Consider the following 576,716-nt stretch of genomic DNA (forward strand, 5'->3'; position numbering starts at 1 on the left):
CACGGGACCAGCGGATCATGTCAGACACCATGAGGCCACACATCAGCTTGACATAGCGGTGGGAGATGCAGCAGGCACGCAGGACACTCCTGTTGCTGGCGTCTCAGGCTCCAAGCATACCTACAATGAGCGCGTCGACTATCACATCATAGCCCCACGGCCCCTCAGGATGTCAGCTAATGGGGCGTACTTCTGCTTGCAAGCCCGAGCGTTGAAGACTTGGTGCTAGTTCTCAAAGGGGATGGTCAGATCTATGATCACAACCTTCTTGGCCTCTTCGTTGGTGATCCAGATGTCAGGGCACATCTGGCTCTCGCAGCCCGGGATGGTGCGGTTTACCAAGATCTTCCCCAATGCAGCCAAAATGGCCCTCATTAGGTGGTCCTGGACAGCATTGTGGCGGAGCTGCTAGGTTCTGGGGTGGCGGAGCTGCACAGCACATGGGGGAGAGTCTCTACCATGTAGCCGCACCGTCGGTACCTCTTGTCCTGGTGGCTGAAACGGATGGCCCCATTCAGAAGCGGGTGTGGTGGGGGAAGTGCAAGTCCACTAAGCTTGTGAAGCTCCCGCTGGGCATGAAGTGGTTGCTGGAGTCCCACTCTGAGGTGACATCAAAGACCTTGCCCTGGTCGGGTTTGGCCCTCAGGTCGCTGGTATACTTGTTTCAGATGGTGTCCTTCAGGAACCGCTCCAGGAAGGTCCTTGTGCTGGGCGTCACGTTAATGCGGTTGGTGTGCAGGGCTGGTTGCAGGGAGACTCCCAGCTCCTGGCACTCTTTGGTCCTGGTCCAGGTCCAGGTGCAGCTGATGCGTTTCCCAAGGTGGTGCATGGCATTGCAGGCTTGGCTTCACAGCAAGGCAAAGTCCCCACTGTCTCTGCCGAACTCGCCCCGAAGCGAGCCGCTGAGGAAAGTGGCCAAGTCATGTCTAGTCGGCTGTCTCGCGATCCTCTTGTGGGTGGTCTCCTCAAAGGCACTGGTGGCAATGATACTTACCGTGGGGTCTGGGCAGGTCAGGAGGCGGAAGGTGTGGGTAACCACCACGATGTTGCAGAGGTCTCCCTTGCAGGGGATTTTGGCACCTCCCTGCCAGTAGGGGATGTGCAGGATCTCATTGCTGGCCCTTAGCGGCAGGTGCTGCTACTTCAGCAGCTGCCCGATCTCAGCATCCACCTTGTTGAGGGGGGTCTTGGGGACCGCCGAGCCTCTGAGGACGAACGTGACGCAGGGGATGAGGAAAGTGTTCACTCTGCCTGTCTTCTGCCAGGGGGCCAGCAGGGATGGGTCCAGCTTTCAGGTGTCCTGTTGATGGTCTCTTCCAGCATCCACTTGGCCTGTTGGCCAGTAGGCATCCCCAGGTGGCAGTAGGCCTCACCGTTGGGTAGGTGCCTCTTTGCCTGGCCCTGGATCACGAGAGTGGAGTCCAGGATGTGACTCTGCCTGCTGTTGATGTGCAGGGAGGTGCATTTGGCGACATTGAAGCGCAGGCCCATCCATCTGGTTGCCTCAGATGTCACGTCCGGCATTTGCTGCAGCTGGGTGGCATCGGGGGCGAGGAGAACAAGGTCATCAGTGTAGGCCAGGACACTCAACTTCTGGCTGTACAGGTCAAGCCTGCCGGGGTCGCCTGCCACAACTCAAAAGAGCAGTTCCATGTACTACACTTGATCTGAGCCTTCAAGAGGCCAAGAAGCAATAAATTAAAAGAATAATCTCCACCCTTCCCAAAAACTTAATTGTTTTAGAAACAGGCAACTTTTGTTGTTAACTCTTCATTTTCCAAATCTAGTGGTTTTGGTTTTGTTTTTTATAGAGCTTTTTATAAAGTTTTTATCAGTAAACACCAGCAGTGTTTACTTTATCCTGTCTAGGGAGGTTGTATAACATTCTGACCCACTTGGGTCAGACAAGAAATTCAGACACCCAAGAAATGCAACAAGAGAAAAGTACTTGCGAACATGACTTGACTTGTATTTTATACTAGCTTATCTTAAAAATGAGAGAGCTTGGAGAATTCTTATTTTTATTAAGGCATACAGTAGAATTAAGAAACTGTTGCTGATAACAGCTAGACATTATCCCACGGAACAAAAATTAGAACTTTTGAAAAGTTACTTTTTAGTATAGCTTTGTATGGAAGATTCCACAACATGGAATTAGATCTTATTTAATGTTGCCTTTTCCTGACAAATTTTAGGTGGTATCAACCGCTGCTCAAACTAGGTTGTGGTGTTACTAATAGGAAGTTTAACCATAGCAACTGTTTTCTTGGGAACAGGTGAATTTTTTTTTAACTTTAATTATTCTATTTAGTTAGCATGGCTGTGAAAAAACAAATGGGTAAGAAGAGTGAAGAGACCTCGGTGTTGGCATCCCTAAGATTTTTGATGTTTCTAGTGCCAAAATTACATGCTTATAGTGGAGAGGCAGTTGGGAAAGACCTCTTAAATGTTTGTAGACTTATTGAGAGCAATAGGTTGCTCTACTTGATAGTTGTATGCATTGACTTGCATGCCCAGGTTTAATCCTACTCGGTCCCTGTCCCCCAGATGTGCTGCTGGGACTTAGGCTGTGCTTCCTGGCTCCTAAAGCCAGGCAGTGCAGGGTTTTCCCTGCTGTGGTAGAGACTCCCAGAGGGATTCTGGCACCCCTTCAGTTTTAGGCAATGACTATGGTGGCCCTCACACCTACCCCTGGTTACGGTACTAACAAGCATTGCTATAGACACGCTTTTGTAAAAATAAATTTATTTTATGTTAGAAATCACATGCTGTATTTATTCTATTCTAAGATGAGGTTCCCCCCCATTTAATTTGGGGGGAGCCCCTCATCTTACAATAAAGTATGGATGGGGCAAGTGGCTGCTGTGGCTCAGGCTGTAGCACCTACCTGAGGTTGGGGCCAAAAGCTGCTGCCTGCCCTTGCTGTCTCTGCACTCTGATATCTCCCCCTGCAGCCTCTTCTCTCCAGCTCCTACCCCATCCCTGCCACAGCCCCTGCTCCCCACTCCTGACCCTCTTCTCCTCTCCTACCCACCCTACTCAACAAGGTTTGCTCTGTGCTGGCAGGCTTCATACATGCTGCAGCCTGGGACACTGAGCATGGCCCTTGCCCTGCAGCAGTAGTGCATAGCCTACATGGCTGTTATGGGGGCTGGGCACAGTACCCCAGGCTAGAACAGGGGTTACAGAAGCTGGGGAGGAAGCAGGGAGCAGATGCTTGAGGGAAGAGAGGAGGAGGGCAGCAGGAAGCCAAAACTGAGGAGGGGGGAGGGACAGGCAGGCAGGAGACAGGTGGCAAGGAGGCAAGTGCAAGCAGGGAGCAAGCTGCTTGACTTCCCCAGTGCCTACCCCCTGCAGGAGTGGGTGGGATGAATTAAAGGCAACTCTCCAATAATGAAATTCTATACATGGAAAATTATAACAAATATAAATTTTCATTGTATAAAATCTAATTATTGGGGAGTCATCTTAAATTTAGGGTCATCTTGGATTCAAGTTAAAATAGTATGTATTTTACAGAAGTGTTTATAGCAATGCATGTTTCTGTCTGAACAAAAGTTAATTCTGTCATAGCAGTGTTTAGGTTAAGTGACAAAAAAACCCCAAATCCATAGTTATAGATATTTCTCTCTATTGTAGAATTAATATGTAAACATAGTATATGAAGGTGGTATAGTGTTATCAGTTGATAATGCTTTCAGTCATTGCCCTACATCTTAGGACTGTTAATGGGGACAACTGTCCACTGTGACGTGACCTCCAAGCACCAAGATTTAACCTAGATTTGTAAATTTGCTACTTCAAACCTCTTAAGTTTTATTCAAGAATACTGGAGTACAGAGTCCCAATTAGAATTGTACATCTGTAATGAATAGAGATACCAAAGTAAGCTTTGAAGAAGCTGGTTTGAATACTAGAAGGAGTATGTAGGTTAGCATAGCATTTTGCTCTGGTACTATACCTTTCTTCCAAATTGAGTTAATAAGTACAGCCAGAACAGTTGCAATAAAGTGGCTATACTGCTTCCAATTCATAAACTGGCTTGGGTGTCTCTTTCTGAGACTGCATTGTCATTTTATCTTTTTCCCTTTATCCTCATGAAATCCCAGCAAAGTTAAGGAGGCAGTATTTCCATTTAGAGATGAAAACTGAAGTATAGAGAGACTAATGACTAATATCTTTAAAAGAATGTAGGTCCATAAGTTGCATTATAAAACAGAAATTAAGCATTTTGAGAATCTTGATATACCCAGGGTCTCGTGCACAACCTGAGAAAGAACAAGGAATTAAATCCCCCCTCTCAAGTCTTAAATTAGCATCCTACCTACTGAACAATCATCCGTGTATATACAAAGATGTAACAGCTGGTTAGATACAAAATCACCACAAATGTCATAGAATTCCTTTTTATTCTAATAGTGTGAAGCAGGTATATCAAATTCACCTGGGACCCTGATGCTTTATCTGGATTGTGGGACTCCTCATGAACCAAATGCAGCCTGGGGCATGGGGGGTAGCAGCCACAGCTACTACAAAGGCAGCAAAAGAGTCTTGTGGCAGTAGGAGGGATCCAGCAGTGGCGAAGATCTGGTGTGCAGTGAGGGTCTGGGAGCAACCAGTGCAGTGAGCAAAGCCATGAACATTTCGGCCAAATGGCCCTGTATTCTGCAGCATGTATTTTGCTTGTAATTTCAGAGGTGGGAATATCTTAAGTACTGGGTAGATACAGATGTAAACTGAGACAACTCCTAGAGCAAAATAAATTTGCAGTGGGAAAACATGTAGAGGAAGCACAACACAAGACATGGACCTGGCAATGAGGTTTTGCCCTCATAAGCTGAATAAAAATGGCTGTTAACAGACATTCACTTAGAGGCGTTATGGGATCTGATCCATGAGTCCAACAGTCGCACCTCCTGCCATGCCACACATGCATGGCATGATTTTGGGGCCAGAAATTAGATCCTTAACTGTACCTTACTTGCCAGTATAGGGGGGATCATGGCCATGTAGTTTATACTCATTCGGGCACATGTGGTCATGATCCCAAACTTTCTTTGCACTGGCAAGTCAAAAGAAAATACCCACAATCAGTTGATTGTCAGGAACTGAACTGGGGTCTGAAACCGGCCGTAATGCAATCCTCAGCCCAAACCAGCAATCAGTTGATTCTCAAAACCTTGCTGGTGTGGCATAGGAGGAGGAGGAGTAGGCATCTCCATGTAATTCTATTGTCTCATGAGACAGTGAGGCATCAGCTCACTGAACATCTGTACATATGGCTGCAGACCCCAATTCTTGAGTGATAGTCCCTTCCTCACTTTTATTATCACATGTAAAGCTTGTATCAAGCAATCCTGAATGTGGTGCAGGGTTCTTTCTGAGGTTTCTTTTCCTCTGCACATTGGGTTTATTTTTCTTTAAAAGCCTTCATTCCATGCTAAATAGACTGTTTTCAAATGCTTTGATTCTCAGCAGTCATTTGGCCATTTCCCAGTCATTTGGCCTGATATTCATTGCCTCCATATCTCTCTTGCAGATGTCTTTAAACTAGAGATAAGGATCCCCACATGTCTTTTTTCCTACCAGGAGTTCTCCATGCAAGAGATCCTTTGGTATACAGGTATGCAGCACACATGGTTTTAAACACGTGCCTGGATGAGTAAAAACCATCTGTGCTTCTCAGCTGGGCAGCACGCATAATTTTAAAGGCACACAGCTGAACTCCGGAACAGGTTTTTAAGTCTGGGATATAGTGAGCTCAATATCAGGGAGATGCTCCTGATGTTGAGCTCTCTCTGCCCTTCATCTGCTGCTAGCAGTCAGGCAGGGGTCCAAGGTTCAAAAACTAATTCTGCCCCAAGCCTGGTGGGTAGGGGACCTTGGGGCTGCCCAGTTCTGGGTCCTGACATTCAGCTGAAGACCTGATTCAGTGATGATTTAACTAATACTTTAAATACTCTTACTTGATTTCATTGGACATCATACATAGAGTTTGCATTGTATCATAAAGTAGATTGTGAGAAAGCAACAGATGGCAAGCACAGACAAAGTACATGTTATAAACCTGCTGCTTTTAAGTCACTGGCAAAATTAGGTAGCCTTGGCAGAGTTCAATTTTTTTTTTTTTATAATTTTGAGGAATAATATCAATGTTTATTTTTAAGCCATTTATTTCAATTTTTGCTGATTTTAAATGTTCAGGATTGCGTGAAATTAGGGGTGTGGGGGCAGACAATTTATTAATGACAGTATAGTATTATAGAGCAGTTAACTGCAATAAATGTAACTACTGTAGAACTGCCAACAGCTGAGCAGCAGAGCTGCCCTCAATCTCAGCTCCACTCACACCTCCCTCATCCACTTTGTCACTTTCTCTTCCTTTGTTCCCAGTCCCCTGGGGTTTCTGGGAGTTGCAGTCAGCATTGTTCTGTAGGACTGCTTCCCCTGTTGTCAATGCTCCATCAGCTATAATTTTTTATGTCCGCTTCCTATACATTTTGATCATTAATGGGAATATTTTTCATCTGTCTGTGAATGTAAGGTGAAATTGACATTTATCAACATTTACCAATAAAAACATCCTGCCTAGCTTAAGGATAGGCATTCCCTAAAGCAATTACAACATACTAGGAAGCTAGCATATCCCAACTTGAAGGTTGTATAACACCTGTTTATGACATCCCATTTAGTGGTTCTGATGCATGGAAGGTAAGCTTTTCAGTCCTTTTCACTATATATAGTATCCAAAACAATGGGGTTTTAAACCTTTTTAAAGACTCCAAATTTTATTGTGTTATAAATGTTATGTACAACTGCTGTATAGATGAAAGGGACATGCCTCCCTGGTTTCTTGCTGTCCTCTTGTCCCTTCAGTAGGTCTCCTGCATATTAGCATGTCTTTTGGCCCAACTATTGCGATTCCCCCACAGATTATTGTGAATCTTTTAATTCTAACAGCTGTCTATGAGATCATGCTCCTGAGAGGCAGATGCCTTTTATCATTAATTTACATATGAGCAGCAATGGTCTGTCCAAGATTACAAAGCAAGAGAATACCAGAGTTAAACATACAACATGCATTCTGGCTGCCTATTCTGGTGCTACCCCTGTTGAATCTGTTATTTTACCAAACTTTTGCATACAAACTTGTCAGAGATCAAAGTCTTTGATTTCAGATGCCGATTGCAAAAGGTCAGATGGCAAAAGGTCAGAAGCTAACACAACACACACTATTATTCTTTAGTTTGTAACAGGGCTGCATGCACACACCCCTGTCTGTGCCTCATTTTAAATCACTTGAGCTCCCATACGAGAGAGAAGTTAACCTTGGATTGTATACAACTCAGACGCTATGATGTAAAAAAAGATACCGTACCTATGGTAATGAGATTAGCTAACTTTAGTGAAGTGGTAAAATTAAATAATGTACTATGCTCGCCCTCCTGTGACCAAACAGGACCAGTACCACCCAAGCAAAAAATAACCCCCCTTTTTTCTGAAACCTGAGCAAATAAAGAGGGCACAAGTGCCAACTTGTTAATTATTCATGCCTGGTGTGTAGTAATTGGTCACCTGGCCAAGTATAACTTTGAAAGAACTTCCGCCCAAAGCGGAGAACTCTCCACACACACACCCAGGAGACGCAGTTTGTAAAGTGGCCTCTTACAAACATCTCCCCGCCTTCGATCCTTCTCTTGACGTGACCCCATCCTTGCTGGCTCAACTATCTCCCTCATTATCTTTCTTACCAAGAGCTCTCGGTAATCTGCAGACTGCAACGGCTTATGTGAATCGCTCAGAATCAAGTCTATTACCCACCCTGTAAATGCTGGGTAACATGATATCTGCATGCTGTAACTGAATAAATCAACTCCTCTGCCTACGCTGCACTACATCAGTAGCGTAAGTAAAATAAACTTTCTGTGTAACCAATACACTTTAAATCATCTGACTCCTGCTCGCCGTTAACACCCACCTGTTCGGTCATAAATCCCCCCCTTGCGCCAAGCCGGTCGTGCCAACCCAGGCTCGCAGGTCAAGAGTGCACCGGTCATTGGGGCACGACAAAACTTACCATCACACATACAAAGGAAAGCAAGGGAGATGATTACTATTTATCTGCCACTTGTGCAGCATCCTCTGTCTGTTGTGTTGCTTCCCCAGCTACCTTCTTTCCAAACCCAAACATGGTTGCTTCAGTGTCTTTTCTCTAGGTAAAAAGATGGACAAGCAAATCTCTAAATGTGGTTCTGTTATGTTGCTCTCAAATGTACTGGGGGTTTTTATAGACAAAGCAAAACTCCTCCTACTGACTACAGGCAAATCTGAACAGCCGGGATGCAGAAGAGACATGAGAATTTATTGGATAGCTAATATGTAAGGCATTGAAGGGTGAAAGAATGTTAGGAACTGTTGTTTTTCCTCTCCTGGGTATGGGTGTGGATTTAATCCAGCAGAGTATTCCATAGCTCTAGAATAAAAACTTTGATTTCATGTGGACAAACTAACAAACAAAATATGTCCCACAGTTGTTCATATGAAATATATCCCAAATGAGTGCTGCTGGCAAGCTGAGTATCAAGCAGAACCAGTATATCTCAAACTGTACAGAATGACAAAATCTCTAACTATTTAGCTGAAAAAATGCTTAAGAAAACACTGGCCCAGCATCAGGCATTTCACAGGTTGACTCTGGAAAAGTGTTCTGATTTTTTCCCTCTGAATTGAGCACATTATAATTAGGTCATAAAATTTGTTGTAAGAAACGATTTTTAAAAACCCTACTTATTTACTGTTCATGCAAAAAAAAAAAAAAAAAAGGTGCCAAATAATTCAGTCTGGTCACATTAAATTAAAACTTAGTTGCTATTTTTCACCCTGTGGGCTGTTTTGAGCTGTACCAAGCTCAAAGAATGATGGTTGAGAGGCACAAAGTTTGTTGAATGGGGGGCAGAATAGGGGGATATAATTTAGAAGAAGGCCATAGAGACTGCTGTACCTGCCAAGAACTGGCCTGGTTACTGTTTACGTGTCACTGATTCCTTCTTGTGGGGAACAATAAAGAGTGGGTAGTACAGAATTATCTCTGCCAGTTTATATCACCTAAGCAGATTCTACATAAGGAATATCCTCCTCTTCTTCTCTAGGCCATCCATCCAGCTGATTTGCTTATACACTACAAAATAGCTATATGAGAAGCCAAAACTGGATTTCTAGGCAGAATGTAATTTATCTTTTATACCTTTACTTGTTTGATCTATAAATATCAATATGCAGCAATTTTCTATTCAATACATATTTTCACAGTGTAAAGTTACAATTTGTGTTTTCTAATGCTTCCATAAAAAAGTTTGTACTCGATAAACCCCTAAATCCAATGTGTTAAAGTTGTTTCAGAAAAGGCTTAGTCTTGCATCCTGCCATTATGAAGCCTATGGTGAGGGATGGGTATGGAGCAAAGCCAGCCAAGCACAACCCTACAAGGGCAGAACAGGATGACTTGCAGAGAGGCTGCCAGATGCATTTTTTCCCTGCTGCCCAGGAAAATAAGAGGGCATGTCCTGCCTACCATAGAGTGCCAGTAATTATAGATAAGCCCTACTGAAGTCAAATGAAAGAGTGATACAGACTTTAACAACTTTAGAATGTATCGTAAGACAGCTAAGTTTGCATGGAAATTATTAAATTCTATAAGATTATTACTATTCACTCCTATGGCATTGTTCACAATGTGTATGGAAAGGAAATAACCTTTCTTTAAATTCTATACAACTTCCATAGAGGTGCCAAAGTATCTGAACTAGCTGGCTGGGAGCTAGTCGCATCCTCCTAAGCACCAGACAGGGTGGCTGTTAGTCCACTGCTATAAACTATTCCATGTGAGGGAGCACCACAGAGATTCAGTCTGCACCTGCCCCCTCTCCCCTGCTGCTCACAACTTCCCAAGACTTGGGTGATCCTTGCCAGGGCAAAGTGGGGAGTAGCAGCTGCTTCATTTTTCCTAGTCCCAGGAAGACAACCCCCTTTCACACACCCCCAACCTGCTCCTCAAACCAGGGACATTAGCCTAGGGAGGAGGTAAGGGGGCCACTCTGCTTGGCTCCCAGTGCCCCTATAGCAGCAGTCACCAACCAGTGGAACTCGATCCACCAGTAAATCTCAGAGCCTCTTGGAGTGATCTGAGGCTGGGGTGGGGAGCCGAGTGCCTGAGTACATGCATATGCGCACCCCAGCCCAGCAAATCAGTCTATGGAAGGGGTGGGGGCTATATCAAGGCCCCTGTGGTAAGGGACAGTGCTGCAGAGGCAGGAACAGGGGTAAGTTGAGTGGCGCCCCAGTCAGGTGGGACTTAGTTGCGGGGGAGGTGCACCCTCAAATAATTTTTCTCCCTGTGCCTCGATCTGCCCTCCTTCCCTCCCCACATATTTACCTGCTGGGTGGGGGGGAGGGGTGTGGCAGCGCACAGTAGATCTTGGGATGCTTTTAAATGTCAAAGGTAATCTACTTAAAAAGGCTGGAGACAATTGTCATGTAGGATATCCTTGCTGCCTCCAGGGCTGGAACTGGGCATGGGGATAGCCTCCCTGCACTCAATTCCTTGCTGCCCCCAGGGCTGGAACTGGGCATGGGGATAGCCTCCCTGCACTCAATTCCTGGTCCCTGTGCTTTGCAGTCCCACCCCTGCCATCCAGCTGACTAGTGAGGATGGCAAGGAGAAGCCAGAGGTAGCGCTTGTGTCTTTCCTGAAGACCAGTCCAAGAGGGAAGGGGAACAGCAATGTAAAGCCCCTTCCCCTAATTGAGCAGTCCCCTGTTTGGGAAAGGGTTAGAGAGCAGCTGTTTCTGCTCTCCTCCCCTCTTAGACCAGATCCACACTCCCCAAATGTCACTCTGATCCCCTTCCTGTGCTTGATTTGCTGCTCTTCCTTCTGCTCCCTGTATTATCTACAACTACTGCTTGCCCCACTCCTAGTTGTCTGTGGACCACACAGAAGGCTGCCCATTTCCCATGTGGCACTTGTACTGCATGTTGGCCACCCCTGGTCTAAACTAAATCCAACTAAGAACATTTTTTACAAGTTCAACATCTTAATTGTCTTTATGTAAAATTCTTAAAGACTGGAAGAGGTCAGTTTCAAAAGTAAAATCATGCACATACTCTAGTCTGTCTCTGAGACTCAGGGTTATATTTTGTCCCCCAGCTGCACCAGTGAAAATGTATAGTAACCCATTGCCTACTGCTATGACTCTGAGCAATGTTTGCCCTTGGAAATTTAGTCCTCAGTAACATAATGGGAAAAATGTGTCTTAATTGCACAGCTCAGGCAGACAGGCAGGCTCGGGGGAGGGAAAAAAAAAAAAGAATCAGGTTTGACACTTTTTTTTTTTCCTTCTGTGGAGCCTGCCTGCACGGGCTGCCTGTATGGGATGTCTGCACAGCCCCTGAGCTGCAGAGGACCCGGTGCTTCCCTCCATGGCTGTAAGATAGAAGACTAAAACACCTCAGACATGTTTTATTTTGCTGCATTTCAAAGTCATTTAATTTGCAATACACCACTGACATGTCTAAACAGCCGTGCCATTAAAGCGCATTACACTGCTAACGTGTAAACAGCTGTACCATTAAAGCAGTGCAAAAGGGCATTGAACCACTTTAAAGGCCAATTTTGTGATGAGTACAAATGGCCATAGGGGGAAACTAAGGTAGTGTGAGTGGTGCTGAATCTGCCACATGCAACCAAAAAATAGTAATAGTAATTAAGCAAAAGTTCAAACAATTAACAGAGCTTTAACTCTAAGTATGAAGAGTAAGTCAAGCTGCTGAATAAGAAAGGGTCATTTTTTGAGAGTAGTCTCGTATTTCAAATCACAGTCTGCATCAAGGGTGGCAAGGAGGCATGCTCTCCCAATGGGAACTGTGACCGACTGTTTATTTTAGGAAGACACAATGCTTTATGGAAGGCCAGTGGAGCTTGTTCCCTGTGCTAGTGCTTTAGAGGGTGTAGTGCACATTTTCTCTTGCTTAGGCTTTCTGGCCTTTGAAGATGGATGGTGTCACAGTGCCATCTCTTTTCTGTTCCATCATTTTGAGTGTTGGCAACAAAACTAGCTTAGTGAGAGCACAAGGAGAAAGGTTTCTTTATTCCCTGACTATATACAGTTCAGCATAGTTGAGCTGTCAACTGTGTAGGCATGGGGTTTAATGGCAATTAGTCAGTTTGGCTATAGGTTTGCTCAGGCATACTGACTCCTTTCAAATATATTAATTTCCTTTCCAATGTATCGTCTTCTATTACAAAATAGGATGCAACATCATGCAACAACATAATTAATACACTATTGATATTTATGGCAATTTAGACCCGCTAGTAGGCCTGCAAAATAGGTTTTGGCTTTAAATATTACATTTATTTGGCTTTTGATATTTTGATTAAGTAACATCTGCTGAAATAAGATGTAGCCTATGAAAGTTCATGCCTCTCTGGGCAAGTTAGTCTATAAGTACCACCCTCCCCCCACCTTTTGATTAATTAAGTTCATACTTAAAAACTCATAGCTATAAACACAGGGTCTAAATATTTTCTCTTTAATGAAAGTGAAGTTCCTCATATATTCACATGATTCTAGAAAGTGAGACTTTAAGAAAAATACTAAATATAATGAGATTTAGGAGAAAATTGAAGGAAGGAGCAACAGATTTTTTGAGATGTTTCTCCTTATTTGAGTCACATAAACATTAGTGTCCTCAGATGTTACTTCAGGTGTAAACTACAGCTTACCCAGGTGAGCAGTATCATAAACACTGGGCTTTGTGACCAAAACTACAAATGATGGAAAAACTCGAGTGTCAGTTGCCAGTCCCATAGATGCTTAAGTTATATTGATGGATTTTTGTTCCATGCTGTGACTGAAAGCAGAAATTAGAAGAAAAAAATATTACTGTGACTGGAGTGAGCAATGCAATTTAAAAATAACTGTAAAATATAAGTTTACATAAAAAGCGGCACCCTGTGTAGCTCTTAATAATTTCTTACCAATATAATCCATTTGGGAGGACTAATTAGACAATATTATGGGCTTAAATACTTAAATAAGTTGACAAAACTCACTTCCAATATTCTTTAACTTGACGTTACGGGTCTGATTTTACTTTAGAGTTTCTGATGCAGGCTGTAGGGGAAGGCTTCTGTAAGGCAAATTCTGATACTACCAAGCCATAACAGAACCTAATTTGTAGGCTTATTATGTAGTTGAATCCACAGTCCTGAGTTAAATAGTCTTCCCATATGATACATGGGGAGAACTGGATGACTGAGAATAGTCATCTAGATAGGAATCAGCTAAAAATATTCAAAACTGTACAGTAAACAGGAAAGCCATATCTTTAATCAGAACAGAGCAGGACTTTTTAAGATTATTAACTTTACCACAATGGAATACATCTGTTTTAACCTTTGCAAACGTAACTCCAGAAATCACGTGCATGTTGGTAATTCTATGTGAATAAGTACTGGAACATAGAACCGTTCCTGGCTCCAGGAGGGAAGGCGTGAGGACTGTGAAAGAGTCTGAATTCTATGGAGCTTTTAACATCAGGGAAGTAACCACAGAAAGTGCTAAATAATTAAGCATTAGTGAGTGTTGCCCAGTAACTGAGAGTACAGCAGTGTAGTGGTTTCTCTATGTACTTGCCCTTGGGTAAATATTTGGGCTTTGAAGCTTGAAGTGACAGGTGACATTGTAACGGCTTGCTCTGTGCAAGGTATTTCACTCTCTCTTTATTCATAGACCATGTATCATACACAGGTTCCCTATGCAGGCCTCTTTAGTGGATGTAGTCCTCATATAGACTGAAAATAACAGCTTCCCACAGGTTTCAGTGGTGAGTGGCTCTCCTGAGATTCTGTTAATAACTACTAATAGACATAAACCCTGTATGACAGACTCATTTAATCATGCATCCTATTCATTGTGTTCCTGGGGGAGACTGCAAAGCATCTAGTTTGACAAGCCAACAGCTAGATGTTGTTTCATCACACACAACTGCTTTGGTCACTCAGGCTGCTTGTACATGCCATGGGGGTTTACTTTGGTTTAATTCTAAGTTGAAGCGGTGGGTTTTTGAAAGTAATTTAAAGCACAAGACACTGCTGACAGTATAAACATCAGTGCCATTAAAGTGCAATATGCCGCTGACAATCTAAGCAGCAACTCCATTAATGTGGTGCAAAAGGGCATTTAAGCTGCTTTAAAGGCCAATTTTGTAGTGTGTACAAAGGTCCTCAGCTTTTCCTGTAGTTACAGTTAGAGTTTGATTGAGAGCTGCCTAATTGAATCTGGATAGTGTGTTGAAAGAAACACACCACGGAAAGGTAAGAGTGCTTGTGTAGTCCCTCTGATTAGGAGAGTGTCATTACCTTCTTATTTTAAAAGGATACTAGTTAGGGATCCTGTTTGATTCCAGACCATATCTGTTTGTCCAGCAACCAGCAATGTGTAACAAATAAGATTATTCTTTTTTTCTCTTGGCAATCAACACTGTCCTAGACACCAGTACCTATGTAACTTCCACATTGGATTACTGCCAAGAACTGTACTTGGGGTTGTCCTTGAACACTACTCAAAAACTTCAGTTCATGCATAATGCAGATGTCCACTTAGTAAACAAAATTTCATGCTGACAGCATATTACACTTGTGCTCCACAGACTGTACTAGTTTTCATTATCTTTCTAGGTTCAGTTCAGGGTAATAGTTCTGGTTTGTAAGATTCTTTAAGCTTTTGGTTTGTGCAGCTGGGAATGTTACTTTCTTTTGCACCGTCCTGATCAATTTTTGAGAATGAATGAGATTCTGAAGCTGACAGTTCCTAGCTGTCAGGAACTTGGCTGCAGTCAAGACCATTTGTACCTTGGGTGGGTGAAGTTAGCTTGGAGGGGAGCCCAAAGCTCTCAAATTGACTTCCATCATGGTCTGAAAAACCAAGCATAGTTAGCCTTAAGCATGTTTAGTCAGGCTTTTCTGGAGGAAGTTCCTTAGAAATTAGAAGAGGTTGAAGGCAGGAGGGTTTTAAGTCTTTCTGACATCGTGACACTGGAACTGATTGTTCATACATATTTTCAAAGTTGTTATTGTAAGTTCATCTCAAGATAAGGAGTCTAACCCTGCTCTCATTGGGCAGATCTACATGTGTAATTAATGCACCTGAAAAAATGCCAGCACTGTTCATACCCGGGTTTATTGCTCCTAGGCACAGCATGTTGAGCTGAGGAGGCGCAGCCCTGGCTGGCAGGTGGCCCCAGAGGTCAGTCTGCCAACCTGGAGCTGCTTTGACCTGGTTCAATGTGCTATGGAGGGACTGGCTGGGACATGAGGTTGCTATAGTGTGAGACTAGCTGACAGGTAGCCCCTGCACTATAGCATCCTCAGGCCCCAGCCAGCCCCAGTCACTGTCCACACATGCATTGCAGTGGGGTAAATAACTGCGCCGTAGGATAGTATTTGTGTCAGGCAGTACTCCTATGGCAGAGTGAATTACTGTATTTCATGATGTATAGTTTGTCACAGTGTATAAGTCGACCCCATTATTCTGATCCGAAAAGTTAGGAATTTCATAGATCTGGTGTATAAGTTGACCTAATTTTTTGGATCAGAAATATGGGGTCAATTTATACCAGCCCCTGCATGCCCTCACTGTGGGTCAGGCACCTGGGAGGGGGGACATGTGCCACAGCACCACTTCCAGGGGACAGGGACAGGCTTGGCTGACACTCACACATCCCCTGCAAGCAACACTGCTGAGTGCTGAGCCCAGCCCCATATCCTGTGAGTAGCACTGAGCTCAGGTGCTCAGCTGGAGCAGGCTCAGGTGCTCAGCTGGAGCAGCCCAGTAAGCACCACTCACAGGGGATGAGGGCACATCAGCTGAGCGCCAAGCCCATCACCACTCACAGGGGACACAGATGGGTTTGGTGCTCGGCTGGCATGCCCCCATCCCCTGCTAGCAGTGCTGCCTGGACCACGCCAGCCAAGCACTGAGCCCAACCCCATCCTCAGTGAGTGGCACTACCATGTCCCATCCCCTGTGAGTGGCACCAGGCTCAGCTGGCATGGTTGGGTTCAGTGCACAGCAACACCAGTTGCAGCAGACAGGGCTAGGCTGCAGCAGACAGGCCCCATCCCCTGCGAGTGGTGCCAGGCTCAGTGATTGGCTGACGCAACCTGGGCAGCACCACTCACTCCTTGGGGGCATGTCCCTTGTGTCTTAATTTATCTAACAGTAGAATGGATGCAGCAGTTAGCTACTTCACACAGGGATTATTGGCCTCAGTGGACTTTGGGCCATGGCCAGAGATATCTGTGAAATAGTTGGAGATCGTTTGATGTGTAAAGCACTGGGGGCTAACCTTCTTGGCAGGTGTACCACTCCAATCCCCTTCCCCAGCCCGATTGGCTGCTCTGTTTTCTGCCTTCTGTCCACTTCCCAGTCTACCAAGAGCCAAACACAGAGGCTGCCCATGCCATTTGTGGCTTGAATGCTACACGTTGGTCATACTTAGTGCTTTGCATAATTAATTTCCGTGCTTACAGAAAATTTTGGAAAAAAAATCATGTGTTTTTTCTTATCCTTTATTCCATTATATGAAAAATATTAGAATAAATGAACAGTTGACTTTAAATGTAATAAATTTATTTTTCTGGGGAGTGAAGATGAATTTCATAGTGGGACTGTTTTGCTGTGCTATGTATTGACACAAATATTAGTAGTTTGATCAGTTATAAGAATTACTATTTTTATTCAATTTACAAAGTAACAAGTTTTACACTGCCATAAGAAGGAGACAAATCCTTAAGTCATATTAGGACTTTCATGATCCCTATTGAATAAGAGATTATGAATATAATACACAGGATTATTTTTAAATGTTAGGGTGAGGCATTCTGCATGATGTTTTTTAATTAAGTTTAAACAGTTTAAATTATCCATAATCTCAAATAATTTTCATTTTTCAACACAAACTTTGAACAGTAGGGCAAACATGGGTTTTACAATAGCTGATCTCTTTTGCTTATATTACATCATTTCTTAAATGAACTTTTTTTTCCAAAGGCAGACATTGCTTCAGTTGCTTGATCAGTTGCTTTCTCCACACCATCTTGAGCTGTCTTGCAAATGTGATCCATAGCTGAAAAAGGGAAGAAGCTCACATAAATGCTGTGTCTATATATCCAAGTACACATAGTTACTACGGAAAGGGAAGGTGAAAGACTGTATCCCCATGTTTGTTATACCTAACTATATATTATTCAGTATATCCTTGTGCTCATGTTTACTACTTCATACCATGCACCAGCAGCTTATATTAATGAAAAAAGTCTTCCCTTTGGTGCTTATTGGTGTTTAAAAGTGATGCTGGTGAGTGATGAGTAGAGGCTGGCTCAAATTGCAGGCCCAGCTCATGGCATGGCATCTCCTTTAATCCTGTAGTTGTATATGTGCCCCCCCTATCACTTATTGACAGAGGGGCCCAGTAAGCCATACCACTCGCCACTTGCTCCTGATGGCCGGAAGGTGAAGACTGTGGTTTTAAATATGCTCTGCTTGCTGCTGACTGGATGGGAGGCAAAAACTGTGGCATATTTTAAACCACAGTTTTTGCCTCTCAGCCCTCAGAAGCAAATGGCAAGCAGCAGAGTGAATGAGGCCCCTCTGCCAATCAGCAGTGGTGGGGTTGGGGGATTCATGGAGGGAACTCCAAGATTAAAGAAGCTGCCGCAAGGAACTGTGAGCTGGGCCTGCAATTTAAACTGGGGCCTGGTGACGAGAGAGAGGCTAGGAACTGCTGGGCGGAGGTGCCTGCTGGGTGCTTATGGGTTCTGGGATTGGGTGTTGTTAGCTATGGTGTAGGTTGGTGGGATAAATAGTGTGGCAGTGTCTGGTGGCTGATTGTGATGACTGATGGGTGTATGTTAGGCGCTGATGGAGAGGGTAATGGTGCTGATAAGTGCAGTAAGCTTCTTCCTCTTACCCAGCAAGTGTATGTGTAGTGAATTACCACTTTCAGCATGCAATCAGCTTATGCTGTGAGAAGTGCAGGAACAAAAACAACTGGCTTCCTGCCATTAAGTGAAGTACAGTGTAAGCAGTGTGTGTGGGGGGGGTGTTTTGGCAGGCAGAGATTTAGCAGCAGCAGCAGCAAGAGGGTTGTCTTTTTCTTTCCTCCTTTTACTAACTGTTTTTGCTGTTGTCCCAGTAGTGGTCATATTTTGACAGTTTTACCACATTCTCTCTATGGTGTCCCAACCCCCAGTGGGAATTTGCCTGCCCAAGAGATCTATTAGCTTGAGATTTTCAGTTGACCTTTTAGACCCTGACAATCCTAATTCTTCCTTTATTCATACAATCTATTTAACGTTCGGTGCATTTTACTTCTTTCTTTGTCAAGGTTGGCAGTTCTTGTCACCAGAAGGAAACTACTTATACTCTTCACACTAGTTCTACTGCCATTTAATAATTAACAACATTGCCGACTTAGCAGGCACCTTGAGCTCCATGTGATGAAGCCAGGGTTAGCATTATTATGGACTCCTGCCCTCAGAGCTGGAGAAATCAAGATGCTTTGCCTGCTTGCTTACCCTCTAAGAAAGAAGGGGCAACATTTGGATTGTATCACTGTGATTGGTGATGAACCCTGGGCACAATATGAAATGTGTAAGCCATGAAAAAAAGGTCACTTGATCTGACTTGGTCTACCAGCAAACATACATACAGTAAAAGTTGCATTATCTGGCACCTTACAAGCCAGCATGCTGTATTAACGGGCATGCCAGCTTGTAAGGTAAAACTGAAACCGGAAGTACCCACCATGGCATTTCCAGTTTCACCAAGCCCCCATGGTCTGGGGCAAAACAACCTGTGTGGGGCCCGCCTCCCTGTCCCTTGGGGCCCATGGGAGGGGTGGTGATGTGGCGGGAGGGGCAGCAATGCCCTGGATGCAGCGGGAGAGGCAGCAGCCCAAACAGGCAAAGACACCTGTTCAGGCCTCTCAGTTAACTGGCATATTTTGTTATCCAGCACCCCCCATTCCCCATGGGTGCTGGATAGAAAAGCTTTTACTGCATACAGTCACTAAGGAGCAAATAATGAAATTCTTGCCTCTCACTAAGTTAATGGGAGTCTTGCCTAAGAAAGTACCAAATAAAAATGAAGGAAGAACGTTAGAACCTAACCTTAAGTTCATTGTACTATTTTTCATTAAATGCTTATGTCCTTTCCTTGTTTTCCTTTTATTCTGAGTATTGCCCATATTGAAAAGACATGCTTATACCTTTTTGACTTGCGTTGGTAGCTTGATTCACCGCATCTTGTGCAGCTTGGCCCAGTGCATTTGCTGTGGTTAGAGAAGACATTGTATTTTACTTAGTTGTTCAAGCTTTATGCTTTCCTACATTCCTTTCCCTTCACCTCCATTAACTGCTATGCATAGACAATGCATAGGGTGGGTACAGGGGGGCATGTGCCCCCCCCGAGATTGGCCCTCGCCAGCTGGGGATTGGGGGGCGATGGTCAGTGCCCCCCCTGAGATTGTGGGGGAGCTGAGAGAACTGCCGGCGACACTTCCAGATTTTGCTGCTGGCACTTATGCCAGCGGTGGTGATTGGCCACTGGGGGATCCAGTCAGCAATTGGCCACTGGTGCCCCCCCAGTATCAGGAGGCACCACTGTATACTGTATACAGTGGAGTTATATCTTACGCTGAAGTCAGCACGTAAGGCAAAAATCGCATATAGTTGAAATCGCCCTTCCTGCTGCACTTCTCGCCCCTCTCATCCTCCTCTGTGTCGTCCTGCCAGGGCAGCCAGCTGAGCATGAGCGAACTGTCGCCCCCCAGCTATGCAGGTTCATGCAGGCACTATCACGTGGCGCCGCACTACGTGCCATGCCCCAGCCAGCACCCAGCAGTCAGCCCCAGCAGCCGAGTGCGTATAGCTGAATTCGTGTAAGTTAAATACTATGTGACTCAACTGTACACCACAAAGTATACTGACCCACTGTCACTATACTTTGCTATGAAATTAATTTTATAAAACACAGAGCATGTTACTAATAAGAAGACAAAATGATAAAATGATATGATTAGCAGCATGTTGGAATTTTGCAGTGTAGCTGCACATTGCTAACTGCAGTATTATTTTTATTTATGTGTTTTAATTTATTCTTTTGAAGGTGTTTTTAATATCTGACTTGTTACCATCTGGGGCAAAATGGCTTTGAAAGGCTTCTGGGCCTCCTTTCAGGATGGAATGAAAGATAAACCAGGAGATGAAAAGGAGCATTTTCCCCAAAGATTCTAGAGGAAAAGGAGTTAAAATACAATTCAACAAAAATATATGGGAAAGTTGTATAGGAATGTCCCTGTAACTAGCAGATTAAAATAAGAGTTATAAGCAGTTTACAAGACACAGTTTTCTTTCAGTGCTTTTGGCTAAATAAAGTTGCCATATTAGTGACAAGAATTCTGTGGAAATACATAATATTTGTGGAGGTACCTTTTAAAAAAGTGGTAAGTACTTTTGGTAATAGGAATGATTGTAGTACAGTGGAAAGAGCCTCTAAGGGTAAAATCTAAAATTGTGATTAAATTATATTTACTTCCTAATCTCTTCTGAATCGAACATCTGTATATACAGCAATAGAAATTTCTATCTCTTGAGGGAAATGCCTTGTACCAGTATATGACCCACACTGCTTTCAAGTTAATTTCATTGGAAAACTCTGATTAATGTATCATGAAACACAGATTTATTCACATGGAAGAATCTTGCAGGAAGACTCATGTTTTTAACTGGTTGAACATTTTACTGATTGGAATTTTCAAGACTATCAAAATGGCATGAAGGCACCATAACTTAACTGGGCACCTAAATAAAGCCTCTAATAAATAGGAGGAGCCTAAAAGAAAGACTTTCTTAGAATATCCATATATAAAAGTCAAAGTCAGGGTAGATTTGCCTGAGATTTAAAACTAGAACCGAAGCATCTAAATCTAATTTTAAGTCATCAGCAAATTAGATTTAACTCATACAGAGCTGTGTATACATGTAGTAATCACTTCTCGGCCTCTTGAAGGCTTGGATCGAAAACATTTACTGCGCATGAATAAGCTTTGGAGCTTATTGCTGTGGTGTTAATTGCTCCTGGGCATGCTGTTTGAACTTGTGGTTGGGAGCAATTAACTCTGGAGCAGTGACTTCTAGAGTTTATTCATGCACAGCATGTGGAGCTGGGTTGGAGTAGCCCTGGCTGGCAGGGGGCCCCGGGGATCAGCCTGCCAGTCTGGGACTACTGCCTCTGGCTTGGCATTCTGTGGAGGGATGGCTGGGGCACAAGAGAGCTTCAGGGCAGGGCTAGCCAGCAGTCAGCCCCTTCATTGAAGCACCCTTATGCCTCAGCCAGCCCCTCCAGTGTCTACACGTGCAGAGTTTTTTTACTCCGCAGCAGGATAGTATTTGTAAGTACAAGTACTATTCTGCTTCAGAGTAAATTAGTTTACTCCAGCCTAATAGGGGTGCACGTGTAGACACTGAGATATTTACTGTACAGTTAATTAGTCAACTATGCAGTAAATGTCTCCAGGGTTCACATAGACATGCCTTAGGAGGAGTGAGGAAGAAAAAATGAAAGCAATAGTACTAAAGAAGGACATACTCTAAAGGACAACATCAGATTATATAACCAGTTTTCAGATTGTAGAAAAAGAGCATAGACACTATTATTACTTAGAAGTAATATTAAGAGCAGTGGTTTTAATATAATGTTAATGAATTGTGTTAACAAGCTCAGTTGTTAAATTACTTGGGAAAATGTTAATTTGTACACATCTTTAAATGTATTTGGAACAATATCCAAGGAGGGATATTCCAAATCAATATCTCTGGAAACTAGATCTCAAAATATGTAAACGTAAAATATGGAGACATCAAACTGATCTGGTTTGCATGTATGTTACAAATTTGATCCCAATGCAGAAGAGATTTAGATATGCTTAATTTTAGGCACAAGTTGAATTCCACTGAAGTCAGTGGGATTACTCATGTATTTAAATTACATGTACAAGTGCATGTAGCATTGGAGCCCTGAATGATATCCAAGATATCTTTCCTACCAGCAGAAAATCTTCTACTGGCTGAAAAATCTATCTAGCCTCATGATAAACTACAGAAACTTCTGCAGAGGATAAATAAATTTTAAAAAGTCTATATTTTAAGGAGGTATAAAAACATACAAAGATTGTACAAAAAATGTTCATCTCAGATTGAAAAAAACCCCTCTCATACACAATAGCAATATAGCCACCACTGCAATTAGGCATTGCAATATGAGAAATACACTTTATGTACATAGTTTCTATTTAAATTCAGAAGAATCTGTCATTCTTAGTACAGAAAAATACACATACTATTTTATTGATTATAAATAGTCCATTTTAACCAAGAAACACTAACATTCAGGGAAGCATTGCTGTTATTCCAGGTTTCAAATACACTTATCACAGGTAAATTATAGTTTCGTAGAGAGTGGAAATTGATGTCATCTTTCACTGCTACTGTGCTGCTATAAAAAAAATTATAGCAGCACAAAGGCCAAGCCAGCAGACATTCATGACTCCTGTTGCAGCACAAATGCTCAAAATTTGTGGCTGTGACAAAGCTGGTACAGGAAACTGTCGCTATTCACAGTTTCAAATATTTGTGAATGCTGAACCCACATCTTAAATACACTTGAAGAGCTTCTTGGGAGCTTTGCACTTGCTGCCACCAGGCTCCTGCTGCCACCACCAGGCTCCCACTATCACCAGCACAGCCATGCCTATCCACCCCCCACAGCCACTGGGGGCACTGTGTTCATGAATGCAGTGCCTTATTTGCGGATTTTGCCATTCGGTGAGGATATGAGAACGTGTCCCCCCACGAATGGTGAGAATCTCCTGTATTAATTTAGGCTGCTATCTAGCAATGGGTGTTTGTTTGCTTTGTGGTGGGAGAGTGTGGGTAACCCAGAGATACCTGTACTCTCTGGCTGCTCCAGGCAAATGCTCTGTGGGCTTGAGTGGGCCAATCCTGTGCACCCCCAGGAATTCTCATGCACCCCTTAGGGCCCTGGAGCACCTGCCTGACTTTACCCACTTACAGAGTGGCACCTTGGGGAATCTTGGAGAGCATCTCCAGAAGTGGGAAAAGTCAGGGCTTTCTGCTTACAGAGGCAACCTGGAGATTCTGGGGCTATGTATCTCCCTAAGCAGGGAAACTCAGGGTTTCCATGATTACAGAGATGCACCCCAAGATTCCCTGGGGTGCCTCTCTGTAAGCAGGGAAAGCCAGGCAAGTGTTTTGAGGGCTTATGGAACCCAGTCCTGCATAGGAAGTCCTGGGGTGTGCAGGATTTAGTCCTGCCCTTCAAGCCCTGGAAGAGAACATTGCCCATTGTCTTGTAGCTTCAACAGGCAGGACAGTGGGCAGTGTGTTTTTTCACCTAATTAAGGGATTCAGTTTTTCTAGGATGCATCTGGACAGCACTGATCCACTTCATTTGGTGATGTCTGTTTCTAGCCTAAGAGAGATCCATTTAGAGATTGTTACGGAGTGTGAAAAAGGTTATGTTGCACATATATAAGCAATGTTTTTAAAACAAACACTAAATTATTTGGAATTGGTAAATATGAAAGGTCATTCCTTGGATAAGGCCCCTAGTGATTGAAAAATGCAGTTTTAGAATGAGATGTTGTTAGTGTGCGTGGAGCTTAGACTACCTCCCAATACTGCAATGAGAAGGTTAAGAAGGTCATTCATGCTGAGCTCGCTGCAGGAACAGAGTTTTAGTCCTAAATATGATCTTCTCCAGATCATGATCTCCATAATAGAGAATTATAGGCAAGTTCGTTTAAATAGTGCCCATAGATTGGATCCTGTTCCCATTGAAGTCAAAGGCAAAACTCCCACTGACCTCAATGAGACAGGCTTAATCTCATATAGTGAAAGGTCTTCCATGCTTTTCTTATAAGCACTAAAAAAATTTTGTTCTTTTTTTAAAAAAATCAAATTTAGTCTTGAGTGATATAAACCAATGGTTGTCTAATACCAACTATAAAGTAAATGGATTCTTGCTGTTATATAAAATAAAATTGATGAACCCAACCTAAAGATTAAGAAAAATAGATTTGAGGATCTTGTTTGTCTCTGATTTACACCAGGGAATATCTGAAGTAACACTACTGACCTTAGTGGAGTAACATTTGAAACTATAGACTACAAGCAGAAATTAGCATTCTTTAAAACAATTCATTAAATAAAATAAAAGCATATATTTAAAGTTTCTTACTAGCATCTTGTGCTGCTCCCTCTGCCTGTTGTTTGATTCCCTGGAAACCTTTACTTGACATGATTGCTTTAGCTATATTCTGGCAATCCTCTTCAGTTTAAAAGTAAGCAAAGCGATTCGTTTTACACTTTGAGAGGACTAATCAAAGCTGTGCTGTTTTTATTCGTGTGCCAGGCTCCTCCAAATGCCCACTGGGTAAATTGTTTCAATAGGTGGAGTTGCTGGAGGGCTTAGAATTTGAGCCTAATGAATGAATCAACGCTGAAAATGTGCAGGGAACATGCATATTATTTACTTTTCCCAAGGAGAGGGTGTATCCACCTAGATATTTTATATCAGCAGAATTTATTCATTTATAATCCCTTTTTATTTATAAATCTTTGTAAATAAAACTAAGAACTGTCCTAGTGGAACAAAAAACTGTGATGTAAAGATGTGGAAAACCACTGAAGCAAGTGTTAGTTATTGGGAGGCTAGGTTCATTTCAGTGGTGCCATTTTTCTTGTCTCTATTTCATTTCTTTCTTTTTGTGCTGTACTGAAATTGCATCTTTGGAAGTCACCAAAAGAACTATTTCACCTATGATACTTGAGTTTGTAGCACTCTATAACTCAGGGGTGGGCAAAATGCAGCCCATGGGCTGGATATGACCCACCAGACGGTTCTATCCAGTCCATGGGGCCTCTAAAAATTTAGAAAATTAATATTTACCTGCCCCTGGCTGCCTGTCATGTGGCCCTTGATGGCTTGCCAAAACTCAGTAAGCGGCCCTCCACACGAAATAATTGCCCATCCCTGCTATAACTAGTATCTTGCCCATTTCCCCCCTTTTTGGCCAGTGTAAATGTCAGATGTTCCTTGGAGATGTGTGTTCCCATCAAGAGATTATCTAATTGAGAACCAACAAAAAACCTGCTTCTCTGTCATAACTACTTTGAAACATACAGTGCTATATTTAATAGTTGAGTTTCTTTCATGGCAGGACATTTTCTGTGCTACAAATGATGTGCTATCCTGGGCATTCCAACAAACTAACTTAATTCATACTGGCAAAGTTTTCTTGCTGTTGCAGCTTCTGCCAGTTTCCTGAGCAAAATAAACTTTATGATCAAAGCCACTTTTTGTTCATGTAACTTTATCCAAGGAAGGCTTTGCTTGTAAAGAAGCACAACAACATTACATTCTTCATTGACGTTATTATGCCAGTGAAATCGTAGTGCATATCTCCCATATCTCCAGATTTGCCTGCTACTTTGGGGTGTGCTCATTTATTAGGGCTAGGGTCTTGGTAATTCTATTAATGTGCTGCTTGTGTTATTTGTGTTTCTATATGGAAATACCTTACTTATTAGCTGCTGTTCCTCACTTAACATTTTTAAAGATGCGGTTAATGGAGTTCCCATTTTCCCATATTTTCAGTGGCATATGACAGTTTATTAGCAAGAACTTCTATATTTGCAGAATAGAGTCTGACTCCAGATACCTATGCACAGCAATGTTTTGGTGAAGTTATGGGACGTCAGGGTTCATGTCTGGAGACCTGTGAGGGGACAGAGAAAAGAAAAACAAACTCCCACACTCCCCCCGTATATACTGGGAGAAGCTGGGATCACATTGCAGGGTAAAAGTGGAGCATTGATCTACGAGAGGGTGGCCATAACAAGTTAAGCACTTCTCTGGCCTTTTCCTGCCTCAACATTGGGGTAGGCACTGACAAACCTATCCGATGTGTATTTTCCAGTGGCTCAAAGCTGTTCCTTCCTGCTAGCCAAGAAGGGTGGTCAGCAGGATAGAGAAGACTGTTTACCGTATTTCTTGATGGTCCGGTGGTTTACCCTTCCATTCTTTGGGCTGTGAAGAATGAAACCATTTTCTCCAAGGTTTTCTACCTTTTCCATTCAGGATTTCAACCTGATAAACATTGGGACTGGCTCGATTTACAATAAAGCAAGGACCATCCCAGGTGTGAGTCAGAGAGTGTTCTTTTGCTGCACAAGCTAAATCTTGTTTCAAAGTAGCCAGGGAAGTTTGTTGGTTTGCTCCCCATTCCCAAATCCTGTTTTTCTTTAATAATTTCTACAGAAGCTTAGCTTTGTCAGAGAACATTTCAAGGAACTCTCTGGAGAAGTTAAAAGTTCCCAAAAGAGCTCCCAAAGAGTGTGCGTCTGTGGGAGCAGGCAGCTTTCCTACAGTCTCTACCCTTTGCTGATCTGGAGTCCTGACATCCTCTCCAAGACATACACCCAGGTATTTCGCTTGTTACTGCACTAACTAAGCCTTTTCTCTATTCACCTTAAATCCAGTTTCCTGTACTATAATCAGCACCTCCTTCATGATTTCTTTGTTCATTTCTGAAGTGGGAGTGTGTATCAAAACGTCATCCATGTATGAAGTTACGTGTGAGTGTTGTTTAGGGCTCAAACGGTTCCACATTTTAGTGACATGGGCATGACAAATATTAGGGGAAGAATGGAAACCTTGGGGAGTTCGGCTGAAGGCATATTGTTGTCCCCTATAAGTAAAAGCAAACTTATACCAGCATGAAGGATGGAGGGGTATAGCCATTGAAAGCATTAGCCAAATCGATTACAGAGAGCCATTTGGAGCCAGCTGCTACTGCTGCTAAGATTTCATTGTATTTAGCTACTACAGGAGCAGCGGCAGGGTGGCTGTATTTAAGGCACGGGAATCTATTGTCATTCTATAAGTGACCCCGTCCGCTTTAAGGACTGGCCATACTGGAGAATTGCAAATACTTTGCATAGGCACAAGTTCTAAGAGACAGTCTATAGTATCTTTAATGTCTTCCTCTGCTGCAGCTGGGTATTTATACTGCCTTTGAGGAGGGGGATCTTTTCCTTCAATCAAAACTTCAGCATTTATTTTTCCACACTCCACCTTATGTTTAGTCCACAAACTGGGAAATTCCTGTACCCATGAATCACTAACGGAAGTTAGGATGGCAGTAGGTGCCTTTATGGCAGCACAACGATGCACAGCAGAGACTTCTGCAGGTCTTCCTTTTAACTTTCATAACACCCCATTAGCTAGATCTACAGTTTGCTGAAATGCCTACAGGAAAGGAACTCCTAGGATTCCCTTCTCATTTCCCTCATGAGCACAGCACTCTACTTTTCCTTTCAATCTGTCAACTTGCAAGGGAACACCTTGCCAGACAGGAGCTTCCTGAATTTCTCCCCCATATCCACTGAGCTGAACATGTTTCATGGTGGGTCTCCCTCCAGAGATCCACTGGGGACTTAGAATATTTACAGAAGATCCAGTATCCACTAGCAATTGGGCTAACATCCCTGGGTTCCCCACTGTAGCCCTCACAGTGGGTCTCCCCCATACGTCACACTGAAGTCTTGTGACCAGCTAGGGAGACCCAAGGAGAACCAGGCACCCCTACTGATCTGGAGACTCCACTCAGGAGGGAGGCAGGGGTCTGGCACTGACAGGGAGCGGGTGCATGGGATGCACTCTGTACTGGGGCAGTGGGCTGAGGGGGTGCTCCCTGCATTAACTCTGCTCTCTGTATGGCTTGAGACAAAGCATTAATCAAGACACTAATGGGCTGGTGATCATATTTTTCCATATCCTCCCCTAAATTCACTAGCTCTTTCCAAATCATTCTCCTAAGGGACTCCTTGGGTTGTTGTTGCCCAGGGTTGTGAGGCAAAGGGGGATTAGAATTGGGAGGGTGACTGGCAGAGTGAGGACCATTATTTGCAAAGGTGATAGCCTGCACAGGCTCTGATGTAATATTTTTGCCTGCTTGTCTCTTTAAGACACCAGTCTCTCACAGCAAATCTCCTGCCTGTTTAATTTTTGCCATTAGTTCATTCCAGGTTATGTGTTCTAAATCCACAATCTTTATGGTCATTTTTGTCTGGGAATTTAACCCTGCATAGGTGCTCTGTATTAATTCAGGTCCCTGATACTGGAGAGTGATAACTCTATTCTCTTCTGTCTGGGGTAATGAATCAGAGAGAGCTGCTAGCATTTTCTTTCGGATCAGGTAAGATTCTGAGGCTTCTCCTGGCTTCTGCTCTTCCAGTACATACAATTTCTTAAGGGAAGAAGCAGGCAGTAATATTTTAAGAGCGCTTATCCATTCCCGGGGTCCAGGATCAGTTTGCTCCCAAGAACCTATGCCCATGTCTAGAGCATCTGCATCACAAGGAGAGGCACATAACTGAGCTAACTGAGTTAAGTCTATGCCATCAACAGAGGGATACATTTGCCAAATACAAGCTAGCCATGCAATGACAGTGTCTCTGTTCAGTGGCCCCAGTCTCTCGGCAATAGCCTTGGCTTGACTGGCAGATCATCTCACTATGTCAGTGACTATCTCTGTTGTGGGAAGATCATCTCCTGTAACTAGGTGTTTAACCTCCTTTGTGGTAACAGGGGCAACATTATGCACGTGGGGCCAATCAGGGTTGAATGGGCTTTTGGGGACTGCATTAGGGAGTATCTCTACTTTCCCAGGGGACTCAAAGTCACAATCCTCTCTCAACCTTACAGCTGCTACCACTCCCTTATGAGCACTAAGTTGGGCATGCAATTTACTGATCTCTGCCTCACACTTCTGATGGCTTGCTGCTGTCTTTGCTGCCTTGTTTTCCTCTGCCAGGAAACAAGTTGCAGCTCTGGCTTCTTCTAACAGCACTTTTGTGTGTGTTAATTCTTTCTTATACAGCTCTAAAGTCTTGCTTGCCTTGTCTCTACTTAGAGATATACAGGAAGACAAAGTTACCAGTTGAAGCTTTTCTGCTACAAAATCACACCCGCTTATCTCGCGGTATTTCAAATGCTGTTGTAACTGTTCTTTTTCAAGTTCCAATTCCTGCTTCTTCAACATTTCAATCATTTCCAAACATGCATAAAACAATGCCCAGGCAGCAGCTGCATCTTTTGCACTACTATATGGCTTAAGAGTGGTGCAATACTGTTCACAACTCAAAGCTGCCTCAATCAGAGGATTCTCACCCTTGAAGCAACCTTTTTCCCAGGGACATTTTCCCTTCTTCATTACCCATCCCTCTAACCTGCAGGGTTTCTCCTGCCTCAAATAAGCAGCTAAAGGGGTTTTTCCAGACATCTCCATTTCCCTGATCACACTAATGATCGCTATCAAAAAGCCTCTTTTACACAGTCACTTAGATTTTACACTGACACAATATTACGCCACAATCTTAGTTCTAAAGCACAACTCTTAACTCTATAGTACTATCTTAAAGTTATTCCAGCACAGTTCTTAACTTAAAAGTTACAAGAGGTTCTATGAGAGAGGGACCTTGCTGAAGGAGCTTAGTCTGAAAACAAAGAAAGGAGAGAAAAAAAAAGGAAAAGAAAAAAGGAAAGTAAAGCTTTCAGATTGGTGCCTCAGTTTACCACTCTGCAGCAACTCAACAATTAGCACAAGATTAGGGTCATGTACTGCCAGCCTTCTCCACCAGTTTTGTTACCAGATTTGCCCACTACTTTGGGCTGTGCTCATTTATTAGGGCTAGGGTCTCGGTAATGCTATTGATGTGCTGCTTGTGTTACTTGTGTTTTTGTATGGAGCTGTATCTCTCCCCCTGCAAACCCTCACCCCCAGTGGAGATATCTTACAGGACTCAGTTCAGTGGGGCTGGGTTCCTCCAGTCCTCAAATCAGTCATACACACAAGCACGCACAGATTAACGTGACACGCCTGACCTGGCTGGGTTGATCAGCATGGACAGGCTGACACCCTCCTATGCCAAGAATCAGTTCATGAGAGCAATAATAACTACAGTCAGACACAAGCACACAGTTAAACAGAATACCTCTGAATCTGGCTGCGTGTCCAGATGACACCCTCATGGGCCAGCATTCAGTTCATTAGGGCACAGCTGAGCCAAACTGGGTCAATCAGCCTGTACAAGCTGATCCTCTTATGTGTTTCAGACTCAGCACATCCCAATCTTTTAGCCTCTTGATGAGCAGACCCCACACTATTTTTGGGCTACACAGGGATCTTTAGCTTAGGTAAAAGGAGCGATGCTGCAGAGCAAGTGGGAAAAGAGAAGTAAAGAAGGAAAAATATACCCAGTTACCACCAGTTTGACTATAAAAGTTATTTATTGCTAAGTAGATGAAATATACAACAGCACTAGCAGAAATAGACATGTAAAGGAAAAACAAACACAAACAATCACAGTATACCCTGGTTTCCCTAAGTATTTGGGGAAACTTAGCTCAGGCTTAACTAATACAGTTCAAGTTCAGAATTCTGTGCTTAGAGAGAGAGAGAAGAGAAGAGAGAGAGCTGGAATCTCACCAGTCCAAGGCACTCGGGTTGCAGAGCTGACAGGTCAAAGTTCTCAGCACGATCCTTGAAGGGAGATGATCTGCTTCCTTCAGCCTCTCCAGAAGAAAGCGGGCGGTGTCAGCAAACACGCTGCTGCTTCTTTTACAGACTTTTATACCCCCAGTTCAGCTTCTTTGAAGCATTCTCAATAGTGTAAATCAAATTGTCTTTTCTATTGACAAGCGTTATCTGATTGGAACATCTCAGGAAACTGATTGATACTCAGGAAACACATACTTGGGAGCCAGCTTTCATAGATTTCATAGATTTCATAGACATTAGGGCTGGAAGGGACCTCGGGAGATCATCGAGTCCAGCCCCTTGCCCAAAGGGCAGGAAGTCAGCTGGGGTCATAGGATCCCAGCAAGATAAGCATCCAATTTACTCTTGAAGGTGTTCAATGTAGGTGCTTGAACCACCTCCACTGGCAGACTGTTCCAGACCTTGGGGGCTTGGACAGTAAAGAAATTCTTCCTTATGTCCAGCCTGAAATGGTCTTGCAGGAGTTTGTGACCGTTTGACCTCGTCATCCCTTGGGGTGCTCTGGTGAACAAACATTCCCCCAGATCCTGGTGGTCACCCCTGATAAACTTATAGGTGGCCATCAGATCACCCTTGAGCCTGCGCTTTTCCAGGCTAAAGAGTCCCATGGCTCTCAGCCTGTCATCGTAAGATCTGTTTTCCTGACCTCTGATCATGCACATGGCTCTCCTCTGGACTCACTCAAGCTTCTCCACATCCTTTTTGAATTGTGGAGCCCAAAACTGGACGCAGTACCCCAGCTGTGGCCTCACCAAGGCCGAGTACAAGGGGAGAATGATGTCCCGGGATTTGCTCGAGAAGCATCTATGGATGCACGCCAGCATTTTGGTCGCTTTACTAGCCGCAGCATCGCATTGGAGGCTCATGTTCATCTTGTGGTCAATGATGACCCCCAAGTCTCTTTCTTCTGTAGTGCTAACCAACGTAGCACTGCCAAGCCTATAAGGGTGCTGTAGGTTTTTCCTCCCAAGGTGGAGAACCTTGCATTTATCGGTGTTAAACACCATGAGGTTCTCATCTGCCCATTTGCTGAGCTTGTCCAGGTCAGCCTGGATCACCCGCCTATCTTCTGGCGTGGATGCTTTGCCCCAAAGTTTGGTGTCATCGGCGAACTTGGCCAGTCCACTCCTGACTCCAATGTCCACATCGTTAATGAAGATGTTGAACGGTATGGGTCCCAGGACAGAGCCTTGAGGGACCCCACTGGTCACAGGGCACCATGATGAGTGACTGCCATCAATCACAACCCTCTTGGTCCGACCACGAAGCCAATTTCCCAGCCAGCGGATCGTGGTGGAGCCAAGGCCACAACTGGGCAGTTTGGCCAAGAGGTGATCGTGGGATACCAGATCAAAAGTTTTTTTGAAGTCAAGATATATGACATCAATCTCTTCTCCCTTGTCCAGGTGATAGGTCACCTGGTCATAGAAGGAAATGAGATTGGTCAAACAAGACCTACCCGCAACAAACCCGTGCTGGCTGTCCCTTAGAATGTTAGCCTGGGCCAGTCCCTCAAGGATGGCCTCCTTAATAAACTTTTCTAGAATCTTCCCCAGGATAGAAGTCAGGCTAATGGGCCTGTAGTTAGCCGGATCCACTCTCCTCCCTTTCTTGAAGATAGGCACCACATTGGCCTTCTTCCAGTTTTGGGGCACTACACCAGAGCGCCAGGAGTTTTCAAAGATCCGTGCCAGGGGCTGGGCTATGATGCTCGCCAGCTCCTTGAGTACCCTGGGGTGCAGATTGTCAGGGCCAGCTGACTTGAAGCTTGACATTCCTATGGAGAGCAGATATACTTGATGGGACATTGCCTGGTGTCTTCAGAAACAATAGATAGCTTGCAGCATCAGGGTTTTGGATTTTTACTTGCTGTGAACAAGCCTCAGCTTAGCATGACTTTTCCAAATCTTACTATAGCCTTTTAACAGACTTAAGGCAATCATTGGAGTGTTCATAACCTGTTGTGGAGAGGACTTCCACCAGTCGTCTCGGGAAAAGTATGACAACACTTGTGGGCAGGGCTCCAATGGGCTGGACGCTGTGATAAACCCTGTACCATTGTTCAAATGTTGTCCATACCCCAACTCAGTGTTTTGCCTCAGCATTCCCTAACCCGGCAACCGAGTTGTAGCCAATTAAGTTTAAATAGGCCTCCTATAATGGGACTGGGGAATGTAAGGCCTGAGATGCCTATTAAACTTACTTTTGCTTAGAGAGGTGTGTTGGGGGGGTGGGGAGGAGGAAAAGTCCTTTGTAAATCCAGATTAGAACTGGTCTGATAAATGCTGAGTTGGGTGTGTGTGTTGATTGGCATTTGGAGCACAGATTCCCCATCGTGCAGTACTCCCCTGCTTCACTGATCCCAAAATTCACTGCAGTCTGTGCTTCAGGCTTTCTGTTCTCCATCTTTCATGTAAATGAATGGTCATCTGGTTCCATCTCCGATGCAAATGAGACCTAGGGCACTTGTTGCACTTTTGTCACCCTTATCTGGAGGGTTTTAGGTGCGTCTCTCACTGCATCTTGATCAGTTTCTGTTTAGGTAGAGGAGGGGGCAGGAATTCTTTGTGAGTCAGACAGTCTGTGTCCTGTGTCAGGGTTACCCAAGCACAGGGAGCTGAGAGGTAACACCCACTGGGCTCCAATTTTCTGTTAGCATTTAAAATTGATCTGTTTTCCACTCACAATCCTTTGCATAGTGAACTTTTACTCAGATAGACTGCTGTCTTGGAAAGAAGAGAGACTAGGTCTGTGGAAGGCCCCAGTTGTTTCCATTTATATTAATAAGGTAAAGAAAGTAAACTGACATTTGTATTTTTGGCAGCTTATAAATTAATGGACTATTTAGAAAGTGGATTTAATCTGGGTTTGGATTTTGAATTATTACAATATTTAGAGATATTTGTAGAAAGAGTTTAGGTAAACTTCCAGGAGATGGCATTGATTGAATAAATAGTCTTCCAGGGAATAGCGTTGAAAGTTTTCTGAATTAGACTCCCTAAAGGACAGAAAATACTAAATATATTCTCTAATTCAACATCAGCAATGTTTATGCAAATGAGCCCCTCCAAGATATTGTTTTTAAATACATTTCTGCATCTAGACAAAATGCATTTCTGTCCAGTACACACAGTTTTTTAGCTGATGTTAGGATAATATCGTCATTGTTAGTGGTCCCTTGAAGTCAAGGATGACATCCGTCTGGCTTGATGGGTCCTGTTACCTGTCAGCTCTGTGTTCCTGAGGGAGCCTGGGCACCCAGCTTGCTGGACTTACAAAGGACTTTTTCTATTTTCCCCTTCTTCCCTCCTCCCCTCCCCCCCCATCATCTAACCAAAACTAAGCAGAAGAAATGTTTAATAGGCATCTCAGACCGTACATTCCCCAGTCCCAGTGTGGGGGGCCTATTTAAACTTGATTGACTAAAACTCAGTTGCTGGGTTAAGGAATGCTAAGGAAAGAGACCGAGTCAGAGTGGGTATGGGCAACATTTGAACAATGGTTAAGGCAGAGGCGGGCAATTATTTTGGGTGGAGGGCTGCTTGATGAGTTTTGGTGAGCTGTCGAGGGCCGCATGGGTAGCCCCGCCCCTTCAGTTGCCCCACCCCCTGGTTGCCATCTTGGGACTGGAAGTCCTGCCCCCTGACTCCTGATCATTGTCACCAGAAGTCCATCCCCTTACCCCTGGAAGTACTCCTTTTGGAGAGGTGGCCTTGGAACCGAAAGTTACACCCTGTCATATGGTCTGTGTCATAAGACTCACCCACTTAACACCAAACTGCCTCGCTTGCCATATCTGTCCCAGAATCGCTAATTGAAGATCTAAGGTTTGATTTGTTGATTTTCATTATAGAAAATGTCTGCTCACATACGTAGGTTGATCCAAACAGCACAAGTGTCTTTTGGGCATGAGCCTTGATCTTTGAAAATTTCTGTTCATTGAGAAAGGCGTAAAAGCTAGGAAGTGGAACTGGTTTGAATTGCTCTGCAAGCAGTGCATCCCACTGCAGGTCAATAAGCTCAAGTTGCAGGTCACATGGAGTGCTGTTAACAGTAAACGTGTAAGGTGAGGAGACCAAAGACAAGTCTTTTTCTATTATTTGAAAATCTTCAAATTGGACGGAAAATTCAGCATGCAGCTGCACTGGTAATGATGTGTATTTTTTTAGGTTTTGATCAGAAATAGTAATCTGCTGCAATGTAGGAAAATGGCTGAAATCTTTGTTTTCTGTCTGATGAGAGAAAAGGAGTACTTTCATCATAAATGACTTGACACTGGAATACAGTTGATGAGCAAAAAGCCCTTTCCCTTGCAGTCGTGAATTCAGATCATTCATGTAGCCCATGATATCAACGGCAAATGCAAAATCAGAGAGCCAATTTGCATCATTCAGCTGTGGGAAATCCAAATCTTTTCCTTTCATGTTCATGTTTCATAGTTTCTAGGGTCGGAAGGGACCTGAGCAGATCATCTAGTCCGACCCCCTGCCATGGCAGGAAAAATACTGGGGACAAATGACCCCAACGAGATGTTCATCTAACCTCCTCTTAAACATCCCCAGGGTAGGAGCCAGCACCACTTCTCTTGGAAGCTGGTTCCAGACCCTAGCCGCCCTGACTGTGAAGTAGCGCCTCCTGATATCTAGCCTAAACCTACCCTCTGCCAGCTTGTGACTGTTATTCCTGGTCACTCCTGGCGGTGCTTGGGGAAACAGTGACTCCCCCAATGCCTGCTGATCCCCCCTGACTAGTTTATAAAAGGCCACAAGATCCCCCCTCAGCCTTCTCTTTTGGAGGCTGAACAGATTCAGGTCCCGTAGCCTCTCCTCATAGGGCCTGCCCTGTTGTCCCCTGATCATACGAGTGGCCCTCCTCTGGACCCTCTCCATGCTGTCAACATCCCTCTTGAAGTGTGGCACCCAGAACTGGACACAGTACTCCAGCTGCGGCCTGACCAGTGCCGCATAGAGGGGGAGGATCACCTCCTTGGACCTGCTCGAGATGCATCTGTGGGTGCATGCCAAGGTGCGGTTGGCCTTCCTTACTGCCTCTCCACACTGCCGGCCCATGTTCATCTTGGAGTCAATGATGACCCCCAGATCCCTTTCTGCCTCCGTGCTGACAAGAGGGGAGATCCCCAACCTGTAGGTATGGTGCCGGTTGTACCTCCTGAGGTGCATCACCTTGCACTTCTCTGTGTTGAAACCCATCCTATTCTCGTCCACCCACCCTTGTAACCTGTCTAGGTCTGATTGTAGCCAGTTCCATCCTTCCAGTGTGCCCACATCCTCCCACATCTTAGTGTCGTCAGCAAATTTGAACAGGGTGCTTTTTGCCACCTCATCCAAATCACTGATGAAGATGTTGAACAGTGCGGGCCCGAGGACTGAGCCCTGCGGAACCCCACTGCCCACGTCCTTCCAGGTTGAGAAGGACCCAGCCACTACCACCCTCTGGGTGCGGCCCTCCAGCCAGTTGGCGACCCATTTGACTGTGTGGGTGTCTACACCACAGCCCCCCAGTTTCTTAATGAGAACAGGGTGAGAGACAGTGTCAAAAGCCTTCTGGAAGTCCAGGAAGATTATATCCACTGCTACCCTTGCATCTAATGATCTGGTGATCTGATCGTAAAAGGGCACCAGGTTGGTCTGACAGGACCTGCCACTGATGAACCCATGTTGGTTGCCCCTAAGCATGTAGTCCCCTGCTGGCCCCTCCTGGATGTGTGCCAGCATAATTTTCTCAAACAGCTTGCCTAGGATTGAGGTGAGACTAACCGGCCTATAGTTTCCCGGGTCCTCCTTCCTGCCTTTTTTGAAGATGGGGACCACGTTGGCCCTCTTCCAATCCTCCGGTACCTCACCAGAGCACCACGAGTGCTCATAAAGTTGTGCCAGGGGACTTGCCATGACCTCGGCCAGTTCCTTTAGAACTCTAGGGTGGAGATCATCCGGACCGGCTGACTTGAATACGTCCAACCCCTCCAGAAGCTCCCTAACTAAATCCTCGCTAACCCGTGGCCCAGGTGTGCCTCCCCCAGGGCCCGAGGGGGGCCCAGCTGGGAGGTGGCTGTTCTGGTCCCTACTTAGGAAAATGGAGCCAAAGAAATCGTTAAACATGTTAGCTTTGCCGTCTGCTGTGACGACCAAGTTTCCCATGGCGTCCTGCAAGGGACCCATATTACCCAGGACCTTCTTTTTACCCCCTACGTATTTAAAAAAAGACTTCTTATAGCCCCAGTTTCCTTTCATGTTAACTTACCAAGGGGGACCAGCAGGGAATGCGAGGGACCCTGTTTCCCTGAGCACTACCAGGAGTAACTAGGAAGAACGGCTACAAGTTGACTGAGAGTAGATTGAGGCTAGACGTCAGGAACCGCTACTTCACAGTCAAGGCGGCTAGGAGCTAGAACCAACTTCCAAGGGAAGTGGTGCTCACTTCCACCCTGGGGGTCTTCAAAAGGAGGCTAGATAATCACCTGGCCAGGGTTGTTTGACCCAGCATTCTTTCCTGCCCATGGCAGGGGGTCAGACTCGATGACCTGCTCAGGTCCCTTCTGACCCTACCAACTATGAAACCATGAAACTATGAAAAATGAACCAATCTCAGCTCTCAGTTCCCACACTCTTTTCAAAACATTACCCAAACTGAGTCATCTTACATTGGTATGATACAGAACATCTGTGTGCTCAGATTCAGACTCCTCAAGCAGAGTTACAAATTGCCTGTGGTTTACTCCTCTTGCTTGAATGTATTTGACCGCTTTTGTAACCGTGTCCACAACAGTGCTTAGTTTTAGAACGTTTTTACAGAGGGCCTCTTGATGAGTGAGCCTTTTTCACAGTGTAAAAAAATAATTTTCTGTTCTGGATTTGTTTCTTTGACTTAATCTTGAATTCTTTTGAGCAATCCAACATGTTTGTCTGTTAAGTTTGGGCTTCCATCAGCAGTCACACTCACCAATTTTTTCTAGTCCATTCCCAATTTTGACACACATTGATTTACTGCATCCAGTAAATCTTTTCCGGTTGCTGTGTCTTTCATTGACTTCATTGATGCCAATTCTTCTGAAAGCTCAAAATTTTCAGTGATTCCTCAAATGAAGATCAACAACTGGGCTGTGTCTTTGACATCACAACTGTCATCGAGTGCCAATGCAAAGTATGAGAAATCATTTACCTTACTTTTCACTTGCTGGTGCAGGTTCTCAAAGATATCTTCAATACATCTCACAACAGTGAGCCTTGACAAACTAACATTCTCACCTTGCTTTTTCTTGTCTGGGCATAAATTTGCAGCAAACTTGAGTGCACATTTCTTTACAAACTCACCATCAGAGAATGGTTTGCTCCTCTTGGAGATTATATGTGCAACCTCATAACGCATTCTCATAATTCTGTCCTGTGCTGCCAATACTTTTGTGAAAAAACTTTGCTCTTTCTGCATTGCAGCTCCTAACTCCCCTCCTTCCTTTGCTTTTTCTTGGGCTGACAATTTTTCATATTTGGACACATGCTCGGTCTCAAAATGCTGATTCAAACTGTATTCTTTGAATTCTTTGAATACAGCCACACTTTCTTTGCAAGTTAAGCACAGAGCTTTTCCACCTACTTCAGTAAAAAAAATATTTAGTGGTCCATTCCTGGTTGAAAATTTGGCATTCATTATCTACCTTCCTCCTCTTTGATGTGCTCATATCCAAATTATTCTTCTGTGGAGTGTTAAGATTAGGGATGTTATAACAGCTGCCCAGGTGACTGGGGGAACTTGGTAGGTGTGCCAGTAACTGCAGTAGGAGCACTGGGCCTATGTACCTACCCCGCCTGTCCGGTTCTGGCTTCAGCAGGCAGTTGCTAGCTGCAAGCCTGGACTTGCATGTGGGGCAAGGAGCCAGCCAGGGCCAGCCTGGCAGCACCTGGTTTCCAGATACAAGGTCAGGGCCTCATGGCCAGACCCATCCCCTCCCAGCAAGGGTTCCTAGCTGCAAAGTGGGGGCTAGCACCCTACAGTGCAGCAGAAACCAGCCCAGCCTGCCCTTCCCCTCACCTGTGGGGCAGGACCCAACTCAGCCCCTCCTTACCTGCAGGACAGCAGAATGTAGCCCAGCTTCCCTTCCCCGACCAGTACTGGTCACCAGACCCCTCCCACAAGCAAGGACCCATCCTACCCCATCAGGCCCCAGGCATCAAATGCTGGCCAACTCCCCCACCCATCACTGGTGCTAGCATGACTTGGACCTGAACCATCCCATCCCAGGCACAGCAGAAGCCAGCCCAAGCCCAGGTCCCCTCACAAGCATACCACCCTCCAGTGCTGTAGGACCCCTCCTGTCCTGAGCCACAGGGGGCTTAGCCACAGCTTTCCCTCCCTGGTGGGGCTCAGCCAGCCCAGCCCCTATTAAGTGGTGGCTTCCCCAGGTGCTGCTGCACTTTTCCCCTACCTGTGCCAGATGGTCCCAAAAAGCAGGAGGCTCTGCCACCACTTCTGCTGGCCAGTGCTGACCCAGCCGGGCTCAACCCATCCACAGCAGAATGTGGGAAGCTGACTTCAGCTGCATGCTGCCTTTCCTGGCTGGTGCAGACCCGGCTGGGTCTGTCCCATCCAGAGCAGCATGTGGCTGAAGCCTTTTTTTTTTTTTTCTGTTTTTTTGGACCGGTCCTGGAAGCACTGCAATACCAGGTCAATGCATGGAGTGGATGGAGCACACTCCAGTGTCCCACATGCTGCTGGGGATAGGAGGAGTCCAGCCAGGTCTGCACCAGCCAGCAGAAGTGATGGCAGAGCTGTGTGCTGCTTGGGATGGGGTGAGCCCAGCCAGAGCAGCAGGAGCTCAGCTGCACTTTCCCCCTGCCTGTGCTGGTCAGTCCCGAGTGGCACATAGCTCCGCCGCCACTTCTGCTGACCGATGAAGATACAGCCAGGCTCGTCCCGTCCCCAGCAGCATGAGGGAAGCTGACTTCAGCCTCATGCTGCTCCGGATGGGAGGGGCCCAGTCGGGTCTGCACTGGCCAGCAGAAGCGGCAGTGGAGCTGTGCGCCACTCGGGACTGGCCAGTGCAGGTAGGGAGAAAGTGCAGCTGAGCCCCTCCCGCTCCAGCTGGGCTCATTGTGTCCTGAGAGGCACACAGCTCTGTCGCCCCTCTCCTCCCAGGTGCTGACTGGGCCAGAGCTGTGGCCTAGCTGCTATTTCCTTTCCCCAGTTCCAGCCCAGCCCAACCCTGCACGGCCCAAGCGGCACTGCACAGCATGGGGAAAGCCTGCCCAGCAGCCACTTTCCTGGGCTAACCTGCAGGGTAGGACCCTTTCTAGCCCCATGCAGCAAAGCAGAACCTGGCGCCACAGGTTCTGGCCGAGCCCTGCCCCCTGTCCCTCTCAATCTGCAAATGTGGCTTGAGCCAGGAGTGGGGCAAGGCCAGCTGGGTCAGGCTGAGGTCAGGGTTGGTTGCTTCACAACCAGAACCCAAGTAAATAGCCTGAGGTGCTGCAGCTGGCGGCTTGTGCCACCAGCTGCCGTCTGAGACTTTTAGAGAGGCAGCTGCCATTATATGGGTTTTGAAGGAGCTCCGCAAGCCAGAGGGAAGTCTTGGGGGGGCCAAATCCAACCCACAGGCCATTGTTTGCCCACCCTGGGTTAAGGGTTCATCACAGCATCCAGCCCGTTGGAGCCTTGACCACAAATGCTGTCATACTTTTCCTGGGATGTCTGGTGGAAGTCCTCTCCACAAAGTTTATGAACACTCCAAGTAATCCCCTTAAGTCTGTTAAAAGACTACAGTAAAATCTGAAAGTCATGCTAAGATGAGGCTTATTCACAAAAGGTAAAATACAAAACACTGATGCTGACTTCACAGTGCAAGCATAGCTAGGCCATCTCAGAAGTTCCCTTCCAGTATATTCATATAATTTCAAGCTGGTTTCTAGGTGTCTGGTTACTCCTTAAAACTTAATGTTTTTCCTGGTTGTTAATCAGTTTTTTGAGATGTTCCAAACCAGGTAGCTCCTTGTCACTGAAAACGGTAATTTATTTAAATTTAAACTGTATATATTACAGGATTTTCCCTGTCAACTATGGCTTGGGACCTTCTTGATTTACACAATTAAAAGAATAATTTGAAAAGGCTAGACTAAGGGTATAAGAAAGCTGTAAAGCAGCAAACAGTGTGCTTCAACACAGAGAAATCTCCCTGACACCATCCGCTGTTGTTCTCAAGAAGCTGGGAGAAACAGATCGTCTCCCTTCAAGGATCGTGCTGAGAACTTTGCTTGCCAACAAATCACCCAAGTGCCTTGGAACGGTGAGATCCCAGCTCTCTCTCTCTCTCTCTTTTTCTTTTTCTCTCTAGGCATAGGTTTCTGAACCCGAATTTTATTAGTTAAGCTTGAGCTAGGTTTCCCCAAATACTCAATGATACCAGGGTAATATTGTTCATAGATTTCATAGACATTAGGGCTGGAAGGGACCTCGGGAGATCATCGAGTCCAGCCCCCTGCCCAAAGGGCAGGAAGTCAGCTGGGGTCATAGGATCCCAGCAAGATAAGCGTCCAATTTACTCTTGAAGGTGTTCAATGTAGGTGCTTGAACCACCTCCACTGGCAGACTGTTCCAGACCTTGGGGGCTCGGACAGTAAAGAAATTCTTCCTTACGTCCAGCCTGAAACGGTCTTGCAGGAGTTTGTGACCGTTCGACCTCGTCATCCCTTGGGGTGCTCTGGTGAACAAACATTCCCCAAGATCCTGGTGGTCACCCCTGATAAACTTATAGGTGGCCATCAGATCACCCCTGAGCCTACGCTTTTCCAGGCTAAAGAGTCCCATGGCTCTCAGCCTATCATCGTAAGATCTGTTTTCCTGACCTCTGATCATGCACATGGCTCTCCTCTGGACTCTCTCAAGCTTCTCCACATCCTTTTTGAATTGTGGAGCCCAAAACTGGACGCAGTACTCCAGCTGCAGCCTCACCAAGGCCGAGTACAAGGGGAGAATGACGTCCCGGGATTTGCTCGAGAAGCATCTATGGATGCAAGCCAGTGTTTTGGTCGCTTTACTAGCTGCAGCATCGCATTGGAGGCTCATGTTCATCTTGTGGTCAATGATGACCCCCAAGTCTCTTTCTTCTGTAGTGCTATCCAACGTAGCACTGCCGAGCCTATAAGGATGCTACAGGTTTTTCCTCCCAAGGTGGAGAACTTTGCATTTTTCGGTGTTAAACACCATGAGTTTCTCATCTGCCCATTTGCTGAGCTTGTCCAGGTCAGCCTGGATCACCCGCCTATCTTCTGGCGTGGATGCTTTGCCCCAAAGTTTGGTGTCATCGGCGAACTTGGCCAGTCCACTCCTGACTCCAATGTCCACATCATTAATGAAGATGTTGAACAGGATGGGTTCCAGGACAGAGCCTTGAGGGACCCCACTGGTCACAGGGCACCACGATGAGTGACTGCCATCAATTACAACCCTCTGGATCCGACCACGGAGCCAGTTTCCCAGCCAGTGGATCGTGGTGGAGCCAAGGCCACAACTGGGCAGTTTGGCCAAGAGGTGATCGTGGGATACCAGATCAAAGGCTTTTTTGAAGTCAAGATATATGACATCAATCTCTTCGCCCTTATCCAGGTGATAGTTCACCTGGTCATAGAAGGAAATGAGATTGGTTAAACAAGACCTACCCGCAACAAACCCGTGCTGGCTATCCCTTAGAATGTTAGCCTGGGCCAGTCCATCAAGGATGGCCTCCTTAATAAACTTTTCTAAGATCTTCCCCAGCAGCAACTGGAAGTCAGGCTAATGGGCCTGTAGTTAGCCGGATCCACTCTCCTCCCTTTCTTGAAGATCGGCACCACATTGGCCTTCTTCCAGTCTTGGGGCACTACACCAGAGTGCCAGGAGTTTTCAAAGATCCGTGCCAGGGGCTGGGCTATGACGCTCGCCAGCTCCTTGAGTACCCTGGGGTGCAGATTGTCAGGGCCGGATGACTTGAAGGTATCCAGCTTCTCAAGGTGTTCCTTCATGAGGTCAGCATTTATGGAGGGTAGGGGATCCCCATCACCCGGATCTCCCTGTCCCATAGCAGGCATGGGCGTCCCATGGGACTGATGAAAGACTGATGCAAAGTACCTATTTAATAGGTTGGCTTTTTCCTGGGTGTCAGTTGTCACTTGCCCCATCTGGTTTAGCAGGGGTCTAACATTGCCCTTGCTTTTCCTCCGGCTCCCCACATATCTGAAAAAGGACTTTTTGTTGTCCTTGATGCTTGAAGCTAGTTGGAGTTCAGTTGCAGCCTTGGCTTTCCTGGTTTGCTCCCTGCAGGACCGGACCAGCGCAGAATAATCCTCCTTGGAGGTGAATCCCATCCTCCATCCTTTGTAGGCTTTTCTTTTTAGCCACAGGAGGTCCGCTAGGTCCCTGGAGAGCCAGGGGGGCTGCTGTGCCTTCTTGCTGCCTTTCCTCCGTGTTGGAATAGATTTAGCTTGTGCATTGAGGATCATTTCCTTGAGAAGCAACCACTCTTCTTGAACTCCCATCTCCCTGGGGTCATGGTCCCTGAGGGCCTGACCAACAAGCCTATTGAGCTTGTCAAAGTCGGCTTTTCTGAAGTCAAGGACTTCTGCGTTGCTGACTGACTTGCCAGCTTTATGGCGGATGGTGAAGGTGATCAGCTCATGGTCGCTGTCACCCAGCTTCCCATCAATCACTAGGTCATCGATTAGGTCGTCCCCCGTAGCCAGTACCAGGTCGAGCAGCGCTTTGCCTCTCGTTGGCCCATAGACTTCTTGAGTCAGGTAGAGGTCATCCACGCACAAGAGAAAGCTTTGCGACTGTTCGGATTTTGCTGAGTGATCTTCCCAGGAGATATCCGGGTAATTGAAGTCACCCATGACAACCAAGGTCCTGGAGCAAGTGGCCTCAGTCAGTTCCCGGGTGAACTCCTGGTCAAGCTCGGGACTTTGAGTGGGAGGTCTGTAGTAGACTCCCACCGTTGTGTCCCCTGTGCCGTTTTTCCCACGAATTTTTACCCAGAGGGTCTCTAGCTGTCCATGCCGGTCACCAACATCAGCTTGCAGGGACATGTAGCTTTCCTTCACATTGAGAGCTACACCCCCGCCCTTTTTGTCAACACGATCCCTCCTGTACAGGGTATAGCCCTCTATACCTGTGGTCCAGTCATGGGTGGAGTCCCACCAGGTCTCCGTTATCCCAATGACGTCATAATTCTTTGCACTGAGCAGGAGGACAAGCTCCTCCTGCTTGTTACCCAGGCTCCTGGCATTAGTGTACAGGCAGGCAAGTGTGCCCTTAGGGGCTCTTGCCTTGCCCACAGATTGTGCCAGGGCTGGGGCAGGGGTGGGCTCCCTTAAGTGCCTTGGTCTGCTGGCTTTGCAAGGGTCGTTCAGTGGGCCAGCAGTGGCAGTAGTACCCCCATCCCCCAGTGGGCTTAGTTTAAAGCCCGGTGGAGCAGGTCAGCCAGCCTGGCTGAGAAGAGCCTCCTCCCCAGGGGAGAGAGGTGGAGGCCATCTCTTCCCAGCAGCTCGCTGCCTCTCTCGCCAAAGAGCGGGCTGTGCTCATGGAAGCCAAAGCCTTCCCGATGACACCAGCTCCGCAGTCTTTGGTTCACTGCCTGGATCCTCCTCTCCCTCCTCAGCCCATAGCCCGAGACTGGGAGGATTGATGAAAACACCACCTGAGCTCCCAGACCCCTAAGCCCCGCTCCCAACTCCCTGTAGTGCCTCATGACCTGGCTGAGGGTGCTCCGGGCCGTGTCATTGGTGCCCACATGAATAAGGAGCATGGGGTAGTGGTCTGTGGGCTGGAGGAGCTGTGGGATCCTCTCCCCAATGTCTTGGATGCGGGCCCCCGGGAAGCAGCAGACTTCCCGGGCTAAGGGGTCGGGGCGGCAGATTGCCCCCTCAGTGCCCCACAGGATGGAGTCACCCACAACAAACACCTTTTGCTTTGACTTGGGGAGAGCGGGGCCAGTAGCTGTGGTTGAGCCTGGGTTGCCTGCGGGACCTGGCAACTGAGCAGGCTCTGCTGGGGCTGCAAGAGGTGCGAACCTGTTGCTAAGCTCTGGGGAGGGAGGGGCCTTGGTGTGGCGGGCCTTAGGGCCCTTGACCACCTTGGTCCATGCCCCTGATTGGGCAGAGCGGGAGGTCCCAGAGTCCTCCTTAGTCCTGGAGGGAGACGGTGCTCTACCCTGCGGCTCCTGGGGGAAAAGGACCTGGCAGTAGGAATCCTCCAGTTGGCGCGCCAGAGTCCCCAGTAGGGAGCAGACCCTGCAAGGGGAGGTGGCCATGCTCCCAGGCCCCAGAGCCTGAAAAAGGGACAGGCAGCCCCCGCAGCCAAGAGCCAGGGGCTCCGTCTGCATGGAGCCCGGAACCATGGGCTCCGTCTGGGTGGCCGTCTTTGAGGTGCCCAATGGGGGGGGCTGCAGAGCCCGAGGGGACCCTCGGGGTGCGGCGCGTGCCCATCTGTGTCATGGCTCTGGTAGGCTGGGGCTGACTATTCTGGGGGGTCGCAGGCAGGGTCTCGTGCCCTCCCACACCCTCTCCTGTGCGAACTCCGCGCTAACTCGAGCACCTGTTTACGCAGCCTGTTCGCGTGGCTCCGGTCGTGGGGCTCCCTGGGGGGCTGGGCCAAGTAGGGGCCTGGGCGGGGGCTTGACCCGGCCCGGCACCAGGCAGCGGCCTCCTCCCAGGGAGCGAGGAGTTAACCCCTTCCCACCATTAGCCCGCTTACCTCCAGCTGTGCTGGGGGTCAGCAGGGGGCTTGGCGGCTGCTGAGGGGGTGTCTGGGGGGCTTCGGGGGAGCAGGGGCACAGCAGGCTTCACCCGCGCATCTCTCACCACTCCGGAGCCTAACTGAGCCTCAATTGTAATTGTTTTTGTTTGTTTTCCCTTGCATGTCTATTACTACTAGTACCATTGTAAATTTCGTATTCTTAGCAATAAATAACTTTTATAGTCAAACTGGTCGTAACCGGGTATATTTTTCCTTCTCTACTTCCCTTCCCCATGTGCTCTGCAGCTGCGCTTCTTTTACCCAAGCCAAAGATCTCTGTGAAGCCCAGAAATCCTGTGGGGTCTGCTCATCAAGAGGCTAACACTGCTAGGACACTTAGGGCAAAAGATTGGGACGTACTGAGCTTGAGACACATAAGGGGATCAGCTTGTATAGGCTGATTGACCGAGTTTGGTTCAGGCATGCCTTAATGAACTGAATGCTGGCCCATGAGGGTCTCAGCTGGACACACAGCTAGATTCAGAAGTATTCTGTTCACCTGCATGCTTGTGTCTGATTGCATTTTATTGTTACCTTAATGAACTGATTCTTGGCATATGAGGGTGTCAGCCTGTACATGCTGATCAACCCAGCCAGTTCAGGCATGTCACATTAGTGTGTGTGTGTGTGTGTGTGTGTGTGTGTGTGTGTGTGTGACTGATGTGGTGGCTGGAGGAACCCAGCCCCACTGAAACTGAGTCTTGAAAGATAGCTCCATTGGGGTGAGGGCTTGCAGAAGGAAGAGATACAGCTCCATATAGAAACACAAGTAACAAGCAGCACATTGATAGAATTACAAAAACCCTAGAAACATAACCCTAATAAATGAGCACACCCCAGACTGATGGGCAAATCTGATAACAGTCCTCAGGTGACTGAAGAGCCTGATTCTAGATGCACACATTCTTTGGCAATGGGTGCATGTTGTTGCATGGGGGAATGGGATTTGCAGTCCCAGGTTGGTAGTCTTCTTCCTCCACCACTGCTGTTCCACCTCAGTATTGAGTCGTTGGGCTTTGCACACACCACAGTGAACGGTCAGCACCTTGCTCCTCCTAGCCATTGGTGTCGATGCCTCCATGCTCGAGGGCAATCTTGAGTGTGTCTTTGTACCATTTATTGGCTTGTCTCATACCATGATGGCTCACTCTGCACAGGAAGTGCAAGCACAAGAAGTGCAAGGAAGTTCAACGCTTCATATAAGAGACTTAGCTTGTCAGTGAACGTCACTAAGATGAAGGTTCTTCACCAGGCCAGCTGAACATCCCTCATGCTATGTATGTAGATGGGGAAGCTCTGGAGTATGTGGAGCACTTTCTGTATCTCAGCAGCCACTTCTCTTAACAGGCTACCCTCGATGAAGAAATCCAGCACCGGATCAACTGTGCCAGTGTCGCCTTCTTCAAGCTGTGACAATGTGTCTTCAAAAATAGAGACCTTTATAAGTTGACAAAGGTCTTGATTTATAAGGCTGTCATGCTGACCATCCTCCTTTACTGCAGTGAAACCTAGGCTGTCTACCAACACCGAGTTAAAACCTGCAAGAGCTTTCACCAGTGATGCTTGCATTGAATCCTGGGGATCAAACTGGAGGACTTCCAGACCAGTGCGAGTGTCCTCCATGAAGCTGCATCTACCAGCACTGAAGCCTTGCTTTTGAGAAATCAACTCCAATGGATGAGCCACTGTGTCCAGATGTCCAAGAATCATCTCCCTCACCAGATTCTCTTCTCCCAGCTCTCTGTTGGCCAATGCTCAAAGGGCTGCCAAAGGAAATGGTTATGATAATATATTAACAAGGTAGTTATACAAAAGAGTTTTGTGGTAGCAGGTGTAATTGGGAGTTATTTAAAAGGCTGAATTATAACAAGCATCATTAGAGCTAATGTAGCCTTTTTGCTAGAAATTAAGATAAATGTTCTTGAGAGGCAAAATAGGTCTAACTGGGTGAATTTACATTTGTGCTTTACTGTGGGGTTGACTAATTAGCTCCACAGTAAAGTGTCACCGTCTCCACATATGCAGTAAGTTAACCTGTATGGTGGAGTAATTTACTGTGCAGAAATGCATATGTGGATGGTGACCAAGACTGCAGCAGTTTGAGCTGGGGCATAGCAGCCACAGACTTGCAGCAGGCTCAGGGGTCAGCCACATACCTCTGCACTTTGGGCAGTCTCATGACCTAGCCAGCCCCTTTACCATCCAACGCTGCCATCTGAAGCTCAGGGATGACCCCCTGAACCTGCTGCCAGCACAGGGTTGTTCCACCCTGGCTCAAACTGCTGTAGACTCAGGCAGACGTGAAGATGCTACTCCTAGGAGCAGCCACACTGGAGTTTGTGGCACACTACTTGCATGTGTAGATGTGCCCACTGGCTTTGTCTAAACAAGCATGACTGTGCAGCATATGATGCCATAGATACATCTGTGGTACCATATACTGCACTTTCAGCAGTTCTCTGTGCTGCGTGGGAGCAGTGCAGGGATTTCTTTTGGCCCCTGGATATCCAGGGGTAAAAAAAGCCCCCGCCCCCCCCAAAAAAACCAAAAAAACTGAACAGTGAATGTAGGGGAAAAGTGCTGCTCAAAACCAGAGCCTGGCAATCCAGACCCACACTCCAGCTGCCAGCCAGGCTCCAAGTGGCAGCATTGCCACTGCTGCAGCCCCAGGAGTCCTCCAGGATGCCAGGTAAGGCTGCTTGGGCCAACCCATTGGTGGCCAGCCTCCCCTACCCCACCTGGAGTAACCTGCCAAGCGCCAGAGGGTGCATGTCACAGGCATTTCCTGGGGACAACTAGAGGTGGCACAATGTGTCCAGCTGATAGTTGTCCCTGGGGAACTAAATGTCCATGCTCATGTGGGCAGGGCCACTGTGTTTTAAGGCAGTATTGCTGACCTCAAGTGTTCAGACCATGAGTGAAGTACAAATCATGAAATTGTAACAACCATCAGTCAACTTGGGAGTCATTTTCTTTGCCCTCTGGCTTCTGCATTTTAGGGTGCACTTATGTAATATGTTCAAGCTTTTTATTTGAAACAGTAAGAGTAGAATCACTTTTTTCCCTACAAAAATGAAAGCAGAGGTTTTCATGCAGTTTTGTGATTTCACACAGCTTAAGTGTTAAGAACGCCAAATATCAGGGTAATGTTAGCAATTGCAAGATTTAATAAGACTGTTTGGAGCTGGATTTCCAGTTGAACATCTGTCCCATGCAAATGGTGGAGCAAAATGCCACTAGCCCAAGGGCAGTGTTGGAAGCAGAGGAAAGAAGCTACACTGGTGCTATATCAGTATTTCATGTGTAACACCCTGCCGCGGGGCACTAACTGCTGCCAGTGGCAATTTGTGGAACCCTGGGGCACCAGCTAGAATTGTCCTTCCAGTTCCTTTGGGCTAGCAGGATCCCAGTACAAGGATACCTCCTGTAACAGTACTCCGACAGAACAGGTAACCATTTGCAATATTTATTATTTACTATATATATATATAGATACATATGAATTTATAGTCAGATATTTACATACATACATATATTTATATTTGTACATATATACTGCTATTTTCTCTAAGGTTTAATTTGTAACTCAGCTTATGGAATGGTACTAATTAACTCAACACTTACAAATATGTATAACTTTGTAACCACATATATACACGTATAGGTAGGTGACCATACCCCTAGTAGAGTGACAGTAGGTCTATTCCCCATAAAGTAAGGTAACCTGATGTGTATCCAAAACCTAAAAGAAACAAGACAGGGACATCCCCTTCTTTGTAAAAAAAAAACCCAATGATATAGTCCTGGTAGGTCTGTCATAGACCACCAGAACAACAGTCTTTCAGTTGAGTACTGTTATCTTGAAGTCATTTTAGTTCAGGCAAGCGTAATCCATCAGGTGTGAGTGAGCTTAGAGCTCCCTCAATGGCCCTGGGGCTCTGCTCCTGATGATGGCTGGTGCCCTTGCTCAGCCTCCTGTAACACATAAACAACCTCTCCCCCAACAACACCCCTTTCTAACAACACCCACCCAGACGGGGCTGGTGGGTCTACTTTCCTGGTTGCTCACCCCCATGTCCCTCTTTGACACTCAGAATTTGGGCTTCTCTGGTGCCCCACCCACCCCCATTGTCTTCAGCTACAGTCTTGCTAGCTGAGACTGATCTCCCCTTAAAGCCCCCCATATGAGGGTCTACTCCAAGGGGAGAGGGCTATGCCCACTCACCAACTGCCAGCCCTGGGTGCTTCCCCTTTAACCTAACTCAGGGCTTGCCTCTGGGCTCTGCTCGCATCCCTCACTCATATGACAGGTGGTTTGGCTCCTGCAGCCTCCTACACTCACCGCTGCAGCCCCCCAGTGTGATTCCTACAGTATTTACCCAGCGGTTTGTCCCTCCTTCAGCTCCCCAGTGGCCAACTTCCTGCACCAGATCTCAGCAGCCATCCCAATCCTGACTGCAAAATTCTGGCACTCTGTCAGCGATCCTGTTTCCAGGGCCTGAAGGTAGAAATTCTCCAGTACTTTTGTTCTGGTGTCCTCAGGGGGACAAAAATCTCCCAGGCTCAGCCTGGTTTTGGCTTGCCATGGCACACCCCCTACTGAGGAGTATCTCTTCTGTTACACTTGCAAGCAAGGATGCTGAGGGAGAGAAAAACCAAGGCTTTACCCTGTTCCCAGCCTGCCTTCCCAAATCACCCACAATCTCTAGCATTTGCATTGTTTCCAATGCTGTACCCCTGGTTAAAGATAAACCTAGCAAAGTTTGTAGCACTACAAAACGTACAGCACTATGGTTGGGCACACATACACAACTCTCTGACTGGAGTGCATCAACTTTGCCCCAGAGATGCACTTTCCAGCAATGGGGTGATAGAGGGCTGCTCCTTAGGTCCCCCTGCCCACAAGGGAGCCTTTAAGTGACTCTGCTGATCAGTTATTGCCACTGTGGCAAAACTGATTAACACCGGAGATAACAAAAGGGACAGATCCAGCAGTCTCTGGCCTGGGGCTACTTGCTGGCCAGGAATGTTAAGTGCTCCTGGTGCTCAAGCGCCAGAAAACCCTGGAAGTTCCCAGTGCAAATGCCTACAAACTGACTGTGCAGAGAAAATACCTAGTCAGCCCCTGCCACCACTGCAGTCCTATCCCTGTTGCATGTAGCAACTGAGGCAGGGCAGACTGTAAGCCTCCTGGAGAGGTCTTTGCTGGGTCAGGAAGCCAGAAGCTCTCCCCTCCTCCTTCCCTCTTGAACTGCAGAGCACTGTGGGATAGTGGTGGAGGGAGGGAGTCCTAAGATCCATCAATGCATTCAATTTTTCCTGGCAAAACAAATAATTTGCTATTTGAGACAGAAATTCCCGTGTTGTGGATCTACTGTTTTTGTGGCAGATCAACCATTTTTATAGCACAATAATGTGAAAATGTAGTCTTTCATATAAAAAGAGACAAACGTAATGTCTGCCAAGGCCCTAAGAGAGCACGTTGACGCCCTTACTCTTTTGTGCAGTGACATATGGTTAGATTGTAGCCTAGAAATTAGATTCTAAATTGGTCTCTATTTGCTATTCCAAGTGTCTGAGGTGCATTTATGTCCTGAAATATTTTCAATAAGCCACTTCATAAAATAGAGGGGAAAAGTAGCAAGAATGCATTACTTCGTATCCACAAGAGGTCACAAATTCAATGGCCTTAAGAATGCTCACAACTCAATGGCTTCTAACTTGAGCACTTTGACCAGATTTTCAGAAGTATTTAGTTGCCAGAGGAGGCAGATAGAAATAGAAGTGATATTTTTGAATATGCTTAACTGCTATTTAAATCAAAAGGATCAGGGCTTGTAGACATTCTTGAGACTCAAGTCTTATCTGCATATTTACCTGCCTAAATGGTGTTTTAAAATTGTATCCTTTGTCCACTAGCTTTTTAAACCCCTGGCTAAAATTGTACTTGGGGATGGATCTGTCACCAGGGGGAGCTCTCAAAATCCATGAATGTAATGAAAATAAGCACAGTATCAAGCTTAATTGCAGTTCTTTATAGTTTTTAATAATTTAGTATGTATTACTGTTTGAATGAGAACTGAAATCATTTTAATCCTTTTCTTGGCCATTTACATTGTTGTGATGATGTCAGCTTTGAAAACAATTGTTTTTTGTGTGATGAAAGACAGATCTGTTTAAAAAAATAGGAGGGAAAGTTTCAGCAACTGGAAGGGGTGGAGATAGTAACCTTTGTTTTCCTTAAACCTGCATGGCATTTGTTGCAGTGACAAATCTAATTTGGAACTGCTCTAACTTGATAGATTAGATAGTTTTCACATGTTCATGTGGTCTATTTGAATAAGCCATGAGGTTAGACATGTAAAAAACTCTTTAATCATTTAAATTACTCTGTCAGTGAAAGATTGAGTGCATTTAGTGCTCTGTATTTTCCAGTTTTGTTTTTCAAGCAACAGGACATCCTATATTTCTCATGAAAGAAGACTTTATTTTTTAATATGTTTCATTAGTATAATTTTCTGACTTAACCAACCTATTTTTTTATTTTCTTAATTTCATCCCATTACCTCTAATTATACCTACTTGCATCTGTGTTAAATCTTCCATGTAACAAACCAAGTTCAGAAATACAGTCATAATCTATTAAGCAAATACAAAATAATCTTTTGCTAGTTTTATGAAAAAAGATGAATTTGGTGGTAGGTACATGGGCAGTAATCAGCTGCAGGGCGAGAAGCCAATGAAGAAGCCTCAGCTTCTGCCACTCAGACCAAACCAGTGAAGAAGCCTCAGCTTCTGCCATTGCAGTGGGCCATTGCAGTAGTCAAAGCTAACCAGGAGGTGGGCGAGAGGTCTAAATCAGAGAGCAGGCAAAGCAACCAAGGAGGCCTCTGCAATTCAGAGGAGAAACTCAGGCTTTTTGTGGGGAAAAAGGCACTACCTGCAACCCAAGACCTCTGCCACTGCAGGGATGGCTCATGATCGCAGCTTGCTTCGTGGTCAGCAGTGACTCCAAAGATACAAGGGTACAGCAGAGAAGTGTCATAAGGCACAGGGCAAGCGGGGCGAAGAGGACTTGGCCAGCAACCTAGAAGAAAGCTTTGTGGCCAGTACCACAAGAGCTAAGGAAATTTGCTGAGGTGTAAGGCACAGGGCAAGTAGGGTGAAGAGCCTACTACCCAGAACACAGAGCAACACACTTCTTGGCCAGAAACCAAGAAGAAGGTTTGCAAGAGACAGGAGTAAGGAATGTAAGGCACAGGGCAAGTACTGATGCTCATACTAAAGCAAGCAAGCAAGCCTCAGCTTCTGCCACTGGCTCCCAAGGAGAAGGGCGGGAAGCAGGCAGGGTTTTCCCCACAGAGCAAGTTTTTCCCCAGAAATGATTCCAAAGATACAAGGGTGCAATGGAGAGGTGAAGAGGTCTTGGCCTTCATAAGGTGAAGAGGTCTTGTCCAGCAACCTAAAAGAAGGCTTTGTGGCCAGTATCAACTCCAGAGGCATAAGGCATTCACCTTGCTGGGGTCGTTTGACCCCAGTACTCTTTCCAGCCATGGCAGGGGGTCGGACTTGATGACCTGCTCAGGTCCCTTCTGACCCTACTCACTATGAAACTATAAGGGCCAAGGAAGGTTGCTGAGGGCAAGTTGGGTGGAGAGCCTCCTACCCAGAACACAGAGCAACCTGTTTCTTGGCCAGCAATGAAGAAGAAAGTTTGCAAGGGACAGGAGTAAGGAACGGAGAGGTGTAAGGCACAGGGCAAGTACTGATGCTTGTGCCAAAGCATGTGAACAAGCCTCCGCTTCTGCCACCTCCCAAGGAGAAGGGCAGGAAGCAGGCAACACTACTGTGATTGCGGAGGTCTTGGCCAGCAACCAAGAAGGCCAGCAACGAAGAAGGCTTGAGTTTCTCCATTATTCAGAGGAGAAGCTCAAGCCTCATCTCCTTCCTTAGTGGAAGGTCCCTGATGCGACCTGAGGCCTCTGCCACTGCAGTGAGCACAGATTGCTTTGTGACCAGCGGCTATGACTCCAAAAATACAAGGCTGCAGTGGAGAGGTAGGTGCAGAGGTGGGCAAGTGGGGTGAAGAGCCCACAGGCCTGGTGCAGATTTACCATGACCTAAGGAAAACACTTTTCTTTAAATGAAAAAACTAAAATCTAAATCCTCATAGACTACTGTAGCAAGAATTATTTTTAAAGTCATACATGCTACAGTAGTCTATGAGGATTTTATGTAGCGATTTCCTGCAGTGCAGAAGTGCATTTTCTGAGACATGTCCAGTAACCACAAAGGAGTTGCTAGGGAGGGAATATGCCAGAGCACCACCTTGGATTCTAAGAGCCCCACTCATGGGGCAAGAGGGAGCTAGGGAGGGACTTTTCCTGAGCTAGAGCCAAGCCCTCAGCCATGGGAAAAGAGGGACCTAGAGGTCTCGACCAGCAAAGAAAAAGAAGGCTTTGTGGCCAACACCAATTGCAGTTACAAGTGTGCAACGGAGAGAGGTCAGGTTGGGATGTGTCTGCTTGGTTGCTGAGGTATAAGGCAGAGAGCAAGTGGGCTGAAGAGGAGGTCTTGGCCAGCCAGCAACCAACAACAAGGCTTTGTAGCCAGCATGGAGAACTGTTGCTTGCACCAAACTGTGAACAAGCCTCAGCTTCTGCCACTCCTCCCAAGAAGTAGATCAAGAAGCAGGTAGGGTTTTCCCCACACTGCAAGAAGATTTCCAGGTGTAAGGCAGAGGGCAAGTGGGGCAAAAAGGTCATGGCCAGCAACCAAAAAGGCCAGCAACCAAGAAGAGAAGGGCTCCACCATTTAAAGGAGAAACTAAGCTGCAGGTTCCTTAGTGGAAGTCCCCTTCCTGCTACCTAAGCCCTCTGCAGCAAACTCTGCAGCAATGAATGAAATGTGCTTGCACAACTTGTCCAGCTGGTACTGATGCAGGGCATGGCCAGTAACCAGGAGGAGGGATAGAAGACTATGTGAGCCTGGAGAACTTGTGCAAATAGATCTGACGCTTGGGCCAAAGTGCCTCAGCTTCTGCCCCTGAAGTGGTCCTGGCTCCCAAGGAGAAGCCTGGGAAGCAGGCAGGAGTTTCCCCACACAGGAAGAAGCTTTCCCCCAGCAATGACTCCAAAGTTACAAAGGTGCAACCGAGAGATGTAAGGCATATGGCAAGTGGGGCAAAGAGCCTACTACCCGGAATGCAGAGGTCTTGGCCAGCAACCAAGAAGGTCTCCTCCATTCAGAGGAGAAACTCAAGTCGCAGCCTCCTCAGAAAATGTAGAGATTTCTGACTGCTCTAAACCAACTGACTGATTATTAGATTGATGGTGTGGGTGTGTGTGTTTGTGTGTGTGTGTGTGTAAGGGCCACCAGCCCGTAGCCAGTAACCATGAAGGAGATGCTGGGGGGAGGGAGGTATGCTAAAGCACCACTGTGCTAAGAGCCCTAGCCATGGGGTAAGAGGGAGCTAGGGAGGGTGCCAAGGGTGTAATGGAGGGCAAGTCTTGGCCAGCAACCTAAGAAGAAGGTATTAGTGAAAGGTATTTAAAAACGTATTAAAAAACCTTACTAAAAACTTACTTAAAAAAAGCCTACTACCCAGAATGCAGAGGTCATGTCGGGATGTGCTTGGTTACTTGCTGAAGAGCCAAGGGTGCAACAGAGGGGAGGTCTTTGGCCAGCAAACAGGAAGAAGGTATTACCAAAAGGTATTTAAAAAACTTTAAAAGTTGGGTTTTTTTTCAGATTTTACAAGAGGAAGATATAAGAGAAGATTTTGACTTTTTGCTGAAATCAAAATATTACTTAATATGGTCCTGGCTCCCAAGGAGAAGGCCAGGAAGCAGGCAGGGGTTTCCCCATACAGGAAGACGCCTTCCCCCAGCAATGATTCCAAAGATACAATGGTGCAACCGAGAGGTGTAAGGCACAGGGCAAGTGGGGCAAAGAGCCTACTACCTGGACCACAGGGGTCTTGGCCAGCAACCAAGAAGAAGGTAGTGACAAAAGATATTAAAAAACCTTTGAAAGGTTTTTCCAGATTTTACCAGAGGAAGATATTAAGTAATATTTTGATTTCAGCAGAAAGTGATGCATCAGTATAAAGAATAATACATCCTGAAAGACCTACTAACCTCCTCCTGGTTATACAACACGTATAACCAGAATGAGGGCAAGAAGTGCTTCCTGTGCATGAAAGTGTACTATGCATGAAAGCATCAGTAGTGTTGTTATGCTACAGCCTGAAGGAAGGTGGGGAAAGATTATTTTTTTTCTGTGCAATTCAGAGGAGAAACTCAAGCCTTATCACCTTCCTTAGTGGAAGGTCCCCGATGTGACCCAAGCCCTCTGCCAATGCAGTGGCCATAGCTCATGAGAACAGCTTGCTTTGTGGCCAGTTACAAGTTCAGGAACCATGTTCAAGAGCCAGGAGGTGGCCATTTACATCACCCTCCCCCCGCCACCCCAGGGAAAGAGGCAGGGACGGTGCATAATCACCTGCCTTACACTCAGTATCGGCTTTCTCACGGAAAGGAATCAAACTGTAATTGTAATTCTATATATAACAGAAGTATATAGAACATTGGCTACATATATATTGTGGAGGCCCAGGATGTGTGTGATGAGTGCAGCGTGATAAGGCAGATCTACCTCCTTTGTAAAGAATTGAACCATTTCAATCATTGTTGAGCATTGATAAACCGTAATTAATATTACTTTATTACTATAAACTCTTATGAATATATTACTATTGGAATTAATAGCTAGCTGCCTCCTACTATTAGCATTACCTGTTGTTATAATATAAGTCTGTATCAGGCAGGATGAAAGTCAACTACGATTAGAATGCATCATAATAGTTGTTGAGAGAATGAATCCTGAAGTGATGCTCTTCATTTTCTCTTTCTTTCTTCCTTTCTCTTTCTGCCTCTTGTCACACCAACAGGAATGATCAATCAGCCTGCAGCTAGCAGTGGAAGGGGATCCAAAAACAGGAGGGAGGGAGGATAAAAATGATTTGTATTGGTGCCCTTTGTGCACCTTGCTTCACGCCCCTAAAATTCCACCAGCCCCTTTTACAATAAATTTGAACTAAATAATGTACTGCCCCCCCCCAACCAGAGTTGGCTACATATATATGATAGAGGCTAGGGATGCGTGTGCTGTGTGCAGGGTGATAAGGCAGATCTACCTGCTTTGAAATGAGTTGAACTGTCAGAATCATTAACCGTTAATAAATCATCATTATTATTACTAGTAATACAAACTCTTATTTACATATTACTACTGCAATTAATAGCTGCCTACTATTAGCATTACTTGTTGTTATATTATAAGTCTATATCAGGCAGGATGAAAGTCAACTATGATTAGAATGTAGTTGTTGAGAGAATTAATCCTGAAGGAAGTGTTCTGTTTTTCATTTTCTTTCTTTCTTCCTTTCTCTTTCTGCCTCTTGTCACACCAAGAGGGATTACAATGCTGCTAGCAGTGGAAGGTGATCTATAAACCAGAGGGAGAGAAGATTAAAGGAGCATTGGAATTTGTATTGTTGTGATGCCTCTTGTGCACCTCAAGTACCTTCCTTCAAGCCCCCTGAAATTCCACTAGCCGGTCCCATTTACAATAAAATTGAACTAAGCAATGCAGAAGTGAGGGCAGTGGCACCCAGGCCCCGCTGGAAACCGCATTAAGCCACTGGTGCACAGCTTTCTGCAAATTAACCAATCCCTGCCCATGCAGAGCCCATCCCACATGCCATGGTGGCAGCAAGGGAGGAGGGTTGGCGGGCTTGTATTCATACCCCACCTAGGGATGACCCTTACCAATGATGTAGTGAACTAGAGCATCCCCCACATCAGTGTGGTGTGGCCACTTCATCAGTGTGGTGTAGCACATTGCCTCTTCATGAAGTATCTTCACTGCACTCCATGTCATCAGCCTGCAGTCTTCACAAACCCTAGATTTGCATTGCTGTGCCCCCCCAAGGACAAGTCTTGTTCCTCGTTACATTTGCTTCATCCATGAGGGATGAATCCTTCTCTGCTCCCATTGTGCTATCATCCCTTCCTCACCCAAATCTCCCTTGCTGATACAGTGAACGCAAACCCTGACCTCTGCTTCCCCCATTTATAGTGCTTGAGCGGGGCAACCCCCCTTTCCAGCAGCTTTGTTTTGGTGTGGAAAATGAGACAGTCTGGTGCTGGGCTGGAAAAGGATGCAAAAAGAAGGTGGAACAGGACACAAAGTCCCTGGGTTTGTGTACAGGCAAAGCTGCAAACCCCAGCCTCCCGCCCCCACCCAAGGCCTTGTTCTGGGGTTCCACACACAAAGAATTGCCTGGCACAAGGAAGCTTTGTATAGAGTGAGCCAAGAAAGAACATGAAGAAGGCATGAGACCCCCTGTCTGACTTTGCAAAGTGACTGGTTGCTGGGGGGTGACCTCTGGAGCCCTCCCCCCACTCCATGTACCTGTGCAAGTGGCTGGTTGTAGTAAAGCAAACCACCTCTGTCATCTCCCAGCCCCCCTGTTTACCTCTGGAGCCCCCCATTGTCCCTGTGCAAATGGCTGGTTTGTGGTTGCTTGCAAAAAAGCAAGCCAGGCTGCTGGGGGGTGAAAGAGGAGGCAGCTTTTGTGTGTGCAGGCCAGGACAGCACTCACTACCTGTGCAAGAGAGATTGTGTTTGTGTGCAAACAAAGCTGCAAACCTCAGTCCTCTCTCTCTCCCCCCCCCAACAATGGCCTTGCTCAGGTGAAACACAAACTGCAGTGCCTGGTACAAGGAAGCACAAGGGTGAGCCAAGAAAGAGTATGAAGAAGGGTGGTTATGGAGGCAGACACAGGAAGCTAGGAAACTATGAGCTTTTATTGTTTGCAACAGAATATTACAGCAGTTACTTGGGCTTCTTTGCCTTTGCCCCACCATGACTCTGAACCGCTCCTGTCTCCCTGAAATGCAGTGGCACCCTCCTGGCCCTGCTGGCAATCATACAGCCCTGCTCTGACCCCACAGAGACAGGAGGAACAGGCTTATCTTACACAGGCAAGAGGAGCAGACTGACTTCTCCCTTTTGGGCATTGTACACATTCATTTTTTAGGTAGTTCTGCAAGGCATCCTTGAAAATGTCATGTGAACTCTGTAAGTTCAACTGGACTTGTCAACGACCTCTTTTAAATTCCTCATCGCGTCTTGCACTCCCTTGAGAATGGCATGGTCCTTACACATTGAATCATGGAATTCGTGCTGCCAGGCATCTTTGCATTGCACCCTGGATACTGAGGACTCTGCCAAAACCTTGAGTGAAGTTTCACAGGACTGTCTCTGCTTGCTGCAAAAATCTCTGCAGCGCTCTGCTGAAGTGTGAGCGGGGTGCCATTCCCAGTGACTACAGGTCACGGCGGCTGATAAACAAAGAAAAAACCAATGACTGGCTTTCCCCTAAAAGGAGGAAAATACACTCCCCCTCACCCCTACTATGCAGTGCACAAAATCCCAGCAGGCACAGAAATAGACCCCGCAACACTGGGGCACCACTTGTACTGCCCAAAACTTATGAGTACTCTCTGCTCCAGGAGGAACTGCCCATGCTAACTGCAACAAATTAAAGCAAATAATTAGCTATAGAACCCAGCTGGCCTGCACCACCACCAAAAGAACACAATGACCCACCTACAGCAACACATGAATTTCTCCCCCTTCCATCTGGCCCCCCAAACCCAACCAGCATGAACCTGGGAGTTGCCTGGCAGTGGCCAGAGGCACATTACAAGAGACTTACCATAGCCAGTTGATGATGCATCTTCCTGACCCTCCACCTCCTCTGCTTCATCATCTGTACTACTCCATGGAATGGAGGAGCTAAGTGGCAATAACTATAGGGTGACCAGAGCTGCTTCCTGCCACTGATCATCAGGGAACAGGGAACAGTCTCCAAACAGCTGAGACACGATGATGGTTTTTACCCTCAAGAGCGGCTGCTGCCACCTCCTCCTCCTCCACCTCCAGTCCAGTCCCAGTGCTGACAGTCTCCAAATCCAGGTTGTTGCCCACATCCCTGGAGAGAATGATGGACAACTTGTCATAGAAGAGGGCAATTGTGCGACCTGGCCCAGAATGAGAGTTTGAATCTCTGGGTCTATAAAATGCTGATCTCAGGGACTTGATCTTGCACCAGACCTGGGTCCAGTCATGATTGTGCCCTCGGGCCTGCATGCCTTTTGCAATCTTGACATAAACAGGCTTATTCCTTCTACCCTCCAGCCTGTCTATGATCCTTTGCTCTGACCAAATGTCAATTAAGTCCTCCAGTTCTTCCCAGCTGCAGTTGGGTCCATGTGCATTGGAGGTATCAGTCTCCTGGGCCATAAGCTCCATATTGCTGGCCTTGGCTTTCTGAGACATAGCGAAGCAGTTGGTGGTCAACAGCACAAGCACAAGCAATTTGTGAAAGGGGCTGGCAAATTTGGGGGGTGTGCCTTTATATTCAGGCTGTGCTTGCAGGAGGGTCTGGGAAAATTCTAAGGATTAGTCATTACCTCTGAGTATCAAAACACCCAAAGGTGATGAAGTTAACAACAAAAAAGACCTGGTGATGTGGTAAGTAAGGCCATTGTACTTTGGGATGGCTGCTTAATGGCAAAAATCAAAGTTGCAAAAATCATTTAACTGCCTGCTTGTGCAAAATGGTTTTATTACAGAAGCACAGCCTTATGTTTTTCCTTAAACTGGCAAAAGTTTTGAATAGCCAGGAAAGTAGTAGGCAAAACATTTTTTTTTGTTTGCAAGCTTGATTACATCACAACACCAGTGGTTGCAAAGCTTGTGCAAAAGGCACAATGCCCTGAGGCTCTGGGGTGAAATGTTGAAAAAGCAGCTACACCAAGCTCCAGACCAACCACACGCACAGTCCCTGCTTGGTGCAGATGTGTGAGAGGCAAAATGGAGAACAAGGATGAAGTACATGACATGATGGAGGACATGGAGTATGAGGAGGAGGAGGAGGAGGAGGAGGAGGCAGTACTGCAAATCCTGTTTAACTGGGGATTACAGCTGGAACTCTTCAGTAGGAATAGAGCACACTCAGTGGCAAGCTGTTGTGTTCCTGCTTTAACAACATTAAGAAGATACAATGGGTACTCAGGGGATTGCACAGAGTGAAGTGAACAAGTGGAATTTGACTGGGCTCTGTTGAGTAACCTGAGGAGGGCCAGCAGAATCAACATGGTGTGGGCCCATGAGAGCAGCTCATACTGGTGGGAGTGAATCATTCTGACCACTTGGAATGACCAGCACTGGCTGAAGATGCTCCAAATGAAAAGGGAGACATTCTATCATATTGTCTTAATGCTGGGCCAACACATCATGAAGCAGGACACAAACATGCATCAGGCCATCCCACCAGACAAGAGGGTTGCAATGACCATCGTGAAACTGGCTGGCCCATCCAGCCTCCGCTACATTGCCAACCAGTTTGGCATGGCTGCCTGCATGGTGGGGCAGGCAATTTGTGAGGTACGATGCTTAAGGAGATCGTTTCTAACAAATTTATTCACCTGGCAAATACACAGCAAGTCAGAGATGGCTTTAATGAGAAGGGGTTCCCAAACTGCATGGGGCTTTAGACAGCACTCACATCCCAGTGCTGTGCCCTGCAGGGAGTGGGAGGCTTTACACAAACAGGAAAGGATATGCCTTTGTGATCCTGCAAGCCATGGTGGACCACTGGGGCTGGTTCACAAACATTTTTACAGGGTGGGCTGGCAGTGTGCATGATGCGCATGTGTTTCCAAACTCCTCTCTGGCTGCCATCATGGAGAAAGGACACTGCGCAACTGGCATGGAGAAGAGAGTGATCTGTGGTGTAGCTGTTTCCCCTATTATATTAGCGGACGTTGCCTGCCCCTAAAGCCCTGGCTTATGAAGCCTTATGGAGGAAATGTCACTGACCCATGGAAACTAACTTTCAACGGCCGCCTCAACAGTTGCAAGATGGCTGTGGAATGTGCATTTGGCTGGCTGGAAGGTGCTTATGTGCCAGCTCGACATGGATGAAGAAAATCTAACACCTTTTATTGTGGCAGCCTGAGTGCTGCAAAATGTCTGCAAGAGCCGAGGAGAGGTTTTCAAGGACTCATGGGAAAATTAAGCAGGACAGGTGGTGGCAAGACAAGAGAGATGTGGGGCAGCAGCACAGAGACCAAGAAAATATCCTCAAGGAGAGGGTGATCAGATGGCTCTTGTGCGCAATTGTCTTGCAGGATACATTGCTGACAACAACCTCTAGGGAGTGCTTTGTTCCAAAATAAATTCTTGGGTTTTTTTTAAACTTTAAAATCTGTGTCTGTCTACAGGGGCGTGCAGTGTTGCAGATGGGGGGCGGAAGCAGGGACAGTCAGGGGACAGAAGTGGGGACGGTCAGGAAAAGGGGGAGGAAATTGGGACAGAGCTAGGGGTTTGCTGCTTTTCCAGACTGTGAGTGGTTTGCGGGAGGGGGGCATTATGCACCATCACCCACATGTGAATGAGCCCCTGGGGGGAGAGGGGTGAACAAGCCAAACAGCAACCCACATTTTATAAAACATTCCAAAAACTTTTATAAAACAATTCACAACAATTCACAATACACCTCCAACAGCCATATGTGGCACTACACAAACAGATTGACAGTGCACCTGGCAGGGAACTGGAGAGTTTCCCATTGGAAACTGTACAAAGATCAATGAATTTGGGAATGCTGGGAAATGTAGTCCAAAAAAAAGAAAAGAAAAAAAGACAGAAGACCACCAACATACAGGCAAAAGACCACCAACATATAGGCAGCAATATCAACCGGGTGGCAACAAACACCCATCAAACCACCTGCTACTCTTATGATAGGTAATTATTAAGCCATTATACTAATGGAAAATTCCATGGTGGAACGGGAAGGGAAAGGAATAAATGGGAGGGGAGGATTCACCCGAGTGGCTTGTCTTTTGGGATTGGGATGGGGTCCTTGTGATCACCTACTGATGGAGAGAGTGACCAGACCAGACTGGATGAACATAGGCAGGTGCAAGTGACAAGGATTTTAGGGTGACCATGACCGTGCCCAGGGAGACTCCCAGAGAGTCAGGACAGCCCAATGAAAATCCAGGGACTGGGGAGCCCTGATGGTTCACAGGCACCTCCTGTTGTAATACATTAGGAAAGACATTCTGGAGGGTAAACTGGTATTTGACTCCTTCTACTGACATCTGTGGGGAATGACACACAGGGGCTTAACTCACTTGAAAGCACTGTTCATGCAAACAAAAATGCACTGCACCAAAAAACAGTCACATTAAAATTTTTGGGCAGTCTACATTAACTCCCGTGTTGTCTCTTAAAAGATAAGGAACTCTTTGAATGCTTGTGGGGTTCTCTCTCAGAAAATACAGGATTTGTGAGGAGGCTCAATAAAAATGAGTATTTTATATATTTAAAATTAAAACCTATTTTACTCAACTGCAAGGAGGGTTGTAATTATCTTAGGATATACATTAAACCCTAAAATATTCACACTTTACCCTTCAGCTATGTTAGAAACCTCTCAGAGTCTCTCTCACTGAAGTCAATGCCAAATGCTCTGGAGCTGCATATATTGCTTTAGAGTTTACAGTTACCTGTTCAGTGTTAGTATATAGGCAATTACCTTCTATTGAAACCACAGGGAATTAGGTGCCTGGAATAGCCTTAAGGGTCTAGGAATATATGAAGCCATACAAAACTCTGGGTGTATGATTTTCAGAGGGGAAATGGAGACATTAAAGCCACACAACTTCCTTGCAGAAATAAATATGAGGAGCAGTGGAAGACACTAAACTCAAATAAAAGTATTTAGGCACTGCAGCACATAAATTTTAGATGCCTGGCCCATGGCATGGAAACCAATGCCTGAATGACTTGTCTTAAGTTGGGGAAAGCTGAGTATCTCTGCATGAGATCCATAAAATCAGTAGTGAGCAAGGAGCTGCTTAAAGTCAGCATGCCCCACGTGCATCCATGTAATGATAGCCAACAAGAAACATTGAGTTCAGAGGTGAGTCTTAAATCTGGCCTCTTATTCATGATTAAAAAGGAAATACCTCACTCCACTCAGGATCCCTAGCCAGAACCTCCCCTGAAGGTAGGTGTCTGCATTTTCTCTCTGTGCAGTTATCTAGCAGTTTGTCCCAGAATGAATTCAGATTCAATTCTCTTCTGCCTAAAGAGATTCAAACCCATAATCTCCCACCTCCTCAGAGAGTGCCCTGACCATCAGCCTATAGGCTTGTTGGTGGCATGCAGCACCACTTCTTTCATCATTGTTCCACTGTGCAGAAATAAATCAAGATTCATTGAGAAATACAGGAAAGAAAAGGAAAATGAGCATGACTCTTATTGGGAGGGCACCCACCTGGAAAAAGGGTGTCCTGGGTTCTGATCTGTTTTAGTATTTTATGCTATTCTTGTTTCATGTGATATGCACAAACAGGGCACGTTCAGACAAGTGCACATGTGCCTCTTGTGGCATCTCAAAGCAGTGTGAGGCACCACAAGAGGCATGCTGGAAACAAAAAAAAAGTTCCCTGCACTGCACATTTGCAGCACAGGCTCAAGATTTGATACCTGGAAATCCAGGTATAAAAAAAAACCTGTGGAAAAAAGTGGGACAAAGCATGGTCCAGGACCATGCCCTGAGGCACGCCAGAAGCCAGCCACTGAGGTGCTGCAGCTATGCCCTTGCCAAGCAGGTCCTGCCACTTGGTGTCTGGGAGGGACACAAGGGCTGCATGATGGATTGTGCATAACACAAACATGTAGAGGTAGCACTGATGGACACTGGAAAAGTGGACTGGTTTGGTGTCCTCCAGCTGGCTCAGGTGGTGGAGCAGGCAGCGCCATGAGGCCTGGCAAGGCGCTGGCCCCACAACAAACTCCAGCGGGCTGGAGAACATGGGGAGGGGGACTGCCACCATACAGGACCTTGTCAACAAAGGCAAGGGCATCAGGAGGTAGAGGAGATTTCACCTCCTGGACCCAATGGCAGGTCACATGTGTTGTGGGTAGACCCATGTGCTGGGCCAGCATAGCGGGGTCCACCCATTCCTGCCTATCCTTGTTCAAAAGGTCTCAGATATGTGTGACACCAGCCAGGATCAACCTCTGTTACAACCAGGGTGCCTCTGTGGTTGGCATCTCCGGCTGGGGTTTCCAGAGGAGGGGCTTAATGAACAGGTCGGGACCCTGGATGAATGTTGCGGGGGACCTGGAGGCAGATACCAGCCTCCAGGCCTGGAGGAAGTCCTGGTAGAAGTCTGGCAGCCCTTGCAGGTCCTGCAGAGAGAAGCCCCACAGACCGAGGAGTTGGCAGTTGTATCAGAGCCCCTGGAAATGGCAGAGGAAGGTGCACCCCAGGTGGCCCCATGCCATGTGGCTACCAACACTGTATAGCAGTCACTGCAGAGCCTGAAGGCAGAACTTCAGGACCTAGCTGCACAGGCAAACCAGGTTGGTTGGGTCAGTGGCCAGGCACCTCTCCGGCTCCCGCACTTCCAGCTTGAGCTGCTCCTGGACCACCTCCCTCTGCCGGGTGTGCCCCTGAGTGTAGTTGTGGCAAAAAAGCCAGATGTGCACCTTCCCAATGTCTTACTATCTCCAAGCCAAGGGGGAAGCCATGCAGGGATCCTTCTTCTCTTGGTGTTTCCAGAGGGGAGGAGGAAGGAACGTGGGCTTCGTCATAAAGAAAGACTCAGAGCAGACAAGGGAGGAACCACCAGAACCGGAAATTCCTGACCCAACAAAGTGACAGTGGGAACAGCTGAAAGCATTCAAGAGGCCAAAACAAGGCTCTTTAGGGAGTCAACTCTAGTGAAAAAGCTGATAGGGAAGAAGCCAAGACAAAGCAGCTTTCAGGTAACCTGAAACCTCAGCATAGCAGCCACAGCCAGGTGAGAAGGACTGAGAAGGGGTACCATAAAGATGTGAATAGAAGGACAGAGATAAGTTGACTTGATACTTTGCATCAAGGAGGATTCTTCCCCTCTTCCCTCAGATGGAGAAAACAATCTGCACCTAAGCTGGGAGGTTGTTTAAACTTGAGACAGTTCATTTTTTTTTCTAAAGCCCTGGCAGAAGCTAACCAGGACTAAGTTAGTTGTGCCTTACTTGAGCTAGAGGCATAGGAAGGACTCTGACAGACTCTGGCAGATTATATGGACTATAAGTTAACACCCGGTAGAACAGGAGAGGGAATAGGGATTGGTGGAGCCCTCGCTATACTAAGGTGGACATAAGGACCAATTGTGCAAGAATCTACACACATTTCTTCTTTTCTCCTTTATCAGTAAGTTGTAGCAGATGAGAGTGTGAGTGTGTGGAATATTCCATCAAGAAAGGTCCTGGCAGTTTTCAGCCAACCGGTTGAAGAGCAACGACTGTCTTAGTACAAAAAAAAGAAAAGGAAAACCTTACGGAGAAGATGACAACTATCTAAGACTAATTGACTACTTAAATTGAGGTGAGACTGACATCAGTTACACCTTAATGTTCATCAGGAATGGACACTCCCCCACCCTCTCATAGGTGAAGGCAGGGGGGCCAGCAGGGTGATAGGCACGTCAGATGTCCACTAGGGAGTAGTCTGTCAGAATCTCCCTGAGGATGCCCATGGCAGCCTGGTTCTGCTCCCTGCCTGCCTGATCTTGCACATCTAGAGTGATATTAAAGTACCCAGCAAGGACAAGGCACTCATGAGGGTTGAGGGTGCTGATGTAAGTGGCCACCTGGCAGAAAAAATCTGCCAACTCCGGGTCTCTCTCAGGGCCATATGTGTTCAGAAGGTTCAGGAGCAGCCCCTGTGAAGGACTGTCTATGGCGATGCCAATTAACCCATTAAAACAGAGTTTCGTTAATCCTCTATGACCCACAGGTAGTCAGGTTCGGGGCATTAAAGTAAGTTAATTTCCCTGAGTATTGATCCATTGCCAACCCCACTTAGAGTTAAAAGAGTAGCTACACACAACTACACAGGTAGGTTGAGCAATATAAGTTGTATTACACAACAAAACCCATGCAACAACTACCCGACCCAATACTCCCGTAACATCCAAACCGCAACACAATAAAATACAACTGATGGGACAATAACCCAATGCACATTCCAAACCCAATATCCCATGTCCCACAACCAAACAACTACACATTACAATGAACTTTGGTCACTACCCAATTAACTGCTATGGAACTTCATAGACAACCCAGAAACCACAGATGGCAGCTAAAACACCCTGGACCTAGTCAGCAGGAGAAACCCTCTAACAGTCCTTGAGGATTTCTAGCTTTTCCTTGCTTAGGTACTCAGCATCTCAAATGGGGAAAGGGCTGATACTTTACCCCAATGACCAGGGCACAGCAAAGAACCTTTACTTGACAAACTCCCATGCCCCGAGAGCCCAGAGTTAGAATTGCCCAGCAAGCCCAAGCCCGAACCCCTGCTGGCTGCTCTGGACAGGATTTATAGCCTTCTAATTACACCACCTGTCACTCAACCAGTGGCCCTTTTCACAATACCCAATCAAATCAAAACCTGGGCAATATTTGAAAGGACCAATCAATTCAAACCATTTCAACTCAGTACAAGCAACATTATCATAACTGCCTTATTGATTAACATATCAACATTGATAAACAGTTGCATTATCATTATACACTGTGCATGCCCAGACCTTAAAAATAAGTCATGACTTTGTCAAGGTTGAGAGTTCAAGCCCTCTAGAAACTTCTCACCTCTAGTAATATGGAGCATGCATGGACTTTCACTGTTTTACACCTGCACTTGGACCTGGAGGTGCAGCAGGCAGCCCAGCACCACGTCAAAGTCCTGGAGTACCTCCAGCTGCAGGCCTGGGGAGGACAGGGTGGTCACATGCAAGAGGTGGCTGAGAGGTGACTAAAAAAGACCCTGCTTCCCCACTTCAGCCACCAATTAGGTTCTTTGGACAGAGTCGTTCTGGTCTCCTGTAAGAATGCCACAGGGGTACCCCCCTGCTCCCCGCGGCATCCCTGGAGGCTCTTCCTGCAGCTGTGGATATTGAGAGTCATGATCTTAAATGATCTCAGGGCTGGGGGGTGTGGAGTAGATGGTTCAGTAGGGTCTTTGCTCATCTCAACACCTGGTGTGGGGCCCACCGGCTAATGCAGCACCCTTCTGTAAGTATAGAGGGTGTCTATGAAACTGCGGGCCTGCCTATAGATCCCGGCATTGCAGCTTTTGGGCCTCTTGCCTTCCCCCACCAGTGCCCTCGCAGTGGCAAGGATGCTGTCAAAATCTTCCCAGCAGTCCAAGGTGAGCTGTACCTTGTTGGTGGACCCCTGGGTATACTCATAGTCAAGAAATGCAAGTAGCTCACCCCTGGGGACTGCTGAGACTGAGAGGCCTGCAGGCTTCACAGAGCTGGTTCTTGGGTGTCCTCCTCCTCGTCTTGGGGTTCAGCAGGCTCCTTAGGTATTGTCTGAACCCCTCGGTCCACTAAGACCCCAGACTCTGGCTGGGATTGGGAGAGCTCTGCAGCTCCTTGGGATGGAAGCAGGGGTAAGGGTCAGAGTGGAGTTCCCTCACAAGATGGCACGGCAGAGCTGGAACCCTGGGAGGTCTGAATGGGGTCCCCAACTGTTGGTCTGGGTGCTCCCTCCTGACCCCTTCTCGTGTGGGGCCATTGGGTGGGCTAGTAGTGGGGTTTGACTGGGAGAAGGAGACCCATCAGGCAGTGGGGTGGCATCAGTGTTTGTCTTGGGGCCCTGGGAGAGGGGACTTCCCACCACAGAACTCACCAGGGTGAGCCCCAGGACTCCCATCTCCCATAGATCATTGGAGTGGGAGGTCTCCACTGATGGAGCTTCCATTGGGTTGGCCTCAGCCTCAGCACTCATGGTCTCAGGGGATAGGCCCTGACCAGAGGAGTAAGGGGCTTCCTGCATGGGATCCTGTTCAGGAGTGTCCAGCAGCTCTGAAGCCTCTTCTACTGGGATAACCCATTTAATCTTCCCTGGGGGTGGGGTGTCGGGCACAGTTGGAGAGGCACCCAGAAGCTGAACATCTCCTCCCAATGTGATGGTCTTGGGAGGGTGAGGGGGGGTGTGGTCCTCTATGTCAGAGGGCTCCAGCTATGCCCAGGCCTTTCTCTTGGCTTTGCACTTGGAGGGGACCTGCACCCACTCTGCCATGGGGTGGTCCTCAGGTAGACAGGCTCCAGTAGAAGAAGGTGAGGGTTGGGGCAGTTACAGTGGGGACATGGTTGGGGATGGGGGGATCCTGCTCTCCCTCTTCCCCCGGCTGCTGCCCCCCTCCCTGGGACTCCACCAAACTTGGTTGGGGGCCAGGGTCCCCTGAGATCATGGGGGGGATGTTAGTTGTGGCTGGGGTGCCAGGGAGGCCCTGAGTGGGGAGGGGTGCTCTTGCCAGTGGGACCTGCAGATGCCCTCCCCGCCTGACCCATGGGGCACTCATGATGCAAGTGCCCGGGGGTGTGGCACTGGAAGCTTTGCAGGTCCCCCAGCATATAGAAAACTGTCACCGGAGCCCCCTGAAAAGGAATCGCAAGGAAGGCACCCCTCAACCTCCAGCTGCACTCCCACTGTCAGCTGGATCAAAATTTGGCGACAGAAGGAGGGTACGTGGTGGAGGCCAGGGTCTTGGCACCTCAGTGAAAGGATAACTCTCCCTAGGGTTTGGAGCTGAGGACCACCCTGGTCCCCAGCTGTTCTAGGGGCTCAAGGGGGTACTTGCCCTCTACCATGAGCCCCCTCTCCACCGCCTTTTGTGCACCGGCCTCTGAGGCAAGGACAAAGACCCCCTTGTTATGAAAGTGGGAGGCCGCCATGATCTTAGGAGTCCTCAATAACCAAACTAGGGCCTGCACCCATGTCTCAAAGTGCAGTTTCTCCTGCTTGGGTAGTTGGTATTTCACCCTGTGCCTGTGGTTGAGTGCTGGACAGGGGGCAGTGGCATGCAGGAGAAGACACCCCCCCCCGTGGAGGTGGGGACAGCAACAGCAGCAGCATCCCAGGGCAGAAAGGGGTGTGGCCAACTTATCCCCAAAAGCTCTGAAAACAAGCCAGCAGTAAGCAGTAGCCAGAGGCAGGAAGCTTGGCCATATTCTCTCCAGAAGCTTGAGACCAAGGTTGCAGCAGCAGCAGCAACAGCAACAGCCTGGGATAGGAAGGGGCATGGCCAACTTCCACCCAGAGGCTTCTCCCTTAGACGCTCCTGAGCTGCTCGCCAGGGCAGGTTTTTATACTGCTGGGCTCTAGGTTCTAGCTCCCCCTGGCTGAAGTTCCAGGAGGGGCTGGGCAGGGTCAGTTTGCTTCCAGGTAGTACAATTTGTCCCACACCAAAGTGCATGTGCAGACACATAGTTTCACAGTTAGTAGGGTTGGAAGGGACCTGAGCAGATCATCAAGTCTGACCCCCTGCCATGGCAGGAAAGAGTACTGGGGTCAAACGACCTCAGCAAAGTGTTCATCTAGCCTCCTCTTAAAGACCCCCAGAATAGGAGTCAGCACCACTTCTCTTGGAAACTGGTTCCAGATCCTAGCCACCCTGACCTTAAAGTAGCACCTCCTGATGTCTAGTCTGAATCTACCCTCTGCCAGCTTGTGACCGTTATTTCTAGTCGCTCCTAGTAGTGCTCGGAGGAACAGGGACTCCCCCAATGCCTGCTGGTCCCCTCTGACTACATATAGTCCTTTGTTCTGAGCAGGTTACAATCTAAGACAGACCAAGATCCACAAGGAATAATAAGCTAAAAAGGGCAGGAGAAATGCTTCTGTGATGCAGATTGTTGGTTCTTCCCCATCTCTTTCTTATTTGAATAAGTAAATTTATTTAAGTCCAAAGTTAAAGGGACCTAAATAAGGTGAGAGAGCAGTGGATGCAAGATAACAGTTGGATGGTGAAACAAAAAACAGTTCTAGAAATGCGCTGAGGCAAAAATCTCCTGCATAAATTTGTGCCACTCCTATCTGAGCTGCTTCAAGCGCACATGCCTGCATGTGTGGACATGCCCACAGTGCAGCCCAGGATTCCTCTTCCATATTAATACCCTAATCACTAAGTTTTAGAGACATGCTTGATGTTTTTCCCTTTCTATGTAGCCTACTAAATCTTTAATACAGTAAAACCTGTTTGAGATGAAACCTGGAAAAACTGGAAACTTGCTTAAGTCACAAAATTTCTATAGTCCCAGCATGAGAATTATGTACATGAATTCTGTATAAACTGGAAACTAATGAGGAAGTGGAAAGGAAATTTAGGGTCCATTTGTAGAATCATCCTATAGATCATAGCGAGTAATTATAGTATGTGTGTGTTTGAGAGAGAGAGAGAGAGAGAGAGAGAGAGAGAGAGACTACCATCCTGTCAGCTCAGTGATCTACTTGGTCTTACTTCTGCTTTTGTGTTGAATAGGGTAGAGTTAATGTGGTAGCCATAATCACTGTCACAAATGGCAGCAGCAGAGGTAAGATTTCCCCTCTTCAGCAACCCCCTACATATTTAACTCCCAGTACCAAAATTCCCATTTATATTTCTTCTTCACCTGTCAAATGTATTACTGTTTAAAACAGATCTTTTTCTCAGTCCTGTGCAGTTCCGTCTTAGACAGGTTTCACGGTATATATCTTTCTGCACATAGGAACAGCTTCAGCAGGTGTATTGGAGTAATAACACTCTTGTCTTGAGGTTAGAGCATTCTTAACTCACTAAGAAATGGGAGCTGAGGGTTTCAGGCAGAGAAGGGAATCAAAATCAAAGTGGTCTCTTACTTCATGATTAAATGCTCTAATCACTAAGCTACTGTATAAAAGGAGGAGCAACTCTTCCTTTGGCAATACAGTTACTCCTTGCTTAATGTCCTAGTTATGTTCTTGAAAAATGTGACTTTAAGTGAAATGATGTTAAGCAAATTCAATTATGTCACAGTAGTTACTAGCAGTTGGTGGCCAGACAACATTATAACTGAAAATTGAGCAACTTTAAAGGAGTATATTCTCTAATAGGTCAGAGATGTAATAATGAAACAACGTTAACCAGGATGACTTTAAGTGAGGAGTACCTGTATTTTAAAAGAAATGGCAGCTGCCACTGCTTTTGAGAGGTACCTGATCTCGGTGGTATATGTTAGATATGCTCTGTGAAGACCTGCTGGATCAAGTCCCTGAAGAGACCTGGGTACAGAAAGACCTAGTTTCTGGATCCTGAAATGGTAAGACAGGTGCTTCTGTTCAGCTCTGAAGACTGAGGTGTTTCTGGCATGTGCAGAAGTAGTCTTGTAGGTATCTTGGGAAAATTTCAAGTAAAAATTTGGGTGCCTATACATGTCCTTTGAGGTGCGGTGAGAGGGGCGTTTTAATTAGAGCTGCTCCCAAGAGCCACTCTAATTAAAATGCTGTATCTTGTGTACTCAGCACCTTGCTGCCAGCGGCAGCTGTGGGTGGTCACTGACCCTTGGTTGGCACTCAACACCCCCACCCCCTATCACCAACAGCACTGACAGTATCTGCAGGGTTGTGCTCTCACCACTGCCGCCGTGCCCCCACCACCACGGTGTCCCCCCCCAGAAACAGGGGGTATGCACTGTTCATGTATCCTTGAGACTGTCAACACCTTTGTTCCTTTCTCATTTCAGGGTGGCTTTTCCCCTTAATTCCAGGCTCTTAACCCTGCCCATTTCCAGGAAGTTTTAAGAACTTTAAACTTTCTCCCCACATTTTACTGTAGCCCTGTGAAGCAGGTGACTGGATTATTCTCCTTAGAATGCCAAGTGTGCACTCCTGTATATGTTTTGGACCTTGAAATTTCAATTTGGGATTATTAGATGCTTAAAACAGCATTTGTAAAGAAATAGAGAAAACAAAGTGAAAATTAGTTCAAGCACATTTTTATTTTGTAATTAAAAAAACCAAAATTATTTCCATCATACCTAGGAATTCCAATTCTGATGCAGATTCACATGAGCTGTTGACCAGTGATTCCAAGCACAATATACTCTCTACTAACAAATCAGACAAAAGATTTATGGTGGGAAGGTAAGGAAGCTACAAAGAAGGTGATGAGAGAGAGAGACCATAGTAAACAGTTGCCCTTTACATACAATCAAGAGTTTGACATATAAATATATGTATGTGTGTGTGTGTGTGTGTGTGTATGTGTATATATATATATATATATATAAAATAAATGTTTGCGAGGCAAATGAAAGACTATAGTGTTGAATGTAAGTAGCCTATGGGCAGGGTGATTTTCCTGCAATGGTGTCTGCAACCATTTCCACGTATAATCCTGAAATTCTCACTTTCATACTAGAAGTCCTGAAGTTATTTAATTACCTTCATTTTCACCCTGTGAAGAAGCAAGACAAGAAAATGATTAATCTGTTCAACAGAATTTATGTAATTGGAAGGCCAGATTCCCAGGGGTGATCACCACATAAAAAATACATAAATATTCCAGTTGAGGGGTTGGGCCTGTGATGCAGGCAGTTAAGGAACTACCTTTTTGCCTTAAGAATCATATATTTTTCCATTCTAGCTCAAGTACCTGGTGAAAATTAGTTTCAGAGAAGCCCAAGGCTAGGGTGTGGGGGTAGTGTATCACACCATTGAGATGGATATGGGGGATAAAAACTGGAACTGGAAGGTAAGATTTGAGATGCACTGATATATTTTTCAGGAGACTTCACAACCTAGAGGTACATGTAGTTCAAAACCATTTTATTCTGCTGCTTGCATGAGAACTAAAAGGCATACTTATTTTGTTATCCTGTCTAAATTTCTGCACCAGGCAGTTGAAGTTTCCTGCCGGCTTCAGCTGAAATTGCCCTTAAGAATTTAAAAATGTGTCCTGGTGTTTTAAAGCTAGTTTATTTTATTCTGTATTTGTTTTTAGTATAGAAAAGTCTAATATGTATTCCCTCTTCTAAATTATGGCTCAGACAGATAGAGGAAAGTTATTTCATTAGACCAGGAGTGTAACATGGGGTGAATCATTGATTCAAAACACTGTCCCTGATTCGATTCAGCCAAATCCAAATCTAAAGATTCGATGCTGATTCAGAGAATCAGCAATTCAGACATAGACACAGCTTTACAAGGTCTTTCTACATACCTCAAGGTACCAGCATGGCTTGTGAATGCTGTGATGCTGGGATGGAGCATCCCACAGGAGTGTGGAGGGGGGGCCCCCATGTGCTTGGTGGTGAACCTGCAAGTGGACCAGAAGTACTTCTGGTCCACTTCTGGGTCTACTGGGAAGTGCATGGGGGTCCCCCCATGCTCCCCCGGCTCAGCCATTGGCTATGGGAGAACCCCGGGTGCCCCCTCCAGACCTGGGAGGCACCAGTCACCAACCCAGGGTGGTGCGGGGGGGGCCCAGTGTGCTATCCAGCAGACCCTGAAGTGAACTGTAAGTGCTTCTGATCCAATTCCAGGTCTGCTGCCAAGTGTGTTGGGGAGCCCCACATGCTTCTGTGGGACTCTCCATCTGCCCCAGCATCACAGCATTCATGAGCCACCTGGTACCTAGAGGTATGTAGAAAAAACATTTAAAGCTGTCTCTATGTAAGAATCTCTGAGGCTTTCTGATTCAATTTGGAGAGATTACAGTGTCCTCTGATTTTATTCAGATTCAGAGATTCAGCCACTGAATCAGGCCGAATCTCTGCCGAATCGAATCAGGGACCAAAGCTTTGCACAGCCCTAGTAATTGTAGTTATGTAGAGTAGCAGTTTTTGTTGCCCCCATTTTTTGCTGCCAAATTCAGCGTTTTGTTTTGCCCTCTAAATATGGTCTTCAGCAGCAAAAAAATGGGGTGAATGCTTCACCCATTTGCTGGTAGCAGCAAAATCCACTGCCATTCTAGAGAACTTCCCAGTCTCGACATAATTCACCGAATGTCTTACACCACCCAGCTTGCTGATTTCTGCTGCTCCTATATCTGCAAGTAAAAACTTAAGCAGAGAGAAGGGTAAGAGATGGGTGCTTGAGGATGCTACACCTCTTCAGTAGACAGTGAAAACTATGTGAGAACATGAACTGTTATATACATAAAAGTATGCTCAATTAAAAAAAATAGCAATTGATAAGTAATAGCGCATGTGTGTGCATATACACACACACATATATAGTATAAATATATATAAACAAATCTGAATCCTAGGGCATGTCTACATGAGATGCTACATCACCGTAGCGATGAGCTACAGTGATGTAGTTCATTGCTATGGCGACAGCATCGGTGAGCACTAACTGTGATACTGCCGCTACATCACTGTAGCAATGAGCTACGCTGCCATAGCTCATGGCTACAGTGACATAGGGCTGGAGACAACCTGTGTTAAAGCAAGTACTAAAATGACTACATAGTACCAACTGCACAGTCATGGGTACATGTAGACATGCTCCTAATGAAGCAAATGGCAAAAAATCCACTAAAATCAACACATCATAAGAAAGTAGATCACACTGCTGAGCAGAGAGGATCAACAATCGCTTGTGTATAGAAAAAAAATGGAAAACAGATCATCAGAACATAAAAAACAGCAGATACTCAGAAACCATGGAAGGATTCTAGAGTTAGCTGGATAACATCAGCACTTTACCTTTCCATTTGCCTCCTTGGCTTCTGCTGGGGCCTCTTCTTCTGCAGCAGCTGGTTGTTCAGGCTGCTGTGGCTGAGCCAAATCCTCCTGCAGGTTGTATAAAATACATAGATCCTTATTGGAGAATCATCCTCTTAATTTTAAACAGCCTATTCAAATAGCCTATGAAATGAAATCCAGGATTCCACATGGAAAGAAAATATCAGGTTTGATGTATAACTTATACTGCTCTGATTATTTTCTGTATATCCTACCGTTAAGTGTAAGAACTCTGTCTATTAGACAGTGGACTTGGGAAAGGATTTGAGATGGAAGTTTTCAAAGAGTGACTAATGAACTCCCTTTCTCTTACACATAAACTTTATTTTTTCTATTCTCATATTATTTAATTTAAAGTGAAAAAAACACCTGCACCAAAATGGAAGTTTATATGTAAGCAATTGAGGACGACAAAATTGATTTTATTTTTCCCTGAAAGAGATTCATATAGACTTCCCATATTTTTCTGTCTTATACTAATCTCTCCTTTCAAGAGAAAGATCATGTTAAGAACTTTCAAATTATACAAGTGGCTTCATATGAAGAAATTCATATCATAAGCAACTCTTTATTTAGTGAAGGTATAAACATTATCATTTCTTACCCTACTGTCAGAATCCATTTTAAATGTGCTATAGCGTGTATAAAAAGTTAGAAATTATGAGGTAAGGGGGAAAACATTACTCATGGCTGGATGAACATGTGTAGTTATATGATCCTTATCTTTCTGTTGGAAGCAAATTGCTACATCTGTCACTGTATACACTAGTAACTTGTGATTCATTTGCCCTTGATGAACATGTTGTATAGGGTCCCAACCTAGCCTTCCTCAGGGGCCTTGCATCAATTTTGCATGAGATGTCCAAGAAACTAAAGTTAAATCTCTTATGTGAGGGGGAATGATCCACCCACCTTTTTGACTATGTGTGCGTATTTGTAGGGGCAAACATTTGTATGTGGAGAGAACTGGCTATTAAAATAACCAAGACTTCATAGTTCAGGAGTGTACTTGGTAGCTGTGTTGGTCTGAGACAAAAACACATACCAAAAAACTAGAACTCTTGGTTCCAAAATGATATTTTGGAACCAAGAGTTCTAGTTTTTTGTAAGACTTCATAGAATATTAGGGAAGTTCCTCTTAAACCTTACAAATTCCTGATGTTCCTTTTCTAATGCATCACATTGCAAGGTGCATGAAGGGTAACTACTAGTCTATCTACAAATGCTTTCCATGTTGTTTTATGCTGATAAAGTATGGAATGGCCTGGGCTGCACAAAACAACCTTTTGGAGCTGGTACTGTATGAAAATCTTATTCAATGTGTTCTGTTTCAGTGCTTTCTATGCAAACACTTACTTTGTTTCCTATCTGAGTAACATTGTTCTCACCAGGAGGGCAGAAGAAAATTATTGCTGAGATTGTCTTTCATATCAAATTAGGGAAGAAAAGATGATATGAGAATAATTGGAGAAAACAGTACGTCTGTGTCTTCTGCTCATAATCTGCCTGGCATTATTGGCTGGAAGTATTACTGCTATTATCAGACTGATCCATGCTTGCTGAACAAGCTTGATGATCTAATGATACTGCATTGTGCAAAAATGGAGTTCTATTACTTGTCTTAGATTCTCTAAACTAAAATGGAGGAAGGAATGTTAGAAAGGTGGCATTGCTCTGACCAAATTACTCAACTTGGGTGTTGGTGATAGCAAGCTGTGTGGTGGTGGTAGCAAACAACAAATGCCCTGGGAATCTCATCCAGGATACAAGCTTATTGCTATTGTTGTTAAAGTGAAAAAAAGCTCAAAAGAGTCCTGATGATAAACCCAGTGCTAAATTGAAGGCATCTGAGAAATCTAAAAATACAGTGGGTTTTAAATTCATGATCAAGGAATCTGCATTGTTATGGATCCTCCTCAATCTAAGCAGGACTGCCATTCACAGAAAGCGCCATGAGTTAGTGACCCCCCCCAACTCAAAAGATGTTTGCTGTTTAGTTGCCAGGGGTGGGGGATGGGATCAAACTGCACTTTGGAGCCAATCCAGTGGAAAGAGGCTGCCGGTCTGCAGTCTGTTGATGCTTCTTACACTGAGTTAGCAGAATCAAGGATGATGTATGGGGTGGGAAGTATTGGCTCAGGGACCTACTAAGAGTTAATCCCATCTCAGACAGACAGACTTACAGACAGGGAAGGCTGCTTATGAGACTGTAAACAAGTAGTAAGGTTGAGATTTCTGCAGTCAGAAAACTTTCTTGTCCTTACACAAGACACAGGAAAGAGCTGTTGGGTTTTATCAACTTTATAAATAAGACATGGAATATGAGATTCTTACTTTGGGTTATTCTTTGGAATCAGTGACTGAGTGTGATGGCTTGGTTTACAAATCCCTTGTATGGTGTGCTGTTTACCTTTGTTTATATGCTTCTATCTGTGACTGTACTAAAAATTAATGAATGCGACTCATCAGTCCAGTTTTAGAAAGGGCAGGAAACACATTTCTTGACCAATTTTCTAAACTGGTGTGTCAGGAACTATCACAATTCCAGGACGAAGAAAGTGTCAGTAGAGTTAAAGTTAGGGTTACTGATTGATAGAAAAATAAAATTCCAGTTATTTCTAGGGTAAATGGACTAATCTACACATCCAAATCCAACCTGAAGAGTGGCTGTCAATCCTGGCCATACCAATGTCTTATTGCGATACTTGCCAAGAAAGTTTGGATAAAATCTTGTTTTTACTGAAGTTCACAGTTCTGTCATGTCTTCCAGTGGGGCCAGGTTTTAAACAGGGATAATGTAGTCTTACTGGCTAGGGTGTTCCAAAGATCAATTATTCAGTGTTTGTTTAGCATTTCGTATCAAAATAATAAGCAAAACTTAAGGAAAAAAGTTTTAAATTGCCTGTGAGATAGTACTTAAACAGTAACCTGTGCCCGATTATCCCGATGCATTCTGAGTTAAATTTCTGTCCATTTTGAGATAGGAAGTGGGGGGAAATGGTTGTACACAGACTTGTACAAGTCATATAGCAAATCCCTGGCACACCTATAAACAACAGGGCTGTGCGAAACAGCACCGTTTCATTTTGACTTCCATTTCACCGTTTTGATGGGATAGTGATTCATTTTGAGTTTTGTTTTGTTTCAAAGCACTGTTCCATTTCGTTTTGTTGAAACCGTTTCACTGTTTTGACATTTCACCCATAGGCTATAATGGGGAAGCATAAAACTGTCCATAACTTTGTCATTTTGGGGCAGATTTTGATGAAGACAGCAGGGATGGTAGCCCCTACTGAGGCCACAAAGCCTGCCAAATTTCAAGGAGATAGGTGCACAGGTTTCTGGGGAACTGCTCCTCAAGCTGCTGACAAGCAAAACTCGTGATGTGTGATTTTGTGTGTGTGTTAAGGTGCGCTGTCACTGGCACTGGGGCCTCTACATGACATGGTAGCGTGCCCCAATGAGGTCTCCTCCTCCCCTACAACCTCAGGCCGGTCCACCACTTTAAATAACAACAGGCAATAAGTAAGCAGCACAGTAGCATTAGCAGCATCTCAGGCAGCCAGACTCTCACAGAGCCTTTCTTGCCTTTCCTGAAGGAGCTTCTCCACCAGCTGCCAGAGAACTCTCCCTGCCAGCCCCAGCCCTGGGGCTTAGATGTGTCCAGGGCCCTGTGTCCTTCCGGTCAGCTGGCTGGGGACAGGTGCTAGGGATGTTGGTCTAAGGACATGGCACTGGCAGAGAAGGTCCTTTGGGTCAATCTAATCTGGTATCTTTTAGCAGACCAACTGAATAGTTAGACAAATATATCTTAGCAAGCTTTCAGGTTGAAAAACCCTTTGTCACACTGAGGAAGCATCTGCAGTTGGTGTGTGTGTTGTTCCTGGATGGAAGGAATAGTGAAGAAGCCAGAGGCTGGCATGCAATGCAGGCAAGAAAGCCAGTCAGTGAAAATGGAAATGGAGGCATCGCATCAGGGGGCGAGGGACAGGCTGGGTTTGGGTGGGGGGGGGAATGGGGTATGTAGCAGTGCAGGTAAAAGTGGAGAGGTACCTGGGGAGTCAGATAATCTGGCAGGTTGTAGCGTGTCCGAATTCCAATGTCTATATTGAGTCCATGAGTTTCTGTACCTAGCAGGTTGATGAAGTGCAGCCTACAGTCTCGTCTGTGAAAAGTGGTTTGTAAATTCAAACAAGCACTAAACTTTGCTAACCTCATCACCAGAAGCAAACTTCGTACAGCCCAAAACACTCCAAACGGATCCAGGCCATGCCATGCCATGACAAGACCTGCAAAACCTGCCCACAATATCTCTAGTATAGAGATAGCTTCACAATTCAATACATATCTCCATCAGGACACCTGGTGGCCTGATGGAAAATACGTGGAGACACCAAGCAACAGCTGTGCACCAGAATGAGCGCACACCAAAAATCTATCAAAGACAAGAACAGAACACCACCTGTCTCCAATCTCTCAGGCCTGATCATCAACAGGAATTTACAAACCACTTTTCACAAATGAGCCTATGAACTGCACTTCATCAACCTCCTAAGTACAGAAACTCATGGATTCAATATTGTGAAGGAGTGAGACAAACTCACAGCATGGAGGGCCAACATGGCTGCAGCTGGAGATTGGAAGGGAAGGAAAATACCCACCACACTTCTGGAGCAGCATCTTGCTCAGGATTGGAGGAGGGAGGCTGCCCAGAGGTATTTCTAGCCCCCAGAGAGGGGCAGAGGAGGCTGCAGGGAGAGAGGAGCAGCTGAGCATCTTCGCAGACAAAGGCTGCAGAACTTGCCAGAGGAATGCTGTGGGAGCGGCCCTGAGCAGGAGACAGGCAAACCTGCACACACCCGGCTGGTGATAATCTCTGGAGCAGAGCCACAGCTGAGGATCCAGAGAGAGGGAATCCACAAGGCCTGTGATAATCTCTGGAGTGGGGTTTCAATAGAGGATCCAGAGGAGGAGCCTGAGGGAAACTACAGTTACAGGTAGAGCTTTCCTGCATGTGGGGGAGACCCCAGGGAGACTGTGAATGTTCATAGGGGTGCAGGGTAGGCCGGCACATAACAAAGACTGGACTAAGGGATTTTCTTGATCATTGTGGTTGGGATTTGGAGAACCTGATCCCGGGTAAAAGGGGACATGGACTGAGCCCAACAAGGAGGCTGAGTGCAGCCGGGGTTTTCCCTGAGACGTTTTTCTTTTCTTTTGAAGGGTGTACCTAATCAAGACCAAAGGTCACTCTGGGGTAGAGGGCCAAACAATACCACAACAAGCAGCACTGCTACCTGGCTGCAGAAGGATTTTGTAAGTACCATCTAGAGAGGCTAGGCTGAGGTAAAGGGGAGGTTTGGAGCCCCACAGAAGAAACAGGGATTGAGACCAGGCAGGATCACCATAGGCAGTGCCTCCTGGGAATATATTTCATCAAAGTCATGGCAGGTAAGAAAAACATAAAACAAACTTCCTGGCAGACTGGGTGATCCAAAGCCAAGGTCTACCCTGTTGCCTCCCATAAGCAGATGACCTCAAGGCAGTGGCAGAAAGCCCTACAACACTTACAGCCATCACAAATATAGACATTGGAATTCTGACACACTACAACTTGCCAGACATCAGACTCCTGAGGTACCTGTGCACTTTTACCTGCACTGCTACATCCCCGATCCCCCCCACAACTGCAGCCTGTCCCTTACTCCCTGATGCCTCCATTTCCATTTTCACTGACTGGCTTTCTTGCCTGCGTTGCATGCCAGCCTCTGGCTTCTTTACTATTCCTAACATCCAGGAACAGCACACACACCAACTTCAAGTGCTTCCTCAGCCTGACAAAGGGTTTTTCAACCCAAAAGCTGGCATCCCAGGCAGCTAAGCTGAGCTGGACTGGAGCCTCACAACTGCACTACAACCAGCAAGCCTCAGGCCTGTCAAAGATGCGTGTGTGCATGGTGGCTGGAGGTTATGGCACCTCCTACCTGTCTTTCACCAGGGGGATCCTCAGTCCTGGCATATCCTGGTATTGCTGTGCCACCGGCAGTCCCACCAGGCCTCCCGACCCTGGCAGAGTGCAGTTTTAGTGGTCATGTCCAGGACCTGGGGTCTCGTCCTTCCCCATAGCCCCATCCCATACCTCCAAGTTCATCCTAGCATGGGAGCTCAGCAGGGATATGTTCTTCCCTTGCTGGCTGGTGATGTAGTGAGTGCCCTCTGCAGCTCTAAGAGTGGGCATTAAATGTTTTTAGAAAAAATGAAAAAGGAAATAGGTGTGGATGGAGTGAGGAGGGTGGCATTCACTCTGTCTGCACCTGGAAATTGAGGAACCCCAGCAGTGGGAGGTTCACCTTCAGGAACACCATCTGCTCCACCAAACCAGGATTTAAGGGGGTGCAGTGGGGCGTTACTACATCACCAGGAATGCTGAATACCCTCTCACTTGGAACACTGGTGGGTGGACAGGACAGGTGTTCCTGGGAAACTGTGTGGCCAGATCCGGCCACATCTAGCTGTGGCTTGCCCAGTAGGCCAAGGGGCACACAGCAGCAGCTCTACATACTCAGTGAAATAGGCTGCCACCAGGCCTGAGTGCTACCTGCCTCATGTTGGGGTCTGGTGCCTCTGGATCCCACCATGGAAGCCATGCCCTGTTGTTTGCCAGGCTTTTGTTGTTTGCTACCACCACCACCCAGCTTGCTACCACCAACCCCCACGTTGAATTGGTGGACCAATGCCACCTTTCTACCACTCCTTTCCCCATTTAGTTTAGAAAATCTAAGTCAAGTAATTGAAGAACTCCGTTTTTTGCATAATGCAGTACCATTAGATACTTGGCCCACATTGGCAGCGCCTGTGGTGGAGAAGGAGACTGGTTGGTGGATGGCGTGCTGGCATGGGACAGTGGATGCCCCTCTTCCATGTCCCCCCCACCTCTCCATTCTGTCTCCCTGACTCTTCACCAGCACCTCCATCCACTGATTCAGGCTTTGGCTGCTGCATACGCTCCCTTTCACCCTCGGGTCACACATAGCGGCCAGTACATGGACTGTACTGGACTGCAAGGGACAAAGCCATTTCCTGATGTCCTTCTTCAGCCACCTCACCAGTGCCTGCACATCTGGTGACAGTGGCTTGCCCCAGCCAGGAACATTGATCCCCTGGAAGCTCTCCATTTGGCTCTGAAGTTTCCTCACTATAGGGATCACCTGGCTAAGGAGGGCATTGCCAGCCCTAAGAGTCTCAGTGGCATCAAGGAAGGGCTTGAAGACCACCAAGATCTGGGAGATGGCATTCCACTCAGCTCTGTTAAGGGGGCTGCTGATCCCAATCTCCCCAAGCAAAGCCATCTCATGGATGGCCTTCTGTTGCTCCACCAGCCTCTTGAGCATCAGATATGTGGAGTCCCACCAAGTCTCCACATCCTGCATGATTTTGTGCTGTGGGACATTTAGCTCTGCTTGTTTGTCCTGCAGTATCTTGCCCCCCTTGATGCTCTGGTGGAAGTAGCCTGCCACCTTCCTGCATGTGGAAACGAGTTTGCTGGTGGTGCTGGCATCATCACCACAAGCCCTGTCCCCATCCAATTGTCCCCTGACAATGAGGTACAACTTGTGTGCCACATAGCGGACGCCAACAAAGTTGGCATCACAGACTACCCTAACCATATTGGCCTTACTGTTGGTGACCATGAACCCGCAGGTGAGCTCACCCTGCCCAGTGAGCCACCCCTAAAGCAAGTGGTTCATGGCCCCCATGATCTCTGTTGCCGTGTGGGACTCATCCATTACCTCGGCTTGAAGGAGAGCCCACCAATGGCTTGATTGGTTACACTGCTCTAGATGTCCGAGGTGAAGTGTAAGGCCACCTGAGAACCTGCCTTGCACAGCTCCTCCCTCAAGTACTCCTTACATGCCTCATACAGGGAGGGCACCACCGTCCTGCTGAAGGTGGTCCATGTGGGCACTTGGTATGATGGGACCACAGGTGCCATGAGCCACCTGAACCCTGTTGCTCAACAAAGGAGAAGGACTGGCCATTCACAGCAAGCATCTCCCCAATGGTCTGGGTGATTTCTCTCGCCTTTGCAATGCTCCCCGCTTTCTGTCTGCCTTTCCCCCACTGTTCCAGGATGGCCTGCCTCTGCTTTTGGGGGATGGAGACTTTGGAGCAAGGCGGGGAGTTGCAAGGGGGTGTTGCCTATGGAGATGCATCAGCATCCCTGTGGTGCTTGCTCATGTGTTTTGTTCCCTTGTCCCAGCTGGGTTTGGCTTGGCAGTGCAGGCAGCTAGCATATGTGGGATCATCTGCCAGCTCAAAATAATCCCAGACCACACTACCTACTCACTTCTGGGGTGTGGGTGCATGTGTAGATTCTGTAGTTTCCCCTTCCTCAGCAGGCAGAGGCACAGCAACAAGAGGAGCAGACTCAGCTGAGTCACTTGCCTCCACACCCTCTACCTCAGCCTCCTCTGAAGTCCTTCTGGGGAAGGAGACCTGGCTCTAGGGGAAACTTAAGGGTTGTGGACAACAAACTGAGATGATTTCCCCTCCTTCCCCTGAATTTCCCTTGCTAGGGCACTCAGCTCCAGCTCCAGCTCCAGCTCCTTCTCTGGCACTGGAAGGCTCAGCATGGGAAGTGAAATGGGGGGAGAGGAGACTGTCATGCTGGTGCTGCTGCTTGTTGTCATTGTGGTGGTGGGAGGGGGTTATGGCTGGTGCTCTTGGAGGGGATGCAGACTTAGGCACAGGCAGTGGGACTGCTCCCCTCTCCTTGCTGCCTGTACAACTAGTGGAAACCTCATGCCTGCTTGTTGTAGCAAAGAGGCTGTGTTTCAGTTTGGGGGGGTGGAATTTACAGCTTTCCCTCTACCCCCCGTTCTGTCCCTCCCTGAAGTATTGCTAGCTGCCTTTCCAGCACACTTCATGGTATGTTTCACAGTGTCTTGTCTTTGCCTTGGTGTGCTGGAAAATCTGTCTCTTCTGTAATGTTATCTTTCTGATGTATGTAATATATGTAGATAAGATAATTGTATGTATATGTATTTATGTAATGTATGTGTGTTTGTATGTGTGTATTTATGTAATAAATAAAATAAAAATATATAAATGTATGTATGTCTTCTTATATAAATTCTATATTATAATATGCAATATAATTATTCTGTGCTTCCCTGCACAATGAATAAAATGCACACTGAGAGAGAAAGCACAGATTTGAAAGGAATCACAGTAGACCAGGGGTAGGCCACATTTTTTGGCTGGAGTGCTGAAAAACACCACAATGCCTACCTCATAGTTTCATAGTTGGTAGGGTCAGAAGGTACCTAAGCAGATCATCTAGTCCAACCCTCTGCTATGGGCAGGAAAGGATGCTGGGGTCAAATGACCCCAGCTCAGTGGCTGTCTAGCCTCCTTTTGAAGACCCCCAGGGCAGGGGCAAGCACCACTTCCCTTGGAAGTTGGTTCCAGCTCCTAGCTGCCCTGACAGTGAAGTAGTGCCTCCTGATATCTAGCCTGAATCTACTCTCAGTCAACTTATGGCTGTTGCTCCAGCTCAGAAGGTGCCGGAGTGCTGGCATGGCAGAAAAACAAAATAAAGGCAAGGGGTACATGGCAGGATGCCCTGCTTGTGCCCCTTGCCCATCACTCAAAGCCCCTAACCCCCAGCCCTGCCACCCTGTTCCCCACACCCAAAGCCCCTGCCCCTCAGCCCTACTGCCCCTTACCCCCCACTCAAAGCCCCTGCCCCTCAGCCTGGGCTCTATGGCTGCCAGCAGCTACCCAGGCTCTGGGTAGCTGCTGTAGCTTGGGATGCTCCCAGCAGGGCTTGCAGCACCCTAGCTGCCTGCTGGGAGCATCCCAGGCTCCTGGCTGGCAGCAGCTCCCCAGAGCCAGGAGGCTCCAAACAGCTGTGTTGTGCTCCAGGCTCCAGCATCAGCTCTGCACCCGTGCATGCACCTGTGCACGGGCACCTCGGGACGGACAGCAAGGCAGCGTAGCCTGCCCCGAGGTGCGCATGCAGTCACCACCAGCATGGAGCTGATGCCGGAGCTGTGAAGCAGGCGCAGCTGTTTGTAGCCTGCCCGCTGTTTGCTGCAGCTGCCCAGAGCCCAGGCTGGCTACAAACAGTTGCCCCGGGCTCTGGAACCCTGCTATCACCTCCGTGCCAAGAGCGGGGTAGAGGCCGGGGCTGTGCTGCCTCAGGCCCCTCCCTCACCGCCTGCTCCGATGCGCAGGTGCACACGCCCGTGTGGAGCTGATACCGGAGCCCAGAGCCTGGCATAGCTGTTTGAAGCCTTTCAGCTCTGGGGAGCTGCTGTCAGCCAGGAGCCCGGGCTGCTCCCACCAGGCAGCTGGGATGCTGCAAGGCTTGCTGGGAGCAGCCTGGACTCAGTTGCTAGCAGGAGCTACCGGGAGCCAGGTATAGCTGTGGCATGCCAAGCAAAATGGCTTTGCGTGCCATGCTTGGTACGTGTTCCAGGGGTTGCCTGGAAGTAGACTAAACTAAAAGAACATTTTGGGGCAGGAATAAATTGAAAGGAATCAATCAATGAATATAATAATAAAATAAAAGGGTATAAAAAGAAAGTAAAAGGTGTTGCTGAATCCCACTTGCTATGCTAGCAAGTAGGAAATGAATGCTAGCCTTTGTTGTCTGACACTGCTGAGCTTCTGGCAGTAACTGACCCCAAGGCAGAAAGAAGCTCAGTTCAAACAATGCTGCTTTTTATGCTGTTTTTCAATCCCTCCCCCAAATCACTGGGATTGGAAAGGACCTCAGGGATGGATCACAGTCACTTGCCAGCTACACAATCAATGTCAGAGCAGTCTTCCCCACCCTGTTCCCCCTCCCTTTCCTTACTTTCTGTTTCCCTGCAGGCAAGCCCAGCTTCAGCTATGAAAATCAAAACTGTTTCAAAACTTTTGAAATTTTTTAATTGCCCTCATTTTGTTCTGAGGCTGTTTTGAAGCCCTTCATTTCATTTTGATTGAGCTGTTTCGAGCTTGAAATGAGTCAAGACAGCATCAAAATGAAACATCCAGTGAAATTTTGCAGACCCTTAGCAAACAACAGGGATCTCCCCACTCTTAGTCCTCAGTTTAACTTCTAATATTGTTTTTCCTTCTTTTTGTGTATTTGTGTGCATTTGTATACATACGTTATTTTTATATCCTATTTTGTTATACAATATTCTCTCTCAAAATAAAAGGAGGCTTTCCAAATGGCTGAAATGTTATATCTGTACATTGCCTTGTCTATTTTTCTATTGGTCTTGTATATATTAGGTTTTATGGCAGCCGAACTCCAACCAAGTCAAGCTACAAAGACTTGCTCCAGGATCTCCCTCACCCCTAGAGAAAGCTGAGCACTCTACAGCATTGGGGATGCTTTCCATAAACATTAATACAACTTTTGATATGTCATTCTGATGCATTTCCCCAAGGGAAGTTGTGGAGATTGTACGTTTTGTTCCCCTTCCCCTTTCCCTTTGTAGATTAGCCCAACAACATACAAGAAAAATGTTGAAATTAATCATTTCAGTGCTGTCAGTATCATTTAAATTTCATTCTGACTGGTAAAGTAATCTATTTTCTCATGCATCACCAGGAAGCATATTAACTAATTAAATCACTGTGCAAAAAGAGAGGTATTGCCTTTGTGTTTCCCTGTATCTCAGGATTAATAATGCAATGCCTGTTTACATTTTAGTGCAGGCTTTGTCTCTTCCATTTTAATCTTTGTTTTTTATACATGGCACTTATTTGGCTAGTAAGTTTAGTGTTTGTTTTGCACTTAATGTTTTATGGAACAGAGTTCATTGTGTTAGCCTCCACACCATATAGCAAAGAGGTCTGCTATGAGTAAAATAATGAAGGCACAAAAAATTTCTGCTTTCTCATGGTGACTTGAGTGGTAGGTGTGACATTGTAGAGTCAAATTCTTTTAATCTAGTCACATCAGATAAGAGGAGCTGCTTTTTAACTCCTTGGAGAAACACGGATTTTCAAGCAGTACCTGCTGAAGATTCTTAAATTCTCAGAAGGCCTGTTTAAAATTAGATTTGCACACATCTTTTTGGATGTTAATGAGTTAATGTCTGTTGGAGAACAAAGTGGCAAAAATCTCTATCCTATGTCTCATAAGTAGTTAGAATTTCCTGTTAGTTGTATGGTCCTTTTCATTATTGACCCAATAAGATGAAATGCTGAGCTTTCTGAAATCCCTCTGAAGTCAATAGGATTTGAGGGTGCACAGTATCTACAAGCACAGGAGTGGCCAACCTACAGAACTTGTGTCACAAATGGCATGGTCAGCTTCTGTGTGGCATGTCAGCCTCAGGTACTCCGTAAAGACAGAAACTAGACTGGAGGCAAGGGGACTTGAGCCTTCAGCTGCATTAAGTTGAGTGGGGGTAGGATACTATTGTGAGAGAAGGTGTAAGGTAACTGCCAATAGCCAGGTTAAGCTTTCTCTGGTTCTGCAGCAGCTATTGAATTCAGGGCTTTGAACCCTCACTTGCCATTTAAAACTGGTGGTGTCGAGCCAGGAAAGGTGTTAACCTGTCTCTTCCTAGTGACACCTCTCTTGCACCAGCAACCTGCTTCTGCTCTGCTCTACAGGGCTGGATGAGAGCCCCTAAACCTCCATTCCAGTGCCTCAGGATGCAAAATCTATCAGGTATGTATCCTGGGATGTGGTTCAGAGCAGCACTCAGAAGCAGTGGGACACTCTTATCAGAAAGGTTGGCCCCACCACTGTTCCAGCATATGGTCAGCAGTTCAGGCCCTAAATCCTGTAGCCCTCAGCATGTACATTCCCATTAGCCCCAGTGATAGTACTGGAGTATCACTAAATGGCATCCTGCACTATAGAATCATTTGTTAGCAAGATACAAAACATCTCTTCCCCTTCTTTATTTTGCAGATAATCTACAAATAACATACGGGAATTTTCAGTTGCAACAACTGAATATATCTTTCTTGTGGAAAATTAATTTCAGGGGAGGCACTCCAACACTTATTTGGCAAAACTTCCATTGCATATATTCAGTGGGAAAAGTACTCAAGTGACTGGAATGTGAGACATATTTCTTTATTTGAAAACTATCTCTAAACCAAAAGCTGGCAAAAACTAGTTATAATTGCCCCTGTTCCTACTGATAAATAGCTTAACCAAACACCAAGGGACAATATTCTTTGTAACAGTTGATGATGGCATTATCTGTTAATAATACAGTATTTTGTTATCATGTGTTATAACTAATCTTTCAGGAATATAGTATAATTTATTATTTTTGGTAAACTTTCATGAACATAACACTCAAAGAATGATTTTATAGGTTTGTAAGCAATGTTATTATAGAGAAATGTGAGAAATCCAGGCAAAAATCTTATAATCCAAAACTTAATCTTAATCCTACCCCATATCATGTTCCCAATAGGCATATGATTAATTATTTCATAATTATATATATATAGTATATTTTATATACTCTCTCTCTCTATATATATATATAGTCTCTCTCTTTCTATATAGTATATTTTAAGGTATGCAAGATATGTACTATATGTAGATACTGTAAGACATACATTATATATATATAGAGAGAGAGAGTGTATTTTAAGATATGATGATGATGATTGCTGTAGAAGTATGTACTGTAGATAAACTACTATGGGATTTGCACATTCTTCAGGAGAACAACTTAATTCTTTTATGTGAGGCTTTAGTGTCTGGTTATGAGACAGAGAAATGAAGTTCCAGAGGTGCCTCGTCAATATTTTAGGGGATGACTTGTGGCTGAAATGAATGTTAATGTCTGTCTCTCTGTGAGAGGATGCCTTTGCGAATATGTTCTTTCATGAGCCTGCCCAGATGTATGGAGATGCACACACTTGCCCACCTCCAAATATATATAAAGAGAGGCAAGAAATTGTTGTTATGAAGGAGTGGAAGGTTAAATTGGGGAAGGGTGTGTGTTTGGGTTTTGACCTCAAATGTGATGATGTGTTTTGGATTTGTTTGTAAAGTGAGGTGATGATTTGTGGTCCATAGGAGCAACTTGGTACTGTTGTTGTAGCTTGGTTATATGGTAACTGGTCAGAATTGATATTAGAAGTGAACTGTTGAATTGCAAAACAGTTCCTCTCAGTTTTAGCTTTAAGTTTTAATTTACAGGCTTTACTTTTAACAACAGTCCAATAAAACTAGTTTAACGTAATCATCACCATATCACTGATGATAATCTTAAATCTATCTAAACAAAAAGCTTATTTTTTTGGGAATTGTCTAAGTCTTTTAGACAGTGTTCAGAAGGAAAAATAGCATGGATTATTTTTTCTTTTACCAGAGGGAGAATATATTTTATTGAAATTATTGAAAGGGTACATACATGATAGTAAGTGAAATACAAGATAATACAGTATTAGGGGGAGACAGAAGAATGGTTCAGGTGACAAAGCTTACAAATCATGGCAGACAGCTGTCTTGGAAATGGAGTTTTTATGTTGGACCAGACCTTTTGGCAAAGTTTATAAAGTCTATAGAAAATTCAAAAAACAGTCAAATGTTCAAATATTCGTAGTGGATAACACATAAAATTAGAACGTGACCATAGTGGAAGTAGTCCTATTTAGTAGATTTTGATTTAAATGACACAAATTTGAAGTTTCTTTCTTACATAATTAAGATACAGGTTTACAAGGTTAAACAAAATAAATGGATGACTTTTTAGATTAACCTCAATGATGCTAAGTTTTGCTTTGGCTACAGAGCTCACATACAACAGGGTATTTAAGAAAATGAGATTGGAGAAAATGTTCGTTTACAAAAAATAGTAAAAGGAGTTGCTACAGCCCTTAATAACAGATTTAGTTTTATGATTGTGATATACTGTTACTGGAGGAGAGATTGTAAATTCTCTGGAAAGCAGGATTTCTTTCTTTAAAGCTATATAATTTGAGAGAGAAACTGATAACTTGGCCTGCTATAACCAATAAAGGGTATACAAACTTGCAGAGGACATGAAGAGAATTTGTTCACCATGGAGCTAATGTTTTCAAGCAGTGAAGCATGAACAGTGCTCCTTGGCATTAGTTCCAAGCCACTCCCTTGCAAGCAGTTTCTCTCAGGGTTTTTAGAGGTTAAACACACTGACAGATTCTGCAGGGTTGTTCAGATAGATGGGTTTAGGGTGAATGCACTCTAAATGATGTGGTAACTAAGAGAGCAGTATTTGTTAATAATAAGCAGAGCACATTCGCATATAGCGCACAATACATTACAATGCATAGCTTTTCTGTCTTTAATACACAATTTATAGGGCTAAATCCTCACATGAACACATGTAGGATAGGTTTTTTACTCATGTGATGGCTTGCTTTAAATGTGAAGTTAGACTTAATGAGAATGAAACTTAGAGGACACTATACACACATGCAGGGTATACCAGGCCAAACTACTTTTGTGATCTTTTCCATGTCATGGTGAAGAACAGTTTAAGACCTTGTCAAGATAGACTATCATGAAAACTGTCCACAAAGGAGAAGAATCCCTGTGGTATATTCAACCTAATTCTAATATAATTAGACTGTTGAGTTACTGGTTCTGCTTCTGCCTGTGTAACCTTATTGGTGAAGAAAATTTTTTGGTAATTCTACCACGTGAGCTTCCATACACCCTTTTGCACTGCTCCAGTGACTGAATTTCACCCTGACTGAATACATATAATGAAAAAAATAGTTACTCAGAATCTACTTCTAATTGCTTCAGTCAAGCCCCATAAATGCCAGTGAGATTGTACTATAGTTTGAGTAACAAAATTAGGCCCATTTATGTCAAGTCTTTGATTTCTCCCCCCACCTTCATATTAAAAATGTGCAGGCTTTATGAAAATGTGATCTTAAGGTAATCAGTATGTATGGGTGTGGTATATCAAGCAGATAAACCAGTTATAGTTTCATAGTTTCATAGTTAGTAGAGTCAGGAAGGGACCTGACCAGATCATCAAGTCCAACCCCCTGCCATGGGCAGGAAAAAGTATTGGGGTCAAACGACCCTGGCAAGGTGTCTATCTAGCCTCCTCTTAAAGACCTCCAGCGTAGGAGCAAGGACCACTTCCCTTGGAAGTTGTTTCCAGATCCTAGCTGCCCTGTAAAGTAGTGGCTCCTGATATCCAGCCTGAATCTGCTCTGTCAGCTTATGGCCATTGTTCCTTGTTACCCTGGTAATGCTCAGGGGAACAGGGACTCTCCCATTGCCTGCTGGTCTCCCTTGGCCAGTTTATAGACGGCCACCAGATCCCCTCTTGTGGAGGCTGAAGAGGTTCAGATCCCATAGCTTATCTTCATAGGACTTGCCCTGCTGTCCCAGGATCATGAGAGTGGCCCTCCTCTGGACCCTCTCAATGTTGTCCGCATCCTTCCTGAAGTGCGGTGCCCAGAACTGGATGCAATACTCCAGCTGCGGCCTGACCAAGGTAACATGGGGGGGAGGATCACCTCCTTGGACCCGCTCATGATGCATCTCTGGATGCATGACAAGGTGCGGTTATCCTTTCTGACTGCATCCCCACATTGGCGGCCCATGTTCATCTTTGAGTCAATAATGACTCCAAGATCCTTTCTGCCTCTGTGCTGGCAAGAGGGGAGTTCCCCAACCTGTAGGTATGCTGCTGGTTCTTCCTCCCCAGGTGCAGTACCTTGCACTTGTCAGTGTTAATGTTATGATGTTCAACAAGTTAAATGCACACAGGTTGGCTGCAAATAACTGAAAACTACTGAAACTTTTAGTCAAGCTCAATTTAGGAGGAATACAGCCACTTTAAACTGAGTGTGCCATGGACTGGCAACTACACTGTGTTACAACTGACAAAATTAGTTCTAGCGAGGCAAAAAACTGAAAGAATTTACATTGAAAAATGTAAATGAAAGAAATGGAAAATTAGGTACTGGGGAAATTCTTCAGCCCCAGAGGAACATTTAATGTAAGACAGAGAGCACACTTGTTTCTGATCACATGATATCTGCAATGCAGCAAACTTAGTGCTGTGTCATGCAGATGAAAAGTGAATCTTTGCTCTAGGACCAAGACATTTAATGGAGGTCAGTTTGCGCAAAAACAGTGCAATCTATCCAGGGCAAAGAGGAAATTTAAATATTTATGTTGATAGTTCTAATTCACAAAAAATGTGGCATTAAATATGATCAAATCACTAAGACTAAAAAAACCCAAAAGCACTTGTTTACTGCTGAAGAGTATGTGGTTCAACAGTGGTAACCAAACAAAAATAGAAAAATTATTTAAAAGATTTTCTCAGTGACATGAGTGATAATGAGAATGCTTAGCACCCTCATTTGCATCCAGAGTTTAACTCAGTCACATTTTTTTCTGTATGGTAGTGAACCTCCTTTGATGTTCTCTCTTGGGTGCCAGCTGTGTATCCCCAGTGAAATTATTTGGCATCATATATACTAATCCCTCCTAGGACCATGAAATCTTAGAAACGTAGGGCTGGAAGTGACCTCAGGGAGGTCCTGTAGTCGTGTTTTCTACCTAGTGTGCCATGGCACAAAAGTGTGCCATCAGAAATTAACAGGTGTCTGTGGAATTTTGCCATAGGCATGAGGATGGGGAATGCCTTAACAGGTATGCCAAGGAACATTTTTATTAGTGTATGTGTGTCTTGGGTTGGAAAAGGTTGGGAAACACTGCTGTAGTCCAACCCCCTGTTCAAGGTAAGTGTTGGTCTAACCTCTTAAAAAACCGTGGCAACTACCTTAGTGCACACCTACCAGGTGTGATGCCCCAAACATCAAAAAACATTTTAAGTTGGCATAGGTGTGTTACATTGACAGGTCCATTCAAAGGAGAACATGCTCCACAGAACCGATATACAGAGTATTACTTTCCAAATTCAAGAGCTGCTGCAATATTGTTGAATGTTCACTATGGAGTTACAAAATTCTTACCCCAAATATCATTGACTTGATTCCAATAGGGAATCATGTTTCTAAATAGTGCATCGTAGAGAATTACATGTCCTATATATTTATCTTTGGCTTATCTTGGCCCTTCCTGTTTAGCTTCCCGTTTAGCTTCAGGGGGTCCAAGATGGTTCCTGCCCACAAAGCCCAGGCTGGGAGCTTCTGGAGGGGCTGGGAATTTGGGGGTTGGGTGAGCGTTAGCAGGACCTGCTCCCAAATTCCAGCATATATCAGATATATTGGGAAATATATAAGAAGTGAAAGGGCAAGTGATGGTGTGTTAATCCAGGGGCTGAGGAACATGTCATAGTTAATGCTGGTGTCACTGTTGCTGCTCTTCCTACTCCTGGAGGTAGGTCTAGATCCACCTCCAGCAAAGGAATCTTGTTGTCTGGATCTGCCTGTAAGAAGCCCCTGTGGTCCAGATCCAGTCTGGAAAGGCCAAGGAAGTTTAATGTCCCTGAGATGAATCTAACTAGTATTGTGTTAAATGCAGTGTATGACATACTTCTCTCATACGCTCTTGTGCCAACCCCATAGAATTCAAGAGGGCTGCCATGGGGATAATGAACAAAAGAATCAGGGTATTAGCATCTATTCTGAAAATTAAATGAAGTGGTAGGGGAAGAGAACCAAAGGTCTGGGTTAACCCTATCAGCTCCCTTAAACTTCAGGAGTTCAAGGGTTTGTTGAGTATTTGAGTGTTACCAGCATTACTAGGGAATTTGAAACAAGCTAATCTCTTAGGCTAGGTGCAGACATTACATTTTTTCTGGTTTAGGTGGTCAGAAGCTGGTCAACAGAATGGAAGTTTCGACTGCTTTAAAAATAGCAGATCCTGGTCTAAGATAGACCTGGATCGATTTAGATTTACTCAGTCTAGGTTACCAGTGTCTATCGAACATCAGTGTGAGGTCTGTTCATGAATGAAGGTAGGTTGCTGTCCACTGTTGTCCCAGGGGACTTTGTAAGCCCTCCTAGTCCTCCCTCATAGGGAGCTGCAGCTCAGCTGCTCCAGCTGAGCACATAGCCAACGCCATTCCCAAGCTCTTTTCTGCCAGCTGCAGATAGGACAGGGAAGCAGGGATTGGGAGCTGTTGTAGGGAGGTGGTGCCAGCAGCTCCCCCTATGCAGCTGTAGGGCTCCAGTCCCTAGGGAGTGGTGGCAGCCATGCCTTTGCTGCTGCACTCTGTCAGGGGGTAATTCTAGCACTGAGATAAGGGGGCAGAAGCAGGTCCCTGTGTTGAGCTGAGTTAGCAGCAGCCCCTCCCCTGCCCCTGGAAAACAATTATCCTGAGCTGATCAGCCCAGCTGGCAGCAGTTGGCACTAGCAGCAGGCAGTTCTGGGCAGGGGCTCACCAGGCTGCAGCTCCTGTTCCCTCACTGGAATCACCCCCCACCAGGCACTACAGCTGCAAGGGCATGCATGCCTCCCACCTCCCCGACTGGAGCCCCACAGCTGCACAGGAGGAAGTGGCTTTAGCCAGGAACTCAGCGCTGGCTCAGAGGGGGTGTAAATCCTCTGAAACCTTTCTAGACCCACTCCAGTGTGCAGTCTCAGGGCTCGGGGCAGAAAAGGGACTCTCAGTGCCTTGCTACGCTGCTGGCACTGCCTCTCAACAACAGCTCATAAGCCTTACTTTCCCCACCTTTGTCCTGCCTGGGGTGAACCTCTGCACCCTTCACCCTGGACAAAGCCCAGAGACCCCATGCCACTGAGTGGGAAAAAGCATGCTTCCTTCTGCTGACTGCCTGCAGCTGAGAGCTGCCTCACAGATGACAGAGTGGGGGAGGCATGTGCCCAACAGCCAGTGAAGGATAGCCCCAACTCTGGGCCTGCAGGGCAGCTTGTTCTGCTCTGGCTGCTGCTCTTGTTGTGCCAGCTGGGTATGAAGCCTGTGACTGTGGGGCAGGGCGCATGTCAGGAGGGGGGACCTAGACCATGGTTAGCAGGGCGCAAGCTGTGGGGGGGCCCAGGCCTAGGGCCCCAATGAATTTTAATCTGCCTCTGGCACTCTGCATTCTTTCCATTCTACCTGTTTTACAAGACCATAGAATGCATGGCTTGTAGTTGTAAGTCCTCTTCTTTGCTCAAAGTCTTACACAGGGTATGGAATACCAAGTTCATCCCTTATATAGAAGTTTAGTTTCATGCGGTTGCTAGATTTCCTGACCTAACAGCAAATACAGCATTAAGGGCATTTATACATGTGCTCCAGGCGTGGTAGGGGGTGGGGGTCAAGAGGGGCACTTGAAATAGCGTGGTTCTTAGAGCTGCTCTAATTAAAGGGCCCAGAGTGTCATGCGTATCTGTGTCCCCATGCTAAAAAATGGTGATTGGGTGCTTTAACTAAAGCTTGTCAAACGAGCTTTAGTTAAAGTGTTCCCGCTGCCATTTTGCAGTGTGGAGATGTTGATTACATGTGATGCTGGAGTCTGCTGGAGTACGGTAATTACCATGCTCCAGCAGACTCAATTATCAAATCTGCTTTGAAACACTGTAATTACAGTGCGTCAGAGCACCCCGCTGCATGTGTATAGGTGCCCTAGGTGTCTGACAAGACTAGAACAATTTTGGCCAGTTTTACTTGGGTTTGATTCAATTTATAGCTAGGTAGTCTGAGTCTAGCTTTGGTCATTGTCAATTCTCTTGATTCGGCCCACTAAAATGGAAAAAAACCCCAAAGAGCACTTTCAAAGGGCTCCACAGGGCTGCAAATTAGGGCTGTGCAAGGCTTCAGACTGTGCTTTGGATCTGGAGAAGCTTTGGACACTTTTGCATCTGAAGCACCATGTCCAGATTGAAGCACTGGCTTCTTTAGGCTTTCTGAAGCAGTTCGGCACTTCTGAAGCATTTCGGAAAAGTTTTGGAGCCGCCTAGGAGATTCGGCCATAGGTATAATGGGGAATCAATGAAATATCTATACCTTTGTTGTTTTTTGTCTGATTTGGATGAAACTTGCCGAGGTGGTAGCCTCTATTGAGAACATGAAGAATGCCAAGTTTCAAGAAGATCAGTGCAGGATTTTGGGGGGTACTGCACCCCAAATTCTTGAAAGCAAAACTCATGTCATGTGCATGTGTTACACCACAGGGAGGGTGAAAACTGCATGAGTGGTAGCCCCTGTGGAGGCCGCAAAGTCTGGCAAGTTTCAAGAAGATACATGCTGCGGTTTGGGGGGAACTGCACCCCAAATTCCTGAAAGCAAAACTCATGCCATGTGTATGTGTTAAGCCACAGTGTGGTGAAATCTGTAAGACTGGTGGCCCCTGGTGAGGCCACAAAGCCTGCCAAGTTTCAAGAAGATCAGTGCAGGAGTTTGGGGAGAAGTGCACCCCAAATTCTTGAAAGCAAAACTCATGTCACATGTATGTGTTACACCCCAGTGGGGTGAAAACTGCAGGGATGGTCACCCCTGCTGAGGCCATGAAGCTTGCCAAGTTTCAAGGTGATAAGTGCAGGGGTTTAGGGGGAACTTCACTTCAACCTGCTGACAGGCAAAACTCGTGACATAGATGACCCTGTCTGTGTTAAGGTGCAGCGGGCTGAAAAGTGCAGGGATGGTGGCCCCTGCTTAGACCACACAGCCTGCCAAGGTTCAAGGAGATAGGTGCAGGGGTTTGGGGGGAACTGTACCTCAAGCTGCAGACAAGCAAAACTCGTGACACAGGTGACACTGTGTGTGTTAAGGTGCAGCAGGGTGAAAGCTGCAGGGATGGTAGCTCCTGCTGTGGCCATGAAGCCTGCCAGCTGTCAAGGAGATAGGTGCAGGGCTTCTGGGTTCTGGGGCTCTGCACCTCTAGCTACTGACAGGCAAAACTTGTGACATGGGTGCTTGTGCAACTGACTGTCTCTGTCTTGTGATAGTTGATTGTCTGTATTATTTCCTTTCCTTAGTCTGTGGTTTTGTAGGTGTTAACGAGTTAACGAGCAATGATTAACACCTACAAAACCACAAAACCATCCAATCAGACAAAAAACAACAAAGTTATTTCATTGATTCCCCATTATACCCTATGGCTGTATCTCCAAGGCGGCTCCGAAGCTTCGGAGCCACTTCGGCCAGATTGAAGTGGGAACCCGGTCCGGAGCTCTGGATCAGATCGCTGGTATCCGAATCAGCTGGATCCAAAGCCAGATTGAAAAGCTGCCTACTCCCACAGGCCTACTACAAATATGGTTGCTATTTACTGTCACATTGGGAAAGCATCATGCCTAATGAACAATGTTGCCTTCATCCAGGAAGTTCTATTCTTTTATGTGCTTCTCACCCATTAATTTTGAACCAGCTAAAGCTTTCACATGGTATCTGAGAACAGAGCTTCTTTGTTTAAAACTGGCTCAACCAATGCATAATTTTTGTCACATGGTTCTTATCAACAGATGCCTATTTGTTGTCAAAGTTAGCACAGAATTGGAAAGCAAGGCTAGGACAATCTTGCATCTCTTATGGGTCAAGTGTCTGGAGAGTAGAGACTAGATAGAGCTGGTCTAAGTTAGCACTGCCCTCTACTGTTGACAAATAAGTACTGTCCTATTCAAGGTGTACAGGTATTAAGTCTTTTGAGGTAGGGGAAAGTGGCTTATATGTAGATTTGAGAATCAAGTGGATTAAGAGGTGCGTATATAAGGTTCTTCAAAGCTGTCTTCACAGTTCTGCAACAGAGATCTGCCTTACAAAGTGTCTGAAAGCAAGTTGTGAATAAGTGCATTCAAAATTTGATCACACCAACTGAGTACACAGCTTAGACACCTGGTAACAATTATTTTATGAGGCCCTGTCTTGCTCTGACTTCAGTCTATGGCAGATGCACATGTTCACTTCAATGGGAGTAGAGACAAGCCCAATATTTTTATAAGAAAGCATTCCCCCACTCTGGAGTGTTCAGTGAAAATGACAGAACCCAAAAATAAGAAATCAAAAATAAAAGGTGCTTTAGTGTATTTTAATTCTATACTTGATTTTAAATTACATATCAATACAAAGGGTGATCTGAAGCAAATCTTTGGGTATAAGCAGCCCCCCCCGCAAATAGGGTGGGTCACGCCCTGGGTATAGAGCCAGTTTTAGATATAAATGCTATAGTTAAACCATAATGTTTAGTTCTGAGTACCTACTGCCATTGGGGCAGCTCAAATTGAAATGCATACTTTTTGGCTTGGAACAACATATTTTATGGCCCTGCAGGACTCAAACCTGCAGTAGTTTTGAGTAAAGTGAATATTCTGCTCTAACATATGTGCATTTCAGAAATATGTACTGACTTATTATCAAAACACCTCTGAGGTTGAAAAATATTATTTGGTCCATTTAAAACAGGATATCAAATGCCAGCAGATTAGATATTTGCCTAATACCACAGAAGGAATAGATATAGTACAACTGGGAATAAAACTCACATGATCCTGGTACCCAATTTAGTGATCTGGTTTGTAGATTGGTTCCCTAAGTAAGGCAGTGATTTTCAACCAGAGTGCCTTGTCATCCTGGGCGATATTAACCTTTTAAGGGTCATCCAATATTAGCACTGTTAGGTATACAAACACCTACACATGATTCACAAGATAAATTTAGAGATTTCAAATAGGAATCCATAGTGGAAAAACTTGCTGACCAGTTGTGGTCTTTCTGAGTTCTTTGCAACAGAAGAATTTCTCTATTATTTTTTCATAGTAAAAAAACAAATGAAAGCTAAGAGTTGGCATTTTCTGAGGAGGGCCTTGAGTCTATAAAGGTTGAGAACTATTAATGTAAAAAATGTAGATAATCTTAGATGGCAGGTGCTATTACTACATATTAATAACTTTAATTTCTATGCTTATAGACCGTATGACCTAACAAAAGACAACTAGACATGTAGAGGATAGAAGCTAATAGCATTCTTAAAACCAGATCCAATTAAACAATCTGACCAAAAATGGAGGCACTCAAATAATTAATCATTTTTGACAATCTTGACTAAAATGCCCAGAGTATAAGGCTACCTCTGAAGAATTCTAAGTTAATATATACATCTATATTAACCTGTGTTACATAGCAGAAGATAAGGAGGTATCTCTTTATGTAGCAATAGAAAGTATTCTATTAAACAGTATTGCACTTGTCTATCACAACAGGTTTTCTGATTTTAGAAGTAGGTACAAAAACTCAAAATGTAAGGGCCTCAGAAACCTTCTCTAAATGTTTGAGGAAGGTAATGCTAAAACAAACTTCTATTCTTTCACAGGTCACAAGTGAAAAAAGTACCTTTTTTACCACTCCTGTGGTTGCTACAATGGTCTCTGCTCCTTCCACAGTCTTGTTTGCCACTGTATTCACACTGGCCACCACAGCCTCACCAACAACATTGGCCTGCTCTTTGGTCTTCTCAGCAACTAGTGATCAACAAGAAGTCAACAAAAGGCTGGTGAGCTAAGTTCAAAATTGGTTTTCAATTAATTGGGTTTGACTAAGCCTATGATTACTCTGAAATATTAGCAGAATTTAGCTCAACACTCTTCCTAACCTGGACTTCTATAATCTAGTCTGCATACAGACCCTTTGATTTTAAAGTACAAGGGGGCTCAGTCTCACCTAGACTGCTTAGCTCAAGAATAGGCAGGTATTGAAACTTAGCAGTCTTCAGTGGGCCAGAACATTAATACAAAAGAGGCCCTGTATATAGTAGTCTGCAGTGTACCAGACATCTTCAGTCCAACCTTTTCTCAGTTCCTGTCATGAAAATGTCAGATTGTAGTTTTTTCAACCAGCTTTGCTTATGAAACATTTTTGTTCATTCACCAGTACTGAAAGTGCAACATCCTGCAGCATTATCCAGTGCCATATGGCAAGCATCTTTGATTATCTCATAAGCAGAACTGATCCCCATTCTCTGACAGGCTCTAGAAGTAAATGAAGCATACTGTAAGCCATGCATGTTTGTTCATTTTTACACAGGTAAGAATTATGGCCTTATCAGTAATACACGGTTGTACATATTGATTTATACAAACCTGTAGAAGTTGTGCTCTTACCTGAACTCACACTCTGTACTACTCCTTCCTTGGTTTTGGTGCCTGTAAAAGGAAACACAGAACCCTATGATGATCAATATTATCCCATGTGGTTCTTAAAGGCAGACTACTTTCTCTTCTCTTCTGGTATGGTGGTTCCGAGCTGTTGCTGTTGAAATATATTTGAAACAGCTGCAGAGCTCTGGAGTAGCTCTTTAATGGGAATAGTGGTAGGATTACTTCAGCAAATGTTAATGTGCATTTATTTGAAGATGTTTCCACCTGAAATGGATTGATTATTTAAGTGCCAAGAAAGAAATAATCTCCCTGATACTTTTTTCAATTTAAGAAATAGCTTTTTAACATTGTAGGCAGATCAATCATAATTATTGAAAAGAAATAAATATAACTTTTTTTTCATGTTTTCAAACATGACTTAGATCTTTTATACAGTATGTCTGAAGTTAGCATTATCTGTGGCACACCCTATAGTATAGGGTCTATACAGTTCTATACAGTGAACTGGAGAAACCCGGAGTTAGATTCACAAAGGAGCGAAGCTATATATACATATACCATATTTACTCAAATAAAGATGACCCTGATTGTAAGATGACCCTCCCCATAATTAGATTCTATATGTGGAAAATTTATAAATTTGATATAATTTTTTAAGGCATAGAATCTAATTGGTTGTTTGTTTTGAATTTGTCCTCCTCCCAGTGCTACACCGGGAAAATAAATCTGGCAGATCTGGCAGGTCCTTCGCCCACTACAGCTTCTTCCCCCTGCAGCACCTTTCACTCTGCTGTCAGACCCTACTTTCCCTGAGCACATGGAAGTGAGAAACAAATTTGAAAAAAATGACCTTGAATTAAATATAACTGTAGTTATTTGCATATAGTACCCATAGACTAGTTCATCCAAAATTTATGCATTTGACTTTTAAGAACTGCTGCAACCTTTAGCACAGGTACTTCATAAACACATTTTTAAGCAGCGCTTGTATACCTACTTATATATAGTATAAACTATCTTTTTTTCCTTTGTCACACCATTGACTGAAGTTAACAGCAGAGGCTGCCACCTCACTTAAAAGCGATGCCTTCCTGTGCCCTTCTACCACAACTCCCTAAGCCACTGAAGACAGACCCAGCAAACTATTTATGATATTTCTTGATAGTTGATTTTCTTTACTGTGCATATGCTGTTTCAGCAGCAGTTCAAAGATAAATGACAGTGTATTTAATGAGGTTTCCTTGTACACAAATTCAAAATGAGGGGCTTCCCGCCCCCCCCCCATGCTGACTGGGGGGAAAAGCCGTATCTTGTATTCAAGTAAATGTGATGCATATATTTCCTGTGCTAAATACTGGTGCCCTCAAGCATACGGCTTCACTTTGAACTTGGAAAGAGCACAGCCATGTCCACATGGCATGCAGGTAAGTTAATTAGTATGAAAGTAGGCTTACCAGAACTGTCATTAAGCAAATCCAAATTAGTCTGCCTAAAGCACCATGCATCAGTCTTATCTGTTCTGAGCAACTTGATACCTGTCTCTTACCTAATTCTTGTCAGGATCCACAAATTAGGTGTTTCTCTGCTTATATTTCCTGCAGGCTTTGATTCAATATGTATTTTCCAAGCAAGCCTAATTAATGATTCAGGTTTTTCACAAAAACCCTTAATGCAGATGATAACTGTTTTACCCACTTAGTGGATAGAGCACTTGGCCAGAATGTGGAAGACCTGGGTTACATTTCCTTTTCTCCGTAAGAGAATTCAAAGTCTTCCCTCCCAAGAGGGTGTCCAAACCTTGAAAATGTAGGCTCTTGTGGTGTTATGTGAAACCCACTTATCCCCTCCTGATGAATTTGCTGCAAGTCTGCATGGAATAAATAAACATTAAGAATTAAAAATAAATTGGACTAGAAAGACAGAGGGCATGACACTGTTGCTTAGTGATAGGTCACTCATCTGGGAAGGGGGAGATCTGGATCTCTGTCACTGAATCACTGACTACTTTAATATAAAATAGTGAAATACTCTTCAGCACAATGACTAGTTTAGAACATGAGCGTTTGAACCATTAGGTGAGATTCTTGCTTGGTCTGTCTGGACATATAATCCTTTACTCATTCCATGCTAAACAGAACTCCCTCAACAAGACAGGCACAGTGCTTCCTCTCCAAAAAAGCTATAACCTGGTGACTAGGGTACTCTCCTATGACAGGAGAAAGGTGGGCATGGCTGCCCTCTTGTAGAAAAGGGGATTTAATCCAGGTCTCCACATCCTGGGTGAATTCTGAAACCACTGAAGGGTTAAATAAAAGGGAACACCATCATGTTCTCTTTTTATTACACACTGAGCACATCTATCAGATCAGGTAAACCTGTCAGCCTAAGTGACATGGCTGGAAATTGTCCTGGTTTGTGAATGAGCTATGTGCCAAGCTGCTCAGCACTGTAAAGACTGTAGCATTTCTGCACATCTCAGAAACAAACCTTTTGGCACCTAGGGAGTTGTAATTTTTAAAACTGGACCGTCTGTGGTTATTATGTGCCTCCAGGCTGAGCTGAATGCTAAGTAAGGGTTTTGAAGATTGCGGTTTTGGCCTTGAAAGCCTAAAAGGGGAATTAGATGAAATTTACAGATATAATTCCTTTTGTGAATCTAACCTGAAGTCTTTCTGAGGTTTCACTCGGAGACTGCCACTCACTGTAATGGTAGTGGTAAGGCTGCAGGTATTTCTAAGTACAATTTTACATATGTATGGTATGAATTCTTAAATAGTTACTTAGCTACCCAGTTCTGTGAGGTGCTAAAGTGAATGTAAATTAGGGGCACTTGGCATCTTGCAGAACTGGCCCCTACAGAATTAAATTACAGACTGTACTGACCCCGTTCTACCTGAGTGCTGCAGCATGTTTTGTCAGATCATTTACTGGTTGGAAGCCCCTGCAGTGGCTCTATTAAAAAGTGGCATAGGCAGCCTCTTGTGTAAGGCACAGTGCAGACTGGGGAGAGTGACAGACCAGGAAGCAGAAAGCAGAGCAGCAGGTCAAGCAGGGGAAGGGGATCACAGTGTCACTCTAGGACTATGCAGGGATTAGCTTGTGGCATACCTGCCAAAAAGATTGGCCCCCACTGTATTAGCATATCCAGAAGGAATATTGCAGTAGTCTCTCATATAACAGCAATTAGCAGAAGTGCAAACAACTACAACTGCATTGTATGAATCCCAAGAGTCATTAACAAAGTCCCCACATATGCGCAGTGCACTAAATCCTAGTTTCATAGTTGGCAGGGTCAGAAGTGACCTGAGCAGATCATCAAGTCTGACCCCCTGCCACGGGCAGGAAAGAATGCTGGGGTCAAATGACCCCGGCGAGGTGATTATCTAGCCTCCTTTTGAAAACCTCCAAGGTAGGAGCAAGCACCATTTCCATTGGAAGTTGGTTCCAGATCCTAGCTTCCTGATGACTAGCCTGAACCTACTCTCAGTCAACTTGTGGCCGTTATTCCTAGTTACTCCTGGTAGTACTCTGGGGAACAGGGACTCTCCCATTCCCCAATATTTATATGTAACCCTGCTTTCACGCTTATTGTTCCTACAAGTGCCCATCCAGCTAGGCTCTCCCTTTTCAATATAAACCAGTTTTAATACCTAATATAATCTAGAAGTACTCCTTGCACCAGGCACAGCTATTGAATCCCTGTCCTGCTTTGTTGTTGCTTCAGTATCTAAAGAACAGTTTTCTAGGAGAGCAAGTTGCTTAATTAGTTTTCTTAAATTTATGTATTAGGATTGTTGTGTTTTTGTATGTTCTTTTCTTTTAATTTTTCAGTAAACACATGAATCCAGACAAGAATTTTAATTAGTTTTTCTTCTGTTATACATCTGGTTTTTTGCTAGAACTCCTATTTGACTGAAAGGAACAAGGAGTTGTACATATCTATGAATTTTTAAAATCTTATTTTATAACGGGAAATAACTCAATGGGAGGAAGGAGCTTGGCAAAAGAAAAATATGTAGGTGCATTTCATGAAAGAAGCAGAAGTGACAGCAGCAGGGATTCACTGCAGTTTATAGCAGTATGGATTTTTTAAAATAATTTTCTCAAGACCACACCCAATGACTCAGATGTCAACATTCATAATGTGCTGCCTGTAGTCTGACCTTCCAGCACAAACACTCACCTGCAAGCAACAGCTAGTGAACTGAAAAACATTCATTGTATACTTACAAATTCATACCATCCCTGTCTCTGCTGGAAAAGGGAATAAAACCTATGCTTTACAAGATGTTAATGAGCTTTGTTTTGTTAATAGTTATAGTATACTGATGGTGTAGAACTGCGTAATAGGAACAGGCACTTACAAAAACAACAAAACAGGATGGGATATATACTACTTATGTTTGAGGCATTTGCAGTCTCCTTATCCATAAAGGGTATCTCCTGACTGATGTATGAGTCACTCTTTGTTAAGATCTGGATCTTATTTTTTCTTTTTCATTGCCTATTGAATGTGATGATGATGATGATCTTTCCTGGTATTTCTCAGCACCTGACAAGCAGTACTGCATCAGATTTGCCACTGGTTTGAACTGGTATAGCCCCACTGACTTCAGTAGATTTTATGCCTGTTTACACCAGTTAACAATCTGGAGCAGTGAGTTAGCTGCTGTTTATGTCATGACTGTGAAAGAATCTGCAGCAATCATCATCTCAATAATAGGTGCAGCATGGACAGGTGGACTTGTTTCACTGTGGGGGGCATTAGTGATGGTCTTGGTGCTTCTCTTTTTGAAATCTTTCATTTGCCCCTTGGATAGCTACCACAGAATGGTTGTTCCTAATGGAAACACCTATGGCTGATGCCTCAGCCTAAACTGCACTGCAGTATTATAGAACCATAGAATCAATGAGTCGGAAGGGACCTAGACAGATCATCTAGTCCGACTCCCTGCCAATTCCCTCAGCACCTGCGGATGAAGGTCATCCAGGCCTGCCGACTTGGACACATCTAAGCCCTCCAGGTAATCCTTAACTAGGTTATCATAGGCTAGCAATTATTAATTATCATAGGCTAGCAATCACCCAAGCACTAGTGTAGATTATGACACTGAAACTTTCTGGTCTAGTGATGTAAGTGAAGATGCCAGGTGGACCATGACAACACTGTAGACTCCAGGAAGGTGTATCTTGCCGGACTACCAATTTTACCTCATGTTGCAGTGACTCATCAGTATTGATACTGGCACCTGGCTAACTGGAAATCTTAGGGATGTGGTGGCTTTTGATTAAAGATACCAAAGTTATGTTAAAAATAGAGTTCACATAAAGGAGCCTTGAACCTCTTCCATCCACCCTCTGGGGTTTCTTTATTTCTTTTGGTTTGGGGCCTCTCCCCTGATATCTGGAAAAGACCTTCATGTTCCTGAGTGGTTCCAGCTATGCAAGAGCTGCCTTCTTTCCTCATTAAGCTTTTCAAATTCCTTCATACAATGTGTCTTAAAACAGTGAAGTTGCTTTTAGGTTATATGGAGAGAATGAGTTTCATTGGGTGTCTTGATAAACATCCCAAAAGGTAAACAGCAAGGGAAGGTGCTTTGGCTTGCATTGTGACTGCATCCATTATAACAGAGGAAAGGAATGTACCTCTTCTGTTTGTCTGAACCAAATCATCATTTGGCTTTTAACAACCCCATTCTGTGAAGTCTTTGACCCCTATGAAAAGGGCTGAACATTGTCTGGCATGCAGTAGGCCCCAAGCACCATTTAGGAGAGGATCAGGCCATGAATCAGCATCATGAAAAAGATGGAGAGCAGTTTATAATCCTGATTAAACTACCCAGTGTGAGTTAAAAAATTACCCATGAGCTTCAAAGTTGGTCTCTAACGTGATTTGTATTCAGCAATTTAACTTTAAAAGAAGGCATTAAAATTGTTGAAAAGATTAGACATAAGATCATGCCAGAATATTCTACAGGTAATTTGACTGGAAAAATGAAATGACAGTCAAAGGCTGGAGTTGTTAAATCTCTTTGGAAGAGATACTTATCAAAATTTTGAATTTTCGTGTTTGGCCTTGCTTGTATTGCCTAGAAAGGAGTAATAGGGTACAAGAACAATCTGAGTATTTGGCAGTTGGGTGTGAGATTAACAAATCACTGTTTTTAGTTATTTTTAAAAGGCTTTTAAAGGATCCTGCAGTGCTGAATTTCAGATCCAAATTAAAATTTGTACCAGATATATACTGTAAAGGGTGGGAGCCACTGTACCTTGTCAGTAGATTGCTGTATAAATCTGGAAATTAAGATGTGGCCATATTGTTACAAATAAAGTTTTTATTTCTGGTGCTCTATTACAGCAATGATACTCTGTGGATAATGCAGCGCTAACAGCAGGAAGAGGTTGTGTGTAAACTTTTCTATTTAAAAATCACAGTTTAGTAACAGCCAGCAGATACAATAGCAACAACCATCATTTTCTGAGTATAACATGGGAAAGCAATCTTACAAAAACAGTGCTATATTTTATGCATTACCCCTGGATTGTGTAGTTATCAGGTTGCAAGGACAACTTTCAAATGGTTGGTGTGAGGTTAATGGAAACAGAGAGAATTAATTATGCCAGGAAAGTTTCTAAGAAACAGCCCATGCTGTTATGCAGCACCTAGCTATCGGGCAACATAGATTTAGAGGAGTTTAAGTTTTGTCCCTCTTGGAAAGGTAGCTGATGGATGGATGTGAGTCTGGAAAATGGAAAGAGCTCTCAGAGCATATAGAAGAGGATGCCAGAAACAAACTGTGTGGTGGTGGTGCTGGAAACAAATATTCCTACTAGCCTAATTTAACATGAGCCATCACATCTGCAGTCACTGCACATCTAATTGTTTGAAGGTGAAATTGAGATTGTGATCCACCCTGAAAGCAAACAGTGAATAATAATCATAACATATATCTTCCATCTGAGGATCTTAGTGCCTTTTGGACACTAAATGCATTTGAACTTGGCAACTCTCCCTTTGAAGTAAGTGTAACTCACTATCTCTGCTTTACAGATGAGGAAAGGTTGTGACACCCCAGAGTTAGGCACTGAGTGTACCAGGGGTGGGGATGGGGTCCAGCCCTCCAGCCAGCCAGTTCTAAGCTTTACCTGTGCAACATTCTTCAAGTTAAGATGTGGCATTTCATGCTCAATCATGTATTAAAAATAATTGTCTCTTACCTACATACATCACACCCTCTTTAGTCTTCTCTGCAGCTTCAGTCACTCCCTGTTTCGTCTTTTCTGCAGCAGCTACCACACCTTCTTTTGCAATGGAGAAACCTTTCTTAAAGACATCCATTCTTCCTTGATTGTTTTGATATTACCTGCAGGATTTGACTGAGGAATAGTGGTAAAAAGGCACCTCAGGACACTGCAATCTCAATGGCTGTTCAATTTTTCCCTCTCTGTCTCTTGCTGTCTTTTGCTCTTATTCTTCTGCTGGATGAAGGCAGAGTGGTGAACTACGCAGCCTGTGCTAGCTCTTATTGATGAGATGCAGTGCAGTGTAGTCGATGCCTGTGAAAGGCTAATACTGAAATATTAATGATATGGGTCTGCCTGGTAAGGTTTAGGAAGGGAAGGGAAGGAAGAGGGAGGGTGGGAGGAGAAGGTAGGTGAGGATTTTTGGAAAAAGTCCAGATTGTTAAAGCTTTTAAGATCTGCTGCAGTGCTCTCACTCAAGGATGCTCTGCAGATGCTCTTGTCTGGAAAGAGAGGTTTTAGCAGCTAAACTCTAAAGCATTTGAGTTCTGAAAGAAGAACTCCCTGAGACTATGGTGGGTAGAGCAAAGGGGAGTTCTTGAGGGTTACTGGAAGCTGGCAGACATGTACAGCAGGTAGCCTTTTAAACTCAACAAACAGGGTCTGGTTTCTTTTGCTTGCAGTTATCAGAACTCATACAGAACAGAACGTTGACAAGAACATCCCAACGTTCTCTAACAGAAAGAAAGAATAAGACCCTTTAGCAAAAAGCTTAATGCACAACTAAAGGGAGTTGTAATGTTTACTTAAGTTAGTAAATTTTAAAGTTAGCATCACAAGGCACTTAATGCAAATTAGGGATTTTTGTTTGCCTGGACATCATGTTATAATCATTTGCCTTTGAAAACTCACATTAATTTGGGGGTGAAAATCCTGTTTCCTACTGATCTTTGTGTTGCTATAACACATAGCTTAGTTGCTGCAGAATGATGCAACATTTTATACAGGCATCATTGCTTGGGTCAAGAATCTGTGTTGCAAGGTATTGCTGGGAAATCAAACCTTTGAGCTGATGGACTGTGAAAATCTTTTAGGTTACCTATCATACCCATCCAGAATTAAGGCCTCAGTTCAGCAGAACACTTAAAGCATTTTCTTAATTTTATGCAAACCAGAACTATTCAAGTACTCTACAAATGTACTAGGTTGCTTTGCTGAAACAGGTCTTAAGTACTGAGTGGTATAAATAGCTATTGTCTTCCTGAGCAATTGAAATTCTCAGGAATAGCTTTGACAGCAGTCTTCATGCTATTTCCTAATGTCATCCATAGCACTGACTATGTGGTCATATAAAAAGTTGACAAGGTCATTTTTATTATTGTCTTGTATATTACAATTATGTATGTGCATGCACATGATTGGGGGGTTTTCCCATCTTCCATTGGAGAATTGGAAAAGAACAGTGATCTGGAAAACATTACAACATCATTTTTTATCTTTTATTTCTAAGAGGTTCTTGATGATGACACATAGGAGGGAATTTGTATTTGCATTGAGAAGATTCAGACCTCTGAATGATTGTAAGCGCATCAACCATTAAATATTTAATAAAAGAAAAAATAGGAGATATAAAGGAAGTCTCAGAATATACCGATTCTGGTTTGGACAATTCTAATAAAGGAAAAATATGTATGCTGTACCAATACAGATCTGATGAGATTGTGATTGTATCTGTTTTTGTTGGTCTAGGTCAATGATTCTCAGCCAGGGTGCTGCGGCTGATGAGATCCTTTTAAGGTTGCCATGAAATTTTAGCAGTTAGGAGTGCAAACACCTACATATGATTCACAAAATAAACATAGGGATTTTTTATAGAAATCCATAATATTAAAAACATTCTGACCTGGTTTTTCTAAGTTTTTTGCAGTAGAAGAATGGGGCGGTTATTTTTCCATATTCAAAAAATGAGTGAAAGCTAAGAGGACATTTTGCAAGGGGTTCCTTGAGTCTTAATTAGAGGTGTCTTGAGTCTAGATACTTCTGGCAGGGAGCACCTGAAAAAGGAAAATCTAATTTGATTAGCTGATCGGCCATAGTAGCCCAAAGATTTTTGCACTTAAAATTAATAGAAAAACTGCCATTGACTTCTAGAAGAGCAGGCCCTGCGTTTCTTCAATGCTTGCTAGTAAGACAGAGTCCAGATAGCATCAACAGAGAGAGCTAAGTTCCAGCCAACCTGAGACAACTATAACAAAATTATCACCTCAGTTCTGATATTAAGAGATAATGAGTAATATAGGAGGCCCCAATTCAGCAAGATGGTATGGCATGCATCTGCCTTTAAGTACAAGTAAATTTTCAGCAGGGTGACTCATATGCTAAATATCTTGTTGATTCAGGGCCCAAAACAAAATGAACTGGGAGAAAGTTTAATTCGATTTCTTCCCAAAAGAGAGATTTCTCTCATTGCTTTTTATTTAAAGGTTTTAATTATAAATGGTTACAAAACATTACTGAAAGATGAGTAGATGATTACATTACTAGAGGATGAGGATTAGAAACACTGCAGATATGAGCATCATACATACATATATAGATTTATGATGTGTAAATTTTGACCTTTCCTTCCTTTTTCATGTCCTTGTGACAATGTATTTAGCAGAATTCACAGATTCGTTAGAATATGACAGGCCTCATCACGAGCGCTTCTGCTATGGCCTTGAACCTGCAATCTCTCAGCTGTCAACCATGTACCTTAGCACCTGATTTTGACATATAGGCCTTAAATAGTATGAAATAAATACCTTTTCTAGAGTATTGTTTCAGGTGTTTTCGGGGGACATGTTTATGAGAGAAGGCTGACAGTAGAGTAGTCTGTGGGGTTGGAACTCTGGTCTCAAATAGTCTGGATTTCCCACCTTTAGGGAATGCCTCAGGGCTCATGTCTTCCAGGTCTTTGAAGAGTGTTAGGGAAGGATACAGTACTCTCCAGGATGCAAGGTATCAGTAAATATATGAAATATCAAACCACCATGGTTTCAAGTCATTACTGCTTTAAGAGCTTTTGTGCACTCTCCTTCCTTGATGACCCTGAAAAGCAACGCAACAGAGGCACTTAATATTTTTGGAACATACTCCAAGGCTGAAAGCAGCTTATATTGGTATTGTATTACACTAAAACCCTTTCAGGAAGGCTCCGGATTCAAGACAATATCATAGGCTTAATAGTAGGTATAATTGAAAACTTCTTTATATTGTCATTCCACAGCAATTTTGGTACCATATTTTCTATTCTGAGGAAGCTATCCATAATCTTTTATTATTGATTTTGCTCTTAGCTACTCAACTTAAATATGACTTAAGATCCATGTTCTATAGCATTGGTTTTAAAGCTGTATGCACAGCTTTATGCCTAAGAATTTCTCTCTTTCCATTTTCATTAACTTACAGCAATAGTTTGCAATTAAAATTTAGATTAATTGGTTGTATATTGTACACTAATTGAAAATGTCTATACTGTACATCAGTGGTGTAAGAGTGATGTTGTACCCAGAAATTATATGAGCAGCAAAGATTTCCTACCTTTAGGTAATGCCACAGGGCATGTTAGACAAACTTTTGAATGCAAGACCTTCTTCCTCAGGAATGTCTTGCATTCAAAAGGTTGTCTAACTTTATCCCAACATAGTTGCTTTAATAAAAGATATCACCCTAAGAAATTCTTACCTCTATGCTGTATATCATCATTATTATTACTACCTATCAAATTTCTTGATTGAAGGTAGATACAATATGCAGTTTGTACACCTGGAGTTTACTTGTGAATATTGATTATTAAACTTGGTATGACATTTGCCTAACAGGTCAAATGTGGTACTTAACTATTGCAACAGCCAGTTCTCTTACTCAAACTAAAAATACTTTATTGCTACTACTGTAATGGGGCTAACTTACAAACTTGGGTGCATAAGTCAGAGTACCATATTAAATGTTTAGGTACGCAAATTAGCATGTAGGAAATTAAATAAATATCATAGTTTTAGTTTACACTTAATCATTTTGTCAAGATATGTTTGTTGAAAGTAGAAAGAAGTCAAAATGTCCATTTAACTAACATATTGAATCTTATTTTAAATTCAAAGTCTAACAAAAAACAGAGATGTAACTTACATGGAGTAACAGGAAAACACGAGATAAGGCAAACTCATTGCCTGTTAAACCTATACATATTGTTTATTTTTGTTCATCTTATGGAACAAAACTATAATATTTAGCTGACCTGCATAACAGAAAGAAATCACTGACTAGTATAGTAACTGTCAGAGCAATGGAAACCTCTTTCTATAGCTTTTCTCCAAATAACCCTTTCTTAATGTATATTAGGAAAAAGTGCAGGAAACCTTACAAATGAAAATGAGATACATTATAAAAACGGGTACAGTATTAAAATGGAATAGTACATAATCAACAAACATGTTAAACAATACCCCAAAATGTATCCATTCCTGCTAACAGCCTATCCAAATAAAAAGATTTTACACTGTTTCCCATAGATGTCCTAGATGTCCAGGCTCAGACTGATAGGCAAAGGGGAGGGAATTCCAGAGCTGAGGAGTGACTACTGAGAATGACCTTCTGTGAGTTTTTGCCAAATAAACTTGACACACAGATGCTACTTACAGGAAGTTGAGTTGTTTTGGGTTGTCCTTAGGAATTGCAGCCTTAGGTATGTAGGGCCCAAGCCACTTAGGGCTTTAGCAAGACCAGCATCAGACCAGCACCGCCAGTACTAGTCTTGCTAAAGCCCTAAGTGGCCCAGCCACTTAGGGCTTTAGCAAGACAAGCACCTGGACTCCTATGTTCTTCTGCAGCTCCAAATGGTCCTTGAGGATAGCCAAGTACAATGCACTGTAGCAGTGTAGCTTTGAGGTTACGGGAACATGGACAATGGTGATCATATCTGAACCTGAAAGAAAGGGGCACAGCTTTCTCATCTGTTGGAAGTGGTTAAAGACACTTCTAGCCACTGCAGAGACCTGAGGATCCAGGTGTGTCAAAGACTCCAGGAGCACTCTAAGGCTACAAACCCAAGTGATAAGAGAAAGCTGATCCACATCAATGATGCATGTTTCAATCCTTCACAGGTCAAGCAGTTTGGTCACTACCATCACTTCTCTCATCTGAATTCAGTTTCATTTGGTTCAACTGCATCTAATTCCTAACTGAGTAAGGACTGAGATTGTGGAGCCTTGGTCAGATGAAAAAGGGAGAGAGGACTCATAGCATCCAGATGTGCCCAGAGCTGTGGGGCAACCACTCATTCAATAACGTTCCCTAAAAACAGGAGGTTGGAGCTAGGGTGATACCTGACTGGAGAGTCACTGCAGACTTAACGTCTGACGCCCTGCCCTCCCAAAGAAAGGCACTGGCTACCTCTGTCAGCAATGGCCTCAAACTCTTTTGGTGGGCTTTTATAAGTCAGGATTGGCACGGGTTCAGTTCACAGCTGGTTGCCTGTATCCCCTGCAAGCACATTCTCTGTACTGGTGAGGGACAGTAATTGTTGATCCACATAAATTAGATAAAACTGAGTTTTCCCAAACTTGAACTCATGCCCTCCAGGAGGAAGAATTTGATAGCCATCTTCAAATAATAAATATATATATACAGAGAGAGGATGGTGACCAGTTGTTCTTCATATCCATGGATCTTGAAAGATCTCCACCTTTTTTGAACTTTTTAAATAAAGAAGCAAACATGTTTTTACCTGTTTGTCTGGGATGGCTTAAAAAGGATGAACCAATCTTCAGGAGGGGGTTGGACTAAACCCACTTCTGAAGGGGGTTCTATTGGACTAAATGATCTATTTGGGTCCTTTTCAATAGTATTTTCCTGTGTTTCTATGACCAACAGAGACTCAGTGGATAGGATTTTCATAAGAATTTTTTTTTCACTTTTTATCTTTAATCTGACATTTTGCTTGGAGGCTGGATACAGAAAGAGATCAGTTGCCTTTGTAAACATCCTTTGGCTAGAAGACTTATATATGCAGAATAATATAGGCTTTGTCATACTGAATCAGACCACTGCTCTGTAGAAGGAGAGATCAGTTTCCAAAGATCAAGTTTCTCAGCAATCTACCCCATCTAAAATCTGTAAAGTATATTTAGTAATAAAACTGAAACAAAAATGCAGAAGACAAGGATTTTCCATTTCTTCATTTCCTACCTTCCTGCTCTGGAAAACATGCTGTGAAAAGCATAACCCCTCCCCCTTACTTTTTAGTGAAATTCTACTCCACAGTTTTCATTGTGGTCCCACTGGTACAGGTTAACAGTATACTCAGTCCCGGGGGTCATTACATTGAGAATGCTTGAGTGTGTGCGTGTACGTGAGCATGCCTGCATGAGCATGAGACAGGGAGAATGAGACAGCATTTTCCTGGCCTGGAAAATCAATATTGCATGAATATTTATTCCCTTTCTGAACAGGGATCAGCAGAGTTGCACAGTCTGTCCTCGAAAATCACAAAATCCTTTTTACTTGTATAGTCTGTTTGCAGAGATTTGAAACCAGAATATGTGTTCCTGAGGCAACAAAAGTTCACTAAAACCATTCCAGGTTTACTACTTTTTAAAAGTGGCCCATTTTTTGATGATCAAGCCATTCATGTTTATAGCCATAGCCTATCATGTAGATTATACTGAATTTAAGGTTTCAGTGGATTAACTTGGACATAAATATATTTTTTAAAATTAATTCTTTCCTTTTTATGTACAAAGTAAGGGCCTTGTTACACCTTACACTGTGAGCCATACAAATGTTGATCAGTGTTAGTGCTAGCTTGAGTTTGGAGCAGTTCACATTCATGCCAGCAGGGCCTGGAAGACTAAAGTGTAAGAAACCTTCCCCCTATTCCAGGCTTACACCCTGCCTCCCTGGCACTCCCCTGGTTTCTCTCTACTCCTGGGACTTTTCTGGTTCCCCCTCTGTTCCCAGAGCTCCCCCCTGCCTCTCAGGTGTTCCCCCTGAGACTTCCCTGCCCTGCCCCTGCCCCTGCCCCCTGCCAGATAACTTGAGCTGCCTGCACTGGCTGTCCCAGGGACCACAGAGGGAAGGGTTACCCTGCCTGCTTGCCCTTTCCACTGCCACTGCTGGACTCCTGCTCTTCTTTGGGCTGAACCTGCCCAGAGAGTGGTGATGGCAGTGGCTAGGCCAGCAGGTTAACCTTTCCCTGCCTGCTCCCCAGGACATACAGCACAGGCAACCACAAGTAAGTGGAATCTGGGATGCTGAGGATGGCAGGGCTCAGGGCTCAATCCAGGCCAGAAGGAGAGTGGGATGGGTAGGCTGTTTACTAGGGGTGTGCAAAGCGGGCCCTATTCAATTTGGATTTGTATTCAGACCAAATTAGGTACAGGGATTGGATTAATTGATTCGGATCACTCTCTCTGATTCGATTCAGTCAAATCTGAATCTGAAGATTCAATGCTGATTTGGAGAATCAGTGATTCAGCCATAGACACAACTTCAAATGTTTTTTCTACATACCTTGAGGCACCAGGTGCAGCTTGTGAATGCTGTGATGCTGGGGCACTTGAAGCATCCCACAGGAGTTCAGGGGGCCCCTCCCTGTGCTCGATGGTGAACCCAGAAGTGGACTGGAAGTACTTCCAGTTAACTTCCAGGTTTGCTGGGGAGCATATGGGGGGGCCTCCCCACACCCACCCCAGTTCAGTGACTGGCCATGGGGGGGACCCCGGGTGTCCCTCCAGACCCAGGATGCACCAGTCACTGAGCCACAGAGGCACGGGCGGGGGATGGGGTGGAGAGGACCCTGAGTGCTCCCTGGTGGACCTGGAAATGGACCAGAAATGCCATTTCTGTTGAGTGCGCTGGGAACCCCCCCACATTTCCGTGGGACACTTCGTGCACCCCAGCATTGCAGTGTTCACAAGCTGCCTGGTACCTAGAGGTATGTAGAAAAAACATTTAAAGCTGTGTCAATGTCCAAATCTCTGAAACTTTCTGCATTTCTCCAACTTGATTTGGAAGGTTCAGATTTGATTCGGAGAGCTTAAGGGTCCTCTGATTCAATTCGGATTTGGAGATTCAGCCACCGAGTCAGGCTGAAACTTTGCCAAATCAAATCAGGGACCGAAGCTTTGCACAGTTCTAGTGTTTACACTAAAGTACAACCTAAGGTGTAGCACTCTAGGCTACCATTTAGTGTAACACTGGTCAGAGATAGTTCTGCCCTGGAGTGGCATAACGTTGAGTCATATAATGTATACTTAAAACTAGTTTCAGGCGATAATGTGTGGATAATCCAGGTATTAAGAGCTTCAGAAGCTACCCAAAATTACCATGCAACAAAGCCCTAAAGAATGAAAAACTGTGAAATGAATATATTGTTTCTAAGAACTTTTTGTCTATGGAGAAATAAATTCAAATGGCTATTGCAGAATATGCTTTGGCACAAGTCTGAAGTGTGTAATTCCATTTTCATCTGCTTCCAATTAAGAGTGGAAAGAGAGAAAGTCAGAAGGAGAAGGGACTAAATCCAGACCTAGTGTACATGGGTGCAACTTCACTGTCTGTAATGGTGGACCATTGAAAAGCTAAGGCTACAGTTAAAACCTTATCCTCCCAACCCATAAGCAGGCATCAAAGCAGGTTTGAACATAACTATCTAGAGGAGACGCTATATGTTTTGGGTTGTGTATTTTCCAGTCATTTGAATAGAATTAATTACCTAATAATTATGCACCCAGACTTTTCACCCTCTTTATTAGATTCAGAGATTCATAGTTGGTAGGGTTAGAAGGGACCTTGTAGATCTTCTAGTCCAACCCCCTGCCCTGGGCAGAAGAGAAAACTGGGCTCAAATGACCCCAGCTAGGTAATCATCAAGACTCCTCTTAAAGACCCCTAAGGTAAGAGCCAGCACCACTTCCCTTGGAAGTTGGTTCCAGATCCTAGCCGCTCTGACTGTGAAGTAGCACCTCCTGATGTCTAGTCTGAACCTACTCTCTAACAACTTATGGCCGTTATTCCTTGTTACTCCAGGAGGCGATTAGGGGAACAAGGTCTCTCCCATTCCTTGCTGGTCCCCCCTAGTAAGTTTATAGATGGCGACCAGGTCCCCTCTCAGCCTTCTCTTGTGAAGGGTAAACAGGTTAAGGTCCCGTAGCCTCTCCTCATAAGGCCTGCCCTGCTGTCCCCAGATTATGTGACTGGCCCCCCTTTGGACCCTCTCAATGCTGTCCACATCCCTCCTGAAGTGCAGCACCCAGAACTGGACACAATATACCAACTGTAGCCTGACCAGTGTAGCATAGAGGGGGAGGATCACCTCCTTGGCCCTGCTTGTGATGCATCTATGGATGCATGAGAGGGTGCAGTTAGCCCTACTGACCATGTCCTCACATTGGTGGCACATGTTCATTTTGGAATCGATAATGACTCCAAGATTTCTTTCTGCTACCGTGCTTTTGAGAAGGGAGTTCCCTAGCCTATAGGTGTGCTGCCGGTTCCTACTGCCCAAGTGCAGCACCCTGCACTTGTCAGTATTGAATCTCATCCTATTCTCATTTGCCCACCCCTGTAACCTGCCCAGGTCCAGCTGTATCCTGTCCCTCCCTTCTAGCGTGCCCACCTCACCCCAAATCTTGGTGTCGTCTGCAAATTTAAACAGGGTCCAAGTTGCTAAGAAAAAATTGAACAGTGCGGGCTCAAGGACTGAGCTCTGGGGGACCCCATTACTCACATCCCTCCAGGTCGAATATGACCCATCCACCACCACTCTTTGAGTATGGCCCCTCAGCCAATTTGCTATCCATCTGACTGTGTAGGCATCAATGCCACAGTTGCCTAGCTTTTTAATGAGAATGGGGTGGGAGACAGTGTCAAAGGCCTTCCTAAAGTTCAGAAAGACTACATCCACCGCGACACCTACGTCCAACGATTTTGTGACCTGATCATAGAAGGCAATCAGGTTGGGATGACAGGACCTGTCCTTAAGGAAACCATGCTTGTTGCCCCTGAGCGTCATCCCCACTGCCCTTCACAGATGTACTCCTGGATAATTTTCTCAAAGAGCTTCCCCAGGATAGAAGTAAGGCTAATAGGCCTATAGTTGCCCAGGTCCCCCCTCCTCCCTTTTTTGAAGATGGGGACCACATTGGCCCTCTTTCAGTCATCTGGCACCTGGCCAGAGCACCATGAGTGCTCCTAAAGCCGTGCCAGGGGCCCAGCGATAACCCCTGCCAATTCCCTCAACACCATGGGGTGGAGAGCATCTGGAACTGCTGATTTGAACATGTCTAGCCCCTCCAGAAGTTCTCTAACTTGGTCCTCCCTTACCCTAGACCTGTCAGAGTCTCTCCTGAGACCGTCCCGAATCTCGGTGGGGGAGTTCCGGTCCGTGCACAAAAAAAATCTGTGTAGCTTCTTTCCTGAAAATGGCATCCTCAACCACAGTAGGAAGTTACATACTGCAAAACAGAGCAAGAGAGGCACCCCCATAATCTAAAATAGAAGCAGAAACCATGCACTGATCACCTGTTATAAAATTCTGGTGTCCAGATTTCCATCATTATTTCCACCATTATTACTTTCTAAGTAGGTGAGGTGTTGCAGGAGCTATTGCAGTGGAAGTCTTTGTCAGATAATGATATTTCAATAGTGACCACAATGCCTATCATATTATATCAGTCAGGTTGAGACAAAGTGCTAGAAGCAAGATGTTCAACTATGTGATTTTCAACTCGGTATTTGCATAATTCTGTTCCCACTGAGATCTAGGATAAAATGACCATTGACTTCAATAGGAGCAGAGTTAGATGATCACTGCATTCTTTTGGAAATCCCACCCAAGATAGAGAAAGAAATCTTTGTAAATTGCTCATTATTCTTCATTTACCCAAGTTTACCCTCCACTCTGAGTAACACCCATCCAATGGGTGAGCCTGGCTGTAGCTTATCAAATGTAGTATAACTATGTTAATCAGTGTGTCCCAGCCTTTAACTCACAGCAGAGATATTTAAATAGATCTAGAAATGGTTGGTTTGTGATATGTTTCCTGGCTTGGGAATGTGAAACTTAGAATCTGCTACATCGCTCAATATTTTTTTTCTTTTCCTTTTCTTTCTTTAAAGCTAACATCCTTTTCCTGTGCACCAGGGAGAAGTCAGCTGTTAAAGACTTAAGTTCCTGTTCACAGATAAGTTTAGAAGGCAACCAAAATCAGAAGTTCCCTGAATAAAGAATAACCCCATCTCCACATTTTTCCTCTGTCTCAGCCTCTTTTGAGCCCTACACAGGAACCAGCTTCACATTGTTTAATGGCCTCTTGACATTTCCAGAGTAGCTGGGAGGGTTGAAAGTTTCTTCCGCTCTTTGTTACAACTGTTTTTTTTCTTTTCCAAGTTTTAACTTTAAACAAAATTATAGCAGGAATTTCAGGAGTAACTCAGTTTGAGCTGTGGGAAAAAGAACAAGAGGCAGGAGTGACTGGTTAGAGAAAACAACAATGATACTTAAGCTTTTGCTCATCTGCATTGTAGTAAGAGTAGTGGAGCTGGTCACAAATTCAAGAAATCATGGATACCAACATCGTTCTTTCCACAGCTTAAAAGCACAAGTATATAGGACATCTACATATCCTCTACAACAGGAGGGTGAGTGGGAAGCAGAAGGGCTTGAGGAAGACATCCCAGACCATCCATCAGGCACCGTTCCTTCATACCAGGGAGAGAAAGATGATTCTGAAGCTGGAAACTCACAACCCAGAAATGGGTAAGTACAGAAAACTAAGCTGTTTCTTTTTATATACTTAATGTCCTCAGTATCTTGTCTGCATGAAAAGGGATCCCATAAAAAAGGAACAGACTCAGGGATTAGACTATGTCTGAATGAGCGAAAGTTGATTTAGTAGCTACAGAAATTTTAAAAAATGGTGTTCTGCAGAAGGTACAACTATGGATGATCTGTGTTCAGTACTTGTTCCCTGTCTAGAAGGGCTGTGTCCTTATTATATGTACAGATTTCACCTTGCACTATGGGGTAATCTTGGCTGGGGCTTGAAGGTATAATTCAAGTAGATAAGTAAATAGTGATATTAGGGCACTCATCCAGTGCCTTCATCTCTTTAGGAACTGATCTTGATATATAGATGTTTATTTTCTGTCTGAAGATATTCACTCAGTAGCATGTACAGAGAAATTTCAGCTGAGGGTATGTATGTGTGAAGTATCCATTCTGACTTTGCTCTTCATTGTTTCTGGCTCACATGGATAGTTTTGTTGTATGATTTTGTTTCTGCTCCTTGCTGGGGTAACACATTTTTAAAAAGAGGATAATAAATCTCAACTAATGAATAGAGAATAGGATCATAGTAAAGTAGGGCAGGAAGAAACCTCACAAAATGGTTCTTAGTATTTGAGAATGGTTCTTAATATTTGACCTTTGTCTCTTTAGTCTTTTGTGAGCAAAACACTGAGACTGTAATTTGGCCCTAGAAATAGATAAAGATATGGAGATGGAAGGTATGTTACCAGCATAGAAGAATTAGGATATTTGGGTGATAAAATAAACAACAAAATGAACTTATTTTGAAGCAGAAAAGTTCCAAAGTTATGTATTATTTGTGATAATCTATAGGGAAGAGAAAGCCAGATTGGGAAGTGTGTTTTTGGGAAATATTTTCAAACTGTGCTTTTCAAAGTTTACCAGGGTATGTAAGTAGGTTTTTAAATGATTTAAAAAAGGAATCTAGGCAGGAGATTGAATTAATCTTTTATACCACTGGCTGGTACTGCAGAGGGGGATCTGGGCCAGCTGGAGCAGCAGCCTGGTAAGTGCTGTTCATGGTTCAGTGCTTCAGGATGTACTGTCTTTTTTTCTTTTGTGAATGCCCTTGAGGAAAATCATTTTTTGTGGGGTGGAGGGGATGAAGCACCAACTACAGCTAATATCGTGGTTTCCTTTCACACAGACAAAAATGTAGTTGGCTACTTTCAAAGCTTCCCCTGCTCTGGTGATAATGCTAACATCCCATAAATCTTCCGTCCCTTGTATTCCTTCAAGCTCCATATCATAGCCATTCAGTTTTTCTTTGGGGTCTGTTTGGTATCACTCTTGAAATATCCAGAGGGATAATGATACACATTGAATGATGTATCATTGAATAATGATATACACTGTCAATTCAGTATACCTTAAAACTTAGCTTTCTGCCTTTAAAACATGTCCAGTGCCATTCTAGTACACAGAAACAAAGCAAACGGAGTACTCATGTCTTTTATGTTACAGAACAAGGTGTGCTAAATATTGGACCACAAGCCTGGACAGTAGTCAAAGAGTTAAGCTGAAGAGGAACTGAAAGATATGCTGCTTTTATGGATAAAAGGCAATTTCTAGCTCCCAATTCAGATTCTCAAAGTCACCTGTGCTGGCATATTGCTTGCATTCACATGTTTGTACTTGATGTGCACTTACACATTGTGTATTCACATACTTAGTATCCAGTTAAGCGTGCACGCAAATTCTTGGCATGACAGTGGCATTTTCCTCAGCAAGCTAAGCTATACTTGATTTTGAACAGTTAAAGAAAAAGAAAAGAAATGAATAAGACTAAGCAGGAGGTGGTAAAAAAAGGGCAAAAGAAATAAAACTTTGTAAAAGCAGCTACAAAAAATGAGTAAAAAACATGCCTCTCTACCAAGTTAGTATCCATCAATAGCAATTTTTCTTTTGAAATAAGGGAATGTCAATGCCATGTCAGCTTTCTGCTAAGGATGCAGAAAATAGTCCTGTGGTACCTCTAAATCTATGCCCAACCCTTAAAAATTCTGAGTATATCTCAAATCCTGCTATTTTTCCTGAATATTTAAGAAGCAGGGGCATGACAAAATAAGATAATTCCCGCTTTAAAAAAATGTTATATTCTGTTTGATGCCACACTGAGTAGTATGTAAAAATTACCCAAGATAATTAAAGAAAGTTAACAGATGGCTGGTAATGGCTGTAACACCTGCAGTGAGGTGTTTCATTAGCAAGTATCAGATGCTTCAATGAGTCACTTCATCAATGAGCCGCCTTCAAAAATAACAAAACTATTTTAACAAAAAGAGTTTAAATAAAAGGGCTGTGGTTTATATTCTTCTTGACCCCGGAGTCACATTGTGTGCATGCAAATAATCAGTTTTGCAAGATTGTGTTTCTCTGCTCAGAAAACTGATTAACCTATAATATAGGATTTGTCTAGAGCCACATACACCATCTTTTCCTGAGCTGGTGGAAAATGTCAAGAGCTGCACAAAAAGTGTCAATATTTCAGAACTTTAATTTAGGATCCAATTTCATATTTTCTAAACTTTTCACACTTTTGTTAAAAATTTAAAACTATATTTCATTTCCATTCTTTCCCCACTCCATACTCATTTTCAAGAATAAAGAGAATTCTCAAAAACGTTAAAGAATAAAAGGGAGGAAAAATACAGAACAAAAGGGAAAAAAGACAAGTACTTCAGAATAGATAAATTTACCTCAAAAGGGGCTTTTTGTTTTCAAAGGAAATGATCTAATTTGAATAAACTTAAGCAGCTCTGCCCTGTGTGAACTCACTGTTTACAGAAATGCTTTTCTTGAGCACTTTACTCAAACAGTGCCTTGCTAAATGACTGTAAATTTGCCCATTTTTGGATCAGAATAAAGAGCAGGAGGGAAGTCATGGATTCTTAAAGAGTTATAGTGAACAATCCCCTCAGCACCAGCCTTAGTCAGATTAGATGTGGGCATGAGAGCAAAACAGAACATTTGATTCCAGACTATGCATATATCCAACACAGACAAAAAAACATTTTTGGTCATTTTCTCATATTAGGGATGTTTGTGCCATTTGCTTAATGTATACAACAGATGACCTAATACAGAGTTGGCTCAGAGAATTCTCTTGTTTAATTTGGCTTTCCTGCTTCTGGAGATGGACAGTTAAAGTGAAGCTTGGAGAGGAGACTAAGGACATGGCCAGATATAAGGAGACTCTGGAATGGCCCGGCTCTGGAATAAGAAAAACAGGATTTTGAAACTGCATTAGCTTAACACTCTTTGTATTTGTTACAAAGATATAGCCAGTTGACAACCTTAGATCAGTGCTAAATGAAAGGGACAAAACATCAGACACATGGTATGTCTCTGCTCATGGCCACTCAATGGCCTTAAAACTCAGCTTAAACAAATGATCATTTGAAGCAGTTCCTAGTGATGGTTAAATGTTGCATGTTGTTACAGGCTTGGGTAGGGCATGGCGCTGAGTTGTACCATCCCATGTGTAGAAGAGAAAGGAGAAATGTCCAAAAGATGCATGTGAAGGGGGGATACACCTGTACCTGGTTGCCCATTCAGACATGAGACATATATAAGTAAAAGGAGGTGTACACTATTCACAATATACAAGGCCAGAACCAAATTAGAATATAGTACTCTAGAATTTTGCCAAGGACTTTATTTGACTTTCAAAGATCAGTGTGAATAGCAAATGCTTTGCCTTTATGATTCACCACATGGTGCCAACCAAACATTATGTAACTTCAATGTATTTTAACAATGAAGAGCTACTTTTCAATAACTACGAAGCAAGAATTCTTCTGATCAAACAATGGTTTAAAATCACCCAGAATTTAAAGCTAGGGATCGCATTTGCCTTCATGTAATTCTATAGAACAGTAGGTTCTGTGCAAAGCTTCAGTCCCTGATTCGATTCAGAGGCGATTCGGCCTGATTTGGTGGCTGAATCTCTGAATCTGAATCGAATCAGGAGACCTTTTAATCTCTCCAAATCAAATCAGAACCTTCCAAATCAATTAGGAGAGATTTGGAAAGATTCGGCGATTCAGACATAGACACAGCTTTAAATGTTTTTTCTACCTACCTCAAGGTAGCAGGCAGCTCATGAATGCTGCCAGGCTGGGGCAGATGGAGCATCCCACAGGAGCACAGGGTGGTCCCCAGTGTGCTTGGGAGCAGACCTGGAAGTGGACCAGAAGCACTTCCAGTCCACTTTCAGGTCCTCCGGGGAGCACACCGGGGGCCCCCCGCACTCCCCCGACTCAGTGACTGGTGCCTCCTGGGTCTGGTGGGGTACTCAGAGTCCCCCCACAGCTGATCACTGAGCTGTGGTGGGGGGCATGGGGGGTCCCCTTGTGCCCCCCAGCGGACCCAGAAATACTTCCGGTCCACTTCTGGGTTCTCCGCCAAGCATGCGGGGGGGCTTCCTTGTGCTCCTGTGGGATGCTCCATTTGCCCCAGCACAAGCTGTGCCTGGTACCTTGAGGTATGCAGAAAAAACGTTTAAAGCTGTGTCTGTGGCCAAATCGCTGATTCTTCAAATCAGCATTGAATCTTCAGATTTGGATTTGGCTGAATCAAACTGGGGACAGTGATCTGAATCAGCAAGTTGAATCATTGTCCCTGTTTCAGGCCAAATCCAAATCTGAATTGAATAGGGCCCATTTTACACACCCCTATAGAACAGTAAGTTGCCAACTCTGATTCAGTATCGTTTAGTCTTAATGAATGACTTATTTGAATTTCATTTTTAAAACAAACCAAGCACCTGAAGTTAGAGTTAGAAGAGTAAGTTACTAAACAATTTCAGAGCTGAAATTGTTGCCATCACAGAATAGACATAGCTGCTCCTGATTTGGACTTTTCAAATCTTCAGCCAAGTCCAGTAGTGTGGTTTAGACATCTCTCTCTCTCTTTCATTAACATGCAGATAATATTTATCTACTGCAGCTTTCTACCCTGTGGAAATATAGTCATTAAAGCTAGGTACAGATGTTATACTTACCACATGTTAGGCTTGCAGAATGCACTTTATAGCTCTCAGGGCTGTCCTGGGGGGGTGGAGGGATAGTGAATTGGGGCGACCGCCCCGGGCCCCATGCTTTGGGGGGCCCCACACTTTGGGGGGCCCCACAGAGCCAGGTGGAGTGGTGCGGTGACTCCGCACTGTCAACAGTTTCTCATCCAGCCACTCGGCACCTGCCCTGACCACGCTGCCAAATCTGCCGCTGGCTTCTTCGCATCTGGGGGTGGAGCCCTGCATAGGCTGAGTTGCCCTGGGCCCCGGACCCTGCTTGTGTCATCTCTGACAGTTGTAACAGAACAGATACTCGCAACACATATAGCAATTTAAAAATGGATTCTGCTCTAAGTTAACCCTGGATGGATGTGATATCAAACTAAAGCGATTTAGGTTAGAGTGCGTTATCTAATGTCTGTACCACATTCCATCCTGAGTCAAAGCAAGTTGCATTCTCCTGGCATCCCAGGGAGCCCTCACTGGGTGGGTTGCTACTCTTAGCAGGTGCTCTTCTGCTCCTGGCAAGCGCCGACTCAGCCCTCCCCCACACCAGGCAGTCACAGAGAGGAGACAGAAAAGGCTCTGTCTCCTCCCTGCATGGCCAGGTGAATAGTGGGAGAATGGAGCCCCTGTGCCACATGGACCCACCCTCCCAGATTGCTGAGTTAGGCCTTTGTGGGGGCTGAACTGGGGCTGATCTGTGCAGCGTGAGGGTTCCCTTCCTACATCCCCCAGTAAAGCAAAAAGCCAGGCCAGCCACCCTATGCTGCAGCTCCTGGCTGCATCTGTCAAGAGGCTGGGGTGAGGGAGGGGGAACCCTTCTGCTGTGTGGATTCAGCTGAGTCCCCCCAGGACCAGACCCAGTATTCTGGGGTCCTGCTCAGCATGGAGGCTCCATCCTCTCCTCCAGCTGCTGCTGAAAGTTGCCAGCTGGCAGGGCATGGGGCTGGCAGCCTCTTGTAAAGCATGTGAAAGTGCCCCCAAGCTACTGGACTCAGCCAGTGGGGGCAGTATCTGAAATTCCCCCCACCAAAAAGTGTTTGTTCAGTTCATTCCTTCTCTAATTTATAGCACTTTAAATTAACTTTTTTGAACATCCATATTTAGGCTAAAACTACATTCCCTTAAATACAGCAAAGCAAAAACCTTTAAAAAGATCTTCATTCATTTGATAATTATATTTATATGTTTAAGGGCATATGTACACCATTCTAACTCATTGCCATTTCTTATTATAGCAAGGTTTCCTAAAGTCACCCTAGGTGTGTTATGTATCTTATGATAGCACATGCCCTGTCCTTCCTTTAACACAGTATTTAAGTCTGGTGCTGGAAAGGTCACAAATGGTCAGGTCCCAGTTTACTTTGTTTAGGTGACATAAAGACAGAGATACTATCCAAAGTGTTGGAAGCAGATAAAAAAAAAGAAGCAATCTCCCCATCACTCTTATTTAGGAGGAAGTGAGAACAATGCTTAATCTCAGTAGTTTATTTGGCTTGTCTGCGTTTACAGGAAAACATCCCTGGATTTAATCCAGCCTTGTTTCCAATAGACTTGAGGGTTTATTCCCTCAAAGTTAAAGAGGGACTGGCTGCCTACTAAAAACTCCTATCCCAACTTCTATTTGGACAACATGTCTAAAATAAAATTAGTTTGGGTATAAATATATTAGATGTGACTTTAAAGCACTTTCAGATGCTGGTAGGGCAGTGATGGTACAAACGAAGGGAACAGCCATTGTACATGAGCAATAGATCATACAATCATGGGGCGCTTGTACACGTGAAGGAGGTTTAGTCCTCAGGGTTTTATTCTATGCCTCCTAAATTGAAACTGTGGATTTTTAATTGAAACTCATCATTTCAATTTTTCTGTCACATTATGATGAGGGACCTGATCTTTATTTTTTTATTTTGTTGGAGCTGGAGCCTGCCCATAGCCAGGGAGCAAGCTACTGGTGGGCAAAGCAGTCCCTGAGCTGTGGGGGGTCCTGGTCCTTCCCTCTGTGGCAGCGGCATCCCCCAGGGCTGCCTGGGTGGGTTGCTAGTAGGCCAGATGTTGCCCCAGTTCAGAGGCAGCATCCAGCCTGATCCAACTGCTCCCTGAGCCTGCCTGGGGAGCAGCATCCAGTATGCTTCCAGTGGGCAGGCTCAGAAAACAGTTGGATCGGGCTGAGTGATGCCTCCAAATTGGGGCAGTACCCGGCCCACTGTCATCCCACCTGGGCAGCCCCAGGAGGTGCCACCACTGTGGAGAGAAGGACCAGGGCCCCCTGCAGTTCAGAGGCTGCTTGGCTCATCGGCAGCTCGCTCCCTGGCTGTGGGAGAAGCAGGCAGGCTCCACCAAAAAAAAAATAAAAAAGGAGCAGGCCCCTTGCCGCTTCTGCCCTCAGAAGGCGCCTGCTGAAAGCAGAAGCAGTGAGGGGCCCAATCTTCTTTTTCTATGGCGCCTGCCTGTGTCTCCCATGGCTGAGGAGTGACCTGATAGCTGTAATGCATCATTGCAAACTATGTCCGGATGTAGTTTAGTTTGCAATGATGCAAGCTCATCTAACCTCCCTCTCTCCCCACCCCCCAAACTGGTGCATCTGTAATAATGTCACACAAATGACAGTTCTGTCATGTTCATGTTGTGATGACTGTCATGTGTACAAGTGCCCATGGAGATTAAGGGGGATATTTTCAGGGGCACCCAGAGTGGAAGCTCCCAGCTCCTACTCAAATCAAGTTCTAACTTCCCTTTATGCCTTGGGAAATTTTCAGTTAAAACTAAACATTTCTTTAATTAAGACAAGGAATACTGAGCAAGGCATAGGCATTGTCCCTGCTCTTTAAAGAATACCACTTGTTTTAACTTCCTTGTGAAAACTTCCAGCTACATGCAAAGGCATCTAATTTGCAAGACTTGTTTGCATAAACTGCAGCTTTACCACATGTTACCTATTGGTGAGAGTGGGTTATAGATCCCCCTCTGAGCCTGGTTTACACAGGATATCAATTGTTATAGTCCCCAGCCACACTAGCTATAGTAGTTTGTTCATTTAGTTTTAGAAGTCCTTTGCCCAGTCACCAGTATATAACCCGTAGAAAACTGGCCCCATTTCTGAGTAATGTGAACAGCAATGGCTGTAAAAGCAGACAGGACAGAACCACTGTCAGTGGCATTACCAAACTGATTTGAGGCATTCCTGCACTTGGGAACAGCTCTGACTTAGCAATCAATGGCCAAAAATGAACAGAGATATGCTAGTGCTGACATGAAAGTGCGGGCAAGGACCGGCCACTCCAGGAAGAGCACACACCAACTGCAGAAACTTCCTTTGCCTGATGAAGGGCTTTTGAACCTGAAACCTTGCTTAATAATTGTTTTCCAACCATTTAAGTTGGTCTAATAAAAGATATCAGATTCACCCAAAGAACTTTGTCTGTCTAATTGTGGATTAGGGCATGCAAGGTTCTTTAAATAAGACATTGTTAGGCAGTAATATGGTCACTAGCATCATGAGTCACACAACAGTATTTAGCTTGTTCAGTGAGCAGTCTTTTTTTCTTCTAACCTTTCGGTGACACACCCTAAGGACAAGCAGATTTACTGATCTACTGACAAAGCACATGCTATTTGTATACTTACATAAAAAAAATCAGTGTTTATTACGGCAAGCTTTGTTCCCACTCAGACACAGTATGACTTTTAAAAGAGTTCACAGCCTTTTACTTTCTGCAAATCCAAGAACTGAAAAAGGTGTTATATAAGCTAGGATAAGTCAGTTTGAATTACTTTAATTCAATATTTTACCTTTATTCAACCAACCCACAAAAATCTATTTGTGGCAACTGGAGTTTCCCAAAAGAGAAAAAGCTGAAAACCACTTTATTTTATTTTGCTTTTAAGGTTTCATTCCTATCTCATTTAACATCGTGTAAATCAGGAATAGTTCCAGCATGATTGATTGAGAATTTCTTGTGTAAGTGTCATAAAAATCAACTTCTGTGTGTGCATGGGGAGTTCTTTTATGAGGTGGAGTTGTTTTTTTAACTTGATCATGAAGAGGAGCCAACTATTGCTCTGCTGGTATCTTGTACTGTTCTGGGAAAATAAAGTGTTAAAGAGTCCAGTAAGCTTTTTAACCCTTATGGAGATAGAGAATACCTGAAGTGATAGGACATGATTTTTCAAAATAAATAAATTAACAGAACAGAAACAGTAGAAAATGAGCAACCCAAATAAAACCAGTTCTCAACAAGGGGTAATAAAATTTATGAGAAATGAAGACAATTTCAGGGTCAGTTCTGCATGCTTTTTTTCAGCTTAAAGTCACATTACTTTCTTTAGGCATTTTTCTTGGGTAGGGATATCAAGGATCTCAGGCCTTTCTCTTAGTGAAGACAGGGTACATTTGCACCTTACAAATTAACCAAAGTAGCTTTCATGAGCTGAAGTTTACTTAATCAGATGGTTGTCTTGAAAACTCCTCCTCTCTGAGAAACTTTGGGTCTGGATTCCTCACACATGTAAAGAACCCTGGGTATATGTGATGCTAAGTCTTCATAGCTAAAGGAAAGTGAGATGATTCATTGAAGTTGGCTAGCTTGCTGTAGAAGCTGCTGAAGATACATCTGCATAGACTTTACTGGGATGTCAGCAAGGAGGTCAAACTTTGATAGAAGGGGTAGTACTGACCTCAGCTTAGTACATCACGGTAAGAACTGTATGTGATAATTAATACAAGTCAAAATATTTGCATTAGCCGTAGTCTTCACATACTAAGTTCCACTATCACCTTTAACTTGACCTTAGTTTACTTTAACCCACTAAGTCCTGTAAATACAACAAACTGCTTTGTCTTCACTTTGGTGTTACCTTTAGTTATCACGGGTGCATCCAGACAAGTGCTCAAGTGCCTCTTGCAGCATCTAAAACCCCTTTGAGATGCTGCAAGAGGCAGGTGTGGGGACCAAAAACCAATCCCCATGCTGCAAATTTGGAGCGCGGGGGAAAAATTAGACCCCTGGATATCCAGGGGTCAAAAAAACCAAAACACGCTGCAAAACAGCAGGGCAAGGCATGGTCCCAGACCATGTCCTGAGGCAACCAGAGGCTCAGGTCCTCCACAGAGACATTCTGGTAGCCAGCCAGAGCATCTCTATGGCTGGTCCTTGCCCCAGTGCTGAAGCACGCTGCCTGCCTGTGCAGGACAAGCAGTGGTACAGGCTGCAGTAACTGGGACCTAGGCTCTGTGCCAGGTAAGTAGGGGTGGAGGGGGCTGGAAAAGGGGGGAGGGGACCATGGAGGGACCCCTGCCTGGCCCCAGCCCAAGCTTGCTTCCCTAATCATGGCCCCTGCCCAGCCCCAGCCCCTGCATGCTCCCCCAGCCCCCTGGTCACTGCCCCACCTGCTCCCAGCTCCCTGCTGGCTGCCCCAACCAGTCCCAGCCTCCTGGCTCTCAAAAAAAAAAAAAAAAAGCCCCGCACTCAGGCTGTAGTAGCAGACATTGGGGCCACTGGGAACTCATGGCAGAGCCCCACTATGTGGCACGGGGCATTGAGGATCAAGCCTGCTGCCTGGCACCCATGTTGCCACTGCCCCAAGGTGTGGGTGCAGTTGGGCTCCACACACTGTCTGGGGCTGAGCAGCGCCAGGCTCCAGGTGGCAGCTGGAGCTGTCCCAGGTCCCAAACAGCATGTGGTGCCCTGCCAAGCTATGCTACAACTGCACCATAGGGAAATGGCAGCACAGGTGCTAAGCAGCTGGGGCCGATCCCCGCTGCCGCCCCCCATGCCATGTGGGGAGGCTCTGCCATGAGTTCCCAGTGGCCCCAATGGCCACTGCTATAGCTAGTGAGTAAGGGGCTTTTTTTTTTTGTTGAGTGCTGAGAGGCTGGGGTGGGTTGTGCAGTGTTGGGGGTGGAGGCTGGAGACAAACCCCTGGAGGAAGATGGAGATGAGCCATTGGAGACAAGCTAGAGATATTCCCCTGCTCATCTCCAGCCTCCTGCTTGTTCCCCTGTTCTACTCCAGCTCCTTGCTCGTTCTTCTGCTTGTCTCCAGCCCCTTGCTCATTCTCCAGCTTGTTTCCAGCCTCGGGAGGCTTCCAAATTGCTTTAAAATTGTAAATATATCAATAAAACATTGCCCAACTAATTTTCTCTCTCTCTATATATATATATATAGTGGTCTTTTATTTTACTTATGGAAGAACATGGATTTGGGGGTATTTTAAAGAGTGATGTTGGAATTTTTTAATCAAGGATTTTGCAGTTTTTAAATAGGGAGCACCAGAATTCCTGCTAGTGAGCCAAGTGGCAGTACCCAGGCAAAGAAGCCTGCTCAGAGCTGGCACAAAGGACCCAGCAAAGGTGGCTGACCTCCTGGCAATTTGGGGCCAGGAGGACGTACTGTCACAGTTCAAAGCAGGCCACCCGCTGAGAACATCTGCTGGGTGATAGCTGCTCAGATGGCCAGGCGGTGGCACAAATGGCAGCAGTGCTGCACAAAGCCTACTGACAGCTGGCCCAGAGGTGCAGATGCCTCTAATGGCCATGCAGTCCCCATCTGAGTCTGGCATGCTGTCGCAGGGGGCAGCAGGTCACATCCAGGCCGCATCCCTCACTGTCAGACTGCTGCAGTGGGTAGAGGGTGCAGGGAACTGTCAGGGCTGCTTCAGCAATCCAGCTGGCACCAGGGGTAGTGTCCACAGGTACCAATTGGCTGGGCCCCAGAAATTCCTGTCTTTGAATTTGTAACATTAAAATATTGTGGGCCTTAAGGCCCACCTAACTAACTAGTAACCCCATGTGTAGCTAATGAGTGAGTGGTACAACTAAATTCTTGGGACAATTAATGAAAAAAACAGGATAGGAGTGTTGTGTCGGTCAGAGGGTCAAAACATGAAAATAAGTGTGCCTGAGGGGGACACCAAGCAGAGTCCCCTGGGCCACACCCACTGGTCCTCAGAGGCATCCAAGGAGCCAGTGGACAGAGTCACTGGTGCTCTGCCCAGAGATGTGCATAGACAAGTGAGAGGAAAGTGGCCACACAGTCTCTGGACACTTTCCTGGCCAAAGCCTCCTTCCTGGTCAAATACAGGGCCCACGTGGCCAGCGCCAGAAGGAGGTTGACCAGAGATCCTGGGACTTGGTGGGGCTGTGAATGGGGTGACCAAAAACAAAATGGCGGGGGGCGAAATTCAGGCAGAACATCAGGAGGAGGTTATGGAGGTTGAGGGGCTGCAGCCTGTTGCACTCGAGGGTCATGTGTGCCAGCATGAACTCTGCCTACAGAATGGACAGGAGACATGGGTGTCTGTGAAGCTCGCAACATGCATGCCTGGGGGAGCCACCAGCTGAGGTCCCAAGTGGCTCGTGGGATGAGGGTGGACTACAGACTCAGACACTGAGGTGCCCCAGCTATGCCCTCACCAAGCAGGTCTACTACAGACCTCCTAACCAGAAACAAGAGCAGGACCAGGAATTCACCAGGAAACTGGCTGAGGCTACTCGCTCTCAGTGCATGGCTGTCATGGGAGACTTTAACTACCTGGACACGTCATGGAAAGAGAACTCAGCCAAATCTGATTGGTCACAAAGCTTTCTCACGTGCGTGGATGAGCTCTACCTGAGTATATGGGCTGACGAGACATAAAGCGTTGCTGGACCTGGTACTGGCCGAAGGGGATGACCTAGTCAGTGACCTAAGAATCGATGGAAAGCTGGGTGATAGTGATCACAAGCTGATCACCTTTACTATCCATCACAAAACTGGCAAGTCAGTCAGCAATACAGAAGTCCTTGACTTCAGGAAAGCTGACTTTGACAAGCTCAGGAGGCTCATTGTCGAGGCCCTAAGGGACCACGACTCGACAGGAAGAGGAGTCCAAGAGGAGTGGTTGCTCCTCAAGGGAGGGATAGCAAGCATGGGTTTGTCATGGGTAGGTCTTGCCTGACCAATCTCATCTCCTTCTATGACCAGGTGACATATCACCTGGACAGGGGAGAAGAGATTGACGTCATATATCTGGACTTTAAAAAAGTCTTTGATTTGGTGTCCCATAACCTCTTCATGGAAAAATTGGCCAACTGTGGCCTCAACTTTGCCATAGTCCAATGGCTGGGTAATTGGCTCCGAGGTCAGACCCAGAGAGTAGTGGTCAATGGTAGTGAATCACCATGGTGCTCCATGTTCAGTGGCATCCCCCAAGGCTCTGTCCTTGGACCGGTTCTTTTTAACATCCTTATCAACGATGTGGACATTGGTGTCAGAAGCACACTGGCTAAGTTCACCAATGACACTAAATTTTGGGGCATAGTGTCCACATCTGAGGACAGGCTAGTGATCCAGGCAGATGCAAACCTGATGACGTTCCGTATCGATAAATGCAAGGTATACCACCTTGGGGAAAAAAATCCTGCAGCATACTTATAGGCTTAGCAGTGTTATGCTTGCCAGCACAACGGTTGAAAGAGACTTCATAGATTCATAGTTGGCAGGGTCAGAAGGGACCTAAGCAGATCATCAAGTCTGACCCCCTGCCCTGGGCAGGAAAGAATGCTGGGGTCAAACGACCCCGACAAGGTGTCTATCTAGCCTCCTTTTGAAGACCCCTAGGGTAGAAGCAAGCACCACTTACCTTGGAAGTTGGTTCCAGATCCTAGCTGCCCTGACTGTGAAGTAGTGCCTCCTGATATCTAGCCTGAATCTACTCTCAGTTAACTTATGGCTGTTATTCCTTGTTACCCCGGTAATGCTCAGGGGAACAGGGACTCTCCCATTGCCTGCTGGTCCCTCTTGGAAAGTTTATAGACAGCCACCAGATCCCCTCTCAGTCTTCTCTTCCCCCTGGTCATGCGAGTGGCCCTTCTCTGGACCCTCTTGATGCTGTCCACATCCCTCCTGAAGTGCGGTGCCCAGAACTGAACACAGTACTCCAACTGTGGCCTGACCAATGTCGCATAGAGGGGGAGGATCACCTCCTTGGACCTGCTCGTGATGCATCTATGGATACATTACAGATGCAATTAGCCTTCCTGACTGCATCCCCACATTGGCAGCCCATGTTCATCTTGGAATCAATAGTGACTCCAAGATCCTTTTTGCCTCTGTGCTGACAACAAGTGAGTTCCCCAGCCTGTAGGTATGCTGGTTGTTCTTTCTCCCCAGGTGCAGTACCTTGCACTTGTCAGTACTGAAACCCATCCCATTCTCATCTGCCCACCACTGTAACCTGTCCAGTTCTAGTTGTAGCCTATCCCTCTCTTCTAGCATGCCCACAAGATGAACATGTGCCACCAATGCAATGTTGCAGCTGGCAAAGCAAGCAAAACTCTGGCTTTTATCCATAGATGCTTCTCAAGTAAATCTCAGGATGTCATCCTCCCCCTGTACTTGGCCTTGGTGAGGCTGCAGCTGGAGTACTGCATCCAGTTCTGGGCTCCACAATTCAAGAAGGATGTTGGCAAGCTTGAGAGAGTCCAGAGGAGAGCCATGTGCGTGATCAGAGGGCAAGAGAACAGGCTTTATGAAGAAAGGCTGAGAGCCATGGGACTCTTCAGCCTGGAAAAGTGCAGGCTCAGGGGGGACCTGTGGCTGCTTATAAGTATATAAGGGGTGTACATCAGGATCTGGGAGAACGTCTGTTCACCAGAGTGCTCCAAAGAAAAACAAGGATTAATGGTCAGAAACTCATTTGATCTTTCCCAGGGTGGGGTGTCAGGCACAGCCAGGGAGGCCCCGGGAAGCTAGGCTGGTGCTTCCCCCCATGTGGTGGTCTTGGGAGGGGAGGAGGGGTCCTCCATTTCAGAGGGCTCCAGCTGCACCTGGGCTTTCCTCTTGGCTTTGCACCTGGAGGGGGCCTGCACCCAGTCAGCTATGGGGTGGTCCTCAGGTAGACAGGCTCCAGCAGGAGAAGGTGAGGGCTGGAGGGGTGAGGCAGCTACAGGGATCCACCGCTCCCTCTCTTCCCTTGGCTGCTGCTCCCCTCCCTGGGACCCTGCCAAACTTGGTTTGGGAGTGGGGTCCCCTGAGCTAACAGGGGGGCTGGATGATGCGGCTGGAGTGCTAGGGGAGCCTGAGGGGGGAAGGGATTCTGTGAGCATAGACACTGTTACTGAAGCAAGGTATTGAACAGAGATGGGCATATATTTGCAAATAGGACGTTAAACTACTTGCAAATGTAGTTATATTTTAATTCAGTCATAACTTGAAAAATGGACACTTTGCTGAAATCTGATGATCTTTTTAAATCTTTTGCTTTAAAAAGATATGGCTAGTTAGTAGGGCTGTGCGAAATTTTGCCAGCTGTTTCATTTCAATGCTGTTTTGACTTGTTTCGAGCTCAACACAGCAAAATCTAAATGAAACAAGAGGCTTTGAAACAGCTTCGAAATGAAACAAGGGCAGTTGAAACATTTAAAAAGTTTTGAAACTTTTCGAGTTTCAAAACTGAAGCTGGGTTTGCCTGAAGGAAAACAGAAAATAAGGAGAGGGAAGGAGAAGAGGGGGAAGCACTTTTCTGATATTGACTGTGACAGTGTGGCTGCCTGAGATGCTGCTGGTGGTACTGTGCTGCTTACTAATTACCTGTTGTCATTTAAAGCACTGGACTGGGCTGAGGCTGTAGGGGAGCAGGAAGCCTCACTGGGGCACACTACCACGTCATGTAGAGGGCCCAGTGCCAGTGAGGGCGTGCCTTAACACACACAGTCACACCACTGCTTGTCAGCAGTGTGAGGTGCAGTTTCTCAGAAACCCCTACACCAATCTCCTTGAAACGTGGAAGGTTTTGTGCCCTCAGAAGAGGCTACCATCTCTGCAGTTTTCATCTAAATCTGCCAAAAAATGACAAAGTAATAGGCAGTTTTGTGTTTCCCCACTATAGCCTATGGGCAAAATGTTAAAACAGCGTTGAAACAGAAAAACAGTTTCAATTAAATGAAATGGAACAGTGCCTTGAAATGAAACAAAATACTGTCCTGTCGAAATGGTGAGACAGAAGTCCAAATGAAATGGTGCTGTTTTGCACAGCTCTAATAGTAAAAACAAAATGTGACATTTTTACACTGTTCAGATTCTACTAGTAATATACAAGTAAAGGTTGACATTCCATGAATGATTATTCAGGGGAAGTGAACAGAAAGGACTGTACATATAGTCTATCCCAAAGGGGAATTCTGTTTAGAACCTGTCAAACTACTTGCAAGTATTTTTTCCCTTATTTACCCAACTTCAATGTTAATAACTGACCAAAGTAAGCCACAAGCATAGTGAATCACTGCCTCCAGTTCTCTGTTATGATACCATATGAGTAGCTTAAAGGGTGATCACATGACCCCTGTAACATACCTTCAGCCAAATGAGGTCCCATCCCAGTAGTTTAGGCTGGTCCTTTTCAACTGGTGTGCCACGGCGCACCAGGGTGCCATGAAGAGCTCCCTGGTGTGCCGCAAGAATTTTGGAATGAGAAGAAAGTTCCCTACCCTCCTAGTGCTAATGAATAAGCCATGTTGATGAGGTATATTCACAGAAGACTGACACATGTGTTGGCTGTTGGGGAGAGAGAGAACAAGCTGAGCAGAGGGAAAGTCATCTACTGTGCATGTGCTGGCTGTGGGGGATGCACAGTCCATGAGCCTCCTAACAGCTGTGCCATGGAATTTTGCTGCAGCAATGAGCTACAGTGAGCACATAAGTATGGGGATGGGGAATGCCTTAACAGGTGTGATGCAGAAAATTTTTATTAATATAAGTGTGCCTTGTGCTGGTAAAGGTTAGGAAACTCTGTTCTAGGCCCCATCTAGGGAGCTCTAAGCTCCAAGGGAGCTCCAGCTCTCAGGGAGTGTGTTGGAGAAAGCTGAGGGAGGTCATGAATGGAATGAACTAGGCTTTGGCTATGCTATACTGATGTGACAGCTCAGGTAGGGCCTCTGCAAGCTAATCTAATTTGAATTAATTTGGGAACCATGTGAAACCTAGTTTTTTGGGTTTTAAGGTCATATCTACTATTCATAGATTGTTTTGAAAGAAATCTCTTTCCACAGTTGTGTGTAAATTGGTGTATACACAAAATAAAAATACATGTATCAAATCCATCCACCCCCGATAGATTAAACACATGCAGTTTGCAATTAATTCATACTGGATTTGTTGCTTCAGAGCAGTGTCTGTGAGAGGAAAACAAATCAGCAAACATGATGATTCACAGGGTGTGGATTGTTTTCTTGGGAAAGAATAAAAACACTAGAGCAAAAGAATCCCATTTTAAAAGATTTCCACATTGAATACAGACCCCTGGCTGAACCTGGCAGACTTCCCATGGAACGGATCCAAAGTATTGCACTTAAAAACAATGCCAGCTAGTGCTGGCAGCTGGACCCAAGTTGCATTGTTTGCTTGGGAAAGGTAAGGAGGCACAGAGTGGAAAGAGCCTCAATCAATTTTGGCTTGCAGGGCGCACAGGACAGGACTCAGCAGACAGAAACGCATTCTGGGCTTTCAGTTTTGACTGCAGCAGTAAAGGTCAGATTATTAAAGGTATTTGGGGGCCCATCTCCCAGTGATCAATTGAAGAATGGTACCTAAACATCTTTAAAGAGCTGTCCCAAATTTATGTCATGCATTTAGATGAATCCACATGATAGGCAGACTGAAAATGGGAGTGCAGGTGCAACATCTCATGTAACACAGGTGTAAGAGGGCCCCTACCCTGTTTCTGGAAGAGGAAAAAGATCTAGGGATGCCTAGCCCTCTTTTCCTCTCTCAGTTCACCCTTTTTCTTTTGCTGGTTTCCTTTTTCTTTTCTACTTACGCTTTTTTGTGTTGCCGAAGCCTAATAACAGACAGAAGCCTGAAACGAGATGGCCACTAAGTCCAGATGCAGGCAGTACCTGAGGGCCCAATGGTGGAAGTGGAGGGCCAGATGACCTAGAAGACACTTTATAAGTCAGGCCAGAGAGGGAGTCTGGCTGTAGGAGCTACAGCGTACAGAGTTCTGGAGAGGAAAGCCAAGGGGCCAAACCAAGGACAGATTCAGGACAGCCAGGGTGAAAGAAACCTTTATTAGGAGTGAGACAAGTACTTGTTGTTGCAAGCATTGCTGCAGGGTAAGGCTGGCCCAGAAGTGGCATTTTGTTTGAGCCAAGGCAGGTGCCTGTGTTTGTGGTTTTAATTTAATCCAATAGACTGAGTTATGGCTGTAAGGGGAATGTGTGAAGGCTACTGAAAGGGGTGCCTGGGGATACCCTGAAACAGACTCGATGTTAAGAGGACAGAAGGTAGAGACTGGGGATAAGTACAAAGCCTCTCAGGGGCAAAGGCTGCTAAAAACTGAGGGTCGGAGCCTGTGAAAGCAGGACTTGTGGCCCCAAGGCTTGTGTAAGGGTTGTGCAGGGCCTAGAACCCAAGGTCATGAGGATGTGACCAAAGCTGAGCCAGAAGCTTATGGCCCTGGACCATGGGCTCCTAGCTAGAGGGTGCAGCCAGAGTAAAAGTGATTTGAGGCCAGGGGAACTGCAGTCCAGACACAGGTCCACTACTCAAAGCTCTTTTTGCCCTTAGGGCAGCCTCCCTATCAATTTATTACATCAAGGTATGGCAGGTGAGAATACAAAGGTGGGGGAAAACTGAGGAGATAAGGGGTGTTAATGGATAGAGAGGCCTGTTAAGGTGGTTGCACTACACTGGCACCTGTAGATGCCCTACATGTTTTTCTTCAGTTAAAGAAAAACGAGAAGATTTATTAAAATACTAGACTCAATGCTATTATTCATTTTAGGATCAAAGCAAAAACAAATATAAATTTATTGTCAGGTGCACTCATTTTCTAGTTTATATATTAATTAAAAAACAAACAAACTCTGCAAAAATAGTCCAAAATATTACTTTGAGTCCTATAATCATTGTAGTTAAATATTCATAGATTATAGGGAAGTAAGGCTAGAAGGGATATCCCTTATTCAGATTTGTAAAACAAAATCTAGCCTTCCTGAGTGTCTTGACAGTGTGTCCCGTACTTCACTGTCCATCATTTCTACACCTGAGTTAATGTTCACTTACATTCATGTTACCACACTTGAGTTAAGGTTTTTAGCTAGAACTAAAAGTAGTCTGCAGCTAGAACTAAAAGCATTCTGAAATAGAAGAGAAGGATTACCAGAAATTGCTAACAACCAGCAAAATTGTAGATGAAAGGATAACTTGGTTAATGGAATTTCACAGCTATTAAAAAGGAAAGAAAGTCATTAACACCAGTGGAGTAAAGAGAGAGTAGCAGGAATTAGGTACATTATAATGAACCATGAGGTCAATTGACTCCTTTGGCACTGCCTGAACAGAAATGTTGCTGCCTGTCCCGGGGAGTTGGATGGAGCAGGAATCAAAGTGGGGGGATGTGACTGTATTTCCATGCCCTCCCTCCCCACCTCCCAGATCTACCCTTGATTCCTGATTTGCTTTTATGAAGTCTTAAGTGGGCAGAATTTCCAGAAGCAGAAACTCAGCTAGCAGCACTTCTCTCCTGACTTTAATTGATAGACACCAGCTGAAGATCTGGCCTTCAGAGACTAATGACTAGATAAAGACTTCAAAATTTGATCTATGATGTAGTCAGTGAAAAGCAGATGCTTCTAGGATGTTTAAGTCTATAAATGGTAGCCACACATGTTTCTCAAAGGTGCCTGCAAAAAAACTTATAGCTGCAGTTGTTCCATCAAAATACTTGGGCACATAGTTCAAAACACAGCAAAACTATCAGTAGAATTTAACCCAGTGCTTCCTAAACTTTTCTTCAGCATGACCTTATTTCTTCAGCATGGCTCCTCACTCCTAACCTGCAGCCCCCTCACCTCCCAGGTGCCCCTCACTCCCTACCTACAGCCTCCCGTGACCCTGCCAGTGCTCCTCACTCACAACCCACAGTCCCTTGCACACTTCCTAGCTCTTCTAATGGGGGCCCCCAGCTGCCAGGGTTATGGGACCAGTGCTAGAGCCCACAGCCTGCAGCCCCCTGCCCTCTCCCACCAGCACCCGAGTCCCAGTTGCTGCCCGCGGGAGGTGTCAGTGGCTGCTGTGACTGGAGCAGAGACCACCTTTTTCTACCACCCTCCGCCCCTCCCCTCCAGGCCAGACAGCACAGCCAGAGTGGAGTACATGGGCTGGTGGCGGGGGGAAGGATGCAGGCTGCCTGCTGGGGTCTTGGGGCTTCCTGCTTTGTTGCCCTCCCCTGAGTGCCTCCACAGCCCAGCATGGTGCCAGTGCCAGGATCCCCACATCAGCCATAAAGCCATAGTGAGGCACCTCCTGCCTGCCCAGCAGCAGTGGCAGAAGCATAGAGTTGTGCCCTGCTGCTGGGTGGGCAGGGAGTAGCTCATCATGGCAGTGTAGCCAGCATGGGGCTCCTGGCAGAGACACTGAGCCTCCCCTCCCCACTCTGCTGCAGAGGTCCCAGGGGGAGGACACCGACCCCATCCCACACACATATTTGGGGGGCACGTGCCCCCCCATGCCTCCATCCCTAGGTGTGCATGACCCTATTTTTAATCACTGCCACCGCAAATGAAACCCCTAAGATTGGGAACTGCTCATCTAACCCTTTGCTCAGCTCTGCAGAGGACACTACAGGCTTCCTCCAATTCCTGCACTTGCATATCTCCTTTTCAAGAAACAAACTCTTTTGTCTGGCATCAGTGGCAACAGAGTCTCAGAAGCAATATGATTTCTCTGAAAGGCTGTCATAACAGGAACTACGCTTGATCTTAGCCTTAAAAAAAGGCCAAGAATTGAATACTTCACAAAGCCCAACAAGCCCAAGTGCTGCATTCCAAGGGCATTCCCACAAGTGCACACATGCATGCATTTGCTGTGCTGCTAACTAGCAGCATGGTGGGGTTTTTTGGCACAGGGGATCCTGGTGTAAAAAAACTGCTGCTAAAAAAAGTGATTTTTTTTTTTTCTGTTTTTTTGCACCGGTCCTGGAAGCACTGCAATACCAGGTCAATGCATGGAGTGGATGGAGCACGCTCCGGTTCCACCACCCAATACCAAAAAGAATCTGCTCAATATAGACCTCCTATGGAGGACATATCAGAGACAATTACCCTGGGGAGCTCGCCTACGTGGTCACGCTGCTTCCCCTGCCAGGTAGATCATGGTGTCTCCCCTGCCAGGTAAGTAAAAAAGTGATGCAGTGCACACAGCAATGTGCATTGGCAGACAGAGAACCTGTCTCTGTCACACGTGTTGGCCCCAGCCTCCCCTACTCCACTCAGGGCAATTTGCTGTGCACTGGAGTATGTGTGCAGGGGCATGCCAGAGATAAATAGCGGTGGGAGAACAAATATGTGCCACTGCTATTTGTCTTGCAGGGAACATGTGACCCTGCATGTATGCTCATGAAGACATGCCCCAACAGTCTAACTCCTTTGCTCTTCCAATTGACATTCCCAGCTGTGTCCTCACTTCGTACTTTCTCACTGATTGCAATGCTGGTCTCCTGGCTGGTGACATCAGCCTCTGCTTTTGTGCTCGACTAAGATCCCCATTGTTTCTGCAGCTCAATTTCTCTAGCAAACTTTTTCCATATATGCTGATTATTGGAGCTGTAGTTCCTGTGTTCCCACTTAAAAATATACTCTGTGAAGTTCAGCTGTTCTTTATCAGGCACAGTCCTCTCCCCTAAACTAACAATGCTCCCTTTTAATTTAAGTTCTGTTAAAAGTCTCCAGGCATTTACCAATGTCCTAGATGACGTTTGCTGCATTGTTTGGAGCTTTATTTTTTGTTTTGTGTAAACAGTTGGCTTCTTATGGGAAAGCAGATTTTCTGTTACTGCACATAGCTGCATGTGAGGTGAATGTTAAAATTTTCCTGGACTTGAGATAAACTGTGGAGAACCTATCTTGAACTTGCTTACGTAATAAAGTTTTAAAGATAAGGTCTACAATATGGCTATAAATACTGTATTTACTCAAGTATAAGAATTCCCACTCCCCATCAACTTGGGGGGCACAGGTAGACCTTCATCTTATATTGGAATACAAGGAAACCTCATTAAATATATTCCCTAATTTTGAACTGCTGCTAAAAACAGTATGTGCTCAGTAATGGAAACAAACTCTGAAACTGATTAAATACATCCAGCACTGACCATGACTATAAAACACGCTGGTGGAAACCCACCACAATGATAAGTTAGGGCAGCTCTTCTGAATAATAATGGTAGTGCCTACTGAGGACAGTTCCTCTCACTGCCAACTCTTTCAAGTCATGGTGAACCATGACATTGCATACCTTTTGACTTGCTTTTCATTCCCACAGCTGAGCTGTGCCTTTCTTTCCCATTTCCAATGAGTCCTGTTTTGGTCTGGCAAACATCGTCAAATTGGGCCCCAAACAGTTCACCCAGAATCCCTCTGTTGCCCCCTCTCTCAGCCTGTTGCATATGATTAGTGTGGCCCTGCCCTACATGAGGTGAAGATGGACCAGCTTGCGCTATGTTTTATCTTCATATATATTTTTGGAAGATCCCAGGACTCATGACAAGAACACCCTCTTCCAGCCATAAATGGTGTAGTAATGGATCCTTTGTGCGGTCTATCTGGAGTATACACTGTGGGGTCATTATTGACTCTGTTGGGGGCCCAGCCCAATGAACTATATGGTAAATCCATGGAGCCCTGCTGCAGATGTGGGATGTGCTGTGGTACCAAGGGGACTGAGGGTGGAACACCACTGTGTTGAACCTCAACATGGAGAAGACTTATGACCAACTATCCCACTTGTTCCTTTTCAAGACACTGAAGAAAATAGGGGTCCTCCTGACGTTTGTTGCCTGAATAAGGATGCAATACACCAACATGAGCAGGAGGGTACTGGTGATTGAGTGATGGAGATTGGGACTGTGGAACACATACTGCCTGTCAGCGGGGGCAGTGTGAGACACTCATGAGGGCAGTGTTCCTATTGGTGCTTCGGTAACACTGGTCTTCCCTCCTCTGCCTCCCCTACCTCAAGAGCAAATCATCTGTAGAATTCCAAAGAGCCATGTCCATTTTCTTCTGGTGCTTCAAATGGGAGAAGGTTACAAGGACCATGCTGTACAAGACAAAATGGATCAGGGGCCAAGGGATGCCAGGCATCCTGCTGTTCCTCTGGACCAAGTACGTGAGCCAGATCTGCAAACTGGTAGCTGTAGCACACTCCAAACAATCTACCTCATGAAGTACTTTGCAAGACACCTACTGCAATACTGGCAGGTGTACCTGCTGCCCAACATGTGCCTGTGGACCATGGATTTCCTGTGGTTCTACAAAGTTCTGCACCACTTCCAGAACAGATATGAGTTATACAATGAGACCCCAATGACCATGACAAATCACTGTAAGACACAGCAGGACAGACTTTCACCCATGGATGTACTACCTGGTGGCAGCTGCCAGACTGTGTGAGAATTAATCTTGCAAAAGGACCTGTAAAAGGAGCACAGGGACTTGATTTGACAGGTAGCCCTCTGGGCACTCCTCGTGCAGGCACAGAGACAGAGAGAAGGGCAGAGAGGCTCACTGGTCTGCATCAGGCAAACCTGCTGATGTCAGGTGCAAACAATCAATCACCGCCTCTGGAGCTGCCCATATGCCAGAAAAATGTGGAGGAGAGTAAATGAACTCCTCCAGTTGGTGGCAGGAGTCAAGACCCTGACCAGAATTGTGGTGCTATTTGGACACCTGACCAAGCAGAAGGGGACCCTAACATCCCACTTTGACCAGTTCATGTTCTGCTTCAGAAATGCCCCGTGGAAGACCAGAAACTTGTTCATGTAAAGTCAAATGAACCTCCCAGTTGAGGACTGCATCAGAATGGGATTAGAGTGAGCTACAGCTGTACTATAGAGTCATAAGGAGACAATGGGAGAAAATGGCAGAAGACACATGGAAGAGGAAAGAATGGCACAGGATGTTCAAGAACGGGATCCCTAGAGAGGACACTGATGATGGTGATGAAAGGGAAGAGGATAGTGATGAAGAGGGAGTGAGCAAAGAGGACAAAAAGGATAACATGGACTAAGGAGAGAAACAGAGGGGCTGTGGGAGAGATGGAGGGTCAGGGGTGGAGAGGAGGGTAGAGGGCACAGAGGCGATTTTGCCTGATTGTGGTTAAAAGAGATGGTGACAGGAATGCAGGTGCATGGGTGTGCAGTTGTGGTTATTGTCATGGGGACGATAATGGCTAACTGTAGATGTATGTTACCATCTGTCAAGTGAACTGTGTCAGTCATGAGACAGAACAATAAAGGCACAGGGGTGTGTATGTGTGTGTATTGGAAAAAAAAAAGGAGTTTGTACTATATTTAAGTGGGTGTCAAAGTGCTGCTCAAAGGTGTATTAATGGAGTACCTGTGCTGGAGCTTGCAGCAGTTTAAAAAAAAAAGGTAACGTGCATCAATTCTGGATGAGCTAAGCATATAGGTACCATATGTACTTGCTACAGCCATGTTTAATTTCAAGGTCGTTGTTTTCAAATATGCTTTTCACTTTTGCGTGCTCTGGAAGATCAGGGTCTGACAGTAAGGCATGGGGCAAAGACGTTACATGACACCCCAGATTTTTTTCTCTGCAAATAAATTCAAGAGCAGTGTCCTTGCCATTTGGGACAAATTCAAGGCAAACTGCCAGTGATTAGATTTTATACCTGGAAAAGAATATCAAATTTATAAATTTTACATATATAGGATCTAGTTATTGGAAGGGTCCATCTTTTATTTGAGGAAATATGGTACGTACAAAATCCCAGCAGGTACCAAGACTGGATTAAAATATAGATACAGGCAACAAGTCATCATGTGAAAATGGTATCCTTTTACTTAATGCACCTTCTCCCTGTGAGTGTTGGTCTGCCAGCTTTACTCCAAAAAGTCACAGGAACAGTCATCTGAGAGAAGACTGTCCGTCCAATCCATGATCATCTCTGACAGTGGTTAGTATTGGATATTTCTGAAGTTACAAGCAGCATCCTAGCACTGCTATCACTAGAAGATATTGCTCTAATCTAAAGGAAGCAGATCATTGTCTCCTTGATTGACTCGTTCCTTTACCTGGGAGTGTCAAATAACTCATGTCAATGGTAGAGGTTCTTTGTGTTGTGGATACTTGTCTACTTGGATTACAAAGACTGCAAAGCTGTCTGTACCTTATTTTATAACCACCATCAGCCTGACTTCTATCCCAGGGAAGGTCTTAGAAAAGTTTATTAAAGAGGTCATCTTTAATGGACTGGCAGATGTCAACATCCTGAGGGATAGCTAGCACGGGTTTGTTACGCATAGGTCTTGCTTGACCAGTCTCATTACCTTCTATGACCAGATGACCTATCATCTGGACAAGGGAAGAGATTGATGTCATATATCTTGACTTCAAAAAAGCCTTCAATCTGGTATCCCATGATCACCACTTGGCGAAACTGGCCAATTGTGGCATTGGGTCCACCATAATCCACTGGCTGAGGAACTGGCTCCATGGTCAGACCCAGAGGGTGGTAATTGACGGAAGTCAATCATCATGGTGCCCTGTGACCAGTGGGGTCCCCCAAGGCTCTGTCCTTGGTCCCATATTGTTCAACATCTTCATTAATGATGTGGACATTGGAGTCAGAAGCAGACTGGCCAAGTTCACCGAAGACACCAAACTTTGGAGCAAAGCATCCACACCTGAAGACAGGAGGGCGATCCAGGCTGACCTGGCCAGGCTCAGCAAATGGGAGGATGAGAACCTGATGGTGTTTAATGCTGAAAAATGCAAGGTTCTCCACCCTGGGAGACAAAACCTGCAGCATCCTTATAGGCTCAGCAGTGCTAGGCTGGCTAGCACTACAGAAGAAAGAGACTTGGGGGTCATCATTGACCACAAGATGAACATGAGTCTGCAATGTGATGCTGCAGCTAGTAGAGTGACCAAAACGCTGGCTTGCATCCATAGATGCTTCTCAAGCAAATTCCAGGACATCATTTTCCCCTTGTACTCGGCCTTGGTGAGGCTGCAGCTGGAGTACTGCGTCCAGTTTTGGGTTCCACAATTCAAAAAGGATGTGGAGAAGCTTGAGAGAGTCCAGAGGAGAGCCACGCGCGTGATCAGAGGTCAGGAAAACAGACCTTACGATGACAGGCTGAGAGCCATGGGGCTCTTTAGCCTGGAAAAACGCAGGCTTAGGGGTGATGTGATGGCCACCTATACGTTTATCGGGGTAACCACCAGTACCTGGGGGAACATTTGTTCACCAGAGCACCCCAAGGGATGATGAAGTTGAATGGTTATAAACTACTGCAAAACTGTTTCAGGCTGCACATAAGGAAGAATTTCTTTAGTGTCTGAGCCCCCAAGGTCTGGAACAGCCTGCCATTGGAGGCCTGCCTACATTGAACACCTTCAAGAGCAAATTGGATGCTTATCTTGCTGGGATCCTATGACCCCAGCTGACTTCCTGCCCTTTGGGCGGTGGGCTGGACTCAATGATCTTCCGAGGTCCCTTCCAGCTCTAATGTCTATGAAATCTATGAAATCTTTGAAAGAAGATGTTGTGATTAAATAGTGGGAGTTTTAGTTTCAGTGGAATTGTTATTGGTGATGCCTCACCAAATGTAAAGATTTGTTTAGAGCTGTTACCGTTTTAGATGCAAGGTATGGGGCTATGCCCAAGTAGGGCAGCTGGACTTGGCAGAACATAAGGCCAGATGAACCTACTTGGGCAATGCTCCATACTTTGTTCTCACAGCTGCATCTTGGAGCTCATCTGTTATGGAGCTCAACTAAAGCTATGTTGGCAGAGCCTCAAGTGAAAGCATAGCATCTGCAGGCAGGAATGGTTTTTTATGTTGGCATCACCTCCCTGAATGAAAAACCATTAGCCCAACTGTCACCAGTTTGGGGGTTTTACCAGCATACTGGCATTGCTAGGGTGTGAGCTTTTCATACCCGTGCCAACATAGTAGTACCAGTAAAACTTTGTGTAGCCCAGATCTTAGTTCGAGAGGTGAAGATTAATGCCCTCAGTCGTCAATATTAATTTAGATGGTAGCCTCCCTTGTTACCTGAACTTTACAGCTTATCTAGTGAACACTTGGGGCTCACCAGTTTAAGATTAAGGCAAATCAGCTAAAGGCATGAAGGTACTGTGCAGAAGTTAAGAGGGGTTAACTCCCCTTACCTTACCTACTTGCAGAGAGGGGCCAATTGATTACAGTTTATACACAATGACTTCCAGTGTTTATGTGATTTGCCTTAACTTTCCTAAGTGTCCCTATGTAGGCATGGCTTTAGAGAACACAGTTCAAGTGAATGTATACTTGCACAGGGTGTAGTATCTTCACATTGTTCTGATGAAAATCATCATTGGGCATGTGAAGCAGTGAACTCTGCTAGAAATTTTAATGAATGAAAGAAGAGGTACTAGCCCATCTCTAGAGGTTTTATCTGTAAAACATAACTACTGACTCAACAGATTCTTTCTTTGGAAATTATTACAACTAGCATGCTAGGCAGCAAGCCCAGTTTTTGCCATTTGGGGCACACTTAACTTTCTTTCTGCTTTGTCCAAGTCTCAATGACTTAATCCCTATTCTATTCACTGCAGTTACTTGTTTCCCATGTTTAATTGCTGAACCATCTTACATAAACACACTATCAGAACTAGGATGTTGAATGCATTGGTTGTAACAACATTGCTGATTACAGGTTTATTAATCCAGAATATTAAATATTTAACATTTGATCCTGCATCCATGTATTTCTGAAGAAAAAGTGTCCATGGCTCAGTTACAATCCCCTGGAAATAGAGATTTTTAGAACACAAAGGTTGCATCCAGACGAGCTAGCACATGCCTGTTGCAGCATCTCAGAGCAGTTTGAAATGCCACAAGAGGCATGCTAGGAATGAAAAAATGTTTCCCAGGCTGCATATTTGCAACGTAGACTCTAATTTTGAGATTGGGAAATCCTGGTAGGAAAACAAAAAAACACCCTGAGAAAAAGTGGTGCTGAGAAAAAGCAACCAGAGTCTGGGTCCTCCAAAGAGATGCTCTAAAGCATCTCTATGGTTGCTGTGTGTCCCTACTACTCCAGCATGCTGCTGCCATGTGCTGGAGCAAGTAGGAGTGGGGCAAGGCTGCAGCGGTGGATCAGACCCAGGCTTTGTCCCAGGTAAGCAGGGATGTGGGGGTTGGGGGACTTTGGGTGGGTGGAGGGATTGTGGGTGGGGGGACTGCTCAGGAGGGGTGGGTCCCCCCACCAACCTGCCCCCCTGAATGGCGCACAGCCCCCACCCCCAGCAGCGGCCATCGGTGCACTCATGGTCTGCTACTGATAGAGCCCCCTGGTGGCATGGCTCAGCCTCAGCTGCCTGAGACCTAGCACTGCCTGTGCCACATAGAGTGGGCTTGGCTCAGCCCACTGGCACATAACTTTCACCAGGACCAGGCCACTCTTGCTGCCACCTGGGCTTCTGGCACCGCACACAAGAGCTGTGTGCCAGTGGGCTAGGCCAGGTCCTGCCTCCATGGACCCAGCCCAGTCTGACAGTGTGCAGGGCACATGGAGTCAGGGCCTGGCCTGGCTGGCAGCAAGAGCAGCCTGGTCTGGCCATGTGCCAGTGAGTGGGTCCATGTGGCATAGTTATCTCTGAATCTCAGATGGCTGGGGCCACACTGTGCTGCTGGAGGGCTCTGCTAGTAGTTGCCCATGAGTGTCCTGATAGCAGCTGCTGCTCCTGCTGTGATGGGGGGGGATTATATGCCATGCCAGGGGGTGGGCAGGGGACCCACCCCTCCCTAGAAGTCCCCCCACACCCACACACACAGTCCCTCCCACACAATCCACTCACACATCCCCCCCACCTTTCCTGCCCCAACCCCATATACCCCCACAAAAATCTCACACCTGGTGTGCCCAGCTACTGGACAAGACAGGGTGGGACCCACTGGCAGGAGCTGCAGCTGCAGGGGCAACTGTCACACTGCAGCCCTGCCCCATGCCCATATTGGTGCTGGGACATGCAACCCCAGACTGGGGGGTTCCTACTCCCAGTAACTACTTGAGTGTGTGATGGGTTGGGGGGAGGGGTGGGGGTGGCAGCATGGGTGTGTGAGTGAGAAATGGGGGGCAGGTGTGGGGAAGTGGTCTGGGTAGCAGAGGCCACCAGAGCCAGGCTTAGAACCTCTATGTTCCTGCTAGAGCAGGCTGTACAGGGGGAGGCTGGCCTGGAACGGAAGAGGCTTGCTCAGCCCAGTCCCTGAGCTTAGGAGGGTTTCCCAGGAATAACATGGAGATCACTGGGGCCTGGGCACAGGCTCAGGGAGCAGAACAGCAAGGGATGGCACTGCTTGGAGCCAGAAAACAGCTGGTGAGACAGCTGCAGCTACACTTATGTCTGGGTGCTAGGACGGAGCTGTTGCCAGGAGGGAGATAGTTAGGGCAAACATGGACTATGGGTCAGGATTGAGGCGCACTGGGGAGTCTGTGGATTGAGAGTGAGGGGCAGGGGAAGGGGCAGAGTACCAGCATATCATTGCCGTTCAGCACCCTACATCCTGGTGAGTGAAGGAGGCAGGGGCAGCGCAGGACTATGGGGCAGGTTGGAGGTAATTTTTTTCTGGGAGTGGGAGGGAACACATCCATTAGGCACTGGGGTGGCCTCGGCATCTACCTCAGGGTCCCAGGAAAGGGGATCCCTTCCCTCAGGACTCACTGGGGTGAGTCCCAGGGCCTCTGCATCCCCCAGATCAACAGAGGGAGGAGGCTCCGTTGTGGTCTCAGGGGATAGGCCCTGGTCAGCAGAATGAGGGGCTTCCTCCATGGGCTCCTGTTTGGGACTGTCCAGCAGCCCCAAAACCTCCTCCACAGGGATCACCCATTTGATCTTACCCAGGGGTGGGGTGTCAGACGCAGCTGGGGAGGACCCCAGAAGCTGGGCCGCTCCTTCCCCACTGTATGGTGGTCTTGGGAGGGGGGAAGGAGTCCTCCATGTCAGAGGGCTCCAGCTGCACCAGGGCCTCTCTTGCCTTTGCACCCAGAAGGGACCTGCACCCAGTCAGCCGTGGGGTAGTCCTCAGGTGGGCAGGCTCCAATAGGAGAAGGTGAGGGCTGGAGCAGCTATGATGGGGGCATGACTAGGGATAGGGGAGCCCTGCTTCCTCTCTCCCCTTGGTTGCTGCTGCTCTCCCCAGGACTCCACCAGTCTTGGTTGGGGGGAAGGGTCCTTTGAGTTCACTGGTGGATCATAGTTGTTGCTGTGGTGCCAGAGGGGCCCGAGGGGGGAGGGTTGCTGATGATGGGGGCACCCCTCTTGCCAGTGGGACCTGCAGATGCCCTCCCCACCTGGTCCATGGGGCACTCATGATGCAAGTGCCCCAGGACACAGCCAAAGAAGCACCACAGGTCCCCCAGTATATAGAAAATCCTCACCAGGACCCCATGAAAAGGAATTTCCAGGCATCCCTCAGCCTCCAGCCATGCTCCCACCACCAGCTGGATCCTAACCTGGCAACAGAAACAGTGCACATGGCGGAGACTGGGGGCCTCATCACCCCAGCGAGAGGGCCACTGGGGAGATAACTCTCCCCAGGGTTTGAAGCTGGGGGAGCAGGGCCCAATTGGGAATATAGGGAGGGGCAGAGCTAAGGACCATCCTGGTCCCCAGCTCTTTTAGAGGCTCATTGGGGATGTACTTGCCCTTTACCATGAGCCCCCTCTCCACCTTTTGTGTGGTGGCCTCTGAGGCAAGGAAAAAGACCCCCTTGCCATGAAGATGGGGGGCTGCCACTATCTTGAGGGCTCCCAGTACCTAAGCCAGGTCCTGCATCTAGGTCTTGAAGTGCAGGTTCTCCTGTTTGGGCAGTTGGCACTTCACCTCATGCCTGTGGGTGAGTCCTGGAAAGGGGGCCCTGCTGCCTAAGCTGGAAGGGCCAGTGGTGGAGGGTCCAGGGCTTAGGGTCTCCCTGCAGCTGCCTGTGCATAGCTATGGTTCCCACCCTGGGGGGGCCACATTGGTGGAGCCAGAGCTAGGGTCAGGGACAGGCTGAGTGCATGTGCTGGCTGGTCTAGTGCACCTGATCCCCTCAGGTGCTGGTGGCCTAGGTTTGGGGGCAGGGCCTTTCCCTTCCCACCCCCAGCTGTGGAGGAGGCTGAAGAGGAGCCCTCCGCACTGCCCTTACCCTTGCCCTTGCCCTTGCCCTTGGTCCCTGATAATGGGAGAGGGGACTTGGGGGCCCCTCCAGAGGGGGCTTGGCTAGGGGAGTCACACCTGCCCATGCAACAGAGGTTGTATGCTTCTCCAGCCCTGAAGGAGGTTGGTCTGACTGTGCCTCTGGGGTGGACACTATAAGGGCATTCATCCCCTTGGGGGCTTGGCTGGGATCTGCCCTCATAGTGGGGGCTGCTGGAAGCTCTGTGTGGGCATGCACCCCCACAGAAGGTTCCTGCCCTGCCATTATTTCACATGAGGACAGGGTAGACAATAAAGAAAAACAAAATTCACAGTGGAGCTGGTGAATCTAGTAGGGGCAGGCTGGGGTTGTAGGGGAGAAGCAGGATAGGGAGGAAGGAATAAAACCAAGAGGGATATGCTTTGAGAATGTGGGGGAGCAGGAACACACACAGGGGCTGGGGAAACTCGAGCTGGCTTATTCAGCTACACAACAAACACCAGGGTAGTGGGAATGGACCACAGGACTTACCATGCAAGGGCAAGACCAAACAGGGAAGGCTGCTGAGGCAGATGTAAAAGATGGATGGAGCAGTGGAGGGGCTTTGTTTGTTGCAGATCAGTCCAGGAGCCCCTCAGGCCTCCAGCCAGGCACTCAACAGCAGAGCAGTAGGCAGGAAGACAAAGCAGGAGCAGATGCAGTGAGGTAGCTGTGGGGGAGGGCAGGAGCAATCAGTCAGGGAGTAATCCAGTGCAGGTTTAGTGTCAGGTGATGCAAGGTGGTGCAGCAGGGAATCTCTCTGTCTTCTGAGAGGGGGAGCAGCAGCAGTGATGGTAGGAGCCGTCCTGTTCAGCCACTCGGTGTACTTTTGGTGAAAGTGGAGGTGACGGTGCGGAGTGGCCTGCCAAGGCAGCTGGGGCAGGCAAGTCACCTTTAGGCTCTGGCAGTGATGCTGGGGAGGGGCCCCACAGGCAGCACAGGTTCCCCCCAAAGTTTGTCCCCCAGCTGTGGTTTTGTGGTGGGCTGAGCAGCAGGTCAGAACAGGGTTGCAGAGGCCAGGGTGCAGTGCAGTGCAGTGCAGTGGGCCCCTCCCCAAGTTGGGGGCAGCAGCCTGCAGCAGAGGATTCCCCCAGGTGCTGGCCCAGGCTCTAGCTCCCCCTGGCTGCAGATCTGGGAGGAGCCAGGCAGGGTTATTTTACCCCAAGTGGCATAATTTGCTCCACAACAAAGTGCATGTATGAGCACGTGCGCTGAGGCAAAAAGCCCCGGCTCAAATTTGCACCACTTCTATTTAAGCTGCTGCAGGCGCACATGCTTGCATGTGTGGATGCACCCATAGTGTCTATAATCTGTGCTATATAAAAAAGAGCATGAGTGAGCTCTGTTTCTGCTTCCCCTGTCCTTCACCTTGAAAAGGATGCCCCATTAGCTCCCTTGCATTATTGTATAATGTAGCTTCCTTGCATTATTGTAATCAACAACAATTTTAAAAAAGCTTGAACTCCGAACTTCTTCCCTTGTCTGCCAAACTTGTTCCCTGTAATTTTTCCCTCCAGGAATTGGTGTTCTTACTTGCGGTCCCGACTGGTCACATACATAGCTACCTGCAAAAAAGAGAAATATGTTATTAAGTCCCAGCAGCCTTGTCTAAATGGAGTCCCAGACTGCCAGAAGATCATGTAAGTATCCTTGGTAAAGCCAGTAAAAGCAGACGTATGTTTTTCTTTTGGATACTGAAGGCAAAATTTTCAAAACTGCCTAGGAATGATATTTATTACATATATTTAGGCATCCAATTTAGAATGACTTCAACTGTGTTCAGATTAAGGAACATATGGTATTAAGGAATTCATTGAAGGCACTTCAGTGAGTAAGTGAAGAACACAAGTATCATTTAAAGTTGTAAGGAGTTACACTCCTAAAATAATCTACATACTTGTAACTGATCTGACTTTAACCATGAACGCTGCATGCCCCTGGAGGCTGGGGGGCACGGCGAGCCCCTACAGATGGTAGTGTCAGTGGTGGGGGTGAGTGGGGACTACCCACAGATGCTGCTGGTGGTGTCAATGGTGAGGGTTGGGGGGAGGGTGGCAAGCAGCAACTGCCCGCAGGTGCCACAAGCAGTGTTAGTACTGCTTTTGGCAGGGGGTGCACCGCCAAGCTTAGGGGGTGCACATGCACCTGTGTGCACCTCTTATGCATCACCAATGCTTTAAACACACAAAAAGAAAGGCTGAGGTCATTATTAAGAGCCTGGTCCTACACACCCTTACAAAGACTTCACTTTATGCAGTCTTTCCATTGGTTTCATTAGGATTATTTCACAGCGCATCAAACAAAATGAGTGCATAAGTATCTGAAGGGTTAGGGCCTACAGGTCTAGTGGATGCCATTCCATGAGAAGAGAGTGATTATTAAAATAATAATGGAAAAACCTTCATGTGGCAGGGCATTTGATGGGCCTGCCATTTTAAGAGGTAAGGCAGCCTGCTGAGCCACTGACAGGTGGGAGAGGGCTAATTGCAGAGCCAGCTGACCCAGAGAGCCAGCAGGTGAGGCTAGGTTTGCTCAAAGGAGCCACCTGATTGGAGGAGGGCTGGGTTTAGGCAGGGTATAAACCTACACCCTGAGAACTAGGCTGGCAGTAACATCTTGGGATCTTGTGTAGGAACATCACTCAGCAGGAAGGCTGCTGCTCTTGAATGCCAGCAAGGAGAATAACATCTGAAACATCTGGAGATTTGGGTAGGAACTGACAGCTGACAGCTGGAAGACTGACCCTGAGACTCTCAACTGGCCTGTGTGGGGCCAGGGCCTAAGAGGGGCTGAAGGGTGAAATAGACAATGGCAGAGACTGCCAAAGCCAGGAGAGCCTCGAGTTTTCAAGTGGCCTTAGGCAGCACCAAGGCCTAGGAGGGGCTGAGGGTCCTTGTGTGGTCACAGCCAGGAGGAAGGAGTCAAGGGATGTGCAGGTTAAGATAATGGTGGCTGGTGCTAGGCCATCTGATGAGGAGGGATGTAGGAAAGGGGTCTGAGAGTGAACTGGGGGCCAGAAATGAAGGACTCAGGTGGGAGACTGGGCCAGGGCCAGGGGGCCCAGTGGTTATCAGCCGAGGAGGGGGCATAGGACATCTAAGGGGGAGCCATGAAAGACTAGCAAGGTTAGGTAGGCCTGAAGACCAGTCCTGGTTAAGACCTGAAACTGCACCCTACTGGGGCTGGTTATCATGGTGGGGCAGCCTGCATGAAATGTCACGCATGGGCCACTCCAAGTAAAGGCAAGGATGGGGTTCCAGAAAGCCTCAGTTCCCACTAATTTGTGGGTTACCCCATGGAGGTAGGGTTGCCAACTCTGTTTGAATCTTTTCTGGGAAGTTTCATCACATGATGTAATGACATTAATGACTTTACCTCAGGAAGGCAAGTGCACATTACTATTACAATTTAAAAACCCACTGGACAACTGTATAAATCAGATTCAAGATGTAATGAATGTCCTATAAATTTGTCTCCCAGGTGATTCTCAGCAGTCTCTTGGAGACTTCTCTCTAATTCCTGGACACTGCAGGGCAATCCTGGAGGGTTGGCAACCCTATGTGGAGGGGGAAGACTAGAGGAGCAGATGCTGACAGAAAAGCACTTAACATGGAAGACCACATGTACCACAGGGGCCCAGTGAGGGCCCAGAGGAGACTGGGACCACAGGGACCCAGTGGCCCAGCTGGCCAGATGGGGCCTGAGGATTACAGTAAAGCCCTATGAGTGTAGTAGGACTGGAAGGGTCCAGCAGCCCAGTGAGGGGCCAGGAACAGAGTGCAGAGCTAGATGAGTCCAAGAGCCTGGAAAGCAGCTGAGAAATTGAAGAACAAAAGAGGTCTAGGACAACAGACCACACGAGGAGCTTACAGCTCAGACAGGGGCCAGGAGGGAGACTAAGGGGTCTGGCAGCCCAGGAAGAGGCTGTGAGAAGAGAGTGAGAGGTCTGAAGACCCAGTGTGGGGCTGAGTGAGACTGAGGGGTCAGAAGGCCCGAGTGGGGCTGTATCACCAACTAGTTGAACATCTGTAAGGGTGCCATCTGCAAGGCATGATGCATGGTGTAGGGGAGGTATAGAGCTATACAATTGGCACATAAGGCCAGGATCACAATCTGGATGGGTATTCTAATAAAACAAGGGCAGCTTTCTGCACTCTGTATTTTACCTAACATCAAGGCATGGCAGGAGAGAGCTGCCCAAAGAGCAGGGAATTTCAAAATTTTATTTTTGGGTACCCTACAACACTTCAGGTACAAGCAGCTGGGCAACACTGACTCAAGGGCCATTTTCTTGTTGGAAAATAAATAAATAACATATATATAAGAAAGAAAACAGGTGCGTGTGTGATTATATATCTAGATCTATAAATTATTAAATAAATAAAATAGGAGCTTCCCACAGGAGAGTGCTCCTATCACATGGAGAGTCAAAATGCTTTGCCAACTAGCATAGATACAGTTTAATCTCACTATAATCTGCTCCCAAATCTCTCTCTCTTTCTCTCTGTCAATTGTCCAGGTACAGGGCAACTCTGAAGCCAGTCTACCAAGTGAAGCAGAAGGTTTTAAATTCTTTGGACTGGAAGTGCTGCCCTGGCTATATCGGCAAGGATTGTAAACACTATGGTAAGGAGTTAAGAGTAGGTAATGGTGGTGCTCGAACACCAGCAGAACATCTCTTTGGGTTTTAAGGTACTAGGAACAAGAGATCAAAGCTGGTCTGAAACACTTTATTTCTAGTCTTTATTCCATTTCAGATGTCTGTGATGCTTTTAAAAATCTTGCTTGTGTTTTAAACTGGGAGCTCCCCTGCTGTTGGGGCATGGGGACATTGTCCCTGACCGGGCTCCAGTTGCAGAGCCTGCCCTGGCAGTAGGTAACTCCTGGGGGCAGGAGCAATCTCTTGCCCTCTACTGCCTGGTTGGCTGGGAGTAAATTTTCTCCCAGATGCCCATGTACATGTGCTGTGCTGTACTGTACAGTAACTACTCAAGTAAATTTGCTCTAATTATGAGTAAATTTGCAACCTGTAAATACAAGCAGCAGATTACTGTGCAGTAAGTGCCACCATCTACATGTACAAATGCTTACTGCACAGTAATTAGCGCTAATCTCTACTAAAGCATCTCATGTAGATGCGCCCAAAAATATATGGGAGGTGGTATCTTTAAAATCACTACTCTGTAATTTGCCTCAAAACAAGACCCACTAAACAAAACTGCCTGTAAACTGCAGTTGGTGCAAAATGGTATGATAGGGGTGCATCACTAGCAACACAACTCCAGAATCTGTATGGCCTCCCAATATTTTTCCAGTCACAATTTGAGGCATCTACTTGACAAAAACATATAGGTGGTTGTGCTTGCAGTTGCTCCTCAGCTCTGGAATTCCTTCACTCCTGAGGCCAGAGAGGACCTGGATATCTTTTGGAACTGCTGTAAAACCTCTTTGTGCAGGCATTTAGCAAACTAAGCTAGGCTGAAATATATTGTTTAGGGAGGTCTCTATTTTACCTTGATCTTCTCATTCCCTTTTAAGTTGTTTTGTTCTCATCACTCTCCTGTAAGTTATTCTGTCATCTTCTTGTAAACAATGCTGAGCCTTTGTCTGGAAGGATGGCATAGAAACCAAATTAATAAATAAAACAATCTCATGTTTACCTGAGACACAGCTGCAAAGGTGAGCTCATCCAGACAATGCTCCATTGGCCCCAGCTGGTATGAGTCTGACCCTGGCCCATGCTGGCTAAATACTAGCTCTAAGATTCTTAAACAGACTGAGCCATTGCTGAATGTAAATACCATTGGAGTTAGTTAATCCATCACTTCAAAGGGATCTGTGATGATTAAGCATAACTAGCCATTTTCATATGTGCAAATGTACTAAATAAAAATGTTTAGTTGCTCCAGTATGACTAATTGTTTATGAGTGACTGATTACCAGTAGTTAGCCATTTTTACTTTCTTGTATATTAAAAAAAAAAAAAAAAGCCCCCCCCAAAAAACTTTGCATGCCCCAGCAGGACAGCAAGAATGATTTTTGACACTTATAAAGGAGGACAAATAATACAAAAGTTCTAAGTGCAAATTGTATTCACTCTGGCCCATTCTGAGAACTGTGTGATTATAGATAAATGCTTACTGTATGGCTTTTTACTACAATAAATTGGAGTAATCTCTATATAAAAATCGCATGATGTATAGTGGAGTGCACTGTTTTGCCACTTAAAAGCGTGATGGGATCTGATTCACGATCCCAACAGTTGCACTTCCTGACATGCCACACATGCATGACAGGATGCATGATTTTCAGATTGGGAATTAGATCACAATCGCACCTTGCTAATGCAGGGGGAACCTGGGATCATGATGGCTCCCCCTACACCAGCAATTTAAAAGCAGGTGCCCACAGTTGGCTGATTGTCAGCTGAGCCTGGGGACCAAACTGGGGTCTACAACCATCCCTAGTGTGATCCCTGACCCCAGCCAAAATCAGCCAATTGTCAAAACCCTGCTGGACAACGCATACAATTTTTACTCATCCTGGCACACAGAGACCCTGAGGTAGGGCTGCCATAGCTCAAGTCCCAGGGCTCCCATGTACCAGGATGAGTAAAAACTGCCTGCGCTGCCCATCTGGGCGCTGCATATGGTTTTAAAAGTCCCGGAGCACAGGGTCCCTGGGATTGGGCTATGGCAGCCTGTTCCTGGAGTCCCCATGAGCCAGGATGGGCGAGTGAAAACTGCATATGCAGCCCAGGGGCCCATTGTGGGGAGAGCTTTAAAAACCGTATGTGCAGCTGGTTTTTGACATCACTGGGTGCATGGGGACCTCAGGACCAGGGAGAATCTCCTTGAACCCAGGGTCCCCAGGTGCTGGGGATGTCAGAAAAATATGCATGCAACCCAGCTGCATGTGGGGTTAGTAAAAGCCTGGGTTTCAACGAGCCTGAGATCAGGGAGATACTCCCTGATGGTAAGCTCACTGCACCCCACTCCAATCTGTCCCTGGGGACTGGGCAGAGTTCCAGAGTTCAGGGACTAGTTCTGCCCCTAGCTGAATTTGGTAGGCGACAGCTGTGTCTGGGACCCAGGGGTTACCTCATACTGGATCCTGAGTATTGGGTTCTGTCATGGGCCAGCCCCAACCAGCCACACAATCATAGCTTGTAAGGGACTGAAAGGGACCTTATAGGTCATTGGGTCCAGTTCCCCTGCACAAAGCAGGAAAAGACAACTGTGGTCAAATGACCTCAGCGAGGTGACTGTTCAGTCTCTTTTTGAAGACTGCCAGGGTAGGTGACTGCACCACCACTGGAGAGAGTTTATTCCACAGTCTGGACACCCTGACTGTGAAGGAGTTTTTCCTGGTAACTCCAGGCCTAATCAGTTTAAAGCCTGATACAATTGAGTCACAAGTTTATTCAACACTGCATGTGAAATAATTGTGTGGCTCATTGACGGTATTACCATGTCTTACGCTGACTTAAATGTGTGTGTGCCTGGATTACTATTAAAGGCAAGATTAACATGTTAATAACATCTTAAATGTAACTTGTCAGGAGCCTTATTTGCACATATTGCCAAAGAAAGGCTGATCCCTTATTGTCACAGAATTATCTTCTGTGTTTTGAGCCAAGAAAAACTGAAGAGTATCCAGCGTTTTGTGAACATCAGTGGCTTGCAGGTGCTATGGAGGGCATAGGGCAGTCACTTTTCAGCTGATAAATTATCAGTAACAACTTCCATTTTTGCTTAGCACATGTCCACATTTGGAAATGGCTCATTATACTAAAACAGATAACGGGTTACCCAAAGTGTTTTGTGTATAGGGATTTAGTGCACCAATCAAAGAGGTCATAGCAATAAATTATCACCGTGACAGATTAACCAGATTTCACTGTTATATTTAAAGAAATCCCCATATTCTCCATTTGCAGCAGATACAGACAAGATTATCAGAATCACAAATAAGATGGATTTGTTTGAAAATGAGGATAAATGCTTATTTTGTAACAAAAGCCTTAGTGTGGCTTGTGGGTGCATGTTAAACTTCAGCTACCTGCCCAGGGCTTCAAAAGACAATATAGGGCATTTGAGCTGCTTTACCAACTTTCCTGTAAAATAATGTGTTCCTATATTTTTGGAGGTGCATCTTTAATGTTCTGGAGCTACAGCCCCCCCTGCACTCCCCCCCCGCCAATCTTATTGTGCGCCTCAGGCTATAGAAATCTCTCTTCCACAGTGACTGCATGACAGATCCCATATAATAAAATAAGAAAAAAAAATATTATGGTTCTTTTTTCTAGATTAGATAAAGATTCATCCCTGCCCTGTAATCAAACATTCTGGTTTTGGTTTGCTCTGAGTTAAACTGGAAATTAAAGCTACTTTCTTAAATTATTATCAGTCAATTCCTTTTACATCAAGCAGGACACTTTGGAATCCCTTCTAAGGAAGTTATTCAAGCCTTCTAAGGCTTTTGACTGATGCATGATTTATTTGATATCTACTTTAGGTTCTTGAAGCATTTTGCTTCCAATGTTAACTTCATAAATGTACCAGATTGCAACTACGAAGTCTTGCACAAACTTTGTGAGCCATTAATTTGGCATCACTCAAGTTTTGGTTCTCTCTAGGCTTGAATGTTAAAGCATCATAATCTGGTACTGAGATACACGATTCACATCCCTTTTGCCTTTCCTATCATGTTTTATAACAAAGGTGTTACAAATAGGTTGGCCACACGTTGACCATTATATTTGGGCGCTATGCTGAGGCTGCAAAAAAATATAAACAGCTTGTATGAGAAAAAATAAATACCATGGTTTAAGTGAAGAAACTCACAGCATCACTCAGTTTGAGATTCAAAGGCTGTGTCCAGACGAGCACAGATGTGCAGTATGTGGCACTGGAGATGGGTCTGCAGCACCACACACCATATATGCTGGTGTTCCCCTCACTGCTACCTTGCAGCGTTGGGGGGGAGGGTGGGAATTCCTTTGTGGGGAATTATTTAGATATGTTCTTTTATCTCAAAGTGCTCTTTTCTAAGAGTCTTCAAGTTTAAAAAAAAATCCCATTTTGGGATTAATAGAAATCATCCACTAAACATGTATTATCTATTCTGTACAGCCTTATTAAATCAAAAAAGACTTCCCTAATCAGAGAGTTAACTTATCATTAATAGAGAAAATCAATGCTTTCTAAATTCCTTCATATAGGATAGCTATATTTATGTATAGGATAGCTGTATGAACACACATTGCTGGTTTTTCTTCTTTTTTTTCCTCCATGTTGCACTTGTACACTAGGATGCTATTCCTATGTGAAATGGAAAAGATTTTCAAGTTTAAACAGCCTTTAGCAGAAATAATAAACAGTCAGCTGAAGTGGAAGGGAAAAGGCAGTCCTACTTTGTGTTTTTCCCTTTGAAAGCTGGTGTGAAAATGGAATGTTGAAATTTTTTTCCATTGCCTAACAAAAGAAAACCCTGGTGATTTGTTTGCATTGGATTAGCATTTCTATGGAAAGACTAATTAATGGCCACTTGGCAGGAACAGTCAGAGAATCAGTACTTTCTAAAGCTTCCTCCCTCTTTCTTGCACTGCACTTGCATCAAATTACTATTGCCAAGATGCATCCACACCCACCCTGAGAGCTACCTCGGTGGCAATTTTACTTGTTTGTATCTTTCAGACTGTAACAGGGTGGCCTCCTCATCAGGTCTCTGCCAGCTGCCCTGCTTCTGGGGTAACCACCTGCTTCGCTTGCCTAGGTGGAAAAAGATGAGAGTTGTTACTAAGGTGGGAGGCTACCCATTGCTCAACCTTCTGACAAGGGCCTTAATGCGCACTCTGACCTCCCCTTCAAGGTCCCATGACTTGCAGATGTTGCTCTGTGTGTGTTACCTCTCCAGCCTATGGCTGGAACAAACTGGGCAGCTGTATCCTGCTGCCCCAGGGGGCTGTTCACACACCACCCCACTCTCACCAGGGTCCCACTCACGCAGCTGGCTCTCACCCAGCCTCTTCCATACTGCCCTCTTGCTCAGGGCCACACTCATACCACCCAGCCTCATCTGGCTTCCGGCTTACATCTCCACATGTCGATCAGCCCCAGCGCAGTCTGTTGGGTGTCTCCTGCTACCCTCTAGGCCTGTGCAAAGCAACTAGTATTTGCTTCAGATTTGGATTCAGCAGACAGTGATTGAGTGTGGTGATTCTAATCACTGTCCCAAATAGATTCATCTGGATCTGATTTGGAGGTACAGCTGCTGCTGAATCTCCAAATCAGCCAGGCCCATCCCCCAGCCTGGCAATGACTACCCCGCCCAACCCAGCTCCCGGCTCTTTGGAAAAAGAAAGCCTCGGCTTACCAGGTGCTGCCTGGTGGGGGAAGGGAGGGTGATCCCTGATGCCCCACACTGCTTGGGGGGCTCTGCACAAGCCCCCCCATGGATGCCCCACCTGGGCCAGCTCCAGCCCTTTAAGAGAAAAGAAAAAACCCCGAAAAACCCCCCAGACTCACCGTTCCTGCTGCTGGGGGGGGGGGAGTGATCCCCCCACCATATGGGGCACTCCGGACAAGCCCCTTGAAGCCCCAAGGCCACTGCAGGAGTGGTGAGTCCCAGGGCTTTTCTCATGTCCACCCTCATCAGGCACCTGGCTCCTGCCTGTTTTCTGCCCTTAAAGTGGCAGGCACTAAAGGTGCCCTGCCACACAGACCTATTGGAAGAAAAAGCCTCCTTCATTAAGAAGGTTATTTTCAGTTGTAGGAAAACTCTCATTTTTGTTGAACAATCATTCACTAACAGAAATTATGATGTGTTAGTTGGCAGCAAAACTGTTGATTTCAGAAATACTAAAAGTGCTTGAGTTTGCTGTTATCACTTTCAGCCTTTCTTTTGATACTGAGTCCAAAAAAGATGTTTCTATTTTTATAAAAGATAGATGTAGCCTGCAGAATCACCTCATCCAGCCCCTTGTTCTGGCCCTACCTCCCCTTCTGCATGCCAAATCCAGTGGCTGCAGCTCCCATTCCAGCTGGTCTGGGACTGTGCTGCCAGCAGCACCTGCTCTGGACTGCTTGGAAGGGGCACTGGTCCAGAGTGGGTGCGGCATGCAGTGCATGTCGCAGACCACCCAGAGTAGGCACTAGATCTGGCATGGGTCCCTCATACCTAGCAGGGAGGTCACTGTGGGTTCCCCCATGCCAGATCCATCTGTGCTGGGGCCTGGGCTGTGTGTACCATCCACCCTAGACCAGCTGGAGCAAGTGTTGCAAGTGGTTTATGTCCTGATCTAGCCAGAGTGGGCACCATGTGCAGCACATACATGGATCCAGTATGGGGGGGAGGGGCGAGGAATCTGTGGGCCCAATCTGGTCTGTAGGGTCTGCCCCGTGCCAGTTATTTGGCCCTTAAAGCCAGATGAGTTTGACACCGCTATTTTACACTGTCACCAAAGACCAGAAACCAACTATACATACTCAGACACAAGCAACCCAGGAGCCCTAAACAAACAGTTCCCAACCAACTCATCCAAACAGAAAGTCCTGCCTGTTGTTTGCTGTTGTCCAACAGTCAGTTCCACAACATCATCAATCGGCCAGCTTTAACAGCAAACACATACTGCTAATGAATAATAACTGCTTCATATCTGTGAATTTGCTTTTTTTGCTGTTTCTACCTTCTTACCACAATAGACGGCCACTTACTTTACCTCAGGTTTACCCAGTCCTGAACAGTGCTTACTCTGTGGAACCCTTGCTGTTCACTTTTTTTATGCATATGCTGTTATGAAAGTGCTGTTATAAAATAAGGGAACAAGCAAGTGCATGGCTGACACACACATGCATGTTGACCCTAATCAAAAGAGGAAGGTGAAGTCCACACTACATTAGTCCACACTACATTATTACAGTGAAATAACTCTGCTTTATATCTGAAGAAGCTACAGTCAAAGGTTAAAAAAAAAAATGTTTTGAGGAAGGATTTTTCTTAAAACCTTCATTCCCCCCCCCCACTCACCTGTCCAAATAAAGCATTTAAAAATGGGAGGTTTTGTTTCGAGCTTGTGGCTTTGACTCTTATAAGAAGACTTAGTCCTTTAAAGCAATGCACATTCTGTATATGTAAAACTCATATTCATTCTTCTTCTATTTATACTGTTAGAAGAATTCCATGAAATACAAGTAAATGACTGAAGCAGAATAGAAAGCAAATACAACTGTCTTCTCTTTAATTCCCTCTCCACAGATTAGCATTAGAACTGAGATCAGTGGCAATGTGTATGAATTCTTAGTTAACTAGAGAGCCAGCATAAGGAATTTACAAAGATTAGTTTTTAAGTTTTAAATAAGAGCATGCTATGAAATTGTTAAAATGCATGCGGTAGATCCAATTTTTAATTAAATGTTAAGGGCCAATTGATAGTTCATCTTAGCTCATTTCTTAGGGCACTTGTACACATAATGCCATTATGCGACACATTCAGTGACACCTGAAGTGGGGGGGAGCCCTGGTCCTTCCCTTCACAGCAGCAATGCCCCCCAGAGCCACCCAGGTGGGCTGCTAGTGGGCCAGGTGCTGCCTCAGCTCAGAGGCAGCACCCAACCCACTAGCAGCCTACCCAGTTGGCCCTGGGGGGGTGCCACTACTGCAAAGGGAAGGACTGGGGCCCCCTGCAGCTCAGGGCCCATGTGGTCCACCAGCAGCTCACCCCCTGGCCAGAGGAGAGCCAGGTAGATTCTGCTGGGGAGAAAAAAAAGGTGCCTGCTAAAGGCAGAAGCGGCAAGGGGCCCAATCCTTTTTTTCTGCAGAGACTGCCCACTTCTCCCATGGCTGGGGGGCAAGCTGGCAGCTGCATCTTTTCAATTTGCAACATTGCAAACTAAACTACATCCAGATGTAGTTTAGTTTGCAATGATGCAAAGTCATTTAAAATCCCCCGAAGTCTTGCATGAGTACGCTGTGATGCCATTAAGCCACACAAAGTGACATATTCATCACATGTACATGTTAATGGCATCAAGTGTACAAGCACCCTTGAGGATTAAACCCCCGTCACATGTACAAGTGCCGCCTGAGGTCAAATCAGCAGCAAGAATAGAAGACTTTATTTTTGTATTTCCTTAGCTGCACTGTAAGTGTATGTGGTACTGCAAGAATTGATCCAAACAAGTAACAAGTTCACTGCCCCCAAGAACTGATTATCCAAAAATCTATTCCTTAATCATCTGGATACATTAGGTCAGTGATTCTCAACAAGGGTACCATTGCATCCTGGGGTTTCTTGAGATCCTTTCAAGGGTGTTGCAGGGTGCTGAACAATGTTAGCAGTGCTAGGTATACAAACACAATTCCCAAGATAAACCTGTGGCAGAAAGCCAGCTTGGTTTCTCCCCAAAAATCTCTGCCCTGTGACAATGTGATTAAAATCTCTGCCCTGTGACAATGTGATTAGATGGGCCAGCACAGAGGAGTCACACCTCAGCCTGTCTCTTTAGGTAACCTGAGCTGGCTGCATTCCTGAGGGAGGGGGGAAACCTGCTCCCTCTGCCTACGTGACTGGTATCGGCTATCTGGGTAAGGGGCATCTACCTGGTGGGCTGGAGTCTGCCCGGTAACAGGTGATGTATTTCAAATTGGTTGGCGGAGAGCCAACTGGGGCTGGCCTCCACTGGACCAGGTGAATGAGGTCACAGGGGCTATATCAGTTGGGATGGGCAGGAGGCGGTCTTTTTGGGCATGAGGTGAGGCAGCAGCCATGCGGGGGACACAGAGAAGCTTTACTGTCTGAAACTGGCTCTCTCCCCCAAAACTCATGAGCAAGGAACTGGCTTCCTCCAGAGGGGAAACTTCACTGGCCTTTGGAAGATGCTTGTGAGTAAGCTACTCGAGATCTGGGTAGATATCTAGTTGGCAGTAATTTAGATGCGTGATCAAAAGGCTACCTCAGCCAGACTGTTTGCTCTTTAGGATTTCTAGGATATTGCTCAATCTTGTACCCTATTTTCACCCTACCCCTGTAACCAATAAAGTCTTCCTTTGTGACTGGTGTGGGAGGCTTATTGAGGGGTGGGTCTAAATTATACCTAAGAGACCCCTTAGGTCTGCGGACTAAGGGAGACTGTACTTTTTGCCCCCCGGACTTGGGGAAGTGCCCCAAGTGTCTGTACTGGTTCGAGTACCCGTAGGACATTAGGCCTGTGTTTCCCCAAGGACACAGGGCCGGGAGTGAGTCCATTCTTGGGGTGGTGGTGGTGACGTTACCCCCAGGCTAGTGTATGTGCTCCAGGAAGGGGTTGGGCCAGACATAAGGCGCCCCTAAGGAGGCATTTGGAGCCTGACAGGTGGTCGGGTGCAGGGAGGTGGGCGGCTCAATGCAGGAGCGCCCCCTACTGGCCCGCCACACAACCCAAAGATTTCAAATAGGAATCCATAGTATTAAAAGCCTTCTGACCTGGTGTGATCATTCTGAGTTCTTTGAAGCAACATAATTACTCTGTTTTTCTATAATTGAAAAATAAGTGAAAACTAACATGGTGCTACAAGTCTACCAAGGGATTGTCTCAAGTCTGAAAAGGCTGAAAATAGGGCTGTGCAAAGCTTCAACTTAATATTCGATTCAACAAATATTTGACATTTTCGACCTTGAAAAGTGGAAATTAAGTTGAATAGCAGCTGGTCGAATAGCTGTCGAATCGAATACCGGAAGTCAAATATTAACAGCATGAGTCGAATATTAACAGCACGGGTCGAATATTAACAGCGCGGCTTGAATATTCGACAAGGGGCGAATATTCGACTTGCCTATACTGGATTCCCTGTGGGACAAAAGAAAAAGGAAAGTAAGGGGAGGGAGGGAGAGAGGGGGAAGGAGTGCTTTCATAACTGACATGTGTGCCTGGCCAGTGACCTGTCAGCATTCTCTGAGGTCCCTTCCAATCCCAGTGCTCTGGGGGAGGGCCAGAGAAAACACATAAGAGGCAGCAGTTTTTCAGCTCCCCTGCTTTCTGCCTTGGGGGTCAGTTTCTGAGCTGCTGGTGTTCTCCAGCACCTCTGTGTCAGACCACAACAGCTGGAAGCCCTGATCTTCAACAGATTCCCTGCTTGCAACGCTAGCAACAGGGATTTCTGAGAACTTGGTGCTTTTATTTTATAACTACTTTTCATATCAGTTTACGCTTATATTGGATAGGGTTAGTAGGTTCTATTCTATATATAGGAATTTAGTTTATAGATATATATATTTATACATCATTCATTCTTTCCACCACACCACTTCTCAATATATTATCTACACGCATAAACATGTTTACATAACATCCAGAAACTAATCTGCGGTGCACAGCACACTTAGAGGTTCCAGTTTACATACGAAGGAACACATTATGAAGCGGGATGGAAAGGCAGGTGGCCACACTGGCCAACCTACATGAAGGGGAGCAAGAGGGGTTGCAAGCAGGAGAGCTGCAATTTCTCTCCTCACCAAACTCAGAGGCAGCCTCTTTCCTCCCGCTACAAGGGATGGGGCTGCTACAAACAGTAAAGAGAGAGGAGCAGCAGTGCCACCAGAGCCACTGCCTGTGCCTGAGACTCTCTCATGTCCAGACACAGCAGCCTCAACCTCTCCCACCATAACTGCAACCAGCACAGCAGCGCACTCCACCCCTGTGTCACTGCCTATGCTGAGCCTTCCCGTGCCAGAAGAAGAGCTGGCGCTGGATCTGGATTTCAGTGCCCTGGCAAGGGAAGTTCTGGGGAAGGAGGGGGAATCAGTCGAGTTTGTGCTCGACACCCGTCAGGTTTTTTCCTTTCAAGCCATGAGGTCTTTCCCAGAAGGCACTTCAGAAGGTGCCTCTGTACAGGTGAAGGCAAGTGGCTCAGCTGAGTCAGCTCTTTCTCTTGCTGTGCCTCTGACTGCTGAAGAGGGGGAGAGTTCAGCAGCATCCACAGATGCACCCGTACGCCAGAGGGAAAGGCCTAGTACTAGTATGGTCTGGGATTGTTACGAGCTGGCAGATGATCCCGCGTTTGCTATCTGCATGTACTGCTGAGCCACAATCAGCCAGGGCAAGGGAACAAAGCGCATGACCACCTCAGGGATGCTGAATCATCTCCGCAGGTACCACCCCTTTGCCACAGGAATGGTCCCTGCTCGCTCCACAGCCCGTCCCCCCACAGCAGAGGCAGGGCACCCTGGAACAATGGGGGCAAAAGGGACCAGTTGCAAATGCGAGCAAGGTCACCCAGACCTTTGGGGAGATGCTTGCTCTGGATGGCCAGCCCTTCACCTTTGTTGAGCGGCCAGGGTTCAGGTGGCTCCTGGCACTGCTGGCTCCATCCTACCAGGTGCCGTCATGCACCACCTTCAGCAGGATGGTGGTGCCCTCCCTATATGAAGTATGCAGGGAGCACTTGAGGGAGGAGCTGCACAAGGCAGGTCTGCAGGTGACCGTACACTTCACCTCGAACATCTGGAGCAGCTGGTGTGGCCAGTCAGGCCATTAGTGGGCTCTCCTTCATGCCAAGGTGATGGATGAGTCCCACACAGCAGCAGCGATAAGGGGGGCCATGAACCGCATGGTGCAGGGGTGGCTGGGTGTTGGGTAGGCTGAGCTTACCCGCGACTTCATGGTCACTGACAATGGGGCCAATATGGTCAAGGCAGTCTGTGATACCAACTTTGCTGGTATTCGCCGTGTCACACAATTTACATCTGATTGTGAGGGATGCCTTGGAGGGGGACAGGGCTGCTGGTGATGGTGTCAGCAACACCAGCAGGCTCGTTTCCAGATGCAGGAAGGTGGCAGGCTACTTCCACCGGAGCATCAAGGGGGGCAAGATGCTGCGAGACAAACAAGCAGAGTTAAATGTCCACAGCACAGAATCATCCAGGATGTGGAGACTTGGTGGGACTCCACATACCTGATGCTCGAAGGCTGGTGGAGCAACAGAAGGCCATCCATGAGCTTGACCTTGCTTGGGGAGATTGGGATCAGTGGCTCCCTGACCAAAGCTGAGGGGGTGCTATCGCCCAGATCTTGCTGGTCCTCATGCCCTTCCTCAAGGCCACTGAGACCCTCAGTGCTGCTGATGCCTTCCTCAGCCAGGTGGTCCCCATAGTGAAGGAGCTCTGCAGCCAAATGGAGAGCTTCCTGGGGGCCAATGTTCCTGGCTGGGGCAAGCCGCTTTCACCAGATGTGCAGGCACTGGTGAGGCAGCTGAAGGAGGGTTTAGGAAAAGGCTTGAACCCTTGGGGGTCCAATGCAGTGCATATGCTGGCTGCCATCTGTGACCCAAGGGTGAAGGGCACCATGGCAGTGAGACACTGGAGGGAGGTACTTATTAAGAATGTGACGGAGGCAGAACAGTGGAGGTGGGGGGAAGTGGAACAAGGGGATCCACTGCCTGAACCCAGCCTGCCATCCACAAGCCAGTCTTCCCCTCCACCACAGGCACTGCCAATGTGGGCTAAGGCCATGGCAAACATTAGGGGGTCCAGACCCACCAGACCCCAGGATCAGGCAGACAGCCCTCACACTGTGGTGTCTGCCTATCTTGCCGAGCCTGTGGAGCCCCTGGACTGCGACCCCTTGGCCTACTGGGCAAACCCGCAGCCCGATGTGGCTGGATCTGGCTACAGTTGCGCAGGAATAGCTGTCCTGTCCACCGACCAGTGTGCCAACCGAGAGGGTGTTCAGCATGGCTGCAGATGTTGTGACACCCCACCGCACCTGCTTGGATCCTGGTTTGGTGGAGAAGCTGGTGTTCCTCAAGGTGAACCTCCCACTGCTGGGTTCCCCAAGCTTCAGGTGCAGACGGAGTGAATGCTGCCCTCCTCGCTCCATCTGGATCATGGGTTGTGTATGTCAGCAGCTTAAGGTGCAGTTTCCCCCAAACCCCTGCACCTATCACCATGAAAGTTGACAGGCTTTGTGGGCTCCTCAGGGGCTAGCAAGCCTGCAGTTTTGAGCTCCCTGTGGCTTTCCACATAGAAGTCACAGGAGATTTTCTCTCAATAATTTGGGGTGCTGTTTCTCCGAACTCCCTGAACCTACCTTGTTGAAAGTTGGCACGCGTTGTGGGCTCCTCAGGAGCTACCACTCCTGCAAGTTTGAGCTCCCTGCGGCTTTGCATATAGAAGTTACAGGTGGTTTGCTCTCAGGAGCTACCATTCCTGCACGTTTCATCAAGATCAGACAAGAAATGCCAAAGTTATAGCCTGCTTCGACCTTCCCCATTATAGCCTATGGGGAAGTTGAAGCAGCTCAAATATTCAACTGAGCTTCGACCTTGAGTGAAGTGGACCCACTTCGACTCGAAGCAGATGGCAAATTGAAGCAGGACCCTGTTTAATATTTGACATGGCTGTCGAATTGAATATTACCTGCTCTGCACAGCCCTAGTTGAAAACCACAGCTCTAGGTTTTGCTTCTCAATGAATGAGCAATTGAAATACATAATTGACTGTCTTGTGACGGTATAATGAGGACTGACACTTCCCCAGATATAAAATGGGAAGAAGCCACTTTGGCATTATGTAAGGTGGTTGACTTGTCCAAATCAAGTCAGAAAAGACTGGAGAGCGAGCCTTGCCATTAATGTACAAATATCTCACATCTCAATTGCAGATCCTAATGTTGTTCCAGTACCAGCCAATCAGACAGGAGGACTGGAAAGAGATGAAGAATTCTCAACTCGAAGTATGTTTTTTAATCTACTTCCGTGATTGATTTTTATCTCTTTTAACTTCACAAAAAACTCAGATGTAAATACGAGGGGGAAGGATTTTTCTGGTGCTGTATGCTATGATATGGTATGGACAATATCTGTATCTAGTAAATCGGTTTGCTTTGGGAAATCCTTTCCTTTTTACAGAAGAAAGTTTACATGTGTACATCTCCCACCGTTAATAGGCACTACCAGGGTAACAACTCCAGAAATTCCGATGGGAGAAGAGAGACTTATCTGTATAAGCTGTTCCCCAAACCTTAAACATGGGAGAGTTATTGTTTGTGAGCTTGTATGTTTAACTCAGAATCCTGTCAGACTTTCCAAAAGATGCCATATTTTTCAAAACTGGGTACCTACTTCTTGGCCCACCTATCATGGGTAGGTGACTAAACCATATGGCCTGATTTTAGAATACAGTGTATGGAGTACCTGATTGCTCTTTAACTTCATGTATGTATATATTGTGTAAGTCCATTCCTATTCCAGAATGCAGCTTTCAGACTTTTGAATGAAGGTGCAGATAAATGAGATATGATTTTATGTAAGACAGATTTCCCCAGGCTTCCCTAAAGCTTGAAAATACTAAGACATCAAAAGACATTTATGGCATATGGAAAGCTTTCACCAAAGTACCCACATTGAAACCAGTGGTGCTACATTGGTTTTCATCAGCTTCTGAGGTCACCAAAAAGCTGTAACTCTTCTGTTAATATGTCAGTGCTGAATATAAAGACACTGGATAGCTCAGTGGTGAAGAATATATTTCATCAGTGAGCAAAGAAATCAACATTTAGCCTAATACCTGGCACCTGTGGTCTACCAGGCAAATATGTACATTAGAGAATTTTCACTACACAGAGTAACTCACAAGCTACACACATTGCATTGTTTTGTAGAAGATTTGTTTCTATATTGTAGTTTACTAAATACTGCATGACAATGATGATTTCCTTAATCCTAATATTAGTGTCGACAGTGGAGTCAGAAGAAATCAAGCAAACAAATAAGAATCATGAAGCACTCCTGGAGGACCTTCAGAATGATATTCATCAAACAATCAGCAACTTAGGGGACTTGCAGAGGATATTTGAGAACAACATTACTACCATGGCATTGGAAGCAGACCAGAATAAATCAGGTGAGAAGATTGCCCCTGGAGTACCAGTGTTGTAGATTCATCCCCCCTCTCCCCCAGAAAGGAAACATGACCTTGAACCTACTACTCTCTGAGAACTGTTCAGTTCTTAGACAGAGTCCAGTTTAGTCATGGATGTGGGTGCACCTACTTAGGAAGTTACTGAGACAAACTCTTTACTCTGACATATAAGGGGAGCATGTGGTGGGTCATGGGTGTCAGCTGCAGGGCAGTTTGATTCAGAATTTTCTCACTTGTAGTAAGTTCAAGTTAATGAGATTCTGCCAAAGGGCTTGACAGGTAAAGCAATTTGTAATATGCAATATAAGGTAAAGCTGCCTGCTTATTTTTACCTTATTAGCAGTTTTTAGGGGGGAGAGGTTGTTGTTGTACCTTCTGCCTTTCTCCCTTTTTTGGGGTTCTTGAGCACACTTGTGCACACAACACTATGCTGAATGCCAGGCTGATTAATGTTACATCATGCAACCATTCACACCCTTCAGATCAGCCTATAATCAGTTGCATGCATATAACTGCTGAACTGGACCTCCTAACTAGCGAACCCTGGGTTCTTCAACCTTGGTTCCTCAATGAAATAGATCAACCTCTGAGTTGATTACCTGTAAGTATTGTGAGAATTTCAGCTACCTTATAGATCTGGTATATACATATGGTGAACCTATTGTTCCACTATGTGGCACCTTCCTGCATGCTGTGTTGCTTTGAGAAGGAAGCAGTATAGCCATATCTGTCTGGTGCTCCAGAAGGACTAACTAGCCTGGCTACAGTACCATATGGATGCAGTTAAGCTGCTTTTGATTTAGGAGAACCCATGTGGAAGAACACAACATGCTTGAGGGTACAATTGCAGGGGGAAAATAAGTTTTTCATTTATTTTATGCTAGCCCTAATTTTCTGCTTTCAGTGCTCTGTAGAATTTTATGTTCAGCACACAAAGTTATATGGTATATATCAGAGGGGAAAGTATTATAGAACTGCAAGATAATCTTTCACTAGATGGTGGCTTTTGCTAAAATGGCTATAAAATTGATGTCCTTATGGGCCTTGACAGATGTCATGTTTATGATGTGGTTAATTTCTTAATCGTACAGTAAATTGCAAAATACCGCATGCTCAGCCAATTCAAGGCACCATAAAATGGCAAACCAAACACAAAGAAGTTCTATAGGTAATGTAGAACATTTTTGTGGCTAGTTTGTGTGGCACCTTAAATGTGTAGCATTTGTCCCAGACAGGAGGCTGGCCTATCCTCAGTCCTGACAAATCAGATGATTGTAGCACCTGATTCCAAACCCAGGCTGCAAATGTGTTGGCCCTGTCCTGCAGCCTGCATGTAGGCTGGCACATCCTTCATCCTACAGCATTTGAGATGGGACACAAAATTCAGCATAGTCAGTTACTCCATTATTTGAACATCCACCAGGGGCCTAGGTTTCAAACGTATCACTCTTCCAGTTCATCCTTCTCAGAGATGTTGTTTCAAACTGTCTGAAGACTCAGGAAGACTATTCCTACAGAGATGTTCAATTTAAAATCAGATTGTTTTTGCTGTCAAAGGGTTTAGAAGCTTAATTCTTACTTTAAAGAAAGCTTAACTTTCGGGAAATAAGATGGAGGTTTGCGTGGCAGATTGTTTAGTTAGTGACCTGATAGTATCTGGTCAGACTGCTAAAATGCTTTCCAAACACATTATTTATATATTCCATTTTAGTTTTAGGTAGGGATCTTTTTCCTAACATTTTACTTTTTACAGTTTAATGTTTTGTTACAGAAGTACATGAACGGCTTCTTCAGCAAATGCTGCTTCCTTATGTGGAGAATTTTCTAAAGGAACATTTTACGCCCATGTGGTCAAGTTTCAATAAAAGCTTACTGAATCTTTCTACCATGGTGAGAAACCTGTCCCAGGATGTGGAGGCTAACAAAAAAAGCATAGAGAGATTCCAGGAAAGTACTGTGCCCAAGAGAGAGTTCCAGGAACTGGGAACTAAGTTTGAATCAAAAGTTCAAGAAAATGTTGTGAAAGTAGAACAGTTGAAAAGGGATATAGACAATCACCTACACCTGCAGCAGGCAGCCATTCACTACAATCTAACCATGATCAAGGCAGATGCTGACATGAAGTTCAAGAGATACCATAAGATACAGCAGTCCCATTTGCTAGCTTTGAATAACAGCATGATAGACTTGAAACAAGAGCAAGAAAAACTGGAAGGGGATATTGAGGCTTTGAATAGAAACTTAACAGAACTTTCTTTATACTATGGCCCTAAAGATGACACTCTACAGCTGTCCATTAAGCAACTAAATGAGACCTTGATGGGGCATGCAAAGCAGCTGAAAGAACTTTACATGGACTCAGATGTGGCCTTTGAGGATATTACTGTTTTAGAAAAATGGATTAATCAGTTGAAAGATGACATTAAACATGCAGCAGAGGATGTTACAGTTTCCTTAATGGAGAAATCACTTATTATGAAAGAGAACAAAGAAGCACTAGAAAGGCAGATACTGGAGCTCAACTACACGCTCTCAAATCTTCAAGAAAGCCATTGGGATCTGTTAAAGTATATGAAAGAATGTAAATGCCAGAAAATATCTTCTGACATTGACTGGCTGGAAGATGTTCAAAAAAACATCTCTCATCCCCTTAATGGTACTCAGTTAGACTTAATGGACACAAAGCAATTACAGACATATTTTCTGGAACTCTTGAGAAGTGAAATTGAGCTCTCCCCTGCTTTTCTATCTATCCATGAATCTCTTAATTTTCAGCAGGAAAAAAGCAGACAACTGATGGATAGTATGGTTCAGATCGAGTCACAAGTCCAGTCCTTAAGTAAGAGACATGAGAAAATTCATGGCCACATCAAGTATCTCAATAGTTCTTTCAACTCTCTTTTGGAAGATGCAATGAGGCATGAAACTGCATTAGAAGCTTTGTTGGGAGAAGAAATTATGGACATCTTGTCTGAAGAAGACCCTGCAACTCTAATATCACCAGTAGCTCAGCTGCAAGAAGCTCTCAGCCATAACTCAGATAAGCTCAAAGAGCAAAATATGACTTTAGAATTCTTTATAAAGAAGCTTCATCTCCTGGAGATGAATCATGAGAATAACCATGATGCTCAGAACTCCTCGTCTAGGCATCCTACAGATGGAAAGCAAATCAAGAACACTTTGGAGGAAGTTGATAGCCAGCATGGCAATGTAGAACATTTGGAACCCAGCTATGAGGCTGCCAAGGATGACATTTTGGATAGTCCAGCATATAATGATACCATGAATCTAAAAAATGATATCAAACACCTAAGCAGGGAGATCAAGAAGCATGAGTCATGGATGGATGGTAGGAATTACTGCTGCAATCGTACGGTGGTAAGTCTGGTGGAACCACTTAGTATTTCCATGGAGACTCTCAGAGCAGACTTAGCAACCTCCAAGCAGAGATTTGAGGAACATCTACAGATTTTTCAAAAACTGTTTGGAACTAATGAAGAATTAGATGCCTCAAACATAAGTCTGGATATTACAATAATTCAGTCACTTCTGAACAAAAAGATGAGGCAGCAGTTGAAAGGTCAAGATAAGCAAAGAAAGAAAGACAGGCAGCAGACTGAGCGCAGAGAAAACATGCACATGAGGAATGGAAGAAATACAATACAGTCAGAACTTTTAAGGAAAGGTAAACTTTTTCTCTCACTCTGTTAGCTTGTGTTCTAACATATCCATGCTGTGTATTTATACTATACATACATACTATGGAAAGATGCACATGCTATAATCTGAACTATTAATGCAGAACTAGATTTTAGGTCAGTGGTCCTCAACCTTTTTAGACTCAAGGCACCCTTCAGAAAATGTCAGCTCTTATTTTCCATTGTTGGTTTTTTTACTACAGAAAAATAATAAAAACAATTGTCCTTTTGCAAGCAACTCAGAATAATCACAAGAGGTCAGAATGCTTTTAACACTATGGATTCCTATTTGAAATCTCTGGGTGCATCCTGATGAGTGTGCACGTGTGGTTTGTGGTGCCTCAAACCCATTCGAGGTGCTGCAAACTATATACAGTACACATGCACCCATGTGTCGCATTGCTAATTTGCAGTGCAGCAGGGTTTTCTGACACCAGGATATCTTGGTTTTCACCGAGCCTGGTTGAAAGCGCTAGGCCTCCAGGCTTGGTATCTGTCTCCCCTATTAGTTGATAGTGGAAGAAATGTACTCAGGATTGAATCCTGGGCAACATAATTAGGCTGTTATAACTTATATTGATGCTCTGCCTAGCTGCTCTGTCTCAAACCAGGGATCCAGGTTTTCCATTTACCGTGGAGACATGGAAGAACCCATGGATTTTCCCTTGGACTGAGAAAAACACACATTTTTCATTTTAACAGATAAACACATGGGGTTTCCACTATTGCAAAGATCTCTCTGCAGGCTAGCAGAATTCCCGTCTGCAAGGGGCTGGGGAGAAAGGGAGAAGGAGAGTCAGGCAAGGGGCTCCACATGCATGTGTACACCCACCATGTACATGGCTACCAGGTAGCCTGGAGAGCAGCTTCTGTAGGTAAGTCTGGTGGGGTGGGGAGAAGGATTGAGTACTCCTTAGAGTGGGAGGGATGGAAAGAGTGATTTGGGCAGGGCTGGGACCGGGGTTGGGGCTACTGCCCAGCCTGGGCGGTTGGTGGGGCTTGGGGCCTGGGGTTATGCATGGCCACAGGACACAGGCAGGGAGCGGGACAGGACCATGGGCTTCTTGTCCAGGGCATGGGGGGATGGGGCTGGCACCCTGCTGCTGCTTGCATGCCAGGAAGGGCTTATGCCCGAGATTTGTGTGTGAGGTGGGTGTGGGCTGCCGACTGTGGGCTCAGGCTCTATACCCTGCTACCCCCCAGGGCCTCCACAGCCCAGTGGGCAAGATCTGGCACAGCAAGTCCTGTGCTGCCCTGATGAAGCACCCCCCAGCCCGCCTGGCAGCAGCAGGGGTAGCAGCTCGGAGTTCTGCCCCTTGCTGCTCCTGGATGGGCCGGGGGTACTTTGCCAGGGTGGTGCAGAGCTACAGTGGCAATGACCTTCCCCACCCAGCCCTGCCCTGCTCTGCTGCACTGGGTCCCGCCCACTGGGACACAGAGGCACTGGGAAGAGGGCAACAGGGTGGAGAGCTGTCTGGGCCACCCCCTGGGGACAGCCCACTCTGGCTATGCTGCCTGTGTGGGAAGGGGAGCTAGGCTCCATACTCTGCTCAGCTGTAGTAGTTGCCTCCTCCCATGCGTGGCAACTGGGGCTTAAGCACTGCTGTGAGGGTATGGGGGGACAGGCTTCAGGCCCAGGTCCCTGGCCCCATAGCCCTGGCAACTGGGGGTCCCACTCCGGCAAGGCTGTGGGGCTATGGGTGGCAAGTGAGGAGCATTGGCGGGGGGAGGGCTATGGGTGGGAAATGAGGGACACTGGCAGGGGTGGAGGGGCTGTGGGTGGGGAGTACAGGACACCAGCAGGACTGGGATGCTGTGGCTTGGGATTGAGGGGTCTGGACCTGCATCCTCATGAGCGAAGGGGCAGGGAGAGCTCTGATTTTCCATGATAAAAAACGCAAAATAAAATACCAACATTTATAGCTACTTAAAATGTATTTAATTATACTGATTGGGGCTTTAAAGTTTTCAAATTACTTAAAAAAGGTAAATATATCAATAAAACATTGCATTCAATTGATATATATGTATGTATGTATATGTTTCATTTTAATTGTGGATTTTGGGGTTTTTTAATCAGAGAATTTGAAATTTTTATCAGAGAAGTTATGATTTTTAAACAGAGAAAACAAGGATCCCTGCTCATAACTTCAGGAATATCAGTTTAATCCCCATTTCCCCACAAAACCACAAAATGGAGAAAATGTCTTTTGTAAACAGCACATACCCAGTTTATGCAAGTAAACAAATAGACAATTCTTCTTTAAATGCCAAGTATTTAACATAAGGAAATTTCTGTTACATTTCAGCAGCATTGAGGTCTAAATAAACAGTCACTGGATATGTTGGCGGCTTCCATTTGGCTTTTCCTTATGTATTGTACATTTAGGGCATGACTATGCAAAATGCTTTATTTGAGCTTAGAAATAATTACTGCACAGATGCAGATGCTTACTGTGCGGTATTGGCTCTAATTGCGAGTAAATTTGCTACTTGTAAATACAAATAGCAGATTTACTTTCGTTTACTTACTGTGCAATACGGCACATGTAGATGGTTGACTGATGATAACACAGCTAGTTGTTTTTTTATGAGTGTAGTGCCTAGATGCCTCAACAAAGCTTGAGACCTATCATTACTGGTACTATGTAAGCTTAATACGAGGCAGGACCTGCACTACTGAGAGCGTAGACTAAACGGACATAACAGGAAAAGTGTGAAGCAGCCTTAAAGTAACTTGTCCAGCATCGCACTGCATAGTCAGAGCTCCCAATTCCCAGTCTAATGCAGAATAGTTGCTGAGTGTTAAATGTTCCTCTCCCACTTTGTTTCAGATTCATCAGTGGCTTTCTATGTGGGATTCTCAGGAGGAAGAGATGAGGGAAAAACACTGAGGTTTAATGAAACATACCTCAATTATGGAAACTGCTATTTCCCTGAATATGGCTACTTCAAAGCACCTCATAATGGTGTCTACATGTTTGCTGTTGATGTGGAATTTAGCCCAGGACCTGCACTTGGAGAGCTGCTGTTTAGCAGTGGGCACAAGAGGACCCTGTCAAGAAGTCAGAAGAAAACAACAAATGGAAACTTCATGACCACTTTTGCCATGGCAGAGCTGAAGAAAGGGGAGAGAGTGTGGTTTGAGTTGCAGCAGGGCTCTCTAGTGGAAAAGAGCTTACCTGGAGCCACTATGGGTGGCTTTCTTATATTTAAAACATGAAGAGTGGTGGCATGCTTTAATCAAAAGAGATGCTACAAAATCAGGGAGCAATCAGCTCTTGCCTGAGTGGTGATTTTTTTTTGTATGTCAGTTGTACTGTATATTCAAACCTAGCGTTATCCTAGATTCACCTCCAAGCTTATTTCTAGAAGTGTTTGGCTTTTGATTAGTTGCTTAAGAAGAACAATGGGCTATTAAGTTCCTTCTGCATGATGACCTAATGCTTTGGGTTTGGAATGTTTCAGTTCAAGCATTCAGAAATGCTTTCAGGGTGAGGACCACACCCAAGCATTGCCTTGCACACTACCACCAAGTAACGTCTCTGCAGTAACACCAGCAAATGCTCCCAGGGGAAAGTTGCATTAGGGAACTATACAGCTTTAGCTACTTTTGATGCAGTTTATCAGTTGGAAATAAGAAGCGGGAACCATCTTCAGTGTCTGTTCAGTCTCTGCATGCCACTGCTGACCCAGACTGTAGTTCTAACAACTGTCAGTTATCCCAATCCAGCACAGGATTTAAGCAGATGCAATCCAATAGGGCACAGCCCAGGCTTTGAGTTAAGTACACTGTTGAGTAGCTGCAAGACTGGGGTTTTTGTCAACCTTTGCAAAGAAGCAGATACATTTCTGTGAAACATTTTGATTTTAGGCAGATCAGATTTATAAAATCTGCCTTGACAGGCATTATATTAATCATGCAATTAATACTTTATCACACAGCAAATAGCAACATGCAGGACATTTATGACATCAAAGTACCAAACCAGCCACATACATGTTCCACATGAGTTAAATGTGAATGACACATTTCACTGTAAACCATATTTAGCAATGTGGAACATCTTTATACCTGGTTTGTATAACAATGTAATTTGAACATGTGGCAGACTGGCATGTCCAAAGGGTGGCAAGTGCAGCTGGGCTGTCTGCATAGTTTTTAAAGGTCCTGGGGTCCTGGCAGAACAGCCCTGGACAGCCTCTCCCAGATACCAGGTTCCTGCTGTCCCAGAACTTAAAAATCCTGGCAGTCGCATGATTGAGATGTAATTTTATGCAGGCTCCCAAAAATCAAGCCTCTTGCCATGTACACATGGCATGGCAGGATACGTGATCTTGGGAATCTAGCATAAAATTCATCACATTCCAATCATATGACTCAATTAACATCTACCAGCAGCCATAGAAAACTATTTTAGTGATTAACTTCAGTTGCTGTAGTTGTGGACATTAAGCTACAGAATTATTAACAAACCCTATAGGTGCCACGTAACATCATACTGAAACTCGCCATAATGAATCCTTTGCTTTGCAGGTACGTACTACAGTATTAGGTTGTCTTCAGTGATGAAGAGTTACTTGGTAACTGGAGGAAGAGAAATTAAGTGAGGGTATGGAGTAAAAAGCCTTATCTCAAAGTCAAATGAGAGCTTTGACACCGATTTCAACCAAGTTTGGATTTTATTGATTGAACCATTCAGATTCTGAGAGAAGGTATTGTGATACCCAAAAGCTTGCCTATGTCTACCCCAAGGATGCAGTTGGTTTAATAAATTATATTACCTATAAGAATTCTTGTCTCACATATCTCTCTGATGCTCTTAGAGCAAGAGTTTACTGTTATACACTTTATAATGAATTTACCACTTCTATTTTCAGTACCACATTTTGTGTGAAGTTCAGATATCACACAAACCTTTACCCTTATAACCAATGTATACATAAAAGATCTCTCTGTAGCAAAGATATCAGTGCATAATCGTACCTTACTTTTCCTGTGTGAGGTAATGAGACAATTATAGAGAATGCCACTCACTGATGTAAACATGCTAATTCATGCTAATTTGTAGTCTAAATTAAGAAATCCTCTTCTAGTAGTATGTCATTCTACTTATGTCAAAGTATAAGGAAATTAGCTAGACAAAGAAAGTAGGGTAGTATTCTGACCAGCACTGTACTTCTGTTTAGGTATATTGTGCCCTGTTTGCATTCATAGTCACTGGAAAATGGGCAGTCTTAATTCAGTACAGCAAACCCTATGGTATACTAAATCAAGATATGGTAGACTTACCTAGGCATCAAATTTTAGTTTATTCAAAGCTGGCCTTTTGCCTTCCTCCCAAGTAAGGGGGAAAGAGAAGGGTGCAAGAAAGCCTGGTCATTTTACTTCTATCCCCAGCATTATGGTGATAAGGTGTCATATTGGGTACAGTAGACCAAATGACTTGTAGCATCACTAAGAAAGATTAAAACAATTCATTACCAGTATTAACTTACATAAGAATTTTGCATAGTTAACCAAATACAAGTACAAAAATACTGAAGTAAGGAAGTATTTGGTTAGGTATTATAATTTCTAAGGAATCATGCATTTATATGACAAAATCTGATAGTAATACAAAACACATTACTAGCGTGTACTAAAATAAGGTTATTTACTTAAAAATGATACATTGGACATACTCTGTGTACAGAACAAAGCAATTCATGGTAAACTGAATAAGGCACCTTTTAAATCAGATGCTGTACAAAATACATTAGCGTGTTACATTTTAAAAGATTATTCTACACTTCTGACATAAACACAAGTGCCAGCATTCTGCTTGTTTTTACCCTTCTTTTGTATTTTATTTACATCTTCTCTAGGTTAACTACAATGTTATTCTTTTTTGTATACAATATAGTACATTTCATGTTGAGCATGGGTATATTGGAGCATAAATGTCACCACTTTATGGGGATTCTATAACTGCATTTAAAGGTAATGTAGGACAAGGCAACAGTTGCAAGCGTTTTATTGAACAATTAAAGTAAAAATGGTGTTCATTCTACCTTTGTCATAACTAGTAAACTGAGGCTGATAAACCTTGACTCTAAAAAGCTCTGTATCACTTAGCACTGTATTTCATTTTAAATTTCACCCTGACATAGGGTTTAGAGTGGGGAGCAGGGTTGGGTTATCTGATTTCTTTCAGAACCAGTCACAAGAACAGAAAACTGCTAAAAAACATCTACTTGACCAAAATCAAAGATAAATAATTCCCTTTAAACATTATTACAGTAACCAGAAAAGGCTGTAAAGTTTAATTTCATGTGATATTTTTGTTCTTGACGTGATTTGTCTCTTAAATTAACTTTAAAATTAGAGTGTGTAAAGGCAAGACAGCAAAGTTGTATCTTAAGAATTAGCCTCATAGCACATTCAAATGGTCATTTAGATGCAGATCTAAAATTTGATTCTAGGATTATTCTGGAACATTAAGAATCTTGGGAAATGAGCAAAGTCTCTACTTTTTTTTAACTTTTACCTTGAAAGCTGCTTAGAAGCTGAAGGGAGTTGCATGTTGCTTAACTTAAATTGTGTGTGCGGGGTACTGTTTTTTTTAAAAGGAAAAAAAATAAAGGTAAACCCAGTACAATCAATGTGTGCTTGCATTTACACTTTGGGTCTGCTCATTGCTTCAGGGATTTACAGGTTAACCAGAAGTGCAAATGCTATTTCCCTCCCCTGAATATAGTGGCCAGACTTATTATTAAAGCTTCAAGCTATTTTTCATCTAACATGGAACAAGCTAAACGGCTCTCCATATGAAGTTGTTCAATGGCTTTCAAGGCACAAAATAGATATTCACAGGACGTTTCACACATTACAAGACATTTGCAAAGATTTTTTATTAGATAACAAATGCTCACAAATGTAAGCCTTACCAACAAAATATTATGATCACACACTAAAATAACAGTGTGTTTATGGATTTAAGTCTTTGGAATTCTTACAACATTGAATAAGGCAACAACTTGGTTTAAAAGTCTGCACTGAGTATACTTAGCAATATTTATTATTTATAAGTTCATGAAGATTAAATTAAAAAACCCCCAAAAACCCAGGTGCCTAAAATTATTAAGTTCTTTGCATGGAACCTACTTGTGGGCTTCAGGGCTCAAACAGAACCGGAGCCAACAGATATTCAGATGTACTGTACAACTAGCAGCTCCCATGTAAGCCAATAAAAGTTGCTGCATGCTCAGCAATCTTCAGCATCAGGCCGGTTGGTTATTGGGGGTGTAAACACAGACTTTGGAACCTAACCTTAGGCATACATATATATATATATTTTAAGGTAATCTTGGCTAAGGGTCCTCTCTCTCCACAACCCAGCTCAGCCCATTTCCTTTATTTAAAAGTGAATTCGTAAATTCTTAAGTTTTAAGGTTTATTTATCCAGTAACACCAACTTTTTGTCTTACAAACTAGTAAGCACTAAATAGAAGGGAAAACCATGGAATAACTGAAAATGGTGTCACATTTTTACATGCCCTTTGTTTTATTCAGCCTACTGCCAACAGTCTTGAAGATTTGAGAAAGAAAACAAAATCAAGATTAAAATTTTAGCACAAGTCACAGCTAATACAGCTGTCCAATTCACATGGCACTTTATGAGAAAAAATACGAACGTTCTGAGAAATAGATTAAATTAAGAAAACACCTCCATTATTGTGAGAAAATAAGCTAGTGGGATGTGTATAAAGGTTTTCCTTTTTACTGTTAAAAACCCTAGAATGATACTACTAATAAAAAAACAAATCAAAACAAGCTTATTCCTTACTAATGACATCTTGGCTCATGCCAAGTATTTTCCAACTACCCGTGCAAAATTTATGCGCAAAGACATGCTTAATAATTAGTCTCATGATATATGCTTTGGCAGTGGACGGAAAAAACCTTATTTAAAAAGCCCTTTGTCATGAGAATTGTGGCACGATGTTGTCTCTCACTTGCTGTGTTTAAATAAGTTAAATCATACTTGATGCACCCATGAATTGTTCAGCCAGAATACATATTAATACTTAAAGGCATTACTGAAGAAAAGTAATGACTTTACTTTAAAAAATAAATGTCCCTTGAGATAACTAACTAGCTTTCTATAGAATATGTAGCACTGTTAAATAAAGTCTGTACATCACAATAGAAAATAAAAAATACTGCAATCTTTTGCCTGACAATTTACTTTTTGCAAACTATGGAACAAAGTGAAAAAGAAACCATGTTAGAAGTTTATTTGCAATTGTTAACAAATCACATTGGTTTTGCATTAAGCTAAGTTTTCTATTAGCTGTACTTCCAAAGGAAATTTAAACAGATCTTTAAAGCAACCTCCATATATGTATTTTACCAAAGTAAAAAATCTTAATCTGAAATTTCTTTTGATCAATTTCAACTTTATTCTCAACTTTTCCTTCAAATCTGTGTGTGTGTGTATGTATGTGCATGCTTGTTTACGTGTACCTAAGACTTTATGTTTTAAATAAAGCACAATTCACACTATATAAATAACTTCCCTTTTTAAAGTTATCTAGTACAAGGCTTACAGTACATCTTACAGGCACTTAAATTATCATCAAATAGGTCTGTTTCAATACTGTGTGCTCATTCTTCAGAAGATTCATGGCATGGGAGCTGTCAACCTGTGGTGGTGCTTTCTGACTGCAAACTAGCAGTAATGAATTTAATGGTATATAACCAGTGACTTAGTTTTACAGCAGCTGTTTTCTTTTTTGGCCTCTTGCTCCAGCTTGTCTGAACAATAGTGAAAAGAGGGAAACACAACTGATTTTGTATGAACGAAGCAGCTTTCATGTGACCAGATGTGATCAGCTATCACTTTATTGGAGAATCATAAGCAGAGCCATGTGTACTCCATAGCAAAGTGAGGCCAAATTCTGCAGCATTATTAATTTAACCTGTCTCCACCAAGCCTTTCCCAGCCGCACCTCCCACACATAATGAGAACTCATATTTAAAATACTCATTATTTTACAACTGCTCCATGTCTATCTCTGATTGTTTTTTCCCTGTGTGTTCTCTAGGCAACTCAGCTCTATGAACAGCAGTTCATCATCTTGCTAGTAATTACAGCCGGACAATCCAGCTCAGGATTCCCTTTCTTTGACCTACCCACGCTGATCAGTTTAAGCAGTTCATCCATCATCTTGCTTTCCATGCTCGAGTGCCACTCTAGCCTCCAGATGCCCTGGTTGTCCAACTTGTATGTCTGGCTACCTTTCTCTTCTTGCTGCTCATCTGATTTGGTTCTAACCCTCAGAACTTCCCTTCTGCCTGGTTCTTTGTAACAGTTAGGGAGCATGAATTGAAATACAACTCACTTGCCCTTTATGGGGAAAAGTACAGAGTATGCAGCAGCTATGGACAGGTCCCAGCAGGTTAGGGAGGCAAAACAGAATTGTCAGTGGGCTGGCTGTGGAGACTTCCACACTAAAATGCTGACAATATGTAGTATTGTGAAAAAATGCCAAATTCCACAGTCATATAGTCATGGAGTCTACTGAGCCTCAAGTGAGATGACAAGCAAAGTTACCTGTGCTGTAATTGGTGTTGTTTCAGACTATTTGCATATTCAGGTGGGCACTGCTTTATATTCAATTCACATTTTTCAGGTTCCCTTTGCAACCAAAAAAAAGAAATACATTTTAGTTATATTAAACTGAAAACTGAAGCAATTGAGTACATTTCAATGGCAAGGGATGAACTAAGTGGCAAATTCTGCAATTGTAGAATCATGGAATATTATACAGCCCTTCCTGTAAATTTAAATGGTTTCCTATGTATTCCAAATGGCAGCAGAAGAATCCTGGCACACACAAACAAGAAAAGGCATAAGGAACTGTTAAATTGAATAGTATCCCAAATAGATTCATAACCTACATGCTATTGAATTAAAACTTGGTATGAATTGACTAGATTCCATCAGGTAGAAGGCAAAAAGCTTATATTTCTCCATCTCTGTTGAATCCATTTAGCTTCTTAAGGCTTTCACAGAAAGCACTGAAATCTGAACATGCAATTCAGTACCCAGAGTTTTACTGGAAATTCACTGTGACTGAAGTCTCAATGCAGCTCAAAACAAGAACAAAATGTATACTTAAAACAGGGCTGTCCAAATACATAGCATGTGGCATACAGAGGCTCTCAACATCATCATCTTCAAAGTTTTGAAAGATGTAATTAGCAGCCTGTAAAAGTGCGGTGAGGAAATGGACTGAATCTCAGCTGACTCCTCTTCCCACTTCGATCCCACCCTTGTTTAGGTGAAGAGTTCTAGGAGTCCAACTCTGCTCCTGAGTAACCATGTTACTCTGTCAAATCTTTACATCTTGTGATTCCACCATCTTTGCAAGCGTCTTCTTGATCCTTAGGGCTGTAAGTCTAGAAGCAGGATTGTGGGCCCAGCATTCAGACATTAACTTCAGTATCGCTCTTAAACACTGAAAAAGTGCAAAGGAACAGTGTTATAAACACTTAATCCACAGTAAAGCATAGCCTTGGCTGATAGTTCATTAATGGTATGCATTTAAGGAAGGCAATGGTTAAGCTAGCAGGCCAAAAGTCTAGCAACGCAAGGACAATATCCTTTAACAACCACTCCCCTGACGAAAAAAATACAATTTGCATTTCCAACACTGAATGGACTCAAGGTTCTTTTCAATGCACTCCCTGAATTTAAGAGCAGAGAAGGATTATCAATATTCAGTGAGTCAGGCTGACATCAAGATGCCAAATAATAAAGTACCATGCTGGGGAAAACTGGTAAATTCAGTGCGTCTCATCAGGGGGAGTGCTGAGGAGAAGACATTTTGTGATGGGCAAGAAGAAAAAAGGAAAAAGAATGGCACTCAAAAGAAAGATCCTCCCTTTTGTATAGAAAATACCTGCCAACCCTGCTTGTGAGATCTATTTAAACCCCTCTACTTCTCCCAGCAGCAGTTCTCATTCCATAATGCACCCAGTTTGACATGATGACATGCCAGAAGTACTGAAACTGATTCTGATAAATTAAAGTGACATGTGCTGCACAGCTTTATTCAAAACACAAGAAAATATTCTGGTATATAAGTGTGAGATCTAGTTTAGAGAGGCCAATAGTGAGACTGGGTGAATCTACATGTGCAATGAATATGACACAATAAACACTGAAGCTGTCTAAGCCAAAGGAAACTGCTCTCGGGTGCAGCGTCTACACGTGTGCCTGGGATAGCAGCAATTTGAGCTCATGTGTCTCAGCTGGCTGGGCTGACCGGGCACAATTTACGCCCAGTCTTTCTACACATGCGCTTCAGTGCATTAAATTACTCTACCATAAGAGTAATTGTGACTATTAATTACAATGGTGTTAAAGAGTCACTGACTATTAATTAATTACAGTGGTGTTAATTTACTGTGCCCTAATACTGGCACATGTGTAGATGGTGACGCTTTACTGAAGAGCTAATTAGTCTACTCTGAAGTAAAGCATATGTCTATGGATCCTGAAATGCTGCTTTTCCTTCTCTCCCAGAGGTTATAGATGTGTAGAGAATTTACAGCTGATTTCAAACATTAGCCTTTTTATTGTGCCCAGAGAAATCTCAAATGTCAAAAGACAGGACTGTGCTGCCTATACTACTTCAGCGTGAGCAAGCTTTGAGGACAGACTGAAAAAGTTATGGGCTACTGATAAATTTCTCCCTCCCATTTTTCATCTCAGCATGCTTACTTCATCGCTATTCCACCTATTAGATACTATTGGGCGTAGTCGCTTGACACACACCACCTCTCTCATATCCTCATAGGATGGATCATTCGGCACCATGTCATAATATGGCAGCTGGTACTCTTCAACAATACCTGCAATAAGTACAAAAGATGAAGGAAACACATGAAAAAACAAACCAAATCCAGAAATCTGCTACTAACAAAATTCCTTAACCAACAGCAGAAGAACAAATTGAACACAGTAACCTCTGGTTCTTGGACTGATCAAACAGAAACCAAAAAACTCAAGGTAACATTTGCTGAAAATTTACAGTTGACAATGGGCATTAAGGACTAGAATCTGAATTTATTACCTGTACTCCCTCTGAACTAAATGTGTAGTGCAGAATTCGTCTCTATCCAGTCTGTTATATGTATAACTTTCCCTGCACCAAGAGAATTTTACATGCAAATCCAATTGTTTCTGCAATTCCCATGAATCCTCTCATTTCCATCTGCTTTATCACAGCCAACTAGCATACTTCAGAAAACAAAGGAAAGAACTGTGGTCCTGAAGAAGACTGAAATCTAAATTAGGATGTTATAAATTTCTGAAGAGAAAGACTGAGAACCTGGGAGAAGTGGAAACAAAAGGAAAATAAATATACTAAGGTGGCACCAGAGCAGAGAAAAAGGTAAAGCAGGTTCTAAAAACAATGAAGAAAAGGGTCCTATATGCATTCATTATAGGAAAGGAGAAAGAAAATTGAGAGAAACAAATAAAGGTGGTTTAAAAGGGGCAAGAGGCCCTTATTTATACTTAAAAAACCTGTTAAGAAGACGGGTAACTCATAATGTTGCAAGTAAACAATTCAGACAACTGGTGCATTGTTTGAAAATTCAAGTGGAAGTTCCTGGAATTTGCTGAAAAAGAACCTTCTCACCTTCAATGTAGAAATTTTGAGATGCCTTTTTAAATACTAAAGGAGACAGCAACTTTTGAGCTAACAGTTGAGAACAAATTTGGAATGAATTCAAAATCTAAAAGCATAGGTGGGTAGAAGATAGTGAGCCTTGTATTATGCAGAGTCGTGAATCCTAAAGCAGGTACAACAGAGACAAAGAACCATAGAAGTTTGACACTGATTATAAAACAAAGAAGAGCTGTAAGAGACCAAAGGGAAGAGAAAAAGAGAACACAAGACTGTGGACACTGACTTGTGTAAAAGTAGTACAGCTGATGGAAGGCAGGTATCAGTGTTTACATATACCTTCAGGCAGAGGTGCTCACCACAGGCCAGATCTGGCCTCAGCGCTGTTATCTGCTAGGGTTGTGCGAAGCTTTGGCTGTTGATTTGATTCGGAGATTTGGTCCAATTCGGTGGCCGAATCTCTGAACCAAATCAGGAGACCAATAAAAAGGTCCAAATCAATTCGAAGCTCTCTGAATCAATTCAGAAAAGATCTGGAGCGCTTCGGAGATTCAGACAGACCACACTCATCACTGCCTCAGGGAGCTGGACCCAGACTCCATGCCGGTAAGTAGGGGGCAGAAGGGGGGAGGGGAAAAGCTACAGGAAAGGGGGAGACCCCTACCTCCACCACGCCTTGTCTGCTTCCTCAGACCCCCTGAGCACCCCCGACCGCTCTCCGAGCCACGTCAATGGCTGCCCTGCCTGACTCTGGCTCCCGGTTCTTAAAAAAACAAACAAACAAACAAAAAGCCCTGAACTCACCAGCTGCTGCAGCAGCCTGAGGGCTTCTGGGGCTTGTGGCAGAGCCCCCCACAAAGCATGGGGCAGTGGGGTATAGTGGGGATTCCCCCCCCCCCCCAAACCTGGCAGGATTTTTTTTGTTTGTTTGTTTTTTTAAGAGAACCAGGAGCTGGGGCTGAGCAGGGCAGCCATGGCAGGGTGGGAGAGCAGGTGGAGAATGGGGACTTGTGGCAGAGCCCCACAAGCAGCATGGGGCAGTGTGGGGCAGCAGGGATCACCCTGCTGCCTGGCAGCAGGTAGTGAGTATGGAGCTTTTTTTTTTTTTTTTTTTTTTAAAAGAGCTGGGATGCAGGGGCAGCCATTGACAAGGCTGGGAGAGCAGGCAGGAGATGGGGCGTGTTTGATTCAGATTCGGCCGTATCAATTCGGGACAGTGATATGAATCACCAAATCAAATCACTGTCCTCCAAATCGAATGAATCCAAAGCGAATACTAGCGTTTTGCACAGGATTATTATCTGCCCTGCAGGGCCCATGGAGCCAGAAATCTGACCAAAGTTCTAGACTTGTGGGGAGCTCCAGGCCTTGTGCTGGTCCTGGTGTGTGGGGCTGGAAGTGGTGGGGCCAGACCCCAAGACCCAATCCCAGCATGCGGAGCCTGATTCAGCCCAGTTTATCCCCATGCTGCTCACTTGGCCTGCAGGGCCAAAAGCTTAATCACCACTGCCTTAGGGTAATGGACATGTCTTTAAATGTTAAAGCTGTTGATTCTTTAATGATAAAGTTTATAAAATTCAGGTGAAAACTGCAGGAATTTTTCATCCCAAGTAGAGGTTTAGTTCTTGAACACCAGTCATTGGGTGAATCTACTGAAACTTTGGTTACACAGATCATTCCGAAATAGAAGATTTAAAAACATACCTCCTGTGACACAACGCCGAGCCATTTCCCAAATGATTAAGCCAAAACTATAGATGTCAGCCATGATGTACGGTTGGAAGTGATTTTTATTCAGGCTTTCATCTAGGACTTCTGGGGCCATGTAACGTTTTGTTCCCACTCTAGTATTCAAAGGGACATCAACTTCATTTGTATCACTATGTATAAATAACAGAAGTTAAATGAGTTGTGGAGCAGTAAAAAAACTGATGCAATATCCCACATGATACAGAAAGAAGCTATTGTCAAATTGGTACTTATAGTGTTTCTTCCTTTTAATAGCACCGTCTTACAGTAGTATGCTTCCTTGAAACAGACTAAATAGAAAACAATTATAAATAACCAGAATAAGGGTTTGTATTATTGTTTTGCAAAGACAACCAAACCCTGTCCCCCCACCACACACGTGTACATATTAACATGTCTCCATACAAATCCAAGCAGATAGATGCAAATCATTGAAAATGGTCATGTCATGAAGTTGCATTGAAAAATCAATTCTATACACCATTACTTTGGGCAGAAGTTTGCTTGTGTGTTGGTATATGATGCCTACTTACAAGCCTTGGAGACTATGGTCTCAACTACCTACTGTGTATATATTTTTTTAAATCTATATACAGTACTGCATATAAATATTCTGATTCTACTATTCTGAGCATCTAAAATGGGATTTGTAAAATAAGCTAGTCCTGTAAAAAGTGAGTACACTACATATTTGTAATGCTGTACTATCATACTAATTAGTTTTGGTCTACTCAAGTATAAATAGAAGCTATCTTCAAGGCCAATACTTTGCAGTAACGAATACATCCAGTACATTCTTTTTCAAGGCCTTTTGATTTTTTTTTGGCACTCAAGAGTGGCAAAATAAAATTCTGTGGCTTTTTAGATTAAAAAAAAAGCTGTAAGAGCTGTTCATATTCATTCAATAATATAATCAGGACTATTTCTCTAAGTTTAACATCTAAATCATTTGACACTGGCCAGATTTTCAGTGGCTTAGATTTGCTACTGAAACACCATGATATCATTAGAATGACTGCCCAGGAAAAGCTTTATGGTCTGGATGCTGTATTTGTTTCCTTTTTATCCCCTCACTGTAGAGACAAAAGAAGTGGAAGGAATTTTAAGTGACTTGAAATCTGAGCTCTCTAAAAAACACAAACAAATTTTGACAACAACCTTCTTTCAACATCCAGCCTGCATTCAAAGCAGAAGGCTGCCCCAGATTCTCAACAACAATAACATACATAACCTGCATTTTCATCTACCTGTTAAACTTGACTGCAAGGCCTAGGTCAGCAATGCAGCAGGTCCCATTTTTCTTTATCAAGATATTTTTACTTTTCAGGTCCCTGTGTGCGATAGCTGGTTTGCCTTGTGTTCCAAAAATTTCTGTATGCAAGTGGCAGAGACCACATGCAGCAGAATAAGCCAGTTTGAGCAAAGCCCTGTTGTCAAGTGTTGTGCACTTTAGAAAGTCATACAAGGATCCATTTTCATGGTAATCTGTAATCAAGTAAAGCTGGGTCCAGGAGCCTGTGCCTTTGATGTCTGCTGCTATAAAACCTATGAAATGCATAAACAGAGTCATTATGTACTGTTACACAAAAACAAATGACAGGAAACACTGTTCATTAACTCAAAAAGCAAAACTCTCATTTAGACTAGGAAAAGACAGTCCCACCCACCCCTCACTGGGAACTAGGAGTGCTGCGTACCATAGATTTCACCATATTGGTCCATCAGAATCTCACATTTCCACCAAAAATATATATAAGATACTACTATACCCAATTACAGTATTTTATGAATATGCACTAAACAACCATCCAGAGATTATACAAAAGGAAGAAGTTGCTTCCTTAAGCAACTACAAATCTTTGACATTCAAGTCTGCTACTACCTATTCAAATCCATATATTTCTTACTTACCAAGTATGTTTTCATGACGCATTAAAACAGTTTGGTAAATCTCAGTTTCTCTGAACCAACTGGCTTCTTCTGTGGTAAAAAATACTTTGACTGCCACTTTTTCACCTCGCCATTTACCCATCCAGACCTCACCATACCGACCTTTCCCAACCTGCCGCACCATCTGAATTTGTTTGGCAATGGTGCGCTGAACCTAAGGACATTAAAATAAAAAAAAATTCACAATTAAAAGGCCCATCAGGCATAACATTTTGCCTGTCCTGATCCTTGATAATGGTCCTATTTGAAGGATCTATTTTAGATTTTTTTCAGCTATTCCTTTTTTGACCAATTATTGCTAGTTCTGGAAAGAAAATGAAGGCGGTATTAAAAAACTGATAGTTAAAATTTGATTTTCTGTATGTTAGCTTTGCATTTGGTTTCTTCTAGTTTGTATATGATTATAACTATTCATTTTATTAGCTAGGCTTAACAGAGCTATTATGAACAAGTAAGTAAACAGAATGACTATTTAACTGAATCCCCATTTACCAGTTTTACAATTCATCACTAATAGATATTCAGTGAATTTTATCAAACAATAAGCATGAAATTGGAGAGAAAAATCCTATTGTTGGACTAAAAAAAAGCTACTCATGCTATCCAAGTCTAAGACCTTCTCAAATTAATTCCTTTAAGCATACTAACCAATACTTTACTGATCTCCAAATCCAACAGATTTCCTGAAGGAGGATCTCTTTTACTCCCTGATTTTGGTTTATTATGTAAGAGTAAGACTGACTTAAATTTGTGTGTGTGCACACGCATTCACACAGCGTCTTTCATAATAATTGCATCCCAAGATAATTTGCATAATTAAACTACCAGCAGCAGATAAGCAGGAGTTCAAGAACTCTGAAATGACCATCACAAAAAGTTACAGAAAACCTGATTCAAGGATTGGAATATTGGCTTGCTCAAAGATGCAAGTTTTCAAAGATTAATTTATAAACATAGAGTAAACATACGGAAGAGTAGAAACACAGCTGTAAAACTGTATCAAACCCATTAGTAATATGCAAACTAATAAACCATACAGACCAGTGATTCTCAACCAGAAAGATCCTTTTTAGGATTCAGGGGAGACGCTTGCTTTTTTTCTGTTATTTAGTAACTGGCTGAAGCTGTGGCTGTGAAGGTCCGAGGCAGGCAGGAGTTCTCCATGAGGGGAAGCCAGCCGCTTTCCCCTCACTCCCTTGGAATGGCAGGTGAGAGAGGCCTCACTCCAGGAGGCTCTTCCAGAAGGAAACTATAACTTGGGACAAGATGGTGGCAGCTGCTAATGGACTGCGCTGCACTGCCTTGCCCTTCATTGCACCATTCCAGCTGGACCCTTGCAAAGCTGGTAAATATATTAAAGATTTGGGGTGTTCAGACTCCATGCTGACATAATAGTATCTTTCTAAAGCAGCGATTCATGGTTTTTTCAGTTTGTTTTAAAAATATGTTTCCAGTTTTTTGTTTTTGGGGGGGGGGGTTGTTTTTATACACTCTAATAAATTTATAAACATATATAGCTATATATTAAATGGAGTGCCACTAAATACACAAGTTATAGATAGGCGTCTTGAGTCTGAAAAGGTTGAGAACCACTGATATAGATTAACTTACTTACTATCACAAGTGTACCTTTATTTTAGATCCTACATAAGAATGTAGAAATGAAACTGCACCCCCCCACATGTATTATAAATCTAATATGAGGGGATTAACATGCATATTTGTTTATATAGATTTGAACTGTATAGGTTGTAGATGGGGCAGAGCAGGGAGAAAGGGGAGGGGGGCATTGCTCTCATCTACCCTAATCAAAATGGGATCAGAGGAGGAGAAAGTTGAGGTATTTTGGGTTAGGATACATGGAGGCCAGGGAGAAAGGGACTTGGTCATGGCTACAGACTGCCACATCAAGAGGAGGAGCTAGACTTGGAATTCTTGAGGCAGCTCTCAGAGGCTGTACGGTCTAGGAACATGGTTGTCATGTCATGGGGGACCTAAACTTCCCTGACATCTGCTGGGAGGAACAGTCAGCCAAATCCAATCATTCACATAGGTTCTTAACCTGCATACAGGACCTTCACTTGACACAGGAGGTATATGGTCGCACTAGGGGCAATGCCTTACTGGACTTGGTGTTGGGTAGAGGGGATGACCCGGTAGGGAAGTTGCAGATTTGTGGTCACCTTGGGGACAGTGACCATCAATTAATCAAATTCACCATAGGTGTGGGGTGGGAAAGATGGCTAATAGGGTGGAAGTGCTTGCCTTTAGGAAGTCTAACTTTAGTGTGCTCAGGAGTTTAGTCAATGATGCACTGCAGGATAGGAGTATTGGCAACATGGGAGTCCAAGAAAGGTGGTTGTTCCTAAAGGAAGTGATCCTTTGGGCGCAGAGGGAGACAATCCCATTGCAAGGGAAAGGGGGCAAAGGGCCCAAAAAACCTCCTTGGCTAAACAGAGAAATCCAGGGAAGCCTAAGGGCAAAAATAGAGCCATAGACACAGTGGAAGCAGGGGGAAGCTACAAAGGAGGGATATACCTACTTGGCCCGCACTTGCAGGGAGGCAGTTAGCAAGGCCAAAGCAACTGTGGAGCTGAGGCTGGCAACAGGAATTAAAGACGACAAAAAGTCATTTTTTAGGTATGTAGGGAGTAAAAGGAAAGAGTAGGGCAGCATAGGACCCCTACTGAACAAGCAGGAGCAGTTACTGACAGGCAGGGGGTACAAAGCTAAGCTCTTCAATGAGTTTTTTGCCTCAGTGTTCCTGAATGAAGGTCAAGACAAGTCTCTTAATGGGTTTTTGGATGGACATCAGAGGGACACCAGCCCACAAACTGTTGATGCTGACTTGGTGCAGAGGTGCTTGGATGGACTGGATGCGTTTATATCAGCAGGCCCGGATGAGCTGTATCCAAGGGAGCTGAAGGAATTGGCGGTATCACAGCAGCAAAACCACTGGCATGGATGTTTGAGCAGTTGTAGCACTTGGGTCAGGTCCGAGAGGACTGGAAAAGGGCCAACGTGGTCCCTAGTTTCAAGAAGGGGAGGAAGGAGGATCCAAGTAATTATAGGCCTGTTAGTCTCACCACAATCCTTAGAAAAGTCATTGAAAAATTATTAAGGATCATATTTATGGGTGTCCAGCAGGAAAAACAATGCAGCAGGGCAACCAGAATGGATTCGTAGCAGGTAGATCATGCCTGACTAATCTTGTTTCTTTTTATGACCAGGTCACAAAACGCTTAGATGCAGTAGAGGTGGATGTTGTTTACTTGGATTTTAGGAAGGCCTTCGATACAGTATCTCATTCCATTCTCATAAATAAATTAAGAGGCTGTGACTCAGATGGTTACACAGTCCAGTGGGTGGCAAACTGGTGTGGGGGTTGCACACAGAGTGGTTTTGGAGGGGTTAGTATCAACTTGGAAGAATGTGGGCAGTGGGGTCCCGCAGGGCTCAGTCCTTGGACCTGTACTGTTCAATGTCTTCATCAGTGACTTGGATGTGGGCGTGAAGTGTACTCTGTCCACGTTGGTAGATAATACTAAATTGTGGGGAGAAGTGAACACACCGGAGGGTAGGGAATGATTGCAGGTGGACCTGGACAGGTTGGAAAAGTGGGCAGAACACAATAGGATGTAGTTCAGCAAGGACAAATGCAGAGTGCTGCACCTAGAACATAAAAATATCCAGCACACCTACTGGCTGGGGAATAACCCTCTCAGGAACACAGAAGCAGAAAGGGATTTTGGAGTCCCAATGGCCTCCAAGATGAATACGAGTTGTCAGTGTGAGGAAATCATCAGCAAAGCTAACCACATTTTATCATGCATTAGCAGATGCATGATGAATAGATCCAAGGAGGTGGTACTTCCCCTCTATGTGGCATTGGTCAGACCGCAGTTGGAGTACTGTGTCCAGTTTCGGGCACTGTACTTTAAGAAGGATGTGGATAACCACAAGAGGGTCCAGAGCAGGGCCACTTGTATGGTTAAGGGTTTGCAGGCCACGCCCTATGAGGAGAGACTAAGGGACCTGGATTTCTTCAGCCTCTACAAGAGAAGGCTGAGAGGTGATCTCTGGGGGGCGGGGAATGACGGACACAGCAAGGAATTGGAGATGCTCTATTCACCAGGTTGCCTCTTGGGGTAACAAGGAACAACAGTCACAAACTAACAGAGAGCAGATTTAGGCTGGACATCAGGAATAACTTCTTCACAGTAAGGGTGGCCAGAATCTGGAATGGGCTTCCAAGGGAGGTGGTGCTCTCCCCTACCTTGGGGGTCTTTAAGAGAAGGCTGGATAGGCATCTGGCTGGGGTCGATCTGACCCCAGCACTCTTTCCTGCCCAGGGCAGGGGGTCAGACTCAATGATCTGTTGAGGTCCCTTCTGACCCTAGCATCTATGAATCTAAGACTTGTAAGAATGTGTTAAAGTGGATATTTAAAGTACATCAAGAATAAAAAAAGATGCAGATTGTGTCATACCAAAAGAGGTAACCCTGATCCACTGCCAGAACTCTGTGACTGGTCAATAAGATCCTTTAAAGATTCTCCAGCTGGTATAAATGCTTCATCCTGCTCCAAATCACGATTATAACAACGTCTCTTTGCTACCCATTTACAGTAATGCCTACAAAAGAAAAAAAACACAGCACTTTATAATATAATTTTACAATTTTTTAAAAGTAGTCGGCTAAGAAAAGCTACATGTGCACCTTATTTTTTTTAAATGAACAATTTTTATTACATATTCATCTTCTAGTTTTAGAAGATGGCTTGAAGAATATTTAGAATTTTGTATGAAAATATTCCAGGATTCATGTGGATACACCAATTTTTATGAAACAAACAATATTTTCAAGATTTGAAATTCAAAATTATGCTGGTAATTCCTAAATTAGTACTGTCATTTCATCCCAGCCTATGCCAACCATCATAAGGTAGGATTTGGTAACTGTAGTAGAGTCCAAATGAACTCATGTTTATCTGGATAATGATTGAAATATCACTGATGTTAGCACTTTGAGCTCAAAATGGATGTTTCGTTAGAATTTTTTTCCCTCCTTTTCTTTTCTATTAACTAATATATAAACAAGGCACACAGGCTAATACAGGAATCATTTGCACATAATTTTAATAAAGATACATTTTGCATATTACATTCTATTGTTGCAGCACACTGATTTATAACAACTTGGCTCATGAACTAAACCCAAACGGGGTACACAATAAGCACTGTTCTTGGAAGTGTTGTGGTATTTTTGCTTATGGAGTTGTATAGTGCCAACATGGTACATTGTTCAGAAAAACAGCATAGTTTTCACACTGTTCTAGCACAGAATGTTAATTTTGATGAAATTTTACTTAGCATGTTAATTTCTATAGTTTTGACTAAGAATACTATATACCAGTGTCCATAGTAATATAATGTTAAATTTAAGTGGCTATGAATTTTAACTAAACGCACCTCCAGAATGAGACAGTTTTGTACAAAATCATGTACAAACCAAATTGTTAGTGCTAAAGCAAATATGCCTCCTTACTTGTAACAAAAGCAGCTAAATAAGATGATCATAACAATTATGCAGACTGCCATAGAAATCAACACCGCCATCCAACGAATGCTGCCATCAAAAATGCCACCTGTTAAAAAAAAAGTTGCAATATTATTTCCTAAACTGCTCTTTGGAAATTGAATCTAATCTGAAATAGTATTAACTGCATAGATATTTAGATTGTGTATTTTATAAAGAAGTACACATCCAATGCAAACTTCTAGTGTAACTGTACTTGACAATTCCAGGACTCCTTCCAGAACATGTGGCATACATAAAATGCTTTTAAAACTTTAAAGCACTGTTTTTTATTTTCTGCAGCAAATCTGACAAACACTATAAGTATGTACACATGCATTTGATAATACAAACAAAGATTTTATGGCTAAAGTTGTTTACCCACCCAAAACAATTTTCATGAATGCTGTGCCACTTTCATTTTAGTGACAATACTGATAACTTGCTCCACCGGGCATTTGATTCCAACAGATGCCAAATAGCAATACCTACCCCACTTTATCGGTCATAAAGTGAAACTAATAGGTAGTAACTTTAAAACTACAAAGAGAGGTTCTTTTTTCATCCAGTGTGTAATTAAAGTGTAGAACTCATTGCCACCAGATGTTGGGGAAACTGACAGTTTAGCAAGATTCAAAAAAGGATTAGACAGCTTGGAGGAAAGGGGCATCAGTAGCTAGTGAGCATGGGTGTCAGGGACACAGTCTATGAATTGAGATTTCCTAGACCTTAAACGCTGGAGATTGAGACAGGAGCAGTGGAAAAACTAGGGTTGTGGCAAGCTTCAGTGGCTGATTCGATTTGGAGGAGATTTGGCCTGATTTGGAGACCGAATCTCTGAATCTGAATCAAATCAGGAGACCAAGTAAAAGCTCTGAATCAATTTACAAAAGCTTCAGCCGATTTGGAGATTTGGACATAGATTAAACAGGTAGCCAACAGCTGCCTCCAGCTGGTAAGTCTGTTGGGCTTGGGGAAGGGAAAGATTGGGGCTGGGACAAGCTGCTTAGCTGGGACAGGGGGGTGTATTACTTGAGGAGGGGGCGGGATACTGAAGCAGCAGCACTGGGAACAGGGGCTCTGCCCTGCCGCCGCTTGCCTAGCTAGGGTTGGAGGGCGGGGACACAGGATGCAGGCACAGCTTGCTCTGGGTGGAAGGGGGCAAGTAGCAGCAGGGCATAGCCCCTGTTGTCAGTGCTGCCGCACCTGCATCCCATGTCCCGGTTTGAGTCCCCAGATCCTGGTTTAATTTCCCAGGGAGCTGGGGTGGCCCATGTGTCAGTCGGAGCCCAGCACCACTCAGCCACAGTGGTGCCAGCTCCCAGACTGCATGTAGTGCCCATAGGACAGCTGCTGTGCAGGTGTCGGGGGTGATCCCTGCTGTCCCGCTCTATGCGGGGGTGCCAGTGCCCAGAGGCCCTGATCACTGCTCCTGCAACTGGTGAATGCAGGTGGTTTGTTTGTTTGTTCTTTAAAGTGCTTGGACTAGGCTGGGGCTGGGTGGAGGGATGGGAGCCAGGCAGGGCAGCCGTGGGGGCTTCTCCTGCAGCTCTTCCCGTCTGATCCAAATCACTGCCAAACTGATTCAGAACAGTGATCTGAATCTCCGAATCAAATCACTGTCCTCCGAATCAGCCAAATCTGAATAGAGTACTTCCCATTCGCACAGGCCTAGGCAAAACCCCTTGTCATACCCAATTCACTCTCCCTTTCAGCATCCACTCTCTGCCACTGAGAGACTCAGGATACTGGGCAAAGATGGATTTACTATCTGACCCAGTAAATAGCAGTTCTTATGTTCCTGAAACACCAGTCATACAAATCATTAATGGCAACCTGAGGTCAATTTGCACATCTGACTATCACACAATTCTTGTATTTTAAAATTAATTCTGTATTTATACTGCTGAAATCTCTGTAAAAATTTTTCCATGTGGTTAGAGTAGCTGCATTTGAAGAGACATGATAGCAAAGCACCATCTCTTGTATGTCAGCGATATTTCCAGAATCCTGGATGTCAAGCCTAATTTCTCAAAAGCTGTTTTGACAAACAGAACCAACAGGGTGATACTTCCCCTCTCTGCAGCATTGGTGAGTCCGCAGTTGGAGTACTGCATCTAGTTCTGGGTGCTGTACTTCAACACGGATGTTGATAGACTCGAGAGGGTCCAGAGGAGGGCCACTTGTATGGTTAGAGGCTTACAGGACAAGCCCTATGAGGAGAGACTGAGGGACCTGGATGTCTTCAGCTTCTGCAAGAGAAGGCTGAGAAGTGACCTTGTGGCCACCTACAAATACGTTAGGGGGCTCAGCAAAGGATCGGAGAGGCTGTATTCACCAGGGTGCCTCTTGGGGTAACAAGGAACAATGGTCACAAACCAAGAGACAGCAGATTTAGGCTGGACATCAGGAATAACTTCTTCACAGTAAGGGTGGCCAGAATTTGGAATGGACTTCTGAGGGAGGTGGTACTCTTTAAGAGAAGGCTGGATAGGCAACTGGGTGGGGTTATCCGACCCCAGCACTCTGTCCTACCTAGGCAGGGGATCGGACTCGATGATCTATTGAGGTCCCTTCCGGGGACTAATACTAGAAAGAACAGAGTTGAAGGGAAAAAGTGCTTGTTTCTTTGTTAAACTGCATATAATACTTCAGCTAGAAAGGAACAGAGTACAACAGAGGAGAGGGAGAATTAACTTACAGGAAAGAAAGAAGGACAGGCCATCACACTTCTTTCAGAGACCCTTAACATCAAAACATTATTAGCAGAGAGTAAGAAGATAAGCAGCAGATAGGGGGAGAGAACCAAGACCCTTGTAAAAACAGTCAATGGCCATGAGGTGACAGGTAAAAGCAGACAAGGAATGGATAATGCAGAAAAAAATAAAAACGATGATTGATGGGAGAAGAAAATCTGAAATGGAGAATACCAAATAGGAAAAAAATATTTGTGAAGTTCAGACAGAGACCGGGATTAACATATTCAAAATAAGATTTAGAATGGATGTTACAAACACATGAAGAAAGGTAAGAAAGGAATAGTCTATGGCATCACATTCCACTTCTACCTATTTTCTTTACATTGCCTCAGTTGTCAGGGTGTTACAGTGTGATAACACATGCAATATACCTGGCTTATAAGGTGGTAGGGTGGGCTGTAAATCTTGATTGCAGAAGTCAGTCCGACAGCACTCAATTGTTCGACGTAGCTGAGCTTTTGGTGAATCCTATTAAAAAGACAACACAGAAAGGAGAAAAAAAAAATCAGGAGTTTTGAAACGGCCAAACAAGAATGTAAATACAACTGTTACGGACTGCACAACTCAACCACACTTTATGCTGAGTTCACAACTGAAAACTCCCACGCTTAAAGAACTTGGCTACAGAATTAATTTTCTGAGAATGTGCAGGCAAGTTCATAACTGGAAGTAAAAAATAAATTTAAAAAGCTCCTTTAAGAAATGGAACCCCTCTGACAGTTTCAGTGTTCCCCAAATGATCTCAGTTTGGAATTGGCAACCCACAGCCAGCCCTCCCTTCCTCTGCTGCAGGCCATCAATCCCCTCTACAGTGCCTAAGCTGCCTGCTGATGCCTCAGCCCTCCTTGCTTTGTGCCAAGGGGTCCTTTCTCATCCTACTTTGCTTACCTTCACTGTCAAATTTGGTGTTCCCCATTGCCATGCGTGATGTGAACTAGCAGCACTTGGTGGTGAGGGTAAAAGGAAGTTGCATTAGGGGGCACGAGAGTAGTCCTCAGCACAAAGCAGGGAGGGATGGGGCATCGCAGAAGGGGATGATGCAGAAAGGATTGGTGGCCTGCAGTGGTGGCTGAGTTGGAGGCATCAGCCTGCCATTCTTAAAGGCTGTTGATTGAAAATAGATCCTTCAAAGGCTTGCCAAACAATCTTCTCAGTCTCTTTCTCAACCTCATTCAGTCTCTTTCAACCTTGGCTCCCCATCCCAAGTCCCATTTTCTTCATCTACCTAGTCTTGGTCTCTACTCCTCAGGCCATTTATCTCAGGCCCAGTCTACTTGTTCAACAAGTACCAGGCCACAACCAACCACTTTTTCGAGTGGAAAAATCACTGCTCTCCTGGTAGAAATTGCCAGTGCATTCAGTTTCTCTTGGAGGAAATATGTCTCCTCCAGGAGAACCATCTTCCCTTTGACAGCATTTCTCTTGCTAAAACACTTGCACACTGGACTACTCTATAATAGGGAAGAGTCAAGCAGCAACTTCCGCTGTGTCACCTTTCTCATTTGCTCAAGCCATGAACTATACTGGTGTAGCAGTTGTAACAAGCCGGGAGATGATTGCAGATGTTGGTTTAAGTTCCTTACTTTAATACATTCTGTTGACCCACTGGAATTCATTTGCTGTTCCTGATTTCTTTGGGGAGAACAGCTAGATATTGCTTTCAGTTGCCTGCTTAGCTGTACTGTTTATTTAATGATGGCCTTTATTTGCGATGTCCACAACAATCACAAAATCATAGAAAATTAGATTGGAAGGGACCTCAGGATATCATCTAGTCCTACCCTCCAGCATATCTGTTATTCCCTCCAACTTGGTGTCAACTGCAAACTTGTTGAGGGTGTACTCCATCCCATCTTTCAGATCACTGATGAAGATAGTGAACAAAACCAGCCCCAAGACCGGCCCCTGGGGCACTCCACTTGATACCTGCCAACTAACACAGGTGTAGACGAAATGGGGGCCCTAAATTGAAACAGTGGGTTTTTAAAAACACTGCTTCAATTTAGGGGCAATTAAACCCCCATGTCGTGGACACACCCTGCTGACTTACCTGCCTCTCCGGTGGTGCGGAGGGGAGGGCGAGCTGCTGGCAGGCAGAGCAGTTCCTGGGCTGCGGTGGGGGGGCCTGGCGCTTACCTCCATGGCAGCAGTGGCCCCCCTCCCAGGCAGCCCCCAGCTTGGGCGGTCCCAGGGGTCACCATAGGTGCAGAGGGAAGTACCAGGCCCCTTCACAACTCACGCAGGCAGGCAGGCTGGGGGATCAGGCTCTCTGGTTTTCTTGGGAGAAGCCTGCTTTCCCAGGCTGCTGCCAGGCTGCCTGAAGAGCCCCTGAGCTGCATGGAGCCTGGTGCTTTGCTCTGCAGCTGTAGGGGCAGCAAACTAAAACTCCTTGGACTACTTGGTCACAACTTCCTCTGAACTTGTGAATCTGAGAATAAAAGCAGATGCTCTCAAGTAAGATTTGTCATTTGCTTATAAATTGCCCACAAATTTGAATCACCACAGAAGAGCAGTACTGACTCTTGCTAAATGTCCTCACAAGTCTATTAACCATCTATGTATGTGCTAACAGTGACTCATCTACTTGAGGATAAGAATCTCTTTCATCAAACTCCAGAAGTGACATCAAGTTTGTCTCATGCAATAGGTTGATCATCTTAGGGCATACATAGATGTAACAGCTGTATTGGTATAAAAAGACACCAACATAATCCATATGTTACAGCTGTTCCAGAAGTAGCAATACAAGTGCAGTACAAAACTGTTCCAAACTGATTCGATCAGGATCCAGGTGAGGGCAATTTAGTCAGTTTGTATTCCTACATGTTCATGCAGACATAACTGCTATGGCATAACAGCTGATGCATGCTTAAGAGCAGCCACTAACCCTTGCTTTTTAAAGCAGCTAAAATGTATGCTTGTCCATACCCATAAGTAATTTCAGTGCCAGAGTGGTTGAGACTATATAACATAGGGCAGTTCAACAGGTCATCATGAAGCTGGTCATGATCTCTCTAATGGCAGGCTACTACTTTCCTTACAAGTCAAACAACTTACTCACCATTAATCCAATGCCTTATTAGGCCAACAAGTATAAGATGATGCAGATATATCTGGTTCAAAGCACTAGCACATGATCAATTACAGAACTGTGGAACACAGAGTGCTTCATGACAGTTCTACCCGAGTCAGTGAGAGGCACTAACTGTTAGACTGAAAGTCAGATGTACTTTTATAGTGCCCCTTAAACAGCCACACAGGCCAGTGTAAGAGAATCGTGACAAATTCAAACTCCAGAAAAAACTTGCTGGAAGCACTTCCTGTAGTATTAGAAGCTTCAGCTGATGACGAGACAGCCTGGAAATATCTTTAGGGTGCAGTGTACAAGGTGGCTTTGGATACTTAGGTTATTACAAGAAAATATGCATTGAACTTGTGCATCAAGTGGCTCTGCTCAACAGTCTTATATGATTGCAAGATATCCACAATATATCACTGCCATGCCAGAAGCTTGATCACTTTCACATGCATTACCTTCATACCAAGATTAAATGGTGGGAAAAGGTTCCGAATACTAGAATCCTTAAAAAGTTCTGGAAGTTGGTGGTTGCAATGGTATGAACAACTTGTTTGTCTGGGCAACCTAAGATCACCCAAGATAATATTTTATTACAACCTAAGATAAGAACCGCTGCTCCCATGGTGGTCAGTACGAAGAGTACAAAAATACCATAACATACAATCTGAAAGTGTGCTGTGTTGACACCAACTGTTGACTCCTAACAGTTGGAAAACAACAGCTATGCTTGCTAGGACTGTACAAGGCAATTGCAATTTCAGGTCTCAATAGACTATTTGAAACCAGGCATAGCAACCCCTTGTGAAAAGTCTGAGCAGTGCAAAGCAAGAACAGAGCAGCCTGCACCGGTTATGGACAATTTCAGTTATCCCATATGCAATGTCTGCATCCTAAAATTAGTCTGTTCTCACACATATGTATTCAATATTAGTGTTTACTGAATTCTAATGCGTCAACATCAATGCAACGCTCCATCAATACAGTGGAACATTTCTTTTTCTTTTAAATTATGTATTTAATTATCAAAGTTTAAATTATGTATTTAATTATCAAAGTCAAAATTTTCAGAAGTGATTAACAATTTTGTCCAACCTGACATCCCTGAAAATACTCATTTTCAGAAAGCATGCGCTTAAAGTTTTCTGATAATAACACACCCCTTTTAGAATATTTCGAGTTGGACACCCAGAGACAAAAGGTTCTAAAATGACTGGTAATTCTAAAATGACTGGTAATTGGGGAATTATTGACCCATGTATATAGCATTGTCCCTCTTATCAGATAAAATTTATTTCCAGCTCAGTTCTTATCTGTTCTCTCCCCTTTTGAATGCATTCATATTCATATTTGGGCTCCGAGCCTTCAGCTGATGAGTTGGTGTCCATTCGAGTATAGGATAGGGGCTCCCGATGTCTGAACAGCTTGATTTCTCAGTAGCATCTACTACAGCAGGGATGGCCAATCTCTGGCATGGGTGCCAGTAGTGGCACAGGCAACTACTGTGTGTGGTATGTGGCAGTTCAGATGGGGGATAGGCAATGCAGTGGCAGATAGGGCAGAAAGCAACGTAGCAGATCAGGCAGGGGAAGACAATCCAAGGGGCCCTTGGAGAGGGTCCAGGGCCAACTTGTGACACACCTACAAAAAGGTTGGCCCCAACACTATTACAGTAATGGGAATTTACATGAATTCTTATATGCTGGTTATTATCTGCACAGATTCAACTACCTGCATCTAGCCTTTGGGACAATTTTAAAGATAACGTCTTGTTTGTACCTTGCACTGGAAGTCTGAACCTTCATACTTCATACATCCTGAAGCAAGTGTAGGTTCTCCATGTTCATCTTCTTCAACAATTGCAAAGCAATGCCCATTAGTTCTAGAATAAATAAAACCATTTCAGTTTACCAAAGGCTGTGCAACATAATTCCAAGTGCTAACTGCATGTGCAGACTTCACTGTTTCTCCTCCTAAAATAATCAGCCACAGAATAAGACAAGTAAAACACAAAGAGCAACTTTGCCTTGTCTGAATTAAGTAAAATGACACCAATGGGAACACAATGTCAGAGGTATGTACTTTTAATATAAACTTCTTAATTTCAAATGCAAACAGAAAAGCTCCCAATCTTCAATAATAAAAATTGAGCAAACCATTATTTCAGAGTGTGTGTGTGTGTGCGTGTGATTGTTCCAGTTACATAGTCTGAAATCTTAAGCACTCTCTATCTTTGAGATATGTTTCTTTTTGTCGGACTGTGTGATATACAGAAAAATCAGCTGAGAACCTGCAGGGAAAAGATTTCAGTCCACCCTTTTTGAGAGTCCATATTAAATTAGCCCTACCACAAATTTTTAAAATGTTATGGGGCAGAATTCTCCCACACTCTGAAGAACATCTACCTGCACCATCCATTATGAAAAATAAAAATTAAAAACCATGCTGTATTAGCAATATACTGAACATATTTTTAGGGGCCAAAATCTTCCCCTTTCATTTCAAATTATATTTGGTTTGTTTTGCCAAAGATTTAACTCAAGTTTACATTTAATTTACGTTTTTAAAACTGAGCACACTAAAGATATGAAGAAGAATTAGGACTTCATAGAAGTTCTTTTCAACAAAAATACTGCATACACATATTGTACAAATGTTATTAATTCTCTCATAGATTATAGGATAAGTTCATACCCACTAGCTTTCCTTAAAATTTTACGGATCATGCTAAAATCCAAACACCAGGGGGCAATAAAAACCAACAAATTTTCTGATATTATAAAACTATTTAAAGAAATCTTAATTGTTATCTCCTCTAGTTTACTACATCCATCTGGAAAAAGTGCTACATAAAAGTTTAGGTTATAAAATTCTAAAAAAGAGCTTGTTCTAAAGATACTGAACTTAAAAGATTTAATCCTTCAAAGATACTAAATTCCCTAAATAGTTTCACACACAAAAAACTGTAATGTAAATATTACATGACTGTATAATATACACTCAATTAATTGATGGCAGACCCTGCTACTTTGCTTACTGTAACTCCTGTAAAAGTCCTCAAGGCATTTTATGAACATTAACTATTTTTAATGCCACAAGTCCTCTCTAGGGTAAATGATGACTATTTTCTTTTGACAGACAAGTGTCTGAGGCTAGGTACAAAAATTACACATAAACCAGTATAAGTGATCGGAAACTGGTTTAAACTGGTAACAGATCAAAAGGTCAGACTACACAGACTCATTTAAAAAAATGGTAGAATCCAGCCCATGATAAACCTAAAGGGATGTAGAATCAGATTTAATACCTTTACGTTAGACTGGTCTATTGAACTTACATTCCAGATCCCCTACTGACTCAACTTAGATGTCCTCTGGCATCTCAGCATCCTTTGCTGGCCACCACTAATTCCCCTTTCAGGCTGGACAGCTAGCTTCTGCCTGTGTTCATCTGTTCAGGCTGAGCACCAGGGTTGGCCCCAGCCCTGGAATATGTCACAGAGCTTCTGCTCCCCAGCCCTGCATCCATGGGGAGAAAATCAGAGGCCCCTGCCTTCCCCCAAAACAGCTGGAGAGACCATGTGGCAGGGGCTGCCCCTCTCTCCAGCTGACCAGCCCAGTGCAGCTTTCGTCCCCAGCCGCAGGCCCAGCAACTGTTAGTGACTGGGGATAAGTGGGGAAAAGCTGCCCATTGCCTTCTGGTCTTGGACAGTGCTTGACTCCTCCTACCGAAGGGTGAACATATGTTCTGTTCATTTCTGATCCAATCTAAGCAGCTTAGAGAAACCCATGTAGATTGGATTGATTCTGCCTTGGGCTTTCTGTAGGTCTGTACTTAGCCTAAGGGTACAGACAGCTATAACACTTAGAACAGTTTAAACCCAAGGACCATAGATGTAAAAGCCTGCTAAACTGGTTTAAAGCCGCCTGGAACAGTTTAGAAGTGTACTTGGAAAAATCAGGTACTATTTTAAGATGGTTTACCGAAATCAGTTCAGTGTTATTTGTGGATACCAAGTGTTTCATGATGTGAGTCTGGTCAGTCCTCTAAGCACCACCTTCCCCTTCCCAAACTGCTGCAACTGGCAGCTGTTATGCAGCTAGAACCATACAGCCACCCCACCACTCCACCTCACACCATGCTTCTTGTGCACCATTTTTTTTTTAAATCAATAAGCTACTGCTTTGTCAATAAAAGCTATCTTTCTAACAACCAGCTGTGTCCCCACTGTCTACTTAACTGGAGTCCCATGATTCTCCCCGCCTCTCCAAAAGTAAAATGTGTGAGACCAAAACCACTGCCCCTCCTCACTCCCCCACAGCAAGGCATCCTAGGCTGGGTATTCATTCTTACTCCCTGGTATGAGAACCACAGTATTTTATTAAAGTGTGAACTGCTTCCCAAACAGTGCCACGTGAGAATGGTTCAATTTTATCATGTGTCAATGCCCTGGCTCACGAGAATCATAGACAAATTCACAATCATGGAGATGCAAGAACTCTGCCACAGAGCCAGAAATACAAATTATATTCTCCTGATTCCTAGAGGTGCACCAATATAAAGAAAATTGACTGTATCGGAAATTGGCCTGATGTGGCCAATAATTCAGCCGATAAATGGCCTGTGCATGTACGCAGCAACAGTGCAGCATGTAGGTGGTGAGGAGCAAGGCCCAGCAGCTTGGAAAGCTGCATCCAGCTGGTAAGTCTGTTGTGGTGGAAGTGGGGGTGCAGATCAAGGCCCCTGCAGTGAGGGAAGGAGTGGGGCTGGGACAGGCACTGTCCAGCAGGGTGAGGCGGGTACAGGACAGAGCTGCAGGGGATGGGGGGTGGCTCCTACTACTGCGTGCATCTCGGAAGGACGCTGAGGGCATGTGCCCCACAGATCTGTGTGGGGCAGGGTGCAGCTGCAGGCTGGGGCCAAAGCAGTGCCGGGCTCTTTTCGGCAGGGGCTGGGCTGTGCGAGCTATGGCAAATTTTGAGGTGGCTGCAACCCGCCTCTCCCCCGAATATCCCCTCTCTCAAGCACAGCCCACCTCAGCCTCTGCTGGGAAGAGCTTTGTGCAGCTTGTAGTGGCAGCCTGCCCTGCCCCGTATAGATCCAGCTTCCCTCACCTCCCCCCCCAGTGTCCTTCCAGGGTGCGCGCAGCAACGGGAGCTGCCCCCCTGCACCCCGCTCCACCTGGGCAGCACCTATCCCAGCCTCACTCTCCCTCACCGCCCCACTACCGCCCTCACTGCTCTCCCTTCACCCTTTCCTTCCCCTCCCCCACCCCTTCCACCACAACACACTTACCAGGCAGAAACTGCTCTTCAAGCTGCCGGGCTGCGTATCAGAAATCAGATTGATTTTGGCTGATATGCCTTCTTAAAAACTGGCTATCAGTATCAGCCCCAAATCAGTATCAGCCCCAAAAATCTCTATCAGTCCACTCCTACTGATTACAATACTCCTCATTAAGTTTCTACATGAGAAAGCTGACACATTTATGTAAAAGGATGTGTACATGTTCTGCTTAATAACTATTTCAAAGTGAATGGTCAAACGTTACAAGACCACCCCCTGATTGTGGCAGTGCACCCCCTGTGCAAAAGTGCCATCGACACTACCGGCAGTGCCTGCAGACGGTTGCCGCTCCCCGCCGCTGACACTGTCAGCAGTGTCTGTGGGCAGTCTGTGATTGCCACTGGCCACCGCTGCTGGTGTCTGTGGGGTGGTGGCTGACCCCTGGTCAGTGCTCGCCACCCCCACCGCCACCACTGATAGCATTGTGGCTGCCTGCAAGAGCTCCCCACTTGCCACTGCCACACTCCGGCCACCGACAATGCTGCCGCCACCCGTAGGAGCTCACTGTGCCCCCTCCAGCCTCCAGCTGCACGTGGCATTCATGTACAAGTCAGTATTATTAAAATATGTCATGTTAGGTCTTTCTGGAATACAGCATAAAATTATTTTAGATTTCTAATTACCAAGGGAGAAGGGAGAGAAAGAGCTAAAATAAGAGGTCCAGTGTGTAGGTTAAGAGCTAGGGATCGCAAGGGAGAGGGAACAGAAAAAATTTCAAAACATTCTAAATTATTTTCAAGCATCACAGAAATGTTTGCAAGTTAAGTCTGCTGTTCCATACTGGACATGTAGTGACATGAATAACTTCTGGTATGTCAGCACCAGATTCCCTAAATATAATTACAAATTTATTTTAGACTGCTGTGGGAAACACTGACTGATTTGCTTGGCAGTTATGCCACTTTGTGAGCACAAGCATGGTAACTTTACACTGGATGGAAACAGATGCTGGAAAATTTTCCTTCCAGTAAATAGAAGATCACACAGGAACCCTAGTCCAGTTTTCTTCCTTTGTTGAAAGAAGGTTTGTTGGGGAATGTATTAGGGTGAAGAAGGGAGAAATGTCTCCACTATGTCCTCTCCTTTGCTGGCCTACAAGTAGCATATGGTAAGGCTGTTCCTGTATAGCCTAAGGCCTGGTGATCCCAAACACAGAACCTCTAACAAGCTTTCCCATTCAACTCTTAAATGAGGATCATTTAAACAGCAGCATTCTCTTATTTATACTTTTACTAAAATGTATTTTCTGAAGTAAAACAAGTATGCAATCAACACAAAGCTATTCTATTAAAACTTAAGTCTATCAAAGATAAATGCTATCTTGCTTCTTTACACACACTTTTGGTACCTTGTTCAAAGGCTCTCCTTGGTTTTTCCTTTTCCAATTCATTCCTTATCTCTACTACTGATGCATTTGTAACATGAAAAAGCATTGCATAATACAGAGTTATATGAAGTTTTTTGTACTTGTGACAGCAAGATGCAGGTAAATTGACATGCTATCACAAGAAAATTTTGTAGAAAAAATAGGCTGACAAAGACCTAAAAGGCTATAAACAGATGTTCATTTCTACTGGTGGAAATTTCTCAGAAATCTTTCTGGGGGAGAGAGTGTACAGACATTCCATCGCCCCCTCACTTCTGCTCTCCCTGCCTTCCTCAGACCAGGGTAATCCTAATCTGGAGACAATATGGGAAGTAACACCTGCTTCATTCCTCCCAGACCCTTGGGGGAATGGAATAGTGAGGAATGTCCCTCCCTTGTGGGGGGGGGGGGTCTGGGCAGGGAACAGTTTCTTCCACCCCATTCCTGGTCTGGGAGCTGAGCAGAGGGAGCAATACAGCAAATCCCCCAGCCCCTTCCCCAAACCAGGTAGTGTCTCATCTTCCCAATCCCAGTCCAGGAGTCAAAAGGGAGCAAAGAGACAAAGCCTGCAGCTGGGAGTGCCGTTTGGGGAAGAAGGGAGCAACAGTGGCCGCTCCTCTCTTGTCCTAGACCAGTGTGGGAGGGGACGGGAGAAGCAAGGCAAAGCCCCCATGCTCCCTCCCTAAGCCAGGCACCTCCTGATTTGGGAGAGACAGGGAGCAGGGGTGGCTGCTCCAGGAAGGCTTTGCACCCCATTTTTCCCCTCCCTTTTTGGGCTGGTCCAGGAAAAGAGGGGGAAATCAGGCAGGGAGAATTGAAGAGCTGCTCCTACGCTCTATTCCTGGTGTTACAAGTGGGTGAGTGCTTTGTCCTGTCACCCCAGAGAGAGCCTCTCTTGGCCTGGTCCCCACCTCACTGGCTTCCTGTTGGCCCCACACCATCCAAAGCTGAACTGTGAGAGTGGCGATTTACAATCCAGCAGAGCCATGAACTACGCTTAGGGATGCTCTCCCCAAGATACTTCCTAGTCCCACTGGCTTTTAAATTATGCTAGGAGTGGAAGGGAGCACTGGACAAAGCCCCAGCCCTCTTCTCACTCTGGGGTCTCTGGTGTGAGAAGCAGGCAACAGGCTTTTAGCACTGCTACCTTCACTCAACTCTTGGCTCCTGAGAGTCAAGCAGATGGAGTTGCGTGACAAAGCCCCTGCCTGCTTCTCACACCAGAGTCCCTGGAATCTGAGGAACTGGCAGGAAGTAGTTAGCAGCTGCTTCTTTTCCCACCTCCTGGTCTATGGAAGGGGAAGGAGCAGCTGCCCCCTTCCATAGATCAGAATGCTCCAAGTCTGTGGTGACTCTGGTCAAAGGAAGGTACAAGAGCCTCTATCCCCAGCTCAAATCCTCCTGGGCCCTGGATGTAGTTAAGCTAGGAGACAGTGTACACTAACGTTCACTCTCCCAGGAGAAACTTGCCCAGGACCAAACTCGCCCTGGTTGAAGTCATCTTATTTTTCTTTCAAAACTGCCATTTCTGGTCCGGAAAAAGGAGCAAGAAGGTTTGCATGCTTTTGGTTTCTACTAGTAGAAACTGAACATCTGTACATCGTTAGTGACAGCCTTCAAGAGATGCTCAACACTAATGAGCAAGAGAAACTGCCAAACTCTTATATCTTGTGTACAATACTTACATGCATGTATTATTAATGGCATCATCCGGGCAATGTCCTGAGCAGTAGCACTTCAGAAAAGGTAAGGTGTCTTCTGGAGCCAGCGTTACTCCATTTGCCTGTTTCTTCTGGTCAGGATTTGTCTTCATTCCTGTGCCATGAAGCATACTATCTAGATTTTGCCCTGTGCATCAAAAAACATAAAAGGAATGATTCACGTATGTTCCTCCTTTGCAACTGGATAAAAATTTCAGAGTGAAATCCAAAACAGTAAAAAATGTAAATGTAGATCTGATTACACACCATGTAGAAGAAACCTCTCAAATGTCTTGTTTCAGTAACCTTGTGTAGGGTAACTATTTTATTCAGAAATACTTATCAACTGAATTCTTAGATATCTGGTTTAGCCAGCAGATCTCATTTATTTTCTGATTGTGAAAAGCATTAAATGAAAAACTGAAAAAAGGGTAACCACTTTTAAAAGCTCATCTGCAATATAAGAATTAAAAGAATTTTCTCATTTCTTTCAGAAACTGTCCTTTTTATTCACGTATTACGTGGACAAATGTACAGAAGGGCTTGACAAAGATGTTACTTTATGAATGATTGCAGGTACTTAACACACAGTTTCTTACATGTTAAGTAAAACTGATCTGCAGCCAATTTAACCGGATTTTAAATCCTGAAGAGTAGCAATAGTAATTCCTGCCACGCTTAAGGTTTTCAGACCTTTGAGAAATCTTCAGTGTTAATTTTCATTTTCACTCAATGTAGATGCCATGAAATATATATCCATACAAAAACTGCTTTAACAGACTGTAAACAGTGCTAAGTAACATTGCAAATAGTCCTAGAATTCTCAGACTAAGGCCTCTGTGAAAGACCTTATGAGGGGAGGTTGAGAGATCTGGATCTCTTCAGCCTTCACAAGAGATGGCTGAGGGGAGACCTTGTAGCCACCTTTAAGTTTATCAAGGGAGGACAACAGGGAATTGCTGATGTGCTGTTTACCAGAGCGCTCCAGGAAATAACTAGGAATAATGGGTGTAAACTAGTGGAGAGAAGATTTAAGTTAGACATTAGGAAGAAATTTTTTTACAGTAACGGTGGCCAGAATCTGGAATGGGCTACCAAGAGAGGTAGTACTATCACCTAACTTGGAGGTCTTCAAGAGGAGACTAGATAGGCACCTGGCTGGGGTCATCTGACCTCGGTCCTGTTTCCTGCCAGGGGCAGGGGATCGGACATGATGATCCACTGTGGTCCCTTCCTACTCTACAATCTATGAATCTATGAACTGAGTATCACTTCAGGTTGCTGGAGTGCAAGTAGAAAGAGACACTGGTCATGGTAGAGAATTATGAACAGAGTTACTAGCTCATGTGCCTGCTAACTTTATTCCCCAGCAGCTGCCTCATTGAATGTCTTCCCTGTTTCCTTTTAAACCAAACTACCTACATAACTTCCCCAAATAAGGGAAATGTTTCTCTCATTCCCTGATCTACTTCTACTGTTTCCAATGCCACAGATCCTCAAAGTGTGAGTTATCAGAGATTTGCAGACATTACACATATTTAGTGCTAGAACTGTGGCCATTTCCAAAGGTTGGGTTGGAAGGTCAAGGTAAAAGAAGACACACGTGTGTGTGCATGTGCGCAAGTGCATATGGTACTGATGGAAGAAACCACATGCAACTCAGTGAAGGGAAGGAGCACATCTTGAAAAGCAAGGCTTTTACTAAACTGCATGTATTCTTTCTGCCTTCAGGTGCTGGGTGCCAAAAAAAATGCCTGCTACTGACTGGTTCATATGGCTCCCTGTCACATTTACCAAGCACTAACCTTAGAGAAGTAAGAATATTTTTGTAACACTGCATTTCATTCTTTAAAATTTAAAAAAGTATGCTAGATGAGCCCTTGCACTTTTTGCAGTTAAACGTGAAAATAAACACACGAAACTTAATCTTATTGCATTAATCAACATACAGACTTCCATCTTTCCCTCCAGATTAGCAGAGCATACTGTGTGTATTTTCTAGCTTTAATTATTTGAAAGAAAACACTTGCAGAAAGTTTGCTTGGTTCAAGCAATTCAGAAAAAACATATCCCTCCAAAATAACAAAACATTACAAAAAGACTTACTATCTTTTATATATTCTTTTCATATTATATACAAATATTTGCTTTTAATCAATCTTGATGTTGTTAGTAATAAATATTTAAAATATGTTCTTACTATTAAAGAACTGCGTGTTCTAGATGGCCTACTACATCTATTTGTACAGTAGGTATCCCTGATTTACTTGGCAAGAGTTCATTTAATCTCGCTCCTTTTTTACTTCTCTGTGCTATATGGTTTCTTTCCCTGCAAAGTCTGAAAAACAATTTTTGATACTCTTGCTGTTGACAGTGCCATACGCTTTAACTTTCGCATTCAAGAACAAAGGCATAATGGACAAGCAGCTGTGTTTTGAAGGCTTTGGCATGTGTTCAATTTGTGCCATTCCAACACGGGAATGTTGTGCTGTAGCAGAACTTGGGATGTAAGATGAGAGGAACATGCTCGATGTGCCTGTCTCAGTGTACAGTACTCAGACTCCACCACTAGAGGGACATGGAGCAGATATTTCAGCACACCTTGGCTCAGTTAATTCCTGCGAACAGTGCAGAGGAAAGCACTGATTGACTGCCTGGCTGACTGCTCCTAACTCATGGGGGAAGCTGATGCTTCTGGAGCTGCATGGCTCTGAGGCTCCAAGGGTTGTAGGGCTTTGGGGCAGGAGGATGGGAACTGAAACTCAGGGGGTCAGATGGTGGTGGCAAGGCACTACCTTGCTCTTTCCCTGGGTACCCCAGTAGAATCTTACCCCCATGTGCAGTGGGCCAGTTCACAGCTCATTGGGACAATTACAGGTTAATTTTTGCCTCCAGAGCAGGGAGCAATGCATTATAGAATGGTAGAGCAAAGTGGTATCTCCTTGGAGTAGGCATTTGTCTGATCTGTCAAAGATACCACTCTCCAGAAATAAACCTCAACTGATAGGGCAAAATTCTGCAACTCCTTTCTCATGCTTGCAACATCAAACAAGGCTTGAATACTTCTGCTCACATGTTGGGATCAAAGTATTTGGAACATCAGAAATTGAACTTTTTTCCTCCCTTTGTAGAACTACAAAGCAACAGGCTTAAATAACAGCAAAACAAATTTAGATTATATCCCAGGAAAAAAAACTTTCTAACTAAGAACAGCAGGACAATGGGACCTCCTTCACTGGAAGTTTTCAAGAGGCTTTGAATAGGTTAGTTATTAGTAAACATGCATCTTGCAGGGGCCTAGATTAGAGGACCTGCATACTCCCTTTCAAAACCTATGTTTCTATGATTTCCTAAATAAAACTTTTAAAGTCATTTGTTGTTAAATGTCAGAAGACTTACTTTTTGAAGTCCCCTACCTTTATGATCTGCAGAGCTACAAACACTTGGACTGCATCCTCCTTGGGAAGTCCATAGTTTCATAGTAGGAGGGATCTGATCAGATCATCTAGCCTGACCCCGTCACAGGCAGCAATGAATGCTGGGTTCACAAAACCCCAGGCAGGTGATCATCTAACCTCTTCTGAGTTTGCCCAAGGTAGGGGTGAGGACCACTTCTCGAGGAAGTTGGTTCCAGATTTTGGCCATCCAAACTGTAAAATATTGCCTCTTGATCTCTAACCTAAACCTATTCTCCATCAACTTATTACCATTGTTCCTCATCAGCCCAGGAGAATAGGGCTCTTCCTATTTGCTGATGATCTCCCCTGATGAGTTTGTAGGCAGCCATCAGGTTTCCCCTCAGCCTCCTCTTGCAGAGGCTGAACAGGCTCAGGTCCCTCAGTCTCTCCTCACAGGCCCTGTCCTGCTGCCCGCTCACCAAGTGGGTGGCCCTCCTCTGAACCCTCTCCAGGCTGGCCACACCCTTTTTAAAGTGCAGCACCCAGCACTGGACGCAGTACTCCAATTGCGGCCTGACCAATGTCACATAGAGGGGGAGTATCACCTCTCTGGACCGGCTTGAGATGCATCTTCGGATGCATGACAAGGTATGGCTGGCCTTGCTGGCTGTTGTCTGGCATTGGCGGCTCATGTTCATCTTGGAGTCAATAATGACTCCAAGATCCCTTTCCGCCTCTGTGCTTTCAAAAGGGGAACTCCCCAGCCTATGTATGCTGTGGATTAATTCTCCCAAGGTGCAGCACCCTGCATTTCCGTAAGAACTACTTCATCCATAAGAACTACTTCACAGTCAGGGCAGCCAGGATCTGGAAGCAACTTCCAAGGGAAGTGGTGCTGGCTCCTACCCCGGGGGGTCTTTAAGAAGAGGCTTGATGCCTACCTGGCTGGACTCATTTGAGTCCAGTTTTTCTCTTGCCCAGGCAGGGGATCGGACTTGAAGATCTACAAGGTCCCTTCCGACCCTACTTCTATGATTCTATGATTTGTCTACACTGAATCCCATCCTATTCTCATCTGCCCACTTTTGTAGTCTGTCTAAATCTAGTTGCAGCCTCTCTCTTCCTTCAAGTGTGTCCACCTCACCCCACATCTTAGTGTCATCAGCAAACTTGGACAGCGTGCTTTCCACCCCCTTGTCCAAGCTGCTGATGAAGATGTTAAACAGTGTGGGCCCGAGGACCAAGCCCTGGGGTACCCCACTCTTCACATCTCGCCAGTCTGAGTACAATCCGTCCACCACTACCCTCTGGGTACATCCCATCAGCCAATTTTTTACTCATCCAATTGTGTAGGCATCAATGTCACAGTCACTTAATTTATTGATGAGAATGGGGTGAAAGACGGTGACAAAGGCCTTCTTAAAGTCTAGAAAGACTATGTTCACAGCAACACCATCATTCAAGGATTTAGTTACTTGGTCATAAAAGGCAATCAGGTTGGTCAGGCAGGCCCTGCCTTTGATGAACCCATGCTGATTGCCCTTGAGCATGCTCTCCCCTACTGCCCCACAGAGAACTGCTCCTTGAGGATTCTCTCCAAGATCTTCCCAAGCACTGAGGTGAGGCTTACTGACCTATAGTTACTTGGGTCCTCCTTCCTCCCTTTCTTAAAAATTGGGTCCACATTAGGTAGTTTCCAATCCTTCGACACCTGGCCAGATGACCATGAATACTCATACAGCCAGGCCAAGGGCTCTGCGATAACCCCGACCAGCTCCCTCAACACCCTTGAGTGGAGGACATCTGGATCTGCAGATTTAAAAATGTCTAGGCCTTCCAGAAGATTCCCAACTACATCGGCCTTGTCCGAAGGCCTGACAGAGCTATCCCTGAGATTGTCCCTACCTCTGGTAGGAGGGATGTCCTGGTCCCTGCTCAAGAAAACAGAGGCAAAGAAACTGTTATAAATATCAGCTCTCTCATCTGGTGTAGTCACAAGATTACCATTTGAGTCTTGCAGGGGCCCTACATTGCCTGGTGCCCTCTTCTTGCTCCCAATGTACTCGAAAAAGTACTTTCTGTTGCCCCTAATCCTGGACGCTAGCCTGAGTACCATCTCTGTCTTGGCCTTTCTAATAGCCGTCCTACACTCACGGGCAGAGGAGGAGTACTCCTCCTTGGTGATAGCTCCTCCCTTCCACTGGTTGTATGCCCCCCTTTTAGTCCTCAGGCATTCCTGAATGCCCTTGCTTAGCCAAGGGGGTTTCTGAGCACTCTTACCCCCCTTGCTTCTCTCAGGGACTGTTGCCCTTTGGGCCTGGAGGACTGTTCCCTTAAGGTACAACCATCCCTCATGGACTCCCATCTCCTCTACCTTCTGGGCACTCAGTGCCTCCCCCACTTTTCTCCGAAGCCCACTGAAGTTGGCCCTTCTGAAGTCAAGGGCTTTAGTCTTGTTTTAAGCCCTTGACACTCTGCGCTGGATAGTGAATTCCAGCAGGTGATGATCACTATTGCCCAGGTGGTCAAGGACCTGCAGTCCCCTCACCAGGTCATCCCCAGTGGCCAGGACCAGGTCCAGAAAGTTATTACCCCTAGGGGGGCTGTGCACCTCCTGGGTAAGGTGAAGGTCCTGTAATACAGCCAGGAACCTATGCGAGCAGTCAGACCTGGCTTTCTACTCCTCCCAGCAAGTGTCTGGGTAGTTTAGGTCACCCATGACAATAACATCCCTTGACCTAACTGCCTCCATAAGCTGACTGGAAAAGTCCCGGTCCAGCTCTTCCCCCTGGTCGGGTGGTCTTTGCCATAGTTTTTTTCCCTGCAAAGTTAGCCAAAGTGTGAACTTTGCTGTAAGGGCAAAAGACAGGGTAGATTTGCATCATATAGACTAACTAAATCAAAGATTCATAAGCATCAGCTTGTTTCATTATGTGTTAGCAAGGGACTGATTTAGTTGGTCTGTAAAATGCAAATTTACCCTTCCTTCTGCTTGAGTTCACATTGATTACCTCTCTCTGCTGTAAAACCATACTAATCCACATTACTGTCTCCCTATGAAATTGGCAGAAGGCAGGGTGGGGTGGCACCTCTGAGACCATCTTGTTCATAAATTTGTAAGTGTAGGTTTTATAGGTGACTGCCTAGTTTTTCAGATGCTGTAGGAATGGACTTGCAGAGTGCAGGCATACTAAACAGAAAGGAATGAAGTAACTTAAATACAAAGGATATGGAAAAGGGGAGAGGAGACTGCTGAGAGAGGTGAAGGTAGGTTTAAGGATCAAAGAAATAAACAAAGCAGTTAACCCCCTGAGGGACATAATGGCTATAAAACAGGGGTGGGCAAAATCCAGCTTGCAGGCCTGGCCCATGTGCCATTCAGCCTGAGGCACATCCTGCTGCTCCTGGGCATGCAGCAGGGCTGGGGCAGCTGTGCAGCCGGATTCCATTTCCCAGCATCCCCAGTGCCAGCCCTGGGCCCCATAGAGACTGGGCAGGGCCCAAGCCCTGGGCTAAGCACATGGCGCCAGTGGCCAGGAAAAAACTGCTGCAGGGGGTCGGGGAGGGAGGAAGGCATGCATGCTGACCTGGCTTGCAACAACTCCTGTGTGGCCTGCGGACCCAAATAATTGCCCACCCCTGCTATAAAAGCGAATTCAGGTAATGCAGTAAAAAAAAAACAGTGGCATATGGGAATAGAAGAGAGACAACACCTAGAAACCCCCTCTGTGATAGTACCAATGCCAGAGACAATGGAGCTTCCTGTGTTGCTAGGTTTGTGGATCTTCGGTAATAAATAACAGGTGCCTAGCCTTGGTTCCTGGAGGTTGGGATCATAAATTCTCTTCTGTTTTCCAGAGGTAGTATTTTAAGAGGTTCTGTAGTTCCCTCTTGTACTGGTCAAGTTTCCTCTGGTATTGTTCATAAGATCCAAAGTCAAGTGCTGTGCTGGAAAGTTGTCTCTCTGCTTCCTGCATGCATGCTTTTTTTGTCCATGCTAACTTCCTCCCTTCTCCCCCATCACCCTGTTGTGTGATAATGATATACTGGAGCATATTCTAAAGAAAGCTATTTGCAAGCATCTGGAGGAGGAAAGGCTGATCTCAAGCAGCCAATATGAATTTACAAAGAACAAATCGCGTCAAACAAATCTGATCTCCTTTGATAGATGGATGGATAAAGGAGAGGCTGTGGATACAGTGTATCTGGACTTCAACAAGGCTTCTGACAATGTCCCACATAACCTTCTAAAAATTGGAGAAATATGGGGTGGGCAAAATTACTATACAGTGGATAGACTTAATAGCTGCAAGCAACATGTAATTACTAATGGTTCTGTGTCAGAATGGTGGGAGGTTTCAAGTGGAGTCCCACAGGGGTCTGTCCTAGGCTCAGTGCAGTTCATCATATTTATTAATGATTTGGATGTTGGCAGAGCATTTTTATCCCTCTCTGCTGGACTCTTTCCAATCTGTTCATTCTTTCAGTAAACTAGGGTGCATCCCATCTTGCCCTGCCAACTTGAAAGCATGTAGCTTCTCTAAGTAACCTCTAACTCATTCTTCTTCTAATCCTGGAGTGTTTGTACATGTGACAACATTGGCCGTTCAAGTGGCTTAATTGCCCTTTTGCATCATTTTAATGGTGTCAATATTTGCACCCGTGGAGGTGTATTTCAGTTTAATTTTGTCACAATGTACACATGCAATGGGGTATTTCACTTTAAATGACCTTATTACATAGCAAGGTAAAACCCATTCGATGTATTTGAGTTTGCTACCTAACAAATTGTGACAGTGCACGGAGCACTAGAAGCCCGGACGTGCTTGGGGAATCTTGGGCTTGGTGGGCTTCCAACACCCTGTGCACCATTCCCACCGCCTTCTCCCCCTGCCAGCACACCCATCCGCCCTCCTGCCACCTTACTGCACTAGCCCAGGGGCAACCCAGCCTGTTCCTGGTCAGTCCCAGGTGGCAGGAAGGTAGCAGGAACAGTGTACAGGGTGCTGGAGCCTACTTGCCTCTCCTGTGGCGGGGGGCAAGCTGCCAACAGGCTGAGCAGCCTCTGAGCTGCAGGGGACCCTGGACCTCCACAGTGGTGGCGCTCTGCAGGCGGCACCAACCTGCTAGCACCCTGCCCAGGCAGTACTAGGGGGGTGCTGCTGTAGGAGGGAAGGACCAGGGCCCCCTGCAGGTCAGGGACCACTTAGCCTGCATGCAACTTGCCTTTCCAAGCAGGGGAAATTCAGGTAGGCTCTGGAAAAAGAAAAAGGATTGGGCCCCTCACCACTTTTTTTTCCTCCCGCCTGCCTCCATCTCCTGCAGCTGGGGGATGAACTGCCGGCAGGCCAAGCAGTCACTGAGCTGTGGGGGCCCTGGTTCTTCCCTCCACAACAGTAACGCTCCCTGGAACACCCAGGTGGGCTGCTAATGGGCAGGTGCTGCCCAGGGGGTCCTGCCACCACAGAGGGAAGGAGCAGGGCCCCCTGCAGCTCAGGGCCTGCCGGCAGCTCGCACCCAGTGGCAGGAAAGATAAGCAGGCTCTGGGCAGAAAAAAAAAGTATCAGACCCCTCACTACTTTTTTTTCCACCCTAGTGGAGCCTGCCTGCAGTAGCGGGGCGAGAAGAGGGGGTGGGGGCATCACTGTGATGTGACTGAAGCCCCTAAATTGAAATGGTGGGTTTTTAATTGACACAACAAAAAACCCACCAATTAAAATCCCACCATTTCAATTTAGGGAGAACTAAACCTCCTTTCACATGTACAAGTACCCCAGACTGTTGTTCCAGAGTGAAGCTGTGACCCTCAGGCACAGTCCTTCCTCCTGTGCTGCATAGAGGTCAGGTCTACAGTGGGTTGACACTCAACATTTTTAAGTCTTGGAAATATTCTCTAGGCCTACTTCATCAGATGCTATAAATGGACTTTCAGTCTAAGACTATCACCTACAAAAGCTTATGCCTATCTGAATAAATTAGTCTCTAAGGTGCCACCCTGCTGTGTCTTCTGCCTGACTTCAGATTAACATGGCTAACTACCTCCCTGTACTCCTATAGATCTGGGAATATTCCAGGTTCTTTATGCTAAGGCACACTAGGATTCTTTCCCAGCCAACTGAGGGAGAACTTTTCAAAATTTTCCTCAGGATGAATTATTAAAAGGCACTGAAGAAACATCAGTAATTAAATGATTTATTCTGAATCCTGACCATTTTAGTTTGCATCCCACTAGGCAAGACAGTTGTAACTTAAGTGAGCAGTTAACAAGATAAAGATTCTCTTTGTTATAATAAAGCAGTAAGTTTTAAATGCAAAGCATGCTTTGGTAAAATTTTCCCCCTTCTGTATTTTATGAAGTGAGAATTTTTTTTAAAACTGAAAACATTTTTAAATGCTTTTATTTGAAAATTAATTCTGATTTCCATCCAAAATTTTGAAAACACAAAAAAAATATATGGGGGGGGGAGAGAGAGAGACTTCATTTTCTTTTTTATTCCCTTATTAAAAATTATATTCCTGTGTACAAAATATCTTGGGGGTTGAAGATTTGTTTTCCTGGCCTGTTATAGCCATGTGAATCTGAATGAGAAAATATAACAGTCTTTGCTAAAATCTCTTGTATACCTACACACCATGAACTAGGATTTCATTTCTGTGATGGAAAGAACTGTTCTAAGCCATACAGGAAACAGTTAATATGCATATAGGATGCCTGCTCCTAACAATCACACCAACACCTTCCTATCTGAGGTTTCAAGGCTTTAAATCAACTCTGAATAAAAGAACTAAAATCAAATCTGGAAATGTAAGTTGAAATGTACAGCAGCAGAATTTGCATGGTAGTTTTTAAACTGTCCCAAACATCTGCAATTATATTTGCTTTTAAAAAAAAGTGTTTTTTTTAAAAAAAAGCAAAGCTGGTTTAACAGGATTTACTGAAAACCACTAGAAAAAACAGTAAGGTATGGAAACAAGAGCAATTTACTGCAAGGTAAGTTGGGGTGGGAACTTGATACAGACCAGCTGGTGCACTAAGCTCTTATCTCACAAGGGATTCAGCCCAGTTCCCAGCTACAGGGAAGCTCACAGTGCAGGCTTTACTTCCCTGCCCAGGCTGGGAGCCAACCTGACCGTGCCTCCTCCTTGCTTCCTGGGCTGGCTGAGGAGGGAGTGGGGGGAAAAATGGCCCCCAGTGAGGGCTCCCCACTGCACCTGGCACAGCCCAGCGGGGAGTCCAGAGTTGGGCAGCAGGTCCATTCCCACCCCCACTCCCTCCTCAGCCAGCCTGCTGGTCAAGGAGGGGGCATGGCCAGGTGGCTGGCTCAGCTCATGGCTCCAGGTATGAAGGGAAAAGGAGAAATGCCCCACTGAGGTTTCCTCTTTCCCTTGACACTGGTGAGACCCCAGCTGGGGGTCCAGTGCCAGGCAGAGGGGAGGGTTTCCACCCAGACTGAGGAGGGGGCATGGATCTGGGGAGAGAGGAAGAAGCGGGGAGAGAGGAAGAAGCACTTTGCTGGGGGCTTCTCCCCCTTCCCCCTGTGTGTGGGAGACCCTGGCTGAGGGTCCAGTGTGTGCTGGGGGGGGATTTTCCCCCAGGCAACCTCTTCAGCTGGACTGGACTGAGGAGGCAGAGTGGAGCTAGGGGCACCAGCTCTGGGCACAGGGAGAAGGGGGAAAAACAACCACCAGGGGCTTCCCTCCTTCCCCCCGTCCCCAGTGCTGGAGACACCCCAGCTGGCGGTTTGGTGAGGGGGAGAGGAGGAGTCCCCCCCATGCCCCCTCCTCAGCTGACTGGTGGATAAAGAGGAGGTGTGGCTGGGAATATCACTCATCTCCCAGCTCTCTGCACTGCCCAGCAGGCTGGGAGGTACATTTTAGCACCCCTGGCTCCAGGTATGGGCCATTGCAGGGGTCTGGCTGCCTTTCACTTTTGAAAAGTGAACATCAGTTCACTTTTTTATTGGCTAAATCTAAGTAGTTTACAGAAACTTGCAAGGATTGAATCAATTGAGGTGGTCCAGTCATCCACTCAGGTGATCTTCAAAAAGCATCTTGATGCTCATCTCGCTGAGGTCATCTGATCCCAGCAGTCTTTGCTGCTCAAGTGCAGGGTGGGGCTGGACCCAATGATCTGTAAGTTCCCTTCCAGCTGCTAACAACTATGAAATTATGAATTCAACCTCAGGCTTTTTGGCTGTCTGTATTTAGCCATATAGTGCCATACTTGGATCATCCTTTTTCCGTAACTCAACTCCTGTACAATTTGAAAGTATTTTCAGATAATGAGAAGGTGGTTGCATGAATTTTATCCACAACTGTCACTCTGATCAATTACTTTGTTGTACTACTTTCAGAATCTGTTAGATTTTGACATTTGGGCTGGTTTCTTGTTAAAGAGCTGCAAATAAACTCCTGTCTTTTCTTGCCATTACTACTTCATCTGGCACACTTTTAGTCCCTGACCAAACATGCCTAAAACGAAAAAAGTAATGGTTAAAGCAAGACAAGTTATCCTATTTGTTTCTTTTTATTATGCTGAGGGGCAGTTCTTACAAAATTCCAAAAAGGGGGCTTTAACCACAGGATTCTGAATAGACTGCATTTTTTCTGTACTTTTTATTAAGGTGTGCTTCATCTTTTTCATAATACAAGACTGGCTAAAAAGTGCAACAAGGATGCACAATACAGGGCCAGTGATACCCTATCTTCCTTGAGGGCTAAGGAACGGGAGAGAGAGAATGCCATAGTTTTGTTTAGGAGGGTTATCACGGGAATATGGTGACTTGACCTTTCTTAGTACTCTTTAAAAAAAAGTGTTGCCTCTTTGTTAAGCCTAGCACAGATTCTTACCATCTGAAGCTGATGATAGTGCGACTATGCATGTATGGACCTCAAGAATCATTATATGCTGAATGTACTGCTACTTTAAATTTGAGCTCATCTTCATCTCAGAAAGCTGTCCAAACAATTTTCACAGCACGCCTCTTTCATTTCCCAAATCTACTGTGAGCTTCCCTGCAGATCCACAATTCTGCAACACGTTGCCAAAGCTGCTGTCCTCCACTGCTACAGTCATCCCCATTTTGCACTTTGAAAATGTAATAGCTTGTTATAATCAAATACAGTTTCTCTTTCAAGCGACAAACTTCATAGCAGCAGGGCACTGGCAGCCATTATCCCCATTTTTTCTGTGGCAAATTAGGGCTCCTACAGACTTGCAGTAAGGCTGCTTTGATGTGCTATAAATCTAGCATGTCAGAGCAGACTCAATTAACTGGGTCTGCTGGAGTGTGGAAATTGATGTGCCCCATCAGCTTCCAGCATCACGTGTATCAGTGCCCCCATGCTGAAAAATGGTGGTGAGGGGCTTAAAACTAAAACTTGTTCAATGAGCTTTAGTTCAAAGCATCTCACTGCCATTTTTCTGTGCAGGAACCAATTGCGATTGGGTACTTTTAATTAGTGCAGCTGACTAATGAAAGCGTCTCCCTCGACTACCCCCACCTCCCAGAGCACATCTATAAATGCCCTTAGGGTGTCATATTTGTATGTTTATTTGGGGTCATGTTGTATGAAGAAAACATGGTAATAAATACTGCTATGCTAAACTGCAACTTGCAAGCTTCAAGTCTGTAGAAAGTTACAGGCTCTGAAGCACTGAGAATGACAAATCACAGGAGGGGCTCTCCTACAGAGACACAGGACGACTGCACCTTGGGTAGCAACAGTGCATTAGGTGGTGGATGTTATAGTTGTGCCTCCCTCCTAACCATCCTACCCGCTACATGCATAGCCAAGACTTCTGCCCTAGTTACTACACCCCCACCCCCAAATTACTGTGCTGTTCTCCTGGGACATTTATATACATGCTCCAGTACGTGAGGGGTGGGGGTGGGGGGTGCTTTAATTAGAGCTGCTCCATGAGCCACTCTAAATAAAGCACCTGGAGCATCATGTGTATCATCGTTCCCATGCTGAAAAATGGTGGTGGGGGTGCTTTAACTAAAGATCACAGAATAAGCTTTAAAGCACCCCCAGTGCCATTTTTCAGCACGGGGTTGCCGACACACTGGAGTCTGCTGGAGCACAGTAATTACCACACTACAGCAGATTCAATTAAGCGAGTCTGCTCCAACACACTGTAATTGGAGTGTGCAATTACAGTGCGTTGGAGCACCCTCAATGTACATGTATAGGCACCCATAGTTCCCATTCCTTTATGCCAGAGAGCCTTATGGCAAAGAACAGTAAGATTCTGTTTCTGCTTCTTGAAACATTTCGAAAACTCTGGGTGCTAATTTGGAGAGACTCAGGAGAGAACTACATTCAAAAGTAAAACATTCACGTACTACTTTAACAAACTTGGCAGACAACTATTGATTTATGTTCAGAATATGAATGACAGTTTAATTACCATCTGCAAATCTGCTTCTCTGAACTGTGAAGATGACTAATCATTGGTCCACAAAATCTACACATATTCATGACAGGAGATCCAGAGAAAAAGCAACAGCTATTTGCAATGTGAATAAGATGACAGTATAATTGATAAAGACATAACACTACTAGCTTTAATTTTTTTTTCATATCTGTATCACAGAGGACGACAGCCTGATTTAATGTTAAGTTTAAACAAAGCAATTGATCATATCTTTACTTCCCATCTTACTTTAAAGTTTTGTTTTTTGTTATCAAGTGCAGCATTTTCCTCTAAATGCATTTCTTATTGCACACCTGTTAAATCTGATTTAACCACTTTAACCTAACATGCATAGATACATGTTTTTTCTGTTAAAAGCCCGTTATATTTTCTAGACAAGTAAAAAGATGAAAGCACTTCAGCCACCTAATTTTTTTCCCTGCAAGAGCATGGGATTGTACAATAAGATGTGTAAACAGAACTAGTTTCATAAATCTAAGGGAACAAAAAGGAACTTCAGTTACAATTATTAAAAAACCAAAATAAACCATGAGATTATTTTACTAAATATACACTTACCTTGAACCTGAAGAACAATGAACAGATAGGCTCCTAGTAATCTGACATAAGCCTTCAGGCGAGTCATTGTTCACTTTGAAACTTTCCTGTGTACTGTCACCTGTAGCAACTGGCCCTGCTGCTTGACAAATTTTAAAGTTGATTGGTTCAGAGAAGCCTCATATAAGCTTTAGTAGCTAAATGATTTAGTAGCTAATGATGATTTAATAATTATTCCAACTTGCCTCCTGAAATATATAATGAAAGTAAGATGTTAAGTAGTTGCTTAAAATTCTTCCACATTTGAAAGAAGGAAAAAAAGGAGAATATTTTAAATGGATCAAATGCAACTGTCCTACTGAAAATTAACTGCATACATTTATTGGGGAAAAAAATCACTGAGATTAAGCCACTTTACAGAATACTATAATTATAACGAAGCCACAATTTCAGTATGAATACTAACAACAAGATATTTTTGAGTGCACCTTAGGCTCAAAATCGTATTTAGAATTTTTACCAAGATCATAAGATATAATGCTACACCCTACTGTGCAAACATTGTCTTAGGAATATGTGTTGTTTTACCACTGGAGAGATGCAATCCATTTAAAAACTGTTAGCCTCTATACTCCTAGCAAAGTATTACTACTATATTACTAAAAATGGTTACTAGTAAGTGAGCTCTTTAGTTATGCCTCTTAAGTAACAGAAACATTACACTCAGATACCACACTTTAGAAAATGCTTGTAGAATAGCAAACACCTAAATGAAAATAATATTGCATGGGAGTCTAATTAATTACTTATTTTTACCATTATAGCCATTTAAGATATGTGAGCTGTACAAAACTATTAAAGTTATTTTTAAAAATGTAGCTGATCTCATTTTACATTCAGGCTCCAAGAAATCAGATATAGAAGACAGTGGAGCCTCTTCCTCTCTTCCCCCACTATAGCCTATTCTTGTTTTTTTGTGAGTCAGTAGGGTCAAGCATTTGCTGAAAAAGATAATATATTCCAGCAGACAGCAATGCAATAAATTATTAATAACAACTTTTGCACCACCTCAGAACATTAATTTGTTCTTGGATTCTCATTTGGGCAGAAAATAAGCCACCACTGAGAAATCATGCCAACTCATGGGAATGCAACCGACTACAAAGTTAAAATATTTACCTGCTTAAGTCACTAAATGAAAAAATAGATAAGACAGTTAAACTAAAAAATTCACAATTCCACGTCCCTAGCTGGCAGATATTCTACTTGCTTTAAGTCAAATTGTTTTGTTCTCTTGCTTGTTCTCCTGTTTATAAGTTATTTTGTTCTGTTACTGTAAGCTGCCCTGAGCCTTTCTTGAGAAGAGCGGCATAAAAATTGAATACATACATGCATAAATACAATGGCTGCATTAAGTGTAGCACTGGTAGTCACTTTTTCCATAATTAAGTTTTTACTGTGATTAATAAAGCAAGCATAATTAGGCCTCAAAGGACTAAAAAGCAACTTGAACACCTAAATAGTTAATAGAGACAAAGAAGATTTTGTACTAAGATGAACAGAGCACTGATTTTGCCTTTCTTTGGCCTCTTGTTTCAGTGGGCTTGACCCCCATGACCTCTGTCAGCCTGGCGCTATTCCTGAATGCAAAAACTTGTATTTGTTCAAGGATATGCTGCAATTACTGTTGGTGGCCGCTTCCACCATAAATAACTCAATCTGTCTGTTGATAGACCCAAGAACTTTTCATTTTAATTAGTGATTCAGAGGCATTTAACATGGAGGTAAATTACTGGCAGAGCAGGGAGGCGTCTGTCACTTTCAATTTGTATAGGTAGAGGGCATGGAGCCTTTGACCTGTGGCCTACTTTTCACACATCTGTGACTTCTTAGTAATGAAGTAAAAAGAAGTTTCATCACTGCAAGATGCAGACAGAACTGATGCAAAGAGAGACTATATCTGGATACAGAACTTTATAAAGCCATAGAACTGGGACAGTTCTAACCGCAATGTACAATGAAATAATTCTACTTGCATTATTATGGCAGAATAGGAAACTAGAATTGAAATAAAACCATGATAGAAGCATTGCTCTATACAACCTTTTCAGTAATACACTAGGCAAACAGTTTGAAAAAGTAAATGCAACATACTTTAATCTTACCTTCAGAAAAAGCTTTAAGCAGTGTCCGAACAATAAAATAACCAAACCATTCTAAAGCAATTGGTTGTAAATGAAAAAATAATAATGCCAAAGTTTGGTATGGAAGCAGCTTTATAGTTAGGAAACATCAATACAGTAGTATTGAATATGAATGTCATCACTTTTTCTTTATTAACCTTTTATAAGGAGGAAAAGTCTAGAAACTTAAATTATTAATAAAATACCTGAAATTAGAAAGGATAAGTTGAGTTTGTATTCAGTGCAAGAGTAAGGAAAGCCTTTAATGAAATGACTTGGTCAGCAGCTCCGTTAAACTGATATATGCCTGTTTTCCTTGTTTCATAAATAAAAACGCTTATTTTTAAAATGTATTTCTTGTTTAAGTTTTCAAGAAATAACAAGTACAACAGAATCTCGCCATCTTGCTCTCTGCTGTGATATTAACTACACTAAAATTGGTGATGTCACTCCATGGCCCAAAAATTTAATAGACGAATGTTCTGGTGAAGTCTCGTAATAAATACATGTTTCATCCACTAGTGTGCTATGAAGTAAACTAAAACTTAACAGTCACAAAGAAATGAATTAGGTCATTTTATGTGATGCATTCCCCCTGTTCATAAAAACCTCAAATGCTGTCAGGAGGGCTTCGTATGGAAAACGTGCATTCTTTTAGCAGGATCAGGGCCATTTTGCACAGTTTCATTTACAAGGCAATGTGCAAACATAATTTCATTTACAAGGCAATGTGCAAACATAACCTCAAAACGGATCTCCCAAATCTTTGAGGAAATTAGAGAGCTTTTAACACAGAGTTAAAAGCAGCTTCAGAATGCTGTTATACCTGGATGCTACTAATTTTATCTCCACACTGAGAATCAGTCATATATATCTAGATATCTATATCTATTTAAATATCTATATCGATATAGACGATTTATTAAATAATCTCTAGCATATATATATGCAAGGGACTATGGACAGGCATTCAAAAAGTTGAAGCCTGAATTGATGAAATCTTTACAGGTTAGAGTAACCTGCAAAGACTTATCCGATTTGAAAGTGACTAGACATTCACTTTTGATTCTGGAAATGCAGGCACATGCCTGCAGAGGCTCAGGCTAGATGCTGGCGGTGCCAGAGCAGCCCTCCCTTCCCTATGGCAGCAACCACAAGGCCAAAGGGAAGCTGCCCTGGGGGGCATGGCCACGCCCTGGCAGGCTGCTAAGTATGACTGTGGAGGGGTTTAAAACCCCACCCTGGCCTGTAGGGACCCTCACCAGGGTGTGCCTGGAGGGGGAGGGGAAAAGCAGCCCTTGCCAGGCTTGTGCCAGGGCGGGGGGGGCGGGGATTAAACTCACCTGTCTCCAGGCAGGCATGGGACTCCAGCTGGGGTCTGTCCACCTTTCCCCCAGTCTTGCTTGGGGAGCTGGGAGCCTGGCCAGAGCTGGCCAGCATGGCCCTGCTATCCATCCAGGGCTGGGGCTGTGGGGTTGAGTCAAGCTGACCTGTGTGTGCTGCTGAGGGTGGATGTAGAGGGGCCAGCCTGGGTTGGGCTGCCAGGGCCAGGCCCTTCCCAATTGGCTGGGACTGCAGGGGCTGCATTACCAGATTGCTCCCAGCTCCCAGGCCCGATATAAAAAAATTATCTTTTACTAATAAGAATTTTTGATAAATCTTAGAAACTTATTAGCTAGAAATGACTTAGAAGGGGAAGAACCTGGGTATACTAATTGATCACGAGTTATGAATGTGATGCAGCTACAAAAACAAATGTGACCATATGATGCATCAATCTAGATACTTCCTACGGAAACAGGGTAGCATTAATGTCAAAGCACAAAGCACTAGTTAGACTTCATCTGGCATTCTATGTATAGTTCTTGTTATGCATGTTCAAGAAACATGATCTGAAACTGGACAAAGTGCAAAGAAGGGCTACTAGGATGATCAGAAGGGCTATTAGGATGATTCAGAAAGCCAACCACATGAAAGGAGACTCAAAGAGCTTAGCTTATTTAGTCTAGCAAAACAAAGGCTGACAGGAAATATGATTGTGCACTATACACCGGGGTTGATAAACACCATTAAGAAGAAGTGCTATTTAAGCTAAAGGACAATGATGGCACAGGAACTGGCCACAATTAAAATTAAGTCTGATTTCTAACCATCATGAATGACAGTGAAGTTCTGGAACAGCCTTCCAAATGGGAACAAAGGTCATTAGTAGCAGATGAAGCTTCACTAATTTATGACAGGTATTATGTCAGGGCAATGGACTTGACCCAGGGTAGAGAAGGCCAAGCTTTTTGGCAGGTGTGGTACAAATTAGCCCCTCACTCTGAGTACTACTCTGATCCCTTACCCTTGCCTCTGTCCAATCTGATGCTCTGCTTTCTGCTCCCAGCCCTCTGCTCCTTGTCTGATTTGCTACTCTACTTTTGGCTCTCTGCCCTATCTGCCACTGTGCTGCATGTCCTCTTCCTGATCTGCCACGTGCCACATGCAGAGGTTGTCCTGCCACTTGCAGCACACAGGTTGCAAGTTGGCCACTCCTGGCCCAAGGGATTCCTACTAGAACTTTGTGTAATACATTTAAAAGGGACACAAGTTCAAAATCTAATCACAATGACAACCATTTGTAAATAGTTTCAAATTCTGAACCTGCAGACTTCCCTGGTCAAATTTAATCATTTTATATCCATCCGTTTTTCCTGGAGAACCTTTTCTTTTCTATGAGAGAGAATCCTATACAAAGAAGCAAAAGCTAACTATACTTAAGTGCTGACAAATTATCACACAATACAAGGTAATTCCCAACCCATCAGATTTAAGTGCACTGCATTATTTTATTGTATTATGAATAATGAAACTAACACATCATTACAATTCAGAGGCAAGACAATATACCCGGGCCAGATTCATAGGTGATATAAACCAGTTTAGCTCCACTGAGATAATGCAGTCAACATAAATTTTTAGAAAGAACATAATCAATTTATCCTTATTAATTTTTAAAACACATTCTGTCCTATACTAATGCATGTAACCTGAATGGGTTTTGCTAGTCCAATCATATGCTATTATGACAGCACAATTAAGTTCTAAAACTTAAAATGTGACAGAAATGCATATTTCAGTGCTCTGTGACAAAACATGTCAAATTTTATAGAAGTTTTAATCCAATATGCATTTGTGTACATCATATACCATCAGGTGCAGAACAGGAAATAAAAGAAAAAATGTTTGGAGAATGTTTATAAATAACAGTAGTTCACTTTGTGATGGGGTAACTCAACCCTGCTGTTACTGCAATAGTGTTTCTGTTCATATGGAAGTTAGTAGCAATTTTGCTTCCTGAAACAAAGTCATAATCAATAGAACATATCTCAGGGGTGGGCAATTATTTTGGGCGGAGGGCTGCTTTCCCAGTTTTGGCAAGCTGTTGAGGGCTGCATGGGTAGCCCTGCCCCTTGACAGGTGCCCTGCCCCCTGGTCACCATCTTGGGACCAATGTCTCAGGGCCAGTGCCGATGGGGCTGAGCGCAGGGCGCAGGCTGGCAGGGGTCTGTGGAGCGGGGCTGGGCTGCACCAGCAGGGAGAGGGGGGAGCTGGCCCAACTCCATAGAGCCCCTGCCAGCCAGAACCCTGTATTCCTGCTGCCCTGCTGGCGCTGGCCCCAGGACACCAGTGTGGGCCCCGTGCACCTGCTAACTCTCAGTGCCACCCCAGCCCCACAGTACAGGTGAGGGGCAGCACACAGCCCTGACCCCCTGCTCGCCAGCAGGGAAGAAGTTGGTGTTGAGCATAGGAAAAAGTGCTGCCCTCCCTCCCCCGTGGCCCGAGCTCCCTGCTGCAGCCACTCACAGCCCATGTGGAGCTGTCCTGAGCAGGCACAGGTGAGGGTTGGGGTGGAGAGGCAGCAGATTTTTGCAGCTGGCCCAGGTTCTGGGTAGCTGCTGACAGCTACAGAGCCCGGCTGGGGGGCAGGGGCAGCAGGGCATCCTGCCATGTACCCCCTTGCCCTCATTTTGTTTTGAGCAGGCGGGGGCAGCCCCGCCCGGGCTGCAAGCAGCTGCAGCAGGGAGCTCTGGCCACAGGGTGGGCAAGGGGCCGCTTTTCCCAGTGCTCCACACCAGCTCCTTCCCTGCCCTTTCCCTCACCCCTACCCGAGGTTCCGGCACAGGGCAACCATGTGGTTCCAGGCCAGAAGCCCCTGCTGAGGGGTCCAGCTGGGGGGCCGGGGTTGGACAGGCCCTGCTGTTGCGGGAGCCTGCTGGGCTTTCCCTGGGTCCTACTGCCCTTGGTTCCTATCGTTTTTGACAGGAACCAAAGTCAGAGAAATATTCATTTTCAAAATTTTTTAGGGGCCCCACGAGTTGGATAGAATGGCCTCACAGGCCGTATTTTGCCCGTCCCTAACAAATCTGAAGGGTCAAGTTTCTTTCAAATTTTTTGCTGAATTCTCATCAATAGGATTATTCCTTCATTTGTAAAGTGGTAAACATTTCTCCCCCCCCCACAATTAGGAGAGAGCTGGCTGTCACAGTTATTAATGATGAAGAAATTACAGTATAGCCATTTTTTTTTTTTTACCATTCTCACTTTACTCCGTAATGCCCATCTCCCTGTTACTCAGGAATTCTCATTCATTTTTACAGAATTTCTCCAAAATTTTAAAGTACTGAAATTCTGATAATTATTTTCAGTGCCATCAGATGTTTACACATATACTATGCTACAGACATCACACATTTTCTAATTTAATGACCCTCATTCACCATTTGACTTTTATTCATCTTGACTCATTATTTTCCTCTATTTAACTCTCTTCTTGGTTGCCACTGGGGCAGCATGTTTTACTAAGTGTGACAATAGATGGGGTAACTCAACCCTGCTGTTATTGCAGTAGTGTTTCTGTTCATATGGAAGTTAATAACAATTACTAACTTGACACCCTTGCTCCTTCCCAACAGAACTGACATCAATTCCTTCTATTATTATCCAGCAAGGTATATGTATCCCAGATAACTTGGGTATATACTCTCCTTCCCCAATTGAAGGGGATTATTAGCTGGCAGGTGTGCTGTAGGGTGGGAACTGCTGACCCTCTGTCCCTATAGAACCAGGCCACGACAGTCAGGGGACTTACCTATATACACATTTATAGTGTATATAGTTAAGGGTGATGATTTTGTGGTTGAGGAGCTCCTGCAGATGCTGCCGGACCTCCTCCATCTCAGCCAGTGGTATGCGATGCGATCTTTCACAAAAGGGTCTGGGATCGCTAAGGCATATCTGGTGCTCAACACCTTTTGCCTACATCCCAGTCATGCATGGAAAATACATTGGCCCCATCCTGGAGTTTTTTCTGTAACTGGACCTTCCATTCCTCAGGTGTGGAAGAATCCCCAAAGAAAAAAACAGTTAGGATCTATGTGCAGGGCACTGTCCTTTTTTTTCCTGATTCACCACATCTGCTTCCCATACAGTGGCCACTTTTTGCCCCGGGTGCACAACTACATCTCTTAGGGAAGGATTTACCACCACTACAGTGACTTGCTCCCCTTTCAATTCTTGAGCCTCGAATACTTCACTGGGGAATCTCAAAGTTCCCAATCCCCTTTTTCAAGAGAGGGTCTCCACCACAACGGGTCCTAGCTGCTGGGGCTCTCCCCCCTACCTGCATGTAGTGGGTAGGGTCCACTGGCTTCGGGCAGGGATCTTCTGGGGGGCCATCCCAGAGAAATTCAAAGCTCCCAGTATTTGGGGGGGGATTTTCCCCATACACCTTCTCTCCCAACGGGCACAGGCCTCAGAACATAGAGCGTGCATTAGTAACTGCTCCTGATAGTATGGGCCAGCCTGTTGCCTACAATATCGGGTCAGGACTTGGAATACACTGGACTTGGTCCCAATGAGGAGGGAGGCCCCCTTTATCCAACCTGAGTCCGGATACATTAGGGCAATGGAATTCACCTCCTTCTCCACCCCAGCCACAGATGTGAGGAACTTGATACAAATTTCTAAGTACCCATGGTAAGGGTATGGGTTCTGGCTAAGCCCAAACAGACCCAGCCCAGTAAGAGGATGCAACACCATGTGCTGAAGGTGTGGGTTTTTTTTGGTTTTGTTTTTTTTATAGAAGGACTCAAATATTATGGTCACTTGCGATCCACTATCCAGAATGGCCATACACATTTTGCCATTCACTACCACTGGGACCTCTGCCCTAGGGCCTGTTAGTTCTTCAGGCAGTGAGTTTGAGACCAGGGCTTGGGAGTCTGGTAGGCTCTGGGGAGAAGCTGACTCCCCTGCTCCACCCATCCCTTATTTCCTGCCCCCCATCAGGCCTTCAGCCACTCAAAAACTAGGTCTAGGTTGTCCAGCTGTGTATAGTCTTGGGCTAAGTGCCCATATTCCCCACATTTATAACAGGTCCCCAGCATCTTAGTCCCAGCTTTGGTCTTGGCCCAGGGTGGGGCAAAGGATTGGGTCCAAGGCTGCCTCCCTGGAGGAGCCCTGGAGACTGTGGCTGCCCACACTGGCTGAGAGGACTCTTCTTCAAACTCTGAGGGGCCCTCTTCTTGTGGGGTCACCGCCGTTACCCGACTAACAGGTCCCTGATGTGAGAAGACTTCTTCACGGACCCACATGGCATCCCATAGGTGAAGGATCTTCTCCTCCTCCCTCATTTCTTTCACTAACTTGCTGAATCCAGGATGGTTGGTTTTCCGATCAGCCAGATTCAAAAGCCTAATAAGGGCCAGGTTGTATCGGGCCCCTATTTGGACCTGCCAGAGCCTCACATGATCCACCTTGGTCGGGCTAATGGCCCCTTGCACAACCACTCTTTGCAACACCTGCTCCAAGCATAACAAATACGAAGATGCAGCCTCGCCTTTGTGCTGGAACGTGCTGAGCAGTTCATAGTATGCTCTCCCACCATGGGATGGCTGTCCAAAAACATCCTGTAGGGTCTGAAGGCACTGCTGTGTGGTGATACCAGGATTCTGGAGCTTAGAAGTCTGGATGACTCCAAAGGCAGGCTCCCTTAGTACGTCAAGAAGATGCTGCCGCTTCTTTTCATCTGGTATCTGCCATGTCATCAGAGTTTCCTGTATGTGGGCAGTCCAGGACTTGAACCCTTCCTCTCCTAGAGGGACTGGGAGATTTCCTGAGAAGTTCCTCAGTCTTTTATATGCAGGTTGGCCATTTGAAGAATTTAGCACTTCCCTGATGACCTGCTGCAAAGCCACAATCCATTCAGAGATAACACAGGGGGATGCTGTTGCCATTCCTTGCTCAGCGGATCCTTGCCCATTCTCTCTCCCAGATTGTTGAGGACTAGCAGGATCCGACATGATTCCCTTTCTGGCTCTCTATAGAGACACACACAGCACCTTACAATACCAAATTACCTGCTAACAGATCCTGGGCGACCCCCCAGAATGTAACCCAGGTAACTTGGGTATATACTCACCTTCTCCAATTGAAGGGGATTGTTAGTTGGCAGGTGTGCTGTGGGGTGGGAACTGCAGACTGCTCAGTTTCCCTCCGTCCCTATAGGACCAGGCCAGCCCAGTCAGTGGACTTAACTATATACACATTTATTTACACTAACTTATCACAAGGGAAAGGAATATGGATACAAACATATGTACAATGTATAAATATATATTTATACGATATCTAAACCAGTAACACAAACAATACCCTTTGGGTAAATGACAGAAAACCTTATACCAGTGCTCCAGATATAGGTAAATCACAGGTAAGTATCTGATCTGAAACAGATAAACCCCAAAGATAAACTCAATCCCAAGGGGAAACCCCAATGCCCTTGGGCCTTTCCCAAGCCCTACAAAGAAGCTGGTAACTTTAGGGGGGCCCTCTCAGTGGGACCTCCTCTTTCAGGAGCCCTTAACTAACCGGGGGGGGCAAACTCCCCTTCCCTGTGGGAATCCTCTTTTCCCTGCAACTCATGGCTCCCAGGCCTGGAGGGTGGTCCTCATCCTCTGTCCCAAGCTGTTTTCTTGCCTACAGTGGGCTTCGGGGGGGGGGGGAGGGGGAAGAGGTGTTGCTGTCCCCTGGAACAGGGCTCCGCAATGCAGGGCTTCTGGGGCCTCTGGCTTGGCCCTGTTGGCTGGCTCAGTAGCCCGATCACTGTCTGGCTCTCTGGACTCAACCTTTTGCTATGGGTCAGAGGCCTGGGCTCCTTTGTGTAGCACCAGGCTGGGTCTGCTCCTGGACTCTCTGTGTAGCACCTCCTGCACCAAGCTCCCAGCCTCGTTCTGGGGGTTGAGGACCTGAGCTGCCCAAGCACTCCAAAGGTCCTACTCCATGCACCATCCTGTGCACCATGTCTCTGGCCGCATGCCAGGGGTTGCAGACCTGAGCCACCTCACGCAGCTCCCAGGCTCTGGATGCCACGTGCAGTGCTGCACACTGAGAGCCTAGCTGCTGGAGCGGTCTGCTGTTCCCCACTGATGGAAGTCTTCAGGGGCACTTCTGGGCTACTGCTTCACATTGCTGAGCAGCCTTCCTCAGCTCTTCTAAGCCCCACTCTTCTCTCTCTCAAATGTGCTCCCCTCTTGCTGGGCAAACAGCTCCTTTTATATGCTCCAGGGCTCCGCCCCTTAAGTCTTCTGGACCTGAGTGTTGCAGTCTTCAATTAGGTCCGTGGGGGAGGGGGGGAGAGGGGGATGGACTCCTCTCCCCCTCCCCTCAGGAAAGGGGCGTGACTGAACTCCTCTTGCTGCCTCCTGATTGGGGGATGAGCTCCACCAATCAAAACAGCAAGATTTCAAGCCTGGGACTCAACCCAAGCTCCAAAAGGCAAGCTTGCTACATATATTAGAAGCCTGCCAATTACTAAACTTTTGTCTCCAAAATCCCAGTGAGTATGAACACGAAGAAAATGTACGAATAGCTCAAAATTTAACAGAAACCCAAATTACTAATGAAATCTTAGTTAGAAGAATTGAATAAGAAAAAAATATTAAGTTAATATAACAGGATACCATTCACATGCTTTGCTAAAGCTCCCATTCAGAGGCAATAAGGGAAACATGAATTATTAAAAAAAGATAATAAATGTCACATGCCATTTTATTACCTGTGTATCTCAATAATTCCTCTATTTGATACTGTCTACTGGGCAGCAAGTATAGACTGGGAGCTACAGGAAAAAGATGCTACAAAGAAGGTTAACTCCTGCATGGATTCATTTAAATTTACATATATGTGTAATTGCACTGAAGCCAGGGCTGTAAAGTTTAGAACCAAGAGAATTTGTTTTATAGCAGTGATTCTCAAACCAGGATGCCACAGCACCCTGGGGTGCCTTGGGATCCTTTTAAGGGCACCACAGGGTGCCATGCAAGTTAGCGTTGGTAGGTATGCAAACAATTCACTAGATAAACCCAGAGATTTCAAAGAGGAATTCAACATTAAAAACATCCTGTCCTCAGTGCTCTTGAGTTCTCTGCAACAAAAAGAACTGCTCTATTATTTTTATATAGTCAAAAAAATGAATGAAAGCTAGGATCTGGCATTTTCCAAGGAGTGCTTCAAGTCTTCTGAGGAGTGCCTCAAATAGAAAATGTTGAGAAACACTGCTGAGAGAAATTTTTTTAATGCTTTCCAGTTTATGAAAACACATGGGAAGAATGCTGTCAGTGCCACACAGCCCATCTATTAACATGTGCTTTAGTGTTTTAAAATATTTGATCACATCTTCAAAATATTTTGTACAAATAATAATTATAACAAATTAAGAATTATAGGGGCAGGTTTTATTCACTTAATATCTTCAATCTATTACCATTGCTATCCATAACACTCACAAAACACATCTATAGAAATAAAAAGGATAAATATTTTAGCCTGCATAGTCATTAAAAACAAGGGCCCCATTTTCCCCCTAAAACTTAAAACTAAAAAGTTATGAAATTATAGAAACTCTCTCATATAACTTGATTTAAACAATAATCTTGAAACCTGAAGTAAGTTATCTTAAGAGAACAGAAATTCAGTGTTTCAGAAGAGAAATTAAGAAAAGAATGAAAACGTTATCTCTTCAATAAATATTTCTGTTCCTCTTGCACATATTTTTTACTTTATGATGCCTTCAGGGAACACAGTTTCTCTCTTTGACTGCTAAGGATGATGAAGAAAAGGAAAATGGATTACACATTGCATTTCTGACAAAATGTGTAGTTAAACCAAGCTGGCTTTACAGCTACAAACAAGTTTTCCTACCTAAACACCTGTGGCTTGCATAAGATAATTTGTGATTAGGGGCATTTTGTTAAAACGTATGGTTTTTCTTTTCTAGAGTATCCTTTTAAAATAAGCATATGTAAAAAGCAAGAACACTCCAATGTTATGCTTGGCATGAATGAAAAAGAAAATAACACTGAAGAGCAGCAAAATAGAGCCAAACTACTGGTTTTATGCTGAAAGAAAAGGCTACCAGCTACACTCCCCCCTTACATTCCCCCTGCATCTCAGTCTGCACCTTAATTCTTGCTTTTTATGTAGTAAGGTTTTCTAATTTTTCTGGCTAGCTGCCAGTTCCATAAAACAACTCAGAGTAAAGCTTTCTCCTTTCCTTGGGCCCCTCCCCTCAAGCAGCTCTAGGCGCCCCGTCTGACATGCTTTTCAAGGCATGCTAGACTACATAGCAGACTTTCTGGCTCCACTTCCATTGTTTGCATGGCTGCTTTGCTCCTTATCCAGAGCCTGGATTAGCATAAGAATACTGTCTTCCTACTCAGCTAGCAATCTCCCCTTCCACAACACATCCACCCCTCGTAAAAAAAAAAAATTTACTTTTTACATTCTGTTTCCTCATCTCCCAAATAACCTTTTCTTATTCAAGTTTCTATTAAAAATTCTGATCAGGCTCATAAATATGTTTGCTTGAATAAGTGATTGTCAATAGATTAAGAGTAATTTTTGTTATTGCTGTTACAGATCCTCTACTCTTCCTGGTAATGATTTTATGTAGTACTTCATTACAAGGATAACCTTCAAAGCAAAGAGCACCGTGCATGCAACACAGAAACAGAAAAGATATAGGAGAAAAAGAGCATTACAATCATAGAAAATTTGGGTTGGAAAGGACCTCATCTAGTCCAACCCCCTGCTCAAAGCAGCACCACCCCAACTAGATTATCCCAGCCTTTGTTGAGCCAGGCCTTAACAACCTCCAAGGATGGAGATTCCATCTCCCTAGGTAATCTGTTCCAGTGTTTCACCACCCCACCAGTGAGAAAGTTTTTTCTAATATCCAAACTAAACTTCCCTTGCTGCAACGTGAGAACATGAGCAACCCTAGCCCATTTTCCCTCTTAAAAAAACAAAAACACCCCCTCCCCCGGTAAATTTGTTAAATAATTTGTGCAAAAATTAATCTGAAATCTAGTAAGGAACACAGGATTTTGTATTGCTTTGCCAAAAACAAACTGGCAAATACTAGTAACAGGTTAAAAGTAGGAATTTCTCTTGCTACTTATTTGATAACAGATGTTTTTCATTCAGCTTCCACCTAGGGATGCCAGAAGCCATGTCCCCCCCACCCCCCTCCCATTTTTGATAAATCCCAGCAATAATGATAGAACCTACACTATTACTACAGGGGTATAACATGGTACTTCAGGACCAGGGATAGTAGGTAACTTGCTCTTTTCCATTTAAAGTAGTTCTTGTTAGTTTAAATAGTGTAAACAAAATTTTTTGCTTCAAAATAGATGTAAATACTGGTTTTCCATTATTTTTTGGGTGTAGTGTCATTTGGTTCAAGTTAATTCATCAAACCCCAAATTTTGTAAACAAGATAAATCACACCCTGTGAGTTTTATCAAGTAAACTTATAGTGGGATACCTGAAAAACTAGTTTGCTTTGTGTTTATGTTTGTGCCAGAATCAAGCCACGCTCCCAGGGTGGCCATGACACCCTTTAGTGGCCACGCAACTCCTGCCCTGCTCTTGTTCCCTGGGTACCTTTCCTTTTCTCTCACTTGCCATGCCTTTAAGTAATTAACTGATTTGTAAAAAGGGAGACTATTGTAGGGTCCCAGAGCAAGCCCTCATCCATCCTTCAGCCAGCAGGGCCCTCCTGGACCCTACTGGTCCAGTCCTGAACCTCAAACACTAAGTGGGCCCTCCTGGCTCCACCCATGCCCCAGGGCACCTGTTGTCTTGAAGGCTATTTTTGGTCTCCTTCAGCCCCTACAGCCACATAAATCCATACCTCGCAGATGTTACTTGTTAATAGCTTCATTGGGGCACCTTGACCCAATATATTTTTAGGCATCCATGCCTTTGTTGCATCTTCGGCCTTCCCAGTTTCAGCCCCTTCTCTCTACCTATGCCTAGCCTAGGCCTACTGCACTGGTCTGCAGCTTCTGGGCTCCAGCCCATCAGGGGCTGGGCCCCTGGCCCTAGTTTTGCCCCTCTAGCACACTGGGCCCCCAGCCTTCCAGGCCCCAAGTCATCCCTGGCTTACATCCCTTGGTGTGCCCCTCAGGCAGTCCACTGTAGTCTCCTCACCCACTCTGTATAGCCACACACAGTCCACTGATTTAAAGCTTAAACAAAAATATAAGTCCACTGGCTACAACTAAAACTATCCCCGCACTGTGTCATACTATCCTGCAAACCCTTAGCTCCTTTACTTGTACCTCCTAGGGCAGCTCTGGTGTCACTCAGCCCCGCTCTGGGAGCTATAGTGATCAGGAACTCCTTTCCCTGCCACCTACAGAGCTAACCTGACCACCTGATCTCCAGCACTGGTTTTATATGCTTCCAAAGCTCCACCCCTTCCTGTCAGGTAGCTCTCCAGCCACCCACAAAAGTTTCCTTTCGGACCTGTGGACCAATTTGCCTTTCCCTGCTGCAGCTCAGCTCAGCTGCTTCTGGCTCTGTGCTTCTGAGATGCCTAGATGCCTGCCCTGGCACAACTTACTGCTCTGCAACTATTTCCTGGGTTACTCCTTAGGGTAGCCTACATATATGTGCCTATGAGTCTCCCTGTTTGTGCATAGCTAGCTCATTAGTAGTCAGCCTGCTTCCTGGCTGCCAGCCCTCCCAGCACCAACTCAGTTTGTTGCAGCCTCCTCTTAAAAGGAGCCCCCAGAAGTAAAACCAGAATCTAACATCAGGGCCAACCAACTTCACCAATAACAATGCAAAACAATTTTACCAACGCTTAATTTGGAGGGAAGACGACCTTATCAGAATTAGAGGCTCAAACTTTATCCTTCACTCCATAAAGCAGACAGACTTCAGACCAGGGGCAGGCAATTATTTTGGGCAGAGGGCCACTTACTGAGTTTCAGCAAGCCATCAAGAGCTGCAGGACAGGCAGCACAGGGCAGATTAACATTAAATTTTCTAAATTTTTTAGGGGCCCCGTGGGCCAGATAGAATGGCCTGGCAGGCTGCATCTGGCCCCCGGGCCGCATTTTGCCCACCCCTGATTCAGACTAACATGACTAATCATCTCTCCATGAACCAGCATAGCTTTATATCACAGCATCACATCCTTCTTTCAAGAGAACCAACTTAATTCTGGCCACCCTAAGCAGATCTTTGTCACCACCAGCTGATAGAAACACAGTTAGACATTTTCTGAAGTTAGTTGTAATCACTAATAGCCCAAAGTAGTACTTAAAGGAGCAAGCAAAAAAGTAGTGTTTAAAAGGAAGTAGTGTTTAAAAGGAAACTCCCCATCCTGCTGCCAGAACTTAAAAAGCAAAATGTTACAAATTATAAAAGACCTCTGAGATCCTAAAAACCTAAAGGAGAAAACTGAAATTTTTTAGACTATAGAAGTGAAATTTTAACTACCTTTAACCATTTTTTTTAGTGATAGTAATACCATTTCCTGAGATTTTAAAAAAATTAGACACACTTTCTTGCATTACATCTGTATATTATTGTTACTGTGTTATGTAGTTTCACAGTATACAGCCTCCTCTCCCTCCTTCAGCGACCAACTGGCTCAGCAAGGGCATTCAGCAATGGCTGAGGACTAAAAGGGGGGCATACAACCAGTGGAAGGGAGGAGCTATCACCAAGGAGGAGTACTCCTTCTCTGCCCATGAGTGTAGGAGGGCTAATAGAAAGGCCAAGGCAGAGATGGAACTCAGGCTAGCGTCCAGGATTAAGGACAACAAAAAGTCCTTTTTCAAGTACATTGGGAGCAACAAGAGGGTACCGGGCAATGTAGGGCCCCTGCAAGATGCAAACGGTAATTTTGTGGCTACACCAGATGAGAAAGCTGATATTTATAACAGTTTCTTTGCCTCTGTTTTCTTGAACAGGGACTGGGACATCCCATCTACCGGAGGTAGGGACAATCTCAGGGATAGCTCTGTCAGGCCTTCAATCAGTGCAGATGTAGTTAGGGATCTTCTGGAAGGGCTGGGCAGTTTTAAATCTTCAAGTCCAGATGCCCTCCACCCAAGGGTGTTGAGGAAGCTGGTAGGGGTCATCACGGAGCTGTTGGCCCGACTACATGAGCATTCGTGGTCATCTGGCCAGCTGCCGGGTGATTGGAAACTGGGTAGTGTGGTCCCAAATTTCAAGAAGGGGAGGAAGGAGGACCCAAGTAACTATAGGCCCGTAAGCCTCACCTCAGTACCTAGGAAAATCTTGGAAAGAATCCTCAAGGAGCACTTCTGTGTGGGGCAGCAGGGGAGATCATGCTCAGGGGCAATCAGCATGGGTTCATCAAAGGCGGGTCCTGCCTGACCAACCTGATTGCCTTTTATGACCAAGTAACTAAATCCTTGGATGATCGTGTCACCATGGACATAGTCTTTCTAGACTTTAAGAAGGCCTTTGACACAGTCTCTCACCCCATCCTCATCAATAAATTAAGCGACTGTGGCACTGATGCCTACACAATTGGATGGACAAAAAATTGGCTGATGGGGTGCACCCAGAGGGTAGTGGTAGACAGAATTGTTCTCAAACTGGCGAGATGTGAGCAGCGAGGTACCCAGGGCTTGGTCCTTGGGCCCGCACTATTTAACATCTTCATCAGCGACTTAGACGAGGGGGTGGAAAGCATGCTGTCCAAGTTTGCTGATGACACTAAGATGTGGGGCAAGGTGGACACACTTGAAGGGAGAGAGAGGCTGCAAACAGATTTAGACAGACTACAAAAGTGGGCAGATGAGAATAGGATGGGGTTCAGTGTAGACAGATGCAGGGTGCGCTGCACCTTGGGAGAAGGAAGCCACAGCAAACATAGGCTGGGGAGTTCCCCTCTTGAACGCACAGAGGTGGAACGGGATCTTGGAGTCATTAATGACTCCAAGATGAACATGAGCCGCCAATGCCAGACCGCAGCCAGCAAGGCCAGCCATACCTTGTCATGCATCCAAAGATGCATCTCAAGCCGGTCCAGAGAAGTGATACTCCCCCTCTATGCGACATTGGTCAGGCAGCAATTGGAGTAATGCGTCCAGTACTGGGAGCCACACTTTAAGAAGGATGTGGCCAGCCTGGAATGGGTTCAGAGGAGGGCCACCCACTTGGTGAGAGGGCAGCAGGACAGGGTCTATGAAGAGAGACTGAGGGACCCGAACCTGTTCAGTCTCAGCAAGAGGAGGTTGAGGGGGGACCTGGTGGCTACCTACAAACTCATCAGGGGAGATCAACAGCAAATAAGTAGAGCCCTTTTCTCCCCAGCACCACCTGGGGTGATGAGGAGCAATGGTAATAAGCTTATGGAGAATAGGTTTAGGTTAGAGATCAGAAGGCAATATTTTACAGTTAGAGTGGCCAAAATCCAGAACCAACTTCCCAGGGAAGTGGTCCTTGCTGCTACCTTGGGCAAATTTAAGAGTCCCTGTCTAGGGACTTGTGAACCCAGCATTCATTCCTGCCTGTGGCAAGGGGTCAGGCTAGATGCCTGTTCAGGTTCCTCCTGACCCTAGCTACTATGAAACTATATGTAGGTTGATCTATGGTTTCAAAAAAACAAAAACAAACACAGAACAAATATAGAGCCAATCTAAAATGCAAAACAGCATTTCAAATGACAGCAAAGATACTTTAGAATGAACAATGTCCACTGCCTGTTATAGAATGTGTGAATTATTCTGACACTCATTACAAAAGCATCACACGTCACTACAATAGCTCATAATGGATTAATGCATAGACAGGTATTTCATAAATCAATGGTGTATTAACCACCAGGCTTTCATAATACAAAAAAATTAATATTCATTCCACTCCAAATAGAAGTATCATGGCTACAAGTAAAGATAACCACAATTCTTAACTGCAACGTCTGTAAGAGAACTATAACCCTTAAACTCTGGGAGTAAGCCTCAAGACTTTAAAGGTATGAGTGTATACCCTGAGTTACTGTCAATGCTTTGAAAAAAGCATTTTACAACAGCTTTGCTGATTCATAATGCAGTCTGAGGCATATAGAAGTTAAACTAGTACATCTGCTGTATATTTGGCCTTCCTGTAAATCTCCTGTGATTAAACTGCAGAAACATTGTACACACAATGAAAATAATATACTTCCTTTAGTTCAAACAATGTTGTTTCAAACAATATGGCTTCAAAGCAATTTCTAAACCAAACTGTCATCTTGCAGTAACTAGACAAAGACAGGGTTCAAGGGTAATGTTTATATAAGTGTTATGTAACATTGTGAAAGTCCTTACACAAACTACCAGTAAACAATAAATCCATAAAGAATGTCTTGAGATACATAACACAGAGACAAAAATACTTTTTATTCACGCAAAATTAGTTTAGTAATTCTAAAAAGGGTACAAAGTATTTCTTCTATTATTGACTCAAGCAAGCGTAACACCTGTCCCACCTTCTGCTTGACTCAAAGAACTGTCATTGTTCTTACTTATATATACACCACGAAACAAGAAAAAGTGTCTTAAAGATTGTGAACTGAACATATAAATGTTAATATGAAAGATAATTAAAAATGACATTTGAAACTACTCTCCTTGTCTATAACTTCCCCTTGCCATTTTTGTGATTTTACATTTATACTTTTTTGTTTTTCTGTGTACAATGATGTGTGAACGATAGTAGGCAACTGTCAATCCTCAGATACTAGTAGCTAGGATAACTAACTAGCTACTAACAGAATAGATCACTCAAACTATGCAAGCAGTTATGTCCAGTGACTAAAACAAACTGAAAAAAGGCTTAGTTAGCTGCCATTTTCTGCATGCACATTAACAGGTCAAAAAAAGTTAAATGTAAATCAGATTTTTAAACTAACAATATTCCTTTAACAAATGGTATATCTGAAAATGGATACTAATTGTATGTATCTATATTTATGTGAACCCAGCCAATAATGGTCAGGTCAAAACTTCTTTGTTTCCAAGTTTAAAGGGAGGGAGGCATCTTACCCATTCTCTTTAGACATTCTGTAGTCTCTGACACCCACTTCTCTAAAAACCTATTCTCATCCAGGAATACTGTCATTTTATTGCCGTAGCCTTTCCACTCCTGTCCTTCAATGACATAACACTCTCCATCTCATTTCTACACAAATAATTCAAGGACCAAGAGCTACAGGCCAAAGCAGCCTAAGGACTGAGACCAAAACTGCTCACCTGGGAGTGTCAAAATAAAGATTTAAATGTCCCTGGTGCAAACCAGGGCATTGGCAGGCCCTGGCACCTCAGTGAGCCTTCTTAAAGAACCTTGGGGCCAATACTTCTTTTATCTGCCAAAATAGTTCAGTTGAAAAAACTGTGTTAGACTGAGGATCTAAAGGTCTAAAGGTTTGATCCTGGGTTTCAGCAGAGTCTTTCTGGGGGGTGAAGACCAAAGCCCTAAGGTAAGTGGGGAAGTGGCTGAGCTGCAAGAAGCACAAGTAGAAGTGGATAACAGGGAAGGCTTTCCCATTCTTCCAGAGAAAGTAGGACAATTGGTTAGTTACCTCAGGTGTCTGTATATGAGTATACAGAGCCCGGGAAACAAGCAGGAAAAACTGGAAGTCCTTGCGCAGTCACAGAACTATGAGGAGTGGAATAACAAAGACTTGTTGGAATAGCTCAGGTGATCAGAGCACTGTAACAGATGGGTGTAAACTTCTCAGGAAGGAGAGGAAGAGAAGTTGTGCTTTATATACAGATGTGTGACTGCATAGAGCTCCACGGGAGATAGGCCTGTTGAAAGTCTCTGGGTTAGGGTCAGACGGGACAGCAACAAGAGTGATGTTGTGGTGGGTGTGTGCTACAGACAACCAGCCCAGGTGGATAAGGCTTTCTTTGAATTAAACAGCTAGTGGAAGTTTACCAAACACAGACACCTGGGAATTCAGTCACCCTGACATCTACTGGGAACGGAATGCAGCAGTGCATAGGCAATCCAAGAAGTTTTTTTAGAGAGTATTAGGGACAATTTCCTGGTGTAGGCGTTGGAGAGGCCAAGTAGGGGCCATGCTCTTTTTGATCTGCTACTCACAAACACAGAAGAATTGGTGGGAGATGTAGAAGTAGATGGCAACTTAGGCAATAGCAACAATGAGATGGTTTTGAGTTCAGGAGCCTGAGGAAATGAAAGAAAGAGAGCAGCATAGGAAGGATCCTGGACTTTAGAAAAGTGGATTTTGACTTACGCAGGAAACTGATAGGCAGAAGCCCCTAGGAGGCCAGTCTGAAGGGAAACGGACTCAAGGAGAGATGGTTGTGTTTTAAAGAGACGTTACTGAGGCTGTGGGAATGAACCATTCCAATGCACAGAAAGACTAGAAAATATGGCAGAAGACCAGACTGGGTTACCAGGAAACTCTTCAGTGAGCTAAAACACAAAAAGGAAGCCTACAAGAAGTGGAAACTTGCACAAACAACTAGGGAGGAGTATAAGAATTTCTTGGGCATACAGGGATAAAATCAGAAAGGCCAAAGTGAAATTTAAGTTGCACCTAGCAAGGGATGTGTAGGGTAACAAGAAGAGTTTTACAAGTTTGTCAGCAGTTAAGATGATCTGGGAAAGGGTGGGTCCATACTGATAGGAGGAGGCAACTTAGTAATATATGATGCAGAAAAGGCTGAAGTACTCTATACCTTTTTTACCTCAGTCTTCACAGGCAAGGTCAGCTCCCAAACTATTGCACCTGGCAGCACAGTTTGGGAAGAAGGTGAGCAGCAACAGTAGTGAAAGAACAGATTGGGGACTATTTAGAAAAGCTGGACATGGGGCTGGGTGTAATGCACCTAAGGGCACTGAGGGAGTTAGCTGATTGGACTACAGAGCCACTGGTCATTATCTTTGAAAACTTGTGGCAATTGGGAGAGGACCAGATTACTGGAAAAGGGCAAATATAGTGCACATCTTTAAGAAAGGGAAGGAGGAGGATCTGGGGAAATACAGATTTGTCATGGAACAGGTCCTGAATGAATCAATTTCTGAACACTTGGAGAAGGTGTTTAGAAACAATCAGCTCATATTCACCAAGGGCAAGTCATGCCTGGCCAGTCTGATTGCCTTCTATGATAAGATGACCATAAAAAGGGCAGTGGATGTGATGTACCTTGATTTTAGCAAGGCTTCTGATATGGTCTCCCACAACTCTCCCTCAAGCATGCTAAGGATTGGATGAATGGACTGTAAGATGCACAGAAAACTGGCTGGATCATTGGGCTTAAAGGGTAGTAATTAATGGCTTAATGTCTACTTGGCAGCTGGTATCAAGTGGAGTGCCCTAGGGGCCAGTCCTAGGGCCATTTTGTTCACCATCTTGATCAGTGACCTGGAAAACAGGATAGAGTACACCCTCAGCAAGTTTACAGATGACATCAAGCTGGAGGGAGTAGTAGATAGGCTGGAGAATAGGGCTAGGATTCAGACAGACCTCAGAAAACTGGAGGATTAGACCAAAAGAAATGTCATGAGGTTCAATAAGGACAAGGACAAAGTCCTGCACTTAGGATGGAACAATCCCATGCACCAGTACAGACTGCGGACTGACTGGCTAAGCAGCAGCTCTGTAGAAAACATCCTGGAGGTTACAGTCGACTGTAAGCTGAATGTGAGCCAGTGTGCCCTTGTTGCCCAGAAGGTTAATAGCATACTGGGATGCATGAGTAGGAGGCGTTGCCAGCACATGGAGGGAAGTGATTATTCCCCTTTCTTCAGTACTGGTGAGGCCATGTCTGGAGTACTGTGTCCAGTTTTGGGTCCCCTTCCACTACAGAAAGGATGTGGACAAACTGGAAACAATCCAGTGGAGGGCAATGAAAATGGTCAGAGGACTGGGCACATGACTTCTGAGGAGATGCTGAGGGGCTTATCTAGTCTGCAGAAGAGAAGACTGAGATGGGATTTAATAGCAGCCTTCTACCTTGAAGGGTGGTTACACAAAGACAATGGAGCTAGACTAGGAGTGGGCAAAATGGCAGGTCCAACCAATACCCGGACTCCATTTCCTAGCAGCCCCTACCCACATTGCTACAGCTGATTTCCATGGAGACCCCAGCAGCAGGGGTGCTGTGACAGTGCAGAGCCAGGGTTTCCATGGAGACTGGTCCCAGCAGCATTGGTAGGGAACACAGCTGGGTGGGCAGCTGTTCCAGGGCCACAGCTGGGATCCTGCAGCAGTGACAACACGGTTCAGAGCTGGGACAGAGCTATGAACCACTGCCTACATGCTGCTACCCAAGGTGTGCAGGCAGATCATTGTGGCTCTGCCTCAGCTCCTGCCCACGCTATCACTGTCACAAGATCCCAGCCCTGGAGTAGATCCCTGCCCAGTTGTGCGCTCTGCAAGTGGTGCTGGGGCCAGTCTCCATGGAAATCCTGGCCCTGCGACATCATGGTGTTGCCACTGCTGGGGTCTCCATGGAAACTGGCTGTAGCAATGCAAGCAGGGGCTGCTGGGAAATGAAGTCCACAACGGGCATGATCCAGCCAATGGTGAGACTTTGTCCACCCCTGAGCTAAACTGTTCTTAGTGGTAGCAGATGACAGAAGAAGAAATGACCTCAAGATGCAGGGAAAGTTTAGGTTAGATATTAGGAAAAATTCCCTCACTAGCAAAGCACTGGAACATGTTACCTAGAGAAGCTGTGGAACCTCTGTATGGAGGTTTTTAAGACCCAGCTAGACAAAGCCTTGGTTAGGATAATCTAGTTGGGTATAGTCTGCTTTGAGAAGGATGTTGGACTATATGACCTCCTGAGGTCCCTTCCAACCCTAATTTTCTTTGATCTAGGGGTACATGAACAAGTTATGACATGGTAAAAAAGACTAAAGTAGAGGTGTGAACTACCACAGGTTGACTGTCATCCATCACAGGGTAAAAGCGTGCATATGGGCAACTACTGCCAAGAGGCTATGTGCTGTAAATCACCACAATTCTCTAACTTGTTCTAATGGGTTTGTGTGCTCTTGCCTTCAGATTTAAATACTCCACCAAAAATATCCCACCTTTCATACTCTGGAAGCTCAATTTATCCTGCCTTCTAAATCTCTAAACCAAGGACAATTTAATTATTTCTCTAGTCACTCACGGTTGTGCTTTTGTGATTGCTTCCTTCTCCTTTTCCAGTTCATGTCAAAGCTCTCAACAGATCTAAAATCTGCTGTTCTGTTTCCACTACCAAAACCATAATTGACTTAATGATTCTTCTGCAACTTCACTTGTCCATTTTCTTTCCTGCGTTCTGGGATCTGAACCGTCTTCACTAGAATTTCTATGGTAAAAAAATCTTTCAGCTATCAGACCTGTGCATCTTTACAACAGAGCAAGGTTGGGGGAAGTAAAGGAATATTGCTAATGTTGCCTTGAAACTAGTGAAGAACTAGCTATACATCAATGGAATCATTACAAATATGTATCGCAACTTTACTCAGATACATTTGTGCTGTAAGAGTGAAGCCTAATATGGATAAAATAATGGAGATTTACTGACTTGCTGGTGATACGCCATGTTGTAAGAAATTGTTTTACATAGGATACTCTTATTTTTTGGCAAGAATATTCACCTAATAACCTGTATTCTCCTCCAAGTGAAAGAGGAAAGAAAACACATATATGGTATTACCAGCTTGATGAGAGACCATCTTGGTCATGAATTTTAAGAGAGACTATAGAACTAGACATGGAACTCTATTTATGCAAGGACAGATATTTTCGGGCTTGCATCCTGGTAACTTTCTTTGCTCAAGTTAAAGCTATGAGGAACTGACTTTCACCATCTGACACAAACGAAAACAGGTCAGTTAAGAGTATCGTGTAGGAAACATGCTTCATGTGTCTTCCTTCAAAAACCTCTGGATGCAGGCTGTGGAGAAATCAATACAACTTGATGAAGAATTTCCATATATGCCTTATGCTACGTGAAACATTCAATGGAAGGTCAGGTACTAAGCTGAAAGAAGGTTCCTCAGCAAGGCAACAAAAAAGAAAAAGGTTCATGGCTGTGACGATGGTGATAATGATGACTGACATCAACAGCCAACCATTCTCAAAGTCCCAGAAACCCCAACTCTAAACCAGCACAATGGTCATGCTGAGAAACTGCTAAATGACTTAACTGATACGGTGTCTTCCAGTCCTTGTGAAAAAAAAAGTAAAAAATGTAAATCTTTTCCCTTCTCTCAGTTTCTATATAAGTACTCTCCCCATCAAGATCAACTTCGGACTATTAGTTAAGAATCAACAGAGAAACTTCTGGCATTAAACTTACCATCCCATTTTTACTTGGTAGTGTCTTTAATGCAAACATGCTGGGTGTGAGAATTGCTTATTGCTGAAAAGATCAAAGGGATTTTTGATGTCACCAGCACTGGACACTGAGCAACTGTCAACCGGACCTCAGGCACCTCCTCCATTGGAAAGGGAGCAACTAAGACCTTTTCTTCTCTAGGTTGCTTCTGTCACCAGAAATTCTAGCAGCAGACAGGAGCCAGAAAAAGGGAAACCACCAGAGCACATTCACATTTGTTTGACTCCACCCACTGTGCTAAAAAGGTGCACAGTGCACCCTGAGTTATTGCAGCTATAAAAGAGCTTTGGTAGCTGGCAGAAGACAGAAGAAGCAAGCCTACAAGCACCTTCTGACAGCTATCAGGTGATAACAGAACCCTTCTGTCAGTTGGAGAGCAGGCAAAAAGAAAAGATTTTGTTCAGAGGCCACTTGAGTTTTACTGGGAAAACTAAATAGCGTAGATTAAGCCTGAAGACAGAAGGAAAATAAAAGTAATTGAGAATGCTGGTAAGCTCTGAACTTTTTCCTCCTTTAATAGTCATTAGCTTTTAATCTTTTAGGAGAAATGAGCCAAATACTGTATTTACTGAAATCCAAGATCAGGTTTTTTTCTCCCATTTAACATGGGGTAAGAAGTCCCTCAACTCTAGCTGCTGCCTGCCCTCAACCCCGCCCTTCCCTCTTGCTCTGGCCCGGCACTAACTTGCGGCACAGAACACTGTCTGGCCCCTATCTTGGTAACTGGCTTGGTAACAGTTGATGCGGCGGCTCCAACTGGACCCTGTAGCCTGGGCTGCAGAAGGGTAGACAGGTGGAGGGAGGCAGAGGGGCTAAGCGGCAGAGGCTGGAGAGACAGCAAGCAACAGGGATGGCCAGGTAGCAGGGAGCCACTTTTATATCCTCTTATGAATTAAAGTGTCTGTATGGCCAAAGTCACTGCTAATTAGAAGATTTTGAGTTCATGCACATGTATTAAGTCAAGAAGATTCATTCAGGCAGTTTTCAAGAGTACTTACAGCTGATTGCTACATTACACAAGTCAGTATTAACCCTCCTGCCTCTCTTCTATACCTTTCTAAAGCTTTGCAGCCTTATAGCACTAAAATCTTATTAGTAATATTAATATCTTGCCTTCAGATTTGTGAGTACTTTCATTCTGTATTTAAAGGGACAGTAATTGATACATGAATATTACAGTGGCAGCAGTTCAGTTCTTAGTCTTTAACAGTTGAGAGAAGGGCATTTCCAATGTACAGATAAATTAAAACCTTCAATTAACTTCATAATCTAATAACATTCCTTTAACCCTGAAAAGTAAACTTAATGATGCCTGATTATGGTATCCTCCACTAAAACAGGCCACAGCTTGAACTGTCAAATGACTGTCAGTTAACATGACTGTCAGACACTCCTGAAGGCAAAAATCATCATCATCAAGGATCTGGGTTTTCCATTTCCCACAGCAAAATGGAAAAAACTATGGATGTTGCCTTTTATTGGAGGCAAACGTGGATTTCTGATTTTACCAGAGAAACCTGAGGATTTTGCAGTTTTGCAACAAGCTTTCTGCAGGCTGGCAGAGTTCTAGCCTGCAGGGGGTTACCACCTGCAGCTGCAGGGCCCCGGCAGGGAGTAGGAAGGGGCTGTGGGCAGTTCATCCAGGGGGTGGGGCTGGCTCCTCATGGCTGCGAGTACTCTTGGGATGGGAGGGGGGACCTGTACCCCTCAGATCTGTGCATGGGGCGGGAGTGGGATGGGCTGCCCACTGCGGGCTCAGACGGTGAAGGTGCAGCCCGCTGCTGCTGTGCACGCTCGGTGGGGCAGGGCAGACCCGTGCCCCCCAGATCTGTGTGTGGGGCGCAAGTGCAAGCTACCTGCCTTAGGCTTTGGCTCCTGCACTGCCTGCGCAGAAAACCTGCTTGCTGCTGTGAGCGCTGCACTGCCCTAGCAAGGTGTCCCCTGCATGCAAACCTGTGCTGCCACACGTGCAGGGGATGCATCACCAGGGCAGCATGGAGCTCACAGCACCAAGCAGCTTTCCTGCACGGCTCCACTGTTCTTTGCAGTGCTGGGTCTCACCTCTCAGGCTGCGGAGGCCCCAGGGGAGGGCAGCAGGGAGGAAGCCTGAGCCCACAGCAGGCAGCATGTAGTCCCCGTCCTGCACGCAGATCTAGGGGGCACAGGTCTCTCCTGCCTCCCAGAGTGCGCATCGTGGTGGGGAGCCAGCTCCCCCATGCAAGTTCACAGTAGGGTGAGGAGATGGGCTCTGATCCGCTCCAGCAGCCGCCGCCTCCTGCCAGGGACAGGAGGCTGTGGAGCTGAGTCCCCGACCCTGTAGCCCTAGTAGGGCTGGAAGAACATGAGCTGGGGGTGAGGGGGGTAGACAAGGGACATAAGCGGGGGGGGGGGGGTCCTTTCATTTTAATCATGGATTTCGGGGGGGGGGGTTTGTTTTTTTTAATCGAAAAAAAACCCTGCAAGTTCTCTATCATGGAAAACCAGGATCCCTGATCATGATACAAAATGTTCTTGAAACTTGTCATAGTGCCAATAATCTTCAGATGTTTTAATAGCATCAGCATTATTTCTCAAATACTGGGTAGAGAGTTCATCTTTATACAAACCTTGATAATATCTTAGAAGGAATCTCCTTGAATCTCCTCAGGTTACCCACACTTCATGCAATGAAAAATTTATAGAATTGTTCTGTGTATACAGAAGGAATTAAAATTTTATTTCCAAGGCAATCCACCACAGTTGATTAATTAATAAGAGTAGTATCTCATTCTATAGACAAGAACAATTAAATGACTTCAAAAAGCTACAGAGTACTGGGTAAAAAACTAAAGCAATTTGCTGGTCAAATAATATTCTTGCTTCAAAGGTACACATTTCATTCATCTTTTTAGGCTGGGGTGCTCAACCTCTGGCCTAAGGGTCTGGAAATTTGGTGGTGGGAGTGGTGCCACAGCTCACCTATTGCCAAATATCTGAACTCAGGGGGAACCAAGGCCCCGCATGTTGGATCTGGTCGCTGATCCCAGGGTGCAGGGCTGGGCATGGACAGTGCCGGGCCCATAGGCCCTAATCCTGGTGCACAAAGGCTGGAAGGGGGCAATGCCAGGCCCCTGCAAGCCAATCCTGGCACACAGGGGACAGGAGGGGTGGTGCTTGGCCCCTGGGACACAATCCTGGTGTGCAGGGGATGGGCAGGAGTACTGCTGGACCCCCAGGACTCATTTCCAGCAGCTGGGGAGGGAGGGAGCAGTGCCAGGTCTCCAGGGCTCAATCCTGGTGCACAGGGCAGGGAGAGGGCACTCATCTGGCCCATGGGGCCAAAAGGTTGAACAGCACTATTTTAAGCCACAGGCCAAGCTGTTCAACTTCTAAGTGGATGGGCTCTGAACATCTCATGGACTGTGCAAGAGGCCACACACACTCAGGCCACATCAGCACAAGCCACGAGACTTCCCTTGGGTGCATGCCATACACCAACGGCTGCACTGTGTGGCGCCCCCTTCAACCAGCTGCTGCATTGAATGCCCACACAGCTTCTGGCTCAGCAGTGCAGAGGCAAGGGGTAAAAGCCATAAGAAAAAAAAAAGGGGTGAGGGGTGCAACTTAACCCCTTAGAGACCATATACAGCCTGTACACACCAGCTGGACAGCCTTGCATTGGCTACCATGCATGGAAATTGTCCAAATCTTTCTAATCAAATTACTTGTAAGAACTGTTTTCTCAATATTTAGATAAAAATTCCTAGGTATATCTTATCCACACGTGATCTGACAGGAATACATACTGATTTATAAACTGAGGCAAGTAAGCGGTCACATCAGTGCACGCTATATTCTGCCCCTGTTAATGGCATACAGAAGCATCTAACTCTCTGCCTTCAGCAAATGCAGTAAGTTAAACCGCTGACTGTGACAAGCCTTCCTATAGTAAAAATCATATAGTTCCATATAGACACGGTACAGGACTGGAAAAAAGATCACAGCTTAATGACAAGGAAAGGAATAAAGCTAATAAAGGACATTCAGCACTGGTGAGGCCACATCTGGAGTACTGTGTTCAGTTTTGGGCCCCCCACTACAGAATGAATGTGAAGAAACTGGAGAGGGTTCAGCAGAAGGCAACAAAAACAGTGAGGGGGCTGGAGCACATGGCTGATGAGGAAAGACCAAGGAAACTCAGCTTATTTAGTCTAGAGGAGGAGACTCAGAGGGAATTTAATAGCAGCCTTCAACTACCTGAAGGGGGGTTCAAAAGAAGATGGAGCTAGACTCTTCTCAGTGGTGACAGATGACAGAACAAGGGGCAAAGGGTTTCAAGCTGCATCAAGGGAAGTTTTAGATATTAAGAAGAATTTTCTTACTAGGAGGCTAGTAAAACACTGGAACAGATTACCCAGAGAGGATGTGGAATCTCCATCCTTGGAGGTTTTTAAGATCTGGCTAGACAAAGCTTTGGCTGGGATGATCTAGTTGGGGATGGTCCTGCCCTGAGCAGGGGGGTGGACAAGAGGACTTCCGAGGGTCCCTTCCAACCCTAATTTTCCTTGCTTCTATTATTAGGTGGGGGACACGTCAGCTCAGGTCCTGGCATGCATTATTTTCATTATGCAACAGGTACTGAGGAATTTTGTCACATGATGAAAATGGGCCCGACCAGCTGTTGTGCTGAACCCATAGGGGCTCTTTCACATGCCTCATGCACAACAGTCACTGCAGTTCTGTACAAGGAGTGGGGGCAGACCCTAGCACAGAACTGAGATGACAGACCAGTCAAGGACCCCAGGCAGCAACTGGGATGCAAGAACAGCCCCTGTTCCCCACAGAGGTGAGAAGGCGAATATCATGATCGCTTCCCACTGGGGCAGCAGATTGTGTTCAATAGCCCCACTGCTGCTCTGAGACTAGTCAGGGCCTCAGCACTGCAGTGGGGCTACAATTACAGTCCCAATTCATCCACAGTGTGAAGGAATGACATCTCTGAGGCTCATTCACCATTTTTATTGCATGATAAATTGCTTGAATATACGTCATGTTACATTTTATCACACTATTGACACATTAATCATATGATAAATGTTAACATCAACCAGGGGAGTTATCATAACTGAATAACTACAGGCCAGAACTGGCTGATAATCAGAACCAATCTGTGACTGAAAAAGACTGACTGTTACAGGAAAACCATGGGAAGGAAGCTGCAGACAGATAGGATAGAAAAAAATCACCCAGACTGAAGGCTTCAGGGAAAAGTGAACCATGTTTCCATCAAAACATTTTATACGTCTTTCCTACAATGTCACTGTCCTGACAAAGAAAAGAAAACTGTGGGAATACAAAATGGAAAACAGAAGGGGCGGGGGGGGCAGAGAAAAACTACTAAAGGAAACACATGCTAATCACCACACTGCTGGTGCCTTAAAACGTTACCAATCTTTTCAAAGTCATGCTCCTTTTACAGTACAAGATCTTTAAGGCTGAGGTAAAAGACACCTACTAAAAATTGGAGAATATCAAAACGTTAACAACAGTTAACTCACGAAATGTGTTTAGTGAGCACAGAAGATTGCACAGCAAAAGAGTTATCATTTATATCCTAAATCAGTGGTACCCAGCACCCCAACCCTGCATGCCTGGATCTGGCTGGGTGCCAGCCTGACTACACACAGGACCACATTCTCCAGCTTGGGGGACTCCCTATGTGTATAGAAATTTGGCAGCAGGGGAACAGTAATTAATACTACTGCTCCCTTGCTGCCAAATGTCTGGACCCTTGTGGGTCAGCTGGGGATTGAGCACCCCTAAGTAAATGGAACATGTTAATACTGATATCCTAGCTATTAAAACAGTGTCTTCACTGTCAAACTGAACCAGACACTATTCATTGACTAAACCAGATCACACAATCCCTTGTCAATCAATCTTTACTGCAGTGTTTCCCAAACTTTTCCTCAGTACAACCCCATTCATTACCCCATTTCCTCAGCATGACCCCTACCTCCCAACCTGCAGCCCCTCACTCCCCATTCAGAGCCCCCTGGCCCTGCTGGTACCCCTCACACCCTACCTTCAGTCCTGCACCTCCACAGGTGCCCCAGTGCCAGGGCCCACAGCCCCCAGCTGCCACCTGTGGGAGGTAGCTGCTGCTGTGCCCAGAGTGCAGAGCTCATCTCCCCTCCCCCCCCCAATCTCCCTTGTGGGCAGCACTGCCAGACCAGAGCCCGTGGGGGGCAGCAGGGGAAGGATGCAAGCTGCCTTCTGCAGGCTGGAAGCTCCCCACCCTGCTGCCCTCCCTCCCCCTTGGGGGATCCCTGGCCCAATTGAAAGGACCCAGCGTACAAGGGAGGGAGCACTGCACCGCCACGGCTGCCAAACTGAGGCATCCCCTGCTCACCCAGCAGCAGCATGGGCACAACTCTGCACCACCACCGCATATCACCTTGGTGGCCATGGTGGTGCGGCACTCCCTCCCACAATGGGTTCCACCCCTGCTGGGCCTGCAGAGATGGCTCCTGCCCAGAGCTGGTCTGGCCCAGCTGTAGCCCCGCACCCCACTGTGAGTGCAGAAATCGCAGGGGATGTGTTTACTGCAACCCCATCTGGTCATGTCGCAACCCCATTTGCAGTTGCAACCCACAGTTTGGGAACCGCTGCTTTACTGTGTTGCATAGTCCAAATGGCAGGACCTCTTCCCTTAGGAAGGTTTTTTTCTTTTCCATTTTAGATGTCAAGTGGTATTACCAACTTTTCTGTTTGAAAGCTACTGCAACCAGAACCAAGTTGCCTAGCAAGTCATGGCACCTGACGTTTAGTTACCAGAAAGCACAATACCTGCAAAACTTCTGGACAACAATCACAAGTATACCAGAGCTGTGAAGATGCTAGAACAGACTGTGCTTCTTATGATACATAAGGTTTATTAGATTAAAAAAGAAAAAGACTGGAGCTACTATTGGAACCTCACAGGCATTAATACTTATAGCTGCTCCTTTAAAGCACTGTAGCAGCCAACACAATACATCCTGAGACTTTCCAGAACACTGAAATGCCTGCTGTCAAAGCTCAGCAAAATGGATTCTTACTGCAAATTACAGGTTAGGTGGGACTGGAGTAATATGTCAGCATGGTGAACAAAGAAGAGGTTGCTGAATGAGTAGGAAGATTGTGCGCTTAAAAATGGCTCTGAAGGACATGAGGACTGAGTTTTTAAATAACTATTTTTTAATTGTAGTGAAATCTGTTGTCCCTTCAGCTAAGCCACTTTCAGCCTATAGGCTAGGATTACTATTCTTTTATTATTCGTGAACTGCAAGGACAAATATTTGCCTCAGAGTGCCAGCAAAGAATACAAACTACATTGGGGTGGGCAATTATTTTGGGCAGAGGGCCACTTGCTGAGTTTCCGCAAGCCACCGACGGCTGCATGGCAGGCAGCCCATGGCAGATTAATATTAATTTCCTAAATTTTTTAGGGGCCCTGCAGGCCAGATAGAATGGCCTGGAGGGCCCCATCCGGCCCGTGGGCCGCATTTTGCCCACCCCTGCTATACATAAAAGCTTATCCAATCCTTCATTCAAAACCTATTTTTATTTTCTGACACAGATTAACTATCAATCCGTTTTAAAGATCAACATACTTCTCCCAAATCATGGCTATCTACAATGTCATTACAAAACTGCTTCCTCTGTTATTAAATCACCTAGTCATTACCTGTTAAGAATTTATATATAAATAAGTAAAACCACGTGCAAAAGAGATTAAAACATCTGTCTTTAACAGATGTATACATTAGACCCACAGGTAGTCTGCAGAGTTAAATATGAAGCATCTAATATTAACTTTTTTGCCCCCCGGTTTTTAAATATATATATTTTTTTGGTTTATTTGCCCCTTTTATTCAGGCTAACGGTATTTTATCAGATAGATCAGAGATGCATTAAAATACAGAATTAAAACAGAAGTTTAATCAGTATTCTAATACAACACTCATAATTTCAAAATATTGAAAACTGCTATTTTTTTTCCAGGGACCCATTCATTCTATTTCATACCTGCCCTTAAAATCCTTAGTAATGCCACACTGCCTATTGACATGGCATACAGAAAACTGACAGAAACTTGCTGAAAACTACAAGCACTAATCTCAACACGTATCTTCACACCAGGACTCCTGAAGTAAGCAAATAAATAAATATTTACTTTTTGCACTCCATGTTTAGTTTCAATTTACTTAATACTTAGTGAACTTTTAAAATCTCCAGCCAGTTTTATGTACCGTATTTACTCAAACCTAAGTCAACCCCCAATTTAAGATGACCTCCCCAACAATAATCAGATCCTATATATGGAAAATTTATAACTTCGCTATACTTTTCCAAGTATAGAATCTAATTATTGGAGGGTTGTCTTAAATTAATCTGTATCCCCTCCCCCACATTAGTACAGAAGGGAAAGGAGTGGCTGGGGTGGTCAGGTGGCCAGAGGGCATCAGATGGCCCCCATGCCCTTTGCCCCTCCCCAACTTTTTCCCCCTTCAGCCTTCCTGCACCCCACCACCTGCATTCTCTATCCCAACTCTCCAGAGACCCTGTTCCTTCCCGGTGCTCTCCAGTCCCTGCCTCTCTATGCCGTCCCCAACCCCTTACTGTCAGATGCTGCTGGGCTCCATTCCCTCCCTCCCTCGTACCACCCCTGCTAGCAGCGAAAAGAGTTTCTGAGTCTTACAGGGAAACCAGCCTGACTCTGAGCTGAGTTAGGCCTGACAGTAAGGGAGGGGAAGGGGGCTGTTGTGGGCCCCAGTTTGGGCCTAGGGCCAGAGGCAGAGTTGCACTAGCCACCTGTCCCCTCCTGCTTTATATGCAAATCTAAGACGAATCCCCACTGCCCCTGCCAATATGGAGGTCAAAACCTTATCTTAGATACGAGTAAATAGAGTATCTCTGCTCAGCAGCAATTAATTCTTAATGTGAGCCTGCATGGCTCATTTACAGGTTTCCAAGGACTGAATGTCTCCAAATGCTAACAACTAAAACACTGCAAGAACAGAACGGCTGTGTTATTCAGGAACAAGATCATCTTTGACAGGCAGCCCGGGGCAGATAAACATTCATTTTCTAAATTTTTTAGGGACCCCGTAGGCTGGATAGAATGGCCTGGAGGGCCGAATCCGGCCCATGGACCATATTTTGGCCAACCCTGGTTTAGTACCTCAGGGCACTTTTACACATGCTTAGGGGGGAGGGGAAAGGTGGGGAAGGGAGGGACAGCGCTTTAATTAAAGCAGCTCTGAGAGCCACTCTAAAGTGGCACATTGTCTCATGTATCAGCGTCCCTACACTTAAAAATGGTGGTGGGGGGCACTTCAACTAAAGCTCGTTTGACAAGCTCTAGTTCAAGCACCCCTACCACCATTTTAAGCATGCGGATGTTGATACACAAGATGTGGGAGGCTGCTGGAACACAGTAATTACCATGCTCCAGCAGACTTGATTAAGTCAGTCTGCTCTGCTGTGCTGTAATTACAGCATGTTAGAGCAGCTTTTGCGCTCATGTATAGGCACTCTTACATTGGAGTTACTAAATTTAGGGAGCATTAGAAAAGGTCCGTTAATGCATGTGTAGACATACCTAGGATCTCCCTGCTTCTATTCCAGTGAAGAAAACCCAGTTTCCCTGCTTAAGACCTGGCTAAGGTTTCTATTTCTCCACAAGAGTTGATGACATCATGCATTTCAAGCTGAACCAAAAAACCCAACTCCTTACATTGTTTTAAATGTAGTTGTGACTGCAATTAACTGTTATGAGAAAGAAGTGGACCCTGATTGTTGTCCCTGACAGATTTTTTTTAACATTAATACATTGATTTAAAATATATTTTTAAATTTAATATACTATAGTCACATCTGGGTCTAGTCGGTTTAGGTTACTGACATCTGTTTAAACAGCATAACTTAATTGTCAATAAAAAGGTTAATGGCAACATCATTCTGGCTTGCATTTGTAGAGCTCCTAGTACAAGGTGGGCCTAGTCTATGACTGAGGTCCGCAGACGCTAGAGTAAAAATAGCAACAAAAATAACATTTTGCTGGCTAAATGCTTCATTTAAAATCCCTTCTTTGTCTTAAGAGAATTTTTTTATGTTGAAATTGTGGCATTTAATACACAACCACAATGCCATGACTCTTCAGCCATGAGATTTTACAAAATAATTTTAAAAATGACATCTACCTGCTAGTTATTTCTCATCTTAAGCTCCTTATGTTGCATTTCTCTACACTATAACACTGCCCTAGTACAGGGGTTTCAAATTCACCTTGTGTACCGGGCCAGATCTCCCCCACAGGCTTCTGTGTGTGCCAGATCCAACTCAGGGGATTAAACTGCAGCAGCTTCTACTCCAGCCTGGGGCACGTGATGACAGTGGCAGCAACAGCTCTGACACAGGGCATGCGGCAATGGTCTGGTTCCCGTTGTATGCCCTGTGTCAGAACCAAAACAGGCACATGCCAGGTGCCACAGCAGTAGCTCCAGAGCTGGCATGGGGCAGGTGGTGGCAATGGTGGAATAAGTGGCCTAAAAGTTGAGGCCATGGCAGTGGCAACAGGTGAAGTGGCCGGAGGGCGACTAGCTTTTGCATGGTCTTCCTGCTACTGACTGCCATGCCAACCAGAGCCCCAGGGCTCTAGATTCTATGGCAGGCCACTCACCCCAAAGCTTTCAGAGGCCTGCTAGTAGTTTAGTGGGTCATATATTTGACATACCTGCCCCAATATAAACACCCTTACCCTGCACTCTGACTATATACCCTGTACTATCCACCCATCTGCTTCAGGGTCCTGACCTAATTTCTAATCTCTGCATTAATGTCCATGTTCACCTTTAAAGGTTCAGATTCCTATATTCCTCATCCTTTCATTATACTTGATGCTATCCCCCCCTTTAGAGTCATCCTTTCGTCTAGATCCTATCATGCAACCTTGTTTTTTCCTTTAAATACTATTACAAAAGGTAATTTTCAAGTTGGCTTCAACATCTGCTTTCTTTCCACCTAATTTTCCTTAAACTTAAAAGTGTTTCTATTTAAAAGGAAGCTAAAACACTGGAAGCAACTTTGTTCTCCTTGTTATCTATTTCTACATTTTGTCAAATCTAAATTGTAAACATTTTTCTTGGATAGTAGGATCAATCCTGCAAAGCCACCATTGTCATGCTCACTTAAGGATGTCTGAAATAGTAGGCAGCAAAAAATCACGTTTTTTTCACTTAAAACGATAATTTTGATTTTGTAAAAAGACTCGGTTGTAAATACTACACAATGCTGATACAGATGCCCAGACTTGAATGCCTGTCATTTAGAAAAATAAAATAGACATAAAAGGCATTTTTATAAAATTTTAAAACCTATTAAATTCTAAAATGTTGAAACTAAAATGATTAAAGTTGTAAATGCTTTTCAGTTATTGGATAGACAACACCAAAAAGATACTAAAAACTGAAAAAAATCTGGAAAATACATATTCAGAAGTACAGAAACACTCAGTGAAGTTCACCTGAAACCAAATCTTCATCACTGATGTCTTTCATAATTACTTACATGTGGTATTTTGCATTCAGTGGAAATAAACTGATGACAAAGAGAGGTTATATCGTCTAATTATGCACAAAAATAATCTATAATAATAATAATAGGCTTATTCTGTCTGTCTGGAGCACTTTGATTAGTTGTCTCTGCAGCCAATCACAATGCTTACTGAAACGAGCAGGGTGCATTAGAAAGATAGTACTTCGTACAGACAGAATAAAGCATGTTTTTATTATAGATCCAAAGGCATTTCAAACAGATATGCAGGCAAGTAAGAGCTAGAATGAAGCACCAGGGCCCCCTGCTGCAGAGTGGGCAGGCTCTGCCAAAGGAAAAAAAAAACAAAAAACGGTGAGGGGCCCAATCTCCCCTCCCCCCCAGAGCCTGCCCCCCTCTCCTGCAGACAGGAGATAAGCTGCCATCAGGCCTCAAGCTGCAGGGGGCCCCAGTGCTTCCCTTCGCAGCAGCAATGCTCCCCCACAACTACCTGGGGAGGGTGTCAACAGGTGAGTGCTGCCCAAGGGGTACCACTGCCATGGAGAGAAGCACTGGGATCTCTTGCAGCTGAGGGGCTGCACAACCCTTTGACAGCTCACTCCCAAGCCATGGGAGATGAACTGCTGGTTAAATAAAATCAAATTAAGACAAAAAAGAAGAGCAGTATAATGATAGTGCTAATATCACTAATGTCCAAAAATAGATTTCATAGACATTAGGGCTGGAAGGGACCTCAGAAGATCATTGAGTCTAACCCCCTGCCTGAAGGGCAGTAAGTCAGCTGGGGTCATGGGACCCCAGCAACATAAGCATCCAATTTGCTCTTGAAGGTGTTCAATGTAGGTGCTTGAACCACCTTCAATGGCAGGCTGTTCCAGACCCTGGGGGCTCTGACAATGAAGAAATTCTTCCTGATGTCCAGCCTGAAACGGTTTTGTAGTAGTTTATGACTGTTTGACCTTGTTATCCCTTGGGGCGCTCTGGTGAACAAACGTTCCCCCAGATCCTGGTGGTCACCCCTGATAAACTTATAGGTAGCCATCAGATCACCCGAGCCTGCGCTTTTCCAGAGTAAAGAGCCCCATGGCTCTCAGCCTGTCGTCGTAAGGTCTGTTTTCCTGACCTCTGATCATGTGCATGGCTCTTCTCTGGACTCTCTCAAGCTTCTCCACATCCTTTTTGAATTGTGGAGCCCAAAACTGGACGCAGTACTCCAGCTGTGGCCTCACCAAGGCCGAGCACAAGGGGAAAATGACGTCCCGGGATTTGCTTGAGAACCATCTATGGATGCAAGCCAGCATTCTGGTCACTTTACTAGCCGCAGCATCGCACTGCAGGCTCATGTTCATCTTGCGGTCACTGATGACCCACAAGTCTCTTTCTTCCGTAGTGCTAGCCAGCGTACCACTGCCGAGCCTATAAGGATGCTGCAGGTTTTTCTTCCCAAGGTGGAGAACCTTGCATTTTTCAGTGTTAAACACCATCAGGTTCTTGTCCACCCATTTGCTGAGCTTGTCCAGGTCAGCCTGGATCACCCTCCTGTCTTCAGGTGTGAATGCTTTGCCCCAAAGTTTGGTGTCATTGGCGAACTTGGCCAGTCTGCTCCTGACACCAATGTCCACATCATTAATGAAGATGTTGAACAATATGGTTCCAAGGACAGAGCCTTGGGGGATGCCACAGGTCACAGGACACCATGATGAGTGACTGCCATCAACTACTACCTCTGGGTCTGACCACAGAGCCAAGTTCCTAGCCACATTTGGCCAGTTTCACCAAGAGGTGATCATGGGATACCAGACTGAAGACTTTTTTGAAGTCAAGATATATGACATCAATTTCTTCTCTTGTCCAGGTGATAGGTTACCTGGTCGTAGAAGGAAATGAGATTGGTCAAGCAAGACCTATCCGCAAGAAACCCATTCTGGCTATCCCTTAGGATGTTGGCATCGGCCAGTCCATTAAGGATGGCCTCCTTAATGGACTGGCTGTACACCCCTCCCATACAATATGAGTGAGACTTTATTTTTAAGTCATTAGGCAATCCCTTCTATATACATAAAAAACCCACAAATCATGACAAATATTTTTTGTAATAATTAAAATATAGTAAGTGTTTGACTTCGAATATGATTTGGTTTTTTTTATTTCTAAGATGGCAACCCCCCCCTCTGAAAAGGAGTATTTCTGGAAGGCAAGTGGGGGGAACTTCTGGTGGCAAAGGTCAAGAGTTAAGGGGTGAGGCTTCCCATCCCGATATGGCAATCGGGCATGGGGGGGGGCAGCTGTCAAGGGGCAGGGCTACCCAAGCAACCCTCAACAACTCACCAAAACTCATTAAGCAGCCCTCCAGACTAAATAATTGACTGCCCCTGCCACAAACTGTATGCTAGCCTGACTCAAATCTCCCTGCTTTAGTTTTTTCAGTTCCAGTCAGGACAGGAAGGCAGGTGAACATTACTCTTATTTTCGTCCCTAATTTCAAATACTAACTGAATTGTGCTCCTGTCTTCCATTGTGTTTGTAGTCCTTCCCAATGTATTGTCATCTGCATATTGGCTCAAGATGCTCTCAATTCCAGTATCTAAATTATTAATATGTTTTATAAACCTGGGCTCAAGATGGACCTCCATGGGACTTGACTCCAAACTTCTGCCATTCTGACATGGTTCTGTTTATAATTATTCTTTGTGGCTATTGAGGCAGTTGTTTATCCACCTTACAGTAGTTTTGTCTAGCCCACACTTCTCCAATTTGTTTATGAAAAGGTAATCTGGGACTTTGTCAGAAGTGTTGCTGAAACCTAGATACACTGTATCCACAGCATTCCCTTCATCCACTTCATCAGCTTTGTTTGGCACAGTTTATTCATAGTAAATCCATGCTGGCTGGTTGTGATCAGCCCTTCCTCTCCTGGTGCAGACGAGCTTCCTTCTGATATTCTTGAATAACTTCTTGGGTAGCGAGGTATGGTTAACCAGTCTGTAGTTTCTCCTGGTCCTCCTTTTGGCCTTTTTTTAAAAGACGGGCACTGTGTTGTCCTTTTTCCAGTGCTCTGGTACCTCATCTGTCACCTACAACTTAGTAAATATTTTTGCCAAGGACTGCAAGATCTCCTTTGCCAGTTTCTTTAGTATCCTGGGATGAAGTTCATCAGGCCCTGCTGACTTGCATTCATTTAGACCTGGGTTTGTCAACCAGGAATATGCGTACTCCTGGGGGTACTTGGGAAGTGTTGCTGCTTGTGTGCTGCCATGCCATCACCGCTGCTGCTTTGCATTTGGCAGCTGGGGGGGACCCACCTGCCCCCCCCCACTTGGCGACCAGCCACTGGGGGAGAACCCCCCCTCCTATGTCCAGAAGGGGGTAACCACCAGGAGGACTACCCACCTTAAAAAAGATTGAAAACACCTGATTTAAACCCATCAAAAGCTGTTTCTTTCGTTACCTCACCTCTTCCTTATACAAATAATCCTTGTTAACTTTCTGATTACAACCTAATTTTTAGTAAAGACTGAGGCAAAGTAATAAATAAGCAGCTTTGCTTTCTTTTCCTCTTCTTTTAAGAGTCTCCCCTAGCCGTTTAACAGCCAACCTGCATCTTCCTTGGTCTTTCTTTTCTGGCCAAAATATTTATTATCCTTAATTTGTTATCCTTAACATGCCTACACAGGTGAAGTTCATTTTTTTCCCCCTTTGCCTTTCTGATTTTGTCCCTCCCAAGTCCGTCCCTCCCTATGGCCTTTGGGCCATATCCAGCCCACTGCAGCTCAGGAAATCAGTAGTATCCTCTAGCTACAATGGTAGAGGAGGTGTCCCTAGGGTCCTCCCCTGTTGCCTGATGTTTTCCATTTATTCTGTCTACTACAGCAGGGGAGGCATCCTCAGGGTTCTAGTTCCTGCCTTTTTCTATCTATTCCCTTTGCAGCATTTACCAGTTGCAGGGATACAGTCTGTGGTGGATCTGGGTCACTGTCTACAGTGCAGAAGATTGCCAAACCCTTGTCTAAGTATCTTTCTGACTTTGATGGGGATCAGACTCTTGTGAAACAGTTTTTTCTCAACAGAGTATACACTTTTTCTCTTCTTCCATTTCTATAAACCTATATTTAAGGTATATGGAGTCATACATTTGGGTTTTTTAAAGAAATCATTTACTAAAAAGCAAAGCATCTTTCTTTGTCACATTTGACAATAAAAAGTCCTTTTTCAGATATGTGGGGAGCTGGAGAAAAAGAAAGGGCAACGCTGGACCCCTGCTGAACCAGATGGGGCAACTGACAACTGACGCCCAGGAAAAAGCCAACCTATTAAATGGGTACTTTGCGTTGGTCTTTCATCAGTCCCATGGGACGCCCATGCCCACTATGGGACAGGGAGGTCCAGGTGAGGGAGATCCCCTGCCCTCCATTAATGCTGACCTTCTGAAGGAACACCTTGAGAAGCTGGATACCTCCAAGTCAGCCGGCCCTGACAATCTACACAATCTACACTGACAGTCTACACACTCAAGAAGCTGGTGAGCATCATAGCCCAGCCTCTGGCACGAATCTTTGAAAACTCCTGGCACTCTGGTGTAGTGCCTGAAGACTGGAAGAAGGCCAATGCCTATCTTCAAGAAAGGGAGGAAAGTGGATCCGGCTAACTAGAGGTCCATCAACCTGACTTCTACCCCGGGGAAGATCTTAGAAAGTTTATTAAAGAGGCCTTAATGGACTGGCCAACGCCAACATCCTAAGGTATAGCCAGCATGGGTTTGTTGTGGGTAGGTCTTGCTTGACCAATCTCATTTCCTTCTATGACCAGGTGACCTATCACCTGGACAAGGGAAAAGAGATTGATGTCATATATCTTGACTTCAAAAAAGCCTTCAATCTGGCATCCCATGATCACCTCTTGGCGAAACTGGCCAATTGTGGCCTTGGGAAATTGGTTCCGTGGTCGGACCCAGAGGGTAGTAACCGATGGAAGTCAATCATCATGTTGTCCTGTGACCAGTGGGGTCTCCGAAGGCTCTGTCCTTGGACCCACATTGTTCAACATCTTCATTAATGATGAAGGCAGCAGATCGTGGTGGATCAGGTTTATGAGGTGTGAGGGGGGGTGGGGGGGGGACAGGGGACCCACCCACACACTCTTCCACATGGCACGCAGCCCCTGCTGCCAGCAGCAACAGCAGGCAGGGTTGCTCAGGGAGCTTGTGTCTGGTGCAGGTGCTGGCACCCAGAGGGGCACAGCTCTGGCCATCACTCCATGCAGAGGGTTCAAGGAGCGCAGCCTGCCTGGCTGCCTCCATCATGGGAGCTCCATGCTATGCAGCATGCTTGCAGCTCCTGCACTCATGCTGGGAGAAACCCTGCGCTTGATTCTTCAGGGAAGCAGGAGGTGGGGCTCCCTTCACTCCTAGCAGAGTTAAAGGACTTGTGCAGCATGAAATGGGCAAGGCAGCCAGTGCCAGCACAGCGCTTCCCCCAGTGTGAGCTGGAGCTGCAGGCAAGCGGCCCCCGCCATAGAGGCAGCCAGGCAGTCTATACTCTTTGACCCCTGTGTGCAGTGCTGGTCAGAGCCAGGTCCTGCCAAGCACCAGTGCCTACACTGGGCACAAGTGCCCAGAGTGCCTGCAGCAGGAGCTGTGCACCATTTGGGGGGGGGTGTATGTGGGGGGGGACCCACACTCCCACCCTCCCTCACATCCACACCCTGCCCCAGCTGAGCTCCATGCTCCCACTACCACCCTTGGCCTGGGCTCCATGTTTCTTCATAGTTGCAACTCTACCTCCCCCCTGCCCCACTGCTTTCCTACCTGCTGCCCAGAAAAAGCTAGAGATTGGGGAAGCCAAGCAGGTTCCTATGGGGTGACTGCAGCAGAAGCCCTGCCCAGAAGCTGCTCCCAGGCTCATGGATGGAAGGGCTAGGTGGGGCACAATTCATCAGGAGTGCCGAGTGTTGGATGAAAGTGCCTGGTGGTCCTGATTTGGCCTACACCCTGTGTTTTGCCTACCCCCGTTTATGACATCATCCAGGCAGGTCAGGCAAGGAATTTCCTTGCCGGTAAAGTACGTTAGCTACTTGATTACCACAATTTTTGCAATCAACAAAAGTTTCAATTCTTGTCTTTGTTGCATCTGCTTTTATTGTTGGTTTTGGGCTGCAGCTATATTTTATCAGGTTTATAAAGTCTGTCCTTGCTTTCTTATGAGCTGTTCTTCTGATGCTAGGAGCAATGGATCATAGGAAAGCAGGGTTGGAATGGACGTCAGGAGGTTATCGTGCTCGAGGCAGGATCATCCCTAACTAAATCATCACAGAAGACAAGGTAGAGATGCATCTTACAGACTAAATCAAAAATGCATGTGCAGAATATTATATATATATATACACACTGCCATCCAAGTATCCATCTAACCTTCTGTTGAAAATTTTTAGGTATGGAGAGCCCATGTGCTCTAAGTAGCTTGTTTCAATCTTCATCCAAATTTCCTCTGCTGCGCTTTGATGCCACTGCTCCTAGTCCTGTCCCCTCCAGCCACAGATAAAATGCTACCTCTTTGTTTTATAATTGTCCTTCAGGTACCTCAAGGCTGTCATCAAATTCCAACCCTGCCCAGCCCTCTGTTTCCTCAGGACTAAATAATCCTAGTCCTTCCAGACTTTCCTCACACGTCTACTTGTGACCAAATGAATTATATAGTGTACTTCTCGAGATAGAATATGGGTACATGAGCCAATGCTCGTGCAACACGAGCCAATTCCAAATCCATCTAGCATTTGTTGCAGTGATGGAAAAGGCACGGCTGCTGAACTCTGCGCTCAAATGAAGTGTGCATAACTGGAAAAGGGATGACCCATATGGTGAGGGACAGAGGTGACCTCAGCCACACACCTTCTTCAAAGAGAACATGAAGGAAGGTTAAAAAAAGGGAAAGTGAAGGAAGTTTTAACATAGAGTTTAATCTTATAAGCCTGAGAATGTTGTCCAAAAATGTTATTTTGATGGGTAAAGGACAGAACAAGGGCCAAGGTTCCTCCAGAATCTCTCTTTATGGTGTAAACGCTTGGGTACTAGCTTACAGGGTTGTAGGTTGTAGCTGCATTGATCTAAGGACATAGGCAAGTACTAGCGTGGGTACTAGCTTGGGTTTTGACAGTGACTAATTAAACAAAACTGGAGTGATTTTAATCATACAGAAGAATAAAAAGGAGTCATGGGTTTGTACTTAAGGATTTTTAAAGTTTATTACAGAAAAAACTGGGATATGCCAGGGTGCTATGCTGTTTTTCCTTTTACTATCACCCAGACTTACATAAGAGATAATTAATAACCTAAAAATTCGACTGCTTTGAAGGTATCAAAGAAGAAATTATTTTGCTCTTGATTATATCTCAAATTATTATATTTTTGGATCCCCAGCCAGGGACTGACTGGAACTACACCACAAAGAATTTTGGTCTTGAGGTATTGAACCTGCTGTTTCTCAGGGTCTACTGGAGCCACAAGAGTGGCTAAGTACTTACTGCTAGGTAAGAAGACTCGTCAGTCTTTTATAAAATAGTCCCACAGCAGCACTATAACCTGTGTCAGTAAGAAAGCCATGGGATGGGAAATATTAAATCCTGAACAATGCTTCTTATTTTTTCCCTTATATCTGCTCTGGATAATCTGTCTTTAATTACCAGTTTAAGTCAACTTTTTGACAAGCACAACATTGATTTGTTATAAAACTGAATATTATGGTTAAGTGGTCAAAGAACATTGTATATGATCACTGGGACACTCATAGTGATCTTATAAGGCTCCATACGTTCTATTTCAATGTTATTAGAACATCCAGTATACTCCCTGTAAATGTAAGGTTGCATTGATAGAGCTTTTCTTGGCTGATACCAATATCTGATTATTCACCAGGTATATCAGCCGATACCAATCTGATAACCTATTTACTGGAGCTCCGCCCAGCAGCATACAGAGCAGCACCCTACAGGTAAGTCTGCAGAGGGGAAGGGGTAGGGGTGGGGGTGGCAGATTGAGGCCCCCACCGTGAGGGAGGGAGGGAGTGGGGCAGGGGCTGGAGGCACTATCCAGCCAAAGCCGTGAATAGGACGCCAGGGCAGGTAGCCTGGAGCAGGCAGCTTGCATCTGCCCCCAGTGTCCCAGTGCATAAAAATGGTAGCAGTGGTGCTTGAATTAAAGCTCATCAAATGAGCTTTAGTTCAAGAGCTGCTGTCACCATTTTTAAGCACAGGGAAGCTTTTAGGAGCAGAGCTGAGTAGGGCAAGGGCAGATGCCAGCTGCCCATTTAGGCTCAGGACTGTCCAACCTACTGCCTTTTGCCCCAGGAGCTGTGCGCTGGCCGTGCCACACCCACAGCCTGCCTGGCAGCAGAAGACACAACTCACTGCCCCCACTGCTGCTGGGCAGGCAGGGGGTGTGCTGGGGGGCTCTCAGGACAAAAGGCAGTAAGGTAGACATACCTGATCCCACAGCAGGCAATTTCTATCCACCCCACACACAAATCTAGGAGGGCACATGCTCCCCTTATGCCTCCCCTGGGGGTACATGCAGCAGAGGGAGCCAGCCCCCCTTCCTCCCCTACATGAGCCACCCACAGCTCTGTCCTAACTTCCAGCCCTGGGGTCCCATTTCACTGCCCTGGCTGGGCAGCACCCCCAACCCCTGCTCCTGCCCCACTCCCTCCCTCACAGTGGAGGCCTCAATCTACCCCCCACACCCCTTCCCTTCCCCAGACTTAACTGAAGGGTACTACTCTCCATGCTGGGCTGCATTCCTGGCCACATGCAGCTGCATGCATGTACATGGTGTCCAGGTGCTCTGGCCAGAAGGAATATTGTATTTATCAGTACATTAATTGGCTACACCAGCCAAAAAAGCTGACAATGTTAATTTTCCTTTTATCAGTACTGATCTAAGATGGCACCAATATATCATTGCACCTCAACATGAATGTGTGGCCTCCAGACAAAATAAACAAATAAAAGCTATGCATGTACCCTAATCCACACTTAAGGGATACTTGATATAAACAATGTTAATTAAACTAGGCGAACAGCACGCCATAAGTTTTTAAACACCTTAAAGGTTCTGGTTTCTCAGAGTACCTTAAGACCAGGAATCCTAGTTTTCCATGGGAAATAAGCAGAAAGCCTCCATTCAAAAAACACAAAAATCTGTGTTTTCCCCTGACCTACTGAAAATATGGTGGCATACCATTTCTGCGCTCTTATTTTTGCCTCAGTTTTTGCCTCTCAGCCAAATCAGGAACCCATCTCCCCACCTCCACTGATTGGCCAAGAGGCAAAAACCACAGCAAAAATTAGAGACCAGAAATGGCGCTACTTGCGATAGGACACTGACACATATTGGTACGTTGTGAAAAAATGCTGATTCCACTGTTTTCCATGGCAAATAGAAAACCAGGATTCCTGCTTATGACACAAATAGCAGCCTTGATTTTGATACGAATGGTTCAGGGCTGTTTTAAGAAGCTTGAAATTGATAGCTCCCGTTTTTCCCCCACCCTACAAATTATCTTTAACAAATTATGCAGTTAAAGAAAGTACATTCGGGCTTTTCAGTTTACTGAAGAATCTTATGCACTGCAGCAGTTCATGGACGTAACTGACACACAGTTATCAGTGCTTTTTACAATGTAAGAAATGGTTAAGAACCCAGAACTGATGCTTTTATGAAGTTAAGCAAATTATATACTTATCAAATATGCAGATTAGTGAAGTATACGGTATAAGTCTAGATAGCTTCTCAAGTAGGCAACAGGATCAGATTAAATGAATACAAAATAATGCATAGAGCAGCGGTTCCCAAACTGGTATGCCTACCACCAGTGGTACACAGATGACCCATGAGTGGTATGCAGAAGCTTGGGGAGGGGAGAGGCTGCACATCCCCAGAGCCCAGCAGCAGCCTGCTGCACACAGCCTGCTGCACACAGCCAGGATCACAGCACCAAGTGTGGAGTAGCACCCAGCAGTAAAGTGTGTTGGGGGGAAGGGTGGGGACAGGGGCTGTGATGAATATGGCCCTGGGGCGGGTGAAGGGATGGTATGAGCCCAGGTGGCTTGTCCAGGGGCATGTGGGGGGTTCCCTGCCATTGGGCATACCCTTGGGGAGGCATGTGGAGTATGTGCATGGGGAGGGGGTGGGCTGCCTGCTGCATACTGGGCTCTGCACCCTGCTGCTTTGGAAGCCTCACCATGTGCCTGCCACATGCTGGCTGCACAGCATGCTTTGCCTGCCTGGCAGCAGCAGGCACACAGCATCCCACACGACTCCAAAAACAGCAGGATACAAAGTGCAGTAGCAGCCCGCTACTCCCTAGGGGTTTTCTCCCCTTGGGCTTGTTTGCCCTGTCCTGTGGCAGGGCTGGCTCAAAAGCACATGGCCCCTCTCGGGGTGGCCCATGCCTTCCTAAGGGCGTGAGTGGCTCCCAGTGCTGTGTGCACCCCAGGGCAGGCATGGGGGCATGTGCCCCCCAGATTTGTGTGGGATGGGGGCAGGCCACCTGCTGGGCTGTGCGCCCTGCTACCGCTGCCTCCAGACCCATGCAGAAAGCCACTGGCCAGGCATGGGAAGCAGCGCAGCCGGGGCATGGAAGGTACATGGTGCCCTGCATGGTCCAGAGGCAGTGGCAGCAGCACGCAGAGCCCAGCGTGCAGCCCGTCTCTGCCCTGCACATAAATCTGGGGGCCACATGTCCCCCCATGTCTCCCTCAGGGGTGTGTGCAATGACGAGGAGCCATGCCTCTCCCCCTCCAGTGCCACTGGATGAGCCTCCCGTGGCTCTGTCCCATGACCTGCCTTGACCCTGGGGCCCCATTCACCCCAGCATGCCCCTGCCCCACTCCCTTCCTTACCATACAGGCCTCTATCTGCCCCTCTCCCCCCCAGCCCTTCCACCCCCTCCACAAACTTACCTGCTGGGTGCAGTGCCTGTGTTAACATCTCTGTGTCCATCTGTATTAGCATGTCTGTGTCTGCCACTCACAAGCTACAGACCCCAGTCCTGCTGTTGCCCCTTGGCTCCTGACCCACAGTAACGCACATCCTGCCAGGGCATGCAGTGACCCCCCTGCCCTTCAAACCCCACACACACCCACAGCCCTCCACACCTTCACAAATTTCCCCCCAACACTCCAACTATACAAAATAACTGAATGATTCTGAATTTTTCTGTGCATAACTTAGAGTTTTTAGCTATATGATTAAAATCACAATTAATTGCAACTCACTTTTTTAATCAAGCAACTAATTGCAATCAAAGTTTTTAATTTTAACTGTTTTATATAGCTACCATAACTGATAAAACAATGTTTTATGATTACTAACGGTTTTTCTGTTGTTTTAATACATAGTTTGTTACCTATGTGCATGAAAAATCTGCTGGTGGTACTTAAGGCTATATCGTTTTAAATTAGTGGTACACAATCTGTCGGAGTTTGGGAACTGCTGCTCTAAAATTAATTATACCTACTCAGGGAAAAAGATATCAGTATTACAGTGGTTGGTTCAATGAAAATCATAAAAACACAGACACAAATAGGATTTTGAACTGTATTAACAAGGTCAAGAAAAAGAAGCTTTAAATATTTTGGTGTCATTCCATAAAACCCTGGCCCACTCTTAGACTGAGCATCATCAATTACTGTGGTCCCTCCATCTAAAAAGTGACACAACAAAAATAGAAAAAGGGGTAATGAGCAACAGATTAAAGGCTTGTAAAAACTTCATGTTGTGTAAGCATAACAACAGGATGATTATCTAATGTATCAAGATAAGCCATACATGAATGACTAAAATATACAATTTATTCTACAGAAGTGGTCACTTTGGTATTTCAATTTATCTACCCAAAAGGCGATAAGAAAAAAAGTAACCTTAATAAGATTAGAAGCAGGAAATGTACTGTCAAAATTACTAGTTTAAGATATAGAGGCAAAGGATTTAGGATTAAAAAAAGATTACTTGTATTTATAATAAGCCTAATTTCAGTAACATAGATTAGGAAAATATTTATAAGCCTAATACAATCTTATTTAAAACAACACTATGCAAATACAGGAAAACTTACCCCACAGTAACTTCTGTTTTATAATTTCTGAATACTGAGACTCGCCATGAACAGACATATCATACCAAGCTAAATGGACTTTCAGTATCATATGGCAAGACATTTCATGTTTTCTAATCCATATCTTTTTATGTTGTGATTATACAGGCATTTTGTTATTTATTTTTCATAGTTGAAGAAGGGCCAGAGCACCTTAGGCACTGGATTTGGAATATTACATTAAAAAGCCACAGCACAATGTGAAGGAATAGGGAACTATGAAGAAGTGGTTTATGGTTCATGCTAACAAGAAAGAAAAAAGATTAAGGTTGTTTAATCATGCACTTATTACTCTTAAAATTAAATCACTGATTCTGAAGATTGGAGTAGTGGAAGGAGTTGTATGTTACCTTACCTCAGCTAGATGAAACTGTACTTCAAGTTTTCTCCAGACTCTTCTCATCTGTATTTCCACTTCATTAATTCCAAGATGATATTATAGCAAAGCATATTTCTATCAATCTATAAAATAGGAAGAAGATTAAGCTTTGCATTTGACGCACTGCTTCAGTGTCTAAATGAGAAAGTAAAACAATGGTTTATACTAGTGGCACTTAACCTTTTTCCCCACCAGGCTGGATGGGGAGTGCCCCATCTGTCAGGAGACCAGATCCTGCTGGTTGTCCTGATCTGGCACCAAGGGGGTTGTGTCATAGAGGCGGGTGGGAGACAGCCCAGCTGCAACCATATCTTGTAGGGCAGAAGTGGGCAAAATACAGCTCGCGGGCTGGATCTGGCCACTAAGGCCATTTTATCTGGCCCGCAGGGCCCCTAAAAATTTTAGAAATTAATAGTTCTCTGCCTTTGGTTTCTGTCAAAAATAACAGGAACCAAGGGCAGTAAGACCCAGGGGAAGCCCGGCGGGCTCCCACAACAACAGGGCCCACCCAGCCCTGCCCCCCCTGGGGCTTCTGACCTGGGACAATGTGGCTGCCCCGTGTTGGAACCTCAGGTAAGAGGGAAGGGCAGGGAAAGACTCCGGGCAGGGAAGTGACCCGGGGAAAAACTGAGCAGCAGGGGAGGGGGAAAGCAGCCCCTTGCCCGCCTTGTGGCCAGCACCTCATGCTGCAGCCGCTCGTAGCTCACATGGGGCTGCCTGTGCCTGCTCTGGGCTGCAGCACAGAGTACCAGCCACGGGGTGGGGGAGGGCTGCTTTTCCCCCACCATGCTCAGCTTTTCCCTGGGCTCCTTCCCTGCTCCTTCCTGCATGGACTGCGAGCACCTTGAGCATGGAATGCCAGCCATGGGGCAGGCAAGGGGCTGCTTTTCCCCTCCACACCAGCTTGTTCCCTGCTGGCGAGCAGGGGGTCAGGGCTGTGTGCTGCCCCCTGCCCCTACCACAGGGCTGGGGGGCATTGGGAGTGAGTGGGGAGGGAGCCAGTGGAAGCACGGGGCCCACACTGGTGTCCTGGGGCTAGTGCCAGTGGGGCCCACAAAAGGGTGGCAGGAGCGCACAGTCCCAGGCAGCAGGGGCTCTATGGAGCTGGGCCACCACCACCATCTCCCTGCTGGTGCAGCCCAGCCCAGCTCCACAGACCCCTGCCAGCCTGTGCCCCGCTTTGGGCCTCACTGGTGCTGGCCCTGGGACAGGGAACCAATGGACCAAAGACATTGGGACATTGGTCCCAAGATAGTGACAGGGGGCAGGGCACCTGTCAAGGGGCAGGGCTACCAATGTGGCCCTCAACAGCCTGCTAAAACTGGGCAAGCGGCCCTTTGCCCAAAATAATTGCCTACCCCGGTTGTAGGGGCAGGGGTTGTGTTGGCCTTGCAGAGAAAAAAGGGTGTGGCTTGGCCTGCGGCGGGGAGGAGAGGGGGGTAAGGTGAGGGTGACAGGGCATAGCCAGGCCCCAGCCCAGCCCTATGAGAGAAGGGGCGTGACCTGGCTTGGTCCCACAGGGGAAGGGGACATGGGCTGCCCCCTGCAACCAGCCCCACAGGGGAAAGGAGGCATGCCTTGGCCCGATGGGGAAAGGAGTGTGGCCCAGCCCCAATCCAGATGTGGGAGAGGAGGCATGGCCTGGCTGTGACCAGCAGTGAGGAGCCTGGGATTCAGGGATCTGGTGGTGGGAGGGTGGTTGTATTAATACCTACCATTCCCCTACCAACAAATTTCCTGCCCCATGGGGAGCCCTGTGGGCAAGATGCAATGGCCCTATGGGCTGCATTTGGCCCACAGGCTGGAAGTTGAGCACCCCTGGTTTACGCTACATAACATGAATTGCTTATTTCAGGCTATGTCCATGTTGGTGTTCAACTGCTATTAAGTGATTGCTGTTCTGAAAAAAACCCTCTCAAGCAACCATGCTTTCAGTATCTTATAATTTAGTTGTATTATACATAAAATATTAACAATGGCCACATCTAGATTTTTTTAATATTCCACTCAATTTAAATAATTGCAAAAATAATAAAAATGATTATTGTTCCAAAGGAAGGTTTTTTTACGCTGCACTTGGAAGAACTGGGTTGTCTTAAGAAAACCATTTTTTTTAAACAGTGTATTTTTAAATAACTTTGGGGCAATAGTCCAAATTCACAGTGCAATTCAACATTCATTTAACTGTATTTTTCTTCAGAAAAATCAGACTAAGAAATAATCAACAGATTTGCAGGTGACAAACACAAGCATGCCTACTTCCAAAAGAAAAAAACAACAGTAAAAGAGTTAAGAGAGTGCTAAAAGAAGTAAAAAGAAGTGTATTGTGCACCTTCCTGAACAGAAGAGGAAACCAAGGTATATTAGGAACAGGTTCTTACCTACCATCCTCACTACATACAATATTTTCTTAGGAGTCAACCCTGCATGTATTCAAGTAACAAAATATTCAGTTTTGTCAGCAGTACTTTTTCAATTCAACAAGGATGTAAGTATATTCTCAAGTGCTGTCAACTGTGTCAATTTTATTATGACTCACTATATTTTGGAGTTGTCCCTGAAAACTGAAACTTGTGGAAATGCAGCAATACAAAAATTCCAGCTTCCATTAAAAAAAAATTAAAATAATAGTTTCAGAAAAACATGAAATGTTATCTGACTGTTTCTGAAAAACTCAAATGTCAAAATGTAAATAAAGAGAAGTCCACATTTAATATATTTTTGGGAGCCATTTTTGGATGAGTAAAATGACAATACTGAAATAGGGATGGACTGAATCACGTGCTTAAACACACTCCTGAAAAAAAAGGAAAGTTTCAGCGTTTGCTTTTTCTACCCTATCCTGTTATAAGAAGGTCAAAATACCCATCTCATTATTTACAAAATAAATGTCCATTTATAAGCATTGTTTCTAACACACTGAGGTTTAATATTCTTGGCAATATATAGTAACATTTGTGTAAAATGGGCAACCTGAAACTGTCCTGAATAACAGACAGCACCAGTTCTTGAAGACAACTGTCTGCTGAGGAGACAGACTGCCATGGTCCAACTGAATAAAACTAGACTGATGCTGGGCAAAGTTTTATATTATAAAGCCCAAATATACTTCTTTGCATACTGAATCCCAAATCCAATTTTCGGATTCAAACACAAAATATCAGAAGAACACCACTACATAATAAAATATCTAATCTCAGTGCTTCCCATAAATTAGTAAGTAAGTGCCCACATAAATGGTAGTGTGTTAAATGGGAGTTCAGGTTCTGCGTGTATCAGTAATGTTTAAGGGTAAAAACATTCAGAGGTGGTGTAATTATCCAAAAGAGATTTATTAACAAAAGGAAATTCAGGCTTAAGGTAAAACTTTGAGACCCCTAAACATACTAAAATGCAGAAATATGTACGTAAATAAACTTTGACAACCTTAAATATTCCATGTACTTTTCATAAAATTGTGACGGGTACATAACAGCATTTGTAACCCTAGATTACAAAAGAAAAATATTTTTAAAGACATTATATTTCCTACCCATAGCCTCAAATCAGATCAGAAGCAGGCAGAACTAAGGTTAATCAGCTTCCTTTACTGTGTATTACAGGGGCGGGCAATTATTTCGGGCAGAGGGGCACTTGCAGCCCTTGATGGCTTGCCAAAACTCTGTATGGGTAGCCCTGCCCCTTGATAGGTGCCCCGCCCCCTGACTGCCATTTTAGGACTGGAAGTTCCACCTGCTAACCCAACCTCTGCCCTCCCCTTGTCCCCCAGAAGTACTCCTTTCAGCAAGGGGGTTTGCCATCTCAGAACCAGAAAATACCAAATTATATTCTAAAAATCAAATGTGTACTACAACACTAATTTCATTTCAAAAAATATTTTCATCCCAGTTTACATGCATGTGTATAGTATACATAGAGGTGATAGTATTATAGCTTAAAATGAAGTCCTAATCTTGTATATTGTGGGGGGGTTTGTAGGTTTTGTGGGGTGCTGTGTGTGGGGGGAGGGTGGCTGGGGAGGGTTGTGGCTTGAGTGGAGTGGGAGGGTTTGCCTACACTACCCCCCCCCACAGCAGGTGGAGCCCCCCAGCACTCTTCGTGGCCCAGGTGCTGCACTCCTGCTGCTCCTGGCCCCAGATACCAGCACAGCCCCATGCTCCTGCTTGCTACCCCTTCCCCATCTGTCACTACTGCCCTTCTGCTGCTTCCCTGTCCCGCTGCCCCCCATGCTCGCTGCTCCAGTACCGTGTCCCAGCTGCTCCTGCCAACCCCAGCACTGAAGCTGGGCCAGCCAGCCGGTGGGTGGGGGAAGGGGGAAGAGGGAGTGGGGAACTGGCTACAGCATGCAGGGGAAGAGGCAGTGAGCAGGTGTGTGTGGAGCGTAACAACAGCCAGGCAGAAGCGCAGGGCCAGGCTGCTAGGGTTCTACGGACCCAGACTGCACTGCATCAGGAGAGAGGTGGGGGAGCTGAGCTTAGGTGGAGGGTTTGCCCACAGCCTCTCCCCCTTCTTCTGCCAAAGGTAGAGCCCCCACCAGTGCTCATGCACGCCCAGGTGCTGCAAGCTGCTCCTGCTATCTCCAGTGCTGAAGCTGGGCTGGCTGGCTGGCAGACAGGGGATGAGCAGGGAAATGGCTGCAGCAGGCAGAGAGAAGGGGCAGCAAGGCGAAGTGTGCATGGAGTGCAACAACAGCCAGGTGGGAGTGTGGAGCTGTGCCGGTGGGGACCAAAGCAGGCTGAAAGGAGCCCGGGGCAGGGACTGCCTGACGCTCTATGGAGCTGGGCGGGCTATCCTGGCTCCCATCTGGTGTAGCACAACCCAGCTCCATAGAGCCCTGGCAGCCTGGCTGTTGCTACGCTCCACGCACCTGCTCACTGCCCTGGGCACCGTGCTGGCTCCAGGAGTGTTTGGCTACAATGCGGATTCTTCACTGCTGCTTGTGAGCTGTCCAGCACGGGAGCAGTGGCCATGTGGAACAGCCACACTAGGAAGCTCACAAGCGGCAGTGAAGGATCCACATTCCAGCCAAACGCTTCTGGCAGCCGCAATGAACACCGTCCAGCGGTCGCAAGGGCGAGCCACTTCCCTCCACCACAAGTAGCAGCTTGTGCCCAGCTGCTGCTGCCATTGCTGTGAGCCCGGAGCCGGCGCAAGGCCCAGGCTGATCAACTGTAGCGTGGGACAAACTGGTGCTCAGCATGGGAGAAAAGTGGCGCCTCCCTGTCCTGCTGCCGGTGCTGTGTGGTGCAGCCGCTCACAGCCTATGTGGGGCTGCCTGTACCTCCTCTCCTCTGGCAGAGGTTTCATTGATTTTAGGGTCAGAAAGGACCTCAATAGATCATCGAGTCCAACCTGCATAGGCAGGAAAGCGTGCTGGGTTCAGATGACCCCAGGCAGATGCCTATCTAACCTCCTTTTGAAGACTCCCAGGGTAGGGGAGAACACCACCTCCTTGGGAGTCCATTCCAGATTTTGGCCACTCTTAACTGTGAAGAAGTTCTTCCTAATGTCCAGTCTAAATCTGCTCTCTGCTAGCTTATGGCCATTATTTCTTGTAACCCCCACGGGCCCCTTGGTGAGTAGAGCCTCACCAATTCCCTTCTGTGCCCCCATGATGAATTTATAGGCAGCCACAAGATCACCTCTCAACCTTTTCTTGCAGAGGCTGAAGAGGTCCAGGTGCCCTAGACTCACCTCGTAGGGCTTGGCCTGCAAGCCCTTAACCATACAAGTGGTCCTTCTCTGGACACTCTCCAGGTTATCTACATCCTCTTAAAATGTGGCACCCAAAACTGGATGCAGTATTTCAACTCCGGTCTGACCAGTGCCTGATAGAGGTGAAGTATCCCCTCCTTGGTTCATGCATCTGTTGATGCATGATAAAATGCAGTTAGCTTTGCTGATGACTTCGTCACACTGATGACTCATGTTCATCCTGGAGTCCACTAGGACTCTGAGATCCCTTTCTGCTTCTGTACTGCTGAGCAGGTCATTTCCTAGGCAGTAGGTGTGCCGGACATTTTTCCTCCCTAGGTGCAGCACTTTGCATTTCTCCTTGTTAAATCGCATTCTATTGTTTTCTGCCCATTTGTCCAACCTGTCCAGGTCTGCTGGTAGTTGTTCCCTGCCCTCCGGTGTGTCCACTTCTCCCCACAGTTTTGTATTACCTGCAAACTTGGACAGAGTACACTTCACTCCCTTGTCCAAGTCACTGATGAAGACATTGAAGAGTATTGGTCCAAGGACCAAGCCCTGCGGGATCCCACTGCCCACGTCCTTCCAGGTTGATACCGATCCATCCACCACCACTCTCTGGGTACGACCCTCTAGCCAATTTGCCACCCACTGGACTGTGTAATCATTCAAGTCACAGCCTCTTAATTTGTTCACTAGTATGGAGTGGGATACCATATCGAAGGCCTTTCTAAAGTCTAAGTACACGATATCTACCCCTACTCTTGTGTCCAGGTGTTTTGTAACCTCGTCATAAAAAGAGACTAGATTAGTTAGGCATGCTCTACCTGCTACAAACCCATGCTGGTTTCCTCTCAGCATAATTTTTCCTGCTGGGCTCTCATATATATATATGAGCCTTAATAATCTTTTCAAAAACTTTACCAAGGATGGAGGTGAGACTGCCTGGCCTGTAGTTGCTTGGATCCTCCTTCCTCCCATTCTTGAAAATAGGGACCATATTGGCCCTTTTCCAGTCCTCCAGGACCTGGCCCGTGCACCACAAGTGCTCAAATATTCTTGACAGTGGCTGTGCGATGACATCAGTCAGTGCCTTCAGTACCCTTGGATGGAGCTCATCTGGGCCTGCCAACTTAAACGCATCCAGTCCTTCCAAGTGACTCTGCAATATCTCAGGATCAATGCTTGGTGGTCTGGCACCCTTCTGTTGTCTCTACAATTCTATTGTGAGACTTGTCATGCCCCTTGTTTAGGAACACTGAAGCAAAGAACTCATTGAGGAGTTCAGTCTTGTCAGCTCCATGGTAGCTTTGGCCTTTCTAACTGCCTCCCTACAACTGCGAGCTGAGGGGTCATACTTCTCTTTAGTAATTTCTCCCCATTTCCACTGCTTATATGCCCCCCTTTTGCCCTTAGGCTGCTCTGGATTTCTCTGGTTAGCCTCTTGGCCCCTTTCCCCCTGCATCGGGATCATCTCTCTCTGTGCCCAAAGGATCACTTCCTTCAGGCACAGCCACCCTTCCTGGGCTCCCATCTTGCCAAATCTCTTACTCTGAGGTGCATCACTGACTAAACACCTGAGCTCGCTGAAGTCAGACTTCCTAAAGTCTAGTCCTACTAGTTACCTTTCCCACTCTACGTCTTATGGTGACATGGTGGAGACATAGGACAGCTCCGGGTGGCTGCACCAGGAAGCACAGGCTACGGGGAAGGGTCACTTTTATCGCACACTGAGCGCCAGTTTGTTCCACGCCCCTGCTTTTCAGCCCAGAAGGGCAAGCATGGGGTTGGGGCTGTATGTGCTCATCTCGTCTCTACCATGGGGCTGAGGTGGGGGGACTGGAAGCAAGTGGGCATGCAGAACTGGACGGCAGCATGGGGCTGGCACTGACAAGGCCAAGAGCAGGACAGCAAGAGCGCAGGGTCCCAGCAGGGGCTCTATGGAACTGGGCCAGCTCCCTCTCTCTCCCTGCTGGTGCAGCCCAGCCCAGCTCCACAGACCCCTGCCATGCCAGGCGCTGCACTCCTGATGCCCTGCTCTGGACCCCCTTGGTGCTGGCCCCATGGACACCGAACGCCTGCTTGCTCCCACTCCCTCCCTGCCACAGCTTTCTCCACTTCCCTGCCTGCCCACTGCCCACTCCAGCATTATGTGACTTCCCACTGCATGGCCAAACCATGGGGCTTAGCAGGAGCTAGCTTGGCCCCAAGGACTGGGATAATAACCTGCAGTCCTCCCCTGCCTCCACCCCTCACTCTTACCTGAATTTCCTGCTCCGGTGCAGGGAGGCACAAACAGCTTCAAGGTCCCAGGCCAGAAGCCTCTGCTAGGCAGGTGTTTCTGGCCGCAGGGAGGACTGGGTGGGCCCTGCTGTTGCAGGAGCCTGCCGTGGCTTCTGCTGGCTCCTACTGCTACCTCCCAGTCCCCCTGCTTCAGACCCCATCCTTTGACACGAGGCAGAGGCAGATAAATATTCATTTTCTAAATTTTTTAGGGGCCCTGTGGGCCAAATAGAATGAGCTGGCAGGCTGGATCTGGCCCATGGGCTATATTTTGCCCACCACTGGTGTATTAGCATACCCTAATTTACCTCTTTTTTTTTTTCAAATTGAAGCTTAACTATGAAAGGCCATGAATCTGTAAAAGGCAAGAATTCCTGTGGGTGATATCTATTACTGGACCAGCTAGATGGCTGAGATGACACTTACAGGCTTTTGAGTATCACAGTCCTCTACCTTCCTCAGGCCTCTTTCCAATGCATTTTTGAATATGCTCCATTCAAGAGCTTGGCTAATTTATCCCAACCATGCAGTAAGTCTTATAAAAGATATCACTCACAAAAATCCCTACCTTATGCATTGGTAATCACCCTTTGGGAGCATATTAAAACACCCATGTAATGTTTTTAACTGTAACATGGGTTTTAAATCAGGGAAATAAATTTGTGATTTCCCCGCCACTCCCCATATTAAACATTTAATTCACAAACAGTAAATAAGAAACCTATAATGCTTCCCAATATTTATGATGTTTTGGGTTTCACATAAAGCTATCATTCAAGTGCTCAGGCCTGTAGGGGGGCTATCAAGAAAGCTAAGGTGCACATAGAGCTAGAACTTGCGTCCAAAATCAAAGATAAAAAAAGTCCTTTTTGAAATATATAGGGAGGATGAAGAAAGCACTGGGAAATGTGGGGCCCCTGCAAGATCCTCTGGGCAATCTGGTGGTTGCGCCAGAGGAGAAAGCAGACCTCTTTAACCAATTCTTCACCTCGTTTTCTTGGGCAGGGACTGGGACTTCCCCACCATGATGTAAGACACACTCGAGGGGAACGCCTCCAGACCTCAGGTTGGAGAGGACCGGGTTAAAGAGCTTCTGGAGGGGCTGGACATGTTCAAATCAGCGGGTCCAGATGCTCTCCACCCCAGGGTGTTGAGGGAGCTAGCAGGGGTTATTGCAGGGCCCTTGGCTCAGCTTTATGAGTGCTCGTGGTGCTCAGGCCAGGTGCTGGATGATTGGAAGATAGCCAACGTGGTCCCCATCTTTAAAAAAGGAAGGAGGGATGATCTGGGCAACAATAGGCCCATCAGTCTTACCTTAATCCTAGGGAAACTCTATGAGAAGATCATCACTGAGCACATTTGCAATGGGCTGGCCTCAGAGATGATGCTCAAGGGCAACCAGCATGGTTTCATTAGGGATAGGTCCTGTCAGACCAACCTGATTGCCTTTTATGATCAGGTCACTAAAGCCTTGCATGCAGGTGTTGCCATGGATATAGTCTTTCTGGACTTCAAGGCCTTTGACACCGTCTCGCATCCCATCCTCATTAAAAAACTGGGTGACTGTGGCATTAATGCCTACACAGTCAGATGGATTGCAGATTGGCTGAAGGGTCACACTCGGAGGGTGGTGGTGGATGGGTTATATTTGACCTGGGGAGAAGTGGGCAGCGGAGTCCCCCAAGGCTTGGTCCTTGGGCCCACGCTGTTCAATCTCTTTATCAGCGATTTGGACGACGGGGTGAAAAGCAACCTGTTTAAATTTGCTAATGATACCAAAATTTGGGGTGAGGCGAGCACGCTCGTAGAGAGGGAAAGACTGCAGAAAGACCTGGATAGGTTACAGGGGTGGGCTAGCAAAAACAGGGTGCACTTCAATACTGACAAGTGCAGGGTGCTGCACTTGGGCAGCAGTAACCAGTAGCGCATTTATAAGATGGGAAACTCCTTTCTTGAGAGCACGGAGGCAGAAAGGGATCTTGGAGTCATTACTGACTCCAAGATGAACATTAGCCGACAATGCAAGGTCACGGTTGGAAGCGCTAACCAGACCTTGCCATGCAACCACACGTGCATCTCTAGCAGGGACAAGGAGGCGATCCTCCCCCTCTACTGGTCAGGCCACAGCTGGAGTACTGTGCCCAATTCTGTGCACCCCACTTCAGGAGGGATGTGGACAACATTGAGAGGGTCCAGAGGAGGGCCACCCGCATGATCTGGGGACAACAGGGCAAACCCTACAGTGAGAGACTGTGGGACCTGAACCTGTTCAGCCTTCACAAAAGAAGGCTGAGGGGGGACCTGATGCTGGGGGACCCTTGTGGTCCACTAGCAGAGACCAGAAGGGTTTGGGAGAGATCTTGTTTCCCCTAGTGCCCCCTGACATAACAAGGAATAACAGCCATAAATTGTTGGAGAATAGGTTTAGATTAGACATCCGTAAGAACTACTTCACAGTTAGGGCGGCTAGGATCTGGAACCAACTTCCAAGAGAAATGGTGCTGGCTCCTACCCTGGGGGTCTTTAAGAGGAGGCTTGATGCCTACCTAGCTGGGATCATTTGAGTCCAGTTTTTTCTCCTGCCCAGGCAGCGGGTCGGATTTGGAGATCTACAAGGTCCCTTCCGACCCTGCTTCTATGACTTTATGATAAGTGACTGCTACTGGTCCCAGCCAAACTCATTTGCCCTCCGTGGTTTCCTTGTCCAGTCTCAGTATGTGCCTTCTACCCCTTACACTGCTTCTACCCATCTCCTTTCCTAGTCAGTTCCAGATTTCTCCTGTCCCTGTCAGATCAGTAAGGGTCTACCCAACTCAAAGCAGTAGTTGGCCAATTAGCGAGCTTATCAGGGTGCCCCTCTGCCCTAACTTCTGACTGGCCAAAGAGCCCAGTAGGGCTGAGCAACGCAAGGAAATGCTTTGGGGATGGGCAACCATAAGCTGCACCTATGCTACTGCCCCCATTTCTCCCCAGGCCCCACTCCCTGGCTGTAACACAGGAGTAGCTTCCTGCTGCTGGGGAACTAATTCAGGCTGAGCAGCTTCCAGCTGCATCCACATTGCAGACAATCTTCTAACTGCCCATCCCTGGTACAGCTTGCCCTCGGCTGCAAGCTTTATCCATGCTACTGCCAGAGCAGGGGGGGCAGGGAGAAACAGCAGCAGCAGCATGGGCACACTTCTCAGTTGCCAAACTCTGATGCAGCTGCCCTCCAGCCCCAGCAGGAAAAATCAGTGGTGGTGTCTGTGCAGCTCTCAGCTGCTTGGCCCTGGCATGGGTGCAGGTAGAGAAGCCACACTGCTGACATGCCACCAAAGCCACCTGGCCCATGCTGGACAGGAGCCAGGTTCTTCCAACCTGTGGCTTGAAAAGGTTCCTGGCTCCCATCCTACTGAATCAAAAGGGCTGATATCAGAGCCATTGACTTAATCAACTTTGGTTAGTCTATAAGGTACAAATCTACTCTGCCTTCTGCTTAACAATAGGCCCAGGAACTGGCAAAGGAGTAGGAGCATGGAAACTCCTTAACAGAAGTGAAAGAAAAAAAATGTCAAAGGCAGTAGCCTTTGTGACAACCTCTCTAAAACAGATCCAGTCTATTCCAAAAAACAGAAGGGGGGCACAGCAAAGAGTGAGAACAGTAAAAGTCCCAACATTCTGAATCAGGAAGTCATACAGAGATTTGTAACTCATATGTGCACTTTTGTTTAACATACGTGTTAAAAATTCCTTTGCAATACTTTTGTTCTGTAACAATTCTCCAAGGGCTTCAACTGTAATCCAGTACCTGCAGTGAAGAGGGTGAATGAGATAACAGACAAGAGGCATAAGAAGTCTTGGGGCAAAGGGCAGCTGGAGTGCAGCATCCTATATAACTAAGGAAAAGTGGGTGACTTAACCAGAACTGCAACACACTCAACCCCCATCTCCCACTCTTCCCAGCCTTCATCTTAGGTCATAGACACATACCTTTGTATCTGTTTCAAAAGAGCAATTTCACCAAGTGGTTTTACTCTACATCTGTGTCATTTTCAGTTCGTTCACATGCAACTATTAGAACAGTTGCTGCCCTTTTGAAACAGCTCCCAACAGACAGGTGTCCATGCTCTTAGTAACCAGTTGCAGGCTCACCGTGCCCCAATTCCCATTTTCCTCTGCCCTTCATCTGCCAGCACTTAGTCTCACTTTTTATCACCCTTCAATCCCCAAATTTCTTTTCCTAATTCATATACAGTCCCTACTCCCCAAGCAGGTCTAGCTCTTGTCCTCTTTGTATTTGAATCAGACATCTCTTTTGATGTTGCATGGGCCAGCAGCGGATTGCAGGAGAGACAGGTTCTCGGTTCAAATGACTGGTGAGGACATAACCCACAGCTACTACTGCAAGGAAAAATTGTATTCAGCCCTTAACTGGAGCATACTCAGTATAAGCAACACATTTTAGGGACATCCAGCTGCTAGCACATTAAAAGTTTCTATTAAACAGGTGAAAACAACAGCTTTGTGAAAGGTTTGTAACTTAGCCAAATTGGGTGGATTCTCCTGTCCTTGGCAAAGGTCAAAGTCTTACTTCAAGCCTGAAAGGGTACTGGAGTTTTCCAAACAAATTTCGCAAGGATTTCTCAAATGAGGTGCAGCCTATTTCATAATTTTTAGGGTCAGAAGGGACCTGAACAGATCATCAAGTCTAACCCCCCTGCCCTGGGCAGAGACGAGTGCTGGGATCATAATACCCAAGCCAGATATCTATCCAACCTCCTCATGAGGACCCCCAAGGCAGGGGAGAGCACTACCTCTCTCGGGAGCCCATTTCAGAGCCTGGCAGCCCTAACCGTAAAATACTATTTTCCCCTAGCCCTATATTTGGAAGTGTCTAAACTGTGTTGGATAAAACTAATTAGAAACATCCACTACAGCTGTGCAAAGCTTTGGTCACTGATTCAATAAGGAGGAGATTCAGCAGCCAAATCTCTGAATCTAATCAGGAGACTCATTAATCTCTCCAATTTGATTCGAAGAGATTCAATGATTCAGACACAGACACAGATTTATGTTTTTTCTATACACCTCAAGGTGCCAGGCGGCTAGTAAATGCTCAGATGGTGGGGTGGATGGAGTACCCCACAGGAGCGCAGGGGGTCCCCAGTGTGTTCAGTGGTGGACCTGGAAGTGGACCGGAAACACTTCCAGTCCACTTCTGGGTCTGCCACGGAACACATGGGGGACCTCCTTGGCTTGGCGACTGGTGTCTCCTGGGTCTGAGGGGGCATCCGGGGTACCTCCATGGCCAATTGCCAAGCATGGAGGGTGCAGGGGGATCCCCTGCACGCTCGGCGGCAGACTTGGAAGTGGACCAGAAGTGCTTTTGGCCCACTTCTGGGTCCACCACTGGGCATACTAGGAACCCCCCACACTCCTGCATTTCTGGAGCTGTCTGATCCACTTCCAGGTCCACCACGGAGCACACTCAGCGGCGGACCCCGTCTAAACAACAGATACGCAATTTCAGACCAAATTGTTAAAAACTGGAAATGCAACTAGAAAGAATGCAATCTAGACTACAGGACACCTTCATTTTGATGTAAACATTACATAAGAAAATAGGTTTGACCAGTATGGTAGCTTACTTTGAACCATGGATTCTCATATTATGTGAACAAAAATAGCTATGTAGTCCATGAGTAGGCCCTTCCAAAATACATAGGACTCTGTCTTTGAAGTACTCTTCAAACTGAGCAAAGGTATCAAAATCCAGCTGGTTTCCAGGCAGCAGGGCAAATAAAGCCATGTGGGATGCAAATTAAACATATTTATTGCATCTCTCTTCACAATGTTGACCAGTCAAATATATGTCAGTATTTAAGTTGCCTTTATGCTTCAGAGCCAATAACCCACAGCAGTTAAGAGACTGTGACAGAAGAGTATGACAGCAACTCACTTCTTCAATTAGAAGATAAGTGTCCAGGTGAGTATCAAAGGGGCCTGGTGGATCAGACTAAATGGTTTTTAATCCTTTTTTGATTTATTACAATCAATCAATCAGCTGAAAACAAAAGTACAGGGAGAGGGATAGAGATTTTACCAGTCAGACATCCAAGCAGGTTTCAGATTGGGAAAAAGGAAGCAATGGTATTTTCTGCCATTATACTCACAAGTCAAAATGTCAACCAAAGACAACTTGCATATTTTTTAGATATCTTCAATACTGTTTCCTACATCAACAGGAGATCGTATTCAGGGATAATACTTTAAACTCACTCCCCTCCCCGCAAAACAAAACAAAACATTGGATTTGGGGATTAATGTACAATCAAGATAAACATGAATATTTTATGTTGAACAGCTACTGTTTCAGGCTAATCTGAAGAATCAGAAAAGCCAAGATACTGGACCTCCACCTAACCCAGGAGGTGCACAGTATGACCAGGGGGAATGCCTTGCTGGACCTGGTCCTGGCCACAGGCAATGACCTGGTGAGTAGGCTGCAGGTTCTCAGCCATCTGGGTGATAGCAATCATCGCCTACTGGAATTGACCATCCAGCGCAGGGTGTCAAAGACCTGCAGCAAGGCAGCAGCCCTAGACTTCAGGAGGGCTGATTTCAATGAATTAAGGAGATTAGTCGGGGAAGCACGGAGGTCCCAGAGGGGAGGAGAGTTGGGAGTCCAAGATGAGTGGTTGCTCCTTAAGGAGATGATCCTCTGAGCCCAAAGCGGGACAATCCCAATGCGAGTCATAGAATCATAGAAGTAGGGTCAGAAGGGACCTTCAAGTCCAACTCCCTGCCTGGGCAGGAGAAAAACTGGGCTCAAATGACTCCAGCCAGCTAGGCATCAAGCCTCTTCTTAAAGACCCCCAGGGTAGGAGCCAGCACCACTTCCCTTGGAAGCTGGTTCCAGATCCTAGCTGCCCTAACTGTGAAGTAGTTCTTACGGATGTCTAATCTAAACCTACTCTCCAACAACTTATGGCTGTTATTCCTTGTTATGCCAGGGGCGCTAGGGGAAACAAGGTCTCTCCCAAACCCTTCTGGTCTCCCCAGTGAGTTTATAGACAGTCATCAGGTCCCCCTTCAGCCTTCTCTTGTGAAGGCTGAACAGGTTTAGGTCCCGCAGTCTCTCATTGTAGGGCCTGCCCTGTTGTCCCCAGATCATGCGGGTGGCCCTCCTCTGGACCCTCTCAATGTTGTCCACATCCCTCCTGAAGTGGGGTGCACAGAACTGGGCACAGTACTACAGCTGTGGCCTGACCAGTGTTGCATAGAGAGGGAGGATCACCTCCTTGGCCCTACTTGAGATGCACCTGTGGATGCATGACGAGGTCCAGTTAGCCCTGCCAACTGTGACCTTGCATTGTTGGCTAATGTTCAATAATGACTCCAAGATCCCTTTCTGCCTCCGTGCTCTCAAGAAAGGAGTTTCCCATCTTATAAGTGTGCTGCTGGTTACTACTGCCCAAGTGCAGCACCTTGCACTTGTCAATATTGAAGCGCATCCTGTTTTTGTTAGTCCACCCCTGTAACCTGTCCAGGTCTTGTTGCAGTCTTTCCCTCCCTACTAGCGTGCTCACATCACCCCAAATTTTGGTATCATTGGCAAATTTAAACAGGCTCCTTTTCACCCCGTCGTCCAAATCGCTGATAAAGAGATTGAACAGCATGGGCCCAAGGACTGAGCCTTGGGGGACTCCGCTGCCCACTTCTCTCCAGGTCGAATACGACCTATCCACCAACACCCTGAGTGTGACCCTTCAGCCAATCTGCACTCCATCTGACTGTGTAGACATCAATGCCACAGTCGCCTAGTTTTTTAATGATGGGGTGGGAGATGGCGTCAAAGGCCTTGCTGAAGTCCAGAAAGACTACATCCATGGCAACACCTGCATCCAATGCTTTCGTGACCTGATCATAAAAGGCAAATCAGGTTGGTCTGACAGGACCTATCCCTAATGAAACCATGCTGGTTGCCCTTGAGCATCATCTCTGAGGCCAGCCCATTGCAAATGTGCTCAGTGATGATCTTCTCATAGAGTTTCCCTAGGATTAAGGTAAGACTGATGGGCCTATCGTTGCCCAGATCATCCCTCCTTCCTTTTTTAAAGATGGGGACCACGTTGGCTATCTTCCAATCATCCAGCACCTGGCCTGAGCACCACGAGCACTCATAAAGCTGAGCCAAGGGCCCTGCAATAACCCCTGCTAGCTCCCTCAACACCCTGGGGTGGAGAGCATCTGGACCCGCTGATTTGAACATGTCCAGCCCCTCCAGAAGCTCTTTAACCCGGTCCTCTCCAACCTGAGGTCTGGAGGCGTTCCCCTCGAGTGTGTCTTACATCATGGTGGGGAAGTCCCAGTCCCTGCCCAAGAAAACGAGGTGAAGAATTGGTTAAAGAGGTCTGCTTTCTCCTCTGGCGCAACCACCAGATTGCCCAGAGGATCTTGCAGGGGCCCCACATTTCCCAGTGCTTTCTTCATCCTCCCTACATATTTGAAAAAGGACTTTTTATTATCTTTGATCTTGGACCTAGTCCTAGCTCTATGTCCACCTTAGCTTTCCTGACAGCCCCCCTACAGGCCTGAGCAGAGGAGGTATATTCCTCTTCGGAGATAGCACCCCCCTTCCACCAGTTGTATGCCACCTTTTTGGCAATCAGGCATTCCTGGACGGCTTTGGTGAGCCAGCGGGGCTTTCAGGCACTCTTGCCCCCCTTGCTTCTTGTTGGGATGGTCACTTCTTGGGCCCTGAGTATCATCTCCTTAAGGAACGACCACTCATCTTGGGCACTGAGTTCCCCTGCTCTCGAGAACCCCAGCGCCTCTCCCACTGATCTCCTCAACTCATTGAAGCTGGCCCTCTTGAAATCTAGGGCTACTGCCTTGCTGCAGGCCCTTGACACCCTGCACTGGATGGTGAATTCCAGCAAGCGATAATTGCTATCACCCAGGTGGTCAAGAACCTGGAGGTCCCTTACCAGGCTGTTGCCTGTGGTCAGGACCAGGTCCAACAGGGCATTTCCTCTGGTGGGACTGTGCACCTCCTGAATTAAGTGGAGGTCCTGTATCTCGGCCAGGAACCTCCTGGAACGGTCCGACCTGGCTGACTGTTCCTCCCAGCAGATGTCTGGGTAATTTAAATCACCCATGACAAATACTTCAGAGTCAGCGTGGCTAGGATCTGGAACCAACTTCCAAGGGAAGTGGTGCTTGCTTCTACCCTGAGGGTCTTCAAAAGGTGGTTGGATAATCACCTTGCCGGGGTCGTTTGACCCCAGCATTCTTTCCTGCCCATGGCTCAGGTCCCTTCCATCCCTACCAGCTATGAAACTCTTGCATCACCTTTGTTGGCAAACATTTTGAAGGCTGTTTTCACAAACTAAAGGACAAAAAGACTTTCTTTCCAAAGGAAGTCTTCAATTATGAAATACAAAACAACAGCTTTCAACAAGCATACAGGTCATTGCATTCCTTAAATTACTATAAATGAGCTCAATATAAAGTATGCCCCAGTATGGGCCACACAGAGATCTGTTTCACTGGCTTCCTCCTACTGGATTTGAATTAACAAGTCATGAGTCCCTTTACCAATTGAGGATAATGGTTTTGGATAGAGGTCCCAGGTTCAATGCTCATGATACCATAGCTTGGGACATGTTACAAAAATGTCTTGTGAGTAAGAGCAGCTTCAACTCTACCTCTGTCTTTTACATTCAGAAGAGTTGTGTGTTAAGGTTGGAAGATGATTTAGAAATGGATAAGTGCTCCATTAAACAAAAACAGGGATCCAAGCCTCACATTGTTAACACAACTGTAACAGTTAGGTTGTACCACTAACTACAATTAGAAATTGGACAGACCACCTATGTAGGAAGTACTCACTGTGTCAGACCTGAAATGAGCTGGGTTTTTCCTGATCTGCATACTAATAGGCAGGCTTGGCAGGATTCAATTTTTATTGATAAACATCAATTTCACCTGACACTCACAGATGGATGGAAAGTAATCCATCAAAATTTACATAAAGGAGGCAAAAAAAAATTCTGTGCGCACACACACTCACTCTGCAAAGGAGCGGGGGTTGAGGGTCAGGACTGGGAGCAATGGGTAGCCCAGTGGGGGCAGGGGCCAAACTCCTGTGAAACCTGCCCCAGCCTCTGTAGGAATTTGGTCCCTGCCCTGATCAGGGCAGGGTCCAAACTCCTATGAAACCCAGCCCAGCACCTGCATGACTGGAGCAGGGGCCTAACTCCTGAAGAAGCCAAGCCAGGTTGGGCTCTGAGTGAATTTAGCCCCTGCCCCAATTAGGACCCAGGCAGAGTGAGTGGTTGGCAGCACTGGGCTCTCTGCTGCTCCCAGCCCTGACCCCTACAGCCTCTCTTCCTGACACAGTTTTACTGGCATGACCCCCAGCTCCTGCAGCAGCTGCCGCGCCTGTGCATGCATACAGAGCTCCAGTTTTTCTAACTACTCAGTCTAATAAAAGATACCACATCTACTCAAAGAATCTTGCCTGCCTACAGAGCTCCAATGCATTATACTGCTAATACACTACTCAAAATCCTTTTGATCTTCAAATTGCACACATTTTTAATTGGTTTTTAGTAACAGATCTCTGAGGAATGATGTCAGGAAGGGTAGAATAAAATTGCAGCTTACAAATCTAACACAGAGTACTCTAACATCACAAAATTCTGTGAGCATGCTACTTTACAAATGGAAGAATGGCTATCTTGTCTAGCCACGCACATTTGTTCTTTAACTCACCTATATCTTCACAAGTAAAGAAACATAACTCTTGCTGTGAACAAACAGGGGCAGATCCAAAGTGGAAGACACTTTAAATTATTACAGGCTAAGCCTCAAAATATTCAATGCAAATTGCCTTAACTGAAGAGCTGAAGTACTTAGCAGCTGAGTGAGTTTTTCAAATATACACTTGCTTAATTGTTTTAATTCAATTCTATATGGCATAGTAACTGAAAAAAAAAATCATAGGGCTGGAAGATACCTCAGGAGGTCACTTTACCCAACCTTCTGCTTCAGGTAGGATCATATCTAACTAAACCACCCCACTTCAAATGTCCCATCTAACCCACTTTTTAGAACATCCATGGATGAAGATGCCACAGCTCTTCTGGACAGCCTGACCATTACCCTCATAGTGAGAAAGTTCCAACCTAAATTTTCGTTGCTGAAATTTAAGGCTATTCTTAGTCTATTTGCTGAGGCCGCAGACTGTATATCTCCATCCTACATGTAACCAACCACCCTTCAAGTATTTGAAGGTGGTTGTCAAAACCCCTCATATTATTCTCTTCTCTAGATTAAAAAATCCTAGTTATTTCAGCTTTTACTCCCAAGTCATGTTTCCCCAGTGTTCTAATAATTTTTGTTGCTATCTGCTGGACACTAATTTGTCCACATCTTTCTTGAAGTGAAAGGCCCAAAATCATAGAATCCTAGAGTCGGAAGGGACCTAGACAGATCATTGAGTCTGACCCCCTGCCATGGGGAACAGTACTCCTGGTGAGGCCTTACCAGTGCCAGAGTGGGAGAATCACTTCCCTTAACTTGCAAGTGACGTTCCTATTAATATAGGCCAGTAATATACAGCTAAGCCCTCCAATACCACCAAATTTGCACTGAGGAGAACACCCATGATCAACACCTCATGAATCTCAAAAGGGCTTTCACTCAACAAGGATGCTCCTGCAGAGAGATAGATTAATAGATCTTTTGAAAGAGCCACTCAGATACCACATGAAGAATTGCTGCAGTACAGAAAGAAAACCCGCTACGAATCGCACGCACACCACTAAGTTATGACATATCATCCCTCCCTGGAACCTATATGGAAAATCCTCAAACAACTGCAACCCATACTAGAAGAACACCCACTTCTTAAAGAGATCTTTCCAGAACCACCCATCCTAGCCTTTAAACAAGCACTGAACATTGCCAATCTTATCACCAGAAGCAAATTTCCCAAGGCCCAAAACACACCGAATGGATCCAGACCATGCCATGACAAGGAATGTAAAACCTGCCATCATATCTCCAGTACCCCCACAATTACTACATCCCACAACAGAACCATCAACATTCCTAGATCTTACAGCTGCACCTTCAGAAATGTAATACAGATTTTCCTCACTTTATGCAGTACATGCATTCCTGGAAAATGGCACATAACTTGAATTCACACAAAGGGAACCCACTTTACAATGTAACTAATAGGGATATGTTCCAAGACCCCCCAGACCCATTTCTACCACTTTTACAAGACAATTTTGGTACTCACCAACAGAAGACAGTACACACAAGCACAGGGTGGTGGTGAATGTTTAGTTAGTGTGAAGAGTGGGTGGTGAAGGGTCTTCGGTGTCAGACTCCACATCACTGGTGGACCAGGGAGAGGGGTAGGAGAGATAAGTTAGCAGGATGCTTAGAAGCCATAATGGGTATGGCACCTACAGAAACACATCACAGACAACAAGCAAGGAGCACAGATCCACACAAGAGACTATATTTTGGTGTGTGTCACTCTACCAATGCACTACACAAAACAGCTGACCACAGGCTTCCACCACAGTGTAAGAGTGAATTTACCTTGCATACAACAAATTTTTGGTATAGAAAGGGTCATTGCATAAGAGCGAATTCGTACATACAGAAACCGCATAAAGCAAGGGAAGCTTGTACATCTCATCCAGTGCACTAAATGCCCTGATAGAAAATATGTAGGAAAAACCAAAAATGACTCCACACCAGAATGAACGCACACCGAAAATCTATCAAAGACAAGAATACCCAATTACCTGTGGGGGCACTCTTCTCACAAGAAAACCACTCTCTCTCCAATCTCTCAGCTCTAATCCTCAAAGGGAATTTACACAACACCTGTCACAGACAAGCCTACAAACTTCACTTTATCAACCTATTGGATACAAAAAAATCATGAACTAAATATAGACATTGTATTTATGACACATTATATAACCTGCCTAACATCTTACACTCCACGTAACCCCTCTACTATTTACCAGCTATATTCTTATCACCAGGTCTACATTCCCCTTCTTCCACCCTGACCCCTGCCTGTCACCCACTGAATGCCTCAATTTGCATTGTCACTGACTGGCTTTCTTGCATGCATACTTGCCTCTGACTTCCTTTCTATTCCATCCAGGAAGAGCACAGATCAACTGCAGATACTTACTCAGCCTGACAAAGGGTGCTTGTACCCAAAAGTTTGCAAAGAAGAATTTTGCTATGTACTAGCTGTTTTAATCATCTTCAGCTGCTCACAAAATGGGTGTTTTGAATCCCATTCTGAGTTGAACCTCATGCTTAACTCATTGTTTAGGAAGCCAAAACATCTAACTGATTTGACTTCTGTAGCTCAGCAACTAAAAAGCTGAGCATTGTGTATCACGACACTATAGTTCACGACACTAGCTCCCTTTACAGTATTAGCCCTTAAAGATTACAGTGAATAACTACGTGAATGCAAGCTTGTATTCTGATGCTAAAGCTAAAAGGCACAGTACAATTGTATAAACAGGGAAATATGACATACAAGCATGAAAGTAGTATTAATACAGCATTTCTAACAAGGGATACTGATACTGGAATAATGTGTCAATTTATGTGCCCACACTTCAAGAACGATGCTACAAAACTGAAAAGAAGTAAGAGCCAAAAAAATTGAGTTGTGGAAATCCTGTCTTATAGTCAGGAATTCCACTCAGCTTATTAAATTCCTATCTTTTTTTAAGTGGTGACTTGATTACTGTCTTTAAGTAACTACGAGGGGACATTTCTGACACTATAAAGCTCTTTTACCTAGCAAACAAAGGCATCACAAGATCCAATGGCTGGAAACTGAAGGTACACAAACAAACTAGAAACAAGGTATATGTTTTTACCAGCAAAGCACAATTAATCATTGAAAAAATTTACCAAGGAACATGGTGAACTTTGTGTTGCTCCAGGTTGTTCAAGACCTATTAGCTATTTGTCTATGTCGCAGTACAACTATTAGTCGCTTTTATACAGGCTATTAGAACTATTAGAGCCTGTCTTATACAAGTCAGGTTACATACTCATTACATATTCGTGTGGCCATAAAATCTATTAGTAGGAAACATAAAACAACACGACTTAAATCTACAAGAATCTATAAGTGACTCCAGCCCCTGCAAGAAGCACACTTGAATTCATGCAAGATCCATGTGTAGATATCTACCTACACTGTTCTTCTGGAAGAATAACCACCTTGTATACTAACATCCCACACGTCAAGATTAAGTAACTACATCATTATGCCCTCTGCTTACTTCTTTCTTCCTGATGACTTCCTTTTAGCAACATCTAAAAAATATTTATAAAATAACTCTGTAAGAACAAGGTTAAAATACCAGAACTTTTTTGGGAGTATACATTTTTATTGCTGGATCTTGTGATGTGTATCTTGCGACAGACAGAGGACTAAATGATAGCCATTTTAAATAATAATTTAGCTCAGTGGTGTCCAATCTTTTGGCCCCCAGAGGACCACAAGTAGGGCAGGGCCAGTCCACATTACTGGCACTGCTGCCTCCTACTCCAGCGCACCAGGATTGGGTCCTGGAGGCCTAGCCCCCCTCCCTTCCCCCCTCCCCAACACCAAGACTCAGCCCTGAGACAACACTATCTCCTCCCAGACCCTTAAATCCCACAATTGGGCCCTGGGGCCCAGTGCCACCCCCCACCTAGCTGTGTGGGCTGTGATTGGGCATCTGATCCAGCATGCAGGGCCCCAGACTCCCCCTCAGTCCAGAAACTGGGCAGTGGGGGACCAGTGCCAGTGCTTTCCTGCTGCCAAATTTTTGGACACTTACGGAAACTCACAGGCCAGATGACATGGTGCTGTGGGCTGGATCTGCTCCAGGGCAAGGGGCTGAACACCCCTGACATGGCCTAAAAGCCATTCCATCCTTCTTCTAAGTACCCATAAGCTTCAGTTGAACAAAACCCCAAAAGTTTATCCATTTCTCCCTGGCTCAGGTGAGTTTCTTGGGGAAAAAAACCTAACAGCCTCACACTGTAACCAAGAAACACAAAAGGAATTCAAGTACAGAGGTAAACTATGCCCTGTTCCACATTCAAAAACATCTGAATTGCATTAAACTGTCAAGCCAGTAACATTGTGAATAGAGAAAACTAATACAAAAAATAAGGCATAATCTTCCATACTGTTCAAATTGTAATAGTGTTTTAATATGGTTTATAAAATAAGTAACAGATTAGCACACTTACGTTTGTATGTCACCTGTTTTTAACATTTAAAAACATTTTTTAATGCAAACTGCTTCCTCCCCTCCTCCTCAATACTACCCTGTATCAAAAAAGAATTTTCCATACTCTACAAGTTTTAACCAACTAAATAGTTGGTCTAAAAAAAGATATCACACTGACCCAAAGAACCTTCTGTACATATGTCCTTAGACTAACATGGCTACAACCAACACCCCCGAAACATGGGTGATATAAAATTTTGCCATTTAAAATGGAAATTCCACAATATGAAGATAAAAGCCAAACTCAACAGCAACATATATTTTCTAAGCTTATGTAAGAAACACAACATCATTCCCAGACGACTGAACATCTATAATCTTCCGACTACTACACACAACTTTAAATACGCTTCACAACTATGCAGGAGAACTTCAGAAAAAACTTCAAAATCATTTCCTTCACATAACCTACTCCAAAGGAGGTCAACTCAAGAAGGAAATTGATACATGCTACAACTACTTAAGAGACAACTTCAGGTATCTTCCCAAACATTATACGACATATGCAAAGACACTACAAAAGATTTTTTTTTTTTTACAACATCCATCCAACATAAAAAGAAGAAATTGAACCAATTACTACAGGAACAACTTTCTCAGTCACAAAACCACCAGAGAAACACCACCATCTAACTTCATACTCGATGAGAGTTGATTCTTTCAGTTTTAACTATCATCAATCTCTCCTTGTACACACTTACCAAAACTGAAAAATCTGTCTTCTCTAAAGGCTTTAATTTCTGTATGGAAAAATACCCTAATAAGATACTACAATGTGGAGAACTAGAAGAATTTTTCCAACGCCCCCGTCTCAAGGAATATTTGCACAACCAAAATGAATCCACTTCCATCAACACTTCATCCTTTGATGAGAAGATTACCCCTCCCTCCCAAAAAACCCAAACAAACAAAAATCAGATTGGACACCTCACAATGGATGAAATTCAAACCTTGACTGCTATACTGACTGCTTCAGGGAAAGAATGAACAATGAAGTAATCAACAAACACCACAACAACCTCTCCCTCTCTAAGAGAAGGGCCATAAAATCTCTAAGATCTCACCACCAAACAGTAATAAAAGCAGCGGGTAAAAGGAAGAGCTACAGTTATCCTTAACCACGAAGACCGCATAAAAGAAGTCAACAGATAACTCTGTCAACACCTACTGCAAAAAACTAGAGGAAGATCTAACTTCCCTTTTCACCTTAAAACTCAAAACCACCATCAAATCGTTTCCATCTGAACTACAAGAAAAACTACAGAACTTGGTCTCCCCCACTACCGTACCCTACACCCTGCAACTTCTTACGTGCTCCCTAATATCCACAAACAAGGGAACCCAGGTAGACCTATAATATCCAAACCATGGAACCCTAACTGAGGATATACCAGGTTTCATCAAATCTATCCTAAAACCTCCTGTCACCCAAAGAGCAAGCTCTGTCCAAGACATAACCGACCTCCTACAAGAAGTCAAAAATACAGACCACCTTCCCAGCAATACTCTCCTAGCCACCATGGACATTATACCAGTTCATATACCAACATCCCACACCAGGATGGAATCCAAGCCTACCTTACATATCTACAAGAACAAAACTACAACTCAGAGTACAGAACTAAAGATATTACTGAGTTTATACACTTCATCCTCACACACAACAACTTCAGTTTCAATAACCAAAACTTCCTCCAGATAATGGGCACAGCTATAGGCACCAAAATGGCCCCATGATATGCCAACATTTTTACAGGCCACCTGGGAGAATTCTTCAAGCACTGCACCATCAAACCCATGCTGTACTTAAGATAACATAGATGGCATTGTAATTTGAACCAAAAAGCTGCAATCTCCAATTGGTTTCCATCACAAATTCAAATCACCCCTCTAGCAGACTGTCTTGAATACTTCAGCACCAACATTACCTTTTTAGACATTATGATCAATATCCAACACAGTAAAATACAAATCACCATATACAAGAAATCCACAGACCAACATACATATTTACACAAAACCAGTAATGACCCTAAACATAACAAAAAAGCTGTAATAAACAGCCAAACCCTCTGATACCACAGCATCTCCACCAGGGAGAATGCAAGAGATAGTCACCTTGTAAACCTCAAAAGGGCTTTTACTCAGCAAGGACGCTCCTCCAAAGAGATAGATCACACTTTTGAAAGAGCCACCTGGATACCACGTGAAGAACTGCTGCAGTACAAAAAGAAAATCCCCACTAAACACACATTAGTTATAACATAGCATCCTTCCCTGGAACCTATACAGAAGAATCGAACATCTGCGTACCAGAATAAACACACATCGAAAATCTATCAAAGAAAATAATACCAAATTATCTGTGGGTGCCCACTTCTCATAAGACATACACTCTCCAATCTCTCAGGTCTAATTCTTAGAGGGAATTTACAAAATACCTTTTGCAGATGAACCTACGAGCCTCACCGCTTTAATCTACTTGATACAAAAAATTATGAACTAAAAGACATTGGATTTATGGTGTATTATATGCCATCTGATAACCCCAGGTAACCTCTCTACATTTTACCAGTTACATCCCATCACCAGCTCAATATTCCCCTCTTTTTCCCACCCCACCTACCTGTCTCATGCCTATTGTCTCCCTTTGCTCCTGATCCTCACTGCAACACATTTGCATTTTCACAGACCTGCATTTTGCGTATTGGCTTCTAGTCCATCCAGGAGAACACAAAACAATAGGAGATCCCCCCCTATACCTAAAGAAGGGCATTTGTGCCTGAAAGCTTGCAAAGAACAATTTTTCCAACGATTTAGTTGGTCTAACAAAATATGTCACCTGAACCTTGCCTGTTTATGTCCTTAGACCAATATGGCTACAACCAACACTCCCCCATATTCTAAAAAGCACACTTTAATAGCTGGTATAGAATATGCCTTAGTCTTAGTAGGATACCTTTGGACAGCCATGGGTTGGCATGCACTCATTTAGGAAGATATAGGTGGAACAGGGAAAAGAAATTTGGTCATGTTGACCAAATTTGGTCAGTGGATCCCAAAATGGACCGAAAGTACTTCCGATGCACTTCCAGGTTTGCCGCTGACCACACAGGGTCCCCCCACCCCACGCCCACGCTCCTGTGGGATGCTCCATCCACCCCAGCATCACAGCATTCACAAGCTGCACCTCGTATTTAAAGGTATGTAGAAAAAAACATTTAGAGCTGTGTCTATGGCCAAATTGCTGATTCTCCAAATTAGCATCAAATCTTCAGATGGGGATTTGGTCAAACTGAATTGGGGACAGTGATCCAAATCAATTAATTGAATCACTGACCCTGATTTGGCCCGAATCTGAATGGAATACGGCCCATTTCGCACACCCCTAGTATATATCTGCCTCCAGGTAGATGGCAGGGGAGGAGCCTGGGGCAGCGTAACCCTGACCCCTCCCTTGCTGGCCATGCGGAGGTGCATGTGCAGCTGGGCTTACATGGAACCTAGCCAAGAGCTCTGGAGCCCAGTGCAGCTGTTTGCAGTTGCCTAGCTACCTGCCACAGCTGGCCCCAGCTCGGGGCAGCTGTAGCAGGCAGCCGGCAGACTGCAAGCAGCTGCACCGGCTCCAGACCACCAGCACCAGCTCTGTGGTGCCACGGCTACACACACCTCTGGCTGGATGATGGGGAAAGGACCAAGGATACACTGCCCCAGACCCCTGCCCTGTCATCTGCCTGGAGGCACACATGTAAATGCCACCACCATGGAGCTGTTGCAGATGTTTGCAGTCTCCTGGCTGCAGCTGGGCTGGGTTCTGGTAAGCTGCTGCCTACCATGGTGCCCAGACTGCCTGCAGCAGGGATTGCAGCCTCCTAGCCACCTACTGCAAGCGACCCAGGCTCCGTGGCCAGCGGCAGCTGCCCAGAGCCTGGGCCAGCTGTGGTGTCCCAAGCAAAATGGCCTTGCATGCCATGCTCTGACATCCATGCTGGGGGTTGCTGAATGCTGACTCCTGTTCTAGTGTTTAAAGTGCCACCTGCAAGTGGAACACATGATTTTTTAAGCAGATTGGAAACTCATAATGGAAGGGCCACTCCTGGGGCAGGAAAAAGAGGCATACTTTAAGAAAATGTTAATACTATTAGAAGGTGTCCTCGATATATAAGCATATTTGCTATGCTATTACAGACCAGAAAATAGTCCATTTCAGTGCCCTTGGATCTCTTCAGAGGCAATTTTAGTGCATGCATCAAGTTTGCTGAAGAATAGTCTGAGACTAGGTATGGGAAGACTGGTGGTCAGATTCTGTGAAAAAAAAAAAAATCAATAAAATAAATGGTTTCCAAGTGAAAGATTTATCAGACAGCAATTAGTCAGACAAATATCTAATAAATTCCACTTAAACATAGCAAGTCTCTGGATTCCATGAACAAGACTAAATAATAATAATAAAAAAGTCACCTTGTAAGTAATTAGCAGAAGGAAAAATGGAGGTTTTTTCTGGAACCATTTATAAAGCATTAGACATTTAAGTCTCATCCTTTGTTTTTCTTCCAAAGGGCATGGATGGCAGTTAGAATTTCAACAATGACTAAACGTAATTAAAAATTATTTCAAAGGGAAGCAATTTATTTAGCTTATTCTCATGTCTGCCCTCTATTGTTTACTTGTTCAAACCTTTTACACTTGAACACTAGCGATGCAGTTGAGTAAAAGTAAGGGAGTAGGAAGGGTCGTTGATCAAGTCAACACTCCCTTTAATTAGAGGCCAGGAAAGTTCAGTAAACACCCAAGTCCTTAACTGCTAGGAAATCCTGATAATCTTGGTGTTTCTACATAAAAAAAATGCTTAAAATTAAATTCTTAAAGGCCCCTCCTAATATTTTTGAGGAATATACTGGCAACCCCCACATCGGTGCTCTTTGGACTCTGACAGAAGACAATTTTTTCTTCCTTTATGTTACCACGAAACTGACTCAAAAAACAAAAATTTAAAAAATAGTGTCTCATACTTGTTGTCCCATAACCAATATATAGACTCTATTCTGTTTAAAAAGAAAAACAATTAGTTTTTGTTTTGTTTTGTTTTGTTTTTGGGGGGGGGGGGGGTTAACTTCCAGTCCAGCACACACTACCTGAGGTACGTGTTAAAACCAATTTTTTCTCTAATGCATCTCTCTGCCAGTAATAAATCATGTCCGGGGCATATTATCCCCCAGTTACATCAACACATTTCCATTAGGTTCAAGTATTTTGCATACAGGTATGTGACTGCAAATTAGGCAAGCAGTTCTTTGGGTGTACAACAAACACTTTTAAACTGTGGCCAATTCTCTGCTATATCAGTTCTACAAAAGCCACAGAAGATTAAAAAAAAAAGCTATTAAAACTAACAAAAGTGACTGAATATGCTCAAATATCAATTCATGCAGAAAAAAACCTCAATTCTATCGTTATGAAGCTGCTTTTAAAATAATCAAGATTAAAACAAAAACCTAAGTTAACACTGCTTTTCTTTAAGTGTCTCTGTTCAATCTAAGCAGAACCATAGAAGAAGAGAAGGGTACCTAGCCATGTTAATCTGAAGTCAGGCAGAAGGCAGGGTATAAATGCATCTTATAAACTAACAACCTGCATACAGAACCACCAGATGTAACAGTCACTTACCAAGAGGCATCCAGCCATGAAGTGTAATCATAAACACAGTCACTCCTTAAAAGATGATGAAGGAAACAATTCTGTTCAAAACTTTCATGTTTCAACAACCACCTGACAAACCCCAGTAAATCCACAACCTATACAACCACTCAGCTGCAGGTACCATCCCACAGTCTTTTTTTCTGTACATTTAGTTCTATGGTGGGACACAAAAAAACCCATCAATCCTCTGGATCACAGTGTACATGTAAGAGGCTAGTAAGATGCCTCACAAAGCTGACACGCCCAATTCGATAGCAACACAGCTTGTTACAAGTTTCACAGATCCATATGCTGTCTGAGTTGGAGTCCAAATTCACAGCTTGCTGCTTTCTTTTCTTTCTCGCTTTGCTTCCATTCCCTGGGTCAAAGCTGCTTCATGTTGAGCTGTACTCAGTACCAGATGTTCCCTTCAGCTGAGATGAGATCCTGCATGCCCCTCACAACCTTGCGTTGGTGCTAAATCAGTTTATATAATTGTTGCGTATACTGTAGTACTGCCAGAGAGGACAACCCCACTTTATAGGGCTGTTGCCTTGAATCTCACTATACAAAGTATTCTTGGGGATGTGTTCTCTGCCCATTCTCCTGATGTGGCAAATCCATCGCAACCTCCTCTTTTTGATAGCGGTTTCTAAGCATGTCAGTCCTCCATGCTCCAGTACCTCTGCATTTGGTACTCTGTATTCCTGATTTTATGGAAGCCGTTCAGTCTCTTGATGGGCATAGCATGTGTAATCCATGTTTTTGAACCATAAAGCAGGGATGACAGCACAAGCTGTCTCATAGATTTGCATCTTCACCTTAGCCAATAATTTGCTGTTATTCTGTGCACATGTCTGTAATAGCCCGAAATTCTTAGCTGCTTTCTTGATTCTGTTAGTTCTGGCTTAAGGTCAAGATTGCTCCCGATCATATATCAAGTAGCAAAACAGTCAATGACACCAGGAGAAGAAATGCATCTTCCAGAGTGATGTCAGGTATTGGTTTTTCCATCCTTTGGTACATAATCAGAGTTTTCTTGCAACTAATTGCTATTCCAAAGCTCTTGCATGACTCAGAAAAACTGCCCAAGAGACTTTACAGGGAAGATTCACTGCAGGAAGCCAAGGCCACATCATTCACAAACAGGAAGTTCCTCAGAAGGACCTCTTTCACCTTGGTTTTCACTCTAAACCTTACAATGTTGAACAACCTCCATCTAGTCTAGTTCAAAGATAAATGCCATCATTGCTGTCGTTGAATGCATGAAGAAGCAGGAATGAAAAGTAGATGCTAAAAAGCACATGGGCTAAGACACCCCTGTTTAAATCTGCTGTTGATGTCAAAGGCTTTTGATTCTGTTTTCATACACGATAGCTGCCTTCATACCTTGAGGTAGTGAGCAAATGATGTTCAATAGTTTGGGGAGACAGCCAAGTTTCTTCAAAGCAGTAAAAAGGCCCTGTTTGTTGACTGTATTGCAGGCCTTTGTCAGATCGATGAAGGCCACATACAGTGGCATAAGTTGTTTTCTCTACAGTTCTCTTGGTAGTTGCTTGACCAAAAATATCATATCGATGGTGGAGTGTCCTGGAATATACTGTATTACTTTTAATGCAGGATCAGGAAGAACTTGGAAGGCAAATAGCTATACTAGGCATTTTCTTTCTGGTAAAACACTAGGACACATTTAAATTAACTGCTTTGTGTTCTGGTCATCTATCAGTTAAGCATGTGTTTTCATTACCTGGGAAACAGTCAACATATTCTTGTAAAGAGTAAAAGCTATTAAAAAATTAAAAGCCCCTTCTTTTCCCATCTATTTCTTTGTACTTTTTTCCTCATAATGCTTATTGATGACTGCAATGATATGAAAACAGTATCTGCTACATTTTTATTCAATAATAATTAAACTGGACAGAGTGAAGGGAAGTACTAGCATTGTGATTAAGACTGATTTAAAGTTATATATGATTTATTTCATTTAATTTTCTATGCAAGTAGGGCTTAATACTTCATAGTAATAAATTATTGTTTCCACTGGAATATCTAACAATAGAGTTGCTCCAAAGAACTGATCCCAAAAATGGGATGCTAGAAAAGTATTGCTACTCAGTAGGAAAGCTTTTGCTTACCAAATGATGCATAGAAATGTCCTATTCTGGACAGCATTCTAGTATTTGGAGCTTATACACCTGCAGGAGGAATGTTCGACTGAAGGCTTCTGGCACCAAACATTCATCCTGATGTCAAAAAGCAGCAATTTCAGTTCTATAGCCTATCTAGCAGGGAGCGGTTGCTGAAGCAGTACTGTTTTTTCCCCACTGCTTCTCTCTTTCTTACCCCCTCCCTCCCAAATCTTTGTTTTCCTGGGTGTCGCGGGGCACTCCCGCGCCCCGCTCCTAAGGAGATGCCCCAGGAAGGGGAGAGGTGTAACAGGGCACCAGGGTGCCTGCTACTAGCAGGAGGAATAGGGCTGCTGAAGCACCCTGGAGCAACACAGATGGGGGTTGCTAGGGCAACCAGGCAGGTCATGTGGCCAGGAGGGGGCAGGGCCAGGCCCTTATAAACAGCTAGGCCAAAGCCTAGCTGGCAGTACCCTTCTGGATGCCACAGGAGCAGGAGCTCTGTGGCTGAGCTGAGCGGCCAGAGTCGGGGGTTGCAGCCTTATCCTACTGACCGGCTGCGATGATGCTAGGGATGAGAGCACCCTGATAAGAGGTAGGGCTGGGAGCCCGAGAGGGGCTGAAAGTTGGCTTTACGAGCGGGTAGGCTCTTTGTTGGTTTTGTTACAGCCGTTCGGGCTTGGCTTGAGTTATGGTTAACCGGAGGACCGGGTGAGGCTGTAGGGGAGCGAGGAGGCCTCAGCGGGGCTCCCCAGCAGTTTGGGGGCTCCGGGTGCCCAGTAGGGGCACAGTGCCAGGGGGGCACAACTGTTTGTGCCGGAGTGGCACGGAGCACGGGGTTGGACCCCGGCCCGTAAGGACAGCACTTTGCCCAGTGGGGCAAAAGACCCCGGAAAGGGTCAAGGGGGCCAGGCACGGCTAAGGCCACCTGAGCCCAAGCGCGGGAGACGCGCAGCGCGGAGAGCGCGGTACAGGCCCCAGAGAGGGCGAGGCCCGGAGAGGGCGCAGCGCGGAGAGCGCGGTACAGGCCCCAGAGAGGGCGAGGCCCGGAGAGGGCGCAGCGCGGAGAGCGCGGTACAGGCCCCAGAGAGGGCAAGGCCCGGAGAGGGCGCAGCGCGGAGAGCGCGGTACAGGCCCCGGAGAGGGCGAGGCCCGGAGAGGGCGGGGGCGAGGCCCCAAGAGAGGGCGCGGCGCTGAGAGAGCGCGATATACAGGCCCCAGAGAGGGCGAGGCCCGGAGAGGGCGCAGCGCCGAGAGCGCGATACAAGCCCAGAGAGGGCGAGGCCCGGAGAGGGCGCAGAACAGAAACGACCCAGGAAAGGGTCAAGGGGGCCAGGCACGGCTACGGCCACCTGAGCCCCAAACACGGGAAATCCGCAAGCGCGGAGGACGCGGCAGAGACCCTGAGTGGGGCCGCAAGCGCAGAGGGCGCGGCGGAGACCCTGAGAGGGGTGAGAGGAGCGAGAGAGACCCAAGGGCGTCTGAAATAGGCCGGTGGGTGAGAGCCTGGCCTAGGGGCGCCAGGTGGGTGACGAGCCCAGGGTGCCAGAGGGAGAGCACCTGAGGGGCAGGGGACCAGACAACGTCCCCCGGGACAGCTGCGAGGCTTGGGGCGTGCTAAAGGGGAGGTTTTGGAGGCACGCATTTGCCCATAAGGCTGGGGCGAGAGTACCCCACTTTGGAGCGGAGGTGATACCATCAAGGTGCCGTTAGGTATGAGTAGGCAGCCTCCCATTCTGAACCTCAACAGCAAAGACGTGGCGGGCGAGTAGAGGGTGTCAGACCACCCTAATTGGCACGGTGAAGGGGCACTCGTGAGCTCACGGCCGCTCGCGGGGCCATCCGTGACACTGGGGTTTCATGCTGAAAAAATCGTATTTTGTAGCCTGCAACCTTTTCCTGGACTTAAAAGAAATAAAAAGCTTTCCTCCTCCTCATATTGTGTTGCAGAGTAGGCCTCCTAACCATATATAGCCGTTCAAAGGAAAGGACAAACTAACCTAGTAGCATTTAGCACAAGACGGGCATGTCCACACATGCATGCATGTGAGCTTGCAGCAGCTCAAATAGAAGCAGTGCAAATTTGAAACGGGGCTTTTTGCCTCAGCGCAGGTGCCCGGACATGCACTTTGGTGTGGGGCAAATTGTGCCACTTGGGGCAAAATAACCCTAACTCCTCTTGGAACTGCAGCCAGGGGGAGCTAGAGTCCAGGGCCAGCACCTGTGCTGTCCCCTGCAGTATAAAAAGCTGCCCTGTTCTGGCCCCATCAGTACAAAACCCGCCCTAGCAAGTAGCTCAGGGCTACTCGCTGTCAGGAGCCTCTGGGGCCCAGCCAATTGGTACCTGGGGACACTACCCCTTGTGCCAGCTAGACTGCTGAAGCAGCCCTGAGAGTTCCCTGCACCCTTACCCATTGCAGCAGTCTGACAGTGAGGGGGCTGCTGTCTGGCTGTGACCTGCTGCACACCTGCCAGACCCAGATGGGGACTGCACAGCCAGTAGAGGCATCCGTCCCTCTGGTCCAGCTGCCAGTGGGCTGTGGCTGCAGAGCTGGTCTTTGTGGGGCACTACTGCCATGTGTGCCCCCTGCCTGGCCGTCTGGGCAGCTATCACCTGGAAGATGTTCTGGGTGGGGTGGCCTGCTTTGAACCATCAAAGCACGTTCTCCTGGCCCCAACTGGCCAGGAGGTAAGCCACCTTCAGCTGGGTCCAGGCAGAGTCCTGCCACTGGCCTCCCGAACAGGAATTCTGGTGTTCCCTGTTTGAAAACTGAAAAATTCCCTGATAAAAAAATCCGAAAGTCACTCTGTTAAATAAGCCATGTTCCTCTAAATCAGTGTTCTTCCATAATTAAAACAAAAGATAACAAGAGAGGGATCAGTTGGGCTACCCCCCCACTTGCTCCCCCAGCCCCCCAGATTTCTGCCCCACCTAGCGCCACCCCCCCACCAGCTCCTGCAGCCTCCCCACGGCAGCCCCACCCCTGCCCGCTCCCCCAAACCCCTCAATGGCTGCCCCACCCAGCCCCAGCCCCTGCTTGTACCCCCAGCCCCCCAATGGCTACCCCCGACCCCGCAGCCTCTGGCACCAAAAAAAAAAAGCCTCTACTCACAGGCAGTAGCAGTAGTTGTGGCAGCTCTAGGGCCTCCTAATAGAGTCCCCCCCCAGCACGTGGGCCCCAGTAAACCTGACAGCAGCTAATACTGCCATTGACTGTGCATTTTTTTTCATTTTTTGTTTTTAATTGTGGGGATGCCAGGTCCCAGCAAAGCTGCCATGGGGCAGCTTGGGGGGCAGGTACAGACACTGCTCCCATCTCCATGCTCCCACTAGCAGCAGAAGACTCATCAATGCCAGGAAGGAGGTTGCATCCATTTGGGGAGGGGAGGGGTACTTGCAGCTCTCTCTCTGCCCCTCATCCTCTGCTGCCAGGAGACCCTAGCACCTGCTTTTCCAGCATGGTTCATAATGTTTGGCGTGCTGCAAAACATGCATGTGTCTGTAATATATGCTGTGCTTTACTGCAGTACACAGTGATAACACACTGTCAGGGAAAACACAGAAAAAGAGAGACTAACTAGCTACCAAGAGACTAGATAGAAAGCCAGAGCCTTTTAGATGCTGCTGATCCAACAGAGACAGGTCACAAAAGGCAAAGATCACTTCACACACAGCCTTATATGCTGTTTCTATGTCCTTCCTCCAGAGCACTGTGATTGGAAGGGAACTCAGGGAAAGATCACAGACACTGGCCAGCTACACATGTCAATATCAGAGCAGGCTTTCCACCTCTTCTCACCCTCCTTCTTCTCAGTTTGTTTCATGCAAGCCTTCTGAATCTCCAAACCTTTCTGAATCAGAGACTTCAACATCAATTCAGACCTTTTAATGGGTCTCCCAATTCAATTTGGATTTGGAGATTCGGCTGCTGAATCGGGCTGAATCTCCTCCAAATCTAATCAGCTACTGAAGCTTCTCACAGCCCTATTATTTAGTTCGATTTTACAGGTAATCTCCCCATGGAACATCATTGGAAAAACTGCCACTCACATTATACTCTGTGGGTTGCAATCTATCCTGAAAGTCAATGTGGTTTTCGCGCAGGACACCCCACCATTGAAATGATATTTTTGTTCAAGCAACTACAAGACAAGTGTAGAGAAAAACAAATGCCACTGTACATAGACGTAATTGATCTAAGGCCTTCAATACTGTGAAAAGACAGGGCCTTTTTACTGTTCTGAAGTAGCTGAGATGTCCCCCAAAACTGCTGAACATCATTTGCTCACTACATCAAGGTATGAAAGTAACTGTAGCATATGACAGTTTCCCCCAACTAGTGTGCTGAGGCACAGAAATGTGCCGTCAGAAATGAACAAGTGGGCTGCAGAACTTTGCCATGGCAATGAACTACAATAGGTATGAGGATGAGGAATGCCTTAACAGGTGTGTTGCAGAAAATTTTTATTAACGTAAGTATGCCTTGTGCTGCAAAGGGTTGGGAAACACTGCAGTATGAAACCAGAGAATCAATCAAAAGCCTTTGACCTCAACAGTGGGGTGAAACAGTGGTGAAAACAAAGGTGAAAGAGCTGGTTCTGAGAAACTTCCTGTTTGTTGATGGTGTGGCCTTAGTTGCCCACAATGAATCTTCCCTGCAAAACCTCTTGGGCAGTTTTTCTGAGTCTTGCATGAACTTCGGGATGGCAATTAGTCTCAAAAAGACTGTGATCACGTACCCAACAGTAGAAGAACCAATACCCAACATCACTCTGGAGGAAAAATTTCTTCTCTTGGTGTCATTGACAGTTTTTGCTACTTGCGTTCTACGATCAGCATGAATTTTGACCTTAAGACTAAACTACCAGACTCAGAAAAGCAGTTAAAGACGGATGCACTTTGGGGATTTATACACACACTTTTTTGTCCTCGATGCGCCAGACATCCGCCACTTCAGAGCAGACTTGATTAACGGAGCAGTTGTATAAGAGACAAAATGCACATCAGGGTGGAGAAAATGGCAGCAGTGAGCTTTTGAACTGAAGTACCTCCAATGTTTTTTAGCTCAAAAGTGCACCACTACCATTTTCTCAGTGCTGACGTGCATTTCACCACTGATATAGCTGTACGTGTCACAGTAATGGGTGCTTTGCAAAGCACCCGGTGCTGCTGTTCTTACACATGTAAAAAAGCCCTTAGAAACCACCATCAAGAAGAGGAGGTTGAGGTGGACTGGCCATGTCCAGAGACCACACCCCCCAGAATACTTTGTGTAGCAAAATTCAAGACAGCTCTGGAAAGCAGGGTTACTCTCTATGGCGGTACCATGTGTGCAAAAGTGATATGAAGTCGTTCAACATCAATGCAGAAAGCTGTGAGGAGTGGGCAGAATCCCATCTGATCTGAAGGGAACATCTGGCATTGGATGTAACTTAACACGAAGCAGCTTTGATCCAGAGGATGGAAGCAAAGTGAGAAAGAAAGCAGCAGGCTGTAAAACTTGGACTCCAACTCAGACAACATATGGATCTGTGAAACTTGTAACAAGCTGTGTCACTCTCTAACTGGGCTTGCCAGCCACAAAGGGACCAGGCAACTCACTCAAGCTCTTACATGTGCACCATGATACAGTGAATTGATGGTCACCTACTACATGCCAATTCTATGTACTCTCTCTCTTTAAACAAAGATAAGTTTTAAACTTTCAGAAACACCCCTAGTAATTCTTAATTTTTTTATTTTTTTTTAAGTTTGCATACATTGCTTGGTGAAACACAGGGTAAACTAATATAATGTATACAGAGAGTCATAAAGCTGCACGTACACTGCTTATTTTATGTGTATTCAACAAACTGAAAGACTGGATACATTTTCTCTCTGTTCTCAATAGCTACTTGTAACTATGTTCTTAATAACTTGACACTATTTGAAAGTTACCATCACACATTCATACTTGCATAGTATGGAAATTGCAGTTTTCAGAATGGTCTTAATTGCAGGATAATAGTTTAAGTAGATCAACTGAGAGACAGCTTGACCATACCGGTTTGATATTTAAAAAATAAGCCAAGTAATGAATTTTAAGGGTGACCATATTTATTTTTTCAGACTGGTAAATTTGCAGTTTTCTCAAGAACAAAGACCCCTTTTTCAGAGAATTATTCTGGCACATGTCCACGAGGGGCCAGTGGAGGAGGTTATGCTTAGAGGCAACCAACACTAGTTCATTAGCAGCAGGTCCTGTCAGACCAACCTGGTGCCCTTGTATGACCAGGCCACAAAATCCTTAGATGCAAGGGTAGCAGTGGATGTAGTCTTTCTGGACTTTAGGAAGGCCTTCGACATGGTCTCTCACCCCATTCTCATTAAAAAACTGGGGGACTGGTGTCGACACCTACACAGTCAAATGGGTCACTAACTGGCTGGAGGGCCGCACCCAGAGTGTGGTGGTAGATGGGTCATTTTCGATCTGGAGGGATGTGGGCAGTGGGGTTCCACAGGGCTCGGTCCTCGGGCCTGCACTGTTCAGCATCTTCATCAGTGACTTGGACGAGGGGGTAAAAAGCACCCTGTTTAAATTTGCTGACGACACCAAGATGTGGGGGGATGGGGGCACGCTAGAAGGGAGGAATAGGCTGCAATCAGACCTAGACAGGTTACAGGGGTAGGCAGATGAGAACAGGATGGGTTTCAACACAGACAAGTGCAAGGTGATGCACCTGGGGAGGAAGAACCAGCAGCATACATACAAGCTGGGAAGTCCCTTCTCGTCAGTGCAGAGGCAGAAAAGGATCTTGGAATCATCACTGATACCAAGATGAACATGGGCTGGCAGTGTGGGGATGCAGTCACGAAGGCCAACCATACCTTGTCATGCATCCACAGATGCATCTCAAGCAGGTCCAAGGAGGTGATCCTCCCCCTCTATGCAACACTGGTCAGGCCACAGATGGAGAACTGCATCCAGTTCTGGGTGCCGCACTTCAAGAGGGATGTGGACAACATGGAAAGGGTCCAGAGGAAGGCCACCCACATGATCACGGGGCAGCAGGGCAGGCCCTACGAGGAGAGGCTACGGGACCTGAACCTGTTCAGCCTCCACAAGAGAAGGCTGAGGAGGGATCTAGTGGCCTGTCACAAACTAGTCAGAGGGGACCAGCAGGCACTGGGAGTCCCTGCTCCCCTGAGCACTACCAAGAGTGACTAGAAATAACGGTCACAAGCTGGCAGAGGGTAGATTCAGACTAGACGTCAGGAGGTGCTACTTCACTGTCAGGGTGGCTAGGATCTGGAACCAACTTCCAAGCGAAGTGGTGCTGGCTCCTACCCTGGGGATCTTTAGGAGGAGGCTAGATGAACACCTTGCTGGTGTCGTTTGACCCCAGTACTTTTTCCTGCCATGGCAGGAGTTCGGACTTGATGATCTGCTCAGGTCCCTTCCGACCCTACAAACTATGAAACTATGAATAGTATACTTTAAGGTTTTTGGTTTTCTGCCAATTTATAGGTCCTAAAGTTATATAAATGTAAAATTATGTTGGATTTGGGGCTGGATGCATTTCAGTGGGACTGGATAAGCTCCATCCAAGGGTGCTGAAAGAATTAGCTAGTGTCGTAGCAGTGCCACTGGCACAGCTGTTTGAGCACTTGTGGTGCTCAGGTGAGGTCCCAGACAACTGGAAAAGGGCTAATGTGGTCCCTATTTTCAAGGAGGGGAGGAAGAAGGACCCGGGTAACTATAGACAGGTTAGTCTTACCACTATCCTCAGGAAAACCCTTGAAAAAAAATTATAAAGGATCACAGGTGTAGGTGTCCAGCAGGTAATATAATGCTGAAGGGCAGCCTGAATGGATTCAGAGCAGGTAGATCCTGCCTGACTAACCTTGTTTCTTTCTATGACCAGGTCACTAAATGCTTAAATGCAAGAGTTGAAGTAGACGTCATCTACTTGGACTTTAAGAAGGCCTTCGACACTGTATCCCATCCTATTTCAATAAACAAATTGAACGGCTGTGCCATGGACGATTATAGTCATGTAAGTGGCAAATTGGCTTAAGGGTCATACCCAGAGAGTGGTGGTTGATGGGTCAGTGTTGACCTGGAAAGATGTGGGCAGTGGGATCCCCCAAAGCTTGGTCCTTGGGTCAGTACTGTTCAGTATCTTCATCAGCGACCTGGATGAGGGCATGGAAAGCACTCTGTCCAAATTCACAGATGACACAAAACTATGGGGTGAAGTAAATGCACTGATGAGAGGAAACCAAATCCAGGCAGACCTGGACAGATTAGAGAAGTGGGCAGAGAACAACAAGATGCAGTTCAACAAGGACAAGTGCAAGGTGCTGCACCTAGGGAGAGGGAATCACCAGCACATCTACAGGCTGGGGGATGACCTTCTTGGCAGCACCACAGCAGAAAGAGATCTCAGAGTCTCTGTTGACTCCAAGACGAACATGAGTCGTCAATGTGAAGAAGTAATCGGCAGAGCTAACTGCACTTTGTCATGCATTAGTAGGTGAATCACGAACAGGGCCAGGGAGGTGATGCTCCCCCTCTATGTGGCACTGAAGTACTGTGTCCAACTCTGTGCACCGCAATTCAAGAAGGATGTGGACAACCTTGAGTGGGTCTAGAGAAAATCCACTCATATGGTTAGAGGCCTGCAGGGAAGGCCTGATGAGGAAAGGCTGAGGGTGCTGGATCTCTTCAGCCTTGTGGCAGTATATAAATTCACTGGGGGGTAGCAGGGAGAGGGAGAAGGCAGTAGGGAATAGGAGATGCTCTGTTTATGAGGGCAGCCACAAGCTAACAGAGAGTACATTTAGGCTGGACATCAGAAAGAACTTCATGGTTAGGGTTGCCAGAATCTGGAACAGGCTTCCAAGGGAACTGGTGCTTTCCCCTACCTTGAGGGTCTTCAAGAAGAGAATGGACAAGCACCTGGCTGGGATCACATTGTAACAGCTGAAAATTATGTCTGTGTGATAAATGTGCTGGCTGAAGGCTCTATGAAGATTAGATAAAGTGTTTTTGTGTCATTTGTTTAGATATTAAGCTATATGTTGTTGCTAAGAGCCTACTTAAAGTTTAAAATGTAGTAAGGCCTTGTATTAAGTAAGGCCTAGTAAATTTAGCAAAGCCTTGAAGTAGTAGGGCCCTGTGGCATGGTTAAAATTAACCTTCTCAGAAGAATGCAAGGCTTGTAGTGCTATCGGTCAGTCTAAGGACAGATGAAGTAAAAAGAATCTGAATGGCTGTAAGTTATCAGCACAGCTCAGAAATGATAAATTGGCTGGCACATTCAGAAATCATTCAGAAGGAAGATACAGCTCTGTGAAAGGGACTAATTAGCTGTTGACCTGGATCAGTGGGCCTGTGCATCTCAAGGAGCCCAAAGACTGAATACCAAGGTCCTTCCCAGTACCTCTCAGACAGCACTGATCGGGGACGCCTGACTTCGCTGAGCTTTGTGGAAAGAGAAACTTGTTATATATCAGGCATCAGAGGGGACTGCGGATAAGTTGCCGACACAAATTATTCTTGTCTGTCATTGTTTGTCTTGTTACTACGCATAGTTGTGTTTTTGTTAAGTCAATAAACCTTTCTTACCTTTCTACCCCCCGACCACATCACTTGTTCACATTGTTTCTGTAGTCGGGGGCACAAAATTGGACACTACTCCAGATGTGACCTTACCAGTGCTGTAGAGGGGAATAATCACTTCCCTCAATCTGCTGGCAACACTCCTACTAATGCAGTCCAATATGCTGTTAGCCTTCTTGGCAACAAAGGCACACGCTGTTGGTTCTTATTCAGCTTATTGTCCTATTATATTGTCCTAAGATGTAGTCTATCAATGTTTGGATCATGGGTATTGCCATGATGCCTTGTACCTGTTTTCTCGTGGAACAGGGTGTTGGTAATGGTGAGCCCACGTTCCATGCATATGCCATTGAAATTGACCTTTTCTACTCCCTCCCTATACTTCCATTCCACCACTTAAAGGTTGGAGTCATGAGGTGCTCATTAATTTTGATAAGCAATTCATTGACTTGGTTTATGAGTTCATTCTTGGTGGTAAAACTAACTCTGTGAAACCAATGTTCTCCTTCCTGTTTACTCTTCCATAAGAAGGTATAGCAGCCTCCATGTTCTTTGAGCTGCCCATCTCACCGACATCTTGTGATATCCATGTTGTGTCACCTAAGGTCTCAAGCCATGCCTGCAGTGCAGCAATCTTGGTGTTTACTGATAAAGATTTTTCTTAGTCAATAGTGATAGCTGATGATTAACCAACCATACTGGTCAACATCAACCTGATAACTGATATTTCGTAATAGTGCAAGACATTTGAAACTACTGATACAAATAAACTCTTTTTTCTGTTTTTGCATTTATAACACACACGTATGTGCCTCCTGCCTACTCTGGCCCTTGATGAGGAAAGTGGTGACTGCCTTATTCCCATGCATGTCGTCCCCTCACCCACAGTTCCTACCTGCAGCCCTGCTCCCTGAGCAGCCCATCCTGCAGTCCTGGGTGAGCAGGGCAGACCCTCATGCAGACAGCAGCACCAGGTGAATTTGGAATCCCAGAACACACCACTTCCTCAGTGCTGGTGGGCCAGGTACAGCCAAGCTCCCGTGGCCACTGGGGAGAAGCTGCTTTTGCAAAAGCACCTAGTGCCCAATGGAGCAGAATGCCCCCATGCAGCACCTTACCCTGCCCATATGCAGCCCAATGTCTCCACATGCAGCATTGCCATGGCAGTGGCAGCAGTATCCAGTAATAGTCCTTTTGCTGCTGAGCACAGCTCCCAGTGCCCCACTGCTTGCCAGGACCTGTACTCTGTCACAGGCTTGGGCTACCAGTGGGGCACAGGGACTGGACTAGGTGCACCATGGTGTTCCAGGCACGTGGCCATAATTAAAATTGGCTACAATGAACAAAAAAGCTGATAACATTATTTCTCCTTTTAATTGGTTCTGATTTGATAGCCAACTGATGTATTGATGCACCCCTAGTGCTCACTACATGGATTGTCCATGAAGGTCCTGAGGTTCCATCGTGCATACCCATGATGGCAAAGATGTCTGCATCACCTAAACTACTCTAGAAGCTGACTGCTGGACTGATCACCAATTCATCCGCATAGTTATGTCACTCAAACTGGCTCCCAAACAGTGGCTGCAGCAGAAGCAATGCCAACAGAAGATCAACATCAAAGGACTCGGGGACCCAATCAAGTGAAACCTCTTCCACCAGTGACAAAGAACTGGCAAATTCCAATGAACAACAATGGGAAAACGTTAGTAGTGCCTGGGGTGCTTTCACATCCATTGTTCACATGTGTGAAGAGACACTTAGATTCTTTATCAGGAAACATCAAGACTGGTAGGATGAGAATGCTGGGAGATTCAAGAGCTGATCAACCACAAGCACAAGGCCTTCTGTGCTTGGCAAAATGACATCAAGTCCAAGCAAAAGAAATTGAATCTCCAACAAGTCAAGGCAGAGGTCCAAAGGAACACCCACAATATGAAGAACAGATGGGTAGGAAGACACAGCAAAGGAGATTCAACATCTCATTGACATCCATGATATGCACGGTTTCTTCAGTGCCACCAAAGCCATCTACAGTCTAAGCACTTGGGGACCAAGCCCCTTGAGAATTAAGGATGGATAAGACCTGATCAAAGAAAGGAAAACCATCAACACCCATTGGAAGGAGCATTTTGAAGACTCTCTCAATTGAGACTGTTAATGAGTGTGTTCTCAACTCCATTCCACAACATCCAGTCAGAGATGATCTCAGAATCCCTTCAACCCTTGATGAGATGAGGAAAGCCATCAAGCAGAGGAAGAATGACAAGGCACCTAGACCTGACAGAATCCTCACCAAAATCTTCAAGGCAGGGAAGAAAAGGAGCTCACGACACAGCTTCATGCTCATATTCTACAGCTCATCTTAAGGATTTGGAATGATAAGGAAATCCCAGATAGTTTCATAGTTGGTAGGGTCAGAAGGGACCTGAGCAGAACATCAAGTCCGACCCCCTGCCATGGCAGGAATGAGTGCTGGGGTCAAATGACCCCAGCAAGGTGTTCATCTAGCCTCCTCTTAAAGAACCCCAGGGTAGGATCCAGCATCACTTCTCTTGGAAGCTGGTTCCAGATCCTAGCTGCCCTGACAGTGAAGTAGCACCTCCTGATGTCTAGTTTGAATCTACTCTCTGCCAGCTTGTGACCATTATTCCTGGTCACTCCTCATAGTGCTCAGGAGAACAGGGACTCCCCCAGTGCCTGCTGGTCCCCTCTGACTAGTTTGTAACAGGCCACTAGATCCCCCCTCAGCCTTTTCTTGCCCTCAAGGATGCCATGACTGTGACAATCTTCAAGAAAAGAAACAAGTCCAACAGTGGAGATTACAGAGGGATCACCTTGCTGTCCACCACAGGAAAGATCATTGTGAGAACCCTGCTGAACCATCTCCTCCTACTTGCTAAAGAGCTTCTCCCAGAATCTCAGTGTGCATTTTGCATGTCAAGACTTCATGTCATGCATGACATGATCTTCACAACTTGCTGCCTGCAGGAAAAACACCAGGAACAATACAAACCTCTCTACACTGTCTACGGCTGTCTATGACCTCACAAGAGGCTTCAACATTTGTCAACTAAAAAGCACTGTGGAGGATCCTTCTGAAGTACAGATGCTTACCAAAATTCATCACTTTCTCTGCCTGCCCCATGACTGCATATAAGCAGTAGTTCTCAGTAATGGATCTATCACAGGTCCCTTTAAGGTTAAGACGGGCATTAAGCAAGGCTGCATCATCACTCCAACATTCTTCTTAATATTTATTCCAGCTGTCTCCGAGCCAAAACCAAGGCCACCCCAACCTCAATCATTGAGCTCCAGTACACCGATAATGCTGTAGTCTGTGCTCTCTCAGAAGCAGGCCTTCCAGCAATTGTCTACATCTTTCCCGAGGCATAGAAGAAAATGGAACAGATACTTAACATTCAGAAGACTCCATCTTACTGAGCAGTCCCCAGATCCTGTACCTTGGAAGCCATCTCTCACAGAAGGCTGACATTGACAAAGAAATCCAGCATTGCCTCAAACATGCAAGTGTAGGCTTTGGACACCTGACAAAACGGGTGTTCAAAGATTGTGACGTCAGATCCAAAACCAAGCTCATGGTTTATCAAGCAGCTGTGATCTCCACCTCCACTGTATGGGGTTGAGATGAGGACAACATACAGGAGACACCATGTTGTTACAGAAGTACCATGAATCCAGTGGGAAAATAGATACACCAACATTAGTGTCCTCTCACAAGCAAACATCATAAGCATCCAAGCAAAGATCATCTGCCATCAACCTCACGGGGCCTGCCATGTCATCTGGATGTCTGAATCCAGACTCCTAGCAAGCTTTATTCTCCCAGGTCAGTCAAGGCTCAAGAGGAGGGGAAGGACACTCTTAAAGCCAACTTGAAAAAAAACTCAACATCAGCATCAACTTGTGGGAGACTGTCGTCCACGACCACCCCAAATGGAGAAGTATGCTGCAAGAACCTCAGTACTTTAAACCTTATGATGACAACAGGAGATTGAAAAGCAGAATCAGCAGAAACTGTGCGCCATGGACCAAATCAAGAATTCAGAGCCACCCACCCCAAACAGAAACACATACTCAAGTTGCAACAGAATCTATCAATCCTGGATCAGCCTTGCCAGACATCTTCAGACACACAGATGAAGACAATCATGGAAGACAATCTTCCTCAATTGTGAGGGTGCCAAAGAAGACTGTCCTATGAATACTGGATCCATTCTTTTGTTAACATAGAAATGGTAGCATATACTTTTGGGTTCTCCATGAACATGATTTGTCCATGTTTTGCTGGGGTTGACATCTTTCATGTCCCTGCCAGGAGTTTTCTGGGAAGCCTATCACTGTTGACCTGCAGGAATCTCACTTCTATTCATTCCACTGCTCCCTGCTTTGTGTAGACTGGTATCTGGTAGAGGGAGAAAACCCTATGATTATGTGGATAAACAGTGTTCTTCCCGAAGATAACATTGACTTTGCACACACAAGTCTCTATGTAGACCAAGTTAATCTGAGAAATTAGTTGTGTCCAGTTTTAATTTTTATGCTAGGGGATGGGAGAGGTTCATAATAATTGATTTATGAATACAGCTGCCCCCAATTCATCAGCTGTGGTGAGTGGCACTGACTTAGGCTATAAACTGTACTGATTATTCAGCCAGAGGGAGATCACAGTATTCATGTCCAGTAGTACTTGGCATATGAGCAGAAGGAGAAGACATGACCTAGGTATATTTTGCCCAAACTAGTAGGCTTGTAATATATCAACACTTCATGCCAATAGCGTGTTTACAGCCAGCATGGGTAACACAAGCAGTCCAGCTGCAGTAGCACAGAGTTCTATGTAGGTTTCTCAGTAAATTAGGCCTTGCAAAGCTACATGCAAGTAGACAGCTTGCTATCTTGCTTAAACATAGTTTGGATATGATTACCTTACACTGCAGACATACCTTTAAGTTCACTGAAGAAGTCATTTATCTGAAGTGCACTTAAAGAGCCCAGAACATTAGCATGTATATCTACAGATTCACAGATGTTTAGATCGGAAGGGACCTCAGTAGATCAAGTCTGACCCCTTGCCCTAGGCAGGAAAGTTAAATGACCCTATCCAGGTGCATGTCTAGTCTCCTCTTAAAGACCCCCAAGGCAGGGGAAAGCACCACCTCCCTTGGAAGCCCATTCCAGATTCTGGCAACCATTACTGTAAAAAAGTTTTTTGTGACATCTAACTTAAATCTGCTCTCTGTCAGTTTGTGGTCATTGCTCTGTTCCTAGTTACTTCAAGGGGTGCCCTGGTAAACAGAGCATCTCCTATTCCTTGCTGTCCTTCCCTCCCCTCAATGAATTTGTAAGCAAAATCACCTCTCAGCCTTCGCTTGAGGAGGCTAAAGAGATCCATGTCCCTCAATCTCTCCTCGGAGTGCTTTGCCTGCAGGCCCCTAACTGTACAAGCGACCCTCCTCTGAACCCTCTTCAGGTTGTCCACATTCCTCTTGAAGTACAGCGCCCAAAACTGGACACAGTACTCCAACTGAGGCCTAACCAATGCTGTACAGAGGGGAAGTATCACCTCCCCAGACCTGTTCGTCATGCACCTGCTAATGCACGATAAAGTGTGGTTAGCTTTGCTGATCACTTCATCACACTGACGACTCATGTTCATCTTGGTGTAAACAATGACTCCGAGATCCCTTTCCACTGCTGTGCTGCTGAGAAAGTCATCCCCCAGCCTGTAAGTGTTCGATGATTCCTTCTCCCTAGGTGCAGTACTTTGCACTTTTGTTGAACTGCAGCCTTTTCTGTTACGCCCACTTTCCCCACCTGTCCAGATCTGCCTGGATTCGTTCCCTACCTGCTAGTGTGTTAACTTTACCCCAGAATTTGGTATCATCTGCAAATTTGGACAGAGTGCTCTCCATGCCCTCATCCAAGTCAGTGATGAGGGCACTGAACAGCACAGGTCCAAGGACCAAGCCTCATGGAACTCCACTGCCCACATCTTTCCACGTCAATACTGACCCATCCACCACCAGTGTTCCCTCAGCTGTGTGGCGTGCACAGCCACGATCATGCTGCACTGCCAGGCGTGCCCACTCAGCCACGCAGCTTGGAACACCGTCCACCACCATTTTCTGGGTGTGACCCCTAAGCCAATTTGCCACACTCCTGACCATGTAATCATCTATGGCACAGCCGCTCAGTTTATTTATGAGAACAGGATGCGATACCATATCAAAGGCCTTTTTAAAATCCAATTAAATGACATCTACCTCAACTCCTTCATCTAAGCATTTTATGACCTGGTCATAAAAAGAAACAAAGTTAGTCAGGCAGGATCTACCTGCTATGAACCTGCACTGTTTGCCCTTCAGCATCATTTTTCCCTCTGGACTCCCATTAACATGATCCTTAATAATTTTTTTCAAAGGTTTTCCCAAGGACAGGTGAGACTAACTGGTCTATAGTTAACCAGATCCCTATTTCCAAGAAGGGGAGGAAGGAGGAACACATTGGCCCTGTTCCAGTCCTCTGGGACTGGACCTGAGCACCATGAGTGCTCAAACAGCCCTGCTATGACACTGGCCAATTCTTTCACCATACTTGGATGAACATTTCATAGATGTCAGGGGCTGAAAGGGACCTCGTGAGATCAAATCCAACCCCCCTGCCATAGGCAGGAAGTCAGCTGGGATCAAGTGACCCTAGCAAGAAAGGCATCCACCTGTTTTTTGAACAAGTCCAGAGTAGGTACTTGTACCACCTCTGGGGGGAGTCTGTTCCAGACCCTAGACATTCACACCATAAAGAACTTTTTTCTTATGTCAAGTCTAAAATCGGCCTTCCTGGAGTTTATGGTCATTAGACCTTGTTATCTCGTGGGGAGCTCTGGTGAACAGCTGTTCTCCCAGATCCTGGTGTACCCCTCTTATATAATTGTAGGCTGCCACCAAGTCCCTCCAAGCCTTTTCTTTTCCAGACTGAAAAGTCCCAAGTCCCTCAGCCTCTCCTCATATGGCCTGCCCTCCAGGCCTTGGATCATATGAGTTGCTCTCCTCTGGACTCTCAAGCTTTTCCACATCCCTCCAAAAGTTGGGAGCCCAATACTGGATGCAGTACTCCAGCTGTGGTCTCACCAGGGCCGAGTTAAGTAAGAGGATGACTTCCTGGTTTTGCTTGAGATGCAATGCTGGATGGATGCCAGTTTGGTTAGCACTTTGCCTGCCACCGCGTCACACTGGTGGCTCATATTCATCTTGTGGTCAATCAAGGCCCCCCCAAGTCCCTTTCAGTCATGGTGCTAGTGAGCGTAGCACTGCTGAGCCTGTAAGTATGTTGAGAGTTCTTCCTACCAAGGTGCAGCACCTTATACTTCTCTACACTGAACACCATCAGGTTTTGGTCTGCCCACCTGGAGAGTGTGTTCAAATTGGCCTGTATCCCCAGCCTGTCCTGCGGTGTGACCACCTTTTCCCATAATTTGGTATCATCCAAGAACTTGCCAGTTCGCATGTGACTCCTGAATCCAGATAGTAAATGAAGATGTTAAAAAGTACTGGCCCAGGTACTGAGCCCTGATGGGGCCCAATGCTATCTTTGCTCTTTTTTCAACTTCCCACATAGCTGAAGAAGGACTTTTTGTTGCCCTTGATTCCTGACGCTAGCCTTGGCTTTTCAGGATCACTCTCTACAGGTGCAGGCAAGTGCTGAGTAGTCCTTTTTGGTGATGCTTCCTGTTTCCCAACTAGTGCAGGCTTCTCTTTTGAGTTTAATGAGATGCAACAGTTCCTTGTTCAGCCAAAGGGGCTTCCTTGCCTGTTGACTGCATTTCTTGTGATATGGACCATTCCTCGTGTACTCCCTAGGGTGGTATGGCCTCTAATTACCTGACTGACCAATTCTCTGAGTTTGCAAAAGTCAGTCTTCCCAAAGTTAAGGACTTCTGTTTTACTGAGGAGTTTGCCTGCTCTTCAGTGAACTAAGAAGGTAACCAATTCATGGTCGCTATCCTCACATCGCTCACCAGGTCCTCCCCTTTGGCCAGGATCAGATCAAGCAATGCCTTTCCCCTAGTCAGCCCATAGACCTCCTTGGTTAGGTAGAGGTCATTGATCCAAGTGAGAAAGCTATGCAACCTGTCAGATTTGGCCATGCACTCATCCCAAGAGATGTCAGGGAGGTTGAAGTCCTCCATGATGATCATGCAAGTATGTCACCCTCCCCATATTCACATAGGGGGTCTCAAGACGCCCTTCCTGGTTAGAAAACTCAATCTGCAGGAAAGTGAACTGATTCTTGACATAGGGGACAACACCCCCAGCCCTCTTTCCCACATGGTCTCTCTTATACAAGGTATAACCCTCTAAAGCAACAGACCAATCATAGGTGGAGTCCCACCAGGTCTCTGTTATCCCTACAAGGTCATAGTTATTTTCACAAAGGAGAAGGGCGAGTTCCTCATGCTCGTTTCCAAAGCTCCTGGGGTTCATGGCAAGCAGTTAAGTCTGCCATGAGAAGCCCAATGCTTCCCCAAAGGGTGAAATGGGACCTTACTTGGGATGTCGCCAGAGTGGGTTCCCTTGGGCTGCCCAAGTTATTGGTAATATAGCTGAAATGATCTGGGCTGGAACTGTTAATAGACTGCCTGTCCCCCAGAGGTCTTAGTTTAAAGCTCTGTAAAGAAGGCCAGACATTCTGGCTAAGAAAAGCTTCTTTCCTTTCCAGGTGAGGTGGATCATCTGAGCCTGCTGACTTAAATACATCCAGTCCTTTCAAGTGCCCCTTCATCAAGTCAGTGCTAACAGTTGGTGGGCTGGTGTCCCTTTTCTGCCTATGATTCAATTGAGAGATTTTGTGTTGATCCATATATATATATATATATATATAAAATTGAGGAAAAAACTAATAATAAAAGCTGCCTCTTTTTTTTTTTTTAAACACTTTCTTGAATGGCAACACATATGACCAACCACACACTTTCTGAAATACACTATGTGGTTCAGCAGGCTAGAGACAAGTAGGCATTTAGCTAAGAAACAGGCAAGGTGAGATATAAAGTCAGTTCTCATTTTTGGCCTTAGGTCAGATATTCTTGATCACAAAGTACAGCTTCAAAATTTGAGCCTGGATCTACAACTTATGCAATGCATAGTAAGCAATTTTATTTCCATCCATCCAGGAAATGTTTTTGATTGCTCAGGCTGATGGAAAAGATTTTCCCTATCTAGCGCATGAGGATTTTATTGTAAGAGAGAAGGAAGACAAGAAAGAAATGACTTAGTTCATTGTGTCAATAGCAATGGATTGGTTTGGTTTCTTGAGAGCAGCAGCATTATCAGGGTTAAGCACAAGCTACTCATGGAAAGAACAGTTGTCTTGGGATAAGGAATTCTCTGGTGACTACCTTTTCATGCTGTAGTACTTTATGAGAGTTAGGATGCCCCCATTTCAATAGGTGATTTTTTTAGAAGGTATAAGAAAAGGAGGATTCCTCTCACAGGAGAAACTTAACCACTATAGAACATCGGGACAGATTAAATGCCAGTTCTCTTGCTGCAAGCAAATCCAACACCGTGAACTTTGACTCCAAGATGGACATGAGCCGCCAATGCAAGGAAGCAGTCAGTAAAGCTAACCGCACCTTGTCATGCACCTACAGATGCATCACAAGCAGGTCCAGGGAGGTGATCCTTTCCCTCTCTGCGGCACTGTTCAGGCCACATTCGGAGTACCAAGTCCAGTTCTGGATGCTGCACTTCAAGAGGGATGTGGCTAACCTTGAGAGGACCACAGGGGGACCACTTGCATGGTCAGGGGGCAGCAGGCCAGGCCCTACATAGACAGACTAAAAGGCCTGAATCTATTCAGCCTCCACAAGAAGACTGAGGGGGGACCTGGTGGCTGTCTATAAACTCACCAGGGGGGACCAGCAGAAAATAGATGAGGCTCTGAACCTGGGCACCACCTGGGATAACAAAAAATAATGGCCACAAATTGACTGAGAGTAGGTTCAGGCTTGGTATCAGGAGGCATTACTTTACGGTTAAGGCTGCCAGGCTCTGGAATGGGCTCCCAAGGCAGATAGTGCTCTCTCCTACCTTGGAGGTTTTCAAGAGCAGGTTGGATAGATATCTGGCTGGGGTATTATGATCCCAGTACTCATTGCTGCGCAGGGCGGGGGGTCAGACTTGATGATCTGTTCAGGTCCCTTCTGACCCTAGAAACTATGAAACTACAAAGGAAAATCCCATTGACTAGAAACCAGGGTTATTATTTTGCAAATAACAAATATATCCAAATGATTACAAAAAATGTTTTCAGTTGAATTACTTCATGTGTTTTACTGTACTTTATGTACTGCCTAGAAAGAGATTCACTGATGAGGACTCCTATATTCTACGTAACATGCTATGGGATTTGATTAGACACCACAGAGTATAGGTAGCAAGTCCTATGCAAAACTAAAGCAATAATTTAGCTTGTTTTAAACAGGCCTCATGTACAGTCAGAAGGTAGGAAAAAATGTAACTGTTGGGCTTATTTGTAACCAGATTTAGCACTTAATAAAAACAAAAACAAAAGTAGTTATTTTGAAATCTAGTCAATTAAAAGTTTCCCCTGAAAAGCATCTACCTGTAAACAGTTATACATATAAGCAGTTACACAAATAACCCTACAAGATTACTTGTGTATGAGATAAAGAAATGATTTAAACCTAAATTAGTACTTCCTATTTCCACTCAGAACACCGTTCCAAAGTCAGGTTGAGACCCGGAATGCACATAAATATTTATAATACAGGAGTCCTACTGACATGCTTTTGTAGGTAAGTTGGGGTGGGGGTGGTGGAAAGGAACAGACTTTTTATATGTGCAGGAATAGTGTACCGTAGGCTGATCCCTGATAGGGCCTCTAGGCAGTTCTGAAACACAAACTTTAAGTGAGAATGATGACAATTCTAAAATTCTGTTATTTATTATATGAGTCAGGAAAACAAGACAAGCAACACAATCAATTACACGTGTATAAATGCCCATTGCCAATAAGAAACTGTTAGCCACAAGCAAATATTCATATCATTTAAATAACTTTAACATTCCATATAGCAAATTATAAAAAAGAAACAGGAGGGGACGTAAACATACCTTGCAGCTAATTTACTTTAACAACTCTCCTCACAAATGCTCTTTACTCTAAGCAAAGTAATCCATTTTCCAAAAAATCCTATATGTAACTTTAATTTAAAGACAAATTTAAATATTGTACACACCGCTGTGAACACTCTAGACTTCAAACTCAAAGATTCCTTGTAAAGGAGTGTGTTTGAAGTTTATATAAGAGTTAAAAACAAACCAAGAACAAATAATTAATATCCATAAACAATTAAAATTTTGAGAGAAATAAGAAGTAGTACTACTTTTGTTGCATTTATGGAGATTGTATGGCAAGAATTAAGTCAAGCTAATGCTTAAAAAATACTTGAGAAAAAGAACTGTGTTCCCTTTTTCAGGCCCCTTTTAAAAGAAAATCTCTTTTGGTCTCTCGCCTGTAAGTGGGGGCAGGGCTAGAGACGACTGGCAATTGCGTATTCGAGCCTCGCCAACATGTCTCCAGCCTTCAAGTGTAGTGGTAGGCTCTGGAATGCAGAATGAGTAACTTGATCTCTTCCCTTCCCTCCTCCTTCACAGCAACATTTAGAAAGTAATTTAACCTCTTAAAATGGTATCTCAACACTACTTAGAAAGGAGCTGATCTCTCTCTATAGTCTCCTGAAATAGGAAAGAAAAAAATTTGTTTTAAAGAGCTTTTCTCATCTAATTCACATGCATCAAGTATACGCTACATTCAGATGGGTCATTCATAACTAACACTATGTCCAGTCATTCACAATTAACACATCTGTTTTCAGGTCAAAAGCAACTTCTTTTCTGAGAACCATTAGTTTTAATTTAGTATAGCTATGGGAACTTGCTTGATTAGGTTTGAACTAAAAAAATCCACTTCACTGTTACTACCCTTAATAACTAAGAGCAAAAGGTTACTTAGAAACAAAAAGATGGAATACATTACAAATGAAGAAGAGGGTTTTCATTGAAAAATTGTATTTCAGATGTCAATATACATATCATCTTAACCACATTAATGCCATTTCATTTATTCATATTAAGGGAACAATTTAGTTAGGAGTCAGATTTTTTCAGAGATAATCATATTGTTATTTTGGGCACAAGTATATAATAAGTCTGGGTTCTAAACCTTTCATTACTTACATGCACAAAAACATCCAGAGAAAACATAGCTTTAATTTTAAAAAAAATGAAATACACCTTATGAAAAAGAAATAACATGGACTTTAAAGCTTCATCTCCACGTTTTTCCACCAAAGATTGATAGTCCAAATGTTTTGCATGCTAAGATATTTAGGACTGTCAAAATTAAAAAACAAATGAAACCCCCTCCCACAACTCCCCCACAAAGATCCTGGAGATTATCTTACTATGTAAGACAGTAAAGATCTTTATGATTCTGAAAGAAAGTTCAATTAAAACAAACACTATACAAGCAGCTTACATACTGGCATTCTTCTGAATGAATGTGTATAGCCTTATTAAACTCCATTAAAATACATCAAATATTTAAATATATTTAAACATTTATTTAATCCAAGTAAATGAACATGATTAAAATGTATGCAAACCCTCAGTTAGGGCTGGAATAGCAGGTAAAGACATGCCCAATGGACTTAAGCAGCTATACATGGTAATGCCTGCCTGACACCTGTTCAATTGCTTCTGTGAGTTGGCCAGATCAAGTCTCTTATTTGAGGTCCACATATGATAATACTGTCCAGTGGCACTCTTACAGTTTTGGCCAATGTCAAGAATAACACAGAAATTAAATTATTTTCTCATTACTACTGGTTTCTTAAGCTGATGCCCCTTAGTAGGGCAGTGCACACTACTATTTCAGGTACTGGCGAAACAAAACATTAGCTCTTTGGACAAAGTGAATACTCTCCAGGCTCAAACCTATCCTTCCATAAATAAATAAATATGCACATTAAAAAATACAGCTACAATACCAGAGACGTTGGGCTTCTCCAAAGGCCCATTATGCTATAATTAAAATAATTTTCACACAACTTAGGACAGATTTTCTGCTGATGCACGTCTTTATTCAGCAGTAAACAAATATGACCATAACATTTAATGAAACATTCAAATAGGTCTTCTGATATTTCAATAACAACAAGTTTCATGATTACAGCCAATCACTGCAATACAAGTACAACATGGCCTCAGCTCCCACTAGTATGGTAAATATACTAAAAATCAGATGGCATTGAAACAGCATTATCAAAGGGCTCCATTTTTATTTTAGAAAAATTATCAATCTGTTAGGTTAAGGTAACATTATTTGGTAGCTGATTTGGGCTGATATTTTACATTGCAACAAATTAAAAGTAGTTTCAAGAGCTATACTTAACCTGACAATTTGGTGATATTTTAGTACCACAGCTTCATTAAGGGGGAAAAAAAAAACCCTCCCCCACTGCTGTATGAAAGAGCCAGGGAAACCAAATGCCAAATGACCATCTGCACAAGAGAAACAACGACAACCTAATATACAAATACTGTAAAACAAAATAAGCTTGAGGGTTTTAAAAGTTATTATTTTCTTTTAACTCCGAATGCTCTTAATAAATTGCAGATGAATGGTATTTTTAACTCAAGCATCCCTTTAAACGCACTGAAGAAGAGTGCTCATTCATTTTCTCACTGGAAAAAGGCCCCAACCTTACAAGCATGTTCATACATGAAATGCCCCACTGAATTATAACGGAACTCATCAGGCCTACCTGCACGTGTAAAATTATTTATACACATTAGTATTTGCAGGATTGACAACATGAATGGAAAGTAATATCTTCTTAAAGGTATACATTTATTTAGGAGAGCATTAGCTTTAAAGAGAAAGCTCTGATGAATCATAATTGTCTTGTATTCTATAGATCAGAAAAGTTAACACTGAATCTCAACAGCTTATAGATACTGACAAATATGTTAGCACCAAGTTCAAATGTCCCCCTCCAACTTATACCCCCTGAGCAGGTCAGAAGAATATCAAATGTGTACCCACTGAAATGATATGATGCAAAGAGGGGATGTTCTGAATATCTATCAGCATTCCTGCAGCTCATTATAAGTAAGTTTGTAGCATACTGGTCATAAAAAAAAAAAATCTGTTTTTCATTATCTGAAGGACTTTAAGAATGTTAGAAACATACTGTTCCACAGATACATTGCTGTATCACTGTTCCTATGACCTTGTCACACATTTCAGTATTGTATTTTTAAACTGCCCATCACACAACTGTACTGTTAAGACTGCATTAATTCCATATGTCCAACAGCAAAAGCTAGTCCTCTAACTCTTGACTGTTGAAGCTCTTTGATTAGTACTTCTTATTTGAAAATCATGTTTCATCCCAAATGACATTTTTTTAAAACAATCAACCCCTGAGTTTTGTGTATGCAAGATCAATAGCACATTTCACTTGCAACAAATTTCTAAATAATTACAAGTTTCTTTCATCACTTGGGTCATCTTGCTTGGATTTGGGAACAAAAGAATAAAGATACTCTCTTAATTTTTGTCCTTGAAGTCTACAAAAAAAATCACAGTACAGGTGTTACCACAATGCCTTTTGGCATAGGATACCCTCAGTACTGATAGGCACAAGACACATGAGGAGTCCATAACAATTTTAAAAGCTGGCCCCTTCTACCCTGACATGAAAGCAGGAAAACAATCCACTTTTGGTTCTCTGCCTCATTTGATTCTTTTGTCACCAATCTTCTCTGTAGAGCAGTGGTTTCCAAAGTGGGGTGCGCAAGACAATCCATTGGGGTGCAGGAAGAAAATACTAGAACTTCTATTTATATTTATATAAATATACATATACTGGGGGTGCGTGCTCAAAATTTTTTTTTACTGATAGGGGTGTGCGATCAAAAAAGTTTGGAGACCACTGCTGTAGAGCAGAAATACTTTACTCAGAGCCACCCCAAGAAAGAACGACCCTGTCAATTTCTCCATCAGCTTCTAATCTATACTTCAGTTTTCTCCAGTTCATCCCTTAGGCCAAGCAGGAACATACTAACAGGCACTGAAAATGTCCGTACTTGAAATTATACAGGATAATTGATCATCTCAAAACTCTCTGCCACCTACAGTTACATGTTTGAAATTATGCATCAGCCAGTTAAAGTTCTTACCATCAGTCCCAAAACTGCAGCATGTCTTTGAAGTCTTAGGTGAACTCTATGAAATTAGCAAGGCTATGCTTGTTATACCTCAGTCAGAAACAAAATTTAAATGAACTACAAAGCTGGATAAAGGCATAACCTTTGTGTCACCACTACATTTTTCTGGTGGCCTAGATCAAGCAAACAGATATCTATGCCTCTTCTCACACCATAACTATCCAAAATTCTTGGCTGTAACATAGGCAGTACAAATTTGTGCTACTATTTTGCAGTGGATATCTGTTTGCTTTAAGGCAGTCTGTGCTCCCCACCTATCCCAGGATGTGCAGGTTAGGGCCTTTGAAGTCCTGGGAGTGCCTGCCCAAGTTCCCCCATTTGCAAAGGCATGACCAAAATCATATTCCTTGTATACACATCTCTGCAAGTGGGGAAAAGCAAGGTTTTTCTAGATTGGAGAGACATGTTTGGGAAAACCCAGGGTCCCCCTGTTTGCAGAGAAGTGCCTCAAGTGTTGTCCCACAGGACCAGGCCCCCAGCCACAGCTGGGAGCAGAGGGGTCCTAACTCCACGGGACAACAGCCAATGCCTGTTTTGCACAACGAAGTGGATCAGCTGTGCCAGGCAGTGAGCTACTGAAGCAGTGAGCACCCCCCACACATAATGCTCTGCTTGTGGAAGCACACATTTCAGAAAGCACTTAAAAATGATCCTTTTTCTTCAAGGTCATTTTTGAAGTATTTCTTTGGCCACAAATGCATGCACCCTTACTTGTAGGAGCTCTTCAGGGGCACCTGACACTTCAAGTAGCAAGTTTGTCCATGGCCTCAATATATTAGATACAGCTGTTATTGTTTAACTTCTTCGTAGAGGCAATGGAAAGGCTACTTCACTCCTAGATCCTTAGATTTCATACAGGCAGAATAAAAATAAAAAGCATTATTTCATCAGGTCTCCTAATTTCCCTTATTTCAATAAAACACAGTATCCCCTCATAGTTCAAACCGTTGAAAACAAACAAAAAATAGTGGGACTTGGAAAATGAGAATTTCTTTTTCCTGAAGAATTCCATCAACTTTGGCAGAACTCAAGCTTTTGTTTGTTGTGTAATAAAATTTGTAGCTTCAAATATCAGATAAAAAATGAACAGAGTTTACCATACACCAACTTCTCCCTAAACTTAGAAAGCGATGGATCATAATCTCTTTCCAATCCTGCTGCTGCTCATAGTTTTATCCAATTCCAGCAGGCTGAAACCTGACTGACTAGAATCTTGCCTGTTCTTATTGTTGTTATTAATCTGACAGGTCTTGGTTAAAATGACAGTCATGCTACGTTGGTAATATCATTAAGACAAACTCTGGAGTTATTTATGAAGGAGGATGACTGTAAAACAGCCTGAGAGGTGGAAGAGTAGTGAAAACATCCTTCCACATCAGCGAGAAAAACTGGGATCAGAGTAGTTTCAGTTTCATAGTTGGTAGGGTTGGAAGGGACCTAAGCAGACATCTAAGCAGAACACCTTGCACTTGTCCATACTGAAACCCATCTAAGCAATCCAACCCCCTGTCACGGGCAGCAAAGGATGCTGGGGTCAAGTGACCCCAGCTAGGTGGCTGTCTAGCCTCCTTCTGAAGACCCCCAAGGTAGGGGCAAGTACCACTTACCTTGGAAGTTGGTTCCAGATCCAAGCCACCCTCACCATGAATTAGCGCCTCCTGATATCTAGCCTGAATCTACTTGCAGGCAATGTATGGCCATTGTTCCTTGTTATCCCCGGCAGCGCTCGGGGGAACAGGGACTCTCCCACTGCCTGCTGGTCCCCCTTGGCAAGTTTATAGGTGGTCACCAGATCCCCTCTCAGCCTTCTTTTGTGCAGGCTGAACAGGTTCAGGTCCTTTAGCTTCTCCTCATAGGGCCTGCTCTGCTGCTCCCGGATCATGCGACTGGCCCTCCTCTGGACCCTCTCGATGCTGTCCACATCCCTCCTGAAGCGCAGCGCCCAGAACTGGACGCACTGCTCCAACTGCCACCTGACCAATGTTGCATAGAGCAGGAGGATCACCTCCTTGGACCTGCTTGTGATGCATCTATGGATGTATGACAAAGTGCGGTTAGCCTTCCTGACCACATACCCCCACTGACAGCTCATGTTCATCTTGGGATCAATAGTGATTCCAAGATCTTTCTCTGCCTCTGTGCTGACAAGAAGGAAGTGCCCTAGCCTGTAGGTAAGCTGCTGGTTCTTCCTCCCCAGGTGCAACACCTTGCACTTGTCCGTATTTAAACCCATCCTTTCAATAGGATGGGTTTCTATCCCCAGGACTCTCCCCCTACCCCTCAGCAACCCTCAAATCCAGGCTAGCAGGAGAGGTGGGGACAGGTGGAGTGTTCACGCCAATATTCAGCCTAAAGTGGCTACACATGTTAGCATAACAAATGCTGGGTAACAGTGGATCACAGATAAACCTAAGCTGGGGTGGTATAACTTGAAGCCATTTAAATAGTTCTTAAGACTAGTTCAGGGTGTTAACGTGTAGGCAATCCAAGGGTCAAGATTTCCAGGAGCCACCTAAAATTAATATGTAACAATGCCCTGAGGTAAACCCCAGTCTTTACTAAGGAATAGGTCATGTTGCTAAAACTAATCAAACCATAACCTCTTTCCCACTCTAGGCAAGTCAAGAGGGCTATAGAAATAATAGAACAGGTATACCATAAATGATTAAAAGGAAAATGGAATGAAGCCAGATCTCTGAAAGGGAAAGATGGTGTACAGACAAAAGATACACTAACTACTTTTAAATTACAAATACTGTATCTAAGTTGATTACAGGACTTGCTCAATTTAATGCAGTTAAAAATTGTTTTATCCTTTTAAATCATAGTAAAGCAAACAAGTATTCTTAACCCTGTCCACCAATTAATAAATTTAAGGACTATAAATTCATTAACCCTTTGGGGTCCTTTTGTAAAAAGTACCGAACCATGAACAACTACAGAACAAGTCTGTTCCATTTCAATAAGCATTACCTCTGACTATTTGCCATATTTCATTTTGAAGACACTGACTGAGGAAACCTCTTCAGTTTAAGCATTTATTTACTTTCTGGCATCTTGTGACTTTGAAAATAAGGATCTCCTCTGACTGTATGGTAGTCTTTTTCAGCAAGCACTAATTTAAAGTCTTCCTAGTTGATGGTATGTAGCATCTTCGACAGCTGAGCACTTAAATTATTAATCTGTGTTCCCTCACAAGTCTGAAAATGTTAACCAAAATTCTTTGAAACAAAAATTATTTTTGGTCATATATCATTTTCAGAGCTAAGTACATCATAAGCTCATAAACAGTAATTGAATCACTAGTTTTTAATCAACACAAATCAACAAATATGCACTAAGATGCATAAAAAAATATATATTTGGTCATGATCTGCCCTAAATTTTGAGTCACTGGGATCAAAAATGAGAGGTCTCTTGAAAGGCACAAGTGGATATGCAGAATTTTTCAGAGTGACTTTTACAGTCTAAAAAGAAACCAGACCTTTTTTGAGTACTTCATTTTTTGAATTTCAAATACTACGAGATTTTATTTGCTGGTCTTTAAATACTTCTCATAAATTAAACACAAAGCTCTTAAAGTGGTATGATACAATAATGAAGTGAACTTGATAGTTATAAGCATATATAAAAACAATGCAATGCTAGGCCTAAAAAAAAAAAAAGTATCTAAAGTTCCATTTTATTTCTATCACTGCAGCAATTCACTTCATACAATGAATGTACACAAACAGCTTTAAGTTTAAGATAGTGTGAGTTGGGGCTTCAGCTGGCTTCTAATATCAGTGGTTAGGTAGATAAAGTTTCCTGGGGATAGATATCAAGTCCATAGGTGCATAATGCAGGATATGCCTTTACTCTGAAATATCTGATGCTGGCTACCACTAGCAAAAGAATACTGGACTAGATGGGGCACTGTTTGGTACCTATTTGAAAGAATCCTATGCTTTGAATGTTAAGCTATTCTACTCCATCTTTGGCAAGTTATTTCACATATTTTTATAACAATAAAGGCTCACCTTTAAGTTAAAAAAAAATCAGCTAAAATTAAAGTATACACAAAGGGGATTAAGTAACAAATGTATACGTTTTTTACTGAAACATACAAAAGGGGGCATATCAGTGAATTAGGAATGATTAAAGATTCAGATGCCATTTTAAGATTTTTTTCCCCCAAATAATTTATGTAAATATATTTTATTTTTATTTTATTTTATTTTTTTTTTTACAGATTTATAACTTGAAAATTCTCTTTCTAAAAGTTTCAGTGCTACTTCTATAGCAGAACCCCTGGACAAGGAATGCACAGCTGCCAAGCAGATGTATAATTTCAGCATTTAGATTCCATTATTTCTAGTTTCTTTTTACTAGATGTTTTCACATTTTTCCATCTGTTTTTTGACCTCCCTCAGTTTAGTTTTCCCCCTTTCTCTTTTAGTTCATTATGGCAAAATAATTCTCTAAGTTAAAAACATCTTTTCACTTCAAAAAAAAAAAAAAAGTTGTGAATTTGAAGAGAGGTAGGGGAGCATGTGGGGCCAGGGCAGAACAAAAACAGACAATTCTAACAGAGGCTTGGATGTAAATAAAATGTGTCCCGTCTGTACTGGGTTTTAGTTCAGGGTTCTTGGTTTAAGCCAAATTGGCAAGTCTTTAAATGCAATCCTTCCATGCAGTTAAGACCAGAACCCCCCCCCACCAAAAAAAAACAACAAAACCCAAAACAAATCATGCAGGGATGGGTCCCATGTTTCACCAGAGCTCCCTGCTCCAATTTCTAGTTAGTATTCTAATCTGTGATTGCGTCTACAGGTACTTGTATTGTGTTTTATTATAATTTGTTTTTAAAGATTTTAACTAAGGGTATTCTTGAGACTCTTCCTCTTCATTACTAACATTAGTGAAATTAATTGATGCAAGTGATTGGCTTAAATTAATTGATTCATGCCTACCTGATATTAACAAGGCTTAAAAAGACTTAACACAGAATTTGGATATGAAATTTGCAGCAATCAAATGAAATCAGTGAAGCATAATTTTGTATACAGACAAGGATCATCACTGCTCTAAGTTCTGACTTTTCCCCATTCTGAAGATGCTTTCTAAGTTAAAAGATTTGTTATCTCTCTTTTTCCAGCCAGTCCATTCTTTTCCATCAGCAGAATGGGTCACTAGGAAGCAATAAAAAGTGTTCTGTACCTTAGGAAGTCCTTGCCCCATGCACAAAGCAATAAGACTATACCTGGGTCTACACAGCACCTGCACATGGCAAATTTCCAGCTGAGTGAAAACAACAAGGAAGGGAGTTTGGAAAATATTAATGACAGCATCAGCTGCAGGTCTAGCCAAAATGAAAGCTCCAAGAGCACAGAAGTGAGCAAAGAGGCATGAGAAAATGTAAAGCAATCAGTCCTTCAAAAAAATATGAAAATCTGACAGACAACATACTCATTTCCTGCAAGGAGAAAACAGCTACACAGTTAGAGCTTGAAGTCAGTGAAAGTCTATCTACTGACTTTGTTAGTGTTGGACTAGGCATTCAAAAGCAGAATTGGGGGCCTTTAATGAGACCTTCAACAAGAATATATTGTTCATGTTAAAGACCACAAATAAGATGGGTGTAAAATGAGAGAATTAAAAACATTCTCATAACTCTCTCCGAAAAATTCTCATAACAGTGTACAGGAAAACAAGAGAATACTACCAGCACCTGTTAGGAGTATAATTTTACTGCAAGTATTATGTGGTATTATTTTTGTCTATTCCTGATAAAAGAATACTTCAATTTAATCAGTCAGAAAGCATAAGGTTTCATATTTAAAAAAAGGTGATGAATTGTGGGAAGCTATATTAACAGTAACTACCACTCCATTATACCAATGCTTTCTACTGATGCTTTGGCTAGAATTAAATATTTTAGTGCTATCAAAGGACTGCTGGCCTAAAACAATTATTTGAACATATACCAAAAAATATAAAAATAGCCAAGGGATCTTCAGGCAAGCGGATAGGAAGAGATTTTTTTTTCTATATCTAGATGTGAATGGGGATTAGGAAGCAAGGTTGTGTTGGGCCAGAGCGTCTGATCTATCGGTAAAAGGTAAGCAAGTAGAAGTGAGGAAACTGACGGTAAAAAGCTTTGGGGTGTCTTTTGGGAAGTTCAGTTATTTCTTATCTTGTGGGTTGTTGGTCTTTTACTGTAAGCACCTTGACTCTTTCTGGGTATGGTGGGATATAAAGCTGAAGAACAACAAGGCATTTTTCTGAGTTAGCAGAGGGAACAATACTACAGGATGCAGTTGTGGGCTGCTGAAGTGAACTTAACAAATCTTCACTTCATAGGATTTCTTAAATTTGTTTTCAACAGTTCCAACTGCATAAATGTTTCCCCTCAATTGTATTCATACAGACATTTGATTATTTGTCCATTTCGTGATTTTTTTTAAAATAACATATATACAACTAAGGTTAGTAAATGTATTTGAAGACCAAATCAATGTGATGACCATAAAGCAGTCCTGAACTTCAGTGCTGCCCAGAAAGTACAAAACAGAACCAACAGATCATAAAAAGTCTTGCTTCACAGAGCCAGTCAACATTAATTTGGTTGAAAGACTTAGTTGTTTAATGCTGAGACAGTAAGGGCACATCCAGACATATGCAGACATTTGGTTCTCTGGAGAAAGGTAGCAGCAACATGGCCTGCACCACATGGCTGCTTCTTGTCCCCAGGGAATGCCCATGCCATGACTGCTTTGGTGCACAGCAAGTTACCCCAGGAGTAGTAGGGGAGGCTGCAGCCAGCACAGCGCTGGCCCCAGCAGCCTTACCTGGGGTCCTCCCAGGGCTGCAGCCATGGCAATAAAATCCAATAAGGCAGTTTTGATAAGGCAACAAAACTTCCCTGACTATAAATATCCAACAGCAGGATTTTATTTTCCATCAGTGCTCCCGAGCAGGTTGGTGCCTCTTGCCACTAAACTAAATATCAAATTATTTAGATTTATAATCTTCTCAAAATGCAAACCAATACAAACAAAAAATCTCAACACTGTATACCTAGTAGGCATGTGCAAAACAGGCCACAGTCGATTTGGATTCGGCCTGAATCAGGATCAGTGATTCAATTTGTTGATTCAGATCAATGCCCTCAATTCGATTTGGCCAAATTCGAATGTGAAGATTCGATGCTGATTCGGAGAATATGCAATTCGGCCATACGCACAGCTTTAAATGTTTTTTCTACATACCTCAAGGTACCAGACGTGGCTTGTGAATGCTGTGATGGTGGGGTGGATGGAGTGTCCCACAGGAGCCCAGGGTCCCCCCCCCCGCATGTTTGGTTGCAAACCCAGAAGTGAACCGGTAGTTCCAGTCCACTCACAAGTCTGCCACCGAGCATGCAGGGGACCCCTCCAGTTCTGTGCACCCCACTTCAGAAGGGATGTGGACAACATTGAGAGGGTCCAGAGGAGGGCCACCCGCATGATCCGGGGACAACAGGGCAGACCCTACAATGAGAGACTGTGGGACCTAAACCTGTTCAGCCTTCACAAGAGAAGGCTGAGGGGGGACCTGGTGAATGTCTATAAACTCACTAGGGGGGACCAGAAGGGTTTGGGGGAGACATTGTTTCCCCTAGCGCCCCCTGGTATGACAAGGAACAATGGACACAAATTATTGTAGAGTAGGTTTAGATTAGGCATCCGCGAGAACTACTTCACAGTTAGGGCGGCTAGGAGCTGGAACCAACTTCCAAGGGAAGTGGTGCTGGCTCCTACCCTGGGGATCTTTAAGAAGAAGCTTGATGCCTACCTGGCTGGACTCATTTGAGTCCAGTTTTTTTCTCCCGCCCAGGCAGGGGGTTGGACTTGAAGATCTACAAGGTCCCTTCCGACCCTACTTCTATGATTCTATGATTTGGCCACTGAATCAGGCCAAATTGAATCAGTGACCAAATCTTCACACAGCCCTAATACCTAGTTCAACAAGCTGCAGAAAATGCCGGCCTTTTGAATTTCTGTAGCCACTTGCTCTCAAAAACAAATTTCAAGAGACGTGACTTAGAAACATTTGGCTCTATTACATAGCTGTAGAGATCAGATAGTTAGATCAAGAATGGCACTGTAATCCTAAGCTTGAATCTGTCTCATCTAGCTCCTTGTGGAACTGGGAGACAGTGGCAGGTGCTCTTGGAGATCAGCAGCAGGAGTGAACTTCTCCATAGCTACCACTTCAGTCATGCATGGGAGATTTACAGATTTTATAAAGGTCTGTAAATCTTCCATATGACTTCAGGTAGATTGCCTCATAGTCTTGTATATCACTTGAAAGAGCAGGAACAATGGCACCACCCATGAAGATGAGCAGGGATGGAGTTTGGGGATTTTTTTTCAGGAGGGTTGAGGAAGAGGGCCGGCTTTCCTTGTAAAAGCTAGGCTGAGTGTAAACAATGTATTCATACTCCTGGCAATCTGCTCTCTGCTCCTTCCTTAGGGCAGAGCTGCATTACTTCCCTTGCCGCAATACATGTGTGGCCTTGTGCCCCTTAGAGCCACAGGGGCTTTCAGGTATATCAAGGCAAGCAACAGAAGGCATTAAAATGAAATTCACTAAATACACAATGAGCCAGTATTATACCTATTTTTACCATTTCTTTCTTTTTTAAAGGGTTTCTAATACACTAAACTATGTTACAAATGACAATAAAAATGTCATAAATGTTATCGATGTTAAACATCGAAGTAACTTTTTATTTAAAACAGTCCCTTAATTAAATATATTTTTCACTATATAAACATACAAATATTTTTCACCACAGAAACAAAATAAAAACTAACTTAAAAGTTATGTGAGAAGCAAGGATTGTACATGCGTGGCCAACTTTTCTGGACCAACTGCATGATTGGATAGACTCAGGCCTACCATAATGCAAAGGGGGTTTCGTTTTTTTAATATAAACCAAAAACAATACTATACTGCATCCTCAAAGGCCTCTCTCGTATCAACGGTTAAACATCTGCCCTCAACACCTGAGGCAACAACTCCCAGCTCACCTCCTTCAGGCCATGTTACTAGGACACTTCTTTTTAAACTCTGACCATGGTCAAGAACAAAATCTAACAACAAATCTGAACATAAAAATTAAAATAATAGCTAAAAAACTATCAAAACATTAAGACGACCCAAAAATATCAGAAAGTTTCTTTAAGAAGTTGGGTCAGTTCCCTGACCACACCAAGTGTTAGACATCAAAATACAAGCACTAAGGGCTGTGCAAAGCTTCAGTTGCTGATTCGATTTGGCAGAGATTCGTGAATCAGGAGACCCATTAATCTCTCTGAATTGAATTAGAACCCTCGGAAACGATTCGGAGAGATTCAACAATTCAGACAGACGCAGATTTAAATCTTTTTTCTACATACCTCAAGGTACTAGATGGCTCATGAATGCTGCGCTGGTGGGGCAGATGGAGCATCCTACAGGAGCGTGGGGGGGTCCCCAGTTCACTCAGCAGCAGACCCGGAAGCAGACCAGAAGCACTTATGGTCCACTTCTGGGTTTGCCACTGAGCATGTGGGGGCCCCCCCGCACTCTTGTGGGATGCTCCATTCGCTCCAGCATTGCAGCATTTATGAGCTGGTACCTAGAGGTATGTAGAAAAAATATTTAAAGCTGTGCCTATGACTGAATCGCTGATTCCGCGAATCAGCACAGAATCTTCAGATTCGGCAGAATCGAATCGGGGCACTGATTTAAGTCAATGAATCAAATCACTGCCCCCGATTCGGGCAGAATCCAAATCGAATATGGCCCGTTTTGCACACCACTAACAAACAGGCACTTCTCTCAGGTATTGCTGAATTTAGCATTTTTGTGGTTCTAGTACTAGGAGAGAAAATTCTGGCTCTAAGGATCCTTTAGGATCAAAGTCAGGAAGTTCAGGATTTGGTACAATAATCGTACCTTTAACACGGCAAAATCCTTGTCAGTGTTTTTTTATTTAGAGTTACCACACAATATTTTAATAAGCATATTTTGACCAATAGCATTAAATCTAAAATAGTTTATGTAATGACAGTACAGTAGGCATACTATGATGTCATGATTTATGAAGATGTCTTTTCCACCCAATAACCACAGGAATCACATTTAGCCAAATACATGCATTGTCTGTCAACTGAATAGCAAAGAGGCTATACTAAGGCCTCCATACGAGTACACGGTTTGGCATTCGCAGCCACCAGATGAAAAACCTAAGGCTGGCTTGTACTTCCTCTCAAAAAGTAAAGAAGGGGAAGACCATACGTTAATCAATATCAGGACAGGTTTCACCAATCACTGCCATGTAACAGCACATCCTATATCAGCTTGGACAAGGTATGCTACATTCCTGACCCAGATCATTTTGAGGGCGACCTCCGAGAAGAGAGATCTCTCTGCTGAAGTATTCCCAAGCAGTGGCACATGCAGGGGTCAATGTGGTGGGTCTCTGGGCCACTGCCCCAGGGTGGCCAGCACCAAGTGAGTGACCAAGGGTGCTGCCAGAGGTAGGTGCCCTTCCCCCACCCCTTTCCCTACCACCAAATCAACTTTTGGGGAGAATGAAAGTGGGGGAACGTGGGCAAAAGGGTGGGGGATAACCCAGCTGTATAAACCCCCTGGGTGCTGGCTGGAATTAGGGCTGCCACTTGGTTGAAGGCCCTGCTCCAGTCTCTATCCACCCTCTCGTTCGTCAAATGCGCCCCGCGCCCAGCGACAGGTGCGGCCCCTTTGCCCGCCCGTCCGTCCGTCCGCCGCAGCGCCTGGGGCTCGATTCAGCAGCCATGAAGAGCGCGGCGGTGCCAGTGGCGGGTACGCGGAGGCGGAGACAGGCGCAGGAGCGCAACCCTTCCCCGCGAAAGGCAGTGCGCAGGCCTGCGGGCCTCGCTCGTCCCAGCCGCGCCCCCGCGTCAACCGAGGCCGCCCAGCTCCGTACCGCGGGGCCGTCCCGCAATCGGCTTCTCCCGGGCCGTGTGCGTGCGGCGGCAGCGACCCAGGCCCCCTCGTCCGCCTGGGCCGCGCTCGCGGCCGCCCCAAGCAGCGCGGAGGCGGCTCCCATCGGGGTGCGCCCAGCCCGCTCGCAGGCCCACGCGGCACGCGGCGCCCCACAGCACAGCACTCGCCCGCCCCCGGCCCCGCTCACCTGCGACGGGAGGCACTCATTGTCCCGGCGCTAGGCGCTCCCTGCACCGGCCGCCGGCTCCTCAGGCCTCGCGCGGCTCCAGCGGGCGGGAGAGGGGGGGGCGGGGCGCGGCCGGGACACAGCGCAGGCTCGGCGGCGCAGGCTCGCGACACCCAGGCGGTGCGGGCGAGGCCGAATCCCAATCAGTGCGGCGGGGCGGGGCGGGTGTGGAGCGCCCCCGTCCGAGAGTGGCCGAGGCTTCCCCGTGCCCCCCCCCGGGCCTCAGTCCCAGTCCAACGCGGGCGGGCTGGCAGGGAGCGCTCCCCCCCAGCCGGGGAAGCGGTGGGGACGGCTGGGAGGCGCAGGAGGCCGCAGCCGCGGCGACTCCGCCGTCCGGTGCGGCCCCAGGCGCCAGCCCTGGGTAGAATTGATGCAGGCGCTTTCATGGGGAGCCGGCCCGGCCCGGCCCGGCCATCGGGTCACATCTTGCCCTTTCCCCAGCTCTCGCTGTACATGTTGGCCCCTGATAACACAGCGCTGTGGGACCCTGCTCACGTACTCATCAAAAACAAAATAGAAGATGCGCCTTCAATCCTAAGCGTTTTGCAGCCTGGCTTTAACTGTGTTGGATTAAATGCACAATTCATAAATGTGTCTGGGGGCACTGTAGCGACAGGAATGCTTATTTAAAAAAGTGGAATTTTCTTAGATTTTCAGAGAAAAGCCAGTAAGTGGGGCTATGATGGGAAATCTCAGGACCCAAAGGAAGGACAGTGAGAGAGACAGACAAAAATCACAGCTTTCATAACAGACACTACAGAACTCAGGCATTCATATTTATAATATCAAACAAGTCACCTTCTACCTCCAGTCTGCCCATCTACTCGTAACATAACAGATAGGCAATGTGGAAGAAGAATGTGACACACAGCTGTGAAGCCAGTGCTGGACAAAACTTAAGTCTAGCCTTAAGGGATACTAGTTTGAACACTCTTGAAATACTAAACGGAGGTTATGCATGGTTCTTTGGGTAGATTTGATATCTTTTATTAAACCAACTGAGTAGCTGGGAAAAAGTATTTTCAAAATGCAAATACTGCAAAATGCAAAAGTTTTTCCAAACTTTTGGCTGCAATCACCCTTCTTTCAGCATAGGAAGTCTAGTGTTCTGAGCAGCAAGGAATTAAAGAAGCTAAATGTGTGGCAGGATGTCAGTGTGATTGTAAATAGGTGGAAATTAGGAAAACAAAAGGTAGAGCAGGGAAGGGAGTGGGGAAATGAGGGAGGAAAAAGTCAAAGGTGAGTAAGGGAGACTACAGTAGAATAGAAAAGAGACCGTGATAAAGTGAATAGCTGGAGGCAATGAAGTACTAAGCATCTCAAATGTAGTTTGCTTATTGAGCTTAATATAAGTTAATGATAGCCAAAAGCTGTTAGTATTGGTCATTTGTTTGATGCTTTATGAGAAATGTGGCTGCATTCAGCTCTCCATGTGTTACTTCGTACACCACAGAAACTGGAATCACATCTGCTACTTTCTAAGTCAGTTGCTGAGATAAGTACTGAAAGCATGTGAAGCAGTTGTTCTGGTCAGGGTTGTGGCATGTTACGCATCAGTTTCTGGGTGAAGTTTGCATCACTCATGTTATATATGTTCTCAGGATGGCATCTTTCACAAGCGCCCCATTTAATAACATAGTGTAACACACTAAAAATTAATTGTAGTAGAATAATATGAAGCCTGCATGGGACAGAGATATGTTTGGGGCTAAAAAAAAAAAGGGGTGATAACTTTTTCATTAAAAGGTATTAAAGCGATAGGTGTGGGATGGGTGTGAGAATCCTGTGCCTTCCAGCTAATGCTAAGGAAATATTCAGAACAGCAAAGGACACAGAAAACATGATTTAAATTTCATATTCACATGAATAACTACTGGAATTAATGGATTTAGAATACCATAAATCCAATGTGTGCAAAGCAGCTGCAAGTCTATCTGATCCATGATTTTATTGAAAAACAATTCATATACAATAGACAAAATGAGGAATTGGTTGTAGGCCAGCGTAAACTGGGATGCAAAAGAAGCAGCTGTAGTAAATAAGAAGTGAGAAGTATCAGCTATCACTTAAAGGTTTCTTCAGGTACTGCATCAAAGGCCCAGTCTGTAATCAGTACACAAGCTAAAGCTGAGAATTCAGTGTTTTTTCTAGTAATGAAAGATTATGCTTGAGTGGATCATATGAGTGGATTTATCTTTTTTGTTTTTTCAATTTCTATTTAAAGGCTAGGGTGTCCATATATACCAGATCTGGCTCGGGGTGATCTATCCATCTTTTTAAACCAGGCTTTTTAACAAATGAACATCTGCGTGATGCCTGGCATCATGAAGCTAGCCCAGTTACAAATACCAGTATATCGCCTAGTTAGTCATTCAAAACCATAGCAGTTACAAGAACTGGGGCAACTTTTTACAAAACGTGTTACTTACTTTCGTAACAGACAAATACTCTGAAGGACATTGAAGCAAGCTCTAAACACTCATGGCCATCCTAGAATAGGGCATGATGTGAAATGTATTGAGTAGTTTAAGACTGATGGTCATGATGAAGAAATCCAAGTTTAAAAAAGTTCAGTTATTCAACGAAATCATACGTTAGGTCAAGGGCGGGCAATTATTTCAGGCACAGGGCCACTTACTGAGTTTTGGCAAGCCATCGAGGGCCACGTGACAGGGAGATAGGGGCAAATGTATATTAATTTTCTAAATTTTTTAGAGGACCTGCAGGCCAGATAGAATGGCCTGGTGGGCCACATCCAGCCTGTGGGCCACATTTTGCCCACCCCTACATTAAGTAGTCTTCCAACTGCTTTCTCTGTGATTTCATATCTAGGAATTTCTTGTTAGTTCTCAGAATAATTTGGAACCTGCATATCTGAAATATCAAAATATCTTTAAAATCAAAGAGGCATATGTAGAGAGATCAGCTTTGTGATCAGACTTCAAATGTGTATACCCGCCTTCATTTTGGGCTCTGGAATTCATATGCCTAAAATTTGCAGTGGAATACGCAATCCAAATACTCTTTGAAATTGCTTGCAATTAAATGAGGAGTGTTTCTCTTTTACTGTTCCCCAAATAAATAATTCATGTATCATATAAAAAAGAAGGCTGACAGGCACCATTTTTCCAAAAAGAACCATGGGCACCATTTTTCCTCTTTAAAATAACAGTAAGTTGGCCTATCCATCTTTGTTTGAAAGCATACTTGCTGAATTATAAATTCAGTGTACCTGTCCAGTATTAAGAAATGTCAGTGATTAGATTATGTATTGCTATAGAAGAGGAATTAATTTAAGAGACTTTCTTCAAATCAAAGGTGTCTTTCCAAGGTTGAAGCATGACAATTAAAAAACCAAAAGCATTCATGAGCAAGAGGTCTCTGAAAGAGTCCTAAGAATAGTGGCCATCTTTCATTCTAGCAAGGCTACCATAGAATGAAACCTGAAACAGAAGTGTAGAGTGTTAGGATGCAACATACAGGGAAGATGTAAAGGAAAGACTACTTCGTGTTCTCTAGTTGGTATGTTTGAGTATTACTTCACTGGTATATTCGTTTTCAGAAGCCAGAGTCTTCCTGGTGTGTACATGGTGAAGGGGAGAAAGGACAAAATGAGTTTTTCCTGTCCTTGACTTATCTGTTAAAGATCAGGCAGACTTGCAGTTTCTGCATTCAGCGAAGTATGCAGAGACAACTCCCCACTCCTTCCTTCAGGACAGTAAATAACTTCCAAAAAGGAATGATGGAAAGACAAGGCCCTGACTCCAGCTCCATCCTCTTCCCACCTCTCTCCCATTAATTGAGCTGATTGACTGCACAGACAAACCAAACTGCAGCCCATGAAAGGCCATACCAATGGGGCAGAACCCAGGCATGTCCACATGTTCTGGAAGATGTTTTGCCTCCCTAAGGGAAATAATTTCATATGCTGTGGGACATCCATAAGCATCCATAATTTAGTCTTACATTTGCCCCTGTTTTTATGGACTTTATAGCATAAATCAATTTCTTTCCCCATCACAAAATAACTTCCCAAACAGCTTTCCTTACAAAACCTCAAGTGATTTTTTTCTTATGTCTAACTCTTCATAAGTGCAGCTTAGATTATAAATCTTATCCTGATCAAGAAGTATGTATGGATGCAGTAGATGGTGTTGGGGTTTCTTGAGAATGAGTATAGATGTTATTCTGTCAAGAATTTGAGGTCGTCATAAGAAGCGGTATACTCTGTTCTCAGTGTGTATAAAGGAAACACGCATGATTTTAGGTATGTTGTACTAAGAGGAGAATTCCTTAGGCCACGATACCAGCACTGATTTATTTGTGGCATTCTGAACTACCACTGCTTTGTAAAGGAAAAGGTCTGAGTGAGTTAATTAACTCCTTTCCCTGGAGAAATGGTCCTACTTTGGAGGGTTTGCATCTGTATAAGAAGTGAAGTAATTCTTAGCTCTATTTCAATTTGTATTTTTATAGAATTTGTATATCATTTGGCCATAGTTGTTTATTTTATGCTACAATTGTCTTTCACATATTGCCTTTTGTTAATGTAATACAATACACGGTAGGGCTGTGCGAAGCTTCAGTCCCTGATTTGATTCAGCAGTGGAGATTCAGCCCAATTCAATCACTGAATCTCCGAATCTGAGTTGAATCAGAGGACCCCTTATCTCTCCAAATCAAATTGGGACCCTCTGAATAGATTCGGAGAGATTTGGAAAAATTTGGAGATTTGGACATAGACACAGCTTTAAAAGTTTTTTCTATGTATCTCTAGGTAGCAGGCAATTTGTGAATGCTGCAGTGCCGTGGTGCACAAAACATCCCACAGGAGCAAGGGGGACTTCCCAGTGCACTTGGCAGTAGACCCAGAAGTGGACTGGAAGCACTTTCAATCCATTTCTGGGTCCGCTGGGAAACCTCGCCCCTCTCCCTGGCTCAGCAACTGGTGCCTCCTGGGTTGGGAGGGAGAGGGGGAGGTCCTGTGCACCCTGCAGTGGACCTGTTCCACTCCCAGGTTTACCACCAAGCATGTGGAGGGCCCCCCACACTCCTTTGGGACGCTCCATTTGCCACAGCATCGCAGCGTTCACAAGCTGTGCTGGTACCTTAAAGTATATAGAAAAAACATTTAAAGCTGTGTCTGTGTCTGAATAATTGATTCTCCAGATCAGCATTGAATCTTCAGATTCTGATTCGGCCAAATTGAATCAAGGACAGTGATCCGAATCAACGAATGAAATAGGGCCAGCTTTGCACACCCCTAATACGCAGTCAGACTTCTAAGGAAGAATGATTGTTTTTTCAGTAAGTTAGGTAGGGGAAAAAAAGAGAAATGTGTTCAAATTTATAAAAATTGTTATCTGTATAATCATGGCCTCACTGTTATACAAATTCTACTTAAAATACTACATGCTGCAATAATAACAAGCATATATCTACAATACAGCAGTTTTCAGTCATTTTCTTAAGAGCAACTCCACTGAATTCCAAGAGAGTTGTTTTATTTTTGCAACTTGTGAAATCAAAGCAAAATTTGACCTAGAATGAGTAATTTTTTACTAAATGCATGTTTCTACATGATCATTCACTCCACCTGTGTGTATGTGTGATATTTGTGAGTACAGTCAAGATGGAATCATTGTCTGCAACAGTAAGCTTACATCCCATCAAACCTGTTGCATACCAAGAACCTCGCTTGGTGACAGTGTCAGCAACATACTTCCTTGAACAAGTCTTGAAAATGGTTTAATTGCAACTATAAGAGTGAAAACAGTTTTTCCAACACTGTTAAAAAGGTAAGATCTTTGTGTGACAAAACCTTGGGACATCAAAGTGCTCCCAGAGGTGCACCCTACTTTGTTTAAGCCCAGAAATCACTATTTAGCACAGGCACGTTAAATAACCAAAGAAACAAAAGGATTATTTGTTACATGGAAAGAAAAAGTGATCAAATACTTTGGCTACAAAACAAACCTGACAAAAAATGACCAAAATCCTTACCCTACTTTTAGACAACCACCCAACTATCATAAATTTTATTTGAAAATCCCTCAGGGTCAACCTCCCCTCAGTTACAGCTAGCTCCCCATACCAAGGATCTATAGTTTAACTCTCATCACTACCCTAGGACATTTATTGTTTTCCCACCCTCGCACCCACAACCTTCCTGGGAGCCAGAGAATCCTCTCTGGTGTCATTGCCTGTGACTCTGTGATACTGCCCTAAGATACATGCTAGAAGTGGCTTTGGCCTCAACTGAGTAGTAATAGAACTGGGGAGAGGTTTAAGACGACAAAAGCTTACTAGGTTAAAAAGGTGTAAACCTTAAAAGAGACAGTTTTCTATCATGCTTGTTTGAATTATATAGATTATAGTTCTTTAAAAACAAAGCATAGAATTTTAATGAATTAAGCCCCTAATTTTATTTGATCATTATCATAGTACATGCAAACTTATTTACTAATGTATTACTACATTTGTATATGCACATATGCCCCTAAGTGACCGGACCATCTTTCTCTTCATACATATAGAATTGTAGTACATAATGCATGTACATCCTTTGCAAATTCCAATACCAATCAAGTTCTTTATAAATTACCCTCTCTGCCATTCATAACAAGAGCTGCAGTCATGCATTCTAACATGTACTTTTTGGCAATATTAGAGAGTACAATGGAGATATAACTCTCCTGCATTTTTTCTTAAAAAGAAGTAACAATGCTTGTATTTCAACCAAATAGGTTTTTTTGGAGCAATGCAGTAGCTATGTTGGAATGTATTATAAAATATTGCAGGCAAATAAATCCCCACATTTGACACATGTAACCACACACATTTGGAAGTGAAATTTGTTCAAGTTAAAAAAAGAAAAAACGCAAGCAAGAGCCAAATCCTGCAGTCCTTAGTTTGGAGCAAATCCAGACAGATGGTCTACAGCTTCCTAAGCATTCCTGAGAGTCTGAAGGTGCTAGCAACTCCTAGGATTTGGCCCCTAGTAACTCAGGCAAATCTCCCACTGAACTGAACAGAAGTTTCATCTGAATAAGGGATGGACGATTTGGCCATAAGAGAACAGTATGCTAATGATTTGATTTTTAATTCAAAAGCTACTACTTAAAGTTAAATTCAGGGAACAATAAAAGTCTCAAGACAGTTGACTAGTTTTCAATGTGCATACTCAAAACCTCAAACAATACTAGCTATTACATGTGTGGTCATCAGGAAACACAGCTGTGCTTCTTTCTGTTGCAATTAATTACTTCCGCTGTATATAAAATTGAAAGTATTGGGTACTCTGGTGCGGAAAAAGGATATCCTGATACACTGCTCCTATTTCCTTACTAAAGGCTATTACTGAACCTTTTACCATTAATTCATTTACAATAACTTAACCTGTGATGAAAAAGGAGAGGCTGAAATGTATGGCTAACTGTAATATCAAAAGGCTATTTTCCTTTGTATTTTAACACTCTCATAAATGTATTTCATTTGACTACTTTCCGGAATAGCAAATGTTCAGTTTTAAGTTACTGAGACCTTAATAATAATCAGGTCTTAAAACAGAAGTTTTGTTAACCATCCTTTAAATAAAATATTTTCATATAAGTGGTGATGTTCCACAATGAGGAAAAAAAAAGTGGGTTTTTTGTTTGCTTTTTTTAAAGAAAAACCTCAGGCAGGAAATATTGTATGTTAAGTATTTTTGGCCAGATTCACTGAAGCTGGCACAAGGAAATGTAATTTTACATTTCTGTCTGCACCACTGAAGTCCCCTTCACTGGAAAAGGAGGGTCCTCACTTGAAGTAACAGGCAGTAGTACAACTAAGTTACAATGACAGCCTGAGAGCCATGGGTCTTTTTAGCCTGGAAAAGCACAGGCTCAGGGGTGATCTGATGGCTACCTATAAGTTTATCGGGGTGACCACCAGGATCTGGGGGAACATTTGTTCACCAGAGTGCCCCAGGGGATGACAAGTTTGAACAGTCATAAACTACTGCAAGACCGTTTCAGGCTGGACATAAGAAATAATTTCTTTACTGTGCAAGCCCCCAAGGTCTGGAACAGCCTGCCATCGGAGGTGGTTCAAACACGTACGTTGAACACCTTCAAGAACAAATTGGATGCTTATCTTGCTGGGATCCTATGACCCAAGCTGACTTCCTGCCCTTCAGGCGGCGGGCTGGACTCGATCTTCCGAGGTCCCTTCCAGCCCTAATGTTTATGAAATCTAAGTTCTTTCAAGACTGAACATCTGTAATTCCATAAGATCACAAATGTTGGAGACTACTGTGAGGAAACACTGAGTCAGGGCAAATCTACATTGATTTGCTAGATTTTAGACAACAGAGAGCAGCTTCTATGGGAGCATCCAGATGAGTCTGCAAACTACCATGAGACGCTGCAAGAGGCACGTGCAGAAATGAGAAAATGTTCCCTGTGATATCCAGGGGTCAAAAAAAAAACCACACTGGGAAACAGCAGGGCAAGGCCATGCCTGGAGGCAATCGGGAGAAGGCGTCCTCCAGAGGGACACTCTGGTATTGGGCCAGAAGTCTCTATGGTTCCCCCTTGCCCCAGCACCCAAGCATGCCCCTTGAACATGCTCGAGAATAAAAGTGGGTCAAGACTCCAAGCTTCTTTGTGGGTGAGTTGGAGATAAGAAGGTGCGTGGAGAAGTTGCTGAATCTGGAGGCTGAAGACATGGAGATCAAGGTAAGAGGGGGGAGGGTGGAAATGGGAACTTTCTTCCTAAAAGGGAAACCCAGGTTTCCCTGTTTGCAAAGGGCTCTTTGCAGACTGCCGGTCTCAGCCTGCAAGAGCCACTTGCAAACTGGGGAGAAGTAATAGGCAGAAGCCATGGAGCCTACCCATGGGGGACTGTGTGAGGGTGAGGGGGGTTCTTGGGTGGGTGTTGGGGGCCAGTCTGGAACATGTGTGGGGCTGGGGGACTTTTGGGCAGGTGTTGGGGCAGTACACTCCCACCCCAACCCCTGCCGTGCACAGCTGCAGGAATGTCAGCAGCTGCGGGCCTACACGTGGTGCAGGGTGCCAACCCAGCCCAATGCCACATGCCCCACTTCACACGGTGGTGGCAGGACCTAGCCCGGCCCTGCCCGAGGCAATGGCATCAGGCCAGGTCAGCACCCTGTGCCATGTGCAGTGGGGATAAAAGTGGTGGTGGGAGCCAAGGTAGCAAGGTGGGTGTTGGGGGCGGGGGTGGCCCACACTTGCCCAGTTTTTGCCCGGTGCAGTCCTGCCTGAGGTGGGGCATGTGGCATCCAACAAAGTCGACTTCAGCTACATGCAGGAGGGATGTAAGCAGTGGTGGGAGCCACCGGCTGACATTGCCGGAGCCAAGGCGAGTCCTGGCAATGTTGGCCAGTGGCACCCGCTGCCACTTGTATCACTGCTGCACATAGCTGAAGGTGCCAATCCGGCCCAATACCACATGCCTCACCTTGGGCAGGACCCTGATGGCTCTTGCCTAGGGCAGGCATTGGTCCAAGTCAGCACCCTGCACCACATGCAGCAGAGATACAATCAGGGTGGGAGCTGCCGGCCGACGCATGGGGTGTCCTGCAGCTGCCTTTTGCAGGTGACTACTGGACTGTGCAGCAGGGGCAGGAGTGTGGGGCTCCCCCAGAGTCCCACAGCTGCCTGCAAAGGGCAGTTGTGGAATCCTTCATGCATTGGCCGGTGGTTCTCGGCAATGTCAGCGGCAGCACCTGCCACTGCTTGTATTGCTGCTGCATGTGGCTGGAGGTGCTGATCCGACCCAATGCCACATGCCCCACCTTGGACAGGACCCTGCCAGCTCTTGCCCAGGGTGAGCATCAAGCCAGGTCAGCACCCTGTGCCACATGAAGCAGGAATACAATCGCAGCGGGAGCTGCCGGCCGACATTGCTGGGAGCTGCTGGCCAACTCATGGAGGGTTCCGCAACTGCCTTTTGCAGGCAGCTGCGGGACTCTGGGGGGCCCTCACACCCTTGTCCCCACTGCACAGAGTCCCGCAGCTGCCTGCAAAAGGCAGCTGTGAGACCCTCCATGCGCTAGCCAGCAGCTCCCACCATGATTGTATCCCTGCTGCACATGGTGCAGGGTGCTGACCTGGCCCGATGCCCACTGCACGCAAGAGCTGGAAGGGTCTTGCCCAAGGTGGGACATGTGGCACTGGGCCAGATCGGCACCTTCAGCCACATTCAGCAGTGATACAAGCAGCAGCGGGTGCCGCCACTGACATTTCTGGGAGCTGCTGGCCAACGCATGAAGGATCCCACAGCTGCCTTTTGCAGGCAGCTGCTGGACTCTGTGTGGCGGGGGCGGGAATGTGGGGCCCCCACAGAGTCGCACAGATGTTTGAAAAAGGCAGCTACGGGACCCTGTGTTGGCTGGCAGAACACGGCAATGTCAGCCAATGCCACCTGCCACTGCTTGTACCACTGCTGTACGTGGCTGAAGGTGCCAATCTGTTCCGATGCCACATGCCCCACCTTGGGCAGGACTGTGCCAGTTCTTGCCATGAATGGGCATTGGGCCAGGTCAGCATCCTGCCCCACATGCAGTGGGGAAATGAGCAGTGGTGGGAACCACCCGCCAGCACGGGGACAGTCCTGCAGCTGCCTTTTGCAGGCAGCTGCAGGACTCTGTGCAGCAGAAGTGTGGGCCCCACCCAAGGCAACTGTGGGGCTCTGGGGCAGGAGTGTGTGCCTCCTTTCTGCCCATAACCAAGGCAGCTGCAGGGCTTTAGGGCAGGAGGGTGGGCCTCCCTCCCCTCCCAAGGCAGGTGCAGGGCTGTGGAGCAGGACTTCCTCCCCCCGTATCCAAGGCAGCTGTGGGGCTCTGTGACATGGGAATGTGGGTCTCCTCCCCAACACCCACCTTGCACCCTCAGATCCCGGCAACGTTGGCTGGTGGCTCCCAATGCCGCTTGTTTTGCCACTGCACGTGGTGCAGGGTGCCAACCCAGCCTAATGCCATCACCTTAGGCAGGACCAGGCTGGTGCTTGCTGCCACCATACTGAACAGTAGTAGCAATGGGGAGGGGCAGCCCAGGGTGTCACCTACGTTGCTGGAGAGCACACTCTGGTGACCTTGCCACCAGCCCTCATCTCCCCTCCCCCCCCCGGAGGCTGGGTCCAGCTCTGCCACTCAACCCAGCCACCTGTCGCCAAGACCAGATAAGTCCTACACATGCTGTGGGGAACTGGGAGCTTAGCCTGCTGCTCTTCAAGGCCTGCATGTGCCTCATGTCTGTCCTTGATGCCTCCCTCCCTGCCTTCCTCCTCTCCTGAACCCCCTGCCCCCATCAGCCATGCTGAGGCCTACTTCCCAGCAGGGCCAAGACAATCCCCCCACCTTGCCAGCACTCCCTGCTGGATGGAGCTGGCCCTGGCAATGAGGGCAGGGGGGAGGAGAAGGCCTCACCCCACAAGCCCATGGGGCCCCAGCTCTGCAGCACTGGGGCTGCTACCTGAGGACCTGGCCCTCTTGGAATGCTGATCTTCCCTAGTAGAGGGAGATGCTGGGCACCATAGCCTGATCTGGTTATGATGCTTGGCCCCAGGAGGATCCCTGCAGGCACATAGTGGGAGGGGATGGCCAGATCCCAGAATGACCATGGTCCTTGTCAGGGGGATGGGCCCACATGAGTCTGAGTGGGGACACATGGGCATCGTCTGCCTGCATGGCCATCTGCCCAAGAGTGAGGCTAATCCTTAGGGACCCTCACGAGGCTGTTCTTGACCCGTGCCAGGTTGCTGTATCTAAAGATGGCCATCCACTTGTTCTTTTTCCAGAAAGCCCATCTGCCAGAGGAGAGGCCACTGCCCTGCTCCCAGGAGCTGCCCACCAAGTCTCTTAGACACCAGGGGCTATCCGGATGTGCCACCTGTGGTGGGAGCAGCACACCCAGTGAGATGGCTAGCAGGAGGCGGCGGTTCGGGAGGAGTGGTTACACCACCAGCAGGCTCAGGACCTCCAAACCCAAGTCCTGTGGGAGCTCCATCAACTCCTCCACAACCATGTTGTGGCCATTGGGGAGTTGCAAGTTGGGAAGGTGGCCCTGGAGCACCTGGTCACCCTGATTGAGGGGGAGCAGCAGCTGGTCATGGAAAGCATGGAGGATATTCGGCAACTCCAAGCCTGCATTGATATAGCACATGAGCGCAAGGTCAGCGACCAACCCATGGCTGCCATTTCTGCCCCAGCTGCTCCTGCTACTGTCCCCCAGGCTCTACCAGGTCCACCACAGGCATCTGGTCAGCCTATGCCCCTGGCACCAGGGGTAGAGCCCAGCTGGGAGCAGGTTGGCTGGATGGTACCACAGTTCCCCCTCCAGCAGGCCCCACAGGCCCACTATGGGCATCAAGGGGCATGCGTCCTGCTTCTCCTTCTCCCAGGCCCAGATCAGCCTGTAGTGGCTGCCCCACAGGAGAAGCACCCACCCTCCTCCCCAGAGCAGCTGCGCCCTGGGCCACATCCTCGTGGCTCATGGACATGTGGTAGGCCCAAGTCCTGAGGCCCAGGTTGGGGCCGTAGGGCAGCTAACCCCTGAGTCTCTCCTTCCTGTGCCCCTGGTCCCTCTCCTGTTCCTCTGGGTCACATGTACAGTATTTATTTTTGCTTTCACCATTAGGGTTAATGCACTGGTGGTGTTTGGATAGTTTTGTGTTGCGGGGAAAGGGAAATAAAATTGCCTTGGCTATTCAACTTGGCCATGCTGTGTGTGCTATCAAGGTCCTGGTCATGGACAGAGATAGAAGCCCCTGAGCAGGTGGCCTGGTGCTAGTGATGAGACGTGTGGTGCCCTACTCAGATGGGTGGATCAGCAGGTGGGAGGCGATGGCATCCCACACTCCCCAGGGGAGAAGCAGGTATGCTACATTTGCCATGACCACTGGTGGTCTGCTGACATCCCCAATGGTTAGGTCTTGGATCTCTGGGGCAAAAATACATGCCTGCATCAGTCCTGGAAGTGGCAAATGGCACAGCACATGGGCATCATGGGCACTCCCAACCCACCCGGTATAAATGTGGGTGAAGTGGCCTCGATGGTCTATGATCACTTCAAGCACCACCAAGTTGCTGCCATGGTGGTTGATGTCCTGTTGCCCTCCCCAAGCGGGGCAGAGGATGGGGATGTGGGTCCCATCAAGTGTCCCAACACAGTTGGGGGACATAAGGGCCCAAACTCTGTGACCACTTCCCCTGGGTCAGCCAGCCAGATGATTCAGTTGGCTAGGGTGTTGTGGATGGCACCACATACCAGAACAGCCTGGCCAGCAGTTGACTTTCCCACCCCAAAAAAGTGGGCCACATATCTGAGGCTGGCAGGCATGGCCAGTCCCATGATGGCTATGGCCACAGGCTTCTATGGGGACGCATCACAGTGTCTTGCTGCTCAATGTTAGGGGCCACCTGGGCCACCAGGTGCATGAATATGCCCCCTTGACATCTGGAAGGTCTACGTCTGGCATGCATTATCCCAGGTGGGGAGGACTCCCACCAGTGTTTACTGGTAGCCCAGGCCCAGATGTAGTGGCACATGCAGGGAGTGATGACAGGGTCTTCACTGTATGACAGGCTAGCTGGCAGTGACTTAGCCCAGGGGTTTTGAAAGGGTAAAAGATGGTTAGAGGACTTGGGATTCCCTTTCCTCACCAATCAGGCCCAGAGACTCACCTCCATGTCCCCTGATTGGCCCCTTGGGTCACCTGGAGGGGGATAAACGGGGCAGTGCAGCTGACTCAGGAGAGACCAGTGATGGACCACAAGGACGGAGTCTCAAAGAGCTGGCAAAGAGCTGAACCAGTGAGGTGGGAGCAGTTGCCCCAGAAAACCCTGAAGGAGTGGGACCTGCAGGTAGCATTTGGACCCTCAGCAGCACGGTGTATGGCCAGCAGGAGAGGCTCCCCACTGGGCTCCAGGATCCCCTATGAGAGGCTGTGGCCAGCAGGAGAGGTTTCCCAGCTCCAGCAAGGATCTGAGCAGCAACCTGAGAGCTCCCAGCTCTGCTTCCAGCTCCCCCAGTAAGATGCCAGGTAGTTTGATGTGAGGCCAGAGCTCCTGGAAGGTCAAGAACCCTAGCAGCTTGGAGTAATACCTGCACTTGTGGCTGTGTGGTAGAGTTTCTGTCTACCACATAAGAAATCTGAATTCAGGTCCAAGCTGGGGTGACTTGAGGTGAGTGAAGTGACAGGGAGAAATTCTTATTGCAGTGGAAAGGGGGCATTGTGTTTTCCTCCTTTCTCCCCACTCCAGGTACGTATGTTGTGCCTTTTTTATATTTCACCAACCAGTATTGTTTGTTCTGCTGTTTGTATTTTATATTTTGGTTAACCCTGTCTTTTGTCAACTGGATGAATGTGTCTATAATTGTAAGCGTCTAAACTTTGTTGAATCCTGCCCCCTCGGGGCATTGTAGTATCCCCTATACCCCCTGGTTTTTGCTGGTTATGTTCCCAGTACTGTTCTTTCATTACAAGGTATATGGTTAAGTCCCCATTGGTGATCTGGCTCTGCTCTATACGGGGAGGAGAGGCCCTACACTTCCCACAGAGCTTGTGCACCTGCTTTGATCTAGTCAATTGGAGAGGGGGGGGGTACCTCTTGGAGTACCGCCCAGGTTGCAACTGTCAGCTGCTCCCTCTGTTGGATCGAACCTGGCAGTAGTGGAGTGGAGGGCTGCAGCAGGGGCTGGCAGCATGCTCCTCCCCAGCAGTGCTGACAGGTACTCACAGCCCCAACCTAGGCAGGTGACTCTGGTTCCAGACTGAGCTGTCTGGATGTAGTGATGCTGCTGTGCCACCACCCACTGGCAGCTGGCCAGAGGTTTAAGCAGCTCTGCTGCAGGGCCCATACCAGAGCCCAGGTGGCCATGTGGTCTCTGTCTGTGTCTGGTAGGTGTGCAGCCATGGGGCCACAGGTACAAGGAGGCAGATTCTGTTGCAGATGACAGCAGGTCACAGCCAGGCAACAGTCCTTGCTGCTAGACTGCTGCAGTGGGTAGAAGGTTCAGGGGCACTTTAAGTCAAGACAGCTTTGGCAGTCCAGCTGGCACAGGGGGCTGGTGTCTCCAGGTGCCAAATGGCCAGGCTTCAGCAGCTCCTGTCTATTTGTATCATTCAAGTATTATGGGCTCTAAGGCCCACCTGGCTAAATAATTGCCCCTACTGTGTGGGGCCAATAGGTAAAAGATACAACAGAATTCTTGGGACAACAAAGGCAATAAACAGGATAGGAGTGTCATGTGGGTCAAAGGGTCAAAACATGAAAATAAGTGCACCTGAGGGGGACACTGAGCAGAGCCCCCCAGGCCACACCCACCAGTCCTCAAAGGCAACCAAGGATTTGGTGGATGCTGCCCACTGGTGCTCTGCCTGGAAATGTGCATGGACAAGTGAAAGGAAAGCAGCCCCAGAGTCTCTGGGCACCTTTCTGGCCAAAGTATCCTTCCTGCTCAAGTACAGGGAGGAGGTTGACCAGGAGGTCCCAGGCCACGGATGGGATGACCTAAAACAAAAAAGTGTGGGGTGAAATTCAACCAAAACCTCAAGAGCAGGTTCTGGAGATAGAGATGGAGATGGATAGGCTGCAGCCTGGCACACTCAAGGTCATGTGCACCAGGGTCTCCCTCTGCCGGCAGAAGAGGCAGGAGACTAGGGTGTCTGTGAAGCTTGCCACATACATGCCCGTGGTGATGCCCCCATGGAGGAGCCACCAGCTGAGGTCCCCAGTGGCTCATGGGATGAAGATGGAGTATGAACACAGCCACTGGAATGCCCCAGCCACACCCTCACCGAGCAGGTCCCACTACTTGGTGTCTGGGTGGGACATGAAGGCAGCATGATGGTTCATGTGGCACATGAGCGTGTGGAGGTGGCTGCAATGGACAGTGTAAAAGCGGACTGCTCTGGTGTTGTCCAGCCAGCTTAGGTGGTGGAGTGGGGAGCTCCATGAGGCTGAGCAAGGTGCCAGCTACTTTGTTTGGGAGGGATGCAAGGGCAGCATGATAGACAGTGCAGTGTATGAGCTTGTAGAGGTGGTAGCGATCGACTGTGAAAAAGTGGACTGGTTTGGTGTCCTCCAGCTGGCTCAGGTGGTGGAGTGGGGAGTGCTGTGAGGCCAGGCAAGGCACCGGCCCCACAACAAACTCCAGTGAACTGGAGGACATGGGCAAGCAGGGACTGCCGCTGCACAGGACTTGGTCAACGAAGGCAAGGACATAAGGAGATAAGGCAGATTTCACCTCCTGGACCAGACGGCAGGTTGCACATGTCATGGGTGAACCCATGTGCTGGGCTAGTGCAGTGCAGTCCACCCACTCCCACCTATCGTAGTCTAGGAGGTCTCCAATACGAGTGACACCAGCCAGGATCAACCTCTGTCACAACTGCCTCTGCCATCGGCACCTCCAGCCGGGGTTTCCAGAGGATGGATTTGACGAGCAGGTCAGTGTCCTGGGCAACTGTTGCAGGAGACCTGGAGGCAGAGATCAGCCTTTAGGGCCAGAAGAGGTCCTGGTAGAAATCTGGTAGCCCTTGCAGGTCCTGCAGGGGGAAGCCCCACGGGCTAAGCTGCCAGTTGTATCAGAGCCCCTGCAAGTGGCAGAGGAAAGTGCACCCCAGTTGGCCCCTTGCCACATGGCAACCAACACCATAAGCAGTTGCTTCAGGTCCTGAAGGTGGAATGCCAGGACCTGGCTGCACAGGCAAACCAGGCCCTGGCTGCTGTCCCACAAGGACCTCTGCAGCATCCCAGTGCTGTCCCAGCCAGAAAAACTCCAGCGCCCTTCTCTGGAGTCCCACTAGGACATCAGGTGGAACAGGCAGGGTGTGTAAGCGGTGCCAAAGCATTGACAGGACCAGCTGGTTCAGCACCAGCACTCTCCCACACGTGCACTTGCAGCAGCTCAAATAGAAGCAGTGCAAATTTGAGACGGGGCTTTTTGCCTCAGTGCATGTGCTTGGACATCAACTTTGTTGTGGAGCAAATTGTGCCACTTGGGCAAAATAACCCTGCCTGGCTCCTCCCGGATCTGCAACCAGGGGAGCTAGAGCCTGGGGCCAGTACCTGTGATGTCCCCAGCAGTATAAAAAGCTGAGAGTTCCATGCACTTGTTCTGCACTGCAGCAGTCTGGCAGTGGGGGCTGCTGCCTGGCTGTGACCTGCTGCACACCTGCCAGACCTGGATGGGGACTGCACAGCCAGTAGAGGCATCTGCCTCTCTGGGCCAGCTGCCAGTGGGCTGTGGCTGCAGGGTTGGCCTTTGTGCAGCACTACTGCCATGTGTGCCCCTACCCGGCAATCTGGGCAGCTATTGCCTGGAAGATGTTTCCAGTGTGGTGGCCTGCTTTGAATGGTCAAAACATGTCCTCCTGGCCCCATTTGGCCAGGAAGTCAGCCACCTTCAGCTGGGTGCAAGATGCCAGCCCTGAGCATGCAAGTTCCTGCCACTGGCCTCCCTAGAGGGAATTCTGGCATTCCCTATTGGAAATCTGAAAAATCCCTAATAAAAAAATCCTGAAGTCACTCTGTAAAATACCCTGAAATCCATGTTCCTCCACAATGAAAACAAAAGACCACTTATATATATATGAGAGAGAGAGAGAGAGAGAGAGAGAGAGAGAGAGAGAGAGTGCGCGTGATCAGTTGGGCATGTTTTGTTAATATATCTACAGTGTTAAAGCCATTTGGATGCCTACCAGTGTCTTTATCATCTTAATAAAATGAATTCTAAATATATATTTTGCTGCCCCCCACCAGGGGCTACAGCCCCCCACCAGGGGTAAAAGCTACCGCATAGGGGCTACAGCACCCCACCAGGGGTAACAGCCTCCCTAACAGGGGCCAATCTCACCATAAAAGCAAGGGCTGTGGCGGGGCTCTGGGGCCTCCTAGCAGAGCCTCCCCAGGCAGCACAAGGCAGCAGGGGCAGCAGGGCACAAGGCTGGGACCACTGGGACTGCCATGTGCTGTGCTTGTGGGGCCCCAGTGACCCCTACGGCAGCTGGACTGCCAGTAAGTGCCAGGGTTTTGGTTTTTTTTTTTTTATTATGGTGATGCTGGGGTTGGGGGCCAGGGATCGGGGGCTTTGTGGGGCTGGGCCAAGCAGGGATTGGGGAGACTTAGGGGGCTGGAGGGATGGGGCTGGTCAGGAAAGGAATTGGGAGGGCTTGGGGGGCAGCCAGGGGGTTGGGCCATGTGGGGAAGGAATTGGGGGCTCAAGGGGCAGGCAGGGATGGGTAGGGCAGGGATCAGTGGGGTCTCAGGAGGCAGGCAGGGGGTTGGGCTGGGCAGGGCAGGGATTGAGGGGCTGGGGGAGCAGGCAGAGCCAGTGGAGGTCTCCCCCATAGTCCCCTCCCCCCTCTTCCAGCCCCCCAATCCCTTACTTACTGGCACTGGAGCCCTCCTGCTGGCACACTGCCTGTCCTGCACCAGCAGAAAGCATGCTTCAGCACCAGGGTGAGGGCCAACCACAGAGATGCTCTGGCAGCCAGAGCATCTCTATGGAGGACCCAGCCTCCTGTTGCCTCACTTTTTTTCACCTTTTTTTGACTATTTTCTTTTAATTTTTGTATTCTTTGTAGCTAGAACTTAGACCTTTTTAGGTTTTCTAACTTCTAGCTTACCTTTATCTTCTTCTTTATAAGGAATCATACCACTAATAATTCTGAAAAATTGCAGAAATTCTACATTATCCACCAGAAACAAGAACTGGTATCACCTATTTAGAAGGAAGTTAGGAAAAGTCCAGTGACCTTCCACTATGTACAGTGTTCTAAATAAGGCACATAGAATAACCCTACCCTTCTGGTACTATTTTAGTAGACAGTGTTGACACTTCTGAAGATTACTTTTTTAAAAATAAAAAATGCACTGTATGCTTAAACCCCGAATCAGTAATGGCTTGTTTATTTGAACAGTACTGCTCAAAATAAAGGGAACAGAATTAAACCCTAACAGAATATGTGGATGCATTCAAGTGATAGCAAAGTACTCAGTTTAAAGAGTATTTTGTTAATTTGTTTTTAAACTTTGATTCTGTATTGTGCAACTCTTCTGCAGAAAGTGATAGTATCACTTGCATCTAGAGCACACTGATCTTCATTCCTTCTGCCTTAGAAGTGACTGATTGCTTCAGCTGTTGTAAAAGCTTGAGCTCTAGTACTGACAGATAAACACAACGGAATTATTTTCAAATGTTCTGTTAAAAATTGCTATATTTGCTCTTATATTCTTTTAATTATTTAGGATTAATAGGAAATATAAGATGCAAATGTTTGGTTTTTAGATAAATCATGGCAAATGCTGCCTCTTAAGATTACATATTACTCAATACTTGTGCTGGCTTTTTCCCAAAAATATACATTTTGGTCCTTCACATACTAATCCTTTTCATTTATAGTGTGGAAGACAAGTAGTAACATTCCTGTTTTCAGATGGGGAGAGAGATACAGCAAGATTAAGGGATCTAAACCCAAAAAAGGAAGGCAGAGTCAAAATTACAAGTTGAGGATATTCTAATTTCCAGTTTCAAGTTCACATAACTAGATGATGACATTGCCTCACCTACAGGCTTGATCTGAAAACTTTGCTTGTTACTCATAAAAACTTTATGAAGTTAATGCCATCAAACATTGTCCCAAGAAGGAATTATTGTTTTAATTTAAATATTCACAATCTTAGCATAAATAATCATTTATTTTATTTCTTAGGGAATGTTTTATTTTTAGAGCCAACTTTTCAAAATTAAGTTTTTCTATTAAGCCTTCACATTTTCAGTTAAGCCAAAAATTAGTCACATCATCATAAATTACAAATATTTAACTACCTGAGAGCAAGGATTAGTTAAAGGATTATGTACTTAGCATAGGTAATTAATTCTTTACATATAAAAATGCAGGTTCACATTTTGCAGGCACAAACTGGATCCATCAAAAGGGAATCTATGTCTCAATGTAGATTTTGTCTCCTAGTACACATATGCTGCACCTACATATTTTTGTTTACATGTGCCAATACCCACCTCTAGGTGTCTGATGCACCCCTCCAGCAACCTCCCAAGGTACCACCCTACTATCTTGGCTGCCACAGCTTAATGGTAAATCAATCATACAATGGGGAGACTGCCCTAGAAACCAGAGTAAACTTTGTGTGCTTCACTCTGCTCTGCTCATCACTGGGCTCTCAGTTCCATGCCCTGAGCAGGGCACCTTTTATTCTCCATGTCAGTCAAATTGATCATTTAACTCTGGGCTCCTGGCCTCTTAACACAGTCCTCTGGGTTCCTTCTGGCTGGCCTGAGCTGCTTTGCTCTCCCTATGTCTCTCTGCACCAGTCCCCTTGGTTTACCTAGATTCACCAGGTCCTAAGCCTGCAGTCCAAAATGCAGAATGCAACAGTAACTCCCTCTTGCCTTCTAATTCTCCCTTTATCCAAGCTTAGCAGATGGTACCTGGTCCCTGAGGTACATCAGGCCAGGTACAGGTGGCCAGGTATAGGATTGAGGTGCTGACCAGGGTCAGGGGAATGAACAGATTCCAGGGACAAGCCTGGTCAGGAAACCAGGAGATCAGTCCAAGAACAGGATCTAGGTCCAGGAACAGGCTGAGTCAGGAAGCTAGTGAATAGGGAAGAGAGCAGAGTCAGAGGGCAAGCTGGGTCAGGAAGCCAGGAGCTCAAGTAGAGACCAGTTAAAGCACATATGAGAAGGAACAGCTAAGCTGCCAGTGATAAGGTAGAGCCCAGTTGTGCAGACACTTCTGGTTCCAGGTCAGCCCTTTACATAAATAGGGTTGCTTCAGGTCAGGAGTTTATATGGGGGAATTGGAAGGTCAGCTGACTCTGGCCAGCCACTCCAGTGCCAGTGTATGAGAAGAGGGCTAAGCCCTTCTGAAAGCATCAGGACAACCTTGAACAGCCTGAGCAACCCTGCTGATCAGGCCAAGGCCCCTGGTTCAAGGCCACAGCCAGACACCCTGGCCCTAACTTAATCCAATGGGCTCTAGGCCTACAATTAAAAACGTTCAGTGCCTCCCCAGCCCCAGTGTGGCCTGTCCCACCAGTCCCTGTAAAGGTATTTTATGCTAGCCTCCCTGATGAATAGGTTTGCTTGGGTCCTAAGTCTGCTACACTAAGCACAGAGTGCCTTCCCTGGCCTCAAACCATAGCCATGGCCACACCTCATAGCCTTTACAACCATGTAAATAAACTGTCCCCTAATAAAATACTCCCTCTAGCTTCCTGCACTTTCCAGCATTCTCTGGCCCAGAATTCAGGCAAAGCCAGCAGGCCAAGGCACTTAAGGGAGCCCACCCTTGCCCCAGCCCTGGTACAATCTGTGGGCAAGGCAAGAGCCCCATGGGGACACTTGGCTTCCTGTACACAAATGCCAGGAGCTTGGGGAATAAGGAGGAGGAGCTTGTCCTCCTGCTCAATGCAAATAATTATGATGTCATAGGGATAATGGAGACCTGGTGGGACTCCACCCATGACTGGACCTTGGGTATAGATGGCTATACTCTGTACAGGAGGGATCGTGTAGATAAAAGTGGTGGGGATGTAGCTCTCTATGTTAAGGAAAGCTACATGTCCCTGAAAGCTGATATTGGCAACCAGAGTGGATGACTGGAGACCCTCTAGGTTAAAATCTGTGGGGAACTCGGCACAGGGGACACAATGGTGGGAGTCTACTACAATCTACTACCAAAGTCCTGAGCTTGACCAGGAGTTTGCCTGAGAACTTGCTGAGGCCGCATGCTCCAGGACCGTGGTTGTCATGGGTGACTTCAATTACCTGGACATCTCGTAGGAGGATCACTCAGCAAAATCCAAGCAGTTGCAAAGCTTTCTCTTGTGCGTGGATGACCTCTACCTGACTCAAGAAGTCTATGGGCCAACGAGAGGCAAAGCTCTGCTCAACCTGGTACTGGCTACAGGGGATGACCTAATCAGCAACCTAGTGATCGATGGGAAGTTGGGTGACAGCGACCACGAGCTGATCACCTTCACCATCCACTGTAGAGCCGGCAAGTCAGTCAGCAACACGGAAGTCCTTGACTTCAGAAAAGCCAACATTGACAAACTCAGGAGTCTTGTCAGTGAGGCCCTTAGGGACCATGAACCCAGGGAGAGGGGAGTGCAAGAAAAGTGGTTGCTCCTTAAGGGAGCGATCCTCAATGCACAAGCTAATTCTATTCCATCTTGGAGGAAAGGCAGCAAGAGGGTGGAGCAGCCCTCCTGTCTCTCCAGGGACCTAGCAGACCTCCTAAGGCTAAAAAGAAAGGCCTATAATGGATGGAGGATGGGATTCACCTCCAAGGAGGATTATTCTGCACTGGTCCAGTCCTGCAGGGAGCAAACCAGAAAAGCCAAGGCTGCAACTAACTCCAACTAGCTTTGAGCATCAAGGACAATAAAAAGTCCTTTTTCAGTGTAGCAGAGCACTAGGGTGCTCGCTACTAGTAATAGTAATAAGGACAGCTGCCAATCAACAGGGCAGCACAGGTGAGGGTTGCCGGGGCAACTAATGTTGGTCAGCTGGCTAGAAGGGGGCAGGGCCTGGCCTTTATAAGCATCCAGACTGAGGCCAGAGCCAGTTCCCTTCTGGCAGCCTAAGGTGCAGGAGCTCTGCAGAAGAGCCCAGCAGAGTGGAGATGAGTGGTGCAGCCTGAGCACCTAAGGGGCTGCAGCATGGTGAGGGCAGAGAGAATCCTGATGGAGATGCCTTTGCAAGAGGGCCAGTTTGGGCCTGGACCCTTATGTTATAGCCTGTAGGCTTATTTTGAATTAGAGCCGGTGGGCTAGTAGTTTGCTTTGCAGTAGGGCTGTTTGTGTGAAAACCGGAGGACCGGGTGAGGCTGTAGGGGTGCAAGGAGGCCTCACGGGAGCTCCCCAATAATTCAGGGCTTCCTGGTGCCCAGTAAGGGCACAGCAAGTGGTGCCAGGGCTGCACAGTGATTGGTGCTGGAGCTGGCACTACGGGACAGCACCAGGGAGAGGCGCGACGTTGTGGGGTGTTGTGACCCCGGCCCCGTAAGGAGGCAGTATTCTGCCCAGTGGGGTATATGACCCAGAAGAAGGGTCAGAGGCCAGGCATGGCTACAGGCCACCTGAGCCCCAGGCGCGGGAAGCACATGAGCTAGGCCTGAGAAGGCGGGTCTGGGGGCCAGGTAAGGCTAAGGCCGCCTGCGCCCCAACCACGGGAAGCCCTGAGTGTGGGCAAGGAGCACGGGCAGCGCGGTATAGGCCCCAGAGATGGCAAGGAGCGCGGGAACAGGAAGCCTGGGTGAGTGTGCGGTAAGAGTCCGGGAGAGAGGCTGGCATGCAAGAATAAGCCCGGCAGGCAGGTTAAAATAAGAGGCTCCAGGGTGAGCGACTAGCACCCTACTGACACTAAGTCCTGGAGAAGGGCGAGCATGCGGTAGAAGTCCTGGAGAGGGGCAGGTGCGCGAGAGTAAGCCTGGAGAGGGGAGGATGTGCGGAAAGGGGCCAGACCGATAGGAGCTTGACAGAGTCGAGCGCACGACTAGAGGCCTGGAAAGGGCAAGAGGGTGGACAGAAGCCCAGGAGGGGCAAGTGTATTGGGCGTGTGTACGGAGAAACCCCAGAGAGAGGGAGTGTGCGTATCAAGAGACCCCAGGTAGGGGCGAGCATATGACACGAGAATGTCTGGTACAGCTGCGAGGCTTGGGGCATGCTAAAGGGGAGGTTGGAGGCACACGTAGCCCTTAAGGCTGGGGTGCACTGAGTCACCCTATAAGGAACAGGGAATAGTTCCAGCATAACACCGTGTACTAGGGGATCAAAGGCAGCCTCCTATATAGAACCAGATAGCATCAAAGACATGGCGGGCGAGATAAGAGGGTGCTGGATCGCCTACTGGGCATGGTAGGGGGGCACTAGAGGGATCACGGCTGCCCCTGTGCCCCGCCCTGTGACATTCAGATATGTGGGGAGCTGGAGAAAAAGGAAAAGCAACACTGGATCCCTGCTGAACCAGATGGGGCAACTGACAACTGACACCCAGGAAAAAGCCAACCTATTAAATGAGTACTTTGCGTCGGTCTTTCATCAGTCCCATGGGATGCCCATGCCCGCTACAGGACAGGGACATCTGGATGAGGGAGATCCCCTGCCCTCCATAAATGCTGACCTCATGAAGGAACATCTTGAGAAGCTGGATACCTTCAAGTCAGCCGGCCCTGACAATCTACGCCCCAGGGTACTCAAGGAGCCAGCGAGCATCATAGCCCAGCCCCTGGCATGGATCTTTGAAAACTCCAGGCGCTCTGGTGAAGTGCCCGAAGACTGGAAGAAGGCCAATGTGGTGAAAGGGAGGAAAGTGGATCTGGCTAACTACAGGCCCATCAGCCTGACTTCTATCCTGGGGAAGATCTTAGAAAAGTTTATTAAAGAGGCCATCCTTAATGGACTGGCTGACGCCAACATCCTAAGGAATAGGCAGCATGGGCTTGTTGTGGGTAGGTCTTGTTTGACCAATCTCATTTCCTTCTATGACCAGGTGACCTATCACCTGGACAAGGGAGAAGAGATTGATGTCATATCTTGACTTCAAAAAAGCCTTCAATCTGGCATCCCATGATCACCTCTTGGCAAAACTGGCCAATTGCGGCCTTGGGTCCACCATGATCCGCTGGCTTGGAAATTGGCTCTGTGGTCGGACCCAGAGGGTAGTAATTGATGGCAGACACTCATCATGGTGTTCTGTGACCAGTGGGGACCCCAAGGCTCTGTCATTCGACCCATATTGTTCAACATCTTCATTAATGATGTCAGGTGCGGACTGGCCAAGTTCGCTGATGACACCAAACTTTGGGGCAAAGCATCCACGCCAGAAGATAGGCAGGTGATCCAGGCTGACCTGGACAGGCTCAGCAAATGGGCGGTGTTTAACACTGAAAAATGCAATGTTCTCCACCTTGGGAGGAAAAACCTGCAGCATCCTTATAGGCTCGGCAGTGCTACGCTGGCCAGTACTACGGAAAAAAGAGACTTGGGAGTCATCATTGACCACAAGATGAACATGAGCCTTCAATGCGATGCTGCGGCTACTAAAGCGACCAAAACACTGGCTTGAATCCATAGATGGTTCTCAAGCAAATCCCAGGACGTCATTCTCCCCTTGTACTCGGCCTTGGTGAGGCCGCAACTGGAGTACTGCGTCCAGTTTTGGGCTCCACAATTCAAAAAGGATGTGGAGAAGTTTGGGAGAGTCCAGAGAAGAACTACACGCATGATCAGAGGTCAGGAAAACAGACCTTACGACAACAGGATGAGAGCCATGGGGCTCTTTAGCCTGGAAAAGCACAGGCTCAGGGGTGATCTGATGGCCACCTATAAGTTTAGCAGGGGTGACCACCAGGATCTGGGGGAACGTTTGTTCACCAGAGCGCCCCAGGGGATGACGAGGCCAAACGGTCATAAACTACTGCAAGACCATTTCAGACTGGACATAAGGAAGAATTTCTTTACTGTGCAAGCCCACAAGGTGTGGAACAGCTTGCCATTGGAGGTGGTTCAAGCACCTACGTTGAACACTTTCAAGAGCAAATTGGATGCTTATCTTGCTGGGATCCTATGACTCCAGCTGACTTTCTGCCCTTTGGGCGGGGGGCTGGACTTGATGATCTTCCGAGGTCCTGTCCAGCCCAAATGTCTATGAATTCTAATACCTGGGCTTCATCCCTTCCAATCATATGGTCTCCAGCTAGACCCAGATTTCCTCATAGCCCCATATTTCACTTCCTCCCCTCTGCTGCAGTCTATCTCCTTTGGCTACTTAACTTCTTGCAGCTATTTTTCACTCGGTCACCTATATCACATTGTAGCCCTTGTGGCAGGCCAGTAGGGGGTGCTCCTGTGCTGAGCCGCCCATCTCACTCTGCCTGACCAACTTCCAGGCTCTGAGTGCCTCCCTGAGGATGCCTTACGTCTGGCCGCCCCCCTTCCTGAAACACACACACTAGCCTGGGGGTATTGCTACTACCACCCAGGGATGGGCTTGATCCTGGCATGGTGTCCCATGGGAAACACAGGCCTAGTAGCCCTTGAGGATACTTGACTCACTTCAAGAACTTGGGATGATTTCCTAAGTTGGAAGCACAAGTAGTGGTCTCCCTTAGCCAGCCAAACCAAGGGAACACCAAGGCATAATCTAGACTCACTCCCAATAAGTCTTCCACACTAGGTACAAAGGAGAACCCCATTGGCTACAAGGAGTAGGTTGGAACAGGGCACGGAGCTAAGCCGTATCAGAAAAATCCACAAAGCAAACAGGATGGCTGGGGTAGCCTTTGATCATGCATCCAAGTTACTGCAAGCTATACATCTAGTCAGATCCTAGGTAGCCCACCCACAAGTATCATCTAGAGGCAGGTGGAGATTCCATCGGGAGGCAGACAGTTCACTGATCATGAGTTGAGAGGGAGCAAGTTTCAGGTGGTCCAGCTCTTCTCTCTGAGTTTTCATCATGGCTACTGCCCCTCCTCCTGGGCAGTCCTTAACTTGTATAGCCCTTATGGCCTCATTTACCTGGTCTAATGGAGGCCAACACCTGTTGGCTGCCAGCCAACCAATTTGAAATGCATCACTAGTTGCTGGGCAGACTGGCAGTCTCTAGCCCACTGGAGATTCCAAGCTCCTCACCCAGGTATGTGATGCCAGTCACATAGGCAGAGGGAGCAGGTTTCTCCCCTGCCTCAGGAATGTATCCAGCTCAGCGTACCTAAAGAGATAGGGTAAGGTGTGTACCCTCTGCAGGGCCCATACTAACCAAATTGTCACAGAGCAGAGTTTTTGGGGAGAAACAGAGGTGGTCTTCTGCCACACTACCTGTTTCTCCCCCAAAACTCTGCTCTGTGACAGTCCTTGCCTGTTGTTTTTTCCCCACTTGAAGTAAGAGAGGCCCTTGAACAGAGGGCTCAAAGGGGACTCCTAGACCCAGAGGTCCAGTCTCCTGCAGTTGATTCTATTTATCAAGACCAAACAAACTATTAATGTTAAATCACAAGAAGAATACCTCAGGTGGAACCTGGCAGGAACTGAGGAAAGCAAGGAGTGCTGTCCAACAAGTATTTTAGAATACTTCCAATGAAATGATATAAGGATTTCATCAGTTTTTTTAGTTATTAATTTATTTGTTGTGGTTTGCCCTTCCTCCGAGGAACAAAGCCTGCATCTTTATATTAGTTCGTCCAATACAAAAGTTGGTCCAATAAAAGATATCACCCTAAGAAATCCTTGCCTCTTGCATAATTTCTGGACCACCATGGCTACATCACTCTTACTCTACTGTACCATGGAAGATACCAAAATCTGCTGCTTACAATAGAAAATCCACAGTCTAAAGATAAAAGGGGAAGACCTGAGAGAGAATATTTTGCATTTGAAAGCTTGTTGATCTTTGTCCCAACTATGTAGTTGGTCCAATGACAGATATCACCCTAAGAAATCCTTGCCTCTTTCATGCATTAGGTATACAGGAAGGAATTTTTGCCTCAACATTCCATCTGATTTATAGCTTTGTTTTGACCAGGAGAATAAAGCAAGTTATTATGCATTCAAGGATGGTTTACAGTAATTTTTTTACAAATCCTCTTTCTTAATCAACAGAACTCCAGTTAATATTTGTTTTTTTTAAATAAACAACAGCAAACGTAATAATAGACTCCATTCTTAGTGAAGTACAATTTCTCTTCCATTAAGGATTTCTTAATGTAAAGTGTACAAGGTCAGAATAGAAATATATGAACAACAGTGATTCAGTATTAAAGGTGAATTACATGTTTGCTGATTTTTTTTTTTCCCTATGGACTTGTTCATCTAATGCATTCCTGTGTAACTGTCTCTTACTTTTTTCTCACACATCATAAACAAGTATGGCTGTAGAATATACAATCAAAATGTAAATAATTGCAGTTCCTGATAGAGAGCTTTCTTGTGCCATTTAAAGCTCAGGTTGTCACTTTATTATCTATGTAACTTTTAATCAAGTTTAATATAATCTATAGTAATTAGATCTTTTAAATACCTTTGTGAGGAGACAAAAGAGAAGAGGTTTATGGGTTACAGTAAGAAAAAAAATTCTGTTTTAGTAATATTTGCAATAAAAATTCTTTATAGTGTTACATGAAGAGCCATTTCTTCCATTGGGAGTTGAACCCAGCATAAGAGTTCAATTAGAGAATTAGACTTTTTTTTTTCTATATTCTTTAAAGTCACTTTGGAAACAAAAGAAGAACAACCTGTACAATGGGGGTGAACCTACAAACTGCACCAATGTGCCCCATTTAGAATTTTCCCTTTGCTCATTAAGTTATTTAGGGAGTATTTATTGACGCAATAAGGCCTGTACTTTTACAAGTCCTGCCCAGTTGCAACTTGCAGACACTACTACATCAATGATTCTCAATCTAGGTGCCATGGGACTGGGGTGCCTTAACATCCTTTCAAGGGTATCCCAGGGTGCCATACGATGTTAAGTGCGTAAATACGATTCATGAGATAAACCTAGCGATTTCAGATAAGACTTAATAATGTTAGAAACATTCCGATCTATTGTTCTCTTTCTGAGTTCTTTGCAATGGAAACACTGCTCTCTCATTTTTCTATGGTCAAAAATGAGTGAAAAAAAAAAAGTGGCATTTTTTGAGGAGTGCTGAGTCTAGCAAGGGGTGCCTTGCATCTAAAAGTCTGAGAACCACTTACTACATCTTTAGAGCATACTCATGTTTGTTTAAATGGTACAATTTAGTTAACACCAGGTTCAGGGTTTGTATAGTACACTGGAAAGCTGAACCAATTCATTTTCTTTTATCTTAAGGCTCTGATGTAGAGAATATATGTTTGCTTATGCCTTCTAATCAGCATTCTTTGGCTGAAAGCTATCAACAGCTGACAAGCCATATTAATAAATATGACCCAAACAGAAAGCTCTAAGTATTATGAAGGCGGAGGTGGACGCAGCAGCAGTGGAACCAGCAGCGGGGGCAGCATCAGCTGATTCCCCCTAAGGGAAGTGGGGTAGAGGGACCGGACACACCTGAGCCAGCTCCAGAGGTGAAGCCCCCTGGATCCCCTTTAGCTCAGCTGGTAGGGAGGCACACCCCCAAGCTACGCCACGTGAACAGAGCATGCAAACAGGGGGTGGGCTGTCCCCCCATGCTATGGAGCCCCTGGGGTTAACCCTCGGGGAGCAGACTCTGGAGGCACTAGATCCCCGCAGCAGGGGAACGTAGGGGGTGAGACTGACGGCAGGCACTTTCAGGAAGACCCGAGTGCCTGATTGGCTGTTGGGGCAGCGGCGAGAATTCCAAACCGTGACCTTTAAAAGTCACAGTTTGACGTAGCCTCCAGCACTCAGGAGCCAGGAGCAGAGAGGAGAGGAGAGGAGGGATTAGGCACACATGCGTCCCGGACACACCTGTGCCCCCTTACCTGACCTAAGGCGGAGGCAGACGTAGCAGCAGCGGAACCAGCAGCGGGGGCAGCATCAACTGATCCCCCTAATGTAAGTGGGGCAGAGGGACTGGACACACCTGAGCCGGCTCCAGAGGGGAAGCCCCCCGAATCCCTTTTAGCTGAGCTGGTAGGGAGCCACGCTCCTGAACCACGCTGTGAGAACAGAGTGCGCAAACAGGCACGCTCTGTAAGGGTGTGCTGGCGTTTGCGCCGGCGGACAGGCACGAAGGGCCAGGAGGGAGACTCCTGCTAGGGTAGGGCAAAGGCACTGCACTAACCTAAAAATAAATAGCAACTCATATGATGGTGTTGATGCGGAGTGCTGCTAGGGCCTGGCGGGGCACAGCCTACCCAGGGCTTGTCTGAGGCCTCCACCCAGATAGAGCCCATGGGGGAGCTGGCATCCTCCCACCCCCCAGCCTGCGGGGGAAGCCCAGCAAGGCCGGGGCGGCAGGGATTGGGGGGCCTCCACATCTGTCTTGCAGGTGGCTGCCTTAGGACCCTGGAGGCGCAGGTGAGGGAGCTCCAGGAGGAGGTTAGCAGGCTAAGGGGAATCAGGGAGCCGGAGGATGAAATAGATGGTTATTTCCTTTCCCTGCAGGGCCATGCACCCAAGGAAGAAGCACCCCGGGAGGTGACCTCCACTGCTGAGTGGCAGACTATCACCTCCAGAACCAGGGCTGCTCACAGCAAAGCAGTACCAGTTCCTCTAGTCTGGCTGGAGAACAGGTACGAGGCCCTGGCACCACTGGAGAAGGAAGGAGAGGAGGCAACCAGACAGGAGGCAAATCCACACTCTCCACACTCCAAACAGGCTGTCGGAGCTAAGCAGTCCCGGAGGAAGAAGCATCAAGTGATCGTCATAGGCAATTCCATCCTGAGAGGTACAGAGGGCCCCATCTGTTGTCAGGACCCCTCAACATGCAAGGTCTACTGTCTGCCCAGAGCAGAGTCAGGACATGATGGGGATGATCCAGGCCATGATCCAGCCCACTGATTACTATCCCATGGTCCTAATCCATGTGGGCACTAATGATGCAGCCACGAGAAGCCCTGATCATCTGATGGCGGACTACCACACTCTGGGGGGCGTGCTGGAGGAGATAGATGCACAGATGGTATTCTCTTCTGTCCTACCAGTGAGCTGACTTGGAAGACGACATGAGACCTGCATCACAGAGACCAACTGGCAGCTTTGGGAATGGTGTCTTGAGGGAGGCTTCAGCTTCCTAGACAACACCCTGCACATCACTATGAGAAACATGCTTGGGTGGGTTGGGCTTCACCTTTCCCCCAAAGGTAAGCATGCGTTCTCTTCTAGGTTGGCAGATCTCCTCCGGGGGGCTTTAAACTAGGCTCATGGGGGGAAGGGGAAGACGAGGGAGGAGGAAGCCTTGGACCACTAAACCAAGTGGCACCTACAAGTATAGCCCAGCTTAGACCAATGAGCAGAACAAATACCCAGGTAAGCAACAGGGGCCAGAGCAATGCTGAGATTAGGGGGCCAGTGCATACACCTTCAGGAGGCCTCAAATGCCTCTACACAAATGCTCGTATTATGGGAAACAAGCAGGAGGAACTTACCCTCCTGCTAGCTGACACCAACCCAGATATAGTGGGGCTCACAGAAATGTGGTGGGACCCAATGCATGACAGGGCAGTGAATATTAAGGGCTATAGACTGTACAGGAGGGACAGGACAGGAAGAAAGGTGGGGGTGTGGCACTCTACATTAAGAAGGAATACACATCCTCGTCAAGTAGCACAGGGTCAGAGGAGGGGCACACTGAAATGCTCTGGGTTAGAATACAAGGCAGTCGAGGGGAAAGGGACTTAACAGTGGGGGTCTACTACAGACCACCTGACCAAGGGGAAGAGCTAGACCAGGAATTCTTAAGTCAGCTCACTGAGGTAGTTAGGTCAAAAGACATGGTCATCATGGGTGACCTGAACTTTCCAGACATCCGCTGGAAAGAGTAGTCATCCAGGTCTGACTGCTCATGTAGGTTCCTAGCCAAGATGCAGGACCTCCATCTAACCCAGGAGGTGCACAGCAATGACTTGGTGAGGGGGCTGCGGGTGCTCGACCACCTGGGTGACAGTGATCAGCCTGGTGGAATTCACCATCCAGCACAAGGTGGCAAAGGCCTGCAGCAAGACAGAAGCCCTAGACTGCAGAAGGGCGGACTTCAATGAGCTAAGGAGAATAGTTGGGGAGGCACTGAGGTCCCGGAGAGGAGGGGAGTCAGGTGTTCAAGAAGAGTGGTTGCTCCTTAAGGAGATGATCTTCCAAGCCCAAAGGGAGGTAATCCCAACATGGATCAAAGGGGGCAGGAGGGTGCAAAAGCCCCCATGGCTCACCAAAAGCATCCAGGAATGTCTTCTAGCTAAAAGGGAGGCATACGCCCAATGGAAGGGAGGGGTCATCACCAGGGAGGACTATACTGCAGTTGCTCAGGGCTGCAGGGGGGCAGCCAGGAAGGCCAAGGCAGAGATGGAACTGGGACTAGCTACCCAGAACAAGGACAAGTCCTTTTTTAAATACATAGGGGGCAAAAAGAAGGTACCAGGTAATGTGGGGCCCCTGCAAGACATGCTAGGAAATCTGGTCATCACACCAGACAACAAAGCTAACCTATTTAACAACTTCTTTGCCTCCATTTTCCTGAGCAAGGACTGAATAATCCCCCCCACTGGGACCCCCTCAGGCCCAGGGGGCCAAGGGTCAGCGAGGATGTAGTCAGGGAACTTCTGGAGGGACTGGATGTATTTAAATCAGCTGGTCCGGATGATCTCCACCCCAGAGTGCTGAGGGAATTAGCTGAGGACATTGCGGGACATCTGGCATGGCTTTACGAGCACTTGTGGTGCTCTGGTGTGGTGCCAGAGGACTGGAAGAGGGCCAACGTGGTTCCCATCTTCAAAAAAGGGAGGAAGGGAGGACCCAGGAAACTATAGGCCAGTTAGTCTTACCTCGATCCTGGGTAAGCTTTTTGAGAGAATTATCATGGCACATGTCCATGAGGGGCCAGCGGGGGAGGTTATGCCTGGGGGCAACCAACACAGGTATATTAGAGGCAGGTCCTGTCAGACCAACCTGGTGGCCTTCTATGACCAGGCCACAAAATTCTTAGATGCAAGGGTAGCAGTGGACGTAGTCTTTCTGGACTTTCGGATGGCCTTCGACACTGTCTCTCACTTCATTCTCATTAAAAAACTGGGGGACTGTGGTGTCAACACCTACACAGTCAAATGGGTTTCTAACTGGCTGAAGGGCCACACCCAGAGAGTGGTGGTAGATGGGTCATTTTTGATCTGGAGGGACGTGGGCAGTGGGGTTCCGCAGGGCTTGGTCCTCAGGCCCGCACTGTTCAACATCTTCATCAGTGACTTGGACGAGGGGTAAAAAGCACCCTGTTCAAATTTGCTGAGGACAACAAGATGCGGGGGGATATGGGCATGCTAGAAGGAAGGAACAGGCTGCAATCGGACCTAGATGGGTTACAGGGGTGGGCGGATGAGAACAGGATGGGTTTCAACACTGACAAGTGCAAGGTACTTCACCTGGGGAGGAAGAACCAGCAGCATACCTACAGGCTTAGGAACTCCCTTCTTGTCAGTGCAGAGGCAGAAAAGGATCTTGGAGTCATTATTGATGCCACGATGAACACGGGCTGGCAGTGTGAGGATGCAGTCAGGAAGGCCAACCACACCTTGTCATGCATCCACAGATGCATCTTAAGCAGATCCAAGGAGGTGATCCTCCCCCTCTATGCAACACTGGTCAGGCCGTAGTTGGAGTATTGCATCCAGTTCTGGGTGCCGCACTTCAGGAGGGATGCGGACAACATGGAAAGGGTCCAGAGGAGGGCCACCCGCATGATCAGGGGACAGCAGGGCAGGCCCTACGGGGAGAGGCTAAGGGACCTGAACCTGTTCAGCCTTTACAAGAGAAGGCTGAGGGCAGTGGATCTAGTGGCCTATTACAAACCAGTCAGAGGGGACCAGCAGGCATTGGGGGAGTCCCTGTTCCTCCGAGCACTACCAGTAGCAACAAGAAATAATGGTCACAAGCTGGCAGAGGGTAGATTCAGGCTAGATATGAGGAGGCGCTACTTTACTGTCAGGGCGGCCAGGATTTGGAACCAACTTCTGAGTGAAGTGGTGCTGGCTCCTACCCTGGGGGTCTTTAAGGCAAGGCTAGATGAACACCTTGCTGGGGTTGTTTGACCCCAGTACTTTTTCCTGCTCAGGTCCCTTCCAACCTTATAAACTATGAAACTACTTGCACATCCCTTTTATTGCTAGAATATTTTATTCATGTTGGCACTGATTATTCATGCAAGATATGTTCACTCACACCTTATAAACCATACTACATTCTGTTTCTGAAATAACAACTAGAAACTTAAAAAAAAATCTAAAAGGAAGGGCACTTGTAGTATTATGGCAATATTTCAATACATTTATAAAAGCTAGACTTCCAGGATGATCACTGCATGCAATAAATCAATCAGTTGCAAATTTTATCTTTTATAAATACTAAACAAATTAATGCCTACTACCAGGAGATGGGTATTGCAGCTAAACATACTGCTCAGCATTAGACACTAATAAATGTTTTTAGTGCTGTGGATATTCACATTCTTAAACATAAATAAAAATAATCTTAAATAAAATATTTCATTCAATTTCCCGACCACTGAAGGACCAAAGTCAAACAATTCAGTAATTAGATTTTTGTGTGCGTGTGAATCTAGTATGCCGAACTAAAATATTTTTTAAGTTAGAAGATGAAATGTTTCAAAAGACCTCAACAAATGGTGACCCATTTGATTTATTTTTTTGTGTTGCAAATAAAAAAGAAAAAGAGAAAAAAATTCTAGAGTCTCATGCTGATTTTGAATCTTCAACTACATAGAGAGTTTTAACTGCAAACAAGATGGGTTTTGATTCTTTATCTTTATCCACTGGTCATTCAGTGGTACAGTATTTTTTCATCTTCTAGACAGAAATCCTCTGGGAATTAGAATAAAAAGATTACTTTCAAGATTTGTATGACTTACACCCAGGTAATTATTAAAACAAATGAAACATAATACACTTTATTCACCCTACAAAAAATATTTTGCTACAGCAGTTGTGGTAGTGACAGATTAAGGAAGGGCCCTATTCTGAGTTTGACATGTATATCTTATTTTTTCTTATGAATTTGTTCTACATGGCATAACAATAATGGTGATTTCATGGTATTCTGCCTAAATAAGATTCAAAATAGTACCCATTTTTGTCTGAGGTTTGTGCAAAAATGGTATTTGACCTCAAGTGCAGGTAACTATTCCCTATTTTTAGGCCACTAGGAAGCAACGCAAGTCAAAATTGGAAATGAATTGTATGCTACTAATATGGAGATGCCTACAATGTAGCCAGAGGCAACTACAGCACATGTGGGCCAATGCAAACTGGCTTTAATCTCAGTAGCTCATGTAACAAACTGAAGTGAAGGAACAGCAGCATGAATTTAAGCTTGGGCAAGCTGGCCAAGGAAACTATAGTACTCTAATCAACTGCACACTGCTACACTAGTTTGTACCATGCTTTTTCTTCTTTCTTCTTTTTTTCTCTTTTTTTCATCCTTTTTAAAGGTCTATAAAGAGTTTTTCCTCCTTTTTTATTAGGAAATTTCTTGCTATGCTTCAGAGCAAGAGAAAAAACTTAAAAATATCATTCTAAATTTCCTTACAATAGCTTAACATACAATCTCATTTCAGTTATGTTCTTGGATCTTACGAATCAATTGTTTATTTTCATAACAGTACCAGACTCAAGTCTGGCGTGGCTGTTTAGTGTTCCACTGTACCCAGGATTTCTGGCAGGCTTGTACAGCCCCTTCTGAAACCCATGACACTGCCTTTTTCACTGCTGTAGCCATATCTGCATTGCTAGCCAGATTGAAGCTAGCGCCGCAATGACTAAATGGGCTGCAATCCACTACATGTAAATGGCTACTTAAAGTAGAGAAATACTGATACAGAATAGCTCCTATTTGTGGATCGTGCACACAAACTGCTTGGCAGAGCTGCTTCAGTGCAGCTTGTTTATGCTGTAACATATATATTAATACTGATTCTGTTTCTAAGTAACAGAGAATGATATACCCTATTGTCTGTTGAACAGCACTAGAATTGTCCTCTGAAAGAAATACAAGTATATAAAAAATGACTATTTTGGTATCTAGAGAAAGTAGTAATAGGAACTCAATGTGAACGGAAATGAATTTTAACTTGCATTGCTTATAACTCACTGGAGAATACGATGACCTAGATCCTTAGCTAATGTAATTGATGGAGCCATCTGAGGCTGAGGATTTGACTCTTTATTCCGAAGCAGAAAACTTTCTTTTCTATAGAGAAAGAGAAAGTACCTAATATGTTCAAGAAATTGTTTTAAGATGAATTCATCCGTATTAAAAAAAAATCTAACCTTCGTAACACTGCTAAGATGTATGAGAACTAGGATACTCTAATATATAAGTGCAGGCTACTCAAGTCAAAGATGCAAGTGGACATGTTTAGATTGTCAGTTTTTCAAAATCTAAGTGTGGATTTAGCAAGCACAATACAGCCAAAAGTTCCTTTTACTCTCACCCATTTCCCTTTGGATGTGCCCTCTACCTTATAAAATAAGATAGCAAATATCCTAAAATGGGCATTAAAAATAGGAGGGAAAATGGTAATGTACATGAAGGCATTTTTAAATAGTTTGGCTGTTTTTGACTGAAAAAACATATCAGTTTTAGCAAGGTGGACTCTGATTTTTTATTTATTGGCAAGAAGCATAGTTCTGCCTATTGAACCTGACAATTTAAAGAGTGAAGGCATCACTAAGCAATCCACTTCTATATTCAGATTATGCAAAAATCCAAGATCCATGGGGGTCAGAGTAGGAGGGAGAGTAGGCCCATACACTTTATCCTCAGGTAGCTGGAACCTCATAAACATTAACTTAAAACTATGAGTCACAATACAATCATAATTTTCACTCAAAATAAATAAGTAAAACTTGAGGAGTAATGGAACATTCTATAGTTAAAGTCAGAATATTTTTCTTTGCTGAGTATCAGTAAACTACTCTCTCTCATACAATTGCAGATACTTAAATTTAAGAATCCAAAGCTATCATCAATACCATAAATATTAGCTGCTTTTCACAACAATACATAAGCTTTTAAAAATCATTACTAGAGTAATGTGGAAGATGTATTATAAAGTGTTAGAAAAGGTGAAATGTTAATACTATCCTAAATGTCAGATTCCATCTTCTCACAGCAGCAAACACAACCACACTTGGGATGTTTTGCATTAAAGAAACTAATCACAGTAGTAAGAGCATGTGCCTGTGATGTGGTGCTGCTTTAAGATTTTTTAAGAAATAGGTATTCATTGACTTCCTTGGAGGAAAAAAATAGGTGTTTTTTTCCTAAACATTTGGGATTGACCAGAGAATACTAGGGAACAGGCTATCCTACTCCTATCCTCCTCGCCATGCTAAATGGAAGCCGTAACTAGTAACTAGCGCCCAGTTATTTGAAATCGGGGGAATTAAGCATCAAAATAACTTTAACAGTATGATGTATTTTCAGGACAGGTAGAGGAAAAGTGAATCTACTCTGAACAGAAACACAACATGAATCCTTTCTAAACTCCCCCAATTCCTTACTCCCATATGAAAACGAAATGGAGAAAGCCAAGTGACTTTTACACTCTAATTCAACAGTGAAGTATTCTGTTGTGCTTGGAAAGGACTTCTACACTGATCAAACGTAAACCTAAACATTTTTCTTATCTCAATCCTAGTTGTGGCTAGGTTAAGGAATTTATTGTTCTGTCTCTTTCTAATAATTCTCAGAGTCTGAATTACCTATTATGTCCTTAGTATTCCAGTTCTATGTGGATTCAACGCAAACCTCTCATCTGGGGTAGCCTGTGAGATGTCTTTAGGTCTTCCAAGTCTAAAATGTTTGTTGCTCAGGTTTCAGTGAGCATATCCTGATCTAGTTATTTCTATTTTAAAGCTATCATTTAGATTCTACAAATTATCCTATGCTTAATATTTTGGCACTTAATTTTTTTGTTACAAAGAATGACTTTCAGTTATCATTAACACTAGTGTACGGTCTCAGCTGTAAAGCTGTTCTGGGTAGTTTATTAGAACAAGTATCTGATGTTTTATTATTTTTTTAAATATGAAAGGTTAAAATTTAATCACATTTTTTGTCTAACTTCTGAAGTAATATTCTTCTTTCTATAGACTGGTTAGTTTGCTTTTGGGTGTTCATTCAGTTTTTTTTTTTTTATAAAGACCATGCAAAAGTCCATGTAAAATGGACTAAAATTAAACTTCAGAAATGTTCAGTAGCTTCCTAGCTTTTTTTCCCCCCCAAAGAGAAATGTTAGCCACTGTTATCTTTTTTGTCACTGCTCATTTTTCCACTTTTCTCCCCATGCCACTGACTTCCAGCTCTTCCTTTAGACATGGATGGCATGAGCATGCTTCTTGCATAATGGCTTATCCTTCTTGGAGTAAAATGGCTGCCCTTCCAAATTTACATGGCACACCTAAAATTAAAATAAACAGAAAACAGGAATATGATTAATTATTTTATCGCTCTTCAGCCTGCACTTTAATGACTAGATCTGGGTATTCTTAACTCTGAGTAGCACCATAACACATGAATTATAATCAGTCAGTTTATTAGAATCTAGTCCTCAGAACGAGCTATAACTAGCTGATCTCAATGTCTCCTCAATTTTTGATCCCAGGCTGAGGGGGGTGCGTTCTGGAATACAGGGTATCAAGTGCAACAGCATGCTATTTAAACTAGAGGGAAAGCATTGCACAATGATAACACAGCAACGAGTACATTAGAAATACATGGATAGATAACATGCTGTTGACTTGAATTGTTCATCCTAAAGCAATTAGGGACAGCTGTGAGGACAAAGACTTAGGGCTAATGCGTGTTTTCATTTGTACACACCAGCGGTATGTCTACAGCTCTGTAACTGTGATTTTTGGCACTTACAGTTTGTGGTGCAGCTTGTGTGTGCCTATTGTGCATGTTTGGTAAGGCTGTGCTGCTGGGCAGCTGCACAGCAAAATAGGGTGGCTCAAGGATGCACATAAATGTTAGACCTACCCTAGACTACAAAAACTATAATGACTGGAGGGGAAAGAAACTAGAGCATTTTGACATATTGTGGTCCTTCTGAGTTGTTTGCAACAGAATTACTCTAGTATTTTTCTACAGTTAAAAAGTAAGTGAAAACTAAGAGCTAGCATTTTCCAAGGGGTGCCTTGAATCTATTGTGGAATACCTTGCATCTAGAAAGCCTAAGTATTTTAGTCTATAATAAAGCTTAAGTATTTATGACTAATCTAGGTATTACCCATATCTCTCTTCAGACTTTGTTTTGAAGCAGGCGGCGTGTGCCTTGCATTTAATAGTCACTAGATAAAATGGATAAGTTTCCACCCATTGAGTACAGGACCTAGGCTGGAATCCAGAGCCCTCTCCTTTCTAGGGCAGCATTCATTTCCTCAAGTTGTACAACCTCTGGCTTACTCTCCTCCTCTTGGCTCCATATCTCTCTCTCATGGATGTCCATGCGCTAGCTTCAAGAGAAGGGGTAAAGAGTGCTCTGAGCAATTCCTGACCTGTCAGGTGATGGTTAGAGCACTTTGCTGGGAAGTGGTTGGCGGAGGAAAATCAAGAACCTGAATCTCCAACTACCTCTGGGTTGGCGGGGGAAAATCAAGAACCTGAATCTCCAGTGTCCTTAACCATTAGGCTACAGGTTGGCAAGGTCTGGGGCTTCCCCTCTTCACAGGAATGTGCACAGGGCAAAACAGAATACCAAACTGCATCTAAGAAGGAAAAACTGCTGGTATGTGATTTCATGCATGTCCTTTATGCCCAAAAGCAAAACAGGGTTTAGAGTACAAACACTGCACAACCACTTTGGTTCCTCCTAACTAAAATAACAGTTAAATTAGTGGTTAAAATTGCAAGTGGACAGTAGGGATTATTCAAAGAAGGCGCCTTCTAAAAGCGACTATGTATATTTTTGTGCCAAAGAGTGATATTGTTGACCAGAGACACATTAGCTGTCAGTTTGTGCAAACAACAACTTGTCTTCTGACACAAATGGGGAAAATTGCAAAGATACTTCCAACTTCAGAAAAGTAAATATATCATCACTTAATATCATGTCTCAGGGAGAGGCAGGAGAAAGTTAATTTAACATGGATGCTAGTAATTAATTCTACATTTCCAAATATTCAGTTTGAGGAACAGGGGAGTTTAGTGAATGGTAGAAAAGCTGTCATTGTAGTCTCTGACAATGTCAGTCTACTCTTCATAGCTAAAACAGACTTTACATTCCATCACCAGTTCAAGGAAAAGTGATTTAGTGGATCAGTGCAGGTGAGGCACAGGGTGCTGTTGATTCTACCAGCACTTACCTTGGGTATATTACATATACATAGGCAGACAAGGTTCTTTGGGTGAATCTGATATCTTTTATTAGACCAACTTAAATAGTTGGAAAACAATTATTAAGGAAGCTTTCGGGTTCAAAAACCCTTTGTCAGGCTAAGGAAGTTTCAGCAGTTGGTATGTGCTCTTCCTGGATGGAGTGAAAAGTAGAGAAGCCAGACACTGGGCTGATATGCATACAAGACAGGTAGTTAGTGAAAATGTAGATTGAGGAGTCAATGGGTGAGAGACAGGCTGGGGGGGTGGGCAGGGAGAGAAGGGGGATGAATAGTGAAGAGATACCTAGGGAGTCAGATGTCAGGCAGGTTATAATGTGTCATAAATCCAATGTCTATATTTAGTCCATGATTTTCAGTATCCAGGAGGTTGATGAAGTGGAGTTCATAGGCTCGTCTCTAGGAAGTATTTTGTAAGTTTCCTTTGAGGATCAGGGTTGAGAGGTTGGAGAGAGAGTGGTTTTCTTGTGAGAAATGTGCCCCCACAGGTAATTGGGTATTCCTGTCTTTGATAGATTTCTGGTGTGTATTCATTCTGGTGTGCAATTGTTGTTTGGTCTCTCCTATGTATTTTCCATCAGGGCATTTGGTGCACTGCATGAAATATATTACATTTCTGGAGGTGCAGCTGTAAGATCCAGGAATGCTGATGGCTCTGTTGTTGGGTGTAGTAATTGTGGGGGTGGTGGAGATGTGTTGGCAGGTTTTGCATTTCTTGTCGTGGCATGGTCTGGACCCTTTTGGTGTGTTCTGGGCTTGAGGGAGTTTGCTTCTGGTGACGAGGTTAGCAAGGTTCGGTGCTTGTTTGAAGGTTAGGATGGGTGGCTTTGGGAAGATCTTTTTACGAGTAGGGTCTCTTTCTAGTATGAGTTGCAATTGTTTGAGGATTTTCCATAGGAGAGACCAAACAACAACTGCACACCAGAATGAATGCACACTGGAAATCTATCAAAGACAGGAATACCCAGTTACCTGTGGGGGCACATTTCTCACAAGAAAACCACTCTCTCTCCAATCTCTCAGTCCTGATCCTCAAAGGAAACTTGCAAAACACTTCCTAGAGACAAGCTTATGAACTCCACTTTATCAACCTCCTGGATACTAAAAATCATGGACTAAACATAGACATTGGATTTATGACTCATTATAACATGCCTGACATCTGACTCCCTAACTATCTCTCTACTATTCATCCCCCTTCTCTCCCTGCCCACCCCCCCAGCCTGTCTCTCACCCATTGACTCCTCAATCTACATTTTCACTAACTACCTGTCTTGTATGCATACCAGACCAGCCTCTGGCTCCTTTACTTTTCATTCCGTCCAGGAAGAGCACACAACAATTGCTGAAACTTCCTTAGACTGACAAATGGTTTCTGAACCCAAAAGCTGGCTTAATTGTTTTCCAACTATTTAAGCTGGTCTAATAAAAGGTATCAGATTCACCCAAAGAACCTCGTCTGCCTAGGTCCTTAGACCAACATGGCTACAATCTACACCCCTGTTACATATACATACGCACACACTTGGCCTGATTAATCTGACTAACATCTTTGCTAATTATTATTCATTCTCTCTGTTCCTTTCTGCAAATTTCCTCAAGTCCTCTGTGTGACAAAGTAAATTGCAAAACTGTGTAAACAGAATGTTTGGTCACACTTTTCAGTCTGATGCTAATCTCACTGCTTGATGCCTATTTTAAAACCCAGTTTGCCCTTTTGTGCAACCCAAGTTAGGAACAAGACTAAATAATGCTCTTTAAAACAGTTTGTACCAACTGTTTCCAAAAGTGAAATGTGTTATTTTATTGTTCTCAAGCATTTTCAATGAAGATCAAATGTCATTATTTAGGTAAAAATTGAAAGAAAGTAAAAAGATGGGAAAAAAAGGAAAACAATCCCTCATCTGTAGCTAAAATAAATTGACGTGTCTGCAACCCAGGCAACATTATATTACCACAGTCTCTGATTCTTCCAGTGTAACTTCACAAGTTCTGATAAGGTTATACAGAAGTGATGTAGTTTTTAGTATAAAAACTTACAGCACAAATGAAGCAGGTATCATGCCAAGTGTGTCCAAGAGCTTCAATGAATTTATCCCCTGCCTCAACAGGAAAATCACAGCCATGGCATTTTGTGCTGAACAAAGCAACATAATCTAAAATAAAAAAGCAAACTTTAAACAAACTCTGAAATAAACATATTACAAACTATGGTATAATCATATTACACCAAAAGAAACAGAGTTGTGCTTGGTAATGGTTCTTGGAATGTTTTTTGCTCAGACTTCCTTTCTACATCCCACTGAAACTCTCCCCTAATGAAAATTCAGAGCAGTTTTCCCCCCTCCCTTCCTTTCACATTTAATTTTGTTTAAAGAAGGAAAACCCACATCATTTCAGATCCTTGGTTATGAATATAAAAACACAAGGTTTAGCACAGTCAATGTTCTGTTTCTCAATATTTGTAAATTAGCTGTAGCATGTATGTGATGTATAAGTCATAGGTACCAAAAACAGCAAGACAACATACTGTGCACGGACTATGAAAAATTAAGGGTGCTGTAAAAAGGACATCTTACATTTACATGATTGGTGTATGTTTATATTCACCAATGGATATTTTATTATTATTTTAATGTTGGAATACCATCCTGTCTTACATTAAATAAAAATGAGTGTAGCAGCCATTAACACTGCTTAATACTAACTCACGTTAATATTCTGTTAATCTGGAGTAACTTTTATCTTGGAAAAAATATGGCAGAAACTTAAAAACCACGAGAATTTTTTTTAAAAGTCATTAAAGTCATTGAGGTTTCTAAGTACTTGGAGGAAAACAAGATGATCAGGAACAGCCAGCATGGTATCATCTGGAGCAAGCAATGCCTTACCAATGCAATTTCCTTCTAGGCCAAGGTGGTGAGCTTTGTGGATCGAGAGGGAGAGAGGGTGGAGAAAGGGGGACAGCAGAGGATATGATATACCTTGATTTTAACAAGGCTTTTGACCCTCTCTCCTGTGACCTTATTAGTAAGCTAAGGACATACAATCTAGATGAAAATACTGTAAGGTGGATACAAAACTGGTTGGATCACTGTGTTCATAAAGTAGTCACTAATGGCTCAATGACTAGTTGGGAGGATGTACCAAGTGGGAGTCCCTAAAAGTCTCTACTGGACTCCAATATTGCTTAATTAAGGCACTTAAGGGAGCCCACCCCTGCCTAATTAAGACCAAGGCACTTAAGGGAGCCCACCCCTGCCCCAGCCCTGGCACAATCTGTGGGCAAGGCAAGAGCCCCCAAGGGCACACTTGCCTGCCTGTACACTAATGCCAGGAGCCTGGGCAACAAGCAGGAGGAGCTCATCCTCCTGCTCAGTGCAAAGAATTATGACATCATTGGGATAACGGAGACCTGGTGGGACTCCACCCATGACTGGACCATGGGTATAGAGGGCTATACCCTGTACAGGAGGGATCGTGTTGACAAAAGGGGCGGGGGTGTAGCTCTCTATGTGAAAGAAAGCTACATGTCCCTGCAAGCTGATGTTGGTGACCAGCATGGACAGCTAGAGACCCTCTGGGTAAAAATTTGTGGGGAATACGGCACAGGGGACACAATGGTGGGAGTCTACTACAGACCTCCCACTCAAAGTCCTGAGCTTGACCAGGAGTTTGCCCGGGAACTGACTGAGGCCGCTTGCTCCAGGACCTTGGTTGTCATGGGTGACTTCAATTACCCGGACATCTCGTGGGAAGATCACTCAGCTAAATCTGAGCGGGTGCAAAGCTTTCTCTCATGCGTGGATGACCTCTACCTGACTCATGAAGTCTATGGGCCAACGAGAGGCAAAGCGCTGCTCGACCTGGTACTGGCTACGGGGGACGACCTAATCGGCGACCTAGTGATTGATGGGAAGCGTGGCGACAGCGACCGCGAGCTGATCACCTTCACCATCCGCCGTAAAGCTGGCAAGTCAGTCAGCAACGCAGAAGTCCTTGACTTCAGAAAAGCCAACTCTGACAAGCTCAAGAGGCTTGTCGGTCAGGCCCTCAGGGACCGTGACCCCAGGGAGATGGGAGTTCAAGAAGAGTGGTTGCTTCTCAAGGAAGCGATCCTCAATGCACAAGCTAAATCTATTCCAACACGGAGGAAAGGCAGCAAGAAGGCACAGCAGCCCTCCTGGCTCTCCAGGGACCTAGTGGACCCCCTGCGGCTAAAAAGGAAAGCCTACAAAGGATGGAGGATGGGATTCACCTCCAAGGAGGATTATTCTGCGCTGGTCCGGTCCTGCAGGGAGCAAACCAGGAAAGCCAAGGCTGCAACTGAACTCCAACTAGCTTCAAGCATCAAGGACAACAAAAAGTCCTTTTTCAGATACGTGGGGAGCTGGAGGAAAAGCAAGGGCAATGTTGGACCCCTGCTAAACCAGATGGGGCAACTGACAACTGACGCCCAGGAAAAAGCCAACCTATTAAATAGGTACTTTGCGTCAGTCTTTCATCAGTCCCATGGGATGCCCATGCCTGCTATGGGACAGGGAGATCCGGGTGATGGGAATCCCCTACCCTCCATAAATGCTGACCTCGTGAAGGAACACCTTGAGAAGCTGGATACCTTCAAGTCAGCCGGCCCTGACAATCTGCACCCCAGGGTACTCAAGGAGCTGGAGACCGTCATAGCCCAGCCCCTGGCACGGATCTTTGAAAACTCCTGGCGCTCTGGTGTAGTGCCCGAAGACTGAAAGAAGGCCAATGTGGTGCCTATCTTCAAGAAAGGGAGGAGAGTGGATCCGGCTAACTACAGGCCCATTAGCCTGACTTCTATCCTGGGGAAGATCTTAGAAAAGTTTATTAAGGAGGCCAACCTTGATGGACTGGCCCAGGCTAACATCCTAAGGGATAGCCAGCACGGGTTTGTTGCGGCTAGGTCTTGTTTGACCAATCTCATTTCCTTCTATGACCTATCACCTGGACAAGGGAGAAGAGATTGATGTCATATATCTTGACTTCAAAAAAGCTTTTGATCTGGTATCTCATGATCACCTCTTGGCCAAACTGGCCAGTTGTGGCCTTGGCTCCACCATGATCCACTTGCTGGGAAATTGGCTCCGTGGTCGGACCCAGAGGGTTGTAATTGATGGCAGTCACTCATCGTGGTGCCCTGTGACCAGTGGGGTCCCTCAAGGCTCTGTCCTGGGACCCATACTGTTGAACATCTTCATTAACGATGTGGACATTGGAGTCAGGAGTGGACTGGCCAAGTTCGCCGATGACACCAAACTTTGGGGCAAAGCATCCATGCCAGAAGATGATCCAGGCTGACCTGGACATGCTCAGCAAATGGGCAGACGAGAACCTGATGGTGTTTAACACTGAAAAATGCAAGGTTCTCCACCTTGGGAGGAAAAACCTGCAGCATCCTTATAGGCTCGGCAGTGCTACGTTGGATAGCACTACAGAAGAAAGAGACTTGGGGGTCATCATTGACCACAAGATGAACATGAGCCTGCAATGCGATGCTGCGGCTAATAAAGCAACCAAAACGCTGGCTTGCATCCATAGATGCTTCTCGAGCAAATCCCGGGACGTCATTCTCCCCTTGTACTCGGCCTTGGTGAGGCCGCAGCTGGAGTACTGTGTCCAGTTTTGGGCTCCACAATTCAAAAAGGATGTGGAGAAGCTTGAGAGAGTCCAGAGGAGAGCCATGCGCATGATCAGCAGTCAGGAAAACAGATCTTATGATGACAGGCTGAGAGCCATGGGACTCTTTAGCCTGGAAAAGCGCAGGCTCAGGGGTGATCTGATGGCCACCTATAAGTTTATCAGGGGTGACCACCAGGATCTGGGGGAACGTTTGCTCACCAGAGCGCCCCAAGGGATGACGAGGTCAAACGGTCACAAACTCCTGCAAGACTGTTTCAGGCTGGACATAAGGAAGAATTTCTTTACTGTCCGAGCCCCCAAGGTCTGGAACAGTCTGCCAGCGGAGGTGGTTCAAGCACCTACATTGAACACCTTCAAGAGTAAATTGGATGCTTATCTTGCTAGGATCCTATGACCCCAGCTGACTTCCTGCCCCTTGGGCAGGGGGCTGGACTTGATGATCTCCCGAGGTCCCTTCCAGCCCTGATGTCTATGAAATCTATGAAATTAATATTTTCATTAATGACTTGAAGATGAGACTGAATACACACTTAGGGAATTTGTGGATGACACCATTGGGTGAACTTGCAAACTCTCTGGATAGTAGGGTTGGGATTCAGAATGACTTTGATATGCTGAAGAATGATCTGAAATCAGTCTTTTATATCTTGCTGTCTGAAGTGTACAAGCCACTTCTAAGAGTACACTGGTGAAAAATCTTGGGAGTTGTCAAAAAACTAAATGGAAAGGTCCTGTATTGGAAAATGGTCTTGATCAGTCACAAATTGGGAGCATTTCCTGTGTGAAGGTCTGATTGTGACAGGAAAATAGGTGTAAGAAGATCAAGAGATGAGAACTGAGCTTACATATTAAACTGTTGAATTCCCTAGATGGTAAAATGGACCCTTGGATCTCCTAATGGAAGTTTCCCCAGAAATGTGTAGCTTTTGGGTGAGGAGGAAGCCACCAGGAGTTAAAAATAAGAAAAAAGCAAACCGAAATTTGGAGAAAAGAAAAAAAAAGATGAAATGCAAAAAGGTACTGGGTGGTGGGGGAGAGACAGCATGCTATGGCATAAAGAGAGGGAATGTGGATGTAGATAAGAATGTAGATGTGGATGTAGATTGCTACAGTCTACCAATTTCTCACAAGGAGGGGAAGAACATTGTAGAAAAATGCAGACTGAGAAACACTTGTATAAGCTTTTTAAAGTTGGTATTAAAAACAAGATACCAGAATAGGCAGACTGTCCCAGGAAAGAATGGAGGGAAGGACCCTGAACTAAAAAGGACAGTCCCAGGGAACAGAATAAACATGAAGAAGAGGGAACAAACATAAAACTTAAAACAAAAAAAAAATTTACCCATGGCACAAGCCATGGCACAGCCGGAATGGGGAGAGAAGCCCGCGTGGCTCGTTAGCTGCATCCTTATCCAGCTGCAGCCAGCCAATGACATCAGCAATCGCTGGCCGGTGGGAATAAAAATGACTGCTGGTGGAGCAATGGAGGAAGAGAGAGTGGACCCAAGGAGGGCATGGCCATGGGACCCACTCTGGGAATCCCTCAGGGAGGAAGGAGCACCAGACGAGGAGCCAGAGGAGGCTCCTGATGCTGATCCTGGCAGCAACGGCAGAGAATGGCTCGACAGTGTGGGAGATGGGCCAGAAGCAGCCCCTGCAATCAGCAAAGGCAGCAGCACCAGAGGAAGTAGAGAAGGGGACGTGAAGACCCACATTATAGCAGGTGGGAGTATTGGAACCAGTTGGGAGGAGGAGGAATTTTCCCCTTTGGGAGAGTCCCAGCAAAAGCAGCAGGAAGGGCTGCGAAGAAGCAGGGCACCTATCCTAAATACAGAAGGTAGCCAGCCATATGCAGAGGAACCACGAGGCTTCTGGATCAGGATGCTCCAGAAGGGAGAGAAGTGAGAGCACCAGGCCCTGGGAAGAAGCAGGAAAAGGGGGGAAGACGACCCAAGCAGGAGGTCATGAGTACACAGCCCTGAGTAGGGGTCATCCCCTAGCCAGATCGTAGGGAATTAAGGCACCCAGTACCCTGATGTAAGGGACCAAAAGAGGGGGCTACCCAGATTCCCAGCGATAGGGTAAAAGTGTTGTTTTGCGTTTTTCTTTTGCGCTTTTCTTTTGTGTTTCCCTGTGTGAAGGGGTTGTGAGACAGGAGTAGCCGATACGAATAGAATAATTGGTGCAGGGCCCATAGGGCATCACATTGGGATTCAGTCCCTAGAGAGGTCGTCCACTCTAGGGCGAGAATAGGTTTCACAACTGAACACAAATGACCCAGGCTGGGGTAAGCGAATTGGCCTCAAGAGCTGATACCTAGGATGGGAAGGGACTCAAGAGGCCCCACAGCTGTATGAGAAGGGGAATGTGGCCAAAAAGACTGAGCGACCCATCAAGGTGGCATAAGGTTGGGATGTAGGAGCCCTGCAAGTGACCGTTGGGCAGCCTGTGTGCCGCAGGAGGACCCTGGGTAGTCAGCCCTCCCCTGGGAAACATTCAGAGTCGTGGCAAGCAAAATAGGGGAAGACTACCCGAGGACTGAACATCTACGTGGCAATTTATGGGAGTCCATAGGGCATACACCATCCGTTGCTTGAACCAAGGCTGCACATGACAGGGTGGTCAAGATCTGGCAGTCACACAGGCCATTGGTCATATTTTCCACACAACCTAAAGAACACTAGTACAGAACAGAATTATACATTGAGAGTGCTATACCTTTCTCACAGTAGGGCTCCCCATCCTCCATATGGAACAGGCTGTTCCCGAATGGCTTCTTACAGGCAGCACAGACAAAGCAAGTTGTATGCCAAGTTTGCCTGAGGGCATGCATCACTTCCTGTAAAACACAGACAGTGGCTCACACATACTGAAACCACCTACTGGAAAACATACATTTTGAAATCAGCTAATTCTTTCCCTCAAGATATAAGACAAGCAGGTCTTGTACCTTTTGAAAAGAGGAAATACAAATCTCAGTAGCAATGTTTAATCATCTGGGAAAAATCTGCCTCCATTTGGAGCACAGGAAACCTCCTAATAAGATTTATTGTCAAAACAAAACCACCAAACATCTAACAAACAGCAGCTCAGTTCAGCCAATTAAAAGAATCAGCACAGCAGATGGTTCTCTCACTGGGACAGTTGGCATGGAGGCAGTTCTCATTCCTGTCCCCCTTCCCCTTGCTTTGACATTGCTCAGAAGCTCTTAAGTACAAAGTAGAGTGATTTGCTAATCTTTATCAGTAGAAGCAACTTCTTATATACAAATACTGCAACTCTAAAAATTCTAGAAACCAGTTTTGCAAAATTATATAGCTTTTCTTTTAACATAGAAGAAAAACACAAGACCAAAAAAAGCATACTGGTGTGGAAGCATTTCAGTTGTGCTGAAAACTAGGATTTTCAGAGAAGCCTGTCTCAGACACCAGACTCTCACTGACATTCTTCTGCAGGCTCCTTTAAAAAATCCTGGTATTAATTTTTAAACCTCTGGACAGGTGGACTCTCTTAAATTGACAAGTGAAAATGAATTTGCTGGTTTAAGCAAGAGGTGTAGTGGACATGTCTTTAACAACCCTCCCCCCCCAAAATGTTAACCTAATTCTGCACAACTGTGGGTCTTCAGTGACAGAAGGTTAGCAATAGACTGGTTGTTTTACTACAGTCCAGGTACTGACAGCTTGGATGCTTTATCCAGGAATGACTCATGCCCCTGATGGCTGGGGGGGCACGGTGGAGGCAGAAGTATGGTGGCAGTAAGGTGTTGGTGGTGGGGTGGTGAGCACTGTCCAAGGGTCGGCAACCACCTGCAGCCACCAGCGGCAGCATCGGCGGCAACCAGGAGGGATCACAGACCTCCTGCAGATGCCACCAGCGGTGATGGCGGTGGGGCCACAAGCGGCAACTGCCCTCAGGCACTGCTGACAGTGGCAAGCAGTGACCACCCACAGGTGTGCCAACAGTGTTGGCGGTGCCTTTTTGTAGGAGGTGCACTACCACACCAGGGGGTGCATTTGCACCCACATGCACCCCCTACTCATCGCCCCTGGCTTTATCTAAACCAACAAAGGTCACCTGTATCTCTTGAGCAAGCACTCATACAGACCCTTCTTGCATAACATTCTTCTCTCAGACAGAACCTGTAATATTCATCCTGATTTTTATGTAGTTTCCAGTCCCTACTAAAACTTCCTTTCTGTGCAAGGAACTTTTCTCTACCAGGTTCTCCTGAGCTCTGAAATACGACAAACTGCTAATTTTTTATTCTTACTTGTGCCCATGACAATACAGTATATTAGGGCTGTGAAAAACAGCACTGTTTTGTTTCAACTTCCATTTCACCATTTCAAAGGGACAGTGTCTTATTTTGCTGTTTTGAAGCACTGTTGTTTTGTTTCATTGAAACTGTTTTGCTGTTTTGATGCTGTTTCAACACATTTCGATGTTTTGTCCATAGGCTATAACAGGGAATCACAAAAATGCCTATAACTTTGTCATTTCTTGCCTGATTCAGATGAAAGTTGAAGGGATGGTAGCCCCCCCCCCAAGGGCATGAAGCCTGACACATTTCAAGGAGAGAGGTTCAGGGGTTTTTGTGAAACTGCACCTCAAACTGTTCAAAGCAAAACTAATATCACTTGCTGGCAGCGGCAGCCTGCTGTTATCCTGCATGCAGCTCTGACGGCCCATTCCCTCCAGGAGGAGTCTGGCACAGCCCAGCAGCCCTCCCAGGGGATGCGGCTCCCTGGATCTGCCCTCATTTAGTTTCAAATCTTTTTCAAAGTCTTTCGTTTCATTTCAATTTCACTGTTTCAAGCTCAAAACGAGTTGAAATAGCTTTAAAACAAACACTCCTCAAAATTTCGCACAGCCCTACAGTACATCCCTGAGGGCTAGTTTAGGTATTCAAAGGGCCAGAGACACAGCTAATGTAAATTAACCTAGCTTTATCAACTTCATGGATTTTAATTGGCTGGTGATGTTGCCCAAAGCAGTTACAAACTAGCCTGTTGGTGGAGTAACTTTTTAAGATGTTTTATCTCCTTTTTTATCCTGCTCCTGATTCATTCTGAGGTTCTTGTTTCTTACATATTTTTAACCTTTGTTGACTGAGGCACAAGGGAATGAAGTTAATTGAAAGCTTTCATTCCATTGCTTCAACTGACAGATTACACAGTCCGTCATTTATATTTGTCCTTTCTCTCATTACAGAAACACCAGTAATACTCCTTAACTTCTGTTACTGTTTGCAAAACAATTCTGTCTGACAAATAGGCTTGGATGAACCTCACAGGCTAAAAAGCAAGAAACAGATTGACAATCTTATTAATGCAAACAGAAGCAGCTGGTAACTTTGATAGTCTACTAATGAAAATCCATAAAAGAGAACTGACTTGTGCTGGCATTAACTGGAGAAGTATTGAAGTGTGACCTTGCCTTAAAATTACTCCTAGATCTCTAGAAACAGGACTTCACTGGGGCTAAAACCTGAATATTTGATGCTGAGTATCTGATGACCCAAGTATATGCTGCTCTTCCTAACTGGTAATAAAGCACTGTCTTCCAGGGCCTAGAGATGTCAGGGGTAGAGGCCAACTGGTTAAAGCCATCACTTTCTTCCTCATGTGCCAGTTTTGGAGAACTGGTCACATCTTGGGCATCCATGCCTGAAACAACTTTTCTTACCCACTGCTAAGATTGTAATAATCTTCTGCTACTCTAGTAACATTATCTGCTATATAAGGATAGATTGCCAATCATTCTCATACATAGGCATGAACAATATTACAAGTATGTAAAATATAAAAAAGTGGGCTTTATTTTTTCCTTTCTTGTTTTCACAGTTCCATTAATTTTAGTTACTGTCCCTTACATTAATTTCTGGAGCAAGTGAGGTGCATAGAGAGATGGATGGGCCTGCTCCATAGAACTTTGACTTATTACAACATTTGATGAAGAACCGTGTGAAGGAGATTGCACACTTTCATGTGTGCACATTTTTGACTACCATTAGCAAGAGCTGTAGAAGCAACATACTATCTTATGATGATATCAAAGAAAGGGTGTGAAAGAGTAGAAAAAAATTAGAATGCACTTAGATTTTAAAATCTTTATAAATAGATAAATGTAGTCTGTTAAATCCAAGATTTCAGCCATCTTCCTAATCCCAGAAGTTTCTTATTTTAGGAGAATTATCAGACTAGGAAACTATTATTAAAACAAGCTGGAAAAAAAATCAATACTGAATTAGATGTCTATAATCAAAATAATTCTATTTCTAATTTCAGTGGAGTGAGGATTTAGAGTAGAAGTTGTGCTGTTCTTCAGACTTACCCCCATGATCTTGGTATGGCATCTGGCACAGGTTGGTGCAAAGAACTGCTCATAACAACGCTCACAATAGACACTGTTCTGCTCCTCCACAAAGCACACATCTGCCAATGAAGTCTTGCAGTAAGCACAGTTGAACTCTTCTGGGTGCCAGGAACGACCCATGGCTACCAGGAAAGGACCCCTGTGAAATATTATTACTTTATTTGTATCACAAAAGCATCTAATGATTCTGATGCTGCACCACAACATACTAATATTTAAGATGAATGATACTATTGAGGGTGCTTTTTAAAATAAGGTCCTGCAACCTGCAACGGGTCTCTTCCTCAACAATTCTGAAGAAAAAACGTTGACAATTACCTATAATATTTCATAGTTAAAAAAAGAAGAGTTCAAAATTACTGCTGGAAAGACTTGCACTTTCTTTATCCAATGATGGTCTTTGTTGATTTTGCTGGGTGGTGACCAGGTGACCTCCCAGCAACAGGTGACCAGAAGAAGCTGTAAACTGCTTGAATAGAGACGGGCACTTAAAATAATTCTTAAAAAATATCACCAAAATTTAGAGGCATCATAAATATAAAACAACAGGGTGAGTTCAAACAGGAAGCTCTCATGCTAACTTTTGTAATATGGAGTACAAAGCTGACATTTGAGAGCATGACCAAACTTGCTAACAGTTAATATGCACATCAATAGCTTATAGCAGCTTAAAAAAAATTCTGCTTTCTTGTACATTTTAAATGACAGCTGCATTCCCTATGTCCTTATATATAAAATCAGATCATCAGAATGGTGAACTAATTAAGCTGAAGACAAATTAATTTTTTGAGGTGATTTACTCTTCATTATACAATTAGATATAGTAATTAGAATACTGTTTTATTACTGAAGTTTGCCTATATGGGAGAACAGAAGAGTGACAATCAGCAATTCTCCAGTGCCAAACTAGTTCCGTCTAATGGAGAAGACTGTCATTAAGCCTGGATTACTTGAAGTCAGGCAGCATTCAATGGGGTAACAATAGGGATCAGTCTAGCACAAGGAACTGAAGGATGGGAAGGGAGAAAAATGCAGTGAATCACTGTTAGAGTGCAGGCATTATCTTTCTCCAGATACAAAAACAGCAATTACATTTGGCTGCTACTTCAAAATGATGTCTCATTCTCCTCCCTCCCCCCAAATCCTTCCTCCCCAACTTCCTAAGCTCTACACAGTGTCCTTCTAATTCAGTTCCTGATGTACCTGGGTGATCAGAAACGTGGTGAAAGAAAAAAAGAAAGAAAAGATTATGTTAGAAAAGATACCATAGCATCCTTGAAATAAACGATTACCATGAGCAACTTCGCTGTCACAGAAAGTGTGATAGAAATACACAATAGCAAAAATCATCTCTGGAAATGCTAAATACTTAAGTTGACAGCAATCATCCCTTATGGGTTATTTAACTATATCTCAAGTTCTGCGCTTGTATAATAAAGCACATAATCAGCTGCTCTGTGATACTTTTCCTCCTATCTACCCCACCCCACCCCACCCCAGCCCACAACCAGAGGCTCATAAACTTACCGAATGATGCTGTTACAGTGTCCACAGAGAGGCGTTCGGCTGCTGGCTGGGAAACGCTCAGCCCTTTGAATAGTTCCCCGGGCTACAGCAGGAGCCTGGGAAGAGGCTGAAATTGAAGTCGGGTAGGCTGAAGTTGAGGCAGGAGATGGTGCTGGAGCACCCCGTGGCAGGATATGTTTGGTGACACTGGTGGTGGTTTTCCCAGGTGCAAATTTCTGGGAAAAGGAGTCATCTGTAACCCAGGGAGGACGGCTTGCTGGCTCCGCTTGGCCTGGCATGTAAGAATGTGCTGGTGCTGGGGTCGGCGCCAGGGCTGATGCCGGGGCAGGGGCTGTTTTAAATATTCAAAGAAAACCATGGGCTAGTTTAAAAATTTTTTTTTAGAATACAAACATGCACAAAAATAATCTTCATGCCACAAACAAACAGAAGCTGAACATGACTCTTAATTATAGCCTCTCCCATTATCACAGATCAGTGTTGGAGTGAATCCCAGGATATCAGCATGCAATCCCTGGTTCCATATCCAAATAGATTGTAGAAGCAATTATTTTTGTGTTTTCATGGAGTTTATAAAGATGACTTAAAAGAACCACGCTGTGTTAAATTTTATTTAGCAGGAGACCATATATATAAATTGCTGAGATTACCAAGAACTAGCATTTCACCTGTATTAATCTAGGTTAAAAATACAATGGCAAACTAGATTCAAAAGGCTAGATCAAGTCATTAGCTCTGAAGCAAAACTTGCAGTGATTTTAACAGAAAGCTCTGTTTAAGTACTAGTATCAGACTTTGCCCTGGATCTGCCATACACTTTGGGCATAACTTTGAAAAAGTCAATCATTTTGTGCCTCAGCTCCCATTTGTTAACAGAGACATAACTTCCTTTCTCCTACCCTTTATCTATATTTTTTATTTAGATCGGTTTTTGCTCCATGTTTGTATAGTGCCTAGCACAAAAGGATCCTGATCATGAATGAAGTCTTATACTACCAAAAATAACCAGAATCTAGAGTCTGTACTCATGGAAAAGTTCCTCCATTATCTCCTTTCCTTTAAAAACTGCAGAGCCAGTGCTCAGTAAGACTGAGGATTTAACCTAAGAAACTGCCACATACGCCAGTCATGACGTAGTACAAACAGTCTTTATTTATTTATTTTTGCAAATGAAAAAAGGAGGCAAAAATCTGTTGATCTATATAGTGAAAAAGAGAACAGGATAATCAGGAAGGGGGTTGCATCCATCCATTCATGTGCTCTTTATTCTTGTCCATCACAGGGCTGCCCTGCTAGTAATGACTAACTGTAGGACAGCCTTCCTTCTCAGTAAAATAAGTGTCTTATTTCAACAAGATTCAGGAAAATATATAAAGGAGACAGGGAGGGAAAGGCAAGGGAAGTATTCATTGAGCCACTGAGGATCAGCTATGAGCCCTTCTTTTCAGGGAACTTTCTCTACTGACAAAGCTCAAAAATAAGGATTTGGGGTGATGACACAACTCTGGAGCCACAGAGAGTTGAGACAGAGAAAGACCCTCCTGATTTTACCTAGACTGCTAGAGAACCTTAACAGACCAGGGATGCAGGGCTGAGAAATGGGGGGTAAATACAGTTAGTAGGACACTGGCAAGGGGTAAGGAGGAAAAGAGTAGTCTGGGTTGAACAAAACACCCATAAAAGTGCCAGAGGCTCCTGGTGCTCTGTTTGTGCTAGGGTCGCATATTGGTGAGATCTTTCTTTTTGTAAATTTTCCTACCAAAGAAATTGTGCAACAGGGGGTGCCCTGCAGAACTCAGTGCATAGACAGATACTTGGGTGCTACATACACAGTCCTTCTTTATGAAAAGAATATTAAGGCCTTACAAATATTTATTCTTATACATTTAACCATATTCCTCTGTGTTTATCTAGAGATTATACACTACTATATCAAAGAATTTCCCTCACATAGAACCATATTGCTTCCCTCACAGTTAGAACCTTTTGAGCTATAGTACAGAACCCAACTTCAGCTAAGAGGATAAGCAAGTCTCTGTAAATTGACCTTCAGTATGTGGGTCAGCCACTACAGAGAAAAATTACCAGTGGGCTTTAGAAATATTTGCTGACAGTAGAGGAATGCTGAGACTCAGGAATCCTGAATTCTATTCCAGAATATTTTGCTCCGGTTTCCCCTAAGCCTGATCCCTTCTGTTCTGGTCCTTTCTGCACATCCTTGTTCAGTCTCAGCTCGCCTCCCCACTTTTTACAACCCCTCACAACTCCTACAATCCATGAAGCATCCTCCTTCCCTATCTCAAGATGTATGACGTTTAAGTGTCTTCCTGACTTCAGAATGTAGGTATCTGGAGTCCCATTTCTATGCGTCATATTTTGGGCCACAATGTCCACCAGCTGGTGTTGGAAGGGAACAGTAGGTTCAAGGTATTGAGAACAATGAAGATGATTCCCAAAATAGTGGAGGGCAAGTGAAAAGGTATCATAATTAAGCCAGGAAGAAGTTTGGGACTATAAAGGTGCTTGTACACGTGATTCCATTAACATGTACACATGATGAAAATGTCACTGTGTGGCTTAATGGCATCACCCTGTACAAGAGTTCTGGGAGTTTTAAATGACTTTGCATCATTGCAAATTAACTACATCCAGATGTAGTTCAGTTTGTAATTATGCTTTGCAGCTGTCAGCTCACCCCCCCCAGGTTACAGGAGAAGCAGGCAGGTTTACCACAGAAGAAAAGGATTGGGCCCCTCACTATTTCTGCTTTCAGCAGGTGTCTGCTAAAGGCAGAAGTGGCGAAGGGCCAGACCCCCCCTTTTTTCTTCTGGCACAGCATGCCCACCTCTCCCACAGACAGGGGGTGAGGTGCCAGCGGGCTGAGTGGCCCCTGAGCTGGAGGGGGCCCTGCTCCTTCCCTCTGTTGTTGTGGCACTCCCCAGGGCCACCTGGGTGGGCAGCTAGCAGGCTGGGTGCTGCCCAGCTCAGAGGCAGCACCCAGCTTGACCCAACTTTTTCCCAACCACAAGCTGGCTGGGGCAGCACCCAGCCCACTGGCAACCCACCCAGACAGCCTCAGGGGGCACCACTGCCATGAAGGGAAGGACCAGGGCCCCCCACAGCTCAGGGATTGCTCGACCCACCAGTAGCTCACCCCCCAACCGTGGGCAGACTCCAACAAAAAGGGGATCAGGTCCCTCACCATAATGTGATGTAAAAATAGAAATGGTGGGCTTCAATTAAAAACCCACTGTTTCAACTTAGGGGGTGTAGAATGCAACTTTGGGGATTAAACCCCTGTCACGTGTACAAGCACCCTTAGGTTGCAAACAGACTTTGCTTTTGTGCCTCCATAAACATTTTGATGGCAGCACAAAACATGAGTGAACAGAAGTATATTCCCCTTAGTCTGTCATATATATACCCAAAACTGTGACTCTGATGATTTGTAATAATAGTGGTTCCTGCCTTTTTACAGAAAATGTCTGTTTGCTAGAGGTGCTAGAGTACAGGCATTCCTGTGCTTGCAGGACCTCAAAAGACAATATGGCCAGGGAGAATATTAGATGCTGTTTAATACTCCTCCCACAGTCCACAGCCTGCTACATGAGAAGTACATTACAAACAAACTGATAATTGGGTATTTGAGCTGCACGTATACGAATCTGCTGAGCTCACCCAAATGATTTCTGTAGGGGTGCACCAATAGAGATTTTTTGGGCTGTTACTGATAGCTGATTTTTAAGGAGCCATATTGGTCACCACCAATCCAACATGTAGCCAGGCAGCTGGAGACTAGTTTTGGGCTTATAAGTGTGGTGTGTGGGAAGGGGTAGAGGGAGGGCAGATTGAGGCCCCCACAGTGAGGGAGAGAGTGGGGTGGGGTGGGGTGGGACCATGAGTGGCTTGTCTGCAGGGCGGCTCCCACCCTGTATACTCCTGTTCCCTCCTGGGGTATGTGTGCCCCTGGATCTTCATTCAGGGTGAAGGCAGGCTGCTGCTGGGGGCTGGGCCAGGCAGTAGTAGTGCTGGGAGGGGGCTACAGGAGGGGCTGCAGCCACCCCAAAATTGGCCATAACCCCTCTGTAGCCCTCTCCCAGTGCCATTGCCACCCACCCTGAGTGCAGCCTGACCCAACACCCTTACTGGTAAGAGTCCAGCACAGCCCTAGCCCCAGACTGTAGTGGCACCCTGTCCCATGTGCAGACCAGGGGCACATGCCCCCCATGCCTCCTGGAGTACATGCACCGGCAGGAGCTGTCCCCTGCCTCCCCCCGCATCCTCCCGTACAAGCCACTTGCAGCTCCGTCCTGCACCCTGGCTGAGCAGAACCTGTCCGAGCCCCACTCCCTCCCTCACCGCAGGGGCCTCCATCTTCCACTTCCATGCCCCTTCCCTCCCCCCACCCCTTCCCCCACACCAGATTTACCAGCCCAACACTGGTCTCCAATCTGCCAGGCTGCACTCCTGGACCCATGCATGCTGTGGCTATGCACATGCACAGGGCATTTATTGGCCACATTATCAGCCACATGAGGCACAAAAAGCTGACTGTTGATTTTCCCTATATTGGTGCCAATCCGATATGGGACCAATGTACTGGTGCACCTCTAGATTTCTGTTATTCTACTTTTTGCTGAGCTCAATGGCTAATGTATTTTCTCTAGAAGGCATTAACATTTTCATTGCTTCATAATCCCACTTTAGCTCCAGGTTTCTTTTTTTCACCCTGGTAAACAGTGTTTAAACATCTCACAAAAGAGTTTATATCCAGTTTCTCTAAACCCTGGGGCTGTTTCTATTTCTGTATTATGGTATTAAGCCAGTGAAAATTAGAAGGCAATATTTCATCTCTAATTGATGAATTCAAGAAGCTCCCACATATGGGGCTCTGTAATTAAATTAAATGATATCTATCTACTTGGTTTTGTGGATTTTATTCTTTTCCAAGAGCTATCACTTGTTCATGAAAAATATGACACATCAGTGTATCCTGCAGACGCTATTAATATGTTACCATCCAAACTCACTGAAAATATGAAGGCACATACACTGTTTTTGTCCTCATTCTCTTAACATGCATTAGAATTGACATATTGCAGCAGCTGTCATCCAAACAGAATCAGACAACATATTCTCTCCATGGACTTCCAGTTTGCTTCTGGGTCTGCCAGGGAGCGCACTGGGGGCCCCCCACTGTGCCACCTGGCTCAGTGATTGGACCCCGGGTGCCCCACCCCAGACCCAGGAGGCACCAGTCACTGAGCCAGGGGTGTGGAGGGATCCCCCAGCATGCTCCCCAGTGGACCCAGAAGTAGACCGGAAGTGCTTCTGGTCCACTTCCAGCTCCAAGCGCGCTGGGGAGCCCCCCAAGCTTCTGTGGAACACTCCGTCTGCCCCAGCATCGCAGTGTTCATGTGCCACCTGCTGTCTAGAGGTACGTAGAAAAAACATTTAAAAGCTGTGTCTATGTCTGACTCTCCGAATCGATTTGGAACCCTCTGAGACAGATTAGGAAAGATTCAGAGAGATTAAAGGATCCTCCAACTTGATCTGGATTTGGAGATTCAGCCTCCGAATCGGGCCAAATCTCCGCTGAATTGAATCAGGGACCGAAGCTTCGCACAGCCCTAATGAATATAACTTCACTTCGGGTGCTGAATATATTTACAACAGTGTGATCACTTTTCACATCAGTGTATAAAAAGATCAGAAACACAATGTATGGCCCTTACTGGTGTAACTTACTTGGATTTGGTGTATAGTTGCCCTGGGAAATCCCAGGGGTAAAAATATACCACTGCAGGTATCATATCTCTGCAGTCTATCCCAGGATAACTATTTGTTAAAGGCTAACAGGCTATTATCTGCTCCCCAACTACTCCAGCTACTTCTGGAACTGTCCAAATGCCAGTGTGCACACATTTGTGTGCACAATCAATGTAAATTACACTAGTGTAAATGGGCACCTATACATGTGATGGACTTTTGCTCCATGTACCTTAGCATGTATCAGAGCAGATTAATCAAGTCTGCTGTGAGCCTGATGGAGCGTGCTAATTAGCATGCTCCAACAGCCTCCGTGTCACATTTATTCAGCACCCCTGTGTTTCAAAATGGTGATGGGGCACTTTATTTAAAGCTCGTTGATTGAGCTTTAGTTAAAGTGCCCCACAACCATTCCAAAGCGCAGGATGCTGAATACACATGACACTGTGGGTACTTTAATTAGAACAGCCATCAGAAAGCTGCTTTAATTAAAGCACCCTCCCTCCACTGCAGAGCACATGCATAGATGCCCAATGTGTCCAGCTACTCAGAACTTTACATATCCTGCATTGGTCCAATGCATTGGTCTAGATACCCCTTTTGCATGTTATGAATTTAAAATACCCATGGATAGAAACAAACAAAAACAATTTACCATCCCTAAAGTTTCATAGTTTCTAGGGTTGGAAGGGACCTGAGCAGATCATCTAGTCCGACCCCCTGCCATGGCAGGAAAGAATACTGGGGTCAAACGACCCCAGCAAGATGTTCATCTAACCTCCTCTTAAACACCCTCAGGGTAGAAGCCAGCACCACTTCTCTTGGAAGTTGGTTCCAGACCCTAGCCGCCCTGACCGTGAAGTAGCGCCTCCTGATATCTAACCTAAACCTACCCACTGCCAGCTTGTGACCGTTATTCCTGGTCACTCGGGGGAACAGTGACTCCCCCAATGCCTGCTGATCCCCCCTGACTAGTTTATAAAAGGCCACAAGATCCCCCCTCAGCCTTCTCTTTTGGAGGCTGAACAGGTTCAGATCCTATAGCCTCTCCTCATAGGGCCTGCCCTGTTGTCCCCTGATCATATGAGTGGCCCTCCTCTGGACCCTCTCCATGCTGTCGACATCCCTCTTGAAGCGTGGCACCCAGAACTGGATGCAATACTCCAACTGCGGCCTGACCAGTGTTGCATAGAGGGGGAGGATCACCTCTTTGGACCTGCTCGAGATGCATCTGTGGATGCATGACAAGGTGAGGTTGGCCTTCCTGACTGCCTCCCCACACTGCCGGCCCATGTTCATCTTGGACTCAATGATGACCCCAAGATCCTTTTCTGCCTCCGTGCTGACAAGAGGGGAGTTCCCTAACCTGTAGGTCTGGTGCCAGTTGTTCCTCCCGAGGTGCATCACCTTGCACTTGTCTGTGTTGAAACCCATCCTATTCTCATCCACCCACCCTTGTAACCTGTCTAGGTCTGATTGTAGCCTGTTGCATCCTTCCAGTGTGCCCACGTCCCCCCACATCTTAGCGTCATCAGCAAATTTGAATAGGGTGCTTTTTACTCCCTTGTTCAAGTCACTGATGAAGATGTTGAACAGTGTGGGCCCAAGGACCGAGCCCTGCGGAACCCCACTGCCCACGTCCTTCCAGGTTGAGAAGGACCCAGCCACTACCACCCTCTGGGTGCGGCCCTCCAGCCAGTTGGCAACCCATTTGACTGTGTGGGTGTCTACACCACAGCACCCCAGTTTCTTAATGAGAACGGGGTGAGAGACAGTGTCAAAAGCCTTCTGGAAGTCCAGGAAGACTATATCCACTGCTACCCCTGCATCTAATGATCTGGTGATCTGATCGTAAAAGGGCACCAGGTTGGTCTGACAGGACCTGCCACTGTTGGTTGCCCCTAAGCATGCAGTCTCCTGCTGGCCCCTCCTGGATGTGTGCCAGCATAATTTTCTCGAACAGCTTGCCTAGGATCGAGGTAAGACTAACTGGCCTATAGTTTCCCGGGTCCCCCTTCCTGCCTTTTTTGAAGTGTTTCTAGGTGTAACACATCACTGTTATAAGTTGCAGTAACAGTTTTCTGGTAGCAAGCCTAATGTGGGATTACCATTATAACCAGTTATAGTGTGTTAGCTTAGAGGTCTCACTTAAGTCAAGGCTCTGTTTTTCCAGGCACTTTAAAAACATATAGCTAATGGAAATGCGTGCCAGAAAGAGCTTATTTGGCACCATTCTTAAAAATTTACACAAAAAATATAGTTCCTCTTTGGAGACCTTACAATAAGAAAAGTCCTTACAACCTTTGGCTTCAGTCCTGCAAAGGTTTACATGTTACAAATTTTACACAAATGAGTAGAGCCATCAAACTTAAAGGCATTAAAAGGAATGATTTCCTGCTTTCAATTATCTGACTGCTTTGTGAAATGAAACAATGGCCTGTGGATTTCTGTAAACATACACAGGCACTGTCCTGCTCTGCAAAACTACAGAGGAGGAAGAACTAGGCATTTCCTGCCATCTAGTGGCTTGAATCAAGAACAACGATCTTGGTTTCTTTTAAGGTTTAGAATATTTAAAAATTCATATTTCTGATCAGCACCAGGAAGCACATAAAGAACCAGAGGAAATTGCTTTGCTTGGCTTCTAACAGCAAAAGATTCCATGTGCAATTACCAGGGTTTGAAGTGTAGCTTTTTATTAGCAGTGGCCCACACAAGCCTAATCTTTAGCTGGTATAAAACAGTTTAGTTCCACAGGAGTTGGTTCCAATTTAAACAACAGAAGATAAAGTCCTATGCTAAAATGCTGAAAATCAGATGACAGGCTTCAAGAAGACTTCTTAGTTATGGGTTCTGCTTTCTAGAAAGCGATTGCATATACTGTAATGTATAACATTGAAGGCTATTTTGATCTGAAGGGAATACTGATACCTTAAAATATTTTAGACTCATATTTTAAAGTATTCCAATGGGACTTCATTACTAAATAAAAGGATTGGCATAGCGTTAACCCTTTCCCAATGTCTCTGTGGCCACATCTGAGATGCTAACTGCGCAGTAGCCTAGTAACACTGTGCAGTAGCATGCTGGACAAAACCTGTGCTAATACGCTACTGTGCACTAGTATTAGGGTACTGCACAGTAAGCATCACTAAATAGCTATGTGCCAGCACTACTGTACAATAGCACAAGTTACTGCACATAGATTTAGTACTTGGCTAACCAAATACTAAACTGAATGTGCTGTAACTATGGTGCATTAATGAACATGTAGATGTGCCCTGTATGCAGTAAATGCAGTGTGTCACCCTTTGTGTGTAGCAGGCTCTCAAAGATAGTCTAAGAACCAGTACACTAATTTCAAAGTGTCAGTCTGTGGCTCAGTGGATAAAAAAAAAATGTTAGAGAACAAAGCTCAGATTACATTTGGACTACAAGGGAAACAGATTTAGTGATCTCAAATGTGGCCCATAGAGAATAACTGTCCATATTATTATTTTTTAAATGTATATCCCACTATCAGACAGTACATAATGCAGGTCAGGTATTGGCAAAGCAGTTTGAGGAAGCTTTCACAATGCCTAACTGGTAGCTGGTTTTAAATCCTTCACTTTTATAAACAGCAGGATATACGATTTCTTTCACCCCATAAGTGGAGAATTCCTAACAACACTTTGAATATGAGACTCTTGATTTTAGTGTAAATTTACTGCAAAAAATAGCAGCAACACCTTGTAATTTAACAAAAACTTGCTGGTCAAAACTTTTCCCATTCTTTTCTAATGAATATGTTAAAATATTCTCTCCTACACCTGAAACCTCTTTGGGGTTAATTAAAATGTTAAAATATCATCTTATGATTATTCTCAAGCTCCTTAGCAATAGGACTTACTGTTCCTTACTGTCAGGATTAACACTATTTGCATTTCCCTCTTCTTTCTTTCTAACATATCACATCACACTTGGTTCAGAATTTCTCCTGCTCTCTGGAGGACAATATATCCCTGAAGCATTCAGTGAACAAACTTTTCCCATATGCAGACACACAATAAGAACACTGAAAATGAGTGCATTGTGTCTGTAGACACTCAAGGCTCAATTTTCAGTGTACATTAAGGTCTGCAGTGAGGGGCAGTGATGCACAAGGACAACCATTTAAAGAATTACAAATGAAGTGCTTAGTGCAATGCATTGCACTTCCTGATCGTACATCTCATTTGGGGTCTAATCCTGCAAGCAACTGTTTCTGAATCATTTATTTCAATGGAAGGTGTCCTTTTAAGGGGGTCTAGGTTTAGGTTTAGGTTAAGTGTGCAGTCTGTCTTCAGTTCTCTCAGAGGTGTTTTCAGTTCCTTTTATTTGTGATGTTATCTGCATCATGGCAGTACCAGTACAGCATTTCTTTCTTTCAACAAATGCCTGGGCATGGGTCTCTGACATCCTACTGCATATCAGGAGTAACTATGAATAACATCAGTGAGAGTCATTCCTTTTCCTTGGGCTAGGGACCGACATTCAAAAAGCCTGAGCCTGAATTGATTAGTCTAACTTGCAAAGCTTGAACTGATTTGGAGGTGGATAGACATTCCCTTTTCATTCCAGAAATTCAGGCACATGAAGGGGGAAGGGCAGGGAGCAGAAGCCAGGCAGATGCCTGTAGAGACTGCTGGAGCTGCAGCCAGGGAGCAGAGGGGAGGGGCCAGAGCTAAGAGCCCTGCCCAGCTCAGAGAGCATGCTGGGATGCTGGGAGAGTCTGGTTTATCTTAAATCAGCAATGGGTCTGGGACAGACATTGCATAAACTGGTTTGACCCAAATCAGTTAAGTCTCATACTACAATCAACCAGGTTTCTCTCAGACCAGTTTCAGCCATTTTTGAACTAGTTTATGTGCACTGGACTTCTGTTTTGTTACAGGTTTAAACTAGTTTCTGATCACTTAAACTGGTTTATGTGTAATGTCTGTCCCTAGCCTTGGTGATAGACTACTGACTGACACATGTAATCAAAAACAAATTGGTAGAAGTTAAGGGCTTTATTGTTAGGGGTGATGAGACCAATGATGGAATAATGTATCTTCTCAGATACAAGTACCCATTTTCCAAAATTAGTTGCTTGAAATGAAGGGGTGCATTGTAAGGAAGAAAAAGTAGAAACAGCAGCTTCTGCTGCTTAAGCCTGTGCCAAAAGGAAGCAAAAGTAAAACTGCATGCTGCACTTGGGGCTTTCCCCACCTGCTGGCTGTGGATGCCCGTCCACCCCCCACTGCCAGAAGCTCACAAAGAAAGCCTTTTTTTAGCATTTCAAAACCAAGGTGCAAATTTTATTAGGGGTTTGTTGCATATGAGCAAATACTGGTATTTTTCTCAAAGGAATTGGTTGGGTTTTGTTACATCTCTAACTGCAGAATACTTGCTCCCTCAATATGAGCTTTTTTGCTGTGAGCTTTTGTTCCACTGCAAAAATCTTTTCTCTACTTGCACTGAACTCTTGGGAATTATAGATAGAATTGGCAGAATTTGTTTATTTAGTTGGCTTGCAAGATATAAAATCAACCTGGAAAGGTATTTTTTTCCCCAACAGGAGAATAGTTGTTATCAGAATTAAGCCTGAACTAGTGGATGGAATATGAATATTTCCTTATTATTTTATGTGGGATGGCACCACAAACAGAATACAGATCTAGCATCATGATGAACCCACAGTGTTAGAGAAGGCTTGATATCAGGTAAAACAATGTTATCCATCCCCAACATGGCTTGAAGGATTTGACCCTATGCAATTAAATAAATCTTCTTGCATCTTCCAGCAAAGTAAACATTTTTGGCAAAAAAGCTATTCTGCATTGGTCAGAATATTTTCAGCTATTTGTAGCTCACATTACCTGAATGGTAGACAGAAGGCTTTATGCTGGCAGTAGTGACAACTCTTGGTTTTGGAGCAGAAACTGGACTTTCGCTGTAGCTTGTGCTAGGAGCTGGACCATGGGAAGCTGGTGCTGGCATATAGGACTGGCTCGGACTTCTAAAAGCAAAATGAAGCTGTGAGCAATTTACAGGTAGTAACAGATGTGATTATGAATTCAAGAGGTTTGGCAATTTCCATAATACCCCATGTGGTGTGTCCCTTGAAGCCACAGAAAGAAGACTGTGAGATTCATTAGCCTTTGAGGCCACTGGTGCCACTTCATGCACCAAGTGCAGCTTCCAGCACTATGTTTAATTTAAACATATAACTTCAATATGGAGGAAGAAGTTTGTTAACCAGATGTTGCCATGTGTTTAGAACTCTTTAAAGGTGGACCAATGGTATGGAAAACTAACCGCTGTGCAATCCAACTGAACTCTAGTTACATGTGTCACACAAGCTGAGTGTGATCCCCCTGAAGCAAGAGCCCATCTAGTAGGGCCAAACATTTGAAAATAGGCTTCTTAGTCTATTTACCTATACTGTGCTCACTGAAATCAAGGGGAAATTGCTGTTGACTTAAATGGGATCAAAATCAGGAACAAAATATGTGGAATTTCTGCCAGGGATTTATACTGGTGTTTTTGAGAAACTTTCCTCCACTTCTGGATGAGATTAAAGTCTTTCAAAGGAATTAGAGACTGGCCTTTAGAAACAGGCAGAGAAATATGTCTAATTTCTGAAGCAGGCCCCTTTCCAGGTTTAGATGGAGATCATAATGTATTAACTGAAGCACAAACACTGCATGTAATTTACAGTTAAGATGACTCTTCTATGCTTGGGAATGTACAACTCTGTCCAGAGCTCCAAATGGCTGCAGTTCAGGGCTGCGAGGAGGAAAGTCAGTCCTGAACGTATTCTTTGTCTCCCCTTTCTTATGGCTTATGTGATGACCCTTAGTTTAATTACAATAAACAGAAGAATAATTTGCAGCCTCCATTTAGTAGACTTATCATCACCTTGCTTCATGGTGCATTCAAAGATCTTGACCTAATTATTTCACTCATAAATAATAGTAATTTTTACTGTCAGAAAAACTGCTTATTTAACCATAATTATTGTGAGGGAATGACTATGAGCAAAAAGCCTTTGTGTTATGATCTCTTTAATCAAGCACTGCTATATTGCACTATTATCTCTGTAAGTAACTCTAGTGCTTGCTGAATCAATATGAACCTGATTCTATAAATCTTTATAGAAGGGTTTGGCAGAAAGTAAAGTCTTCTAATTTTTATCTCCCACGTAAGCCAAGCAAGCAATAGATATGGAGGGTGTTCCTTTTGATTTCTTGTGTATGGTAACTACAGTAAACTCAGAGGTCTATGTCAAGACCCTAAAGAAACTGAAACATTGCAAGCAAAGAAAGCCCCAAAGAGACATATCTGAGGTACTGTTTTTGCATGACAATGTTTGCCCACACACCAGCCTAAGTACCATAGAGGCAATCTTATAGAGGAACCGTGTGACCCTATCCTCTGTACAGTCTAGAGAATGAAGGATGGAGTACAGGGTAACTTTTCTTCAGGGGAAGCAAAGTGATGGAAGCTGTGTGATAGCAGCTGTAAAACAAGGACAAGGGTTTTACAATGCCAAGGTACATGCCCTTGTCCACCAATGGAAAAAGGTCACGGATAGAGAAGAAAACTGTTGAAAAACAGCTGCTTGTTTGGCAATGATGTACAAGTTTTCTGTGTAAGTTTAATATTTTTTCAGTAATATTGGGCTGAAAAAGATAGGTATTACTTTATGACCAACCCTCTAAATACGAGTAACTTCAATGGACCTACTCAATAGAGTAAGATTCCTCAGATGCACAGGTACTAACTGGATCTGGCCCTTACTGTGAGGGCCCAGAAACTTCTGGGTTTATATATATAAATTTAGCATTCTTAAGACAATGATCCAAACGCATACATTACTCTGATCATGCAGGTGATCACTTTTCCCTCTGATATAACAATTTTATATTTTTTTATGTGCCATGATACTTCAGGATGTGGACAGGTCTCTTATTCATTGATTTTGAGCCCAGAAAAGGACCATTGCAGTTCCCATGCACAAGAAATTGCACCCAGATCTGTGCTGTATACTGGGTTAGATTACAGTCTCTTGTGGTCTTAATATTTATGAAGCCACATCAAAGTAGTCATAAAAAGATAAAGAATTAACTCTTTCTCAAAAATCACATCATATTGTCATCATTACAAGAGGTGTGTGTGATTGTCTGAAGAAGTGAGCACTGGATTCAAAGCAGCATCTATCTATATCAAAGTAGTCAACATCTATCTACTTTACAGCTGTCTTGGGGGGTACACAGTGACTAAATATATGCAAAGTACTATTACCTTGGTGAAAAGAACAATTCTTACTAGGACAGTCAGTGGCATAAGAGGATATAAAAAAAATCCTGGTTTTCAGTATCTGTTCAATCTGCCTTGAGTGGACTGATTCTAAGGAGTGTAGATAATGTTTAATGATATCCCAGCAGATAGATAAACAGGGTACCTTCATTTAATGGGGATGAGGGTAGTTAGGAATCAGGTCATAGTGGCAACCTGGGAAAAGAACAACAGAAGGCAGAAAGAAGTACAAGAAGGAAACAAGTCAGAAGGAACAAATTCAGAGGCTCATATGGAGGTCTGCATCAAATGCCTCACTCCACATAGGAAGAGGAATTAAACACATCTAGGACTTGAAAGCCTCTTTTCTCTTCTCAGTCACATCTGCTTGTTTCCCAAACTCCTTTTTCCTTCAGTCCCATTATTTCATTGAGTATTAGTGAAGCTTTAGCTCCATGCGAGTAAGAGCCCTATATATTTCTGCTGGCAGCGTGAAAATTTTCCTGCCTACAGAGCTAACCCTATTTTGTGTGTGTGCACATATATGTGCATACATAAACTAGTTCTGAATTTAGAGTACCTGAAACTCGAATTATAATAAACTATTCGGATAGGTTTATCCTTGGTGTGGACTTGGCTGTACTGTGAGACGGTTTTATAACTTTGAGAACTGCTCTGATTTAAATCAACAATCACTGCAACAGAATCAAACTTTATGATACTGTTCATATCTACATATATTTTCTGTTGATTCCCCTCCATAGTGTTAGAAGACACAGAATCATTCTTCTTTGTATCCCTGACAGAATAATTAAATAAATCAAAGCTTATCCCATTTTAGAACATTATCTTGAGGTTATTGGAAACTATTGTGCAGGTATAACAGAATTTACCTCTTATGAGGCTGTCAAAGGCTAAAATAAAGACAAAACAAATATATTCAGTGTTTCAAGCTTCGTGGGAAAGTAGTTATCCATTATTTATCCAACTTCATGGGAAGCTAGTTATCCAATAAACTAATGCAACATGCTACTTTTAAAGGGTCTCTGATCGGTATCTACTGTATAGAATAAGAGGTTAAAAATTATACCAGTTATACAGCAATCATTTGAATTATACTGGACCAGCATTGCAGACTGACTATATTTCAGTTCCAAAAAACCTGCATATGCTAGTACAAAGACTTGTTTCTAAAACTGAATTTTCACAATTTATTTGGAAGCTCCGAGTCAGGTTACTAACATTCAGACTGTTAGGAAGAAAAATCTTTGTATAATAATGAAGTATTTCCTAATCTTAATAGTACTTTACAACACTGAACTCAATTTCCTTGTGCATCCAGGAAAATAAAGTTTGCTAGAGAGAAAAATCTCAACTAGAGGAAAAAATAAGTTTGTCTCAAAATAAAAGACCAGCAGCACAACCAAGTTTAAAAAAATAACTATGGAACTGTTAAAAAGACACTAAAGTAAGGATGCAGATTAGATTTATTGCTAGAGGAAAAAAGGTCCTGTAAGACAAATAACTCATTATGCTACATCATTAGGAGTTTTAGTAAAGCTAAATCAGGCTTGGAAAGATTTGTCAGCTAAATTTCTGCTGCAGAAAGTGAAACAGTAGTTAAGCAAGTGATAAAAAATCCCAAGGACTGAAGATAGTTAAATGGAACATTAAAACAATGGGATCTGTAAGAAGCAGTGAATGCATCCCACCTTTACTGTAACAGACAACAGAATGTAAGAGGCAGCAAATAAAATACCCTTGAAATGTATTAGTCATCAGGAAAAGGAGAGAGGAAATATTTTAAGATCATTTTTGGTTAATACTTCTCTAGCAATCTACCAGCAGTATTAAGGTGACACATTACATTTTTTAATGTGTACTATAGCTGCACAAGCTAATGGTTTATACCTCTTTTTAGACTGGTAGCTGATGGAGCTAGAAGAATGCTAGTTGAAGCTAAAATAAGACAAACACTGGTATTTTTATGCAAAAAAAAAACATCATTGGAAACTGAGAATTAAATATATCAGGGGAAATGGGACTTCTTATCCTATATTGAGTTTCCTTATGAAATATGTAATTAACATGTACTGTGACAAGATATGCTAAAGCATTGATAACAAGCATTACTTTTATACAGGTTATATAACAGAGTGTTTAAGTGATATTGTGCCAAATTAATTTTAAACAGTAATGCCACTGCAATCTGAGTAAGGTGTTAAGGATTTGGTTTTCAAACTAAAGTGCTCCATAAATCACTAATTCTTTGGTTGTAGTTCTAGTCTGGCCACTAATGAGAGCCCTGCCATTCTCTATACATCAGCAACCAAAAGAAAGGTACATTTCTTGATTTGAGCACCTCAAATCAGAAGCTGAATGATATCTTAAGAAACTTGAATTAGAATGTCAGTTTTTAAGGAGGACCTGTTATTCTCAAACATGACACCCTGGGGTGCATTGAGATCCTTCCAAGGGTGGAAAACAGTGACAGCTTTGCTAGGTGTGAAAACGTGATTCACAAGATAAACACAGATGTCAAACGGGACTCGATAGTGATAACAATGTTCAGTTGTGTTGTGATCTTTCTGAATTCTTTGCAGCAGAACTGCTTTATTATTTTTCTGTAGTCAGAAAATGAGTGAAAATGAAGAGCTGGCATTTTCCACGGGATGCCTTAGGTCTAAAAAGGTTAAGAACCACTGAGGCAGAGCCTCTCTCTCAAGTTAGCTATGGTACATTCAGGGCTAGTCTATAATGAGGACAGATGGGGAGATAAATAAAACCACAGCACCAAGTTACTGCAACCAGATTTTCCCTTTCATCTACTGTATACATTCTGAACATAACTGGTAGGAGGCAAGACAGCAGTTTTCTACTGTTGAAACTCTACAGGTTCAAAATACAACAGATCCACTTACTTGCATACAAAAGGTAATACTTAAAAGCCTATATCAAATTTGACCTCGTGAAACACAATGTGAATGAACTGGATAGTCAACTGTGCTTTACCTGTTTTAAAGATAAATTGTGAAAGGGTCAGGCTAACATTATAGGCTTTAAAATAAAGGGAAGAGATGATCACTCAGTAGTGACAGACTCCAAAATCATTTTGTAGCCTTTTCTCTGAAAATTCTTCTTGAGGAAAAGTATATAGTGAAAGCCTTTTTCCACCAAAGATAATCTTAAATCAACAACCTTAAAATCAGATTGCATTAGGTAAGAGCATTGATCAAACTTTTCTGACATCCAGAAAAAAACATCACTAGACTGGATTAGGCAAAGTGGAAAAATCTTATTCCTAATCAAGCTAAATAATTTTGTGTAGGAAGCAGAGGCTGAAAGCTATTTTACAACAAAGCTGCCTCATATTTCAGCTTGAACCAAAATGTTCTATAAAACATTGTAATGGACAAGACTGTCTGATAAAAGCAGCAAAGGTATTCAGTTAACAACTTTTTTCTCCAATATTTTAGGACAAAGATTTCTAAAAACACATGTTTAAAGTTGGGCCTCTAAATCTATATTTTTGAGCGCTGGAACAAACACCAGCTTCTTTCAATGAAAGCTGCTGGGCACTTAGCACTTTGAAATGTCAGGTCATTTGTCTGCATGACAAAATATGGAGTCAGGAACCCAGTGTTAGGGACTCATTAACGGTAGAAGTCTGCTTCCCAAGTGTAAATGAAAAAGGGTTTGGAATTAAAAGGAAATGAGAAACAGATAAAGCATAATCTTCTGTTTCAAGGATTAAGCAGTTATGCTTAAATGATATAATCAAATTAAGACTAGTTTGATAAAACAGGGTAATTTTGTGTAGTTAGCATGTGATTTCTAGTTTGAAACCATCACGTTCAGGACAGAAGTGCAAATACTATTCATTTTATAACAAAACGTATACATCACAAAGTGACTTGAACAATTGCATTTACACCATAAATTATCATAGAAAATGGAAGACATCTAAATAGTTACCAGTCTGTCAGAGTAATTGTTACACAGATATTTACAACCAAAAATTTAATTACCACATTTCCAACTGAAAAGCATGTGTATGTGACTAAGTAATGCAGAATTTAACACTACTGTCATAAGAGACTTCTAGGAGGACATTGTTCTTTTAATTCTAAGAAGTTTTGAATGAGGGCTATGACTCTCTCACACCCAACACAGAATGTACACAGCCAGACACAGCATTTCTCAGTGTTCAGAGAAAGTGAAACTACACTTTACCTTGCCCTTGCGCCACCCTAACAGTGGAATGTGTAGCCTGTGTGTGTGGTGCACAGATCAGGGAGGGGACCAGATAAGGTAGGGAGCAGAAAGCAGAACAGCAGATTGGGTAAAGGAAGAGAATTGGAGTAGCACTTGGAGAGGGTGTCGGGCTAATTTGTGACATGCTTGCTAAAATGGCTGGCCCACCACTAATGCTCTAGTAAATATACTGTGGAATAACAGGAGATACTACCAATCAGGGTTAAGTGACCTACTAGCATTGCATATATGCACAAAGACCAGTTCTGGACTAATTTACACCACATTAATTCCACTACAGTGCCTGGGGTATAAATTCAAGGAAGGACATGCAAGATTTCTTCCTCTGGTATTTTGTTTTTCAAAATGTCAGGTTCAGAGGAAGCTTCCTAGCGTTTGCAAAGTGCTTTGATAATTAACCTGTCCAACCAAATCTGACTGCAAAGCATAGCTCTGGGATTTTATTTCAAGAAGACTCAGGAATTCTTTTAATTTCCAATGGATCCATCAATTGAAGGAAGAATTAATGAAGTACCTAGGCAACTTAAGTTTCCTGTAATATTTCCTGTATCAGTGCATATATTCCTGGCCCATTCCTTTTTTGGCAGATAATGTTCTGGAGTCAGAATAGCAGCATCAGGTATGGTGTCAATAGAGTTGTCACAAATGACAACCATGCTACAAAACTGAGGTGTTGTTAAAAAAAAAAAGAGTCAGTTTAACTTGTTTATTTCTCCTTCATGTTTGATGGATCTACTTAAAATATACATAAATATTACTCCTCTCCCCTGATTTATAGATTCACAGAGTGATGCCCGACAACCCAGCAACTGTGATAATGTAAGTTCTTTGGTACTTAAATGTCAGAAGTCTGGAGTATTAGTTTTGGCATCACTGAGTGAAGTAGGCAGCAGGGAGAGACTGAACATAAGACTGTAGTTTTGTCACAAATAAAGAATCTTAATAATCAGCTGGGATAAATGCTCCTAAGTATAACCTGAAATATGTATCATGAAATGTTAAAGAGCACATGGAAATACTGCAAATTAAGAATTCTGTCACGTAAACATTACTACCAAATACAGTGTCTACTCCTGTACCCACAACTTGGTGCTAAGAGGAGCCATGGTGCTAAGTGCTTTCCAGAGCAGGCTGTAAAAACACGAATATACAGAAAGAGATAACCAACAAATTTGCTCTTCAGTGCTAGTGAAATGAAGTGTCAAATCAGTGAGACTGGTGTAACTCTCAAAAGAAATCTGGTGTATTTTTACTGCAGGATTACATCAGGACTAAATTTGGCTAAAAAAACCTAAAAAGAACCCAAACAAAAAACCTAAACCAAATAGTTGGGGGTTGCCATATGCCCTAATTAGACAAATGTTCTCATCTTCAGAGTGCAAACACTTTACAAACTAACCAGTTTGAAGCTGACGTACAAGGACCAGTTTAAGCTCCAAGGCTTTTTATTTATGTTTTAAAGCTAATACTTGAATGATCAAAGCTTATTTTTACCATGATCTTAATTCCAGACAACTAATTGGATCAAACTGGGCTGCTCCACAGAGTGAATTTGATTTGGTGCTCTCCTAAGCCAGTCTGGGAACCCCCAAGAGTGAAAACAAAGTGAAAAAGGAAGAAGGAGAGATATTTGCAAATGTACCTAGACTGAGCAGAGATAGCACACGAAATAGTTGAAGCTGCTAGTGACATGTTCTTGGACCCAGTGAAAGGTTTAGGCTGTGAAAGGGAGGTGGGGGCTGCAAATACTCTGCAGAGGACACAGTAAAAGCATGAAAGCATGTACAAAAGAATTTAACAAGAACAAAAATAGCAACATCTCAGAATCAAGCCTTGTACAAGCTCAGAGACAAGAGGACCGCTGTATTACCAGCAACACATATGTTTTCTGTGGAATACATCTGCAGACTTACAGTGTAGCACAAGCAAACACATTCCTATAGAACACAAGACAAAATTCACAGGTTACCAAGAATATTAAAACTGGAGTGTATGGAGTGATATCAGAGCTGGTATTTCAAGCAAGTATCTTTTGTGTGTACGTTTGTAAGGAACAAGATGTTTGAATGAGAAGTCAAAGTAAACATCTCAATATTCAGACAATACTAAAGTGAGTGTGAAAGACTCATGATCAATATTTTTGTGACCAATCCCATAAGATATTTATACTTTTAACTATATGGAATAAGAATTTATTTTCTAGGCTTGTATTACATATTCCATTTTTATCATATTGCAGTTTAAATAAAGGTCAACGATAGGCTAAATTTATTTAACTTATGCCATTAATGCATGTGAAATGGTTTTCCACGTAATGGGAAATGATGGCATTATACTACACTTTGATTTCCTCCTACTGGCTGGTTATCTGACTCTCTACCATCAGTTTAAAAATATTAGTGAGTCCTACAAACTATGGCTAGGAAGAAACTTGCTCTTCTATCATTGTAATAAAAATACTATAGAGTCCAACAAATCATGGCTAGAAAGAAAATTGAAATATTAGCAAATACAAAAAAAGTTGTTATTTCTAAATATTGAAAAGAAATGTTTTGTTTTTGAACATTAAATTGTGTTAAAATGTGCAAGATAAAAGCAGCAAAAGCAAATAACTTTCGTAGCTTTTAGGAATGATTCATGTAAGAAAAAACTGTAAAGAGAAAAGAAAAAGAAACCCCCTCCCATTCATTCTTATTCTTACTATAATATGAATGGCAATGACATACATACATTTTCCCTACAATTTGATTTAACTCCCATTATTATACAAGATTGATCATATACATCCTGGGTCCTGTACATATTCCTTCTCAAATTTCACTTTAACTGTACAGTTAAACTTAACTACAGAATAAAAACAATTAAATGCAATAAAGATTGATTTAGTGTCTTATAGAGAAATCAACCATTAAGTGTATGGATCTTTGATGTTCTGTACATTACACATACCATATAGCTGAGCTATACACATTCTACTAAATATGTAAGGTCCTTATTTGTACAGTGTGTTATTATTCTTAGAACCTCCAAAGTATAATATAATTAGATATATTGAAACAGAGACACTTCTTTTTGGTAGCTTGCTTAATTTATTAATCTGGATATTTCTTTACATTTGATTTGAATATCTCAATCATCAATGTAAAGAATTTTCACTCACCATTTTAAATACTGTCAAAATGTAGTTTCCTTACTATATTAGAGAAAATATTTATATTTTAATGTAAGTTTTGACTTTTGAAAAATGTACATTTTATTCCTCATTTTAAGTAACATTTGATTTTGTTTGGAGATTCGCATTATATTTTGCAATTTCCTTGCGAATTACACAATCCAACAGCAAATTCAATGCTGAAACATAAGGAACCATGCACAGTAGGATAAAGCTCTCCAGTATTTAGCATTAAAGAATTTGTATACAGCCTTTTTTAGGACAAAACAGTGAGACGTATGCAAACAGACAAAGCAAAAAAGCATTACCTTTGGAAAGAGGATGAGAAGGAGTCTTGTACTACTGAAGTAGGGCTGGCTGAAGGTGGTGTCATCTGATTGGTTGTGTTTTGAGCAACAGTAGCAGGCTGATTGGCTGAAGCAGCTGGCATAGGAGCAGAGGCAGAGCTGGTAGACACTGGAGCATGCTCAACAGGGGTACTAATTAGAGTTAAATTGAATAAAACAAGCATCTTAAAAAGTGTATGCTTACTGTGTAAAGGTATAAAACCTACTGTGTTTGGGCAGAGCTGCAAGCGGAGTGTCAAGCTATATTATTGGGAGACTAACACAATTATGCAAAGTAAAACAAGGACATGAGTTAGGCTTCTTCTGTAATTGCAATTAGGAGTAAAATGCAGTTCAATGCTCAGTTCAATAATGATCTCATGCCAATGAAATCCACCCCGGATCTTATATAGTGCATAAGGCCTCAGTGCCAAGTCGTGCTTCCACTGCAATGGCAAGAGCACCTGTGGGACTTAGGAAACGGTGTGGAACCTCTTACGAGCTCTTGGCATGGGAGTAAGTTTCATCCACTTGCACACAATATTAACTAATAAGGCAACTCCGCAGTAAGTCTCATGTAGATGCACCTGCTGAAACCAAAACTTCATCTAGTCTTCCACTGATTCCAATATTCTTGCTAGATATATACTTAAATGTCCCTTATTACCATTTTTATCTGAACAACTACCAATCATTAATAGATTTTATTCACAACTCTTCCGAAAAGTGTGAAAAGTATTAGCTCTGTTTTGTGGACAGTGAACTGAAGCACATTTTATATTAAGGGGACAGACACATGAAGCATTTGTTACAGGATACATTTATTTGATTCTGTACTAAAAGTGGAGGGTCCCATGACAGCCTTATACTGGCTTACGTCATTGCACACCAATGTAAAGTTACTCCTCAGAAAGTGTATTAGTCTGTTTTACTCTGGAACAGAAGTTAGTCGAATACCAATGATTTGGGAGCGAGGGGGGGGCTGATATTTGCCTAATACAGGGGTGTTCAACCCTCAGCCCATGGGCCAGATCTGGTCCCCAGTGCCATGTCAGCTAGTTCACAGGGTTTCCCAGGGGGAAGCCTGGTGGCTATGGGTTTGTATACTAGATAGGACACACATGTTGGCATGGGACCCAATCCTGGCACATAGGAGGGGGCAGGGACCCCAGAACTTGTTCCTGGTGTGCAGGAGCAGCATGGGGCCCCTGGAACCTGATCCTGTCTGGGAGCGGGGTGAGGGGGTGCTAGGCTCCTGAAGCCTGATGCTAGGCAAGGGCAAGGGCAAGGCAGAGTCACTGCTTCTGCCTACCCAGGGATTGGCCCCTAGGCTCTCACACTGCCTCTACCTGGTGCTGACACACCAAGATTGAGCCCTGGGGACCCACACCATCCCTGCCCAGCCAGTATCAGGTGCTGGGTAGAGGCATGCAGGGCCCCAGAGTCCAATTCAGGTATGAATAGGTTGGGCAAAGCCTGATCTGGCTTGTGGATTGGCCCTGCACTATTCACCTGGCACATTGGGTCAAAACTGTGAACAGCACTGAACTAATGCAAACTGGCCCCTGCCAAGTGCTATAATATCATCTGCAAGCAGGGAGAGCTGATTGTGTAATTGCAGTTTATTAAAACTAAAGTTACAACAGAGTAAAATCCAGGGTAAATTTTTCCATGGTAATTATGTTGCATTTCTGCACATCAAATGACTTGCCCAGGGTTACACTGGAATTTCGTGGCTAAGCTGGGAAATTAACCCAACTTACTTGAATCCCAGCTCAGTGCCCTATGCATTTGACCAGGGGTATCAGTCTTGAATGAGGTGGCAGGCTGCATCTGGACCATGTGGCTTTTTGTGGACCAGGTGACCTAATGCTAGATCTGGCTCATGGGGCTTCTTGCCATGGCTATCAGAGCCACTGTTTCAGAAAGGCCAGTACATGGGGGTTAACACTGCTGCTGTTCTGCTCCAGATTTGCATGTTGAGCAGTAGAAGGTAAGGGCAGAAGCAGCATTAACCCCCTGGGTATGGCTGTGTTGATGTAGAGAGTCTAGGAGCTGCAGTGAGAAGCCATAGGATGAATTAGGAAGTGACTCATTTGGCCAGAGAGAAGCCCTGCATGCCAGATGACCCACCTCTGTCAGCTGAATCTGGCCTGGATAACCCAACCTCATGAGCTGTATGTTTGACATCCCTTCATTAGACCATTTTTTCTTTCCTAGTATTGAGTAATACTGTGTTTCTGAGGAACTCTACATGAGCCGAGTCTGACATTGGAATACTTTAAAAATAATTAAATTAAAAAAGAGAATAATGACAGAGAATAATGACTGCTGCACCAGCCCGTTATACCAAATGAGGTAGACAAACCAGGCTCATGTCAAACAATCCCATTTGAAAAAACAAAACAAAATGAGAATGAAAAGAAAGTGAAAATCAAATTTAATTTAATATTTAGAAACCAACAGTTTGTTCCGTTCCTGCATTTCATTCATCATTGTCATCATAATAAATATGTCTCTGAAAAATATCAATCTATAATTTGGGTTTTCATATTATTATGCAAGGTTTTTACTGAAACTTCCACTTATAATGAAATACATAGAGTTGAAACCCAGACCTGACCCATATTGTTCTTGATGCAACATTTAATGTGCATTTGTCTTATCCATTATCACAGTACATGACAACTATCATTACATAGCACTATAGCTGCAGATTATACAGTAGCCCTGAATTCTGGCAAAGCTGTGATTGCAATACCATGTTTAAAGATTAACATAGTTACTTCTTTTGACCTTAATAGGACGCCATAATTCTGGGTCTTGTAGGTTGTTCAGGTTATGAGGAGATAATGGTGATTAATCAGAATTTCTCTGATGCAATCCTGTTTATTTACAAAGAATGTATAAAGATTCCTCCTTTATTTACACAGATTCCTCCTTGAACACAGCAGGAATCAAACAAGACGCAAAGTTTTTACTCTCAATTCCTTGTTTACAGGTAGCACTTAGCCCAAAAGCTCTCCGTTAGTTTTTTCTCAGGACCACATTCCCAATGCTTGTTCTCACTTCCAAAGTTTTCTTCCAGCTCCCTCAAAACACAGATACAACTCTGCTACTCAGCTAGGGCTCCTAAATGTATTTGCTCTATCAGTGTCTAGGAAAACCCTCCATCTATGTGGTACATATTCTACCCATGCTTGTCAGGGGTGCGTGTGTTTTATGTGGTAGCCTCTATTATTTCAGCTCTTACTAAAGAAAGGGGCCTTCTTCTTTAGCCTGAATGGAAGGCTGACTGATTCAGTGGGTTTTAACCAACGCATAATAATAAAAGTCAAATCCATAGCTACTACTTTTATGTATTTTATCCATCATTATCTACAGAATTCCAGTGAAAATTCCTCCATTGTTTACAGTTTGGGATTCAGAACATGCTTTGCAACTTTTTCACAAAACTTTCTCATCACAATACACACATACCTGAAACAAATCTAAAGCTCCTTGTTCTGATGCCTTATTTTAACATGTTGTGAATTTATTTACCTTAGTCACTGTTTCAACATTATACATTACTATTGATAGGAAGAGGCATTGTACAATTACAACGCTATACATTACACAGTAGCTCTGGCTCAAGAAATATGAATTGCATTGGTTTCTTTGAAAACAATGCATAGCTGAGGGTCTTCTGTTTTAAGCAGTAGTTATATCAAAATAAACAAATTCTAAATTTTACATTTGTATCTTAGATTTGGCAAACGTGGGTGGACATCTTATTTCATCTGAAGTTTATACAAACAAGATGAAGTTTACTGTGGGTCTTTCCTAAACAAACACAACCTAGGAAGGCAAAATAAAGAAACAGAAATCCTTGTGTCCTTTGAGATCATGAGAAGTTTGTCATACATTTCAATAAAGGCCAGTGTTTCACCTAGTGAATGTAAGCATACAGTGGGGGTACTCAAGAGTTGCAGCGCAACATATACTCACTGATTAATCAAACAAAGGAAAGTTAAGGACCTGTGCGGACATGTATGTATGTAGGAACAGTTTGGAATGAATGAATACGTTTTTGGAGATATAAACATAAAGAGTGAATGTAAGCATATTAGAACACATGATAAATATACAAACCATTCACAGAATATTGTTTGCAAGGTGTCTTAGCAGCCTGAAATCTAAATGCTAGGAGACTGGATCCCCCTCCTACAACAGCAGATCACCATGATATATATTCAGTATTGAATAGAATAAGAAAATTGAAATATGAAGCATATATAAACAGCAGAGACAGCAAGATGATCTAGCTACCTGTAATTTGGCACTTATGGCCTACTGCTTCTCTAGCTCTAAAGGAAGAACCAAGATCATCTTTGCTATCTTTACCAAAATCACTTAAAATATACAACAGGATAAATAAAAGAAGAGTTTGGTCCTTCATTTTTATGCTGGTACTCAGCTTACCTGAACATGTATTTTACAAGTCCTGTAAATCATCAAGGAGAAAAAATGGTCCCACTGAAGTCAATGGGTGGTATGCTACTGACTTCAGTAGAGCCAGGATTTCACCCACTGCTTCTACAGAAGGGACATTTCATACACGTAAAATAATGGCTCATTTCTACAGCTTGTTTAGTAAATCATCATTCTTGTTATGTAGCGTCACGGAGCAGGGTCCTAGGGGTGGCCATGATTTCCCCTAGCGCCCCCTTACCATGCCTAGTTTGCCTCAAAGCATCCTTGAATCTTTCCTGCCACGTCTTGATCTTATATATATTAAAGGGAGACTGCCTTTTGTCCTCTTGGCCACAGTTCTACTGCTATCACTTGTCTTGTTCTTACAGTGGGGTTTCCGTGCACCCTTGCCTTATGGGCTATGCATGGTTCCAACCACCCCTGTACCATGCCCCAAGCCTTGCAGATGTACCGGACATCATTCAGTATTAGCCGCAGCCTTTGTCTCTCTCTGTGCCCTCTCTGGCACTTGTGCCTTCCGCAGCCTTGTCTCTCACAGCACCCCCTTTTGCCTGGGGCTGGGGTCAGTGCACCCCAAATTGCTGTGGCCTCTCTGGCACCGGGGTCCCCACGCTACCATGGATCCCCTATGAGGCCTCCTCCAACCCCTAATAGCCTCACCCAAACCACTGGTTGTAAACAGTAAACAGAAAACTCAAGCCCCTATGCTATAACATAAATCTCTGCCAATCAGCTACACTCTGCTATGCTCTGGGAGACATCCTTCCCCCATGGTTGCTAGCAGGGAACTGCTGGCCTAGCCTTTGCCCTGGGTTTAAATGAGAGCCAGGCCCTACCTCTTTCGGTCAGCTAACTCCCAGCGGTTGCCCTAGCAACCTGCACTTGCACCTCTTCACTCACTGCTAGGGCTCTTTCCCTAGCAGTTTCCTCTCTTTACAAAGAGCAGGGCACCTAAGTGCTCTGCAATATGTAGGAATAATAGTACTTAGTATGGGTGTGCAAAATGGGCCCTATTCGATTTGGATTCGGATTCCACCTCAGTCAGGGACAGGGATTCGATTCGCTGATTCGGATCACTATCCCCGATTTGATTCAGCCGAATCTGAAGATTTGATGCTGATTCAGAGAATCAGTGATTTGGCCATAGACACAGCTTTAAATGTTTTTTCTACATACCTTGAGGTACCAGGTGTGACTTGTGAATGCTGAAATGCTGGGGCGGATGAAGCATCCCACAGGAGTACAGGGGGGCCCCCTGCATGCTTGGCGGTGAACCCTGAAGTGGACTGGAAGTATTTCCACCTGGCTTGGTGATTGGCAGCAGTGGGATCCTGGGTGCCCCCCAGACCCAGGAGGCACTAGTCACTGAGCCAGGGGACGTGGGGGGGCCCCCGGCGTGTTCCCTGGAGGACCTAGAAGTGGACCAGAAGTGCTTCTGGTCCACTTCTGGATCTGATGCAAAGCACGCTGGGGACTCCCCTGCACTCCTGTGGGATGCTCCATCTGCTCCAGCATTGCAGCATTCATGAGCTGCCTGCTACCTTGAGGTATGTAGAAAAAACATTTAAAGCTGTCTCTGTGTAAATTGCCGAATCTTTCTGAATCTCTCCAAATTGATTGGGAGGATTTTGATTCAATTTGGAGAGATTAAAGGGTCTCCTAATTTGATTCAGATTCAGAGATTCAGCCACCTAATCAGGCCGAATCTCCTCTGAATTGAATCAAGGACTGAAGCTTCACACAGCCCTAGTATTTAGTACATATACAAAGTTACTGTCCTAAATTACCACATGCAATTCACTGAATGGTGTAATTTGAGACTAAATAAATGCTACTGTGGGAATGAGTGGTGGAGCCCAGATTATAATTTGGGAGGTTCCTGGTACATAATCTTGAGACCAGTGAAAAACAGAATTTTAGCTAATCTGAGTTCCTTATGTTTGCTAACTGGCCTGTGGAGGAAGCCACATTACACAACATGGATTTGGTACTGAACATCAGAGTTTAAAGAATAGTTTTCTGATTAAATATCTTTTAGACATTTACTGTTAGGTTCTTCAGTCCATTTTTAGCCATTGCCAAATTCCATCAGTTTTTATAGAATATTTTAAGCAGATAATCAGAGGAAATGTAAGATCTCAGTCAGTTCCATACTTTTAATTACACATGAAAAGGAATGTGTATCAGTTAAGCAGGTGATAAGGATTAACAAACAAGGTAAATACATACACCTGCACACACGCACACGCACACAAAAATAGAGTTCAGACTCCTTTGTCTCAGAAGAGTCCTAATTTTGAGAGATTCTTGGTTTAAGAATCTTGCAAAAATAGCTAAGCAGCAGATTATTAAATTTATCTCATATAGGCAGTGCACAAAGTAATCTTTCTGCGTCCTCCCATGAAATCTCAAATAGGATGAAATACTGAAATTATACAGGAGCATAAATCAAAGTGAGCAAACAAAAAACAATCTCTCCTCCTGTATGTTAATGTTAAAAATGTAGGAGGCTGAATCTAGAGTGGGACACAATTTGAGTGTTCTATATTTGCATTTGTAGAAAGAAAAACAAGTCAACATTCACCAAGCAAATAAAAGGAATTGTTGTTCCTCTGTAACTACTGCCTTTCTGGCTGTCCCCTCCGTACTGGTAGTAGCAGCCATTAGAAAACTCACTTAGAACAGAAAGTTCACATAAATTAAAAGTTAGTAGAATTCATAGTACATAGCTACCTAGATATTTGTCTTAAGGTAATGGGATTTTCCATATAAAAGAGTTAAAGAAGGTTATTACAAAACCATACCAAAGCTGCAAACCAGGTCAGTTATGCAGTTACATGTTGCAGTGTACCTTTGATTACTGGAAGAAGTAAGAGGGGCTTTCTTGCCAGTACTGCTGAAACTGGCTTCCCTCTGACTTGAACCCTCAGAGGCCACTGATTTAGCTTTGTCAATGTTAGCATCCATGATGCGTGACTTAGTAAGATGCCATATACTTGAGGTTACATACTGTGGCACATGTGTAGTACTTGTAGGCCTGAGTAACAAAGATGACAAGGGAGCATGTGCATGAGATATATTCTTAACCATATTACCAGTTTTAAGTGAATAGTGAAGAATTTCAACCTAAAGAAGAGCCAGTGCTTTTAAAAAAGGGGTTTATTTGTTCCACATCATTCTCCACATGCTAACCATGTAACAAGTGAAGGAGCATTTCAAAGCCCTCTACTGTAGGATTTAGTATTTTAGTGCCGTGGGCGAGGCCATAGGAGAAAGAATGAGAAACTGCTGAGCCCCCTCATTATAAAGCCACGTTAGTAATTTATTGGTTTGATAATGAAAGCCTTAGTTTTCTGTATTATATTTTACTGGGAAAAATTATGTTAGTTAATCACCACTCTCCTCTTATCTTAGTCTCTTTTCATACCATTGCACATTCACACAGCATTACAAGAGAAATCATGCTAGCCTTCAATGATATGCTAAAGACTACGGCTGGGAGAGGTTCTGAAATCCAGGCAGATTCATTAGAATTTCTTTATCCTTCAGCTAAAACTGCAAACCACATCACTGACATCAAAATACCAAAATAATACATGTAACAGAATTGAGATCCTGACAAGTGGAGAAAAGATTACGAATCACTTGAGTTTCAGCAGCTTTATCATGACACCAAAATCAGCCACATGTGAGAAATTGTTCAAATAATAAAAAAAAAGATTTATTATTAAGTTTCAGTGGAGCAACTCTGTAATCCAATGGATGGTTTCAACATAAGCAGTAACATTAGTGACATACCGCCATTCACTTCCTGCTTCTGATACTTAGTTTAAATATAATTATTTAATGAAATCAGGTCTTTCTCCTGCTCCAAACTTATGGCATGACCAAGGAAACTTGATTTTCCCCCCCCCCTTTTGGGATTATAATTCATACCAGTTATAATTGTATATGTTGTAAAAGAGAATGCTGCCAATTATACTGGTTTTAATTCTACGAGGCCTTTCTTCAAACATGAGAAATCTTAAAAGCAGAAGGAAAAGATAAGTGCTGATTGCATGTAAGGTAACCAAGAGTCAGAGGAAGACATTTTCATAGATCTTCCCATCTTGGCATATACCAAATTCACTGTGATGATGGGCAGAGAGCAGTGCTGCAGGGGTGGCTGTATCCCTGCACCCAGTTCCTCCCACACTTATCAGTATGGGCAGACAACAACACCATGAGAACAGCAGCCAGGACTTATTTTTTAGTCCCCAAATCAGCTAAGAATCCCATCTTCACTCCCCCATTTTGGCATTCCCTCCTGCCCTGCCGCATGATCAGTAGCACATCACCTTTCCTCCATCCCCCGACTCACCTACTCACTCCTACTGCTGTTCCTGCCTGACCTGAGGGCAGGGATATGTCCAGAGCTGCTCCAGGCAGGGCTGCAAGGAACAGCTACCCAGGGAGCCAGGCTCAGCTGGAAACAGCCATTGTGATGGTCATGGGCAAACTGTCCTCCTTGTGCTGGCTCCCAGGCTGGCAGGAAATACCTGGAGGGGACAGGGGTGGGAGTAGGAGTAACCTCCTTCAGCCACTTTTCCTGGCTGAGCCTGGCTCCTCACACAGCTACAGCTGCAGCTCTGGACCGCCTCGCTGCCCCTAGTTCAGCTGGGGACAGCAGCAAGGGCAGGCAAGGGAGGGGTAAGGAAGAAAAGGGGAATTCTCGCCTGCTTTGGGGGTTCAAAAAAGTCCCTGGTCACTGCTCTTGTGGTAGGGCCAAAAAAAAAGGGGTGTGACCATGCTACCACACTTCCTTCTGATTTGCTCCTGGGAGTGCTCACTTAAAGTTGCACTGTTTAGCTCCAGAAATAGCTGCATTTTAGAGCTTAGTGTTGGAATTATTTTTTTCCTCCATGAGATGTAGCCACATAACTAGTGCATGCTCACTCTTGCCTTCTCTCTCTCTAAAACAAAGTTGTGATCCTACAGGAGGAAAAGCACTTTCTAAATGCAGGTGATGATTATATTCAGGAAGACATAATGTTTTTTAACCTGAGATCTACCAATACAACTCAAGAATCAGACATAGAATTGTTTTTAAAATATTGAGATTGCTTTAAAATCCCAAGAAGTTTGGGTTTGGATTTTACAGAACAATTGAGAAGCTTAAACTATAACATTGGATTTTCAAAAGTGAAATTGTTATTAAACTCCTCCTGTGCATCTCTATCAAGTCACTGCAATATTCCCTTTCAAGAACACTGATAACAAGTTTCTTTTTTTTTCCTGGTTTCTATAATCTGAACATAATGTATTTTTGCAAAGTTCCTATAATCTGCCAACTTGCCACATATGTTTTGAAAATTTAAATTAAAATAAAAATCTCTAGCAAACATCCTTAGCTGGAACAATACAATAATTCATTTGTTCAAACAGTGCATATACCTGATGTGTATTTCAAGATAACTTTATAGAGTAAGTAGGAGAGAACCTTTGAACAGAAAGAAAGCAGAACACACAGCAAATATTACCTGTTTTCAGCTGCTGCAGCAACATTTTCCTTGCCTCTGTGAAAGGAGGGGATAGAATATGAATAAAGGAAAAGCCATTACCAGTAGTGGGGGAAACAGAAAGAAAATAAGCAACGGAGGCAGATTGAGAACAGTTGTTTGGTTGGCAAAAGCTTTTTAAAGTGGTGTTCCAGTTATTCCTGATAATTCCAGTAGTGAAAAATACCCCAGACCCAAAACACTTGCTTTTGACAAAGAAGTTGGGAATGTGTTGAAACCCTCCCCATGTGGCATCCTGTTGGCAGCTTTCTTTTTTCTTTCTTAATTGCAGGCAACTGTTTCATTGCAAAGGATAACTGGATGCTCAGTGACAGAGGCTTAGTTAAAAATTTGCCACTATTTTCACAGCCAATACACTGTTTCATGTACAGGTTTGACTTTAGCAATGGCTCCATTTTTTTCTAAAAGACCAACAGCATGTCAGTAGGATATATTCCTGGGTCAACTCCAACTTTTAAAGATAAACAGTCAGAACCAGCATGTGCCTGGACATCCAAGGTTCTGAGAAGATGTACAAAACCATTGTGTGCTCATTGCTTTTTAACGTCTGGCTCCTGAAAATCCAGAAAGGTAATTTGTCCAGCCTAGATAAAGAGCCTAGGCATGGTTCCTCTGCAGGGGTGGGAGTGGAGATCAGCTAGTGCTAAACAACACAACAGTCCCACAGATCACAGAGACATGGCCTTCTCTTTCCTCCCTACCCAGCCTTTATGCCATTGCTTCCCCTGAAAGATATCAAGTTTAATTTGGAAGAGAGGAAGGAAAGTGTTTTGGGCTCAACATTCCATCCCTATCACTCTTCCCCACATTGCCCTCTGCTGCAAAGAGAGGGCAGGATGCCTGGAGGGCCATTGGGAGGGTGAAACCACCAAGCACATTTCTGACCCTTATCCCCTGGTCCGAGCAGCTCCACAGTTTAATGGAACACTTAAAAAAAACTGTTTCATTTTGAAGCTTGGAGGTGGAAAGAGATGTAACATTTGAAGCACTTGAAAAACAGAGCATTTCAGCTACAGGCAGATGTACAGTTCCTTGCCAAGACATCCTGGCTGGAGTGATTCAAAACCACTGGGGCTATTGTGTGCTATCTAGCCAAGGGGAGGAACACTAAACTGCTGGGGCCCGCACCTCTGCTTCCTGCCTTCACTTCCAGCTCCTCAGCCTCAGGAGAATGGGGAAAATGTAGTTGACTGTCAGCACTCTGCACCCTTCCATCTCCTGGGGATGCTGTAACCTCTGGCTCCACTCCTGTCTGGTGCCCCAGTTCTGGGGTCTCCTGGGTCTAGTGGGGGGAAATCTGGGAGAGCAGAGGTGGAATGTACAGGAGAGCACCCACTGAGAGTCTCCTAACTGGATTAATTTACCACTCTGTAGCACTGACAAACCAAACAATATCTTTATGTTTGACCAAGTTTCGAGTTCATTGGAATATAATGTATAGAGTAGCCCGTCTGAAACGAGGGTATTAGCAAGAATAGTTGGCAAAAAGCAAAGTGTTAAAATAATAAACCAAGAACTGAAGTCATGCAAGAATGTTAAAAACATTCACAGCCTTGAAAATCCAAAGCATGGTTTATTTTCAGTGTGGAAAAATATGGTAGAAAAAAAATACATAGTCCCAGTCAAAAAAGACAAGCAATTGTGACAGGGCTGCTAGCAGCATTAAGCCTCCATGTTTAGAGTTAGAGTCCACCTTTCCAGATATATAAACTGGGTGAAATCCTGGCTGCAGTGGAGACAAATTTCACTTGACTTCAGTGTGGTCAAGATTTCACCCTAACTCTTTCACTGAGGTAGCATGTGTAGGGCACTGCTGAATGGTGATGGCAGGGGAATTGTGAAGGTTAGAGAGAAAGAGGTATGGAATGATTGTAAGAAACAAAATCCCACAGAACACAGCAAGGGAAAAGGAAGTGATTTGGAGCAAAGGGAAATAAACTCAAAGGTGCATATACACACACAGACACACACACACACTTTTTTCTTTGCTGAAGACGTTTCAGCTTGAGGGACTATTTCTTTTCTCTTGTGTCACTTCTATATGTGTGCTTTACTTCATGGTAGACTAATTTACTGTACAGTAAAACATTGCCATCTACACATGCATGGCAATTGGGTTGGTGTAGACTAATTCACAGTGCCATCAGACAGTCCTGTCAGACACAGTCAGACTAAATTACTGCGCTTAAACACTGTAGATGGTAACGCTGTAGATAGTAACATCAGGATTAGTTTACTTCGGCTCAAATTGTACCAGAGTTTATTGCCACATTAATAGCACATGTAGACACACCCTCAAACTGAAAATGACTTGAGCTAAGAATGAGATGGTTTAGAGGTCAGATTTGGCTATCAGTGCTGATAGATGGCTTTGAGGACCAGACTAAACCCTAACCCTTTACAGTTGGACATTTTTTACTACTTAAATGCTGAATTAAATTGTTTCTAAAATCACTATACTTATTTTACTTAGTAAGTCAACTCATCCCTGGTGCAGGCCCAGTACCGTCAATGCAATTGCATCAGGGACATATTTACCCCAAGGAGATTTAAATGAGATTAGATCCTTGTGATTATAGTGAATCATACAGATATGATTACAGAGGAGGAGAGTAAGCTGAGGTCTTAGGGAGAGCTTAAATACTAGTCTTTCTTCAGTCTGCAAGTGGAAACAGCTTTAGATATTATGACTTTAGTTAATGTCTATTCTAAGAAAATAAGAGCAGCTCTCATAAATTTCATTAAGAGATGCACATATGCATCACAGGACAAACTTTTGTCCATTAAGATCATAAACCCAATTGAATAGGGAAGTATATAGAGGATATTATGGAATGTTTGCTTTCCATGCAAATACAATGCATGAAATGATCATGAGGACAGAGAGAATGAACTGATTTTATACCTTTAAAAAGTCTACTGAAGTATCAGGCTTAAGGGCCCTTATTATAAGTCCACAGATGTGAATTCAAGCCTTGCTCCAACCTTGTGCCAAAGACAACTTCTAGTGAGATTAGCTGTAACATTTGGACTAGTTAATCAAATGTAATTGAAAGTGTGTCTAGCCATATCATTCCTTTGTGTGGCAGCAACTACAGAATCCGACCAGTTTCTTAACGAAACTAGGCTTAGGATAATAGTTGATAATTAAGCTTGACATTTGTAATAAAAATGGTAATAAAGTGAATTTTAAAAGGACAATTCTTTTTATGAATTTTCCAGTGGATCCCAAGGACAGCTCCTAGGAAAAGATTTGGAACAAACAGGGCTGTTCCCTAATCGGGTTGAGGGGCCCCATGGAGCTGGGGAAAGTGGGACAGTGACTCCATGCTGCCACCGGCTTCACATCCGTTCGCATGACAACCCCCCGCCACCGAATCTGCTGCTGAATCTGGTGCCTCCAGCTGCTCGGCACCCCCACAGCCACTGAATCTGCTGCCGGCTTTCTTGCATCTGGGGGTGGGGCCCCACACAGGCTGATTTGCCTGGGGCCCCGCACCTTACTTTGGTCATCTCTGGCAACAAATTAACATTGAAGTTTAGAGCTATTTTGCAAGGCTCACTCCTGCCCTGCTCTCTATTTTCTGGGCTCATTTCTCCAGCTCAGCAGTGATCTGTGCTTCTACATTAAAGGAATTTCCCTGAATGGGCTTGCTGCACTTTTTGCCATATAAGTCATAATGTATTTTAAATGGGATTTAAAAAATGAATTTGGAATTGGTCCTACTGCTTTAACTGAAATCACTGGTAAGATCCCCTTTAACATCACGGGAGCAGAGCTAAATCACTACTGAATATTGCTTAAGATCCTCCTGTAGAATGTAAACTATCTAGGCGTACTTGGCTAATCTGTTTCTAAAGTGGAAATTATTTTAACGTACACGAATTGTTACCATGACACCCTGTTTGTTTGTTTTAGTGGGCTACATTTTTGGCAGTATCTTTGTATTTTCACAGCGCCTATCTTAATTTTAGATCTGCCAATATGAAGCTGTCAGTATTTAATAATCAAGTTACAGTCCCATCAAAGTTTACTGTAAAGCAGTTGCTGGATTCTGTATCATCTGGATTTGGCCCAGTCAGGTACTTGGATCCAAAATGACTATTCTTCTTTCCTGTCCCCCTAAATAATGATTTTTTTCAAAACTTTAGACTAGGAAAAGTCTGTTGGCTTCAGTGGAAACAGATTTAGATTGGTTAATGATATTTTGTAAGAACATTCCACTGAAAAGTTATTTGAAGGAAAGAAAACTCAAAGTTTGGATTTAAACATTTCCCAGCAGTGTTTACGCTTGGAACTCTACATTCTAGGAGGGATATATCAAGTATCAATGACTGAGAAATAGAAAGGTCCCTTTTCAGTGTTCAAGTTGAATGGACTATAAAAATATAAAGAATTGAAATAGTTTTTAATCCTTTCAGCTGTAATAGTTGGAGAATTATTAGCAACCACCTGAATGATGACATTTTTTAAAGACATTATTTTAAATCTGAAAAAGTTCACTGAAACATTCCAAGATTTATTAATTCAATGAAGTGCATGATTCAGCTGATACCTCTTCAGAGATAAACTTGACCTAGATGTCTATACTACAATTTTTTTGGATATATATCTACATCTATTATCTCCTTCTCTGTGTGTGTGTATATATATATATATATACACACACACACACACACACACACACACACATATACATATTGTGATATATCAGTCTAAAGCCAATTAAATTCCAAATGCAAAATACCAAACCTCAATATCTATATCTTTCAGTATCCCTGTGCTGGGTTGGCATCCTATGTACAAGTCCCAGGGCCACAGGCCCAAGAATTCATTATGTTTGATCTTCCCAAAAGGCCAAGTTTTGTCAGCACAGGTATATTGACTCCCTAGCTGAAGTAGCTATGCCAGCAAAGACCCTGGTGTGGATGAAGCTAGGCTGATGGAAAAGAAGTTCTGTCAATTGATATCAGTTGGGGAGGTAGTATAGTTAAGCTGACAGAAAAAAAATCTGTTGGCATGCTCTGCATTGTGACTTGGGGACTTTCCCAACATAGTTATTATATGGCATTGCGAGAGTGGGAGAAGCTCCATAGTGTAGACAAGTTCTTAAATGAGTTTAATGTCTCAGTGTCACAGGCTTCGAAGTGGGGCACCTGATTCACACTAGCAGTCTTATTAGATAGGGTGGTAAAGGCCCCCTGGTAAATACTTGTGCTTTCAACCCCTCTTTTTCATGCTCTCTCATTGCTGAAGTAGCACCTAAGTGCTGCACAAGCATTACTGAATTTAAACTTGGTATGTTCCCAAGCAGCAGGGAAGTGAAATTCCTACATTACAGTCATGGGGGTAATGACTTCCTGTGGTCACACAGAAAGCTTGAGGCATTGCTAACAACAGAACCCAACTCTCCTGTATCTTCACCATACTCTCTCTCTCTTTTTTGTGAACCCAATGGGGATTAAGGATGGTCAATACTTTTGCGTGACTGGCCCCTAAACAAAGGGTCTGAGAAAAGAGTAAGAAGCATGTAACTATCCATGAGTGACTGGTGCCTCCTGAACCTGGGGGGCACCCTCAGAAGCCGCTGACCCTGTCGGGGGGGCACCAGCCCTACCAACAGCATCTGTGTAGGCTGTTGGGGGGCATGTGTACCCCTGTGCACCCCTACCAGTCACCTATGTAACTACCCCAGTTTATTGATATTCTGCTCTGCTTGCCATTCACTAATCTGTCTAACCTGCCAGAGCACAAACAGAGGTCCATGCTCTTTGGAGAGGAAGTGACTGAAAAGGACAATTTGTGGATTATCAGGAACTAAATTTATAGGGATGAAATGCTCTATTTTTTCCCACTGATGATTTATGGGAATTATTTACAAAAAGGCGCTGTCAGTAAAAGGATGAACAGAGCATGCTACATGTTTTGCTGAAAAACTTGTTCTTCCTAAATTTTAATGGTTTTCCTTATACATTTTATCCATTCTTTGCAGTCTCCTTATTTCATCAGGAACATATTTAGGTACAAGTTATATTTTCTTTTTGAAGCAACAATCTAATGAGAACTTGACATGAATTTCTAATTGGAATTATGAAGCAATTGTCTTTGCTGGCCAGTTGCCTATGGCACCATGTCCTATACTTTCCTCTAAGGCAACTGGTATTGGCATTGTAGAAGACAAAATACTGGACTATACTGAACCTTTCTTCTGATCCATTTTAGTATATTCCTATGTGTTAGTCAGTATTTTTATTAAATCACCTATCATCTTGACAAAGACATTTCAAAACATAAGGAGGAAAAAATGAAACAGTTACCAGGACTGGACAAAGAGATGAAAATTATAACAATTTACATGCTGGTTTAGTTTATGACTTTAGTTTGTGACCGGGAAAGGGGGCAGGAGAAAAGCCAGTCTCTCTTTCTCAGCCACTGCAGTTAAAAAGAGTAGAGCAGCCCACGCCAAAACTGATTACAATTTATCCCACTAAGTCAGTCTGTTCTTGAATTTATAATAGGGAAATATTCTTCATAGTCTGTGCAAACAAGAGCCAACACAGGAGGAGAAAACAGTCATCATACATTAGGTGAAGAACAAAGCAATCAATTCTGTGTTTGCTCAACAGCCAGTACAGAAATAAATAAAAAAAATGCCCTGCCATGTATACATTTTAGTGATATTCATTAATATGCTGTTGCATTGGGGCATAACCTAATAATGTGTCTAGAAACATCACAGGAAGAGCACTTCCATAATATGTTTAAGATACAGGTCTGAATGCCTTTCCAACATAGAGAAGTTTGAATTATGAATGCATTTCAGAGAAGCAAAAAAATCCCCTTTGGGTAAATCTCTTCTATCTATTCAGACAGGTACAGATATTACACTGTTACTAGTATAAGTGATCCGAAACTGGTCTATACCCATAATGGAACAGAAGTTCAGGACACATAGACTGGTTTAAAAATGGTGAAATGCGGTTTAAGATTTGCACCCCTCACCACCAAAGGTAAATGTGTGTTCTGTTAGCTACCGATGTAAGCTACGCCACTTACAGAAAACTGCATAACTTGGATCGATTCCACCTCAGACTTTTTGAATGTCTGTTCCTAGCCTCCATCTGACATAGAAGAGGAGTTTGTCCCCAGTCACTTCATCCATCCTTGGGGGACCCACTGACTGAGCAGGCACAGAAAGCTGCCAGAATAGATGCAGTTGTAGAATCACTTGCAGATAAGTATGACTTAAAAATAAAACCTAGAGGTTGCATAATGGGATATGATTTCTCTCTCAATGCCAGGGCTACACTGACTCCAGCCATTTTTTAGTGCAGGTGGGAAAACAACTGGATCCAACAGATCTTAGGGAACGACTGATGACTCTTTAGAGCTGCTTTTCATTCATTGTTTTTATACATTTGCTGGTCAGCACTGGCATAAGTTTAATGCTCTACCTCAGAGGCTAAGTCAAACAACCTGAGAGTCAAAAAGCCTGAGGCTGAATTGATTTAATCTTTGCAGGTTAGTCTATGCAGGATAGATTGAACTAATAAGCAAGTGAACACACATTCACTTCTGATTCCAGAAATGCAGCTACATGCCTGCAGTGGCCTAGGCCAGAAGCTGGGGGGGTAGGGGGGCTGCTAGAATATGCCTCTCTGCTCAGCTGCAACAGACAGCTTGAGACAAGGCTAGCCCGCCCACCCTGCAAGGTAGGGGAGGGAGGGGGCTGCAGGGGAGGTGGCAAAGCATCTTGGGATGCTGGGGGATGGTGAGTTAACATGAATCCAGAGGGGATCTGGGATAGAAATTCAATAAAGTCATTGAACCTAAATCGGTTAAGTTGGATACTCAGGGCCATCCCAAGGATGTGTGTGTGGGGAGCAAATTGGGCTGACCGCCCCAGGGTGTGCATTTTGGGGGGCCCTGTGGACAGTGCCATACAGGCCTTGCCGTGGCCACTATGTGCTGCTGGCTCCATGCTCCAGTTGCTAACTACCCACCCCTCACACTCTTCGTTCTGGCCACTCACCACCCCCACCCACCTCACTTGCCAAACCCCCTCCCCCGGGTCCATCTGCTTGCCACATCCAGGCCCTGCACACCCCTAAGGACAACTTTTCTGATACTACATCTATCCAGGTTTATCTTAAACCACTTTTGGCAATTTTGAAAACAGTTTATGTGCACTGTTATGTTATGGATTTGAACCAGTTTCTGATCACTAATACCAGTTTACATGTATGTGTCACTAGCCAGGGCATTTAATTTGCATTGTCTCCCCAGTTCCTGAGCCAAAAGTCTAAGTAGTAGGGATTAGAACAAGGATTCTCAAGCTCTTTCACAGCACATATCAGATTTTATCACAGATATTGTCTTGCAGACCTTATTAACTTCCCTCCCTTCAATTTCTGACTGAATGATAGTTCTGTGGCAATTGCACCAATTGCTTACATGGAAGAGTTATATTGAGAAAGTATTGAGTGTGGTTTTTCTCTCCTGAATTTAGAAGCTGACAATAAGGCAGAGAAGCCATTGTCATGTGATCATCCAGCACTTCATGTGTAGTGGCCAGTGCTCTGTGTACCACTGATGCTGCACAGATGTCAGTTGGAGAAACCCCTGGATTAGACACATCTAATTGAAAGCTTAGTACATACACCAGAACTTTGTACCCTGTTGTACTGAAGGCAATGCAAGAATGCAGGCAAGCCACAGAGACAGTATTGCTAGAGGAACATCTTGGTTAGTCACCTATGTCAGCTGAAAGACATGCCCTCATGTACACTCAGAAGACTTGTACATGAGTAATGAATGCAATTGAGACAAACTACAGCCCATGCAGGAAACATTAATGATACATAGGATCATGCAAAGGACAAAAGAGAGGTGAAGAACATGGATTGGATTGAGAGGTACCCTTTTCTTTTCCCCTGCAATTCCTAAACAGCAATATTAGCTTACATATGTTGCTTTCTACAAACTGTTTTGAGAAGGTTTCACAGCATTGGTTAACTTTATTAAGATTACTCACATTATATTTTAAAGGAATATGAATTGGGCATACTACAAGTGATCATTCTGGTCCTTGACTATGTCATCTTTACAGAAGCAAGGGGTGGGCCTTGGAAACAAGCAGTCCCACGTAACTCCAGGACAAAGATTGAGTGGTTCCAGTCCTCTACCCAATTTGGTTAAGTTTCCTTTTCTAAAATCACCCATATTTCCACAGAGCATGATACCCATATTTATTCATTGCCCCTAAGTCTCTGGGACTCTGATATGTGCTAAAAGGTGGGAGGGGGACTGATTCCATTCTCATGAATTCCTGATACTAGGTAAGGTACCACCTCATGGAGCTAAGGACCAACTTAGCTTTGTTTTTTGAAATAAGATGTGTTGGTGGATATTGGTAACCTACACAGCACATTTATAGATGTGAAGATTGGGCAATTGAGGAGGTCATAGGTCATATCTCCCTGGAGAGTACAACAGTGGAGGAAGATCTAGGTACTTATCCTTACTTGGAAGAATCACAAGGCTTTTACCAGAACAAATGGGGCCTGAAAGCTTTTTTTGCAACTAGAAGGGGGACTGGAGTAAAATAATTTTCAAGATGAGAGGTAGCTATGCAATATCTGAGGGGTAGGGGGTGATGGGCAACTGCATAATTCATACATTTGTAGAATATGCACTAATCAGTAGCAATATTCTATAGCAAAATTGGGCAAAAGATACTCAAGCAATTCTTATGGCCATAGTGGCAGGTGTCAGTCAATAAGACCAGTGCAAGAGACTGTTGCAAACTACATTTAAAATTTCAAAATTAAAACTTTTTTGGATGAATCTAAGTTTAAAGATTACATAGCAATGTCTGATCTCTGCAGTTTCTAAGGAAGAATGCAATCAGCAGTCCTGCTGTATACAAATACTGGATTTTTTAGCTATGCTAGTATGGTGCCTACATCCCTCCATGCTGACAAAAATACTAACCCACACTTTTCCATATACAATGATAAAGAAATCATGATCAAGAGAAAGTGATCTCTCCACTGACTTACTTCATAGCAAAAGCTTAAAATCTCGCCCATGTGGGCAAGGTATGAAAAGAGATAGTTAAGAAAAGTAAATATCAGAGCCTCTCCTTTCTTGCTATCCCTTCAGGCAGGAAGCATGAGAGGTCAAGTTCTCCAGTATGGTTTCTTACAAATACATACTTGCCACATCCCAACATGCAATGCATGCAGTCAGTATACCTTAGGAATCTAGTCACTGTCAGGGGAGATCTGAGAAGAGCGCAAGGCAAGGTTATTCATGAAACAGGTTAGTGGGGATCAAACAGGCTTAGATCACAGCAGAAAATGAGCATTTTCCTGTGTCATACCCAGACAAGCAGATTTACCTGGAAGGCCTTTGGTTTTGATTTCCTAGTAGCACCACCTTTGCTGTGTCTTCATTAAATGCTTAACACTGGGCTTTTACTGGCAAGATTGTGGGTGTGGTATCATTGTCCACATACACATTATATCTCACTATTTGTTTTTGGGGGTTTTTTTGGTTTTTTTTTTTTTACAAGACAGTCCTTTGGAGCTAAGCCACTGCATCATCACCAGTGTACTTCCACAGAACAAACAACTGTGTTTCATAATATATTGTGACTAATATAGTTGCCTACCACTCTAAGTGCCTCTCTAAAGAGTTACATCTTATAAGGTCCTGAGTACAAAACTCTACTCTGATCTAAACTTGCTCTTTTTAGACAAAACAAAAGAGTCTTGAAGATGTTACTGTAATGGAGAAAGCCTGAAGGACCAGGCTGAGGAAGCAGCAGAACCAGTGTGAAATTATCAGTTAGCATGTAAGTTGACCTAGTAGCTTTGAACCTAAACTTGATTTATGAACTTAACTCATCAGTTGGATCATTTTAAATTGAACTGAACAAGACACTAAAGCTGCAAAGAGCTGGAAGAAACAACACTGCAATGGGGATGAAATACTGATCTTCCAATAAATGGCCTTTATTATCAGCGATCTCTAGAATTTCATTTGTGAACCTTTGAAAAATTACATTTTTCTCTAAATTTTTTGAACCCCATAAATATATTTAAGAAATTAAATCCCTGGTAGATGTTGAGAGCATTAAGCTTGTGTTTTCTGAATGGTTCCAGGTAAAAGGAGGACATCTATTTTCCTAGTTGGTAGCATTATTGCCTGCTTTGAATCTGGCATTGATAATTACACAGTTCATACGTCCACTTAAGGAGATAAAGGTGAACAACTGCATCTTAAGTTACTTTTGTACTGCATTGCAAATCTGGCCAGCCTGTGTTTTCTGGCTACTGCAGACACAATATTTTAATTTAGTTCTAAAGCACTCAGATGAAAGTTGTGCATTATCTTTCATTATTAGTGACATACACTAGTACTACAAAAAAAAATATACCAGTGTTTGGATTGTTAAATATTAAGCATATAAAATAGCTATTCAGATTAAAATACTACCTTCTGTGTTGCTCATCCAGAAATTTATTATTTTGACTATAAACTAGACATGAAATATTTTTGCCTAGAAACACTTGCCAATAAAAACAAGCTACATGAAACACACTACTGATGTTTTAAAGCCTACATAAATATTAACAGAATTTCATTTATTTTGAAGAAGATTCATATTTGAAATGACACCTGAATAATCCAGAATATCTGTCCTGAGTTTAGTGCAATTCCTCTGGATTTATATAGGTATTAATGAGATCAGAATCTGGTATTTTGCATTCTAATATTTGTATTATGCATAGATGCCAAGCTTTTAAATTGGATTTTCATGATGAGTACATAAAAAGAGTTACTGAATATTTAAACAAGCTGCTGCCCATATTTTCTTAAATACTTTTCCTAAAGGTTTTTTAACTAGATTTTTAAAAACATACTTCCACTGTGTAACCTTATGTAAGGTTGCATAAGGTTCTGCAACATGGAAGACAGGAAGGAAGTTTTACTGAATGTTGTAGGCTACTACAAACAGAGGGTGGGAACTACCAAAAAATAGAAAGAAAGAAAGAAAGAAAGATACAGAATTTTATTTTAATACAATGATCTAGTATTTAGCCTACAACTAATGCTATCAGCTAAGGGCTTGATCCAAAGCTTGCAGAAGTGAACAGATGTTGGACAGGGACCTTACAAATTTAATGAATAGTTCTAATGGCAGACACCTGTGATTTAGTACTAAAGCTCCTTGCTTCAATTCATGTTGATGATGCACACTGCAAATTCTTACAGTATTACCACCACAAATTTTTAATTAGTTACATCTTTTTAAATTGATCCGATGATCATGAGAACATTAACTGTATATAATAGAAATGGTATAGTCCTCAAAAACAGCAGTGTTTTTGGATCTGTGTGATTGACTTGCCCGAGATTTTAAAACAAAAGTATCATTGTGATGTTTCCAAGATATCTGAGGAAAAAGAGCACCCCATTCTAAACACTAGCAATGGCTACAATACCATTATATTGAACACATATGAACAGTATATTGTCAGAAAATGCAGCTTATCAAAGAGTGTGTAATTGCTTTTATGCCTCCCCCTAGAAAATTCATACAGGATGTCATGTTTGGTTTGCTTCTTGTCCTTTATTTTTTGTATTCTATTCTTTTCCTTTTAAAACTACATCAGGCCTTCAAATTCAGACCCTTTTGAGGACAGGTAGGAATAACGGTCAACAGGAAAGGCCAATTGACAACACTCTCTCTTTCTGATATTTTAAGGTGTTTTTGCCTCTCAGACTAAAGTTCTTTCGTAAAACAGTCACATCATTATTTTAGTTTTAAAAAATCCTTTTATTTCAGATACAGCATGCTGCTATATACAGAAAAAGTATGGGAACAAAAGCAAAAGTAATACAGAATGGGCAACAGTTTGCCTAAACCTTACAACGTGCTTTTAAAAGCCTCAGTACATGACTGTATCTCATATATTATTCATACTCCTAAGTCACCTCTAAGAAAATGTCCCCTTTCCTTCACAGGTCCTGAGATACCACTTTACCACCTCTCTCAAAACAAATTCTAGGTTCAAATGGAAAGCATTAAGCAGTGTTTTCAGAGATGAGTTTAATAATACAGCACATTCGAGAAAAATAAATTTATCACATGTAGTATCTTACCTGAAAAAAACCAATATTTAACCAGGCAAACTAAAAAGGTTATTTATTTAGCAAACTTTTAAGCTAGGCTCAATAAATTTCCTTTGTAACCCTCTACCTTCAACTTAATTTTCTTCAGTAACAATACCCTATGGAAAAATATAATTTCTCCACTTTCTAAACAAAGTCTGACAATGACCTCTGTCCCATTTCTTTTTTTATTTATGGCAAGAAAGTAAAACAGCTATGCCTTTCCTTCATCAATGTTTTAAGGTTATATTTCACTTAGCAAATGGCAAAAGAAATACACTGTACAATGAAGAAGATTAAAAGGGCTGGCTTGCTTTTATTTTTATTTTTATTTTTTTGACAGTGGAGAGATACTAGGCTAACAACAGAAAACAATCAAAGACAGGCACTCAGAGAAAACCCTCTGTTAGGTCTTTACTTTATATATGATACTCCTAGACTCTAACTCAGTACAGCAGTTAATTCCTTAGTGTAATTATGTCTTGCACATGTGTTTGTTACATGCGGGCTTTTAACTTTTAACATTAAGGATTTGCGCCGACAGGCCGTGATGCCAGTTGCGCAATTTGGCAAAGCGTGGGCTGTTACGTTCCGTTTCAAACCTTTCCCTGTGGCATGGAGAAAGAGAGAGAGAGAGAAAGAGAGAGAAAGGAGGAAGAAAGAAAGGGGTTAGGGAATGTGGCCATCACACCCCTGCCTTAAAACTAGGGCAATGGCAATTTATTTGGATTTATGTTACTGCCCAAATCAGTGAACAGTAGTCTGGGCACGTTCAGCGTAGGCATGGAAAGCTTTTGTTTTTTGTGCTTTTGTGGTGTAATTTAAACACAAGTTTGTATTCCCGCATTTGGAGTTCATTTGACAGGGCTGCTTTTGCTAGAAACTTTGAGCCTAATCTCACTGTTTTCCTGCCATTAGCTTTGTAGCTATTTTTCCATCTGAGCAGGAAGAGAAATTCAGTTCTGTACAAGAGCAAAATCACTGCAAATATTTTCAATCCTGTAATATCTAGGTCAGTCTACCTCTTGACTCATAAGGACAATCAAACTCAAATTTGAGCAACTCTTCTTTATGCCCATTCCACTGTCATCAGAGATTGAGTAATGAGGGCCTGAAAATCCTGCAAATGTTAACCTTTAAAGAAATTTCTAGTCTAATGAGATTAAAAAACATAGTATTTTCAGGGGTACAATTCTAGGTTGTGTTAATCCCCTCCTTCCAATTTGTAAGTGCTCCCAACACACTTTACTTTCAACATGAGATGATGGTATTCAACCCCTCACAGTCCGGGTTCCTTCAGGACTGGACATTTTCTGGATATTATCCTGTAGTTAAGATCCAGGATTTTATTTTAGATTTTAAAGGAAATAGGGAGATAAGGAGAAGGGAGGAAAGATGAAGGAAGAGAGACGTATGAAATGGTCACGTTATCTGCGCACATATTTGATTTACTGCAAACAAGTTAATTTCTCCTGCAGTGCTGAAACACAACATAACTGTGTTAGTGCAAGAGAACCAAGAAGTGAAAATGGCTGGACAAACAGAAGATAGCAGACTATGATAATTCCACTCTCCAGACAGAACAAAGCGCAAACAAACAGAATGAATGGCGACAAACACAATATTTCAAATTCTTCAGTTTCTAATTGCTTAAGGCGATACAAATAACATAGCTAAGGGATGATTTTGATATCTGACTTCTTATATTCCCTTGCATATTTATCAAAAATTAAAAGATTTAGAATATCGCTAGGTGGGATGTTGCAACTGCAAGCTGGGTAGCCCCAGCTGTATTTAAGGATAACCATGAAGTTTAGGAAATCTCTCTGTGTTTTGAGGACCTACCCCTCCATCTACACACAGAGAGGGGTATTAAGTCAAGACACTTCTGTTTGACTGGAAGTAGACAAACTACTAATCAAGGTTTTCAAGAAAAAATACATAAAAATCCCAATGCAAGGGAAAGTTTCCATAGCAAGTAGTAACCTTAGATAAAAAAATTCCTTACGGGTACCTTGGCAGTTGGAGTAATTTAAGCAGGAGAGAGCGCTACCTGACACACACATTAAGTGAAGTTCCCCCCCCCCCCCGGGAAAATTCCTGCACACTATGGGCTTTTTACAGTATATGTTAGTGAGTCTGAAGATAGGAATGAAACCCCAGAAGCAAATACTACCATTTACCAGAATCCCCAGCAAGGAAAATTACTTGTTTTTTTTCCTTCTGTGAAGGTGTTTAAAAGAATTCCACAGATTTATTAGAGCTCAAGCTTGATTACTGTCCCTATTAAGCAGAGAAATACAGAGAAGAGAGGGGAAAGCACGAGGAATAAGGGAGCAATTAATGAAATAATTCTGGTGCAAACGTTTCTATTATAAGAGAATTCTGTCACTTCAACTTACAGAAAATATATGGAATTCTTTAGCCAGGGATGGGGTAGGGCAATCTGGTAGAGTCCCAAACAATGGACTCAGGGGAAGTGCGCAATGCAAGACTTGCCAGAACAGTATGAGGCTAGCTATGTTGGACCCAGAGATCCAGAATGTCTCAGTGCCCTTGATTTTCCCTAAGAACCCACCCAGGGTTTCAACCTAGGGCTAGGGGTAAAAAGTGACAGTTACTGACTATCAGTAGTAATTTATACTGCTGCAAGCTAGGACAGGGCTTGGTTAATGCCCTACCCCTGCTTCCAAGTTTTTTATAATTAGGACACTGTGGGAGGGTTTCTTTTGCTGGACTGGGAGTGAGAAGGCAGAATTAAATGGATGTAGTCTACAAATTGCACTTCCTCTTTCCACCCCTGCCAAAGCCAGATTTGGTACAACTTCTTTGTATCAGTAACCAGAGCAGAGAACAGGGCCCTAAGACAGTATCAAGCAAATTTTTAACATCCCAGTTTACATTACCTTCAGCATTTTTAATAAATGAAACATGAAAGCGCTCTTTATTTGACTAATATTCACCAGTAACTGAGAATATTCAGTGTTATTAATATTTCCTTATAAAATACAACACATAAGGAGTGCAGTGCACAAGGCTGACAACACACAATACACAAGGGATATCATCATGTACTTTAAATTACATCAGATAAAATATGCAATTTATAGTACATATGCTTATACATTATTGACATGTTGTTATTTTAAAATATTTCTGATACCATGTTTTATTTTCATCATCGAGCCTTCTCTAAAGGCATCTTCTATTTATAGAACATCTTTGTAAGGGCAAAATTCGAACCCCTACAGTCATGCATGGGAATCAGGCATCTCATCCACAAGTAGATTTGGTCCTAATGAAAGTCCTTTTTATACCTGCTGTTTGCTTGGCAAACAGGATGTGTTTCACTGTAAATTAAGAGAACTCAGTTATGTGCTTGTTGCATTTAGAATACAATGCACAGTAAAATTAGTGGGAATTGTATTTCCACATCTGAGGACAGAATCAGTTCCCGGAAGGTGGGGGGTATAATCTCTTAACTGATGTGCAGGAATTTATATGTGCACCTGTCATGAATTACAATGGAAAATGGATGGGAAACATACCAAGTGTGAGAATATTACTGGTTGGATTTGAACTGTAAATTACAAACTCATGTACATTACCTACCCCGAAGCATACAGGAGTCCAAAGTTCAAAACCAGCACAAAAGTCATTTTATTGTAGCAAAATTTAAATGGAGTGGGCTAGATACTGGGCATACCACAAACCCAGGAAGCTGCTTAGAATATCTAACACAAGCTCAGGTATCTTAATAGAATGTATGAAGGCTGAAAGCCTAGTTTAACCAAAAGTTATTGAACTAGTTTTGGGATTCTCTAAGTAAAAGCTATTATCTTTGTTATGTAATAAACAAAGACCAGATTATCATAACCATCCCTAATAACACAAATATGTTCAGCCTTATTGGTAGAACAGCTGAAAATGGACACACACATTTCTCCAGTAGCAAAAGCAGTCCTGTACCCTCATACTGTGCATTATCCAAGAAAAGTACCCAATTTTTTTTTTGTTTTCTGTTAAAACATACTATGGTGATAATGATTCCATTATACGATCAGAAACAACTCCTTTACAGTATCATTTCATCTGAATCAAGTGTCAATCACAGGGTCATCCAAATAAATTGCTCATTAAATTTCAACACTACCACAACCAAATATATTTTCATCTAGTTACAGAATTTAATGAAATCACATAAGACCTGTGAACCCATTCTACAAAGCTCACCCGTTGAAGTCTGTGTGTAAAGAGTTTGCATGACTGAGTACATGCCTCAAAAATTTTGCTCTCTATCCTATTTGCCACTTTGTTACCCTTTCAATTTAGTGCTTCTTGCAAACAACATTTTAGTGATTTTTGAGTAAAAGTATTAGAAAATTTAAGGAAAAAAAATAAAGTGGTGTATTTTCATATTAATGCCATTTAAGAGCATTAGGCCGGGTTATCAGTAAGAAGATGGCTATTGTGCCACCTGCTAGTTGCCTACCTTGATTTCCTCAGGGCTTCTTCATCTGGGTCTTGCACTGCAGAGGAGAAAAATGATTTATTTAACAAAAATCTCCTCTGTGCTACTCAGGGCTACTGTATAGTCCAATAGCAGGTTAACCAAAAATATCACTGTAAATTTCATTTAAGGAGATGCACATGACAGCCTCGCAGCAATGCATTATGTAATCAGTGGCATTCAGTATCAGTGTCAGTGGGTAGACATGAGACATTTACCACAGAGCTGCCTAATTATGTCTGCAGTAAAGTCTGTGTCTACATGTGCAGCCCTATTAGGCCACAGGAAACTAATTAACTCTGCTGCAGGTTAGTACTTGTAAATACAAGTAATATCCTGCTGCAGAGTTCTTTGTTTTGCAGCCATGTGTGTGTAAACACTGACAAGGCTGGCTGGGGCACAAGGGTGTTTCAGTGTGGGGGTTGCCTGCTGGCTAGTCCTGCATTGAAGCATGCTCATGCCACAGCCAGCCCCTCTGCAGCACACTGAGCTAGGTCAGAGCAGCTCTGGGCTGGCAGCCTGATCTCACAAGCCCCCTGACAGCTGGGGTTACTCTGACCTGGCTCAATGTGCTGCGGTTCTTGGCACACATGAAGACGCAGTGCCTGGGAGCAATAAACTCTGGCGTGACATGCACCAGAGTTTATTGCTTTGCATTAATAGCATGTGTAGATGCACTGAGTGAGTCAGGTAGTCGAAGGGAAACTGCAGTTAGACTGTGGATTGGATGCTAATATGCAACTGCAAAAGTAGTTTGTTAGGATCATGGAAGAAGAACCATAAGGAAGTAATTGGATGCTCTCTTCTCATGCAGAGAAAATGAAGAGAAAACACTGGGGAAATGGTGTCTGCTTTCCAATTATGGGACAAAAATGTAATAGACTTCCCCGAAATCTAAGCTATCTAAATCAGGAGTAGGATATGGAATGAGTACCTGATGACCAGATAAGAGAATTCCATGGATAGCAAACATGGAACCTTTTGTGCCAATGATGGGGGCAGAGTCTTATGTAGGATATTAACTAGGTAATAGTTGAAAATCATATGTACATTAAACCTGAAGTTTCAGGCTGTCCTGGTTTCAGGTCATCATGGAGGAGCATATGGTAACTGATGCTAAATTGTTTGTTCCTCTTTAAGTGAATCATCAGCTTATTTCCCTGAGAACTGGGCCATTTCACTAATTATGCTGTAGGGTTGTGTTGAATGTATTAGTCCTTATCATAACAGAATCTGAATCGGACCCATGGGTGCTCAAAGGATTTGCTTTATACAAAGGAACATGATACTTAGCATTGATGTTTCTTAGCATCCCCTTGGACTAAGATTCAGGTTCCTGTGATATTAGGCCATATTGGAGATGATCACTGTAGGAAGGGGGTCAACTATGGAAGTCAATAGGCATAAATCTGAAATCCAAGTTTGTTTTTTTGCTGCTTGACTTACTGTACTCCGTTCCTGTCATCTGGGCAAGGATGCGGAAAGACTTTGACTGTAGGTTGGCAGAACGGCGACTCCAGTCTTCGAGCTCTTCTTCAGGCTTGTTCTGAGTTTTAAGCACAGCCTGATACACTGGAGAAGCACTGTCTACATGAGGATCTTTAACAGGAAGCGTACTGCAATGTAGAGAGACATGCATTATAAAATAGCACTTGCTGGGTTTACCCTGCTTCTCCCCACCATCATCTTATGGTTTTTCTTCAAAAACAGGTAGCAGAAAAATCTCATACCTCCATTTTTCCGAATAACAAATAACCTATAGTAGATCAAAAAATATGGGAGTCAAGAATATTCTACCTTACACTGTCTAAAAAATCATTATTTTTCTTTAAACCAGCATGTGTGCCTTTTGGTCAATGGATATAGTAGTCTGTCCATGATCCCTAAGCCAATGCAATCACAAAGTTATATTGAGCACCCAATTACAAATGCACTCACCATGAAATGTTCATGCCACCACATAACAGCAATTGAGCTAAGCTCTTATTTGGTTTCTGATGCAAACTAGAAGCAGACACAGTAATTTAATAGCTTTTTTTCCCCCATAAGAGCTTTGCTTTTGCATAGTGGACAGTTAAAATTAAATATTAATAGAGCAACAGACACATAACACTGATGATGATGTGTGCAGTCATGTAATAACTTGGCTCCATGGCTCCTCTAAATACAAGATCTATTTTTGAAGTGAATGATTTTTGGAACTTTTTAATGTGCTATGCCACAGAGCCTTGCAAGCACCGTGTTCAACTTCATGAAAACTGAGAAATGGCTATTTTAAATATTAAGAGCTATATGGTTCAGTGAACTCCCTGGTGTAAAGTACAGGGAATCAGAAAAGCCACTTGCTATAAAACTTGCCTCTCAAAATGAGGCTCAAAATTCCTTTATGGAAAGATACCACCCTGCAGATAAGACCTATAGAAAATAATTAAAAAAAAAGCAACAACGCCAAAACCTCATAGTCTTACAGACCAAAAGGAATCAAGAAAAAGCCAAAATAGCATTTATATGCAGGGACCTACCAAATTCATGAGTTCATGATTTTCACAAAAACTGTGGATTTGGTCAGCCAGGGAAAAGTATGGGGACTGTGAAAAGGCATGAAATTGGCAACAAGTTGCGGGGGGAGGAGCAGGGAAGAGAATGCTGCAAAAATAGAAAAGGGCAGAAAGCCCTGGCATCCTGAAGCATGGGGGAATGAAGGGAGAGGAGATTATCATAGGGGTGCGGCGCTTCCTCAGCCCCCCCCAGACCTCTAACTGATCAAAGGCCCTGGAAGTTCCAGCCTTCCTGGAGATTGACAGATGGCCATCTGTGGCCCCTCGGCCAATCAGAGGTGTGTTTGTGAGGGGGGCAGCATGCTTCACTGTGAAAATGGTGGGTACCAAGGCTAGCACTGTGCTCAGCATATGAAATTGGGGGGCAGCCACCCTGAATTCAGCAGGTCCCTATTTATATGATATCTTGTGAAGAATGACGACACTTACCATATTGAAAAATAATGCCAATTCCTAGTGCCTAGGGCAGCAGCTATCTACTATTGACAGGCATCCCTGCTTTAGCCTGGCATAATATGCGCCATGACAATGGAGCTGCATCTGCTAATGCAATAGTGAAATGTTTTACAAGGGGTCTGGATACACTGCATGTACTAAAGCATTCCATTAATCCCTACTTCAGTTTTTGGTACCTGTGAAACATTTGTATATTACACATTAGGGCTATATGACATTTCAGTCCCCGATTCAATATGGCAGACATTTGGCCTGATTTGGTGGCTGAATCTCCAAATCTGAATTGAATCAGACAACCCTTTAATCTCTCCGACTTGAACTGGAACCCTCCAAATTGATTCAGAGAGATTCAGAAAGATTTGGAGATTTGGACATAGACACAGCTTTAAATGTTTTTACTATGTACCTCTAGGTAGCAGGGGCTTGTGAGTGCTGCAATGCTGGAGCTCATGGAGTGTCCCACAGAAGCATGGGAGGCTCCTCAGTGCGCTCAGCAACAGACCTGGAAGTGGAGCATTTCTGGTCCACTTCTGGGTCCACTGGGGAATACGCCGGGGGGCCCCCCTGCACTTCTGTGGGACACTCCATGCGCCCCAACACTGCAGTGATCACAAGCTGTGCTACCTCAAGGTATGTAGAAAAAACTTTTAAAGCTGGGTCTATGTCCAAATCGCTGATTCTCCGAAGCAGTGTCAGATCTTCAGATGTGGATTTGGCTGAATCGAATCAGGAACAGTGATCCAAATCAATGAATTGAATCACTCTCCCTGATTCAGGGCAAATTTAACTCCGAATCTAATAGGGCCTGCTCTGCCTATTGCACATCATGTCCTTTAGATTGCTTTCCAATGGGGGTATTTGTACTTAAACCACACTTTTTGCTTTCCTGAGAATCTGACAGGATACAACTTAAATTTCTCATTCTCCTGAACATCATAACACAACGGGCAAATAAAGTAGATTAAGTCAATGGAGGGTGTCTTTCTGTGCAAGTCCTGCAAAAAATGACATGGCAAAGTCTGTCAGTCAGGAAGATGCAGTGATGCTCTCTCTCCCCTTCCTCCTCTATTCCCACACCCCACTTCTTCCTTTTCTTCTGTCTAGCTTAACAGTTTTTCTACATCATCATTCTTTATAATCTTGAAAAGCTGAGGGTTATGGAAGCACAGAGGAAGACTAAAAAAGGAAATGGTCCTGTTGTAAGCTACATCCCTCCGTCACCCAAGCTCTGAAGGGAATCCTGACAGAGGACAGGGGCATCATGGCACAACAGAACCCAGCCTTACATCTCCTTAAAGTAGAAACAGCTTTAGTATAAGGGCTAATAAAGACATTTTGTAATGTTAATAGAAATTAGAGTGTTATTGGGATCATTCAGTTGTTGCAGTTCCCCAATCAAACTATTATTTATAATGAGACTTGGTTAATTCACTACTCCAAGGTATTCACAAAGTATCCAGTGCTGACCAATTATCAGGAGATATTAATTGAGGGAGGGAAGAAAGGTAAGAGTTTGTATCTAGGAATTCAAAGTGGTGACAAATTAAACCAAAAAGGCAAACTAACTCACAGGTGAATTACCTAGAGTTTACTATATTTCTAGCATGAAATCCAAAACAATAAACAAACTTCTTTGAATCTTTGAAAAGGATTTTGTGAAGGCTTCTCAACAGGTTTCACAATTTTCATGTTTTCAACTGTATTTTGTGTTCATTTCTTTATTGACTTCACAAGCAACATCTTTTGCCTTTTTTTAATGTACTGGATGACTGACTACCTATTGCTGGCTAACAGTTGATTAACTTCCTATCCCCAGCCTTTTAGTTTAATTCCATTGGAGCTTAAAATACTGCTCTGTCTGATGGTAAATTTCACAGCTGTCAAATGATGGATAGTGGGTAGTACCATCTAGTAGGTAGATAGTACATCAGCTATCAGAAATGTACTATTGTGGCAACATTGGCATTTGGGTCATGGACAGACAGCCTGGTTCATTAGGTTGAATACTCAAGCTAAGCTGCTTTGTTCTTATAACTTATTTACAAAAAACTTGATTGAACTGTAAATACAGAAACTCCCATTAGCTCAGATGTGGTTGTCCAGCTGTAGAGACTGGATCAGGGATTCCAGATTGGCAACATGTATCATGGCATATTAATATTTTTAGAGTAGACAATCAAAACAGGAAATGGTGTCTGGTATTAACCTCTCCTTGTGGAGAGAAGTACATCACTACATCAAACTATGTTACATAGCTGAGTATAATGTATTACAATAGTTCCAACTCTGTCTTTTATGTAACATGCCATTATCTGGGATATATGAGCCAGTCATTTAGAATGGCAGTGTAAAATATAAAGCACCACTGGTGATGTCATTCCATAAACTTAGATGGGAATCTTGACTCTTCCAGAAAACCTGATAATGGAGATAATGAGAGCTCAGCAATCTACTACACCTTTCCCTTATTTTCAAGTTCTTTTCTATGCATGGGCATGTGTGTGTATGTGCACACTACTGAAAAAGGCACACTTCTGAAAAACAATTCTACCCAAGTGGTTAAATGATCTTCAGGGTTTGCACATTGCATCTTTGTGTATTTTATTAGACTTTAAAAGACAGTAATATTTTTGTGCATATTATATTCAGATCACATTTGATTTGTATCAGAATAGGCTCTATAAACAGTTTAAACCTCTTTAAATAAAGAATGAGATGATTATTACTTCCACTTCATTATCAGCTATAGTAAACATATAGACTACCTACTAAAGTCTTTGCTCAAGTTTAATTTAATCCTTACTCGGGTAACTAATGCCTGAATAATAACTGAGTAAGAGGCTCTCAATTTGATTCCTGATTTTAAAAAAAAATCCAGCTGAATAACTATGAAGTAAGATAGTGCATCTTTATGACTATTGAACAGATGGTACCTGAATTTCAATTATTAACAAAAAAACAGTTATTGAAATGAACAATATTTTGTGAGCGATTGTAAAGTATCAACCATTTTCATTTGCTGTAAAAAGCTAGGGTTTCAATAGGTTGATTAATTCATTTTTTCACTTAACCAAGCAGATTAAGTCCCTTCATAGTGTTAGGTGTTGCGCTACGAGTGACCAGATGTCACTGGATTTATGTGTAATTATATGAGAAGTAAAGTTGGCCAATATTCCTTTAATGACTTTTGAAAGATGTTCTGCTGAAATGAACATGAAACACAAATGTGTGTTCTTATAAAGATCAACTCTTGGTTCTTAGTATATAATGAGTTAAAAAACTGCAACACGAGTGTAAAGAACAAGAGCAGTGTAAAGATGGGACATTACAACTTTGCTACTTTTTTAAGTTCTGGCATAAAGTTTTAATAATTCCAGTGTAAATAACTGCTGGGATGCTTTCCTTGACAATATAGTATGGTTACACTGAACAACATGACCCTTTTTATATACACTCTTTGATGCCAGTGATTTCAAATAAGACTAGAAACTGTCTTGATAAAAAAATATATGGTAGTACTCTTCCTTCATTGCTATAGAAGCCAAAACAGTATTCCAGGGCCGTAACATCATTAGAATTCTCTCTCAAATGGAAACCATACCCTTCATATTTGGAATTTGAACCCACCAACAATATAGCTTACCATTCCTCATCCTCTTATTTAATCCTATGCCAAAGAGGAGTTTAAAAGTGTGGAGTGGAATTCTTTGGGGAGAATTAAGACTAAAGGAGTTGGGCTCATTCAGAATTTGTTTCACTATTTACTATTACTGTTTCTATAGTTATTTTCACATTTTAGCAGAAAATAACTTAGCTTTAGCAGGGATAATAGCTTATTTCAGACCTGAATCAGCAAACTAATATCCTCAGCTTTCACCGTAAACTGGTGTTCAAAATAGTCAGCATATTACAGGAAGCAAAAGCAATACCTTAAAGACTAAAACCAATAGCATTAGCAAACAAATGTAGTCCAACTGATGGCCAAGCCTTTACAATTCTCTCTGATCAGACTGTCTTAAAAGTATGAAGTTTGCTTTCGTGTCTAAACATAAAAGAACTATTAAAAGCACATACTTAATCTACTAGGGGAAGTGGACAATCACTAAGTAAAAAAACCTATGAAACTCAAAAAAGAATGGTGTGCAAGCAGGCTGGAGTTCAGAGCATTGCTTATTTAGAGAGCTATCTAGATCTGACAACTCATCACAATAAAAGCACTACTCTGCTGGATGAAGCCCAGCTCTCACTCAGTTGTTGGGCTTATGAGTCACTCTTCAAAAGGCAAGCTAATGGCTATACATTAGTTCATGTAGCAAAGCTTCCACAGCAGCTTTTTATTTAAGGTCAAAGGGAGACTGTAGTCTTGGACATATCTTCCAAGGAATAATGGCTCACTAGAGATGCCTAATCCAGAAAGATAAATATAAATTATTATTTCACTTCTAAACACCCTTTGAAATATAAGATGCAAAATGGAAAAAACTTTATTTAAGAAAAGAACTGTGGCTGGTAGCACCAAAGAAATCAGTGGAGTGAGGCCATGTATTTTATACAACACACCAAGAGCTGATTCTCAGCTCTCATTTAATTGCATTTATGTCATTTATACAGTTAAAGGCACATACTTGTGTGTGTGAGATGTAGGCCTTTACTACTAATCAATTTTTCCATCCTCTAAGAAAAATATGTCAATAGTACAGATTTTCCCCTATTACAAAATTCATAACATTCTTATCTCCATCTTAATGGACGTTCTCTCATCTTATCTGGGATTTCTGGAAGGGGCAATTTTTCCTCAAACATCAAGTACTGGGCTCCTCAGCAGGAAGAACAAAATGGACTGGTGCTCTGACACGTTACAGTAGATGTTTGCTTTGAACTGCACCAGATAGATCCTATTTGTGTGCCATCTGTTAAATAAGAGATTCCACAGGCTCAACAGTTAAATGGTACAATCCTGGGTATGTGTTACAATTTGTATTGTATGACTTTACACCAGTTTGTTAAAAGGGCTAATATATAATAAAATGCCTCCATATCACTATGAAAAAAGTGAACCCCTTTACAATACACACATGCACTGCCCTTCTGTACTCTGCCAGTTAGAAATATGGATCTACTTACGCCAATGGAGATTCACTGAGAGTCATATGGTCAAAATGCAACAAAAGGTATTGTGTAGGGCCCATCATTAGCGAGAGTTGTGATGCACGCAAAAGAGTAATTAGTATCAGAAATCAGTGAAAAGGGAATGAATAAAAGAAAAAAAGAAGAGAAAAGAAATGATCAATAAAAGGTAGCATAAGTAAATACATACAACATTAGCATTTAGAATAAGCCTTCTGTTTGTTAAAAGTATAGCATGTTTGCTCCAATAATTTCAAGACAAGATTAAAGTTTCCTATTCTACAGAGAAAAATGTATTCTAAGAAAGGCATAGGGCTGCACATAGCTCTTATAAAACCAGAGGAGTTATTTCATAGTTCTGATTATACTTAGGGAAGCTTGAAAGAAAATCAAATAGTTTGTCAAGAGCAAATCCCTGATCCTGCAATCAAGGCATACAGACTTGTGACCTTGCAAAAGTTCATTTACTTCAATGGGAGAAATAAACCTAAAGATTACAGACTTAATTTGTTTGGTCCATATCATTCATCCACAAGTTCTGCTGTATAGGAAAAAGTCATGCTCCAATTCATCTGCCACTTAACACTGGTTCACACTGGTATGATCTACTGATTCAGTGGGGATCAAGGGGGTTAATCCTTCATTTATTTCAGTGTGAGAGAAGTATCAGGTTTCAGAAGAAAAGTGTGTTATTCAATAACTTATAGCATACCATTTTAAAGGCAATTTTTATCCATTAAATCCATGTGATGCTTCTTAGAGTTAGGCTGCTATTGTAAAAATATTTGCTTAAATAATTCTGAAGATACATACTGACAGGTACAATACATGCTATTAAAGAAAGTAGTTCTTGAACATTGGATCAAGATCTCATCAGTCCTCCTTAGGTGAGACCTGAAATTGCCCAGAGCACAAACAATGCCTGATTGAGGACTGCAGACTCTGGCCTAGGAAGAACAAGCTTTTGAAGTTTCTTTTAGAAGACCATGTCCCTTATATTAAAGAGCAAAGCCCTGACTCCAGTGGGAGTTCTGCATCTATATGCCTTTGAGGGTAATGACTCAAAAGATAGTTGAATGGATACTGGCAATTTACAGCTAGTTTTGAGTCTTATCTACAGACAACATTTCTTAAACCAGTAAACACCATGCAATTATACTTGTATGCCCTAAAAACAGCAAAAAAGTCTATGTAAAGAAAGGAAACTAGCACACATCCTGGACTGTGACCCAGAATGCATAATTTCTATCTGCAACAAAAGGCTTTGATGTAGAAGTCCCTGAAAAGACATGTACACACCAACCCACGCTCAGACACTGTTCATCTATGCTTCTTACAAAACCAGGTCTATGAAATTGGGTCATTCTCTAGGGCAATTTCAGAATCCCAGCTGTCAGATGACCCTCAGTTTCAGGTAGCTGAAGCTGGAATGCCAAATGATTAAAGGACAAAAATAAGCTGTTATTTTCTTGTTACCTATTTTTATTTCAGGCTGGAATAAGAATAATTTTAAGGGAAGAAAGGTCTTCTGTCTCCTGGAATATTTTAGACTTGAGACTAAGAGAAATACAAATTGGAAGAAAACATAATTATGAAGTACTGTAGGTAAAGCTGAGGATACTGAAATAGCCTAAAAGATCCTAGATGATACCACATTTCAATCCAGTTGTATAACATGTTTCCATAAAATATATGCCTTTGGTCCCTTTATGCTGGATTTGTTCAAGATAGGCTGTTTACATATTCCTTTTGCACACCATCATTAAACTTCTGAAGGCTGAAAAAGCCATAGAACCATTAAGAAAAGCAATGATAATGTACAGTGCTGCAAAAATTGAAAGTGCCTATTAACAACAATAGAGGATCCTGCTTTCCATATACAGAAACATCCATCTGATTGCCAAAGACAACAGAGACGGGTAAGACACCTATATATAACTTAGACCAGGGTGGAAAAGACAAAAGTTATTACTTCTTATTGGTATACATATTCCTGCAAAGAGATCATTTTTAACTTAAATGTCTTCTCATCTGTGAAATATCCAGGCTCCTAATAATCCTAAACAAGAGGTTTCTAGAAAATAACATTAGTGTTACTTAAAATTAAATGATGATAACATAACAGAGGGCTCCATTCTAAAAGAATGGAACAATAACTAAAAAGAAATGCATATATTGCACTTTTATATGCTCATAACATCTGTCTTCCCATGAATGTTGTGCTATGTAAACAATGCAAAAGTTATACTTAAATGATTATAAGAGACATCATAAAAAATAATAACTATCCATATATAGTTATCCTCCTCCCCATTTATATTTTTCCTATAGGTGAAGCATACAAAGTAGATATTCATTTGCATTGTGATAGAAAAATATATATTATAATTGAATAACTTCAACTTTTATGCTAAGTAATCCTGTTTTTCTGAGGTCAAAAGTGAATATCATTAAAACCTAAACCCAGAACCTGCTCTCAGTTATACCAGTATGAAAAACAGAAGACCTCATTCAAGTCCATGGAAATACTCTGGCTATATACCCTTGTAACTGAGAACAGAACCCAAATTACAGAGGTTGCCTAAAGATAGCATATCTACTTCAAAACAAAACAAAACACCGAAGTGATAAAGCAATTAATTCCTTATAACAATAATTTGATGGCTCACTTTTGTAACCCCACCCCAGAAACATCTCCCCGTCTCAGGTTTTTATGCTTCCTGGTTCTCAGGTGAGTGTGTGTTTCTCATTCCACATGTTTAACCTGCATCCATATCAGTTGGAGGAGACAGACAGTCCATTGATAATAAATGGCTCTAAGCAGTTTCTAACAGTTTTTCAGTAAATCAAATCTGGTGCTTATGCTACTGAACAAGCCAGCTCTAACTAAGGATAACTACACTTAAGTGAGACAGGTTGGGAATGACAATGTTTTTTGCTTCAGGCAACATATACAGATGGCCAAATTGTGCCACACATTATAACACTGAACTCTCTGATTAGCCCCATATATTTCAACAGACTTGTGCAGTAAAGTTATTACCTAGTATGAATGGTGGCAAAATGTGACATTAAATAAGGGAATGACCCAAATAATAGGGTATTTTGAAACATGTTTCTGACAGATTTTGTTTAATGATGGCAATTCATCTCACTCCTTAAAACATCCATTGCCATCATGGAAGAACCATATGCAGGTTTCCCTTGATTTACGCTGCACATGCATTCCTGGAGAATGGCGCATAAATTGAATTCACGTAAAGTGAACCCACTTTACAATGCAACAAATAGGGATAGGTTCCCGTGGTGGGGAGGGAGGGAGGGAGGGAGGGAGGCTGGTACTAAGGAAGGGGCAGGGGAGGGGTGCCGCTGCCAGGGCTGTACAAGGCAGAAAAGCAGAGGGAACAGAGTGGCACTTACCCCAGCCCCAGCTGCAGCAGCCCTGGGAGTGGCCAGTGCCCGCTGCCTGCAGTCGCTGAGCTGCACCGTGCTCTGCCTGTCCCCACTCGCCTCTGATCCTGGGCTGTGCCATGCACTAGTGCAGGCAGTTGGTGCCAGCTGCTCCCAGGGCTGCTGCAGCTGGGGCTGGGGTGAATGCTGCACCCTGTGCCACTCAGGGCTCTACTTGTCCTCACTCACCCCAGCCTGTGCTGGAGCAGCCCTAGGAGTAGCCAACACCAGCTGCCTGCACCATGGCATAGCACAGCCCAGGCGCTGGGGTGAGCCCAGGCATGGGTGGACAGGTGAAGCACAGTGCAGCCCAGCGGCCGCAGGCAGCTGGCACTGGCTGCTCCTGGGGCCACTGCAGCTGGGGCTGGGGTGAGTGGGGCCATGGCCCTTTCCCCTCTACCCACAGACTTACCTGGTTGGGCGGGGGGGCATCTATTCTGATCACATAAGAGTAAATTTACCTCACGTATAATGAATTATGGGTCTATATATGCTCATTACATAAGAGCGAATTCGCATATAAAGAACCTGCATAAATTGAGGGAAACCTGTAGATTTATGTACACAAGTCACAATACATATACACATAAATACAACCACACACGTATGCGTGTATGACCCTATGGGATTTATGGCATTTCTGTTAGGCATTATGGCTCCCAACTCTAGAAAAAAAATATTGAAAAGGGAATTACAAACTTTCAATTCTATACTGCCTGCCTTCTTTTAGTTTTAAAGGCATTAATTGCACTGCACAAACTTTGAAAGAAATACTAAACTCTATTTTTCTGCATACATACAATGCTTCAGAGAAAAGGATCAGGGGAAGGGAATGGTGTACATGCACAGGAGGACTATTTGATGTCATGCATACAAGGAAATAACCTTACCCAGCAAATTCACCACCTTGGGCCTGTGCCTGGCCTGCAATGGCATCCATGATGGCATCCTGGGAATACATGCTGATTGGGGTATTATACTGGGCATGAATTATAGTAGCTTTGCCACCTGGGCCTTTCACCTCAATAGGTTTGTGTGTAGATAGGGCAGAGTCCTTCAAGACATTGGGGTTGAAGCGTTCCACATACTCCGTGCTAGGGTTATATGAGAGTAAATTTTGGAAAGGGAAGAGAGAGAAGGGGAAGAAAAGACAAAGGGGTGAAAATAGGTGAAAGATATAACAACAGCAGAGGAATGTGCATGTGCTCATGACATCTCATCCCAAAAGCTTGAATACAGACCAGAAGAGAGACAGAACACATATTTTGTAATGTAATTAAAAGGGGCCTTTTAAACTTCTAGCAAGTTTTAATGTAGATGCCTATTTCTCCTATTTAGAGGGTTATAATATTTCTACATGGTTAATTAATCACGGTGATATTTACTCATAAACATTTTTAATCTTCCAACACTTCACAAATAATAAATAATTAATCCTTACAAAACCTTTGTTCAGGAACTGTGAAGGTTACCAAAAAATGTTACCACATCTTGAAGCTAGATTCTGTATTTCCTAAATAATAGTTAAGGTGGCAATTACAAGCGATGCATCATGGGATAGTTGCACTTTATAATGACCTCCATTGTGGGTAAAGTTTTTCAGTAGAGAAACTGCCGGCACAGGTCAAGTGATACATCCAAAGCCACAATCTGTCCAGTATCAGAGCCTGTTATGGAACTCAGAGGTCCAGGCTCTCTCATACATACATTTGATGTATAATGATATACCTCTTATGATTTATTTAAATTTTCTTAAGTTACTGTTTTATACTCAAATCTTCATTTAACTAACTGCTTCTACCTAGCCCATGGGAGACCTGCGCAAAACACTAGTACAATATCCTTATCTGTCCCCTCAGACCTGCCAAAAAACCAGGGGCATGCCTGAGTGCTGCAGACACTATATGCTACATTAACATTTGTTGAAATTCAGAATGTCCAGTCATAGAAAAAACAGGTTGTGTGAAGGAGTCATTGTAGTTCAACCAAAACTAGAAAAGCAAAGAACTTCTTGACAAAAAAAAAAGAAATGATGAATGTTTTGCATTTTGAAAAGAAAATAGGTATGTTTTAATTTTTCAAAAATGAAAGAAGAGTTGGGTGCTCCTGACTGCCCTAGCTAACCTTATGGTTAGAAGCATTCCAGGCTTCAAACAGAGTCCAAAACTCTGGGAGTCCGCATCTCAATTTTGCCACCCGAGGGTCCAGGACTGTTAGGTTCTCTGCTGTGAAGAGAGCAGCTTAAAAAATTCCCATCTCAAACTTTGTCCCATTTTGTCAAGATTTCCCCATATCCTCCTGCCGAGTTAGGAGCTTAGCCCCCAAGAATGTCTCCTGGAATCATGGTCTCCCAAGCTTACAGACTGCTGACTCCATGACAGAGAGCCCGATACCTACACTCCTCAACACCAAAAGAGTCCATGTGGAAAGGCTGTCTTAGAATCATGAGCTCTGAAAACAGAAGGTAAACTATTCATAAGGTAAGCAAGAAGGAAACCAGAATAAGTTTCTGATGTCTGCTGAAACTAAATTTGTTTCAGCAGAAGTTCACCAAACTCCAAACATTTCTGCAATAAATTTTGATTTCTACAAACCAAGATTTTTCAGTGAAAAATGGTTACATCAGAACACTCCTCCTGACAAGATTACTGTTAAAAGAGTGGAAACTGTTCCAGCTGATTAGGTAACAACAGGCACATCTACATGTGTGCTTTAATTCACATTATCCTATTTTAATGCACATTAAAGTGTGACTCAAAGTGCTATTTAGCTAATACACATTAAAATAGTTTAATACACATTGTCACTTAAAAACCATGGGCATTTTTACACATACAAGCACTGCAGAGCTGGGCACTTCAAAAAGTGCCCAGCGCTGTGACGCTTGCAGTTGTATAAGCGGCAAAATGCAAGTCAGCACTGAGAAAATGGCAGCGATGCACTTTGGAACTAAAACGCATAGAAGTTGCTTTAGTTGAAAAGCACACTGCCACCATTTTCTGCACGCTGATGTGCATTTTGCTGCACATAGCACAGCACAGTTCATATCAGCTCACATGTGGAGCAGACTCGCTTAATCGAATCTGCTCTGAAGGGGTGGATCTCTGGTGCATCATGGGACAAAAGTACGTGAATAAATGACCTGTGCTCTTGAGTTAATGCACATTAAGACAGTTTAGTGTGTATTTTCGTAGTACCTCGTAATGGAAGTACTAGAATTAATGCTCATTAACTAAAGCGTATTAATGCATGTATAGATGCGGCCACTAATAACAAGTCCTGCCTTCTAGGAGTCACCATCTTCAGAGATCCAAAGGGTGGTGGACACAGTTTGTTCCCATGGATTCAACATGCACCCCAACCCTCAGACAAGGGGAAATAAAAAAGCCAGGAAAAAAATCTCTTCCTACAAATCGTACAGACTCTTATCAGCTAATTGACTGGAAAGTTCCCTGTATATCAGACCTGATCTGCTCTCCCAGGCAGTGGATTCCATTTACTTTGCTTTAAAACAGTCTTTTGTTCAGTGAGATGCCTTAGGCAGGAAGGATAATAGGAGAGAGAATTGTGTAGTATGTCAAAATATTTTAAAAGAACATTAACAGCAGCATGCAGAAGGAAGAAACACATGCCATGTTGCAATCAGAGCTGTGTAATACATGCATAGACATTTTGAGGGGGGAAAGGATGCATTATGTATTCACCATAAATGAAAAAGCATAATTATATGTATGTTTTCACTACTCTAAATGTGTGTTCATTAACACACAATTAACCTAATAAAACTACTTTTGCTAACAGCTTTATATGGAGCAATTCATGAAGAGAAAGAGAGAGAAGTTGCATGTTGTGCCCAATTTTGTTTTTGTTTTTAACACACTTATACCTTGTTATAGTAATGTCTTCTTTTACCCTTGTAATGCATTAAGCCATGAGACAACAGTTTGGAATCTGTAGATTGTTGAGATTAAGAATTCTCCTTTCTCCTATCAAAGAACTTCCATATCTAAGAACCAGGAATGACTGTGTAGGGTCATCAATTTATCTTTAATTAACCAAACATGCCATATTTTGGAAAATGTCTAAAAATGCAGACCAGAGCAATTGACTTAAAAAACCCCAGTTCTTACACTTTGCAAAAAGGCTTGAGGTCTCAAGGATGACTACAATCCCATAAACACAAGTGATTTTTGGTTTTGGAATTGTGGAACTGAAACAATTTTACCAATCTTTTAGAAAAACGGGGCTCCATCCTACTGTTCTAATTAAGCCAAAACTTTCATTGAAATCAACAGACTATAAACTACTGAGTTTCCATTACAACATCTGATGAGGACAGGGTAATGCCACTATGAGATGCCTTGTTTAAGGTGGAGATCCAGAGCCAACAGAAGGAAAGGACTAAAAGCTAAGAGCTGTGGTTCTGCATTAGATACTGCTGACAGGACATTCAGCAGGTGGGCAGATTTGTGTAACTTATATTCCCAGATGACAAAAAAACTGTTTGTAAACAGAGGAAGTGATAAACCAAGTACAGCATAAAAGAGGCCACCACATGTGACTCATGGTACTTCAACACCAAAACTCCATCCCCAATGGACAAACGCACTGCTCGGTTCAGTGGAAGCAATATGCACCTGAACCCACTTACTCCAAGGACTGAGTGTGGTCATCAAAGAAAGACAAATCCATGTAAGCTATCCCTATTTTGCTCACTCAAGAAATATCATTTTCATTTAAACTACTCTTGCTACATCCACCAACTATGTTACCAATTTAAACTGGTTCAATTTAGAGTTTAAGTTTCCAACATTTATGGATCTCCAAGATGTTGAATGGTCATGGGCACTTTCTGGAACTCCGAAGTGTTGAATGGTAATGGGCAATTTCCATGGCAGAAGGATAAAGTAAAAATATAGAAAGACTCTTCTGTTTAGTTTTTTAAATTTAGGGTCAAAGATGACTAATAACTTTTAAGTCAAATCATCAGGTCTGTACTAAACTTCCTGTGAATTCAAATACTTTTTAGATCTTTTAAAAAATAATACTGAAGTCAAGGGGAATTTTGATGGAACAAGATTTCAAGATTAGTTTCCAGCCTGAGAGTAAAGAAACGCATGCAATTATATTAAGAAAAAAAGCCTGTGATTGAGGTCCACAAAATCCGGAAGACATCAAGATTACCCAAGAATTAAGAAGAATGGTACATTTAAAGCAGGAGCCTTAAAAGATCTGAAAAGAGTTTGCGATAGTTAAACAAGCTCAGATCTAAGCTGTATTTGCACTGTTAGGACATCAACACAGAACACCAAACACGAAGCAGAGTTTCAGGGATATTCTTAGGATAGGACCCCACTGGATACAGTAGCAATGTACAATACTCATCACACCAATGAGATATTTTTTAAAAGCTCTCTATCTACTAGCAGGCGAAGCAGAAAACAAGGGCTCATGCTACCCCAAAGAAAACAACTTTTCATACAGATAGTATAGCACGTCCACACTATTTGATACTAACTTGGCAGCTGTGTTGGCTATGACCTAGGGGAAGAGAAAGAGAACAAACAACACGAAGGGAAAAAATAGAGAACAACAATTTTAGAGTGTAAAGAGCAGAACATATTTGCCAGGGCTTAATACCGCTTTTTTTTTCAAACCGTCTACAAATAGGAATAGAAAGCTACTATTACCCTGAAAAATTGCAATGTGATCAAGAGAGGAAAAAATGTAGGGATTAGAGTGTATCCACAGAGATTTAATAAGGTACCAAACATTTTGGCTGACCCTTGACATGCTTTTCTTACTGTGCATCACTGGAAGTATGGTTTTTGGAGGCTATGGAAGCAAGGAAGTAGAGCTCTCTACAGGCTGTACGCTTATCTGAAAATAGTTTTGAGTGGCAGTCTCCTAGACTCTAAATATTCAAGAATACGATGCCATTCCCATTAGCCCAAACACAATAGTGCCAACTGTAAGCATGATCTGCAAGCATTTTGTTTGCTGGAGAATATGCAAGGAAAAGATCAAGAGATGTTTTTTAAAAGATGTACAGAGAAGGGGAAAACCTCCCAATGAAACATCTATGATCTCATCTAAACTTTTTACTTGGGTGTTTGTCAACTGACTTAAATACAGTACAATCATTCTTCAGTTATACCACTTAAAGTGAAAAGCAAATCAGACCTATATGCATTAATTCTGTACCATGTGTTCTTTTGAGGTCAGTTACAAGAAATATTCTCTCACATGTAGCATACAATACAGGAGAAAACTAGGTGTAGCACCTGCTTCATTGCATTAACCATAACTGATTGTAGCTTACCTAGCAGTTCCCAAATATCATGATACTTGGGAACAAAACTTGGGTCTCAGGCAGACAGAACTTGGAAGCACTGCAGAAACAACACACCTTGATTGCCTTTCATTTTCAAGTGACCCTTTCTCCTGCAAACATAGACTGTGTGAACCTAAGTGTCCAGAGGTCTCTCTCAAAGCTTTCCAAACCCATCTTTTCTCATCTGATGGTGAATAGGAGATTATGTTCCTGACCTACGAAGAGTGAACAACATTCCACACAGGAATAGTCATCAGCAGTATTTTTAATTAGGCTATGTTTGATAGAATGGGATATCACCCCCTTTCCCAGTTGCTTCTGCAGTGTTTGGAGTGTTCAGATTTCCCATGTGGCACAGCAAAGCAGCATGACCACTGGGACAAACCTAAAACTGCTCTGATGTCTGTAGTTCTTTGAACTGACTTCTTTAATGTGGGGCTATTCTGCAGCTTGCTTATCCAAATTTAATTTGAATTATCAAAAAACACTGCATGGAGCCACAGCTGTGGTATAGGGCTCTTGTACTGTTGCATTGCTCTGCCAGAACAGTTGTAAACTGCATTTGTTTCATTTTATGTTCCTGAGATTCTCAGGTTTGAGAATATTCTGACAACGTTGTACACTGTCCATTAAACCAAATATATTTGTCTGTTACAGGAACCAGTAGAGATATATTAGGAAAAAGTTGTAGCCTGTAAGCAGATCAGTGATTCTATATCCATTTTAGGTATGTGTTGGACAGCTGGGCAGTTGCTTACAGTGAAACATGGTGTAATAGTATCATTTTCTGAAGTAGGTGCTGGTGGCTGCTCTGAATTCTCTGTTAGTGAAATATGAAGAGCCTATATAGAAAAACTGCTAATTTAATCGCTGGAAAATATATTGTGCACAATCTTGTGAGACGAGTTCAACAGCCACAATCATCAGTAGGAATTTTTCAGATCTAAACAGATTATCAAAGCTCCCTAAAGCATTAGTGAAGCTTGGCCTCCCTTATATGCTGGGCTGACATGATATAAATCCTTTCCACCTCATCCCCAGATGTCATTTTAGTTTATTTCTAAATACAGATCTGCACTGCAATGCTCAACTTGCTCACTCAAAGATGTCACTTAGTAATGAGCTGGTAACTCTATGCTCTTGGCACACAAACTCATATGGATAGGCATTTACTGCTCTGACCTACAACGTGCAGGATAGTGTATGCTGAAATAAGAAAGAACTATATGTGACAGTCTGTGTCTCGGGTCCCTGGAAGACATTGTACTTAGGACGCAATTAACCCTTTTTATCACACATTCAGGGAATTAATGAAACAACAAAATAAGAAACCAGCCAAAAAATGTTCCACAAAATATGGGGAGCATTTTTGTGGTTGGTTTCCATCCAGCTGTAAATTGAAAGTATGGCAGGGTAGCTCTGCCTCGTAGTCTATATGTTTGGTTCTGGTTGACAGCCATGGGCGGCACTGCATAGGGCTGTATTCTATAAGGTTGTACCTACAGCTTTTAGTGTGATGAAGCAGGGAGCTCATCAGCTGGGCCAATGTGCCAGGTTACAGTGAGCTTGTCTTGCCCTATAGCTGCCACAGGGCTCATCCTGAGGGAGCTGTGGGGCAAGGTAAACATCATGGGGCAAATCAAGCACCCTGCTGGTTCATGGTGAGCCACAAGGCTCACCAGAACCTGACACTTGAACATGCCTTACTCTATAGCTCCTTCAAGAGCTGGGAGACACCCAGCACCATGCTGGGTGTCACTGAACTGCAGTGCTCACTTTGAAAAGGAACTGGAATGTGCCTTGATCTATTGTGCTGAGGAGTAATGGGGCTAGGCAGCCAGCCATCTGGGTTTGTTGGTGCCCAGCTGGGCTGACAGGCACAGGGGAGGGTTAAACTGGCTGGCGAGGGGAGCCCTTGTGCTATTGTGGACAGGTACCTTACTGTTCCCAAGGGGGTTGCAAGGTTTCTGTTACAATAATGATGCAATTGGCAGAGCAGTAAATGCCAACAATCGTACGTTCTGCCACACAAGTGTGGCATGGCAGGATGCACAGCTGTTGGGACTAGGGATAAGATCCCATAGTGCCTTTACTATAACATGGCGGGGGACCTTATTCTCAGTCTTTATTTATGTTACCTTCAGGTGGGCTTTTATCGATGAAGATATGCTGTAGTAATGGGCATAGGGCATCTCCTGCCATTTTCTTTATCAAATGTCTATGTGGCCCTACAATCAGGCCTTAATACCAGATGGGCATAAGAACAAGAGACTGGAAACTCTACAGGTGGGAAGGGAATCATCTCAATGAACCTTTGTTACATTTCATCAGAAAGGTCAATCTTCTCAATGCTCCCCAGGTGTCCCCTCTAACATACCACTGGATCCTGTTTAAAAATTCCAAAGGATAAATTAAAAACTTGCAACACTGACATATAAAATGTACCTTGAGATGCACCTGCCTGCCTACCTAGGTTATAATTTAGCTACCACCACCTAAGCACCTGGGAGCTCATGGATTCAGAGCTTTTCTGAATCACATTCTTACTCGGTACAGTTCCCTGTCATGCTACTTAATATTAGTGCGCAAGACAACCCAGTTCAGAGATGCCCTGTACAGCCAGTTTTGCTTTTTCAAACAGCTTCTTATAAATGCTTAAGCAAATTCAGAGAAAAAGAAACTCATGGATAATATATGGTCCAAAGACAGCTAGTTTTCCTATAGGTTTTAGGTTACCATCCCCAGGGCACTGACAGGAAAGACTACCACTCCCTGAGTGACAGTGAAAATTAAAGGGCCCTTAACACTAAAGTCTCACAATATGTCAGCTTTACAGAGACATTGTTTCAAATAACTTTGGGCTTTGTGTACTGTTATTAAAACAGCTTTTTCTTTCCCATTAATTCCTTACTGAACAACACTATAAAGCCTGCATTTTGAACACTGGTTTAAGTCCTTTTAATGGGTTATAAGTGTGAATTTTATTTCCCTATTTGTTCATTTATACTTAAAAATTGGGGACAGATTGACAATACCTTATTTAGATATTATAGCTCTTCATATAAGAGCACCCAGCAGCCATATTCAAATCCAGAGAAAAATCTCAAGAGAGGATATTAAGATACATGACTCATTTCTGCATTGGAGAGTTTTCTATTGTGACTTGGTGGTTTACTGTCAATATACATGTCTACAGCAATAAGATTCTTAAATTATTTGTGAGTGCATATATGAACATATGAGTGAACAGGATGCATGGAAAGGCAGTGGTATGAAGTGGGGCTGAAGCTGGCTCTACGTCTATTATTTGTTTGCTCTCCCATGCCACCTCCCACACACCCATTCAATCGATTAAAAATATGTATGCGGTCCTGCTGCCACAAGTACTAAAAACCACGGAGAGACTCTAATAGTCCTTCAATGCACAGTAACAGCAACACTGTAGTGTGTAATTTGTGTCATAATAAATATCAGAAATACTCAGGCATTTGATCTACCTAAAACATAACCATTGGGATGTACAAGGACATTAGGAGTAGAAAAGGGCAGAGGTGCTGAAACATGCTCCTGAAAAGCTGTATGTTCTAAACTAAGCCCAAAAATGATGTTTTCCTCTGAAATATGTAAATGCAAATGTAACCTAGTTTTGTTTTTGTCAAAATTGGCTGAGGTTTTTTAAAAGCCCCCAAATGGAGACAGAATAGAATATTCTTTGTGAAACATTTTCTGCAAAAACCTTTTGATGGAAAAAATTTCTACCAGCTGTAGTGAGCACTCTGGAAAGTACAATGCACAAACTGGGAGCCTTTTGAAAGGTCAGCAAATAGCCAAGCACTACTGGATATATAGGGAGATGGAGAACTTGACTCTGATTTCACTTCAGTTTTGTGGCAGTGTAATTCCAAAGAAGTAATGAGCAATATTCCTGATCAACACTAGCATGAGACTTAGGCATTGTTTCATGCGGTTTCGCTAGACAGGCTGGCTATCCTACCTGCTGTATGAAGGCTGCTTTATCTACTTATATCCATCTGAACACTGTCCTCACCTTTTGGGAAGGGGAGCTGGCAAAAGGGAATCTTTGCTATAATCCTTTTAGGAAGAGGAAAAAATGTAATTTTGGAGTTTTGTTTGAATTTAGCTCTTTTATGACTGTGTAGAAGGGGTCTTGAACTTAAAATGCTGGGGCCATTTGACCTTGCCTTATAGTAATTACGCCAATGGAAATGATGCATATGGGGCCCATGTATGTCTAGGAAGATATCCCACTGCCAGGACTTCCCACTACTTCTCTGTTTCCAAATTTTTAGACCTGTTGGGAGACTGGTGGGCCAGATGGCATGGCTCTGGTCTAGGGGCTGAGTAGCCCTGTTTTGAACTATGAATAGTTTAAAACTTCACACCTTTTGCTAACTGCCTTAACTTTCCCAAGTGTCTGAAAAGCCTTCAGCTTTGAAAATTCATTTGTTTTTCTTAAAGTACAATGAGTAACTTAATTGCAGATAAAGACAGCATTACAGTAACCCAGTTACTGAGAGCTGCTTCCATCATAAACAGAAGGAGAAGAGATAGAAAGTACCTGTTGTTGAACCCAAACACATTGGGAGAGTATTTTAGTCACAGTGTTCCTCCTCATGCCAGGGTAGCCAATGACAACCCATATTGCAATTAAGATACCAAGGACCAAGAGTTATCATGAAATAGAACTATATCTGTCTTTTTTGGAGGTGAGAGAATGTTAAATGATTTTTCAGGATATCATTAATGATGATTACAAGATAAATACACAATGAAGTAGCTGTGGTTATGCTTCACTCTTCAGCTAATTACTTATGGAAACACTTAACATATTACTACATTACATACCCTCTTGGAAGTCCACCTTCTGAAGCCCTTCGTTTGAGGTTTAATTTATGCATCTCAGCCATTTCCTTTAGTGTCTCTGCTGAGTAAAGGCCAATAGGGTTGTTATACTGCCTTGCAGGGCTCAGCTCGTGTTTAGAACCACAGCCATCAGTGAACACAGGGCTTTGTTTTGAACTTAGATTACTCTTTGGAGGTGAAATGTCAGGTGTCACTGATTGAGAAGACATGGAAGTTCTAACTGCAGTAGTCTTTAAGAAGGAATAACTATTTGAATAGCTGATTTCTTGCTTGCTGAGGTAGCCTGAAAGTGTTTCATCGGTTGCTAAAATAGTATTCAAAGGCCCAGTGGCTGTGTTAGTTAGAAGACTGAACGTTGTTCTGCTGTCATTGATTTCCGAAGCAGGGTCCTGTAGTAGCGAACATGCAGGTGAAGAAAAGGAAAAAAGAAAATAGCAATCATAGAACACATGCAAAAATAATATATCTATTGCTTTTGACACATTCATACAATTAGTGGCCTTCATAGCAAGCCTTTCAATGAAGGAGAATATATAGTTTGTCTCCCAATAAGACAGAGCTACACACTCAGGCATTCTTAATTTTTTTAGTTAAAATGTACACGTTATATTGACTAATAGCAGAAGCTCTTCAGACATTAAATAGCCATAATTTGAAAATAGGGCTATAGCTTCTATTCATTCTATGGATAATTAAGAAAACATTTGAATGTTTTGAAGTCAGTCCCAAATAAGGCAACGATATAAAATTACAAAACTCTATATTATTACTTTAGACATATAAGGTTTAATGTTGCGCAGATCACGCCATTCAATTTTTAATGTATTGCCTTCAAGTTATTGAAGTCCATATGCTGCAATGCTTTCACAGACTCCAGTTCATGCTAATTAGGCCATGCAACAAGGTTAGCAAGTAAGGTAGAAAAACTTAAGAGAATGTATAAATCAATAGAAATAGCTCCTCTTTTATGCTTGTGCATAATTTCCACTTGTATGTATGGAAGTTATACATTCACAAAGCGCAAAGCATGACACTATGCCCTAGGCATGTGATCGAACACTTGTGATTCAGAAAATACTCCTAGCTAAAACACTATGGCATGTTATTTTGGTAGGGATCATTGGAAGCACACCCAATAATAAATACATGTGCAAGACCTCATGCTGGTCCTTCATATTGGGCACACATGGTATCTTTCAAAAACACTCTGGAAAACAGGAAATTATGCCTTTTGTTAAATATGATTTCAATACTTTTTTTTTACTAATGCAACTTTGTACATAATAAATACACTTACTGCTAAAAATAAAAAACACAGTTTGACATTTTCACATGACAGATAATATCTTGTTAGGAGAACTGAACATAAACTGGGAAAAGATGTCTCACTACTTTATCCTATTTTTAAGTACTTTCATTCAAAACTTTCAAGCTAGTGCTTGCTAGAACCTATATTGTTGCCTGTGCCCCTTCAATGCAAATTTACCGTTATGGAACTCCACCTAAGTCAACGGGTGATAGGTGCACTTGACACTTCTGATATCTCCTGCATCTCCATCAAGCCTTCCTGATCACAGAGCAAAACTTGAAAATGGAAAATAGAAAGATGCTTTATTTTACAGATCTCATCATTTGGAGGTCTGACTGCCAATTTCTGAATGTATGAAATTGACAACGCTGGAATCGTCTTACATAGGACAGGCCAAAGTCCTGCTTTGACTATTGAGAGGATGTTAAATTTCATATTTAGTCAAAATAAGCTCCTAGACAAAGAGGCAATACATGTTTACAGAAGTTTATGGATTATTTTAGTACATATGTAACTATGTTTAGTACATATGTCACTTTGCAATTTATCCCAGAAGCCTGAGCCCAGAGTTATAACTTGCCTCTGATGTAGGGTGGTAGAGGGAGCATTTTTCCCCACCCCACCCCTAAACACATAGCAGCTGTAATTAATAGCAAAATTCTTGGAAATGCAAGACTTCCAATCAGCATTTCTGCCAGTCCTCAAAATTTGATTAGGTGCATCTAAGATGCCCTATAACCCCCAATTTTGCCATAGTAAAAGTCACTATTTCTGGACTAACTTCCACTATCTCTCCATACAGTTGAAAGATCAAAGGCTAAATCTTTCCAAGGTATAGGAGACCCAGTTCAGTAGGCACCCCTAGGAAATTCTGCCTTATACCAAATTCTGCTGGATTGCAGGGCTACAGTTAGACATCACAATGATTCTTATGAGGTTGCCAATGACGAAAGACCTGAGCAGAATTTGGCCTTCAAAGGCACATCCAGACAAGTGTGCACACGCCTCTTACAGTGTCTCAAATGCTGCAAGAGGCATGTGAGGGAACAAAAAAACATTTCCTGCACTGCAAATTTGCAGTGCGGGGGCAAAATTAGATAGCTGAATATCTAAGGGTCAAAATATACCCAGGGGGAAAAAAGTGGGGCAGGCCACAGTCCTGGACTGTGCCCTGAGGCAACCAGAGGTTCAGTCCTCCAGAAAGAAGCCTCCAGAGCATTTCTATGGCTGGCCCTTGCCTCAGTGCTGCAACACAGTGCGTGCCCATGCAGGGCAAGCAATGGTGCAGGCTCCAGGGACCTGGACCAGCTTTGTGGCAGGTAAGTAGGGTGCAGAGAGGGGCTGGAGGATGGGGGAGGTGACCATGGGGAGGGGGGTCCAAATAGTGCCAGCCCCCTGTTGGTTCCCTCAACTCCCCTTTCATTTCCCCCCGTCCCCTGCTCACTCTCCTACCTGGCCCCAGCCCCCTGCACTCACCAGCAGTAGCAGCAGCTGTTGGGGCTGCCTGGGGCCTTATGGCACAGCCCCCTTGCGCAGGGGGCGGCAGGGTTCAGCCCCAGCTGCCTGGCACCCATACTGCAGCATTGCATGGGTGCAGCTCAGCTTGGCAGGGTACCCTGCACTGTCTCGCAACTCTGGGCTGCTTGGGCTGAGCGGTGCCAAGCCCTGGGTGACAACTGCAGCACCACTGAACTGCCAGACAGTGCATGGCACCCTGCTATACTGGGCAACACCCAGTCTATGTAGCAACTGCAGCACAGGTGCCAGGTGGCCAGGGCTTAGCCCCGCTGTGCCCCTCTGCTCCCCGCTGCATGGTGGGGGAGCTGTGCTATGAGGCCCCAAGTGGCCCCAAGTGTTGCTGCTGCTGCTGGTAAGCTGCTGGCAGTTCAGGAGGCTGGAGCTGGGTGGGGGAGCAATGACGAGTGGGAGAGCAATCAGGAGGCTGGAGCTGATGTATAGAATCCCTGAATTGTCTCCAGCCTCCTGATTGCTCCCCATTTTGTCTCCATCCTTCTGATCATTCTGTTCATCTCCAGCCTCTGGAGATGAGCTGGAGACATTCTCCTGCTCATCTCCAGCCTCCAAAGACTGCAGACAAGCAGGGGAATGAGCAGGAGGCTGAAGACATTCCTCTGCTCTTCTCCAGCTTCCTGCTCACCTCCAGCCTCCCAAGGCTGGAGATGAGCAGGGGAATGAGTAGGGGGCTGGAGACAAGCAGGGGAATGAGCAGGGGCTGGAGATGACTGCAGATCTAGGGCTGGGGGGCACGGGGCTGGGACCCTGTAGGCAGGGCAGTCCGTGCGCTGTATGGGGACTGTGCCCTGTGAGGGGAAGGGGAACCACCCCTCCTAAGCAGCTCCTCCCACACAGTCCCCCCACACCCACAGTCCTCCCACACACTTTTCCACCTCCCTCCACACCCACCCACATCCCCACATCACACACCAACCATGTAATAAGGAAACCAAAAGCAAACATTAAAACGTAAAGATATTTAGGATTCATTTTAATACGATGAGAGAGGGACTGGTAGGCTTCCAAACTGCTTTAACAGTGTAAATATAGCAAGCATGATGGATTGTGTGGCACATGAACATGTAGAGGTGGCAGCAATGTACACTGTAAAAGTGGACCAGTCTGGTGTCCTTCAGCCAGCTCAGGTGGTAGAGCAGGGAGCTCTGTGAGACTAGGCAAGGTGCCAGCCCCATGAAAAACTTTGGTGGGCTGGAGGACATCAGGGTAGGGACCCCCACTGAACAGGACCTGATCAACAAAGGCAAGGGTGTCGGGAGGTAGGGCAGATTTCACCTTTTGGACCAGACAGCAGGTCGCATGTGTCTTCAGTAGACTCATGTGCTGAGCACAGCAGAATCCACCCACTCCTGCCAATCATAGTTCAGGAGGTCTCTCATATGGGGGACACCAGCCAAAATCAACCTTTGTCACAAATGGGCCATCTCTGCCATCAGGACCTCCAGCTGGGGGTTTCAGAGTAGGGGCTCAACGAGCAGGTCAGCACCCTGGGTGACTGTTGCGGGGGACCTTCAAGTGAAGACCAGCCTCCAGGCCCAGAGGAGGTCCTGGTAGAACTCTGGCAGCCCTTGCAGACCCTGTAGGGAGAAGCCCCACAGGCTGAGGAGCTGCCAGTAGTGGTGGAGGAGGGCATACCCCAGGTGGCCCCATGTTGCATGGCTACTGACACCGTATAGCAGTCACTGAAGGGCCTGAATGTCAGGACCTGGCTGCACAGGCAAACCAAGCCCTGGCTGCCCTCCCACAAGGGGAGGCTCAGGACATCCGCAGCAACCCAATGCTGTCCTGGCCAGAAAAACTCCAGTGCCCATTTTTGGAGCCCTGCCAGACATCAGGGGGCACAGGCAGGGTGTGTAAGGGGTGCTAGAGCATGGACAGGACCAGTTGGTTCAGCACCACCACTCTCCCATGCAGGGAGAGACACCTCAGGTGCCCTGTCCATGCCCAGAGCCTCTCCACCACCCTTGCCTCCAGCTGGTGCCAGTTCTCTGGAGGGGAGGGGTCTGTGAGGGACAGGTAGACTGCCAAGTAGAGCAGTGACCCCACACTCCAGCAGATCCCATGGAGCATGGGTGGGAGTGAGCCCACCTGCCACCAGTCATTCACTGTCAGGCCAAAGCTCTTGACCCAGTTGACCTGTGCAGAGGAGGCTGCTGAGTACAATGCCTGGCAGGCCTCCATCTGCACCAGGTCACCTGAGTCCTGGACCATGAGGAGTATGTCATCAGCATACACTGACAGGACCAGCCACACCACCAGCTCCTGGAGCATCAACCTCACCATCCGCTTCCATGGGAGAATGAGGAAGGGCTCCAGGGCCAAGGTGTACAGCTGGTCTGACAGCAGGCAGCCTTGATGCAGCCCTCTCCTGAATGGGATGGGCTTCATCAGGGTCCAGTTGAGCTTGACCAAATGCTCCGAGGAGGTGTACAGCACCTAGAGAGCCTGCACGAAGTGGGGCCTGAAGCCAAAGGCCCACAGCATGCCTGTGAGGTACCCGTGATCCACTCTGACAAATACCTTCTCCTGGTCCAGGGTCAGAAGACATAAAATGAATATCTTTCCAGTGTACAGGACACATTATACTTGGTGACTGAGGTCAATGGCATTACAAAAGGAGGTCAGTTTAACAGTGGAGAAGAGCCTCAGTGAAAGTAACTAATATTTCATTTTCATCAACAGTAGATAGTGTTATCGAAGCAGTAAATTGTAATCTTGGAGGCATGTTCACACATGCAAGCATGTGTGCTTGCAGCAGCTCAAATAGAAGCAGTGCAAATTTGAGCCAGGACTTTTTGCCTCAGTGCACATGCCGAGACATGCACTTTGGTGTGGGGCAAATTGTGCAACTTGGGGCAAAATAACCCTGGCTGGCTCTTCCTGGATCTGTAGCCAGGGGGAGCTAAAACCCAGAACCACCACCTGTCCTTGCCCCAGCAATATAAAAACCTGCCCTGGCCAGCAACTCAGGGCTATGTACCGTCAGAAGCTTTTGGGAGGAAGTTGGCCATGCCCTTTCCTGTCCCAGGCTACTGCTGTTGCTGCAAGCTTGGTCTTGAGAGCTTCTGCAGAGAAGATGGCCAGGCCAGAGCTTCTAGGGGTAAGTTGGCCACAACCCTTCCTGCCTTGGGCTCCTGCTGCTACTGTTGCTTCCCCTCTCCCCATGGTGGGGGGAGGTCCTTTTCTGCACACAGCTGCTCCCCCCTCAGGGCAGGGCCCACTGCACTGCAATGCACCCCAGCTTCTATACCCCTGTTCCAGCCTGTTGCTCAGCCCACTGCCAAGCTGCAGTCGGGAGCCTGCACTGCCTGTGGGCCCGCCCCCACCATCAGTGCCAGAGCCTAAAGATGTCTTGCATGCCCCAGCTGCTTTGGCAGGCCATCCCCCTGCCTTCACCTCCACTTTCATCTAAAGCACACCCTGAGTGGCTGACCTGGATGGCTGCTACCACTGCTGCTGCTGTTGCGGCTACTCCCTCTCAGGAGATTCCCTGCTGCACCAACTTGCACCACCTAACACCACACCTGCACTGGATTACTCCCTAATTGACAGATTGTTCCTGCACTCCCCCACAGCTGCCTCACTGCATCTGATCCTGGTTTGTTTTCCTCCCTAATACTCTGTTACGGAGTACCTGTCTGGAGGCCTGAGGGGCTCCTGGACTGATCTTCAACAAACAAAGCCCCTCCACCACTCCAGCCAGCTTTTATATCTGCCTCAGCAGCTGCCAAATGTGTTTTCTTGCTCTTATATGGTAAGTCCTGTGGTCCACTCCCCCTGCCCTGGTGTTTGTTATGCGGCTGAGTAAGCCAGATTGAGTCACCCTAGCCCTTCGTTTGTTCCCCCTCCTCCACATTCCCCTTCCTATGCCTGTGGTCTGTGCTGATGGACATGATCTATCCCAATCAGATGTACACGGTGCCCGGACATTCCATCTTTGACAACCTGTACCTGGTTCAGGACCTTCTGGAGCTAGGGTGCCGAGAGGGCCTGTCTTTTATGTCTTCTTGTCCAGGATATTTGCTATATCGTCTATTAAATTACATAAGGATTATGTTTAAATCAGCAGTAAACCAACATAATCTGGCTATATTAGTTATGCTTAATTTTGAACAAACACTTTTGAAGGCAGGGATTCAACTAAATCATATATTAAGCTTCAATCTGAGAGAGGCATTTGGAAATATAAAATAATGGAAAAAAGACTCTCTTGTCAGTAAAAAACACAGTAAGAAATTTTAACTGTTACTTATAGAAAACTGGGCCTGGAGATGTAGATAATGTTGACTATGATTTGCAGACTACTGATTTTTAATTCTTTGCCAGGTTTTTTCTGAAGTGTATCAATATGATGTGCTTTAGTCATCACGTTTTTGACCTCAAAATTCTACAAAAAACAGTCACTAAGCACTAATTCAGAGGAGATCTGGCCCAATTCAGTGGCCGAATCTGAATCAAAATCAGAGGACCCTCTGATCTGAATCAAATCAGAAACCTCCAAATCGATTTGGACATAGACAGCTTTAAATGTTTTTTCTACATACCTCAAGGTACCAGGTAGCTCATGAATGCTGAGATGCTGGGGCAGATGAAGAGTCCCACAGGAGTGCAGGAAGCTCCGCAGTGCACTTGGCAGCAAACTTGGAAATGGACCAGAAACACTTCTGGTCCTCTGCTGGGGAGCACACAGGGGGGCCCCTGCACCCCCCCAGCTCAGTGACTGGTGCCTCCTGGGTCTGAAGGAGGGCACCCAGGGTTCCTCCATGGCTGATCACTGAGCTGGGGTGGAGTACAGGGCCCCCCACAAGCTCCCTGGTGGACTCCATCCATCCCACCATCACAGTGTTTATGAACCGCCCCTGGTAACTTGAAGTATGTAGAAAAAACATTTAAAGCTGTGTCTATGACCAAATCACTGATTCTCTGAATGAACATTGAATCTTCAGATTCAGATTAGGCTGAATCAAATTGGGGACAGTGATTCAAATCAGCAAGTCAAATCACTGTCCCCAATTCAGGCTGAACTAAGCAGTCTATTGTAGGCATCCAAATACCACTAAACAAATAAAAAACAGGATTTTCTTCTAAAAATATTTTAAAGAATTAACAAATACCAAAATCTTTTCCCAGAGAAAGTCACCTGTTATGCATAGCAGGTTTACATCCTGCAAAAATCAAGGCAAAATGGATACAATAACTGTAAAAGGAACCAACAGGAGTTGATGCAGTTAGATTTACAGGTTAATTTGAAAAACATTTGAGGTCAATGTATATTCAATGAAAGGTTCCTTTCTTCCCTCCTGACATAAGCAAGCTGGTGTTAGCATGAGCTGCAAAGACTACAAACAATAGATCCTTTTATCAATAAAATGCATCTGGATAACGTTTGGCAACACAGCAGATAAAAATATAAAGAAGGTTATAGGAAAGGGAATACTGAGGAAGCAGGGAGACAAAATAAAGCTAGTGAGGATACCAGCCTTGAGGACTCTGAAGAAGTTTTAATTCTATTTCTTAACCATTTTCCAGCTGAAGTAAAATGGAATGTGTGTTTCTAACTGCACACTAGAATACTGGATATATTGATTCTTCTTAGTTATTCACTATTAGAATAGAAAAGCCATAACTATATTCTTCAGTTTACACTGGAAGCTATTTTTAACTTAAGGTTGCTATTCTATAGAGGTGCGTCTGGGAAAGTTAAGGAAAGGGAGTTCTAGCAGCAGTGTAATTTCAATCTTCTACTGATCAGGTCACTTTGTTTTTTCTGTTCCATGATTAATAAACTATCTGCTATTTTGGTTTATTCCTAGGAGGATATTTTAGAGTAAATTATTGTTCTATTTGTTTCAGTCTAGTGGCAAGAACAGAGCAATGCAGAAGAAATTTATTGTACTTGTGAAATCTGAAGGTCAGGTTTCTAGTAATGAGCAGCGATGTGACTCCTAGCATTATATCAAAAGAAGTAATAAGTAGCCAAACAGTGACTAACACTCCTCTGTTCCCCATCTCCCTCCCATTCCACTTCATCAATTCATCTCTAGCTGGAAATGTGAGCTAATATTTTAATCCATACAAGCCAGATGCTACCCTTCAGCCAACCAGAAGAGCAGGCTCTGACACTCCCTCAGACCCAGGAGGCACCAGTCACTGAGCTGGGGGGGTGCAGGGGCCCCCCTGTGTGCTCCCCAGGAGACCCAGAAGTGGACCAGAAGTGTTTCTGGGCATTGGGCTTCCTCCCTAGAGAAAGATACTGTCACCTTGCAGAGATTCCTTCCTCTATAGAGAAGTCAGAAAGCTGATTCTAATTTCCTAGTGTAACACCAAGACACCTGTGAGTGCATGAGTTTAAAAATGGTGAGTGCAGAAGAGAACACAGAATGTTTGGGGATGGAAGGAGGTTATAGAGCATTCGTTCAGCACATTCTTTTTTTCTCAGCAATATTTTTCTTACTCCTCTAAGAATGAGATGTTTGGCCAAATTCTCTACTTCCATGAAATAAAGTGAACCTGAATACAGCTGTTCTCAGCCTGAAGGATGCCTACTGCATCAGCATTAATCTGCCTCAATTTCTTCCAGGGTTGTAAATCCCCATGTAGTGTCAAGGTACCATAGAGAAGGATATTTTGTTAATGTAGTGTTAAGCTGTACTGCTTATATTGGGAATATGAACCTCAATTCTGAATGCATATTCTCAACTTGGACCTTCTTATGCAATACTTCAGTATAGTTATTACACGGTTTCTTTTATACTGCTATCTAAACTATTTCAACATTTTTTCATAAATATTAATTAACTGAGACTCATAACTCTCACCTGTGAAGAATCTTTGATCACTTGTTAACAGATAGGCAAACTGAGGTATAGGGGAGTTAAATAAACTTCCCCCAAATCATACAACAAGCATTCTTTAGAAGGGCCAGGAATAAAATCCAGTTCTCCTGTTCCATATGTTACTGTGCAATACCAACTTGCCTCCAATTATATGATTGTAGGTCATTTTGTACATATAAATTTTAAGGATTATCTAGTTTATGAGCACAATCAGGTCCCAGTTGTGACCTCTGAGCACTACTTTAATAAAATAGTACCATTTACAATTTATATTGCTGTCTTTGAGAGAGTACAGAATGTGATGAATGTATTACATACCTAGACATAATGCTTGTACCAGTGATTCTCAACCAGCATATATAAAGACTCTACTCTCTATTCTTCCTACTCCATTTTGAATGACTTCTACCTACAAATGCGTTCAGACTTGGATATGTCTCTCTGTTCTTTCATATACCTCACACCTAGAGCATGCAACTTGCCTAAGATCAGTACTGTTTCAAGTTGCACCCTATTGTTTGAGGAAAATGTGAAAACCTGGTCAAAACTTTTTTATATGAGAGATCAGCCATGAGACTCCTGATGGAAAAAAGTCACAGAAATTGCATCTATTTCAGACATTCCTCCCAACCTGAAAGAGGCTGAAATTGTACTTATAAATTCTTAATCTAAAATTTAATCAGCTGCTGGCAGGAACTGAATAGAAACACAAGCTTGCAAACCAGTAGCAATTGCATTTGGATTGGTAACAATATTCAACAGAAAGAATGAATAATACTAATTACCGATCTTGTGTAAGTGGGCATATTTCCCTGGACTGCCCTAACCCTACTTAAATCTTGTGTGGGGAAGATCACTATTCCAGGTGACAGTATACCAGGTGAAAGGACAACTCTGTATTGATTGTTTTGTAACATAGCCTCTTGCAGTCTAAGAGCTGATATGTAATCAAACTCTTCATACAGGCCATTGTAATAGCCAACTGACTCTAACACTACCAACCTGGACTGGAATTAGTGACCTAAAAGGAAAAAACTCTGACTTTCAATCTCATTGACAGTCCTGTAAACCAGCCATTCCAGCCAGCCAATAGCAACAGTGCTACTGTTATCTGAAAATAGTTTAAAAACCATGACAAGCAAACAAAACTATTTTAAAAATGCATTTTCTGAAACATGCCTTACCTCACATATGTGAAACTACAGTTTACATCAGTTAGCTTGCTTTTTTATATTTGAGATCTCTGAGTTTCAAAGCAATAATAATTTATTGTATTTCCTTCCCAAAATGCACTCAAAGAGGACTTAGTTCAGTTACTGAACTTGGACAGAAACCACACCTAAACTGATTCTTAGCTCCTGCAAACCTTCTATTTGTCAAGCAGATGCCCTAGCTGAACAAAGAGCTTAGATATCTCTTAGGGCTTTTGCTAACCTCTAGTTGAGGCTGGGAAGGACTTTTTCCCTTTTATGAATGCTACTGGCCTCTGATAGCAAGAAGATTTACCTACCTCTAAAGCCTTAGGACACTGGCCACTGCTGAAGCTGGAATTTTTGACTGAGGTGCACTGATGTTCCTGCCCAGACAATAAAAAATCCAGACCTTTCTGACTAGAGAGTCTTGCTCTTCTGCTCAAGGTCCTACTGGTCACCAAATCTGGGGTCAGAAAAGAATTTTACCTCCTCCACCATGTCAGATTGGCATGGACTGAAGAGGGTAGGAAGGACAGTTGCCTTTCTTTGTAGCTTGAGGCATGATCATTTACTTAGCATTTCTGAGCATATATTAAACACTGTCATTGCAATGTCAGGTCACTGGTAGTGCTCATGTTTCTGCTGCTTTTACCTATGGCATGTTATATAGGGCATTCATTCTTGGTGTTTCAGGTACCTTGCCTTGTAGTTGTGAGTGAGGATTTGAACCAGCAATTTTAGGGTTACTTTGGTTAAAAAAAAAAATGCCCATCAGTGTAGGGCACTGGACTTAATAGCTTAATTGGCCTCCTCCAGTCCTCTGTTCCTATGGGCTCCCTCACTCCTGGTTATATGTCCAACCCCATCCCTCTTGCTTCAAAACATGTAACATCATTCACATCCTACCTGCTGGAGTCTCCCACATACCCTAGAAAAGCAGCCTTAACTGATTGCCTGCTTTCAGTTCCTTTCCAGTCCCAAAAATAATCCCCCGCCACATATAACTTATTCCCAGCTGAGAGAATACTTATGTTCAAGGTAACATGATCTTGGAAAATACATTTCTATGCTTTGGTGGCCTGAGTTCTTTAATCCTTGTGTCCTGCTATAGGATTAGATAGGAAATATAAGGTAACATGATACTTCAACTATTGCTCAGCTAAAATAAAAAAAATATTGTAAGCATCTTTGTAGTATGCATCTAACCTTTCCCCTGCCCTTATCTCTTACCTGATATAAATGGCGCTGCAATATGGGATGTCCTTACTGAGGAGGTTTTAAAATCAACTTTTGGCAAGGAGAACATATAATTATGGAGTATTGAAATCTGGTGTGGAAAAACTATTACATGATCATGAATTGCCAAATGCTGAAGCTATGCAATTCTGTCACATCTGTCCAGATGTCACTGAAAGACTTGAATGACATATGGTCATGTAAAAGTTTCAGTGTATGGAGAGACAGTCTATTGAGTCATTCAAGCTGCTTTGGAGGCTAACAGTACTCTGAAGGAATTTTGAGGGGGGCAGGGGGAGGAGAAGGGGGCAGGACAGAAGACAATTCCCTCCTGTGATGGTGCAGCAAGAGGAAGTTCTCTTCCATGAAAGCTCATATTGCTATCCAGTGACTCCTTTCCAATAACCTTCAACTCAACAAAGTTACTATGTAAATTTATAAGCTCCACGTTACTACGGTGTAAGAAGAGGAAGGCTTTTTCAATCTCCCTGGATGAAGCAAGGGGCATACACATTGACTATCCCTTTATCCCAGAACCTTCTGTATGCCTCAGAAGCAATAATATGGACGAAAAATATTCTCAGCAAAGTCAATTTTTGCATGTCTCATTCCCTTGCTCTGATATCAAAAAGAGACTAGAGTTGAAGTAACACTTCTGACTCAGTCACAAAATGGCTAAGTTGCTTCATTTCATATTCAATAAATAAATAAAGCCTAACCATTTACTCCTCAAGCTCACTCTTGTAGGTGAGTTTCAAAATGTCAGCAGCTGCTACAGGGAGACATAAATCTCCTAAACCCTGAAACCGGAAAGCAGAGTATTTTGGAGTGATTCATAAGGCTGGCATGCCCATTTGGCTTCTGATTTGGGATCTGACATAGTCTGTTGATTTTCTTTCATTATTGTATATAGTTTTAAGTGTTGAAGTTGGCACTCACTAAATGAATAGGGTTGATAAGAGTAGGTATTTTTGAGCCCCCTGTGTTTATTCAGTTAATTGGAACAGCTTGAACACAGGCAGTGCAAATTTACTCTTCACTGCCCTGCCAAAATGATATATCTCAGATATGGAGGGAAAACCTCTGGGAGGAAAAGGATACATTGTCTTTCAAACCATTCATGCTCTTCTGTAATGCCACAGAGGTTGCTGACATGAATGATACTGAAGCCCCAGGCAGACGTGTGCCTCTATGGCTGGGAGTCTGGATCAGTAGATGGGGCTCCCAGCTCTGGGTACACATCATGCACCCCCTACAGCTGGGAGCCCTGTCAGCTAAAGGATTCTAGTCTTGGGGGCAAATAGTGAGCTCTCAGAATTGGGAGCTCCCTCAGCTGAGAGGGCTGCCAGCCACAGAGATGCACCCTGCAGCTGGGAGTCCCAGCCGGGCCACACTTTCAATTAATGGCATGATAGGAATCAGCCACAGTTATTATACTTTTTTATGTAATAACTTTATACCTTATTCCTTGTTTTATCAAGCCATTAATTGCATTAACATATAGCCAGGTAACAACTTAAGATATGATTAACTGGTTAGTCGCATCGTAAATGTAATAAGAGTAATTGAATATCCATGGTAGTGCTTATTTTTGTGATATAGATTTCTCTCTCATTGGATTTTTACTGCAGAAACAGAACTGTCCATTTTCCCTATCATTTATGGCTCAACTTTAAATTAATATCTTTCTATTTTTGTAGGAGATCTATAGATGAACACAATAAGCCTATCAAGCTAGTATGGCACTAGCTTTTAAAATGCCCAAATTTGTTTTTACCAAGTCAATATGTTGTCATATTTACTGAGTTTTTAAATGAGCTGAGACACAGACTATTAGGATTTTTCTAGAAAGCAGCTATATCTTTTGTGGAGCTCTGATAGATAATCACAAGCTGTAAGGGAACACGATGAAAAAGACAGGAATGCGCCAGCTGCTCCAAGTTTAGTGTTGTAGAAACTAAGCAAATAATGAATAGCTGCTCCAGATCTGCAAATACCAACTAAAAAAGGAAAGTTCATCACCGTATTACATTTATTTAGCAATTGTGACACTTCACATATTGTGCATTCCATTAATGCATATACCTGGGGTAGGGAGAAAGGGCTATTTTTTGTGTTGCTTTAGGTTTTATATAAAGCATGCTCGTGCTTTAAGAGGAAGAAAAATATGCCACATACCTTCTGATGGGGAATTACCGGCCTGGGAGAGTCAACTCTGAGTGTTGCTGTTGGAACTGGTGCTGGGCGTTTCGATCTGCAGATTAAAAAAAAGAAAAAAAAGAAAAGCAGTTAAGAAAAAAAAAAACCAGCCTCCTGATTTCTAACAATATTTTTGTATTGCACAGATAAATACTTCTTCATCAAGAGTGAAAATCCTACATAAAATCTGGCCTTGCTTTTACTATATTGCTGTTTTTACAAGGCATGTGCTGAATCTATTGGCTACTCCACTTACCATCACCAAGACTGGTTTGACAAGAACAACGAGAAAATCCTAGCACTTATCTATCAGCAGAGACCCACGTTCTGCAGGTGGCAAAATGAACCCTCCAAGCAGCAAAAATGAGAGGTTTACCACTAGCTCAAAGCTGTAGTTCAGAGTGGGCTATCAAGAACCAGTGGTGGCAAGTGAAGGCTATGGAAATCCAGAGTTTCACTGACCAAGATGACATGAGAAGCTCCTTTCAAGCAATAAAAGCCATCCATGGGCCATGTTTCAATTGCCCAATGTCTTGCAACACCAGGACAGCTCCACCCATCTCATGGACAATGTACCCATCATCAAGCAATGCTGGAAGGAGCACTTCAAGACTACTCAACTGGAAATCTGAGGTATCAGTTGCCATCATCAAGTCTATCCCTCAACATCCAGTCATAGAACCTCTTGCTGATCCCCTATCCTTCAAGGAAGTCTGGCATGCCATCACAGACCAAGAACAAAAAAGGCACCAGGCCCAGACAGTATTGCCACAGAGGTCTTCAAGGCTGGTGGAACAGCACTAGCACAAAAATGTCACCAACTTCTCATCAAAATATGGGTTAACAAGGAAGTTCCACCTGACTTAAAGGATGCCAGCACTGTGACCATCTTCAAGAAAGGGGACAAGTCAGCGTTTGGGAACTACTAAGGCATTGCCCTCCTCTCTCTTGCTGGGAAGTTTCTTACTAGCATACTTCTGAATTGCCTCTCCCCCTTGTTGAAGAAGTCCTTTCAGAATCACAGTGTGGCTTTAGATCATCATGGAGTACCACCAAAATGATTTTTGTTGCACAACAGACCTAGAAGATGTGTAGAGAGAAACACCAGGAGCTGTTTATGGTATTCATTGACCTAACCAAGGTCCTCGACTCCATCAATCATATAGCATTATGGAACGTGCTGGCTAGATTTGGTTGTCCACTGAAGTTTATCAGTGTCCTCAGGCTAGTCTATAACAGGATGACTGCCACAGTCCTTTGCAATGGATCAGAGACAGGCCCATTTACCATCTGTACTTGTGTCAAGCAGGGCTGCGTCATTGCCCCAACACTTTTTTCCATCCATCTTGCTGTGATTTTGGTTCTTAGCTGTAACCGCCTTCCTCCCGGAATTGATGTTGAATATCGAATGGACAGTCAGCTTTTCAACTTGTAACACCTTCACAGCAAAATGAAAGTTACCAAGACCGGCATCACCAATGTTCAGTAGGCTGATTACTGTGTTATCATGGTGCACACTGAGACTGATTTGCAGTCTATGCTTGACCTTTTTCTCAGGTGACTATCATAGCCTTGGACCCTCCATTAACATTGGGAAGATCAACGTGCTCCATCAGCCTGCCCCAATGCAAGCTGCCCTTCTCCCCCACAAATTACTATTGCTGGAAAACTCCTGGAAAACACTAAGAATTTCCCATAACTTGGTAGTCACCTCTCCCAGTCAGCCAGTCTTGATGCAGAAATCAAACAGGATTCACTGTACCAGCATATGTTTCAGAAAGCTGCTTCACCAGGTCTTTGCTGACTGAGATCTGCAGATGGGAACTAAGATCCTGGTCTACACTGCAGTGGTTATCTCCATGTTCCTCTATGGATGAGGTATGGTTGCCATAGCAAACCCATCTTAAGCACCTGGAATGGTTCCATCAGCATTACCTCAGGAAGGTTCTTTGCTTTATAGGTTCATAGATTGTAAGGCCGGAAGGGACCTCAGAAAATCATCAGGTTCAGCCCCCTGCACCAAGCAGGAAAGATAACTGGGGGTCAGGTGACCCCAGCAAGGTGACTGTGTAGTTCAGGCGTGGCTGGTGAACTCAGACTAGTGGGGCGGTAGGGCATTCCACAGGAGTGGGGAAGGGGAGGGAGTTTACAACCAGCCAGCAGTGGGGTGGGGTTTGCAGTTGGCCAGACACTGCAAACCCCCCAGCTCCTGGCTGGCTGCAAACCTGCACCCTCCCACCCCGCTGCCAGCCAACTGCAAACCCCTCTGCCACTCCTGTGGGACAGTCCACCAGTCTGCGTTTACCAGCCATGCCTGGTCTAGTCTCCTCTTGAAGATTTCCAGGGTAAGTGATTGCACCACCTCTGGAGGGAGCATATTCCACAGTCTGGACACCCTGACTGAAGAAGTTTTTCCTAATGTTGAGCCTGAATTGATCTTCCAGGAGTTTGTGGCCATTACTTCTGGTTTTTCCCTTGGGTGCCCTGGTGAACAGTTGGTCACTAAGCCCTTGATGTATTTCCCTAGTACAGCAATAAGCTGCTTCTCATTAGATGAGAAGACCACTGCACCAATGCCAGCATCCTCTCTCCTGCTAACATAACCAGCACTGAGGCAAAGATCATGAACCATCAACTCCTCTGGGCTGGCCACTGTGTGCAGATGGCTGAGAGTTATCTTTCAAAGTAAGTCTTCTTTTCTCAACTTAGTCATGGAAAGACGACCCACAGAGGAAGTGCTACAAGGACAACCTGAAAGCGAACCTTAAGGGTGGCATCAACCCTACAAATTGGGGGTTTGTCATAGATTTCATAGACTTCATAGACATTAGGGCTGGAAGGGACCTCGGGAGATCATCGAGTCCAGCCCCCTGCCCAAAGGGCAGGAAGTCAGCTGGGGTCATAGGATCCCAGCAAGATAAGCATCCAATTTACTCTTGAAGGTGTTCAATGTAGGTGCTTGAACCACCTCCGCTGGCAGACTGTTCCAGACCTTGGGGGCTCGGACAGTAAAGAAATTCTTCCTTATGTCCAGCCTGAAACGGTCTTGCAGGAGTTTGTGACCATTCGACCTCGTCATCCCGTGGGGCGCTCTGGTGAACAAACATTCCCCCAGATCCTGGTGGTCACCCCTGATAAACTTATAGGTGGCCATCAGATCACCCCTGAGCCTACGCTTTTCCAGGCTAAAGAGTCCCATGGCTCTCAGCCTGTCATCGTAAGGTCTGTTTTCCTGACCTCTGATCATGCGCGTGGCTCTCCTCTGGACTCTCTCAAGCTTCTCCAAATCCTTTTTGAATTGTGGAGCCCAAAACTGGACACAGTACTCCAGCTGCGGCCTCACCAAGGCCGAGTACAAGGGGAGAATGACGTCCCGGGATGGGGGTTACTGGTTGGTAACAGGTCTCTATGGTGCTGCACCATACATCAAGATACAGCCTACTTCAGAGAGAACCATCTTGCTCAGAAGACTGAGAAACTGCAGAGGAAGGAAAGCACACAACATCCTGACCAGCAGTTGCCCCCCCACCCCACAAGGCACCACTTGTCATATCTGTGGAAAAACTTTCAGAGCATGGATTGGGCTCCTCAGCTCCCTTCAAATTTACTAGTAATCCCCCACACCCTCCTATCAGACATCATTCTTGTACTGAGGGATAGTTAATTTCTGTTGCGCTGTTTTCATCAACATCCAAGGACTTCTCTTCCTTATTTAACGAAATTTTGGAAATCAGAATTAAACTTCTGATTTTTAGTAATACTTACAGGCAAATCTTTAAAAAGGGTTTGAATAAGTAGAAATACAGAATCTTGCATTTCAAGGCATAGTTGGACTGCTTAGACTGCAGGATGGAAAAACTTTCTGGGGCAGGCTATTCCATAAATGTACACATCACTTGAGGGTGACTGCACTTTTCTTTTAAAGTATCTGGCAATGGCAACTACCAGAGGCAGACCACTAGAAGATGGACCAATGGTCTGATCCAACATGATAATTTCTATATTACTATGTAACTCCATCTTGGACAGTGCATTCAGATTTGGCTCCCACCTTTCAAAAATGTACTTCAGTCCAGAGAAGAACAAGTAAACTCATTAGAGGTACTGGAAGATTTCCACACGTAGAAAGGTTACAAAGATCTATTTCACTTGAGAAAAATGAAGACATGACATAAGAGATGTCTACATTATACAAAATGATATACATACGAGCATGACACCTATAAAAATAATGGAACAATGAAATAAAATAAGTTTAATATAGGTACTCTTTTATTAATGTATTTCAACATATTATTGAAACAAAGGGCTAGGAAGATTTCTAAAGGAGTTATATCCATAATGGGAATATATTTACAATATACTTCATACAATTTTCCTGCCATGGCAGGGGGTCAGACTTGATGTTCTGCTCAGGTCCCTTCCCTACCAACTATGAAACTAATATAAATGTATTGGGAATAAAGAACTCTAAAGCCTCAGAACAGGCAGTTACAAATGTTAATCACTGTGTCTGGGTTTAAGAACAAATGTTGCTTGTAAAATGTGACCGCATATTTACTTATACAGGCAACCCCTGCTTAATGCTTTTTCGCTTGGCGCTATTTTGCTATACCGCTCATTTTAAATTCATACCTGATTCCACTTAGCACTCAGTGACTTTTGTTAGAAAGATCATGGTTGCCATGTTGGGTTATTAAAAACACTTGCGGTCACTATCTTGTATCAACAAATACTTTTGGTTTCACTTAACGCTTGTTTTTAAAAAGCACTAAGCGTGGGTTTCCTGTAGCAATGAAACAGGAGCAGTAGGGTCCTTGCAACTTCCTCAATCCATTTTAACCACAAAAAAGTAACCAATCATAATCAGGCAGATATGCGGGTGATATCTCCTATTGGATCAAGCTGGGATAGATTTAGACAAGCTTCCAAATGTAGTGTATTATTTTTCAGGTCTGAGGCAAAAGAAGGCAGAACAAGCACTAATCTGACTTGAAGAATGGACCGCGTTCTAAAGCTTCTAAGTCAATTCCCATTTTGCAATTTGTCCAATCAAAGATATCATGCCTAAAATTCATTGCTTCTCAACTATTTTCTGGACCACCACAACTACAACAACATCACTCCAATGCTACCATAACCAGGCAAACCTTCATGAAATAACTGAAGTAAGGTAGCAAGCAGCAGTTGCCAAGTACCCAGAAAGTGTCATTGACCATTTGTTACAATTTTAGAGCAGATAGATATGAACAAATTGAGAACCAGATTTTGGTTTCAGTTACGTTCTCTCAATTCTCACAGTGTAGTCAATAACAAAGTCATCCTGGGTTTACCCAGACCTATCCAAGACCAGATGCAAGCCCTATAATCCATCCTGAGTATCTATTCTTGTACACACACAGAAATCACAAATTTTTGCTTCCCACACACTAAACACTGCAAATATTCACTGTATATAGCATGCAACAAGATATATGTCCATTTGATGCTTGTCTGGAAAATCATCGTACTGCAGCATAGGGATTCATTTTCCAAACTGTTCTATCACTCCCACTGTTTATTCTATGCCCACTCTTTTCCCCAGCTGCCATCTTCTCATAAAGGAAACTGTTAAAATGCTTTATTTATTCCACAAGTTATTGCTATGCCACATTTGTCATCCACAATGCTACACAGCTAAGACTTTTAGATTACATTAATTCTGCAAAACTTTTCAAGACATCACTTTGAAATAAAAAAGGTTTCTAAACAATTCTGCCCTGAACCCCCTGGCTTTTATAACAGAGCACTAAGATTTCCTGGCTTTAGCATAGCTTTGAATTGAAAGGGAAGGCAGCAAAGGTGCAGTCAATGAAAATATATCCATCTGCAGAACAAAGCATCTATTTATGTAAAAGACATTAGCCCTCAGAGAAATATCTCAGTTAAGGGACATTTTCCACCCCCCACTTCTTCAGTGGCTGAATTCTTTTATTTCCAGTGTCCTTTCTTACATGTCACACAGATAGAATGAGTCATATGTTTGAATTTTTTTTCTCCAAGATATGGGCTAAAATATGAAATGGATGACACATCCATTTAACTCTGCTACAAGGTTCCAAAAAGGACAAAGAGAGAGCTTGGTTCACCAGTCAATCAGTTATGCATCTTTATGCATAAGTAACAGACACCTTGGGAATCAGCTGCGTTATTTACGGACTTTCTGCCTTAGGAAGCATATACAGCTATAGTTAGAGGAACTTGAAGAGATTTGACTTGATCGTATTAACTAATAGCTGTTTTCCATGCGTGCTTAACATGAATCTTGCTGCTCTTGTAAAAGGAAACACTCATTATGTAATTCATATTTTGAACAGCAATGTTTATGTGGCTTTCCCTTTGTTAACCTACTGTAAGACTGCAATTGAAGTCAGTTTTCTTACAGAAGGTTTTTATTCTTCTGGTCTCCATCTTCAGGTCTGAAGGGTGTTGGTCCCTGAGTGCTTGGACCATAGGTGGCTTTGGGGGCACTGAGGAACCTATGCATACCATGGATATCAGCAAGATGTTGAATCTCCTTAGCCTTGTCTTCCAATCATTTGTTCTTCATATTGTGGGTCCTCCTTGGAATCTCTGCCTTAGCTCATTGCAAATTCAATTTCTTTTGCTTGGAGTTGGTGTCATTTTGCCAAGGCCAAAAGTCCTTGTGCTTACAATCAATCAGCTCTTGGATCTTCTGGTCACTCTCACCAAACCAGTCTTGATGTTTCCCAGTAAAGAATCAAGGAAAAGGGAGCCATCAATGCCCACTAGAAGGAGCATTATGAAGACCTTCTCAACCAAGACTCTGTTGTTTATGAGAGTGTTCTCAACTCTATCCTGCATCACTCAGTCAGAGACGATCTCAGAATCCCTCCAACCCTTGACAAGGTGAGGAAAGCCATCAAGCAGATTGTGGCAAGGACACCACCATGGACAAATACTTACTTAGAGGAAGAGAGGTGCGGAGCTGGCAGGACACCACCAGGAACTGGAAGTGTAGCCAGAATGGGGATGCTGAAGAAAAAAACGCCGTGATGGGGACAGAAGAAAAAATTGCCTCGGGCCAAGGGAGAGCCAGGAACGGCACTGATGCCAGCAAGGACCCACTTTATGGCAGCCTGCCGATGCCAATTCCTCGGCTGGCCCCCTAGCGGAAGTATAAAAACAGTACTGGACAGAGATCAGGGAGGACCAGACGTGAGTCCTCCAGAGGGCCCAGAGCTATTTGAAGTCCCTCAGAGGACATTGGGTGGCAGCCCCAGGAGGGCCCAGAGGAGAATAAGTTAAGCCCAGGACGGCATAACTACTTACCAGGAATAGAACACTAGATCCCGGATTCAGCCAGCCGGGAGTGGGACAACGTCTAACCTAAAGAAGAGAGACAAAAGGATTCGTGGGCAGTCATGGATCCACACCAGAGGAGACAAGAACACACCAGGGAAAAGGTAATATGGCCCAGTAAAAGTGACAGCCAGTTGGTGTATGGCCTGTTGGTAGTGTGGTCCTGTGGGGCTCGGTCCTTGGACCTGTACTCTTCAATATCTTCATCAGTGACTTGGATGTGGGTCTGAAGTGTACTCTGTCCAAGCTTGCAGATGATACTAAATTGTGGGGTGAAGTGCACACTCCAGAAGGTAGGGAACGATTAGACAGGTTAGAAAAGTGGGCAGTACAAGGACAAGTGTAGAGTGCTGCACCTAGGGTGCAAAAATATCCAGCACACTTACTGGCTGGGAAGTGACTGTCTCAGCAGCACAGAAGTCGAAAGGGATCTCAGAGTCACAGTGGACTGCAAGATGAACATGAGTCATCAGTGTGATGAAATCATCAGCAAAGCTAACCGCACTTTATCACGCATCAGCAGATCCATGACAAATAGAACCAAGGAGGTGATCCTTCCCCTCTATGTGGCATTAGTCAGACTGGAGTTGGAGTACTGCATTCAGTTTTGGGTGCTGTACTTCAAGAATGATGTTGATAGACTTGAGAGGGTCCAAAGGAGGGCCACTCATATGGTTAGGGGCTTACAGGATAAGCCCTATGAAGAGAAACTGAGGGACCAGGACCTCTTCAGCCTCCTCAAGAGAAGGCTGAGAGGTGATCTTGTGGCCACTTACAGATTCATTAGGGAAGCACAACACAGGATCGGAGATGCTCTGTTCACCAGGGTGCCTCTTGGGTAACAAGGAACAATGGTCACAAACTCTGACAGGGAGCAGATTTAGGCTAGATATCATGAAAAACTTCTTTATGGTCAGAGTGGCCAAAATTTGGAATGGGCGTCCAAGGGAGGTGGAGCTCAGACCTACCGTGGGGGTCTTTAAGAGAAGGCTGGATAGGCATCTAGCTGAGGTCATCTGACCTCAGCACTCTTTCCTGCTTAGGCAGGGGGTCGGACTCGATGATCTGTGAGTTCCCTTCTGATCCTAGCATCTATGAATATAAAGCCAGATGATACACCATCCAAACTGGACTTGACTGAGGTAAAAGGGGATAAAAGATAAACCTGTGCTGTGATGACCACTAGTCACAGCCTGGAATTAACATCTGGTTGGCATGAGGTGGGATGTAGGGGAGGCGGAAAGCCGGGTGGAAAGATTGAAGAGGGGATCCAGGAAAGGTAGGACACAAGATCTTCCTCCCAATATCGACTATATAATATAATATAACAAATAAGTGGCAGGGGAGAACCCCTGGGGACCACCCAAGATATCTGACTGGACGGTGAGTTGTCAACTATTAAAGGGACGGCGGTGTCCAAAAAGCCAGTTTGGGTGAAACACGCTAGCAAGCGGCATTAGAGGTTACACAGATACAGAATGACATAGCATCTGGAGCAGATAGAATCCCTGCTGAAATCTTCAAGCAATGGGGAGTGGAGCTTACATCACAGCTTCATGCCCTCATCTTAAGGATCTGGAATGATCAGAAAATCCAAGACGACCTCAGGGACACCATGATTGTGACTATCTTCAAGAAAGGAGACAAATACAACTTTGGAAACAGTACTTTCTGACTGTGAAAACTACAGAAGGATCACCTTGCTGTCCACCACAGGAAAGATCACTGCAAGAACCCTCCTGAACCATCTTTCCTTCCATTTGTTGAAGAACTCCTCCTGGAATCTCAGTGTGGTTTAAGGGCATCAAGAAGTACAACTGACATGATCTTAACAGCTCACCAGCTGCAAAAGAAATGCCAGGAACAAAATAAGCTTCTCTATATGGCCTTATTTGATCTCATGAAAGCATTTGATTCTGTCAGCCAAAAAGTGTTGTGGAGGATCCTTCTGAAATATGGATGCCCACTGAAATTTGTCACCATTCTCTGCCTGCTCTGTGCTCAATCAAGTGACTTCAATGGAAATTGCATATACAAACAATTCCATACCTCTGAACATTTCACAGTAACTTACATACAACACTTAAATACAACAGAGGTAAATTTTGAGCTGGGCTGAGGCAGTATGTGGGTACAATTTGTGCCTGTGATAAAAATACAAGCATCATTAATTATTCCTCCTCCAGAAATTTTGCACCTATATTTTATTGTGGGAGCAAACATTAACACTTGGGTGCAATATTAACATTTGATCTGTTAATTACTTGTCTTCATGGTGCCATATTTGTCTGGATAACCAAACATGTAGCTATCCTTGGATACACAGTGAACTGCAGGCACACATTCTGTACTCATTAACTATATTAGGACAAGGGAAGCCAGCCAATAAGAAGCATACCCAGCCTATAAAACTGGACACATATTGGCATAGTGGGAGTGAACAATGATGGGAAGCCAGAAGAAGCCTGCTGTAGTCCTAGGGGACTTCAGTAAATAAGTAAAATGTTGAAAAGGGAGGGGTGGATTCAGAAATGTGGGCCAGTGTCCTCAAATCTGCTCTTGTTCCCATTAGCCTTCCCTTTCCATCCACTCCACACCATCCATGTTGCTTTGTGTTCCTCATTAGCTCTTCTCTACTTTTCTGCTACTTACGTATTCTCATACCCACTTCTTTCTCTGTCCACAATTGCACCCTTTCTTATGCCCTTTGGTCTCAGTTCTCTCTCTCCCCTTGTGGTTTCACAGATTTCATAGGCATTAGAGCTGGAAGGGACCTCAGAAGATCACCAAGTCCAGCCCTCTGCCTGAGGGGCAGGAAGTCAGCTGAGGTCATAGGATCCTAGCAAGATAAGTACCCAAATTTCTCTTGAAGGTGTTCAATGTAGGTGCTTGAACCACCTCTGATGGCAAGCTATTCCAGACCTTGGGGGCTCAGACAGTAAAGAAATTCTTCCTTATGACCAGCCTGAAACAGTCTTGCAGTAGTTTATAACCGTTCAACCTCATCTTCCCTTGGGGTGCTCTGGTGAACAAACATTCCCCAAGATACTCGTGGTCACCCCTGATAAACTTATAGGTGGCCATCAGATCACCCCTGAGACTGTGCTTTTTCAGGCTAAAGAGCCCCATAGCTCTCAGCCTGTTATTGTAAGGTCTGTTTTCCTGACCTCTGATCATGTGCGTGGCTCTTCTCTGGACTCTCTCAAGCTTCTCCACATCCTTTTTAAATTGTGGGGCCCAAAACTGGACGCAGTACTCCAGTTGCGGCCTCACCAAGGCTGAGTACAAGGGGAGAATGACGTCTTGGGATTTGCTTGAGAAGCATCTATGGTTGCAAGCCAGCATTTTGGTCACTTTACTAGCCACAGCATCACATTGCAGGCTCATGTTCATCTTGTGGTCAATGATGACCCCCAAGTCTCTTTCTTCCGTAGTGCTAGCCAGCCTAGCACTGTTGAGCCTATAAGGATGCTGCAGGTTTTGTCTCCCAAGGTAGAGAACCTTGCAGTTTTCAGCTGACTTGAAGGTATCCAGCCTCTCAAGGTGTTCCTTCATGAGATTGACATTGATGGAGGGCAGGGGATCTCCCTCACCTGGACCTTCCTGTTCCATAGTGGGCATGAGCATCCCATGGGACTGATGAAAGACTGACAGAAAGTATCATTTAATAGGTTGGATTTTTTCCTGGGAGTCAGTTGTCCCATCTGGTTTAGCAGGGGTCCAATGTTGCCCTTGCTTTTCCTCCAGCTGCCTACGTATCTGAAAAAAGGACTTTTTATTGTCCTTGATGCTCAAAGCTAGTTGGAATCCAGTTGCAGCCTTGGCTTTCCTGGTTTGCTCCCTGCAGGACTGGACCAGTGCAGAATATTCCTCCTTGGAGGTGAATCCCATCCTCCATCCTTTGTAGGCTTTTCTTTTTAGCCCCAGGAGGTCTGATAGATCCCTGGAAAGCCAGGGGGGCTGCTGTGCCCTTTTGCTGCCTTTCCTCCGAGATGGAATAGAATTAGCTTGTGCATTGAGGATTGCTCCCTTGAAGAGCAACACTCTTCCTGAACTCCTCTCCCCCTGGGGTTGTGGTCCCATAGGGCCTCACTGACAAGCCTCCTGAGCTTGTCAAAATTGGCTTTCCTGAAGTCAAGGACTTCTGTGTTGCTGACTGACTTGCCAGCTTTACGGCGGATGGTGAAGATGATCAGCTCCTGGTTACTGTCACCCAGTTTCCCATTGATCATTAGGTCACTGATTAGGTCATCCCCAGTTGCCAGTATGTTGAGCAGTGCTTTACCTCTCGTTGGCCCATAGACTTCTTGAATCAGGTAGAGGTTATCCACACATAATAGGAAGCTTTGCGACCACTTGGATTTTGCTGAGCGATTTTCCCATGAGATGTCCGGGTAATTGAAGTCACCCATTACAACCATGGTCCTGGAGCATGCAGCCTCAGCCAGTTCCTGGGCGAACTCCTGGTCAAGCTCTTGACTTTGGGTGGGAGGTCTGTAGTAGACTCTCACCACTCTACTAGTGATCTAGTGGCCTGTTACAAACTAGTCAGAGAGGACCAGCAGGCACTGGGAAAGTCCCTGTTCTCCCAGCACTACCAGGAGTGACCAGGAATAATGGTCACAAGCTGGCAGAGGGTAGATTTAGGCTAGATATCAGGAGGCGCTACTTCACAGTCAGGGCAGCTAGGATCTGGAACCAACTTCTAAGAGAAGTGGTGCTGACTCCTACTCTGGGGGTCTTTAAGAGGAGGCTAGATGTACACCTTGCTGGGGTCTTTTGACCCCAGTACTCTTTCCTGCCATGGCAGGGGGTCAGACTAGATGATCTACTCAGGTCCCTTCTGACTCTAGTAACTATGAAACTATTGTGTCCCCTGCGCTGTGTTCCCCACGGATTTTAACCAGAGAGTCTCCAGTCGTCCACCCTGGTTGCCAATATCAGCTTGCAGGGATGCGTAGCTTTCCTTAACATAGAAATCTACACCACCTCACCTTTTATCTACTAGATCTCTCCTGTACAGGGTATAGCCATCTATACCCATGGTCCAGTCATGGGTGGAGTCCCACCAGGTCTCTGTTATCCCTATGACATCAAAATTATTTGTGTAAAGCAGGAGGATGAGTTCCTCCTGCTTATTCCCTGAGCTCCTAGCATTTGTGTACAGGTAGGCAAGTGTCCCCTTTGGGGCTCTTATTTTGCCCACAGATTGTACCAGGGCTGGGACAGGGGTGTGCTCCCTTAAGTGCCTTGGCTCACTCACTTTGCAAGGGTTGCTCAGTGGGCCAGGAGTGGTGGTAGTCCCCCTGTCCCCCAGCAGGCTTAGTTTAAAGCCCTGTGGAGCAGATCAGCCAGTCTGGCTGAGAAGAGCCTCCTCCCCAGTGTAGAGAGGTAGAGGCCATCTCTTCCCAGCAGCTCGCTGCCTCTCTCGCTGAAGAGCAGGCTGTGGTCATGGAAGCCAAAGCCTTCCTGATGACATCAGCGCCAAACCTTCCTTGCCAGCAGATCAGGGGACAGCTGGTTTTAGCTGTCTTATCTTCTTTCTTCTCTTCAGAGGTGTTCTGGGCCGGCTTGGATCTAGGCCAAAAATAAGGACTTAAACAGAGGCACCTGAGTTATCTGCAATCTGTCTACCACAGCAGCTTCTAAAGCCCAGGAGGAGAAACTGCTGCTTGGATGGAGATTGGGGCAGTATGCCAAGGCTGACAAAGAGCAAAAAGAATCACACAAGAGAAAATACATTTGGCCCCTCATTTTGTGTCCTCTGCCTGGGCATACCCTATTGTAAGTGTGTTGCAACTATGACTCACCTACCCCTCCTATACAAATTGGTTCTTGGGTGAATGAGAATGAATGAGGGTGCTTGAGACATAATGGTAGCAGGCCTGAAAATAGGTCCTGCTCAATGTCCACCATCAACCCAACGACTGGATCATCAGCTCAATGACCGGACCACCAGCTTGCATTGACTCTCCCTGAAACCACATACCTACTCCCAGGACCCAATATTTGAAAGATAAAGACCCTCCAAGGAATCAGCAACATGGAAACAAAGAATAGAATAGAAACCAGAAACTCCACCATTGCATCCCACTGGACAATGAGGACACCTGGAACTGCATGACCTCATCTGAACAGGATGAGGCCTGGACATGTGCTGCCCATTGGAGTCACAGGTAGCCCACCCCTTTAAAAGGGGTGGTAGAGTGTGACCTCCTTGGGATACCCTCTCCATCTGGACCAGCACTACACCATGCCAGCTATCCACCTAGAGGCCCTGCCAGTGACCCCCTCAGGACAACACCTTGCTGAAGAAGACCCTGACTGGCCATTGAGGATCAATGCTCAGCCTGGGATAGGTAGTTATCACCCACATCTTTCCTCCAAGCAAGGGACCTGAGATCTATTTCTATCCACCTTGACTCCAATTCCTCTACTAAGCCTTTTTCCTCCTGCTACCATTGTGTGAGTGCATGTGTGAGTGTGTGAGGGAACCAGTAACTTCACGGTCTGTATACTGCGTTGCCCGTCTAATAAAACTGATATTTTTGGACCCTGAGCTGGCCTTTGTCTTGCTGAAGGCTCCCCACCTAATTGCCACTCTCTTTGCTTCCGCCTCTGACCCAACCTTGAGTCTAACTCCCATCCCTCTGTCCTCAGTCCCTCTGCTCCCCATCCCAGCTCTCTGCCAGCTACTCTAAAGTACACTGGGGGTGGGCAAAGGTTTCAGAATAGGGTGCAGGCAGCTCAAGAATGGGTGACTTAAAGGGAAACTTTAAAAGATATGAAGTTGAATATACCTTATTTCAAAAAAGGAGTATAAGGAACAAGAGATTAATGGGCTGTGTAAGACCTGAGTGAGATCACCTTTCATTGTACAAATAGGAGATAGTATGCTCTGGTTCCAAAATTTCCAATCACCCTCCAAAAAAGATGGAATCTGTTTTTCTCCTTACCTCCACTGGGGAGGAGGCTCTTCTCAGCCAGACTGGCTGACCTGCTCCACTGGGCTTTAAACTAAGCCTGGCAGAGGATGGGGGGGACTACCGCCATTCAGTGTTTCTCTAATAGCGCCTGTGCTCAGGACTGGCTGAGCATCCTGCCAATAATTTACTTTCTTCAATTTCCTGCAGCTTTTATTACAGTGTATTTATTTAGCTTGTTTCCCTCTAATTTCTTGGCATTTGGGCATTTCAATGTACTACAGAGGCCTTTGGAGCAGTTCTAATTGGCATATGTAGGAGAGAGAGCTCACAAACATGGATAATTATATTATAGCTGCCCTGAGGCTAATGCAAGGTCTTGATTTCTTTTTCTACTTCCAAAATTAAAAGCACATCACAAAGAGATCTTCATTCATTCTTTTTCCAACATCTCTTCTGTATGTTCAGACAAGGGTAACTGTTGTTTGTTCTTCTGACACAGCCAAAAATGAACTACCATTCTCCCCTAAAAGAGGAGATTAACTATTTAAGGCATTTTTTATGACTTGAGAAAGAGAAATGAAGATCAGCAGCCAATGCTGGCAGCAGGTATCATGCAGGTAGACACTCTTCAGGAAAACATACAAAGGATTTAATCTGTATTTATCCCACATTGACATGTTTCTTGCTCTTCCAGAGCTCAGAAAACCTACCTTGAAGATGTTTCTCTCTCCCTTGTGCCCTCTTTTAACTTGGGTCCCCATAGGAAGAACATTACTTTTCTTTAGCACTGATTCTCCAATATTCTCATGGGCTTCACTAAGGCTAGACAACCAGAAGTGGCAATGAAACTTATCAACATTTACTGTCTCCTTGAAATAAACAACTCTTAATCTACATAGTGGATCATGGGTTGGCTCACATGCCTGGATCCAGCCACATGCTGGAGTGATCTAGGACGTATTTTATGTAGCCTCAGGGGCTCCCTACAGGTGTGAAAATTTGTCAACAGGGTCATAGGCAATTAATACTGCTAGAACTCCCTCACTGCTAAATTTCCAGATTCATAAGGTGCTCTGCTGGCCACTCTGCAAGTGTCCACAGGGTGGTTACGGCCCACGGGCTAGAAGTTAAACACCTCTGATTTACATTAAGTTAGCACTGATGCCTATATTTTTTATTCTTGTTTACCAGGTTGTCTGTATAGCACTTTATGCACTGAATTCCAAATTGAGAAAAACAGGTATCATATCTGCTCCATGGATCAATAGTCTCTGCTCCCTTTTTTTTCTTATTTTGAAAATCAATGGCATCCAGCTCAATCTATTCTGGATAACTATGCTCAGAAAGAATTTAGACTCTCCTTTTCTTCTCAGGGGAGGTACTGCTTTCAGGACTAATGATGACTCCATTCCATTTTTCAGTGAGGCAGCAGTCCATTATGCCAGAGAGGCAGGATGGTCCAGTAGTTGTCTCCCAAATCCTAGTGCCCTAGACTCAATTATCTGCTCTGCCACAAATGTGATGTGTTACTATAGGTATGATGCTTAGCCTCTCTGTGCTTTACTTTCCCATCTGTAAAAGGGACAACAACACTCCCCTGTGAAAATAAATGTTCAAGTTGTAAAATGAGGCCATGGTGATGGCATCATATAAATATCATACCTAGACAGGTTCTATCATGGTATTACACAATTAAAAAATTCTGTAGTAAATCAAATCAAATCTCGTTTGAGTGGTAATTTATAGGTATTGTTGAATATCTGAAAGATAATCAGAGAAGTGCTTTCTCACTTAAGTTTGGACATTAATAACCACTTCTACTGTGAAGGCCTGGCAATCTAAATAGGTTGCAAAAGGCTCAAGGATTCAGTTCAGACAAAAACTCAACAGTCAAAATTTATTTTACCACAACTCTACAAAATTAGACAGGATAGCTTATAAATAAGGGCTTTTCTCTGAAGTGTGCAACAAAGTTGACTAACAGAAAACAAATATATATATTGTTTTCCAAACTTAAAGATTCAGCTTGAGTACAATTTTAATTTTAGGTTAAGGCTAGGATCAGTTCTTATTTGACATGAACCAGTTCACCCACCCTGACTGTGCTAGGACCTCACTGTCTTCCAAATGCATTGATTCCATCCCTACTGAAGCCTATAATATCTAAAATGGTGGTTCTCAACCTCTTTAGACTCAAGGCACCTCTTGGAACATGCCAGATCCAAGCTTTCGCTTGTTTTTTTGACCACAGAAAAATAATAGAGCAATTCTTCTGTTGCAAAAAACCTCAGAAAGACCACAATAGATCATGATGTTCTATACACTATGGATTCTTATTTGAAATCTTTGGGTTTATCTTGTGAAAGAGTTCACCTCATAGCACCCTTAAAAGGATCTTTAAGCACCCCAGTATGCTGTGAAAACCTTGGTTCATAATCACTGGTCTAAAATGTTACTCTTTCCAATGTTACCAGTATTTTCCCAACCTTCTGCACATTAAAAAAAAGCTGTTTGCTAGATGCTACTTTTTCTAGAGAAATGGATTGACTCAACATATACATCTTGTCCTGTCTCAAACTACTAAGGTAAAAATGTTAAACAAATGACAGAGATTAAAAGGAAAGGTTACAGCCACATCAATCAACTTTATGTTTAATGGCCTGTCACAGATGGGCTGCAAAATGCAGCACCAGGCCAACATATTTGTGTTCTATTCAATGTTCAGCAACATAGCTGAGATCTGGCTAAGAAGTACTTAAAATAAGTACCTGCTTGGGACATCAAGGAGGCAAAAAAATTCACAGGGACAAATATGCTGCAAACTGTGTGTCTCCCTCACAAGGACCATAGTTTGAGCATCTCTGTTGCATCAAAATTGAAGGAGACAGCATGCAAAATCCAGACATCGTTAAGAAAACTCTCAAATGAAAGTAGCAGGGTGTGAGTATTACTGAAGCAGCTGGAGGACACCAGACAATTTATGATGGTAGAACTTCTAGGAGGAAGGGGTATTAAATCTTATGGAAATTAAGTTATAGAGAGATTTTGGCTGAAATGATAATTCCATGTTCCAGATGGCTGAGGTTAACCAAAATGTTTGTCAGAGAAAGTTGGTTCCTTCAGATTTTTCAAAGTACTGTGAAATGCTGTTTGCAATCAGTAGCATATTACTGCCAAGAACATTAAATTGCAGCCGGCCAGCTTCCTGTGTTCTGCAATACCATTTTGGGAACTTGCTGCCAGATCGATTGCTTCAGAAACAGGGGCAACCTCATGACTGCCCAAAAGTTCACCGTCCCAAAGGGATGACAAGAGAGGGGAGGAAATCCCTTCCTGTGGCCTGGGCCATGGTAGGGATAGCCCACCACAACACCAAGAAAATAAGTTACCTCCCACAGAAGCAGCGGCCTGAACAAGCTGAGGAGAAATGAAGCCCCTGTGCAGTTTATCAGCCTCCTGTCTGTGCAGCTGGAACCAGCATGGGGGATGATGTCATAGAAAAACGCTGCCCAGCTGAGATAAAAGTCAGTGGTGGGAAAACAACCAGGGGAACACAGCAGGGAAGGAACTGCGAGAGCTTCCCCCGTGCCAGCCAGAAGCCTGCTGGCCACTGAGGGGAAGAGCTGGTGAAAGACCCAGCAGGGGGTCCATGCACCGATTTAAAGGGATCTGACACCTGGACCAGCAAGGGAGCCGGATCCTGGGAGCAGGCCGAAGGACTTTGGTGCCTCCGATGCAGAACATGTGAGCAGGGAGGATGCTGAGGCCCCTTCCTGAAATTTCTTTTATCTTACCCCTTTTTTCCTTTAACTTTGAAGGCCCAGAGGCCAGGAGAAAGGCCTCAGGACTTAGGCAGGGGCTGAATGTCCCAGAGCTGCTCAAGGACTCCCAATGTTGCTAAGCCAACCCACCAGTGGGGTTTCCCTATCATCTATATAACCCTGTGGGATGGGACATTTGAGCTGTAGGTAAGTTGCAGCCTATAAGCTGCAGGCCACAGCCCTCAAAAAAGAGGCAGCAGGCTAAGTTGATGCACCAACTGAACGCTGAGGGTAAGAGAGAGTGAGATCAGGACACTGGAGGTCATGGCACCCAAGCGGGGTCAAACTGTCCATCGTCCAGTTGTCCCAACAAGCTGGCGCATAGCTGAAGTATAGGGGAGGTGGAGCCCCAGGAGCATCTGCTGGTGATGATGCCCAGCACGTCCCCCCACAGATGGGAACCCAACAACTGAACTTAACATACAAGATGTGGCAGGCGAGTATGGGCCTTCCTTGGGGAGAACGCAAACAAACAACAAGACAGCTGGAGCTGATTCCATGGCAGACTCAGAGTTCCCACTCCAGGGCCACACAGGAGAGGCTTCACAAAGCCAGGTGGGTGCATTCAGGTAAAACATAATCACTTGCTCTGCTCTTCCTCTTAGAATAACAAATAATGGATCCGAGTCTCCTCTCATGCTGATGGAAAGTAGAGATAAACACTACTGAAAAATCAGTGCGTTTGAAATGTGCAGGAGGCAAATCAGTCCTTACCTTTTTCAGTAACCAAAACTATAAGGTTTCCCATACAGGTGGCCAGGTGGTAACCTCCATGAGTTACAAAGGCCAAAGCAAAACAGTAGCAGGGCATGTACAAATAACAAGCTGTGAGCACACAGCAAAGGCCAGGTATTATAGTTACATGACTCACTCTACATTTCACTTTTGTTAATGCCCTATAGATTCCCCATATCTATTAATTCCAAATGTGTAGTTCACCATTTGCCACATCACTATCTTAAGATAATCAGCACTAATTAATGAGGAAAGGTTCTAGGTTTTCCTGTCTACAGTAGTATCTCTGCTAAGATAGGGTGTTTGTAGACATTCTGGGAGGTGGCTCTGATATGCTGTAATTACAGTACGTGAGAGCAGACTCAATTAATTGCTAATTGTGCTAATTAACATGCTCCATTTAGCCTCTGTGTTGCATGTATCACAGTCCCCACACTTCAAAATGGTGGCGGGGGCACTTTAACTAAAGCTCATTCGAAGAACTCATTTGACAAGATGCTGCAGTGCTTTAATTAGAGCAGTTCTCAAAGCCAGTCCAATTAAAGCAGCCCCCCACCATTCCCAGAGCACATGTAAAAACACGCCTATACTGGCTTTCTTTTTGCAAAATGCAATCAATAACTATTTGTTGGAAAGATTATAACTGTCACTTTTATCAAGCGTTTTGTATCAGCCTATTGACTCTGATGAGATGTACTAGTGAAATGTAGTACGACCTTTTCCTAGTGAGGGCAATGTAATGTTGTGGAAAAACTCAAAGGGAGATTATCCTCAACTAATTTAGGAATATTTCTCAGATAAATACAAGGACACATTTTAACCTTACTTCTATGACAGCATTTTGGGAAAACATGAAGGACATTCTGAGAGCAGTTCTAATACCTAAGTGGAACTTCCATGAAATGAGCTTGATTGCCCTTTAAAGTCTTGGCAATCATCCGTGGTTTCCAGGCTCTTCTCTAAAACTAAGAAGGACACTTTGCAGGCTATGTAAACAGCAGTCCATTAAGACAGTGACTGAAACTGCTCATCTAAAAAAAATTACATCTATTTATTGAAGTGACTAGCATTGATATTTTATTTTTTGTTTCCCATAGAAAAAGCTCCTCACTAATTTTAACCTTGCTGAATGTGTTACTACTCCAGAAGATAATGCATTGTAAGGCCCTAGTTAGAGTCTGCTACCTAACAATGAAATCTCTTATCTTCTCACTGTGTCCTGGTACAGGGGGCAGCAACAGACAGCCCACAAAGTCACTGGATCTAGTCTGTGGAGTTGGGGAGGCTTTGCTTGTGCCTATGCCCATACCTGTACCAGGGCAGGCAGTGAGGAGTGTGCCAAGGATGTGCAACTTTTTGCTGTGCCTGCACCACTGCCACCTCTCCCCGTCCTCCCAGTTGCAGTCCAACACAGACCAGGTGGTTTTGGCAGCGTGTAAGAAGTCAGATACTTTGCCTGCACCCACACTGGAGCCAAGCAGTTGGGAGCTGCACCTGTGCCATGACCACTTCCCCAGCTTCCCACTTCCCAGCTGCAGCATGGGCTCTTGGTTCCAGTGTGGGTGCTAAATGAGTAATAACATGCAGCAAGGTTAAAAGTGAGGAGCTGTGCTGGTACCAGCTAGCTTCCAGCTGTGCCCATGCCACAGCTAGGAAGTATGGGGGAGGGCAGAGAGGGGCAACATGGATATAATTTGAAGATACTTGGTCCTGGCACAACTCCTCAGTGGCTGGAAGCTACATCTGCACTGCAGCTGGGATGCAGGGGGATGAAAGAAGCAATAGCAGCATGGGTGTATCTCCCAGCTGCCTGACCCTGCCACAGGTGGGCGGGAAGCCCTTCAGGTTGTTCCTGTCCATGACCTGTAAAAAAGTTGCTGGCCCCTGCATCCTTTTTCACATGCATCCTTTTTCACATCATCTCATACTTCCAAAGGCTGGGTAAATATCAGTTTCTCCTCTTTACAGACAGTAAAAGTAAGGCAGGAAGTCACTTGGCCCAAGACTCAAGACCACATCAGCGCAGAACTGTTTCATAGTCAGGATATATTTTCCACAGTGCTTTTGTTCACTCCAGTTCTTAATTATCTCAGTGATACAGGTTTCATTGATTCCATCAAGAGACCATCACAAAGGAGACTTAATACCCATCACAGTTCAGTTATTTTCTCATTTAGCCATCTCTTCCTTAATTGTATCCTATTAACCCAACTGATGCCTGTAACCAACATGTTTAAATATAAGATTATGTATATGCTAGGATGATAACCCTAAATAAGCAATTCATTTTCTTTTTGCAGATGTTGTATTATTAAATAAAAAAGTATATTCAAATTTTCAGTAGGAATTACATTTAAAAAAACCCAAAACTTTAAAATGCTCCTATACACTGGAAAGTTTATAACAACTCGTATAACATTTCTAATGAAATTCTGTCGAATTAAGATGGAATATGAGCATCTGCATTAGTAAATAACATAGGATACATATATCTGTGTTTCACACAGAAGCAAGAGATTCCTATGGTCAGTAACTCAGAGTCTGCCATATCCTTGCTACAGGCCTGAGGATCATCCTGTTTCTCCTAAGTTTTAAGTACTACCATGGAGCTGGCCAGGGAGTACAGGAAGGGACTCCCCAGGCAAAAGCAGAGAATCTCAGTCTGAGAAAAAGTGACCTGGCACTGGGACTCGGACCCATTTTCCAGGTCAGTGCACTGCCTCTAGAACAGCAGTTCTCAACCTTTATGGGCTTGCTCTAGCAAATTGAGGAATCCAGCTTCCTCAGTTTGAAAATTGTGCTAGGGAGTCAGAAAGGGAGAATCTCAGATTGCATAATGAATACCAAGTCTGTTGAATACACAGAATGTAAAGCTTCTGTTCTTACTCCAGGACTCTAAGGGCACCTATACATGTGCAGTGAGGCTGCTCCACTCAATTAATTGTGGTCTGTGCAATTAATTACCATGTGTCAGCAGACTCCAGTGTGACATGTAACAGCGTCCCCACACTGAAAAATGGTGGGGCAGGAGGCGCTTTAACTAAAACTTGCTCAATGTTTTTCAGCGCAGGGATGTTGATACACATGATGCTCCAGGCACTTTAATTAGTGTGGCTCCTGAATCCACTCTAATTAAAGCGCCACCCCTCCCTTCTCCCTAAGCATGTATGTAAACACCATAAAAGACTGCTTCTAATTGCTAAACAAATTTCTTAATGATTAGGTTCAGTTAAATAGACTTGAACTTCTCTGCTCTGTTGATCAAAGCTGTAAAAATCATCTGTTTTGCTGTACTAGAGAATGGCTAGACTATAGAGGAAAGTGGGCAGGTCTTAAATTGAAACACATATCGGATACTGACTCTCTCTGTGACCTTGGACAAATCAACAGCTCATACAGCAAAACTCTGATCAACCTTTCAGTACTCTGCTGTGACAGATGCCGATTAGGCAATATAAAGCTAGAATAGGCCTTCTGGGTTCTGCACTGGGTTCTTCCAGTCCCCTGAATTCTGAAGCAATCATTTGTCCAGGGACAGACTGGATGTGTCTACAAGAGATATTTATTGCAGAGCTGTCTAATTAGCTCCTTAGTAAACATCTCAATGTTTACTGAGATGGCCTTATTAGGCTGTAGGAAACTAATAAACTCCATAACAGGTTAGTACCTGTAGTATCCTGCTGCAGAGTTTTTCCATGCGCATCAATGTACATGTAGATGCTGACATGGCTGGCTCAGGCATGAGGGAGCTTCAGTGAGGGGGCTACCTGGCAGCTAGCCCCACACTGGAGCACCCTTGTGTCCCAATCAGCCTCTCCATAGCACACTGAGCTGAGTCAGAACAGCCCCAGGCTGACAGGCTTACCCCTCCCAGGGCTGCTGTAACCCAACTCAATATGCCACAGTCCACGTTAAAATGGCATGCCCAGGAGCATTAAACTCTGACACAATATGTACTGTAGTTTATTGCTTTGTATTTGTTGCATGTGCAGATGCACTTTGACTCCTCTTATACACCACAGTGGCAGAATATTCTCTCTGCAATACACACAATATAACATAGGTTAAAAACATAGGAGATAATGCCTTAGGCACTTGGCATCTCTGCCCCTGCCTTCACATCTGCAGAATGGGGATAACACTACTTACTTAGCAATTCTAAGGGAAAGCTCTGGAGATTAGTTGATATATCTGATAATAATGGAAGAGCTAAATGTTATTACTTGAACAAATTCAAATCATAGTCAAAATTATTTCTTCACTTTAAGGATAGCTTCAAGAAAAGAATTCAAAAAAACCTGATGTGCCTGTGTGCTCCTTGCAGATCCCAGTTAGAGATGAACCTGCCAGTTCTTGTAACAAATATTTGTGCTCTATCAAGCCTTGTAACCAGGTCTACCACAGGGATAATTCTATGTGGTGACAGATTTTGAGGCTTTTCATGTTTTTTCCACAGACTATTAAAGACAGAACAAATCAAAATGTTTTGCAGCCGTCTTAACATTACATTGCAATACACTGATTACCAGTGTGGGACTATAAACACTGGGATGACAGAGGAGACTCTGCCAGATTACAATAAAAATAAACAAGGCAAAATATTGAAGTCTTTAAATAGGGCAAAGGAATTCATCAGATAATATGCTTCTAATCGCTGTTAGGTTTGATAAACCTACAACACTCAGATGCATCTGAGAAATCCACAAACTATCTCCTAAACTAATTTAGAGAAAAGAATTTTATCTACCTGTGTACAAGACCAGATATCAGTACATAAGATGACACATGACTGGACAGCTCCCAGTACTGGCAGTAGGTACCAAGCTTTCACCTTCTTTAAGTAGATTGAACTAGGTCCAAAATGGTAATGACAGAGTCCTTATAATCTGACAGCTGTTTGTCAACCTGTGTAAAGTGAGCTGGTAGTCACATTTCTATTCCTATTCATGAAAAATCTCATAAGAATGACTGCTTTTATCAAAAGTTCCACTATTTCAGGGTGCAATTTCATGACACTGCTTACAGGATTTCAGTGCTTTCAAATTGGGATGCAGACTCTTAGTCTGATTCACTTCCAAACTCCAACCCAGTCTAAACACCAAGTACTCACCTATGCTTTTTGCACATTTAGAGAACAGCTCGCTATTCATAGCCTGAGCTAGAGGAAACAATATGCAATAACCATTGACTCAACGTTGCTTGCAATTTACTGTCATCATAGATTTTATTTATACTTTAGCTCTAAAATAAATGCTACTGGATTTTGTACCTTCTTTTGGTACAATGCAGGAAAAAAAGCCATTTAATATTTGCAATACATCACCCATAGATTAGGTTCTGATACTTTCCCTTTTCTTTTCCCTTTTGCTAAAGAAAGAGATTATTTAGCTCTTGATTTTCCAGTAGAAGACAGGATGCCACTGAATGGTAAGAGCAAATCACAAACCTGGAAAATAAGAGATGTGGCAGTATGCACGCTTCCAGAAGGATGTTATATCACCTTCACTCTTTTTTAGTAACACAGTGATCATCAGAGAGGCATCTTACAAAGTATTTCAAGAACTTCCAAGTCAGCAGAACATGGCACTCTCCTATTAGAGCACTTTCCAAAATTGACCCTGCATATTTGATGAATCCTTTCCAAATAGGGTGATTGGATTCCTTGTGTGAAGAGCTAATGAACATGGCAGACTCTCCAGGGAAGAGTGTAGTGCATGGAAGTGCAATATTTTTCATCTATCTTTAGTAGGAGTTTAAAAGGAAACTGATTTTCATTGAACGAAAATAGACCTTGAACATATGTTGTTTTCTCATTTATGAACTAAACACTACAGTGCAATGGGCTGCATCTCTGTGGAGTTGTCAGGCCCCGTCATACACCTTAGATGCCCCAAAAGTTTAAAGTTTCGTGGTAGATTTCAGGGTTACTTTTTTTGTAAAAAAAAATGTAAAAAATTAGTCACCATAATTGACAGCTTGCTTCTGAGAATTAATCCCAAGTCAAACATGAGAGAACCAAAAGTAAAGCATCAATGTCTTCCATTTATTAGCACTGCAGGCACCCTACAAGTCCCATCACAGTGAATATCACTACCTATTAGAACTAGCGCTGAACTTTCTGTGCGGGCAACCCAAGCTTCATGTCTGAGATGTATATATACCAGTTAATCTAAGCATGTCATTTTCTTAAATGATCAGACTTTAAGCCATTTGCTTCAGTAAAACCTGCAGCATTGAGTTCCATTAGTAATTACACACTATGCAAAAAGAAAAAGTTTTTTCTTCTTTCCCTACAATTACCCTATTTTCTACAGCATGAGAAAACAGATCTAAATTACTGGGCAAAATCTTTTGCTTTCTGTACTGGGAGAAGATAGGGCCAGGGCTTGGCCCAAGGTAGGGGCATGGCAGGGCTGGGTTCAAATGGTCTCGTAACTTTTGTCTTGTGCCATGACTAGCTACTTCCCCTCTCTGCATGTTCCAGATGCTTCAAATCCTGCCTCCTGGCTGCAAACTCCTGGGTTAAGGACAGACATCACACATAAACCAGCTTAAGTGATCAGAAACTGGTTTAAACCTGTAACAGAACAGATGTTCAGAGGACATAAGTCAGTTTGAAAATGTCTGAAACTGGTTTGAGATAAACCTGGTCAAATGTAGTGTAGCAAAATGCCCAGTTTTTCCTTTTTTCTTTTTTTAATGCATTCCCTCCCCTTCCCCAACCATTTCAGACTTTTTCTCTTCCTCTCTATTCCCTGTAGATAAGTGTAAGTAAGCTAAGACATAGGATAAGCTTCAGCATTTTATTTTGGTAGCAAGTTGTATTTGTTTTATCTTTTCTCCTTCTTTATATTCTATAATTATTATGTTCATATTGATTTCTACTGTTTCATGTTACTGTTTTACTGGTACTATATGATTTAGGCCTACGTATAAGTCATAAGTCATGTCAAGTTTCCATCTCGTGTCCCCTGATGTCATAACCTATGACTCATACCTACCCCTCCTATGTAACTTGGTTCCTGGATGAATGGGGATGAATGAGGGTGCTTGAGGGACAATGGCAGTAGGTCTAAAAATAGCTCCCTCTGAATGACTGAACCATCAACACCAATACCTGGACCAACGACCCTGTCCTTGGAACCACCCTCAGCATTCAAAGAAACAAAAGATGAGGTAACCCACCATTGTGCTAAGGCTGCACATGCTCAGTAAGAACACCTGGAACCCTCTGGAACAAAACTGACTGGACAGGCCCTCCCCATAGGAGATCAGAGGTACTCTGCCCCATAAAAAGGAGTAGTAAAGACTGCCTCCTTGGGACACTCTCTCCATCTGGACCAGCACCATGCCACACCACGTATCCACCCAGAGGCCCTGCCGGCGACCCCACCCTCTGGACAACACCTACTGGACAAAGACCCTTTCCAGCCTGAATAGGTAGCTATCACCCCCTACCGTCTCCACAACCAAGGACTTGGACTCTGTTTCGCTTCCCTACCTGGACTCCAGCCCTTCGAGTGAGAGAGTATGCACCCAACTGATTTGTGTGTTTATGTATGTTCAATTGTGTCACATCCTCCTGTCTAACAGCGCAATTTTGACATCCTTAAAGTAGGCCTGACCCCACAGGGCAACGACAACAGTAGTATCAGACTTAACCAATTTGGCTCAAAACAGTTTATGCAATGTCCCCTTGCTGGTTTAAGATAAATCAGATACCCCCCAACATCCCAGCATGCTCTCTGGGCTGGGCGGGGGTCTCTGCTTCACAGCGGGGCTGGAACCTCCCCGCTGCTCCCTGGGCAGAGCTCGTCTAGCACAGACTTGCAGACACATCAGGGTTTGCTGGCTTCCCCATGCCCTCCTCCCCCTCTCCTCTCACCACTTGCTGATTAAGCAGGGATTCCTTCCTCCCCTCTCCCACAGCACAGACCATAGCCATCATGTGGTATGCCAGTTAGTGCTGTATAAGTCTCCAGCAGAGACTGCAGACATAGCAGGGTCTGCTGGCTTCCACCTGCCCTACCCTTTCCCTTGCTGCTCAAGCAGGAAATCCCCACCTCCCTCCCTCCCATCTCCCACAGCACAAAGCCCAGCCCCATGGACCCTAGGCATGTGGTGTGCTAGCTAATGCTGAGAGGTGTCTGTGTGTGTCTCCAATTTCACTGGGACAGGCAGGCAGACAGAACAGGGCTTTTAGAGCTAATCAACAGGTCACCCTGGTAAGCTGTTTAAGAAGAGTTTGAAGTAATGGGAGAGAGGCTATTGTTTTGCTAATCAGGTAATAAAGACTCTTATCAGCTCTGGGCTACCTTGCTCACCTGTTAGTTTGCTGCAGACAGTCTGACAAGCAGGGGGGGAGACTGAAAAGCTCCATATCATCAACGGAAGCATGCACTGAGTGCCAGCAATGGTCTGGGGGCTAACAACTCTCCCAACCCTTGAGCAGCCAGCAGGAGAAAGCCTGGGATGGTGCAGGGAGACATCCCTAATGAGAGAGTCCTGCTGGTGCCTGGTCATGCACCCCCCACACTCAGTTCAACTCTGTGCAAGGGAAGGGAGGGCTCCTTTAGCACACCCTGTCCCCAGCTTCTAGCCTGAGCCACTGTAGGTATGTGCCTGAATTTCCTCAATCCAGAGAAAATGTCTGTCCAGTTTCTAACCAGTTCAGCCTAGCTAGGGTAGATAAACCTGCAAAAGTTTAATCAATTCAGGCTCAGGCATTTTGAATGTCTGTCCCTAGCCCTGATGCTCAGGTAGCAGTATTTGCATACATCTTTGTGAGCTCCATGGCAGGCTATGGAAGTGGGGATGCCAGAAAGTGAAGATGATGCCCAATTTTCCTTGCAGAGAACAGAGAAAAGACAATAAGGAAACTCAGTGTTACGATACCAGAGTTAGACAGGAAAATGATAGGCAGCTCTCTGGCTGAAGGGCAAAATGTACAATATTTGCATTTGCAGCAGAGAGGGGGCAAAAAGCATTAATTTTGCTGGCTTACCCTTAAAAGGGACGATGGACAAGTAAGATTTCTTTCCATAACAATTCTGCAATTTTGTTTCCAGGGATCCCACTGAGTAAGAACACTAGGACTCTCTTGGTTTACCTATGGGCAGTATTGAAATAGCTATGACAGAAATCTCATTCTGCCCTTCTTGGGAGGTGGGAGGAGGAGGTGCGAGGAGAGAATCGGGGCAGAGAGATCATAGAAACTTGGAAAAATGAGGGTTGGAAGGGACATCAGGGGGTTATTTAGTCCAACCCTCTTCTCAAAGCTAGACCATCCCCAACTATATCATCCCAGCCAAGGCTTTGTCTACCCAGGTCTTAAAAACCTCCTACCTAAGGACAGAGATTCCACAACCTCTGGGTAGCCTGTTTCAGTGAACAGTCTAGATCCATCCACTTTGTAAAAACCTTTCAGGTAGCTGAAGGCTCCCCCACAAGCCTTCTCTTCTCCAAACAAAATAATCTCAGTTCCCTCAGTCTCTCCTCATAAGTAATGTTTCCCAGCTGCCTAACCATTTTTGTTGCCTTAAGATGGACTCTAATTTGTCTACATCCTTCCTGTAGTGGGGGGCCCAAAACTGGATGGAGTACTCCAGATGTGACCCCACCAGTGCCAAATAGAGGGGAAGAATCACATCCCTTGATCTGCTGCCAATGCTGCAACTAATGTAGCTCAGCATGCTGTTAGCTTTCATGGCAACAAGGGCACACTGTTGGCTGATATTCATCTTATTGCTCACTGTAACCCCCAGGACCTTTTTTGCAGAGTTACTGCTTAGCCATTCAGTCCCCCACTTATACTGGTGTATAGCATTTTTCCATCCTAAGTGCAGGACTTTGCACTTGTCCTTGTTGAACCTCATGAAATTTTTTTCTGGTGCACTGCTCCAATTTGTCTAGGGCATTCTGAATCTTTGCCCTGAATCTTCATCGTATCTATTATTCTCTCCAGCTTTGTGTCATCTGCAAACTTGCTGAAGGTGCACTCCAGCCTATCTTCTAGACCACTGATGAAGATAATGAACAAAACTGGCCCCAGGACTGACCCTTGGGGCATTCTGCTTGATACCAGCTGCTAACTAGACATCCAGCCATTGATTACTATTCTTTGAACCTGATCATGCAGCCAGTTTTCTGTAGTATACTACCCCCTCTTAAATTGTCCTCCTCCCATCTATAGTCTATGTTCTCTGTGGCAAAGTGGGGGTCCCTGACTAGCCACAGGGCTAGTTTCCCCACCTGCTGCTGGGCACACTGCCCACCTGTCTCACCTGCCACACCTGCCATGCCTTGTTGTAATTAATTAAGTTGTTAATTAAAGCGGGAGGCTGCCCATTTTACACCCTGATATTGGGGGAACTATCTGCAGCTCCATTCCACCCCTACACTGTGGCCCAGGCCTTGCAGATGGCATCTCAGGCAGTTGGCTCAACTGCCCCTTCGCCCATTAGCTGTAGCCCCAATCATGGGAACTTCAGCTTCCGTATAAGCCCTGGTGCCATCTCAGGCCAGTCAGGACCCCGAGCTTCTTTGCTCATCATGGGTGTCCCTCACAGTGGGCCCCTGGCCCTTTTGACTCTTCTGGTCCTGGCCCCAGCATTGACCAGTCAAGGCCCTTGGTTGGGTTTACACCTCCTGCCTGCACTTAGGGATAGAGGTCCCCCATTCCCGGTTCAAGTGCTTCTGGAAGAGTGCCTGGCCCTGCGGGGTCACTCCCCCAGCAGGCTCAAGTGCTTCCTGAAGCTTACCTGGGCTACCCTGCTCTGATGGTAAGTGATGCATCCAAAGGTGAGGGCTGGGGTTAAGGCACCCCTACCTGCCTTTTACTGGGGTGATAACTGGCCTGGCATTTCCTGGGGGCTCCCATGCCACTGAGAGCTCCACCAGGCCACCCACCCTTGGCAGGGTGCAGTTTTAGGTCATGCCTAGGACCAGGAGCCTCCAGAACATCCCCTACAGCTCCTGCCCTGACCTCCAAGATGTTGCATGAAGCCTTGCAGTCAGGAGATGTTACTGCTTGGCCTACTAGCAGCTGACTGTTCTGTTTATATAGGCAGCCAAGGATCTAAAATGGCTGCTTCAATCAAGCACCTGCTGGCTGCTTGGCTCTGCCCTTAAAGTGGCAGGCACCAACAGTGTCCTGTCACACCTTCCACCCCCGCCCATGTATTCTCCACCTGCACTGCCTGGCTTCACCCATTCTCCCCACCATCTGCCCCCACTGTAGTGGGCATAGCTCCTGAGGACAGCTCCAGCAGCATCCCTGGAATGGTGAGTGTTTTGCAACTAATTTGAAACTTTGGAGTTGGTGGCTACATGACTTCCTTCAACATTGTAAACCTTCTGGACTTCACATTCCATTTCAGAAACATGACGAATAGTCCAGGACGCTGGCTGCCAGACCTGCCAGCCAGGATAATGCAGCACCATGGGTCATATTTAGGTAATATGTCCCAAAGACATTTAGAGGGGGTGCGGGGGAAGTGAGAGTCCATTTTTTCAACTGCACTCCAAACCCCACTTGGGAGGAAATACCCCCATTTTGTATATTATTTCCGCTATTATTATTTACATTTATTATTTAAATTATTCAATACTTATTATTGAAAAATTATGTATTATTTAAATACTTTTTTTTAAGTATGGAGCAGGGAGCAGTCTGTGTACAGCTGAGGCAGGCTCATGGTTTCACCTTAGGAAGGGCTGCCACCGCCACCTCCTCCTGCCCAACCCCAGTGCTGAAAGTCTGGTCATTGCCCACATCCTTGGAAAGAATGATGGGCAGCTTGTCGTAGAAGGGAGCAATTGTGTGACCTGCCCCAGAACGAAAGTTTGCATCTTTGGCTTGGTAAAAGGCCGATCTGAGGGACTTGATCTTGCACCAGACCTGGGTCCAGTCACAATTGTGCCTTGCCTCTTGCAATACTGGCTTATTCCTCCTACTTTCCAGCTCTGACTAAATGTTGATTAAGTCCTCCAATTCTTCCTGGGTCCAGTTGGGTCCACAGGCATTGGAGGCATCAGCCTCCTGGGCCATCAGCTCCATACTGCTGGCCTTGGCTTTCTGAGACATGGCAAAGCAGTTCATCAGATGTGGCTGGAGAAATTTGGGGGAGGGGGGCACTTTATACTCAGGCTGTACTTTCATGAGGGTCTTGGAAAATTCCAATGATTGTGAAGTCATTACCTGTAAGTGTCAAAGCACCCAAAGTTGATCAAGCACTCTGTTTACCAACAAAGACCTGGTGATGGGGTAGAGCATGGGCTAAATAAGGCCACTGTCCTTTCGGATGCCTGCTCAATGGCTCAGAATGTTGCAAAAATTGATGACACCTACCTTCCTCCTTGTGCAAAATAATTTTAATGCAGAAGCACAGCCTGTTTTCCCTGAAGTGGCAAAAGTTTTGAGTAGTCAACATTACCAAGAGAAGAGTAGTCAAAAACTGTTTTTGTTTGCAACCTTGATTACATTGGAAGACCAGTGGCTGCAAATCTCAGGATGAAATGGATACACAAAAGCCCCAGTGCCCCAGGGTAACTTGCTGAAAAAGCAGCTACACAAAGCTCCAGACCGCAGAATACCCTACAGTCCCTGCCCCACACTTGGTGCAAATGGGCGAGAAGCTGCTGCTGCTGATGGAGAGGGGGAAAATGGAGACCGAATGCGAAATGCGTGATAATGGAGAACAACACAGTGAAGAGTCCTCTGACATGGAGAATATGAAGAACATGGGTAAGCAGGAGGAGGAGGCAGTACTGCTTCTGCAAATGCTGCTTACCTGGGGATCTTGGCTGCACTGCTTGAGATGGATAAGAATGATCACAGACTTCAATGGCAAGGTGTGTTACTGTTTTAACAGAAAGAATAACAGCAATAAAAAGAAGATACAGATACCTAGAGGATGTGGAATACCTAGAGGGAAGTGAAGAAGTGGAGGATGACTGGGCTCGGTTGAGAAACTTGAGAAGGACCAGCATCCACACAGTGTGGGCCCATGAGAGCAGCTAGGACTGGTGGGAGCGAATTGTGCTGACCACTTGGAATAACCAGCAGTGGTTGGAGATGTTCCAAATAAAAAGGGAGACATTCTATCATATTGTCTCAATTCTGGGGCCCCACATTAAGAGGCAGAACACTAACATGAATTGGGCCATCTCACCAGACAAGAGGGTTGCAATGGCCTTCGTGAAACTGGACAGCCCATCCAGTCTCCACTACATCATGAACCAGTTTGCCATGGCTACATGCATGGCCAAGATGGCAACCCAAGAGGTATGCCACCTGCTAAAGGAGATCACTTCAAACAAAATTATCTGCCTGATGAATCCGCAGCAAGTCATAGATGGCTTCAATGCCAATGGGTTCTTGAACTGCATGGGGGTTTTAGACAGCACTGACATCCGACTGCTCTGCCCTGCAGGGATGGGGAGGGCTTTCACAAACTGGAAAGAATATGTCTCTGTGATCCTGCAAGTTGTGGTGGACCACTGGGGCTGGTTCACGAACATTTACACCAGGTGGGCCAGCAGCATGCGTGATGTGTGCATGTTCAGACACTCCCCTCTGCTTGCCCTTATGGAGAAAGTACACTATGTACCCCGCATGGACGAGTCAGTGATCTGCGGTGTTGTTGTTCCCCCAGTTATATTAGTGGACGCTGCCTACCCTCTGAAGTCCTGGCTCATGAAGTCTTATGGAGGGAATGTCACTGACCCGCAGAGGCTGGTTTTACCTACTGTCTGAGCAGTTGCAGGATGGCCGTGGAACGTGTGTTTGGCCGACTGAAAGGATAATGCCAGCTCAAGATGGAGAAAGAAAATATCATGGCCTTTGTAGTGACAGTCTGCATCCTGCACAATATCTGTGAGAGCCACGGAGAGGTCTGCAGGGAGTCATGGGAAGAAGCAGCGTGACAGGCAGTGGCCAGACAGAGACACGTCTGGGCAGCAGCACAGAGACCAAGGAGAAATCCTCAAGGAGAGGTTGTGTGTGATTGTCTGGCAGGAGATATTGCTGACAACAACACCTAGGAGTGCTTTGTTCCTTCTCTTGGTTATGTTAAAATAAATTCATTTACCCGTTAAATCGGTGTCCGTCTACAGGGGCATGCGGTGTTGAGGATGGGGGTGCAGAAGGGAGGATGGTCAGGGGAGGGGGGGAGGAAATGTGGACTGGGCTAAGGGTTTGCTACTTCCACACTGTGAGTGTTTTGGGGCAGGGGGGCATTACGCACCATCACCTACATCTGAATCAGTCCCTCCTCCCAACAGATGAGAAGATTAACTATACCTCTTGGCAGGCTAGGTGAGTGGGGGACCAAGTCAAACAGCAACCCACATTTTCAAAAAGATTACATAAACATTTCAAAAACCTTTCACAAGGGACCTCAAAAAGCCTATGTGGCACTGCACAAACAGACTGACTGACAGTGCATCCTGGGCAGGGAACAGAAGGACTCCATTGGGAGTCCCCATTGGAACCTGTATAAAGATCAATGAGCTTGGGAATCCTGGGAAATGTAGTCCAAAAAACCAGAAAAATAAGCCAGAAGAGTTCACCACCACCACCAGCATTGACAGCAATTGCCAATCAATTGGGTGGCAACAAACACGCACCCACCCAACCAACCACCCACTATTCTAAACCCTGAACATTTTATGATATCATAGCAGTTACAGTAAATAAAAGAAAAAACACATATATTTGTAACATAGTGGGATGGGAAGGGAAAGGAATGGGAGGGGAGGATTCACATGGTTTGTTGTTAGGATTGGGATGGGGTCTTTGGGATCGTGTACTGACTGCCCTCACACTGACAGAGCGAGCAGACTGACTGAGCATAGGTGGGTGCAAGCGACAAGGATTTTGGGGTGACCGTGCCCAGAGGAGACTCCCAGGGAGAGTCCAGACTGTTCAGTGACAGTCCAGGGATGGGGAGGCCAGTTGGTTTACATGTGCCTCCTGCTGTAATACATTAGGGAAGACATTCTAGGGGTTAATTTGTATTTGACTCCCCCTGCTGAAATCTGCAGGGAATGACATACAAGACTTAATTCACTCGAAAATGATGTGTTGTGCAAGCAAGATCTGCTGCCTGCATGCTACAGGCAGGCACATGCAGGCAGAAGATCATGGCTCTGCCCTGGCTTGGAACCCTGCTATCACTGTTACAAGGATCCAGGGCAGAGCTGCGATCCACTGCCTGCATGCCCCTGCCTGGAGCATGCAGGCAGCAGATTGTGGTGCTGCCCTTGCCACAAAATCTCAGGGCCACTGCTCTGCTCTGCCCTGCCGCATGCCCTGCCACAGTGGTTGGGACTGGTCTCCTTGGCAACCTCACCCTTGCACTATCATAGCACAGCAGCTGATATCTCCATAAAAACTGGCCCCAGCTATGCAGGCAGGGGCTGCTGGAAAAATGTAGTTTGGCTCCTGGCCAGATCCACTGTTTTGCCCACCCCTGCTACACTGGGTGCCTGGGTTTGTGTGCTACACACTGTAGCTGCTTGTGCCTCTTGTGGCACCAGTGGTGCAACTAAGACAGGGCAACCAGGGCATCAGTCCCAGGCACCAACTTGTGGGGGGCAGGGCCACAGAAAAATAATAGCTGCTATTGGCTGGCTGTACAGTTGTGCTAGCAGTTGGGAATTGTGGCTGCTCAGGGCAATGAGCTGCCCTATTACATTTCTGAATGGTGCACAAGCCATTGGTTGGCCTTCCCTGGCATATTCAATATGGATTTTCAGGGAGTTGAAAAAAAGGCAGATCTCTGTTATATGACCTAACAGGAAGAATTAAACCTAGCATAGCAGTTACTTGCTATAACTCACAATGAGGTATACCAATTAGCTTTAGGATAAGGGACTGGCTATACATGTCCTTTATTTTCAACCTTATGATAAATGTAGGAATCGCCATAAAATAACTAGGCAAATTAATGGAAAAACTATGAATAGGTCAGTCTTAAAAGATACCTGATCAAAAGACTGAGATTATACAAGTGATTAAAAGGCTGCTGTCTGTGAATTGTCCAAAATGAACTTGCTTATGGTATCTGATTCTAGCTTTGTAAACCTCCTGAAATTTATTTATGTACCATACTGCAACATTAAAAAAGGTCTGCATTAATTTCACACTGTATATTCATTATTCCTGTTTCTTTTAGAGTCTAACAAGGCTGAACAGACCACAAATTCTGACTGATAACCAACATCCAGAGGCAACAGTAAAATGGAAAAAGATGATGATTCTAGAAAAAAAAGTGTTATTTGTAGCATGAGCATTTGTTAAAGGTCTTATTGCTAATAGAAAAGCCACCTGAATGATAATTCAAGTAATATTCAGTACAACTATAGCTTACTTTCCTGTTCACAAACTGATGTGGATTAACATGAATACTGTCATTTATGCCAATATATTTCAGACCATAACACTTTCTGGTACTTCTAGCTTTGACTAGCTGCTATTCATACTGACAGCATGGTCAGCTCAGTTGCCTACTACTGGTTTTGAGCCATGAATAGTTTACCAGAACTTTCTAAAACAGGAGAAATAATGTACAGCAGTTAAATAAATGACTGGAGATCACCACAACTTCAGTTACAGCTTGCAAACAAATAAATATTTATCCTTAAATAGTCAAATCTTTCAAGATTTTAAAAAACTCTTAACAAATACTGGTCATTGATTGAATAGTCAAACAATGAATAATATGACTACAGAAAAAATACAAAATTCTTGTGCATAGTCATAAGACTTCCTAGCTTTTTTATGTTATAGTTTTGAGTTCTTGTCCATTTATCCTTATTCTGCTAAGACTAATGACAAAATTGTTGGTTGTGTTTGTGATGTGGTGTTACTAAATGGTCAGGTACCATCTACTCCTTTTGTTGAAACAAGACATTGTTACATTCCAAAGCTACTGAAATATCTTAAAAAAAAAAAAAAATGTAACATTTGTCATAGTTTTACAATTACATTAAAAATAAGCTAAAAATAACAGTTTGAAAATTAAGTACACTAGTTCCAAGAAGATAATAAAGGAAACACCGTTAATCCTGAACAAATTTCAGACTTTTCTAATAAATGAAAGAATCTTCAGACAGCAAAAAATAATCCAAGAAAGATTCAATCTTATTCTAAAAAGCATTAGATCTCTATGACATCTACTTCCACCCGTTACACTGCACCCGGAAGAAATCAGAAGTTGGCATGGGGTAGAAGTTCTACATCTACATATGTATGCCACATCAGGGGATCAAGGGATCACTTGTCTGGATATAAGACATGGCCTCACCTCCTGGAACTATTTTACAAAACTTGAGCATCTCTTTTGAAACATAACTATATGCGGATGAAATAAAATTTATTCTTTTCCCATCTGCTGGTTTTAGGCTGACCAAAGTCCATCTAAGTCAACGTGAGTCTACTTATTTCACTACATTTGGGATCAGGCTCTTGGTCTGAACCTTTGTTAATTTTGGCTGACACTGTGCCCGGGGACTTTAAAGGCACTCATGTACTTTATGTGGAATGATGGAAATAATTCCATATTCCTCTCTACCTCACATATTCATTTAAACAGCTGCACTGTAAGTCTATTTTTTATTTTCTTAGACATCTTTATAATTAAATTTAAACACACACTTTCCAGGCAATGTTTAAATCAATACAACTTAAAAAGAAAACTAAGAAATATTCTGAACCATAAAACTCTCTTGTAGTATGTCTCATAGTCACTTATTTATTTAATGCATTAACATGAACACTTGCTGTAAAACACGCTTGAAGTTTTCCAGGCAGTATAGAGAATTCTGTCACATATCTTCCATTAGAAACCCTTGTACTGCTATAGAAATTCCAGTGCAGGATCTCTGTCCCTTAGCATCAAGAGCAGTCTAACAGCTAAGTGACTCCGTGGTGCAATAGCACAAAACAGCTTTTGTTAGGTTCTCAGTAAAGGTTGCCGAAAGCAGTATGACCAGTCTAAAGCTAGGCACAGATGTTACACTTATTGCACAATAAGTGTGCAGAAAGCACTCTACAGTCGTGATCAAACAGATGTTCATGGCACAAAGACCACTTTAAAAATGGCAGATCTCACTCTAAGTTAAACCTGGATGGATATGGTATCAGACTAAAGCACTTTACCACATCTAAGAATGGCTTCTTCTGCTAATGTTCTTCAGCTCTAACATAAAAACTTTCCTTCCAAATTGCAATGCAATGAAGATAGCAGCTACTTTACTTTTTAGTGTTGTGTAGCTTAAAATATTAATGCACATAGTAAGCATTGTGCAACTGCTCAGAAAGCATGATTACTATGGTCTAAATAAAACACGTCCTAAGTGTAATGTACAACAAACCTCTTATAAAACACTTGTTTTACTTGTTTTACATTATCTTAGTCCTCTGGACAGGGCTGGAGCAGGCTGTGAGTTGGAGCAACAGCTGTTTGTCATTCCCAGCCCCAGCACCATATTGGAGCCAGCAAGGACTGCCGGTATTATCTCTATGAAGCAGTTCCACGATAGCATAACACATGCTTGAAAGTGTGAGTACTCATGTTTTAAATGCAGTTAACACATCCTAAGTGTAACGTGTGACAAGACACTAATTAATGCTCATAAAATATCCATGCAATGTCACATATGCATGTTCTATATACAACAGGCTATACTTCTATTCAGGCTGTGCAAACGCACTGATTTCTGTAAGCTTGCATATGGTTTAAATCAGAGCAGAACTTAGCCCATTTCACTTTTACATCCAAATCACCTGGGCCAACCTGACAGACGAAAAACTCTTGGTATTTTCTGATGTTTATTATATCCTGTGGTCAACTGCTTTCATGCAGTATTAACTTATCTCCACATACTTCTGAAGGGTGAGGCTCAGGTTGTAGCTGGCTGATTTGATCTTGTTCTGGGCTTCAAGGTGGGTCATGCCATCTGTGTTGACTCCATCAATGGCCACCACAAGGTCCCCCTGATTCATGTGCGACTGGGCTGCCTTGCTACCTGGAGTGATCTATGAGGGAGAAAAAAAAAGGAAATTGTCCATCATGATATGCTATTTTGTGTTCAAAATGTTTTTCAAGAACAAGTCCTGCCCAGAGTTACTGGGGAGGGGTGTCTTCTTCACTCACCTGAATACTTGCAAATAACAATGTTACTGGAAGCTAGGCATACTCATAACTCTGCAAAGGTCAATATGCCACTTAAGGTCTATTATCTCTTTATTTTTGATAAAGACAGAACAGGTAGTCTCAAATTTTCTTTATATAGTGAAATCCAATATGAATACTACTGAACAGGTTATTACTGTTCATATAATTATCATGTTATTTATCTAAGAAGTGGTATTCACTAAAATGTTTTATTGTCAGCCCAGATTTGACAGTAAAAAAGTTAATCAAATTACCAAAATAAATTAAATGAAATAACACCATTTGAGGACCTGGACTCTTACGAGTACAGAGTGACTGATAACTGTTTTTCAAGGCTGAAAGGCTTTTTCTGCCAGTTTCTTCATCTACAGAGGGTGGCAAATAGGTTAACTACAACATCATAACCATTAGAAATGAATCATTTCTCCTGTTCCAAAGTGCACTCATTTTAGATTCACTGTTGCCTTACATTTTGTGATTATTATTATCCACAATGCAGTCATGCCTAAAAAAACCTCAGGAAGCTACTAAATTGCTAGGTGTCATACAATTTTCACATAAGATCAGGATTTTTTTTTTCTAAAATCAATTTTATTGTCTAAAACTGAGAAAAGTAAGTAAATGTGATGGTGTGAGGATCTCCAATTTTTTGTTCCACCTTAGTTGCATTCCTTTCTTCTCTTTTATAACAAAGATCACTAAGATTGCCTAGGGCTAGGATAAGAGTAGTTCATGGATGAAGAACAGCTGGATGAGGCAGAACCTGACCAATGTGATGCTAGTGGAAAGATGAAAACACTTTGAAGAGTTTGCAGCCACTGTGCACTCTTAGGGCATGCGGCAGCTACTGGTCATGCCTGTCTGTTATTTACAGGTGTTCACAGTACTAAAAACTCACGTAGCAGCTTCCACATATAAGGATTCCTACCATCTCAGGGTGGTTTAGAGACTCTCTCTCATATTGGCAGGCAGTAGCCTGCCCTCAGATATATATATCTTTGTCATCCTGTATCTGGACTTCATATCTATGTACCTAAATAAGAAACTCTCAGCCCTAAGAAAACTCCAACTAGTAAACAACACTAATGGTAAGCAGGTTCAGAGTCAGCATTCTGTTCTTGGCTTTACACACAAAATTACATGGGTCCAGCATATTACCCAGTTGAAAACCTTGATTAATAACTACACTTCTTGGCTACCTTCACGTGTTTGGGGGTGGGTGTTTTAATTAGATAAGTTTCCAGAGAACCACTCTAACTAAAATGCCTCTTTGTCACATGTATTAAGCCCCTGCAGGTTTAAAAATAGCTGTGAGATGCTTTATCTAAATCTCATTCAACAAAATATTGGCTGTACTCCAGCAGACATTTTTAAACCACAGGGGTTTATACACATGACCGTGAAGTGACGCTGGGGTGTTTTAGTTAAATGTGGAGCTGACTCGATTGAGTCTGCTCTGATGTGTTCTAATTAGAACACAAACCAGCATATATATAGGGACCCCAAGTCTAATGGAGCTCTCTACCACAAAGGTATAGCTCATCTGGTCAGAAGTCAGATCAAAATTGTGGAACAAACCTCTAAGGAAAGGAGGGGCCCTCACAAACTTTACCATATTCCAGCCTAAGTCAGAGTTAAAGTTAAAAGTCTTTCTTTCCTTCACCATGTACATACATTTCAAAACAAACAAACAAAAAACAATCTACCAAAACAAACCACTGAACTGCACATGCAATCTTCCCCCTGGAGAGAAAATGAGAAAGAGAATGAACCACACTTGATAGATATTATGAATGCACTATTAGAAGGTGCTCAAAATCAAGAACCCAAGCAGGACAAAACAAACCATGGCCCTGGGAGTTGCCAACACTGTAATGGGACACAGCACACTAAGTGGGTGAAGGCTATACTTCAAAAACAAAGTAATTTGCCATCCAGGCACTGTACATAATATATAGCCAGAGTGGACCTTACTGGAGTAGGGATCATTCTTTAGCTCCTCAATGGAGATAAAGCCAGTAATATCAGATAGAAATGTATTAAACTTCTCTGCATTTACTTTACATTTTTTTATTAATATCACCAATTAATGGAAGAAAAATGTTCTCTCTGTTTTTTTCTGATCTTAGCAAGCTGGAAAAGTTTAAGTCTCAGGAATGGTATTATGTCCTGCACTTTTTTTGTGTCCTCAGTTGCATTGAATTTGGGATGTAAAAAACATGGGATCTAACACATTTCATACTACAAACATAATTAGTCCTAATTCATAAAAAAGTACCAAAGAACTGTGGCAGTTCAAGAGACTGCTATGCTTCTGTACAGCCCATTGATCACAAGGGAAGAACACTCTCTCCCCACTTACATGTGCCATGCTCATACAATCTAGGAATCTGTAAGGGTCAAATGAGATTATAGTTGTCATATTTATTTGCACAAATAATCTAGTTACTTAAACACATTTCTCTTCTCACTCTCAAAAATATTCCCACAAATGTAATATGAAAAAGATGGGTAGAATAAGTTAAAATAGAGATAAAGATCAAATATCCAGACAGTTCAATCAATCAGAATCAAATTAATCTGACAGGACTCTAAAAGATTGAAAATCTTGGCTTGAATGAGATTTTTAGCTCCCTTATTCAATAAAAGGAAAGTGTTTTTCAGTCAGTCCAACACCAAAATGTAAGGCTGGCTAATGAAGGCACTTAAAAAAAAATATCCAACCATCATTTTTCCAAGGCACCACTTTCTCACCCACTGAGGAAATGTGCTTTCTCTTACCAAAGAAGTGTTAATTATGCTGTGCTGCTGATACCTCAAGACTCCAGATAGTTGATGCCCAGGTGCCTTGCACACCTGGTCATGCTTATCAAGAATGAAGACGCATTGCCAAATGTAGGTGACACGTAGGGGGTGCACATGCACCCCCGAGCATGGCGGTGCACCCCCTGCGTAAAGGTGCCACTGACACTGCCGACGGCGCCTGTGGGCAGTTGCCACTCGCCACCCCCAACTGCCAATGGCATCTGCAGCTGGTCTGCGACTGCCACTGGCCACTGCCAACACTGGTTGGTGCTCACTACCCCCTGCAGCCCTCCTACCATCAACAGCACTGTGGCCACCTGTGGGAGCTCCCTGCTTGCTGCCGCCGCACCTGCCGCTGACAGCACTGCTGCCACCTGTGGGAGCTCACTGTGCCCCCCCAGCCACTGGGGGCATACAGCGCTTATGATTGAGAACATGCCCCAAGAGGTGGTCCTTCATGAAGGTGCCACTATGTGTAACTGCACAGAAATTCCCTTCATTGCTCTACAGATCTCCTTACATAGATTCATAGATGCTAGGGTCAGAAGGGACCTCAAAAGGAACGTCGAGTATGACCCCCTGCCCATGGCAGGAAAAAGTGCTGGAGTCATGTGACCCCAGCCAAGTGCTTGTCCAAGCCATTAAGAAGAACTCCCTTATTAATCAATGTAGAGTACACAACTGAGAGCTGCAGCCTGGATACTCAAATAGTGGATTAGGTGACAAGAGTGTTAGTCCCCTGAACATAACATGCAACTGGTTCCACTGAATTGAACAGCATGTTTATAGGTGCTTGCAGGATTGGGAGTTGCCAACTTTCTTTTTAGTTGTTCTTTCATCCCCTCTTTTTAAAATTTGGATTTATTTCAAGGCAGATTTTCATTATCACTTCTCCGAAGAGGTCAGATGTTACTTAACGTTTGGAAACTTACCTATAAATATGTCCCTTCAGATTGTTGATAGCTTTGTAGTTCCTTGAATTTTCTAGTCTGTGCTGTTTTTCCCCCCTTTTGCAGATCCTGGTTCAGGCACAATTTATCTTGCTTCCCATTAAGAGCATGAGCAATAAACTGAAGGTTTTATGTGTTTCACAATTTGCTGCTATACTAAAATAACTTTTTTCTTCTTACCCCATTCTTCTTAATGCATTTCACTGTAAATAACCAATGCCACATTATTTTATATCCACTTTATAGGGTTCTTTTTGATCTATTCAGCAAGAATGGAAGTCTGAACTCAAAGACTAAAAGGGCATTTGAGATGAAAGGAAGAGTTTTAATTTGGCACTCAGTGGCCTGGAGCCACTTCTAATATTCAGCAACTCAAAATAGCTTCGACTTTGAATATGTCCTGCAGTTCCAGGCAAAGATTTGGTTTTTGCACAAAGTGCCTTTGACTGGTCTGTCCCAATTGGACAAAAGCACAGGTACCGGAGAAGCCTCCTGTGGCAGGACCTGAGGCTGGGTTGACCAACCCAGAGAAAGAAATAGGAAGCCCTGAAAAGAGGGCATACTTACCACCCACAGGAAAAGTGGAGCTGCACTGATAAGAGCTGCTGGCATGATTCATCAGCTGCTTTTATTGCCAGCTGGGAATGGCACTGGCAGATGACATCACCAAAAACCACTACCCAGGAGACTTAAAAGTGGGCGACAGGAAAATGAAGTGGGGAAGCAGCCACAGAGTCAGAGGGTGAAGCTGTGGGCATGTGGTCTAATCCTACTATTTGGTTAAGCAGAGTGTTTATCATATACATGCAAGGTTGTAGGAAGTTGGTTAAAGCTGATCTTATCTTAAGGTATTCTTTATTATAGCTTTCATTTAGGCCAGAGACAAACATTAAAAAAGCCTGAGCCTGAATTGATTCAATCTGTACAGGTTAGTCTAACCTGGCTAGGTTGAACCAGTTTGTAACTGGACAGACATTCTGTCTAGACTGAGGAAGTGCAGTGGCTCAGGCGGGAAGACAGAGGGGTGCTAGAGTAGCCCTCCCTTCCCTTATACAGAGCTGAGCTGGGGGTCTGTGGCCAGGTCCCACAAGGACACTCTGATTAGGGAGGGGTTCCCCCTAAGCAGCCCAACAGGGAAAGTTTATCATAAACTCAGTGTTTATCACCCCATTAAGAAAACAACAGAAGGACATTACCAGCTACCTGTTGATCTGCCTTTGTCCCATGTGCCACAGGTCAAAGGTAGCCAGCATGTGGTCTGCTAGCTAATGCTGAGAGGTATCTGTGAGGGATGAGGGAATGCTTGCTTAGCAGAGTGGGTAGGGCTTGCGGGAAGCAGAAGCCAGCCCAGAGAGCATGATGGGATGCTGGGGGAGTTAATTTAAACCAGCAGGGGGTCTGGGACAGATAGTATATAAACAGGCTTGAGCCAAATCAGTTAAGTCTGATAGTACATTAAACCAGGTTTATCTCAACCTGGCTTCAGCCATTTTCAAACTGGTTTATGTGCACTGAACATCTGTTCTGTGTCAGGTTTAAACTATTTCTGATCGTTTAAACCACTTTGTGTGTAATGTCTGTCCCTAGCCTTAGTGGGTTCCTTTCACTGCCATCTACCAGAGGCAGATATGCTGCTATGAATAGCATATTGCTAGATGTCAGTCTGACTCAATGCACAGCAGACCAAAAACGGCTACTACTCACTCCCATACCTTGTCTACTTCTGAGTAGTGTAGTTGGTAAGCTAGGGTGCATACAAGAGGAATGGCACATTCAGAGGTGCTGTCCTAGAGATTAACACACTAAATAAGCCATCTGCCTCAGCAATCAGTACAGCTGAAATCAAAAGGTCCAAATGCATATTTTGGGAAGAGCAAGAGAGAAACTTGGTGAAATGGCCATTATTCAAATGTCCAAGGTAATATGAGCCACCCAGCCAAAGGAGATCTTCATGTAGGAGTGTACTTCCTGGAACTACATTGTGAATATTCCTCTTTACCCCCAAGAATAGTGCTGACTCTCACCCCTTCCTGTACTGACTACATTATTCCTGCTCTCTGTGGGTAGAAAAAAGCAGATACGAGCAGTCCTCGGACTTGTGACACAATTGGTTCCTGAAAACCATGTCTTAAGTTGAAATGTTGTAACTTGGAACCAATTTTCTCATAAGAAACAATGTTACAAAAGGGAGATTACTTCCTGAACCATGGCCCAATACCCTATTTTCACCAAAAATACCTCAGAATTTTGTACTTGATCAATTATAGATGAGTAATATAGCTGCATTAATGTATTTATATTGTAAATAGCAATCATAGTGATTTGGAAAGACTTCTTTGAGGTGACTTTGCTGGACTTTTTGAAAGGCTCTTAGTTGGACTTTTTGAAGGGTTCTTGGCTGGACTCTTCTCAGGAGTCTTGGCTGCAAGTTTTTCTGGAGTCTCATCTGCTTTCTTAGAGAAACTGTCCAAGGAAGTTTGGACAGATGTTCTCCAGGGAGATAAGTGACACAGCGAATTTATTCACTGGTGTGGTGTCACATCAGATCAAGCACTGTAAGTCAAAACTGACATCATAAAGTTGAAACAGGGTGTCAATTTATAAACATTGTAAGTGCAGAATCTTGTAACTCAAAATGCTGTAAGTTGAAGACAGCCTGTGCTGCAGTCACCCTTGTATTTGTCCACATTCAGAGTCCAAATGACCCATTTCACAATTAAAAGAAACAAAAAGAAAGTACTTCATTAGAGAAATCTGTATGGGAGTCTCTTTTATAACAGGTTATATCATTTGTCTCATGAAATGGGATCCAGTCTTGTATTCTTGCAAATTTAAAGATTCAGCCTACAAAAACCAGTATCACAATAGTTACACACCTGCATGCATCATCATGTTTCAATTGGCTGGGGGGAGTTGACTTGTAAGGAATAATGAAAATGTCAGTTGCAGCCATCTGAAATGAAATTTTGTGGTTTAAAAACTGCTGCTTAAATCTGTTCCCAGGTGAGCAGGTGCAACTTGCTTTGTAATAGTGATGTAGTGTGAAGCAAATGGGAATCATACCTATATAACAGAGAAGAATTTGACACAAACAAGAACAGTCCTGAAAACAGAAGACAGAAGGCCTGGCACTGGAGTTTCTCTTGATTCCCAACAGAGGAGGTAGACGAAAGAATTGAAAGCAAAAAAAAACAATGTTGTTTTATATTCTCCCTTTGCCTTGAATAATGAGAAGTGTAGCTGTTGCTAAGGCTATTGTTCATCTTTTACACAGTCCTACTGTGTTGATATTATTTCTGGCTCAGAGAAGCTGTGTCAGAAAACCCTGCCACTGCAGCTGCCAGCACAAACACTTAACAAGCAATTATTGAAAAATCAAGACCAACTGAAATCTCAGAAGACACTATCCGAAATTATTTCATTTGAGGAGAGACAGAGACCACAATGCCATGCTGAACCCCGCCCCCCTCCACAATAACAGTGATACTATATTAGTCTCCTAAGGAAACTGTAAGAGACTACAAGCTTCCTATTTCATTTCTGTGGTGTGGTTTTACAAATATCCATATCCACTATGTCTACTTCAAATACACGCATCAAGATGCATGTGGACAATAACTTTGAATGTTTTCATTTCAAATTCATCACCTCTGGTAAAAGAAGGTGACATGTGCCTAACAAAATACTAGTAAACAGCATACACCACTTTCTCTGTGTAAAAATGTTCCCTTGAACTGTGCTGTTTCACATCTATCAGCTTGAAAACCACACTACAGTAATGTAGTTGCATACCTCCTCTTCACTTGTCCCACAGTGGCTTCCACGGGAGATAAGGGTACTCAGTCCATAGAAATATTAAGCTCAAAGGTTTCCCAGAATGTTTCTCACCACTAGCAATGCATGCTGTACAGTATCCAGTCCTGAAATGACTTGGGAAGATTCTAGTTTTACTGACAGAAATCAAAATAATATTTCGAAATGGGAAATTTTAAAGTTTAGTAGTGTTCCTCCTACTGAAGGCTTTTACTGATTTAAAGATATAAGACTAATAAATAAGCTGATGGTGAAAAAGGAATCTCTCAGCTTAAAATGTTGCAAAAATTAGTCAGTCAAATACTGCTTGAATTAAAGAGCACAGAGAGGATGCACTAACTCTGATAAATTATTTGCATGCGGTCTCTCTCCCTTTCTCATTATAGCCCATCAGTAATGTTTGGATGAGCTAACGAAAGAGGCCACTTGAGCTGTGTCCCCAAACAGATGAGGCAACACAATCAGTGCCTTTTATTTTGGGGTAATAGAAGGAAGATGGATGCCAGAGAAGTAACCTGACTTAGCAGGTTTTTACCTCCTTCCATTAAGTATTTCTTCAGCTAGGATTCGTACTCTTGGCTTTTCTGCTGTTGAGCACCTAGGAGGGATGTAGGGCACAGACGTTTTAAAAATAACCAAGAAAAAGATATTCCTGGATGAAAGTCCCTTTGGATTGGTATAAACAAAGCATTCACTAAACTAACTTTAATTTTGTTTGTGAGCCCTTGTCAGGGAGCATGTGAGGGGGTGCATGCTCTGAAAGCACAACATAAAAACTGGTGGAAAAGTCCTTATCTCCCAAGGCTTTTATCTTGAAAAATGCCATTTCATCAGAACAGAATTGTTTTCTTTGGGCCTGCCCTATGTAACATACAGATTTCATGGAGTGATTTGGGAGAGAATAAAATAATCACCATAAAGTGAAATAAACACTTTAGTCTCATGCAATCTGCTCTAAAAAACAAACAAACAGGTGAGAGACATGGCTTGGCTACCTGCCTTGCTCAGACAAATCCTGAAGTTCTTTATTTTTCAATGTAAAAAACTTCACATTTTAGAAATAGTAATTAAAGATGCAGCTCATCAACAGGAGAACTACTCTCCCATTCTTGACTTTGCATAGAGTTGCAAAGCAGAAGTGCTAAATACTGCTCAGCTTACTACTGCTTGTGTTATACTGGTAGATCCTGGAATCAAAATGCAGAAACTGTATACACAGATTAAGGGAGAAAGCTCAGGCCCTGACAGCCTTATACTGCAAACAGATAACTTATCTAAAAGTAAAGGGAAGGAGAAAGCCTGGCCTATACCTATTTTACAAAGCAGAGGTTCTGAGAGGTGAAACAGCTCAAGAAAATATGGCAGAGCTAGGAACTGAAACCTGATGCAAGTTCCAGCCTACTACTTTAAATACAAGGCCATTCCTCTTAGCAAACAGACTGCTCTGATTTTCCAGCTCATTTACAATTTTACTACACTGGGTGTCTTTAAAAAGTAACACACCAAATACAGTGGAAGCTTCCAATCCACCCTAACTCTTCCCAATGAAATCTAGCCACATGCTTTTCACTGTAGCATCAAAGTACCCTTCCCTTCTACCATGGTTAAGGACAACTGAATTCACTAGAGAGTTTTCTAAGACAGAAAACTGTGTAAAGCCAGAAGAAATATCGATAGATTTAAAATGTTATACATGTTAAACCAGGACATACCCATACATAGAGAGAGAGAGACATAGCAAAAGGTATGCTGTGGGTACACACAGACCTGAGAGTTGATTCCTTTTCTTCTTCCTTCGTCTATGGCATTCTTTAACTTAGCTGTACTCCTCACCATGATTTTGGGCCTTCAAAGAAAATGTGCTCTGTATTGCATCTTCTGATCTTCCAGAATCCAATGGATTTTGCAGCTCAACAGGTCAGATATATGGGGGTGCGAGAGTTGCTTTACAGGATGCTGCTTCTCATTTTAAGCCCTGTATTTTTATCTCTTGTTCCTTCATAGTTCCACACAATTTCTTAATTCAGGGTTTGATTTAGCAAGGTCCTTCCTTCAACACTGAAGTGTAAATATAGCTATACCTATAGCTATTCAGGGCTGAGGAGGGTCTCCTATTAAGCCTATCAATTACATAACTTCAAGGACAGGATTTGGCCTTGATAAATGCTTTAGAAAGCTGTCCATGGTGGTCTCAACCCCTGCAATTTTTGCATTAAGAAATATCAGAGGTAGCTGGTTCAAATGACAAACATTTTAAAACATGGGAGGAAGGTAAGGTCTGTTCTCCTACCTGAAACGTTGTTCCTCCATCTAGTGGTAAATGACTAATTAAAGAGCAACAAATTGATCAGACAAACGTAAGATAGTTACTTCAAATCGGGGTATCTGAGGCTTACAAACTGGAATTTACTTGATCTGTTTAAAAAGAAAACTTGAAAGACAAACCGGGGGGAAAAAAAAAATCACGCACCACTGTATCCTCCAGGAAGTGCATAGTTAAATTTCTGCAAGAGCAAGGGGTTCTTCTTCTACTACGCCTTGCAAACTCAAGACTGGATTGCTAAATGAAAGTGACATTTTGGATTGCATAAAGTAAAATGTTGTTAAAGGGCCAAAGAAATTGGGGTATTGGAGTGGATTAATGTACCCTTGGAGACTCACATGCAAATCCTGCATTCAGCCAAATCTGCAGCAATCTCACGTCTGGCCAGAAAACACCAGTCCACTAAGTACATTGCACCACAGACTGCTGCACCATCAGACTCTTAAATCAATATGCTTGCATGAGTTAAAATTTTGATTTCTTTTATAAGCAAGTAAAGCAAAAGTAGAGAACATAGCAAGAGCTCTCATCATACTGAGGTGGACTAGTAGATATGTCACTCTATATTTAGCTTTGTTGTATTTTGGCTATAGTATTTGCATTATTTTGCCCACAATCCTCCATCTGCTGATGGAGGGGTGTATTTCCAGCAGTACTTTTCTGCAGTTTTAACCCACATGTGACTCTAACTGGAGGTGGTTTTGGTGTTGAGTGACACATCATTAGAGATTCATCATGTCCAAGTCCCATTTTTTCTAAGCCTTGATAGATGGTGGCTACTCCTCGGATGATTGACTGGTATTCTCCTTACCTTTAAATCTTCTTGTCTAGTTTATCCCACTTCCTACCCTTCTCTCTCTCAAGCACACAGAACAGCAGACATGTTGCTCAGCCTGATGATTTGTGTTGCTGGGAAAGTGTTCCATGATTAGCAGCAACAAGGCTTGTGTTGTGCTTGGAAAATTTGTCAAGCCCTAGGGCAGCATGGGAACACCATTTCTTACCATGAACACACACCTTTGTTAATGAGGGAAAGCAAGCATGCGTGTACCTATGGGAGGACAGGAACCAAAACCAAGAGTGCAGGATTAATTTCACTTGGCAGATGGCAGAGATGCAAGTACCAATTGGAGATGTATTAATAAACACCAGGATAGTATTCCTATTAATAGCAGTCCCTCTCCAGGACTGTAAAATTACACAGGTATCTGTTATTAGAGCAGCATATGAACTTTGCATATTACTGCTGAGTGAAATCTAAGGATATTCAAGAAACTTTTCAAAATATTGATTAATTTTAGAGGAAAATATCCATCTGATCCTCTCAGTTGGCTGAAGCATTTTCTTTTGAAGAGCCCTTTCCCTTTGCTCAATTTACACACTACTAAGGATTACATGAAATTCAATGTCTAAGAGCTTCCATTTTTTATACCTCTGAAAACACAGATTACTCAAGAAAGATCTCTCTCATGGCCCCAGATAATGTCATAACATCAGGTCACATCCAACTTAACATACCTTCAAGCCAAAAGCCCTACTGTTTGACATCACAATGTGATCATCTTGTCTTTTATCCAGAAAGAAGTAGGCAATTCAGATTTCAGGTCAATGTTTCTCTTTTGAAGCTATCCAGACTCAGAACTAGAGACAGTTTCCTGCTACATATTAGAACTGAGTCACTAAAGGGTAATACTTTTTTCAGCAACATTTTTCTTATTGAAGTGGAGAGTCTGTCACACTTCTAAGGTTAGAGAGAAATTAAGTAAACAAATTATGCAGCATTAAGGCTGTGCATATGAAATGATTCAGAGAAGTATAAAATAAGAACAGTAATGAATGAATCTTTCCTGGTATAGGAAAGACATGCTAGAAAATCATTTGACTAAGGACCGTCCCCCCCCCCAAATTCTTTTAAGAGAAACATTGCTCTTAGGGGGTTAAAAAAACTGAACTAGAGCTCAACTTTGAGCTTTGCTGCAGCCTTCCTGTACGTCTTTAAATAAATCACTTAATCTTTCTGCCTCAGTTCACATCTGCAAAATGGAGATAAGAATCCTTCCTTTCCCTCATCCTGTATCATTAATTTTTGTGTTATAAGATCTTGGAGGTACCAGCTGAATTATAGTGTGCATGTCCAGGGCCTAACACATGAGGGCCCAATTCTATTTGGTGCCTTCAGGTCTTCTGTAATATAAATGATAAAAATCTATGTACTAAAGAACTGAAATACTTTACAAAATGAAGTGCAAGGCAATGCACAATACAGCAGAGAAACAGTAGAAAACTGCAGTCTAAAAGCAGCCTTGTAAAAAATGTCATGATAAAGCAGAGATTCTTAGCCAGGTTGCTGGGGCAACTTGGGGTGCCACCAGATCTTTTGAAGGGAGTCATAAGGTATGAGGAGATAAGTGAGGTTCTAAGAGATGAGCAGATAAACTAGGCAATTAAATGCAGGCTCAGGCTTGTCCCTGGGATGATCCTCCATCCCCACTTTTGGCAAGGAAGCAAGCACCATAATATACAAATTATTTTTTTTAATTGGATGGCACATAATTCATAAGTTATGTAGGGGTGCCTTTCATGCAATGACGGGTGCTTTGTGACCAAAAAAGGTTGAGAACTACTGTCATGAATCAACAACACAAAGGAAAGGAGAACTTGAGACTAAGGAAAATGAGAAGGGTTGTTCTAAAACAAGATTGTAAATATGATGGAGAAAATCAGAATCGTCACTCTGTCATAAACAATTAATTGCAAAAATTCCTCTTTTGACACTGTGGATCTGATTGGATAATGAAGGCCAGCGGATTAATACCAAAACCACCAATTTCAGACCCACCTGCATTGTAATGTAATCAATAATCCTACTTTTCATTTCACCCTAACCTCTGTGAAGAGATCTATTGGTTTAAGTTAATTTGAAGTGAGAGAACTGGAGAAGGTTAGAGGTCAAAGCTGTGCAGACAATAAGATGTGGGTCATGTCCCTTAGGAGGCCTCTTATCCCTTTTTATCATGCATGACCCTGTAAGAATGTGCAATGTGATAGTCCAGAGGGCAAAAGTACTGTGCTGTCAAGTTGGGCTTTTGTTGGCTGCCTTTCAGAAATTATACAAAGTCATACCCGTCTTATGTAAAGGCTGATAAGAAGGTAGTATGCTGTTTGTTCTATATCGGTATATAATTAGAAGATCTTGTGCTTGGTACTAGCAGGTACTATGGTAACCAGTCATCCAAAAAGACCAGCATAGAGAACTAAAAATTAAATACGCAAAGTGGCTAAAGTGTCTGTATGCAATTACAGGGCTTTGGACAGCATGGTTTCAAGTACAGTATCAAATAGGATTTTTGTTAAAATGTTGTGGAAGGAAGGATGGATGGAAGAAAGAAAGGAAGGAAGGATGGATGGAAGGGAAAAAGTTCCCTCCTTGCAAGCACTAAGTGGACTGTGCAACTTCTCCCTATAGTCTTGGTTTGGCCTTTTCTCTCATAGTAGGATGGGCTCCTTCAACTTAAAAAATATATTGAGCTTTCAGATTACTTTTGCTAGTGGTGGGAACTGTAAAAATGAAACTTCACCACAAAAAAAAAAAAAATTATATGGTCCCAGCTCTCCATGATGCTGTACCATACATCATCATTTACAACACCGCAAACAGTACCAAGCTGTTTGGATAGTGTTTCAGCTCCCTTGCACTAACTTAAATGACTGCATAACCTGCAAGGCAATAGTGAACTAGGCCCCTTATTTCCAATTTCACTCCATTTAACAATGATTCTCTCTCAACTAATATTTTAAAAAAAGGTTTTTAGACTTATGTTTTAGTGTGTCCTGGATCAAAAAATATCTCAGTTATGGGCTTTGTTCAGTGAATTCTAAGGATCATGGAAATAAGTGAACAGCACTGGCTAAAGCCAAGGAACGTGCACAGTCACAGTACCACCATCCCCCTGCTCCTGGACCCTGAAGGACAACATTCCCCTATTCTAAATCACAAACAGCAGCCTGCAATTCTGTCATAATTTTGCCTTGGTTTTATGGTCATGGCAAACTCATGTTATTGTCTGGGTTACATGTGAGCCTAAGGTACAGTACACAGGCCTCCTCACTGTATCTGATGCACCCTTCAAAGAACTTCTGCCATGTTTAGAACTGTGCTAACTGAATACTTAAACTGGTCTAATTACTTTAGCTCTTTATGTTAAATATATCAAGTTAATTTCACATGCATTTGCCAAATTTACAAATGTTAGTTCCTGGAATTACACCGTTCCAAATCAAACACTGGTTTTGCTGAGCAGTCACACAGATAACCAGTTTGGCTAGAAGCAGCTAAGCATGCTTTTTATTTAACCAGTTACATGAGCATTACAACTGCCAAGTTCTAAATTCCACTCCCACCCCCAAATAGCTACTTGGAACTGCATTAATAATCCTCCAGTATTAGTTGATTTCCAACATGAATGGTAAACTGTAACAAGAAGCGATTGGAAGAAGATTCCAGTGGGCAGTAGTGATAGAATATATTTGAATGGATGCTAATAAGAAGTGACAAATTCCCAGCATCAAAGATTTCAGTATATGTTCAAAAGCATTTTGACAGAAAGGTACATGTGAACAGGTACATTGGCAGCCATGCAAGTCCAAGAAGTCAGGAGAACTGTCTGTAGAATAAATGGATGAGACTGCCTAAACTTCTGCACAGGATCTCCTTAAACATACCATGCAAATATGCTGGGCTTGAAATTAGGAAGCAACTGAGATCTACAGAAGAACAAAAATGTGTGCAATGAAATTCGGGAGAGATTTGTTTCTGAGTTGTGAGGCTTAAGACAGGGGTTCTTAACCTTTCCTTTTCAAGGCATCCTTTCGAAAATACCAGCTTTTTTTTTTACTCATTTCTCGACAATACAAAAATAGAGCAATTCTTCTGTTGTAAAGAACTCAGAAATACCACATCATGTCAAAATATTTTTGATGCTATGGATTCATATTTCACATCTCTAGGTTATGTTGCGAGTCATGATAAACCCAGATGTTTGCACACCAATATTAAATATGCTAATATTGCGTGGCACCTTGTGATATCCTTAAAAAGATCTTGCACTATCCTAGGGTTCCACATCATCCTGCCTGAGAATCACTGATTTGGGAAGATGCACACATACCTCAACAGGAAGAAGGACTATGGAAGACTTGGATTAATACAAAAATATTAGGATTTTTTTTATCCCTCCTCCCACCCCCACCCCCCAACAAAAACCATAAATTTCGTTTTTCATTTTGGCTCCATTATTTTTTTTCCAATTAAAAAAGCAACTTAACATAGGAAATAGCCTCTATCCTTATTTATTGTAGAGCATTGCAAAGCTCTCTGATCAGTTCAAAATATACTGCATAACATATCTGCCACAGTACCTACGTACTTTTGCATGAGTTATGTGCAAAGCATCTGTCAGGCTGTATCGTGGATAGATCAGTTAGTGGGTGCCAATATTTATAGGATACATTAGTATGTTAAGCTATAATTTCTAATTGCTATAACTTAGCAAGGTATATCTTGAGGGGCACTATGAAGCAAAATAGTATGAGGTAAAATAAGCAGTATTAATAATGTCACTTCTTAATAGAATTTTATATTAGTCTTATTTTCACGCTATATACATGTAACCTAAGCTTTGGTCGTATTGTAGCTATAGCCCCCGTACTTAAAATACACACTGGGAACTTCAAAAGGTGCTTAAGAGCATTTACTGCAATGGGATTTAAGAACCTAACTCTTTTAGGTGCTTTTAAATATTGGTCTTATATAGTTCACTTGTAACTGACAATTTTTTTTGTAACTGACAAATGACAGGTTTGCTCTTATCATTACTGCTGCTTAAGAGGCATCTGTCCAAATCTCTATTAAATCTGAGCTGGATTTCCTTTATGAATTATGGTAAGTTGTGCCTCTCTTCATTTTGGAGTAAGCTATACATTTTTCAAAACAGGGTGTTTGTTACAGACATGCTGACAAGCCCTCTGATAGTATGGTGCTGTGTACAATGTTACTAAAAGTTATTTGAACAATACGTTTTGGCAGCCACCATATGGCAGTGCATAAATTTGCCTTGATATTATAACATAGAATATATAACAAGTGCAGTGCTGATGTGGAGTTTGTTTGTGAGGCTTAATAAGGATGTGTGCCCTGAATAGCTTGGAAGAGTAGAGCAATGAGTGTACAGAGATAAAGTCATAGCTAAAGGAGTTTGAATAAATCCTGAAGCAGCACAATAATAGTTGTTTATAACTTGCATTCATCATGAATACTTCCATAGGTAGAGGCAATTTTTTTTGCACCCCCCCCCGATAAAAAGTTCATAACATAAGCTTCTGACTAACTTATCAGGTTGCATTTATTTTAAGTAATTATTTCAACCATAGATCTGTAAATAATTGAACCTTTGTTACAACACACAAAAGCAATCAAGGAATTGCCCGATTTTCTAATAAATAACTTCCTTATAAGAAGGTTTTGAATCTTTGTGCCAAATCCAGGTTTGCGGTAAGCTGGTAACCAAACCTAAAACTGGCTTTTGGGCACAAACATTGGGATGACAGGTTAGAGCACAGATAGCTGAAATGTCACCTTTAGTCTATCTAGGGTCTTCTGCTGCATCTAGCACTCAACCATTTCCTCTTACTTAGCAAAATTATTTCTTGCAGGCCAAAATATAGCTACCATCCATTGGTGCCTCATGGTCAAAATGACCCTGGAGTAAAGATAACCTGTCCTATACTTCAATACACTATCATGAAGAGTTAAGATGAGGCAATCTGCCTTCCTGGCTACAGTCAGAAAGACACACTCTTCTCACTTCCATCCATTTTTACTCTAGTACCACTGTAGTACTGATCTGTGCAAACAAGGAGGAAGGTGATTTCATCCTTTATCAAACTCCTCTAACAAACAAATTCAACTTCTCGTTTTTCTGACCTTCACAATACCCTGCCTTTTCAGTTGCCTTTGCTGTCCCTTTCCAAATGCTTTAATGATGGTATGGCTCCCTATAGATCTTTCATTTCAACAAAGTATTGGTAACCTTTCATAAGTCATTTCTAAAATTACTTTACTGCCCTGTGTGTGAATTAAACTCATCAGTAACTTGTAAAAAGAAAGAGATGCATCTACCCAGGCCACTTGATAGCCATTTTACAGGGTTAACACATGCTGTTGTGAAGATAAAAAGGAAGATTTGTGGAAAAGACTGAAAAGACCTTGGCACCTCATTTTGGAAACAGCTTCAGCAGAGCACAGCAAAGGATATCCTTCCTTATGTAATTCATAAGAAATACCCAAAGAAACCAAGTGTGCGTTAATAACTTCAGTCCAATCCTCCCTATTGCTTAAAAACTATGGGCTAGATTCTCAAATGGTTTAAGTCAGCATAGCTTCCTTTATTTCAGTATTTTCCATGGAGCCTTGCCAATTTACATTTCCCAGATATGACTCGCAGGTCATATCTTCATCTGCTGTAATGTTCCTGTTATAAAAAAAGAATGTTAACTTAATATTAATTGACATTTCCTCCAAAGTAATTGTGAACAGTGAAGTAATCTTCCAGTTCATGAGACTTCATGAACCAGTTTTATACCCCGTGTAGCTCCAAAGTTAACAAAGCTATACCAGGAATGAATTTGGCCCAATATCTTCTACCACTCTTTATTTGGGAAATGTTCATTCTCCTGACCTTCAGTGTAATGCTAAAAATAGATATTGTCTGTCATCAAGAGCCAGCGAGATCACAAATAAAGCAGAAGTCACAGCTCCATTAGTGAAATTCCAGGAGTGCCCATCAGATGCTTGCCAACAATAGCAGCATCCTTACTCAGTCAGTATTTTTGTAGCTTGATAAAAGAAAAAGAAGAGAGTATATCAAGTTCTGGACAAGGGCTATGACATTTTGGATCTGACATGTCATGAAGATTTAAGGTTCAGTCCAAAGTTCAATGAAGTCAACAGAAATCTTTCAGTTATACCCTGATCCAGCTTTGCATGACTTTGATAGGCTTGGATTAGGTCCTCAAAGGACCAGCTTTATGCACAAACTGAAGAAGCAGATCTCATTTCACTACAGCCAGCTGCTTTGCACACCTTTAAACTCAGTCTCATATGATACACAGCTCATTTGCTAAATGCTACAAATCTTCCTTCCACATTACTAATAATGCTAACATTTTAAACTAACATTTAAGTCAATGCTTAAAATCAATTTTACTCCATTAGATAGTATCATTAGGTAGGTACTTTTATGAACAGTAACCTGGAAGTGGGAGCTATTTTTCTTTTCTTTTTTGTTAAAAATAACATAGCAAATAAATGTAGTGTTTATTAAGGTAACAGTTGTTACTAACAGGATTGTTAACGGTAGTTAGGATCAGGCAGATGTTAAACATCCTTCCTACAGTTCTATTCTTGCCACATACTCCTCACTTGCAGCCCTTCCTGATATTTCAGAAATGTCTTCCCACATTTCTATTTGGGTACATTAAGCATAACTTAAGCCTCCAAAAACTCTCCCATTCATGGCAGAAACAGTGCTCTTTGTGCCAGATATTGATAATTTTATGAACATTAAGTCTATGGTAGAATTACCACTTTACCTCAAAATAATTTCTGAAATCAAGGCTCCACACACAAACATCTGGTTTGTTAGCAGCACCCCACCCTTGCACAGCTTTTCCCAACACGTGTTTGACTGTGCTCAGTCTTGCTATCACTCCCTGCCTGCATCACTATTTAACACAATTCAAATTCATAATTTTTCAAATTTGTAAAAAAGGAAGGGGATATTATAGTGAAGGCTCCTGTGTAACCTGAGCGATGGTGTGCCTGTGTGACAAGCAGGGTGATGTATACCTTGCCCCCAAAACAGAAGACTTGTTGCAAGGAGGTAGTTTAATATCTGATTAAAATAGACTTTGAAAAGGTAAGACAGAGACTTGGGAAAGGGGAAATAAAGAGGATCATCTTAAAAAAAAATAATCAGAAACTACAGCAAAGACACCTCAGAAACAAAGCTAAGTAGAAGTTAAGAATAATAAAGGCACTATTAAGCAAACCTCAGACACAGCTGTTCACAAACATGGGACATTGGCACTCGTCTTACATTACCTTATTAAATTGAGAACTGGTATACTGTGAATAAAAGCTTGTTTAACCCACCTTTTCTAGGGTCACCCTCATATGAGGCAAGCAGGCCATCCCTAAACAGGGCTGCTTGCAAATCTTGGTAGATGCCTCTGGGGCCTTGTGCCTGTCTTGGATTCCTGTGGCCATCTTGCCAAGACCTTCATCACATACATCTAAGCAGAGTTTTGGAGGAGTAGAAGCTGCCATAGACCTGATGTCCCCTCTTTAGACCACTGAGCCAAAATCCAAACACCAGAATGAGTCTAGATGTTCAGTGACACAGGAGGTTGTAGCTTCTGCCAGAGGGCAAGTTGAATAAAGCTGCTAACTGCCTGTCACTTCAGCATGAGCGCCTTTTCCACCAGAGTGAAGTCCCTTAGCCTTTCTTCAACCCAGAAGTGTCCACAAGGCAGTGGAGGATGCAGCTGAACATCATTCCCACCCTTTGGAATCTCTGGATGACTGGAAAAGGAGTGCAGAATGTAGGTCTGGCTGATGGAGTCGGCTTGCAGATGGAGTGAGGTGCTGCGAGACAGACTGGATCAAGTTTTGCGATGACTGGCATCAGAAGAGGAAAGAATCTGCTGTTCAGATTCAGAGCATTTCTAGTGCATAGGTGTGCCCTACCTCTTGGTAGGACTGTCAGTTGTGTATTGGACTCAGCAGCCAAAAAAGTCATCAGAGCATACACCATGCTCTGTAAAGAGCAACGGTGCCAACTGATTGATTGGCATAGTGTAAGCCATTTGTAATATAAAGTCATGCAAAGCACCTTAATAACTAACAAATCACACACAACAATGGGAGTGTGAAGAGATGTACTGTCAAATTAGTGGCTATTTATTATTTGTATTATACCAGTGTCTAGAAGTCCTGACACAGTTGGAGAACCCATTGTGGTAAGCTTTGCGCACACAGAATAATGTGTGTTCCTGCCCTGAAATAACTAAACAAGACAAGACAAACTGGGTGGAGAAACCAAGGAAACAAAATATCCAAGCTTCCAAGTTCTCAGACATGCCAAATCCACAAAGCCATCATTTGTTGGGATACAGTAACAAATGGGTAATTTATCACATCAGGGCATTTTATTCTTGCACCGAAGCAAAAGAAAGCAGTGATGATGAATAATACAAAAATACAGACAGCAATACAAGAGAAGGCTGCAGATTTTAATCAAGGAGACCTGTCAATCCTACAAAGATACAAAAGCTAAGCTGGAGAGGCTTTTATGGGTCACTTAAATTACTAGATAAATATACTTTAATCTAAATGTGTGCACTTTAGAGGGAGTGGAAGCTATTTCTTGGGTAATAATCAATAATATGAAACAAAAACCAAAATAAAAAGATACCAAAGACACCAAAAGTCAGTATTACCCACTATATTAATAATTTATTCCAGGGGTTTGCTATCTTTCTAAATAGACTTGCTTTTATTTGATCTCCTATTTCCTTTTGCTTCTCTACCATAAAGAATCTGGGAAACTTTGTAGGCTTTAATGTTGCAGTTTATTAAATAAATATATTAGAAAATGTTTGTCTCAACTTTTACATCTTCAGCATGGTCACCCTGATAGTCATAACATGCCCATAGGTAATGAGCACATGTGAAAGTTAACTCGCATGAAAATATGAGAGAAGGGCACAACACCTGTTTCACAGGATAACACACGTTCTCCTATTTTCCCTTGTTTGAAAGAGGCCAGATGGTCTCATGATAACTGAGGCATTTCCCTGAAAAATAAAGCTTTGGTTTTTTGGTAAAAAAAGTTTACATGGGGTTTACATGGAAAAAGCTTGTCATGATGAAGAGAACTTTATCACATTGGCTCATTTCTGAAGGAAAGAGGACCTTGTTATACCCTGGCGTATAACCAAGTAAGATTCACAGGTTCATCAACTCCAGAATCCTGTCCGCAATGGTGGTCAGCACCAAATGGATCAGAGGAAGATTAAAAACAAAGATTCTCCACCCACTGTAGGTCTTAAAGCAGGGGTAGGCAAAATATGGCCTGTGGGCTGTATCTGGCCTGCTGGCCACCACCAACATCCTGACAAGGGAGGGCTCTACTCTGTGCCATTCCACTCTGCCACGGCTAGGGCTGGACCAGGCAGTGCACAGGCTCCTCCTCACCCCCTGCATCCATTTCTGCCCCTGCCCCCCCACCTGTTGGTGCTGTGGCTGCACAGTCCTGGCACCACATCTGCTAGCATCAGAACCAGCATGGGATAGGGCACAATACAGCACATTGAGTAGCCATCCCACCTGTCCTCTGTGATGGGCCACTGCTGCCGTGGCACTACTAGTCCCTTCTGCCGGCGGGGGCAGGGGGGGCAGTCAGCCCAGGGTAGCTAGCTCCCAGCTTTCCCATATGGCACAGGGACAACAGAGGCTCATTGTGGTAGGCAGGTGGGCAAGATGGCTACTTAGCACACTGCAACATACCCCGTCCCATGCAGGCCCTGCTGCTGGTGGCCATGGTGCCAGGACTACACGGTGCCAACAGGTAGCCAGGTGGGGAGGGATGGATGTGGGGGGAGGCAGAGGAGTCTGCATGTTATGTGGCCCAGTCCCAGCTGCAGCAGAGTGGAGTGGCATGGGGTGCAGCCCTCCCTCCTCAGGCCCTTGGCAGCAGCTGGCAGACCAAAAAGGATCAATTGGCATCTCCCTCCCTCCCTCCCTCCTCCCTCCCACCAACAGCTCACCAAAATTCCTTAAGGGGCCCTCCAGCCCAAATAATTGCCCACCTCCGTGTTAAAGAATAACCTGCTCACAATTAAGATTTCCTCCTAACCTCAATGACCGATAGACTATCCTGAAGCATAAAGGCTCATAAGTATCTGTGATTTAATTTCCTCATGAAATCGGCATTAGAGATAAAACTAAGTTCTCTAAACTTGGGTCCCGAAGCATGGATGAAGACTTGTGGTCCCCAATCCTTGGACTGGAGGCAACACGTTACCCACCAGATCCTCTGCCATTGCTTTGGTCCTGGGAAAGTAAAAAGTTAAAATGGAAGCTGAAAAGGAGGGAAAATCATGATGTTGCCCACAGTACATTACATGTTCCCCACTGCTGCTCATGGGTCAGCTGAGGTTGGAGCCTACAGATATAGGTGTTTAAGGCTGCAAATGCCCATCCTAAAGCCAAACTCAATTTTTTGGAAGAAAAAAAAAATGAAGCTGGGCACGGTCTTGGATTAGGTACAGAAAACAATTTTTTTCCCTCGCATTTCCTAATGCCTCAATTTTCTCAGATTAAAGCTAATTGGACAGTCTGGATACCAAGTGACAAAAGTCATCCCTAGGTGTTCTAATTTACAATTTTAAGAGGGTCTCCTGACTTTAGATTCATTTCCCTTGAACATTTATGTCTTTTTTATAAAAATTAGGAGTACAAAAACATTCCTAAAAGCCAAAAACTCAGATCAGTGGAGATCTAAGATAAACACTTCACCCATAAGATATCATGAAATTCAGGTACAGCCCTGGTTTCTTTCACTACAGGCACCATCATATGAGTCAATATATAAAATGCAATACTGTACAAGAGACTCTCCTGTCTGCTTTCCAGGTTAAGTCTTTAGGATGTACTGACCCTAGGGCATTGGGCAGAGAGGACAAAATCTCACATTGCAGCTGCCTGCAGTGCACCTGTTCAAGGGATAAATAAAGCATCTCAGTTCTAGTTTTGGTTTCATTCACTGCCAGCCCCTTGCTATGAGTGATCTACCACCACCTCAGTCTGTCAATCAGATTGAAAATATTGCTGCCCAATGACTCCCCACACACAAAACAATTGCTACTCTGCAACCCTTTTACACACATTATGAAAGACTAACATCTCCCTATCTGGGTTTCTTCTATACTTTTGAGGATGTTAATCACACTGTAGTTCTGTGCATTGAACAATGTATATTAGTCATCTCCACCTACTAGAAGAAAGGGATCATACTTAGGAATTGAACTGTAGACTCACAGAAATCTCTTTAACTGCTTATTCTGTATTTATTTTATTGTACCTCTGTGCCTTCCACAGCAGGGAACACTTTGTGCATGCTGCATGTAGGAGACCATGTTTTTGAGATCAGATCCATGTGTGATCATTCAGGACTCAGTCAGTGAGAATGCTCTCATCTTCTTGAATGGGGGTTAAATCAAGTCCATTCCGATTCACTTCTGACTATGAAAAAAATGCCCCTTTTCATGTATTTCTAATACACTTATAGATATACCTACGCTCCCTAATCCAATAGGCATCTTTGCACCCACTTACTGAAAAGACTAGATGGTAGTTAGCCTTTACTTCAAACATTACAGGCGTACACTTTTTTGATCCAAAGGTCAGAGATCCCCAAAAGTGACTTGTTCACTCATGGTGTTACACTTGCTCATCAACTTTTGAACTTAATCTCCAGGTCTGGAGCAATAACTCTTCATGCGGCCATTATATTTTAGATGCATTTTTAAAAGATGATGTCTGCTTTGCAAAAGTGCATTCTTAAAAGCTCATGTGATAACATTTTGTTTCATATTCTCCATTTGCTTAGTCATTTACTTTAAGGACAACCCTATGCATATATTTCATACTCACACCTGTGATAAGCAGAGGATTGGTCCTGGGCACCAATGATGAGGGAGAAGCTAGAGTCCCCCATCCACTGGGAGTCTGCCATGGCACTGGCAACCCTGTGCTGTACTACAGGAACGCCCAGCAGGACAGTGCTGCATCTGGAATGCAGGCAGGCACAGAAGGGAGGGAAGTGGGGCAAGCAAAATGGTGCCTGGGAGCCTTTGCCAGAGCAGGAACAGCCCTGAATCCAAGGTATAAACATTGTGGGGCTGGTGGGGGGCAGGGAGAACCTCTGTTCACACAAACATGTTGAAAGCACCTTTGACAAAAGCCACTTTGAACAACCTAAAACTAAGCCTACGGCAAGTTACTCACCTACATTGGGAAACTTAATTAACCTTTGGCAAGAAGAGAAAACAGAAGTGCTGAGATGGATCAACTGTTTGTGTTTTCTGATGTAACCAACCTGTCGTGCCATCTGTACTCAGCATGTAAACTCTGTGGTGGCCAAGAGCACAATACTAAGGGGACAGACTGGAACCCAACTGACTCTTTTGAAAATGGAGGATTTATCAAGTAAGAGGTAAGAGAAGAAGGGACTGTATAAGCAGGACAAATATCACGAGTCTGGGTTCTGTAGGAGGTCTTTATTGTAGGGATTCTTGTTTTCCTTGCAGAGGCTTCAATCCCAGAACAGAGGCAGATGCACCATGGGGAAGCACTCAAGCACTGATGGTGTCACTGCAGATACAGTCGACAGGCTTTCCAGCACAGCTACTACTACTACTTGTGCTGCTGTATCTGGAGGATTAAGCATATAAAGGGACATTCAGGCAGCAGTGCAATGATGAGCTGTTGTTGAAGCAATGCCTGAGGGTCAACATCCTGGGCACTTCATGGTCCCAAATACCAGTAATTCTTGATAGAGAAAAGGACACTGCATTCAAACACTGACAAAACAAACCAGCTCGCAACAAAGACCATGTAAGAAAGGTGATTTGACAAGGTGTCAGGAGGGTGTTTTCATTTTACAGCTTCTAACAAAACCTCAAAGATCAGGAATATTCATTTGTTCCTTAGAACAACTAATCCCATCAGGATCTGACTAAAGATCATGTCTTGGTTTAGTTGCCACCTCTTTTTTTTTTTTTAAACAATCCTCAGAGCCACCTGCCTTGCACTGTTCTTGAGCTAGCTGTGACTAAGCAAGATGGAAATGCTGACACTCTTAGAAGACAGATCCAAGGTACCCCCCAGAATGGAGGAAGGGCAGCACAAATGTACCCTAATACCAGAGAGTTCTGGATTTGGCACTGTGCTCTAGAATCTGTAGTTACAAGATGTATTTTGGGAGTTTTGGATGCCCTGTCCTGAGCGAGCATTCCAGGGGTGTGAAGTAAATGGAGCTTAGCTCCAATTCAGAATAGCATTCTGTATTATGAGGTGCTTTAAATATAGAATACTAGTCCCTCAACAGGGCTTAAGGGGGTATACTTAAGGTCTAGGCCAGGAATAGGTTATGTAGCACTTCACAGTTGTTATTTGCCATCATGCCATATAGTAAGTTATTCTGACTCAAAGTGACTGTACGTCAAAGAGTTAAATAAGTTTACAACTTTGAGACAGTGATCTTTTAGGAGAAAACAGGTTTAGGCCTGTATCAACAGCAAAGATGGTCAACCAACAGCAGCAAAGGAGAGAGCCAAAATAGCTCAGCAACTGGCATTTGGACTCAAAACAAGAGAGATAGAATGACCCAGTGCAAATATCACTAAAGGTGGAGTTCATCCTAATCCATCAGCTGTCATTGCTACAAATCAGCATGTTTGGAAGGATTTTGAACAGAGAATGGTCAATAATCTATTTATTTATGGTATCAAACCACTGTCACCAATTTCAGTTATGTGAGGAGGAGGTGCAGAAGGTAACTTTATCCCTACCAAAGGATTTGCACACACTAATGACAGCAGGACATTTAGTCCATTAGATTTTTCCAAAGTTAGCAGCAAAAGGGCTAGATCTCATTGACTTCTGGAAAGAAAAAAAAAGTCCATCAGCTACATTATTAAGGAATCATTTAGTATTATAACATTAAGGATCCCATGTAGAGGTATTGGCTAAAGATGCCAGGAATTGTTTGTTTTCAGTGCCCAGTCCCAGAAGCTAAACTCAATTTTGGCTCTCATAGGACAGAGCTCTCACATTTACATCTGCGGGAAAGAAGAAGGAAAAGGTCCCCCCCACCCCGCTTCCTACAATGAAAGCAAAAAATGAACAATTCCTTTTTTAAAATGTTTTTAAAGGAACAAAAGAGCCTCGCAAGAGAATACATACAGACATGGATTTGTCCATTCCTCTGAAACTCAGAATTTATCACAACATTCAGATATAAACTTATAATGCTGTTCCCAAAGAATCCCTGACACTATAAGTGGGCTGAAAAATTGAGCCAACTTCAAAATGAACACATATGTGATCTACCTATTGTTCTACAAGACATTCTCACTATATTACAATGGTCACGACCCTCTTATGATAACTATAAGCCACTAGTGTGATGCAGTTGTGAAAAATGTTAATTCAATTTTAGGGTGTATTAATTTGGATATATGTAAGAGAAACAAGGAAATGCTAGTACCATTGTAGAATACTCCTTTTTGGTCACCAGTATTCAGAAAAGGTTAGCTTAAACTGGCACATGTTCAAAGAATGTCTACTATGTGGTCAAGGGGCAGATACTGTTTCTTCAATTAAAGAAACTTGGGTTGTTTAGTTTAACGAAATGGAAACTGAGAGAGGATTATCATCATTCTTTACAAGAACATTCATGGGATAGATGTTAAAGAAGGGAAAGAGCTTTTCAGGGTTAAACACTATCAGCACAAGTTCAAATGGCTGTATGCTGGCTATGGATAAATTTGAGTGGAAATTAGAAGATTTCTAAATATCTAAGGAGTGAAGTTTTGGATAGTCAGGAATGTGAAGTGGTGGGGAAAGAAGTTCTCTCTCTTTAAGATGGAACTGGACAAGTTTATGGAAGGGATGGCAAAACAGGACAAGAAGTTCTACTTGTTTAATAAATTAGTTACGTGGGTCATATTTGCAGTCCTCAGTTTGGGGTAGAAAGATAGATCTTGTAACGTATCTCAATCTCATGCTTCAAGATTTTTGTTGCTTGCCAGTTGGGACTACAGAGAAATGTTTTTCCCTTCAGAAACAGCTAAGGACTTCTGTTTTAGCTTTCTCTTCCCTCTCCCCCCCCAACTTCCACTGAGATATTGGGACACTGGCTAGGGTCTACTGATCCTCCTACTAGTACTTAAAAAACCTCAAGATTTCTAGCTAGAGATCTTGCTCATCGATTTGGGTTATACTGATTACTGTGTTTGGGGTCACTAAGGAATTCTCCCCTTAGGTCAAATTGGCATAGACTGCAGGGTTTATGATCTTCTGTAGCAAAACCCCGTGTTTTTTTTTTATTATTGTTTTTATTATTTACAAATACATTCCAACCCCTTCCCCAACCATTTCTGACTTTCCCTCTGCCCTCTCTATCCCTTATACGTGATTACAAGTAGTACTAGGTAAACTAAGATAAGTTCTTATATTCCCTTATGGGAACAAGCCCCTTTTATATTGTAAATAGTATTCTATTATGTTTATATTGATTTTTACTGTTTTATATTGCATTATATTATGTTCCTATTATTTTTGTATTGATTTTTAATGTTTTGTGTTGAATTTATATGATTTAGGCCTGTGTCTGTAAAGTAATGTCAAGTTTCCATTTTGTATATCAAGCCTCCATCTTGTGTCCTCTGTCCAGGTATAACCTACTGTATAGTATGTTGTAACTGTGACTCATGTCTAACGAGTCTCATGTAAATTGGTTCCTGGATGAATGAGAATGAATGAGGGTGCTTGAGGTACAGTGGTAGCAGGCCTCTACTGAATGATCAACTCAATGACCGGACCACTGCCTTGCATTAACTCACCCATGAACCACAGACCTCACCCAGGAACAGAGACAAAACCCAGCATTTGAAAGAGAAAGAACCTACAGGAACCCAATATTTGGAACACAAAGACCCTACAGAAATCAGCAACCCCACCATCGTGTCTCATCAGACAATGAGGACACCTGGGTCTGCAAGTAGCATGTCAGCAGGACTGTCCTTGTCTGGACATGTCCTTCTCATAAGAGACACAGGTAGCCCACCCCTATAAAAGAAGTGGTAGAATGTGATCTTTTTGGGATGCCCTCTCCATCTGGACCAGCACTACACCATGCCATCTATCTACCCAGAGACCCCGCTGGTGACCCCCCTCTGGATAACACCTTGTTAGAGGAGGTCCCAACTAGCCACAGAGGATCAACTCTCAGCCTGGGATAGGTAGCTATCGCCCACCTTCTTCCCCTAAGCAAGGAACCCAAACTCTGTCTCTACATATCTGGACCTCAAATACCTCTAATTAAGCCTTTTCTTTCCTGCTACCATTGTGTGGGTGTGTGTGATTGTTTGTGCATGTGTGGGGGAACCAATAACTTTGTGGGGCTGTGTAGTGTGTTGCCTGTTTAATAAAACTGTTATTTTAGAACCCCGAGTTGGGTTTTTGTCTTACTGACTTCCTGGCCCTCCTCCAATCTCTGCTCTCTGCCCCTCTGACCTTCGTTCCATCTTTCTCTCCCTTTTTCTCTGCCACCTCCAAAACCCTGCCTTTTTCCCTTGCTTCCACCCCCGCACCTTGACCCCAAGTAACACCAGCACCATGAAGCGGAGTAACCCTGAGCCCAAGTTACATCAAATGCCCCCTAGTGTTAACACACAGCCACAGAAGTGTGTGTTTGTGTATTTACTTGTGTGTATGAACCCATAGAGTGTTTGTGTAGTTTGTATGTGCGTGCGTGTGCGTATACTTTTGTATCACGCCCTCCTAACAGTGCAATATTGAGATACCAAGTGTTGTTCTGGTGCAGCAGAGGAAGTGTTGACTTGACACGCATAGAGAATGGTCCTTTTCCTAGGAACATCTGAGCACACATTAGCCCAGGGGTGGACAGTTATTTTGGTTGGAGGGCCACTTAATGAGTTTTGGTGAGCTGTTGAGGGCAACAAAAGCATCTCTGCCCCTTGACAGCTGCCCCTGCACCTGGTCACCATCTTTGGACCATCGTTGGACCCCTGCTAAACCAGATGGAGCAAGTGACAACTGACGCCCAGGAAAAAGCCAACCTATTAAATAGGTACTTTGCATCAGTCTTTCATCAGTCCCATGGGACGCCCATGCCTGCTATGGGACAGGGAGATCCGGGTGATGGGGATCCCCTACCTTCCATAAATGCTGACCTCGTGAAGGAACACCTTGAGAAGCTGGATACCTTCAAGTCAGCCGGCCCTGACAATCTGCACCCCAGAGTACTCAAGGAGCTGGTGAGCGTCATAGCCCAGCCCCTGGCACGGATCTTTGAAAACTCCTGGCACTCTGGTGTAGTGCCCGAAGACTGGAAGAAGGCCAATGTGGTGCCGACCTTCAAGAAAAGGAGGAGAGTGGATCCGGCTAACTACAGGCCCATTATTAGCCTGACTTCTATCCTGGGGAAGATCTTAGAAAAGTTTATTAAGGAGGCCATCTTTGATGGACTGGCCCAGGCTAACATTCTAAGGGATAGCCAGCACGGGTTGGTTGCGGGTAGGTCTTGTTTGACCAATCTCATTTCCTTCTATGACCAGGTGACCTATCACCTGGACAAGGGAGAAGAGATTGATGTCATATATATTGACTTCAAAAAAGCCTTTGATCTGGTATCCCACAATCACCTCTTGGCGAAACTGGCCAGTTGTGGCCTTGGCTCCACCACGATCCGCTGGCTGGGAAACTGGCTCTGTGGTCAGACCCAGAGGGTTGTAATCGATGGCAGTCACTCATCGTGGTGCCCTGTGACCAGTGGGGTCCCTCAAGGCTCTGTCGTGGGACCCATCCTGTTCAACATCTTCATTAATGATGTGGACATTGGAGTCAGGAGTGGACTGGCCAAGTTCGCCGATGACACCAAACTTTGGGGCAAAGCATCCACGCCAGAAGATAGGCGGGTGATCCAGGCTGACCTGGACAAGCTCAGCAAATGGGCGGACGAGAACCTGATGGTGTTTAACACCGAAAAATGCAAGGTTCTCCACCTTGGGAGGAAAAACCTGCAGCATCCTTATAGGCTCGGCAGTGCTACATTGGATAGCACTACAGAAGAAAGAGACTTGGGGGTCATCATTGACCACAAGATGAACATGAGCCTCCAATGTGATGCTGCGGCTAGTAAAGCGACCATAACACTGGCTTGCATCCATAGATGTTTCTCGAGCAAATCCCAGGATGTCATTCTCCCCTTGTACTCGGCCTTGGTGAGGCCGCAGCTGGAGTACTGCGTCCAGTTTTGGACTCCACAATTCAAAAAGGATGTGGAGAAGCTTGAAAGAGTCCAGAGGAGAGCCACGCGCATGATCAGAGATCAGGAAAACAGATCTTACGATGATAGGCTGAGAGACATGGGACTCTTTAGCCTGGAAAAGCGCAGGCTCAGGGGTGATCTGATGGCCACCTATAAGTTTATCAGGGGTGACCACCAGGATCTGGGGGAACGTTTGCTCACCAGAGCGCCCCAAGGGATGACGAGGTCGAATGGTCACAAACTCCTGCAAGACGGTTTCAGGCTGGACATAAGAAAAATTTCTTTACTGTTCGAGCCCCCAAGGTCTGGAACAGTCTGCCAGCGGAGGTGGTTCAAGCACCTACACTGAACACCTTCAAGAGTAAATTGGATGGTTATCTTGCTGGGATCCTATGACCCCAGCTGACTTCCTGCCCTTTGGGCAGGGGGCTGGACTCGATCTCCCGAGGTCCCTTCCAGCCCTAATGTCTATGAAATCTATGAAAAAAGTCCCACCCCTAACCCCTGATCTTTGCCACTGGAAGTCCCATCTCTTTTCTCCTGGAAGTATTCCTTTTGGGAGTGGAGGGTTGCCATGACAGAACCAGGAGAAAAAAAACAAAACAAATCATATACTAACAGTCAAACACCTACCATAACATATTTTGTTTATTACAAAAAACATTTTGCCACGATTTGCATTTGTGTTGTGTGTATATAGAAATGATTGCATTCCTCTAAAATAGAGTCTTACTCTTGTATATTGAATGGGGGGTGTATATGTGGGTAGAGTGTGTGTATATATGTGGGGAAGTTGTGGGGGCAGGGCATGTGGAGTAGATATGTGGGGAGCCCCGCCCCCATGGCACACAGCTCCTGCTGCCAGCAGCAGCAGGTAGGGGGCCCATGCCATTCAGGGTTCTTGTGGCCCATGCAGGTGCTGCAGCCCAGCAGTACATGGCTCTGACCAGAGCTGCACATGATGGCAAGGAGTGCAACCAGGCCAGCCTGTCTCTATTGCATGGGGCTCCCTATGATAGCTGCAGCTCCCGGCATTTGTATACCACTGGGGGTGGAAGCCCTGCGCAATGAAACTGGCTGCCTGGGGAGGAGGGTGTGGGGGTCCCTACACCCCTGCACACTCTCCCTCACAACCACAGCCTGCCCAGCTGAGCTCCATGCTCCTGCTGCCCCTCTGGGCATGGGCTCTGCATTCCCATAAACCCCAGCCCCATGCTCCCACCCAGCTGCAGCTCCCCCTCCCCTACCTGCTGCCTGGAGCTAGTGCTGCAGCAGAGAGTTGAGAAGGAGCTGCTGGATGCCAGGGATGCTGAGCAACTCCCCAGGCAGCTGCAGCAGTCAGTCCTGCTCAGAAGCTGTGCATGCTGGCTGGGCTGGGCAGGCTACAATTAGTGGGTGGGCACCCATGAGTTACATGAAATTGCCTGGCAGGCTGTATTTTACCTGCCCCTGTATTAGCTCATTTCTCTGTCACTGCAATGGCAGAGCCCTCACAGTGCATCCTTTAACTCCTGGCACGTTACAGAATACATGGGTATTCTTGATGTTCTGTATGTTGTTCCTCGTAGTTGTAGGCGATGATGTGCAATGGTGCTTTTTGAGATTCCTTTGGTTAACAATTGTAAGCAATGCAGGGGACTAGTCTCAATGGCTGAGCAGATCTCTTCCAGTGTGATGCTCCTATGTTCCTACGACAGTGACAAGAAGTGGGATTTTGTTGCTTTTGTTTTTGCCACCTCAGTTACTATGCCTGCTTGAGCACACTGTGGAGCAAGATATTTTGCATGTGTAACTTGTTTATGCTTGGTATATTTGAAATATAAGCAATGTAATTGGACAAAAAAAAACCCCAAAAAACCAGCCCCCCTCCCCCAAAACAAGCACAAACTCAGTTTCTTATGACATGCCATTTGTTAAATATTATGTAGTTTAACATGTTAAACTCTAATTGAAGAATTTAAAAGATTTATCTTAGGGTTACCTTATTAATATGCAGAGTCAGTCATAAAGCTGGCAGTTGGAATTGCCCTTTCACACAGTCTTTTCCCTATGTGCAAGCCATTCCTTTTCAGTTAGCATTATTCCCAATTCATATCAAAAGTGGCAGACCAAGCACATTGTCATACATTAAGCTTTCTTCTGCCTCAGGACCTGCAGAGGAATCAGTTTTCAGCTTGCATGGCAAAGCTTTCTCTCGTAATTTCCCCACAACTTCTTCTAACTGGAACCAAAGCCACAACTGTACCATACGTGGCTGAATGCTTACCACAGCATAAGCAACCAAAAAGGGGGCAGAAGACATCAGATTATACCAACTGTTATTTTGTTTCATTATGTAACAAATACCAGGGGCATCAGAGATATGGTAAAATTCTGTACCTTTGAGTTCTATACATAGGCAAAATAGCACACCTTAAAATGCTAGGCTGGACCACAGTGACAGCAATTGCCTCCACAAAGGCAAACATCTGAGAAATGTGTTTATCCCAGACACCTGTATTGCAAAATTGATGGGAAACACTTATAATAATGGCATATTATTTCTGAACCCGTTTCCCTGATTTGCTGCCACTGGCAAATAATATGGGGGCCTGTGACCGTGCAGGGTCATAGGGGTGGCCGTGATCTCCCCTAGCACTCCCTACCATGTCAAGTTGGTGTCAAAGCACCCTCACCACCTCTCCCGCCATGTCTTTGGTGTTAACAATGTTTAAGGGAGGCTGCCCTTAGTCCTCTCTGACATGGTGCCCTGATGTATCCCAGTCTTATTTCTATATTGGGTGACTTGGTGCATCCCAGCCTTATTGACTATGCATGGCTCCAACCACCCCTGTACCATGCCCCAAGCCTCGCAGATGTTTGGTCGATTCCACTCTCTGCACCCCATGGGCGTTCTTGGGCGTTCTCTGGCTTGTCTCGCAGCCTGCGCCCCACTGGCGCCCTCTGGCTTGTCCCCCTTTTGGGGCCTCTCGCCACTGCCCACACTGGGGCTTCGCACCACTGCCCGCACTGGGACTGGGGTCGATGCACCCCTGAATGTTGTGCTCTCTCTGGCACCGGGGTCCCCGCACTACCGTGAAGCCCCTAATAGGCCTCCTCCAACCCCTAATAGCCTTACCCGGTCCTCCGGTTTAACAACAGCAGCAAAACCAATAGCACAAGCCAGTCGGCAATAACAGAAATCTAAGCCTCCTGGGTAAACATTCTCTAAACCACACCACATCTCTCACCCATGTAACTAGTGGCTTGTACATCCAGGCCTTTTCCCTTTTCCACATTCAGGGCCAAGCTCTTTTCCTTAGTCAAATAGTACTCCTTCTGTCTGGCTCCCAGTGGAGAGAGAGGGAGTACTCACAGCCTTCTGCCTGGGTCTTATAGTGGTCAGCCCTGCCCCTTCCGGTCAGCTGTCTCACCAGGTACGGGCCCGTAGCTCCTCTGGGGTGCCCCAAGCAACCAGCACCTGAGCCCATATGGCTGCTTTTCCAGTAGCAGGCACCTTAGTGTCCTGCTACAGGGCCTCCCTCCACTTGTGAACCCTACCCCTGAATCTCACCTGGCACTACTAACATCAAGATTCCTCAGCACAGCTTGCCACCATAGTTCCTTCTTTCACATTAAATGCTGAACTTCCTTCTTCTACACTTGACTGATACAGATTTTCATAGTTATTGGACAGCTGACCTCTCAGGGATTATTAACCTTTTGTAGGGAAATACAAGAGATCAGCATTTTTATATTTGTGGGTCAGTAGCACCACAACATTCTAGAGCAATGTAATGTTTTAGTCCTGTCACCTGCTTATTCCTTTTCATCTCATCCGTCTCTCATATACTGAAGTCATACTTTTGGTACTGTGGCTTCAGTATATTTCCTATGACATCATATGATGCCACACACAGATTGATGACCCAACAGAAGGCAAGGATAGGTGGCAAGGAAGAAAAACCCCCCTGCACTTCAGGCAAACATGAACAGAACAGTTGCATTTGGCAGTGGAAATACAAAGGAAAGGTTTCAGACACCTAATTGGCATAACTGTGCCAGTATTGTCAGCGCAGAGAACTTTGTTATTTCAATCCACCCAGCAAACCATTGGGTAATGTTTACTCATGTTTATAATTTAACAATGATTATTTCCTCTGAAAGTCAAAATGTGCCTGGATGTCAGAAACTGGAAGATATATACAGAAATAAGATATGCACACAGGATGAATGCAAGACATACTTTGTATACATAAAGTTACTGTGTCTTCTAGTTACTGTTAGTTGAAGGCAACAAATTCAGAAGCTAACTGTATCTAAAGCAAAAGCCACTTAGACAACAGTTACCATTAATTCCAAATCCTCACTGAAGGCAAATCATTGGACTGGCAACTTTTGCCTCTCTCCTCCCTAGACTGTGCACATTTTTCTCTCCTATACCAAGTGTTCAAAGGGAGCGTAATCTGCCTGGTCAGCTTCCTGGTGGGCCGGGCCAAAATGGAATCCTTGAAAAGCCATGGAAACTGGCTCACAGGGGTTGGCTCTGACAGTACCTTCCAACACTTCTGGCTACTTGAACAAGGCACACGTAACACTTGAGTTTTGACATTTCACCGCACAACACAATATGAACCAGTTTGTGTCCTGCTGGCCATTGAGGAAGCACTTTCCAAGATGAACAGCTAGTCCTAAATGTGCAATTCCATGAATGTCATGAGGAAAAGGAGGTTCTATATTTGATGATGAGTGTTTTCATTATCAAGAAATGTTTCATGCTTTGCCCCTGGGAGAACCACACAATTTTGCACTTTCATCTTTTGTTGTAGTATTTGTATAATAAGTCTCTCTCTCTCTCTCTGAGACACACACACACACACACACAGAGTATATTGCCATGGGTTTAAGAGTAAAACATCATGCATTTACAATATTCTTAATTTAAGGCAGGATAATAAGTCTGTGACCTTTGCCAGAAAGATTTTTACAAGGAAGGACATCAAGAATATCTTATTTACACTAGGATAGTAGAGCCAAGAAAAAGGAGGAAAAAAAACCCAGTAGATAAATGTAAGAATTTTGAAAACTTGAACATGTAGGGGAAATGGGGAAAATATAAGCTGCCTAATATTTTAATTTATATTTTTACAGTTGGAAAAAACCTTACAATCTAAAAGGCATCATGGGGAAGAGTAAAATATTGACCTATAAGAACATCTAGAAAATATTTAGTCTGATCTACTTAGGCTAAATTGTGGACAAACCACTCTGATAGCAAGGAAGGAATGGTGCTTTACCGATGCAATCTGGGGCTTTTCTGACTTTGGTACTAGAGAAAACTTAGGGCTCCCATTATTCTGAAAGTTGCTGCCTTTGAGTGATATATCTCTACACAATTCCCCCAAAGGGGCAAAGGTGTTACAGTGACACCTCTTTGAAAGAGATGATTTGTATCAGTGTTTTTGTTTCTGGATGGAAGTGGGAGAGGAAACAAGGAGAAGGCCTTTGGTAAAAGAAGTCAATCAAAACGTTATGGAAAACCTTCCTTGTTCTTCCATTGCCACAAACAGCACATGTAAATAGTTCATGTAAGCAGCACCAGAGTGTTTTGCTTGTCGAAGTATACAAATTGGCACTTTCCCCTTCATCTTAGCCATCATTAAGTCAACAAAAAATTACAAAAAGAGAAAAAAAAATAACAGATGTGACTGAGTACCTTCTCCACTGAACTATTCTTAGTGTACCTCTGCTTCTAGCCACTTAGTGAGACAAAGTTCAAATAAGTTATTGTGCAGAATGAAAAAAAAGTTTTGCTGGCATGACTTTGGAATGGTTTTGTGGTATATAAATAACCTGTTTAACTTGCAGGTCATCACAAATGAACAGTAACAAACCCTACATACCACAACAGGTAGCACCCCTATTATGAGCCATGGATCTATAATAGGTAGACAAATCTTTTTAGGAATATTTAGAATTGTTTTTAAAAACTGCACTGGGATCATTTTATATCCCTGTGCTAGTAAAGCTGTTTATTGAAAGTTCAAGCATAAAAGGTCTAGAGATAAAAATAAAATTTGAAAACAGCTATGAAAGAGAACCTAAAAATCACTTGTCAAGTCAGAAATATGTCATGACATTAAAGTCCAATATCTTGGGCTTACTTTCAGAGCTTGAAGCAAATGATATGCATTTTATGGAAGAAAATAAAGGTCTATTTACCCAGGGCAGAAAAGTCCCATTTCCAACCATGATAGGTAGCAAATTAAGAGACTTTAAGTCTGCTAGCTGTCTAGAACTAATCATTTATCCTGGCCCATAGATTTGTGAACTATGAAAAACTAAAAATGTAGGGAAGAAACAACAATATCTTCTCTTTGAAATACTCGCAGTATAACAGCTGCTTAGCAAATTAGAAATAATCCTGGCACAGGATTAATGAATAGAAAGAATGCGATGTGAACAGATAGGAGTGACAAATTTGTCATTTTAATATTGTCTTTACATGTTTAGGCATACAGAATACATGTACTGCACACATCTGCACACAAAACTCACTAGATGCAATGTTGTATAACTTCCTATGGAGTTACATAGTTAAAGTGAATTTGTGGTTCAAAGGCATAACTTCATATGTGTAAGTACTACTCAAAAATGAGTCCACAAACTGCTTTGCGAACTCCCAAGTTAATAACTAGAAAGTGTGCATATCTGCCAACAAGAATTCATCCCGGTTTTTATAGCAATGAAAGCAAATTTAGTCATTAGAAAACTAAGTAGTAAGTGCTAATTATAAATCACCCATAAAAGGTAGATAGGAAGAGCCTAGACACATATGTTAAGGCTCTCTACTTACTAAGTTTTAAACACACCTTCTTGGATCCAGCTCAATGATTCTCAAATCAGGGTGCCATAGCACCCTGGGGTGCCTAGACATTCCTTCAAGGGTGCTGTAGACTGTTCTAACATTGTACAACACCCAGGTTTGTAAACAAGATTTACAAGATAACACCAGAAATTTCAAATAGAAATTCATACTTGTGGACTTTGTGTTCTGTGCAACAGAAAAACTGCTTTATCATTTTCTTGTAGTCAAAAAAGGAGTGAAAACTAAGGGCTGGCATTTTCTGAGACATACCTCAAGTCTATCTAGGATTGCCTCAAATCTAAAAAAATTAGAACCACTGGTTTAGCTAGAGTAAGAGGGGATAGGAAAAGAAGGTATTTTGGGCTGCTTTCCCTTTAAAAGAGGGAGAAGGGAAAAGCAGGTTTGATATGACCTGACATGTCATATAACCAGCAACAGAAGTTGCTAGAATGAGATTCAAATATTCCATACCAAAAAAGGCCAGAATAGCCTCGTCCCTTAAAAGGTCATGTCTCTGCAGTAGACAAGGCAAAGGGTAAGATAAAGTACAAAGCTGGTATACTAAATAGTCAAATGTTTGATGGCCCTAAGATGCTCAGCTTTTACACTACAACACTAACCATAGCAAATTCTTGATTTATGCTGTCATTCACACTGTAGTTTTTATACTCAAACTCTGTCCAGATGATAAATATGACAAACCACTCTGATAGCAAGGAAGGGATGGTGCTTTAAACAATGTGATCTGGGGCTTTTCTGACTTTAGTACTAAAGAAAACTTAGGGCTCACATTATTCTGAAAGATGCTGCCTTTGAGTGGCTCTGATATACTCTGCTCTACACAATTCCCCCCAAAAAGAAATATGGTGACACTAACTCCTTTTCAAAAGAAATGATTTGTATCAACATTTCTGTTTGTGAATGGAAGTGGAAAAAGAAACAAGGAGAAAGCCTTTGGCAAAAGAAATCAGTCCAAAAGTTATGGAAACCTTTCCTTGTTCTTCCATTTCTACAAACAGCACCAGAGAGTTTGGCTTGTCAAAGTATACAAATCAGCATTTCCCCACTCCATCTTAGACCTCATTTAAACCAAAAAGTATGGGCATCCTTTAATGTCTCAGTCAGTTTAAGTGCTACAGCTCTGAACTGGCAGCATAAACAACGTTATAAAAAGCAATGTAAACCAGTGTGTTTAACCATTACAGTAGCAAATTAATAATAATAAAAAGAAAAGATACAAATGTGGACTGGGAATGTCAAACATATGGCTGGTGAGCCATATCCCTTGCAACACTTCCATCACAGCAGGCAGCTGCCTGGCCTGCAGCCTCTTGCTGCATTGTTGTTGCAGCTACTCCTGCCAGCCCTACATATCCAGGTCACCAAGAAGCCCCATGGTCCAGATTCACCCCAGGGCACAGAGCAAACTTGACAACCCTGGTGACTCAGTCACGTGGCACTGTTGGGAAATGACTAGGACAAACTCAAGAGTATTAAGTCTTGCCACCTACATTTCATTTCAGCTCATGGCTTCAACTATATACCAGATCACATGACTATTGCAGTCCCTCCCACCCCCAACTGAACTGTTACTAAACATCCTTAATTTCACTGGAACATAAAAGAAATCTAACTTTTTTGTGGTGCCCAGACATCACAGTATCTAAGCACAGATGAATTACATACAGCCACTGGGACTATGCAAGGTTTGAACAGAGCTTCAGATCTGGAGAAGCTTCGGATGCTTCAGCATCTGAAGCAGCATGTCCGGATCGAAGCGCTGGCTTCTTTAGGCTTTCTGAAGTGGTTCGGAGCTTCCAAAGCACTTTGGCAAAGCTTCGGAGCTGCCATGGAGATCTGACCATAGGGTATAATGGGGAAACAGTGAAATAGCTATAACTTTGTTGTTTTTTTGTCCGATTTGGATGAAATTCACAGGTATTGTAGCCTCTGCTGACAGCATAAAGTCTGTCAAGTTTACAGAAGATCAGTGCAGGGATTCGGGAGGAACTGTACCCCAATTTCTTGAAAGCAAAACTGATGTCATGTGTATATGTTACACCACAGGGTGGCCTGCAAGACACTACTGCAGGCCTGGCTCTCAAGCTACTGTGTTACCAATCAATCATGATTCACTCAGGGATCAGCTCGATACACAGTAGTTAGCTAATGTAGCCAGTTAATTACCATCAGTTAACACCTACAAAAGCAGAAACATGTAGGCACATGCCTCCAGTGGCTCAGGCTAGAAACCAAGGGGCACTAAAGCAGTCTTCCCTTCCCTTCCACAGCATGGAGCTGAGGGGGGCATGGCCAAGCCCCAGCAGGATGCTCCAATTAGGGATGGGTTTCCCCTCCCCCCCCCCGCCCACCAGCCCAAGTAGAAATTAATAACACAATATTTATCACCCCAACTCAATTTATCACCCCATTAAAAAAACCGAGGGACATTACCAGCTACCCCTTGAGTCTGCTTTTGTTCAGTCTGTCACCGCATGGACTGTAGCCAGCATGTGGTCTGCTAGCTAATGCTAAGAGGTGCCAGTTTAAGATAGAGGGGATGGGGAGGGGAGTGGGGGACCCAGGCAGATGCCTGCAGTCTCTGATGAGCTCCAGCTAGGGAGTAGAGGGGAGGGGCTAGCCCTTCTGTGGAGCAGAGAGCCTCACCCAGCCAAGTGAGCATGCCCAGATGCTGGGGGTGCCTGGTTTATCTTAAACCAGCAAGGGAGCCTGGGACAGACATTGCATAAACTGGTTTGACCCAAATCAGTTAAGTCTGATACTACATTCAACCAGGTTATCTTAAACCAGATTCAGCCATTTTCAAACTGGTTTATGTGCACTGAACATCTGCTCTGTTACAGGTTTAAACCAGTTTCTGATCACTTACATCAGTTTTTGTGTAATGTCTGTCCCTAGATGTGGACCTCCCAGAAGGGAAAAAAATGACAGTGCTTTGGAGGGCATTTAAGAAGGCCCAAATTAGCTAGAAAACATGACATGATATAGTGAAAATCCCAGTTTTTCTCTTTTTTAAAATTTAAAAATACATTACCTGCCCTTCCCCTACCATTTCTGCCTTTCTGCAACTCTCTATTCCTTGTAAGTAGTTATAAGTAGTCATAGATAAGTTAAATTCTTGTATGCCATTATTGTGACAAGCTTTGTTTTATATTCTAAAAAAAGTGTTCTAGTATTTTTGTATTGATTTTTACCATTTTATATTGTATTCCTATTATATTTGTATTGGCTTTTATTGTTTTACATTGGTATTGTATGATTTAGGCCTGTTCCTGTAAGTTAACTTAAGTAATGTCAACCCTCCATCTTGTAATGTCAAGTCTCCATTTTATGCCCCCTGCCTGGGCGTACCATATTGTAAGTGTGTCGCAACTATGACTCATACTTACCCCTCCTATGTAAATTCATTCCTGGGTGAATGAGAATGAATGAGGAGGGTACTTGAGACACAATAGCAGCAGGCCTGAAAATACCTCCTGTTCAATGACCAGACAGTCAACTCAATGACTGGTCCATCAGCTCAGTAACCAGACCACCACCTTGCATTGACTTTCCCTGAAACCACACACCTACTCCCAGGACACAATATTTGAAAGATAAAGACCCTCCAAGGAATCAGCAACATGGAAACAAAGAACAGAATAGAAACCAGACACTCCACCATAGTATCCCACTGGACAATGAGGACACCTGGAACTGCATGACCTCATCTGAACAGGACTGGCTCTGTTCAGATGAGGTCAAGTGCTGCCCATTGGAGTCACAGGTAGCCCACCCCTATAAAAGGGGTGATAGAGTGTGATTTCCTTAGGATGCTCTCTCCATCTGAACCAGCACAATGCCATACCACCTATCCACCCAGAAGCCCTGCTGGCAACTTCCTCAGGGCAACTCCTAGCTGGGGAAGACCCTGACTGGCCATCAAGGATCAATGCTCAGCCTGGGATAGGTAGCTATTACCCACATCTTTCCTCCAAGCAAGGGACCCGAGTTCTATTTCTAACCACCTTGACTCCAGTTCCTCTACTAAACCTTTTTCCTCCTGTTACCATTGTGCGAGTGTGTGGGAACCAATAACTTCATAGTCTGTATATTGTATTGCCTGTCTAATAAAAGTGATATTTTTGGACCCCAAGCTGGCCTTTGTCTTGCTGTGGGCTCCCTACTTAATCCCCACTCTTTGCCCCCCCCCCGACCCAACCTTGTGTTTAACTCCCATCCCTCTGCTCCCCATTCCAGCTCTCTGCCACCTTGGATCCCCATCCCAGCTCTCCTTCTAATGACACGGTTTCTCTGCCAGCTTCCTGCTCCCCCAGCTCACCACTGCTCCATTACCTCCACCTCTCCTGACCTCCCACCTTTGCTCCATCACCCCCACCTCCCAGTTTTCAGCTTTCTTTCCCCAGCTCTTATCTGCCTCCACCTCCCAGCTCTGTACCCCGGCTTTCCCTACCGCCTCTCCAGCTTCTCTACTGGCTCCTCCCCCCTGCCCCCACCAGCTTCCTACCTCCACTGCCTCCACCCTCCAAGCTCCACAGCCGGCTCTCCCAGTCCCATCTCCACTGCATCATCTGCCTGGGGACCCAAGTGCCACCTAGTCACCAAGCACCCTAATTACCCCCAAGTGCCCCCTAGTGTTAACACACACAGCCACTGAAGTGCATGCTCGCATTTGTGTATATGTGCATGCGTGTGGACTCATAGTGTCGTATGTGCAGTTTGTATGTACGTGTATAATTGTGTGTCATGCCCTCTTGCCTAATAGCAAAATATTGAGATCTCAAGTGTTGATCTGACGCATGTCAAGTCAACAATGCTATCTTGTTTGGCAGAACAAGAACAATTCTGCTTTCTGCCCCAGACTTTCTTATTGCACACACCCTTCCAGATTTGCCAACTGTCCATGTACCCTTAACATCATGTTTTATAATTATTATTATAATGAAAATTAAATCTGCAGTTACACAATTTCTCCCACAAGCACCCCAGAGATCTTGTGCATCCCCAGGGGTATGAGCACCACAGTTTGGAAACTCCCATGGCCAACTGGTGCCATCTTAGTCAGGGGGGTACATGCCCCTCCAGTGACAAGTCAGTGACTGGGGGGGGAGAGGGGCCATACCACGGCAAAACTCACCAACTGAGAAGTGACTGGGTGCTCAGAAGGGGATGCACCAGTGCTTCTGCCTGCCTCCCCTGCTCCTTGCCTAAGTGGGGAGTGTGGCCCGATAGGGGTATACCAACACTCTCAGGGGGTGCATGTGCACCCTGTGCACCCCCTACGTGTTGCCACTGGGAGCTCCTACTCTAGGCCTTGAAAAGTTTGGTCCTGTTCACATGCAGCTGTGAGCTAAATCTATCCAATATCTGTTGACACCACTTGGGAATTTAGTGCACTTTACTGAAAATAAAATTTAGTTTATCAGCATTTTAAATTATAGCTCTTACTAATTTCTGAAACAAAGCATTTAAGAACACTTTTTCCTCACCATAAGAATGCAATTATGGCTGAGTTCACAGTTCATCTCACTTATATCTGCAAATTGGCAGGAAGGAGGACCTGGGAAACTATAGACCGTTTAGTCTCACCTCGATCCTAGGCAAGCTGTTCGAGAAAATTATGCTGGCACACATCCAGGAGGGGCCAGCAGGAGACTGCATGCTTAGGGGCAACCAACATGGGTTCACCAGTGGAAGGTCCTGTCAGACCAACCTGGTGGCCTTTTACGATCAGATCACCAGATCGTTAGATGCAGGGGTAGCAGTGGATATAATCTTCCTGGACTTCCGGAAGGCTTTTGACACTGTCTCTCACCCTGTTCTCATTAAGAAACTGGGGGGCTGTGGTGTAGACACCCATACAGTCAAATGGGTTGCCAACTGGCTGGAGGGCCGCACCCAGAGGGTGGTAGTAGATGGGTCCTTCTCAACCTGGAAGGACGTGGGCAGTGGGGTTCCGCAGGGCTCAGTCCTTGGGCCCTCACTGTTCAACATCTTCATCAGCAATTTGGATGAGGGGGTAAAAAGCACCCTGTTCAAATTTGCTGATGACACTAAGATGTGGGGGAATGTGGCTACATTGGAAGGATGCAACAGGCTACAATCAGATCTCGACAGGTTACAAGGGTGGGCGGACGAGAATAGGATGGGTTTCAACACAGACAAGTGCAAGGTGATGCACCACGGGAGGAACAACTGGCACCATACCTACAGGTTGGGGAACTGCCCTCTTATCAGCACGGAGGCGGAAAGGGATCTGGGGGTCATCATTGACTCCAAGATGAACATGGGCCGGCAGTGTGGGGATGCAGTCAGGAAGGCCAACCGCACCTTGGCATGCATCCACAGATGCATCTCGAGCAGGTCCAAGGAGGTGATCCTCCCCCTCTATGCGGCACTGGTCAGGCCGCAGCTGGAGTATTGCGTCTAATTCTGGGCGTCACACTTCAAGAGGGATGTCGACAGCATGGAGAGGGTCCAGAGGAGGGCCACTCGTATGATCAGGGGACAACAGGGCAGGCCCTATGAGAAGAGGCTGCAGGACCTGAACCTGTTCAGCCTCCAAAAGAGAAGGCTGAGGGGGGGATCTTGTGGCCTGTTATAAACTAGTCAGGGGGGATCAGCAGGCATTGGGGGAGTCACTGTTTCCCCGAGCACTTCCAGGAGTGACCAGGAATAACGGTCACAAGCTGGCAGAGGGTAGGTTTAGGTTAGATATCAGGAGGCGCTACTTCACGGTCAGGGTGGCTAGGGTCTGGAACCAGCTTCCAAGAGAAGTGGTGCAGGCTCCTACCCTGGGGGTGTTTAAGAGGAGGTTGGATGAACATCTTGCTGGGGTCATTTGACCCCAGTATTCTTTCCTGCCATGGCAGGGGGTCGGACTAGATGATCTGCTCAGGTCCCTTCCGACCCTACAAACTATGAAACTATAATGAGTTTGTGTATTTTAGAATGTTTATACAAAAGATACTATAGAAACTTAAGTTTATTAAAATATAATCAAAAAAAGCAGAGTGTTCCAATTTGAAAAAAGGTTCCTTTGCTTTACTGTGTCTAATCACTAGTACCTTACAAATAAAAAAACCCAAAAAGCTCTATATTATGAGATCCAAAATGTCACAAGAATGTCTGCATGATAACACTAGTATGCTCGTCATAAGCACTGTGAATCCTTACCTTGTGGGGTTTAAAGGGGAAGAAACAATAACACCATTTACAGTACCAACATTAGCATAAGCTTGGGAAAATGAATTTGTATTTTTGTGGCAGTCCTTTAGTAATATTGCCAAGAGGACAGCCATGACAGGACAAAGTCACTAACAAAAGGGTTTCTCCCATCATAGCATGAGTATATAAATTTAGCAGCCTGAAATTAATGTGGACTCAGCCCTGTACAGAAAGAGAGATCCTATGCATATAGACAGACAAGGAAGATTGCATAAACGGCAGAGCTTAACAGCTTGAATATTTTGGAAAATTCCCCAAGATTTCAGATACTTGCTGGCATATGATCACTACAAAGAAAGTCAATTGTTTTTTGAAAACATAAACAGATTGTACTCAAAGCTTCAAATGTCTGAGGACCATATAAACCACATTTCTAAAGAAGTGTAACTGCTGCATCTCATTTTTTTTTAAAACCACCTGTTTATCGAGCTAGTGGTTCCGTTATTCTTTTTACAGTTCTTAAATGAGTGCTCTCGTGTCCCTGTCCCACAAACTGGAACTCATGCTGTTGCTTATTTTGTGAAGCAATTGGAGAGCATCTAGAATGCATATTTATGCTTCTATGTCTAAGTACTCTTATCAGATTTTCAAAAAAGCCTTTCCAGTTGCATAAGAATTATTACAGAACTATTTAGTCTTTGATCAGAAATAAAATCCTGACTCGTCAACAAATGGAAAAGTATTCAGTCTTAATAGGAGAGAGCTATTACAAAATCTTTCAGATTAGTGAAATAGTTTAGACAAAAAGAGCCCTCCCCTAGACTGCCTTAAAAATTACTCTGACAAAATAATGTGGAAGTGGAAATCAAATAAATAGACCAATTCAGAATCAATAAATGCAGTGGGTAATTAATTATTGAAGTCATACATTACTTTACAGCTACTAATGGAAGGCCTCTATATAATTTTAGAGGCCTCTATATAGAAGGCCTCTATATAATTTGAAAAGAAAATATTTTCAGTTTTGAGACTCATCTAATTTCAAGCCCATTACACACCTTTTGTAAGGGGTGAGGAGGGAAGGAAGAGTACTAAAATTCCCAGACCATCTTTTATCCTTTTTTTTCAGTCAGAAAACTTACTGAAATCATCACTGAATGGATCTTACTAGTCATCTTGACAGGAGCTTATTCTGTACCAAGTAAAGGGAAAAAATAATTACAGATTCTAAAATTCAGAGGGACATGTAAAGAATATTAGAGAGGAAAAAGAGAAAGAAAGAGAGCATCAAGAGACATATACTAATAAGGAAGCTACCTTTTCATTCTCTGCAAATTTCAGTCTATTTCTTATGCTCAGTTCTTCCTCCCATCTCCTCCAAAGCTCATTACAAAGTTAATCAGACCCCTTGTCAGCAACAATATATAAATTGTCTTGCAGCATTATAGAAACAGTAATTTAAGAGGAGTTTCTCATCACTGAAGTAAAGTTACAGCTTCATCCTTTTTACACAATATATCCAACCTGTCCCATCTCAGCATTATTGCTTAAGTCAAAATATGCTTTCAATCAGCAACATTTTAATGTACCAGAAGAAAAACATCCTATTCTGGTCAGGTCTCCTCATTGTCTGTTCAGTCCCTACTGCCTGAAGGAAAGTCTCTTGAATGCAAACAATCAACCTCAATAAAGCTTTGCCTGTCCAGGTCAGGGTGTGGAGTCAGCAGCCAGTTTGCAGCTATTTTCCAACTAAAGTAAACCCATGGTACCTTTTGTGATCATTGGCACTTACTCTGGAGATGGTCAAGGGCATGTTGAAGTCTTTTCCCCCTTGCAGTCGGAAACCCCATGGTCCAGGTCCATTGAGAGTCACATTGTAAGACATTTTGGAACTCTCTTACACCAACCACCAAGGCTCTAAAGGACAGGGAAGGGGATGGGGGTGGGGGGGGGGAGGAATAGAAGAAAGTGTTAAAAATAAATAAAAATCAATCAATAGAAAAGCGACTAAATATAAAAATAAAGAAAGCACAATAATGGTCTCTTTTTGCCTTGCCTGCTCAGTCCTGCTGAAGTGACACCTAAGAATAGATAGAAGCTATAATGCAGATACTGATATCTCAGCTGAGCTGGGCCCATAAAAGGCTTGTAACTAAACACCTACTATGCAAGGACTTCATGACTCAGAGAACTAATATAGTCCCCTGGGAGGTTAACAGATTTTTCTAGGCTCCCCAAGATACTCTGCATGGTTGGAATTACTTTATGGGGGAAATATTTTATAAAACAAAAAATCCTCCCAAGTTTTAGTAAAAACCCAACCATTCAGACCTCACTAATAACCTGCTAACAACTGCAAGGATTTGTTTTTTTTAATTTATTTGTTACATTTACTTCAAAGAAATGAGATTCCAAAATCAGGTTTTTATATTCATATTTTCTCACATGCATTTACTCATTACCTTTACACTGACTTGCACATAGACAATTATGAAAAAGTGATTTTTGCCTTTCAGTTTTATAGGCTTTATTTCTTTTAAGGAAGATATGCTCTGGTTTATTTTGTTATGCATGCAGATTTTTTTTGTTTGAGGTGATCTTTGATTTAGAAGATATTTCTATAGGCAGGGCCATCCCGGAGGGGGGGCTGGGGATGGGGCTAAGTCAAGATGATTGCCCTGGCCCCCATGCTTTGGGGAGCCCTGCAGAGCTCGGAGAAGCGGCTGTGGTAACTACGCACCGCCACTGCTTGCTTTGCATCCAGCCACTTGCTGCCCACCGCTGCTGATGGTGGCAGCAGCTTCTTCGGGTATGGGGTGCATGAGATCAGAGTGGAGGCAGGGCCCCGCATGGGCTGATTTGTCATGGGCCCCACACCCTGCTTGGGTCAGCTCTGTCTACAGGTAATACATATTTTTATTGCATAACCATCAGGTTATTTTATTCAGATATGCTTTTTAAGATTTATAAATTTGAAGAGGAGGAGATGGTAAAGACAAAACATTTATATATAAAACTTTTCTATTATTTGGAAGCTTTGCTAATTTGTGCTGATTTCTTAGTACGTTACAGTATTTAAAAAACAAAACAAACAAAAATCCCCAATATCCTCCAGAAAAATCAAGGGATAGTAAATAACTTTTTAAAATACCATTCAACTAAACCTCAGAATGACAATTTGGTATATATACAGGCATTACGCATAATTTATTTTTGGGGAAAATGTAGCATAGAGAAGTAAAATGATTTATACAGGTCATGGCAGAGCTGGGAACAGAAAACAGAACTCTTTGGTCCCAGGGAAAAATTCCAAATAATAGACAGTTCTCCCTTGCACCAAGCCATCTTCACTAGCAAACAACCAGAAGAAACTGGGCAGTGCCAGGAGAGCATATAATTAGAGTGTGGAACTCATTGCCTGCCACCAGATGTTGTGGAAGCTAACAGTTTAGCTAGATTCAAGGACAGAATGGAGAAATTCTTGGAGGAAAGAGTCATCAGTAGCTATTGAGCTTTGGAGTTACAGATACAGCCTCTGAATTAGAACTTCCTAGACCTTAAATGCTTCAGCTGCAAGTGAGAGAGGAACAGTGGAAAATAGCCCTGATCAAACCCAGTTCATTCTCCCTTTCAACATCCATACACTGCCACTGAGAGGCAAATGGACTTATGGTCTGACCCAGTAAACGGGCAATTTTTATGTTCTTATGGCATAATGTTTGTTTCAGTTATCTCCCTGGTAAAACTTCTTGGACATCTGGGGAAGACAGTCTCTCCCACTAGCCCAGGATCACCCATCCTCACCACTCCATCATTAGAAACAACACAGTGTAAAAGCAAACAAGGTTTGTAGCAGCACATCAGTTTGCACCTGCCTACTGATTGCTATGAGTAGATTCACGGTCTGTGAGACTGGAGAACACCCCTCCTTAAACATCTCGCTCACTTCAGGACTCATTCAGTTGTGCTGAAATAATTCAGTTAGTAGTTTTTAAAAAGCTACGAAAGGGACACAGTCTAAGGTCAAACATCTCCATAAGTACCTGGACTCATTAACAAGTGCTGGCGCTGCAATATAATACTGTAAAGGATAGTTGATTTTTCCTCTAAGAAACTCTTTAGATCAAACTGCTTCAGGTGCTCTCTTTCAGATTCCACAAAGCCGGTTACTTTGCATCACTAACATGGTACTTCACATAAAAAGTACTATCATGGGTTCCAATGAGTCTGCTTACTTGCATTTCCCATTTAGTTTCAAATTAAACATAATATTTTTCACTTGCTAGACCTCCAAACTTATTTTGCAGCATTTCTATGCACGGCTACACAGTTCCTTTCTGTAACCTTAGGCTGTTGGGTGAAAAATTCCTATTTATGTGAAAAAGTGAGAAACAAATACTTCCCTCTCATAAACAAGAGTCATTCAAAGGCACTTAGTGAGCTAGTACTGGAATGAGTTCAGAGTTCTCAAGGGAGGTCAGTCCATAGATGGCACTGTTGCTTTAGCAGTAATCCTAAAATGCAAAGAACTTAAAAAGTAAATACCACCACTGGTCTATTTACTGTTTCTAACAGAAAGAATAATGTTTGAAAACCATGACAAATTAAGGAAGAGCATATTCAAGTTCATGATATATTGTGGCAGAAAAATCCATTTGAAAACAAGAAATAATTGTGCCCTGACAGGGGACTGGCTAGATCACGAGCATATATTTTCCCAGCCAAAGGGCCAAACATTGCCTTGAGTTACACAGATGCTGTTCCCATGATTTTCATGAAAGCTGTGCTTGACAATAGAATTTACCACAATCCAGTATGTGAAGAAAAAAGGGCCAAAAACCTCTGTGGTCTTATTTATTTCTATATAGCAAAAAACCCACACACTTCCTTTAACACTACCACCCCACCCCTGCTGCCAAATTCCTAAGCCCCACACAGCAGGTCAGAGTACTAACTCTGGCCCTGCACCCTAACCCTGAGGCCAGTCTGGACTGAGAGCAGGGCAGCACAGACAGCCTGAGTCCATTTTACTTCTGACCTGCACATACGCAAGGCAATCCTAGTCTGTCACTAGGGGATCATAATCCTGAACTGTGAATAAGTGACCCATAGGTGCATAGATCTGAAATTGCCATGATGCTTACATGTGTGAAGGTGAAATAGGATCTGAGCCTCAATGTCTCACTTCTGCGTTTTCTCCACTTGTTCCATTCTGTGGACCTGTGCATGAAATAACTTCTTTTGGAACAGTGAATCACTAGAAAAGACAGAACCATGGAAAGGAATGAGGATAATTACAAACATCTTATGAAACAAAAGTTTGAAGAATGCTGTAAATTCTGTGCTAGTTAATGGGGCATTAAAAAAAACAAACATATATTTCTTGACACAAACGGATAAAAAAACCCAATGAAGGCAAGAAAATACCAGAAAGAAATCCATGAACTGAGCATTTGGTTTCCCTTATTATTCAAGAAATAAAGAGGCCTTTTTTATTCAGCCATTTTGTACCTGAATCTGATCTTCAGATGTGTAACATACCATTTGCTTTCCAGTTTACCATGTTTGTAATGGGTTATGAGATCCTTCAGGATGAGTGATGCACTGTGAAATTAAAGTAGTAATCTTATTAGCAGGACTGTCATTTGATTAAATGTTAAACTGAGGTCACTTGTTCCTGTTCCCTTGGTATCTGTCTGGATCCATATGAAAGTTCAACAAAGCTTGGCAGTTTTTGAAAGTGGAAACCCCACTGGTCTGGCCAACATTCCCGTTCAAAGCAAGAAATCTAACACCCATGGCTCATATGCCCGCACATGCAATCACTGCAGATAGCACATTTGGAGACAAGGGATTCCAGAATTTTCGTTTCTCAAAATTCCTTCATATCTACATGCTCCCTGCCCCTCTTTCCTCTGTCCCTTTCCCCCCGTTCAGTAATTCCATCTCAACCATATCTGTTTTTTGTTTAGCTCCCCTCATCCCACTGCATTAGGTCTTGGGCCTACTAGTAAACTGCTATAGCATTCAGAGTTCTCTGCACTGGCATCAAACCCAACTGTCAAGACTTACAGTACAAGTGCTCCACTTTCACCTGCTCCCCATGAGAAAAGGTTGTACAGGCTCAGGAGGGACATTAAAGGAACAGGTAAGGGACTTCCTTGGCTGTGACATAGAGGAGTGGGTAGGATGCCACAGCCACAGCATCCCTGTGCAAGGGGGATGTACAGGTTTTGGAGAGACATTAAAGGATAGTGGTGGGGGACACCCCCCCCCAAAAAAAAAACCAAACAAAACACCCCAACACTTTGTTTTCTTGTATGAAGGTAGTGAATGGCACGGGGAAGCAAGGTTGGCTTGTGCTAGCAGACCATTTTGGTGCCCTGGGAGGAGATGCTAGAGACCTAGAATGGCAGAGGGGAAAAGTGACAGTAATGCTAAGCTACTGCCATGGAGAGTCTCTCTCTCTCTCTCTCCCCCTCTCTCTCGGGGACCCTCTATGGAGATACAGAGTTTCAGTGTCATTGTTCCATCTTTGTTTTATATCTTTATATCTATAAATATAAACTGGCACCCTGGCATCTGCCCATATGGTGGGAGCCCCACACCTTAGGGGGCTTCCCCTGACCTGGCCTGGGGTTTCCTGAGCCCTAATCTGGTCTGCCTGACCATATGGGGAAGGTGGTAGGGGGGAATCTCCCTCTGCTCTTGCAGCAGGGCAGACCATCTCATGGGACCCCAGGCTAGGGTAGGGGAAAGCCCCCAAGCTGTGGCCAGATGCCCAGTTTAGGGGAGGGGCAGCTCCTGCCCAGGGAACTGCTCTCCCCCCGCACCTGGGGACAGTGCTGAGCTATGGTCCAGCTGCACAGGGGGGAGGGTGCAGGGGCAATCTCCCTCTGCTCCTGCTACAGGGTAAACCAGGGCTCAGGAGAACTTGAGCCAGAGCTCTGTTCCCCCACTCCTCCCACAGGGCTGACAGGTGCAGGCAGGACAGGGGCTTTGCTGCCTCTGCTCCATGACAGCCAAGGGCCCCAGGAACAGAGCCAGCTAGTTGCGTTTCAGCAGGCCACCCTGTGAGGATGGGCCAGCAATGGCTGGGGGCAGCATATAGCATCCTGGTGTTGCACAAACGGCGGTTCGTTCCCTGGAGGCGCGCAGAGATCACAGACACCAGTCGGCACTTAAGGGTCTATTTGCTTGCAAGCAAGGCCAGAGAAGGGAGCTCAGATCAGATCAGTCTCCGGCCCTTGATTGTGTTTGCAAGCAGCATTTATCTTCTCGAATCTCCTGGGCGCGTGCGCAGACACAGAAGTTCTTGCAGCTTACTTCCGTTTCATACAAACATACATGTAACTACATCATCACATACATTGCATGTATAGTATAATTAGTCATTTGAGTAGGGAGGGCAGAGAGGTAAATATGCAACAGCTAATTAAGCATGCTCAATGCCACAAGGGGTCATCAACAGTTCATTCCCCAAGGCTATGCAGTTTCTGTAATCAGCATGAGGAAGACAAAGGAGGGAGAGGGAGAAACCTTGGGCAGCATTCTTTTCTTATCAAGAGCAAGATGCAAGCTGTGTAATTCTAACACTGGGATGCCAGGGGACTATAAGGAAACTTGCATCAGAAGGGGATCTGGGACAGAAATTCAATCGACTAGTCTAACCTAAACCGATTGAATCCAATACTACATCCATCTAGGTCTTTTTGAAATTGGGCTATGTGCACTGAAATCCTTTTCTATTACAGATAATAGTGGCTTCCAATCACTTACACCACTTCACATGTAATTTCTGTTCCTAGCCTTGGTGTTTACAGCTTGTGGGAGGAAGGGGTCCTATTGTTCAACACAAGACTGTCGTCCTGCATGTATTATGACAGTGACCTATAAATACAGATTCAAATTAACGTCTCTGAACTTACCTTCAATGTATGGAATCAAGATGCTGGTCAACTTGGCTCTTCAGACGCGGTTAAGCTGTTCTCTACAAGGGAGAAAGATGTAGATGACTGACACTTGTGCATCAATATAAGCCTCACTATTTTCTAACGAAATAAGGATCACTGCACCCTCAGCAACAACCATACAATTAAAAAACCCGAGTTTGTATGTTATTTTCCTCCCAGGAAGAGGAAGGGGAGGGGTGGGGAGGGAAAAAAAAGTAAGAGATGTTACTTATATTTTTTTCACCCACTACTGGACCCAGTAGCATGGTGATCTATGCAGTATGAGACCTGAATACTGCATTCTGACTGATCAGTGGGCACCACTAGAGATGTGAAGATATTTGGCGGTGGGGGGGGGGGGGGGGAAAGAAGAGGCAGAAACAAACAGAAAAAATTCAGGAAAGGGTTTTTTTAAAATCTTTTTCCTCCTGACTTCTTTTTTCCCCTGAAAAAATTGAAAATTTTTGGAAAAATTTAAAAACCTTGTATGAAATATTTTTTTTTAGAATGATGAATAAAATGTTTAAGACAAAGTGTTCATATATTGCCACCCTTTACTCCCCAAAAATGTCTTCTAATAACTATGTAACAGAAAGACTTTTATGTAAGACTATATTCAGTATCAGATCATTACATTCCTGTACACCAAGGAGAAGCAGTACAATACAGCTCTTATATGCAAGAACAAAATGCATTTCTGTCTCCAGGGGCACTGCCATTTTTACAAGAGAAGGAAGAAAGATTCAGCAACTTCTTTGCTTGTGGACTTCCTCTATTGTTGTCTTTTGATTTAGAGGTTGCTGGATCTGCTCCTGTCTTCCTGACTTGGCCTCAAAAGGACTGGGAATAGACACTGGCAGCAGCATCCATTTGTTCCTGCATAGACTAGAAACAAGGAGTTTATTTCCCTGCTTGCTCAAAAGCCTCAGGAAAAGGACTAACAAGAACAAAGCTAAATGTTTGAGTTGGAAGGAACCTGCCTCCTCCTGGCCCTGTCACCTTAAGATCCACAGAAGTACAGAAGCAGCACAAAGGAGCTGAAAGAAAGTATATGTCTTTATTGAAAGGTAAGAGTTTAAGTTTCTCTGAATTCAGTATATTCAACTATATTTTAGCTGCATTAGTACATTTTCATAACCATGTAATTCATAATTGAATTCCTACTCATCTGATGTCTTGTGACAAATTGCCCAACCTTAGCAGTAGGTGAGGCCTGAAGGGCAGGGAAGTTATTCACAGTTACTAAGGAGGCCTCTCCTTCATCCATTACTAAATTTGTACAAGCTGTAGCTTAGTCTTTATACATGCAAGCTAGCCACTAAATTAAATTTTTCTTCCTCAGCAAAATGGTGCAACCAACTTCTAGCATATAGAAGCATTTCCACACTGCAAGTTATTCTAAGGAAAAAGAGTGATTTGCAAATACTGTCAACATGAAATATACATTTCTAATTGCTACTAGGATGACCAAAACACATCCTTGTATGCAAGAAGTATCCTGCAAACATTAAAAAAAAAAAAAAAATCTTTCATCGGTATAAGTGAAGAGGAAGTAGATCAAGATGAAAGTACCTATAGCTCTTTCTAACACCCTCAATCCAGAAGGTCTCTTACTGCTGCTGCTTCTATAACATCAGCATCACAAAGGGTTGCCCAATCAACTTCTTCAAGTAACCAAATATTGCAACCAACTATACACAAAACACTCAATAGCTCCATTTGTAGACAAGACAACACCTGAAGAACAGGAAAAAATGACCAAGCTCTTGCAACAGCATTATATTCTTCGGGGACACCATTGTCAATAACTGAAAATGCATACTGGCAGGAAGCTTTTAAGTTACCAAGTCCATTGTACTGTTTGCCCATTCTTTGAGCAAGCCTCTTTTAAAGTCAGAATATGAACATGTAATGCAATCCGTGCAAGAAAAACCAAACAAAAAAAAGAAGCACCGTGTCTTGCAGTACTTACAGACAGATGGACAAATGTGCAGGGAGAAGGAATTACACATTGCAATAACAATACCTCAACCAGGTTTTTATTTTTATTTTTTTACAGAAGCATTGAAACAAGACAGAAAAACAGGCATACTGCAGAGTATATCAGCAGTAAAATATGTGAAATCATATGGAAGATTGGGAGTGGTAAAGTATTTGCTTTGCTGACTGATGATGTAAGTAACATGAAAGCAGCATGGGAGATCATAATGGATAAAATATCCACATATTACTACAATAGGATGTGTATCCCATGGGCTAAACTTGCTTCTTAATGACATCATGAAGTTGGACACTGCAGAAGTAGCTTTTACATGTTTTACAATTTCTCATATTGTAGCTGTACTCTTTAAGAAGCAGCAGAAAGAAAAGAATGCAAAGAATGAAATAGTGACACAAACTCTGTAGAAAAACTAGACAGGGTGGAGTGATCTTATTTGAAAGTTTACTAAAAAACAGAAGAAGCTCTTCAAGAAACAGTAATAATTGAGGATCTTAAAGTACCCAAAAGTGTAAACAGCACTGTAATTGATGAGGATGTCTTCTGGGGTCAGCTGTAGAACTTCCTGAAGATTCTAAAGACAATTTCTGTAGCAATCACTGCATCTGAATCAGACAGTGCACTTTTGTCAGACATTCCTTACCAAACCGCCCAGATAAACAAACAAACAAAGAAACAGACAAACAAACAAACAAAACCCCCAACTGTTTTTGAGAATCTAAGTGCATCTTCACTGACAAGTACAGAAGAAAGAAAAATGAAAGGATTTTATTAACAGATGGGAAGAATTTTGTTGCCAATTAATTTATGCTGCTACAAATCTCTGGGATCCAAAATCCAAAGGCAGAAATGCTAGTGATGATATCACTGCTACTGCATTTGACTGAATTACAAAACAAGAAACACACTTGGTGTTGGAAAGGTACTTCCAAGCGTTGTAGAATACAGAACCTCTTTAGGTATTTGGTCTAGGAATGCAGTCTGGAACTCTGCCAAGTATATCCCTCCTGCAGCATGGTGGCAAGGCCTTTGCATGACACAGCCTTTGACTCCTCTTGCTTCTCACCTGCTTCAGATTCCTTCATTTTCTGCAGTATGTGAAAGAAACTGGTCTACGTTTGGAGATGCACCAAATGAAGAAATAAACTAGCAGGTGAAAGAGTAGAAAAGCGTCTCAATCTGGGCAAACCTTCAGTATTCACAAGTCCATGAAGATGATAAAAATGAAGGATCAGAAGACGCAGAAACTGCTAATAGTTATAGCTCTGAATGAGACTGATTAGACCAAGTTGCATGTAGCAAAATTTGTATTCAGTGAGCCTTGGGGAGTTTCCCCCCCACTTTTTCCCCCTGCTGAGCTCTCTAAAACTGAGTGCTTTCTGTATCTGCTTGATACTGTGGTGGTCCAGAATACATAATAACTTTGTTTTACTATAATGTTAATGGTTTATTGTGTTTTCAACTCTAATTTTTGCCTGCTTCTCAAACTGGTAAAAATTAAGAGATGCTAAATTCCTTAGAGTTCAGTGTCTTGTAACTCCATTTATAACAAATTTTTTAAAAATTTCAGAGTAAATTCAATTAGTAAATTTGTAATTATCTGAATAAACTACATTTTTAAATTTAATAAATAGACCACACACAATAATTTTATGATCAAACCAAGTTATACATAATACGTTGTGTGTTCTTAAAGTAGCAAAGGGGATTTAGATCTGTAAAGGGTGGTAAGAAAGTAAGTATTGCATATATATCCATTTTTCCCCAAAGTTTCCATCCCCCCAACAAACAAACAAACCAACCAACCAACGCCAGCCAGTCTTTTTCCATGGCTTCAAAATTTCCTGAAGTTTTACATCTCTAGGCACCACACAAAATCCTCTGGCCTATAGCCACTACAATGCAAGAATCAATGGTGGTTAGAAGTAAAAGTGACAAGAGAATGTTAGGAACAGATCCCTGGAGCTCTTTGAGAAGTGCATGCTATCATTCACTGAATACTAGTTAATTTCCCCCCGCCCTCCCCCAGTGGAATTTCTTTACTAAAAGATGAACTCAAGAGAGAGCTGAAGAGTGTTTCCTACATTTAGAAAACCAGTTTTTTGTTTTCAGACTGAACCATGGGAACTTCCAAGAATAATAATGGGTGAAATCTCACAATACAAATAATTAGCAAAAGGTAAACAATGAGTTACATACAAGTTTACAACCTGGGCCTTGGAGATATACCTGGTTTATGAAATCTCCTAGAGACTTTTGTTACATTGTATCAAGCCACTAGCCCCTGGCTCAGTCCCTGTGATTTTACTCATATTTGTATCTGGAATACAGCTTCAACATTTTTCTTTTTCTTGAATTGGGTTTCTATCTATCCTTAGCTACTCATGGCCAGGAGAAAATAGAGATGAGATGTATATTTCCTAAAGATTGATAGAGCTACTTAATAGCAAGCTACACTGCTGTTAATAATGCATCTAATTATTTTTAGAATAAGAATTTGAAGCATACTATTTAGGAAAGAAAAGATCTAGCTTATTCAGTTTGTCTTCAGCAATGCTGGAGTGTTTCCTTAGTTACATTTTCTAACTGTCTTAATATAAATTGCCTTACCAAGAACATTCCACAGATGTTTTCTCTCCCTGCTAATTAGAATAAGTTCTCCTCTTTTTTGTTGATTAATCAAGTTATTCCTTGTTATATTTCCATGTACATCTCTACATAACTCTGCTCCATCCTCATTACCTGCATCCTTCACATTTTTTAGGTAATTGTCATACTTCCTAGTTTCATAGTTGGTAGGGTCAGAAGGGACCCAAGGAGATCATCAAGTCTGACCTCCTGCCATGGTAGGAAAGAGTACTGGGGTCAAATGTTTCCTATTCCCCCCTAGTAATCCCTTTGTCAAATTATAGATGCTATTTTGACTTTGCTTTATGGGTCAGCTCCTTTATCCCATCATTTTATTTTTTTGCCATTCCTCAAACAGCTTCCAGTTTGTCACTAACTTTTAAATAATATAGGTTTGTTGGGGCTATCACCATATAGCGTTTCTGGGGAGACACAGTACAGCCAGGAGGGAGGGAGGGATGGTTGGTTATCTTCTTTCTCTGAGATATAATGTATTCGCACATATACACTCTAAATTGCTTTGTTTTTTGTTTTCATATCACACTGCAAACTCAGATCAAGTTTGCTCTTCATTCGTAGCTCTAGGTCTCTTTCACCATTTTCACGGTTTATATTTCTGTATCATGTAGACTATCCCTCTT

General features: G+C 44.1%; 6 protein-coding genes and 2 pseudogenes across 13 annotated transcripts in view; 1 reads left to right on the forward strand and 7 right to left on the reverse strand.

The window, feature by feature from the left end:
* Positions 1-16,828: 16,828 nt before the first annotated feature.
* Positions 16,829-24,503, reverse strand: ADIRF (adipogenesis regulatory factor). Its single transcript, XM_090058359.1, has 3 exons — positions 24,381-24,503; positions 19,330-19,392; positions 16,829-17,187 (listed from the first exon to the last, which is right to left on the reverse strand). The coding sequence occupies exons 1-3, from the start codon at positions 24,439-24,441 to the stop codon at positions 17,081-17,083; spliced, it is 231 nt and encodes a 76-aa protein (XP_089914485.1). The 5' UTR covers positions 24,442-24,503; the 3' UTR covers positions 16,829-17,080.
* Positions 24,504-51,650: 27,147 nt separating this feature from the next.
* On the reverse strand, positions 51,651-59,949 carry LOC149859715 (uncharacterized; annotated as a pseudogene).
* Positions 59,950-72,485: 12,536 nt separating this feature from the next.
* On the reverse strand, positions 72,486-107,880 carry SNCG (synuclein gamma). The gene is made up of 5 exons (XM_090057648.1): positions 107,461-107,880; positions 100,246-100,287; positions 99,479-99,606; positions 75,204-75,290; positions 72,486-72,946 (listed from the first exon to the last, which is right to left on the reverse strand). Exons 1-5 carry the CDS (start codon positions 107,579-107,581, stop codon positions 72,926-72,928), a joined length of 399 nt encoding a protein of 132 aa, XP_089913774.1. The 5' UTR covers positions 107,582-107,880; the 3' UTR covers positions 72,486-72,925.
* A 10,795-nt stretch (positions 107,881-118,675) lies between these two features.
* On the forward strand, positions 118,676-180,214 carry MMRN2 (multimerin 2). Its single transcript, XM_090056555.1, has 7 exons — positions 118,676-119,284; positions 152,084-152,206; positions 155,086-155,192; positions 169,205-169,276; positions 170,275-170,445; positions 172,235-174,148; positions 176,996-180,214. Exons 1-7 carry the CDS (start codon positions 119,019-119,021, stop codon positions 177,382-177,384), a joined length of 3,042 nt encoding a protein of 1,013 aa, XP_089912681.1. The 5' UTR covers positions 118,676-119,018; the 3' UTR covers positions 177,385-180,214.
* On the reverse strand, positions 140,298-140,452 carry LOC149859718 (U2 spliceosomal RNA; annotated as a pseudogene).
* On the reverse strand, positions 179,802-341,157 carry BMPR1A (bone morphogenetic protein receptor type 1A). Of its 3 annotated transcripts, none has more exons than XM_090056556.1 (13): positions 341,004-341,157; positions 273,732-273,838; positions 224,765-224,991; positions 210,353-210,515; positions 203,735-203,837; positions 199,251-199,347; positions 196,091-196,190; positions 195,033-195,177; positions 190,506-190,698; positions 189,842-190,139; positions 188,550-188,725; positions 185,936-186,066; positions 179,802-184,667 (listed from the first exon to the last, which is right to left on the reverse strand). In XM_090056556.1, exons 3-13 carry the CDS (start codon positions 224,829-224,831, stop codon positions 184,542-184,544), a joined length of 1,599 nt encoding a protein of 532 aa, XP_089912682.1. In that variant the 5' UTR covers positions 224,832-224,991; positions 273,732-273,838; positions 341,004-341,157; the 3' UTR covers positions 179,802-184,541. The 3 variants fall into 3 exon arrangements, with proteins under 3 accessions (XP_089912682.1, XP_089912683.1, XP_089912684.1); XM_090056557.1 differs by lacking the exon at positions 341,004-341,157 and adding an exon at positions 325,637-325,892; XM_090056558.1 differs by lacking the exon at positions 273,732-273,838 and having other exon boundaries at positions 341,004-341,155.
* LOC149859720 (modulator of apoptosis 1-like) lies at positions 233,256-234,272 on the reverse strand. The gene has a single exon (XM_090058704.1). The coding sequence runs from the start codon at positions 234,270-234,272 to the stop codon at positions 233,256-233,258; it is 1,017 nt and encodes a 338-aa protein (XP_089914830.1).
* A 33,672-nt stretch (positions 341,158-374,829) lies between the features above and the next one.
* LDB3 (LIM domain binding 3) overlaps positions 374,830-576,716 on the reverse strand; it is a 204,946-nt gene continuing 3,059 nt past the window's right edge. Inside the window, exons 2-19 of one of the 6 annotated variants that reach the window (XM_090057124.1) lie at positions 571,425-571,486; positions 568,641-568,753; positions 565,289-565,413; positions 519,082-519,233; positions 481,327-481,402; positions 461,342-461,364; positions 456,714-456,917; positions 452,371-452,385; positions 445,679-445,848; positions 444,215-444,251; positions 426,501-426,536; positions 416,488-416,658; positions 406,311-406,450; positions 394,660-394,990; positions 393,091-393,271; positions 389,473-389,593; positions 383,128-383,243; positions 374,830-379,151 (exon numbers count right to left, since the gene is read on the reverse strand). In XM_090057124.1, the coding sequence (XP_089913250.1) occupies positions 379,062-379,151; positions 383,128-383,243; positions 389,473-389,593; positions 393,091-393,271; positions 394,660-394,990; positions 406,311-406,450; positions 416,488-416,658; positions 426,501-426,536; positions 444,215-444,251; positions 445,679-445,848; positions 452,371-452,385; positions 456,714-456,917; positions 461,342-461,364; positions 481,327-481,402; positions 519,082-519,233; positions 565,289-565,381 (1,956 nt within the window). In that variant the 5' untranslated portion in view covers positions 565,382-565,413; positions 568,641-568,753; positions 571,425-571,486 and the 3' untranslated portion in view covers positions 374,830-379,061. Of the gene's footprint in view, positions 379,152-383,127; positions 383,244-389,472; positions 389,594-393,090; positions 393,272-394,659; positions 394,991-406,310; positions 406,451-416,487; positions 416,659-426,500; positions 426,537-440,014; positions 440,331-444,214; positions 444,252-445,678; positions 445,849-452,370; positions 452,386-456,713; positions 456,918-461,341; positions 461,365-481,326; positions 481,403-519,081; positions 519,234-565,288; positions 565,414-565,552; positions 565,661-568,640; positions 568,754-569,007; positions 569,101-571,424; positions 571,487-576,716 lie in introns of those variants that run through there. The other 5 variants (XM_090057125.1, XM_090057123.1, XM_090057126.1 and 2 more) reach the window with 5 other exon arrangements.

This window comes from Crocodylus siamensis, chromosome 7 (genome assembly GCF_052110815.1).
Source record: "Crocodylus siamensis isolate JL-2025a chromosome 7, ASM5211081v1, whole genome shotgun sequence".
Lineage (NCBI taxonomy): Eukaryota > Metazoa > Chordata > Crocodylia > Crocodylidae > Crocodylus > Crocodylus siamensis.

What these genes read in the sequence shown, in the direction of transcription:
- ADIRF (XM_090058359.1), bottom strand. Translation starts at nt 24,441, where the DNA reads ATGTCAAGTAAAGGTTTCCAGGGAATCAAACAACAGGCAGAGGGAGCA. An exon ending in GGGAGCAGCACAAGATGCTA is followed by an intron (nt 19,393 to 24,380) that starts GTAAGAAACTTT and finishes CTCTAACCACAG; the next exon opens with CAAATGCACTGGGCCAAGCT. An exon ending in TACCAACGCAAGTCAAAAAG is followed by an intron (nt 17,188 to 19,329) that starts GTATAAGCATGT and finishes TCCCTTTTTCAG; the next exon opens with CTATGGATCACATTTGCAAG.
- SNCG (XM_090057648.1), bottom strand. Translation starts at nt 107,581, where the DNA reads ATGGATGTCTTTAAGAAAGGTTTCTCCATTGCAAAAGAAGGTGTGGTA. An exon ending in CCACAGGAGTGGTAAAAAAG is followed by an intron (nt 75,291 to 99,478) that starts GTACTTTTTTCA and finishes TACAACCTGCAG; the next exon opens with GAGGATTTGGCTCAGCCACA. An exon ending in CCAAGGAGGCAAATGGAAAG is followed by an intron (nt 72,947 to 75,203) that starts GTAAAGTGCTGA and finishes GCTTCTTCACAG; the next exon opens with GGTGAAAATGAAGGTAATTA.
- MMRN2 (XM_090056555.1), top strand. Translation starts at nt 119,019, where the DNA reads ATGATACTTAAGCTTTTGCTCATCTGCATTGTAGTAAGAGTAGTGGAG. An exon ending in CAAGGATTGTAAACACTATG is followed by an intron (nt 155,193 to 169,204) that starts GTAAGGAGTTAA and finishes TCTCAATTGCAG; the next exon opens with ATCCTAATGTTGTTCCAGTA. An exon ending in AGCAGACCAGAATAAATCAG is followed by an intron (nt 170,446 to 172,234) that starts GTGAGAAGATTG and finishes GTTTTGTTACAG; the next exon opens with AAGTACATGAACGGCTTCTT.
- BMPR1A (XM_090056556.1), bottom strand. Translation starts at nt 224,831, where the DNA reads ATGACTCGCCTGAAGGCTTATGTCAGATTACTAGGAGCCTATCTGTTC. An exon ending in CTTGCAGTCAAGTTTAACAG is followed by an intron (nt 188,726 to 189,841) that starts GTAGATGAAAAT and finishes ATTTATACATAG; the next exon opens with TGATACAAATGAAGTTGATG. An exon ending in TCGGCGTTGTGTCACAGGAG is followed by an intron (nt 186,067 to 188,549) that starts GTATGTTTTTAA and finishes TACTTATTGCAG; the next exon opens with GTATTGTTGAAGAGTACCAG.
- LOC149859720 (XM_090058704.1), bottom strand. Translation starts at nt 234,272, where the DNA reads ATGTCGGATCCTGCTAGTCCTCAACAATCTGGGAGAGAGAATGGGCAA.